At 37.2% G+C, this 576,716-nt stretch overlaps 2 protein-coding genes and 1 long non-coding RNA gene across 5 annotated transcripts; 1 reads left to right on the plus strand and 2 right to left on the minus strand.

Moving 5' to 3' along the window:
• Positions 1–15,895: 15,895 nt before the first annotated feature.
• On the minus strand, positions 15,896–283,999 carry TBC1D32 (TBC1 domain family member 32). 3 transcript variants are annotated; one of them, XM_049900007.1, is made up of 35 exons: positions 283,898–283,999; positions 280,174–280,478; positions 279,842–279,999; positions 268,724–268,885; positions 257,913–258,090; positions 246,783–246,851; positions 244,390–244,515; positions 242,203–242,281; positions 241,956–242,059; positions 241,799–241,860; positions 241,068–241,212; positions 238,635–238,694; positions 234,124–234,214; positions 230,641–230,781; positions 229,915–230,007; positions 227,456–227,598; positions 223,624–223,751; positions 220,055–220,256; positions 219,394–219,476; positions 213,921–214,059; positions 211,004–211,091; positions 207,660–207,778; positions 197,661–197,777; positions 175,696–175,784; positions 139,847–139,969; positions 137,914–138,022; positions 136,999–137,092; positions 112,577–112,702; positions 102,796–102,879; positions 80,398–80,467; positions 78,501–78,616; positions 76,883–77,037; positions 65,705–65,845; positions 32,150–32,338; positions 15,897–17,786 (listed from the first exon to the last, which is right to left on the minus strand). In XM_049900007.1, exons 3-35 carry the CDS (start codon positions 279,994–279,996, stop codon positions 17,667–17,669), a joined length of 3,900 nt encoding a protein of 1,299 aa, XP_049755964.1. In that variant the 5' UTR covers positions 279,997–279,999; positions 280,174–280,478; positions 283,898–283,999; the 3' UTR covers positions 15,897–17,666. The 3 variants fall into 3 exon arrangements, with proteins under 3 accessions (XP_049755972.1, XP_049755964.1, XP_049755957.1); XM_049900015.1 differs by lacking the exon at positions 279,842–279,999 and having other exon boundaries at positions 15,896–17,786; positions 283,898–283,988; XM_049900000.1 differs by lacking the exons at positions 280,174–280,478; positions 283,898–283,999 and having other exon boundaries at positions 279,842–280,132.
• Positions 284,000–322,054: 38,055 nt separating this feature from the next.
• LOC126085084 (uncharacterized) lies at positions 322,055–347,049 on the minus strand. Its single transcript, XR_007519169.1, has 3 exons — positions 346,808–347,049; positions 346,026–346,104; positions 322,055–322,184 (listed from the first exon to the last, which is right to left on the minus strand). It is a non-coding gene; the product is annotated as an uncharacterized LOC126085084 (long non-coding RNA).
• Positions 345,023–359,302, plus strand: GJA1 (gap junction protein alpha 1). Its single transcript, XM_049900027.1, has 2 exons — positions 345,023–345,230; positions 356,418–359,302. Exon 2 carries the CDS (start codon positions 356,434–356,436, stop codon positions 357,580–357,582), a length of 1,149 nt encoding a protein of 382 aa, XP_049755984.1. The 5' UTR covers positions 345,023–345,230; positions 356,418–356,433; the 3' UTR covers positions 357,583–359,302.
• Positions 359,303–576,716: the final 217,414 nt, after the last annotated feature.

Raw genomic sequence — 576,716 nt, forward strand, 5'->3', positions numbered from 1 at the left:
CCAGCTTTCTGCTATTGTAAACAGAGCTGCAACAAACATGGGTGTGCATATATCTGTTTGTGTGAAGGCTCTTATTTCTCTAGGGTATATTCCGAGGAGTGGGATTTCTGGGTTGTATGGTAGTTCTATTTCTAACTTTTTAAAAAAAAGCCAGATAGATTTCCAAAGTGGTTGTACCATTTTACATTCCCACCAGCAGTGTATAAGAGTTCCAATCTCTGCGCAGCCTCTCCAACATTTATTATTTTGTGTTTTTTGGATTAATGCCAGCCTTGTTGGAGTCTCATCGTACTTTTAATTTGCATTTCTCTAATGGCTAACAATCGAGAGCATTTTCTCATGTATCTGTTAGCTGCGTGAATATCTTCTTTAGTGAAGTGCATGTTCATATCCTTTGCCCACTTCTTGATTGGGTTGTTTGTCTTTTTGTGGTTGAGTTTTAACAGAATCATATAGATTTTAGAGATCAGGCGCTGGTCAGAGTTGTCATAGCTGAAAATTCTTTCCCAGTCTGTAGGTGGTCTTTTTACTCTTTTGGTGAAGATGAGCATAGGTGTTTGATTTTTAGGAGCTCCCAGTTATCTGGTCTCTTCGTCATTTTTGGTAATGTTTTGTATTCTGTTTATGCCTTGTATTAGGGCTCCTAGGGTTGTCCCTATTTTTTCTTCCATGATCTTTATCGTTTTAGTCTTTATGTTTAGGTCTTTGGTCCACTTGGAGTTAGTTTTTGTGCATGGTGTGAGGTATGGGTCCTGTTTCATTTTTTTGCAAATGGATATCCAGTTATGCCAGCACCATTTGTTAAAAAGACTATCTTTTCCCCAATTAACTGACACTGGGCCTTTGTCAAATATCAGCTGCTCATATATGGATGGATTTATATCTGGGTTCTCAATTCTGTTCCATTGGTCTATATGCCTGTTGTTGCACCGGTACCAGGCTGTTTTGACTATGTGGCTGTATAATGGTTCTAAGATCAGGTAGAGTGAGGCCTCCCACTTTCTTCTTCTTTTTCAGTAATGCTTTGCTTATCTGAGGCTTCTTTCCCTTCCATATCAAGTTGGTGATTTGTTTCTCCATCACATTAAAAAATGTCACTGGAAATTGAATCGGAAGTGCATTGTATGTATAGATGGTTTTTGGTAGAATAGACATTTTTACCACGTTACGTCTTCCTATCCATGAGCAAGGTATGTTTTTCCACTTAAGTGGGTCCTTTTTAGTTTCTTGCAGTAGTACTTTGTAGTTTTCTTTATACAGGTCTTTTACATCTTTGGTAAGAATTATTCCTAAGTATTTTATCTTCTTGGGGGCTACTGTGAATGGTATTGATTTGGTTATTTCCTCTTCGGTGTTTTTTTTTTTGTTGTTGATGTAGAGGAATCCAAGTGATTTTTGTATGTTTATCTTATAACCTGAGACTCTGCCGAACTCTTCTATTAGTTTCAGTAGTTTTCTGGAGGATTCCTTAGGGTTTTCTGTGTATAAGATCATGTCATCTGCAAATAGAGATAATTTGACTTCCTCCTTGCCAGTCCGGATGCCCTTTATTTCTTTGTCTAGCCTAACTGCTCTGGCTAGGACCTCTAGCACAATGTTGAATAAGAGCGGTGATAAAGGGCATCCTTGTCTGGTTCCCGTTCTCAAGGGAAATGCTTTTAGGCTCTCTCCATTTAGAGTGATGTTGGCTGTTGGCTTTGTATAGATGCCCTTTATTATGTTGAGGGATTTTCCTTCAATTTCTATTTTACTGAGAGTTTTTATCATAAATGGGTGTTGGACTTTGTCAAATGCCTTTTCTGCATCAGTTGATAAGATCATGTGGTTTTTGTCTTTTGTTTTATTTATATGGTGGATTACATTAATGGTTTTTCTAATGTATAAATCCCACTTGGTCATGGTGGATTATTTTTTTGATACGTTGTTGAATTCTATTGGCTAGAATTTTGTTGAGGATTTTTGCATCTATGTTCATGAAGGATATAGGTCTGTAATTTTCTTTTTTTGTGATGTCTTTACCTGGTTTTGGTATTAGGGAGATGGTGGCTTCATAGAATGAGTTAGGTAGTATTCCGTCATTTTCTATGCTTTGAAATACCTTTAGTAGTAGTGGTGTTAACTCTTCTCTGAAAGTTTGGTAGAACTCTGCAGTGAAGCCATCCGGGCCAGGGCTTTTTTTTGTTGGGAGTTTTTTGATTACCGTTTCAATCTCTTTTTTTGTTATGGGTCTATTTAGTTGTTCTACTTCTGAATGTGTTAGTTTAGGTAGGTAGTGTTTTTCCAGGAATTCATCCATTTCTTCTAGGCTTGCAAACTTGTTAGAGTACACTTTTTCATAATAATCTGATATGATTCTTTTAATTTCAGTTGGGTCTGTTGTGATGTGGCCCATCTCGTTTCTTATTCGGGTTATTTGTTTCCTTTCCTGTATTTCTTTAGTCAGTCTGGCCAATGGTTTATCAATTTTGTTAATTTTTTCAAAGAACCAGCTTTTGGCTTTGTTAATTCTTTCAATTGTTCTTCTGTTCTCTAATTCATTTAGTTCAGCTCTAATTTTTATTATTTGTTTTCTTCTGGTGCCTGATGAATTCTTTTGTTGCTCACTTTCTATTTGTTCAAGTTGTAGGGACAGGTCTCTGATTTTGGCTCTTTCTTCTTTTTGTATGTGTGCATTTATTGATATAAATTGGCCTCTGAGCACTGCTTTTGCTGTGTCCCAGAGGTTTTGATAGGAAGTATTTTCATTCTCGTTGCAATCTATGAATTTCTTTATTCCCTCCTTAATGTCTTCTATAACCCAGTCTTTTTTCAGCAGGGTATTGTTCAGTTTCCAAGTGTTTGATTTCTTTTCCCTAATTTTTCTGTTGTTGATTTCCACTTTTATGGCCTTGTGGTCTGAGAAGATGCTTTGTAATATTTCGATGTTTTGAATTCTGCAAAGGTTTGTTTTATGACCTAATATGTGGTCTATTCTAGAGAATGTTCCATGTGTGCTAGAAAAAAAAGTATACTTTGCAGCAGTTGGGTGGAGAGTTCTGTATAAGTCAATGAGGTCAAGTTGGTTGATTGTAGTAATTAGGTCTTCTGTGTCTCTTTTGAGCTTTTTACTGGATGTCCTGTCCTTCTCCAAAAGTGGTGTGTTGAAGTCTCCTACTATAATTGTGGAGGAGTCTATCTCATTTTTCAGTTCTGTTAAACTATTTTATGTATCGTGCAGCCCTGTCATTGGGTGCATAAATATTTAATATGGTTATATCTTCCTGGTCAATTGTCCCTTTTATCATTATGTAGTGTCCTTCTTTATCCTTTGTGATGGATTTAACTTTAAAGTCTATTTTGTCAGAAATTAATGTTGCTACTCCTCTTCTTTTTTGCTTATTGTTTGCTTGATATATTTTTTTCCATCCTTTGAGTTTTTGTTTGTTTGTGTCTCTAAGTCTAAGGTGTGTCTCTTATAGGCAGCATATAGACGGGTCGTGTTTCTTTATCCAGTCTGAGACTCTCTGTCTCTTTATTGGTGTGTTTAGTCCATTTACATTCAGCGTAATTATAGATAAGTATGTGTTTTTTATGTGTTTAGTGCTGTCATTTTGATGCCTTTTTATGTGTGTTGTTGACAATTTCCTTTTTCCACTTACTTTTTTGTGCTGAGATGTTTTTCTTTGTAACTTGTGTGTTCCTCATTTTTATAGTATTTGACTTTATGTTTGCTGAGTCGTTATGTTTTTCTTGGTTTTTATTTTAAGTTATGGAGTTGTTATACCTCTTTGTGGTTACCTTAATATTTACTCCTATTTTTCTAAGTAAAAACCTAACTTGTATTGTCCTATATCGCCTTGTATCCCTCTCCATATGGCAGTTCTATGCCACCTGTATTTAGTCCCTCTTTTTGATTATTGTGATCTTTTACATATTGACTTCAATGATTCCCTGTTTTGAGCTTTTTTTTTTTAAATTAATCTTAATTTGTTTTTGTGATTTCCCTGTTTGAGTTGATATCAGGGTGCTCTGTTCTGTGAGCTTGTGTTGTGCTGGTATCTGATATTATTGGTTTTCTGACCAAACAATTTCCTTTAGTATTTCTTGCAGCTTTGGTTTGGTTTTTGCAAATTCTCTAAGCTTGTGTTTTTTCTGTAAATGTCTTAATTTTGCCTTCATATTTCACACAGAGTTTTGCTGGATATATGATCCTTGGCTGGCAGTTTTTCTCCTTCAGTGCTCTATATATGTCATCCCATTGCCTTCTTGACTGCATGTTTTCTGCCGAGTAGTCTGAACTTATTCTTATTGATTCTCCTTTGTAGGAGACCTTTCTTTTATCCCTGGCTGCTTTTAAAATTTTCTCTTTATCTTTGGTTTTGGCAAGTTTGATGATAATATGTCTTGGTGATTTTCTTTTTGGATCAATCTTAAATGGGGTTCGATGAACATCTTGGATAGATATCCTTTCGTCTTTCATGATGTCAGGGAAGTTTTCTGCCAACAGATCTTCAACTATTCTTTCTGTGTTTTCTGTTATCCCTCCCTGTTCTGGGAGTCCAATCACATGCAAGTTATTCTTCTTGATAGAGTCCCACATAATTCTTAGGGTTTCTTCATTTTTTTTAAATTCTTTTATCTGATTTTTTTTCAGCTATATTGGTGTTAATTCCCTGGTCCTCCAGATTTCCCAGTCTGCATTCTAATTGCTCGAGTCTGCTTCTCTGACTTCCTATTGAGTTGTCTAATTCTGTAATTTTATTGTTAATCTTTTGGATTTCTGAATGCTGTCTCTCTATGGATTCTTGCAACTTATTAATTTTTCCACTATGTTCTTGAATAATCTTTTTGAGTTATTCACCTGCTTTATCAGTGTGTTCCTTGGCTTTTTCTGTAGATTGCCTTATTTCATTTCTGAGGTCATCCCTGATGTCTTGAAGCATTCTGTAAATTAGTTTTTTATATTCTGTATCTGGCAATTCCAGGATTGTATCTTCATTTGGGAAAGATTTTGATTCTTTAGTTTGGGGAGTTGTAGAAGCAGTCATGGTCTGCTTCTTTATGTGGTTTGATATCGACTGCTGTCTCGGAGCCATCACTAAGATATTGTAGTGATTTATTCTATATTTGTTCACTGAGTCTTATCTTGTTTTGTTTTCTTTCAATATATAGAGATGGGCTACTAGATTGTACTGTCTTGAGTGTTGTAGCCCTTGACTCACTTATGTCCTATTACCAGCTGGTTTGGGCTGTTACCAGATATATAAGCCTGAGTCCTTTCACTCTTCTTGAGTAGAATCTGATTTTGGGTCATCAAGTGTGTGATGCAGACTGTCACCTATCCACCTTGAGAAGTAGTGGTGGTAGTTGTGTGCACCAGATTCTAGTAGCAGCAGGGGTTCACACTCTGGGTGGGGGGTAGGATGCTGGCAGGCTTCCCCCAAATGTCAGTAAGGTAGGTGTGTCTCTATTCCTAAAGCACCTTGGTGGGTGGGCTCTGCAGCTGTACCTTAGGCCCTCAATGCAAGTACCTCTACAGATTGGCAGGTGTCACCCTCCTTAGACCCCTAAGGCAGGAGGCTAGGTGGTCTGGGGAGAGCTTCAGCCCTCAGTTCCCTGTTGTGGGTCAGTGAGGGCTCTGTTGAATAGGCAGAGATATCAGACCTGGGAAACTTGTCTTTGCAGTAAACCCGCTAAAACAATTGCAGTCAGATCCCTATCAGAAATGCCTTTGCATTATAATAGCTGTCTTGTTCCCTGTAGGGATAAAAGCCCGAGACAGTGGATCACATATGCTTGGCTGGAGCTGGTTCTGTGTTTTTTGTCCAATTAGGGAAGGATTTTTGGTCCCTGGGTTTTTTTGTAGTTGCTTCTCTCAGGCCAGGAGAATGGGTTAGGAAAAGACAAAAACAAAAGAAAGAAAAACCGCAGAGCAGTTTACTTTCTGGCTCAGGAAATTCCAATGTTAATGAAGCCACCTGGGAAGGGGAGGGTAGGGTTCAGATAAACAGGAGAGAGTAGCATCCCAGAATATAGACAGAGTTACTTATCTTGCTTGGGATGACTGTTTTATCTGAGATTCCCGAGGGGCACGTCGACTGTGTGTGCTGGCTGGGTAGAGATTGTCCCCGATGGTCAGGCCCGTGTCCTGTGCTTGCGCTGTCTCAGAACCGTGGTCAGTTCCTCCACTCCCAGACCAAAGCCCAGCGCCAAGGTTCTTCAGCTGGAACGCCACACTCCCGGCTCCAAAACCAGTCACTGCCTCCCAGTGACTTCTCCTCCTGTCAGCCACGTTGCTGCGCTGCCTGTGTGCACTGTCTGGGCTTCCCCTGAGTTCAGTTCAGGGGGTTAGGGCTGCGCCCCGTGATTGTGCCATCTCAGGATGCTGTGCTCAGCTCCCCTGGGCCCAATCCAAAGCCCGACGCCAAGGTTTCCTGACTGGGACCCTGGTTCCAGGCTCTGAAAACAGTCGCTGCTTCCCTGTGGTTGTTCGTTGTCAGTCTCTGTCACTCAGGTCAACTCTTTAAATCTGTGTTTCTTGGTCAGGGTTCGTAGATTGTCATGTATGTGATCGATTCACTTGTTTTTCCGAGTCTTTGTTGCAGGAGGGATCCGAGGTAGCGTCTACCTAGTCAGGCATCTTGGCCCCGCCTGCCCTTGACTTTTGACGTTAGCGAAGAATATTGAATATACTATGATTGCCCGAAGAACAAACACATCTGTCTTGGAAGAAGTACAGCCAGAATGCTCTTTAGAATGGAGGATGGAAAGACCTCATCTCGCATACATGGGACATGTTATCAGGAGGTACCAGTCCTTGGAGAAGGACATTTGGTGTCTTAGTCATCTAGTGTTGCTGTAACAGAAATACCAAAAGTGGATGGCTTTAACAAAGAGAAGTTTATCTTCTTACAGTAGAGTGGGCTAAAAGTCCAAATTCAGGGCGTCAACTCCAGGGGAAGGCTTTCTCTGTCAGCCTTCTCATCAATCTTCCCCTGGACTAGGAGCTTCTCCACACAGGGACCCCAGGTCCAAAGTACATGCTCTGTTACCCGCAATGCTTTCTTGGTGGTATGAGTTCCCCAACTCTCTGCTTGCTTCCCTTTCATCTCTTGAGAGATAAAAGGTGGTGCAGGCCACACCTCAGGGAAACTCCCTTTACACTGGATCAGGAATGTGACCTGGTAAGGGTGTTGCAATCCCACCCTAATTCTCTTTAACATAAAATTCCAATCACAGAAAGGAGGACAACCACACAACACTGGGAATCATGGCCCAGCCAAACTGATACACACATTTTGGGGGGAACATAACTCAGTCCATGACAGACATTATGTTTGGTAAAGTACACGGTCATTGAAAAAAGAGGAAGATCCTCAATGAGATGGATTGACACAGTGGCTGTAACAATGGGCTCAAACATAGCAACAAATGGCGCAGAACAAGGCAGTGTTTCATTATGTTGTACATAGGGTCGCTATGAGTCAGAACTAGCTTGACAGCACCTAACAAAAACACAGCCAGGAGATAACACTCTCTGGTTTACTTCTTTCCTTATTCTTATACTGTTTCTCAGTCTTTTTTGCTGTTCCTCCTCTGCTCCCTGATCTCTTAAATTTGGACTGTCTCAAAGCTTGGCACTTGCTCTTATTCTCTTCTGCAATCCACATGCCCTCCCTCTGTGATCTCATTCAGTCTCACGACTGAGCTCATTTTTCCAGGTGCCTATTCAAAATTTTCACTTGTACGCCTAAGAGAAAACTAAAAGTCAACACGGCTGCAACTGAACTCCTGATCTTTCTTCTTCATCCATTGTGTTTCCCACCTCAGTTCATGGCAATACCACCCTTTAAGTATATAGGTGCAAACCTTGGAGTCATTTCATTAGTGACTCTATTTTCTTATGTACCACATCCAATCTGTTAGAAAATCTTGTTGGCTGTACCTTAAAGAGACATTCAAAATCTTAATCCTTTTTATCAGGAGTTTGAATTGTTCATTATGATTCAAACCCTTGCTGAGAGTCTGCATTTCCACCCCAGATATATGGAATCAGGATCTACATTTTAACAAGTTCCCAGGTATTCTTATGTATAATAAATTTCGAGAACCGCAGCTCTACTAGTGGTTCTCACAATTGGTCCCTAATCAGCAGCATTATCATCATCTAGGAACTTGTTAGAAATGTTAATTCTCAGCAGGGAACAAACCAGTTTGAATCCCTGCTTTTTATCACATCTACTGCGTCCACCCTGGTCCAGGTGACAATCGTCTTTCATCTGGGTTGCTTTGGTAGTTTTCTAATGGGTATCTTTGCTTTGATACTTTCCCTACAGTTCTCCGGCTAGCAGCCAGACTAATCCTTTGGGAGTGCAAATCAGATTATTTGACTCCTCTGCTCAAAATCCCCTGTTACTCAAAGTTAAAGACAACACCCTACCACAGCCATTCTCCAATGACCTTTACCATCTACTGCACCTCTATTCTCCTCTTCACTCACTCCACTCCAGCCACACTGACCTCCTTGCTCTTCCTCAAACCTGTCAGGCATATCCCACCTGAGAGGATTTGCAAAAGCCATTCCCTTTGTCCAATACACTTCTTTTTCCTTTGGCCTTCTTCCAAAGGTCATATTCTCGGTGGTACCTAACCTCACGACATAGCTTTTATGATTGTCTTTAGTCTGCTGTACATTTTATTCTACTACTATACTATACCACCACTCGTATGTCAGTTTGCCCTGCTGTGGTGCCTTGCATGTTGCTGTGATGTTGGAAGCTATGCCACCAGTATTTCAAATACCAGCAGGGCCACACAAGGTGGACAGGTTGCAGCAGAGCTTCCAGACTAAGACTAGGAAGAAGGACCTGGCAATCTGCTTCTAAAAATACTGGCTAGTGAAAACCTTATTAATAGCAGTGGAACATTGTCTAACATAGTGCTCAAAGATGAGCCCCTCAGTCAGAAGGCACTCAAAATAGGACTGGGGAAGAGCTGCCTCCTCAAAGTAGAGTCAACCTTTAAGATGTAAATGGAATAAAGCTTTCATGACCTTCATCTGTTGATGTGGCATGACTCAAAATGAGAAGAAACAGCTGCAAACATCCATTAATAATTGGAACATGGAATATACGAAGTAAGAATCTAGTAAAACTGGAAGATATCAAAAATGAAATGGAACGCTTGAAGATAGATAACTTAGGCATGAGTAAACTGAAATGGACTGGTATTGGCCATTTTGAATCAGAAAATCATATGGTCTGCTAGGCTGGGAATGACAAGTTGAAGAGGAACGATGTCATTCATAATCAAAAACATTTCAAGACCTATCCTGAAGTACAGTGCTATTAGTGGTAGGATAATATCTATATGTCTACAAGCTAGACCAGTTAATATGACTATTATTCAAATTTACCCACCAATAAATCTATCTTGGAAGAAGTACAGCCAGAATGCTCCTTAGAAGTGAGGATGGTGAGACTTCTCGCGTAATTTGGGCATGTTATCAGTCCTTGGAGAAGGTGCCTAACAACAATAGATATGTAGTGATATCTCATTGCAATTCCATGACACGTTATTTTTTTTATATACTTATTTGCCGTCTGTATATCTTCTTTGGTGAGGTTTCTGTTCAGGTCTTTTGCCTATTTTGTAATTGAGATGTTATTTTCTAACTGTTGAGTTTTAAGTGTTCTTTGCATGTTCTGGATACCAGTTCTTTAGCAGATACATGTTTTTCAAATATTTTCTCCCAGTCTGTGGCTTATGTGTCCATTCTCTTTATTTTTCTGGTTGTAAAAATATATATAACACAACATTTGCCAATTTAACATTCTTCAGGTGTACAATTTAGTGATATAAATCACATTAATCATGTTGTGCAACCATCACTCATAATCAATGTCAAATTTTCCATTACTATAAACAAAAACCTAATAAGGATTGGTTTTTGCCTCCTTTATTCACTTACAATCCAAGTGACTAAGACAGTACCTAGAACGTAGTATAGACTCAATAAATATCTACGGGATGAACAATAAACATTTAAGTTATTAAAGGGTTCTGTGCTTAAAGGATAATGGGGCACTGTTTTTGATTTTGCTGACTAGCTCTGTGATCTTTAATCTATTGAATATCTTTGGAATACCTACTATGTGTCAGGCATTGTGTTAGGAATGTAGGATAATTAATCACATATAAATTTTAAAGTTAACTATGAAGGCAGGGGAGGGGAAGTAGGGGTAAATGTAAAAAGAAGCTCATTAAGGCTCCATGTTGCAGTTTGGTGGGAGAAGGGGAGGAACTGTGATAACCAAAGAAAAGCTAGGGCCATATTACAAAGGTTATATTTTCCAGGATACATGACCTGGGTTTTATACTGAAGGAAATGAAAATATATTGAAGGCTTTGAATAGTGGCTATGGTGATTCCAAAATTCCTATTTGGAGGTGTACAGGGATACCAGTGTGATTGGAATGAAGGGTAGGAGGACTTGTCTTGAAACTGCATTTACATTACAAGCACATGTTATTTATTAGGTTGAAAGGATTTTTAGTATGGTTTGTAGGGGTGATGAAGATTATGGAATTATGGACTATCACTTGATGTGATGGTTAAGGTTGTGTGTGAATTTGGCTGGGCCATGTTTCTCAGGGGTTTGGTAGTTATGTAATGATGTAGTCATCTTCAATGCTGTGATCAGCCAATCATTGTAAGGGGAGTTTCTTCAGAGGTGTGGCCTGCATCCAATATATATACAGACTTTCTGGCAAAGCTTGCTTGCTTGCTCTGGATTCTACATCCAGCTCGTCCTCATCTGAACCCTGTTTCTTCAGATTTGAGCCAGCTGCCTGCCATATTGGCTGCCGGTCTTGGGATCTGTCAGCCTCCACAGCCTGTGAGCCAGCAACTTGCTGTCTTACCTGGCGATCTTGGGTTTACTAGCCCCCGCAGCTATGTGAGTCCGGAGAAGCCTCCAGTCTGACCCTTGACCCACAGACTTTGGACTGGCTAGCCTCTATACCCATGTGAGCCATTTACTTGAGATAAATCTCTCTCTGTGTATATATGTACATGTATATGTGTGTGTGTGTGAGTACACACACACACATCTCACAGGTTTTGCTTCTTTAGAGGACCCAGCCTAAGACATTTGGTACAAAGAGTGGCTCTAGGAAAAAAAAAAAAAAAAAAAAAAAGCACTAAGGGCGATTTTTCTAAATTAGTTCCCAAATCAGACTAGTCTTAAAGGTGCAGATGACTACCTTCAGTAGTAAAGATGGTGCTGCTAATCCACGGTGTGAGGTGGCAATATTAATATGCAAAGTATCACCACCAATAGATCAAGTATTGGTAAGATGCAAGTTGCTGGGTGACCACACATTTGATACTTTTCTGCAATTTTGTCAGAATGAGAAGTTTAGGGAAGCTGGTTGGTTTGTCCTACTTTCACTAGATGAAGTGGTGAAACAAAAAGATGGTTCAGGACTTCAGAGTCACAGTTCAAGCATCGCAGAAAAGACCTCAAAATTGCCACTTCTGCCCTGAAATAAAGACTTATTTATAGCAATAATAGAGTTGATATCGCCAAAAACCAAACCCAGAATGACTGAATTACGTTAATTGAATTTCCAACTAGTAATGGTGTCTGATATTAACATGAGGGCACTGATAGGGAAAACATAGGATCCTGGGATGGGGACATATGGGCAGATAATCAGGAAGCTGGAGACACTGCAGCCCTAAATTCCATTGAATCATTCTTGCCAACAACCAGCGCTCTTAATGCTATTTGAAGACATCGCTTCCTCGTTGTCTGCTAAGCCATCATTTCCCAGTGAAACCATTGTCTCATCCACCCCCATCTGATGAGATTAACTCAGCTGTGCTTAAAAAGTCTTTGTTTGAGATATTACCTGGAGTGATGCCTGGAGTGTTGCCTGGGACATAGCCTGAGGTAGATGCCTCACAAGACATTGTTGAATATTCCTAGGACCCACCCCAAAACACATTTTTGTTTCCGGACCTCTAACTACACTTAAGTCCCAGCAAGCTCTAAAATGTTAAGTACAAAGTGTGACCCAGGAGAAGGTATGCTACACTCCAAAGGAACGGCATGACTTTTCTAATCTATACAAATGGAAACCTGAGGGATATGTGTGGGAATGGTTATTAAGGATGTAGGATAATAGTGCAAGGAATATAAAGATGGATCAGTTTGAGTTTATTGATATGGGCCCACTAAGCACAGATTCCTCACTCAGTGTTTCAGCTGGAAGGGTTAGGAAAAGATCTAATAGTTTATTTGGTTGGCTCGCTGAAGCATGGATTATGAAGTGGTCTACACTAAATCAAGTTGAAGTACCAGACCAGCCTAGATATGCTGTAGAAGAAGGAATCCAAAGGCTTAGGGAAACTGGCACGTTAGAGTGGATTTATCAGGTTAGACCCAGAGACCCACCCATGTAATGCCCAGAGGATGTACCTCACACCACAACAGTGAGGAACAAATTTGCGAAAGGAGCCCTGTCATCCTTGAAGACTGCTGTGATTACTATTTTATGTAAGTCAAATTTGACAATGGAAACTGCCCTAGGTGAATTAAGACACTGAACTACAATGGGGCTGATTTTACCCTCAGGTAGTAGGGGCCAAGTGGTGGCACTTAATCAACAAAAACAAGGTAGGCATGGTTACTGTAATGGACAATGGAGTTAAAGCAGTAATCAGAATAGTTTGACTCACATGGGCTTATAACACTGGCTACTTAGTTATGGAGGCCCTAGGAGTGAAATACTTGAGAAATCTACTAAATATTTACTTGATCTGTATAAACAATGAATTCTAGGTCAAGTCTATCTTGAATCACCAGAATAGAGAATCATAGCCCCTCAATCAATTCTCAGGCCTGAGCCAGTTTACAGACCCACAAACCCTTGAATGAGGGGGAGGCTGGGTTCCCTTAAGGAAGGACCCTACCACACTGACAAAAATTTATACCATTAATCTTTCTCATAGCCTTCCCCAAAGCAATCTACAGTCTTTATGAGTGACTGTTCATTGGAGAAAAGGAAATAATCAGAATTTTAGGCAATTACTGGATACTGGTTCTGAACTGACACACTAATTCCAGGAAACCCAAAATGTCACTATGGACCACCAGTCAGAGTTTTAGCTCTGGTTTGTCTTAAATGGGTCCCCAAACCCATTCTGTAGTGATTTCCCCAGTTCCAGAATGCATAATTGAATAGATATAAAAAAAAAAAAATTTGTAAGAAGCAACTGGAAGAACCCCCACATTGGATCCCTGACAAGTGAAGTAAGGCCTATTATAGTAGGAAAAACCAAAAGGAAGCCTTAGAACTGCCTCTACCTAGGAAAACAGTTAAGCCAAAAGCAACACCACATCCCTGGGTGGATTGCACAGATTACTGTCACCATGAAGGTCTTGAAGGATGCGGGGTGGTGTTTCCTACCACATCCCCATTCAACTCACCCATTTGGCCTGTGCAAAAAAAAAGATGGATTTGAGAGAATGACAGTGGATTATCATAAACTTAACCAGGTGGTGACTCCACATAGTTTCATTGCTTGAACAAATTAACACATCTCCTAGTACCTGGTATATACCTATTGATTTGGCCAATGCCTTTTTCTTCATTCCAGTTTCAAAGGACCATCAGAAGTAGTTTGCCTTAAGCTGACAAAGCGAGCAATACACGTTCACTGTCCAACCTCATAGTTATACCAAGTCTCCAGCCCTATGCCATAATTTAGCCTGCAAGGACCTTGATCACCTTTCCCTTCCATAAGACATCACACTGGTCCATTACTTTGATGATATTGTTTATTGGACCTAGTAAGGAGGAAGTGTCAATGACTCTGGACTTATTGGTAAAGAATTTGCATGCTAAACAAACAAAAAAGAACCAAACCCATTCGTGAGTTGATTCCAACACATAGCGACCATATAGGAAAGAGTAGTATTGCCCCATAGAGTTTCCAAGGAGAGGATGGTGGGTTTGAACTGCCGACCTTTTGGTTAGCAGCCAAGCGCCTAATCACAGCTCCACCAGGGTTCCATATATATAAAGCATATATATACATATACTCTTCACTGGTTTTGCTTCTCTAGAAAATTCAGCCTAAGACACTTGGTAATGCTGGCAATAATAGGGGAGGAATGCTGCCAGATTTTTGCTTTAAAATCTTCTCAGTGACTGTGTTGAAGAAAATAAAGCAAAGCAATGAATTACTGGCAGTAATCCATGTAAGACACAATTGTAGCCTAAACTGCAACAGTTGCAGTGTAGAGACTGGATATAAAGGGTCACATAGGAAAGACTACAAAGTTAGAATCAACGAAACTTTGCTAATTGTTTAGAGTGGCAGAATCATCCCCAGATATAGCAGAATTTCTTGTCTCCCCGTTCCTTGCCCCTTTCACGTAGGATTTCTGCCTCAAATCTTTCCTACTGAATTCTCCAGGGGAAAGATGGAGGACAAGATATGCCCACTTACTTTTTATTCCCTATTTTTCTAACTTCTCCCTTCTTATTTTCCTCCTAGTCATGTTGTGTTGGGTGCTTTTGAGCCAATTATGACTCACAGTTATCCTATAGGACAAAGTACAACTGGCCCACAGGTTTTCTAATGCTGTTATCTTTAAGGAAGTAGATTGCGGCATCTTTCTCCCATGGAGCAGCTGGTGGGTTCAAATTGCAGGTTAGTATCTGAGTGCCACCAGAGCTCCTTTCCTTCCTTCTAGTCATATGTATATCTTATCCTCTAGCAAGAAAAGAGAGGAAGTTGTTCCTGTTTCACCCATTTTTTGGAGAAATTAGTATAGGAATCTTAATTGAAACTTGGAAATGAATCATCCAAGAAAAGAGGCTGAAGAAGGGAAAGAAGGTGGCCTAGAATAGAACTCCAGGGAAAAAACCAACAAGTAAAGAATAGAAGCAAAAGAATACAGAAAGATGAGAGAAGTTCTAGGAGGAAAAAAAAAATGAGAATTTTATGTTACAGATATTTTGTGTGTGTGTATATATATGTGTTTGTGTGTGTGTATCCAAAAACCCCGTTGCCATCGAGTCTATTCTGACTCATAAGTCACCTTATAGGACAAAGTAGAACTGCCTCATAGGGTTTCAAGAAGCATCTGGTGGATTCGAACTGCCAACCTTTTGGTTAACAGCTGTAACTCTTAACCACTACACCACCAGGGTTTCCATATATATATATATGTATATGTATATGTGTATATATATATTTTTTTTAGTGTAAATATACACAATAAAACATACACCTGGTCCACAGTTTTTACATGTGTAGTTCAATGACAAAGATTACATACTCCACATTGTATCACCATTCTCACTATCTCTACCCATATTATTAACAACCATTACCTTAGGCTTTCTGCCTCTTAAAGTGCTCATCTGTGATTTAGGGTTACTGCTGCAAATTTGATCCCATATATATAATTCTTTAACCCACACTCAGCAAAATGCTCAAACATTTTTTATTATTTGAGCTAAACTGTTATTTAACTTAAAAATGATTTCAAGGGATAGTTTCGGTTGAAGGTTTAAAAATTGATTCCAGGCAAAAAATATATTTGTTAAGTGAATGATCATAGAAATTTCTTTAATATCTGGGAATTGGAAAACCAAAATAGAGCAGACCATAATTTAATAATCATAAATTTAGGTAGACTCTTGTTAGGAAGTCTTAATAAATTTTTGAGACTTATTCTACCTTCACAGATACTTTAGATACCTTCTACCATGAAGAAGCTCAACTATAAAAATGAAATTTTGAAAGCAGATATTCAAATTTTTATACAAGTACTTAAAATTTTCACAAGTTTGTTCACATTGTATCATGAAAAATTTGTTATAATTTAAATTTTGTAAAACATATGAGATACCCCTTCACAAATAAAGTACGTCGTGAAAAAAAAAAACTAAGGGCAAAGACAGGATTGTACTTATTTCTGTTCTAAAGTGTATTTTTGAAATAAAAAGACATACACAGACTACCATGTTTTACATTTTCTTTCACCAAACAAATTGCTAAGTCATTGTTCATAAGACATCTCTTATCTCTCAAAGGAAAGAGAGCCTCTGGCTCTGGCTGAAGTCACTTTTCCACAATGGAATCATTATAATCTGTATCTACCTCTGTTTCTAATCAAAATCAGCAATGACTATCTAAAATTAATTTACAGTTCCTTCTCCACTTTTTTATTTCCAATTTTGTGTAAGAGCTTTTAAAAATGAATAAAGTGCTGCAAGTTTCTTAGGACTATTCACAATAACTCAGGTATGGAATGGGAAGACACACAACCATAAATATATATTACAAGTTCTGTGGAACATCTTTTCAAAATTAAGTTTGAGGGTAGACAAAACTGGGTGTTTTGAGTCATCTAGGACTCTCTTAACTCACATTATCTGGAGCTAATATGCACAATACGCCAAAATAACTTGCTCAATTTTCTTTTCTCATTTTTGTCTATGCCCTTTAGGAACACCACTACTGAGAAGCTATCGTTGGCATTTAAAGTACAAAATCTCATTTTGGAAGGTTGGCATTACAATACCCTAAACATCACAAAATTCAAAACTGTACAGTTGTTTCATCATGCTAAAAGGAAAATGAGTTTGTGGACCAGCCACTGTTGGTCGCAAATGAAAAAAAGTGGGGTTACCTTCAGAATGGTTTTAATGGCTGATTTATATTGGATATAAGCAATGAATATAAAACAAATTCTATCTATAATTTAAAAAATTGGTGAAATGAATGCTGACTAAAAATTAACAATTTAATATATTTGCGCATTATTTTTCATATATTAAAGGTGACAGCTATAAGAAAAAAAAACCTTCACACAATGTATTAGTCTTATTACAGTGGACTCTATTCAAATAAAATAAAACAGTGTAAGCGATTTAAAATAATTTAGAAATCTTTTGTCCTTAATGTCTTCAAGTTGAGTACGAATCAAACCTATAACTAAGGAAAGTTAAGAAATGACAGTAGAATGCTTCTTGGTATGGAACAACCAACCTATCTCTTAAATGAATCATTCAGAAACTACATTTCAAATGAAAAAACGTAAATTGATATAGGTATCAGAAACAAGCTCCTCGAAAATAATTATGTCTGAGGACAATGGTATTTCCACCACTTGCCATGATAAATACCATTTGGTCCTCAACACATAAGATAAGCAGTTGTGGTTTTGTCTATTTTCTTTTATATGCAGACATAAAGAATGGAGAAAACAAGTATGTCGTTTCCTTGTCTCTATTGACGCTCCCTGGCTAACCAAAGAATCATTTAGAATATTGCTTCTTCTCTCCAGATTCACTGGAAAATATATTTTAATCATCTGGTGAAAAAGGAGACATAGGCTGGAAATAGCTCTTAACCATATATAAGAACTATACGTAAGCAAGGTTCCATTCTAAAACCAGCTTACAACACACTTATAAAAACTGAAATCACTTTATGTTAGAAATCCAGCTAAGGCCTACTTGAAAATATTAAAAACTCTCAGGAATGATTTTATAATATGTGCATTCACAAAACATAGTTGTTATGGATGCAGAAAACAATCAAATTCCCTTGTTTCCTTAAAAAAATATAAAAAAAACAAAATTAAACTGTGTCCCCATGACCTATGTGCTCTGCACTCTTATGTTCTGCATATCTCTCAGTAGCGCTGGTCTGTAGTTTTGCTCCAAAATTTCCATGTATTCAAAGTAATCACTCACTCGAAACCCATGCAGTGCTTCTTCCTGTCAAAAAATAGAAAGGAAAGATCATTTGCTTTAATTCCAAGTTAATGAATTTGAAAGAGTTGAAGTACTTTTTTTTTTTTTCAGTTATAGATGTGGGTTTTATGTTGCTAATAAATGTGTTCACTATTATTTATTTAGTAGGCTTTGTATGTGTATAGTGGGAAGAAACCATATTCCCATTAAACAAGGCTATCTAATCATTTTCAAAAGCAAAATACAGATACCAAAAAGCAAAATTCTTAGAAAATGAAATCTTCCTAATTTATTAGATATAATAAACTTTCAATTATAGAATGACTGTTCACATTTGTAATTAGTAAAGATCCTAAGGCTTATCCATCAAAATATACTGTAATGTTGCAAGAAATATTTATCTTTAGCTATTGTTCATAAAACCTCCAACCGTCTGCAATTCATAATGTTGGTACTATGAATGTCTGTGCTAAATTGTAATTTAATGGTAAGTGTCCTAAATGAGACACTGGAGCATAAAAACAGTAGGAACATTCATTTGGAATTTTAGAGACTTTTAGAGAATTTTATGACTATTCCTTTCACATCTTCAATACTGCCTATCCAGTACCCAGATTCAAGGTTTTTTTTTTAAAAAAACAAAAACCTCTGCAGAAGAAAAATCATCCTTGGTTCAATGCAATAAGTATTTATTATGTTAGGAGTTTGGAGGTTATTAAAAAAAAAGGACATTTCATGCCTTTCAGGGTTTTATAGTTTAAAGGCAAAAATTACTAACATAAAAAACAAAAGCAACCCAAAAGAATAAAAAACAATGCATATCAGGTACCAGATAATTGTGTTAGAGACAATCCATTTATAGATAAGAGACAACAACGTAGGGAGCTAGGAAAAATATCACATAATTCTCCATAAGAACAGATGTTTTTAAAACACCTCAGACGATACCAGTCACTTACGGGTTAGTAACTGTTCACAGCTCCAAGTAACATGTGAGTGCTTTATACTTAGTTTGTGATTCATTATCTACAATCTGGGTAATTGGAGTGAAAGCTTAGTTGGTACATGTCTTGTTTTTTTCCAGTTGCCACTGAGTCAACTCCAACTCGTGGTAACCCCAAGTGTGTCAGAACAGAACTATGCTTCACAGGGTTTTCAATGGCTGATTTTCCAGAAGCGGATTGGGGGATCTTTCTTCCGAAGTGCCCCTGGGTGAACTTGAACCTCCAACCTTTCAGTTAGAAGTTGAGTGCGTTAACCATCTGCACTACTCAGGGACTCCCTTGGTTTCCTAGTGCTGCTATAACAAAAATGCCACAAGCGGGTGGCTTTAAAAAACAGGTATTTATTGTTGCACAGTTCTGGAGGCTAGAAGTCCAAATCAGGGTATCAGATCTAGGAGAGGGTCCTTCCTTGTTAGTAGTTATGGGCATTCCTTGGCTTGTATACAGATCTTCACATGGTTGCCTCCCCATGTGTGTCCTTGTGTCTCTTTTGCTCACATCGTAAGATAACACTCAGGAAGGATTTGGTTTAGGACTCATACTCTAGGATGACCTCATTAACACAGCAAAAGAAAAATCTTATTTCCAAAAAGGTCAAATTCACAGGTACCATGCGTTAGGACTTCACCATATCTTTACGGGGGGACACAATTCAATCCATAACATTTAAAAAATTGGTAATATTGATATTATAGCTGAAGAAAGAATATTAAATTATATGCAAAAAATTACACCATTAAGACTAGAGTGCATATATTCCAACATAAAATTTGAGTTCTACTCTTAACTTCAAAATAACTGTGACATTATTTCATTAGTACTTTCAATTGTTCATTCACTTATTCATTCTCTTATTACATGTAAGGCTCCTGGTTATGCACTGAAGATACACAGATGAAGAAAGAACAATCTTCCTGTTCAAGAATTCACTTTCAACAGTTATTACTGGAATTATAGAACTATTATGAATTTATCCATTCTCTTCATTTAAATTACGTGTGATTTGGCTTTGATCACCTCTTCACTGAAACCATAACTAAGTTGAGGAGGAATTATAGCAATGTATTATTCTAACCAGAGAATAAAGACCCAATGCTAGAAAAATTGTTTCAGTACATATTCATAATTTTTAAAGGGATGCTTATTATTTATTAAATGTGAATTACAATAGAAGATGACAGCATTTGAACAATAGTTTTAATAATTCTTTTCTGGGAAGAAACAAGCAAAATCTATTTTAAGATCTTTTAATTATTGTTCCACTTTAATATAAAAATAAACACTACCTAGGGACAGCCATAGCTTTTACTCGGTTTAAATATATTTTTTCCTTAGAATATACTTTTTGAATTTATGGCTTCCATTTTGGACATTAATTTTAAAAGAAAGGGAAAATAGCCTGATAAATATATTGAAGAGTACCTATCAAGTAGGTAATAAAACTATTAAAGCCTCATTTCATAACAGAAAAAAAATATACATTTTTAAATGTATGTTTTTAAACGATGTTCTTCATTATTTAAAATTCACAGGCAATTTTAGCTCTGAATAAAATTTCAAAATCTCTGAATTTCACTTTCTGGCTTCAAGGGGGAATTTTTAAAAAATCTTATCCTAAATGTTCTCTAATGGTCTTTTTAGTGGATAACTTTTACTTGCTATTATGACCATTTAGACTGCCAGCTTATCAAGTTGTAACAGACCATTTCCTCAGAATACTGCTTCAGTATAAGTTCATTTATAGATCTAAGTATACTGCACTCTATAGAAAAACTTATACTAAGCAAAAACACCATTCCATTTTATATCAACAGTGTAGTGTACTATTTCTTCAAGAAAATACATTTTTTAATAGATTACTAACGGAGTGAGTAGTTTAAGCCTTGGTTCAGAAGTTCATTTTGAGCATAATGTATTTTCTTTTTTGTACCTAATGCCTTTCAACCAGTGTGTCTTCAATGATTTTTTCTCTTCATTAATTCTGGCTTTCAAATGTGAATCACAAAACAGCATTAAGTGCTACCATTGTAATTCATAATGTTGTGTTTGTTCAATATTCTATGATACGGTACATACTCAGCTTCCCTCTCTCTTCTGTTCGGTTTCAAATATGTATCACTGGTTCTCTCACTCTTTTTTTTGTCTTTTTCATTCAACAAGTTTTACTGAACTTCCATTATGTGTATCATATTATGACACAGAAGTCTGTGGGGATATAAAGCTATGAGATCATAATCCTCAGCTTTCAAGATCTTACATTAGAGGACACAGGAACAGTGAAAAAGCAATCAGGAAAGTACTGATAAATGTTTGTGAAAAACAAAGAGATTAATTACTTTGTCTGTGAAATCAATCTCTCTCTCTATCTGTCCATCCATCATCTACCAATACAGATATAGATAAAAATATTAAATATACAATAAAATTGCCTCAGCTTGTATGCTGGCATAGTATTTTACTGCTTCTAAATGTTTTCAATATATTATCACATATAAGAAACATAATCTTGCTTGTGTGGTTGCTATCTCCAGTTTGTTTCTCTTTTACAGACAAAGAAAATGAAGGTCACTGAAGACATTCTTTCGATAAACTAAGGAAAAACATGTCTTCTCGTGACACATCCCATAACTATTTTCAACTGTAAATTATATATTTTGATAAGCATTTATTATTACATGAGGAGTAATATTTGAGATTATTGTTAGGTATTATGGATAACATTGCAAAGAGTGGAAATTCCAGAACATGTAACTGTGCTCATGTGGAACCTGTAGACAGACCAAGATGTGACTTGAACAGAATAAGGGGATATTGCATAGTTTAAAGTCAGGAAAGGTGTGCATCAGGGTTGTATCCTTTCACTATACTTATTCAATCTATATGCTGTGCAAATAATCCGAGAAGCTGGACTGTATAAAGAAGAATGCGACATCAGGATTAGAGGAAGGCTCATTAACAACCTGCAATATGCAGATGACACAACCTTGTTTGCTGAAAGTGAAGAAGACTTGAAGCACTTACTGATGAAGATCAAAGACCATGGCCTTCAGTATGGGCTGCACCTCAACATAAAGAAAACAAAAATTCTCACAACTGGACCAATAAGCAACATAATGGTAAATGCAGAAAAGATTGAAAGTTGTCAAGGATTTCATTTTACTTGAATCCACAATCAACGTCCATGGAAAATGCAGTCAAGAAATCAAAAGACATATTGCATTTGGCAAATGTGCTGCAAAAGACCTCTTTAAAGTGTTAAAAAGCAAAGATTTTACTTCTAAGGTGTGCCTGACCCAAGCCATGGTGTTTACAATTGCCTCATATGCACGTGAAATCTGGACAATGAGTCAGAAAGACCGAAGAGGAATCGATGTCTTTAAATTATGGTGTTGGTGAAGAATATTGAATATACTATGGACTGCCAGAAGAATGAACAAATCTGTCTTGGAGGAAGTACAGTCAGAATGCCAGTTAGAGGTGAGGATGGCGAGACTGTCTCACATACCTTGAACATGTTATCGCATCAGTCCCTGGAGAAGGACATCATAATTGGTAGAGTAGAGGGTCAGTGAAAAAGAGGAAGACACTCAATGAGATAGACTGACACAGTGGCTGCAACAATGGGTTCAAGCATAACAAGGATTGTTAGGATGGCGCAGGACCAGGCAGTGTTTCATTCTGTTACACATAGGGTTGCTATGAGTGGGAGCCATCTCGATGGCACCTAACAACAACAATAACAAAGAAGAATTGATGCCTCTGAATTTTGGTGTTGGGGAAGAATACTGAATAGTCCATTGACTGCCAGAAGAACAAACAAATCTATCTTGGAAGAAGTATAGCTAGAATGCTATACAAGGATAGCAAGCCTTCGTCTCATGTACTTCAGACACGTTATTAAGAGCGACCAGTCTCTGGAGAAGGACATCATGCTTGGCAAAGCAGAGGGTGAGCAAAAGAGAGGAAGGTCTTCATCGATGGACTGACACAGTGGTTCCAGTGATGGGCTCGAGCGTAACAACTATTGTGAGAATGGTGCAGAACCAGGTGGTGCTTCATTTTGTTGTACATAGTAGGGTTGCTATGAGTCAGAATCAACTCAATGGCACCAAACAACAACTAAGAAGTATTTTAGATGTAGTATCACATTGTAAAAAAAGTTGTTAAAAGCATAGCTGCTAACTAAAAGATCTGCAGTTTGAATCCACCAGCCGATCCTTGGAAACCATATGGGACAGTTCTACTCTGTCTTAATGGGTTGCTGAGTCAGAGTCAACTCAACCACAAAGAGTACTGGTTTATCACATTGTAGCTAACGGCTTGGGTACTAGATTCAGATACAGCTCATAAATAGTTTGACACTTATCCGCTATGTGACCTTCAGCAAACTGCCAATTCCCTTGATTATGAAATTTTCTAATCTGGATAATGTGAATAAATAACAGTAATTGCCTCACAAGGCAGTATATCAGTTAAGATACTTTCAACTACAAACACCAAAATGGTAGCTTAAATAATATAAAAATTGGTTACTTTTCACTCAGGCAGTCTGAAGGTAGGTGGTGCCAAGTTTGCCTCTGCAGTTCAGAGTTGTCTTCAAGGCCTGGAATTGTTCCATCTATTCACTGTGCCATTATCAGGATCTTTGCAAAAGCTTTCCTTTCCGTCTGGCACAGCTGCAAAGCATTGTGCTCATATGCAGTCATGTAGAAAGGGGCTGTCCTGCATATTTTCTACTTGCTCTCCCCCCGCCCCACCTTTAAAAAAAAAAAAATTATCAAAAGCATTTCATTAGGCAACCCACTGGATTTCGGGTTATATAAAAAAAAGGGCAACCAGACTAGTCAATGAAAGACAATTTGATACAATAAAAGGAGACAGGATATAGCCCCATTTAAAAACAACAACAGCAACAAAAAACTGTTGCCCTCGAGGGGATTCCAACTCATAGCAACCCAATAGCACAGGGTAGATCTGCCCCATAAGGTTTCCAAGGAGTGTCTGGTGGATTCCAACTGCCAACCTTTTACTTAGCAGCCACGCTCTTAATCACGGCACCACCAGGGCTCCAATAGCCCCACTGAGTTGCTGTATATATTAAACATTCTAAACTCTGAACTCCTTAGCATGGACCACAAAGTTCTCACATTATCTGCTCCCTATCTCATCTCTTATCACTCTGACTCCCTCACCTTGCTCTGATCATACTGGGCATCTTGAAGCTCTCTAAGCAGGCCAGGCATCTTCTTATTTCTGAGCTTTTGCACTTGTTTTTCTTCCAGTTTAGAAGGTTTTGTCCAGAATTCTTAGCATGGCTTTTGTGCAGACATGTAATGTTAAAGCCTGGAAGGGTCCATCAGGGATTTTTAACTCCAGCCTGCTCTTCCACCCCTTACCAAGAATACGAACAGAACCACTCACATAAAATTGTAAGATTTATTGTCTTCTCTTGCACCTTCTCAGGGATGTGCTTATTACAGAAAGCAAGCTATACCTACATTTTCAAAAGTTCTATGTATCAGTTGAAATTTCCAAAAATATATAGACATTAATTTCCAGCATATGCTTTTAGAGCTGCTGCTGCAAGCCCTGTGGGCTTATAATTTCAATTCGAGATAACGTCATTTAGGTGGGTAAATATATACAAGGCAAAAAAAGACAGTGTGCTAACATCTCATGCATCTCGTGCCTAACCACTAGCATCAGATTTATGCATATCTGATGCACTCTGTCCCACATATTTGATTATTAATGAATTTTCAAGGCAATGATTTTTTAAATGCACCATGTTTTTAAAAAATAAATTATGGAGGAAAAAAGTAAGATACGTTACTTTGAGTGGATTATATTGGAACAAGAGTCAATTTTTACTAATGACCATAAAAGGAAACAACAGCAACAACAACAAAAAAAAACAACAACCCAAAACCCACTGCCATCAAGCTGATTCTGACTCATAGTGACCCTATACGACAGAGTAGAACTGTCCCATAGGGTTTCCAACGAGTGGCTGCAAACCTTGTGGTTAGCATCCTGAGCTCTTAACCACTGTGCCACCAGGGCTCCAACCACCAGGAGGAATAACATTTTAAAAAATATTATAAGATGTAGAACTTGCCATACATTGAGGTCTATCAACAAAGGATTTTCATTTGTCAAATCTCATATGCGAGCCATAAAATTAATATATAAAACTCACTTGAGAAAAGGGGATCTTATGAATATTGCTCTTTTCTTTAGTCATGTTATAGATGACCTTTTTTTGTGTTGTGCCTGACCCATCACATGAAAAAGGACATTCTCCCTGATCAAAGCGGTAGAAACACAAACAAACTGAAAGCAAAGTTTCTTCCAGTATTCCCTCCTGTGGTGCTTGGTTAAATTACAAATAACTGGACCCAATATTCCTCAAACTTTTTTGAGTCCCTGGTATTGGCAACCTGGATTCTGTTTTATTAACAAGATTCAAAGGTGATACTTTTGTGCATTTTAATGATTTCAAACTACTTTGTACAAATTTATACTAAATGTTACACTAAACTTTGACAACTCAGACCCCTCCAATGGAAATTCTGATTTAGTAGGTCTGGGAAGGAATCTAAATTATCAGTTTTAGTAAGGACCATGGTGATCTTCAGGATCATGGAAATTTAGATAGAGTATGTGCTTTTGGATAGAATATGAGGTTCTTAAAGATTCTGAGTAGAATATATGGTTCTTAAAGGTTTTAATTCAGGAAAAGGGTGCCTGGCATATACGATGACTAGACAAATGATTGAGTCTCAGCTAGGTTAATGAGTAAATTGGCCTTGATCAGACAGAGTACAAGAGAATGTTTCCAGCTAAGGTCTGAAGGTTATGTCAGTATCAGCTATTACTATGATATGAGAAGCTAAAATGTCTCAGGGGCAGAGGAAAATGGAAGAAAAAGTATATAGTCTAGCTATGGACTCAGGACAGAACACTACTTCTTTTGATGTAATTTCTAATACATCTTTTTCTTAACAAAGAAACAAGAACAAGAGAGGGATAGGAGAGGGATACAGAAACTCAAATAACTCCTAAATGTTTCTGAAGTACTTGCTATATGCCAGATAATGTTCTAGAAGTGTTTTATAGAGATCATCACCTTGTTTAATTCCTTAATAACCCTATGAGATAAGTATTATCTCACTGTCAATGGTACAGATGAGGACACCGAGGCAGGGAGAGGTTAAGCAACATGCCCGGTCTTACACACTCAGTGACAGAGGCATAATCTGAATCCAGGCAGACTCAAGTGCTCTACGAACGACACAAAAAATGTATCTGCACACCTCAGTTTACACTGCATTGAAAATGTCCTCAGGTGAAGAATTATTTTTAATACTATGTATACTTTTGTGTTTTAAAAGCTTAGTATTCAATTTTTTTTTCCTGGTCTGATCGCCATTTCTTTCCCCTGTCAACATCTTCTGGTAACAGCAGTTACCACAGCAGCAACAAAAATCTCCATTGACAATTTACTGATTGGTTTGAAATTAATCTGTTTTTTTTTTTCCCATAATTATAAGTTGATTTTGTCATAATAATACAGGATTTAGTTGAAGCATTTTCATTAAGTATTTTGAGCCTTCTCAGCCTGATGTTCACTGAAAGGCAATCTTTTCCTTGCCTGGCATTTCAGTGAAGTTTGTCCCAGGTTGAATTTATAAACTAAAATCAAGATCACTGCCAAGTCTTTAGCATGGTAGAGAATTGTAACACAGTCTTCTTCACATAAACTACTATTAAACTAGCTCTCATTAAATTCACTTATGTGTGTGTGTTATAGGTTAGTCGACTAAAGAAAAAAAGGAGAGATGAAAAGCTTTAGATTTTCTAGCTCACTGAAATCTTTGAGAATTTTCATTTTTTTGGATGATATTTTCCCCCTGAAATTTTGATGCCTAGAGCTTTTCTAAACCGTCATTTGTCAAAGATAAAAATGTACGAGACCCTACTATATCCAAAGACTGAAACCTTCAGCATGCTTTCGGAAGTTGCCTTCTAGCTCAGTACTAACCTATTAAACACCAAAGTGTAGAAATAATGCACTTAACTGCTCTTTTATCTAGCTCATACTTTTGTTGTGTCTACAAAGACATTATGACAAAACTCAGACAACACCTTGCTGGTATCAACTTATACCTATGGTATTTATCCAACCTAATATTTCAGTATTTCGTCAAAAGAAGAAAAATAAACTTAATTTTTTTCCAGGAAATGTGGGCTGCATATTAGTGTTCATCACCTTCTAAGAGATTCCAAGTCATCTTTTTAATATATTGATTTAGAATCATGAAGAACTCTTTAGTGGACTATTAGAAATGGCAGCAACAAGTCTAGACTCCCAATTACTTGATTTAAAGTCTTGAGTATAAACCAAAACGAATACAAATGGGTTGATATTTTCTCTATACCACATGCTTCAGACAGACTTTTATTCCTAAAGCAATGCTTTTATTAGGTCATTTTCCGTCAATCATAAAATTTAAGTCTGAAAAAGAATTGCCTGTTTCCAGTATTCTAGAGGCTATCTCATTCTCTAAATTAGTTTCTCAAGGACAACTGACAATAGCTGAAAACATAACTGTGGTTTTTCAAGATTTTGGAACCTAATTCAATGTGCCTGATAATTTTAACTCATTTACAACAGGTAGATGCTTATTCTATCTATTTTTATATGATTCACTATCCTCTTTTTAAAAAGTAGTTTTGTTATGAAAAAAGTATGGCCTCATTACTCCAAAATCTAACCTCCCCACAAAAAACAAAAAAGGAAACCAAACTCATGAATATATACAATACAAAGTAAGCCTCCTGTTCTACTTCTCCATCTTCTTCCTTCCCCAGAAGCAATCATTAAATTCACACACATGCAGTATATTATATATATACACATTATGTGAAAATACAAATTCTATACATAGTCACACATGTACACATATATGCACTATAACATGCATATACACATTATGTAAAAAAAAAAGTTCTTCAACTTGTTTTTTCAGACATTATAACCTATTGAGTATTCACCCCACATCTCTACATATTTATTTATCTTGGTCTTTAAAGTAGCTACATGGTATTATTCTAATACATGACTCTATCATGAGTTAGTTAACCAGTTAATTGTTAATGGATATTTAGACTTTTTTTCTTTTACAAACATGCTACAATGCATATTTTTATATGTGTCTTTCTATACATCATTTATGTAGCCTAGAAGAGAAGCTGCTTGATAAAAGTATGCATAATAATGAATATTTCCAATTTTCTTCCAAAAAGACTAGGTCAATTTACATTCTCACCAATATGTTTGAGTTCTGATAACCTACACCCTTGGTAACCTCGAGTATTATCATCTGTGCCAAGCTGATGAGACAGACATAGCATTTCACTGTAGTTTTGATTTTCATTTTATTCATTCAGGGTTTAATTGAGAATATTTTCATATTTATTGGTCACTCATGTTTTGTTGTTTGTGGACCAACTGATACATTTTCTGTAGTTCATGTGCTTTTCTTATTGATTTGAAATAAACTCTTAATATATGAAGGAACTTAGCCCTTTATATGTTATATGTATAGGGAAAATCATTCTCTCTCCACATATGTCACTGCCTCTGCCCCTCAGAAAGGTGTCTTTTCAAGAATACTAGACACAAAACATTTGCTCTCTCTCAATCTTTCATTAATTCCTCTCTACAGGGGGATTAGTTTCTAATCTCTTTTTGTAAGATAAGGTAAAGGGTAAGTATATATGTCAAGTCTACCCTCCTTGGTCTTCTCATTCTTAGGAGTTGTCCATCTCCAAGTTTACAGGTGTTCTTTGCTTTCTGCAGCTATGTGGTAAGCTATCTATAACAAGGATTTCCTGCCTTAGCTACTCTGCCACAGTTCTGTTGGAGAATTAGTCTAATTCAAAAAGGAAATCCACAGGCTTTAGGCCCAAGTCAGGTTCTGTCATTCAGCTTTACCAGTATTTAGCTATACATTAATCTCTAAGTGATCCTAGTACCTATTTTCAAATGGGAGCAGTGGGCTTAGGTTCTACCGAAACCCCAATGGTATGCTACAGAAGTCCTCTCTCACCCTAGGGGTATTTTTTACTTACTTTTGTGGTAATTTTTAAGCTTTTATGTTAATTGTACTGATCATCTTTTTTATGGCATTGTGAATTAATGTTAGATTAGAGAGGCTTTCCCTATTCCAGGGCTATAAAATATTCTCCCAATTTTCTTCTTGTATCATTTTATGAGGTAACCTTAAACTTTAAATATTTTGATTCACATACTTTTCTTGACTATCTTTGTTTCCTCCCTCCTGTTTGAAGCTCACTTTCTTTGTCAGATAAAATGTAATCATGTTGGCTTGTACAGAGCACGCCTTTTGGGAGATTAGATAATGTTAGAAAGGTTGGTTAGGGCTGGAAAATGGAGATGACTGGGTGATGGCAGATTGGCTTTTATCTTTTAGGCAATGGACAGAGAAGGCTCTAGAGTCAGGCAATAACATGATGGAATACTGGTAATCTATGTAAGAATGTTTTTATAGCTGTGGTATCCATTAAATATCTCTTGGAAGAAATACAGCCAGAATGCTCCTTAGGAGACAGAATGGTGAGACTTCATCTCACATACTTCGGACATGTTATCAGGGGGGACCAGTCCCTGGAGAAGGACATCATGCTTGGCAAAGTAGAGGGCCAGTGAAAAAAGAGGAAAGACCCTCAGTGAGATGGATTGACACAGTGGCTGCAACAATGGGCTCAAGCATTACAATGATTGTGAGGATGTCACGGACTAGGCAGCGCTTTGTTCTGTTGTATATAGGGTCACTATGAGTCAACACTGCCTCGATGGCACCTAACAACAACAACATGTAGTTAAATGGAGAATTACTGATTTTTTCCTTCTCTCTCTTTGTGAAAGCCTGAGATTTTGGATCAGAAAGTGAAAAACAATTTCCAAGGTTTAATAGGGATAACTGTAGTCAAATGCAGATTTTTAAAATCCTGTATCTATTCCTGATTTGGAAGATCTTCCTAGAAAAGGAAGAATAAAAATATTTTATTAGTCAATATTTCATTATGGATTTATATGTGACTAGGTGAAGAATAGTGTGCATATATTTATGTATTTTCCAAATAAGAAATTATTACAGAATTTAATTGTATAGTTAAAAGGGTATTTGAATGTATATTTAAACAAACCACGCCAGAATTAATCTCACCACAAAAGTCATAAGACAAGAGTGGACCTGCTGAAAATAAAATGAAGTCATGGTACCAGCCAGTAAAGCTCTTTTCCTAGTCCCTCAGATGAATGCAAACAGTAGAAATAAAAAGTAAGGTTAGTACCAGGACAAGTGCTAAAATTACTTACTTCCTAACATGTTCTTAATTTGAATATAAACCAACTCAATTCAAAGTTAGTAATTTACATTGGGCTTAGGTAGTAGAGGTCATCTTTTTTTCTCATCTAAAAATCTGTTAGTTTTAAATGGACAGCATTATGACCAGGGTGCAGTAGAGCTGGAGACACATTTAAAGACGTCCCCATTTGCAAACCCTATTACAACTTTTCCTTGCAGGAAAGGGATGAAAGTACAATAATCACCAACATTAATTAAATTTAAGCATGATGAAACATAAAGACACTCTCCTAATGGAAAGGAAGATAAATAAGGATTAGAAGAACTTAGTAATGTTGGCTATCCAATGTGAATAAAATTAAGCCCATTCACTTTTCCTATATATTTATTTATTCCACATGCAAATATTTATTGAGCACCTACAATAAGCTAGGTACTATACAAGGTACTAAAAATGTATCAATAAATGAGACAGACAATCATAGTCCTTAAGGAGCTTACACATTCTACTGAGGAGGATGGACAAAAACATCTATAAAATAATTTCAGATAGTGATAAACACTAAAAAGAAAGTAAAGTGGGATAAGAGGATAGAGAATAATGGGTTATGGCTAGGGGGATATCAGATACAAGACTGGGAAAGTTTCAGACTTTGAAATTCCTTTACCTGACCACTAGAGCTGATGAAAATACTCCTTACTGACAATGAACCCACATTTTGTCCTCAACCTGATTCCCACTTGCTTAACCCTTCTCATTCTTCTAACCACTTCTTGTAGATCATTCTTTTCTTTTTCTACCTTAGTTTGTCTTCCACATGTGCAACCATTGTCTTGGTATCCTTTTTCAGCAAGAACATTCCTAAGATTATAATTCTAGTGGTGTATGTAGAAAGTTTCTTAAATGATGAAGGGCATTTATTTAAAGAAAAACACCATTAAATAGAAAATAACTCTGACAAGTACATCATGATAAAGAATAAAGAAAAAATTAATTTACATAGAAATTATTTGTGGACTTAGAGAAAGCCTAGAAAATAATAAATGCTGGTTTTGGTGTATGTGTGTATATGTGTGCTTGTGGAATGATGGGTACAAGGAGTAGGGGGACAATTTACATTCAAGAAAACAGCTTAAAACAATGTGTTGCAGCAGTACATTTCCACTGGGAATTGCACGCAGGGATGTGTTTATACATCATGTATTTCCTAAGATCCAGAGCTTCAAAAGTCACATTATTGTGAGTGAGAAACTAGGCAACTATATCTTGTTTTTAAAATATTAACTTATGTATAGTAGTGATTTTTTAAAAAGTGTATTATGATAGAATACTTTTTCATGAAAACATTGCAAGTTTAGAAAAATATTACATAGAATATGATGGTATAGAAAATTATATTAAAAGTTTTTTAAAGTATCAAAAATCAGTGCTAACAAAATAACTTGAAATTTTATTGCCCAAATAGCACATAGGAATATTAAATATATATGTTGGGCTGGGTATGTATATACATATACACATATACATATATATACACACACACACAAATAGATATGTCTTTTGGTATAGTACAATGGTTAAAAGCAAAGTTTTGGATCCAGACAACTTTATGTCCTGGCTATACCACTCACTGGCTATATAACCTTGGGCAACTTTGTGCCTCAGTTTGTTCATCTCTAAAATGGGGATAATACTACTACCTACCTCTCAGGATTGTTTTTAGAACTGAATGAGCATTTAGAAAATATCTGACACTAACCACCCAATCAAAGTTAGCTATTAATTCTTTTTATTTATTTATTTTTAGATTATACATGTATAGGGTCACTATGAGTCAGAATTGACTCCACAGCAATGGAATAATATAGCGATATTATCTAGAGTTTGGAAAACACAAGAAAAGAAAAAGAATAACCCTTACTCTGCTATATTACTACATCTATTAATTCTTAACCAACATTTTTCCCTAGAGACAAGAATACTTACTTTTAGGAAAACCTGCAGATCTTGAGTCTGAGTGTGCTGTAGAATGTCTTGTTGCAGATGTTTGAATATAGCTATACAGATATAGACTTGATAATCAGGACCAAGGAAAACACAAGTAGCAATATAATGGCAGATTTCTATCCAATCTAAATAATTCCAAAAACACTGAGTTACCCATTGCAGGCAAATCTAAGGGGGAAATAAAAGTGAGTTCATTAGAAAGCATACAAAACCATATTTAACTTTTAAAAAGCAGTAACCAATAACTCACACAAAACCACTGAAAAACTCAGCATTTAATCAAAATAAAAAGACATTCTGAATAGAACCCTAAAAAGATGCTTCATCTATTTGCTCAATGTATGAGAAAACTTTCATGGCCTTGGGACTCTGAACTTAGGGGTAACTGAAGGTGTTCACATTGCTCTTGTATCTATTACCAAACTCATTCTTCATTCACATTGTCTGCCTCTTATTCATAACACCAGTATGCTCTCTACAGATAACAAATGCTAAGAGACTGTTTTAATTCAGAGATGGGAGTTTTTCTATCCTACCTATAATCACAGATGTATAATTATGCAGATGACAGACTGCTAAATGCTACATTAATGCAAATAGGCTCCTGCTAAATCAGAAAAAAATATAAACCAAACATAATTATATAACAAAAAACTGGGAGATAATGTAGAGAATAATTCAAAAATGATACTTTTATAAAAAGAGGTTTCTTTCTGGCTTTTCAATTATCTTTTTTTTAATAATATTTGTTCAGACAATAAAAGCAATACATGCCAATTATGAAAAATGCAGAGAAGTTTAAGAAAAAAAATAGCAATAACACAGAGATTGACAATGTTAACATTTTTGGTACATTACTTTCCAATATTTTAATTTTCATTTAAGTTTACAAATTATCATTGAGGAAAGACTGCCTTTCTGAGAAGAAACAGCTGCAAACATCCATTAACAATAGGAATATGGAATGTATGAAGTATGAATTGAGGAAAATTGGAAGTCATCAAAAATGAAATGGAATGCATAAACATCGATATCCTAGTCATTTGTGAGATGAAATGGACTGGTATTGGCCATTTTGAATCAGATAATCATATGGTATACCACACTGGGAATGACAAATTTTAGAAGAATGGAGTTGCATTCCTCATAAAAAGAAAATTTCAACATCTATTCTGAAGTATAACCTTTTCAGCAACAGGAAAATATCCACACGCCTACAAGGAAGGCAAGTTAATACGACTATTTATTCAGATTTATGCATCAACCACTAATGCTAAAAATGAGGAAACTGAAGATTTTCACCAACTTCCACAGTCTGTAATTGAACAAACATGCAATCAAAATGCACTGATAATTACTGGTGATAGAATGGAAAAGTGGGAAACAAAGAAAAAGGAACAGTATTTGGAAAACATGGCCTTGGCGACAGAAATGACACTGGAGATCACATGACAGAATTTTGCAAGACTTCATCATGGCAATACCTTTTTTCACCAACATAAATATTGACTATATACATAGACCTCAACAGATGGAATATGCGGGAATCAAACTGACTACATCTGTGGAAAGAGACGATGGAAAAGCTCAATATCATCAGTGAGAAGAAGGCTAGGTGCCAACTGTAGAACAGACTATTGTTGCTCATATACAAGTTCAAATTGAAATTGAAGAAAATTAGAACAAGTCCATGAGAGCCTAAGTACATCATTGAGTATATTCCACTTGAATTTGAGACCATTTCAAGAATAGATTTGATGCACTGAACACTGATGACCGAAGACCAGATGAGTTATGGAATGACATCAAGGACATCATACATGAAGAAAGCAAGAGGTTATTAATGAGACAGGAAAGAAAAGACCAAAATGAACGTCAGAAGACATTCTGAAAGTTGCTCTTGAATGTAGAGTAGCTAAAGGGAAAGGAAGAAATGATGAAGTAAATGAGCTAAACAGAAGATTTCTAAGTGTGGCTTGAGAAGACAAAGTAAAGTATTACAATGAAATGTGCAAAGACATAGAATCAGAAAGCTAAAAGGGAAGAACATGCTTGGTATTTCTCAATCTGAAAGAACTAAAGAGAATAGTCAAGCCTCAAGTTGCAATACAAGAGGATTCTATGGGGAAAAATTAAATGACACAGGAAGCACCAAAACAAGATGGAAAGAATACAAGAGCTACTGTATCAAAAAGAATTGGTCAACATTCAGCCGTCTGAGGAGGTAGCATATGATCAAGAAGTGGGGTGCTTAAGGAAGAACTCAAAGCTGCACTGAAGGGAATGGAGAAAAACAAGGCTCTAGGAAGTGACGGAATATTGATAGAGATGTTTCAACAAACGCATGCAGCAACTGAAGCACTTACTCATCTATTCTAAAAAATTTAGAAGACAGGTATCTGGCCAATCAACTGGAAGAGATCCATATCTGAGCCCATTTCAGAGAAAGGCGATCCATCAGAATGTGGAATTTATTGAAGTATATCACTGATATCACACAGAAAAAAAATTTTGTTGAAGATCACTCAAAAGTGGTCACAGAAGTACATTGACAGGGAATTGCCAGAAATTCAAGCCAGGTTCAGAAGGGGACATGGAATGAGGGATATCATTCCTAATATCAGATGGATCTTGGCTGAAATCAGAGAAGACCAGAAAGATGTTTACCTGTGTTTTATTGACTATGCAAAGGCATTTGACTGTATTGATCATAACTAAAGATAACATTATAAAAAATAGGAATTCTAGAACACTTAACTGTGCTCATGAAGAACCTGTACATAGATCAAGAGGCTGTTGTTTCAACAGAATAAGGGGATACTGCGTGGTTTAAAATCAGGAAAGGTGTGTGTCAGGGTTGTATCCTTTCACCATATTTATTCAAACTGTATGCTGAGCAAATAATCAGAGAAGCTGGACTATATGAAAAAGAACTCGGCATCAGGACTGGAGGACGACTCATTAAGAACCTGCGATATGCAGATGACACAAACTTGCTTTCTGAAAGCAAAGAGGACTTGAAGCACTTAATGATGAAGATCAAAGACCACAGCTTTCACTATGGATTACACCTCAACATAAAGAAAACAAAAAATCCTTACAACTGGACCAATGAGCAACATCACGATAAACAGAGAAAAGACTGAAGTTGTCCAGGATTTCCTTTTACTTGGATATACAATCAGCGCCCATGGAAGTAGCAGTCAAGAAACGAAACGCTGCATTGACTTGAGCAAATCTGCTGCAAAAGACCTCTTTCGAGTGTTAAAAAACAAACATGTCACTTTAAGGACTAAGGTGCACCTGACTCAAGCCATGGTGTTTTCGACCACCTCATATATATGTGAAACATGGACAATGAATAAAGAAGAAGAATTGATGGCTTTGAATTGTGGTGCTGGGGAAGAATACTGAATATACCATGGACTGCCAGAAAAACAAACAAATCTGTCTTGGAAGAAGTACGGCCAGAATGCTCCTTAGAAGCAAGGATGGCAAGACTCTGTCACACATACTTTGGACACATTAGCTGGGGGGACTAGACCCTGGAGAATGATATCATGCTTGGTAGAGCGTGAGGAAAAAGCGGAAGACCCTTTATAAGGTGGACTGACACAGTGGCTGCAAAAATGGTCACAAGAGTAATAATTGTGAGGATGGTGCAGGACACGGCAGTGATTCTTTTTGTTGTACAGTTGCTATCTGTTGGAACCAACTCAAAGGCACATAACAACAACAAGAGGGGAGAGTGTAGTGGTGGTGACTGATAATGTAAAAGTGCTGAACAGAAGATTTCAAAGGGGGGCTCAAGAAGACAAAGTATTATAACGACATGTGCAAAGACCTGGAGTTGGAAAGAACATGCACAATATTTCTCAAGCTGAAAGAACTGAAGAAAAAATCCAAACCTTGAGTGGCAATACTGAAGGATCCTAAGGGGAAAATAATGAATGATGCAGGAAGCATCAATAGAAGATGGAAAGAATACAGAGTCACTGTACCAAAAATAATTGGTCAACATTCAAACATTTCAGGAGTTGGCAAATGATCAAGAACCAATGGCATTGAAGGAACAAGTCCAAGCTGCACTGAAGGCACAGCAAAAAACAAGCCTTCAGGATTTGAAAGAATATCAATTGAGATGTCTCAACAAACTCATGCAACAGTGGAGGCGCTCACTCGTCTGTGCCAAGAAGTTTGAAAGACAGCTACCTGGCCATCAGGCTGGAAGATATCCACAGTTGTGCCCATTCCAAATAAAAGGAACCCACCAAGATGTAGAAATTATTTAACAATACCATTAATATCACACACAAGTAAAATTTTGCTGAAGGTCATTCAAAAGTGGTTGCAACGGTATATTGTCAGGGCACTGCCAGAAATTCAAGCAGTATTCAGAAGAGGGTGTGAAACAAGGGATATCATTGCTAATGTCAGATGGATCTTGGCTGAAAGCAGAGAATTCTAGAAAGATGTTCACCTGTTTTATTGACCATGCAAAGGCATTTGGCTGTATGGATCATAAGAAACTATGGATAACATTGCAAAGAATCGAAATTCCAGAACAATTAATTGCACTCATCCTCATGTACTTGTCTATGGAACCTGTACACAGACCAAGAGGCAGTCGTTCAGACAGAACAAGGAGATACTGCGTGGTTTAAAGGCAAGAAAGTTGTGCATGAGGGTTGTATCCTTTCACCATACTTATTCAATCTGTATGCTGAGCAGATATTCCAAGAAGCTGGACTATATGAAGAGGAATGTGGGATTTGCATTGGAGAAAGACTCACTAACAACCTTTGATATGCAGATGACACAACCTTAATTGCTGAAGGTGAAGAGGACTTGACAAACTTAGTGATGAAGAGCAAACACTACGCCTTCATTATGGATTACACCTCAACATAAGGAAAAGACAATTCCTGGAGGTGGAGCCAAAATGGTGCTACAGACAGAAGCCCCATGCTGTCCCTCCACAGCAAAAACCTGAAAAACTAAGTGAAACAGAGAAAAATGTCAATCCTGGAGCCCTAAGCACCAAATAAAGAAATAAAGAACTCAACCAAGCACCAAATGGAATAAGAAAGTGACAGAGAACAGAGAGCAAGCAGAGATACAGAGCAGAGGTCCCCTACCAACTAACACAGCATGGATTTGCCATCTTGGACTCCAGTCGGAGATCAGCGGACAGGGAGTATGGGAAAGCGGATTCACAGAGCTCTCAGCAGGAGACAGAGCACCCGGTAACCAGTGATACATGCTTTCCCACTCCCTACCCTTCTTCCCTCTGCTTGGCCTCTGCTGCTTCCCAGTAGGCTGCTGCTGCTCAGCTAGGGAGGCGTTGGCTCCATGCTGCTGGGATTCATCCCGCCCACACCAATCAGCTCCTTCAGTGCCATTTCTTTGTTGATGTTGCTTTTTTCAACTTCTTTTGATTTCTTCCCTCTCTCTCACCTCCTCCCCTTCCTTTCTCTCGAACACCTGGCTCCATGTGCCATCTACACTTCTTGACAGGCTATGAAGCATTGCTGGGCTGAGAAACTGCTTTAGTGCTCTATGCTGCTACACTGGTGGGATCCCTGAGGACATTTTTTTTTCTTTTCTGTTTCTTTTTTCCTTTTTTTTTCATTTCTCGGTTTCTTGTCTCTCTCTACTTACCTTTTTTTTCCTGTCTCCTGAATACCTGATGCTGTGTGCCATCTCTGCCCCTTCTAGGTAGGCTGTGCCCCCAGGCATGAGAATCATTTCCCTGGCCAATGGCAGGATCCCTGGGGGCATTTTTTTTTCTTTTCCTTTTTAGTATTTATTTATATTTTTCTCTTTTCCTTTTAATTTTTCTTCATTTCTCAGTTTCTTGTCTCTCCATTCCAATGGCAAGGCTCCCTTAGCACTTTTTTTTTGGCTCCTGTTCCTCTCTCCTCTTTCTCTTCCGTCCCATACCCACTTAGCTCCACACATCACAACCTCCTTCCTCCCTCCTGGATATCTGAGCTGTACATTGAAAATGGCACCCTAAGCAGCACAGGCACAGCCTACTAGAGCCTACCCTGCACTGACACCCAGCCATGCCTTATTGGCTACAGTATGTGCCATAAACAACCCATTCTAGCCCTTCCCCTTCAGCTGAACCTACCCTGCTGCACCACAGCTGAGCGACTGGCCCTGCCCATTGGATAAGGTGGTGAGAAGTATCATGCCCACAGACAAGCAAACAACAAAGAATGCACAGCTTGTCTGCTAAGACATAACCAAATAAACCAAAAAAGCAGGAGACAACAAATGAATCTACAATCAATAAACAAAGAAAACAACTACTCAATGTCCCAAAGACAGCAGACAATATCAAAACATAATAAAAAAGGACAGGATGGTTTCAGAAGGCATCCAAAATAAAATACTAGATGCCTTTCCAGTAGAAAAAATGGCACTGAAACTACCTGATAGGGAATTCAAATCTCTAATATGCAGAGCCATTAAAGAGTTGAAGCAATAAGCTGACAAAAATGAGGAAAAAAATAGACAAAATCATGGAAAATACAGACAAAACATTGGAAGAATTTAGGAAAGTCATATGGAACAAAATGTCAAAGTAAATTCACTACTAGAAATCATACAAAAACAGCAATAAGAAATCCAAAAGGTAAACAACAAAATTTCAGAAAACGGACAATGTCATAGAATGTCTGAGGAACAGCTGCAAAACAATGGAAGACAAAATCAGCAAAATTGAAGACAAATACTTGGATACCACTTTGAGGAAAAATCAGAAAAAAAAAGAAGAAAAATGAAGAAACACTGAGAATGATGTGCAATACATTCAAAAGAAAAATTTGAGCTATAAGAGTTTTAGGACAGGGGAAGAAAATGGAAAACACAGAGAGGATCGTTGAAAAACTGCTGACTGAAAACTTCCCTAATATCACAAAAGATGAAAAGCTGACTGTCCAAGAAGCTCTACAAACCCCATATAGGATATACAACAAAAGAAAATCACCAAGACATCATAATCACACTCACTAAAACTGAAGACAAGAAAGAATCCTCAGCACAGCTTGAGAAAAATGAAGAGTCACATACAGAGGGAAAGCAATAAGACTAAGCTCTGATTATTCAGCAGAAATACTGCAGGCAAGAAGATAATGGGAAAACATATATAAAATCTTAAAAGAAAAAAATTGCCAACCAAGAATAATTATATCCTGCAAAACTCTTGTTGAAATCTGATGGTGAAATTGGGACATTTCCAGATAAACAGAAATTAAGAGAATATGTAAAAACAAAACCAAACTTACAAGAATTATTAAAGGGAGTCCTTTGGTCTGAGAACAAACAACATCAGACAATAGCCTGAATCTAGGAGGCAAGACTGTACCAGCCAGATACCAACCTAGGAAATGAACTCTCAAGGATATCCAAAACCAAAAGCATTGCAACAGGGAACCAGAGAGGTTAATCTATAAATGACAACAATGTCAGAACAATAAAAGAGGGAATAAACAGTATAGATATAGAACTTTATAATGGAGAGGAAGGCAAGGTGATACCAAGTAATAACAGACTGGTTCAAACCTAGGAAGATAAGGGTAAATTTCAAGGTAACCAAAAAGAAAGTTAACAAACCTACTCATCAAAATAAAGAAGAAAAAAATAAAATCTCAATAAAAACAAAATCTACAAAAAAGAAATGAAAAAGAAATCCACAAACAAAAGGAACTCAGCACAGGAGAGTAAGAGGAACAAAGAAAATTTTAGCACCACAAAATGACAGCAATAAACTCGTACCTATCAACAACTACACTGAACGTAAAAGGCCTAAATGCACCCATAAAGAGACACAGAGTAACAGAATGGATTAAAAAAACAGAATCCATCAATATGCTGCCTACAGACACATCTTAGAAACAAAAACGTAAATCTATTAAAAATCAAAGGATGGAAAAATAGATCAAGCAAACAGCTACCAAAAAAGAGCAGAAGTGGCAATACCAATCTCAGATAAAACAAACTTTAAAACAAAATCCACCATAAAAGACAAAGAATGGTACTATATAATGATTAAAGGCACAATATATCATGAAGACTTAACCATAATGAACATCTACGCACCCAATGACAGGACTCCAAAACACATAAAGGAAACTCTAACAGGACAGAGAAGAGAAATTGACAGTTCCACAATAATAGTACAAGACTTCAACACACCACTCTCATTAAAGCACAGGATATCTAGAAAGAAACTCAACAAAGACACAGAAAGCTAAAGGGCACAACCAGCCGACTTGACCTCTTAGGCATATATAGAACACTACACTCAACAGCTGCAAAGTACACATTCTTTTCCAATGCACATGGAACATTCTCCAGAATAGACATCTTAGGTCACAGAGTAACCCTCAACAAAATCCAAAACACTGACATAATACAAAGTATGTTCTCTGACCACAACGCCATTAAAGTAGAAATTAACAGGAAGAGCAAGGAAAAAAAATCAATTACATGGAAACTGAGTAACACCCCGCTTAAAAACCACTGGCTAATAGAAGAAATCAGAGATGGAATCAAAATATTTCTAGAATAAAAAAAGAATAAAAGCACATCATACCAAAACCTTTGGGACACAGCAAAGGCAGTCCTCAGAGGTCAATTTATAGCAACAGATGCATACATCAAAAAAGAAGAAAGGGACAATATCAAAACATTAGCCACAGAACTTGAACAAACAGAGAACAGCAAAAGAAGCCCACGGCCACTAGAAGAAAGGAAATAATAAAGATCAGAGCAGAAATAAATGAAATAGAGAATAGAAAAACAATAGAATCAACAAACCCAAAAGTTGGTTCTTAGAAAGGATCAACAAAATTGACAAACCACTGGCCAAACTGACAAAAGAAAAACACGAGAGGACATAAATAACCCAAATAAGAAATGAAATGGCGGACATTATGACAGACCCAACTGAAATAAAAAGGATCATAACAGAATATTATGAAAAACTATACTCCAACAAATTTGAAACCCTAGAGGAAATGGACAAATTTCTAGAAACACAGTATGTACCGAAAGTAAGACAAAATGATGCCAAAAATCTGAACAGACTCATAACAAGAGACAAGATTGAAAAGATAAGGGGGAAAAAAAAAAGCTCCCAACAAAAAAAAATCCCTGGCCCAGACGGCTTCATTGGAGAATTCTACCAAACATTCAGAGAAGAGTTTACACCAATACTACGCAAACTATTTCAAAACATAGAAAACAAAGTCATACTTCCAAATTCATTCTATGAAGCCAGCATAACCCTGATACCAAAACCAGGCAAAGCCGCCACAAAAAAAAAAAAAAAAAATTATAGAGCAATATCTCATGAATATAGATGCAAAAATTCTCAACAAAATTCCAGCCAATAGAATTCCACATCATATTAAAAAAATAATACACCGTGGCCACGTAGGATTCATAAGAGGTATGCAAGGATGGTTCAACATTAAAAAATCAATCAGCGTATTCCACCACATAAATAAAAGAATCACATGATCATCTCAATTGATGCAGAAAAGGCATTTGACAAAGTCCAACACCCATCCCTGATAAAAACTCTCAAAATAGGTATAGAAGGGAAATTCCTCGACATAATAAAGAGCATTTATGTAAAACCAATGCCCAACATCATTCTTAACAGAGAGAGGCTGAAAATATTCCTCTTGAGAACAGGAAAAAGACAATCATGGCCTTTATCACCATTCCTATTTAACGTTGTGCTGGAAGCCCTAGCTAGAGTAAGGCAAGACAAAGAAATAAAGGGCATTCAAATTGTAATGAAGAAGTAAAACTGTCCCTATTAGCAGACAATATGATAGTAGACATTGAAAACCCAAAAGACATCATGAGAAAACTACTGGAACTAATAGAAACATTCAGCAGAGTACCAGGATACAAGATATACATACAAAAATCAGATTCCTATACACCAATAAAGAGAATGATGAAAAGGGAATCATGAAAAAAATACCATTTATAACAGCCCTTCAAACAATAAAATATTTAGGAATAAATCTAACTAGGAATGTAAAGGACCTATGCAAAGAAAACTACAAAACGCTACTGCAAGAAACCAGAAGAGATCTATATAAATGGAAAAACATACCATGCTCATGGATAGGTAGACTCAACATTGTAAAAATGATAATTCTACCCAAAGCAATTTACAAATACAATGCAATCCCGGCCCAAACACCAATGACATTCTTTAAAGAGATGGAAAAAACTAATCATTAACTTTATATGGAAAGGGAAGGGGTCCCAGATAAGGAAAGCACCACTGAAGAATAAAGTAGGAGGACTCGCACTACCTGACCTCAGAACGTACTATACAGCTACAGTACTCAAAACAGGCTGATACTGGTACCATGGAAGGTACATTGACCAATGGAACAGAACTGAGAACCCAGATGTAAATCCATCCACATACGGTCACTTGATCTCTGACAAGAGCCCAAGTCCATCAAATGGGAAAAAGAAAGTCTTTTTAACAAATGGTGGTGGTAAAACTGGATATCCATCTGCAAAAAAATAAAACACAGCCCATACCTCACACCAAATACAAAAACTAATTCAAAATAGATCAAGACCTAAATTAAAACCAAAAACTATAAAGTTCATAGAAGAAAAAATAGGATCAACACTAGAGGTCCTAATACACGGTATAAACAGGATACAAACCATAACCAACAACACACAAACTACAAAAGATAAGCTAGGTAACTGGAATCTTCTAAAAATTAAACACTTATGCTCATCAAAAGACTTCACTAAAAGAGTAAAAGATAACTTACAGACTGGGAAAAAAATTTTGGCTATTACAAATCAGACAAATTTCTGATCTAAAATATACAAGAAAATCCAACACCTCTACAATAAAAAGACAAGCCATTTAAAAAATGGACAAAGGAAATAACAGACATTTCACCAAAGAAGACACTCAAGCAGCCAACAGACACATGAGGAAATGCTCATGATCACTAGCCATTAGAGAAACGCAAATTAAAACCATAGTGAGATATCATGTTACCCTAGCATTACTGGATAGGCTGTGGGGAGACTGGAACTCTTACACACTGCTGGTGGGGATGCAAAATGATACAACCATTTAGGAAAATGATATGGCGCTTCTTTAGAAAGCCAGAAATAGAAATACCATATGATCCAGAAATCCTACTCCTAGGAATATATCCTAGAGGATAAGCGTCATCACATGAATAGATATATGCATACCCATGTTCACTGCAGCACTGTTCACAATAGCAGAAAGACGGAAACAACCTAGATGTCCATTGACAGATGAATGGATAAACAAACTATGGCACACACACACACAATGGAGTACTACACAACGGTAAAGAACAACGATCAATCTTTGAAACATCTCATAACATGGATGAATCTGGAGGCATTATGTTGAGTGAAATAAGTCAACCACAGAAGGACAAATATTTTATGAGACCACGACTGTAAAAACTCATGAAAAGATTTACACACAAAAAGAAACACTCTTTGATAGTTACAAGGGAGGAGAGGGGTAGGGATGGAAAAACACTAAATAGACAATAGCTAAGTGGTAACTTTGGCGAAGGGTAAGACAGTACACGATACTGGGGAAGCCGGCATAACTTGTCCGAGGCAAGGTCATGAAAGCTCCATAGACACATCCAAACTCCCTGACGGACGGAATTGCTAGGCTGAGGGTTGTGGGGACCATGGTCTCCAGGAACATCTAGCTCAATTGGGATAACATAGCTCATAAAGAAAAGGTTCTACATTCTACTTTGGTGAGTAGCATCTTGGGTCTTAAAATTCTGTGATTGGCCATCTAAGTTAAGATACTCCACTGCTCTCACCCCGTCAGGACCAAGGGAGGATACAGAAAATGTAAGATACAAGAGGAAGATGAGTCCAAAGGACTAATGGACTACAACTACCCCAGCCTGCACCAGACTGAGTCCAGCACATCTAGATGGTCCCCAGCTACCACCACCTACTGTTCTGACAGGGATCACAACAGAGAGTACGAGACACATTTTGAGAAAAATGGAGAAAAAAATTCTAACTCATTAAAAAAAAAAAAAAAAATCAGACTTAATGGCCTGATAGAGACTGGAGAAATCCCAAGTTTATCGCCCCCGGACATTCCTTTAGCTCAGTAATGAAGTCACTCCTGAGGTTCATCCTTCAGCCAAAGATTAGACAAACCCATGAAACAAAATGAGACTGAAGGGGCATACCAGCCCAGGAACAAGGACTAGAAGGCAGGAGGGGACAGGAAAGCTGGTAACATGGAACCCAAGGCTGAGATGGGGGAGTGTTGACATGTTGTGGGGTTGTAGCCAATGTTATAAAACAATATGTGTACTAACTGTTTAATGAGGAGCTAGTTTGTCCTGTACACCTTCATGTAAAGCACAATAATAAAAAAAAAAGAGGAAAGAAAACAAAAATTCTCACACCTGGACCAGTAACCAACATCATGATAAACGGAGAAAAGATTGAAGTTGTAAAGGATTTCATTTTAAGTGGATCCACAATCAACACCCATGGAAGCAGCAGTCAAGAAATCAAAAAATGGAGAGGTGGAGCCAAGATGGCAGAATAGACAGACGCTTCCGGCGAGCCCTCTTTACAACAAAGACCCGAAAAAACAAGTCAAACGAGTGTATTTGTGACAAGCTTGGAGCCTGAAGCTTCAAAGGCAAGCTTAGAAAATGAACTAAGGGCAGGGGGAGGAAGAGACTGTTCAAAAGCGGAGAGGAGTTACCAGACCTGAATCCCGGGGAGCCCTCAGGCACCACTCCCAGAGGCACAGCGATGGCGGGCTGGTACTAGCATTCGGCCGCAGTTTCCTCAGGGAGAAGCAGCCAGCCACACAGCCTACTCACACCTCCGGAATCTGAGGAGAATGGCGCTCACGGCAAAACCTAAGTACTTGTGTATATTTTAACGCACCCCCCCCCACCCACAAACTGGCTTCAGTGGTTGAATTCCCTGGGCCTGAGATAGGCACTGTTGAGCACCTAGAAGCAACCTCCTGGCCTTGGGGAAGGAAAAAATTTGCATTTGGGGGAAAAGATAATTTGCTAGCTCCACTAACCGGGGGAGCTCAGGACAGAAGCAGCTCCTGTCCAGGCATAAACGTCCGTGGACTTTGAGTACCTTTCCCATTTCCAACCATTTCCAACCATTTCAGCTCTGTGGTGGAGAGGTGGGTGTTTGATGTTTGACATTGCTTTGCCTATTAAACAAAGTCCTCACCTACCACATGAGGGACCTAAGGACTGGTAGCTCCACTCAGGTCACCCAGCCACCTGTGACATGGGTCCAAATATAACGGGTACCTCCCAGTCCTTACAACCAAAAACTTTGGGTGCCCATGGTCTGTCTGTACAACCCACCCACCTGCAGGGTCTAGGGACGTGCTTTCCTCAGAGCCACTAGGGGGTCAGTTCTCAGCCCCCTGCAGTGTTCAGAGTGTGACCCCATGCTGCAATCAGATACAGTATATACGCCCATCACCCCTGCACCTTTAAGACTGTAGGACACAGCCTGTAACACACACTTGATGATCAGCTACCTGGAAACCTGAGCTGAATTCATACAAGAAAGCTGAATGGACCCCTAGACTGGTATACCTGATAACAGCTCTAGCCATCTGGTGACAGGACGTCAGAGCTTCAAAGGCGAAAATAATCAAGCTAGCTCACTCAAGCAACCCATAGGGGTATACTAAAGCAAAACAAAGCAAGAAGCTACGACATAGTAAACAAGCATAAACTAATACAGTAACTTATTGATGGCTCAGACACAACAGTCAATATCAAGTCACATAAAGAGACAAACCATGATCACCTAAACAGGGTCTCAAACAAAGAATCCACAGATCCTCTAGATGAATATGCATTCTTGGAATTACCAGATGCAGCATACAAAAGTTTAAAATACAGAACCCTTCAAGACATCAGGAAGGAAAGGAGACAATACGCAGAACAAGCCAAGGAACACACAGATAAAGCAATTGAAGAAATTAGAAAGATTATTCAGGAACATAACGAAAAGTTTAATAAGCTAGAAAAAATCCACAGACAGCAATCAGAAATTCAGAAGATTAACAATAAAATTACAGAAGTAGACAACTCGATAGAAAGTCAGAGGAGCAGAACTGAGCAAAAGAAGCCAGAATTTCTGAACTCGAAGATAAATCACTTGGCACTAATATATTTGAAGAAAAATCAGATAAAAAAATTTTAAAAAATGAAGAAAGCTTAAGAATCATCTGGAATTCTATCAAGAGAAATAACCTACGAGTGATTGGAGTATCAGAACAGGGAGGGATAACAGAAAATACAGAAAGAATTGTTGAAGATTTGTTGGCAGAAAGCTTCCCTGATATCGTGAAAGATGAGAAGGTATCTACCCAAGATGTTCATCGAACTCCACATAAGGTAGATCTTAAAGTCACCAAGACATATTATAATCAAACTGGCCAAAACCAAAGATAAAGAGAGAATTATAAGAGCAGCAAGGGATAAATGAAAAGTCACCTACAGAGAAGAAACAATAAGAATAAGCTCGGACTACTCGGCAGAAACCATGCAGGCAAGAAGGCAATGGGATGACATATTTTAAAAATTGAAGGGAAAAAATTGCCTGCCAAGAATCATATATCTAGCAAAACTGTCTCTTAAATAGGAAAGTGAAATTAAGATATTTCCATATAAACATAACTTTAAGGAATTCGTAAAAACCAAACCAAAACTAAAAGAAATACTAAAGGGAGTTCTTTAGTTAGGAAATCAATAATATCAGGTATCAACCCAAGACTAGAACACTAGACAGAGCCACCAGAAGTCAACCCAGACAGGGAAATCCAAAAAAACAAAGCAAGATTATAAAAAAAAAAAAAGCTCAAAACAGCGTAACAGCGATGTTATTATATAAAAGAAAACAACATTAAAATAATAAAGAGGGACGAAGATATGTAATCATAAACCTTCCATATGGAGAGGAAGATACGGTGATACAAAGAAAAAAAAATTCAGAAAAATAGGGGTAAATAATAAGGTAACCACAAAGGAGACAAACTATCCTACTCATCAAAATAAAATACAAGAAAAAATACTCAGCAGAAACAAAATCAACAACAACAAATATGAGGAAAGGGCAATATATAATCTACTCAGCACATAAAATTAAGTGGGGAAAGAAACTGCCAACAACACACAAAAAAAGACATCAAAATGATAGCACTAAATTCATACCTATCCATAAATACCCTGAATGTAAATGGACTAAATGTACCAATACAGAGACAGAGAGTGGCAGAATGGATTAAAAAAAAGATCCATCTATATGTTGCCTACAAGAGACACACCTTAGACTTAGAGACACAAAAAAACTAAAACTCAAAGGATGGAAAAAAATACATCAAACAAACAACAATCAAAAAAAGAGCAGGAGTGGCAATACTAATTTCTGACAAAATAGACTTTAAAGTTAAATCCATCAGAAAGGATAAGGAACGACACCATATAATGATTAAAGGGACAATACGCCAAGAAGATATAACCATATTAAATATTTATTCACCCAATATCAGGGCTGCAAGATACATAAAACAAACTCTATCAGCATTGAAAAGTGAGATAGCTCCACAATAAGAGTAGAAGACTTCAACACACCACTTTCGGTGAAGGACAGGACATCCAGAAAGAAGCTCAATAAAGACACGGAAGGTCTAAATGCCACAATCAACCAACTTGACCTCGTAGTTCTCCCATATACAGAACACTCCACCCAACAGCAACCAACTATACTTTCTTTTCTAGTGCACATGGAACATTCTCTAGAAGAGACCACATATTAGGTCATAAAGCAAGCCTTAGCAGAATCCAAAACATTGAAATATTACAAAGCATCTTTTCTGATCATAAGGCCATAAAAGTGGAAATCAATAACAGTAAAAGCAGGGAGAAGAAATCAAACACTTGGAAACTGAACAATACCCTGCTCAAAAAAGACTGGATTACAGAAGACATTAAGGATGGAACAAAGAAATTCATAGAATCCAATGAGAATGAAAACACTTCCTATCAGAACCTTTGGGACACAGCAAAAGCAGTGCTCAGAGCCAATATTTATATCAATAAATGCACACATCCAAAAAGAAGAAAGGGCCAAAATCAAAGAATTATCCCTGTAACCTGAAGAAATAGAAAGAGAGCAAAAAAACAAAAACAACAACAACAAAAAAAACCTCACAGGCACCAGAAGACAACAAATAATAAAAGTTAGAGCTGAACTAAAGAAATAGAAAACAGAAAAACAATTGAAAGAATTAACAAGACCAAAAGCTGTTTTTTTGAAAAAACCAACAAAATTGATAAACCACTGGACAAGCTGACAAAAGAAAAACAGGAGAGGAAGCAAATAACCCAAATAAGAAATGAGATGGGCGATATTACAACATACCCAACTGAAATTAAAAGAATCATATCACATCACTATGAAAAACTATACTCAAAGAAATTTGAAAACCTAGAAGAAATGGATGAATTCCTAGAAACACACTACCTACCTAAACTAACACAAACAGAGGTAGAACAACTAAATAGACCCATAACAAAAGAAGAGATTGAAAAGGTAATCAAAAAACTCCCAACAAAAAAAAAAAGCCCTGGTCCAGATGGCTTCACTGCAGAGTTCTACCAAACTTTTGGAGAAGAGTTAACACCAGTACTACTAAAGGTATTTCAGAGCATAGAAAAGGATGGACTACTAACCAACTCATTCTATGAAACCACCATATTCCTGATACCAAAAGCAGATAAAGATACCACAAGAAAAGAAAATTATAGACCTATATCCCTCACGAACGTAGACGCAAAAATCCTCAACAAAATTCTAGCCAATAGAATTCAACAACATATCAAAAAAATAATTCACCATGACCAAGTGGGAAAAATACCAGGTATGCAGGGATGGTTCAAAATTAGAAAAAACAATTAATATAATCCACCACATAAATAAAACAAAAGACAAGAATTCACACGATTTTATTGATTGAGGCAGAAAAGGCATTTGACAAAATTCAACACCCATTCATGATAAAAACTCTTAGCAAAATAGGAATGGAAGGAAAATTCCTCAGCATAATAAAGGGCATTTATACAAAACCAACAGCCAACATCACCCTAAATGGAGAGAGCCTGAAAGCATTCCCACTGAGATGGGGAACCAGACAAGAATGACCTTTATCACCGCTCTTATTCAACATTGTGTTGGAGGTCCTAGCCAGAGCAATTAGGCTGGTACAACAACAGACACATAGACCAATGGAACAGAATTGAGAATCCAGACATAAATCCATCCACATATGAGCAGTTGATATTTGACAAAGGCCCCCAAAAAGTTAAATGGGGGAAAAGACAGCCTTTTTAACAAATGGTGCTGGCATAACTGGATATCCATCTGCAAAAAAATGAAACAAGACCCATACCTCACTCCATGCACAAGAACAAGCTCAAAATGGATCAAAGACCTAAATATAAAATCTGAAAAGATAAAGATCATGGGAGAAAAAATAGGGACAACATCAGGAGCCCTAACACATGGCATAAACAGTATACAAAACATTATTAAGAATGCAGAAGAAAAACCAGATAATTGGAGTTCCTAAAAATCAAACACCTATGGTCATCCAAAGGCTTCACCAAAAGAGTAAAAAGACTACCTACAGACTGGGAAAAAGTTTTTAGCTATGACATTTCTGATCAGTGCCTGATCTCTAAATTCCATATGATTCTGCAAAAACTCAACTACAAAAAGACAAATAACCCTATTAAAAAATGGGCAAAAGATATGAATAGACACTTCACTAAAGAAGACATTCAGGTAGCTAACAGATACATGAGGAAATGTTCATGATCATTAGGCATTAGAGAAATGCAGATCAAAACTACAATGAGATTTCATCTCACTCCAACAAGGCTGGCATTCATCCAAAAAACACAAAATAATAAACAGTGGAGAGACTGGAACATTTATACACTGGTGGTGGGAATGTCAAATGGTACAACCACTTTGGAAATCGATTTGGCACTTCCTTAGAAAGCTAGAAATAGAACTACCATATGATCCAGCAATCCCACTCCTCAGAATATATCCTAGAGAAATAAAAGCCTTCACACAAACTGATATATGCAAACCCATGTTTATTGCAGCACTGTTTACAATAGCAAAAACATGAAAGCAACCAAGGTGCCCATCAACGGATGAATGGATAAATAAATTATGGTATATTCACACAATGGAATACTACACATCGATAAAGAACAGTGAGGAATCTGTGAAACATTTCATAACATGGAGGAACCTGGAAGGCATTATGCTGAGTGAAATTAGTTGCAAAAGGACAAATATTGTATAAGACCACTATTAGAAGAACTTGAGATATAGTTTAAACTGAGAAGAAAACATTCTTTTGCGGTTAAGAGAGGAGGGAGGGAGGGAGGGTGGGAGATGGGTATTCACTAATTAGATGGTAGAAGAACTACTTTAGGTGAAGGGAAAGACAGCACACAATATAGGGGAGGTCAGCACAACTGGACTAAACCAAAAGCAAAGAAGTTTCCTGAATAAACTGAATGCTTCGAAGGCCAGTGTAGCAGGGGCAGGGGTTTGGGGACCATCATTTCAGGGGACATCTAAGTCAATTGTCATAATAAAATCTATTAAGAAAACATTCTGCATCCCACTTTGAAGAGTGGCTTCTGGGGTCTTAAATGCTAGCAAGCAGCCAAATAAGATGCATCAATTGGTCTCAATCCACCTGGATCAATGGAGAATGAAGAAAACCAAGGACACAAGGTAATTACGAGCCCAAGAGACAGAAAGGGCTGCATGAACCAGAGACTACATCATCCTGAGACCAGAAGAAACAGATGGTGCCCGGCTACAACCGATGACTGCTCTCACAGGGAACACAACAGAGAACCCTTGAGGGAGCACGAGAGCAGTGGGATGCAGAACCCAAATTCTCATAAAAGGACCAGACTTAATGGTCTGAGACTGGAAGGACTCCAGTGGTCATGGCCCCTAGACCTTCTGTTGGCCCAGGACAGGAACCATTCCCAAAGCCAACTCTTCAGACATGGTTTGGACTAGACCATGGGTTGGAGATGTATGCTGGTGAGAAGTGAGCTTCTTGGATCAGGTGGACACTTGAGACTATGTTGGCATCTCCTGCCTGGAGGATAGATGAGAGGGTAGAGGGGGTGAGAAGCTTGCGAAATGGACACAAAAAGAGAGTGGAGGGAGAGGGCGGGCTGTCTCATTAGGGGGAGAGTAATTGGGGGTATGTAGCAAGGTGTATGTAAGTTTTTATGTGAGAGACTGACTTGGTTTGTAAACTTTCACTTAAAGCACAATTAAAAAAAAAGAAATCAAAGAACGTAAGGCATTGAGCAAATTGTTTGCAGAAGACCTCTTTCAAGTGTTAAAGATCAAAAATGTTAGCTTGAGGGCTAAGGTGCATCTGACTCAAGCCATGGTACTTTCAATTGTGTCATATGCATGCAAAAGGTGGACAATGAATAAGGAAGACTGGAGAAGAATTGATGCCTTTGAATTATGGTGTTGGTGAGGAATACTGAGTATATCATGAACTGCCAGAAGAATGAACAAGTCAGTCTTAGAAGAAATACAGCCAGAATGCTCCTTAGAAGGGAGGATGCTAAGAGTTCATCTCAGGTACTTTAACATGTAATCAGGAGGGACCAGTTCTGGAGATGGACCTCATACTTGGTAAAGAAGAGGGTCAGTGAAAAAGAGGAAGTCCTTTAACGAGATGAACTGGCACAGTGGCTATATAATAAGAGTCTCAAACATACCAACAATTGTGAAGATGGCATAGGACTGGGGAGTGTTTCTTTCTTTCTTTGGTACACAGGGTCACTATGAGTCAGAATCTTCTAGATGGCACCTAACAACAACAATGATGGTAGTGGTAGGGACAGATATTGTGGCTCATTTCAATTTGTCATAGGTACAGATACATAAATACCTTTTTTTTTGTTCCTTTAATATTCTTGAATACATAAAAAAAAATTTTATACTCAAGTTTTTGGTATGCTGATTCTGTTCTTAACTGCTTTCAACATATTATTGATTTTTTTTTTCTTTTGTATACCTCGTTTCTCACATTAAGCATTGTCCTTTAATTTCTGCAATTATGGGCATAATTTTTCATCTCATTTTCTGGTCATGCTTTCTCTTTGACTATCAATAATGTCAACTACATATGGTCAAATGTTTTCTTCTGTTTTTTATTCTAATTCTGTTCTCAGGATAAGATTTTTCTTTTTATCTATAATGCTCCTCTTCTATTATGCTCTAAAGTGTTTTCATAGTGTCTATGAGTTTAACTCATCCATCATTCAATTAGGATACATTTATGAACGTCCAGTATTTATCAATCAGTAGAATATTAAATTCCTCTTGGACTCAGCTTTACTTGACACTAACCGGGTTCCTTTTGCAAATCTCAACCTGCGCAGGGGTAGGTTGGCATGCAGAGGTCATTGCCAAATTTGCTTTGTCCATGAAGTATCCACGTGGTGGGGCTCTGCTATACTAAGGAAGAAATATCTCCAGCTCCTAGTTGGCTAAACGTATTGAGGCAGTCAGTGGTTCTTTTACCAGAAGCACTACTTCTAAGACATCAATGTGTTGCTGTCAGAGTTCTGTCTCTGTTCCTTGCTACAGCTACTAATGCCAATCAACCAATGGCCATATTGCATTAATGAAAATTAAGAGTCTCTGGGTGAATGAACAAAGGGAAACAGGTGGGATGAGCGAAAGAGTGAACTGAATACAAATGATCCCCAACAGCCCATTCAGTTGTCAGTTTTTAAGGATGACTGGCAAGCACACAAACATGAGGGCAGGGTCACAACTTGTGTCCATCTTCTTTCTAGTTGACCTTACTGCTCTGTATGGGGAACTGTGTGAAATTATGATAGTCAACTTTTTCTGACCTTTAAAACTGCCAATGTTGTATGATTCAAACTAGTATTTCTGAAGTCAAAACATATGTAGGGAGAGACTTAGTTGTCAACCCAGCCTTACTGATTTCCAGTTAAAAGAAAGTCACCCCAGAAATAATTCATTATTATACATAGTTTCTAATGCAGTTGAAATTTTTTAGCATTTATTTATATTCAAGCATTATTTTCTGTGCACTATTTTTCTTCCATTAATGAAGATGACATTTGTCTCATGAAAGTGAGGACAGGAAAAATCAAAGACTGCAAGTGAAAGCACTTTGAAAATGTAAAAAGTGCTATATAAGTGTTATTATATAACAAAGTACAGAAGTTCCTACTTATTTAACAAATATTCATCAAGCACCTAATATATACCAGGCACTAGTATAATTTCTAAGTGAAAAAAAGACACTAAGTACTTGTTCTCATAGATCTTACATTCTAAAGCAGAGACATGTACTTTTGAAATGTGTGTGTGTGTGTGTGTGTGTGTGTGTGTGTCCTCTACACTTGGCAGAAATGATACACATGATTATTATATGTACAAGATATTTCAAGAATTATTAAATCGTAATGACAAAAGTCTAGAGGACTATTCCCCTGGAAGAGTGCTGAATTATAAGTCACATTTTTTTTATCATTTAGCAAATAATTTCTCTATCTATAAAATTAATGATCTGCAAATCAGCTGACAGGGAGTTTAACAGAACAAAGGACAGAGTATGTGTCCAAACAGACATAATTTTTTCCTTAACATTTTTTGCTATGGAATTTTTCAAACATATATAAAAGAAGAGGGAATAATACAATGAACCAGACTCATCACCCAGCTTCAAAGTATGGCTGGCTGATATGTCTCTGAAGTCCAGTTTACTCTGTAGGTTCTCTCTCTCTAACTCTTCCTCTGTCTTGTAGAGTTTTCCACAGTATGGGTTTCTCGGATTGCAACCTTGTGCTATTATTTAACATGCACTTCTGTCACTTGTATTTCCTGAATATTGACAGTTAAACCTACAGGCTTGCTCAGATTCAGGATTGATTGTTGTTGTTGTTGTTGTTTTTTTGGTAAGCCTATTTCATAGGTGGTGGTAGTTATAAAATAAATTATATTCCCTGCCCCTCCAATTCTTTCTTTCTCTAATCCTATAAGCAATCACTTGAAAAAACAGGTACAGTGAAACCTGTGAGAGCCGGAACTCGACAGGACTGCCTTGTTTTTCTGGGTTGCCCATATTTTCTGCCTTTGACAGAGTGCAGTCTTATCACTTCTCTGTCCCTAGTTTTAGTGGAAAATATTTGAGTTTTCCTTCTCTGACAAGTTTCTGCCTTATATAGGTTGTGGCTTTTGTAGGGTTTACTTGTTTATTCTTCTATGTTTTTAATATAAGCCCAAACAAACCAACAAAAAAAACCTGTTGTCATCGAGTCAATTCCAACTCATAGCAGCTCTCTAAGCACAGTGTGTACATATTTGTATCCCCACCCTTTCTTTGATAAATGGTCATATACAAAACACTCCATTCTTCACATTTTCAAAAAGAAAGGAGTGTTCAGTATGAGACCAAAATATGAAATGAAAATAGTTTTCCTTTAATCCTGCTTTTGTAATTGGGGCCGGGGGAGGGGAGGGAGGTGGTGGGCAGCAAATAAGAAAAACCAAGCATGCTTTATCTGGAATATTTCTAGAAGATTATCCATGTTAGCCCACTTGCTGAGACAGTACAGTACAATAATCAATGATGTTGAGATGATGACTCGAAGGAATTACAAGAGCTGAGTTGTCAAAGATAAGTGGTACTTCTTAAGCCAGTACAGTGGTCAAATACATTATTTTAAGTTTTTTAGCAAAGAATAAAACTATTTAAAAAGATAGGATATGTGATCATTGTTGCTAATAAAAATTTAAAAAAAGAATCTACATTAAAATTTCTATGTCCTTTCTAGTTTCAGTTACTCTTAAAAGAACCTCTCATCAACAAACATGCACTTCTAACTACAACTCATTTTTTATACTCTAGTTGGGACCATTATTTTTACTCTAAAGATCAGTGTATCTCATTTGGCAACATGACCAGAAATCCTTCATTAATCAGCCAATCCCTTAGTGACCAAAATGCACAACTTCAAAAAGTAAAGCTTCTAATTAGAGCAAAGTGAATAAGCTTAGGAACACGAAATTGTTATTCAATTAACTAATTAATCATATATACTATTTAGTTACCTAAAAGCTGTTTTCATATTTTATAATTAGCAATAAAATGGCAAATAATATCAACAAAACAATGATATACACCTCTGAAGGCACAAAATGGTTTAGCTTATATACAGAACCATTAAAAAAAAAAAAAGGTATTTTTCACATTGGACAATTTAAGAAAATAATCTTACTACCCAGAAATAATACATGTAACTTTTATATACTAAATTTGCTACTTATACACAGTTTCAAATTGGTAAATATATATTTGATAAATATATTTTTCCTTTAAATCACTAAATAGAGTGGGGCCTAAGGTACTGCATATTTCTCTCATAGTCTTCTGTAGTTCATGTTTAAAGGATATAGGCTAGGAATTCATACATGATTGGCGGTATTAGTGAATACACATCATATTAATCAAGATTAGAATGGCCAAAAAGGAAATCTTAGGCTACCTGGCTTGGGTTCTTAGAACAATACATAGAATCAATTACTGAGCTTATACTAAATATTTAAGCAACTGCTTCCAAACATAGTTAAAAGTTTTGTGGCTCAAAGTTCCCAAAAGTATTTTAGACAAATAAAGTAAGACCTGGGATCGGCTAAGGAAGAATTTTCCTTTCTACTGCATACAATTCATTGCTATATTTGGATTTCTTATTACCTTCAGGAAATCTAATAGTTGTTGTCGTTGTTAGGTGTCGTCGAGTCGGTTTCAACTCATATTGACCTTATATATGACAGAATGAAACACTGTCCAGTCCTGTGCCATGCCCACAATTGTTATGTTTGAGCCCATTGTTACAGCCACTGTGTCAATCCATCTCGTCAAGGGTCTTCCTCTTTTTTGCTGACCCTCTACTTTACCACGCATGATGTCCTTGTCCAGGGACCGATCCCTCCTGATAACATGTCCAAAGTATGTGAGACACAGTCTCGCCATCCTTGCTTCTAAGGACATTTCTGGTTGTACTTCTTCCAAGATAGATTTGTTCCTTCTTTTGGCAGTCCATGGTATGTTCAATATTCTTCACCAACACCACAATTCAAAGGCATCAATTCTTCTTTGGTTTTCCTTATTCATTGTCTAGCTTTTGCATGCATAGGAGGCAACTGAAAACACCATGGCTTGGGTCAGGCGCACCTTAGTCTTCAAGGTGACATCTTTGCTTTTGACCACTTTAAAGAGATCTTTTGCAGCATATTTGTCCAATGCAATGAATCTTTTGATTTCTTGACTGCTGCTTCCATGGGAGTTGATTGTGGATCCAAGTAAAACGAAATTCTGGACAACTTCCATCTTTTCTCCAGTTATCATGATGTTGCTTATTGGTCCACTTATGAGGATTTTTGTTTTATGTTGAGGTGTAATCCATAATGAAGACCATAGCCTTTGATCTTCATCAGTAAGTGCTTCAAGTCCTCTTCACTTTCAGGAAGCAGGGTTGTGTCATCTGCATAATGCAGGCTGTTAATGTATCTTCCTCTAATCTTGATGGCCCGTTCCTCTTCAGAACCCAGCTTCTGGGATTATTTGCTCAGCATACAGATTGAGTAGGTGTGGTTAAAGGATACAACCCTGACCCACACCTTTCCTGACTTTAAACCACGCAGTATCCCCTCATTCTGTTGGAACAACTGCCTCTTGTTCTGTGTACAGATTCCTCATCAGCACCAGTAAGTGTTCTGGAAATCCCATTCTTCGAAATGTTATTCATAATCTGTTATGATCCACAGTTGAATGCCTTTGCATAGTCAATAAAACACAGTAAGTGTCTTTCTGGTATTCTCAGCTTTCAGCCAGAATCCATCCGACATCAGCAATAATATCCCTGATTCCACGTCCTCTTCTGAATCCAGTTCAACTTTCTAGCAGTTCCTTGTTTATATACTGTTGCAGCCGCTTTTGAATGATCTTGATCAAAATTTTACTTGCCTGTCATATTAACGATACTGGATGATAATTTCCTCGTTCAGTTGGATCACCTTTCTTTGGAATAGGCATAAATATGGATTCCTTCCTGTTGGTTAACCAGGTAGCTGCCTCCCATATTTCTTGGCATAGATGAGTGAGCACTTCCAGGATTGCATCTGTTTCTAGAAACATCTCCATTGATATTCTATCAATTCCTACAGCCTTGTTTTTCATCTATGCCTTTAGTGTAGCTTGGACTTCGTCCTTCAGTATCATCGGTTCCTGATCATATGCTGCCTCCTGAAATGACTGAACATCGATCAATTCTTTTTGGTATAATGACTCTGTGTATTCCTTTCTTCTTCTTTTGATGCTTCCTGTGTTGTTTAATGTTTTGCCTGTAGAATCCTTCACTATTGCCACTCGAGGATTTAAAATTGCAATAGTTCTTTCAGCTTGAGACATGCCAAGCATGTTCTTCCCTCTTGGTTTTCCATCTCCAGTTCTTTGCACTTGTCATTATAATACTTTACTTTGTCTTCTTGAGCTGCCCTTTGAAATCTTCTGTTCATTTCTTTTACTTCATCATTTCTTTCTTTTTGCTTGAGCTACTCAATGTTCAAGAGCAAGTTGCAGAGTCTCTTCTGATATCCCCTTTGGGCATTTCTTTCTTTCCTGTCTTTTTAATGACCTCTTGCTTTTTTAATGTATGACGTCCTTGATGACATTCCACAATTCGTCTGGTCTTGGTCATTAGTGTACAACACATCAAATCTATTCTTGAGTCTCTAAATCCAGGTGGAATATACTAAAGGTCATACTTTGGCTCTCGTAGACTTTTTCTAATTTTCTTCAGTTTCAACTTGAACTTGCATATGAGGAACTGATAGTCTGTTTCACAGTTGGCCCCTGGCCTTTTCTGACTGATGATATTGAGCTTTTCCATCGTCTCTTTTCACAGGTGTAGTCTATTCAATTCCTGTGTATTCAATCTGGCAAAGTCCACGTGTATGGTCGCCATTTATGTTGGTTCATATTTGCAATGAAGAAGTTGTTGGTCTTGCAAAATTCCACCATGTGGTCTGTGGCATCATTTTTATCACCAAGGCCATATTTTCTAAGTACCAATTCTTCTTTGTTTCCAACTTTCACATTCAATCACCTGTAATTATCAATGCATCCTGGTTGCATGTTTGAGCAATTTCAGACTGCAGAAGTTGGTAAAAATCAATTTCTTCATCTTTGGCCTCAGTGGTTGATGTGTAAATTTGAATAACAGTCTCATAAACTGGTCTTCCTTGCAGGCTTATTGATATTATCCTATCACTGACAGCGTTGTACTTCAGGATAGATCTTGAAATGTTCTTTTTGATGATGAATACAACATCATTCCTCTTCAAGGTGTCATTCCCGGCATAGGAGACCATATGATTGCCCTGTTCAAAATGGCCAAAACCAATCCATTTCAGCTCACTAATGCCTACGATATCAATGTATATGTGTTCTATTTCATTTTTGATGATTTCCAATTTTCCTAGATTCATACTTTGTACATTCCATGTTCTTATTATTAATGGATGTTTGCAGCTGTTTTTTCTCATTTTGAGTTTTGCCACATTAGCAAATGAAGGTCATGAAAGCTTGACTCCATCCCTGTCATTAAGGTTGACTCTACTTTGAGGAGTCAGCTCTTCCCCAGTTGTCTTTTGAGTGCCTTCCAACCTGGGTAGCTCATCATCCGGCACTATATCACAAAATGTTATGCTGCTATTCATAAGGTTTTCACTGGCTAATTCTTTTCAGAAGTAGACCAACAGGTCCTTCTTCCCAGTCTGTCTTAGTTTGGAAACTCAGCTGAAACCTGTTTGCCATGGGTGACCTTGTTGGCATTTGAAAACTGCTGGCACAGCTTCCAGCACTGCAGCAACAATCAAGTCCTCATAGTGTTACACACTGAGAGACACCTGGAGGTTATTTATGGTTACTTATGCCTATTTATGGTAGAAGCATAAAATCAAAACAACTTGATAATATGTGCCAAGAGCCTTAAAAATGTTCATATCTTTTGATTAAGTATTTCTACCTTTTGGGACTCTGGTCTAAAGATTTAATTCTAAAACAGAGAAAAATTTAAGCTCCATTAATACTAATTTTTGTCTAATTATAACATAGTGAAAAAACAATCTATACCTCCACCAATGAAAGATGGACTACATACTTGAGGGAGATATGTGTGGCTGTTGATATGGTCATACTGGTTGTGGACTGAATCACTCAAGGCCCTGGACAAATTGCTATATCATCCCAGGTCCTCAAATACATCCCATAAAAATGTCTTTGTGTAATGGTTTTCCTCTGAATAAATCATCATGAAGAATCCAATGCATCCAGTAGTTAAATCACAAATAAATTGTCCTTTGAACTTTCATAGAAATTGATGAACATTTATAATCACTGAAATAGAGACTCTGTTTGTTTTTTTTTTAACCTAGTCACTGAGTAGAACTCAACAAAACCCCGGAGATGAGCACACATATGGCTGGGACTACTCAGTTAAATCATCATTTTACCTCAGCAAAACTAGATATTATTACATGCTACTGGAAATCTTGGTGGCATAATGGTTAAGTGCTACGGCTGCTAGCCAAAAGGTCAGAAGTTCAAATCCACCAGGCACTCCTTGGAAATCCTATAGGGCAGTTCTACTCTGCTCTATAGGGTCGCTATGAGTAGGAATCAACTTGACGGCACTGGGGATGGGATGGAGCCCTTTGAGTTTTTTTAATTGTCTCTTTCCACAGATGTAGTCAGTTTGGTTCCTGTGTATTCCATCCAACGAGGTCCACATGTTGTTGAAAAAAAGTATTTGCAATGAACAAGTCATTGGTCTTGCAAAATTCTATGATGTGATCTCCGACATCATTTCTGTCATTAAGCCCATGTATTTTTTTTTTATTATTCTAACTACTGATCCTTCTTCTTTGTTTCCAACTTTTGCATCCCAATCACCAGTAATTATCAATGCATCCTGACTGCACGCTTGATGAATTTCAAACTGCAGGAGTTGTTAAAAGTCTTTAATTTCTTCTACTTTGGCCTTAGTGGTTGATGTGTGAATCTGAATAACAGTTGTATTAACTGGTCTTCTTTGTAAGCATACGGCTATTATCCTATCACTGACAGCACTGTACTTCCAGATAGATTCTTGAAATGTTCTTTTTGATGATAAATGCAAAGGATACCTCTTCAACTTGTCATTGCCAGCATAGTAGACCATATGTCTGATTCAAAATGGCCAATACCAGTCCATTTCAGATCACTAATGCCTAGGATATTGATATTTATGCCTTCCACATTTCATTTTTGACTATTTCCAATTTTCTTAGATTTATACTTTGTACATTCTACGTTCCAATTATTAATGGATGTTTTCAGCTGTTTCTTCTCATACTGAGGTATGCCACATCAGCAAAAGAAGGTCTCAAAAGCTTGAGTGCATTCACATCATTAAAGTTGACTCTACTTTGAGGAGGCAGCTATTCCCTAGTCATCATTTTAGTGACTTTCAACCTAAGAGGCTCATCTTCTGGTGCTATATCAGACAATGTTTCACTACTATTCATAAGATATCCACTGACTAATTTTTTTCAGAAGTAGACTGCCAGGTCCTTCTTCCTAGTCTGTCTCAGTCTGAAAGCTCAGGTGAAACCTGACCACCACGGGTGACCCTGCTGGTATCTGAATATCTGTGGCATACCTATCAGCATCACAGCACACACAAGCCTCCACAGTAGGACAAACTGACAGGTGGAAAAAGCTCAATATCATCAGTCAAAACAAGGCCAATGGCTAACTGAGGAAAAGATCATCAACTGCTCATATGCAAGTTTAACCTGAAGATGAAGAAAATTAGAACAAGCTCATAAGAGCCAAAGTATGGCCTTAAGTATATCCCACCTGAATTTAGAGACCATCTCAAGAAAAGATTTGACACGTTGAAAACTAATGACCGAAGACCAGAGGAGTTGTAGAATGACATCAAGGACATCATACGTGAACAAAGTAAGAGGTCATTAAAAAGACAGGAAAGAAAGAAAAGACCAAAATGGATGTCAGAAGAGACTCTGAAACTTGCTCTTGAACTTCGAGCAGCTAAAGCAAAAGGAAGATGTGATGAAGTAAAGGAACTGAACAGAAGATTTCAAAGGGTGGCTCAAGAAGACAAAGTAAAGTATTATAATGGCATGTGCAAAGAGCTGGAGATAGAAAACCAAAAGGGAAGAACACGCTTGGCATTTCTCAAGCTGAAAAAACTGAAGAAACAATTCAAGCCTCGAGTTGCAAAAGTGAAGGATTCTATGGTGAAAATATTAAATGACAGAGAAAGCATCAAAAGAAGGAAGGATAGAATACAGAGAGTAATTATACCAAAAAGAATTTGATGACGTTTCAAGAGGTAGCATATGTTCAGGAACCAATGGCACTGAAGGAAGAATTCCAAGCTGCACTGAAGGCACTGGCAAAAAATAAGGCTCCAAGAATTGACAGAATATCAATTCAGATGTTTCAACAAATGGATGCAGGGTTGGAAGAGCTTGTTCGTGTATGCTAAGAAACTTGGAAGACAGCTACCTGGCCAACTGACTTGAAGAGATCCATATTTATGCCTATTCCCAAGAAAGGTGTTTCAATCGAATGCAGAAATTATCGAACAGTACCATTAATATCACATGCAAGCAAAATTTTGCTGAAGATCATTCAATAGTGGCTGCAGAAGGATATCCACAGGGATCTGCCAGAAATTCAAGCCTGATTCAGAAGAAGATGTGGAACCAGGGATATCACTGCTGATGTCAGAAGGATCCTGGCTAAAAGCAGAGAATACCAGAAAAAGGTTTACCTGTATTTTATTGACTATGCAAAGGCATTTGACTGTGTGGATCAGAACAAATTATGGATAACATTGTGAAGAATAGGAATTCCAGAACACTGAACTGTGCTCATGAGGAGCCTGTACACAGATCAAGAGGCAGTTGTTCAGAAAGAACAAGAGGATACTGCATGATTTAAAGTCAGGAAAGGAGTGCATCAGGGTTGTATCCTTTCACCATACCTACTCAATCTGTATGCTGAGCAAATAATCCCAGAAGCTGGACTACATGAAGAACAGGGCATCAGGATTGGAGGAAGACTCATTAACAACCTGCATTAAAGCAGATGACAGAACCTTGCTTGTTGACATGGAAGAGGACTTGAAGCATTTACTAATGAAGATCAAAGACCATAGCCTTCAGTATGGATTACACCTCAACATAAAGAAAACAAAAATCCTCACAAGTGGACCAATAAGCAACATTATGATAAGTGGAGAAAAGACTGACGTTGTCAAGGATACCCTTTTACTTGGATCCATAATCAACAGCCATGGAAGCAGCAGTCAAGAAATCAAAAGATGCCCTGCATTGGGCAAATCTGCTGCAAAGGACCTCTTTAAAGTGTTGAAAAGCAAAGACGCTATCTTGAAGACTAAGCCGCGCCTGACCCAAGCCATGGCATTTTCAGTTGTATCACATGCATGTGAAAGCTGAACAATGAATGAGGACGATCGAAGAAAAATTAATGCCTTTGAATTGTGGTGTTGGCGAAGAATATTGAATACATCACGGACTGTTAAAATAATGAACAACTCTGTCTTTGAAGAAGCACAACCAGAAAGCTCCTTAGAAGCTAGGATGGCAAGACTGAGTTTTAGATACTTTGGACATGTTGTCAGGAGGGATCAGTACCCGGAGAACATCATGCTTGGTAGGTACAGGGTCAGTGAAAAAGAAGAAGATCCTCAATGAGATGGACTGACAAAGTGGCTGCAACAATGGGCTTAAGCATAACAATGATAGAGAGCATGACGCAGGACAGGGCAGCGTTTTGTTCTGTGGTACACGGGGTCACTATGAGTCAGAATCAACTAAATGGAACCTAACAACAACAACAGGAATAGATGGAATACCATTTGAGATGTTTCAACAAAAGGACGCGCACTGCGAGTACTCACTTGTCTATAACAAGAAATATTGAAGAGCTACCTGGCAAACAACTGGAAGAGTTTCATATTTATGCCTATTCCAAAGAAAGGTGATCGAACCAAATGTGGAGATTATCAAACAATATCATTACTATCACATGCAAGTAAAATTTTGATGAAGGTAATTCAAAAATGGTTGCAGCAGTACTTCAACAGGGAACTGTTAGAAATTCAAGCTGGTTTTAGATGAGGACATGGAACTAAGGATATCATTGCTGATTTCAGATGGATCCTGGCTGAAAGCAGAGAATACCAGAAAGATGTTTACCTGTGTTTCACTGACTATGCAAACACATTCAACTGTGTGGATCATGACAAATTATGGGTAACATTCAGAAGAATGGAATTTCCAGAACACTTAATTGTTCTCATGAGGAACCTGTACATAGTTCAAGAGGTAGTCACTTGAACAGAACAAGTGGATACTTCATGGTTTAAAGTCAGGACAGGTGTGAGTCAAGGTTGTATCTTTTCACCATATTCTATCTGTAAGCGAAGCAAATAATCTGAGAAGCAGGACTGTATAAAGAGGAATGGGGCATCAGGACTGGAGGAAGAGTCATTAACAACCTGGGATATGCAGATGACACAACCTTGCTTGCTGAAAGTGAAGAGGACCTGAAGTACTTCAAAGACCTCTCAGCCTCCAGTATGGATTACACCTCAGTATAAAGAATACAAAAATCCTCACAGCTGGACCAATAAGCAACATCATGATAAATGCAGAAAAGATTGAAGTTGTCAAGGATTTCATTTTAGTTGGATGCACAATCAACACCCATGGAAGCAGCAGTCAAGAAATCAAAGGATACATTGCATTGGGCAAATCTGCTGCAAAATATTTCTTTAAAGTTTTGGAAAGCAAAGATGTCACCTTGAAGACTACGCTGAGCCTGACCCAAGCCATGGTGTTTTCAATTGCCTCATATGCATGGGAAAGCTGGGCAATGAATAAGGAAGACCGAAGAAAAATTAACTCATTTCAATTATGGTGTTGGCTTAGAATCTTGAATATACCACAGACTGCCAAAAGAAGAAACAAATTTGTCTTGGTAGAAGTACAGCTTCTTAGAATCAAGAATGACGAGCCTTCATCTCACATACCTTGGACATGTTATCAGGGGGACTAGTCCCTGGAGAAGGATATTATGCTTGGTAAAATAGAGGGTCAGTGAAAAAGAGGAAGACCTTCAATGGGATGGACTGACACAGTGGTTGCAACAATGGACTTAAGCAGAACAATGATCATGAGAATGGCACAGGACCAGGCTGTGTTTTGTTCTGTTGTACATGCAGTCACTATTAGTAGGAAGCGACTTGACAGCACCTAACAACAACATGGAGCCCTGGTGGTGCAGTGGTTAGAATCCATCATCTGCTCCTTGGAAACCCAATGGGGCAGTTCTACTCTGTCCTATAGAGTCACTATGAGTCACAATTGACTCGATGGCAACAGGTATGGATCCTACAAGTTGCTCAAGAATGTACAAATATTAATACTTTCAATGCCTAGGACTTTTATGAGACTTTTATTTAAATTATTGGTTACAAAGACTTTCTTATGGCATACAAAGGCTTATGTCCAAATACTAAGTAAATAAAAAGATAAATTTATTTGACATCATCATCTATCATATTTATAAATTTAAAATAAACTTTGAAAATACAGTGCAAAGAAAAAAGTACAGAAGTATATGTGCTTAGCAATGCTGATCTTTTGGCAGTTGATAACAGATAATTGCTTTTTCTTTCTTTTGTCTAGTTTTTGGTATTATCTCATTTTCCAACAGGGATTATCAAATTCTAAAACAGAACAACGTTAAGTCTAAGGCGCAGGTTAATCAGCTGGCTTTCTTGTTAGATAAGACAGTATCACACATACCAGGCATTCAGGGTGTTGATGAGAATTCTTGCCCTATGTTACCTTACTTGAGCGCTACATTAGCCTTATGAGGCAGGTATTATCGTCTCTATTAAAATGCATAGACACCATAGACTTTGAGAAAGTCTATGCCCTTGAAGAGTTGAAATTAAACTTGAAATCTGTGAATGTCAAGGATTTATTATAAAGGAAACCTACATAACAGACTTGGGGGAAAAAACACTCTGGAGATTTAAATACACACGAAGTTATGGATACGTACTGAAATTATTGTATATTCCTTATATTTGATGAGAATGTAATTTTCTTTAAGGACACCTGAGATGTTGGAGTTGAAGAAAAACTACTATGCCTATTATGGATTACCTGTGATGGGGCAAAACCAGACATGTGGAAAGCTGAAAACACAAGTGGCACCTCAGCTTTCAGGAGCATTTCAATATAGTGAGTGCTGCAAAAATATACTGGATGGATGCCAGATTCTACAATGTCGACGGGTAGGTATCTCTGCACAAAAAAGAAAAATTGAGAGTTAAGTAACGAATACACAACTAATTTAAAATAATCAGACACATACTTATCTCAATCTTTTTCCTTCACTTTGAATTGCTGCTTCAAAATTAATGTGGTGGCATAACAAGTTACTGCAAATATTATAATTATGTAAATTTAAAAGTCAGAATGTTAAACACTGTAGAAAGAATAAATACTGGTAACAGCCATGTTATACACCATCTAACACAGGATTTAACACTTCGTAGTTGTGGCATCTTATACCCTTTGTGGAATCATGGGGAAGGGTGTTACATGAAAGAATTAATAAATGTATGAGTAAATGAGTGATGTTTTAATACTAAGCGTATTTCAATATACTTAACGTTGTTGGTTTTGTCCAAAAATTCTATAATGTTGAAAGGTTTTATCTTTTCCAGCTCTTGGGGATATTTACCTAGTCCTCTTCTCTAAGATGATGTTTAATTAGAATCTGAACTTTAGTTAACAATAGCCCAAATCTGGAACACTATAAGACGCTCACCTCAAAGGCCAGTAAAAAGTGCATAATGCATTCTCATCAAAGTTCTTAGGCCAACTATTTTATATATATATACACATATATTCTGCATCAGTTGCCTCATATTTACAAACTTGCATTTCTCAGCAAGTTCTTCATAAAGCTGGTTATTTTTTCAACTTAGCCCTTGTTGTTAGGTGCCCTCAAGTCAGTTCCAACTCATAGTGACCCTATGTACAACAGAATGAAAAACTGCCGAGTCCTGGGCTATCCTCTCAATCATTGTCATGCTTGAGCCCACTGTTGCAGCCACTGTGTCAATCCACCTCGTTGAGGGTCTTTCTCTTTTACGCCGACTCTGTACTTTACCAAGTGTGATGTCCTTCTCCAGGGACTGATCCCTCCTGACAACATGCTCGAAATATGTAAGATGCAGTCTTGCCATCCCTGCTTCTAAGGAACATTCTGGTTGTACTTCTTCCAAGACAGATTTGTTCATTCTTTTGGCAGTCCATGGTATATTCAATATTCTTCGTCAACACCACAATTCAAAGGCGTCAACTCTTCTTCGGTCTTCCTTATTCATTGTCCAGCTTTCACATGCCCTTAGGTACAGCTTATGATCATGAATGCTCAATATTGTTTTAATGAGTATCGCTTTAAATCTAGCATGTACTCACAACAAATATTTTTTTAAAAAACAAAGAATAAACACTAAGGTATAATTTTCTGTAAAGAAAAACAGACTGGCAATTACATTTACAAACTTATAAAAATTGATAATCAAATTAGATCTGAAAACTTTATTTAATAAAGCAACTTCCAAAATCACGCTTTATTTTCTTGCCTTTATGAGGCATCTTCTATTTTTAAATTTTCTAATAAGAGAAAGTTAACACTTTTAAATTAAAACAAATCAAATTCAAATATAATTATTTTATAACAATTAAAATATTAAGAATTTCTTTCACACTTTATTGCTAAGCTGCTTTTAAAGATTCAAGTTAAAGTTGTACATTACAATTTCTGAGGTAAGTGGCTAGATTTGTCAGTAGTTTTCTTGTCATTTTATCATTGCACTTTATAGAAATATGTATTTTTATGATAGGGTCTCTGGAAGATACCTCATAGTACAAGAAAAAACACTGATTCCATGCACTGATGGCTGAAGACACAGACAGAAGATTAAACAGACAACATTTTACAGTAAACTTTAGATAGATGTCTAGGACAAAAAAAAGAAAAACAACTTCTTTAGAAAGATGTCTAGAACAACAACAAAGCTACTTATTTGAGTAGCTAAAAATAATAATATGGACTGAATGAGAATAAACATCCTTTAATTCATCTTCTTTAGTGAAATACACAATGTGATTCACTAATGCTATTTATAGAATTGACCAATCTAATAAGCATATGAAAGGAGCCCTGGTAGAGCAATGGTTAAGGTCTCAGCTGCTAACCAAAAGATCTGAGGTTTGAACCCACCAGCCTTTCCTCAGGAGAAAAGAGCTGGTTATCTGCTTCCATTAAAATTACAGCCTAGGAAAACCTGTGGGGAAGTTCTACTCTGTCCTATATTGTCACTATAAGTATGAATTGACTCATAACACACAACACAATAATAAGCATATATAAAAGCAAAAAATCAACTTATATAAGATTTTGATTTTCAACACAGTAAAACTGAAGTAATAATTGTCTGAATACATGTATAACAGTAGCATAAGATTTCCATGTGTATGTAGTGATTATTACAGAGTATTGTTTCATTGAAAACAACATCTTTGGAGTAGGTCTATTAAGGCTTATTAATTATATTCTGAATCCATTATTATGTAATGGATTGTCAAGATAAGTCAAGAGTTCTTCTACTGTTATGGATTATACTCTTTGAGAGAAATTATGCCATATTTTTCATTAACCAACACAGATCCTAGCACCAAGACTTGCATAGAGTATCTGCTCAGCGTATTACTGACTGAATTACAACAAGAAAAGATACTTGCACATTGTAATCATGGTAAACTTGTTCATAACAAAAGTTTTATTAATCAGTCTACTAACAGTCATTTCACAGCTTTAATTTATAGCAAATGGTGTCCATAAAACTGGATCAATAATGGTAACTCTGAGTCATATGAATATAATAAACAATCTTCTGAGCCACCAACTAATAAATTATACTTGCTATACTTTTAGTGTTTTGATGTATTTTGCTTAGTCACAACTCTCTGAAAAGATGGTAGCTCTTTATTATCTAGAATATAGGCTTGAGGAGAACTCACGCAGGATAATAGCATTTAATATACCCTCTAAGTAACATATAAGTTAATATACAAACTATTTAAAGATATAGTTGTAAAAAAAATCAGTAAAAACTTTTGAATAGGGAGATATATCAGAAAGTGACATAATAACATAAAGCAAGAACTTTATAAAATAACTCTTCAGAGTATTTTACTTTAGTGATTAAAAATGAAAAACGTGTTTTAATGTGAAGTCTGGTAATTAGCTTTATAGTTTTTATTCTTCTATTACAGGTAGTTCTGTCGAGTCATTTTATTTCTGACACTAAGAAAAATCTACTTCTATGTAAAAAAAAAAATTCTATGTAGCTATGAAAATTAGGTAGAAAGATCATGTAAGAAAGGTTTGAAGCTCGCCAATTCTGTCCAAACAGATCCAAACCGATCCAATGCAGTCCAACCTGCGAGCAGAGGATGGGTTATGCTTTGTTGGCAATGCTGTAATTAATTTGTGCACTGTGAGCATCATGTAGAGATGTGAATAGAAAACTCTGAAGATCTTTTTCAAAACTGTTGCTGTCGTTAGGTGCTGTTGTGTAGATTTCAGCTCACAGCAACCCTCTGTGACAGAACAGAACTGCCTCAAAGGCTTTCCTAGGCTGTAATCTTTATGGCAGCAGATCGCTAGGTCTTTCTTCCGTGGAGCCACCGGCTGTGTTCCAACCACCAACCTTTCTGTTAGCAGCGGAGTGCTTAACCGTTGCGCCACCAGTGCTCCTATAATTCCAGAAAACATACAACTTTTTCCTCTTAGAAAAACAAAAGGCTGGGAAAATGAAATCTTCAAATATGACTAAGATTTAAAGTCATACATAAGAAAAAGAAGCAGTTTTGATGCTAGTCCTTTTCCAACAAGTGATTGCTCACATGCCTTTTTGTTTTTATTTTATTTTTGCTGATGTCCTGAAAATGGGTTGCAAATGTACCACAAAATGGTAAGGTAATAAAATTTTAAATTCTATGTGAATTCTACTAAAATTATTAACTGTAAATTTTCTAAACAAAGTAATTTTTATTTTAGGAGGCATAGAGAGGGCTACCCTACATAGTAACTATCACATGGTCTTGCTGTTGAACTATATTTATCACCATTGTAATTTTGTTTGTATACAAATGAACAATATTTTAGTTTACATTTCAATTTAATTTGTTCTCTTTCATATGTATGATTGTTACTTTATCATTATTATTTGACATAGGCATTCCTACATGGAAATAATTGGTTTCTTGATCTTCCTTAATCTATGATTTTATCAACAGTCTACATATAAACAACGAGCTAAAGCTGACTCTTGATGAAATCCCATAAAGAATGATTGTTCCACCATTTAGAAAGCTTTCTTTTCCTTAAAAATAAATAACAACAAAATAAAAGCAAACCCATTGCCTTTGAGTCAAATTCTAACTCATAGCGACCCTACAGGACAGAGTAGAACTGCCCCATAGGGTTTCCAAGGCTGTAAATCTTTATGGAAGCAGACTATCTCTTTCCTTCGAAATAGGATCGTGGGTTTGAACCTCCAACCTTTTAGTTAGCAGCTAAATGCTTTACTGTGCCACCAGAGCTCCTCAAAAGCAATTAATAGTTGAAGATTAAGTCAATACATTAAAGGGTACTTCTGATGTAAATGACTTCAAATTTTTAATTTTTCGAATTATTTTTATCTCACATGAGTAGGGCAGTCATAGTTTAGAACATTTTAAGAACTTTAAAATCAATGTTTCACTACTTCCTGATTTGCTTATCCTAGGCCTACTTTTTTTTTTTAACTTTTTGATATAATCTAAAACATTCTTAAGAATTAAGAGGACCTGTATCTTTTAAATACATTTTCTGAAGAAATAAAACCTACCATCCCTTACATGTTTCTATTTAAATGTTAATTCATATATTCCATATACACTCATTGAGTGGTTGCTATAAGCCATAGTTTGGGACACATCAGTGAACAAAAGAAAAAGCCCTCATAAAGCTTACATTTAAGTGTTTTGATAATAAACAAATAAATGCATAAACTAAATAGCATTCCAGGGATTTATACAGGCCACGGGGAAAAAAGGACAAAACAGCATTTTAAGGAGGTTGGAGAATGTGGGAAAGGGGTACAGGTTGAACTTTCTTGAAGTTGGTTTTCCTGAGGCTGATTTTTTTGGGATTGATTATAACAGTGTTAGATTAAGCCCTGGTGGTGCAGAAGGTTAAGCGCCACACTGCTAACCTAAAAGCTGGAGATTTGAACCCACTCAGTGACTCCACAGGAGAAAGACACAGCCATCTGCTTCCATAAAGATTACAGCCAAAAAAACCCTACGGGGCACTTTTGTTTACTCTTTCACATGGAGTCCTTATGAGTCAAAAACGACTTGATAGCACTTAAGAACAACAAAAATTGAGCTAAAGAAGGTAGACATGTTTGTGCTATTAATAACAAAAGCCGAAGTGCCTCACCTTTTTGCTCCTTTTACCAACCTACATAGAAACTGCCAGCACACAGTTTGAGATCAATGGAACACATAAAATAGAAAAGGTGCCACTTTTTATGGAATGCACTGACAAGTGACATAATAATAATCTAAAAGGTTATTAAATCAAAAACATACTGTGAATGATAACTATATAGACATTAGCAACTATGCCTAGTTAACAGCTCTAGATAGAATGCCTGAAGAGGAAGGTTTGCAGAACGCTATTTGTTTTACAAAGAAGCAGTAAAAGAAAATACTGGTAACGAAATATTTAACTTGGTTATTTGTATTTGGAAAAGGAAAAAGGATGTTATCAAAGGCATTGTGGAAGTCTTTATTGATGGTACAGCTGCAACAACAGAAAGGAACCAAGATTTACATCAAGGGTTCATTCTGAAAACCCTGAGGTTCCAGTAATGCGTCATCCCATTCAATTCAGAGATCTATACTCCATATTAAATGATGCCATCAAAACGGCAAATTTAATAAAGATTTTTAAGCTGCTAAAGTCCTGCCTTTCAGTTTTATGAGAAAATGGGATTGAACACAATACTACTGCTGTTATGTAGGATTTCCAAAGGCAGAATTTCATCAAAAGTTTATGAGCTAAAAGAAGTGTTGGAGAAATTAAAATAAGTACCACCTTGTATATCTGATGAAAGATACTTCATTGGCTAAATTTTTAAAGCAACTAGTTGAATGTACCCAAAAACTATAAAAAAAAATAAGGCTTACGTAAATATTTAAAAAAAAAATTATTGTGAAAAATATTACAGATTCAAAGGAGAAATGCAATTCTCTAAGTTTAGTTTAAAACAACTCACTGGTAACATTTAGGCAATACTATAATCTGAAAATGAAAGCAGAATTGTTAAAACTGAAAATGAAAGCAGAATTGTTAAAACTAGTGGTATAGAGGTATCACAATTTTAAAACACTTGCCATTAAAATGTATGCGTGGACTCCAATCATACATTTTATGAAAACAATTTTCAATATTACACTTGTAAATAGAAGAAAGGAAGAGCTACCTACAAGAGTTAAAAAATGAACACCTACTTAAAGTTCATTCAAATTCTGGTTAACAGCAGAAAAAATAGTTCCATTGATTAGAGAAAAACCAGTAATATTCTTTTGTCACTTGCTTTCTTCTGTTAATGGGGACACAATTTCTCATGATGGTGAAGAGCTGGAAAGTATTATTCTGGAACTATCTAGTTATTTGAAGCATAAATTATGAAATTTCAATATTTAATGTATTCCTTGATGCTTTGTTTTTATTTATTTTTTAATAGGCTTTCCAAGGAGCAGCTGGTGGATTCGAACTGCCAACCTTTTGGTTAGCAGCTGAGCTCTCAACCACTGTGCCACCAGGGCTCCAATTTTTATTGTGCTTGTATCACAATTATACAATATGAAGAACACGTAACAAATATTTTCAGCCATCTCCACACAGATACCCTTGAGTCCCTTTTGATTATCCTTCTATGCCATGTGATTTCAACGTTCATATGTAACATGTCATAGAAAAGTTTAGCATAGTTCATGTGGTAGGCAGTTTCCCTAAGTTTAAAAGGGGTGGATGCATTGAACTCTAACCTCTGAGATATCATGGAACTAGTAAAAACTTTTAAAATACATTATAGTACCTGTCATGGATTCAATTGTGTCCCCCCAAAATATGTATCAATTTGGTTAGGCCATGATTCCCAGTATTGTGTGCTTGTCCTCTATTCTGTGACTGTAATTTTATGTTGAAGAGGATTAGGGTGGGATTGTAACACCCTTACTAAGGTCACATCCCTGACCCAATGTAAACGGAGTTTCCCTGGAGTGTGACCTGCACCACTTTTTATCTTAGAAGAGGTGAAACGGAAGGGAAGCAAGCAGTGAGTAGGGATCTCATACCACCAAGAAAGCAGCAGAGCAGAGTGCATCCTTTGGACCTGGGATTCTTGCATGGAGAAGCTCCTATTCCAGAAGATGGATGACAAGGCCCTTTCTCCAGATCTGACAGAGTGGAAAAGCCTTCTCCTGGACCTGTCGCCCTGAATTTGGACTTCTAGCCTACTAGACTGTGAGAGAATAAATTTCTCTTTGTTGAAGCTATCCACTTGTTGTATTTCTGTTACAGTGGCACTAGAGACTAAGATAGTACTTAATCAAACTCAGCAGATTGTTAAATGCCATCAAGTCAGTTCCAACTCATAGAGACCCTGTGTACAGCAGAATGAAACACTGCTCAGTCCTGTGCCATCCTCACAATCATTGCTATACTTGAGCCCATAGTTGCAGCCACTGTGTCAACCCATCTCGTTGAGGATTTTCCTCTATTCACTGACCATCTACTTCACAAAGCATGATGATATCCTTCTCCAGGGTTTGGTCTCTCCTGATAACATGTTCAAAGTACATGAGACGAAGTCTCGCCATGCTCCCTTCTGAGAAGCATTCTGGGTGTACTTCTTCCAGGACGGATTTGCTCATTCTTCTGGCAGTAGATGGTATATTGAATATTCATCAACATTAAAATTCAAGGGTGTCAATTCTTCTTCTGTCTTCCTTATTCATTGTCCAGCTTTTGCATGCATATAAGACGACTGAAAACACCATGGCTTGGGTCAGGTGCATCTTAGTCCTTAAAGTGACATCTCTGCTTTTAAACACTTTAAAGAGGTCTTTTGCAGCAGATTTACCCAATGCAATGCATTGTTTGATTTCTTAACTACTGATTCCACAGGCATTGATTGTGGTTCCAAGTAAAATGTAATCCTTGGCAATTTCAATATTTTCTTCATTTATCATGATGTTGCTTATTGGTCCAGTTTGAGGATCTTTGTCTCCTTTATGTTGAAGTGTAATCCGTAGTGAAGGCCGTACTCTTTGATCTTCATCAGTAAGTGCTTCAAGTCCTCTTCATTTTCAGCAAGGAAGGTTGTGTCATCTGCATATCGAAGGCTGTTAATGACTCTTCCACCAATCCTAATGCCATGCTCTTCTTCATACAGACCAGTTATCTCAGTTATTTGCTCAGCATACAGATTAAGTATGGTGAAAAGATACAACCCTGACACCTTTACTGATCTTAAACCACGCAGTATCCCATTGTTGTGTTTGAATGACTGCCTCTTGGTCTATGTATAGGCTCCTCCTCATGATTACAGTTAAGTGTTCTAAAGAATTCCCATTCTTCATAATGTTATCCAGAATTTATGATCCACACAGTTGAATGCCTTGGCATAGTCAATAAAACACAGGTAAACACATTCTGGTACTCTCTGGTTTCAGCCAAGATCCATCTGATATCAGCAATATCCCTCGTTCCACTTCCTCTTCTGAATCCAGCTTGAATTGCTGTCAATGCCCTGTCAATGTACTGCTACAACTGCTTTTGAATGATCTTCAGTAAAATTTTATCTGCATGTGATATTAATGATATCGTTTGATAATTTCTGCATTCTGTTGGATCAGCTTTCTTTGGAATGGGCATAAATATGGGTCTCTTCCAGTCAATCGGCCAGGTAGCTTTCTTACAAATTTCTTGGCATAGACAAATGAGTACTTCCAGTGCTGCATCTGTTTGTTGAAACATCTCAGTTGGTATTCCATCAGTTCCTGCAGCCTTGTTTTTCAACAATGCCTTCAGTGCAGCTTAGAGTTCTTCCTTTGAGACAATCGGTTCTTTATCATATGCTACCTCCTGAAATGAGTGAACATCGACCAATTCTTTTCGGTACAGTTACTCTGTGTATTACTCCCATCTTCTTTTGATACTTGCATCATTTAATATTTTCCCCCATAGAATCCTTCACTATTGCAAAGCGAGGCTTTAATTTTTTCTTCAGTTCTTTCAGCTTGAGAAATGCTGAGCATGTTCTTCCCTTAGGTTTTCTAACTCCAGGTCTTTTGTATATTTCATCATAATACTTTGTCTTCACGAGCCACCCTTTGAAATCTTCTGCTCAGCTCTTTTATTTCATAATTTCTTCCTTTCACTTTAGCTACTCCACATTCATGAGCAAATTTCAGAGTTTCTTCTGACATCCATTTTGATGTTTTCTTTCTTGTCTTTTTAATGACCTCCTGCTTTCTTCATGCATGATGTCCTTGAAAACCTTATTTGGTCTTCGGTCATTAGTGTTCGATGCATCAAATCTATTCTTGAGATGGTCTTCAACTTGTACTTGCAGAGGAGCAACTGATGGTCTGATCCGCAGTCAGCCCCTGGCCTTGCTCTGACTGAAGAATTTGAGATTTTCCATTGTCTCTTTCCACAGATGTAGTTAATTTGATTCCTGTGTACTCCATCTGGTGAGGTTCACGTGCATAGCTGCCATTTATGCTGTTGAAAAAACATATGCAATGAAGAAGTCGTTGGTCTTGCAAAATTCTATCATAAGATATCTGGTGTTGTTTCTATCACCATGGTTATATTTTCCAACCACTGATCTTCTTTGTTTTTAACTTTCACATTCCAATCACCAGTAATTATCAATGCATCTTGATTGAATGTTTGATCAATTTCAGACTCCAGAAGTTGGTAAAAATCTTCAATTTCTTCACCTTTGGTCTTAGTGGTTGGTGCGTAAATTTGAATAGTCATATTAACTGGTCTTCTTTGTAGCTGTATGAATATTATTCTATCAATGACAGTGTTGTACTTCAGGATAGATACTGAAATTTTTTTTTGACAATGAATGTAAAGTCATTCCCCTTCAAGTTGTTATTCCTGGTATAGTAGACCATAAGACTGTCTGACTCAAAACAGCCAATACCAGTCTGTTTCAGCTCACTAATCCTAGAATATCGGTCTTTTGTGCATTCCACTTCATTTTTGATGGATTTCCAATTTTCCTAGATTCATACTTTATACATTCCACATTCTGATTATTAATGGATGTTTGCAGCTATTTGTTCTCATTTTGAGTCATGCCACATTAGCAAATGAAGGTCCTGAATGCTTGACTCCATCTACATCATTAAGGTTGACTCTACTTTGAAGAGGCAGCTCTTTTCCAGTCATAGTTTTAGTGCCTTACAAACTGAGGGCTCATCTTCAGGCAGTATTTCAGACAAGGTTCTGCTGCTTTTCATAAGGTTCTCACTGGCCAGTTTTTTCAGAAGTGGGCCACCAGGTCCTTCTTCCTAGTCTGTCTTGGTCTGCAAGCTCAGCTAAAACCTGTACACCATGTGTGACCCTGCTGGTATTTGAAATACCAGTGGCTTAGCTTTCAATATCACAGCAACATGCAAGCCACCACAGTATGACAAACTGAGAGAAGAGTGGCAGAAACTCAGCACAGATCTCCAAAATATATATAAAAAGAGTGTCTTTTTTTTTTTTCTGCCGTGAGTCAGAATCAACTCAATGGCAACTAACAACAGAATTTAGCTACAATTTCTACTTAGTAAATGATTTTCTCTTACTGTGATTTTAACCATCAAAAGATTCCAACAAAGCAGCAGTAAAAAAATATTCATTCAACTGTTCTCTTTTCCATTACAGTTTAACTGAAGGTTACTCAACGATCCATTTAAAATTTTTCTATCATTAATCTTACATCTAGTTACCATTAGCTAAAACACAAAATGTCTGAGATGATGTCAAATCTGTATTTCCAAAGAGAATCAGTCAAAAGCATCAGTTATAAAATGAATATAAAATATCATTGTGCCCTCTATAAATATCCTAATAAATTTAATATGATTTTCCTTAAAATTTCAAACTCTTCTTTAAAACAGACAAAAAAGTCTTACAGAAATATGCAGTCTTGGCAACCAAAGGAAAGCAGAGGTCAGAAGCCGGGAGAACTGCTGAAGAAATTTGAATGTTTTCTCTTTGTCCCCCAACATTATCATGAACAGAGAAGATACAAACCAGTCATGGCCAGCATAACTCTCTTGCAGGCAGACTGAAAAACACAGTTAAGGAACTTTTACAATATTCTGTCTTTCAAAATATAAGAACACCGTAAATAAGGGGCCACATAAACCAGAGACTCCATTAGTCTGAGACCAGAAGAACTAGATGGTGCCTGGCTACTACCAATTACTGCCCTGACAGGGAACACGACAGAGAGTCCTTGACAGAGCAGGAGAAAAGGAGGAGGCAGAATTCAAATTCTGGTAAAAATACCAGACTTAATAGTCTGACTAAGACTGGAGGAGCCCTGGAAGACATGGCCCCCGAACTCTATGTTAGCCCAAAACTAAAACCATTCCTGATGCCAACTCTTTAGACAAAGACTAAACTGGACTATAAGACATAAAATGATACAGAGTGTGCTTCTTAGTTTTAGTTGATACACAAGACTAAATGGGCAGCTCCTGTCTGGAGGTGAGATAGAAGGCAGAAAGGAACAGGAGCTAGTTGAATGGACATGGGCAATCTTGGGTGGGAAGGAAGAACGAGCAGTCACATCACAGGGATAGGAATGAGGGTCACATAACAGTGTGTGTATAAATTTTGTATGAGAAACTAACTTGAGCTGTAAACTTCCAAATAAAGCACAATTAAAAAAAAAAAAAAAAAAACGCCATAAGTAATCATTCCCAGAATTTCTATCAGGAAGAACAGACAAATAGTACTTAGTCCTCATTTTATTTTCAGTAAATTTATAAGCTACTGAAGCAAAATTAAGCTGTTAGTAATGAAAAACTAATCACTTATCTAATAACTATTTTAATGAACTGTGTGCTTAGTGGAGCAGTGGTTAAGAGAATAGCTGCTAGACAAAAGGTCAGCAGTTTGAATCTACCGGAAACCCTATGGGGCAGTTCAGAATCGACTCAGTTGGCAATGGGTTTGGTTTTTGGTTATGTGCTCACATGCCCGTTGGAGGCTAATGGTATTAGCAACTAGAGAAAAAGTACCCACTTTGTGAAAAACGATTTGTTCAGCTCATTAACACATCAGTACCATCCTTTCTCTAGTTCAAGTTATCTCCTAAATGACGAGATTATCAAGCATAATAAAATGTAAGTATTTTCAGAATTTAATAATGCAAATAGTTTGTGTACATTTTCTTCAAGTCAAACTCCATTTCTGAAAGTTAACCATTTAAAATAGGATGATAAATGGATGTGATAAAGAAGAAGCCTTTTAAAAACTTTCTTAGTTAAGTCTGAAATACATTCTGACTTTCATTATTCAGTTTAAGAGTCATTGAATAAGACTGAATCTAATAATTATGATTCCATGTAACATGATGCATACTTTAAATACAGCATAAAAATACTATAATATCATAACAAATAAATCACTAATATAGGTTACAGTATAATTGTAATGAAAATGTGTTAAGGTATCCCATCAAAGAATTAGGAAAAACATGTGAAGAAAATTCAACTAATATGAGTCCACTCAAAAGGATATGAAGAGAAGATTTTATGGGAGCTTGCTGCTGTTTCAGGAATCTCTCACAGTGCTTTAAGACCCAGGAAAGATGATTTTCTGCATCATCTTTTAACAGGTTGAGGAACGTGCCATACCTAAATTAAAAGTCCACAGAACATATGAAAGGAAAAATATCAGAACCTGCATTGCAAACTCAATTATTTCAATCCATTGCAGTGTATTCCTCTTGAAATTTCAAGGTTTTAAGTTTTTAAATTTCCACTTTTAGCTAATATAAAAAACATGAAAAATTAACTTTCAATATATGTTTCTGATAATTATTATATGTTTGGATTAGCAATAATGATATGGTAAATAATGATAACTTTAAGGAGAGATGAAATAGTGATGACAGAAAAAAACTTAGATACCCTGTAGATGAGTATGAATATAAGTATTTCTTTCTTGAACTTAATCTAAAACATGAAATGCTGATGAGTGAGATTTACAGAATGTTATGTCTAGAAGCCAGTTTAGAATTCACCCAGTCCAGTGGTTTTTATGGGGGTAGTACTTCCCCTCAGAGCCACTATGGAAGTTCACGGGGGCATTTTGACTATCAGAGTGACACTGCACTGGGGAGTGACTACTGGTACTTCGAAGATGACGGCCAAGAGATTTGACATGGGACATGCCCTGTATAACAACCTGCAGTATTATTTGTGTGAATAAAAATCCCATTTATAATTATCTGATCCTATTTTTTTTTAATTCTGTTTTACATAAAATCATAAAATGTTTTTTCTATATTTTAATATACTTGGAACACAACTATGTCTAGATCAAAGGAAAGATAGTACTTTGTTTTGTTTGAAACTTTACTAAGATTTGTTCATCATCTTGGAAAGTCACATTAGAAAAGATAACACCGATTCTGTTATCTGAGGAACCAAATCAAAAACCCTATCAGTTTGCATTTGTAGCTGCCTTAGTCATAATGATTCTACATACAGGTGCCAGCAATTTCTTATACTGCAGTTATATCTAAGCATTTCATTATAAACCACCTTCCATATAATTCTTATAAATAAGATACTATAAGAATTAAAAAAAAAAAATATGTGACTTGCCTGCTTGTATTACCCACAGACTTCATTTCAAAATAGTTGCGGGGTCATTACAAAATATTTGTATAAATAGGGAGTATAGGGTCACAAAATATTACCAGAATAGTTACATGCCCTATGTTATACAAGGGGGAAAGCCAGAATTAATATCTCCATTTTTGTCATAATGCTATGAATTTATAAAAACACTCAGTCTTTTGAATAGCTTTCACATGCATTTTTTTTATATTTGATTCTGAAGATGACCTTGTAAACAGGATAGGACTGTAAAGATGCCTATTTAATAAGCAAGAGAGGCAAGTTTTAAGAACTCAGTCCTTAACTCCCATTCTACTGCTTTTAAGCTTGCCCATTCCTTTTCAAAATTACAATTTGAATACAAAAAAATTCAAACTACAATAATTCTGGGTCATTCAATTTTACTTCTGCATCTGTCCTTAAGGTACTTCTGTGCTCATCCCCATAGCTTGAAAATTAGAACTAATCATATTTTAGAAAATGGTATGGCTCTGCTACAAATATGCTGATTTTTACAATGTTATTTTTAGAAAAAACCTGATAATTATAGAGGCTTACATACGCCGCACTTAGCCTCTGGAATAATAATGAGCTGTAACTGATTCACCTGCAGAGGCAATTTACCCATGTGCTAATATCTTTGAAAACCAAGTTATTATTTTCTGAAAGATAAACTCTGTGCTTAAAGTATACAAAATAGTTGAGTGTTAAATTAAATACCATTAAGAACATACCAGGCAGATAAAACAAATTCTAGGAATATACCAGAGAGATATTTCCCTAAAACACACCTGACCGCCATTTTAATGCCAAGCTGCTGCACAGATGAAAGACTTTCGCTCTTCACATTTGCATCAGTAGCTAAAAACAATAGAAAACTGGGTTATAAAAATGGGTAAAATCTGCATAATAATCACATTTTAATTGAAAATTGATGAAAGAAATATTTTTGCATATTTTAACGTGAATTTTGGAAACACTGATGAATTTGTTCCTTTAAGAGCTGTCAGTTATATTTTCAAAGAAATTAACAGGAAACTTTTTACAAATAACTTTTATAAAAAGCATTTAAAGGCATATCAAATACAAAACAGTTAGCATTTTTTTTTAACCTATTTTACTCGGCTCTCAGAATACAAGGGCTGTTAATCTAAATGCAGTCATGTTGCTAGGTGCAATCAAGTTAATTCCGATTCATAGAGACCCCAAGTAACACTGCCCCATCAATTGTTCTAGGCTGTAACCATTACAGAAGAAGATCAGCAGGTCTTTCTCCCTTGGAGCCGCCAGGTGAGTTCCAACCGCCAAGCTTTTGGTTAGCAGCTAAGCACTTAACCGTTGTACCACCAGGGCCTTGTTAATCCAAATACAGGTCCAGAACTGCTGTATTTTCATCAAGCTATAAGATTTTAAATTACAAATACGTACAAGCATAGTTGTTTATTCCTTCCTGACATGCATGTCTAAATCTTTAAGAAGGAATAAGCATTCTACTTATGATACATAACAATATATGAGGGTGCAGTGAAGGAGTTTCTACCTGCAAGCCAGATTTTCTTTGTGAAGTAGGAGCTGTGATTGTCTAATAAAAGTGAAAAAGCAGTTGTACAGTAGAGAGAGCTGAAGGAGAAGTTGAGTTTGAATTAGTTCTTGAGAAAACTGGATGACCAAGCTAATAGTGAATAGTAAGGGTTTAGTTTCAGCTCAATTTCTGGCTAGAGAAACTATAGTGCACGTGCACGCACACACACACACACATAAACGTACATACATAAAATTAAGAAATTGTCTAAAATCACATAGTTATTTAGTGATAGAGAGGACAAAAGCTAGGTTTTCTGAAATCCGTATCAGCATTTCCCCATCCCTCTATTACACCACGGTGCCATTTCATAATATCAATATAATCTATTCACTTGTGGACTCATTTATTCCATTTAATCAATCCTTTCTGATACAGTAAGTATGGAGTGCTGTGCTAGAAGCCATGGAGGGTAAAAGATAAAACATACACCACACCCTAAGGAACTTATCATGTAGTGTCAGAGATAAAATGTATTTACAGGTAACTCTGATAAAGGTGTTTTAAAGTCCTAAGTGGAACAAGAGTGGAACAGTGAAAATGAGATGTGAATTCAGAAGAGGCAGAGTTTTTCCAGCTGGTTAGGAAGATGTGGCACTTATACTCAATAGACTTTGGATTTGCAGAGATAAGGGAGAACAGATTAAACATCACTGTTATCAAATATCTAATCCTCTGACCAGCAATAATTAATATTTTAGCAGTCTTAGAGCTAAGGTAACCAGTTTGTCCTGGTTTGCCTGGGAATTTACTAGTTAGTGTTAGCACTGAAAGTCCCATGTTCCAGGAACCTCCCATAGTCCCAGGCAAAATGTGACGGTTGGTCACCCTACTTAAAGTGGTAACTTTCCTAAAAAATAAAATATGTGCTCTGTTAATTTCTTGGTAAACTACATCTTTTGATTTACACAGACTTGCTATGTTTTGGCTATAGTTATAGCAGATAAGCTACAGCTTATATAGCTTAGAATTCCTTGCTATTTAGAACTCTTACTGTACTAAGGAGAAATGGACACCAGTTCTGAACTTCAAGTCAGAAACCCTCATCACCTAGGAACATGTTAAGCAAGGGACAATTCAATGTCTTCTCCAAATTTTTCAACGTGGAGTGAGGATGAAATTTTTTCCTTCTACTAATCACAGGCCTGTGAGGTACTAGTATAATGAATTCAATATACAGAGAGGCAGAAAAAGGGGACAGATTGCTAAGGATGGCTTTACTCATGTGAGGCAATGATTCTGCCTCTTTTTCTGCTCAGGCAAAAAGAAAGTTTGATTTCTGTCACTTGGTACCAAAAACATATATTATAAACTATTCTCACAAAGAATTATGGCCACTTTTTAAAACTACCATCACCAGTTATATATTAATTAAAATATCATTTTTTAGTTTTATCGACAGCATTTTTTTGATAATGCCATAAGTTAAACACAGCTTTCTCAATGTCCAGTACAACATGTTGTTGATAGGTGCCATCAAGCCAATTCTGACTCACAGTGACCCTATATACAACAAAATGAAATACTGCCTAGTTCTACGCCATCCTCACAATTGTTGCTATGCTTGAGCCAATTGTTGCAGTCACTGTGTCAATCCATCTTGTTGAGGGTCTTCCTCTTTTTTGCTGACCCTCTACTTTACCAAGCATGATGTCATTCTCCAGGGACTGGTCCCTCCTGATAACATGTCCAAAGTGCCTAAAATAAAGCTTCACCATCTTTCCTTCTAAGGAGCATTCTGATTGCACTTCTGCCGAGACAGATTTGTTCATTCTTCTGGTTGCTGTTGTTGTTGTTAGGTGCCATCAAGTTGGTTCTGATTCATAGCGACCCTATGCACAACAGAATGAAACACTGCCCAGTCCTGCACCATCTTCATAATTGTTGCTATGCTTGAGCCCATTGTTGCAGGCACTGTGTCAATGCACCTCAATGAGGGTCTTCCTCTTTGCCGCTGACCCTGTACTTTGCCAAGCATGATGTCCTTCTCCAGGAACTGATCCCTCCTGACAACATGTCCAAAGTATGTAAGACACAGTCTGGCCATCCTTGCTTCTAAGGAGCACTCTGGTTGCACCTCTTCCAAAACAGACTTGTTCGTTCTCCTGGCAGTCAACTGTATATTCAATATTCTTTGTCAAGCCACAATTCAAAGATGTCAATACTTTCTCAGTCTTCCTTATTCACTGTCAGCCTTCACATCCATATGATTGAAAATACGATGGCTTGGGTCAGGCCCATCTCAGTCTTCAACGTGACATCTTTGTTTTTCAACACTTTAAAGAGATTCTTTGCAGCAGATTTACCCAATGCAATGCGTCTTTTGATTTCTTTTTTGTGTGTGTCTTTTTTTTTTTAATATTTTTTATTGTGCTTTAAGTGAAAGTTTACAAATCAAGTCAGTCTCTCACACAAAACCCATATACACCTTGCTACACACTCCCAATTACTCTCCCTCTAATGAGACAGCCTGCTCTCTCCCTCAGCTCTCTCTTTTTGTGTCCTTTTCTCTAGCTTCTAACCACCCCCACCCTCTCATCTCCCCTCCAGGCAGGAGATGCCAACATAGTCTCAAGTGTCCACCTGATCCAAGAAGCTCACTCCTCACCAGCATCCCTCTCCAACCCATTGTCCAGTACAATCCATGTCTGAAGAGTTGGCTTTGGGAATGGTTCCTGTCCTGGGGCAACAGAAGGTCTAGGGGCCATGACCACTGGGGTCCTTCCAGTCTCAGTCAGACCATTAAGTCTGGTCTTATGAGAATTTGGGGTCTGCATCCCACTGCTCTCCTGCTCCCTCAGGGGTTCTCCGTTGTGTTCCCTGTCAGGGCAGTCATTGGTTGTAGCCGGGCACCATCTAGTTCTTCTGGTTTCAGAATGATGTAGTCACTGGTTCCTGTGGCCCTTTCTGTCTCTTGGGCTCCTGATCACCTTGCATCCTTGGTGTTCTTCATTCTCCTTTGACCCAGGTGGGTTGAGACCAATTGATCCATCTTATTTGGCTGCTTGCTAGCATTTAAGACCCCAGACGCCACTCTTCAAAGTGGGCCTGCAGAATGTTTTGTTAATAGATTTTATTATGCCAATTGACTTAGATATCCCCTGAAACCATGGTCACCAGACCCCTGCCCCTGCTACACTGGCCTTCGAAGCATTCAGTTTATTCAGGAAACATCTTTGCTTTTGGTTTAGTCCAATTGTGCTGACCTCCCCTGTACTGTGTGCTGTCTTCCCTTTCACCTAAAGTAGTTCTTACCTACTATCTAATGAGCGAATACCCATCTCCCACCCTCCCTCACTCCCCCCTCTCGTAACCACAAAAGAATGCTTTCTTCTCAGTTTAAACTATTTCTCAAGTTCTTATAATAGTGGTCTTATTTTATATTTGTCCTTTTGCAATTGACTAATTTCACTCAGCATAATGCCTTTCAGGCTCCTCCATGTTATGAAATGTTTCACAGATTCCTCACTGTTCTTTATCGATGTGTAGTATTCCATTGTGTGAATACACCATAATTTATTTATCCATTCATCTGTTGATGGGCACCTTGGTTGCTTCCATGTTTTTGCTTTTGTAAACAGTTCTGCAGTAAACATGGGTGTGCATATATCTGTTCATGTAAAGGCTCTTATTTCTCTAGGATATATTCCAAGGAGTGGGATTGCTGGATTTACGGCACTGGTTCTGGTACTGGGATGGTAGTTCTATTTCTAGCTTTTAAAGGAAGCACTAAATCGATTTCCAAAGTGGTTGTACCATTTGACATTCCCACCAGCAGTGCAGAAGTGTTCCAATCTCTCCACAGTGTCTCCAACATTTATTCTTTTGTGCTTTTTGGGTTAATGCCAGCCTTGTTGGAGTGAGATGAAATCTCATTGTGGTTTTGCTCTGCATTTCTCTAATGGCTAATGATCGTGAACATTTCCTCATGTATCTGTTAGCTACCTGAATGTCTTCTTTAGTGAAGTGTCTATTCGTATCTTTTGCCCATTTTTTAATTGAGGTATTTGTCTTTTTGCAGTTGAGTTTTTGCAGTATGATGTAGATTTTAGAGATCAGGCACTGATCATAAATGTTATAGCTAAAAACTTTTTCCCAGTCTGTAGGTAGTCTTTTTACTCTTTTGGTGAAGTCTTTGGATGAGGAATAGGTGTTTGATTTTTAGGAGCTCCAGTTATCTAGTTTTTCTTCTGCATTCTTAATAATGTTTTGTATACTGTTTATGCCATGTATTAGGGCTCCTAACGTTGTCCCTATTTTTTCTTCCATGATTTTTATCCTTTTAGATTTTATATTTAGGTCTTTGATCCATTTTGAGCTCGTTTTTGTGCATGGAGTGAGGTATGGGTCTTGTGTCATTTTTTTTGCAGATGGATATCTGTTATGCCAGCACCATTTGTTAAAAAGACTGTCTTTTCCCCATTTAACTGTTTTGGGGCCTTTGTCAAATATCAGCTGCTCTTATGCGGATGGATTTATGTCTGGATTCTCAATTCTGTTCCATTGGTCCACGTATCTGTTGTTGTACCAGTACCAGGCTGTTTTGATTACTGTGGCAGTAAAATAGGTTCTAAAAGCAGGTAAAGTAAGGCCTCCTACTTTGTTCTTCTTTTTCAGTAATGCCTTATTTATCTGGGCCCTCTTTCCTTTCCATATGAAATTGGTGATTTGTTTCTCCATCTCATTAAAGAATGTCGTTGCGCTTTGGATCGGAATTGCATTAAATGTATAGATCGCTTTTGGTAGAATAGACATTTTTATAATATTAAGTCTTCCTACCCACAAGCAAGGTACGTTCCACCACTTAATGTAAGTGTCTTTTGGTTTCTTGCAGAAGTGTACTGTAGTTTTCTTTGTATAAGTCTTTTACCTCTCTGGTAAGATTTATTCCGAAGTATTTTATCTTCTTGGGGGTTACTGTAAATGGTATTAATTTGGTGATTTCCTCTTCGATGTTCTTTTTGTTGGTGTAGAGGAATCCAACTGATTTTTGTATGTTTATCTTGTATCCCAATACTCTGCTGAACTCTTCTATTAGTTTCAGTAGTTTTCTGGAGGATTCCTTAGGGTTTTCTGTGTAGAAGATCATGTCATCTGCAAATAGAGATACTTTGACTTCTTTCTTGCCAATCTGGATGCCCTTTATTTCTTTATCTAGCCTAATTGCTCTGGCTAGGATTTACAGCACAATGTTGAATAAGAGCGGTGATAAAGGGCATCCTTGTCTGGTTCCCGATCTCAATAGGAATGTTTTCAGGCTCTCTCCATTTAGGGTGATGTTGGCTGTTGGCTTTGTATAAATGCCCTTTATTATGTTGAGGAATTTTCCTTCTATTCCTATTTTGCTGAGGGTTTTCATCATGAATGAGTGTTAAAATTTGTCAAATGCCTTTTCTGCACCAATTGATAGAATCATGTGATTCTTGTCTTTTGTTTTATTTATGTGGTACCCACTGCAGTCGAGTCGATTCCGACTCATACCGACACCCTATCCTATAACTTATGTGGTGGATTATATTAATTTTTTTTCTAATGTTGAACCATCCCTGCATACCTGGTATGAATCCCACTTGGTCATGGTGAATTATTTTTTTGATATGTTGTTGAACTCTATTGGCTAGAATTTTCTTGAGGATTATTGCATCTACATTCATGAGGGATATAGGTCTATAATTTTCTTCTCTGGTGGTGTCTTTACCTGGTTTTGGTATCAGGGATATGGTGGCTTCATAGAATGAATTTGGTAGTATTCCATCCTTTTCTATGCTCTGAAATACCTTTAGTAGTACTCGTGTTAACTCTTCTCTGAAAGTTTGGTAGAACTCTGCAGTGAAGCTGTCCAGACCAGGGCTTTTTTTTTTATTTTGTGGGGAGTTTTTTGATTACCTTTTCAATCTCTTCTTTTGTTATGGGTCTATTTAGTTGTTCTACCTCTGTTTGTGTTAGTTTAGGTAGGTAGTGTCTTTCCAGGAATTCATTCATTTCTTCTAGGTTTTCAAATTTGTTTGAGTATAGTTTTTCATAGTAATCTGATATGATTCTTTTAATTTCAGTAGGGTCTGTTGTAATATCACCCATCTCATTTCTTATTTGGGTTATTTGCTTCCTCTCCTGTTTTTCTTTTGTCGGTTTGGCCAATGGTTTATCAATTTCGTTGAGATTTCCAAAAAACCAGCTTTTGGTCTTGTTAATTCTTTCAATTGTTTTTCTGTTTTCTATTTCATTTAGTTCTGCTCTAATTTTTATTATTTGTTTTCTTCTGGTGCCTGTGGGTTTCTTTTGTTGCTTTCTTTCTATTTCGTCAAGTTACAGGGATAGTTTTTGATTTGGCCCTTTCTTCTTTTTGGATGTGTGCATTTATTGATATAAACTGGCCTCTGAGCACCACTTTTGCTGTGTCCCAAAGGTTCTGATAGGAAGTGTTTTCATTCTCATTGGATTGTATGAATTTCTTTATTCCATCCTTAATGTCTTCTATAATCCAGTCTTTTTTTGAGCAGAGTATTGTTCAGTTTCCAAGTGTTTGATTTCTTTTCCCTGCTTTTTCTGTTATTGATTTCCACTTTTATGGCCTTATGATCAGAGAAGATGCTTTGTAATATTTCAATGTTTTGGATTCTGCTAAGGCTTGATTTATGACCTAATATATGGTCTATTCCAGAGAATGTTCCATGTGCACTAGAAAAGAAAGTATAGTTGGTTGCTGTTGGGTGGAGCGTTCTGTACATGTCTATGAGGTCAAGTTGGTTGATTGTGGCATGTAGATCTTCCGTGTCTTTATTGAGCTTCTTTCTGGATGTCCTGTCCTTCACCGAAAGTGGTGTGTTGAAGTCTCCTACTATTATTGTGGAGCTGTCTATCTCACTTTTCAATGCTGATAGAGTCTGTTTTATGGATCTTGCAGCCCTGTCACTGGGTGTGTAAATATTTAGTATGGTTATATCTTCTTGGTGTATTGTCCTTTTAATCATTATATGGTGTCCTTCCTTATCCTTTCTGATGGATTTAACTTTAAAGTCAATTTTGTCAGAAATTAGTATTGCCACTCCTGCTATTTTTGATTGTTGTTTGCTTGATATATATTTTTTCCATCCTTTGAGTTTTAGTTTGTTTGTGTCTCTAAGTCTAAGGTGTGTCTCTTGTAGGCAGCATATAGACGGATCTTGTTTTTTAATCCATTCTGCCACTCTCTGTCTCTTTTTTGATGCATTTAGTCCATTTACATTCAGGGTAATTATGGATAGGTATGAATTTAGTGCTATCATTTTGATCTTTTTTTGTGTGTTGACAGTTTCTTTTTCCCACTTGATTTTATGTGCTGAGTAGATTTTCTTTATCTATTGTTCTTTTCTCACATTTTTTTGTTGTTGATTTTGTTTCTGCTGAGTCTGTATTTTTCCCTTGTATTTTATTTGATGAGTAGGATAGTTTGTTTCCTTTGTGGATACCTTATTATTTACCCTTATTTTTCTAAATTTATAACTAACTTTTATTTCTTTGTATCACCGTATCTTCCTCTGCATATGGAAGGTGTATTGTATGATTACATTTCTTAGTCCCTCTTTATTATTTTAATGTTGTCTTCTTTTACATAGTAACATCACCCTTACCTTGTGTTGTGCTTTTTTTTTTGTTTGTTTGTTTAATCTTGCTCTTTTTTTTTGGATTTCCCTGTCTGGGTTGACTTCTGGTTGCTCTGCCCAGTGTTCTAGTCTTGGGTCAATACCTGATAGTATTGATTTTCTAACCAAAGAACTCTCTTTAGTATTTCTTGTAGTTTTGGTTTGGTATTTATGAATTCCCTCAACTTGTGTTCATCTGGAAATGTCTTAATTTCACCTTCATATTTAAGAGACAGTTCTGATGGATAAATGATTCTTGGCAGGCAACTTTTTTCCTTCAATTTTTAAAATATGTCATCCCATTGCCTTCTTGCCTGCATGGTTTCTGCCGAGTAGTCCGAGCTTATTCTTATTGGCTCTCCCTTGTAGGTGACTTTTCTTTTATCCCTCGCTGCTCTTATAATTGTCTCCTTATCTTTGGTTTTGGCAAGCTTGATTATAATATGTCTTGGTCACTTTCTTTCAAGATTCACCTTATGTGGAGTTCGATGAGCATCTTGGATAGATATCTTCTCATCTTTCACAGTATCAGGGAAGTTTTCTGCCAACAAATCCTCAACAATTTTCTCTGTATTTTCTGTTATCCCTCCCTGTTCTGGTACTCCAATCACTTGTAGGTTATTTCTCTTGATAGAGTCCCACATGATTCTTAAGGTTTCTTCATTTTTTTTTTAATTCTTTTATCTGATTTTTCTTCAAATATATTAGTGCCAAGTGATTTATCTTTGAGTTCAGAAATTTTAGCTACTACTTGCTCAGTTCTAATCCTCTGGCTGTCTGTCGAGTTGTCTACTTCTGTAATTTTATTGTTAATCTTCTGAATTTCTGATTGCTGTTTGTCTATGGATTTTTCCAGCTTATTAAACTTTTCATTATGTTCCTGAATAATGTTTCTGAGTTCTTCAGTTGCTTTATCTGTGTGTTCCTTGGCTTGTTCTGCGTACTGCCTCATTTCCTTCCTGATATCTTGAAGGGTTCTGTATATTAAGCTTTTATATTCTGCATCTGGTAATTCTAGGAATGCACTTTCATCTAAAAGATCCCTGGATTCTTTGTTTTGAGAGCCTGTTGAAGTGATCATGGCCTGTTTTTTTATGTGACTTGATATTGACTGTTGTCTCCGAGCCATCTATAAGTTTATGCTTGCTTCCTGTGTTGTAGCTGTTTGCTTTGTTTTGTTTTGGTATACCCCTATGGGTTGTTTGAATGAGCTAGCTTGATTATTTTCACCTTTGAAGCTCTGGTGTCCTGTCCCCAGCCGGCTAGAGCTGTTAACAGGTATATCAGTTTAGGAGTCCATTAAGTTTTCTTGTATGAATTCAGCTCAGGTTTCCAGGTAGGTGATATCAAGTGTGTGGTACAGGCTCTGTCCTACAGTCTCAGAGGGGCAGCGGTGATTGGCGTATATATCCATATCTGATTACAGCAGGGGGTCATGCTCTGAACAAGGCAGGGGGCTGAGAACTGACCCCCAAGTGTCTCTGAGGAAAATGCGTCTCTGTTCCCTAGAGTGTGCTGGTGGGTGTGCTCTGCAGAATGACCATGGGCACCCAAAGATTTTGTTGTAAGGACTGGGAGGTACCAGTTATCCCCGAGCCCCTGTCGCGGGTGGCTGGGTGACCCAAGTGGAGCCACCAGTCCTTAGGTCCTTGTTGTGGGTAGGTGAGGACCTTGTTTAATAAGCAAAGCAATGTCAAACATCAAATACCCACCTCTCCACCGCACCACTGAAATGGTTGGAGTTTGCCAACAAGGGCCTATTCTCCTGAAAATATACGCAAGTACTTAGCTTTTGCCAAGAGCGCCCTTCTGCTGAGGTTCTGGAGGTGTGAGTGGGCTGTGTGGCTGGCTACTTCTCGCTGAGGAAACTGCAGCCCAATGCTAGTACCAGCCCACCGCCGCTGCCGTGCCACTCCAGGAACGGTGCCTGAGGGCTCCCTCCAATTCAGGTCCTGTAACTCCTCTCTGCTTCTAAATGGTCTCTTCCTTCCCCTGCCCCTCAGTTCATTGTCTAAGCTTGCCTTTGATGCTCAGGGCTTCCAGCTTGTCACAAATATACTCGTTTCACTTGTTTTATCGGGTCTTTGTTGTAAAGAGGGCTCGACGGAAGCGTCTGTCTATTCTGCCATCTTGGCTTCACCTCTGTCTTTTGATTTCTTGACTGCTACTTTCGTGGGTGTTGATTGTGGATCCAAGTAAAATGAAATCCTTGACAACTTCAATCTTTTCTCCATTTATTATGATGTTGCTTATTGGTCTAGTTGTGAGGATTTTTGTTTTCTTTTATGTTGAGGTGCAACCTATACTAAAGGCTGTGGTCTTTGATCTTCATTAGTAAGTGCTTCAAGTCCTCTTTACTTTCAGCAAGGAAGATTGTGTCATCTGCGTAAAGCAGGTTGCTAATGAGTCTTCCTCCAATCCTGATGCCCTGTTCTTTTGCCTATAGTCCAGCATCTCAGATTATTTGCTCGGCATACAGATTGAAGAGGTATGGTGAAAGGATACAACCCTAACACACACCTCTGCTGACTCTAAACCACTCAGTTCCCCTTGTTTCTTTCTGAACAACTGCCTCTTGATCTATGTAAAGGTTCCTCATGAGCACAGTTAAGTGTTCTGGAATTCCCATTCTTCGCAATGCTACCCATAATTTGTTATGATGCACACGTCGAATGCCTTTGCATAGTCAGTAAAACACAGGTAAACATCCTTCTGGTATTCTCTGCTTTCAGACAGGGTCCATCTGACATCAGCAATGATATCCCTGATTCCACATCTTCTTCTGAATCCAGTCTGAATCTGGCAGTTCCCTGTTGATATACTGCTCCAGCTGCTTTTGAATGATCTTCAGCAAAATTTTGCTTGTGCGTGGTATTAATGATATTGTTCGATAATTTCTTCATTCAGTTGGGTCATCTTCCTCGGGAATAGGCAGAAATATGGATCTCTTCCAGTCAGTTGTCCAAGGTGTCTTCTATATTTCGTGGCATAGACAAGTGAACACTCTAGTGCTGCATCCATTTGTTGAAACATCTCAATTGATATCCTGTCAATTCTGGAGCTTTGTTTTTTTGCCAATGCCTTCAGCGCAGCTTGGACTTCTTCCTTCAGTACCATTGGTTCCTGATCATATGCTACCTCTTGAAATGGTTGAACATTGACTAATTCTTTTTGAACTCCGTGTATTCCTTCCATCTTCTTTTGCCACTTCCTATGTCGTTTAATATTTTCCCTATAGAATCCTTCACTATGGCAACTCGAGGATTGAATTTTTTCTTCGGTTCTTCTGGTAGTCGATGGTATATTCAATAATCTTAGCCAATACCGTAATTCAAAGGCATCAGTTCTTCTTCAGTCTTCCTTATTCATTGTCCAGTTTTCCCACGCATGTGAGATGAATGAAAATACGATGACTTGAGCCAGGTGCACCTTAGACATCAAGGTGAGATCTTTGCTTTTTAACACTTTCAATAGATTTTTGACAGCAGATTTGCCCAATGCAATACGTCGTTTGATTTCTTGACTGCTGTTTCCATGGGCATTGATTGTGGATCCAAGTAGAATGAAATCCTTGACAACTGTAATATCATAATCAGGTTAAATTCATGTGAGAGTGACCTGGAAGTTCTTTTTATTTCAGTAACTGAATCTGCTCCAGGGTGATCATATATTTTATGTTTGATAATATATTAGATTTTCAAGTTCAAATAATGTTAATACTTTAGTGCTGTGGTGCTTAGGATGTTGGCAATTTTGCAAATTTTAAGTAGCTTAAAAATTCTGTCTATATATTCCTATAGCCGTGAAATAGACTGTCTCCTATTGACTATTATGGCAGCTGGAATCAACTCATTGGCAATGGGTTACCGACTATCGTATATATAATGACAAGAATGTGATTTTTTTTTAACTATTGCAGAATAATTTTAAGTAAGACTAGATCATACTTAGAATTCTAATACGTATAAAATTGAATTGTTAAGCATGAAAAATAAAATATTTATCTTCATTAATACCAGTGTGTTTGCAGTAATATTAAGGTTTCTCTTTTGGAAAGCATACAACGGACAGGTATCTTAACAGAAGAGAGTGTAGTGAGTGGAAAAGGGTGCTAAGAATGGGATTCCCAATGCCATGTATTCCATAGGATAGGGTGGCTGCCAGAAAGGGACACAGATGTCCCCATCAGTGAAGACTTGAATAAAGTTAGAGAGCAAGGTGAGAGGAGTTGCCCAAGGGGACTGGGCCACAGAATGTTTTAGTTCTCTTCCAGAAAGGAGTCCTTCCAGATGGTTTAGCTCTGTAGCTTGAGATGAGTCCTTAACTTTTCTGGGGTTCTATGGAGAATTTCTAATGTACTAATTAAAAGTACAGAGTTGTAATGAGTCAGAATCGACTCTACAGCAATGGGTTTTGTTTTTTTTTAATTAAAAGTTTACGAATCAGTTTCTTCATAGTAAAAACATAACTCTGCACATTATCAAGAGATGACAAGAGATGATGGTTCCTAATTTTTTTTTTAACTATGGCTATGCAGCTAAGTCCTCTGAGAAGTCTCTTAAAAGTAAAGATAAACAGGCCCTACTCTAGATTACTGAGTCAGATTGCTGGGGGGTACGCATCCAGTCATTTGTGTTTTAAAGACCTCTATAGCTTATTTATTGCAAACTAAATTTGAGACTCACACTTAAAAGAATAAAAAGTCCTGATACATGGCACAGCATGGACGAACCTTGAAAACATTATGCTTAGTGAAATCAGTTAATCACAAAAGCACAAATATTGTATTATTTCACTAATATGAAATACCTATAACAGGCAAATGTATAGAGACTATATTTTAATAGTGGTGATCAGGGGTGGGAGGGATGGGGAAAGGGTGGACTCATTGTTTAGGCAGCACTGGGTTTTTGTTTATGGGAATGGCAGTGGATATTGGTGCTGGTTATACAACATGATTTATGTAACTGGTTTTACTGAATTGTACACATGAAAAATGTCAAATTGGCAAATGTGTTCTCTATATTTTTATAACAATTAAAACAAAGAAAGAAAAATGGAATTTAGATATAATTACTTTTGAATATTGATCTCCCACTACACAAATTTCACTTTAATGAAGTCACCAGTTAAACGGTCAAAAGGGCTTTTAAAGGATGATATATGAAGGCATTGAACATACCAAAACAAACTTCAAACACTAGCTTAAAAAAAATCATTGATGTGAAATAAATGTGAATGTGAATAGCTTTAGTATAAGTAAGATCTTCCAGAAAAAAAAAAAAAATGGATTATAAGAAATGAAAAATTTCTTGAAGCAGGAATGAAGAAGTCAGAAAATAGCCTAGGGGTATATACTGAAGGAGATACCCCTTCAATTTTTAAACTGTATTTATATGCAGTAGACACTTTGGTGGGGAGAATGATTTTGAACCAGTGGTGGGGCAAAAGGAATAAACTAAAATTCAACGATAAAAACGAGATGTCTTCAGATGATTCTTACATGTATCTATGGCTGGTAACCAGTGATTTATTGAAATACGCATAAGAATGAGTGAGATTCATGGTAGGTAATTAATAAACACTGAGTGAATGAATAGATGAATGACTGAATGAACAGAAATTCAATGAATAGCAACAAAGAAACTAAAAGGTGGAGACTGAAATAGATATGGATTTAAAAATATTTTCTTTACACTGAAATCAAATAACAAATGGAATTCCCCTTCCCTGCAGTCACTATAAAAAGCATAATAAAATAAGTTGTTGAAAAAGGGTCAACCAATGACACCTGTATCATCCTACTTGCCCCACTTATTTAAACAATGCTTAATTCAATCTAAGAGAGAGTTAATATTAAATCATTAGAAGTAACTAATCATTTCAATTATAAATATAATAGTCTCAAAACAAAATGAGTTGAAAAATGTACTCAGTATGGACAGCATGCCTTGGTACTGCATTCTGTTCTATTTTTGGTTTGCAAAGCTAGCACATACAGCAGCAGTAGAAGAAAGGAAATCTCATTTGCCCAGCACTTGGCTAAGGGTGTGGAAAAAAATAAATTTTCAGAAGTCTTTAAAAAAAAAAAAAAATTTTTTTTTTTTTAAAGAATTTCTCCACTGGAGGACAAATCTACGGTTGGGGAAGCAGTTACTGCTTGGCTGTTTACTGATTCTCCTGAAGCTCTGGTGTATCTGTGGTAAAGTCAGAGAACTCTTAAGACCCAAAGAAATCAATTAGTCAGTACTTCTTTCTTCTCCCTCCTTCCCTCCCCAAAGTCAGTCTGCAAGTTCTGTTACTTCTTTTTAAAATATGTGGCCATAGTTATCCAATTTTTACTGCTAAGAAATTCGATACCTTGTAAATTACTGCAAGAGTCTCAATCTCCTTATTGGTATAATCAGAAAAAAAAAAAAAAGAAATTACTCTTTCCGTGTCTTTGATAATGCAATTACTCTTGCCTGGAAGGCTGTCCCCTATCCCCTCTCCTCCTGTTTCTTTCAGCTCTTATTATCCTAGCATACGGCACACGTCTCACTCCATCTGTTCTGCTTTTACTTCCCGGTCTTCCTTGATGGCACCGGTCCACACCAATCATGCTTTCCACTGGACACCTGTGGCACTTATAACAAAGCCCCTCATGTGTCTGAGGTCTTAAACACTAGCAAGCAACCATCTAAGATGCATCAACTGGTCTCAACCCACCTGGAGCAAGGGAGAATGAAAAATACCAAAGACACAAGGTAAATATGAGCCCAAGAGACAGAAAGGGCCACATAAACCAGTCTACACCAGCCTGAGTCCAGAGGAACTAAATGGTGCCTGGCCACAACCAAGGACTTCCCTGACAGGGAACACAACAGAGAATCCCTGATGGAGCAGGTGAACAGTAGGATGCAGACCTCAAATTCCCACAAAAAGACTAGGCTTAACGGTCTGACCGAGACTAGAGGGACCCCGGAAATCATGGTCCTTGGATCTTCTATTAGCCCAAAACTGGAACCATTCCTGAAGCCAACTCTTCAGACAGGGATTGGACTGGACTATAAGACAGAAAATGATACTGGTGGGGAGTGAGCTTCTTGGTTCAAGTAGACATGTGAGACTATGTGGGCAGCTCCTGTCTGGAGGCAAGATGAGAAGACAGAGGGGGACATGAGGTGGCTGAATGGACACAAGGAACAAGGGTAGAGGAGGAGGTGCTGCTGTCTCATTAGGAGGAGAGCAGCTTAGGAGTATATAGCAAGGTGTATGTAAGTTTTTGTACGAGAGACTGACTCGTAAACTTTCACTTAAAGCACAATAAATTAAAAAAAAAAATTAAAAAGTACATGACATGGGGGATTAAAAAAAAGGCCCTCATTTGGCCCAAGACAAGTAGCATACTAAAAGGCCTACAGAGTAGTCATATGAAAAATATCACTTTCTTTTCATTGCTACATTTTCTACCTTACTACATACACTATGATGTACTTAATTCACCACTTCAGGTATATGCCCTGTTTCCCTCCTTGAGGACAGGTTCACGTTATCTGTTGTTGTCACTGTTGGTTGCCATTGGTTAGCTCCAACTCATGCTAACTCCACATAAACCAAAAACCAAACATGGTGCCATCAAGTCAATTCCAACTCATAGCAACCCTAAGGACAGAGTAGAACTGTCCCCTAGAGTTTCTAAGGAGCGCCTGGTGGATTCGAATAGCTAACTTTTTGGTTAGCAGCCGCAGTACTTAACCACAACGCCACTGGGGTTTGGCTCCACATACAACCAAAGAAATCATTGCCTGGTCCTGTGCCTCCTTCACTATCATTGCTTTGCTCGAGTCCATTTTTGCAGCCACTGTGTATGTTGAATGCCTCTCTAGGGGCATTCATCTTTTAGGGGACTCATCTTCCAGCATTATATTGGACAGTATTTTGTTGTGATCCATAGAGTTTTCATTGGCTAATTTTTGGAAGTAGATCACCAGGCCTTTCTTTCTACTCTATCTTAATCTGGAAGCTCCACTGAAACCAGTCCACCCTGGGTGACCCTACTGGTATTTGAAATATCAACGCCAAGCTTCCAGCATCATAGAAACACACAAGCCACCACAGTATGTCAAACTGATAGATGGGTGGTGGTCATATTATATATGTCCCTGCGATTATTGAGCACTGTGCTTTACTCACCATCCTACTCTATAAAATTTAAGGTAGATAAGAGAAGAGCATATTTTCTGAATATTCAAAGATGTATAAAAAGTATTTAAGTATATATATAAGAACAAAATTCTATTTTAATAATCAAATATAACACTATGTAAAATTTTCTGATATTTTTTCCAACCTTTTGATTAACTAGCATTGTGAAGACAAAAGAGATAAAATTAACATATCTACTACCCTGAAGGAAACTCTGGTGGTGTAGTGGTTAAGTGCTGCTATAGCTGCTAACCAAAGGGCTAGCAGATTGAATCCGCCAGGCACTCCTTGGAAACTTTATGGGGCAGTTCTACTCTGCCCTGTATTAGGAATCGACTCTACAGCACTGGGTTTGGTTTTTTTTTTTTTTTTTTTGGACTACCCTGAAAACCAAAACCCACTGCTATTGAGTCTGACTCATAGCAACCCTATCAGACAGAGCAGAACTGCCTGACAGAGTTTCGAAGCAGTGCCTAGTGGATGTGAACTGCTGACCTTTTGGTTAGCAGCTACAGCACTTAACCACCATGCCACCATGGTTTCCACTACCCTAAAAGGGCTACTTAGTTTATAATTTCAAAGAAGCAACTACAGTGTAGGAAAAAAAAAAAAATTCCTAACTCGTTCCAGGGAACCGAGCTGACAAAAGTTAGTGTCTTTTAAGATTTGGAATGATACCTGTATGGATTTACAAATCACAAATGTGCAGAACTTAACATGTTTGTTCTTCCCTTCTTTCTTTAAGGGGATAAACAGCCGATCTAATTTGATTTTTCCAGATTTGTAAATTTTACAATGGACTGAAATCCTGAGGGAGCTAACAACAGATGGATGATTGTGTTATTCTAATTTCAGCTACCTTAGGGTTTAGAAAGCTGTCATTTTTAAAGACAATCAATTTCTCATTTCAAGAAACATGAAAAACCATTGACTATATCCATCCAGCATTTGCTTTGATACATCTTTTATACCAAAACGTGGCTTTTGTTTAGTTAAAGTAAATAGAGAAATTTTATAATAGCAAAACATTGTTCTACCAGCCAAAAGATAAATGATAAAGGATGAGGATACCTAAAGCCTTGGGAGGAAAACAATATTAGCAACAAGCTCAACATATCACAATAATAAATATTAAACAATCAATCAATAGGAAGCTGCTTTATTTTCTTCTGTATTCCAACACTCCAGTGAATAGCTGTTTAGCTGGAGCCTTTACGGAATTTAAATTCACAGTTAGGGTTTATCTGCCCAGGTAGTATGTTCAACAAAGTCAGCATCTGAGATCTCGCTTGGCCTAATTTAGAAATACAACAGAGGGCAGTAAATGCATGCAAACTGAGCAATCAGTCTTGTTGAGGGTTTAAAAAAATATATATGACATAATTTTAATTTTGAAATCAAAGGATCCATTGCATTGGGCAAATCTGCTGCAAAAGACCTCTTTAAAGTGTTAAAAAGCAAAGATGTCACTTTAAGGACTAAGGTGCACCTGATCCAAGCCACGGTGTTTTCAATTTCCTTATGTGCATGCAAAAGCTGGACAATGAATCAGGAAGATGGAAGGAGAATTGATGTCTCTGAATTACCAGGTTGGTGAAGAATATTGAGTATACAATGGACTGCCAGAAGAACAAACAAATCTATTTTGGAAGAAGTATAGCCAGAATGCTCCTTAGAAGCAAAGATGGCAAGACTTCATCTCATATACTTTGGACATGTTATCAGGAGGGATCAGTCCCTGGAGAAGGATATCATATTTGGTAAAGTAGAGGGTCAGCGAAAAAGAAGAAAACCCTCAAAGAGATGGACCGACACAGTGGCTGTAACGATGGGCTAGAGCATAACAATGATTATGAGGACGGGGCAGTGTTTTCTGTTGTACACAGGGTCGATATGAGTCGGAGCTGGCTCAATGGCACCTAACAACAACATAACACAGAAAGTATGACCCAGTAGAAAAATGTGCCAAAGATAGTTACAGAACTTGGAGATGATTATACTTAAGACTAAAGAGACACCTACTGTGGCCATACAAATCTCTGTTGATTATCACTTCTCACTCATTCACACTCTTTTACTCACATACTTGATCAACAATCCCTGTATGTTTTTCATATGCATTGTCAGTTTCATTCAGTTATTTTCTTCACAAATGTTTTCCTTCAAAGTTTTCTTCACAATTTTCTGCTTTCTTCCTTCTGTGCCTCAGTTTCCTCATTTCAAAGGCAATGATTATGACTACTTCAGAGAGTGATCAGAATTGAATGATACAAGGTTTATCAAGTGCCTTAGCACTCTACCTGATTCATATGTTTAATGCTACCTTATATTTTTTCCTCATGGCTTTGTTTTCATTTCCTTATGTTCTTATTCCTTACCCATATTTGCATTAGAAGTCACTGTTCATAAATAATTAGGTATATGTTCATATGTGTACTTATAAATATCAAAATATTTAGAATTGTTATAGAAATATATTTGTAAGGATATAGAGAGGCCTATGTAACAGCATGCATATCTAATTCAATAAACATACATCAACTGTTAAATTAAAGATACAAAAGATTTTGAGACTTAGTGGAACATAATATATAATATGATAAATGCCAAAATGATATTTTAAAGCAAATGGAATAGATGCACAGAGGGGAAGTTCTGCTTAAAAGAAGGAAGATGTCATTCTAGCTGAAAATGTACGGTTGAGTTGGATATTATCATGTGGTGTCATGGGGAGGAAAAACTCCATCCAGAAGAAACAGTAGGAGCAAAGGTTCAGTGAGCTGAATATTCAGGATTTGTTTGGGCAGTGATAGGGAATAAGGCTAGAAAGATCAGCTAAGCCAGACTGGAAGCATATATAATATTCTTTCTATTTCTTTGTACAGAAATACGACTTACATAGTATCTAGCCTGAATAAACAGCACATCTTTGTATGACTGTTTCTTCAGTAAACAGCAAAATCACGTCACCATTACAGGGAAGATGGGAAGTTACTCTTCATCATCTATTACCACAACTCAAGGCGACCTCTCTGCTTTCTTCACTTTTTGTTCATTGCCCCCTAAGTATTGGGTACTTATCTTTGGCAAATTTCAGTTCTGCACTCTAATTCACCCTTTACCACTGTTACCAAAAGAATCTTCCTAAGGTAAGGTGAATCAAATAAAATTTCTGCTCAGAACTCTAAAATGGTTTATTCTATTGCCTATTAAATGAAGAATAAACTCTTTAGCTAAGTATATAAAGCCCTCCTCCTTTATTCTTTTATTCATTCTTTCTCTCTTTTATTTGGCAAACATTAATTGACATCGTTATTCTAGGCACAGGGGATACAATAATGGGTAAGGAGTTTAGTCACATGAATAACTGGTCATTAAGTCAGAATATGACAATCAGTAATATGACAGAATATGAGAAAGAAATGACAATGAAATGTGTTGTTGGCTTTATGTACCAATTTAATGATTTAGTAATTTATATTTCCAGCCCACACCTTTCCCCTAAATGCCAGATTCATGTATCTAGCATCTATAAAGCATGTCTACTTAAATGTCTAACAAGTATCCAAAAGATATATGAAAGCAAGCTCCTAATCTACCGCCTCAAACCTATTCTTTCCCCATTCTTCTCCATTTCATTATATGGCAATTATATCCTTCCAGTGGCTCACGCCAAAGGCTTAGAGTCTTCCTCGATTCTTCTCTTTTTCTCATACCTCATTTTCAATCTATTACCCAATTCTGTTGTCCCTATCTTCAAAATACACCTAGAATCTAAGCACTTCTCACCACCTTCACTGCTGACATTCCCATTCAAGCCATCACATCTTTCATCTGATCATTGCAATAGTCCAACTCAACTCCCTGCTTCAGCATTTTGACCTCCTTCAGTCTTTGTTTAACATGACAGTCCTAGTGATCTTGTAAAAATGTAAACTAGAGCATGCCACCCTTATGTTCCAAACCCTGAAATGGCTTTTTAGACCCTACCTTACCATCTCCTCTCTGACTTCAACACTAACAGTTATTCCTTCTCGCTACTCTCCAGCAATACCAATCTCCTTTCTGGCCACTTGCTGGAATTCTCTTCCCTTGCAAATAACCATATATCATACTTCTTCTTCACTTACTGGTCTTTGTTCAAAAATCACCTTATTGGCAAAACTTTATGTGTACATTATTTAATACCACAACCCTCATTCCCAACTAGCATCCTCCCCAGCCACTTTCCCTGATGTACATTTCTACTCATTTATCGCCATACCAAGAAGCGCTGGTGGTACAGTGGTTCAGCTACTAACTGAAAGGTCAGTGGTTAGAATCCACCAGCCACTCTGTGGGAGAAAGATGTGGTAGTCTGCTTTCACAAAGATTTACAGCCTTGGAAACTCTATAGAGCAGTTGTACTCTGTCCTATAGGGTCACTATGAGTAGGAATCAACTCGAAGGCAGTGAGTTATCATATTATTTGAGATACTGAATCTTTATTTATTTGTTTACTATTTATGTTCTCACCAGAAGATAAGCTTGACTAAGGCAAGATTTTTTTTTCTTCTTTTGCTCACTGCTATGTCCCAGTGCTTAGAAAAGTACTGATACATTGTAGGTAATAATGTGTATTTGCTGAATAAATGAATAAGTGTGGGAGGAGGCAGTGTTGCAAATACTTTAGTGTTCCTAAAAAATACATTTGAGGCAGGGAGAAGAAAGGGATGACACCAGAGCGGAAGAAAGAGGCAAGATAATATAAGTCCTTGGGTACCATGGTAAGAAGCTTAGACTTTATGTAATGGTCAATGCTGAGCTTCTAAGGAGTAGGGGGGTGAGTGGGTCAGATCTGTACTTCAAAGGTCACTCTGAGAGCAAGCTAAAGAATACTTTTGAAAAGGAACTAAGAAGTTATTGTAATACTTTAAGCAAAAGGAGATGGTGGCCTGAGCTAACACAATGGAGAGTAGAGATGAATATATAGGATTTGGTGACTGAGAGGGAAATGTCGACTTAAAAAATGGATCACAGATGATTCCTAGGTTTCTAACTTGTAATAGGCAGTGGATGATTGTGCCACCTACCAAGATAGACAATGCTAGAGGAAAAGTATATATCAATAAGATATGATGCACTGAGGTCCCATTTGGACATTTTGAGTTTGAGGGGTTCTGTGGCACACCCAGGTAATGTTTACCTACTGTTGCTGCTGTTGTTAGATGTCATCAAGTCAGTCCACAACTCATAGCAACCCCATGTACGACAGAATGAAATATTGCCTGGTACTGCACCATTCCCATGGTTGGTTGTGGATCAGATCCTTCTGATTCATAGGGTTTTCACTGGCTGATTTTTGGAAGCAGATCTCCAAGCCTTTCTTCCTAGTTCACCTTAGTCTGAAAGCTCCACTGAAACCTGTTCAGCATCATACCAATATGCAAGCCTCCACTGACAGACAGGCAGTGGCTGTGCATGAGGGACACTGGCCAGGAATTGAACCTGGGTCTCCTGCATGGAAGGTGACAATTCTTCCAATAGGGATTACTGGATAAAATCAGAATAGTGGAGGACGTTAATAGACAGGGGAAAAAAAAAAAAAAAAACAACTCAAGAAGGAGTCAGAGAGTTATGAGGAAATGCAGGCATTTGCAGAGAGAAGAGACTGAATATCTGAAACACATACAGCACCAAGTGAGAGGTTTTTAGGATAGGATAAACTTGTGCATATTTGTAACATAATTACACACTCTATGAAAATTATCTATTTACGCATTGAGTATTCTGAAAATTCAAAATTGCTTAAGATGTACCTGTATATTCCACTGAGGGAAAGTAGCATTCAGATGAGGCTTCAGAAAGGTGAAACACAAATTTTTCAAGTAATTCAACCAAAGCTGTAATAAACAGAATAATTAGGATACTCAAAGTTAAGAATAATATGTGATATTACATTTCTACTTCACAGACCAGAAGATAAAATTTATCTGTACTTTTTCACAGTTACACTCTATGGAGGTCCAATTCAAAACACACAGCATTTTGGTATTCATTATATCTCAAATTTAAATTAAATTTTAATAGCTTCACTGAGAACCTTTTCAATGTAAAACTGGAAGAGAATCATCTTTTATCTTTAGATTCTCTAAGGATTACTTCAGAATTTGCTAAATGATTTAATTCAAAAAGAAAATTACCACTAATTAGCCTATCATATCTTATTATCATTATTAACAAATACAGAGAAAAAAAATTATGTGAACTCAAAGACCAAGATAAATGCATAGTTCATGTCCTTTTCAAAACCAGCACATATTATGTGTTTTATATACTTTCAACTGATGTCACCTGTTCAAGGAAACCAGATCAAAAGTAGACTTGCCTTATCTGGCTTAGAAGTAACAAAATGATTCTTTTCTAGGTTGGATTGATAATACCATATAGATAATACCACTGCCTTTGCATACATTACCCCCAGAATGGACATAACCAGGTGGATTATAATAAGCAAAAAAGTTTTTTTTTCATTTTTTTAACTGAAAATGAATATATCTGTGTAGTAACTGATATGTTTATACATATAAAAAAAAAATAGTGAGTAAGCTTTAGCCAACTTGTAAAATTGTACACAAGTGATATTTAGGGTATCAACTATGATCTATATTAACTGAATCATTTCAGAGATTAGCTATCTTCATGGAACAATGCTAAAATGAATCCACATTTGGTAGTTGAACTTGTGACTCTGATCTCATTAATAATCTCGCCAACTTGCCAACTACAAGAGTAGCTGAACTGCATATTACTAGAGTAGCTGTTTATCTCAGTATGACCAACAGCTCACTCATTGTCATTTGACTGAATATGCCATCATCTATAATTCAAGGAAATTAATTCATGTGATGAAATAATCCTCAACTTTAAAAATAAATTAAACCTAGGGTAGTACTACCCAGAAACTAAAGTACAGAAGATTGTTTTGTCTAAAGAGGGAATTTTATTTTAAATGACAAGCCTGGAGTTTCTATAAAGGATTTTAAATTATAGACCTTTTCCCTTCTTTAATCATACATTCCCTGGGATGTAAATACAACATTAATATACTAGAAAGCCAAAATTTATATCACTTGTGTACTAATTTGGGGCCATGGATTTTCTGCTACAAGGAAAAGCTGAAGGCAGACTGTTCAGGAACACCTGGGCACTGACTGTGCTTACTTCTTTAGACTTGCCATCTTAACAATAGCTGGTTCAAAAATTAGGAAGCTCAACGTTTATAAGCATTCAAAATTTCTCCTGTACTTACTTTAATTCATTTTTTAAAATCTTTTATTACTGCTAGCACATCATCCGGTAACATGAAAATTACAGCAACAGAGTTCAATTTTCTGCAGTCAAACATCCTGCGTGCTCTTCCTTGAACATTTGCTTCTTCAAGAACTTATCATGGTATTTAACTCCCTACCCCATGAAGTTAGAACTCCTCTAATGAATTTCAAGCTCTTTACAATCTTACTCCTTCAACTTCAGCCACTCTTCAAATAAATTATTATAAGAATAATCAGTGTGATCATTCTTCTCAATGTTCTCAAGTAGTTTATATTAATTATTTTCTCTGTTCTTGTAATTATAGATTCAGGGGAAGTTGCAAGGATAGCAGAGAGGTAGAGACCTTCCTTTAGCCATTCTTGTAGGATAGGTCTGGCTCACTGGTAGAATTTTGCCTTCCCTGAGGGAGACCAGGATTTGACTTCTGGACGATGCACTCCTGCACTGTGCAGCCACCACCTGTCTGTCAGTAGGGGCTTAAGTGTTGCTGTGATGCTGAACAGGTGTCAGCAGAGCTTCCAGACTAAAACAGGCTGGGATGAACAGTCTGGTGATCTGCTTCCAAAAATCAGCCAATAAAAACCCTATGGTTCACAAAGGTTGAATCCCCAATTTGATCATGGGGAAGGCACAAGACTGAGGAGCATTTTGTACTCTTGCGCTTAGGGTCACCATAAGTCTGGGGCCTACTCGACAGCAGCTAACAACAAGAATTGCTGGCAACAAATTCTGTTCAATTTTTTCTTCATCTGATAACACTTTTATTTCTCCTCCATTCCTAAAAAGTACTGTTGTTGGATACAGATTTCATGGTTGAAAGTTCTTTTCTCTCAGGACTTGAAAAATGTTTAGTCACTTCCTTCTGTCCTCCATCTTTTCTGATGAGAAGTCTACCATCATTCACATTGTTTTTGCCCTATACATAAGGCACAGTTTCTTTCTTGCTGCTTTCAAGATTTACTGTTGTTGTCTTTAGTTTTTCAGAAGTTTGAGTATATTGTATCTTGGTTTGGAATTTTTTAGGTTTATCTTGTTTGGGGTTTGTTCACTTTCTTGAATCCATGAGTCTGTCTTTCTGCTAAATTTGGGAAGTTTTCAGGCATCATTTCTTCAAATACTTTTTCTGTCCCACTCTCTTCTCTCTCTTTCATGGACTCCAACGACACAAATGTTAGATCTTCTGTCATACTCCCATAGGCCCCTGAAGCTCTGTTCATTTTTTAAAATCTATTTCCTTTTTGATATTCACACTGGGTAATTTTTATCATGCTATTTTAATTCTTCTGTTCCTTCTGTTCTCTTCATTCTGCTGATAAGCCCATCCATTGAGCTTTTTATTTTGGTTATTGCCTTTTTTAGTTTCCTCTTTGGTCTTCTTTATACCTTCTATTTCTTTGCCAACTCTTTCTATATTTAAATTTGTTTAAATGTGTTCATAGTTGTTTGTAAAACATTTTTATGATACCTACTTTAAAACTCTTGTCAGATAATTGTAGTATCTTTGTCATCTCAGTGTTGGCATCTCTTGATTTTCTTTTCTCATTGAAGTTATCATGTTCCTGGTTCTAGTTATAAATGATTTTCAATGGAATCATGGATATTAAAGTTTTATGTAATGAGAGTCTAGATCTTACTTAAATTTCTGCTTTAGCTAATGTCGCTCTGACATTACTTCTGCACAGAAGGAAAGCAATGCCTCATTATTGTCAGGTGGGTTGGAAGTCTAGGTTTCACACTTGACCTCTGTGGACAGTTGGGGAGGTGGGCTTCCTTGTTACTGCTGGGTGAGTATGTGAGTTCTGGCTCTCCACTAGGATTCTGCTGATAGTATCTTGCCTGGGAGGGACAGAGGTACCTCTTTATTGCTCCTCACATGCCCTCCACTGAGACTGGAGGGTTGTTGTTGTTGTTAGGTGCCATGAGTTGGTTCCAACTCACAGCAGCCGTATGTAACACAGAACGAAACACCGCCAAGTCCTGCGCCATGCTTACAATCATTGTTATGCTTGAGCCCATTGTTGCACCCATTGTACCAATCCATCTCTTTGAGGGTCTTCCTCTTTTCCGCTCTCTAAAAAAAAAAAAAAACTGGGTTATTTTTTTTTACTTTTACCAAGCATGATGTCCTTCTCCAGGGACTGATCCCTCCTGACAACATGTCCAAAGTATGTAAGACACAGTCTCGCCATCCTTGCTTCCAAGGAGCACTCTGTTTATACTTCTTCCAAGACAGATTTGTTTGTTCTTTTGGCAGTCCACGGTATATTCAATATTCTTCACCAACACCACAATTCAAAGGCGCCAATTCTTCTTTGGTCCTCCTTATTCATTGTCTAGCTTGTGCGTGCATATGCTGCAAGTGAAAATACCAGGGCTTGGGTCAGGTGCACCTTACTCTTCAAATGATATCTTTGTTTTTCAACACTATAAAGAGGTCCTTTGCAGCAGATTTGCCCAATGCAGTGCATCTTTTGATTTCTTGACTGCTGCTTCAACGGGTGCTGATTGTGGATCCAAGTAAAATGAAATCCTTGACAATTTCGATCTTTTCTCCATTTATCATGATGTTGCTTATTGGTCCAGTTGTGAGGATTTTTGTTTTCTTTATGTTGAGATGTAATCAATCCATACTGAAGGCTGTGGTCTTTGATCTTCATCAGTAAGTGCTTCAAGTCCTCTTCACTTTCAGGAAGCAAGGTTGTGTCATCTGCATAATCCAGTCTGTTAATGAGTCTTCCTCCAATCCCGATGCCCCATTGTTTTTCACATAGTCCAGCTTCTTGGATTATTTGCTCCGCATACAGATTGAATAGGTATGGTAGAAGGATACAACCCTAACGCACACCTTTCCTGACTTTAATCCATGCAGTATCCCCTTGTTCTGTCTGAACAACTGGCTCTTGAGCTATGTAAAGGTTCCTCGTGAGCACGGTTAAGTGTTCTGGAATTCCCAATCTTCGCAATGTTATCCATAATTTGTTATGATCCACACAGTCGAATGCCTTTGCATAGTCAATAAAACACAGATAAACATCCTTCTGGTATTCTCTGGTTTCAGCCAGGATCCATGTGACATCAGCAATGATATCCCTGGTTCCATGTTCTCTTCTGAATCTGGCTTGAATTTCTGGCAGTTTCCTGTTGATACAATGCTGCAGCAGCTTTTGGATGCTCTTCAGCAAAATTTTGCTTACGTGTGATATTAATGATATTGTTTGATAATTCCACATTCAGTTGGATCACCTTTCTTGGGAGTAGGCATAAACATGGATCTCTTCCAGTCAGTTGGCCCGGTAGCTGTCTTCCAAATTTCTTAGCACAGACAAGTGAGCACTTCCAGCACTGCATCCATTTGTTGAAACACCTCAATTGATATTCTGTCAATTCCTGGAGACTTGCTTTTCACCAATGCCTTCAGTGCAGCTTGGACTTCTTCCTTCAGTACCATCGGTTCCTGATCATAAGCTACCTCTCGAAATGGTTGAACATCAACAAATTCTTTTTGGTATAATGACTCTGTGTATTCCTTCCGTCTTCTTTTGATACTTCCTGCATCATTTAATATTTTCCCCATAGAATCCTTCACTATTGCATTCAAGGTTTGAATTTTTTCTTCAGTTCTTTCAGCTCAAGGAATGCCGACCCTGTTCTTCCCTTTTGATTTTCTATCTACAGTTCTTTGCACATGCTATTATAATACTTTGTCTTCTTGAGCCACCCTTTGAAATCTTCTTTTGGGTTCTTTTACTTCATCATTTCTTCCTTTGGCTTTAGCTGCTAAACATTCAAGAACAAGTTTCAAAGTCTCTTCTGACATCCCTTTTGGTCTTTTGTTTCTCTCCTGTCTTTTTAATGACCTCTTGCTTTCTTCATGTATGATGTCCTTGATGTCATTCCACAACTCATCTGGTCTTCAGTCTTTAGTGTTCAACATGTGAAATCTATTCTTGAGGTGGTCTCTAAATTCAGGTGGGATATACTCAAGGTCGTACTTTGGCTCTCATGGGCTTGTTCTAATTTTCTTCAGTTTCAACTTGAACGGGCATATGAGCAATTGATGGTCTGTTCCACAGTTGGCCCCTGGCCTTACTCTGACTGATGATACTGAGCTTTTGCGTGGTCTCTTTGCACAAACAGTCAATTCAATTCTTGTGTATTCTGTCTGGAGAGGTCCAAGTGTATAGCTGCCATTTATGTTGATGAAAAAAGGTATTTGCAATGAAGAAGTTGTTGGTCTTGCAAAATTCTACCATGCAATCTCCAGCATTGTTTCTATCACCAAGGCCATATTTTCCAACTACCAATCTGTCTTCTTTGTTTCCAACTTTCACGTTCCAATCATCAGTATTTTTCAATGCATCCTGATTGCATGTTTGATCAATTTCAGACTGCTGAAGCTGGTAAAATCCTCCAATTTCTTCATCTTTGGCCTTAGTGGTTGGTGTGCAGATTTGAATAATAGTCGTATTAACTGGTCTTCCTCGTGGGTGTGTGGCTATCATCCTATAACTGACAGTGTTGTACTTCAGATCTTGAAACGTTCTTTTTGGCAATGAATGCAATACCATTACTTTTCAAGCTGTCACTTCTGGCATAGTAGACCATATGATTATCCAATTCAAAATGGTCAATACCAGTCCGTTTCAGCTCACTAATGCCCAGGATATCGATGTTTATGCATTCCATTTCATTTTCGATGATTTCTAATTTTCCTAGATTCATCCTTCATATTCCATGTTGTGATCATTAATGGATGTTTGCAGCTGTTTCTTCTTATTTTGAGTTGTGCCACATCAGCAAACGAAGGTCCCGAAAGCTTGACTCCATCCACATCATTAAGGTCGACTCCACTTTGAAGAGGCAGCTCCTTCCCAGTTGTCTTTTGAGTGCCTTCCAACCTGAGGGGCTCATCTTCCAGCACTATAGCAGACAGTGTTCTGCTGCTATTCATAAGGTTTTCACTGGCTAATTCTTTTCAGAAGTAGACTGCTGTTTCTTTCTTCCTAGTCTGTCTTAGTCTGGAAGCTCAGCTGAAACTTTTTTGCCATGGGTGACCCTGCTGGTATCTGAATACCGGCAGCATAGCTTCCAGGATCACAGAAACACAAAAGCCCCCACAATATGATAAACTGACAGACACATGGGGAAACCGGAGGGTATGGCCTCACTATTGCTGGGTGGTGGGGAAAGTCTTAACTCTCCACTATGCCTCCTCTGATATCACTCTAGCAGAGATTTTAAAGGTGATAAGATCAAGGAATCAGGTTTTATCATTAGACGGATACTGTTATTTATTTTTCTTAAGTCTAGTAGGTGTTATCAGATTATAAAATTCAATATTAAAAAAAATATTTATGGTGAAGATCTAGGAACCTAAGTCCTAATGGCACGGCGACACTTTTTATAATTACTACTATTATTATTGTTATTCCTTACATTATATTTTTCAAATCACTTCCATATATTTCCAATATACTGTGATACAAATTGAATATTATCTATTAGCAATAATCAACAGGATGACAATAATAGAAGCACAATATTCTGTTTAGAATAATTTATTAGTCAATTATACCTTGAACCTGTCCAAAGGTGTTTACTTAATAAATACGTAATGTACTTCAATATGAAGCAGTCATCAATAACACAAAACTTCTTAACTTTTGTCTGGGTATCATGAATACTACCCCTCTCTTCTCCCCTCTCCAAAACACACACACATGCACATTCATACCAAATACTGTATATAATTTCAAAGTGTGCACATATCCCTTGAAGTCATCCACAGACCCCAGGTTAAATAATTCTTACAATTGTAAAGGGTTAAGTATATTCATACCTTCACATATATTACATTTTTTTTTCTTTTTAATTGAGGGCTATGTTTTTGGTATAAATTTAAGACTTTATTTTTTAAATACTTGTATTTTGCTCTATTTTATTTTATTAGTCATGTTAACTTCTTTTGTTATCATATTAAATTACATTGTTAAACTATATTGTGTTAAAGTCTATTGTTTTATAAGTAGTATGTTATTATGATATTTGTTAATTTGAAAGAGTGTGTCCAAAAAAGCAGACCAATGAATTGTCAAATTTTAGCATGAGCAACCAAATATATTTTAACATGAAGCATTATTATAGAGAATCCTTTCTCCAACATTTTAATCTTGGTTCAGTGTATTCATTTCCTAGGGTTTCCACAACAAGGTACCATAAACTAGGTGGCTTATAAGAAGAAATTTATTGTCTTTTAAAGGTTAGCAGTGGAAATTCAGGGTGTCAACAGTGCCATGTTCCCTCCCAAAAGTCCAGGGGAAGATCCTTTCTTTTCTTGCTCAGCTTCTAGTAGCCCACTATTTGCCTTGCAGCTGCAGGATGGTTCACTCATCACACGGCCATCCTTTGTCTTATCACTCAGAAAGGATTATGACTTACCCTACTCCAGTATGACCTCACATTAACTTAACTGATAACATCTTCAAAGGTTCTATTTTCAAGCAAGGTCATGTTCACAGGTCTAGGGATCAAAACTTCAACACAAATTTGGGGGAACAAAATTCAATCCAGGACAACCAGAGAGAAAGGAACTTCTTTCTCTTTTGCTACTCTGGAGCCTTGCTTTCTACCATTTGCTCCTCCCTGAGGGAGTAAAAATGGTGCTCTAACTGGACACAGTTCAGCGCTCTTGTTCATAATTTATTGTTGCTGTTGTGTGCCGTAGATTCGCTTCTGACTCACAGTAACCTTATAGGACAGAGCAGAACTGTCCCACAGGGTTTCCAAGGCTGTAATCTTTTAATCTTTACAGAAGCAGATTGCCATATCTTTCTCCTGCGGAGTGGCTGGTGGGTTTGAACTGCCGACCTTTGGATTAACAGATGAGCACTTAATCACCGTACCGCCAGGGCTCCTTATAATTTACTAGAACCCAAGATTTCTGTGTTTTAAAACCCACGTGGGCAATTCCTGCTTCCTTTGGCTCTTCCAGTTTACAAGTAGTAAGCAAAGTAGGCAGGGCTTCCTTAGGCTATCTCAGCCATCCTAGTTCTGCTTCTAACCATAACTAGGTAGTTAAACCTTATTTTCCTTATCCATGCAGCTTGGTCAAGAAGTCTCACAGCCTGCTCTATAAATCTGCATTTGTTTCTTCCTTCACTGTGGCATGTTGAGATTTTAATAGCAAGAACTGGCATGTCAAGCAAAGGCCTACACTGGGGATTGAGGGGGACAGCTTGAGCATTAGGCAAGCTTCTAAACAGATATTTCTCAAAAACAACTAGAAGTCACGAGGACTGGTTAAAAAAAGCTGAGGAAAGATGTTTTAGTAAGCAATACACAGTAGGATGGTTACCAAGTCTTTGAAAACAAAGGTTTGGGAAGCGTCAAAATAAGTAAAGTACTAAGGAAAGCTATAAACTGGACACAGAGCCAGAGGCCTATCCCATTCACTTCATGAAAGTAGTTTTTTAAATCATGATATAAAGGCATGTGTTTGCTCATTTATAAAATTCTTTATATAAAAGGAAGCACCAGACCAGAAGTACCAGATGATTGTCTGACTGCCCTTTGAAGTATCTTTCTAATATTCTCAGCACAAGACTGATCACGCACAGTAGGTATTGCGGAAAAACTTATCAATTCAGGATACTAAGGTTTGGAGTACTGAATAGATGTAAAATGACTGAAGAACGTCCCTGGATTTTATTAAATGTAAGAAAAGATAAAACCAGAGCCATTCCTATGGTTCAATTTCAATTCAGACTAAATCCTGACAGGAAATTCATATTTCTATGATATTCTAAACCTACTACATACTGCGACAAAGTAAAGAAAGCTTTACTTACTGCAGTGAATTATATTTAGTACTACCTCTAAATGTCTAAAAGTGGCATAAGACAGAGAACATGAAATGAGCATATAGGATTTGGAGTATTAGAATATGATCTTGATAATCTACAGTATATTCAGGTGAAAGTGAGCAAACTGCTGCCTAGGCAAAGGTAGGTAAGTGTTCCAGTTTTGATCACCAGACCTTGTCAATATTATATAGAGCTTTGTAGATAGTTTTGCAAATTTGACATTTTATTCTCTCAGGTTCATAAGTACCTTAGAAGTCAACGGACTTACTGAAATTATTCTTATGTATTCTACACATGCCGGTACTAATCTTCAGGATCCTCAGCTTGTATTAATACAATTTTCATACCCCCTTCAACAACAACAACAACAACAAAAAATCAACAACTAAATCAACGCACTCACCAGCTCCACTGATTACGTCAGGTTTGGTCTTCATCATTTTGCAAAACTGTCTTCGGAAGTTTTCCATCCACTCAGTTTGTTTATCAGTAATTTTGAGGCATAATAAAAGCTTGCTAAGATCATTATCTAATGAAGAAATATAGTACATTATATTATTATAAAAGGACTTGCTAAGTACACTGAAAAATGTCTTAATATTAAGTACATTAACAGTTACAAATTCCAGAAAAAGTATAGTATACTTCTTTCAAAGGAAAACATATTTTTCTGTAATTACATTTTGTAGCTTCAATTGCTATTTGCCAAATTTATTAAAGGCTCATAAAATGGATTATTGATTTATTAAAATGTATTATTAATTTTTAACCATAATTCTTGAACATTGTTTTTCTTGTATGAACATAACTCATTACTGAGAATCTGGTTTAATAAACAGTATGGACCTTAAGATTTTTTTTTAATATTGTATTGTGTTTTAGGTGAAAATTTAGGCTGCCATTTAACAATTTTTATACAAATTGTTCTGTGACATCGGTTACAATTTTCACAATGTGTTAGATTCTCAATTTCCATTTTATTTGTTCTGTTTTCATTGATCCAGTTTCCCTTTTCCTCCTTCCCTTCTCATCTTTGCTTTTGGGTAAATGTTGACCGTTTGGTCTCATATAGTTGATTGTTTGAGGTACACATTACTCATGGGTGATACTCGCTGTTTTATAAACCAATCTATTACTTGGCTGAAAGGTGACCTCCAGGAGTAGCTTCAGTGCCAAGTTCAAAGGGTATCTTAGGGCAATAGTCTTGGGGGTTCCTTTAGTCTCTTTTAGTCCAGTAGGTCTGGCCTTTTTTTAAGAATTTGAATTTTATTGTACATTTTTCCACCATTGGTCAGAATGGTCGGTGGTGGTAGCCAGGCACCATCTAGCTCTTCTGGTCTCAGGGTGGAAGAGGCCATGGTTTGTGTGGGCTATTAGTCCTGTGGCCTAGTTTCTTCTTTGAGTCTTTGGTTTCTTTCATTTTCTTTTGTCCCAGATGAGTAGAGACCAATAGTTGCATCTTAGATGGCTGCTCACAAGCTTTTAAGATCCCAGATGCTGCTCACCAAACTAGGATGTAGGGCATTATCTTTATGAACTATATTATGCCAACTGACTAAAATGTCCATCGAGACTATGGTCCTAAGCCTTTCAGCCCAGCAAAACAATTCCACGAGTTGTTTGGGTATGTCTAGGAAGTCTCTGTAACTGTGCTCCCTATGTGCTTTATTATATTTATGAATATATATGTAGCACACACAAATATGTATATACATATGCCTACAGATACACCTATACATACATGTGCATGTACTCATATATGCTTTTCTCTCAGATATATGCATACATATCTAACTACGAAACCACACACATATTTTTGGTTATCACTGTTGTTGCAAATTTAAATATGTTATAGTGTTGAACAAAAATGTCCCTTTGCCTTCTGCACTTCTTAGTGTCTTCATTTACTTTGGTCAAGTTTGCAGACTTCACCCATATTTGGTGTTGCCTTTCCCATCACCAAAAATAATAAGGGTCTATTGTCTAGAAAGTGCTTCCCCCTTCCATCCCTGGTAACCATCAAAGAATGCTGCTTTCTGTGTCTATATCTATTCTTGACTTTTTATAATAGTAGGACCATAGAGTATTTGTCCTTTTGTGATTGACTTATTTCACTCGGCATAATGTCCTCCACATTCCTCCATGTTATGTTTCGGACTCCTCATTGTTCTTTATAGTTGCATAGTATTCCATGTACATATGTACTACAATTTGTTTATCCATTCATTATCAGTTGATAGGCACTTAGGTTGTTTCCATCTTTTTGCTACCATGAATAGTGCTGCAGTGAACATAGGTGTGCATATATCTAGTCACATTACTGCTCTTACATCTCCTGGATATATACCTAGGAGTAGGATTGCTGGATCATAAGGTATTTCTATTTCTAGCTTTTTGAGGAAGCACCATACCATTTTCGATAGTGGTTGTACTATTTTACAATCCCACCAGCAGTGTATAAGAGTTCCAATCTCCCCACAGCCTCACCAGAATTAGTTGTTTTCTGGTTTTTTGATCACTGTTATTTTTGCAGGGGTAAGATGGCATCTCATTGCAGTTTTGATTTGCACCTCTGGACCTTAAAAGATTTCATTACGTAGACTAACATGAACATTTGACTCATTCTTTTTGTACATTTAGGTGTAATTTTATTTATTTAAATCTCTAGACATTTATTTTCCCTTCTTAAAAAAAAAATCATACTAAAATTACTACTGATGATAAGAGTATTTATGCTAAAAGATGACTTTTCTTTTTTCTAAGTAATTTCATGAATACAAAATAAAGCTTCAGTTAAATTATGTAGCTTTAAAGCTACTTATTCCCATGAGATTGCTTATAAAAAGAAAATCAATGGGTAATACGTTAAATGAGTGTTAAATGTCATTAAAAAAAAAGGTTATAAGTCAAGAAAACGAATACAGAGAAGTCACGAAACTCATCTTTGGTTGCCCGGAACGGCAGTGGTAGTTTCCCATTAACCCACTAAACTCAGAGGGCTGTCTTTGGCAAAGAGAGCCAGGGAGGGAGGTGGGTAGACTGGATCTTACAGCCAGTGAGGTTGAAGGTAGACTTATAGCTAATTGGTAGACTCCAAAGGCCAAGTGGGCTTTAATTCTCTTGTTGCCAAGAACTTCCAGTACTTCTCAGGTGTGCCAAGAGATGCCCAGGCTCAGCCTCAGCATTGGCACATGTGGGATGGGCTGAGGGAAAGGCACAATGATGAAGAGCTAAAGACGCAAGGTGCTGCGCAGGGCTGGCTTCATGAATGTGTGGCCTGTGCGTTTGAACAGGGCCCCATGCTTGGTTTAATGCCCTGCTGTTGCTCTCTGAGAATTCTTAATAATTTTGAACAAGGGGTCCTGCATTTTCATTTTGCACTGGACCCCACAAATCATGTAGCTGATCCAGGTACTGCGCTCTGGGGTAGAAGGCAGCAGCCCCTGCCCTGCAGTGGTCCTGGGACTTGTCAAGGGGTTTGTATCCTATAAGCCAATGGCTGAGGCACCACGAGAGAGGAAGGAAGCCAGGCCAAGTTCCATCAGACAGTTCTGGCCTATGACTGCAAATCTTTAAGGGATTGTAACCGGAAAGGAAGAAGACAGGTTCTAAGGAGATTCTGGGGGTACACCTGAGGAGGATTTTAGCTTGGTGTCAGAAATACTTTTCTAACAGTAAAAATGTAATTATAATATATAAAATACACCACAATAAAGATATTAAAAAGTGTAATCATAATATTCACAGCTAACATCTACAGAGTACTTACTATGTGTTATGGATTGAATCCTGCCCCACTAAAATGTGCGTCAACTTGGCTAGGCTATGATTTCCAGTATTGTGTGGCTGTCCTTCATTTATGATCTGATATAATTATCCTATGTGTTCTAAATCCTAACCTCTAAGATTTTAATGAGGCAAGATTAGAGGCAGTTATGTTAATGAAGCAGGACACAATGTACAGGATTAGGCTGTATTTTGAGTCAATCCCTTTCAAGATATGAGAGAGAGAAGCAAGCAGAGAGAGGGACCTCAGTACCACCAAGAAAGAAGAGCCGGGAGCAGAACATGTTCTTTGGACCTGGGGTCACTGCACTGAGAAAATCCTTAACCCAGTGGAAGACTAATCACAAGGACCTTCCCCCGGAGCCGACAGAGAGAGAAGGTCCTTCCCTGGAGCTGGCACCCTGAATTGGGACTTCTAACCTCCTCAACTGTGAGAGAATAAACTTCTGATAAAGCCAAAAAAAAAAAAAAGGTCATAAGTGCATGTATACATAGAGACATAAAATATTATTACACATGTGGTAAAAATTCAAGGAGAAAAAAAGAAAGCAAAGGCATTCTCTTATTTTCTAGAAGAGTATATGATGAGATCAGTAGTCACATAAGCCTGCATCCTTTTCCTTGCTACTTTTCTTGAAGGGGATTTTGAGGATCAAAGGGAACAAGTACCTTTTGATATTACATGGTCAAAGGCCTGATTTGTTCCCTCAAGATGTAGCTTGGGAATGCTATTACTACAAAATGCATTTATCTAAGTTCTACTTAGGCTTGGTGAAGGGTTGTAAGACATCCTCACATCTAAGGGCTCAATTTTGGTTCAGATTCTACCTGAATCCTACCAGGAAAATACCAGCAGTCAATTTGCTACTAAAGAGGGTGTCAATCAAATCTTTCTTACTTTTTCTTAAAACAAATAAAATTCTAATAAAAAAACAAGCTCTTATTCTTACAGATTTTATAAATTAAATAATCTTTCTACCATAACACAGCTTTGTTATTTCGTTTTTGTTTCCAATCTTTGTAAAAATTCATTCAATAAATATGTATAGGTCACTGCCCTAGTAAAACATGTCATAAAAAGTATATATACACACAGATTATAGTAGTGTAGGCAATATTTATAATAATCTCATGATTTAAATTTCCATTTTCTTAGCCTTAAAAACACAGATATGTATGCTTACACACTTATAATGACTATTATATAGAAAACTATATTATATTACATTATACACACACACACATATATATATAAAATCATAATTTGTATAAATATTTCCCTATTTGATATTTAGGACACAAAAAAGCTTTCTTACATCAAAGCTAACGCATTTACTCTCAAACATATGAATATACATATACTAAACATATGCACTAATACACAAATATACACATAAACCCAAAAGAATTGTATTGTCGAAGGAATGCATAATTCTGATATTTAGTACTAAGCTAATATATTCCATTTCAATATCAAGAATGATACAGAAACATTTCACAAATAGCCCCAATGAGAAATAATAACTAGAAAAAAATTAAGCTGATTAAATAAAAGGAGAAAATAATTTTAATAGTAAAATCCCTCAAAACCTTTAAAGTCAAGAAATATCAAAAAAGCTGAAAATTTTGTTGAAAATTTTAAATTATTTTTAAAAGTTTTAACACATATGTATCTTGATATCAACTGACTAAAAGATTTAATTCAACAGCTCTGAAGTTGAATTTTTATTGTTTCCTTTTAGAGTATCTTCCCAAGAATAAACTACCTGGAGCCTAATAAGAGTCATTAGTGGCATATGATTTGAAATGCAAATACAGTTGTGCTTTTTTTTTTTTTTAATCTTTGTTCCTCCTCTATTTCTTCCCTTCTACTTGTCTTTTAAAACCACTACTTTTGCCTTCAGAGGATGTCTATCCACATAACTCTTTCATAAGTTACATGCTATTAATAAATCCTACGTTATCTTTTCCCTCTTCTCTCCTGCTCTATGTCCTCCTCTCACTTTCCTGTTTCTTGCCTTTTAGATGTGTTATTCTGTTTCACTTATCATCTCATTCTAAGGAAAACAACACCAGGTACTAAAATTAGAATTGAAGCAGCAGATTTGGTATGCACTTGAATCTACCAGTAGGTGGCGGGGATGAAGGGCCCAGAATAGCAGAATAGGTACCTGGAGACGATTTGGGCCAATAGAGAAATGCTCATCTGGAAATAGGTCATCACGAGTCACAGTCAATTCAAAGGCAACTGGGAGTTAAAAGATTCTTAGAGAGACAGCTATATACCCTTTGATAATTCCGATTACTGTTTCCCCAAGCCATCAATTAGGGTGTATGTTGTTTCAATTTGTATTCTTCTACTTCAAAAATATTTAGGAATTTGACATAATATTAAGTGAAAAACATGTATATTTGTTAATATTGTTGGGTTTGAGGGGACCAATGCATAATTCCTTTATTTTTTACTCTAAATTTGGGACCACTGAGAAGTAGACAGGAATAGATAGATGGAGTTCAAAATATCAATGTTAGCACTGAACCAGCTAAATCAAACACCACGGTTTGGATCCATTGCCGCATAGACTTCCAAATATCTCCCCTGAACTGTATATACCTATTCAGTCACAGACAATGATAGACAACCAAGGCCTCTCCTAACTGTTCTTTTTAGAAGAGGAGAAAACATAACCTGGAGATAGGGTAATTTCAAAACACAGAATAGAAGAAGGGCAAACCAAGGATTTTCCATTCCTTCGCTCAAATTCATCTATCAGTCATTATCCTTTCTTTGAGCAGAATGAGTGGGGAGCTCCAAGAGAAGCTAATGGTGGTATTCCAGCAGAGGTCCCTTGATATAGAGAAATGAGGCAAGGGAAGTGGAAATATACAACTCTAAACTAGTAATCATATGAGTGTAATAAGTATTCCCACTCCTCACCAACATGGCTAGGTTCCAAAGACCAGGTCATTATGCAAAAATCGGTATTATGCGAAAATGGAAGATGACCATATCAGATCACAAAACGGAGGATGACTACATCATTACATAACTGCCAAGTCTCTTAGAATCATGGCCCAGCCAAGTGGACACATAACATTAACCATCACAGCCAGCATTACTATCACCTTGCACCTTGGCATTCATTACTGCCAGATGTACAATGTTAATGCGCAAAATAGTTGGATAGTTATGCAATGATGTAATTTGGCAATTATGTAATGATGTATTTGGCATAACAACCTGGCCTCTGGAACCTAATCATGTCCATAAGTGAAGACAGGGATTATTTTTTACTATTGTTGTAAATGTGAAATGTCAGATAACGAGATAGTCAATAAGTGAGGAATAGGTGTATTCGTGATTTTCTCTCTTTAGTTACAACATCCTATGTTTCCTAAAATTTCTATATGGAGCACTTTTATGATCAGAAAAACAAGAATAAAAAAATAGAGATTTGCTTCTTGTCATGATGAAGGAACTGGGAGTAGACTTTTCTTCCTGTTGTAAACAACTAGAAAACTGAAAGGAAAAAAAAAAATATATATATATATATACATATATATCAAGTGTTTCAAACATTGGCAAATAGGCAATGCAGGACTGTGAGGCCTGAAAAAAGGGAAGCCAGTGAGGTGAGCTTTATAATTGTTCTTCTTTTCTTCTTGGAAGTGCTTTCAAGATTACTGTGCATGATGCCAAGGACAGCATGGAGGTCTTGCCAAGTTGCGTGGACAAAAATCAAAATGCAGAGAGATTTAGGAGGTTAAAATACGTGCAGTTGAGTACTGGAGAGGAGGAACAGGAAAAGAGGTCCAGAAATCTGCATACGGATTTGTGGAGTCCATTGCTGAATAGTCAGCTGTTCGGATGAAGAGAGAAAATCCACAACGCTGGGCACAGAACAGCTGGAAGCTGTGAATTAAATAATTCTCATAGCTCACATAAGGCTAAGTGTCAGAGTTCCAAAGACAGTGGAGAGTCCCAGTTAAGTACCAGGGTATTGATTTAGTTGTTGTTGTTGTTAGGTGCCGTCGAGTCAGTTCCGACTCATAGCAGCCCTATGCACAACGGAACGAAACACTGCCTGGTCCTGAGCCATCCTTACAATCGTTGTTATGCTTGAGCTCATTGTTGCAGCCACTGTGTCAATCCACCTTGTTGAGGGTCTTCCTCTTTTCTGTTGACCCTATACTCTGCCAAGCATGATGTCCTTTTCCAGGGATTCATCCCTCCTGACAACATGTCCAAAGTAAGTAAGACGCAGTTTCACCATACTTGCCTCTAAGCAGCATTCTGGACACACTTCTTCCAAGACAGGTTTATTCGTTCTTTTGGCAGTCCACGATATATTCAATATTCTTCGCCAACACCACAATTCAAAAGTGTCAACTCTTCTTCAGTCTTCCTTATTCATTGTCCAGCTTTCACATGCATATGATGTGATTGAAAACACCATGGCTTGGGTCAGGCACACCTTAGTCTTCAGGGTGACATCTTTGCTCTTCAACACTTTGAAGAGGTCCTTTGCAGCAGACTTGACCAATGCAATGCGTCTTTTGATTTCTTAACTGCTGCTTCCATGGCTGTTGATTGCGGATCCAAGTAAAATGAAATCCTTGGCAACTTCAATCTTTTCTCTGTTTATCATGATGTTGCTCATTGGTCCACTGGTGAGGATATTTGTTTTCTTTATATTGAGGTGTAATCCATACTGAAGGCTGTGGTCTTTGATCTTCATTAGTAAGTGCTTCAGGTCCTCTTCACTTTCAACAAGCAAGGTTGTGTCATCTGCGTAACGCAGGTTGTTAATGAGTCTTCCTCCAATCCTGATGCCCCGTTCTTCTTCATATAGTCCAGCTTCTTGGATTATTTGCTCAGCATACAGATTAAATAGGTATGGTGAGATGATACAACCCTTATGCACACCTTTTCTGACTTTAAACCAATCAGTATCCCCTCCTTTGTCCAAACAACTGCCTCTTGATCTATGTAAAGGTGCCTCATGAGCACAATTAAGTGTTCTGGAATTCCCATTCTTCCCAGTGTTATCCATAGTTTGTTATGATCCACATAGTCGAATGCCTTTGCATAGTCAATAAAACACAGGTAAACGTCCCTCTGGTATTCTCTGCTTTCAGCCAGGATGCATCTGACAACAGCAATGATATCCCTGGTTCCATGTCCTCTTCTGAAACCAGCCTGAACTTCTGGCAGTTCCCTGTCGAAATACTGCTGCAGCCGTTTTTGAATGATCTTCAGCAAAATTTTGTTTGCGTGTGATATTAATGATATTGTTCTATAATTTCCACATTTGGTTGGATCACCTTTCTTGGGAATAGGCATAAATATGGATCTCTTCCAGTCAGTTGGCCAGGAAGCTGTTTTCCATATTTCTTGGCATAGACCAGTGAGCACCTCCAGCGCTGCATCTGTTTGTTGAAACATCTCAATTGATATTCCATCCATCCCTGGAGCCCTTTCTTTTGCCAATGTCTTCAGAGCAGCTTGGACTTCTTCCTTCAGTACCATCAGGTCCTCATCATATGCCACCTCTTGAAATGGTTGAATATCAACTAATTCTTTTTGGTACAATGACTCTGTGTATTCCTTCCATCTTCTTTTGATGCTTGCTGCATCATTTAATATTTTCCCCATGGAATCCCTCACTATTGCAACTTGAGGCTTGAATTTTTCTTCAGTTCTTTCAGCTTGAGAAACACCGAGCGTGTTCTTCCCTTTTGGTTTTCCATCTCCAGCTCTTTGCACATGTCATTATAATACTTTACTTTGTCTTCTTGAGAGGCCCTTGAAATCTTCTGTTCAGTTCTTTACTTCATCAATTCTTCCCTTTGCCTTAGCTGCTCGACGCTCAAGAGCAAGTTTCAGAGTCTCCTCTGACATCCATCTTGGTCTTTTCTTTCTTTCCTGTCTTTTCAGTGACCTCTTGCTTTCTTCATGGATGATGTCCTTGATGTCATTCCACAACTCGTCTGGTCTTCGGTCTCTAGTCTTCAATGCATCAAATCTGTTCTTCAGATGGTCTCTAAATTCAGGTGGTGTATACTCAAGGTCATATTTTGGCTCTCGTGGACTTGCCCTGATTTTCTTCAGTTTCAGCTTGAACTTGCATAGGAGCAATTGATGGTCTGTTCCACAGTCAGCCCCTGGCCTTGTTCTGACTGATGATATTGAGCTTTTCCAACATCTCTTTCCACAGATGTAGTCAATTTAATTTCTGTGCGTTCCATCTGGCAAGGTCCATGTGTATAGTCACCATTTATGTTGGTGAAAGAAGGTATTTGCAATGAAGAAGTCGTTGGTCTTGCAAAATTCTATCATTCAATCTCCGGCATTGTTTCTATCACCAAGGCCATATTTTCCAACTACTGATCCTTCTTGTTTCCAACTTTTGCATTCCAATTGCCAGTAATTATCAATGCATCTTGATTGCATGTTCGATCAATTTCAGACTGCAGCAGCTGATAAAAATCTTCTATTTTTTCATCTTTGGCCCTAGTGGTTGGTGCATAAATTTGAATAATAGTCGTATTAATGGGTCTTCCTTGTAGGAGTATGGATATTATCCTATCACTGACAACGTTGTACTTCAGGATAGATCTTGAAACATTCTTTTTGACGATGAATGCAACACCACTCCTCTTCAAGTTGTCATTCCCAGCATAGTAGACCATATGATTGTCTGATTCGAAATGGGCAATATCAGTCCATTTCAGCTCACCAATGCCTAGGATATTGATGTGTATGCGTTCCATTTCATTTTTGACGATTTCCAATTTTCCTAGATTCATACTTCGTACATTCTAGGTTCTAATTATTAATGGACGTTTGCAGCTGTTTCTTCTCATTTTGAATTGTGCCACATCAGCAAATGAAAGCCCCGAAAGCTTTACTCCATCGACATCATTAAGGTCGACTCTACTTTGAGGAGGCAGCTCTTCCCCAGTCATCTTTTGAGCGCCTTCCAACCTGCGGGGTTCATCTTCCGGCACTATATCAGACAATGTTCCGCTGCTATTCATAAGGTTTTCACTGGCTAATGCTTTTCAGAAGTAGACTGCCGGGTCCTTCTTCCTAGTCTGTCTCAGTCTGGAAGCTCAGCTGAAACCTGTCCTGCATGGGTGACCCTGCTGGTATCTAAATACCGGTGGCATAGCTTCCAGCATCACAGCAACACACAAGCCCCCACAGTATGACAAACTGACAGACACGTGGGGGACTGATTTAGTGGACGTGCTAAAAAGGTCACGTCTTAGGAATAGCATTATACTAGCCCTAGAGTAAAGGCAACTCTACACTCACCCTATCAAAAAAAATCAAAGCCTTGAAAGATAATGCTGGTCCACAAGTAACTTAACTACCTGTCAAAAGGAGTCTAATACTCTTTCAGTAAGATAACAAAACCAGCATTGAACAATGTAAAATTAATAACAGCCAATATCTGATGAAAAATCACTAAAACCCACTGCCTTCCAGTCAATTCCGACTCAGAGCAACTCAACAGCACAAAGTAGAACTGCTCCATAGGGTTTCCAACACTATAAATCTTTACAGAAGGAGACTGCCACATCTTTCTCCAGAGGAGCAGCTGGTGTGTTCGAACTGCTGATCTTTCGGTTGGCAGCTGAGTGCTTTAACCACTGCACCAAATGACTCAGAAATAACTGAGATGATAAAATTAGCAAAGATTTTTAAGCAGCTATTCTTAAGAAGAATTTAACGAAAACAGGAACAAAAATTAGATGTTTAAACAAACTGTAGTTTATCAATACTGCAATCTCATTCAGTAAAAACAAACAAGCTATTGATACATGTAACAACCTGGACAATACTCAAGTTATCCTGCTGAGTGAAAGAAGCCGGACACAAAGAATACATCCTATATGATTCCATTTATGTGAAATTCTAGAAGATGAAAATCTAATCGATGGCAATGGTTCTCAACTGGACGTCCTTCTGGGGACATTTGGCAATGTCTACAGGCATTTTTGGATGTCACAACTGGAGGAGGGGGGTGTTGCTACTGGCATTTAATTGGTAGAGGCCAGGACTGCTGCTAAACATCTTACAATGCACAGGATAACCCCCGCCCCCAACAAGGGAACTTTTTTGGGTCATGGAAATTGTCTATATTTTGTTGTGGTAATGGTTACACGGGCATGAATGTTTGTCAAAACTCACCAAACAATACAATTAAAATGGATGTATTCCATTGTATATAAAAATTGATGTGTGTGTGTGTAACTGGAAGTTATTTCAGTGACTAAAAGCTTTCAAGCATATTAGTATGTCACTATAACATAAATAGTTACAGTTCAGAATTTTGTTTAAAGTCTATACTGGACCTCACTAAACTTTAACTAAAAGTAAGTGTGTGTACAAAATGATTCACTTACAAGAACCATAATGACTATATTACAATAAAGCGCTCTAAAGTGTAAATTTTTAAATCTTCATTAAAGTGTCTTCATATGAGGTTCCAAGCATTCTTCTGGGTAAACCAGCCTCCTGTTATGAAAAGAATATTGACTTCTTAGGGCTTAAAGAGAAAATAATTCATAGTCTAGGTGACTGAATATAGTAATTCATTTCTTAACTTACACTTTATTTTTATAGCAACCATTTTTGAATACTTCTAATCATGCAGTATTCTAGATACAGAGTATGTCTTACTATATCAATTATATTTCTGATTAAGATGAAGTCATCATAAAAAACTTCCATTTTGTTTTCCCAAGAAAGGTTTGCTGATTCTAGTAAGACAAACCAGGGCACACTCTCGATGTCCCATCAGACCACTATGACATAGGCAACTATGGAAAATTGGAGAGTGTTAAGGCTGAAGTTTACTGGTGGAGTGGGGTGCTGCCAGGCACTATTCAGCAGAGCTAACGAGCTTTGGAACACTTGCCCCAGCAGAGCAGACACAGATGGTGAGGCCCAAGGGACCAAGGAACCAAGAAGCAGACGCTGAAGAGAAAAGGAACACAGGAATCAGAGCTGCCTCAGTCTCAACGGGTAAGGCCATGACCTCTGGGATCTCAAAGGGTGGAGTCACCACTCAGATAGATTAGAAGAATGGGGTCACCCAAATTCAAGGGAATCGAGCTGCCATTCCAGTGGGCCTCGAAGGTGGAGCTGAAGCCAGGGCCGAGGGGCTTCCACTCAGAATCTGGAAAGTGTGGCTTATACCTAGAGTCTGGAGGGCAGGACCATTGTCTAAATAGTCTCAGAAAACAGGGGATTATTTTCAAGCTTTGACGGCTAATGTAATATTTTGTGCTGACTTGCCTGGTGCCTGGTATCCCTTCTTTCCCTCCAACTTCACCCATTTTTAATGGAATTATCTAGCTTGGGTCTGTTCCACCATTATATTTTTGAAGCAGATAACTTGTATTCTAGATTTCGCAGATGAAAAAGACTTTTTGGATACTGGACTTGGAATTGATTTAAGACTTTTGCTATGATATGATGTGGTGAATGTGTTTTACATGTGGCAAGGACACAAATTTTTGGGGGGCCAAATGGTAGAATGTTACGGATTGAATTATATCCCCCAAAAACGTATCAACTTGGCTAGGCCATGATTCCCAGTATTGTGATTGTCCACCATTTTGTCATCTGATTTGATTTTCCCATATGTTGTAAATCCTACCTCCATGACGTTAATGAGGCAGGATTAGAGACAGTTATCCTAATGAGGTAGGACTAAATCTACAAGATTAGGTTGCACCTTCAGTGAATATCTTTTGAGATATAAAAGAGAAAAGCAAACAGAGAGACGGGGACCTCATTACCACCAAGCAAGAAGAGCCAGAAGTGCACATCCTTTCGACCCAGGGGCCCTGCACTGAGAAGCTCTGAGACCAGGGCAAGATTGATGACAAGGATCTTCTTCCAGAACCAACAGAGAGAAAGCCTTTCTCTAGAGCTGGCACTCTGAATTTGGACTTCTAGCCTCTTAAGCTGTGAGACAATAAATTTCTGTTTGTTAAAGCCATCCATTTGCAGTGTTTCTGTTATAGCAGCACTAGATAACTAAGATAAAGAACAAAAATCTATTTTAAACTAGTGCCTTACTATAACTAAGGAAATAACAAAACAGAAAATATCAAGTTTCATGTTTAAAATTTTACAATCATAGCTGAAAACATTCATATCTAAACTATGAAATTCTTTGTTATGGTGAGCAGTATAATCTTTTTGTATTTGGTGATACCGTATAATTTATTTCTCAAAATATTATTATATAAAAAGAAAGATTATATAGATTACATAGAAAGATTTATAAAAAAAAGAACTTCAAGTTTGGGAGAGGAAAAAAGTTAACATAAATACAAAAGAAAATCTATTTATACAGAAAACTTTTAATGTCAATCAGTAATGTCAAGTGCCTTCCCTACACAGAATATCATAAGATACTACAAATGAAATAAAATAAACAGAAGACTTCATAAACTAATGACAGATTCCCAGTCTTAATTTAGACAGTCAACTTTCCTTTATCCGGAGGCTTATTTGTGGAATATTTGCATTCCGTTTGTGTTTCTGCTTACCTTCTGCTCTTCTTCCACGTTGGTAATAGTAATCATTTCAGTTTACCGTTATAATAAACAATGGAAGACTTTAGAGTGGTGTCCAAGACACAAATGTGCAGAGAATATAGAGAAACTAGGCATCTTTCCATCTCTGTATTTCAGCATTCTTATGGGTCTTTCGGAGCCCTGGTGGCACAATGGTTAAGAGCTCAGCTGTTAACCAAAAAGGTCAGCAGTTTGAATCCACCAGCTGCTTTTTGGAAACCCTATGGGGCAGTTCTCCTCTGTCCTATGGGTCGCTATGAGTTGGAATGGACACGACGGCAATGGGTTTTTGGTGTATGAGTCTATTTTGTTGGAACAACTGTGGATTCTTAAGACATGACATCTACATTTTATATACACTATTCCTCATTTTGTATTTACCATACTATTTTTCCATTTGATAACCAGGCAATTACTATGGGAGGAATCAGTGAATAGTTAAAAGTCAGTTTTCCCTTATCATTCTACTGCATCTGAACTAGCAGATGAGCTATTTCCCCTGGTTGTTATAGGTATCTTTGTTTCAATCTTTAGTACATGAAAGTAAAAAGTTTTACTATTCAAAAGAAATACTTATTCTGATTTTTAAACCAAGTATTTCAAAAGCCGCAGCTCAAGATTTACTACATAGGAAAGAAACCATAATCTCAGTCACACTACCAGTCTTCTCTGTTAACAGAATGATGTCAAATAAAAGTCAATTACCTTTATCTGCAGAAAATAAATCTTAATTCCAAGGTTAGAAATGATAAGGAAAGGAAAAAATGTCTGACTTGATATAAAGGCCTAGATAAGTATTTTATAAAAGAGCAAATTCATCTTTAAAAATATTTATAGACTGACTATATGTGCAAGACACAATATAAAAGACTTCTGAAATCAGAGCAAACAACAACATCCATCATCATGATGCATTACATTTTATACAGGACCATACTATTTTTCAAAGCACTTTCATACTCACGCCTATGTGATTCTATTTTTGGTTGATTGGAGGAGGGGTGGTAACCCTAAATTTTACATAATTTTTCATACTGCTAATGAAGGCAATCCAGTCTAGCCATTTGTTGATTGGGCAATTTTCATTCTTTTGTTAGAATACAGTTACCATTATAGCTCATCTCCTTTTCCCCTTTCCTCTCTTAAAAAGTTCATTTCTACATACCATTTAGGTAATATTCTAATTTTTAATTTATACTATTAAGTGTGTACAATGGATTGTCATCCATTTGCAAATTAAAAAGAAATGAAATGAAGATAATTCATCAAGGACATGGACGTGGACTTCTGGAAAAACAGAAAGCATTAATCGTCAAAGTGTTAGCAAGAACCAGTATCAGTGAATAACAAGTTACACTCAGGGAGAGTAAGAAAATTTATTAAACAAAATCAGCACAGATTAATGAAAGCTGTCTTGTTAAAATTAAGACTATTATTCCAGTAACATAATAACAGGCATTTGTACTTGAAAAGGGTAAATTTCAGTATATTTCAATGCAAATAGTTTAAAATAATATCGGCATGCCTTGATAATTGGAACAGAGGAGAGGCCATGCACTAGGATAAAAGCTGTTGATGTCCTAGACATATAAATGTAAAGTAAATGAACTTTATTACTCATGCACTAAACATTGCATAACTTCAGAGACAGAGAACATGGTCCTCTTGTTCTTCGGCTCCATTTCTAACTTAGAAACTTTATCCCATATTAGTTCTTTCCTCATTGACTAAAAATACATTGTAATAAGCATCTAATGGGTTCTGTAAACCATGGTGGTGTAGTAGTTAAGAGCTATGGCTGCTAACCAAAAGGTCAGCAGTTCGAATCCACCAGGCGCTCCTTGGAAACCCTATGGGGCAGTTCTATTCTGTCCTCTAGGGTTGCTATGAGTCAGAATAAACTCAATGGCAACGGGTTTGGTTTTTTTTTTTTTTTTTTTTTTGGTTTGGGTTGGGTTCTGTAAATAGTACTCTGTAACTACAAAATGTCCAAAATCAACTTTATATAAAATAATGTCTTCCAAAAAGACTTTCTCATACCCCAACATATTAATATATTAATATTGCCAATGGCTTCATCTTCACTTGTGCTGTTTTTATAAAGTATCATATCTCTGGAAATAATACAGAGTTAATATGGTGACTTAGATTCATGGTCCTTGCCTTAAGAACATAGTATGATCCTCACAGACATTTGATTAACACAGAGAACATGAAGATTCAAGACATATTTTCCAATGAATTCACTGAGAGCTGAAAGTTTATTAACCATTAAAAGTAAATTCTAACTAGAATTTGTTTCAATTTTGTATGACATCCTCCTTCCTTATAGCATTTAATTTATAGTAAGAAAAACTGTTTTGTGTTGAAGCAAATAAAAAGATTCTACAGAGGGTTATGTTTATATCTTACATATTATGAACTTTAAAATGCTCTGTTTTCTCAGATAAGATTAATGTCACCTAAAATATTGGCTGAGAATATCTGAACAGCCTGACTATAAAAATGTTAATATTACGTGGTGCATTCTAAGGCAGGGAATGATTACCAGCATGGAGTTTACTACTTTACAGGGCATTTGAAAGAGAACATTTTGCCAGGCAGAAAATCAATTTCCTATAAGTAGAAATGCAGTAGAGGAAGCAGTAAAGTAAGATATTGAAGCTATGAGAGACTAAATTTGAAGTAATCACAGAATAAAAGGCTACACATTTTTTGGTTATTTTTTTCAATTCTGGAAAAATGGGGTGTAATGTTAACAGCGCACATCTTTTATGTACTATAAAAAATGTAAAGTATCACTTTGTAAATGACAAAATAACTATAATAAAGGTATCTACTTCATGAATGATATATATAGAAGTCTATCTAGCTCAAGGAACTTTACAAGTTCAAAGCTATTCATGCTACAGAAAATGAGTCAGATCAGAGGTTATTCCAGGGAACAAGTAAAATTTTCTAAATAAACATCTGATTAGTGTAGAAGGAATACTCAATGCCTACTTAGAAAGCCTTGGAGGAGAGTATGATGATGGGGAGAACAAAGGCAAAAGAAATAGCATATTAAGTCATCAATAAAGTTCACTCAATAAATATTTATGTACTGCCTACTACCAAAGACAGACAGCATCTTTGCCTCATGGATGTTAAATTTTACATTCTAACTTAGCAGACAGTGAACAAATAAATGTATAATCTCATTGTACAGATGCTCAAGATATAATAAGTGCTGTTAAAGAAATAAACAATGGACCTGAGAAAGATTAGCAGAGGAGGAAGTATATTTTAGATAAGGTTGAATAGCTTCTCTGAAGAAATGACATCTAAAAGATTAATAAGAAGGCACCCAAGGGAAGAGTAGGAATTAGTACTATGAGGAAACGGAATGAATATTAAGAGCAAAGGCCCAGAGGCAGAAATTTAACAGAGTTTAAGAAGTGAAAGAAATTTGCAAATCATGTATTTGAGAAGAGACTTGATTCTAGAACACATAAAAAACTTTTATAACTCAACAATAAAAAGACACACAACTTAATTAAAACATGGGCAAAAGATCTGAATAGTCATTTTGACAAGAACGATATACAGATGGCCAGTAAGCACATGAAAAGATGTTCAACCTCATTAATCATGAGGGAAACGCAAATCAAAATCGCAGTGAGATACTACTGTGCACCCACTAGGATGGCTAGAATGAAAAGGTCGGAAAACAGGGATGTAGAGAAATCGGAACCCTCATACACGACTGTTGAGAAGGTAAAATGGTGAAGCTGCTCTGGAAAATAGTCTAGCAGTCCCTTAAATAATTAAACATAGAGTTATCATATGACCCAACAATTCCACTCCTAGGTATATACCCAAGATAAATAAAAACATATATTCATACAGAAATTGTACATTAATATTTATAGCTTTATTTATGTGTAAACACCCTAAATGCCCATCAATGGATAAATGGATAAACAGATTGTGGTCTATTTATACAATGGAATATCATTCTGCCGTAAAAAGGAATGAAGTGCTAATATATGCCACAACATGGACAAACCTTGAAAACCTTAAGTTAAGTGTAAAATGCCTGTCCCGAAATACTACATACTATGTGATTCCATTTATATGAAAGGTTAGAATAGGGAAATCTAGAAATACAGAAAGTAGATTAGTAATTGCTTAGGGCTAGGGGAAGTGGGAGGAATGGGGGGACGGGTAAAAATTTAAGGGTACAGGTTTTCTTTATGAGGTGATGAAAATGTTCTAAAGTCGATTGTGGTGATGGTTACCATACCTGTGAATATACTAAAAACCACAGAACTGTACACTTCAAAGGGGCAAACTGGCATGGGAGATGTATCTCAGGAAAGCTGTTTAAAAAAAAAGAATACCTGTATGTTTGATGCAGAATATTTATGATAATTACTACAGAAAGACAAAGGACACAGAGAAAGTGAAGGGCAAGGGAGATGAGGAGAATGGTAAAGTCACAGATCCATTATACAGGTGGCTCACATTAGATATCACTCTCACCTACTTCCAAAAAAGATCCAAGGTTTCAGGAAGGGCCTCTGGAGGAATATATATATAAAAACTGACTACTAAAGCGTTAGTAGGATATGCTCAAATTTATTTCTATTGGGAGTTACTAATACACTTGAGGATTCCAGTCTGTAGCCCATTTGAATTTCTAAGATCAGAGTGGAGTGGCCTGTCAGTGACCCTGTGACTCAGCGCCGTGCTTCTCCAACTCTGTACACAGCACCAGAAAGATACGAGCACTGACAAAAACAAACAAAAAAACATACTCTCCTCTTTGAAGGTACCAAGCCCAAACTGAGTGAATACAAATTCAGTTTTTTAATAAAGATACAAATTCCACAGCCCTGGCAGTGCACTGGTTAAGAGCTTGCAGCTAACCAAAAGACTGGCAGTTCGAATTCACCAGCAGCTCCTTGGAAAATATTCTACTCTGTCCCACATGGTCACTATGAATCAGAATCCCCTTGACAGCAATGGGTTTTAAGTATATAAGGATACAGTTTTTTCTAAATCAGCCTGAATAAACATTATAAAAGCAATAAATGAATATGAGATGCTAGAAAGGGAAAAAGAGCATATTTCTTACCTCATTGAGATATGTCTTTCTAATGCTTCCCATAACCAGAAGAAAATGATCTAATTGTGGTATGAAGTCACTATTAGCGTGGCCTGCAGCACACTTTTAAGACTTGAACTGGTTGCCTTGTAACCCTTTTTTATTTGATTGGGCCCCAAAGCTCTCCGTATCAACTTCTTTATAGTACCACTACCTGTTACATCTTACCGATACATTTTTTGCACAACTGAAGAGGAGGAATCCAGTCTCATAACTCTCCTCTCTAAATATCTGTTCCCAATATTTTTGAAAAATTTTTAAGTATTTTTACTACTAATAAACATAAACTGATAGGAAGTAGGCATAACACATGGGGGTAAAAGTACAAGGTCGCATTAAGTTTCACAACTTATAAAATAAAACTAGGCCTGAACTTTTAATTTTTTCCTTTATTCTCCTAACCCCTCGTTTTTCTTCTTTTATAAGGAAAGTATCCTATTCCAATCGTTCAAGTCATCTTTAACACCAAGTATTGAAGTGCTGGATTTCCCTTCCTCCTTTGAAAAGAAGTCCCCATCCTAAACATCCCAAAATTAAACACCGAATGGACTGGCTTTACTTTTAACTCAGAAAAGCAAAAACAAACAGACTGCTATCTTATTATCTTCCTGTTCCATAAAGAAAAGGCATTATGAGTCAACCTCCAGTAGTTCATTTTAACAGCCCTTGACATGCTAATTGTTATTTGCCTTTGGTCAATGTACTCCTCTTTTTTCCCCATCTCTTTGCCTCTTTCTTATCTTCTGCACAGGTAACAATATAAGTTACTAAGCTAGTACACTTCTTCCTGAGTAGCTAAACTATTGGGTAAAATGAAAATGATATTTTGAATGGCGATTATTTCTACCACATAGAAAGAGAATTTTTTCATGTATATATGTGAGATGATACATATCTACACATACAGTAGATAATTTGATCAATAGCTTTTAAAGGGTTGCTTACATTTTAATATGGTGACCCTAAAATATACACAAAGAAAAATAACTGAACAAGATGCTGTCTCAGATTCTTATTTACAGATGAAGATGAAACACCTAATAGCTAAAACTGATGCCAACGAACTAACACAAGGCAATTTAACAGATGAAGAGATGCTAACTGTAGCAAGGAGTGTAAATGTAGAAGTTAAGAGACAAATGAGGAGGCATGTCACCATGTGCACACAACTAAAGTGATTTCTTTCCACAACAATGAAATGATACCTCAAAATTTTGCAGTGTAAATGATGACTAAAATAACACCTATCAGAATCACTGAGTCATTATTTCTGAATTACAAAAACAGAAGTGAAAAGTGTATGAATTCTTGCTGTTAAAATAACTATTTCTTAAAGTATTACCAGCTTAAGCATAGCATTTTTAACAGTGCAAAATTAATGTGTATTTTTTTTAACTAACCAGACGCATTACTTTTGATTTAGCTGTATATCTGTTAGAAACACATTTGGCTATAGTTTTCTATTTGAGTTCACAAAGATACCATCACTGTTTCTCGCAGGTACAAAGAGAAGTTAAACATCGTCCTGGTTTCTCTCCCACTTCCGTCATCCTACTAAAAGTACAAACATAAGTAACAGAATAATGACATATCAGAATTCTGAATTGAATATATCTTTGTAAATCCCTTCCTGAAGCACCTCTTGGGCTATCCACTGCTGCCTACATCATTCTCTCCTCCTTAATGGGAATCATGTTAAAGTCAAGACCACTCTTACTAAAAGAAAGTATCAGATACTGTTGTTAAATTGGAAATAATGTCTTAATCAAATGCTTGTGTTTTAGGGACAAGCAAAAGTTAATAGAAGTCCACGTCTAACGTGGCAGGAGAAAATGGAATTAAATAAAGGAGCTTGAAATTGTACTAAACTCTCTATAAAAAAAATTTTTTTTTCTCTATAACAGAGCATGTGTCACAATTGTGTGGGGCCATAGAAGAGTTTTAATCAGAGCAGTTATATGATTCAACCAATGTTTTAACAGCATCATTCTGGCTTCTGTGTTGAAAACAGACTGAACACAGGTTACTGCAATATATAAATGTATCAAAAAAAAGATAAGAGTGGCAATACACAAAGTGAAAGTGGCTTTATTTTGGATATGTTTAGTCAAGAGGATTTGCTTGCTGATTAGATGTAGAGTAAGAAAGAAAGAGGAGTCAAAGGATGCCTCTAGGTTTATGACCTAAAGAACTAGAAGTACAAAGTCTCCATTTCTAAAGTCATTAAGAACACAGGAGGAGCAGATATTGAGGGTGTATCAGAAGTTCATCTCAGACTTGTTAAGTTTGATATGCTTATTAACCTTCCTAAAAAAGATGTCAAGTAGCCAGTTGGATATATGAGCTCAGGATTCAGGGCAGAGATAAAGGCTAGAGATATAAATCTGAGAGCCATCAGTATATTGGATAGTATTTCAATCATAAGACTATAGGAAAAAAAAAAAAGAAAAGCTGATAACTGGGGCACGCGAAAGTTTAAAGGTTGGAGAGATGTAAAAAATCCAGCAAAGGTGACAAAGAATACTTGGCCAGAAACACAGGAAGAAACTCAGATAAGTATATTTTCTAGAAGCCAAGTAAAAAATATGTTTCAAAAAAGAGAGGGATCAATAGTGTCAAGTGATACTGATAGGTCTAGAAGGATGAGGACTGAGATGTGCCCAGTGGATGCAATGCTAGGGAATTCATTTAGTAGTATAGGGATGAAAGCTTGATTAGAGTGGGTTCAAGAATAAAGTTAGACCTATACCTCACACCATACACAAAAACTAACACAAAATGAATCAAAGATCTAAATGTATGACCTAAAATCATAAAACCCTTAGAAGAAAACACAGAGGTAATGCTTTGTGCCTTAGTCTTTAACAACAGATTCTTAGATATAATACTGAAAGCACAAGCAACAAAAGACAAAATAGATTAATGGTATCTCATCAAAGTTAAAAAAAAAAAAAAAAAAAAACTTCTATACACCAAAGAACTTTATCAACAAAATGAAAAGACAACCCTCAGTCTGGGAGTATATTCTGGGGAACCGTATATCCTATAAGAGTTTAATATTCAGAATATATAAAGAATACATACAAATAACATGAAAAAGACAACCCAATTAAAAAATGGGGAAACAATCCGAATAGACATTTCACCAAGGAGGATATACAAATGGCCAACAACATATGAAAAGATGATCAACATCATTAGCCATAAGGGAGATGCAAATCAAAACCACAATGAGATGCCACTTCACTTCCATTAGGATGGCTACGATTTAAAAAATAAAAAAATAACAATTGTTGGTGAGGATATGGAGAAAATGAAACTGTCACCCATTGCTGGTGATAGTGCAAAATGGCATTGCTATTGTACAAAAGAGTTTGGTGATTCCTCAAAAAGTTTAACATAAAACTACCACATGACCCAGAAATTCCCCTCTTAGGTATACACCCAAGAGGCTTGAAAGGAGCGACACATGTATACCAATGCTCATTGCAGCATTATTTACAATAGCCAAAAGGTGGAAAGAACCAAAATACCCATCAAGAGATGAATGGATAAACAAAATGCGGTATATACATATAATGGGATATTACTCTGCCATAAAGAGAAATGAAGTCCTGATGCATGCCACAACATGGATGAACCTTGAAAATATTATGCTGAGTGAAATAAGTCAATCACCAAAGGACAAATATTACATGATCTCACTAATATGAAGTACCTAGAAAAGGCAAATATAAAGAGATCAGAATTTAATAATTGCTACCTGGGAAAAGAGGAAGGGAAATGAGGGGAATTACTGTTTAGGAAGCATTGGGTTTTTATTTATGGGGATGGAAAACATGGCAAAGGATATTGGTGATGGTTACACAACATGATGTATATAACTGGTGCCACTGAATGAGAAATGGCACCATGTTGAACTGGAGAACACATTCTCTATATTTATACAATTAAAAACAAGATTTTAGAAAAAAAGAGAGAGAAAGGGAGGAAAGAAACTAGAATACTAAGTATAGACAACTCCTTCAAGGAATTATGTAGTAAACAGAATGAGAGAAATGGAATTATAGGGTGTACATGGCTTACGTGTTCAGTCTTATCTCCTATCACTCTTGCCCTCATACTCAAAATCCCAGTCATCTTTGAACTGCTCTCAGTTCCCTGAATATCACTTGCTCCTTCCAGTCCCTCTGCTATTTCCCTTTACCAAAAATGCCCTTCTCTTGGCCAGAAGATAGACATTCATACCTCATGCCTTACTTCAGACATAATTTAATTTATAAGGGTGCTCTGCTTACATGCTATCATAGCAGACTACATATTAGTCCATTAAATCATACTAGTACACAAGTATCTAATTCTTTAAAAGTCTGTGACCTCTACAAAGTTGGGCACCATAGTTTTCATTATATTTGACCCAATGGTAGTGATATTCTGCATATTTCTATTGCCACCTCACACCATGGATTAGCAGTGCCCTCTTTACTACTGGAGGCAGAGTCATCAGTGCCTTTAAGACCAGTTAGACTTAAGAAACAATTCAGAAAACTCATTCTTATGATTTTGTTCCTCTAGAGCCACTCTCAGTTCCAAATGTCTTAGGCTGGGTTCTCTAGAGGAGCTAAACCAGTGAAGTGTATACACCCACACTCACACACACGCACACACATATACATATACATATACATACAGAGAAAGAAAGAGACATTTATTTCAATGGAGAGTATGATGGTTAATGTACATACAGTGTGCATGTACACACACACACGCTTGTGTGTGTGTATATATATAGAGAGAGAGAGAGACAAAGAGACATTTATTTCAAGGAAAATGGCTGACACAGTTGTGGAGGCTAGCAAGTCCCAAATCCATGTGTCAGGCATCAGGGTGGAGGCTTTTCCAGACTCATGTGGTTGCAGAGGCTAACAAACCCAAAATCTGCAGGTCTGGGGGTAGTCTGCTTGCTCACATCCCAAGAACTGAAAGTCAGAGGTTGACAAGTCAGATGCAAGATTGAGAGAGAGCGAGCTTTGTCAAAACACCCAAATATACATACATATTGGATGCAGGCCACACCACCAAGGAAACTCCCATTTCATTTGATTGGCTGCTCACATCAGCCTGCAAAATGATGATTACATAATATCTGCCAAACCACTGGAAATAATGGCCTAGTCAAGTTGACACATAACATTAACCATCATGCTCTTCCTTCAAAATATTTTACCTTTTTATAAATTATGACAAAGATATTAAAAAGAATATGATATATAACAGTAAATTTTTACCATGCTTTGTATCAACATTTCTTGTAACTTCTGAAAGATAGCAGTTTGGCAAAGGATATGATGAAAACATTGGCCAAGGATATGGATCATCACCCTGAACACAAAGTGAAACAGGTGTCTTTAGGATGTTGTTTAAAATATTATTGAGTTTTAAAAGTTTCTGAAATATTATGAATGTAAAGTACCTTTTTCTCTGATAACTTTTAGAGTAGCTTCCCACCTAACCAAAAGCTATTTGATATTGCAATTCATTATTTTAGTGGCAAATAATTAAAATGAAGCATAACAGAAACAACACTGAAGCTAGACATCTGGTAACTTGTCCTAGCAACTAGGACTGACGATGATAGTTTTACATATTTTTTTATTTAAGGAAAATTATAGCCTTCAAAACAAACCCTGCAATTGTGATTTTGTTCGCCAAACTGTGTCTCTTGTGCTGTCAATCATTTCTATCTCATCCTTCCCAGAGTGACAGGCAAAGCAAGAATGTACTCAACAACAACAAATCTTGAAAAAACCAAACTCTGTGAATATTGATGGAAATAGAGGTACTACATACTGTCAAAGAAATACAAAAAGAATATAGTCACCTAATAAAAGTTACAAATCATAAAAGAGAAAGACATTGAAAGCAAAAAAAAAAAAAAAAATCAAAGACACGTAGGAAAAATGACAACTTTTTAAACAAAATACCATACTCTACTACAGAAGCAGCACTTATGATACCTGGACATCAAGAATACTGTTTTAGTTTTAAGATATTCACATGCATCCTAAAGTTTTCAAGTAGCAGAAGTTCAACTCTTTGATGTAGATATTTCAAAGTCAATGCTGTTAAGTGTCACTAGAGTTGACTACCTTGCTTCAAAATATGTCAGGAAAACATTCCCCCCTCGTCTCCATCCCACTCACCTTCTCCAGTATCCTTGGAGGCAAAATCCGCTCTAATGGCCCACCAATAAGATTTATCCTAACAAGAACATGATTTCTCTCCACTGATAAACCATCAATTATGAAGTCTCTGAAATACAAACGTAACAGTTTTATTATCACCTATTTTTATAATCAAGTAACTGGACTGTAAATAAAAATAAGGCAGAAATATACCCACAGAAGTATGAAAAACAGATTATCATCAAAAACAAAGTAACACTTAAAAAACACAAAGCCTTGAATTCACTTTTTATCTTATCATTTTCTTTGCCAGAAAGTAAACAATTGATGGGGATAAAATCTATATAATTTAATTAATAAAAGACTATTGACAAATGTTACTGCATTTAAAGAAGAAATAAGACATGCATTACAGTTTTTCTACAGTGACTTTAACAATCAAGTTTCAGTCAAGGGTCTCAAATGCTAGACTCAGTACCTTAAGGTCAAAATCAAAATGTTTTTTGAACAATCTCCACACTTCTTACAGTGATTAAAACTTTCCTTCTACATCAAACCTAGAATATCCAGCAAGTGTTATGTCTGGTCTTCTAAGTTTTCAAGGTTTGGCTAGGATGGAGGCACACATTTTTTTTTTTTCTTTAATTACAGACACTAAATCACTGCCAGCTTATAATAACTACTCAATAAATGTCAGCCAAATTGAGGTAATGGTAGGTGTGATTTATTAATACGAAAAATTATCAAGATAATACCGTAACATCATTTGGCCAATAAACGGAATTTATGACTACGAACTAACATAATTAAGAGAATGAAGTAAAGAGTGTCTTTACAATGGACACAAAATCAAACATTTTGTTCAATGATCTGAACTCGACAGCACTGGGTTTTGGGTAACCTGAATTTAAACATCATACAATTTCATGGAACTGTAAGTAAAGTTAGGGCTTAACTTAAAAGAAAAAAAAAAATCCAAATAAAACAAAATCAACAATGTGGCAACCCTTCTTTGAACTCTATAAGCCCTCTTCAAAATCATTTAACTTTCTGCGGTGTTTATTCTTTAACTGCTTTTTACTCTTTCTATTTAAATCTACTGAATTTAGATACTGGAAAAGCATTTTAAAAACTATACCAAAAATCACTTCCTTAAAAAAGCACGTGTAACAGATTACTTTTGTATGGCCTTTCTCAACGTGGTCTTGTAACTTCCACCCAGGTGATTGGGCAAGACTGTGCAGATAGGGTAACTGTAGTCCACCAAAGGGACAGGTGGGTTTTGACCCACTGGGCTTGAAATGCACCACCCGAGGCAGGAGAAAGAAATGTTCACCACTACCAAGGAAGAACATGCAGGAGCCAGCAAGTACTTTGGATCTGTGATGCCTGTGCTGAGAAACTCCTGGAAGCAGGAGACTGAGAGAGAGCAAGCTGTAATTCTGAAGACAGTGAGAAGCAGTGGCAAGCAGCAGAAGACTGCAGTGGGCTTCTCCACCCAGGGAGCGAGAAAGCTGGCTGCCTTTAGGCAGAGGCGTAGGGCCAAGAAGAGGCATGCCTGTGAGCACAGCTGGGAGGAGGTTGTTCCAATATAAGAACTGTATCCTTGAGTGTTCATGAGCCTGAATTGTAATTGTTATTTCCCTAATAAACCCTATAATTGTGAGTATGGTCTGTGAGCTCTGTATGGCCACTGCAGTGAATTACCGAATACACCAGAGAAGTAGAGAGTGCTACGGGAGGGACGGTTGGTGTTAGAGTTGGTAAAGATGGTGAAGAAAGGACACCTATCTGACCTCCACCTCATAGGAATCAGCCTTGGGCTAATCTTCATTCTTCTTCTCCCTTGTGAAGTTAGAGGTCAGACTGCACCCCTAAGATGTTTTTTACAGTATGTGTAAAAAAAACTATTGTTTTTATTATTGTGTCTTAATGGCTCATTTTTTTTTACCTGCAGTTCTCAGAGGTCTCTAAGGTATTTTCTTCTTGAGCATTTAGTAACATTTCAGATACTTGATATTGAGCCTCTAGTAGGAGAAGAGTGTCCAGGTTACAACATATCACACTTAATAACCTACATAAGGAGGAAAAATAAAAGGTTTTATAAAATATGTTCTAAAAATTTAGAAACTTTCTTGATGTTTCAAAGTAATGCCTATACATTGAAACACAAATTTGATAAGAAAGAACACTCAGCTTTTTGCATATACACACATACACATATATATAGTTGCAAAAACCTAAATAACACATTTGCCAATTCAACATTTTTCAAGTGTATGATTTAGTGATATCAATTACGTTAATGTGCGACTATCACCAATAATCGTTGCCAAATGTTCTACCACCATAAACAGAAACTCACTGCTTCCTAAACAATGACTCCTCTTTTCCCCCTCAGATATATTTTTAATCATTTTAAATAGTAATTTATTATTCAAAAATTGTTCTTATTGAAGTATTATTTAAAAGACGATGGGTAATTCCTAACCTAGTTTTTAAAAATTTATCAAAATCTAAAGTAGAAATGAATAGTAAATTTTCTTCCCAACTTCTACTTAATTAATTTAAATATTCATCAGGGATATTAACAAACCCAAAAAAGCTGCAAATTGATATAACTTTTGATTCAGTAATTATCATTTCCTACCAATCTAGGAAATGATCACTCAGTGAATCTATAGCAAACTTTTTAATTGCCTGATCAAGCTGAAAACACCTAAACACACTGATATATCTTAAAATCACTAAAAAAAGACAAGGAGAAATCTTTACATCATCTATTCTTCATGTATTCTTTCCAAGAAAATTAAACCTGAACTAATCAAACCTAGATATCTCGCTATCAACTTACAGGAAATACTGAGATCAGAGAAACATGTTAAAAGATACCATGAGGTGAAGAGTGAGCTTCTTCGCTGAAGTAGACACATGAGACTATGTGGGCAGCACTTGTCCGGAGGCGAGATTAGAAGGCAGAGAGGGACAGGAGCTGGTTGAATGGACACGGGGAATACAGGGTAGAGAGGAGGAGTGTGCCGTCTCATTAAGGGGAGAGCAGCTAGGAGTACATAGCAAGGTGTGTATACGTTTTTGTATGAGAGACTGACTTGGTTTGTAAACTTTCACTTAAAGGACAATAAAAAAAAAAAATTCCTCCCCCCCTCAAAAAACACACCATAAGGAGGAAACAGTCAAGCAAATCCAGAATGTGGAGAATCCTACATATTACCTATGTCATAGTTTACATTATTTCTTTAGCAAAAACCAAAACAAAACAGTATATATATATATATATATATACACACACATACACACACCCACACACATATAATATATATATACATACAGCAATAAACAAGAGGGGGAGTGGACATGTATAAATTGAAAGAACTATCAAGCAAATGTAATATGAAGACTTTTACTTCAATCTTAATTCTAACACACAAGCTGTAAAAGGGCACACTGAATCACTCAAGAAAATACGAGACAGGTATTAGATGAGATCAAGGAAATATTTCTAAATTTGTTAAAGGTAATAATGGCACTGTGGTAATTTTTTTAAGTCCTTATCTGTTAGAAATACATACTGAATTGTTAATAGGTAAAATGGCATTATATCAGAAATTTTTTTTAAAGTACTTTAGGAAAAAGTGTGAGTGGGGGAGATGAAACAAAATTGGCAAAATATTAATAACCGACAAGTGATGAGTACATGGAGGTTCATTATACTATTCTCTCTACTTCTTAAAATATGTTTCAAAATTCTGTGATAAAAAAGTTTTTAAAAAAGATAACGTGATGATGATACTAGGTGGCTATAGCAGACTGAGTGGTCAGGGAAGTCACTCTGAGAGGTGGCACTTGAGGAAACAGGAGATCCAGGAAGGAATCAGCTCTGCAATCACGCATCTACTGACTTATCTTACAGATAAACTCAAACATGAGCACCGTGGCTTACAAACAAGGATATTTATCTCAGATGTGTCTATAATAGGAAAATATGGGAAATAAATGGCCACCCAGAGCAAAATTTGTAAAAGTTTGGGCTACATTTTTACAGTTATATACAATGTAGATATTGCAAAGAACACAGAAGATGTATATGCTCTGATAAAGAACTATTTCCAAGAGACATTATTTAAAAACAGAGATGTACAAAGACACTGTATATCATATTCACATTTTCATAAAAGTGGAAAAATATTTAAATGTACATACACACACACAAACACATTACATGTCCGTCTCTCAAAAGACCAAAAGAGGTCAGAATGTTTATCTTTGCAGGGGATATTTAACAGATCAGAAGGAAACTTACTTTTCACTATAGAATGTTTTTATAATTTTTGACTTGTGGTGCAATTTTATGTATGACTTATTTAGAAATACACAAATAGAGAAAAAAATGTTTGGTGGAGGCCCTTAAAAGTTCAAATAGCAATTAAATGTCACTTCTCCACGATCTGATGAAAATAACTAAATATATATAAGAGAAAATCAATTTAAAATAATGTTCCAAACACAGTTTACGAATGTAAACTTTTTTTTTTTTTTTGGATAGATAAAATGAACATGAGATGAAAATAAAAGACTACTTAGACTTCTAGTTTGAAGATACATAAGTTGGCATTTTTCCTTCCTCATTCTAGAAATAATCCAAAAGTACTGAGTAGGCAGGAAAATAGCACTCCATAGAAAATTTAAAACACAAAATGAGTTGAATGGCAGTCAAAGACAGTAAAAATAGAGGAGATACTACTAAGAGGAGGAAAAGATATTGAGAAATAATGTCATGACTTCATGATAAGGAAAAAAAAAGGCAATATAAATTTCTGAAAAACAAGTAGCACAACCTGAGATTCGAAATCCAATCCTCTGTTTGCAACAGTAGATTAGTACACAGGACAGTATCAGGAAGTTCCCTGGCCCCAGTATGGTTCCAAGAAGTAGAAAAAAATTAGGTACAATAAGAAATCACAGATAACTTTTTTTTTTTTTAGTTTCTCATACAAAAATTTATACACGCATTGTTATGTGACCCTAGTTGCTCTCTCTATAATGTGACAGCACACTCCTCCTTTCCACCGTGGATTTCCTGTGTCCATTCAACCAGCTCCTGTCCTTTTCTGCCTTCTCATCTCACCTCCTGACAGGGGCTGCCCATTTAGTCTCATGTATTTACTTGATTTAAGAAGCACATTCTTCATGAGTATCATTTTATGTCTTAGTCCAGTCTAATCTTTGTCTGAAGAGTTGCCTTTGGGAATGGTTTTAGTTCTGAGTTAACAGAGAGTCCAGGGGCCATGTCTTCCAGGGTTCCCCCAGTCTCATTCAGACCGTTAAGTCTGGTCTTTTTATTAGAATTTGAGTTCTGCACCCGCATTTCTCCTGCTCCATCACGGACTCTCTGTTGTATGCCCTGTCAGGGCAGTCGCTGGTGGTGGCCAGGCAGCACCTAGTTCTTCTGGTCTCAGTATTCTGCCCTTTTCTATGCTCTGAAATAGCTTTAGTAGTAGTGGTGTTAACTCTTCTCTGAAAGTTTGGTGGAACTCTGCAGTGAAGCCCTCCGGACCAGGGCTTTTTTGTTGTTGGGAGTTTTTTGATTACTTTTTCAATCTCTTCTTTTGTTATGGGTCTACTTAGTTGTTCTACCCCTATTTCTGTTAGTTTAGGCAGGTAGTATGTTTCTAGAAATTCATCTATTTCTTCTAGGTTTTCAAATTTGTTAGAGTATAATTTTTCATAGTAATCTTATATGATTCTTTTAACTTCAGTAGGGTCTGTTGTAATATTGCCCATCTCATCACTTATTCAGGTCATTTGCTTCCTCTTCTGTTTTTCTTTTGTCAGTTTGGCCAATGGTTTATCAATTTTGTTGATTTTTACAAAGAACCAGCTTTTTGTCTTCTTAATTCTTTCAACTGTTTTTCTGTTTTCTATTTCATTTAATTCTGCTCTAGTTTTTACTATTTGCTTTCTTCTGGTGCCTGAAGGTCTCTTTTGTTGCCCTCTTTCTATCTGTTCAAGTTGTAGGGAGAATTCTTTGATTTTGGCCCTTCTTTTTGTATGTGTGCATTTATTGATATAAACTGACCTCTGAGCACTGCTTTCACTCAATCCCAAAATGGTTCTGATAGGAAGTGTTTTCATTCTCATTGGATTCTACAAATTTCTTTATTCCATCCTTAATGTCTTCTACAATCCAGTCTTTTTTGAGCAGAGTATTGTTCAGTTTCCAAGTGTCTGATGTCTTTTCCCTGCTTTTTCTGTTTTTGATGTCTACTTTTATGGCTTTATGGTCAGAGAAGATGCTTTGTAATATTTCAATGTTTTGGATTCTGCTAAGGCTTGATTTATGACCTAATACATGGTCTATTCCAGAGAATGTTCCATGTGCACTAGAAAAGAAAGTATACTTGGCTGCTATCGGGTAGAGTGTTCTGTATATGTCTATGAGGTCAAGCTGGTTGATTGTGGCATTTAGATCTTCCGTGTCTTTATTGAGCTTCTTTCTGGATGTCCTGTCCTTCACCGAAAGTAGTGTGCTGAAATCTCCTACTATTATTGTGGAGCTGTCTATCTCACTTCTCAATGCTGATAGAATTTATTTTATGTATCTTGCAGCCCTGTCATTGGGTGCATAAATATTTCATGTGGTTATATCCTCTTGGTATACTGCCCCTTTAATCAATATATAGTGTCCTCCCTTATCCTTTATGATAGATTTAACTGTAAAGTCTATTTTGTCAGAAATTAATATTGCCACTCCTGCTTTTTTGATTGTTGTTTGCTTCACATATTTTTTTCCATTCTTTGAGTCTTTGTTTGTGTCTCTAAACCTAAGGTGTGTCTCTTGTAGGCAGCATAGACCGATCATGTTTTTTAATCCATTCTGCCACTCTCTGTCTCTTTATTGGTGCATTTAGTCCATTCACATTCAGGGTATTTATGGATAGGTATGAATTTAGTGCTATCATTTTGATGTCTCTTTTTGTGTGTTGTTGACAGTTTCTTTTTCCCACTTAATTTTTTGTGCTGAGTAGTTTATCTTTATATATTGTCTTTCCTCATATTTGTTGTTGATTTTGCTTCTGCTGAGTATTTTTTTCTTGTATTTTATTTTGATGAGTAGGATAGTTTGTCTTCTTTATGGTTTCCTTAATATTTACCCCTATTTTTCTATGTTTAAACCTAACTTTTATTTCTTTGTATCACCTTCTCTTCCTCTCCATAGAAAGGGGGACTACATTTCTTGGTTTCCTTTTATTGTTTTAATGTTGTTTTCTTTTACATAATAACATAATAAATACATAATTGATTTATTTTTGTGATTTCCCTGTCTGGGTTGACATCTGATTGCTCTGTTCAGTGTTCTGGTTTTGGGTTGATACCTGATATTCTTGATTTTCTAACCAAAGAACTCCCTTTAGTATTTCTTGTAGTTTTGGTTTGGTTTTTACAAATCCCTAAACTTCTGTTTATCTGGAAATATCCTAATTTCATCTTCATATTTGAGAGACAATTTTGCTGGATATATGATTCTTGGCTGATAATTTTTTTTTTCCATGCATGCTTTATATAAGCCATCCCACTGCCTTCTTGCCTGCATGGTTTCTGCCAAGTACTCCTAGCTTATTCTTATCGACTCTCCTTTGTAGGTGACTTTTCGTTTATCCCTCACTGCTCTTAGAATTCTCTCTTTATCTTTGGTTTTGGCAAGTTCGATTACAATATGTCTTGGTGACTTTCTTTTAAAAAACTACCTTATGTGGAGTTTGATGAGCATCATGGATAGATATCTTCACATCTTTCACCACATCAGAGAAGTTTTCTGCCAACAAATCTTCAACAAATCTCTCTGTATTTTCTGTTATACCTCCCTGTTATGCTACTCCAGTCACTCATAGGTTATTTCTCTTCATAGAGTCCCACATGGTTCCTAAGGTTTTTTTCATTTTTTTTTTAATTCTTTTATCTGATTTTTCTTCAAATACATTGGTGCCAAGTGCTTTATCTTCAGGTTCACAAATTCTGCCTTCCATTTGCTCAATTCTGCTCCTCTTTCTATTGAGTTGTCTAATTCTGTAATTTTATCGTTAATCTTCTGAATTTCTGATTGTGGTCTCTCTATGGATTCTTGCAACTTATTAAATTTTTCATTATGTTCTTAAATAATCTTTTTAATTTCTTCAACTGCTTTATCTGTTTGTTCCTTGGCTTGTTCTGCGTATTGCCCAATCTCCTTTCTGATCTCCTTCCTGATGTCTTTGAGAGTTCTGTATATTAATCTTTTGTATTCTGCATCTGGAAATCCTGGTGGCGTAGTGGTTAAGTGCTATGGCTGCAAACCAAAGGGTCGGCAGTTCAAATCCACCAGGCGCTCCTTGGAAACTCTAGGGGGCAGGTCTATTCTGTCCTATAGGGTCACTATGAGTCGGAATTGACTCGATGGCACTGGGTGTGGTTTTTTTGGTTTGATTCTGCATCCGGTAATTCCAGGAAGCCACTTTCATCTAGAAGATCCCTTGATTCTTTGTTTTGAGAGCTTGTTGAGGCAATCACGGTCTGTTTCTTTATGTGACTTGATGTTAACTGTTGTCTCTGAGCCATCTATAAGTTATTATATTAGTTTTTTTAATGTTTGCTTACTGTACCGTAGCTTCTTGCTTTGTTTCATTTTGATATGCCCAAATGGGTTGCTTGAGTGAGCTAGCTTGATTTTTTTCACCTTTGGAGCTCTGACGTCCTGTCCCCAGATGGCTAGAGCTGTTATCAGGTATATCAGTCTAGGAGTCCATTCAATTTTCTTGTATGAATTCAGCTCAGGTGTCCAGGTAGACGATCATCAAGTATGTGGTACAGGCTCTGTGCTATAGTCTTAGAGGGGCAAGTGTGATTGGTGTAGGCACCGGTATCTGGCTGCAGAAGGGGGTCATGCTCTGAACAAGGCAGGAGGCTGAGAATCGTCCCCCAAGTGTCTCTGAGGAAAGCGTGTACCTCTTCCCTAGAACGTACAGGTAGGTGGGTTCTGCAGACTGACCATAGGCACCCAGTGTTTTCAGTTGTAAGGACTGGCAGGTACCAGTTATCCTTGTACTCCTGTCATGGGTGGCTGGGTGACCTGAATGGAGCCACCAGTCCTTAGGCCCCTGATGTGGGTAGGTGAGGAACCTGTTTAATAGGCAAAGCAGTGTCAAACATCGAACACCCACCTCTCCACCACACAGCTGAAACAGCTGGAGTCTGCCAACAAGGGCCTATTCTCCTGAAATAGGCCCACACAGGTCCATGCAGGGGGGAGGTACTCAAAGTCCACAGACCATTTATGTCTGGACAGGAGCTGCTTCTGTCCTGAGCTCCCCCGGTTAGTGGAGCTGGCAAATTATCTTTTCCCCCCGTTGCAAATTTACTCCTTCTCCAAGGCCAGGAGGATGGCTCTAGGTGCTCAACAGGGCCTATCGCAGGCCCAGGGAAATCAACAGCTGCTGAAGTGGCTTGGGGGCAGGGGGCATGGTAAAATACATGCAAGAACTTCGCTTTTGCCGAGAGCACCGTTCTCCTCTGGTTCCGGGGGTGTGAGTAGGCTGTGTGGCTGGCTGCATCTCCCTGAGGAAACTGTGGCCAAATGCTAGTACCAGCCCACCGCAGCTGCTCCTGGGAATGGTGCCTGAGGGCTCCCAACAATTCAGGTCTGGCAACTCCTTTCCGCTTCTGAACCGTCTCTTCTGCCCCCTGCCGCTCAGTTCATTTTCTAACTTTGCCTTTGTTGTTCAGGGCTCCTAGCTTGTCATAAATATACTGGTTTCACCTCTTTTTTGGGGTCTTTGTTGCATGAGGTCTCGCCAGAAGCATCTGTCTATTCCACCATCTTGGCCCCACCTCTCTGATTTCTTGAAAAGAAAACTAAAATAATCTAACAGGATACACATTTAAAGATTTCATTCAAGAAATTCTTCCTAAGAGAAAAGAAGTCATAAATCTGAATATATAAAGTATATAACATGTCCCAGGATAAAGTGACCCAAAATCCATGACAAAGTTAAACCCATTGCCACTGAGTCGATTCCAACTCATAGTAATGAAACAGGACAAAGCAGAACTGCCCCATAGGGTTTCCAAGGAACAGCTACTGGATTCAAACTGCCGACTTTCTGGTTAGCAGCCGAGCTTTTAACCACTGTGCCCACAGGGCTCCAAACCCAGAACAGAGCCTCCTAAAGTTACTGGAGTTAAAGAGAAAGGAAGAAACATTGGGGTATCCAGGCAAAAAGACTGGATCATTGAAAAAGTGAAAAAAAAAAAAAAATCAAGCTCTTCTCAGACTTCACCAGAGCAACAGTCAATGCCAGCAGAACAGTAGAACAATACTGGGAGGAAGTCTAAGATTATCAAATATTAAAACAGATTACAAAGCTATAATAATTTAAACAGTGTAATAATGACACATGAATAAACCAAATAAAGTCCAGACATAGACTCACAAACGTACAGGAATTTTAAATTATGTTAAGAGTAGAATGTATGTCTTGGTGTGTTGAATATGTTGTGTAAAAGAAAGAAGTCAAGGATGACTCCAGACATTTAGTTACAACAATTTTTATTATCCAGTTGTCATCAACCAACATATATAAGACTGCAACTTATGAAGCTTTTTTCCCCCAGTTGCCATCTAGTTGACTTCAACTTATGACAACCCCACGTGTGTCATTATAGAACTGTGTTCCACAATATTTTCAATGGCTCATGTTTCAGTAGACTGCCAGGCCTTTCTTTCAAAGTGCCTCTTGTGGACTTGAACCACCAACCATTCAGTTAGCAGCCAAGCGTGTTTACCATTTGCAACATTAATGGCCTTTCTACCAACTTTGTTGTTGTCAGGTGCTATTGGGTTGATTCCCCGATGTACAACAGAACGAAACATTGCCTGGTCCTGTGCCATCCTAACAATCATTGTTATGCTTGAGCCCATTGTTGCAGCCACCTATGTCAATCCATCTCGTTGGAATGATGTCCTTCTCCAGGGACGGATCCCTCCTGACAACATGTCCAAAGTATATGAAACATAGCTTGCCATTCTTGCTTCTGAGGAGAATTTTGGCTGTACTTTTTCCAAGACAGATTTGTTCCTTCTTTTGACAGTCCATGGTATATTCAATACTTTTTTGCCAACACCACAATTCAAAGGTGTCAATTCTTCTTCAGTCTTCCTTATTCATTGTCCAGCTTTCACATGCATATGAGGTGGCTGAAAACACCATGGCTTGGGTCAGGCGCACCTTAGTCTTCAAGGTTACATCTTTGCTTTTCCACACTTTAAAGAGGTCTTTTGCAGCAGATTTGTCCAGTGCGATGTGTCTTGATTTCTTGACTGCTGCTTCCATGGCTGTTGGTTGTGGACTGAAGTAAAATGAAATCCTTGACAACTTCAATCTTTTCTCCATTTATCATGATGTTGATTACCGATCCAGTTGTGAGGATTTTGTTTTATGTTGAGGTGTAATCCATACTAAAGGCTGTGGTCTTTGATCTTCATCAGTATGTGCTTTAAGTCCTCTTCATTTTCAGCAAGCAAGGTACTACCATCTTTAGGTCACTGAATCACTGTATAAGTTATAAAAAATGACCCTCAATTAAAAGGTAGATGGACAATGAGGTGATCAATGGTTAACTGAAGCAACTCTGGGCAAACACCGGCCTGGACCAAATTTTCTTCATTAGAGAATATGGGAATAGAAACTTTACTAAATGAAGTAAGGCTTTTAAGATTTTATAAGTACTAGAAATAATGTAAAGGCTAGCAGATCTGATCCAGCAATAAATTAAAAGAATGGCGTACTTTGAGCAAGCACAGTTTATTCCAGGAAAAAAAGTTTAGTTTAATTTTAAAATATCTCCTGATTTAATCCATGAAATCAATATGTAACAAAAGAATCATGTAATTATCTGACCAGCTACTTAAAAGCTATTTGATAAGATTCAATGTCCACTCTTTATTCCTTGGCCTCCAAAAATTTTGAGTAAATTAAGGAAAGATTATTTCTTTAATTTGATTTTATTTTTCAAATGCAAGAGCTAAAATGGTAAACAGGAAAAACATTCTCACAAAGGTCGTGAGGAGGGTAAAAGTATCCATTACCATTTAACATTGTTCTAGAAATCTGGGCCAATGCAAAAAGATGAGAAGAGAGACATACTCCATACTCCATAGAAAAGGAGATACAACATTCACTATTAGAAGATGGTAAAGCTGTTTATTGGGAGTCCCCCCTCCCAAACTGAAGTAAAATACAGTTCATCTAATTTTAAGAAATACTGATTGAATATCTCCTAAATATCTATCACCATTTTAGATGCTGGGATACACTACTGAACAACCATGGGAAAAAATCCCAGTTCTCACGGAACTCAAAATATTAGTGGAAGCAAACAATGAACAAAACAAAAAATAATTTAAAAAAATTGTATGGATAAGATTAAAGCAGGGAAATATGAGTTTCATGGAAGGAATGGTGATGATGGACTGCTGTATGCAATTTTGATTAAAGTAGTCAAGAAAGACCTCACTAAGAAGTTGATACCTTAATAACGATCTAAAAGAAATAAGGGAACAAGGCATGGCACTATTTGGGAAAAAAGTGTTCCAGGTATAGGAAAGATCTAGTGCAAAGGGCCTAAGGTGAGAACATGCCTGGAATGTTTGAAGAACAACCAGGAGGCCAATGTAGCTGAAGTGGAATAAGCAGGGGGGAAAGTGTTAGGAAATGAGCTTTGAGCGAAAAGTAGAGGTCCAGATCACACAGCTCCTTGTAGCTCACTATGATGACTCTGGCTTTTTCTCTAATATGAGAAACTACTGCAGTATGGTTTCATTCTGATGTGAATATAGGATTGAGATTTTCTGATTTGTGTTTCAACAGGATCACTCTTGCTGCTGTATACAGAATAGGGTGAAATTGTTAGAAGAGTTAGAAAGCTATCAATGTGGTTTAGATGAGATAGTAGCTTAAGTCAGTAGAGGATGTGTTGACTGGGAAAATGACTCTGTGGTAGACAACTTGTAGGATGATCCCCACCTCCAGGTGTTCATGGCCTTCTGTGATCTCTTCCCCTCGAGACTGGGCAAGGTCTATGACTTTCCCGTTACCAATAAAGTATGGCAAACGGATGAATGTGATTATGTGTACATGATTATATTATACAAGACTAGTGCCCGTCTTGCTGGAATCTCTCTCCACCATTCTGGCTTTGAAGAAACAAGTGACCATGCTGGGGAACCTCACATGGCAAGGAACTGCAGGTGGCTTCTAGGAGCTGGGGCAGTCTCCAACTGACTGCCCACAGGCCTCCAGCTTCTAGCCATCAAGAAAATGAGGCACTTAGTCCTAAAACCTCAAATAACTAAATTCTGTGAACAATCTGAATGAGTTTAGAAGCACATCCTTCCCTAGTGAGCTTCAAATGAGGCCACAGCCCCAGCTGATATTTTGATTGCAGCCTTGTGAGTCTGTGAGCAGAGGACCCAGTTAAGCTGTGCCTGGACAGAAACTGTGAGATAACAAGTGTGTATTGTTTTAAGCCCCAACATGTATGACATTTGTTACAAAGCAACAGAAAATGAATAAAGATGTCAAGATTTACACCTAGGCAACTAAAAGTATAAAGGTGCCATTTGGTTGATATGGACAAAACAATTAAAAATTAAGAAGGAAAAAAATGTATATATATATAAATGTAGGGTGGCCAGTAACAAAATAAATTAAAAAATAAATAAATTTACTTACACCCATAAAAGCCAATTAAAACATTACCGTAGAAAAAGAGATCCCACTAACAACAGCAAAAGGTATAATATACAAGATAATAAATTTAATAAGAAATGCACACAACTTAAATGAAGAAAGCTACAACATATCAGTGAGGAATATAAAAAAAATTTCAGTAGGGAGATACACCACCTACTTGGATGAGAATATTGAACACTGCAAAGATGTGAATTCTCCCCTAACGCATTTATGAATTTAATTTAAATGTACATAATGTAATTATTTAATTTAATCAAAGTTGTAAGATTTTTATAGAACTCAACATAGTGCCTCCACGAATAATATAAAGTATTTTTAAAACAGAGTAATAAAATGAAGAATGAATACATATATCTTTATTATTATAATAGACATTTATCTCCATTTATTGGTACAAAATTTGGGACAGAGAGTAACATGTTTGTTCTCACAATAACTCGGTGCAGTTACTGTCTCTGTTCACATATGAGGAAATGAATGCAGAGATGTTAAGGGTCTTGCCTAAGATAACACAGCTAGAACGTGGCTGTGTCAGAATCTCAACCCTTGCAGTGTAGCTCCAGAATCCATGCTCTTACCATTGGGTGATACTTCTACATCACACTGTAATACACAGGAATATAAGGCTACAAAAATTAAATCCACAAAGGCCTAATGGAGAAAGCTATAAAATGGTAATGAGAGTAATTAAAGTACATCTAATTAAACGTAAATATATACCATGTTTAGAGACCAGAAAACTGTATTATAAAGACGTCAATTCATCCAAAATTCATCTACAGGTTTAACATATTGATAATTGAAATCCAAATGGGTTGGTCTGTGTGATAAGCTGACTCTAAAACTCATATGGAAAGACAAAGGACTAAAAGTAGCCAAGGTATTTTTGAAAATAAAGAACAAAGTGAAGGGAGTTGCTCTATCAGATATTATTATAAAGTTGTAGTAACTAAAACAATGTGATACTGGTACAAGGATAAACAAAAATTCAACTGGGCAAAAATAGGAAGTTCATGAACAGAACTTTTTAAAGAGACTTTTTATAAAACACTAAAAAAGTGCATATATGTATACAAGGAGATATGCAGCCTAATGATCTATGTATGATACAGTTGTTTATAAAAGCCCAAAACTGAAAACAACCAAAATTTCTAGTAGCAATATAATATTTATATAAACAAACCATGGTATATTCATACAATGGAATATTATACAGCAATGAATATAAATGAACTGCAGATACATGCAACAATATTAGTCTTAAAAATGTAATGCTACATGGAAATGGTCAGGCATGACAGAGTGCACAGTCTATCATCCCATTTACATAAATTTCAAAAAGCAAGAAAATTAAAATATACTGTTCAGTAGTAAAAATATAAAGAAAAACAGAGAAGCAACCCATAAAAATAAGAATAATGATTACCTTTAGGGGAACGGGAGGGTGTCATGATCAAACAGATGTACATAGCACTAGCAAGTTTTATTTCTTTTCTTGGTTCAGATTACATGGAAGTTTATGTGACAATAATTTATTAAGCTATATGTTTATATTCTGTACAACATTTATATTTTTACTATTTCACAAAAGAACTTTAAAAAATTTTTAAATTCTGTTTGGGAGGGTAGTGTAAACATGTATGCAACAAATGTACAAATTCAGAATAAAAGAATGCATATTTTAATGATTATGCATAAAAGATTCTTGCAAGACTCAGTAACAACTAATGCCATTTACTACTCAATTATGTAATCACCTAATAAGGTGATTTTAATGGCTCATTAATTATACCAGCACATTTGTATAAGCTAGCAGCTAGGCTAAACGTGGAAAGAATAAATATTTTTTTTTTATTTTTAGCCTAACTGTAATGTTATGGCTAGGTTTATGAAATGAACAGAAGTATACAGATTCATATTCACTAATGTAGAAAAATTACCAAAAAACATAAGTCTGAAAACTTATGTATTACCAGGCTTATCAGCAACAAACTGTCGGTTTAATTTTTGTTGGCCCCAATCCAAATTTCCCAGGGTTATATAAATACAAATATTATATCAGCTCTTAAATATTTATATGCTTGTGAAGTAGTTAATGTTTAAGAAATACTAAAGAAGTTTATAAATGAATGAATTATCCTACGTGCAATACAATGGAAAGCATGAGTCTTAGAATTCATAAGAACAGAATCTGGCTTTTATCTGTCTCTTAGCTTCTCTGAGTCTTCTTCTTTATAACTTGAATATAATAGCACATGTCCTATATCTAAGGTATTTAATACTTGTAAGGCTCAAACATGATTTGTTATTATAAACCACTACACATTACCCCAAAAATTCTTGCTGACATACTAATAGTGGCCATAAAACTTTTAGGTCACAAAACTGCATTTCTATATAATGTAAAACTTAAGACGAAATTGAATCATAAGTGAATCTGAATTCTCTATATGCTGACTTTTAGTTATTTCTTTTTACTTCTCAGAATGTTCACACAAACAGGAATAAAGGAACCAAGTCTAGGTCAACATATCACCTGTACTTTTGCATAATGGCAATAAAATACCATTTGGCATAGATAAATGTTGCTCAGTTAATGAGAGCTACGCAACTGAAATCCCGACACAGTAATATCTTATTCAATGAACTAATGTTTTATAGTACCATTTCTACAATATAAAAAATATATATGGTGTTTATTTCACATATAAGGCAAGTTAGTTACACCAAGAAGTATTCCAAAGAAAATCAACAATTGTCCAAGAAGAATCCAAATTCATAGGTAAACTGGATAAAAGTTATAATGATAAAGTTTCATATTTTTTATAGAAAAATATAAAGTAAAAAACATTTCAAATAAGTTTATGTAAAGATATCAATGGCAAGTTAAACAGGCAAATTTCAGAAGAGTGTGTAGATGAGTGCATCTCTGTGTGTACAGCTCTCTTAGGATACTGTTAGAAACAGCTTGACTCTACCTAACTTTCTTAGGGTAGGCCTTATTAGGTTACTTTCATCAAAATGAGAAAAGTTTCAGTATACCAAAAGACAGACAGCAGCCAAAGACCTTGGCTGTTCTTTTATTTCTATTTCATATTTCTATTTAACACAATGCAATTACTCACACTATTCTCATCTTATAGCTCCCAAGAGCCCAGCATAGCACCTCAGGAGATATGGTGTTGTTTATTTGATGGTGGTGAAGACATAAAGGAGTCTGTTTGCCCAGAAAAAGCTTTTGGAGGCATGTTAGATGACTAAAGGTGGGAAGGATTTGGGCAATTTTCAGTAACTCTAGAAAAGCACTTGTACACCTGTGGTGATATTCTGTCATAAATCTCTTGCATCATTTGAGTCGGGTTCATTGATGATATACAACAACAGCTTTTTTGCCTCATGCCAGGCACTGAAGGCCAAGGCCCTATCTCTATTAGATATCTTATGCTACCCATAAGCACAATCTCTAGACAATTCTCACAGAAATCTCACCATTATTATATGTTCTCTTCCCTTGTTGCAGTAAGTGAATTTTATCTTCTATGAAGGAACACAGAAATGCCTAAAATTCATTACCTAAATAAGATTGTGACAATTTATAAACTGCATTTGTACACTTTGGAAAGGAGAAAAAAAAAGTCTCAGAATTCTTCCAGCAGTCTTCTCATAATACTACAAAGCCACCCATGCAAAATGTGACATATCTGACTTATGCCTTCTACTCTGTATGCTTTTAAGTAATTGTTTACAAAGTATTTTACAGAAAATAAATTTCTGATTTCTTTTCAATCAGAAATTCTTCCACTAGTAATAAGTTTCCTCCACTAATCTTAATAGACCAGTCTTACAATCTTTTTTAATGAGTCCCTGATCAACAGTCTCACCATTAGCCATGGTCCATAAATATATACAAATCAATACCTAAAGTCATATCTTCTTCCAGGAAAAGTGAATGAGTAAATATGATACTTCGAGATCTTCCCTTTTTGAAAGACTATAAAGCTAGAATGTTAGCAGTTACTAGCAGGGCTTTTTTTTTTTTTTTTCCTTTCACTAGTGTTATGAATTGAATCAGTCTTCCAAAAACATGTGCTGGAATCCTAACCCTTATATCTGCAGATGCAATCTGTAAAAATGGCTTGGGGGCAATGTCTGAGGTACTCCAACCCCACTAGGGGAAGGAGAACCAAGATCAACAGCCCAAGGCTGATTCCTATTGGGTGGAGGTCAGACATGCCTCCTTTCTCTGCCTTCTCTACCAATTCTGACACTAACTATCCCTCCCACAGTATTCTACTGGGTTTGGTAATTCACTGCAAGGGCCACAGGGAACTCACAGACCATACTCACAATTATGGGGTTTATTAGGGAAGTACCAGTTACAATTCAGGCTCAAGAACACTCGATACAGTTCTTCCACCAGGACAGCCTCTCCCCAGCTGTGCTCTCAGGCATATCTCTCCCTGGCCCTCAGGCTCTGCCCAAAGGCACTCAGCTTTCTCTTTCTGGGGTCAGGAAGCCCATCACGCTGTCTCCTGCTGCCAGGTCTCCCCTTCTTTGGTGATGGTAAGCTCTCCCTCTCTGCCCTGGAATTTGCTCTCTTTTAAGGCAAAGCTCACCAATCCCCTTGGGTTACTCTATCACATGGTCCTGCCCAATCACCTAGGTGGGAGTTACAAGACAATGGCTAGTAAGGCCACACAAAAATAATAAATCAGTAATCAATCTCACCACAGAATCCTGCTTGGAAATAGGGTTTCTTTGGTATGTTAACGAGGCCATATCAGTGTAGGGTGTGTCCTAAATCTAATCATTTCTGAGTTATAAGGAAAGCATAGACACTGAGACAAGGAAGCACAAATGGAGGGAAGACAGATGTTACACGAAGATCACCAAAGAAATGAGGAATGCTGGGGCTACAGGAACTGAAAGAGACAAGGATCTTCCCCCAGAGGTGACAGAGAGAAACTTCTCCTAGAGTAAGTGCCCTGAATTCAGGCTTTCAGCCTTCTGAACTGTGAGAAAATAAATTTCTGTTCTTTAAAGTCACCCACATATGGTACTTCTGTTACAGCAGCACTAGGTAACAATGACACCTAGTCTTCGGTTTGAGAAAACTTCCAATGAGCCACAGGTGTGCATTCTGACTATAAGCCACATATTCATACAATTTACTTGTGTTCTTAGGGCCACCTTAAGCTTATCTTACAAATGATACTTTCACTTGATGGATACATATGACTTTATGTTTTAGAGAATCATATGATATACAATACCATACTGGCTGATAAATTTGATAAGGATTATCCAGATTCACCAACAGGGATCCCTCATTAAGAATGATCTGACTGTGCATTTGTTATTATAAAGCATGAAGGACATAAAAACTAGAATTACCAACCAAAAAGACCTTTGCTAAGGGCAATTAAAAAATTGGAAATGAATAATGATAACTGCAAAACATGAATATAATTAATGTCACTGAACTGTACACTTTAAAATGATAGAAATGTTTTGTCACTTAGCCACATGCTTCTATAAGAAACACTCAAAAAGAATGACCAGACTTGCTGGCCTGACAGAGACTAGACAACCCTTGAGAGTATGGCCCCTGGACACCCCTTCTGCTCAGTAATGAGGTCACCCTTTACTTTATGAGGTCCTGAGGTTCACCCTTCAGCCAAAGATTGAATAGGCCCATGGAACAAAACAAGACCAAAGGGGCACACCAGCCCTGGGACAGGGACTGGAAGGCAGAAGGGAACAGGAAAGCTAGTAACAGGGAACCTAGGGTTGAGAAGCGAGAGTGTTAACATGTTGTGGGATTGTTATCATACAACAATGTGTGCACTAACTGTTTGATAAGAAACTAGTTTGTTCTGCAAACCTTCATCTAAAGTTTAATTAAAAAAAAAAAAAAAAAGGCAGCTCTTCCCCAGTTGTACTTTGAGTGCCTTCCAATCTGAGGGGCTCATCTTCCAGCACTATATCAGAGAATGTTCCCCTTCTAGTCAAAAGGTTTTCACCGGCTAATTTTTTTCAGAAGTAGACTGCCAGCTCCTTCTTCCTAGTTTGTCTTAGTCTGGAAGCTCAGCTGAAACCTGTCGACCATGAGTAACCCTGCTGGCATTTGAATACCAGTGGCATAGCTTCCAGCATCACACGAGCTCTACAGTATGACAAACTTACAGATGTGACTATGGACTTACTGATGCCTTACCGAGTCATGGTATTCACACAACACTGCTTCTAACCAAGAAACTAATTTAACAACAGAAGAAGCAAAGCATTGAGCTAACATCCACAGTATCCCCTGGTCTTGTGATGTACCCATCTCCTGGAGCAGCTAATCTTAACTACCGGTGGAATGGTATGTTGAAAACTCACTATGGTTCCATGTAGGACACAATATCTTGCAAAACTGAGGTGATGTCTTGCACAATCTTTGAACTAGCAACCAATAGATGGTGCTAATTTTCTTGTAACTGTAATATATGAGTCCAGGTGCTGAGGGGTGGAAATGGAAATGATGCTTTTCTTTTGGTTTTCTGACCCCTCAACTTTGAGCTCTGATGGTTTTGAAATCTTATTCCAAAAGAGAATACTTCTACCAGAATTGTAAATAGAAACATTCTCCTACCCTTTTAAGGCTTCTCATACCCCTGAACCAATAAACAGAGTAAGGTAACTATGTTGGCTAAAGGGATTGATCATGATAATCAAGGAAAAGAAGGCTGCTGCTATGCAGTGGAGGTAGAGGAAAGTAAAGACTGGTATCTAGGGGATCCTCTATAGCACCTCCTAGTACTGCATGTCTAGTGGTAAAAGTTAATGGATCACTAATGCAACCCAATACAAGCAACAGCAACAAGGGCTCAGAAACCATAAGAATAAAGCTTTGGGTTGCCCCAATAGATAACCAGCTGAAGTTTCTTGAGTATCAAGGGAAAATAGAATGGTAGTAAAGAGGAACCCTAGTGGTACAGTGGTTAAAGAGCTAGGCTGCTAACTGAAAGATCAGCGGTTCAAACCCACTAACCACTCCATAGGAGAGAGATGCGGCAGTCTACTTCCATAATGATTTATAGCCTTGGAAAGCCTATGGGCGAGTTCTATTCCACCCTACAGGGTTGCTATGAGTCAGAATCTACTCAACGGCAATAGGTTTGGTTAGCAGAGGAAAGAACTTAGAAATACTAGCCAAAAATCTCACGTCTACTTGGAGAAACAAGGACTGTAATAGCTAACTATATTTTCAACCTGGCTCTGTTAAGTATACATTTACATATTAACTAATTTCCTTTTTCTTCCATCTCTTCTTTTTTCCTGCTATTTGATATAGGGTGTAAATTTTATAATTTAGTCTACAGGTTAAAGGGTATGAAGATATGGTTGTAGATGAACTCAGAAAGAATGAAAATCACCCAGAGATAAATGCTAATTCTGATTGGACATGAAGTATCCCCGTTAGGCAACAGGTTGAGGGCATTTTTATTTGTGGGTGGGAAATTATACTGTGATAGGTGAGAGAATGCTATTGCTAATGCTGGTGTTTGAGACTTTAATGCTCTGAGATTTAAATAGCTCAAATATTTGAAATGCTTAGAACAGTACCTGCCACACAACAGGCATTGTTGTATTAGACATTATTATTAGTATATTTCTAGGGGACTATCTTACAGGGCTAGATACATAGAAAAACTAAGCAAATGAAAAAGTGATACCATGTGAAAAATTTTTTAAAAAAAGGAAAAATAAAGATTTTGGGGCAAAGAAAATACAATCATAATAAATCTTCTGACCTGGGAGTTAATAATACATAATTTTTTTTCAGCACAGTACTTCTTACCTCAGTTGCACTTGGTATCTCTATGATTCATCATTTCCAGAAGGTAAACCTCCATATTCTGGTGAAGTAGGGAGGAAACAATCACCCAGCTGAGTGGGGAGTGGAGGGAGTCTGAGAGTATACCTAAGCCTTATACTCTGAACTAATTCTCCTACTATTGAAAGTCTTAAAGAGTTTTACCTAATTGTCTACTTTTATCTCCATTCTCAGTAGTACCTCTGATTCTTAGTACCTCTACAATGTTATGAACCACAACAAAGTTGCTCTGGGTCTTCTCCGCTGCCAATTTGAGTTTTAGCTTTCCTGGTCTAATAAATAGATTACAACTCATCCATTTGTTTTGTAGCTTAAAATTATATAGCAGAAGACTCCTCCTATACAACCTTTCTTACAGAGAAGTTGGTTCCACCAGAACAAGAGAGTAAACCAAGAAAGAAAAAAAACATGGGATCCAGGAATAAGGAAGACACTCACAAAAGAGAAAAAAGCAACACAGGACGAAGTGAGGGGAAATGCCAGGGTGGCTAATACACAGGGCCAAAGACAAAATGGAACAGAAAGAAGTGATACAAGAAAAAGAACAGATTTCCTGATGTCTTTTATCTTATTAAGAGTTTATGTTTGTACAAATGTGAATAGGATATTATTCCTGCCCTCGGCAACCTGAAAACTTTGTGGCTATAAACATATTTGCAAAGAATGACAGTTCTCTGTTTTAAGGTAGCACAATGAGCAAACAGGTATCACAGTCTCTGGAGTGTGATGGTTACGATTCTGTGTCAACTGGGCTGGGCCATGATTCTCAGTGGTTTGGCAGTCGTACAATGTTATGATCACCCCCATGAAGGAATCTGCTGTGAGCAGCCAACCAGTTGAAAGGGAGTTTCCTTGGGCGTGTGGCTTGCATCAAATGTAAGTGGACATTCTGGCAAGGCTCGCGGCTTTTGCTCGCTCTGAATCCTGCAGCTGGCTCCTGTTTGTCTGATCTCCAGCCCTTGAACTTGAGCTAACAGCTTACCTGCGGTCTTGCCTGCTGATCTTGGGATTCATCTATCTTCACAGCCCTGCTCTCTGACCTGCCGATCTTGGGTTTCCCAGCCCCTGAGGCTATGTGAATCAAGACAGGCCTTCAGCCTGACCCACAGGCTTGGGATATTCCAATCTCTACAACCGTGTGAGCCATTTCCTTGATACTAATCTCTCTCCGCATATATTTATACACTTTACTGGTTTTGCTTCTCTAGAGAACCCAGCCTAAGACACTACAGCCAGGGTTCAAATACCAGTTTCAGCAATTACTAGCTGTGCCACCTTGAGCAAATGGCTTAACTTCCCTGTGTCTCAGTTTAGTCATTTATAAAAATGGTGATAATAAGAGTACCTACTTCATAGGGCTGTTCTGAAATTAAGTGACTTAAATGTAAAAACCAGTACCTGGGACACAGTGAGCACTATATAAGTATTATGCACTAGTAGAGGTAGTAGTACAGGTTTTAGGATCATCTAAAAAAACAAACCGTGGCCATTAAGTTCATTCCAACTCCTAGCGACCCTGTGAGAGAGAACAGAACTGCCCCATAGGGTTTCCAAGGCTGAAGCAGACTGCCACATCTTCCTCTCCTGGAGCAGCTGGTAGGTTTGAACCACAGACTTCTCAGTTAGCAGCCAAGTGCTTAACCACTGCACCACCAGGGCTAGTATAGGATAGTCTGGGGATATATTATTAGTTGATACATTAAAAAAAAAAAAAATGATACATTTATTAACTCCAGGAAAAATAAAATTTTGAGAAAAAGAAAATACAGTCATAGTATATAATTTGGACCATCAATGAACAATATATAGACATTAAACATAAGCTTTCAATAGTGATTTAAACAAGAATTGTGATAAAATATGTGGCAGTGGCAGGGGAGGAGAGATCTAAATCCTAAGGTTTCTAAATCCCTAATGACAACATGTAAAGTCCAAAGTTAAAAACTCAAGACATAATATAAGCATGTTGTTTAAAAATATGAAGGTGAATACGAAAAGAAACAGTCACGGAGTGGAAGTGATAACCTCTAAGAAATAAGACTTGGGGAACGATTGGTAGAGGATTACTCTTAATCCTAAAAGCTTTCCCATACTATGTGGCTTTTTAACTATGTGCATTTATTACTGTAATAAAAAATAAATTAAATAAAAATAGTGTTTGGTAGATGTCATATAGATCATGAACTAATATTCCCTCTAGCTGCTCTTCCAAAAAGATAAATACAGCCTCTGTGCTGAGAGTGGAAAGTAAATTTAAGCCACAACAGAATCTTGACCTTTACTTAGTCCTTTGCTTTTGTTCAAACAGACAAAACAGATATATTTTGTTTTCTAAGTTTGATTATCTTTTTTAAAAAGTTATTTACACCTTATTAATTTTATCTCTAATGCAATAAAACTGTTTAGGAAAATATTTTACATAAATAATGACAAAATGCCAATTTTACATCTCAAATGAGTTTATCTTACTTATGTTAAAACCTGAAATAAAATTCCTCTCCTCTGCTTATGCCTTAGTAAAGGGCTTAGATTAAACCACACGAAATTGGCATTTTTAAACTAAAAAACGGAAGTGTTCTGAGGAACAAATAAGAGCATACTTCATCAGAATGTCCAGGGAAAGAATTGTTACCAATCAGTCCAGACTCCTAAGGCTTCCAGGATTTTCATGCAAAACATTAGATTTATAGGCTAACTCTAATCAGGTAATGCTCATAACAGTTATCAATATATTATTACATATACATTAAAAACACTGCCTTGACATTCATTTTCTATTGGCCTATGAATTTTATGATATGTTTATTTTATATATTAGCTATTATAAATATACTAATTGAGCGTTTCTTATGCACTGCAAAAAACGCTATTAACATATTTCATTCTATAACTCCAAGTACTTTACAGAGATTCAATTTATCATTATAACACTAGACACAGCTGCATAATCTGTTGATGCTCCCCAGGAGACATCACCATACCTTTGCATATGCACCAAAAAACATAACTAGCATAACCTAATTACAATCAAAAGTACAGTTCACGGACAGACTGTTTATGTTATCACGGTGGTCAGAGTATGAGGCATACCAGCTCACAATTAACCGTGTTGTGAACCCCTCCTCTGTGAGGTGCCCCAACAGTGTTGACTCCAGGAAAGTCCCCTGTGCCCTAAGTGAGCAAGGATGCTAGGAATTCCCCACCTGATCCTTCTGCTCAATTATGACCAGAAGATAAATTGTTTTGTACCAGAGTAAAGGGAGCCTCCTAATCCAAAGTGGAAATGGTCATTTTACATGGCTGCAAAGAGCTGGATTTTAAAATATCACATACTATATAATTTCTTTCTTTCTCTTTGTTCAATACACACACACACACACATTTCTTGTTCCTAAGAGATTTAATTTTTTTTTTAAATCATGATAATAAAGGTCTATAAGTCCTTTTATGAAAATTTTAGGACCATAAATTTGTAATTTTTCTGTATTTAGCAACGAAATACAGTACATACAGAGTCTGGAACAGAACCCCACAATCAGATATGTTAATATTTCTCAGCAAAATGTACTGATATTCAAATTAAAAAAAAACAATTAGGTGGGCTAAATAGAGATTATAAACAGCCTCATTTTATTTCAGTCAGATTAGTTGCAAATACCAAATAATTTAAAAAATATATATTTTCCAAAACTTTTTTCTGGATTTTATAATTTTACATCAGAAATTGAGGCACTTGAGACAGAGTGATGCTAAGATAATATTAATTACAATATTCATAATTTTAATAGAATTCATGTCTTTAGTTAATGGAGTGTCAAATTTTATTTTAAAACTCCAACCAAATATCTCTGAATTTCAATTCATTCCTGGAAATGAAAATCACCGTATCTCCATAATGTGAAAATGTATATTTGAACTATATTAAAGAATAAAATAATCTGTGCAATTAGGGGGCTAAAATTTTTACTAGTTTTGGAATATATATTGAATATTGTGGATCCCCTAGGAGTTTCTTAATAATCCAAATCAAATCTCACCACCAGAAGAATGATAATACACTGTCTTTAATTACTCTACACTTTGTATGTTACTTTTTAAATATTATCATACCATTAACGCAAAATAGGTGCACTTATGTGGGGTAACTGGAGTGGTTCTGTGAAGTTTAGTCTTGGCTGCCCATTGTTTCCACTTAAAAGAATTCCAAACATATTCTTGGTTCACCTCATGTCTGCAGTCACAAGCCCCGTTTTTCCAAGTATTTCTTCCCTGACTACACTAAATCAACACATTTCATTTCTACTAATATTCTAAATACTTCCATGCATACATCACCGTAAATTACACATCTAAAAACCCTCTAATCAAATGCATTTTTATTTTATATATTTCTTAAGCAGCTTTCCTTCCTCCAGTACAAGAACTTTCCTTTTGATCAGCACAAACAAGCTAGCTAGCAGAAAGACAATGTCCAATTCCCTGCCTGCCTGCTTTTTAAAACCAAGAATGGGACATAAACTACACATATACTTGAAAACCACACCCCTAAATCTGGAGCATCAAAGTTCTTGATGCACACTTAGCCATACCTGGTGAAGACAAAAGTAGAGCAGTCATAGTTTGCCAATAAAATTCTGTGTGAGCAGCACAGAGAGGATGGGTGGATGGGGAGTCTACGCAGGTGCTCTAAGTACAAATTCAGATCTCAGTTTCAGTAAGTGTTCTGGGGTCAACCGAAGCAGGAGGTTAGTTTGGACTTCTTTAAGCACAAAGAATATGGCTTTTGGACATATTGAATTTGCTGAACTTGCACAGTATACAGATTCAAATATCCAAGAAAATTTGTAAATATGTATAAGGGGAGACTTGGTGATGGTTATATATAGTGTTCATCAGTAAAGAAGTGACAATTGAAGCCACTGTAGAACAAATGGCAAGTGGACTGAAGATTTAATATCAGAAGAAAATCCTAATTGAAAAGGTAGAGGAGGAGAAAGAAAAGTCAACAAAAACAACTGGCAACAAGGAATCAGAAAAGAAAAAGAAAACAAAGTCACAGAAACCCCAAAGAAGACTGCAACTAGGAAAGTATAACACTTAATAGGAATTTGATAAATATTTTCTGAATGAACAAATGAATGAAAGGAAAACATTTCAATAGTGGGCAAATATAAAATGCTACAGACAGATCAAGTATAATGAATTACAAAGAAAGAGCATGTGGAAATACAGAAAATTGAAACACTGCATACCCTTTGGCTTAGCAATCCACTTCTAGGGGTTTGTTCTGGAAAAATAATTACGGGTATGCAAAGATTTATCTACAGGTAGTCCCCAACTTATGACAGGGTTCCACTCCAATGACTCTGTCATAAGTCGGTTCTGACTTAAAACGAATACCTTTTCATTTTTTTTTAGTTTTCATTATTATTGCCTTTTATCAACAACATCTTTATCCATCCGATCTTTTGTCTTTGGGGTTTGGAAACATTACATATAGTCTTACAGATATACTTTAATACATACATGTTGTTGTTGTTAGGTGCTGTAAAGTTAGTTCTGACTCATAGTGATCCTGTATACAACAGAATGAAACATTCTCCAGTCCGTTGCCATCTACACATTCGCTGCTATGTTTAATCCTATTGCTGCAGCCACTTTGTCAATCCATCTCATTAAGGGTCTTCCTCTTTTTCAATGATGCTCTAAATTACCAAGTATGGTGTCCTTCTCCAGGGACTGGTCCTTCCTGATAACATGTCCAAAGTATGTGAGACAAAGTTTCACCATCCTCGCTTCTAAGGAATACTCTGGCTGTGCTACTTCCAAAACAGGTTTGTTCCTTCTTCTGGCAGTGTTTCATTCTGTTGTACGCAGGGTTGTTGTGCAAAATGTATGTATTAAAATGTATCTGTAAGTTTACATGTAATAGTTCCAACCCCTAAAGACAAATAAAAGATCAGATTGATAAAGATACTGATAATAAAAGGCAATAATACATATACTTTGCCGACTTTCCTTCCATTATTACAGGCCTTAGTGATCTTCATCTTTCTATCCATGACTAGAGCCTTCCTCATCTTCTTTTTCGGATTAGAATTTATAGTGGCATAATTTCTTTGCTAGACATATTTTTGGGGTTATAAGCTGTGCAGGCATGACAGTATAAGAAACCTGAACAACTCAGTTTCAAATTAACTGATGCTTCTGATGGTACAAAACACTAAATTAAATAAGATCACTCTATAGGCCTGTTTAACTATGAAGTCAACATCAGTGTTTTAACAACAAAATCAGTGTTGCAATGGCTGTGGGGAACATATGCAGTTCAATTGTACGTCCTTAAGAGTTCAACGCTGCCCAATTTCTGTTCATCACAACTCCCAACACCAACACCGACTTCACTGTAGAACACGTGATGGCCTGCTATATGGCAGTGTTTGAACAGTAAATCATAACACTGAACATTTGCACAAGAACATCTCAGAATGATAACATCAGGAAATTGTGTATTACAACACTGTCTGTAGTGTATATTACCAACAAAAAGATATACAAAAAAAAAAGGTTGTAAATGTGGTTCGTCGTAACTCATCTATGTTGTAAGTTTGGGACTACCTGTATTAAGACGCATTACAAAAATAAAAATAATCTACATCTCCAAAAACATAAGCTTGGAATTCATCCATGTACAACAATATTATTCAGTCTTTTAAAATTATCATGGAGATGAATACTTAGAGGCATAAAAAAGATAATTTAAGATAAGTTTTAAAAAAGCATTTTCAAAATGATGTAAGTCCTCTTTTTCAAAAAACATATATTTGTAGATAAAGGTTGAAAAGAAAAGCACGAAGGAGTTAATGGTGGTTATCTTTGACAGACAGGATAATAAGTTTTGTTTTCTTTTTGTTTTCTCAGAATTATCTAATTATTCTAAATAAACAGAAATTCTTTGATTAAATAAGAATTCTGAATTAGTTATGAATGTCTTTAATTAGCAATAAGTCATTTAATCATTTTTGAAATTAATTTAATAGAATAAAAATATGTGGTATACATAAAGTCCAAAATGTGGATGGTTTTCTAGTTATATTCTAATTTCTGATATTAAAAAGAATGTAAGCAGTATTTTTAATTTATTTATTATTATTAATGCTAACCAAAAGGTCAGCGGGGGGAATCCACCAGCTGCTCCGTGGGAGAAGGATGCGGCAGTCTGCTTCCATAAAGATTACAGCCTTGGAAACTATGGGGCAGTTCTCCTTTATCCTACAGTGTCACCACGAGTTGAAATCAACTCATTGGCAAAGGGGTAGGATGGGTAATTTTACTAATGTGTAAATCTAGTTACTATGTGGGAATAAATAATTTGTTGAACTGCTGTAATGGAATATTAACATTTATATATGCTTGTTACTTGTTAAAATAACCAGGCTGTTTCTAATTGGATCTTTTTTCTTAAATAAATATGTATTTTTTTTTAACTTTTTTCTTACAGGTCAGACTTTTACGATGAAGATAACTATGTATAAAATTGTTCATTATATTGTATATAAAATTTACTGTTGGTGGGTAAATGTAAAATAATAACTGAAACAGCAAGTTATTAATTTTGAAGGCTGTTCTGTAACTATGGACTTCTGAGTTTTGTTTTGAAGAAAATTAACAATAAATAGGCTACATTAGAGTTTTAAATGAAGCAATGAAGAAATCTGTTTTAATATAACTATATTAACATTTACTTAACAATATTAAATTTTGATATGTATATTTAATTAAGAATTACATACAATTTAACTAAATTCATAGTTTGATATAAAGAAAACTGTTAATATTGAATGATGATATAATTCTTTTCCCAAGAGATATGTGTTTTTCATATCAAAGTACAATGTCCTAGGGAAGAACCTAACATTCTTCTATAACATAAAGATAACTGAGAAAATCTTAAACTGCTAAGCCTTGGGCAGGATCAGAAGCTCCCAGATGGCAGTTTTAATCAACAGGGCACAGCTTATCATAAGTGCTCAATAAATACTGGCTGAATATATAAAATTGAGGAGTAAATAGAAAAATTATAAATCTTTTTATACAGTCTTATATAAAAAGTATTAAATATCTTACTCGAGTACACTGAGAAACCCAGATTTGCTTAATCTCTTTGCTGTGTAGACAGGAAAACATTGTCTCTGACTCAGGAAGGAAAGTTAGGAAAGAGGCAGGGAGAGGGGGCCATCCTTTTATCACAGGTGAGGAGAGGGAAGTGGGAGGTCAGTGAGAGCATTAACGCCCTCATCTTTCATAGTAAAAAGTCAATCAATACTGTTAAAAATGAAATATAATCTTCCAACCTCTTGAACTGTATTTTATAATCCTTTTTCTTAACCTTGTAAGAATCCCTGAATAAATTATAACCCCTGAAGTGAAGAAACAGTTATTTGAAATTCAGCTATTCCTTCAGTCTTACTAGGACTTCTTTTTCTTTTCTATAAACCAGTGACTGTATTATGATTCCATTTTTAAAAGAATTAGTTTCTATATATCTATCCTCCTATTAGTATACATGGAAAAATAAAGATGTCTAGAATAATGTCTTCCAACACTAATAATGGCATTTTTGGAATCAGGAGGAATTTCAATTAATTTATTATACTTAATTTTCTGTACCGGTTAATGTCTTCATAATAAAGATAATTTTTTTTTAAACTAACAAAAAAAAATTAAAATGACTCTCAGGATTGAGCAATTAGATAATTGGGCTAGTTAACAAGACTGAAACAGGGCTTCGAATGGACTCTGCCTGGCTCAGTCATGGCCAACAAAGCAAAATCCAAAAGGACCTGAATTTTTAAAATGTGGGTGAACCAGAATTAAACTCAGAACAGGAAAAATTATGGGTCTAAACCCTGCTAAAAACATAAGGCTCCCTCCAGGGCAGCATGCATGTTGCATAGCAACCAAATCTCTTGACCAGCAGAGTCTAAACAACAGTGCCGCACTTAAAGAATGTACCCACTGTGCCACTTTGAATGTGTATCCCTCTGCAAAGTCATGGCAATAATCCAATCTCGCTCATCAGGCTCCTGAAACGGCTCACTATGCCTCTTCCAATTCTCCCATTCTAGGACTTCACCTGTAATTTTTCCTGTTCTAGTTACTGCTGTTTGATTCATCCAAATTTTAAAAATTCAGGTTTCTTCTGATTTGGTTTTGTTGGCCAGGACTGAACTCATTCAAACTGGTTAGAACCCCTGGACTGAATATATTTTAGTTGTTTTTATGGAAGGAGGTGTGGAGATGCAAAAGCTCAGTTTTACACATGGTAAGTTTGTGATGCCTGAGAAATACATGAATCAAAACATCAGGCAGTTGGATATATGAATCTAGTAGCTCAGAAAAGAGGTCTAGGCTACAGATATAAATGTGAGCATCGACAGACATATAGTATTATTGTTGTTGTTAGGTGCTTTCGAGTCGGTTCCAACTCATAGCGACCCTATGGACAACAGAACAAAACACTAACCAGTCCTGTACCATTCTCATAATTTGTTATGCTGAGCCCACTGTTGCAGCCACTGTGTCAATTAACCTCCTTGAGGTCTTCCTCTTTTTTGCCAAACCTCTACTTTACCAAGCTTGGTGTCCTTCTCCAGGAACTGGTCCTTCCAGATTAACATGTCCCAAGTATGCGAGATGAAGTCTTGCCATCCTTGCTTCTAAGAAGAATGCTGGCTATATTTCACCCAAGACAGATTTGTTCGTTCTTCTGAAGTCCACAGTATATTCAACATTTGTCACCAATACCATAATTCAAAGGCATCAATTATTATTCAGTCTTTCTTATTCATTGTTGAACTTTCACATCTGTACAGGCAACTGAAAGCAACATGGCTTGGGTAGGTGCACCTTAGTCCTCAAAATGACATCTTTGCTTTTTAATGCTTTAAAGAGGTCTTTTGTAGCAGAATTGCCCAATGCACTGTATCTTTTAATGTCCTGACTGCTACTTCCCTAGGCGCTGATTTAGGTCCAAGTAAAATGAAACCCTGGACAACTTCACTCTTTTGTCTGCTTGTATGATGTTTCTTATTGGTCCAGTTGTGATGATTTTTGTTTTATGTTGAGGTGTAATCCATCCTAAAGTCTGTAGTCTTTGATCTTCATCAGTAAGCGTTTCAAGTCCTCTTCACTTACAGCAAGCCAGGTTGTGTCATCTGTGCATCACAAGTTGTTAGCGAGTCTTCCTCCAATCTTGGTGCCCTGTTCTTCATATACTCCAGCTTCTTGGATTATCTGATCAGCATACAGATTGCATAAGTATGGTGAAAGGATACAACCCTGAGGCTTGCCATTCCTGACTTTCAACCACATAGTATCCCCTGGTTCTGTTCGAACAACTACCTCTTGGTCTATGTACATGTTTCGAAGGAGCACAATTAAGTGTTCTCAAATTCATGTTCTTCCCAATGTTATCCATGATTTGTTATGATCCACACAGTCAAATGCCTTTACATAGTCAATAAAACACAGGTAAACATCTTTCTGGCATTCTCTGCTTTCAGCCAGGATCCACCTGACATCAGCAATGACGTCCCTTGTACCATGGCCTCTTCGGAATTCAGCTTGAATTTCTGGCAGTTCCCTGTCGATGTACTGCTGCAACCGCTTTTTAATGATCTTCACCAAAATTGTGCTTGTGTGTGATATTAACGATATCATTTGGTAATTTCCATATTTTGTTGGATCACCTCTCTTGGAATAGGCACCAATATGGATCTCTTCTAGTCGGTTGGCCAGGAAGCTGTCATCTAAATTTCTTGGCACAGACAAGTGAGCACTTCCAACACTGCATCCGTTTGTGGAAACATCTCAATTGGTATTCCATCAATTCCTGGAGCCTTATTTTACTCCAGTTTCGTCAGTGCAGCTTGAAAGTCTTCTTTCAGCACCATAGGTTCTTGATCACATGCTACCTCCTGAAATGGGTGAACATCAAACAGTTCTTTGTGGTACAGTGACTCCGTGTATTCTTTCCATCTTCTTTTGATGCTTCTTGCATTGTTCAATGTTTTGCACATAGAATCCTTTAATACTGGAACTTGAGGCTTGAATTTTTTCTTCAGTTATATCAGCATGAGAAATGCCAAAGTAATGCTTCCCTTTTGGTTTTCTAACTCCATGTCTTTGCACATGTCATTATAATGCTTTACTTTGTCTTCTCGAGCCTCCCTTTAAAATTTTCTGCTCAGGTCTTTTACTTCATCATTTCTTCCATTCACTTTAGCTACTCTATTTTCAAGAACAAGTTTCAGAGTCTCTTCTGACATCCATTTTGGTCTCTTCTTTCTTTCCTGTATTTCAAAGACCTCTTGCTTTCTTCATGCATGATTTCCTTGATGCCATTCCACAACTTGTCCTGGGTCATTAGTGTTCAATGTGTCAAATTCATTCTTGTAGATGGTCTCTACACTCAGGTGGAACCTACTCAAGCTTGTACTTTGGCCCTCGTGTACGTATTCTAATTTTCTTCACCTTCAACGTGAACTCACATATGAGCAATTGATGGTCTGTTCTGCAGTCAGCCCCTGGTCTTGTTCTGACTGATGATATTGAGCTTTTCCACCATCTCTTTCCACAGGTGTAGTCAATTTGATTCCTGTGTATTCCACCAGCAAGCTCCATATTGTTTAAAAAAAAAAAAATAGTATTTGCAATGAGGAAATTGTTGGTCTTGCAAAATTCTATCATATGATCTCCAGCATCATTTCTACCACCAAGGCCATATTTTTCAACTACTGATCCTTCTTCTTTGTTTACAACTTTCCCATTCCAATCACCAGTAATTATCAATTCATCTTGATTGCATGTTTGATCAATTTCAGACTGCAGAAGTTGGTTAAGGTCTTCAATTTCTTCATCTTTGGCTTTAGTGGCTGCTGTGTAAATTTAAGTAATAGTCGTATTAACTGGTCTCCTTGTAGGCATTATGTGTATTATCCTACCACTGACAGTGTCATACTTCAGGGTACATTTTGATTTTTTTTTTTTTTTTTGATGATGAATGCAACACCATTCCTCTTCAAGTCATCCTTCCCGGCACTGTAGACAACATGATCATCAGATTCAGAATGGCCAATACCAGTCCATTTCAGTTCACTAATGCCTAGGAAATTGAGGTTTATGTGTTCCACTTCATTTTTGATGATTTCCAGTTTTCCTAGACTCATACTTTGTACCTTTCATGTTCCTATTATTTATTAATGGATGTTTGCAGCTGTATCTTCTCATTTTGAGTCACGCCACATCAGCAAATGAAGGTCCCGAAAGCTTGACTCTATCCATGTCATTAAGGTCAACTGTACTAAGAGGGGGCTGCTCTTCCCCAGTCATATTTTAAGTGCCTTCCAACTTGAGGGGCACATCTTCCGGCACTATATCAGGCAATGTTCTACTGCTATTCATAAGGTCTTTCTGGCTAATTTTTGTCAGAAGTAGACTATATGGTTCTTCTTCTTAGTCCTATTGTTGTTAGTTGCTGTCTGGTTGGCTCCAACTCATGAAAATCTTATATAAAAGAGAATAAAACATTGCCTCATCTTGTGCCATCTTCATGATCATTGGTATGTTTGAATACATTGTGGTAGATATTGTGTCAACCTAGCTCTTTAAGGGTTGCCCTTGTATTCACCAACCCTCTGCTTACTTTTCCAAACATGATGTCCTTTTTTAGCAACTAATGTTGTTTCTTGATGTCGTGTTCAAATTAAGTGAGCCAAAGTCTTGTCATCCTTACTCCTATGGAGCATTCTGGTTATATTTCTATTAAGACTGATTTTTTATTCTTTTGGCAGTCCACAGTATATCCAATATTCTTCACCAACATCACAGTTCAAATACATCAGTGCTTCTTCTGTTTTTCTTTTTCATTGCCTAGCTTTCTCATGCATATGAGGTGACTAAAAAGACCATGGCTTGGGTCAGGCATGCCTTAGCAATAAAAACAGCATCTTTGTTTTTTAAAAAATTTTGAGTTCTTTTGCTGCCGATTTGTCCAATGCAGTACATCATTTAATGTTTTGACTGCTGCTTCCATGGACATTGATTTTTGATCCAACTAGAATGAAATCATTGACTTCAATTTTTTCTTCATTTTTCATGTTTTTAATCTATCCACTTGTGAGGATTTTTGTGTTTTCTTCATGTTCAGGTGTAATCCACACTGAAGGCTGGAGTGTTTTACCTTCATCAGTAAGTGCTTCAAGTTGTCTTCATTTTTTGGCAAGCAAGCCTGTATCATCTCCGTATTGCAGGTTGCTAACAAGTCCTCCTCCAATCCTAATGCTGTGCTCTTCATACAGAACACATGTTATTTGCTCAGCATACAAACTGAACAAGGTGAAAGAATATAACCCTACTACACACCGTTTGCAATTTAGAACTATACAACAGTATCCCCTTGTTCTGTCCAAATAACTGCCTATTGGTCCATGTACAGGATCTGTATGAGCACGATTAAGTGTTCTGGAATTCCCATTATTCACAATGTTATCCATAATTTGTTATGATTCACTAGAATACAGATGGTATTTAAATGCAAGGTGTGAGTGGTATCAATTAGGGCAAAATTGTACAGAAAAAGTGGGCTAAGGGTCAAGTCCTGAGTATGTCAACATTTAGAAATTGCTTCCAAAAAACACCCAAACCCATTGCCATCAAGTCAATTCCAACTCATGAGAGATTGCTTAGAGGAAGCAAAGCAGGAGAAACTGCAGCCACAGGATGTGTGGTCTCACAGAAGCAAAGGGAATATTTTACACAGAAAGAAATTATCTATGTCAAATGATACTGACAGTTTTAAGTAAGAGAAGGACTAAAAAGAGAAGTGTTTACTAGATTTATCAGTGTGGATAGTATCAATGACTTTGGGAGGAGTAGATGAGCAATGATGAGCATTTTTAACAGAGTAGTAGAATTAAAGTCAAATCCAAGTGGGCTGAAGAGTAAATGGAGTGAGCAACTGGAGACAGCTTGTATTAAGTAAGTTTTGCTATGGTGAGAGGCAGGGAAATAGGACAATGGCTGGAAGGAGATGTGAGATCAAGAACAATTCTTTTTGTATGTTTTGTTTTGTTTCATTGAAAGATGGGGTATTTAAAGGCATGTCTGATAGGAATGACAAAGTACAAAAGGAGAAAAAAGCGGGGGGGAGGGCTAATCAAATAGCAACTTTCTTAGTCATTTATAATGTAAGATTTTTATGAAGATTTTGGCAAATAAAAATTCAGAAATTCAAATATAAAGTGATACCATTGAAAAGTGAAAATACACATTTAATAAAGCCTCATACTAGCCTCATCTAAGTGTGCCTAACCTAAAGAAGTTATATTAAACTTTTCTGATACTATTTATAGATTTTTGAGGTAGAGGAAAAATTAAAATAAACAGAAAAAAGATAAAGTGAGAAATGAGACACATAAAGAAAATGAATGACTGAAGAGAATGGTACAATGAAGGTATAAGTAGAAATGAACAAAGAAACTGTGCAAGTAGAAGAGAAAGATACAGGTAAAAATCACAGAGCAACACAATATTTATCTAATACAAAGCTCTTATCTAAATTATCATCATTGGACCCCAATGACCAATGACAGACTGAAATTAGTAGAAAACTAAATTATCTAACCTCTTTTTTTTTTTTTTTTACATATGTACAGCTTAAAAATTTAACTGAATTAAAAAAGTATTATGAAAATGAACTTTAAAACACAACGGAACAACTAAAACGCAATTAATAAGAATGTTGACACATTGTGAAAAATGTAACTAATGTCACTGAATAACCTGTGTAGACATTGTCAAATGGGAATCTAATTTGCTGAGTAAAATCTTACCAAAAACACGGTATTACTAAACACACATTCATGCACACACAATGAAATAGTACTTTGTCAAAGAAAAAATACAAGCTTTTCCTCAGAAAGCACTTTTGTTGCCTTCTTTGAACACTGAAAATGTAAACCTAACAAAGCATTATGATGCATGTGGCAGACTACTGAGATAGTGAGAAAATGAAGCCCAAAATATTTTATAGTAAAACACAAAAACAATGTACGGCAAGTAGATAAAGAAGCACTTGAGCAGCTACTACTATTACTACTACTACTATTAGCAACTAACATTTTTTATAGTGCTTGCTATGTGTCATGCGGTTTTAAGCCCATTTAATATTTACTATGCAATCCTCACAACAACTCTGTGAGGGAAATACCATGATTCTTTCCCATTTACAAATAACTAACTCAGGTAACAACTCATACAACTAGTAAACAACAGTAGTCTAACCGAGTCCATGTTGTTAGCCACCATACTTCACTGCCTCTGTTATATCAACAAACTTTTTGGTTAGCAGCCAAGTGCTTAACCATTGTACCACCAGGGCACCTTATTTGCTAGCAGATAGGAAAAAAAAATCATGAACCAATAAAATCTGAAAATTTCTTTAAATCAGCTGCTTTTAATGGGAATAATTTATAAGTGAAGAAGCAACTTACACGTCTACAAAATAATCAAAAGATTAAGAATTTTACGAGTGTCTGTAGCCCAAACGTCTCTATTTTTTTTTCCCCCACTTGAACATGCTAAATAAAATGTCAAAGAATATAAACTTAACCACAAAGATATAAATCTGAGAAAAACTAAAGCTGAAAAGAAATGGTCTATATCAAAGAGCAAAATTTGGGCCAAGAGGTGAATCACCCATCTCCGGGTCTCTTTGAAGGTTATATTATGGCAGGAGTCTAATCAAATACCAACCCAGGAAAGCCCCATTTCAGAGGGAGCTAAATAAAACAGTTCCCAAGATGCTTCTATCATACTGAGCAAAAGTGGAGGACACTATAACAATACATCACGTAAATGAAGACAAAGATCATGGTACAAAAACCTAATGGTTTTAATTTTCTTTGTCTATAATTTTAGAAAATGACAAATCTCCTTTAAATTTTTTAAAAAATTAGCTTATTTTAAATAATTTTAAAGGATATAAAACTATTTACAAAGTCATTTGCAACACAGAAAACATAATATCTAAAGTAAAATTTAGCACCTTACCTTAGTCCAAAGATATGTGATTGTTCATAGTTAAATAAAGAACGAATCTTAGCTTCAGAATTCAAAATTATAAGTCTATCAATAATATCCTAAAAAAAAAAAAATACCCACAGTGAGTCTGCGCTTTACTAAACAACTTTAAAAAAATAAAATTAACAAATATTTACTTAGATTAGTGATTCTAAAACTTGGCTTGACATTGAAATCACCTAGGGAGCTGTAAAAAATACTGATGCCTGAGTTTCACCCACAAAAAAAAGTCTGAATTAATTGGTCTGGAGTGTGGCCTGGGCTTAGGATTTGTAAAAGTTCTCAAATGAATCTAACGTTCAGGCCAAGTGGTGGTGGTGGTGGTTGTGTGTCGTCAAGTCAATTCCAACTCACAGCAACCCTACACAGGATTTGCTAGGCTGTAGGAGAAAGATGTGGTAGTCTGCTTCCATGAAGATTTACAGCCTTGGAAACCCTATGAGGCAGTTCTACTCTGTCCTACAGGGTTGCTGTGAGTCATAATTGACTCGCCAACAATAGGTTTGGTGTATTTGTTTTTTACTCTTTACAGAGGAGATCACCACTTATTTTCTCCTATAGGGCAACTTGTAGGTTTGAACTGTCGACCCTTCTGTTAGCAGCTGAACGCTTAACAATTGTGCCACCAGGGATGCTTAGCCAAAGTGGAGAATCACTAATTTACACCTCACTCAGGATCTGTGTGAGCCACTTGTACAGTCAGTGAATACTGATAAAATTTCCAAAAATGCAAACTACCTTGAGAAACAAAAATGGAATTCATAAATGTGAACCATTTACAGAGGATCTGAAAATGTTTGATATAGTAACTATTTGAGATTTGGAGCCCTGGTGGCACATTGGTTAAGAGCTAAGCCTACTAACCAAAAAGGCAGCAGTTCAAATCCACCAGCCACTCCTTGGAAACCCAATGGAGCAGTTGTACTCTGTCCTATAAAATTACTCTGGGTCAGAATCGATTCAATGGCAACGGGAGTATTTGAGATTTTGTTAATAGATATTCTCTATTAATATAAATCAGTGGTTTTCAACCACAGTTGAACAATGGAATCACCTAGGGTACTTAAAAAAATATATAGGTACCCAGGCTCTACCCCAGACCAATTAAATCATTATTCCTGGAGGTAGGATCTGACATCAATATACTCGAACAGCTACTCAATATGTTCCATGTGAAACCTGGGTTAAAAACCACTGATGCAAGTACAGAGAGAAGCTGATGACATAACGTAGGTGCCACTGGTAATTCCAAGCACTGACAATTTAAGCCTACCAAACAATTTTAAGCACTCTAAAATCCTTTCTACAATAGCCGGCTTTTATGCTTATCATTGAGTTCAGGCCTAAGAATCTTATTTGTACACAAATACTTGTCTCTCTCATAGTTCAATATGCTGAAGAAACTTGCTACCACTCCAATGAGTTTAAATCCAAGATATTTCTGTGACCAATAGGGCAAAAGGAGGAAGGATTTGCTAGGGAGTAAAGTCAGATAAAATATTTTCTGTGGTGGCTTGAGTGTTGCTATGATGCTGGACACTATTCTACCACAATCTCAAATACCAGTAGGGTTACCCATGGTAGATAGGTTTCAGTGGAGCCTCCACACTAAGACAGACTGGAAAAAGGTCTGGCAATGTGCTTCTAAAAATTAGACAATAAATATGTTATTGATAACAACAGAACACTATATGATATAGTGCTGGAAGATGAGCCCTCAGGTTGAAAGGTATTCAAAATATGACTGGGGAATAGCTGTCTGCTCAGAGTACAGTTGACCTTAATGATGCGGATGGAGTAAATTCTTTGGGACCTTCATTTGCTGATGTGACATGACTCAAAATGAAAAGTAACAGCTGTAAACATTCATTAATAATCAGAACATGAAATTACGAAGTACAAACCAAGGAAAATCAGAAGTTGTCAAAAATGAAACGGAATGCCTGACAATCGATATCCTAGGCATTAGCGAGCTATAATAGACTGGTATTGGCCATTAGGAATCTGACAATCATATGGTCTACTACACTAGAAACAACAAATTGAAGAGAAATGGCATTGCATTCATTGCCAAAAAGAACATTTCAAAATCTAGCTTGAAGTACAATGCTGTCAGTGATAGGATAATACCCACACCTCTACAAGTAAGACCAATTAATAGGACAATTACTCAAGTGTATACAACAACCATGAATACCAAAAGATGAGTAAATTGAAGATTTTTATGAACTTTTTTTTTTTTTTTTAGTGCAGTCTGAAATGGATCAAACATTCGGTCAAGATGCAGAGATAATTACTGGTGATCAGAATGTTAAAGTTTGAAACAAAAAACAAGGATGAGTAGTTGGAAAATACAGCATTGGTGACAGGAATAATGCCGGAGATCACATCACAGAATTCTGCAAGACCAATAACATAGTCATCGGAAATACGTTTTTCAGCAACACATGGGCATCACAAAATGGTTTATGCAGGAATAAAATAGACTATCACTATGGAAAGAGGCAATGGAGAAGCTCAGTATTATCAGTCAAGACAAAGCCAGGGGCCAACTGCAGCACAGACCATCAATTGCTCATATGCAGATTCAAGTTGGAGCTAAAGAAAATCGAAGCAAGTCACGAGAGCCAAAGTACCACCTTGAATACATCTGACCTGAATTTAAAGAACATCTCAAGGACAGGTTTGAGCCACTTTGTGTTCATCCCAAAGAAAGGTAATCCAATAGAATGTGGAAATTATCAAACAATATCATTAATATCACACAAAAGTAAACTTTTGCTGACGATAATTCAAAAACAGTTGCAGCAGTACATCGACAGAGAGCTGCCAGATATTCAAGTAGGATTCAGAAGATGACACAACCTTGCTTGCTGAAAGCCAAAAGGACTTGAAGCACTTACTGATGAAGATCAAAGACTACAGCCTTCAGTATGGATTACACCTCAATATAAAGATAACAAAAATCCTTGCAACTGAAGCAATAAGCAACATCACGATAAACAGAGAAAAGCTTGAAGTTGTCAAGGATTTCATTTTAATTGGGTCCACAATCAACGTCCATTGAAGCAGCAGTCAAGAAATCAAATGACGTATTGCATTGGGCAAATGTGCTACAAAGGACCTTTTTATAAAGTGTTGAAAAGCAAAGCTGTCACTTTGAAGACTAAGGTGTGTGTGACCCAAGCCATGATACTTTCAATCGCTTCATATAAATGCTAAAGGTAGACAATGAAAAAGGAAGCCTGAAGGAGAACTGATGCATTTGAATTATGGTGTTGGTGAAGAATACCAAACATACCATGGACTTCCAGAAGAACGAACAAGTCTTTCTTGGAAGAAGTACAGCCAGAGTGCTCCTTGGAAGCGAGAATGGTAAAACTTTGTCTCACATACTTTGTACATCTTATCAGGCAGTACAAGTCCCTGGGGAAGGGCATCATGCTTGGTAAAGTGGAGGGTCAGGCAAAAAGAGGAAGACACTCAGCAAGATGGATTTGCACAGTGGCTGCATCAATGGGCTCAAACATAGCAACAATTATGAGGATGGTGCAGGACCAGGCAGTTGTTTTCTTCTGTTGTACATTGGGTTGCTATGAGTTTGAACTGACCTGACAACACCTAACGACAACAAAAGTGTTAAAAAAGAAAGATGTCACTTTGATAACTAAGTGTAACTGTTCCAAGCTGTGGTACTTTCCCAATTATTTTAGATGTATACAAAAGCTGGACAATAAAATTTAAGACCAAAAAATAATTGGCACATTTGAATTATGGTGCTGGCAAAGAATACTGAATATACCATGGACTGCCAGAAGAACAAATAAATGTCACAGAGGAAGTACAGCCTTAATGCTTCTTCAAAGCAAAGATGAAGAGACTCTGTCTCACTTACTTAGGACATGTCATCAGGAGGGACCAACAGCTGGAAAAGGACATCATGCTTGGTAAAGTAGAAGGTAAGCAGAAAAAAGGGAGATCCTCAATGAGATGGATTGACACAGTGGCTGCAAAAATGTGCTCAAACACAGCAATGATTGTGAGGAAGACACAGGACTGGGCAACGTTTTGTTCCCTCACACAAAGGTCATTATGAGTGGAAGCCAACTCGAGGACATCTTACAACAACATGGGAATGATAAAGGAGTACCTGGGTGGTGCAACAGATTAAGAGCTTGACTACTAGCTGAGAAGCTGGCAGTTCAAACCCACCCACAGATGCCCTAAAAGACAAGACTGGAGATCTGCTTCCAAAAAGTCACAGCCTTGAAAACTTTATGGTGCAGCTCTACTCTGTGACATGGGTTAGATACAACTCTACAGCTACTAACAACAGCAACAACATATGGATGATGGTACAAATACCATATGAACAAATTAATGTAAAGAAGGGAAAATAATGGATAATTCAAAGTCACAGTTGAAAAACAGTAATCAATATAAGTTTACACAAAATCCAGTTTTTAATTAATCAAGATACATTAAAAACTGGATTTCACGTAGAATTATTTAGTAAAAAATCATACCTTACACTTAGAAATGCATTTACCATTGTACAGATATCTTGCAAACATGTAACAAGAATAACAGCACTGATTACCAAAACCAAACCCATTGCTGTTGAGTCAATTTCAACTCATAGCAACCAGGGTTGATGAACAATCAAATATTAAATAAACTGCCCATCAATGAAGGATAAAAAAGATTGTTGTTGTTGTTGCTGTTAGGTACCGTCAAGTCAGTTCCAACTCATAACAACCCTATGCACAACAGAAAGAAACGCTGCCTGGCCCTGCGCCATCCTTACAATCATTATACTTGAGCAGTTGCAGCCACTGTGCCAATCGACCTCTTTGAGTGTCTTCCTCTTTTCCAGTAACCCTATACTCTGCCAAGCATGATGTCCTCCTCCAGGGACTGATGCCTCCTGACAACATGTCCAAAGTATATAAGACGCAGTCTCGCCATCCTTGCCTTTAAGGAGCATTCTGGCCGCACTTCCTCCAAGACAGGTTTGTTCGTTCTTTTGGCAGTCCATGGTATGTTCAATATTCAATATTCTTCGCCAACAGATAAAAAAGATTACTATCTGATAAAATGATGTGTCATTGCTGTCTGCTTCTTAGACAGACATTCTTTGTTCCTAAATTATAACAGAACCTGAGTTAAGCAGCTCATGTTAAAAGCTTGCCAGAGGGCATCTAAGATGCATCAATTGGTCCCATCCTCACTGGAGCAAAGGAGAACGAAGAAAACCAAAGACACAAGGAAAATATTAGCTCAAGAGACTAAAGGACCACATGAATCAGATTCCACCAGCCTGAGACCAGAAGAACTAGTTGGTGCCTGGCTACCACCAATGATAGGAAACACAACAGAGATTCCTGAAAAGAGCGGGACAAAAGTGCGGAGCAGAACACAAATTCACATAAAAAGACCAGACTTAATGCTCTGACAGAGACTGGAGGAACCCCCAAAACTATGGCCCCCAACACATTACTAACCCAGAAGTGAAACCATTCCCAAAGCCCACTCTTCAGACAAAAATTAGACAGGACAATAAAACAAAAAATAATACATAGGAGGAATCACTTCTTAGTTGAATCAGATACACAAGACCAAATGGGCAGCTCCTGTCCAGAGACAGGATGAGCAAACAGAAACGGACAGGAGCGGGTTGAACAGACACAGAACTCAGAGTAGGAAGGAGAAGTGTGTTGTCACATTGTGGGGACTGCAACAAATGTCACAAAACAATATGTGTATAAATTTTTGTATAAGAAATTGGCTGTATACTTTCACCTAAAGCACAATAAAAAACTGATCAAAAATATATATATATGTATATGTATATATATATATTTTTTCTTTTATATATATTCCCAGCTACATATTCAGATTCTCATTAACTGCCTTGCTCTTCTCTCCTCTCTTTTCCCCTAACCTTACCATTCTAACATTCTTGATTTAGCTACAGTGGTTCAGTCACAGCTCACAGAGCTCTCCTTGAATTACTCATGCACTTGGACACTATTAAGTAAGTACTCTTTGCAGGACAGTTCTTCAAATAGATGTAGCAGTCACAGTAGTTCTTCCAATAAGTAGATATTAATTATCTACTGTAATTATTGTAACTTTTGAAAGATGAATTTCATTATTTTAACATAGTTAATCTTCACAGAATAATCTAAAATATATTACATGTCACTAACCTTCATTACCCTGAGAAGAGAGGCTGCTGATAGGTTCCATGCATAGTAGTTTCTGAAAGGATCACTACAGAATTTTCTTCATTAACAGGGTAAAATACATGTGACTGTGAAATTGGCAGTTATTGAGATATAATACTAAGCTCAGAGTATCAATAGCCAGTGATGTCTTGTGACTATAAAGCTGAAGTTCTCAATCTAAGTACTATATACTGTAAGAAAAAAAATGATAGAGAATGCATTACCAACAAACTAATAGAAGAGTAGACTGCAGCGATCTATCAATGATAATCCATTTTCAGAGAACAAATGTTACGGTAAATAATTTCTTCTTCAAAGAGGATTACATTGATGAATCACCACTTAGGAAAGAAAATGAAACTCTGGAAAGCCTGCCTTATGGAATACTTCAGTTTCTAAGCACCGCAACGCATGTCAATAAAGCAATCAGCTTCCTAAATCAAGAAGCAACTTCCTAGTAACATGCTAATGCAAGTAATGCCTGGGACTTGCAAAAAATGGTCTGAAATTCTGTCTTTTTGAGGGACACTGTCCATCTTGAAAATATGTTCTACAATTTAATAGGCCAGACTGAGATCAAGACTAGAAAACAAACAAGAACACCCATTCTGTACGAATAGATACACATTTGAGTGCGTACTCTGTTTAAAATTCTCTCAGTGGCCATGTTTTTGCTATATGACCCCCTTTTCTTAAAAAACAGCATAATGCCCCAATATTCCTGCATGTATATTTCTAACAGTGGCTTGTGAATGGTTAGCCCGTGAACAAAACTGGCCCAGTCAAACTCTTTCCTTGAGCTTTTTAAACCAGAGAGGTAAAGACCACTCCCCTGATGGGTGGAAAGAGTGACTATGTTAGCATAGAGTAGCGGGAAGTCTCATGTTCTCTCCTATGGAGAATGCCATCTGAAGAAGAAAATACCACTACTAATAACAGTAGATAATTACATCATTGTTGTTGTTGTTAGGTGCCATCAAGTCGGTTCCGACTCACAGCAACCCTATGTACAACAAAATGAAACACTGTCCAGTCCTGTACCAACCTCACAATCGTTATGCTTGAGCCCATATGTTGCAGCAACTGTGTTAATCCATCTCGTTGAGTGTCTTCCCCTTCTTCACTGACACTTTACTTTCCCAAGCATGATGCCCTCTTCCAGAGACTAGTCCCTTCTGATGACATGTCCAAAGTATGTGAAACAATGGAGCATTCTGGTTATACTTCTTACAAGACAAATTTGTTCATTCTTCTGGCAGTCCACTGTATATTCCATATTCTTCACCAACACCACAATTTGAAGGCATCAATTCTTTTCCGGTCTTCCTTTTCATTGTCCAGCTTTTGCATGCATATAAGGCAAATGAAAACATCATGGCTTGGGTCAGATGCACTTTAGTCCTTAAAGTGACATCTTTGCTTTTTAACACTTTAAAGAGGCCTTTTATAAAATATTGTTGGTTTTCTTGACTGCTGCTTCCATGGGTGTTGATTGTGGATCCAATTAAAATGAAATCCTTGACAACTTAACAAGCTTTTCTCTGTTTATCGTGATGTTCCTTATTGGTCCAGTTGTGAGGATTTTTGTTTTCTTTATTTTGAGGTGTATTCCATACTCAAGGCTCTGGTCTTTGATCTTCATTAGTACATGCTTCAAGTCCTTTTGGCTTTCAGCAAGCAAGGTTGTGTCATCTACATAACACAGGTTGTTAATGAGTCTTCCTTCAATCCTGTTGTCCTATTCATTTTCATATAATCTAGATTCTCAGATTATTTGCTCAACATACAGACTGAATAAACATGGTGAAAGGATACAACCCTGATGCATGCCTTTCTTGACTTTAAACCATGCTATATCCCCTTGTTCTGTTCCAACGACTACCTAATGCTCTATGTACAGGTTCCTCATGATCACAATTAAGTGTTCTGGACTTCCCATTCTTCACAATATTATCCATAATTTGTTATGATCCACACAATTAAATGCCTTTACAGAGTCAATTAAACATAGATAAATATTTTTCTGGCATCCTCTGCTTTCAGGCATGATTCATCAAACATCACCAATGATATCCCTTATTCCAAGTCTTCTTCTGAATCTGGCTTGAATATCTGGCAGTTCCCTGTCCATGTACTGCTGCAATCACTTTTGAATGATGTTCAGCAAAATATAACTAGTGTGTGATATTAATGATATTGTTTAATAATTACATAGCACTTATTATCTGCCAGGCAGTGATCTAAGCATTTTAATTCTTCCTTTAATCCAATTAATTTAATCCTTACAACAACACAAAGACAGGGATGTTATTATTCTCTTTTTTTTTTTTAATAACTTTTATTAAGCTTCAAGTGAACGTTTACAAATCCAATCAGTCTGTCACATATAAGTTTACATACATCTCACTCCCTACTCCCACTTGCTCTCCCCCTCTTGAGTCAGCCCTTTCAGTCTCTCCTTTCTTGACAATTTTGCCGGCTTCCCTCTCTCTCTATCCTCCCATCCCCCCTCCAGACAAGAGTTGCCAACACAATCTCAAGTGTCCACCTGATATAATTAGCTCACTCTTCATCAGCGTCTCTCTCCCACCCGCTGACCAGTCCCTTTCATTTCTGATGAGTTGTCTTCGGGGATGGTTCCTGTCCTGTGTCAACTGAAGGTCTGGGGAGCATGGCCGCCGGGATTCCTCCAGTCTCAGTCAGACCATTAAGTTTGGTCTTTTTATGAGAATTTGGGGTCTGCATCCCACTGATCTCCTGTTCCCTCAGGGGTCCTCTGCTGTGCTCCCTGTCAGGGCAGTCATCGATTGTGGCCGGGCACCAGCTAGTTCTTCTGGTCTCAGGATGATGTAGGTCTCTGGTTCATGTGGCCCTTTCTGTCTCTTGGGCTCTTAGTTGTCGTGTGGCCTTGGTGTTCTTCATTTTCCTTTGCTCCAGGTGGGTTGAGACCAATTGATGCATCTTAGATGGCCGCTTGTTAGCATTTAAGACCCCAGACACCACATTTCAAAGTGGGATGCAGAATGATATCATAATAGAATTATTTTGCCAATTGACTTAGAAGTCCCCGCAAACCATGTTCCCCAGACCCCCGCACTTGCTCCACTGACCTTTGAAGCATTCATTTTATCCCGGAAACTTCTTTGCTTTTGGTCGAGTCCAATTGAGCTGACCTTCCATGTATTGAGTGTTGTCTTTCCCTTCACCTAAAGCAGTTCTTATCTACTGATTAATCAATAAAAAACCCTCTCCCACCCTCCCTCCCTCCCCCCCTCGTAACCACAAAAGTATGTGTTCTTCTCAGGTTTACTATTTCTCAAGATCTTATAATAGTGGTCTTATACAATATTTGTCCTTTTGCCTCTGACTCATTTCGCTCAGCATAATGCCTTCCAGGTTCCTCCATGTTATGAAATGTTTCACAGATTCGTCACTGTTCTTTATCGATGCGTAGTATTCCATTGTGTGAATATACCACAATTTATTTACCCATTCATCCGTTGATGGACACCTTGGTTGCTTCCAACTTTTTGCTATTGTAAACAGAGTTGCAATAAACATGGGTGTGCATGTATCTGTTTGTATGAAGGCTCTTGTATCTCCAGGGTATATTCCTAGGAGTGGGATTTCTGGGTTGTATGGTAGTTCTATTTCTAACTGTTTAAGATAACGCCAGATAGATTTCCAAAGTGGTTGTACCATTTGACATTCCCACCAGCAGTGTATGAGAGTTCCAATCTCTCCGCAGCCTCTCCAACATTTATTATTTTGTGTTTTTTGGATTAATGCCAGCCTTGCTGGTGTGAGATGGAATCTCATCGTAGTTTTAATTTGCATTTCTCTAATGGCTAATGATCGAGAGCATTTTCTCATGTATCTGTTGGCTGCCTGAATATCTTCTTTAGTGAAATGTGTGTTCATATCCTTTGCCCACTTCTTGATTGGGTTGTTTGTCTTTTTGTGGTTGAGTTTTGACAGAATCATGTAGATTTTAGAGATCAGGCGCTGGTCGGAGATGTCATAGCTGAAAATTCTTTCCCAGTCTGTAGGTGGTCTTTTTACTCTTTTGGAGAAGTCTTTAGATGAGCATAGGTGTTTGATTTTTAGGAGCTCCCAGTTATCGGGTTTCTCTTCATCATTTTTGGTAATGTTTTGTATTCTGTTTATATCTTGCATTAGGGCTCCTAGGGTTGTCCCAATTTTTTCTTCCATGATCTTTATCATTTTCGTCTTTATGTTTAGGTCTTTGATCCACTTGGAGTTAGTTTTTGTGCATGGTGTGAGGTATGGGTCCTGTTTCATTTTTTTGCAAATGGATATCCAGTTCTGCCAGCACCATTTGTTAAAAAGGCTATCTTTTCCCCAGTTAATTGACACTGGTCCTTTGTCAAATATCAGCTGCTCATACGTGGATGGATCTATGTCTGGGTTCTCAATTCTGTTCCATTGGTCTATGTGTCTGTTGTTGTACCAATACCAGGCTGTTTTGACTACTGTGGCTGTATAACAGGTTCTGAAGTCAGGTAAGGTGAGGCCTCCCACTTTCTTCTTCTTTTTCAGTAGTGCTTTGCTTATCCGGGGCTTCTTTCCCTTCCATATGAAATTGGTGATTTGTTTCTCTATCCCCTTAAAATATGACATTGGAATTTGGATCGGAAGTGCGTTAAATGTATAGATGGCTTTTGGTAGAATAGACATTTTTACTATGTTAAGTCTTCCTATCCATGAGCAGGGTATGTTTTTCCACTTAAGTATGTCCTTTTGAATTTCTTGTAGTAGAGCTTTGTAGTTTTCTTTGTGTAGATCTTTTACATCCTTGGTAAGATTTATTCCTAAGTATCTTATCTTCTTGGGGGCTACCGTGAATGGTATTGATTTGGTTATTTCCTTTTCGGTGTTCTTTTTGTTGATGTAGAGGAATCCAAGTGATTTTTGTATGTTTATTTTATAACCTGAGACTCTGCCAAACTCTTCTATTAGTTTCAGTAGTTTTCTGGAGGATTCCTTAGGGTTTTCTGTGTATATAATCATGTCATCTGCAAATAGTGATAACTTTACTTCTTCCTTGCCAATCCGGATACCTTTTATTTCTTTGTCTAGCCTAATTGCCCTGGCTAAGACTTCCAACACGATGTTGAATAAGAGCGGTGATAAAGGGCATCCTTGTCTGGTTCCCGTTCTCAAGGGAAATGCTTTCAGGTTCTCTCCATTTAGAGTGATATTGGCTGTTGGCTTTGCATAGATGCCCTTTATTATGTTGAGGAATTTTCCTTCAATTCCTATTTTGGTAAGAGTTTTTATCATGAATGGGTGTTGGACTTTGTCAAATGCCTTTTCTGCATCAATTGATAAGATCATGTGGTTTTTGTCTTTTGTTTTATTTATGTGATGGATTACATTAATGGTTTTTCTGATATTAAACCAGCCTTGCATACCTGGTATAAATCCCACTTGATCAGGGTGAATTATTTTTTTGATGTGTTGTTGGATTCTATTGGCTAGAATTTTGTTGAGGATTTTTGCATCTATGTTCATGAGGGATATAGGTCTATAATTTTCTTTTTTTGTAATGTCTTTACCTGGTTTTGGTATCAGGGAGATGGTGGCTTCATAGAATGAGTTGGGTAGTATTCCGTCATTTTCTATGCTTTGGAATACCTTTAGTAGTAGTGGTGTTAACTCTTCTCTGAAAGTTTCGTAGAACTCTGGAGTGAAGCTGTCCAGACCAGGGCTTTTTTTTGTTGGGAGTTTTTTGATTACCGTTTCAATCTCTTTTTTTGTTATGGGTCTATTTAGTTGTTCTAATTCTGAATGTGTTAGTTTAGGTAGGTAGTGTTTTTCCAGGAATTCATCCATTTCTTCTAGGTTTTCAAATTTGTTAGAGTACAATTTTTCATAATAATCTGAAATGATTCTTTTAATTTCATTTGGTTCTGTTGTGATGTGGTCCTTCTCATTTCTTATTCGGGTTATTTGTTTCCTTTCCTGTATTTCTTTAGTCAGTCTAGCCAATGGTTTATCGATTTTGTTAATTTTTTCAAAGAACCAGCTTTTGGCTTTGTTAATTCTTTCAATTGTTTTTCTGTTCTCTAATTCATTTAGTTCAGCTCTAATTTTTATTATTTGTTTTCTTCTGGTGCCTGATGGATTCTTTTGTTGCTCACTTTCTATTTGTTCAAGTTGTAGGGACAGTTCTCTGCTTTTGGCTCTTTCTTCTTTTTGTATGTGTGCATTTATTGATATAAATTGGCCTCTGAGCACTGCTTTTGCTGTGTCCCAGAGGTTTTGATAGGAAGTATTTTCATTCTCGTTGCTTTCTATGAATTTCCTTATTCCCTCCTTGATGTCTTCTCTAACCCAGTCTTTTTTCAGGAGGGTGTTGTTCATTTTCCAAGTATTTGATTTCTTTTCCCTAGTTTTTCTGTTATTGATCTCTAGTTTTATTGCCTTGTGGTCTGAGAAGATGCTTTGTAATATTTCGATGTTTTGGACTCTGCAAAGGTTTGTTTTATGACCTAATATGTGGTCTATTCTAGAGAATGTTCCATGTGCGCTAGAAAAAAAAGTATACTTTGCAGCAGTTGGGTGGAGAGTTCTGTATAAGTCAATGAGGTCAAGTTGGTTGATTGTTGTAATTAGATCTTCCGTGTCTCTGTTGAGCTTCTTACTGGATGTCCTGTCCTTCTCCGAAAGTGGTGTGTTGAAGTCTCCTACTATAATTGTGGAGGTATCTATCTCGCTTTTCAATTCTGTTAAAATTTGATTTATGTATCTTGCAGCCCTGTCATTGGGTGCATAAATATTTAATATGGTTATGTCTTCCTGATCAATTGTCCCTTTTATCATTATATAGTGTCCTTCTTTATCCTTTGTGGTGGATTTAAGTCTAAAGTCTATTTTGTCAGAAATTAATATTGCTACTCCTCTTCTTTTTTGCTTATTGTTTGCTTGATATACTTTTTTCCATCCTTTGAGTTTTAGTTTGTTTGTGTCTCTAAGTCTAAGGTGTGTCTCTTGTAGGCAGCATATAGACGGATCGTGTTTCTTTATCCAGTCCGTGACTCTCTGTCTCTTTATTGGTGCATTTAGTCTATTTACATTCAGGGTAATTATAGATAAATAAGTTTTTAGTACTGTCATTTTGATGCCTTTTTATGTGTGTTGTTGACAATTTCATTTTTCCACATACTTTTTTGTGCTGAGGCGTTTTTCTTAGTAAATTGTGAGATCCTCATTTTCATAGTGCTTGACTTTATATTAGTTGAGTCGTTACGTTTTTCTTGGTTTTTATCTTGAGTTATAGAGTTGTTATACCTTTTTGTGGTTACCTTATTATTTACCCCTATTTTTCTAAGTAAAAACCTAACTTGTATTGTTCTATATTGCCTTGTATCACTCTCCATATGGCAGTTCAATGCCTCCTGTATTTAGTCCCTCTTTTTGATTATTGTGATCTTTTACCTATTGACTTCCATGATTCCCTGTTATGTGTGTTTTTTTTTTTTTAATTAATCTTAATTTGTTTGTTTTTTGTGATTTCCCTATTTGAGTTGATATCAGGACGTTCTGTTTTGTGACCTTGTGTTGTGCTGATATCTGATATTATTGGTTCTCTGACCAAACAATATCCTTTAGTATTTCTTGTAGCTTTAGTTTGGTTTTTGCAAATTCTCTAAACTTGTGTTTGTCTGTAAATATCTTAATTTCGCCTTCATATTTCAGAGAGAGTTTTGCTGGATATATGATCCTTGGCTGGCAGTTTTTCTCCTTCAGTGTTCTGTATATATCGTCCCATTCCCTTCTTGCCTGCATGGTTTCTGCTGAGTAGTCAGAACATATTCTTATTGATTCTCCCTTGAAGGAAACCTTTCTTTTCTCCCTGGCTGCTTTTAAAATTTTCTGTTTATCTTTGGTTTTGGTGAGTTTGATGATAATATGTCTTGGTGTTTTTCTTTTTGGATCAATCTTAAATGGGGTTCGATGAGCATCTTGGATAGATATCCTTTTGTCTTTCATGATGTCAGGGAAGTTTTCTGTCAGGAGTTCTTCAACTATTTTCTCTGTGTTTTCTGTCCCCCCTCCCTGTTCTGGGACTCCAATCACCCACAGGTTATCCTTCTTGATAGAGTCCCACATAATTCTTAGGGTTTCTTCATTTTTTTTAATTCTTTTATCTGATTTTTTTTCAGCTATGTTGGTGTCGATTCCCTGGTCCTCCAGATGTCCCAGTCTGCATTCTAATTGCTCGAGTCTGCTCCTCTGACTTCCTAGTGCGTTGTCTAATTCTGTTATTTTATTGTTAATCTTTTGGATTTCTACATGTTGTCTCTCTATGGATTCTTGCAACTTATTAATTTTTCCACTATGTTCTTGAATAATCTTTTTGAGTTCTTCAACTGTTTTATCAGTGTGTTCCTTGGCTTTTTCTGCAGTTATCCTAATTTCATTTGTGATATCATTAAGCATTCTGTAAATTAGTTTTTTATATTCTGTATTTGATAATTCCAAGATTGTATCTTCATTTGGGAAAGATTTTGATTCTTTTGTTTGGGGGGTTGGAGAAGCTGTCATGGTCTACTTCTTTAAGTGGTTTGATATGGATTGTTGTCTCCGAGCCATCACTGGGCAACTAGTTTTTCCAGAAAATCCGCTTAAAAAAAAATGCAGTCAGATCCCTATCAGAGTTCTCTCTCTGGCTCAGGCTATTCAGATGTTAATGAAGCCGCCTGGGGAGGGTGGGGGAGGGAACAGAGAGATAGGAGAGTAGCACCTCAGAATATAGCCAGAGTTGCTTGTCTTGCTTGGAATGACTATTATATCTGCGATTCCCGCAGGGCGCGTCGCCTATGTGTGCTGGCTATGTGGAGATTGCCCCCGGGGGGTCTGGCCCGCTGGAGTCACGGTCAGATCCTCCGCTTCCAGCCCCACGCCCAGCGTCAAGGCTCCCCTCCTGGGACGGTGCACTCTCGACTCCAAAATCAGTCACTGCCTCCCGGGGACTTCTCGTCCCTCCAGCCGCGTGGCCGTGCCGCCCTCGAGAACCAGCTGGGCCTCCTCCCGAAGTTAGTTCAGATGGGTGGAGCAGGTCCCCGTGCTTGTGCCGTGACCGAGTGTCCCGGCTGGGACGCTGTTCTCCCCGCTCCAATACCAGTCGCTGCCTCCCAGGGACTTCTCCTACCGGCTGCGTCCCACGCCGCCTGCGCGACCCAGCTGGTCCCCTTCCCGGGGTTAGTTCAGGGGGGTGGAGCAACTCTCCGTGTTTATGCCGTACCTGCGTCCAGTCCAAATCCCGGCGGGACGGTTCTCTGGCTGGGACGCTGCTCTTCCTGCTCCAAGACCAGTCACTGCCTCCCGGGGACTTCTCCTACCGGCTGCGTCCCACGCCGCCCGCGGAACCGGCTGGTCCCCCTCCCGGGGTTAGTTCAGGGGGGTGGGGCAGCTCTCTGTGCTTGTGCCGTACCTGACTGGTACGCTGGCTCCAGGCTGTGGAAACAATCGCTGCTTCCCCGTATTAGTTTGTTCTCCGTCTCTAAATCTGTGCTTGTTGTTCAGGGTTCGTAGATTGTTATGTATGTGATCGATTCACTTGTTTTTCCGTGTCTTTGTCGTAAGAGGGATCCGAGGTAGCGTCTGCCTAGTCCGCCATCTTGGCTCCGCCCCTATTATTCTCTTTTAACGGAAGAGAAAACTGATATCTAACTTGCCCAAGGTCACACAGCTAATAAGAGGCAAAACAAGAAATCTAATCTAGGCGTCTACGTTCAGAATATAAACTCTTAACCACTACATGATGTTTGCTTCTCAATGAAGCCAAGATGGGAAGCAAAAATAGGAAAAGAGAGAAAGAAAGACAGAGACAGAGACAGAGAGACAGATTTGGGAACTCCTGTTTCACAGTCCTGTTTCCGGTTGTCCTTGCTAATCCTACAAGTTGGTTACACAGGTCAATACATTTTCTTTGTGGCCTAAACCAATTCAAACTGAGTTTTTCAAATAACACAAAAGGATCTTCCTTAGTTTCCTAGAGCTTCCATAACAAAATACCACAAAGTGGGTGGCTTTAAAGAAGAGAAATTTATTTAAATTATGGAAATCCATAATTCTGGAGCATTTAGCTGCTAACCAAAAGGTGTGCAGTTCAAATCTACCAGTTACTCCTTGGAAACCCTATGGGGCAGTTCTACCCTGTCCTATAGGGTCATTATAAGTTGGAATTGACTTGACAGCAAAGGGTTTGATTTGGTCTAGGAGTCTGAATTCAGAGTGGTGACACGGTCAACTTTTTGTCCTCTAGGGGAATATCTTTCCTTGTTTCTTCAAGCTTTTGGTAGACCCAAGTGTCTCTTAGCTTTCCTTGGCTTGCAGATATATCTTCATGTGGCATCTTGCCCGTGTGTATGTCTCTGTGTCTGTTCTCTGCTTTTATAAGATACCATTCAGAAGGGATTAAGACCCACTCTACTCCAGTATGACCTCATGTAAATCTAACTGATAACACTGTCAAAGAAAGACCCTATTGTCATGGTCTCGTGGGACAATCCAGTCAATTGGCATAATATAGGTCTTAAAGTTTATGTCGACAGCAGTGGGTCTTTTTTTAAAGTTTATGTTCTACCTTCTAGTATGATGACTGGTGGCTGGGGTCTTAAAAGCTTATGAGCAGCCATCAGAGATACAACTATTGGTCTCTATTTGTCTAGAACAAAATACAAAGAAGGAAACCCAAGAATCAGAGAAGGAACTAGACTACAGGGCTACATTTTATATGAGAAAGTAAGAAAACAAGGTATTGCTAATGTTTACATGTCAAAAAGACTCAGTAGCCAAGAAGGAATTTTGATCATAAAAAACAATAATGACTGTATTGGATTGAAAGACATACATGTAAAAACCCAAAGTTCATAATGATAATAATTAAAAAAATTTCCCTACTGAATATTATTAACACATCAATTCATTATTTTGAAATTTATAAATAAATGAAAAGAGTCAAGCATATATTTTGCCTTTTCTATGTGAACTGTTATTTCAGAGATACCCAAGGCTAAAAACTATTAAACCAACTAATCAATATTAACATCACTAGAAGAGGAAAAAACAGGTATTACATGCTTCCTGACGTGACTGATGTAACAGGAAATACACAACTCTTGCAAAAATAATTAAACCTTAACCTAATCAAGCTTCAAGATCTAACTACTAGTTCACATGTATCACAGAGAATAGAACAGTTTAAAAATTCCACAAGGAAGTTATCAAATCCAGAATGTGGAACACTACACAGGACAAATTACACAGTTTGTTCAATAAATCAATGGCATGGAAACAGAAAAGGAAGGAGAACAGATTTAGAATAAAAGAGTTAAAAGACATAATTACCAAATGCAACGTATGGACCTTGTTTCCATTCTGATTTGACCAAATATATGTGTATGAAAGTGTGTGTGTGTGTGTGTGTGTGTGTGTGTATGTATTTGAGACAATGTATTAGATAATACTAGATAATATTAAAGGATCATAGCTAATATTTCGGGTGTGATAGAACCACCATGGTTTACATGGTGGTAATGCAAATGAAACCAAAATTTAAAAAAAAGTCCTTATCAATTAGAGATGCATACCAAGTTATTTACAGACAAACTGACATAATGTCTGATACATGCTTTATAATTCTCCAGGGGGGAAAGGGTGGAGATAACAGAAAGGAAACTGAAAATAGTGAGAGAAAAGATGGAAGAAGACAATTGAAATGTTGTTTAAAGGTAAAGCTTGGTTATGGGTACATGGGAATTCATTTTATTTTTTATTGCAATTTTGAAAATATCCATAACATAAAGCAAAGCAAGCCCACACACATGCCTGTGCACGCACACAGGCACAAACATACACATACACACATACAAACGGTGGTTCTTCAATATAACTTCCTACGGTTCATGTCATGGGACTACCACTAAGTAAAAAAGAAATTTAGGTTACTGAATTAAATCTACTTGGATAAAGCCTAAAAAAGACCCAACTCATTAAGATTAAACTCATTAAAAATCCACCCTATAAGAAATAATAAAACAGTGACTTGATTTCAACAACAGTTGAACATTTACCTAGAACTTACCATGCGTATAGTAGCAAAAAAAGAAAAAAAAAAGACCTGATAAATTTTAAGAACAAAAGACAAATAAGATACCGTTCCTCTCCTCACAGAGTTATAAAACAATGTGACAACAGATGTTTTACGCATGCAGAAGGTGCTGTGAGAATACATTCAAAGAAACACCTGAACTAGAAAGGTAGCTGAAGAGAAAGGGCAGAGAAGACTTTACAGAAAAAATAAAACCCAGTTTAAGTCCTGAAGCATGAAGAGGAGCTATCCAACTAAAAAGCAAGATTATGTACCTTTCAGACTCCAGAGAAAGAAGGCAGCTTGTCCAAAGGCTTTTAAGGTTAGAGAATGGATGATAAGATGAGAAAAAAGACAGAGTTTTAAAAAGTAATGAGAAACTGTATGCCATGCAAAAAGGACTATGAACTAAGCCTAAAAAAAAAAAAAAGGCAAAGGGAAATTAGCAAAGATTTTAACACCAAAATGACTGCATCTGGTTTTCATTTTTAAAGGGCCACTCTCACTTAGTATGAGGAATAAATTATAGGCTGAGACTGGAAGAAAAAGAACTGTTAGGATCTCACTTGAGTAATACAGATAAGAAATAAGAGTCTAAGTTAGGGTGGTCCTAAAAGGAATGGAAAAAGTGAGTAAGATCAAGGTATTACAGTGGTAAAATCTGTAAGATGGTAATTTGTCACATATATAGGATAAAGTAGTGAGAGCAGTCAACAATGACTTCTAAGTTTGTGGTTCATTCAACTGCACTGATGATGATGTCATATAATGAGATAGGAAAATAGGAACTGGAATTGATTAAGGAAAGAGAAAACATCATGTTCAGTTGCAGATATGGTAAGACTAAGATGCCTAGGAATTTTCTAGATGCACAATACCTGGCAGGTATCTGGGTATAGCTCTGGCAGTCAAGTCAGTGATACGGGGTAGAGAATGGTCAACATACAGCTGAAGCCACAGAATTGGAAGAGATCAGTCTGAAGGACATAGGACAGAGGAAGAGAAGTCCAAAAAAGAGGCTAAGTAGGACAGACCAGACAACTGGAAGAGAACCGGAAGTAAATAGTGCATGGTCACAGAAGAAAAAAGTTACAATAAGGAGGAATAGATCAACCATGTCAATTATAAGGTAGAAAATTAACTTAAAGAAGGGAGTTTCCATTGGATTACGGAATTACATATTCACTGATGACTTTTGGCAGAAAATTTTCAATGACGTAGTTGGGCAAGAAGCCACATTACAGTGACTCTCAGAGTTGGTAGAAGAAAAAGAATCAGAGCCTTGAAGTATATTCTTTCAGGAAGAGTTGCTATAAAAAGCAAGCAAGCTATACTATGGTAGCTAAAAGAAGACATACGTCAGGGAAATTTTTTTTGTTTTTGTTTTTAAATAGGAGAGTTTACGTTTAAATGATAAGAAGCAGTGATTCTTCTATATGGTTAAAAGACACTGAGGTGGGGCAACAAAGCTTATTACAGTTTAGTGTCTTAAGACTAAACAAAAGACAAATCCTTCCTTATATGGAAAGATATGTTTGAATATGCACTGCAGATATCCACGAAAATACAAGGAATACCCAAGATATTGTTCTAGATTAAATAATATTACTTATTTGTACCTGTTTCGTATAATTCACTTCAATAAAGGCAATATTAGGAATAATTATTTTCAATGACCACTTGCTGGGCACCTACTATGTGCTAGGTGCTAAGGATAAATAAGATATACTTGCATTCAGATACTCACAGTCCAGTTGAGATAGATACATAAATGGCTAATCATAAAACCACTTAAGAAGTGCCAAAATACAAGTAAGCATAAGGTGTAATTGGAACACTTCAAGGAAAAAAAGATAAGAGAATTTAAGTCAAAAATTTCACTTCATATAAATTAAGAAAAATTTCTCAAAGTAGAGAAAGTTAAAAAAAATAGAATGTTTACCACTATGCCACCAGGGTTTCCTGTTTAGCATTACAAAAAAAAAAAAAAAATAGCCTGTTGCCATTGAGTTAATTCCAACTCACAGACCCCACAGGACAGAGTAGAACTGCCCCACAGGGTTTCCAAGGAGTGCCTGGTGGATTCAAACTGCGAATCTTTTGATTAGCAGCCGCAGCTCTTAACCACTACGCCACCAGGCTTTCCTGTTTAGGGTTGGCCAGGGTTAAAAGAAAATATCCAAAGTCACAGAAGATTCACAGACACATCCAAACTCTCTGAGGGTCCAAATTACTGGGCCTGAGGGCTGGGAACCATGGTCTCAGGGGACATCTAGCTCAATTGGCATAACATAGTTTATAATGAAAATGTTCTACATCCTACTTTGGTGAGTAGCCCCTAGGGTCTTAAAAGCTTGTGAGTGGCCATCTAAGATACTCCACTGGTCCCACCCCATCTGGAGGAAGGGCGAATGAAGAAAACCAAAGACACAAGGGAAAGATTAGTACAAAGGACTAATGGACCACAACTACCACAACACCTAGCAGGCCGAGTCCGGCACAACTAGATGGTACCCGGCTACCACCACCAATTGCTCTGACAGGGACCACAATAGAGGGTCCCACCTAGAGAAAAATGTAGAATAAAATTCTAACTCACAAAAAAAGACCAGACTTACTGGTCTGACAGAGACTGGAGAAATCCCGAGAGTACGGCCCCCAGACATCCTTTTAACTCAGTACTGAAGTGACTCCTGAGATTCACCCTTCAACCAAAAATTAGACAGGCCCATAAAATAAACAATAACACAAATAGCTCAACTATGTATATGAGACTAAATGAGCACACCACCCCAGGGGCAAGGACAAAAAGGCAGGAGGGGACAGGAAAGCTGGACAAGTGGAAATAGAGAACCCAAAATTAAGAAGGGAGAGTGCTGATATCCAAAGGGTAAACCTGTATTTAAAATATATATGTAAAATAAATAACACACAGGACAAAGTGATCAGAAAATAAAAAGTAATGATCAATAACAGAATTTCAGTACTAAAACAAGTAATTCTTTACTAATCCTTATATGCATATACCAGTATGCACAAGTTTATGTGTGTTTAATTCATACTCACGTAAAGATGAAAAATTAAATATCCCTGAATGATTAAAACAGGTTACCTATCTGGAAGTATTAGTATGAAATGAGCCTCAAATTAAATAAATATGTACATACTGCCCTCATGGGCAATAACATGTAGTTCATTAAAATGAATGCAGGAAGCGTAATGGACTCCTTGAATACAATTTATTCCTAATTATCCTAGTCTATGAAGAAGCAGCATTGGTGTGTCTAATAACATAATGAGTCACCCAAAAATCACTCATACACGTACTTCTACTTATGCCAAGCCTCCTTCCTGGCAAAGGAGAGTTATCTTTATATTCAGATAGGTATAGGGACTGTTAGGTGTCCCTGGATCAAAGATTCCATTCACAGATAATTTACAAAGTTGATAATCCATAAGTGAACAATCAAATCAACCTTTAAATGCCATTAAATAGTCTTTTTTTCTTTGTCAAATTACTTTTTTACAACAATCTCAGATAGTAGTATTTATAAAAGAAAGATTAAAAGAAAATGACGACTTACAGTAAGACATGTCGGGACTTCACGAAGAGAATATTCTGCTTTATTAGGAAGTTCTTGATTGCCTACCAGCTCATAAACAGCAGGATAGGATAACAAGTTCACCAGTACTAGAAAAGACTAGGGGAAAAGAAAGAAAACATTTAAGTGGTTCATTTTTTCAACAACACCCACAGAAGAGGAATGAAGTTTTATAGCTATATGATACAAAGATTATTTTTAAATAAACCTAATTAATCCACATAAATGAAATACATACACATATGACAAGCACAAAATACTTAACATGCACAATAATCTATTTGTCAATAATATGTTATGTAACAACTCTTACAGAACATACATGAGTTAGAAAATGCTTTAAAATGCACCACAAGGTTGGTTCTGAGAAAAAAAATGAACTGATCCATCTTCCTCATTCTTTGCACTGTACTATGTGATGTACAAGAAAACAATACTTAGGGGCTCTGAGAAAAGATGATGAATCCTCTATCTTCTTGCTCTTAGGCCACAAAGCTATCTTTTAACTGCATTCACTGGAAATCCGACTAACCTAGATTTTAAAAAGCCATGGGCTTTTCTAATCAAAACGAGATCATTTTCTGGTGCAATCTTACCAAGTTAATCTTTCTATGGAATTGTTAAGCTCCCTACTCTCATTTCACCTTATTAAAAGCAACTAGTATATTTTTATATATTTTTAGTATATTTCATCTTATTAAAAGCAACTAGTATATTTTTAGCATATTTTTCTGAAGCACATTGCATTCTTTCGCTGCCCTGCTCAAAAGCAGTGGTTGCCCATCACTAAGCATCGTATCTAAACTCCTTAGGATGACTTTCAAGGCACTTTGCTAATTGAAACCTTTCTTCGCTTCACAGTCTCAAAAGCCTCATTTTCCCATTATGTCCCAGCATGAAGTCGCCACTTCAGTCAATCAAATCTGCCTGTGGTCTCCTTCAACTGACTGCCACATGTACAGAATTTTCTTATCCTACTAACATGCACTTCCTGTCCTTCCATTTTTTTCATTATTCCACTTTCTCAGCTTTCAAAAAGTATGCCAAAACATCTTTTCTGAAGGATTTCCAGTTAACTTCATCCTCCTCTGGAAATCCAATATTCTCTCAATACTTGCAAGTTTAGTTTATATCATATTAAATTGTACTTATTTGTAACTATTAAGTTTTCTGTTTGTTTTTTTTGTCCCCTAAATTTCCACTAGAATCAGAAAATTTGAGAATCAGAAAAACTGAGAATTTCCACTAGAACCATGATATTGAGTATATTAAAAAGATCATCTTATTCAATCTCTCTCAATGGAAGAGAAAATCTGAGGTCCAGAGGGGTGAAATGACTTGTCCAAAGAAACATATTCAGAAAGTTGGTAGAAGAATTAAGACCAACATCTAAATTTTCTTATTTCCAGGCTATGGGTGCTCATTCTGATCATGATATAATCTTCACACACTATTTAACAGTGTCAGCCTTGCTCCACAGTTTATGCAGAGCTAAACAATTAAATTCGAGGACATGGAAGAGTCCATTTTAAACCCACCCATTTGTTATGCCAAATGCAACATTCTTCAACAAATAAGAGTGGTTGTACAGTGAATTAGTAAAGCCAAAATAGTCACAATGTTCATGAAGACGGCATAGGGCTAGGCAACAGGAGTCAGAGCTGACTTGATGGCAGTTAACAAGAATAGATAGTATTTTTTTTTTTTTTTTTATGTTTAACACACAGTAGTTATTTAACAAATGCTGTTGCAGGGTAAAAAATGAACTCATGCTATTTTTTTTTTAAGCTTCTATTTTTTTCCATAATAAAATACTTTATAAAATGAGGAGGGAATTTCTAATTCTAATAAGAAAATGATCCATATATTCACTATTTAAAGCTGTGTCGATCTGAATAGTAATAAAAACATGATAAAATAGAATAAATAAATGTAATAATCTAGTTACCTCTTACTTGGTGCCTACTTATAGACAGCACTATGCTAGGAGTATGCACTACAGGCAAGAAAGCAAAAAAAATTGAATCAGGAGCCAAGATGGCAAAATAGACGTTTCTGACGACCCCTCTTTGCAACAAAGTCCCAAAAAAACAAGTGAAACAACTATATTTGTGACAAGCAGGGAGCCCTGAGCTTCAAAGGCAAGCTTAGAAAATGAACTGAGGGGCAAGGGGAGGAAGAGACCATTCAGTAGCGGAGAGGAGTTACCAGACCTGAATCAAGGGGAGCCCTCAGGCACCATTCCCGGAGCAGGGGAGGTGGTGGGCTGGTACTAGCATTCAGCCGCAGTTTCCTCAGGGAGAAACAGCCAGCCACACAGCCTACTCACACCTCCGGAACTTGAGGAGAACGGCGCTTTCGGCAAAAGCTAAGTACTTGTGTATATTTTATTGCACCCCCACACCCTCAAGCCGGCTTCAGCGGCTAATTCCATTGGCCTGAGAAAGGCACTGTTGAGCACCTACAGCCATCCACCCAGCCTTGGGGAAGGAAAAACTTTGCAATTGTGGGAAAAGATAATTTGCTAGCTCCACTAACCAGGTGAGCTCAGGACAGAAGTGGCTCCTGTCCATGCATGAACCGTCCGTAGACTTTCAGCACCTTTTCCTTCTGCATGGACCTGTCTGGGCCTATTTCGGGAGAATAGGCCCTTGTTGGCAGACTCCAACCATTTCAGCTCTGTGGTGGAGAGGCGGGTGTTTGATCTTTGACATTGCGTATTAAACAAGGTCCTCACCTACCCACATCAGGGACCTAGGGACTGGTAAAACCACTCGGGTCACCCAGCCACTCACAACACGGGTCTAAAGATAACAGCTACCTCCCAGTCCTTACAACCAAAAACTTTGGGTGCCCATGGTCTGTCTGCAGAACCCACCCACCTGCAGGGTCTAGGGAACAGGGACACGCTTTCCTCAGAGACACTCGGGTTGGTTCTCAGCATCCTGCCTTGTTCAGAGCTTGACCCCCCCCTCCCCGCTGCAATCAGATACCAGTATATACACCAATCACCCCTGCCCCTCTAAGACTGTAGGACAGAGCCTGTACCACACACTTGATGATCACCTACCTGGAAATTTGAGCTGAATTCATACAAGAAAACCGAATGGACTCCTAGACTGATATATCTGATAACAGCTCTAGCCAGCTGGTGACAGGACGTGAGAGCTCCAGAGGCAAAAATAATCAGCCTAGCTCACTCAAGCAACCCATAGGGATATACCAAAGCAAGAAGCTATGGCCCAGTAAGCAAGCATAAACTAATACAATAACTTATAGATGGCTCAGAGACAACAGTCAATATCAAGTCACATAAAGAAACAGACCATGAACACCTCAACAGGCTCTCAAAACAAAGAATCCAGGGATCTTCTAGATGAAAGTGCATTCCTGGAATTACCAGATGCAGAATACAAAAGTTTAATATACAGAACCATTCAAGACATCAGGAAGGAAATAAGGCAATACACAGAACAAGCCAAGGAACACATAGATAGAACAATTTGAGAAATTAGAAAGATTATACAGGAACATAATGAAAAGTTTAATAAGCTGGAAAAACCCATAGACAGACAGGAATCAGATATTCGGAAGATTAACAATAAAATTACAGAATTAGGCAACTTGATAGAAAGTCAGAGGATCAGAATTGAGCAAGTAGAAGCTAGAATTTCAGAACTCGAAGATAAATCACTTGGCACTAACATATTTGAAGAAATATCAGATAAAATAATTTTAAAAAATGAAGAAACCTTAAGAATCATGTGGGACTCTATCAAGAGAAATAGCCTATGAGTGATTGGAGTACCAGAACAGGGAGGGATAACATAAAATACAGAGAGAATTGTTGAAGATTTGTTGCAGAAAACTTTCCTGATATCATGAAAGATGAGAAGATATTTATCCGAGATGCTCATCGAACTCCATATAACGTAGATTTAAAAAAAAGTCACCAAGACATATTATAATCAAACTCACCAAAACCAAAGATAAAGAGAGAATTATAAGAGCAGCGAGGGATAAATGAAAAGTCACCTACAAAGGAGAGCCAGTAAGAATAAACTCAGACTACTCAGCAGAAACCATGCAGGAAAGAAGGCAATGGGATGACATATTTAATAAATTTTAGGAAAAAAATTGCCTGTCAAGAATCATATATTCAGCAAAAGTGTCTCTTAAATATGAAGGTGAAATTAAGACATTTCCAGATAAACACAAGTTGAGGGAATTTGCAAAAACCAAACCAAAACTACAAGAAATATTAAAGGGAGTTCTTTGGTTAGAAAATCAACAATACCAGGTATCAACCCAAGACTAGAACACTGGGCATAGCAACCAGAAGTCAACCCAGACAGGGAAAGCCAAAAAAACAAAGTAAGAGTATAAAAAAAGAAAAAAAGCCCAAAACAGGGTAACAGCGATGTTATTATATAAAAGAAGACAGCATTAAAACAATAGAGAGGTACTAAGAAATGTAATCATACCCCTTCCATATGGAGAGGAAGATACAGCGATACAAAGAAAAAAAGTTAGGTTTAAATTTAGAAAAATAAGGGTAAATAATAAGGTAACCACAAAGGAGACAGACTATCCTACTCATCAAAATAAAATACAAGACAAAATACTCAGCAGAAACAAAATCAACAACAAATATGAGGAAAGGGCAATATATAATCTACTCAACACATAAAATTAAGTGGGAAAAGAAACTGTCAACAACACACAAAAAAAGACATCAAAATAATAGCACTAAATTCATACCTATCCATAAATACCCTGAATGTAAATGGACTAAATGCACCAATAAAGACACAGAGAATGCAAAATGGATTAAAAAACAAGATCCGTCTATATGGTGCCTACAAGAGACACACCTTAGATTTAGAGGATGGAAAAAAATTTATCAAGCAAACAACAATCAAAAAGGAGCAAGAGTGGCAATATTAATTTCTGACAAAATAGACTTTAAAGTTAAATCCATCAGAAAGGATAAGGAAGGACACTAAATAATGATTAAAGGGACAATACACCAAGAAGATTTAACCATATTAAATATTTATGCACCCAATGACAGGGCTGCAAGATACATAAAACAAACTCTATCAGCATTGAAAAGTGAGATACACAGCTCCACAATAACAGTAGGAGACTTCAACACACCACTTTCGGTGAAGGACAGGACATCCAGAAAGAAGCTCAATGAAGACATGGAAGATCTAAATGCCACAATCAACCAACTTGACCTTGTAGACATATACAGAACACTCCACCCAACAGCAACCAACTATACTTTCTTTCCTAGTGCACATGGAACATTCTCTAGAATAGACCACATATTAGGTCATAAACCAAGCCTCAGCAGAATCCAAAACACTGAAAAATTATAAATTCTCTGACCATAAGGCCATAAAACTGGAAATCAATAACAGAAAAAGCAGGGAAAAGAAATCAAACACTTGGAAACTGAAAAATACCCTGTTCAAAAAAAGACTGGATTATAAAAGACATTAAGGATGGAATAAAGAAATTCATAAAATCCAATGAGATTGAAAACACTTCCTATCAGAACCTTTGGGACACAGCAAAAGCGGTGCTCAGAGGCCAATTTATATCAATAAATGCACACATCCAAAAAGAAGAATGGGCCAAAATCAAAGAATTATCCCTACAACTTGAACAAATAGAAAGAGAGCAACAAAAGGAACCCACAGGCACCAGAAGAAAACAAATAATAAAAATTAGAGCTGAACTAAATGAAATAGAAAATGAAAAACAATTGAAAGAATTAACAAGACCAAAGGCTGGTTTTCTGAAAAAAATCAACTAAATTGATAAAACCACTGGCCAAACTGACAAAAGAAAAACAGGAGAGGAAGCAGATAATCTGAATAAGAAATGAAATGGGTGATATTACAACAGACCCAACTGAAATTAAAAGAATCATATCAGATTACTATGAAAAATTGTACTCAAACAAATTTAAAAACCTAGAAGAAATGGATGAATTCCTAGAAACACACTACCTACCTAAACTAACACAAACAGAGGTAGAACTAAATAGACCCATAACAAAAGAAGAGATTGAAAAGGTAATCAAAAAACTCCAAACAAAAGAAAGCCCTGGTCCTGACGGAGCCACTGCAGAGGTCTACCAAACTTTCAGATAAGAGTCAACACCACTACTACTGAAGATATTTCACAGCATAGAAAAGGAAGGAATACTACCAAACTCATTCTATGTAGCCAACATATCCCTGATACCAAAAGCAGGTAAAGACACTACAAGAAAAGAAAATTATACGCCAATATCCCTCATGGGTATCCCTCATGAATGTAGATGCAAAAATCCTCAACAAAATCCTAGCCCATAGAATTCAATAACTTATCAAAAAAATAATTCACCATGACCAAGTGGGATTCATACCAGGTATGCAGGGATGATTCAACATTAGAAAAACAATTAATGTAATCCACCGCATAAATAAAAGGCAAGGATCACATGATTTTATCAATTGATGCAGAAAACGCATTTGACAAATTTTAACACCCATTCATGATAAAAACTCTCGGAAAAATAGGAATGGAAGGAAAATTCCTCGACATAATAAAAGGCATTTATACAAAGCCAACAGCCAACATCACCCTAAAATAGAGAGAGCCTGAAAGCTTTCCCATTGAGATCAGGAACCAGACACGGATGCCCTTTATCACCGCTCATTGTCAACATTGTGCTCAGAGTCCTAGCCAGAGCAATTAGGCTAGATAAAGAAATAAAGGGCATCCAGACTGGCAAGGAAGAAGTAAATGTATCTCTATTTGCAGATGACATGATCTTCTACACAGAAAACCCTAAGGAATCCTCCAGAAAAATACTGAAACTAATAGAAGGGTTCAGCAGTGTATCGGGATACAAGATAAACATACAAAAATCAGTTGGATTCCTCTACACAAACAAAAAGAACATCAAAGAGGAAATCACCAAATCAATACCATTTACAATAGCCCCCAAGAAGATAAAATACTTAGGAATATATCTTACCGGAGATGTAAAAGACTTATACAAAGAAAAGTACAGTACACTTCTGCAAGAAACCAAGAGGCTTACATAAGTGGAAAAACATACCTTGCTCGTGGATAGGAAGACTTAACATTATAAAAATGTCTATTCTACCAAACGTGATCTATACATTTAATGCAATTCTGATCCAAATCCCAACGACATTCTTTAATGAGATGGAGAAACAAATCACCAACTTCATATGGAAGGGAAAAAGGCCCCGGATACATAAGGCATTACTGAAAAAGAAGAACAAAGTGGGAGGCCTTACTTTACCTGATTTTAGAACCTATTATACTGCCACAGCAGTAAAAACAGCCTGGTACTGGTACAACAACAGATACACAGACCAATGGAACAGAATTGAGAATCCAGACATAAATCCATCCACATATGAGCAGTTGATATTTGACAAAGGCCCCAAAATAGTTAACAAATGGTGCTGGCATAACTGGATATCCATCTGCAAAAAAATGACACAAGACCTATACCTCACTCCATGCATAAAAACAAGCTCAAAATGGATCAAAGAACTAAATATAAAATCTAAAACAATAAAGATCATGGAAGAAAGAAGAGGGACAACGTTAGGAGCCCTAATACATGGCATAAACAGTATACAAAACACTATTAAGAATGCAGAAGAAAAACTAGATAACTGGAGCTCCTAAAAATCAAACACCTATTCCTCATCCAAAGACTTCACCAAAAGAGTACAAAGACTACCTACAGACTGGGAAAAGTTTTTAGCTATGACATTTCTGATCAGTGCCTGACCTCTAAAATCTACATGATACTGCAAAAACTCAACTGCAAAAACACAAATAACCCAATTAAAAAATGGGCAAAAGATATGAACAGACACTTCACTAAAGAAGACATTCAGGTAGCTAACAGATACATGAGGAAATGTTCACGATCATTAGGCATTAGAGAACTGCAGATCAAAACTACAGTGAGATTTCATCTTGCTCCAACAAGGCTGGCATTAATCCAAAAAACACAAAATAATACATGTTGCAGAGGCTGTGAAGAGATTGGTACACTTCTACACTGCTGGTGGGAATGTCAAATGGTACAACCACTTTCGAAATCAATTTGGCGCTTCCTTAAAAAGCTAGAAATAGAACTACCATACGATCCAGCAATCCGACTCCTCGGAATATATCCTAGAGAAATAAGAGCCTTTACACGAACAGATATATGCACACCCATGTTCACTGCAGCACTGTTTACAGTAGCAAAAAGATGGAAACAACCAAGGTGGCCATCGATGGATGAATGGATAAATAAATTATGGTATATTCACACAATGGAATACTACGCATTGATAAAGAACAGTGACGAATCTGTGAAACATTTCATAACATGGAGGAACCTGGAAGGCATTATGCTAAGTGAAATTAGTTAGTTGCAAAAGGACAAATATTGTATAAGACCACTATTATAAGAACTTGAGAAATAGTTTAAACTGAGAAGAAAACATTCTTTTGTGGTTATGAGAGGGGGGAGGGAGGGAGGGTGGGAGAGGAGTATTCACTAACTGGATAGTAGATAAGAACTACCTTAGGTGAAGGGAAAGACAACACACAACACAGGAGAGGTCAGCACAACTGGACTAAACCAAAAGCAAAGAAGTTTCCTGAATAAACTGAATGCTTCGAAGGCCAGTGTAGCAGGGGCAGGGGTCTGGGGACCATGGTTTCGGGGGACACCTAACTCAACTGGCATAATAAAATCTATTAAGAAAACATTCTGCATCCCACTTTGGAGAGTGGCATCTGGGGTCTTAAATGCTAGCAAGCGGCCATCTAAGATGGATCAGTTGGTCTCAACCCACCTGGATCAAAGGAGAATGAAGAACACCAAGGACACAAGGTAATTGCGAGCCCGAAAGACAGAAAGGGCCACATGAACTAGAGACTACATCATCCTGAGACCAGAAGAACTAGATGGTGCCCAGCTACAACCAATGACTGCCCTGACAGAGAACACAACAGAGAACCCCTGAGGGAGCAGGAGAGCAGTGGGATGCAGACTCTAAATTCTCATCAAAAGACCAGACTTAATGGTCTGACTGAGACTAGAAGGACCCCGGTGGTCATGGCCCCCAGACCTTCTGTTGGCTCAGGACAGGAACCACTCCCAAAGCCAACTCTTCAGACATGGATTGGACTGGACAGTGAGTTGGAGAGGGATGCTGGTGAGGAGTGAGCTTCTTGGATCAGGTGGACACTTGAGACTATGTTGGCATCTCCTGCCTGGAGGGTAGATGAGAGGGTAGAGGGAGTTAGAAGCTGGCAAAATGGACACAAAAAGGGAGAGTGGAGGGAGACAGCGTGCTGTCTCATTAGGGGGGAGAGTAGAGACTGACTTGATTTGTAAACTTTCACTTAAAGCTCAATAAAAAGTATAAAAAAAAAAAGTCATTGAATTATAAAAGAATATTATATGAGTGCTTCAGAACTTTTTTTACCATGTTACTCTAAATGACAGTATCTTTCCTCTGCTTACTCCTGTCAAATAATCCTGACAATATTCTATTACATTCAATCCTTTGGGCAAAAAGCTACTTTCTTTGTTTGCATGATTTTTTTTTTTTTTTTTTTGATTGGTTGGTTTTGGTTTTGGGTTGTTTTGTAATATGCCTGGTAGGTTATTACTTTTTATTAAGGGTGAAAAAATATAATTAAAATAACATGAAAGAAAAACACCCTTGTAAAACATCATTCCCAGAGAACACTAGTATTCCTATTATTCACTAAATTTATTTGGCAAAGGAAAAAAATAATTTGTAAATGCAAAGAAAGAGGGGAAAATGGAAAGCCTACTATTTGTAACTGAACATAAAATGTGGATGAAATCATTTCTGAGATACATACTTAAATTCTACATATTATTGGACAAATCAAATCACTTCTTACCTTTTGACAGCTTCGGTCAATAGGATCCACTGGAGTAGATCTAGGATGGGTTACCCTGACATCATCTCTTCCACATTCCAGATTGGCCCATAATTCAGTTATAAGTGCACTAATAAACCCTAAAAAAAAATTATTTTATTATTTTATGTCATATTTATAGTATTAATATTTCCTTGGATTATGGACTAAAGATACGAATATCCCTCTGGCAAGACTGGTCCATACTGATATGAGACATATCCTTGTTTCTTATATAAAAAATAACCTTCTACTCTTGATAGAAATTATATGTGCCATTATTAATATACCTTATGATATCTCACTACTATAAAACTGTGCAATGACTAAATTCTGAAAGACAATTTCCCTGGAGAATTGTTGAATTATGAGTGTCAGCTTTTATTCAGCAAAAAACTCTGAACATGTTTTTTCTGAAAATTGATAAGGTTACATTTTGCTCTGCAAAGGAGCCAACAGTGAAAGGCAGCCTAAAAAGGTATACATTTGTATGTGTGTGGCAGTGGTGAGGGGAAAAGGGATCAGAAGGCAGGATAGGTATCTTTTTGTACCCTTACTCCAATATAATTTTTATTTTTTCATAATTCCATATACTTTCAACAATTCTCAGTTCACCCATTTGTGCCTCAATACAGTCTAAATACTCATAAGTCAGATACTACATATCTAAATGCAAATTAAATTAAATTTGATTATTATTAAATTCCTCTAAGAATCAAATCATAAGGATAAGCAAAAAAAGTAACATCTGTAAAAGAAAACTGTAAAATCATAATAAGTTCAGAATAACAATATTAGAGCAGAAAAGTGCTTACAGCATAATAAAAAAAAATATGGGCTCTGGGCTCAAGAATTTCAAATTTCTAATCCACTAAATTATGAATTGTATGTCCTTATGCAAGTCCTTTGACTTCTTTTAGACTCAGTTTTCCTATTTGAAAATGAAAACAATAATGTTAAAATCCAGGACTGCTATGAAGTAAAAATGGGATGATAAATGTAAAATTCCTAATATAGCACCTAGATACTGGAAGAACTCAAGCAGTATCGTGAAGAACAGGAATTCCAGAAAACTTAATTGTGATCATGAGGAACCTGTATACAGACCAAGTCATTCAAACAGAACAAGGGGATACTTCATGGTTAAAAGTCAAGGAAGGTGTGGGTCAGGGTTGTAATCTTTCACCATATTTATTCAATCTGTATGCTGAGCAAATAATCTGAGAAGATGGACTATATGAAGAAGAACAAGGCACCAGGATTAGAGGAAGACTCATTAACAACCTGCATGTGCAGATGACACAACTTTGCTTGCTGAAAGTGAAGAGGACTTGAAGCACTTACAGATGAAGATCAAAGACCACGGCCCTCAGTATGAGTTACATTCAACATAAAGAAAACAAAATCCTCACAACTGGACCAATAACCAGCATCATGATAAATGGAGAAAAGGCTGAAGTTGTCGAGGATTCCCTTTTACTTGAATCCACAACGAACACTCATGGAAACAGCAGTCAAGAAATCAAATGACACATTGCATTGGACAAATTTTCTGCAAAACACCTTTTTAAAGTGTTAAAAAGCAAAAATGTCACCTTGAAGACTAAGGTGCATCTGACCTAAGCCATGGTGTTTACAATCGCTTCATATGCATGCGAAAGCAGGATAAGGAAGACCAAAGAAGAATTGACACCTTTGAATTATGGTGTTGGCAGAGAATATTAAATCTACCATGGACTTCCAAAAGAATGAACAAATCTGTTTCAGAAGAGGTACATCCAGAACACTCCTTAGAAGCAAGGATGGTGAGACTTTGTCTCACGTATTTGGGCATGTTATCAGGATGGATCAGTCTTTGGAGAAGAACATCGTGCTTGGTAAAGTAGAGGGTCAGAGAAAAAGAGGAAGACTCCAATAAGATGGACTGACATAGTGCCTGCAACAATGGGCTCAAGCATAACAACAATTGTGAAGATGGCGCTGGACAGGGCAATGTTTTGTTCTGTTGTACACAGGGTCGTTATGAACTGGCTCAACAGCGCCCAACAAAAACATGTCGTTGTCATTGGGTCCTATCGAGTCAGTTCTGACTCGTAGCAACCCTATAGGACAGAGCAGAGTTCCCCATATTGTTTCCTAGGCTGTAATCTTTGCAGGAGCAGATTGCCAGGTCTTTATCCTGCAGAGCTACTGGTGTGTTCAAACTGTCAACCTTTCAGTTACCAGCTGAGCACTTAACCACTGTACCGTCAGAGCTCCTCCTTTGTCCTATAAAAAACTGCATTGACGCCTCTCATGAAAAGTTTGATACTATGAGGTTCAAAGACTTAATGATTTGACCAAGGGTATGAGCTGAGATTAACTCTAGACTCCAAACAACTCCATTAATGTACTCCTGAATGTTACACTAGATTGGATTTTAAGTAGAAAAGAAAAAAGACACAGTTCATCTGCCAAGAAATATGTTTCATAATTCAAGTAGCCCAAATTAGTTCAGTCAAAAAATAAATTTAAAAAACACTATAGGAAAATATTTTCATTTAAGGTGAGAATGAACAGTGATCACTGATGTTATAATTCATCAACTCTAAGCCTTGAAAAATATAGCTATAACATCTCTTTTAGAGATTACATCTTGTCTGTGGTTAAGGATTTATGTAATCTTCAAATACGAACTATTAAATTCCTAATGTTTTAAAGTTCTTGAAAATCTAGGTGATAGTGGATAATGCATACCAACTGCAAACTGCAAAGATAAGTGGTAAAGGTTAGTTGTGAATAAGATGCTTTCAAGAAGGAAGGAGAACAAGGAAAAAGGAAATGGTACGCATCAGTGATAACAATTATGAATGCAAATTTTGCACATATGTTACTGATAAGCTGAACATTAGGCAATACTATAAAATGTACCAAGAGAGACGAGGATATATTTTTTATTTGCAAGATAAGCCCTAAAAGCATCAAGTATCTCTCATTGGTGCATTATGTGTCACTGTTTTAAGGAGGAAAGAGAACAAGGTTGGGTGTGTGTGTGTGTGTGTGTGTGTGTGTGTGTGTACATGTCATGGGGTGGCGGGGAGTCTGAGAGGGATTTCATGGAATAAAAAAGATAAAAAATAAACCCCTAACTGTCTTCTACCTAAGGCCTAACTTGAAAAGAACTTTAGAGTATACATCCTGACACTTGAACATGCCTGTTAAATTTTCAGTTGGCTTCCTCAATTTATTTAATTACGATTCTGATAGATAAGTGGTAACTTTGATAGAGGGTTTAAAAAATTTTTTAAATGAAGCAATTATAGTTCTAATAAAAAGGAAAGTCTTACCTGAATTTTGTAACGCTATTGCACCTGCTGCTGTTGATGCCACTTGAGCAACCACAACTCCATAGCCAAACTTTTTATGCCTGCTGATCTGAAAACACAAATAAGGAACTCCAATGAGATGCAAGAAAACACAGCATGCTCATATAGGGTTATTGGTTTTTTTACAATGAGAATACTAAACATTCCATCAAGTAAAGATAATACTAGCAAGAACAAACAAAAAAATTACAATTAAAGAGTTTGTACTAATGCAATATTTTTGACAATCTTATTTCAGATCTTGGTTCTGGTCCCACCTCTAAAACTCAGTAGCTTTTTGACCTTGAACCTTTTTATAAGTTAAGTCTCTTCATACATAAAATAAGGGACTTAGGCTAGATGAAGATTAAGATTTATTACAACTCTAAATTGTATTATTCTATTGTTTACTTTTTTAGGTTGGTGCCATAGATTTCCTAATTAATATACATTTGTATTGAATGTGAGTTTGTTAACTAGGCTCTCAGATAATCAAACAATCAAAAAAAAATAGTATCTTTAACGTGACAATTATTTTTAAATACAATTTTTGTTCCTAAGAGAATTTTATATTATACAAAGAACTAATCTTTAACATTAATTCACAGATTTCTAAATAGCTCTGTACGTAACCATAATTTATTATTTTACAAAGGGAGCATTAGGTATGCATTCATAATAGAAATCAAAGAGAAAATAGCTCTTTATATAAATCAGAATAAGGAAATAATAAAGAGATATTATAAAATGTTCTTCCTGAGGCTCTGGCCAAGATCACATTAGTTAATAAAATGTTTCACTTGTACACAGAGTGAAGCAATTGCAATTTAGACTTTTTAAAAAATATTTCATAAAAAGGATGCATTTTTAATTTCAACTTTTTTAAAATATAAACTGCACACTTGCTGTTTTAATGCCTCCCCCCAAAAAAAGTAGTTAAAGAGAAACTAAAAGACCATGAGAAAGAATTAAGTATATTCCTCCTGTTTTCTGTTACTTAACATTTACAAATTTGCCTTCCTTTTCTATTTTTATTACTCATATTACCCATTTTCCTTAATTTACAATCCATCAGTTCTTTAGTCGGACGACAAAGAATTACAGCCAGATCTATGTCTATCTTTTCCCACTCACCTTCCTCCACAAGAACTAAAAAACACATTACTCATCAATATCCCCACTGATTCTGCTGATTCAGATGTTTGTAGCCATAGGGGCTTCCCAAATTCACGCTAAGTACTGAAGAGGCAGAGAAAATCTTAGAGAAGCTAGAGATGCTTTACTAAACAAGACTTTCACTACGTTAACATTGTCAAAGATAAGAAAAAAGAAACCTGGGCTCTAGTCTTCCTAGACTAGATTATTATTTTTTAATATGTAGAAACAAAAAGGGAAATGTAAACTGTTAAATAGTATATAAGAAGAGGCTCAGCCTCACCAACAGAGAAATGGAAGTTAAAACACTACAGTTTCATTTCTGTAAACTTAAAAAGTCTGAAAAACTTCTACACATTCTACAAGAAGTAATATACATATTCAAAGACATTGGAGGTGCCTGGGGCAAGGGAATGTATGCAGAGTGAAACAGAATGCTACATCAGAAATGACAGGGGAATAAAAATAATAAAACAAGAGAGGAACTTTTCATGGATAGGTGAGGACAGTATGCCATGAACTGAGGCAAGTAAGTAACTGAATTCTTTCTACCCCAAGTCCATTTAAATAACAAAATAAAAAATATGTTTTTATAAGCAAGAATGGCGAGACTACATCTTACATACTTTGGACATGTTATCAGGAGGGATCAGTCCCTGGAGAAGGACATCATGCTTGGTAAAGTAGAGGGTCAGCAAAAAAGAGGAAGACCCTCAACTAGATGGATTGACACAATGCCTGCAACAATGGGCTTAAGCATAACAATTGTGAGGATGGCGCAGGGCCGGGCAGTGTTTCATTCTGTTGTACATGGCGGTCGCTACGAGCCACAACAGACTGCACGGCATCTAACAACAGCGCGTTTATATATATAACAAAGCTAATATCATAAGCTCATGAACTAATGTTCACACGTTTTATTTATGAAGGAATGAGCATGGCCTGCACTCAGGGACTCTTTATTCTTCTTAAGCAAAGAAAACTCGAAAGAGTAAACTATTTTATTTATTATAAACAAAAGCAAAAAATTGCAATTGAAAAAAGTACGAGAAAGAGGAGAAGATAGTTTTGCAAGCAGGTAACCTAGTGACAACAAGAAACAACTGAGACAAGAGAGAAAAGAAAACAAAGAAGAAGGAAGAGAGGTAAGAAGGGGAGGGGAGAGAAGGCAAGAAAAAAAAAACTTTTAAAAGCACACCTGAGATTCCAAAAAACTCAAAAAGTCTGGGAGTATTTACTATGACGGCAAAAAGCTAAATACACCTGAGTGACCTCTGAGAGTATCACCGTATTATGAAACAGAAAAATACTTGGCTTTCTGAGAAAAGGCTAAATTATATTTTATTTAACAGTAGGAATAAGAGAATTCCTGTAAAAAAAATTTTTTATTAATAAAATAGGAGGTCCAAACCTTCACTGACATACACATTTAGGTACCCAATAGGCTTTTTTCTCCAGAAGTTCCACCCAGTTTCAGTATATCTAAAAAAAAAATTTATAAAACATCTGGATGCTTAACTAAAATTTTCAACTCCATTTGGTTGCTTTTCATCTTGTATAAGCATAGTCACAGATACCAACATTAATTCTCTAATTTTTCCTGAAAAAATATCAGGTTAAATATTATAATGCTATATGGTTTTTCAATTGAGGTTGAATAGCCTCTTCACACAGAGAAAGCAGAATAATATTCTTATGGCCTTTACAACAACAAAAATTTCTTGTGGCAGATGGTAATTCTTACCTGTAATTTTTTTGCATATCGGTTGAACATTAGGGTCACACATTCATTGATAGCACCTGTTTTTTGAAGAAGTAGTAGTCCTTTGGGGGTGGCAGCAAAATTCAGTAAATCATCTAATAAATTCTCTTCCCAAGCCATACTGAAACAATAGGTAAAAAAAAAAAAAAGACAGAATTTTTTAAAGTATACTCAAAACTGAAAAGAAAGAAAATACTTCAGCTTAATAAAATAAAACAAAACAAACCTATTGCCATTGAATTGATTCTGACTCATAGAGACCCTATAGGACCGAGTAGAACTGCCCCATAGGGTTTCCAAGGCTGTAATCTTTATGGAAGTAGACTGCCACAACTTAATACTAATAGTAACTGAACTTACAGAATACATGTTGGTTGCAAATTACTCAATAAATGCTTAATAAAACATAAAAGGCATAGTTTCTATGATAGTGAATTATTTTATTCTTACATATTCTATAAAAATAATTTTCCTTCACTGAATGAATCATTAACTGTGTATGTCAGAATTTTAATTACACCTAGGTTCTCATCCATGCCTTAATTTCATTCTATTTTCATATTATAACTCCGCTGTGCCTGGATTTCTCAAGCCCAACTCTCTATTATTTCTGTACTTTCTTTTGTTTATAATCTGTCTGTCTTCTGACTTTCTAAAACATAGCATGCATATTGTCTTTTATTTCTTCCATAAGTTTTTTATTTATTTTACTTTTGGGAATCATTTTTTTTTTATTTTTTCTCAAAACACATCTTTAAGAAAAGTCAACAACTTTCTCCAGAGAAAAAACTTGAAACACTGAGAAGACACACGAAGATAATAAAATTAAGGAGGGAAAAAAGTCCCAAATACATCAGTATTCCTAAATTGTAAAAAACGTATACTCATACTTAAAAAAATAAGAGAAAGCGTGGCAGATTGGATAAAAACACAAAATCTACTACTTAGAAGGGTAGAAATTGAAGGATAGAAAAAAAAATATATACTCTGTAAAACAGCTATTGATATACGATCCACCTCCCATCTGTAACTTCTTTTTCTCCACTGCCCAACCAGCCAAATTGGCTGTATGTCAAATCCAGTAATATCTTCACAAAAAATCTAATAAGAAGAGATTCCTTCCTTAAATAAAAACACAAACCATGACAAAAAGAAAGCATTTGGCTCTTAGAAAACAGTTGTGAAGTCTAGAGATTCACAATCCACTAGGCAACCTTGAGGCAAAAATGCACATATTGATTATGATCGAGAAGAAAAAAATCGCAAACAGCATTGATAAGCCAATATATCATTCCTGGACATTGGCCTACAAGTGGAATTCTTGTTATAGGAGGAAAAATAAAACAGATCACCAGGACTACCTTCTGAAGCACCTCTCTGTGAGTTCCAACTGCCAACCTTTCAGCCAGTAGTCAAGCTCTTAACAGAATGGTAGATTTAAATGTGTAACAATTATACTAGAAAAAAAAAAATTACAGTAAACTTTTAGAGAATTAACTATTTGCTGAGCCATTATACAGGTAAAGAACTGTGCAAAGGTTTTTTGGCTTGTTGGATTTTTTGTTTGTTTGTCTACCTAAAGCAAAAATTCATCTTTAACATTTATAGACTATTCTGTAAAATTCTAATTTTCACTTTTTAACCTATGTCAATACTCAATTATAAAATAAGAGAACCCTAGGAAAAAAAAAAAGAACATGTAGAGACCCTTAATTTAAAAAAAAAAAAAAAAATTTTCCCATTAATCTAACTCCATATCCAATTGATATTTGAAAAACAACATGAAAACACCTAAACTAAATTTTGATATATATATATATATATATATGTATATATACACACACACTTATTTAAATAATTTTCTGGTTCCAAAATATAATTAAACTAACTTTCATACATTTTAAAAATCCACAATTTAAATATAAATAAATTTCACTGACATTTAAAAACATTTTACTTCCAGTGAACTCTCCAGTTCGATTTCCAGTTTTGTTGTTGTTGTCATTAGGTGCCATCCAGTCGGTTCCAACTCATAGCGACCCTATGCACAACAGAATGAAACACTGCCCGGTCCTGCGCCATCCACCTTGTTGAGGGTCTTCTTCTTTTCTGCTGACCCTGTACTCTGCCAAGCATGATGTCCTTCTCCAGGGACTGATCCCTCCTGACTACATGTCCAAAGTATGTAAGACGCAGTCTCGCCATCCTTGCCTCTAAGGAGCATTTTAGCCGCACTTCTTCCAAAACAGATTTGTTCGTTCTTTTGGCAGTCCATGGTATATTCAACATTCATCGCCAACACCACAATTCAAAGGCGTCAACTCTTTTTCAGTCTTCCTTATTCATTGTCCAGCTTTCACATGCATATGATGCAACTGAAAATACCACAGCTTGGGTCAGGCGCACCTTAGTCTTCAGAGTGACATCTTTGCTCTTCAACACTTTGAAGAGGTCCTTTGCAGCAGATTTGCCCAGTGCAATGCGTCTTTTGATTTCTTGACTTCTGCTTCCGTGGCTGTTGATTGTGGATCCAAGTAAAATGAAATCCTTGACAACTTCAATCTTTTCTCCGTTTATCATGATGTTGCTCATTGGTCCAGTTGTGAGGATTTTTGTTTTCTTTATGTTGAGGTGCAATCCATACTGAAGGCTGTGGTCTTTGATCTTCATTAGTAAGTGCTTCAGGTTCTCTTCCCTTTTAGCAAGCAAGGTTGTGTCATCTGCATAACACAGGTTGTGAATGATTCTTCCTCCAATCTTGATGCCCCGTTCTTCTTCATATAGTCCAGCTTCTCATATTATTTGTTCAACATACAAGATAAAATTGGTATGGTGAAAGAATACAACCCTGAGGCACGCCTTTCCTGACTTTAAACCAATCAGTATCCCCTTGTTCTGTCCAAACAACTGCCTCTTGATCTATGTAAAGGTTCCTCAAGAGCACAATTAAGTGTTCGGGAATTCCCATTCTTCCCAGTGTTATCCCTAGTTTGTTATGATCCACACAGTCAAATGCCTTTGCATAGTCAATAAAACACAGATAAACATCCTTCTGGTATTCTCTGCTTTCAGCCAGGATCCATCTGGCATCAGCAATGATATCCCTGGTTCCATGTCCTCTTCTGAAACCAGCCTGAATTTCTGGCAGTTCCCTGTCAATATACTGCTGCAGCCATTTTTGAACGATCTTCAGCAAAATTTTGCTTGCGTGTGATATTAATGATATTGTTCTATAATTTCCACATTCGGTTGGATCACCTTTCTTGGAATAGGCATAAATGTGGATCTCTTCCAGTCAGTTGGCCAGGTAGCTGTCTTTCATATTTCTTGGCATAGAGGAGTGAGCACCTCCAGTGTTGCATCTGTTTCTTGAAACATCTCAATTGATATTCCATCAATTTCTGGAGCCTTGTTTTTCGCCAATGCCTTGAGAGCAGCTTGGACTTCTTCCTTCAGTACCGTTGGTTCCTGATCATATGCCACCTCTTGAAATGGTTGAATATCGGCTAATTCTTTTTGGTATAATGACTCTGTGTATTCCTTCCATTTTCTTTTGATGCTTCCTGTGTTGTTTAATATTTTCCCCATGGAATCCTTCACTATTGCAACTCGAGGCTTGAATTTTTTCTTCAGTTCTTTCAGCTTGAGACACACTGAGCGTGTTCTTCCCTTTTGGTTTTCCATCTCCAGCTCTTTGCACGTGCCATTATAATACTTTACTTTGTCTTCTCGAGAGGCCCTTTGAAATATTGTGTTCAGTTCTTTTACTTCATGAATTCTTCCTTTTGCTTTAGCTGCTTGACGCTCAAGATCAAGTTTCAGAGTCTCCTCTGACATCCATCTTGGTCTTTTCTTTCTTTCCTGTCTTTTCAGTGACCTCTTGCTTTCTTCAAGGATGATGTCCTTGATGTCATTCCACAACTCGTCTGGTCTGCAGTCACTAGTGTTCAATGCATCAAATCTATTCTTCAGATGGTCTCTAAATTCACATGGGATATACTCAAGGTCATATTTTGGCTCTCGAGGACTTGCTCTGATTTTCTTCAGTTTCAGCTTGAACTTGCATATGAGCAATTGATGGTCTGTTCCACAGTCGGCCCCTGGCCTTGCTCTGATTCATGATATTGAGATTTCCATCATCTCTTTCCAGAGATGCAATCAATTTGATCTCTGCGTATTCCATCTGGCGAGGTCCATGTGTATAACAGTCGCCGTTTATGTTGGTGAAAGAAGGTATTTGCAATGAAGAAGTCGTTGGTCTTGCAAAATTCTATCGTTCTATCTCCGACATTGTTTCTATCATCAAGGCCATCTTTTCCAACTACTGATTCTTCTTCTTTGTTTCCAACTTTTGCGTTCCAATCGCCAGTAATTATCAACGCATCTTGATTGCATGTTCGATCAATTTCAGACTGCAGCAGCTGATAAAAATCTTCTGTTTCTTCATCTTTGGCCCTAGTGGTTGGTGCATAAATTTGAATAACAGTCGTATTAACTGGTCTTCCTTGTAGGCGTATGGATATAATACTATCACTGACAGTGTTGTACTTCAGGATAGATGTTGAAACGTTCTTTTTGACAATGAATGCAACACCATTCTTCTTCGAGTTGTCATTACCAGCATAGTAGACTATATGATTGTCCAATTCAAAATGACCAAAACCAGTCCATTTCAGCTCACTAATGCCTAGGATATCGATGTTTATGCGTTCCATTTCATTTTTGACGATTTCCAATTTTCCTAGATTCATACTTTGCACATTCCACGTTCCAATTATCAATGGATGTTTGCAGCTGTTGCTTCTCATTTTGAGTCGTGCCACATCAGCAAATGAAAGCCCCGAAAGCTTTACTCCATCCACGTCATTAAGGTCGACTCTACTTTGAGGAGGTAGCTCTTCCCCAGTCATCTTTTGAGAGCCTTCCAACCTGGGGGGCTCATCTTCCAGCACTTTATCAGACAATGTTCCGCTGTTATTCATAAGGTTTTCATTGGCTAATCCTTTTCAGAAGTAGACTGCCGGGTCCTTCTTCCTAGTCTGTCTTAGTCTGAAACCTGTCCTGCATGGGTGACCCTGCTGGTATCTGAATACCGGAGGCATAGCTTCCAGCATCACAGCAACACACAAGCCCCCACAGTACAACAAACTGACAGACAACATTAAGATATGGTAATCCTCTAAATTTTCTGGCAACATTACAATATGTTGGATTTCCTAATCCAATATGTAAATAAGGAATGAAGCTAACATAATAAAAGTTGCTAGATTTTTAAAGGTTACAAATAAAGTATCACATGCTTGCTAAAGTTTCTCCTAGATGTACCTGTATGCATTTGATCCTGGATGTACACATTTACCTTCCTGTAAAATATTCTTGCTATAGTAATTACATTATGATTGTAAACTTATTTCAATAACTGTAAAAACAGATGAGTTTAATTAATTGTACTTACATGTTTTGGGATTCCTGGCTTACTGAAGAAACAGAATCAGAACCCTCTACTGGGGTAGGAATTCTTTCTGATAGCAAACATGTCTACGAAAAATAGCAGATTGATTTACATTACTCTTGTTCTTACTGACAGTATTACTCATAAGATCTGTTAAACTACAATTTTATTTTTTTGATGTTTAATATAACTTAAATTTTCTTCAAGATTTAAATTATTAATTACATATCATGAAAAGTACTTAATAAATGAAGCATGTAATATTAAAAAAAAGAGTATTAGTATTCTACTCTACTGGACTATTGCTACACTATGATCATAAGTATCTACAACAAAAAGAAAGTCCAGCTGTCTCTAAAAATTGCTTAGAAATAACTTTCAAAGAGGAATGTTAGTCTATAAAAGGAAAATTTACTTAAAGCCTCTCCTACCAGAAGAAAGAATTTTCCAGTGCCCCGTTGGATCTTACTGTCCCACTAGGAGGGGAGGTACTGAAGTATCTCTGTGCCAAATTAAAAAGTATCATGTCCCTTTGGGTCTTGTGATGCTAAAGAAGTAATATTTCTCCAGCAAAATATTTTCTCTAAGGTATAATACTACAATAGTGACTACATCTGAAATAAAGATTTGCAAAGAGGAAAAAAAGAAGCTTGAAAATACTTACCTTCTTCCATGCTTTTGCTACAGATTCATGCAAACTATAAGGAATTAACACCTGCAGACCTTCACAAGTACCATATATTTGTCGGCACACAGAAATAAAAGCTCCTTTAACCACAGGCAACATCTCTGATCCAGAAAAAATGGGACTATCTTCATCAAGAAGTTTTTTTGAAAATTGGGCAATTACGTGAGCACCTGTAGGACTAAAAGATGATACCTAAAGGTGGTTCCAAATTCAGATAGTCTTAACTTCATAAAGTACTTAACTTCATAAAGTACTACCAAAAAGACTAGCCTTGTCATCAAACATCCTCACTCAGTGGACTCTCCTTTGGTCCTCCTCTATCCTTTCTCACCCGTCAATATTCCTGTTCCCACCAATATACAGATGTCTAAAAATGAGCACAGTTTTAGCAGACTGGAGGAAAGAATAAACATAGAGAAAAAAAGCAATAAAATTATACACTTATAAGGTTCTAGACTCCATAGGACCAGGGCCATATCTAAGTGCTCTTGATTCTACAATAAAAACATAATCCTGTTCTCCATCCCTAGCACTTGTTAGCATCTTCCCCATCCCTTTAACAGGACTTAGTCCTCCCATCTCAAATACTGAAATGATTTTAATAATTAAAATTGATAATAATAGTAATAGATAAGTAATCATTTAGTAAATGCTCATAATGTCAGATACTATTCTAAGTATTTTAAATGCATTAACTCATTTAATCCTTACAACAAACCTATGAGGTAGGTATGCTATTAATCAATTTTTACACATTTAAGGAGTGCATTCAGTTGGTGCAGCTCTTTAAACTCCCCCTTTTTCTTTTCCCCATGCCACTGACATTATCCTTCATTCTCCATTTGGATAATTGCTTCACCATAATGCTATTTAACTTGTTCCTTTAGTTCCCTACATTTTCTATACATTCATAATTAAATCTTAAGACCTGGTTAGATTTAGGTTAAGTTTTTTTTGGGGGGGGGCACAAAATAACTTCATAGGAAGTTGCTGCTGTGTACTTTCTGTTGCATGGCATCATGAGGACCACAGTATCATTGCTCCAATTTAAAAAATAATTAGAAGGACAGATGTCATCAGCTGGACCCTTCTGGTAAAAAGTCTTCTCATCAACATTTCACACAGTGGTTTTAGCATATACTAATAAAGCTTCCTAGATCTACTATTTCATTAGAGACTACCAAAAGGGGATTTTCAAATTATATCATTATGTTTGCATCTATTAGCTAGAATTCTTTTAGTTACACTAAAATACAGTTTGTCCAGGAAAGGTCAGAAAAATGTTTGAATCTTTTTTTTTGTTTTGTTTTTTAATCAATTTGCAAAGTAATGAGTTGGTGAGTTGGTACTCTAACAACCTCAACATGTACACCAATAAGGCCTATTTTTTAATTTTTTTTTAATCTTTTTAAAGCCATACTTTTTATGTACTTTATGTATTTTAATCCATTTTAGTTATTTTTTGATCCTCAAATTGCCCATCTTCAAAGAGTGGGAGGCCCCTTCTGGTTAGTGCCGATGTACTTTTGACACTATCCCTTTAGTCTTAGATAGCTTACTTGCTTCCACAAATGATAAGATATCCCAGGATCACCTTGTACATTTCCTGACCCAAACCCAGAATCAACCATTTCTTTTAAGATCCCTGCCTCATCTTAGTGGGAAAAAAATTTAAAGACCATAATCTGGGTGCCAGCTCATTGCTATGGAGTTGTCATTATTTCCAGGCCTTTTTGGTGGTAGTGCTAGGAAAAAAAATGTAATTTTTAAGAGAAAAAAAATGGTAAGTTTATACTTATATTTCCATTTTAAATTTAAGATTACAGAGGTTTATTTAACTCCTCTAATTTTTCACTTTTCTTTTTTCTCTTATACTAAAAATCTTAGTTCCTTATGATATTAACATAATTACTTATTCGCTTTACCTTAGAAAATACAAGCAATAGTTTCAAAATAACACCACCAATACTACTTCTAAAAACATATTGAATGCAATTTTAATATTACTTTAGGGCTTTTCTTTTTTTTTAACCTTAGAATATATCCCACTAGAAACGTTCCATCAAAATAATGTCACTTGAAGTAATTCTTTTCTCTGCGTGGACATATCACTAACTTGATGATTTAATACTTAAATTCACCTATTTCCATTTGTGTACAGTTTTAAGAACCGTGACTCTTTTTGCTATTTTTAATTTTGTTTCAAATATGTAAAACAGTTACATGATTTCAAAATCAAATCTAAGTACACACAAAATATAACCCCAGGTGTCTAACTTCCATACCTGCCTCTCCATGTATTTCTCTCCCTTCCCTGAAAAGTAACCATTATTATTACTTTTCAGTTTACCCTTCCATTATTTATTTTTGAAAAATATAATCAAGCATGGCTTTATTTATCCCTATCCCCCCTTCCTTAGATAAAAGGTAGCATTCTATAAGCATCTTTGGCTTTTTTTTTTTTTAATTTAACAATATTATATCCTGAAGATAACTCCACAGCAGTACAGGGAAATAGTCCTCATTCCTTTTTACATTTACTTAGTGCTCCATTGTATAAACATAATTTAATCAACGAGCCTCTTGTTACTGGACATTTGAGATGATTCCAGTGCTTTGCTTATGCAAATAATCAGAATGTATACTCTTAACCACTGCACAATGAAGACTCAGAAGAAATCTTGGAAAATAAACTGGAAATATTTCAAAATTAAAATGTGCATGCTCTCTGTCCTAGAAATACCACCTACTGAAATTTTTTTAAAAAGGCTAATATATAAGAGATTTGAAGAACATTTATAATAGAGCTATCAAAGAAGGTAAAACCTAGAAACAACCTAATGCCCATTAATTGGGGAAATGTTTGAATAAATTATAATAAATCCATACTAAAAAGTATTACAAAGCTATTAATTTTTTTTTTTTTTTTTTACTCTGTACTCTCCTGGAAAGTTGCCAGGGTTGTACATAAAAAAAAGCAAAATGCAGGGTAATGTATAAATGATCCTATTTCAGCAAAGGATAAATGAAAATTCTATAAATGTGTATATATGTTTGGTGCATCACTATAAGCTCAGAGTAAATCAGAAACATTTTAGTTACATTAAAATATTACCATAGTTAAGCCAGGTAATGGAACTAGGTGATGGAAGAGAAGAAAGGGAAATAGTTAACCTCTCTTTTGTACACCTTTGTGTGGTTTGACTGAATCAATCATGTGTGGCTTCGAAAGTTTAAAAGGGAAAGAACAAGGAAGCAGGTAATGAGGGGGAACAAAGGTCCCAGTTAGTGTGGAACTTCCTATTCTTATTTTGAAATTATGGACGTCTGGTTCTACTCTGCCAGCGCAATCCATAATCCTTCCTGGCTACTCCTTCAATCTTTTAAAGGTCATCTAATATTTTATCGGTGGCTTAGTCAGGAAACCTAACTGGAACAGTGATCCAGGTATTCATTATTAGTATATATAACATGACATTTTGGAAACTTTTAGTCAAATACAGAAAATATACTTAAAAAAAAAGCTATTTAATGTAGATACATACTTTTCTTCTTCAGAAGAGTTCACATTCTCTCCATAAAGAAGTAAAATAAGACCTTCTTCTACAGATGCAATTCTTGCCAAAATATCAGCTATGTGAATTAAAGCTGTTTCAGAGCAATGTGAAGCAGCCTGTACATTAAAAAGATAACAAGACAAATCATATAATTTTATGACATGCTACATAATACAGATGAAAATTCAATGGTGGTAGTGTCATTTAATAAAGTTATATTACCATAGCAGAAAAATTTAATGATTTGTTTGCTTGTGAAATGATACATATGAACTAAATGTGTCATTACACTACATGCTCATACCAGCAGAGTTGATGAGGCAAATAAACACAGATTTTTCACTCAAACCAGTTACTGTTTACCAAGATGGGTTTAGAGAACTGCAGCTCATGTTACAGTTTTATACAAAATTCTGCTGACAAATGCAGTTGCTCTTTTATTTCTACTTTATCCTTTGTTTCCCACCCATTGGGCTCCTGTATAGCTAATCAAATTACACGTAATGTATAACATACTACTGTCCTTTATAAGGAAAACCATCCCCTCCCACAGCTGACTGGGTCATGAGTAAGCCAATTCATGGACTGGCCCATGGCCAATGATGTCACCTTGTAAGAAAACATAAGCTGAATCAATCATATTTTCTGGCTTTTCGTTTTTAGATGGAAATACTAAAAAACTTCCGCCAATGTATATCAAAACAGTACAATGCAAATACTGAAAACTGGGGAGTCATGTTTATACTAGGGCTCATAAAGAACTCTAAGTCTGCCATACTTCCTGTTCTTTCTGGGACCTGCTTATTTACCTGTACCTGGTTGGATGCCAATATATATATACTCTATAATAAATCTCAATGTGTATCTATATCTTGCAAGCAATACATTCTAATAAATTCAGCTGGTTAGCTTTATAAATCAGGTATATTCACCTGGAGAAGGAACCTTAATATATTAGCCAGTTTTTACTTTTACTTTTCACACTAATTATCTTTAAACACACACACACACTTCTCTACCTAGGATACTTCTCTTTAAAAACAAAAATAAAACCTACTCCCCTATTAGAGCAGGTTCATTAAAGGCAATTCTTTCTCAGTTCTATATTCCCAAAATCCAGTGTAGTGCTAGTGTTATGACTTTGGCTCAACGTACAATGCTGAATGTCTTCAATTAGATACTGGATGTCTACTATGTGTCAGAGCTCCAGTCCCTAATCTCAAGAATAAATAATTCTAGCATAATATAAGTATAATTAAAAAGTATATAATACAGGAATATAGAGAAACAAATATCTAACTTTTGGAGAGAGAATCGGGAGGAAATTCGATGAAATATTCATGAAATAATCTATAGTCTGAAGAGAGGAATTTTCCATGTAGGCCAAGTTTAGGACTCCCCAAGGTGAGGAAAAAGTATGCAAACACATGGAGATATAAAAAACTTATTTATAGAATACAAGTGGTCTATTATAACTGGAGTACATGGTCATGAAAATAGGTAGGGAACAAGAAAATAGAAAACTTGGCAAATGCCAGCTTAAAAAGTTGGAAATTTATCCAGCAAGCAACAAGCAGGAAAGTACAAGGCAGCCTTGGTGGTAATATGGAGTACAGGCTGGAAAGCTGAAAAACAGGAAGTAGAAAAGCAGATAAAGAAATTATTATATATTCCAGGTAAGAAATTACTGGGGCTTAAACTAAAGCAGACGCAGTTGGGATTAAGAGGAATAAATGGATTGCAGAGATATGTAGGAAAACCAATCTACAGGTCTTAATTACTAATTGAATGAAAAGAATGAAGAAGGAGTTTAAGTTGCCAAGAGCCCCATCACCACAGAGGGAAACAGAAGGAAGCCTGGAGAAATGGACCAGGAGCAGAAAAATACTACTGCTTTGAAAATGTCGTGTTGGATTTGCTCATGGAATAACTGAAAAAGATCTTCATCAGGTAGCTACACACAAAGCTGCAGTAAAAAAAAAAATCTAAATTTAGGGGTTCACTGCACATCTAATTCATTGAATGGAGAAAATGAACCAGTAAATGAGTACAGAAAGAAAAGAAAATGAACCAAGTCCTCAACTCCCCCAGAGGCCTGAAAGTGGCACCCTAAGAGGTGACTGAGAAAAAATGGACAGAAAGGGAAAGAAAAGAAAGTCAGAAAGAATAATTTTATGGTAGTCAAGTAAAGAGAATTTCAAAAGTTGTCAACTGTGTTCAGGGTCAGGTAAATACTGGCCTAAAAAGCAGTCACTAAGTAGCTATTTAGGAAGGTATGGGCAAGAGCAATCAGAGCAGCACTACAATGTGATAATTTGAAAAATTATTGGGAGGCAACGGAATCAAGGCAATAATGACAATAAATAAGCTTAATAAAAGGCTTGATCATTAAAGGGATCAGATATTAGGTGGTAGCTAAAGATGCACATAGGGTAACCAAGAGCTTCCCCATCCCAATTATGAGCAAACTTGAGCATATTTACTGGTAAAGGGAAGATGCGAAAAGAAAATAAAAAGTTAAAGATATATGAAAGTAAAGACACAAGCAGTAACTATGATGCAAGACATTTCTCAGCTCCAATACGACTTATATTCCACAATACCATTGATATTACAACATTCTATTATATTATATTGTGTATTATGAATTCTACTTGTTTCTTCTCTGCTTAGCTTATTCTCCCAAGGTTGCCTGTAAGATCATCAAACTAATTTATCGCTATATGCACTTATAAATTTCCTAGAATTCCACACTTTATACTACAGTCACATAAATGTTTAAAACATGTTTCCTGAATGAGTGATGCCTAATGAATGGACGAATGGATGGGCAGTTGTCCAGCCCATGAAGAGACAGGGATATGAGGGAAATAAAACTAGAAAAACACTACATTGAAAGTCAACAACCTTTAGCCCATTGATGAGCTTTTGAAGTTATTTCCCAGAAGTCAGAGAAACAGAGGGATATATCAGCCAGAGACCAGGGCTTACAGTCACAGTACTAAATCTGTCACTTGTTTAAATGTGTGATCTTGAGCAAGTCACTTCTTTCAGCCACAGTTGTGAGGATTAAACTATATCATATAAAGGAATATACTGTGCAAATGTAAAAAGAGACACATATTTCAAAACTGGGATTGTAAATAAGCTTTCTTTGCAAAGTAATACTGTTGTTATGTGCCGTCAGTCAATTCCAACTCACAGCAACCCTACAGGACAGAGTAGAACTACCCCACTGGGTTTCCTAGACTGTAATTTTTACAGGAGCAGATCACCAGGTCTTTTCTCCTGTGGAGTGTTGGACGGTTCAAACCTCAAACCTTTCAGTTAGCAGCAGGGCGTTTAACCATTGTGCCACCAGGGCTTCTTAAATTAATACAAGTTCTTCTTAATCTGAAACAGAGTTGGCTTGTCAGGAAAATAATCATATTTCCAAAGGCTATAAAATTACCATTACAGCAAATAACAAAACATTCACAAGATTTATTAGACTTGCAAGACAAATAGCTTCTTAACAGAGTGGAATAGAATTTTTCTAAGTTCTTCACATCAGCAAATCTAAGCCTGATTGGAAAAAAATTTTAAGATGTTATATGTACTTTTCCCCCACAATGTCATAACTAATAAATCAACTGACTGCATAGACTATGACTTAACTATAAATAAAAGTCTATATCAGCACAAAATATATTCACATATGGAAATAAGTTGTAACGAAATAATATTTCAAATACATCAAGTTTAGAAATAAAGTCGCATTGAATATTCACTAACACCCAGTTAAGAGAGACTCTTTCACTCTTTAGGAAATAATACCAACCTCAGTTCCTTTCATTAAATTATGAATAGGCTGAAGAAGTGCCTCTATCACAGTGTTGTTATATAAGCATTCAATTGCACATTCTTTTTGATCACAGAGTATCCGTAGAACTTCAGTGACCATACTTGCAGGAGAGTAATTCTCTGACAAACAAAAAGCATTTTTAAATATGAAAACTTAAAACATTAAATAAAAACCAAAAACCAAACCCACTGCCGTCAATTCTGACTCATAGAGACCCTATAGGACAGAGCTGAACTGCCCATAGAGTTTCCAAGGAGCGCCTGGTGGATTTGAACTGCTGCTCTCTTGGTTAGCAGCCGTAGCACTTAACCACTACAGCACCAGGGTTTCCATACTCAGTACTTTTTACTTATGCTTTAGATATTGCTCTTACAAAAAATTCAACATCAAGATCAATTAAATAGTTCAAAAATCACAACTCAACTTCCAAAGGATGATGTATTACCAAAATCATAACCTGAACCTTAAGGGGCTATCAATTATCTTAATATATCCTCAAGTTAATAAAAAGCAAGTAAATGACAACAAATATGAATGCCAAAAGACAAGAACATAAGATCATTTTCTCTTTAATGTTGAATTACTGCTTGACATTGAGGATGTGGTTTCAAGCAAACTCAACTCCCTTCTCTTCCTAGCAAACACTTTTATTTGCTTTTACTTTCTTTCTTTTCTCAAATAATGTATTCAAGTGTTGAGTCTAGTAGAAAATTAAACCATAGTCATTAAAACTAGATGATCACTGACCAAAATGAAGACAGAGAGGAGGAAACTTCTATGCAATCTAGTATACATCCCTTGTTACTACAGAACCAATGAAAAGAATGAGTGTTTTAAAGATTTTCTTTTAAAATATATACCGGAAAACATATATGCACATATAAATGTAACACTGGGAATAGTCACTGAAAGATGTATATAATATTTTTAGTTTTATAATTAATGTATTTTCAGATATTTGACCTCACAATATTGGTTGTCCCAGTAAGATACAATACTAAGACTAGCACCAAAGCTCTTAATTTACATTATAATATTCTGTACTCCATGAACACAATAAGACTTCAAGCCAGTACTTGATAAAAAGGAAATGAAAAAGGAAGTTCAGTGATTTTCAACCAGTTCCAAATGAGAAACATTGTCTGCAATGAGAGATATTATTGATCAGCATATGGTCTTTCTTTCGTCTAATCACCTATTATTTAATGTGTGCCTACTATATGCCAGATATTGTACTAGGCATTGTAAACAGAGAAGTAAATAAGATTAAAATGTCCAACAGATGCCATTAAAAAAAAAAAAATTAAACTAAGAAAGACAATTTTTATGATAAAGAAAGCATGGAATATTGCAGATATACACGGCAAGGGAATCTAACCTAGTACTTCATACATGCAAATGATATAAAGGCAGAAAAAAACCTTAGAACCACTGTTAGAATTAATAGCCTATTATAACTGCATAGTTAAAACCTACTAGTTGATAAATAAGGGGTCTTTGTAGGGCTACAATTAAGCACTCACAGGCTTGGCAGTTCTAACTCACCCAGTGGCTCCATGGGAAAAAGACCTCGCGATACGCTCCTATAAAGATTACAGCCTAGGCTAGGAAACCCAATGGGGTAGTTCTGCTCTGTTATATAGGGTTGCAGTGAGTTGGAATCAAGTCAATGGTACACAGAAACAACAGTTGATAAATGTATTACATAGCACTAAAGTATGGCTTAAATTATTTTTTAATTTGATCCACTTGAGATCTTCTAAGATTTTGTGCCAGCATTTTTAAGGGAGCATCCAGTTTCAGAACACTATGATTCTATAGGTTATGGAAGTGTTCTGTTATTAATTCTTTAGTTTGAAAATGATTAGTTATTTAAGGAAAATTGTGTAAAAGTTATCTTTTATATGTTAGCATTTTAAAACATTTTTATAAGTCAGTCAATAGCCATAAGACTAAAACAGGAAATTTTCTCTTTTATTCTTCAGCTAAAAAAGAAAAACAAACCCAAAAAAATCCTGATAAAGATTGAAGTTTTGGATGTCAACCAAAACAAGCAAGCTTATCAAAACGTTCAGGAAGGTATACAGATAGTATAACAAGTAGCAAAAAAAAACACATCGGTAGCTGTCAATCAAGCTTCTCTTAATATCGTTCCATGAGAACACATTGATATTTAAAAATAACAACATTAAACTTCTCGGTGAAATTGATTATAAATAAAAAGGTAGTAAATTAGGAGTATCTTAAAATACCAATGAGCAAAATTAAATTTCATGGCTTACTTTCAGGACCAATGTAATTTTTTTGAGTAATACTGTATCTTCATGAAACTTATTTACTAAACTGAGTCAGTCACTCCAAACATCTAGACACTAGAATATTTCAGTATTTTCAGATGTTTTCAATTGCTTTATTTAAACAAAGAGCAGAATTACCTGAGTGTGCAGCTGACGTCGTCTTTGGACAACTTGGTGAATAATAGATAAGCTGGGTAAACAGAACCAGCAGATCTGTAAGAGATACTGAATCTTTAAAAAGGAAAAAGAAAAAGAAAAATTAGTCTCTAACATACACTTACAAGTTAGAAAAATTTAACTGAGCTGCCATTCACCTACATGATTGAATTTTTTATAATGACTGTCCTGCAATCAGGACTAAAAGGGATGTAGCTACATACCCTAGAAGAAAAAAAAAAAAAAAAACATTGCTGTGAGTCAACTCCAACTCATAGCAACCCAATAGGACAGAGTAGAACTGCCCCATAGAGTTTCCAAGGAGAGCCTGGTAGATTCGAACTGCCAATATTTTGGTTAGCAACCACAGCACTTAACCATTACACCACCAGGGTTTCCTATCCTAGAAGAGACCATACAAATTTCTAATTTTTAATACTCCATAGAAATGGGATGACTGAGCTCGATTAGCATTTACATAATTTATATACACACTCTATTAAAAATGCCCTATGTCACAGTATCTTTCTAGAAGAATTTTTTGAAAGTATATATCATGTTAATTTTATGTGGTTAGCTCTCATAAAAAAAGTCTACATTGCATGTCTATACAACTTGTACACAATAATAACCTTATTGTGGAACCAGAGCTTAGAAATTCTATGAACATATTATATGAATATACTCATTTCTCCTAAATGCACTTACCTTTTTTATTCTTCAACTTTATGGGAAAGAGCTTTCTGCCTTGTGTGTAGAACAATAACCTTCCTAAAAGGCACAGTGAGTGAATGAAATAAATATATTGTAAATCTTGTCCTGAGTAGTAGAAATTTTTCTGCTTGTTCCCTTAAAACAGAAGTAGACAAGAACATTTACTTTAATGTGGTTATATTTTTACAATACCTGTCTTCATCCCCTTCTGAACATTAAACAAGGTTAACAATTTATAATGGAGACAATGTTGATGGAAATAAAAAGATATATTTATTTATTTTCCTTACAATTACCTATAATCTTTTACACCTAAATCTCTGAAGGGAAAAAAGCCATCACAAAATTTGGCAAGCCTCAGAAAAGTGTAATATGCATGACTGTTCATTCTAAAATAAATACCGTAAGATTGTCAGAGTTACATCATCATCATCAAAAGGGACTTCAAGAGTAAGTTAAGGTGGAGAGAAAATCAACGGAAAATGTTAGTTATTCAGTTCTAATTCAATTTTAATGTAATTTAATTCTACCAATTAAATGCTAATACTTCAAAAGATCATATTTGCAACCATATTTGGAAATGAAATTAGGATATCTAAAATATAAAAAAAATATATAGACACCTTAAAATACATATTCTTCATGAATACATTCATCCACACACTCAAGATTTATTGAGTACCTATTTTCCATTGTTGTTATGCACCGTCGAGTCGATTCTGGCTCATAGCAACCCTACAGGACAGAGCAGAACTGCCCCATAGGGTTTCCATGGAGTGGCTGGTGGATCTGAACTGCCGACCTTTTGGTTAGCAGCCTGAGCTCTTAACCACTTTGTCACCAGGGTTCCACCTATTTTATACAAGACACTAAGCTACTTGCTGGTATGAAGAATCAGTAAGTTTAAGCAGTACAGAGTTTTGCTGAGAGTGATAAAAAATTTGGAAATGGATATAATGTAATTAATGTCACTGAACTGTACATGTAAAATGGTTGAAATATTTTCTTATACATATTTCACCACAATAAAAATTTTAAAAGTTAAAAAAAAAATCATTAAGAAGCACATGAAACTGGGCTTTCAATTCAGAGTACAGCGAATATGGTATGACTAGAACATGGGGAGGGGAAATAGCAGAGATGTGAGCCTAGAGGGTAGAAGGGGGCTGATCATAGAATACTTAACCATAGAAGGAATAGGAATATGGACTTCATTATAGACACAACTGGATAGGTATTAAAGGGTTTTAAGTGGAGAGTAACATAATCAAATATGCACTGTAGAAAATAAACTCTACTGGCAGTGTAAAAGATGGATTGAAGATAGGCATGGTTAGAAACAATGAGACTTGCTTAAAGAAATTGTGAACAAAAGCACCGGTAAAAAGAATGGACAAAGGAGAAGGGTTTTTTAAAAAGGTTAAGGAAATGGAATTGATGCGCCCTATCCAGGGATTACATGTAGGTAGTGAAAGAATGACAGAAGATGAAAATGTTGTCAAAATTCTAACTCAAATATCTGTGTATATGTTGAATTTTTCTTCTGTTTAAATAATCATACAAAAAAAAAAAGGAAGCATAGAAGGAGGAAAAAAATAGTATCACGAAGAAGAAAGAAAGGGTCAATAGAGTCAAATGCTATAAAAAAGTAGAAGTTGATAATGGGAATGTCATAAAGTAAAAGAAAGAGAAGCCACACTTGTGTGTTGAAAAGTGAATAGAAGGTAAAGAAACAGGGTCAGAGAGTATACAGGATACTTAGAAACAGGGTCAGAGAGTAGACAGGATACTTGGAAAGGTAAATAAGGAGCACAGAATCTGCACTTTTTAATATGAAGGACACATGAACGGGTTTAGAGGATTCAGGGGAAGGTACCAATAAAAAGGGAAATGTAATAACTGGCTCTGGAAAAAACAGACGTGAATAGAATCATGAGAATAGATAGACAAATATGAAACAGATAAGATACCTCTTCACTTTAGCATAGAGAAAGAGGGCACTGAAACATGCATATAAAGATACATGTATGCACATGGGAGCAGAAAGTTTGGGGAGTTCATATCTGACAACTTCCGTTTTTCTCAGTGAAGTAGAGAGAATTGGGCAGGAGCAAGGCAGAGGACTTGATGAGACTGGTGAAGGCTTGCCACAGCTGTTATGAAATATCTGAAAGAACTAAGAATATTCGAAAGCAACACAAGGGGAGCAGCTGGGGTTAGAAAATACATATTTGCACTGTCAATCTACATCATAAATTATCTCTGGTGAATTATCTGAGTACCAGAAAAGACAGATGATTGAACTGATCTAAAGTTAGAGAACTTCAGGCAAGAAAATCAGAAAAAGGAAAGAGCAAGAATTTTGAAAGAAATGACAGAAGAATCTGCCATCTTCATTAAATAAGGAAGAAAGTAAAGCCATGAATGGCTAATAGACTAGGAGAGGGGGAAAATACAGATCTAGATATAACCTTTTAATATCAACAAATTAGGAAAAACTATAAATTTGTAATTGAGATAACTTATGTAAATTTATGTATCCTTTTCCTGTCCCTTCTCTTGAAGAATAAATACTGGCTTCTATGACTTCCTCCTCCTACACTAGCTTTTGAAACCTGTTAATTATTGGTCTTTGTCTGTTTTCCTTGCTTTAACTTAGATAAAGAATTCATCCAAGGACAAAGAAAATTATAAGATGTCTTCATACTCTCAAAGAACTTACTATTTGCTTAAAGAAGCAAATATAATAAAGTAAAAGAGAATGATAAAAGAATCAAATCCACATGGCAAGTCATGTGACATAAGCACAAGAGCAATAAAAATTCAGAATAGGTAGAAAAGTCTTGAAAGGTTTAAAATGAAGTCTATTCTTTCACGATAAATAAGATACATATCAGTGTAAAAGATTATGAGTATGGGCAATAGGAGCAGAACTGACAAAGGTGTACAGGCATTGGTATGTAGGAGATTTTGACAGTAAGAAGACTGACTTAATCCATAACTAGAGATGACAATAAATAGAGAGATTAGGGACAGATTATGAAACATTTAGGACATTTTAGCTCAGACTGATGACAAGCAGAGACGAATCCCAGGGTGGGGAGGGGGTGTCCAATAACAAAAATATTTTATGGGATTTTCCTGCCACAGAAATGGAAAGTGGATTAAGGGAATGATATATTAGAGGAGGAAAGAATGGGCAGTATATGATTACAGTATACCAGACTAGAACATACACCCTAGCATGAACTGAAGAACTAAATATAGACAAGAATCAGTACGATTACACATTAAATTCAAAAGTAGGTCTATTATATATAATTACCACTATGGTGTGTCTTTGAAATTTGTGAAAAATACCTTGTATCATTAACAAAGGTGATCTAATTTACCATGCTAACTACTATTAAAAATAAGCTATTTTAATAACAAAATTTATCATTTTTAAAAGTATATAATAAAGAAAATAACATTTACCATAATGCTTTGACTGTCTCAAAATTTCATCAGCTTTCACGGTCTCACACAATTCAAAGTACTGAACACACTGCTGAACTGCTGTAGTTATCTGATAAAATAATAATACCTTATTAATTCCAGAAATTTGTAGCCTACAAATCCAAGTATTAAAAGAAATTATCCAAGGCCATAAAAATGCTTTGCAAAAATATTTAAGAAAAATATTTAATATACTTAAAATAGTACCTTTCCAAGCCACTAAAGCTCAGTCTCCCCAATTACATTTTAACTATGACAACATTCTAGAGAACACTGTGAAAATATTTGTGGGCTAAAAAATATAATCTTACTATAATGTTATTGTGAAATAGAAAGAGGCATATTACTTTAGAGTGAAAGATGCAAAAACTCTCCCAGCTGCATTGTTTTGGCGTCTTTGTTCCCACTCAGCCAGCAAAATTTCAACTATATATGGTCATGTCTAAATGTTACTGAGGGAGGCAGTGCCCAAGAGGCAGGAGCAGCTAGGGCCCAAGTAGAGAGAAGGATCAAGCTTTACATGGGAGAAAGTGAAGACTGTGTGGAGAGAAACCAGTTCATAATTGTGGTGTCAAGGAACTGATGAATTTCCCAATCTCATTTATTTTTATGACCTCAGTTATATGCACAAAAGAGTTAACATACAGACCTGAAGACTGCTATCCTTAGAAAGCCCTGCTTGCTAGGTTGGCCCTTGGCTGGTATTTGAGAACTTAGATTTCAGGAGTTCCACCATTCCCAGAAGAGGTAAGAAAGGGTCACTAATGCTAAAAGTGTTTGTTTAAACAATGTGGTTTATTCTGAATACCTGTTTTTCTTCCGGGAGTCTATAATTTTGCTGTGTGCTAGGCAGAGGGTGTCCACATGAGCAGCCCCCAATAAAAATTTTGGGCACTGAGTCCCTAATGATCTTTCCTGGTCGACAGTATCTCACAGGTGTTGTCACAACTCATTGCTGGAAGAACTAAGCATATCCTGTGTAACTCCTCTAGGAGAGGGTTTCTGGAAGCTTGAACCTGGTTTCCTCCAGACTTCACCCCCATAAACCTTGGTCCTTTGCTGATTTTGCTTTGTATACTTTTATGTAATAAGCCATAGCACAAATGTATGCTATGTCCTGTCAGTCCTCCCAAGAAAATCATCAAATCTGGGGGTGGACTAAGGGACCCCCTCCTGTATTCAAATGTCTTGTTTAAATCAAACTTTAGAGATCCAGACCATAATAGGAACCTGCCTCCTGGAGATCTGCACCTCAAACTCGGTATGACCAAACTTAAAGTCATTATCTTTTCCAGTCGATGTATCCCTCCTCATACGTTACTCATCTCAGTAAAAGACATTAATTACTCAACTACCTGAGCCCTCACCCACCCCTCCATTCAAAAGTCAAGTTCTCTAAACGTGACATTCTAAATACAGTACTCCTGGATCCAGCCATTTATTTCCATTCCCACTGTCACAGACTTAATTCATGCATCCATCAAATTTTACTTGGTGTACTGCACAGCTTCTCAATCATCATTTTGCTTCAACAATTCTCCCCTATCTTCACATAGCACTTTCAAACCATTCTCTAAACTTTCTAAAGCCTTAAATAATTGTGGTACTTCAGTACTTAGAAGCTCATCAATGGCTCACCATAGCCTTCAAATAAAGTCCAACTCTTAAATAGGACATATTACATACGAAATATCTTTATAATCTGACATCAGTCTGTATTATTCCTCTTATCCTCCAGATGTATATATTCACAAACACATACACATATAGTAAATATAGATCCCACTATATTTACTGTTAATGCCACTACCACAGTATGTCATATCCCTCAGAGTAAACTTTTACAATTATCTAAAAAATAAGAGGGATGACAAATTGGTAATAACTCAGAAAAAAAATAGAATAGTTTTGTCTTAATGTAAAATTATCCCATTGTAAGAGATTATGAATAAAAATGGTAAAAAATAAACTTGAGGGTATGCAGTTAATTAGAGAAAGCTTAAGGAGAAGTGAAATCTGTCTTGGTTTAAGAAGACCACTCAACTAGTGCAGATTTTTAAAAACTTTAAATCCTTTCTATGTCCAAAAAAAAACCTCCACACTTAAAAGACAGGGATTCACTTTGCAAATGAAACTGCCAGGTAGGATACATTGCTAAAAGGTATGCTTCCCCCGACAAAAAAACTGGAAATTCCTAAAAATTATCCTTTACATGTGCAAATTATAGCCAATCTAGACATTAGAATACCTACTTAATGTATGATTCAAGAAAAAAAAAAACTTAGCTACAGTCTCAGAATCCCTATGGCAAAAGACTCCATGGTTAACGCAAATGTAAATTGGCTGTTCTAGAATCTGGTCCTTTACCAAAAACCAACCCGGCTCAAGTGGCTAAACTTGTGGCTGTTTCTAGGGCATGTCAATTTATTAAAAAATAAAATGTTAAATATAGACAGTAATAGCCAAATTGCTTAGAACTGGTTTATGCCTTTGCAATACTACAAAGAGGTCCCTTGATTTGCTCAGGTATCTCTATAAAAGTTGACAGCACATACGTGAATTATTTGATATCTTCATGCTACCCACAGAAAATGTCATAAAGAGAAAAAACAGAACTGCATTACTGAATACAACTGCCACTAACCACAATTAATTAAAATTGAATAAAGTTAAAAATTTAGTTCCTCAGTCACACAAGTCACATTTCAAGTACTTTGTAGTTACATGAGTCTATGGGCTCCATCGTCACAGAAATTTCTACTGGACAGCACTGCTGAGAAGCTAGAGGAAATGCTTTAGCAAGTAATCTAACACAGCAATTTTTAACAGGCTGCCATGACTAAAGTCCTAACACAAGGACCTCTCATAGAACAGAAAGACAAATCAATGGAGTGGTCCAAGGTTTTCACCACAGTTGCACAAAATTGACCCTCAATTCAGAAAAGTAACAACAGAAATGAAGAGACCTTGCACCCGTTTTCCCAATGTTTCTTTTCAAAAGTGAGGCCAAGTTTATTTTTAAAATAAATATATGATAAATCACCTTTCAATATTCTGTAAATTCAGACTGACATTGAGGATCATGGAAAGTTGAAGTTGGAATCTCTAGCAAGTTTGACCTACTATGTACATAAGATAAAATATATGACCAAACATAATATTTTGAAGAGGCTTATAATAAAGTAACTCCATTTCCATTGCTGAAACATTGATTATAGTGTAAGTTAACTTTTCAAAAAAAGAAACAGATTTTAAGATTTAACCTAAAAGAAGCATATTTGAAATAGTTCCACTGGCGCTTCTGTGATAGCAACAGTTACTTATCATATGTTAAGTCAAGCCATGGGAAAAACTCATCCTGTTCTTTTTCCCAGTCACTTTCTTAACTCTAGCAAGATCAGTCTATGTTCATACTGCAGCAAAGGAAAAAAAAAAAAAAAACCTTTAAAATAGGAATGGGAAAGAAATGAGATGTGGAAATACTTTATTTCAATTCAATTTCTCTAAACAGTTTTAAACACCTACTACCTCCACAAATAAATCCTCATGCTATTATTCAATGTTTTTCTCTTTTTCTACTCAATTCTTTCAATTCTCAAACACAAAGCTATTACTGTTCTCCTTTCATTTTCTGTACTGCGGCACTCATCCAAAAATTCACAATTCCAAGAATCTTTCCCCACACCTGACTTCTAAAGTTAAGATTCTATCTAACTACATAAATATATTTGTTGTCTCAAAGTTATATTACTGTAGCTTCTTAAAAGTTTTAATAAATTTCATGCTTTTTCATGTTTATCAAGTATTATTTCTTAGATTTGCTAATATCTTTTCAATTTCTTTCAGAGCCTTACACATTGTTCCCTTAGTAGTAAGTAATAAACGTGATTTTGCTAGTAAGCTTTACAGTATTAGGCTATACTTGTAACTCCAGACAATTTTCACAAATGTAAAAGAATTTATAATTCAGAGTTTTTTCATGCAACTTTCATTCAAAAACATGGGCATATTTCACGGAACTAACTCCTCTATTAGCATCTGATCTGGATCAGATTACTTAAAAAATATGGCTCCTCTCAAATTAGCCCATTATTTATAACATTCCCATTTACCATGTGCTTATATTTTTCCTGGTGGCACAGTGGTTAAAAGCTTGGCTGCTAACTAAAAGGTCAGAAGTTCGAATCCACCAGCCGCTCCTTGGAAACCATATAGGGGCAGTTCTACTCTGTCCTACAGGGTAGCTGTGAGTCAGAATCTACTGGACAGCAATGGGTTTTATGTAGTTTCTAACTATGAATCTGACTGCATTTTAAGTCTCTACTTTTATCCTTTTATGTTTCACACGATGATAGTTTAAAGATCACATAAAAGGGGGATTACTTCGTTATACAATACTCATTATCACTCAGCTTTACATATTCACCTTATTATATCGCAAATCTTTTGTGATATAATTTCTTAACACAGGACCAGAAGTACAGACTTACCAGAGATTTGTATTTCTTTTCAAGAAGTCTTAGTAGTGTAGTTCTACTGTAATATGCATGCTAAAATTAGGGAGAAAATGGCATTTGGTTTAATATTCAAGCTATACCATTCAAAATCTATTTTTCCTAATCATTTCCAATAACTACATCATTAATTACACAATAACAGAGTTTTAAATTATTATACTCAGTGTCAAACAGGTTTTTCTATGTGCACTGGATTAGAACCATAGCAATCACAAGAATGCAAATCATATCAAGAAACTTGTGGGTCATTTAGCGATGGCCCTGTAGAAAAACATTCTATCCTTCAACTGTGTCCAATTTCCATGCTAAACTATTTTAAAACAAGCACTAAAAAAGCTTACCTGACTACCAGTGTATGACAGTGTATGCCCAAAGGAAAATGCGGAAATGGAAAAAATAACACAACCCTTATGCTGAAGAGAAAAGACTGTGTTACGTGTACAGAAATTTGTCAAGGTTTAAAATGCTCCAAAAGGACAATATTCTAGTATTTTTCTGCCAATCATATTTGAAATTTGTTTCAAAATGCCAAAAAAAAGATTTTCTAATTCTTTCCTTGGAACTGCATATAAATGCGATTAAAACATGTCTTTTATGCATGATACCAAGCCGGGGGGAAATATATATAAATACTGTTCACCTGAATTATGTCAGATATCATAGTGTTCAATGTAGTGCTTTCATTTTACTCATGAAAAAAACTATTAAATAGGATGACACACAGAAAATTTCTATTAGAATTCCGAAGAATGGTCTTTAAATTCATTAAGTAGTATTTTGGTTAACTGAGGATTAAGCAAAAACCTATGTGTTTTAACCCTTGCAGCTTAAAACATTTCCAAAATCCATTACTCCCTTCTTCAGTTTAACAAGAGGAATATGTCAGTTTACATTTAAACTAGTTTTAATATTGACAATATCTGAAAAGGAATCCTGAGAGCACCTCCTGCCTTATACCAGAGTCAGCAAAGTGGCCCTCAGGCTGATTTTGCCAAATATAGTTTCACTGGAATACAGTCATGCCCAGTCATTTACATAGTATTTATTAGCACTTTTAAGCTACAAACGAAGGTTAAATAGTTGTAACAGAGATGTATGGCCCACAGAGACAGAACTATTTACCATCCGGCCCTTTACATGACAGTGTGTCGACCCCGCCTCAGCCTCAGAGAGTGCAGCAGGATGTGATGGATTGGCAGCAGTACTAGAACACATTCGAGGAGCTGACTGTTTTCAGAATTTTGTATTGAGTTTTCTTGTGATCTGTCTCATTCTCTTAAAAGTCAAGTACCATCAATAAAAATGTTTAGTGAAAAAAGTTATTTACAATTAGTAAAGTATGATTTCACCAGACCTGAACAGATAAATTTTAAAATACATAAAGTAACTATAAATACATAAAACAAAATCTTAAGAGTCACTGTCCCTATTTTGTAGAATTAGATTTAATTTTATTTGTGCTTCTATATCTTGCATATTTTCCATAATAATGATACTTTTTTTTAATGGCACAAATTGGTAATCAAGAAAAAATGAATAAGAAAAAGTCAAGTGACAGATATGTGGGAAAAAAGGGTTCAGGTTAAATTAATTCAAGTAAATTCAGCACACATTTACCAAACACATACTATAAAGCCAAGTAACGGCTAAACCATGAACAGAATTGTGTTCCAGTTAACTGGCATTCATTACACAGTTAACAAAGGGGACAAATACCAGCTAGACAACGATCAAATTGTGCTGAACAGTAAATGAGCATGCAGCTGATTTTCACATCAAGTAATAGCTCCAACCTCTCCATTCTCCACTGCATCGAATACCTAATGCCCAGTAGACAGGTAGAAAGAGATGGACATGTGAGAACACAAGCCACTGCCGTTACCACTGCCGGACTCAGACGTCTCTTACTCAACAGTGGATGAAGGAGGTGACAGTATAAGAATCTGTCTATAATAATATGAGTTTTAGTTCCAGGACAAAGGTAAGCTCTGTAGGAAACTGCCACCAATCACGGATTGAACACATCCCCCAGACTGTAGGTTCAGGAGGAGGCATTTTCAAACACATTTCCTAAGCCAGAGACAAACAAGCATTGAATCCATATGTTCTAATACATCTACCTATTAGATTTTAAGCTTATAAACTAAAGAAAATTGGGTTTTGGATAGGTCATTCAGCAAATTGCCATCTAAAATTCTATTCTGACTCTGTCATTTACTATGTAAATAGTATATAGTAAATTGGGCAACCTAAGGGCAACCTTAGCCTCTCTGTGCTTCAGTTGGTGCATTGTAAAATGAGGAGTAAATAATGCCACTTAATGCTTTTTTTTTTTTTTTTTGCTATGTACTGAAAGGTATAAAACATATTCTATTTAAAAAAAAAAAAAAATTTATTTTTCCTTACCATCCACTTTTTGAACCACACAGCCTTGGCATCGACTAATGCAAGAAAGTAAATTGGATCCAAAATCTTTCGCGAGACAAGGTGGCTTTGATCATGTTTAACTGATAGCAACGACAGAGTACTTTCCACAATTTCCTCCATATACCTTAAAGTTTGGAAAAGAAATGATTTTAAAAACAACCCAACATATTACATATAGTACAAGCGATGTATTGATGTATTTTATATTTGTATAATGATCAAGTTATACATAATCTTTGAAAACAATTTTTTTTTTTCAGTAAATGGCAAAGGCAGAAATCATGCTCAATGTTTTTCTACTTTAAAAACATACGTTCTTTCTATTATATCACTGGCTCTTCAAATTAAACTTTCCTTTTTAGACTCACAGATGCTCTTACAACCTCATTAAAATTTTTAGAGTAGAAAGGAGAAAGTTTAAAGAACATTTAAGAAACTCGTCTAAAGGAGTAAAGACCAGTGAAAGAACCTGAGGCTGCAACACCTGTTTCTTACCTTGCAGTGATAAATAAATGCTATAAAACAATACTTGTATAGAGCCATTCACATAACTATGTACAAAACAAGAAAGCTAAAGAAAATAAACTTTACTAATCCCTTCCTAATCATGTCAATCAAATAAGATCCTCTCTACTCAGTCTTTCTCTCTGAAATGTATGTGGGCAGAGACACACCTATGTTTCATGCTGTCATAAATTAAAAGGACTTACTTCTCTGGATGACGAATCCAGAAAGATGGAACCTCTTTCTGATACTCATTTAGAAGACGAACCTACAGTAAGGCCGTGAGCAACAGGTTTTAAGAAATTAGAATTCTTAAATATAGAACTATTCACATAAAAATAAAAGCATTAGAACAAATGGTACCTTTTTAAGTAAACGGATCACATGAGGGTTAGTTACATCTACACCAGCCGAAAGAGTAGGAACATGATTTTCTCTAGAAAGAAAGTATAATTCCAAATGTTTAGCTGAAAAAAAAAAGTAAAATATAATATAAAACTATCGTTCTATTCAAAGTGCTTTCTAAAAAAAAGTTGTATTCCCTATTCACTTTTTCTTAAATACATATAAAAGAGAAAAAACGCTGTAATAAATGATTTAATAAACATACCTAAGCTTGCGTAAATTTCTTTAGTCATGTGTAACGGTGAAAGCGTAAATGTCTGTGCATAGAATTTTAAAATCCGGTCCTATGAAAGTGAAACAAAAGATTTGCATCTAAGATTTTTATAAGAATAGAAAAGAGATCAAAAAAACATCTTTTACACAGTAAAATACTTAGAAAAGAAGTCATTCAGAAACCTGAGTAGGAATATACCTATAAAAAAGGGCACATTCTTGAGTCAGACTGCAAAAAATAAAACTGACCAAAACTAATAGTAAATCTGTTAACAGCAATACATTATTGTAATATTTGCTATTAGTAAGTACTGACATTGAAAGAGAAGAAGGTAAGGTTTAGATAAAGAAAGTTACAATGTAAAGGGGTCAATAAACAAAGGAATAAAGAAGACAGTACTGAATTAAAAAAAAAACATTCCAAATCCAAGGTTGGTTTATGTTTTAATTGCTTACATGGGTAGTTTCGGTAATCAGATATTTAGGACTCTCTAATATTGCCAATTCCCAAGAAAATATTATAAAATTGAGTATTTTGAAAATTTTATATTATTAAAACCTAAAGTATAAATTATCACAAAGTAAATGAATTAAATAACATATAAAGTGGAACAGTGCCTGGTAATAGATGGTTTTGAAAAATGGTAGCTAATATTATTTCGTTTTCATTATGCTAACTTTAACAGTGCAGTGAAATTAATCCTAATAGTGAGCTCCTACTTAGAGCTTTCGTTAGAGAGTCTTGAAAATGTTAAAATTGATCCTGCAATACCTTTTTCTCCCTTGAAGTGGCTGGATCACTGAGTTTTTACAGAGGTCTGCAGCACCCTCTGGTGTTTGTAAAGTTGAACTGCATCTAAGTGTTAGGTAATTAAATACCTATTTGCCCTGGGGCGCAGTGGTCAAGTGGTGGGCTACTAACTGAAAGATAGGCAGTTCGAACCTATCAGCCGCTCTGTGGGAGCAGTTCTACTGGGGCAGTTCTACCCTGTCACTACGAATCGGAATCAACTCGACTCCAATGCGCTTGATTTTTGTTTTTTTAACCCTCATAAAAATAATGAATAGTGGTTCCCAAATTACCAGTATAATTATAACTTCATTGATGGCAGAGTGTAATTTTAAACAGACACATGTATTAAAGTACTTTATATTTCTCTATATTTGTTTACTGTCTGTGGAGTCTACTAGGATATAGGTTCCACGAGGGCATCATGACGTATCAGTTATGAAAAAAAGACAAAAAAAAAAAAAAAAAAAACCCATTGCCCTCAAGTCGATTCCGACTCACAGTGACCCTAAAGGACAGAGTAGAACTGCCCCACAGAGTTTCCAAGGAGCACCTGGTGGATACGAACTGCTGACCTTTTGGTTAGCAGCTGTAGCACTTAACCACTACACCACCAGGGTTTCCTGAAAAAAAGACAGAACCTCTAAAAAACATTAAATTTGTATTTAAAATGTGATGCTCAGATGTAGTTTTCATTTTTTTACTCACATTATAGGCACTATCTTTAGAATTACAGAAATTCCAATATATGCTTACCTCTCATCAAACAGTAACTATTCCTGAGGTCACATGCAAATCAGTTTTTACATAAATCAATCATATATTTGACAGCAACAGGCTTTTCTTCCCCACAATTTTATAATTTTAGGGATTTTCTATATTTCCCTTATGATTCACCTCAAATTATCTTCTAAACTCTTAGCTTTATAGTTTTCCAGCTTCTCTTTTTAAGCATCTAAGCAATCTTTAAATAATGTACTAGGAAAATGTTTTCAAACTCGTTAGAATGAATACTAATTTATTATTTTTAAGTTCAAGTTTTCATATATCATAAATCCTTTTTTAACTTTTTAAAAATTCTTTTACAATGTTTTTTCTTAATTTAAAAACAATGATGCAACTACTTGGCTATTCCTTAACTTGATAAAATGTACAAGGTAACAGATAGTCTACTATTATTTGGCAATAAAATACGATATTGACCATACTTTGAACCTAATCATGAAATAATAAATTAATTCATTTAAGGAAAATTCTGACAATTCAAGAGCTGAAACCAAAATTGCACAAATATTTGAGCTACTATTAAGAGAAAACTATCAAATTTCATTTACTTCTAGAATGGTAGGACATAAATTATTTTAATATTTCTACAACCACTGTTCTTACACTAAACACAGGATCAGGATCTGCAAGAGATACTGTCAGTTTTTCACAGAGAGTGGTCCAATTTTCACAGTTCAGAACATCAGATGGAGGGGCTGAACATAATGTTTGCAAAGCTTCATATCGCACCTAAAATGTTTTAAAAGACTTTTATTAATACTCAGCCAGTAGAATAATACCAATCCTACAATATTTAATAAACTATTTAAAGGCAGAGTCTGGATACTTGTTTTAAAGGGTCTCATTTCTCTTTCGAATGAGTCTCTTTTAAGAGTCTCAAAAAGTTTTACAAGAAATCAGATGCCTTTTATAAAACAACTCTTGAGAACTCATTTTTTAAACCAAGTGCTAGGCACAGAAAAAAAGGAAGGAAAAAACCAGGTTGCTATATGTGTAAAATAAAAATTAAAACACTAAATGTATTAGGAGATTCTAGGATGGATATCTAAATAGAAAAGAAGGCTGGTGGTTTAATCTGAATCATCAGGGCAACACTTCCCAATAGCCTTGCTCCACACAAAGAGATGCCCACTCTAGTAGGCGCCCAAAGGAGTTCCCACACATTGAAGGGCTTAATTTTAAAAAGCTATCCAGATGCCACTACTGAAGCATTCCTATTCCAGTATATACGAACAATTTTCGAAAAACAATTAATTTGAACTTGTTTTTGCATCTATACCATATTTTCTGACCTTCTAACCGCTAATGTAGAATAAAAAATCATTCAGCAATGGGATGCTAAATTGAATTTCTGTGTTTTTCTGTTTTCACAGAAAGCATACCACTTAATCATTCTCAGAACCCAATCAAAATTCATTCAAAACAATGTGACCCAGGGGACAGGAGTAGAGAATATTTCCACTCCGATTATGAACAGAGCAAAGCTTCTCCCCTACTCACTTACAACTAGTGAGTAATAACACACTGATTCCAACCTATCCTTCAAAAGCTGGTTATTTCTCAGCTGAAACAACTGAAGCCTAGTGATGAAGCCAGTGAAGAGTCAGAGACAAGGGGTAAGACCTCAGGAAAATGAACACTGAAATATGGTATCAACTTTCAGGTGAAAAAGACAGAAAATACACATTTAGCTGAAAATGTCTATACATTCTGACAGGAAAACTCCTGAATACAACTTTATTTGTGGTGGGGGTCGGGGGAATACAGAGAGAGTTTTAAAAATTAGGAAATCATTGACAATGTTAAATAATTTCTCTTTATCAGATGGTTTTAGGACAAGATTCTATTAAGAACTTACTAATTTCAGAAGCAGAATAAAAGTATTCTGAACAAGTATAGACTCCTAAGCATTCTACTTAATCTGAAGACAATAAAATTGTTATCACAGAAGTCCCATTTCCAGTATTCTTTGAAAGATTATCAATTATTTACCGAAAACCCACAAAATAAATCAGAATGGAGAATGCTGAGAGGAAAAAAAAAATTCTTCACTATGACTTTTCTTAGAAAATTTCAAGAAGAGTAAATCATAGCTTCATTTAGTTGAGTCTCTGGGTGGAGCAAACAGTTAAGTTCTCAGCTACTAACTAAAGGGCTGGATGTTCAAATCCACCCAGAATGCCTCCGAAGAAAGGAGAAAGGCCTGGTGATATACTTTCAAAAATCACAGCCATTGAAAACTCTATGGAGCACAGTTCTACCCTAAAATAAAAGGGGTCACCATGAGTCAGAATCAACTCAGTGGGTTTTTCATTTAATCATTTAGTTTAAAACGAAAAGTTCAGTGAAAACAATAATTTATTTCAAAAATTGAGGGCAAATAGCAAGATATAAACAAAAGGTCTTAGGTACTTCAAAAATCCTATCATAGATTCCTTTTCAGATTGGCTTTCAAATACAATAAGACTTCATAAACGGTAATTTGTATAATTTTTAAAAATATAAACACAATTCAATAAAATTGCTTTATTAAGATTTTTTATAATAAATGAAAATATATATCAAAATTACTTATATTTTCTAGAAGAAAAAAACCCTATACATGAAGGTCTTGGTTTTTTTGTTTTTTGTTATTTTTCCCCCCCCAAAGAAATCAATAAACTAAAATATCACATTAAAAGCATCAATTACAGAGTAGTTTTGGGGACAGTTGCCCATAACTTCATCCCTTCAAAATTAAAAGTAGAAATAAAAATTTCATCTTACAAACTATAACAAAGCATGATAATTCTCTAAGGGAAGCCTTCCTCTCTCTGTGACCTTTAATATGAAGACTAGAAAGTCTACCAGGAATATCATTCTAGGATTGTCCATAATAATAATAATAATAAAAAGCCTATTCTCTGGAGAAACAGTCCAGCTGCTTCTGATTGTAATCTAGTATATTATAAATATATATTATCTGACTGAACTTGACAGCTATACTTTAAACTTACCTCTTTAGGTTGCCCAGGATCCAACTGATCTAAAATCAATTGTATTTTTCCTTGACAAAATTTGTAACTCTGTAACACAATTGGCAGAACATTCATTAATTTGGTAGATTTTAGAAGTATTGCTATACATGATTTTTTAATATAATTCCAAGCACAAAATGCATTCTGAAGAGGAGAAAGGGGGCGATCTATCTTGATTTGGCAGCGAACTTACAATGTTTGTTTCCCAAGGTATTTAAATTGGAACTGAATGTCCCAGTAGAACAGTGTACCTTCAAACTATTATTATTTGCTAAGCAACTGCAATATGCAGACTATTACAAGACTCAAAAGATACAAAGCCAAAATATTCTGAACCCAGAAAATGTGAGATGAATGGAACAGAAAGATAAAACAAACAACATAAACAAGTGGAAGGGCACTGATAGTACCCTAGGCATAGTTACAGTGCCGTTTGAATTTCTTTGTTCCTTTTCATTCCTGTATTTTTCCTTAGCCTTTCTCTATGCCTATTCTTTGGTAAAAAATTCCTTGAGTGAAAAAGTGTAAGTAGATCATAAGCTATTTTGGAGAAGAACAGAGTCTTTTTCTCCCAAAAGCAATTTAAATATACAAAATACCTTTAAAATCATATAAATATAAAAAAGTAGCAATAACATTAGCTGTCATTTATTTAAGTATCTATTATATAACAAGACCTATACGTTTTCAACAAGCCTTGGTGGTGCAGTGGGTAAGCACTTGTTTGCTAACTGAAAGGTTGGCAGTTCGAACCTACCAGCTGCTCATCGGGAGAAAGATGTGGCAATATGCTTCCGTAAAGATTACAGCCTTGGAAACCCTATATGGAAGTTCTACCCTGTCCTATAGGGTTGCTATGAGTCGTAATCGACTCAACAGCAATGGGTTTGGTTTGCATATTCTATACTCTTAATTCACAATGACTGAAATATGAACACCAAAGAGGTTAAATAACTCCTCCAAGCCACACAGCTACGAGAACTCAGATTCTCATCCATGTAAAAGACCCTCTTCTCCTCACTATCTTTACTCTTTCCTGAGGTGTTCTCATCTAGTTTTTTGACTTCAAATATATCATGATGCCTCATAAATTTATATCAGCATTAGATCTCCAGAGTTACATATCTAATTATCCTCTTAACAGTGTCACTTGCATGTTTAATAGGCATCTCAAACTTAACATGTCCAAAACAGAATTCTTGACTTTTATTCCAAACACATTCCTCCCTCAGACTTTCTCATCTGGTAAATGGCACTACTATCCATCCCGATTTTGACTTACGTCAAAAATAGAAGTCAATCTTGACTTCTCTCATTTCCTACATCTAATCCATCATTAAGTCTTGCAAAACAACTTCCAAGGTTCACATATCTTAAACTCAGTTACTCATCACCACTTCCCTGCTAAAACCCTAGCCAGAGGCACTGTCACTTCTAATCTAGACTAATAAAATTCATCCTAACTGGTCTCCTGATTCTACTCTTATCCCATCCTATCCCAGTCAACCATCCATTCTATAGCAACAATGAGACTGAGTTTCTTAAAATTATAACTCAAATCCTTTCACTTCCTTACTTAAACCCCACAAAAGATATCCTACTTTATTCAGAATAAAATATAAACTCCTTACTTACACGATCCAGCCTCTGCTTCTCTCACTAACTCTCTCTCTTGCCACTCTTCCCTCTGCCCTCCAGGCTCCAGTCACGCTGGCCTTCTTTCCATCCATCAAAGATGACATGCTCACTGCAGGCCAAGAGCCTTTGGCCCTGCCTTTGTTCCTTCCTGGCAGTGCTCCTCCTCTAGAATTTTGTATGGCTTCCCTCTTGTCACTCAGGACTCACCTCAAAAACCCCCTCAAAAAACATTCCCTAACCCATGGGGTCACCTTAAAGGCTGCCTATGTTATAGTAAGGTCTCTTTTTATGTTGTTACTATGTTTCAGTGGATGAACATAAATTGCCATAGCAACTAACTACAATAACTTACTTAATTAGAGCATGCAGCTAATATGTGTACAATTTAATATATATTTAATAGATTTTCAGTTGCTGTATTTCTTAGATTGAAAAGCCCTGAAGATGGGAGCAGTGTCCCATCGATATGTGTTGCTAACTTGATTTGTAAAGGAACACATATATGTTCTGTTGGTGATAATAAAAGTGTTTATATCAACAGAGCCAGATACTTACTTCCAAAAGGAAACTTTTATAAAAAACATATTTACATGGGTGAAAATGAAAACAAAGCAAATAATTTCTAAGCAAACTAGAAGAGGAAAAGAGAAGGAAATAGAACAGGTTGATAGGCTAAGATGTATTTGATCCTCTTATATAATCATATGGATCCTAACTGAAGGGTCTTTTCACGCTAAAATAGGATTTAGATACACTTCTGTCAGGCGAATTTTTACCTAAAGACTACAGACATGAGATACATTCTGTAAGGTTTTACAAAGGTAACAAACTCAATTACTTTATTACAACATACGCTGAAGAACTTGTCACGTTATTACCACATTTTAAAAGCAAAAACAAATCACCCTCAACATTAATTTACCCTTGAAAGCTCTTCTAAATATTTTAAATGTTTGGTTTGTAAATTGCATAAACCATCGAACATATGACCAGTTAAAGAACGATAGTTATTGTTGATGCTGAAACAATACTGCTATAGGAAATAAAAAGGAAAAATAAACAAATATTGAACCTAATAAGACTTTAGGCTTTAACATGCCTAACCACACAATGATTTCTATTCTAGTCTTAAAAAAAAAAAAAATTCACCCAACAGTGATGACAACAATGACAGCAAACACTTATGTAAGTGCTTATCATGTACCAACTACTGTTCAAAATGCTTTACATACATTAAATCCACGAAGCAGCCCTATAAGGTAGGGTTTATTATTATCTCCACTTTTGTTGTTGTCAGGTACCATCGAGTCAATTTCAACTCATGGTGACCCCATGTGACATAATTCCATAGGGTTTTCCAGGCTGTACTCTTTATGGGAGCAGATTGCCAGGTCTTTCTCCCCAAAATTGAGGCATAGCGTAGTTAAGAAACCAAAATCCACAGCTCATCGACGGCAAAGCCAAAAAGCCAGAGATTACTTCAGACTAGTTTGTTTTGAGATACAGAATGAATTAGCCTCATTTAGAATGTCCTTTTCAAATCATAGTGCATCTAAAAGTTTTTATATTATGCACCCACCCTTCATTAAGCCTTAAGTATGGAACAAAGTCACTATTTCAAAACAAAAACATGAGGTTTAAAGACATTTCCAAATGCTAAGCTAATTTTTTTCTTAATTTCCTAGATGTTTCAATTATGTTGTAACAAAAGAGAACTTTTGTACTTTTCATAAAAAAAAAAATGCTACTTTGAGAAGTAATAAAAATCTATTAACATTCTGAAGTTAAAAAAAAAACTTTAGGTATTCATCAAAAAAATATAGCACTGTTAATGAAGAAATTGATTTTCTGATGTCAAATTATCTACTCAAGGATTATTAAAAGAAAGAAGCAGGCAAGCAAAAATAAGCTCAAACCTGCCCCTCCTCCATTCTAACTCTAGGCAGCTGCACTATCAATATTACTGCATTCTTTTTTTTTTTTAATATCAGCTACCTTTCCCCCCACTTCTGCATTTTTAAGATTTTAGGCTCCAATCTTTCTCTTCTTATGAAACAAATATTAAGAATGATCAAACCTTATCAGTTGGAGGTAGCTAGAGATAGATGAACTTCAGAAATACAGGTAGGCCTGTGACTATTCATTGTTCTCACTGAAAAAAAAAAAAAAACAAACCTATTGCCATTGAGTCAACTCTGACTCAAACCGAGCCTACAGGACAGAGTAGAACTGCCCCATAGAGTTTCCAAGGAGTGCCTGGCGGATTCGAACTCCTGACCTTTTGGATAGCAGCGGTAGCATTGATACTACTGAAAAAGAGGTGAGGATCTGGAAAGGTTCATCCCTAAGCAATGTGTGAAATATTCAAAAGCAGAATTCCTCACCAGAAAGAGCTCTGAAGATTTTAGGATAGGCTAGAAATTGAATGCAGCATTAGGATTGGTAGAAGAATCATTAATGAACTGCAATATGCAGATGATACTACCTTGCTTGCTGAAAGCAAAGAGGACTTGAAGCACTTACTGATGAAGATCAAGACTATAGCCCTCAGTATGGATTACACGTCGACGAAGAAAACAATAATCCTCATAACACGGCCAATAAGCAACACCATGATAAATGGAGTAAAGATTGACATTGTCAAGGATTTCATTTTACTTGGATCCACAATCAACGCCCATGGAAGCAGCAGGCAGGAAATCAAACAACAAATTGCACTGGGCAAATATGCTGCAAAAGACCTTTTTAAAGTGTTACGGAAAAAAAAACAAAGATATCACTTTGAGGACTAAGGTGTGTCTGACCCAAGCCACAGTATTTTCAATTACCTCAGGCAGGCGAAAATTGGACAATGAATAAGGAAGATGGAAGAAAAATTGATGCCTTTGAATTATGGTGTTGGCAAAGAATATTGAATATACCATGGACTGCCAGAAGAATGAACAAATCTGTCTTGGAAGAAACACAGCCAGAGTGCTGTGTGAAGCGAGGATAGCGAGACTTCATCTCACATACTTTGGACATGTTATCAGGAGGGACCAGTCCTGGAGAAGGACATTATGCTTGGTAAAGTAGAGGGTCAGCAAAAAAGAGGAAGACCCTCAACAAAATGGGTTGACATAGTGGCTGCAACAATGGGCTCAAGCATAACAACAATTATGAGGATGACACAGGATTGGGCAGTATCTTGTTCTGTTGTACTTGTTGTTGTTGTTACCTGCTGTTGAGTTGGTTCCAACTCATAGCGACCCTATGCACAACAGAACGAAACACCGCCCAGTCCTGAGCCATCTTTACAATCATTGTTATACTTGAGCTCACTCTTGCACCCACTGTGTCAATCCCCCTCGTTGATGGTCTTCCTCTTTTCTGCTGACCCCGTAATCTGCCAAGCATGATCTCCTTCTCCAGGGACTGATATTTCTCTGACAACATGTCCAAAGTATGTAAGACACAGTCTCACCACCCTTGCTTCTAAGGAGCATTCTGGTTGTACTCCTTCTAAGACAGATTTGTTTGTTCTTTTGGCAGCCCATGGTATGTTCAATATTCTTCACCAACACCACAATTCACCATCAATTCTTCTTCGGTCTTCCTTATTCATTGTCCAGCTTTCACATGCATATGATGCAACTGAAAATACCATGACTTGGGTCAGGCACACCCTAGTCTTCAAGGTGACATCTTCGGCTCGGACACTTTGAAGAGGTCCTTTGAAGCAGATTTACCCAATGCAATGTGTCTTTTGATTTCTTGACTGCTGCTTCCACGGCTGTTGATTGTGGATCCAAGTAAAATGAAATCCTTGACAACTTCAATCTTTTCTCCATTTATCATGATGTTGCTCACTGGTCCAGTTGTGAGGATTTTTGTTTTCTTTATGTTGAGGTGCAATCCATACTGAAGGCTGTGGTCTTTGATCTTCATTAGTAAGTGCTTCAAGTCCTCTTCACTCTCAGCAAGCAGGGTTGTGTCATCTGCATAACGTAGGTTGTTAATGAGTCTTCCTCCAATCCTGATGCCCCGTTCTTCATATAGTCCGGCTTCTCGTATTATTTGCTCAGCATATAGATTGAATAGGTATGGTGAAAGCATACAACCCTGACACACACCTTTCCTGACCTTAAACCAATCAGTATCCCCTTATTCTGTTCGACCAACTGCCTCTTGATCTATATAAAGGTTCCTCATAAGCACAATTAAGTGTTCTGGAATTCCCATTCTTCTTAATGTTATCCGTAATTTGTTACGATCCACACAGTCGAATGCCTTTGCATAGTCAATAAAACACAGGTAAACATTCTTCTGGTATGCTCTGCTTTCAGCCAGGATCCATCTGACATCAGCAATGATACCCCAGTTCCACATCCTCTTCTGAAACCGGCCTCAATTTCTGGCAGTTCCCTGTCAATATACTGCTGCAGCCATTTTTGAATGATCTTCAGCAAAATTGTGCATGTGTGTGATATTAACGATTAAAAAAAAAAAAAATTTTTTTTTTTTTTTATTGTTCTATAATTTCCACAATCTGTTGGATCACCTTTCTTGGGAATAGGCATAAATATGGATCTCTTGCAGTCAGTTGGCCAGGAAGCTGTCTTCCATATTTCTTGGCATAAACAAGTGAGCACCTCCAGCACTGCATCTGTTTGTTAAAACATCTCAATTGATATTCCATCAATTCCTGGAGCCTTGTTTTTCACCAATGCCTTCAGAGTCCATATGCAAGTTCAAGCTGAAACTGAAGAAAATCAGAGCAAGTCCACGAGAGCCAAAATTTGACCTTGAGTATATCCCACCTGAATTTAGAGACTATTTGAAGAATAGATTTGATGCATCGAACACTAGTGACTGAAGACCAGACGAGTTGTGAAATGAAGTCAAGGACATCATACATGAAGCAAGCAAGAGGTCATTGAGAAGACAGGAAAGAAAGAGAAGACCAAGATGGATGTCAGAGGAGACGCTGAAACTTGCTCTTGAGCGTCAAGCAGCTAAAGCAAAAGGAAGAATTGATGAAGAACTGAACAGAAGATTTCAAAGGGCCTCTGGAGAAGACAAAGTAAAGTATTATAAGGACATGTGCAAAGAGCTGGAGATGGAAAACCAAAAGGGAAGAACATGCTCGGCGTTTCTCAAAACTGAAAGAACTGAAGAAAAAATTCAAGCCTCGAGTTGCAATACTGAAGGATTCTATGGGGAAAATACTAAATGACGCAGGAAGCATCAAAAGAAGATGGAAGGAATACACAGAGTCATTATACCAAAAAGAATTAGTCGATGTTCAACCATTTCAAGAGGTGGCATATGATCAGGAACCGACAGTACTGAAGGAAGAAGTCCAAGCTGCTCTGAAGGAATTGGCAAAAAACAAGGCTCCAGGAATTAATGGAATATCAACTGAGATGTTTCAACAAACAGATGCTGTTGTACCTAGGGCCACTATAAATCGGAACTGACTCCACAGCACCTAACAACAAGAAATTGAGTGGAATTCAAGATATTCTGATTAAGATATGAGAAGTGAGGGCAAAAATCAATGAGGTTAGTTGAAACACACACTCTGAAAGGCAGGGGAAAGGCCATGCATCCAACCAAGGAAAGAAACTACTCAAGATAATTCCCAATGAAAGAGTTAAAAGTCTAGCAACAAGATGGAGTTTAGGTTGCTCCCAGGAGGCAGTTCAAATGTAGAGTCAAAGGAACAGTATCTTCTTTACCAGAAGAAACTTAACAGGAAAGACAAGCCCTGGACTTGTCTGAAGGTTGGAGAAGACAGGTGAACTATTCAGCACAGCGGTACTATATTAGTCTTCTATTACTGCTGTAACAAAGTACCACAAATTTACTGGCTTAAAACAACACAAATTTCTTATCTTAGTCTAAAATAAGTCAGCCAGGCTGTATTCCTTCTAGAGGCTCTATAGAAGGAACCACATCCTTGCTTTTTCAGCTTCTAGAGGTCACCTGCATTCCTTGATCATGGCTCTCCTCCATCTTCAAAGCCAGCAGTCACATCACTCTACTTCCATGATCATATCTCCTCTGACTCTGACCTTCCTGTTGCTCTTTTATAAAGATCCTTGTGATTACATTAGGCTCACCCGCATAACCCAGGATAATATCCCATTTAAAAATCCTTAATTTAATCACATCAGCAATGTTCCTTTAGCCATGTAAAATAACATATGTACAGGTACTGGGGGTTAGGATGTGGACATCTTTAGAAGTGGGAGACTTTTTTTTTCTGCCTACTGTAGACACCAAAGCATGGGTTTCAAGGAGAAGCTTCCTTGAAAGCAAAAAAAAAACAGTAAATGCCTTAAAGGTTCACACCATGCAAGTGTAATAGGTGACAATTATCACAAACTCACTTTCTCCATATAAAGTGCACACCTGGGGTTCCCTTAAAAAAAAAAAAAAAAAAACTGCCATCAAGTGGATTCCAACTCATAGCGACCCTATAGGACAGAGTAGAACGGCCCAAAGAGTTTCCAAGGAGCACCTGGTGGATTCGAACTGCCAATCTTTTGGTAAGCAGCTGTAGCTCTTAACCTCTACACCACCAGGTTTTCCAGGGTTCCCTTAGAACATTACAAAATAGCTTTTACACTACAAAACAACATAATGTCTGTGTTGTACTACACTGAATACTGTGGGGGAAGAGGAAGATAAAAATTGCAAGAGGAAGAATACGAATTTTTAAATCTTAATTATACTAGAAGTAATCCTCTAACTTCCCAGCAGTAGAAAATGACCCAGAGAAGCTCCAGTTAGAAATCATACAGAACCACAAGTAAGATATTTTCTATTTGAGTGCATCTCTGGATGGCATCCATTTCAGAATATCTTTTAAGAGATAGCAATAACAATAAAAACTAACATTTATAAAAGAGCAACTGTGTGCCAGGCACTGTTCGAAGCACTTGAGACATATTAATTCAGTTAATATTCTCAAAGACCCTATGAGGTAAGAGGAATTATCATGCCCATTTTAATAACCAGAAACACTAAGGCACAGTGAAGTTAAGATATTCATTTGTCCAAAGTCACACAGTAAGTGGTGAAACTGGGATTTGAACCTAAGCAGTCTTTGGGTAGTATGGCACAGAATAAAGACAATAGGCTTTGGAGGAAAAGAGGTCAGGGCTTAAATTCAGGCTCCAACCTATCAATGTAAGTTTGCAAACTACTCACCTATTATTATAACCCTCACTTTTTCATTTGTAAAATGGGTTAATAATACCTACAGTGAACATAAAACCAAGGACAACTACCAATATATGGTACCATTGTAAGTTGCCATCAAGTCAGCTGAGACTCATGGCAACTTCAGTTAAAACAGAAAAAAAAAATGTTGTCCAGTACTGTGCCATTTCCATGATCTTTGCCATTGTTGAGGCCTTTATGTTAATCCATCTCATTGAGAGTTTTCTTCATTTTTGCTGACCCTCCAAACTACCAAACATGGTGTCCTTCTCTAGCGATTCTTTTTTCCTGATGACATGTCCAAAGTAAGCAAGATGAAGGAATCAAAGTAACAGGTTGCTACTATTTCTATCTTTCCAGCACTATTTTGCAACTAATAAGCAAGATAGCAATGCTAAAATTATTTATTCAATGTTATTCATAGAAAAATTAAGACAATTTTTTTAAGCCCAGCACGTCACATCAATTTTGAAGACATTAATCAATAAGAACAGCAGTATTTAACATAATGAATGACTGATATATTTTCAGAGACTCTTTTAATTCTTAACATATTAATCCAGTCTCTTTTTGGTCAGTCACATGAAAGAGAGTCTTCTTTTACTAGGTAAAGATATACCCAAATATCTCCCAGAGGTTGGCCACACTGAAAAAGATTTCGTAATAGTTCTAGCAATCATATGCTTCATTCCAGAAGTCCAGGGATCCCATGCCTTCTTGATCAGCATAGTTCACTTTCAGTTCAGTTAGTTTCTTCTGAAACAAAGTCATCTTCATATGGTAGACATTTGAAAATTCAGAAATTCCCTGTGGACATCCCAAAGGAAGCCATAGAAACTTAAAGCACAATTTCTTTTCAAGAATCAAAACAAAATAAAAAACATCTTTTGGAATTATTACTCCATTTCCATAAAAGCTTTGCAATTCTTCAAAAATCTAAGGTTATGAACTAGAAATAATTTAATATTTGGGAATTAGCAACCTCTCAACTGCCAGCTACTCTCAACCCCATTTAAATCTGATTGCTTGTACTTCTTAGAACAAATTAACAATGCTTCTTTCTTTTCTCTTGAGTTTCAATTTCAGTGTATTTAGACAGTTCATCAAATAAGTAGAAAAGTATAATCTGTGAGCCCCAAAGCCCTAAAGTCGGGTTTTCTGTGCCTTTTAACCCCAGAAAGTCCTCAATCTGAAGAAGCAGTTCAGTTGATCTACTGAACAAGTCATCTGGTTGCATCAAATTAAACTAAAATCTCTATATCCCAGCTTCTTCCAAACAGTCCATCAATAAAGAATGATTAAGGGATACAACACAAAGAAAATTCACAATCTTTTTCACTTCCTCCATCACATCAGGTAACCAACCTGACTTGCAAAATTCATAACTCATCACAATCCAGCTAAACAGTGCAATAGAGCTAAACATTTAAGCTCTGTTTTGAATACTTCCAAAACTATTTCTCCTTCAATCATGCAGTCCCAACTGTGACCAATACACGTACATTTTTCACATTTCACCCAGATTTCTCAAATCCCTTTCAGTGTATGGTTAGGATCTACCTGTCCTTCTATGATTGTTAATTAAATGACAATGTTTTGCAACAAGTATCAGGTAGGGTTCACACTGACACCAGAACAGATTTCATTTGGCCTGAACATGGAAGTTCATAGCACATGCATGGGCTCTAACCTAGCTGGTTTCTACTGTTTTCTATGAGGGCTAATCTAGTAAGTGGCCTTTCTCTCAGCTCTGCTGTTGCCAAATGACAAGTATTCCAATCATCTAGTTTTATAAAGTGGAAGGCCTCAAATCTTTTGACATCTAGAAAAGTTTAATGTTTTAAAACTAACACAATTCACAGTAACCTTCATCTCCAGGGATTACATAAAGGACATGCCTTATCTCCATATCTGACTTATAATATAATTAAACTTTAATTAGTAATGATTAACTCAGAATAAAACATTTTGTTTAAGTAAAGCTTAAGTATATTTGTTTCAATCCTAATTATTTTTCAAAAATTCCAAAACCCATTAGTTTATTCCCTTATCTTAAAAAAAATTGTCTCAAATATAATTAACACTGAATATACAATTCAGTTATTTCATGAACTAAACCTTTAATATTTGGTTATTTTATTGTTTTTCTTCTGAATCTTAAAACTAAAAAACAGAAAAAAAATCTAATTAAAAAAGAATTTATTGAAGCTAGTGATTATTAAACACCATTTCAAGACATAAATGCCAAATGAAGCAACACACCTGGTTGAATGATGAGTCACTATCAGAGCAATTGTCTGTGCAGTAACTATTGCTTTTCTCCTTTTGGAGTTTCTTCTGCCTCTCTTGAATTCGTAACTCATCTTCTTCAAACTTGTTAATCATAGATTCCACCACCACTATCATGATGTTCTTCAAGGAATGCATCATTTCTTTGTACCTTTAAATTCAAAAGTAGTCTTAATAAAAGAAAGTCTACCAGCACAAATATAAACAGTCAACTAAGTGAAACTACTTAATTTTTTTTCTATAAAAAAGAGCTGTCCCTTTAAGAATGCAATTCTAAAGAGAAAAACTAAGTCATTTTTCCTTAAAGAACAAATGCTATAACAGAATTCACTGGACAGGTATAAAAATTAATAGGTAACCCAAAGAGTGTATTATTCCTTTTTTTTTCAGCTGGTCACATGGACCAGTAAAATTAACAGAATCTGAGATAACAAGTTCCAAGGTATAGGTTCCAGTAGCTAGCAACAAAGGCAACAGTTAATATCATATCCTCCCAAAGCTCAGCCTACTTGATACTTCACTCTTATTCCTTGTTTTATTTCTATCTCTTTCTCTATCTTCCTCTCCTTTATTTTGTTCCTTCCCTTATCCCCTGCCAGTACTTTGTCTATAGGTACCCCTAGCCATAACTGAGACCTGCTATATACACTCAGGACCTGAAAAAGAGGTAAGCTACCAGTGGGTCCTTTCAAACAGAGAGCTAGAGAACTCACTGTCAGGTATGTTAGAAAAGGGATTCCTAAAATTGGTAACAGTGTGAACTGGAAAACTTCTAAGATCCCTTTAGCTCCACAGGTCTAAAAATCTCAAGAAGAAATTGTAACAAATCTTTCCACTTATTAAGTGCAAATTCCTAAGCCTCCATAAGAACATTAGACTGTGATGATATCCCCAAAAACCACAGGAATAGAATTTTAGAACCAGAACGAACCACAAAAACAATCTAGCCCTTTACTGTATAAATAAGGAAAATGTGAACAGGACAACTGAAATCTCTATATTTAAAACAAAAAGAGATGAAGACGTAAATAAACATAGTGAATAAAGTACTAAATTTAGTATCAGAAAAACTGGATTGCACTACTGACTACTGTACTTACCAGCTCTGTCATAAGTCTCAATTTCCTCAACTATATAACAAGATAAAAAGTATATAACCTAGCTGACCTATTTCACATGGCTGTAGCAAGAAAAAAATGGGAATACATATCTGAAAGTGTTTTGTAAAATATAAAACACTGCACATATATTTATTATTTATCATTATAATAATGGAAATGCACTAGTAAAATAAGCACAAAAACTTTCCTATCTGTATTTCCAGTTAATATGTCATTGTAACTGCATAAATCAAAAGAAGGCTAGGTACTATCTATCATAAGAGCAATGAAAACATACTGAAAGATTTGGAGGAAAAAATTAGCTGAGATTTTAATGGTTAAAGGAATTTTAAAACATATTTATATTTTACGTATATAAATTATACATAATTCTTAATACATAATTTATAACAATAAAATGGAAACCCTGGTGGTGTAGTTGTTAAATGCTATGGCTGCTAACCAAAAGATCAGCAGTTTGAATCCACCAGGCGCTCCTCAGAAACTCTATGGTGCAGTTCTACTCCGTCCTATAGGGTTGCTATGAGTCAGAATCAACTAGATGGCAATAGGCTTTTTTTTTAACTGTAGAATGTATGTAACATATATAGTTACTTTTTTTTTAAGCCCCAGATATTAGAAGAAAAACTAAAATACCAAGAGTAGATGGGAACAGATTAGGAACACAGGGGAAAAAACACCGAAAAGAACTGCTATAGAGGTGAGAACCCGCGGAAGATCCAAATTTAAAGTACAGTGATATAAAGAGCAGGAAAGAGACCTGGAACACTCCTTAGACTAATTAGGTAAGTACATATAGAATAATATAGAATAACTGAGCCAGGAGGAACCAGCTTTCTCCTCTATAAATTCTAAACTGCAAGAAACAAGGAAGCAAGACAATGCCCTAGTTGCAATCGATAGATTACCAAAGTCTGCTCTCTCCTTTCACAAGACTAAGCTACACTTCCCAGCCTCCTTTGCAGCTAAGTACAAACGTGTAAACAACATAAAGTCTCTCTCCTCTTAAGTTTCAATTTGTTGATTTAATGAAGAAGTATAAAATTAAATCCCAATGATAGACAGTCTAAAAGCACAGCATAATTGAAATCCATTGAAAATTTGTAAGTTTCATTAGAGAACGTTTCCTCCAAGGCTTTTAGAAAACTCCAACATGAATTCATGCAAGAAATACCAATGAAATGGCCACAAGGAAAGATAAGAATAATAATTTTTAAAATTAAATTAAAAAAAAAAAAAAGCTAGAGAGCCAGACCCTCAATATCAAGTTATATGAACTAGAACTGAATAGCAGTCACTGCAGTTTTGGAAAAGCTAAAGAAAAACAGATCTAGAATAGAACATGGTCACCAGTAAATAGATTCCTTTATACTCCAAGAAGTTCAAAAATAAAGATTATTAAAAAAAAAAAAGAAGCTCTAGGAGTTAGTAAATAAATTCCACACTAATTAACACCGAAAATTTACATAGTAAGAACTTACACTCATTGAAAGATAAATATAGGAGAGATCCACCACTCATCTGTCAGTTTGTTGTACTATGGTGGCTTGCATGTTGCTGTGAGGCTGGAAGTTAGGCTACCAGTATTTCAAAAACCAGCAGGGTCACCCATGGTGGACGGATTTCAGCAAAGCTTCCAGATTAAGACAGACTAGGAAGAAGGAACCGGCAACCTACTTCTAAAAAAATTGGCCAGTGAAAACCTTATGAATGGCAGCAAAACACTGATATATTGTCAGAAGATGAGCCCCACAGGTTGGAAGGTGCTCAAAATACGACTGGTGAAGAGATGCTTACTCAGAGTAGAGTTAACCTTCATGATGTAGATAGAGTAAAGCTTTTCGGACCTTCATCTACTGATGTGGCATGACTCAAATGAGAAGAAACAGCTGCAAACATCCATTAATAATCAGAACGTGGAACGTATGAAGTGTGAATCTAGGAAAATTGGAAGTCATCAAAAAAGAAACGGAACACATCAAGACTGATATCCTAGGCATTAATGAGCTGAAATGGACTAGTAATGGCAATTTTGAATTGGACAATCATATGGTCTACTATGCTGGGAATGACAAATTGAAGAGGAATGGCATCCCATTCATCATCAAAAAGAACACTTCAAGATCTACCCTAAATTATAATACTGTCAATGATAGGATTATATCCATACGCCTACAAGGAAGAACAGTAAATATGACTATTATTCAAATTTACGTGCCAACCACTAATGCAAAAGATGAAGAAACTGAATATTTTCACCAACTTCCACAGTCTGAAATTAATCAAACACACAATCAAGGTGAATTGATAATGACTGGTGATTGGAATGCAAAAGTTGAAAACAAAGAAAAAGAACTGGTAGCTGGAAAATACAGTCTTGGTGATAGAAATGATGCTGGAGATAGCATGGTAGAATTTTGCAAGACCAACAAATTATTCACAGCAAATATCTTTTTTCAACAACATAAACAGAGACTATACACATGGACCTCACCAGATCAAATACACAGGAATCAAATCAATTATATCTGTGGAAAGTGACAAAGGAGAAGCTCAATATCGTCAGTCAGAATAAGGACATGGGTCGACTGTGGAACAGACCATCAATTGCTCCCACCCAAGGTCAAGGTGAAGCTGAAGAAAATTAAAATAAATCACAGGAGCCAAAGTACAACCTTGAGTATATCCCACCTGAATTTAGAGACTGTCTCAAGAATAGATTTGACACACTAAATACTAATGACCAAAGACCAGATGAGTTATGGGAAGATATCAAGGACATCATACATGAAGAAAGCAAAAGGTCATTAAAAAAGAAAGAAAAGACCAAAAGAGATGTCAAGAGAGACTGTGAAGCTCGCTCTTGAATGTAGAGTAGCTAAAAAGAATGGAAGAAACGATGAAGTAAAAGAGCTGAATGGAAGATTTCAAAGGGTGGCTCAAGAGGACAGAGTAAAGTATTATAATGAAATGTACAAAGACTTGTAGTTAGAAAACCGAAAGGGAAGAACATGCTCAGCATTTCTCAAGCTGAAAGAACTCAAGAAAACAAGCCTTGAGTTGCCCAATTTTGACGGATTCTATATGGGCAAAGTATTGAACAATGCAGAAAGCATCAAAAGAAGAGGGAAGGAATGCACAGAGTCACTGTACCAAAAAGATATGGTCAATGTTCAAACATTTCAGGAGGTAGCATATGATCAAAAACTGATGGTACTGAAGGAAGAAGACCAAGTGCACTGAAGGCACTGGCAAAAACAAGGCTCTGGGGACTGACAGAATATCAAGAGAAATGTTTCAACAAACAGATGCAGCGCTGAGGTGTTCACTCATCTATGCCAAGAAATTTGGAAGGCAGCTACCTGGTCAACCGACTGGAAGAGATCCATTATTTGTGCCCATTCCAAAGAAAGGTGATCCAACAGACTGAGGAAATTATCAAACAATATCATCAGTATCACAAAAAAAAAAAAAAAACAAGAAAAATTTTGCTGAAGAAAATTCAAAAACAGTTGCAGCAGTACACCAACAGGGAACTGTCAGAAATTCAGGCCGGATTCAAAAGAGGACATGGAATGAGGGATATCATTGCTGATGTCAGATGCATCTTGGCTGAAAGCAGAAAATACCAGAAAGATGTTTTCCTGTGTTTTATTGACTATGCAAAGGCATTTGACTGTGTGGATCATAACAAATTACGGATAAAACTGTGAAGAATGGGAATCCCAGAACACTTAATTGTGCTCATGAGGAACCTGTACATTGAATAAGATGCAACCAATCAAATAGAATGAGGGAATACTGCACAGCTTAAAATCAGAAAAAGTGTGTGTCACAGCTGGGTCCTTTCACCATATTTATTAAATCTGTATGCTGAGCAAATAATCCGAGAAACCGGACTAAATGAAGAAGAATGTGGTATTAGGATTGGGGGAAGACTCGTTAACAATCTGCGATATGCAGATGACACAACCTTGCTTGTTGAAAGTGAAGAGGACTTGAATCACTTATTGATGAAGATCAAAGACTACACCCTTCAGTGTGGATTACATCTCAACATAAAGAAAACAAAAATCCTCACAACTGGACTAATAAGCAACATCGTGATAAATTGGAGAATATACTGAAGTCAAGGATTTTGTTTTACTTGGATCCACAATCAACACCCATGGAAGCAACAATCAAGAAATCAAACGATATATTGCACTGGGCAAATCTCCTCGAAAAGACCTCTTTAAAGTGTTAACAAGCAAAGATGTTACCTTAAGGAGTAATGTGCACTCGACCCAAGCTATGGTATTTTTCAATGGCCTCCTATGCATGCAAAAGTTGGACAATGAATAAAGAAGACTGCAGGAGAATTGATGCCTTTGAATTACAGTGTTGGTGAAGAATACTGAATATACCATGGACTGGCAGTAGAGCAAATGAATCTGTCTTGGAAAAACTACAGCCACAATGCTCCTCAGAAAGGAGAATGGCAAGACTTTGTCTCACATACTTTGGACATATAATCAGGAGGGACCAATGCCTGGAGAAAGACATCATGCTTGGTAAAGTACAGGGTCAGCAAAAAAGAGGAAGACCCTCAACAAGATGGACTGACACAGTAGCTGCAACATTGGCTCAAACATAGCGAAGATTGTGAGGATGGCTCAGGACCAGGCAGCATTTTGTTCTGTTGTACATAGAGTCCAGAACCAACTTGACAGCACCTAACAACAACCACAACACAGGACAGAGCCTACAAATGAATATTTTTCCATGTGCAAACATTTAAAAAATAAATATCAAAATGTTTAACTAGGAAAGTGATTTGTAATTTTTACAGTAAAAATATTAATGGATGTGTTGTGCTTATATTTGCCGTAAATAATTTCTGAAGATAAACCAAAAAAATAACAATTTGAAAGAAAACATACATGCTCTGTAGAACTTAAAATCTTTCATCTATGGTTCACATAGCAGAAGACAAACATTCATTAAATCACTTAAGAGCCTTGCAAGGTAAGTATTATTGTATTAATTTTTACACATGGATGAACTAAAACACATGAAAACTAAATGGCTTATCCAGAGATAAAAAGTCATTTCCTAACAGTCCCATATAAAACTCTGCTGTTAGCATTAAAATATCTTCATTATCTGCCCAATAAAATATTTTAGTACTCCTCTTAGAATATGCTAATACTGCTAGAAATAGACTAGTAGGAATTTATAATATTATCTAAACATGGCGATGAAGTCATTTTTTTTGTTTTTCTCCAAATCAAGAAATAAGAAAGGTTCATCTCTATGCCTTTTACTTTATATTAGTTGTATTTTTTATGTGCTTGCTGAATTTACCTGTAGCTGTACACTGTCACTTTGTTCACATAATATTTATTTAAATAATAAAATCATTTGTCACAAAGGGGAAGAGCTCTTGCCCAAAGTAATAAATACAAGTTCTACTGCTTAAAAATTAATTAGATTTAATGCCTTAAAATACAATAAGCTCAGGTACATATTTAATTTTTCTGATACTGGCAAGATGAGCTACATATACTAAGCTCCAACACCTGCTTTTGAGCTGCAATAGAAAGCAAACATGGCCCAACCTGTACAGAAAATCAATGGCAAAATTACCTAGAGAGATCCCATACATCCAAGTTCAGAGATTAAAATTAGAAAAGCAAATGCATCCGTCCAAATCATTATCAAAACTAAACTTGGGGGATCCAAATTAAGAAGGTTTTACTGCCAATCAAATTTGTGTGAAGCTTTTATGAGAATCAAAAAACTTTGCCATCTACCTTCAGAAAGCAATTTTTAAATTTAGATAATATTAAAATGCTTGCTACTCTAAGATTAGAAACACCTAAACTTAAGAATAAACAGAAAAAAAAAAGTTGATTTTGACTCATAGCAACCAAAGGGTTGGCACTTCAAATCCGCCAGGCACTCCTTGGAAACTCTATGGGGCAGTTCTACTCTGTCCTAGAGGGTTGCTATGAGTCAGAAACAACTCGATGGTGCTGGGTTTGGTTTTTGGGTTTTATGGAGAACATTGTTAAAGGACTGAAGGTCATATATGAATATACCAGAGTTGGACCCTTAGGAATTTACACACTGGATTAGCAAGGAGTCAATAACGCAAATAGCTGAAAAAAGAACATGAATTCCTACAGGGCAGCATACAGTGGAGAGTGTCCCAGAAAGACAAGCCCCACATTGGGCTCCAATACCAAACAACTTTACCACCTTTACAATCACTTAATTTGCCTCTCTGAACCTATAAAATGTGGGCTTAGAATACCTGATATCTAAGGTATTTTCCAGCATGAATATCCTGAAGTTCTGTAGAATTAAAACTAATATAATAAAAACCAAGCTCATTAGTGACTTACTTTTTTAGTCTTCTGTGACTCCCATCAGGTTGAGTGTCCCCTCTAAGAATCTTTGTTAGTTCTCCCTAGTATCCATCCTCCCTCTCTTCCCATGAAGTATTAGAACTCCTCCCTTAAGTTTTCACTGTGGGCCCATGGTCAACAGGTAGATATTAAACTTCCCAGTATCCATTGCAGATATAGGTGTGGACATGTGACCAAGTTTTAGTCAATGAAAAGTGAATTTAAAAAAAAGAAAAGGAAGTTACTTGCCCTCCACTCTCTCTTTCCTTGGCCAGGCTGAAGAACAGTGTGAAGTACTAACTTCCACCATGCAGATGAAGGTAACACCTCAGGACAGGGATTGGCAAACTATGGCCTATGGGCCAAATCTGACCTACCACCAGCAGTTTGTAAAAAAAGAAAAAGTTTCATTGGAAAACACACGGGCTCTTTCATTCACATATTGTCTACGCCTACTTTAGTACTTCAACAGCTCGCAAAGCCTAAAATATTTATAATGCTGCCCTTTACAAGGAAAAGTTTATCATTCCCTGCCCTAAGACATGATGGAACAACAAAATAAAACAAACCAGCCTCCCTGGATGGACCCAATGGCAGATCTGCCTACGCACACTACACTAATGAACTTCTGAACTATCACGTAAGAGAAAAAAAATGGTCTTGTTTGTCGTTGTTGTTGTTGTTGTTGTTAGGTGCCATTGAGTTGGCTCTGACTCATAGCAACCCTATATATGACAGAATGAAACATTGCCTGGTCCTGTGTCATCCTCACAATCACTGTTATGTTTCAGCCCATTGTTGCAGCCGCTATGTCTATCCATCTTGTAGAGGGTCTTGCTTGATTCACTGTATTTTGGTTTCTCTTTGTCACAGCTGCTTAATGTGTATTTCAACTAATACACCTTTCCTCTATATGTCCAAGTGACCTTTTGCATGTATCATGCCATTTACTATACCAAAAGGAAAATATCTATTTAGGTTTCTATTTCAGTGTAATGTCAAACACCTCATTACATCCAATAATCATATGGATTACTGGAGGGTAGGAGGTACCCTATTCATCTATACTGCCCCAGAAACTAACGTATATTAGCCACTCTTTAAATGTGTGATAGGTATATGATTGATGAGGAAGAAAAAAAGAGAAAATTACATATTGCTAAAGCCAGAATTACTTCAAATATCAATGAAATAAAGCTGATTATACTGGCGAGAGAAACTTTAATTTATTCAACAAATACCTATTTATTAAGCACTTAAGATATGACAGGCATTTTTTTACACACTAAGAACACAGAAATAGACAAAAATTGTGAAATTTTATGTCTATATAGAGCTTATGATCTATATAATTAAGAATATATAATTACAGAAAAATATCTTTATAAATATATAATTATAGAACAATATCACACACAAGCAAAATTTTGCTGAAGATCATTCAAACACGGCTGAATTCAGCCCGGTTTCAGAAGAGGATGTGGAACCAGGGATATCATTGCTGATATCAGATGGATCCTGGCTAAAAGCAGAGAATACCAGAAGGATGTTTACCTGTGCTTTATTGACTATGCAAAGGCATTCAACTGTGTGGATCATAACAAATTATGGATAACATTGAGAAGAATGGGAATTCCAGAACACTTAATTGTGCTCATGAGGGACCTTTACATAGATCAAGAGGCAGTTATTTGGACAGAACAAGGGGATACTGATTGGTTTAAAGTCAGGAAAGGTGTGCGTCAGGGTTGTATTCTTTTACCATACCTATTCAATCTGTATGTTGAGCAAATAATACGAGAAGCCAGACTATATGAAGAAGAACAGGGCATCAGGATTGGTGGAAGGCTCATTAACAACCTGTGTTACGCAGATGACACAACCCTGCTTGCTGAAAGTGAAGAGGACTTGAAACACTTACTAATGAAGATCAAAGACCACAGCCTTCAGTATGGATTGCACCTCAACACAAAAAAAACAAAAATCCTCACAACTGGACTAATGAGCAACATCATGATAAACAGAAAAGATTGAAGTTGTCAAGGATTTCATTTTACTTGGATCCACAATCAACAGCCATGGAAGCAGCAGTCAAGAAATCAAAAGACACATCGCATTGGGTAAATCTGCTGCAGAGGACCTCTTTAAAGTGTTGAAGAGCAAAGACGTCACCTTGAAGACAAGGGTGCGCCTGACTCAAGCCTTGGTATTTTCAATCTCATCATATGCATGTGAAAGCTGGACAATGAATAAGGAAGACCAAAGAAGAACTGATACCTTTGAATTGTGGTGTTGGCAAAGAATACTGAATATACCATGGACTACCAAAAGGACGAACAAATCTGTCTTAGAAGAAATGCAACCAGAATGCTCCTTAGAAGCAAGGATGGCGAGACTGCACCTTACATATTTTGGACATGTTGTTAGGAGGGATCAGTCCCTGGAGAAGGACATCATGCTTGGCAGAGTACAGAGTCAGCGGAAAAGAGGAAGACCCTCAACGAGGTGGATTGACACAGTGGCTGCAAGAATGAGCTCAAGCATATCAACGATTGTAAGGATGGTTCAGGACCAGGCAGTGTTTCGTTCTGTTGTGCGTAGGGTTGCCATGAGTCGGAACCGACTTGACGGCACCTAACAACAACAAATAGAGCTTATATTCTAGTGGGAAGACATTGGAAATAAACAGAAAAAAAGCAAACACAAATATTCCCCTTTATTAATCAGTGGCAATAAGTACAAAGGAGAAAAATAAAACAAAGTAAGAGAGTGAGAAGGTAACAGGGAAAGGCTACTCTTTTACACAGGAAGTTAGGAAAGTTCTTTCTGATAAAGTAGCATTTGAACAAAAACCTAAAAAAAAGGGAAGGTGCAAACCACAAAAACATTAGGGAAAAAAACATTCTAGGGAGTGAAAGCAACAGGAGTGCAAAGGCCCTGAGGGATGGACTTGCTTCGCTTTTTGTGAAAGAGCAAAGAGACCAGTGTGCTGCAGCAGGGTTAAGAGGGAATGTGCCAAGAAATGAAGTAGGCAAGGAAGCAGAAGGCTCGTGCTGAGCCTTGCGGGCCACAGGAAGAGCTCTGGATTTTACTCTGAGTGAGATGTGAAGACTGGAAAGTGAGCAGAAGAGTGACATGATGTGATGCATTGTGTTTTAGAGAATCATTCCAGCTGTTATGAGGGAAACACTGTAGGCATAAGGTAGAGGTGTTTTTAAGGAAACTTGTTGAGACAAAAATTACTTTAAAATATTATTGTGAGCATACTCACTCTTTAGATTCCTGAGTTTTCTTAGTAACATGCTGTACAACTGTGTCATAGCCAGATTCTTCACCCTGATTCTGATCAGATGTGCATTTTTCCATTTCTTCTTCAATCATAGACCCCAAAGTGTTGCATATGTATTGTCTAAGGTATTTCACAAATTCATAGCTGAAACAAATATTGAAAAATAAATCCAGTCAATATGATAAGCTCACTTATTAACCATATCGACAAAAACATGTTAGCGCAGAAAAGTTTGTGACATAATGAGATTTCTTATTTATAACTAGGATTAAATTGATCATTCATCACAAATCATCAAGCTAATCTGGGTTTTTGTTTTGCTTTCATCTGGAATATTTGGAAAAAAAAAAGAAGATGACCGCACCGAGGAAGAGGTGAAAGTTCAGGACCAACAACTTTCCGTGGGTTAGAAGTCTTTTCACATTCTTTTTAAATATATGCCCCTATCTTTAATGTACGATACTTGAGAATAGGCAAAGCAGCTGTTAAAGATTTTCATAATTATTCAGCTGATAAGGAAACCCAGACTAGAATAACAGTAATTATGAAAGAATAAATAGGAAAAGGTTAAACTCCAATCATCAGAACAGAAATGTTTTAGTACACAAAAGCGGTAATTCAGACCTAATTTCCACTAATCAGCTTTTGCCTGACTACATTTAAAAAGAGAAGTGTCTCAGACAATTAAATACATTGGACATTCTTCTTCTTACTGTTGGTTTGATGGTCATACCAAAAATAATTTGCCAACCAAGATATTATAGCAAACCTGAGAAGGTGAAAACTCTGCAAAGTAGATAATTCATAGAAACACTTACTGAAAATAAAGGGCTATAATTTATCATGACTTTATAAAGGTAAAACTTTTTGTGGTCTCTCTAATGACAAAGATAAATTAGGATGGATACTTTTATAACTATCACTATATTCAAGAATTACAGTCAAATATATCACTGTATAAGAGCCTCATATATATATAGCACAGGAGATAAGGGGACCCTGAATCATTTGCTTGCTACTATTATCAGAATTGACTGGACGGCAGTGGGCAGTGGGTATTACGCTACTTGGTACTACTACTTCCTACTCAATGGCAACGGGTGTTCTGTGTGGTATGTTATGGGTCCATCATGGTCCCCAGCATATAGTCTTCAGTCTAATACTCACTGAATGTTCCCCAAGTAAGAGCTATCTCAGGCAGATGTTGTTGTTGTTAGGTGCCATTGATTCGGTTCTGACTCACAGCAGACCTATGTACAATGAAACACTGCCTGGTCCTGCACCATCCTCACAATTATTGTTATGCTTGAGCCCACTGTTGCAGCCACTGTGTCAACCCAACTCTTTGAGGGTCTTCCTCTTTTTCACTGACCCTGTACTTTACCAAGTATGTCCTTCTCCAGGGACTGATCCCTCCTGATAACATGTCCAAAGTATGTGAGACATAGTCTCACCATCCCTGCTCTGAAGGAGCATTCTGGTTGTACTTCTTCCAAGACAGATTTTTTCGTTCTTTTGGCATTCCATGGTATATTCAATATTCTTTGCCAACACCACAATACAAAGATGCCAATTCTTCTTTGGTCTTCCTTATTCACTGTCTAGCTTTCACAAGCACATCAAACGATTAAAAACACCGCAGCTTAGGTCAGGCGCACCTTAGTCTTCAAGGTGACATCTTTGCTTTTCAAGACTTTAAAGAGGTCTTTTGCAGCATATTTGCACAATGCAACGCGTCTTTTGATTTCCTGACTGCTGTTTCCATGAGAGTTGATGGTGGATCCAACTCAAATGAAATCCTTGACAACTTCAATCTTGTCTCCATTTATCATGATGTTGCTCACTAGTCCAGTTGTGAAGATTTTTATTTTCTTTATGTTGAAGTGTAATCCATACTGAAGGCTGTAGTCTTTGATCTTCACCAGTAAGTGCTTCAAGTCCTCTTCACTTTCAACAAGCAAGGTAGTGTCATCTGCACAACACAGATTGTTGATGCATCTTCCTCTAATCTTGATGCCCTGTTCTTCATAGAGTCCAGCTTCTCAGATTATTTGCTCAGCATACAGATTAAATAGGTATGGTGAAAGGATACAACCCTGAAGCACACCTTTCCTGACTTTAAACCACACAGTATCTCCTTGTTCTGTTCAAATGACTGCCTCTTCATCTGTGCACGTGTGTCTCAGTTTGTCATACTGTAGGGACTTGTGTGTTGCTGTGATGCTAGAAGCTATGCCGCCGGTATTCAATACCAGCAGGTTTATCCATGGTGGACAGGTATCAGCTGAGCTTCTGGACTAACACAGACTAGGAAGAAGAACCAGGCAGTCTACTTCTGCATTCCAATCACCAGTAATTATCAATGCATCCAGATTGCATGCTTGATCAGTTTCTCCAGGTCATACTTTGGCTCTCATGGACTTGTTCTAATTTTCTTGAGTTTCAACTTGAACTTGCATATAAGTGGTTGATGGTCTGTTCTGCAGTTGGCCCCTGGCCTTATTCTGACTGATGATATTGGGCTTTTCCATTGTCTCTTTCCACATATGTAGTCAATTTGACTCTTGTGTATTCCATCTGGCAAGGTCCACGTGTATAGTCACCGTTTATGTTGGTGACAAAAGGTATTTGCAATGAAGAAGTCGTTCATCTTGCAGTGTTCTGTCATGTAATCTCTGTCATCATTTCTATCACTAAGACTACATTTTCCAGCTACCAGTCCTTCTTTTTTGTTTCCAACTTTCACAGTCCAATCACCAGTAATTATCAATGCATCCTGATTGCATGTTTAATCAATTTCAGACTGCAGAAGCTGGTAAAAATCTTCAATTTCTTCATCTTTGGCCTTTGTGGTTGGTGCATAAATTTGAATAATAGTCGTATTAATTGGTCCTCCTTGTACTCATATAGATATTATCGTATCACTGACAGTGTGTTGTACTTCAGGATATATCTTGAAATGTTCTTTTTGATGACGAATGCAATGCCATTCCTTTTCAAGTTGTCATTCCCAGCATAGTAGACCATATGATCGTCTGATTCAGCATGGCCAATACCAGTCCATTTCAGCTCACTAATGCCTAGGATATCCATGTTTGTGCGTTCCATTTCATTTTTGATGATTTCCAATTTTCCTAGATTCGTACTTTGACCATTCCATTTTCCAATTATTAATGGATGCTTGCAGCTGCTTCTTTTCATTCTGAGTCATGCCATGTCAGCAAATGAAGGTCCTGAAAGCTTGACTTCATCCATATCATTAAGGTCAACTCTAGTTTGAGATGGCAGCTCTTCCTCAGCTGTTCTTTGAATGCCTTCCAACCTGGGGTGCACTTCTTCCTGCACTATATCTGACAGTGTTTCCCGGCTGTTCATAAGGTTTTCATTGACTAATTCTTTAATGCAAAAGTTGGAAACAAAGAAGAAGGATGGGTAGTTGGAAAATACGGCCTTGGTGACAGAAAAGAATCTGGAGATCACATGATAGAATTTTGCAAGACCAATGACTTTCTCATTCCAAATACATTTTTTCAACAACATAGATGGCGACTATGCATGTGGACCTAGCCAGATGGAATACACAGGAATCAAATTGACTATATCTGTGGAAAGAAGACAATGGAAAAGTTCAACATCATCAGTCAGAAAAAGGCCAGGGGCCGACTCGGAACAGACCATCAATTGCTCATATACAAGTTTGAGTTGAAGCTGAAGAAAATTAGATGACCTTGAGTATATCCCCCCTGAACTTAGAGACCATCTCAAGAATAGACTGATACATTGAACACTAATGACTGACTACCAGACGAGTTGTGGAATGATATCAAGGACATCATACCTGAAGAAAGCAAGAGATTATTAAAAAGACAGAAAAGAAAGAAAAGACCAAAAATGGATGTCAAAAGAGACTCTGAAACTTGCTCTGGAACATAGAGTAGCTAAAGTAAAAGGAAGAAATGATGAAGTAAAAGAGCTAACCAGAAGACTTTAAACAGAGGCTCGAGAAGACAAAGTAAAGTATTATAATGATATGTGCAAAAACCTGGAATTAGAAAACCAAAAGGGGAGAACACATTCAGCATTTCTCAAGCTGAAAGAAAAGAAAAAATTAAAAAAAAAAAAAATTAAATTGTAGACTCCGCAGATTCTTGGGAACTCATGGACTTGCAATGAGATAACATATAAAATGCTAGCACATGGCCCTGAATTTGGAAAAAAATCCCTCATAACTGTTAGATATTATTATCATCATTGCCCATTTTCTAAAATTTTGATTTGCTAATTATCACAGAACTTGGCCAGGTCCAACTTTTATAATCTATACAGAGAGCAAACCATTACAGATTTTCAGTATTGAAACTGTCACCCCACTTCGGCAATAAATCAAGCTAACTTAAGGTATAATGCTCCAACATTCTTAAAGTTTTTTTTTTTTTTTTGTATTTGAGTACCTCCCACCTGAATCTAGAGATGATCTCAAGAATAGGTTTGATGCACTGAACACTAATGCCCAAAGACCAGACAAGTTGTGCAATGACATCAAGAACATCATACATGAAGAAAGCAAGAGATCATTAAAATGACAGGAAAGAAAGAAAAGACCAAAAAGGATGTCAGGAGAGACTATGGGGTAGTTCTATTCTGTGCTACAGGGTTGCTATGAGTCAGAATCAACTCTACAACATATAACAACAGCTATTGTTTTATTATTACTATCATTATTAATAAATTTAAGACACCCTGTGTCATTGGCATTTAGCTCTCGTAGGCTCCAACTTGCCCTACGAGACTTATGTCCCATTACTACCCCAACATACCCAATACTTCCAATGTTTTATTTTCCTAAAGCCTTTGATGACGCTATTTCATCTACTTAGAACGCTTTTCACCTCCCTTCCTTCAGTAGGCTCATCTTTACAATCTAAAATGCTACCTCTTTGATAAAGCTTCTCCCAGTTTCCTTAAATCTGATATTCTCTTTCTCCCCCCAAACTCTAATAGTACGTTGTCCCCTAAAATTATGTTGTGAGAAGTCATATATATGACCTCCTGTAAACCCAGATTTTTATAGCCTTGAGAGCAAGATAGACTTGCTTGTCTGTGTATCATCGACAATACCTCACATATCCCACAGTGCCGTCAAGTCGATTCCAAAGTACAGGGACCCTAAAGCATAGAGTAGAACTGCCGCATGGGGCTTTCAAGGCTGCAAATCTTTACAGAAGCAGCCTGCTACATCCTTCTCCCACGGAGCCACTGTGTAGGTTCGAACTGCCAACCTTTCAGTTAACAGCTGAATGCTAAACCACTGCGCCGCCAGGGCTCCTTCCTTATACACAGTAGACATTTTATAAATACTTGGACTGAAATACAGCTTTGGGAAAAGGTTTCTCTCTTCACTTCTCACGTGAGTGTCAGTTTCAATTTTATTTGTCTTAGTAATTAGTTCCTTGTTCACTTTAACGTCTAATAAATTTTCAGGTAGTATTATACAATTGCTGCCCCCCTTCATTTCCCTACCCACAATACATGGTCTCTTCTTCCTATATACCCTCTCTAAGGAAAAAACAACAACAAAGAGGAAAGGAAAATAAAAAGGGTAAAGCAAAAGGAAACCTGCTCTTCCCAACTATCCATCACACATCTGGCACTAACAGCATTATCTTTCAGGACTCCCAGACTTGACACCATGGAGTGCTCTTTAACCTCTCCATCTCATGCATTCCACACTTATCCACTCCCTTATCCTTCCAGTCACCAACACTTGTTAATGTTTCCTGTACGTTTTACATTTCTATCATTCAGTGCAAAAGTCCATCAACTCAAACAGGGATTACTGCCGCAGATATCTTGCTTGTCTTCTCACTTTCATTCTCTTTCCCCTCATATTTATCTTGAACACTGTAGACACACTGATCTTTAAAAAATCACTGATTTCATTATTCACTGAGTTAAAGCCATTTTAATCATACAAGTACCTCTACTATGTCATGCTCATAATGACTCAATATTTATAAAAACTTATAAAATCTATAAAAACTTATGCCATGTTTAATAACTACATTTTAGAATATCCTTACCAGGTTTTACTTAAATCAGTTCTGCTACAATTTATGTCCTTTCAAGTCTGTTTTTAGCAGACTGTTCTGTGTTAACATTTTCAGACTCAATACATTCTAATTGTGCTGGAAAGGCCAAGAATATATTATACGAATAATACAGCCATGACTATGATGGACAATAAATATAACTTCCATTGATTTCTATTTCAATTGAGTTTATTAATATTCACTGTTTTAAGAACTGAGTCATTGGATTTTAAAATTTTCTAATAATAATGATTGGTATAGCTTTTTAAAATATATGATCTGTTCATCGACCTGACTGCAGCTAACAGCAGCAACGTAACTGTCGTATTACACTTTTAGAAACCTATGAATCAAATTTGGCTTCAGGTTTAAGTAGTAAATCTTACACTGATCAGCCTTGCAACCTTAGGCAAAACACCTAACCTTGCTAAATTTTGGTTTCTTCTTACATAACAGTAATGATAATCAGAATGTGAAAACTGTTACTTAGTATATACAATATTTTATTATACTCTGATACTTTTTTTTGCCAAATATATTACTACCTATATTTTACTAACTTTATTACTCTAAAAGTAATTTAATGAAGGAAAAAAAAATTTTAGTTTCAATGACACTATTACCAAATGAATACCAAATACAATTTTTCAAAATATCCCTCAAAAAGAGACATTAAAATCTAGGAGGATGGTTGTTGCTACTAAGAAAAGGCATGCTCACCTTACCACATTTCAGAAGCAGCTCAGTGAAAACACATAAGTGTTCCTAGTCATTTTGCTTTACTACTGATGAATATGAAATATTTCACATTTTACCAAGTTGAGAAAAAGCACATTGCCTTTTCCATTCTTTTCTTCTCCAACTGTACTGCCTAAACTTTTCAGAAAATCTAATGAGTTTTTCTACAGTAAACTCCTGACATGTTCAAAATGTTTATATCAAAATGTATACAGATACAAAGATTACTATCACAATGTAAGAATATAAAAAATCTGATTAGTAGATGTTTGTTTCAGGAAATTCAGCTATTTACACAATCAAGAAATATTTCAATCATATATAGAAAAAATTAACGGTAATATGTTTTGAAAAGATATTTTATTAGTGGTTTTAAAGTTATAAATTATAATGCTGACACTGGGAATTCCTAAAACATTATATTTCAGAATCAGGATTATTTTTTATAACAAAGTCATGTTTATGTATCATTTTTGTGCCCCAAACTCTATATAACAGAAACAACAAATATTTTACATTACCCACAACATTTTAAGCCAAAGAATATGCTTCTGACTCATGACAAACACAGTTGCTATAAATATATTCATTAATTATGAAAGCTCATATATAATCCTTGGAAACGTGTATCACTTTACAGAACTGATGTTTTCTTGACGTTATCACTTAAACACTCTGAAGGTCATTTATTAAAAAATTCACTGGGAAATTCTTTTACAAAATAAAGGATAAATTCAATTCAAGAAATATTATTGTATGCCTTCTCTATCAAACAAAAAATATAACCAATGAGAGGATCGCAAAGGTGAGTCTCTATATTAAAGACTACTACAATCATGTGGGGTGGTAAGTATTAAAAAAAAAAAAATACGATTCTAATTGAAATGCAAATAAATATAAGTTCTCAACCCTGGCTGCGCATTAGAATCCTCCAAAGAGCTTTTTAAAAAAACACCAAGGTCCAACCTCTACCAGTCTCCCTATAACACACCCCCCACCCCCAAGAAATTTTGATTCATTTGTTGTGAGGACCAGCATCAATATTTTTTTAACCGCCCCCAGCTGATTCTAGTATAGCTGAGGGTGAAAACCAGTGTTGGGTTAGTTTTATGGAGTCCCAGGTGGCCAATCTGAGTGTAAAAATTTATACAACACATACACAGATTAATGAAAGCAATGTTCTCTTCCCTGCCTCAATCCCCTTTCTTAGGCTTCAAATCATGCTACCACTTTTAGAAAAATGGTAAGTGACTGGCTCTTTTAAAGAATGTGTACAGGTAGAAGCAGAAAAATAGAAGGTTAGGGCAGATGCCAGATGGGGCAAATCCCCAATGGGGCTGTTTTGCCTATGCTATATTTTTCCTCCAAATGACTGGATTTTCCCCCATTTTATTTTCTTATTCTACCTGAAATTCCATCATTCATGGATTCAATTGTCTTAACCATTATCCTCATACAAAATGTTAATATTCCAGAGATACCAGTTTCCTCTACAAGTCTGTTTAACAAGATTATTTGTCTTCCTAATGCTAGGACATCAGGTGGATTTACAGAATCCACATTCTAAAAATGAAGATGGGGAAGCAGATAATTCTGAAGTATGAAAGACTTTGGGAAGTAAGATACTTAAGAGACTTAAGAACATTAAGTACTCAAGGAGAGTTAGGACAGAAAAGAAAGTGAAATGGAAGTATGAGAAACTGGACTAAATGACCTTTAAGATTCCATCCAATTCTAAGATTGTAAAATTCTAAGAAGATGCCAAAGATGCCAAAGACATTGCTCTCTCTTTTCCTCTCCTACATTAAAAGATTCTCTCCTCCTAAGACAAAGCTCTCAGGCTAGTGCAGCCAACACTCGAAGAGCTTACTATCGTTTATGAGTACAAACTGTTTATAACTTCAGCCTGGTTGCATTTTTGGCAAGCCTCAAGTAAATCTCGTTGTTGTGTGCTTTGGAGTCAATTGTGACTCACAGCAACCCCATGCAACAGAGCAGAATTGCCCCATAGGGTTTCCTAGATTGTAATCTTTTACGGGAACAGATTGCCAGGTCTTTTTGCCCACAGAGCCACTGGAGGGTTTGAACTGCCAGCCCTTTGGTTAGCAGTCAAGTGCTTAACGTTTGTGCAACCAGGGTTCCTTAAATCTCTTTAGTAAACAGTAAATATCAACTATGCATGTTAATCAGCAAGCATTAATCTGCCTAATGAGCTGTTGAAGAAGAGTAATGTTATTACGAGAATATTAGACTACTGAGAGTAACTACTCGACTCGATGGCAGTAGGTAGGTTTAGGTAGAGAGTAACTACAATGAAGTTTAACTTGAAAAGTATTTTAAAATTGACACAGCTAAATTCTTAAAAAGAAATGTGAAGTCCTAAATGTTTATGTTAAAAAGAAATACTGAAAATTAATGAGCTATGCATTCATCACAAAGCTAAAAAAATTTCAAGAAGAAAAAAATTATGAGCAGAAATTAATAAAATAAAAAATAAACACATACTACCAAAAAAAAAAAATTCATTGCTTTCGAGTCAATTCCAACTCATAGCGACCCTACAGGACAGAGGAGAACTGCCCCATAGAGTTTTGAAGAAGTACGTGGAAGATTTGAGCTGCCAAACTTTCGTTTAGCAGCCATAGCACTTACCCACTATGCCACCAGGCTTTCCAAACACATACTAGAAAGGAAAAATGAAGCCAAAAGCTGTTCTTTGAAAAGACTAATAAAAGTACACACCTCCGGCATGATGATAGATCATGAACAAAAGAGAAAAGGCTCCCTCCGAAAAAAAAAAAGGGACATAACTACAGGTACTGGAAATATTAAAAAGATAATGGGATATTTGGTGGAATAGGATATTAACGAGAAACTTTAAACAAATCAATCTGAAAATTTAGATGAAATGAAAAAATTCTTAGAATATGATCCTACCAAAAACTGACTCAGTAATTTAAAAATTATTTAAGCAACTAATTGCATGTGAAATAAATACCCACACTGAAATTCCAAACTTAACATTTGATGGACTTGTGTGAGGTCAACTAGCATTGCATAAGTTTATGCAATATTAATAACCAAACATGTATGTGAGAAAGTTCTAATTTTTCTATATTCTACTATTTAAATAATAATAGCTAACCAAAAAAAGCTGGTCTCTAGTATCTCCAAAATGAAGATTACCATCATTCAATAACAACTATTAGTAGTGTATTTATTGAGAAGATAAATAAGAAAATCATGGAGATAGAAACTATATAATCAGAAACATTAGAGAAATAAGGAACTCTATATTAAGAATTCCTAAAATATTTTTTTCCAAAGTTTTTAAAATGTCTTGAAAATCTGATGAAAACTATAAATGCTCCTCCCATAAAACTACAAGTAAGCACAAACTTCTGAATTTCCAGGGCTCAAGGACTCCCCTGATACTCATATATGACATTGGTAGGAATTCCAGATAAGTAGAACTTCAGAGCACTTAAGAGTCAGTAAAAGTAACATAACAAACGAAAATGTAATGTTATCTCTATGAGATCAAAATGAAATGCAAATACCGAATTAAAATTACTAACAATCATGGTGAGGTACCTAGAGATAACTTTTAAATTGAGAGACTTAATTTAAATTATATGAGCCCAATTAAAAGAAAAACACAAGTCTCTAAAGAAACATACCCTTTAAGATCCACCTCAAATGGCACCTCCCTGATTAAACTTCCATTCTCAACTGCTCCCAGAGGCAGAACAGTCTCTACCTCTTCTACGGAATTATATTCCTGACGTATGTTACAGACATTGGGGTATGTGCCTTACCCCTTTACAGGAACGTAAGCTACTTCTGAGAAAGTTAATACCCTTTTCACTTTACTATTCCCTGCTGTACTGAGTGGATGATTGATGCAGCTCAAGTAATGGGATAGGCAAAGGAATAGGGATCTTGGGAACTCATTGTTTGTAGGTATAGTGACTGGAATTCCTAGAAGTAATAGAATCATTCTTAAAAGAACATGAATAATTTACAGTTAAAGTTACTATGCTGCTGAAGGAAAACGTGGACAATCGGTATGCTGTGACAGTAAAAACAGAGGCAGAAACGCTTGGAAACGAGTACTACAGAAAAATGATATATTCGCCATTTGGGTAATAAAAAGAAAAAAATGAATCTCTAACTTCAGCACTAATTTAACAAAAACAAACGTTCTTTATCTAACTACATTTGATCTTTTCTGGATCAGTTTGTTTGCTTAAGACATCAAAAGTAATTTTACTTGTGAAAATTTTCATCAGTTTCCTCCAGATGTAAGAGGATCTCCTCCGCGCACTCCAGGGAGGGAGCGCCCGTGATTTTCTCCTTCACGCTCTGGAACAGCTGCCTCAGCATCGCCTGCAGCATCGCCTCGTCGTCGCGGGAGAAATTGGCCATGGTCTGTCAGAATCAAACGCCCACCACCATTACCCCCGGTCCGAGCAAACGCCGCGCACCGCGCACGCGCGCTCCCACCCAGCACCCGGCCCGCTCGCGCCGTTCCCAGGGAAACCAGGGCGAGCGCTTGGGGGCGTGCCCTTGGCTGCCCGCGCGTCGTTCTCGGAAAAAAATCACCTTGGTTTGAGAAAACAAGGTTCTGCGAGGCCTCGCCTTTGGCACTCGTCGTTGTCAGCCTCCAGAACCAACAGAACTCAGGCTGCCCCGACTAATGCCAAAAAAAAAAAAAAAACACCAGCCAGGAAGGAACTGACAGGAGGGCCCGACGGAGAAACGTAAGCGCTACGCGTGACGTCAGCCTGCGGACGTGGCTTCCGCGGTGGGGGGGAGTACCACCCGATGGCCTTCTGGGACTCCTGGAGGGAAGTTCAGGCTGGCTGTCTCTGTGGTCTCAGAGTTGTATGTAGGTGGGTCGGGAAAGACTACGAAGAGACAAGAGACGATAAACGAAAGATAATAGGAGTGAAACTGAAAATAGCCTGAAATGTTTCAATTGAAGAGTGATTAGTAATGAACTGTTGCAATGCTGTTTTCCTCTTTGGATCAAAGAGCCTAATATCTACTGAGTACCCGCCCCTTACCAGCACCGTGCCAGGAGTATGAAAAAAGCAGCACTCTAACAGACAAAAAATAGACCACTACATGTCATTGAGAAATGTGGCAGGTAAGCGCTGTGTAAATCCAGAATCACCTTTCAATCCAGCAGAGGTAGAGAGTAAAGAAAAAGAAGGAACACAACTGGACAAAAAAGGATAGGGGTCTGAGAGAGTTCAGAATGTTCAGGGACTTAGACTAGTAGGATGAGAAACAGAGGTGAAGAGACTAGAAAGTAAATTGATCACATCCTGAGGGGTCATGTGTGTCACTTTAAGGGCTCAGAGATTTATCCTGCAAGTAGTAGGACACAACTGCATTCCAGAGAGACACCATAAGATACAGTATATAAAGATTTCTGCAGGAAGCTACAATGGATAATCATAGTCCTTCATCCAATTTGTAGATCTAGATCAATTCCCAGACCTAAGGCCCATTGATTGAAGGGTAGGCTGGATCCCACTGAGGACCTTTAAACACCACACTTGTATATATAATAAATAGTCCTCAGGTCTCCCCCACTGTGACCAGTAGGATTGCATTATGGCTTTCATGGACCTTCAACATTTTTGCCTTCATAGGTACACCTCTCTTTCTCTCCCTCCCCCTACATACACACATATATAAGGAGCCCTGGTGGAGCAGTGAGCCAGAATTGACTCAGTGGGAGTGGGTACAGGTGGCAGAAACTTAAGCACTCAGCTGCTCACCCAAAAGTTAGCAGTTTGAACCCACTCAGACACTCTGTGGGAGACCTTGTGATCTCTTTCCGTAAAGATTACAGCCAAGAAAGCCTGTGGGGTAGTTCTACTCTGTTAGATGGGGTTGTTATAAGTCAAAAATGATTCAACAGCACCTAACAATAACAAATTTATATGTGTATATAAATAGAGGAAACCCTGGTGGCCTAGTGGTTAAGTGCTATGGCTGCTAACCTAAGGGTCGGCGCTTCTTAGAAACTTTATGGGGCAGTTCTACTCTGTCCCATAGGGTCACTATGAGTCAGAATCAACTCAACGGCACTGGGTTTGGTTTTTTTGGTTTTATATAAATAGATATATGATTTTATTTTATGACTGCATTGGTATAAAGACTAATATGGTGCATGCTGGATTCATTATTATGTATTATACTGACTTTTGATTTAAAAAATTAAAATTAAAACATATTTGTGCATTCCTAAAAGTATGATGGGCCATAGGCATGATGCTTAATAAATCAGTCAGCCCAGGAGACTGTTGGCCATTCACTAGGATAACTAGCAAGAACATGCCAAACCATTTGGGAACCACGTTTAAGTGTTCTTCTCTTCTTCAGTTAGTTATTGAGAACCCTTTATGAGATCATCAGTGTTGTTCATAAGTTGAGAAACACCCTACCCTGCTTTTCACCTATATTGCTCCTAGGAACATCATGATCTATTAGCCATTACCACAGATCCCTGTGGGTCAAGAATGCTAAATGCTACTCTGGTTCTGTTGCTCATTTTAGTAATTATGTCTAGATTACCTCTGACTGTTGATACGGCTATCTGGGCTCTGCCAATCAGGAATCCTTTAATTCTCATTGATAACTAATGGAGCCCAGTTTCCATGACAGGGTTGAATAGTGTCCCCCTAAAATTCATATTCACCACATTTATAACCTTCAAATGTGACCTTATTTGGAAATTGCATCTTTGCAGGTGTCATTACTTAAGGATCTCAAGGTGAAATCATCCTGAATTTAGGGTGGGCCCTAGATGCAATGATGGGTATACTTATAAGAAGAGGAGAGGACACAGAGACAAGAGAGAGAAGAGGGCCATATGAAGACAGGTAGGGATTAGAATGATGCAGCTACAAGCTAAGGAATGGCAACAATTCCCAGGAGCCATCAGAAGTTAGAAGAGGCAAGGAAGGATTCTTCCCTACTGCCTTCAGAGAGAGTGTGGCCCTACTGATAGCTTAATTTTGGACTTCTAGCCTCCAAAACTGTGAGAGAATTAATTTTTTATTGTTTTAAACCACCCAGTTTATGATAATTTCATATGGCAGACCTAGGAAACTAATACACAAGGTCAACCCTGCATGTAGAGGACAGCCACAACCAAGCTTCACCAAGATCCCATTGGCCCCTTCACTACTGAATTCCTTATTGTCTGACACACTCTAAAGTGACCTCCGCAATGAGTCATGCCCTTGTATAATCATCTCACCAAAATTCAGTTCCTGAGATTGTGTTTTTTACATTTTCTTTTTTTCAGTTTGCAAGAACCTGTGACTAGCTTCTAACTAATGAGAATGTCAAAGTCAAAAAAGAAAAAAAGGACCATTAAAAAGTAGGAAAAATAAAAATGCACAAATAAACACAATAGAAAAAGTCCAAAACACTGATAAATTTAAATAAACTAAACCCACTGAAAAGACAGGGATTTTAAAATAGCCAACTAATTGCAGCATTGTTCACAATAGCAAAAAGATGGAAACAACCTAGGCGCCCATCAACAGATGAATGGATAAACAAACAATGGAATACTGTGCAACAAAGAACAAGAAATGAATCTGTGAAACATCTCACAACATGGATGAATTTGGAGAGCATTAGGCTAAGTGAAATAAATCAATCACAAAAGGACAAATACTCTATGAGAACACAACTGTAAAAACTCATGAAAAGGTTCACACACATTTTGTTATAAGGGAGGGGAATGATGGGAAGGACGGGAGGGAAAAACAATATCTATTTAGACAATAGATAAATGGTAAATTTGGTGAAGGGTAAAACAGCACACAGTACTGGGGAAGCCAGCACAACTTGTCCAAATCAAAGTCATGGAAGCTCCATAGACACATCCAAACTCCCTGAGGGAACCAAATTACTGGGCTGAGAGGACCATGGTCCTTGGGGGGCATCCAGCTCAACTGGTACAACATAGTTGATAAAATGTTCTACATTCTACTTTGGTGAGTAGCATCTGGGTCTTAAAAGCTTGTGAATGGCTGTCTAAGATTCTCCACTGGTCTCATCCCATCTGGAGCAAGGAAGAATGAAGAAAACCAAAGACATAAGGGAAAGATTACTCCAAAGGACTAACTACAACTACTACAGCCTGCACCAGACTGAGTCCAGCACAACCAGATGGTACCCACCTATCACCACCAACTGCTCTGACAGGGATCACAATAGAGGGTCCGGGACAGAACTGGAGAAAAATATAGAACAAAATTTTAACTCACACACACAAAAAAAAAAAACCCAGACTTACTGGTCTGACAGAGATTGGAGAAACCCCGAGAGTATGGCCCCCGGACACCCTTATAGCTCAGTACTGAAGTCACTCCTGAGGTTCACCCTTCAGCCAAAGATTTGACAGACCTATAAAAAAAAAATGAGATTAAATGGACACCAGTCCAGGGGCAAGGACGAGAAGGGCAGAGGGACAGGAAAGCTGGTAATGGGGAACTCAAGATCGAGAAGGGGAGTGTGGACATGTTGTGAGGTTGTCAACCAATATCACAAAATCATATGTGTATTGTTGAATGAGAAACTACCTTTCTCTGTAAACCTACATCTAAAGTATAATTAAAAAATTAAAATAGCTAGCTATATGCTATTTACCAAAAGCCTAAAAACATATTATTATGGTGTCCTCCAAAAATATGTGTTGTGAATACTAATCTCTATGCCTGTGGTTATAATCCCATCTGGGAATGGTTTGTCTTTGTTATACCAATGAAGCAGGATTAATGTAGCATGTGTTTCGAGTGAATCTCTTTTGAGGTATAAGAGATTAAACAAGCAAGAGAGCAAGCAGAGAGGGGAAGACAGATGCCAAGCCACATGAACATCTCCCAGGAGCAGAAGCTCAGAAGAGACAAAGATCTTCCTCCACAGCCAACAGAGAAAAAGCCTTTCCCCAAATCTGGCACCCTGAATTCAGACTTCTAGACTCCTAAACTGTGGGTGAATAAATTTCTGCTTGTTTAAGCTACCCACTTGTGGTATTTCTGTTACAGCAGCACTAGATAACAAAGACACATAGGAAAAATTACAGCTAAAAAGGTGAAAAAAAATAAACTAGGTGAATATTAACCAAAAGAAAACTGGAAGCTATAGTCATACCAGTTAAACTAAAGTTTAAGAAAAAGAAAAAAGATTAAGTATATCAAGGGTCACTTCATAATTTAAAAAAAAAAAAGTTTAATTCAATGGGAAAATATAACAATTTTCAACTTAAGTAAGCAAGTTCATAATCTCCACAAATTTTTAACATTTTCCATGTTCTTCTGGAAATGATCTGCACATGTTGTTACATATCCTTGAATAAGGTACACTTCAAAGTTGAGCTACTGAGATATCCATGTTTTTTAGGTTTGCTTTATTAAGAAACAGGAAGGGAAAACAGAGGAAATTCACTCACAATCACGTAGCATTTATGGAGAGCTGAACTTTCATTGATCGTTGTTATGGATACAACTTGGCCTCTCAAGAGATCGAAAAATTTTTGTTGAGACCTAATTATCTTTTTGCTCATACTATAATAACCCAACCATTTTCATGGCTCAGTCTCTGTCCACCGCTCTGTGATCTATACTTCTGCTTCTTACCATCTTAGTGCATCCTGCATTCAAAACTCTGTAAAACTGTAGTGGATGCCATGGTACACAGCCCAGAAACCCTTTGAAGACCAAGCAGTTACTCCCCCAGCTCCTGGGAATATTGGCTGCTGATGGATCACAGCTGAGTCCCTCTTCAGTAATTGCCCTGGAAAAAAGAAGCTGTCACACGCAAGGTTATGTTCCCTACTTGAGGGAGGCCTGTGTCTGATGACTGGTCAATATGGGGACACAAAAGCTGGCCCTCTTGCCTCAGTTGGGACAATTCTTAAGTGCCAGCCCAGCTCCAGAACTCTTCATAGAATTGGATGAAATCTCTGTTGCAAGGGCATTACTGTTGAAACTCTCCTTGTGCCTAGTTCTGCCTTCTACACTCCTCCCAGGTATTGTTCCCAAGAGCACATCCTAATAAACCTACTACATACAAATCTTAAATTCTGAGTTTGTTTCCAAGTGAATGCTACCTGTTATGTAGTGTTGCTAATGGGATGAGTTTCTGCTCATCTCATAGCCTGCTGGTTGACTTTTGCCAAGGCACTGATTCTTGTTTCAAACAGATATGGCCACACTAGCAGAATCAGTGATCCAAAATGTGATTTCTGTGTGTTTGATTTAATTTAAAAAAAATTAAGTTGTGGACATGGCAGATTCTTGAGAACTCATGGACTTGCAATGAGATAACATGTAAAATACTAGCACCCAGCACTGAATTTGGAAAAAAGTGCTTCATAACTGTTAGATATTATCATCATTGCCAATTTTCTGAAACTTTGGTAATTTTCATAGAACTTAGCCAGGTCCAACTTCTATAATCTATTTAGAAAGCAAACCATTACAGATTCTCTATTGAAATTGCCACCCCCACTTAAGCAATAAATCAAGCTAAATTAGGGTATAATGCTCCAAAATTCTTAATTAAGGTCTTTTTTGCATTTGGAATCTGCCATTTTAGAATATACTCTGGTTTTTAATAGAGGGACATTTTGATTTGATCTAAGAACCAAGGGCTTTCTGATGAAAAATTCCTCAAATTCTGACATTCCAAGTATCTTCCTCTAAATATGCTCAGAATTTGCCAAAATGTATAAATTCCATTACCAATTGGTATATATTTTGAAAGGTAAAATAAATATGTGGCCATGCAGCTAGTTTTTATTTCACTGAATTTTTAACAAGATCTATAATCTTGAAAATTGTTTTCCTTTGGGGCTTGTCTTAGGCTAGGTTGTCTAGAGACGCAAAACCAGTAAAGCATATAAATATATGTAAAGAGCGATTTATATTAATGAAATGGCTCATGCAGCTTTAGAGGCTGGAATGTCCTCAGTCTATGAATCAGTTGGAGGCTTCTCCTGATTCATGTAGCTTCTGGGGCTGGCCAACCCAAGATTGGCAAGTCAGACAGCAGGGCTCTGGCTCACAGGCTGTGAAGACGGATGAATCCCAAGATCAGCAGACAAGACAGCAGGTAAGCTACTAGCTCAAGTCCCAAAAACCAGAGGTCAGACAAACAGGAGCCAGCTGCAGGATCCAGAGCTAACAAAAACCCACGAGCCTTGCCCGAACATCCACCTATATTGGATGAAGACCACACCCACAAAGAAACTACCTATCAACTGATGGTTACTCAGAAATCTCATCAGGGAAGTGATCACATCATCATATGACTGCCAAACTACAGCACAACTGCCGAACCACTGAGAATCATGGCCCAGCCAAGTTGACAAACAACCTTAATGATCACAGGGCTTTTTAAATGAGAAGGATAGCAAATAATGATAATACTTCTCTGAAGTATAAAAAATTCAAATTAGTGATATCAAACCAACCAGCCACTGCTGTCAAGTCTAATTCCGACTCATAGCGACCCTATAGGACAGAGTAGAACTGCCCCGTAGAGTTTCCAAGGAGCACCTGGCAGATTCGAACTGCCAACCTCTTGGTTAGCAGCCATAGCACTTAACCACTACGCCACCAGGGTTTCCAATTAGTGATATAGCCATATATTAAACTGAAAAAAAAAAAACTGAAGAGATGAAAATGTTATATAATAATGAATATATGAAAACTCTTCAGCCATATTGATTTAAAAAAAAAAAAAAAGATAACCGTTTTAGATCTACCAAATTAGCAAAGTTTTAGGGAATATGGATGCTTGTTGTTGTTCTTAGGTGCCCTCGAGTCGGTTCCAACTCATAGCGCCCTATGCACAACAGAATGAAACACTGCCCAGTCCTGAGCCATCTTTACAATCATTGTTATACTTGAACTCATTCTTGCAGCCACTGTGTCAATCCACCTCGTTGATGGTCCTCCTCTTTTCCACTGACCCTGTACTCTGCCAAGCATGATGTCCTTCTCCAGGGACTGATCCCTCCTGGCAACATGTCCAAAGTATGTAAGATGCAGTCTTGCCATCCTTGCTTCTAAGGAACATTCTGGTTGTACTTTTTCCAAGACAGATATGTTCATTCTTTTGGCAGTCCGTGGTATATTCAATATTCTTCTCCAACACCACAATTCAAAGGCGTCAATTCTTTGGCCTTCCTTATTCACTGTCCAGCTTTCACATGCATATGATGCAATTGAAAATACCATGGCTTGGGTCAGGCACACCCTACTCTTCAAGGTGACATCTTTGCTCTTCAACATTTTAAAGAGGTCCTTTGCAGTAGATTTACCCAATGCAACCCATCTTTTGTTTCTTGACTGCTGCTGCCATGGGTGTTGATTATGGATCCAAGTAAAATGAAATACTTGACAAATCTTTTCTCTGTTTATCATGTTGCTTATTGGTTCAGTTGTGAGGATTTTTGTTTTCTTTAAGTTGAAGTGCAATCCATACTGAAGGCTGTGGTCTTTGATCTTCATTAATAAGTGCTTCAAGTCCTCTTCACTTTCAGCAAGCAAGATTGTGTCATCTGCATAACGCAGGTTGTTAATGAGTCTTCCTCCAATCCTGATGCCCCATTCTTCTTCATACAGTCTAGCTTCTTGGATTATTTGCTCAGCATACAGGCTAAATAGGTATGGTGAAAGAATATAACCCTGATGCACACCTTTCCTGACTTTAAACCATGCAGTATCCCCGTGTTCTGTCCAAACAACTGCCTCTTGATCTATGTAAAGGTTCTTCATGAGCACAATTAAGTGTTCTGGAATTCCCATTCTTTGCAACGTTATCCATAATTTGATATGATCCACACAGTCGAATGCCTTTGCATAGTCAATGAAACACAGGTAAACATCCTTCTGGTATTCTCTGCTTTCAGCCAGGATCCATCTGACATCAGCAATGATAACCCTGGTTCCACATCCTCTTCTGAAATTAGCCTGAATTTCTGGCAGTTCCCTGTCGATACACTGCTGCAGCCGTTTTTGAATGATCTTCAGCAGAATTTTGCTTGCGTGTGATATTAATGATATTTAGTTCTGAATAAAATGCAATGCAATGATTACTCCTTTATACTACTGTTAAGAGTGCAAATCAACAAAATTTTCCTGGAAAGTAAATTATCAATATGTCTCAAGAACTTTGACTCAGTACCAGAGATGCAACTAATGATTTATCATAAGGATGTTTACAGACATGTTATTTGGAACATCAAAAAATTAGATGGAAAGCCTTCTATATATTTCATAAGTTGAAGATTATATAATTTATGGTGCAGTTATATGCTGTTAATGTCAGCCATTTAAAAAATAATATTTTTTATGAATGTTATTAACATGTTCACAATATTTTAAGTGGAAAATACTATATTCAGTATAGATTTAGTGAATGTGTTCAATGTGCTATGCTTGACTGTGTACTAGGTATTATATATACTAACATCGAAATTGTGGGTGAAAATTTTATAAACAATACAAACAAAAAAAGATCTCAAGAAAATACAGCAAAATTGATGATATTTTAGATATCTTTGAGCAGTGGGATTATATGCAATTTTTTTCCTTTATATTTGTTTTTACTATCAAAATTTCTTCACTAATTAATAAAAGTAATAATTATTTTGACTTTATTCCCAGGAAACTCAATAACTTTTTAAAGAATTATTTAAACAATTTTCCCATCAACCATCAATTCCATTAAATAATATGCCATACCTATTTTAAGAGTTATAGTACTATTCCACCAAGCATCTGTCACTTTGTTGTACTGTGGTGTCTTGAGTGTTGCTGTGATGCTGGAGTTATGTCACCAGTATTTCAAATACCAGCAGGGTCACCCATGGTAGACAGATTTCAGCTGAGCTCCCAGACTAAGACAGACCAGGAAGAAAGACCTGGCAGTTTACATCTGAAAAAAATTAGCCAGTGAAAACCTTAAGAATAGTAGTGGAACATTATCTGATATAGCGTCAGAAGACGAGCTCCTCAGAATGGAAAGCACTCAAAATGCAACTGGGGAAGAGCTGCTTCCTCAAAGTAGAGCTGACCTTAATGACATGGATGGAGTCAAGCTTTCAGGACCTTCTTTTTCTAATATGGCACAACTCAAAATGAGAAGAAACAGCTGCAAACATACATTAATAGGAAAATTCAAAATCATCATAAATTAAATGGAAAGCATCAACATTGATATCCTAGGCATTAGTGAGCTGAAATAAACTGGTTTTGGCCATTTGGAATAGGACAATCATATGGTCCACTATGCTGAGAATGACAAATTGAAGAAGAACAGCATTGCATTCATCATCGAAAAAAAAATTCAAGATATATCCTGAAGGACAACGCTGTCAGTGATAGGATAAAATTCATACACCCACAAGGAAGACCAGTTAATATGACTGTTATTCAAATTTACGCATGAGCCATTAAGGGCGAAGATGATGAAATTGAAGTTTTTACCAACTTCTGCAGTCTGAAATTGATCGAGCATGCAGTCAGGATGCATTGATAATTACTGGTGATTGGAATGTGAAAGTTGGAGACAAAGACAAAGGATGGGTAGTTGGAAAATATGGCCTTAGTGACAGAAAAGAATCTGGAGATCACATGATAGAATTTTGCAAGACCAATTACTTCTTCACTGCAAATATATTTTTTCAACAACATAGATGGCAACTATGCATGTGGACCTTGCCAGGTGGAAAACACAGGAATCAAATCAACTATATATGTGGAAAGAGACAATGGAAAAACTCAATATGATCAGTAAGAGCAAGGCCGGGGTCAACTGCAGAACAGACCATCAATTGCTCACATGGAAGTTCAAGTTGAAGCTGAAGAAAATTAGATGACCTTGAATATATCCCACCTGAACTTAGAGACCATCTCAAGAATAGATTGACACATTGAACACTAATGACTGACTACCAGACGAGTTGTGGAATGACATCCGGGACATCATACATGAAGAAAGCAAGAGGTTATTAAAAAGAAAGAAAAGGCCACAAGGGATGACAAAAGAGACTCTGAAACTTGCTCTGGAACATAAAGTAGCTAAAGTGAAAGGAAGAAATGATGAAGTAAAAGAGCTAAACAGAAAATTTTAAAGGGCAGCTTGAGAAGACAAAGTAAAGTATTATAATGAAATGTGCAAAGACTTAGAGTTAGAAAACCAAAAGGGAAGAAAACGTTCAGCATTTCTCAAGCTGAAAGACCTGAAGAAAAAATTCAAGACTTGAGTTGCAATATTGAAGGATTTTATGAGGAAAATATTAAATGATGCAGGAAGCATCAAAAGAAGATGGAAGGAATATACAGAGTCACTATACTAAAAAGAATTGGCTGACATTCAACCATCTCAGGAGGTGGCATATGATCAAGAACTGACGGTACTGAAGTAAGAAGGATAAGCTACACTGAAGGCATTGGCGAAAACAAGCCTCCAAGAATTTATGGAATACCTATTGAGATGTTTCAACAAACAGATGCAATGCTGGAAGTGTTCACTTGTCTATGTCAAGAAATGTGGAAGACAGCTACCTGGCCAATCGACTGGAAGAGGTCCATAGTTATGCCATTCCAAAGAAAGGCGATACAACATAATGTGGAAATTATTGAACAGTATTACTAATATCACACAAAAGTAAAATTCTGCTGAAGATCATTCAAAAGCAGGTGCAGCAAGCAGTACATTGAAAGGGAACTACTAGAAATTCAAGCTGGATTCAGAAGAGGAGGTGGAACAAGGGATATCATTGCTGATGTCAGATCGATCTTGGCTTAAATCAGAAAGATGTTTACCTGTGTTTTGACTACGCAAAGGCATCCAACTGTGTGGACCATAACAAATTATGGATAACACTGCAAAGAATGGGAATTTCCGAACATTTAATTGTACTCATGAGGAACCTGTAAATAGACCAAGCGGCAGTCATTCAAACAGGATAAGGGGATAGTGAGTGGATTAAAGTCAAGAAAAGTGTAAATCAGGGTTGTATGCTTTCACCATACTTATTCAATCTGTATGCTGAGCAAATAATTCAAGCAGCTGGACTGTTTGAAGAAGAATGGAACATCAGGATTGGAGGAAAAACCATTAAAAACCTTCAATATACAGATGACACAACCTTGCTTGCTCAAAGTGAAGAGGATTTGAAGCACTTACTGATGAAGATCAAAGACACAGCCTTCAATATGGATTACACCTCAACGTAAAGAAAACAAAAATCCTCACAACTGGACCAATAAGCAACATCATGATATATGGAGAAAAGACTGAAGTTATCAAGTATTTCATTTTACTTGGATCCACAATCAACACCAATGGAAGCAGCAGTCAAGAAATTAAAAGATGCACTGCATTGCGCAAATCTGCTACAAAGACCTCTTCAAAGTGTTAAAAAGCAACGATGTTACTTTAAGGACTAAGGTGTGCCTGACCCAAGCCATGGTATTTTCAATTGCCTCACCTGAAAGCTGGACAATGAATAAGTAAGCCCAAAGAAGAATTGATGGCTTTGAATTACGGTGTTGGCAAAGAATATTGAATATACCATGGACTGCCAAAAGAACGAACAAATCTGTCTTGGAAGAAGTTCATCCAGAATGCTCCTAGAAGCAAAGATGGCAAGACTTTGCCTCACATACTTTGGACACATTATCAAGAGGGACCAATCCCTGGAGAAGGACATTGTCATGGATTGAATTATGTCCCCCCCCCCCCCAAAATATGTGTATTAACTTGGTTAGGCCATGATTCCCAGTATTCTGTAGTTGCCCTCCAATTTGTGATTGTAATTTTATATTAAAGAGGATTAGAGTAAGATTATAATGCCCTTACCAGGTCACATCCCTGATCCAATGTAAAGAGAGTTTCCCTGGGGTGTGGCCTGTACCACCTTTTTTCTCTCAAGAGATAAAAGGAAACGGAAGCTAGTAGAGAGTTGGGGACCTCATACCACCAAGAAAGCAGCACTAGGAACAGAGCACATCCTTTGGACCCAGGGTTCCTGCGCCTCAGAAGCTCCTCAACCAGGGGAAGATTGAGGACAAGGACCTTTCTCCAGAGCCAACAGAGAGAGAAAGCCTTCCCCTGCAGCTGATGCCCTGAATTTGGACTTTTAGCCTACTTTACTGTGAGAAAATAAAATTCTCTTTATTAAAGCCATCAACTTGTGGTATTTCTGTTATAGCAACACTAGATGACTAAGACAGACATAATGCTTGGTAAAGTAGATGGTCAGCAAAAAAGAGAAGGACCCTCAATGAGATGGATTGACACAGTGGCTGGAACAATGGGCTCAAGCATAACAACAATTGTGAGGACTGTGCAGGACCAGGCAGTGTTTTGTTCTGTTGTACATAACGTCACTTGAGTTGGAACCAACTCAAGGGCACCTAACAACAACATAACAGCAACATAGCAATATTCAAGCAAAGACTGAATCTCCCAAAATCTTAGCACAGGAATGATATAAATGTGCTAAAATCTCATGCACTCTAGAAGGAAGCCAGTGCATAATGTCTAAAACTAATCATTTTTACATCATTTTGTATGTAAAATAGGAACCTCCCTATCCCTCTGTCCTCTTAACTGGCTTTCTTTTCTTTTTAACGATCACCATATTTTTTCTTATTTTCTGTTTCTATCACTAAATATAAACTTCATAAGAGAAGGGGATTTTTCTGTTTGCTATTGTTGTGTCCCCATCAGTTAGAACAGTGTCTGAAAAGTTATAATTGCTCAAAATATACTTGTTGAATGATAGAATAAATGGGATTCTGGTACAAAGTGTGGCCTTTGATGCATCTTCACAATTTGGCCAGTTTGCAGAGCCTGACTTTTACTACTCCATGGGCCATGTGAATTTTTTTACAATATCTTTTACTTCCAAAGGCATGAAATAATTTTGTGTGAACTCACAGCCAAAGATGACATACTGAACATATGCATCTATTTTTGTTCCCTGTTTAAACCATACTAAAATGACGAGAAAGGGCATAAACTCACAAAAGGAAGAATAGATACAGAGATAATACCAATAAAAATTTACAAGTTAGAAAACAAATAGATAAGTAGGAAATAACTCAACATACCTGAGAAAAATTTATCTTAAATCAGCAAAAGGGGAAGCCAAGACCTAACCTGGATTAAGTTACAAAATTAAGTCAGGAACTGGTGATCTCAGATACCTCTAGAAATGAGTATGACCGCAGCCCCAACCTGGTAAAAGACTGGGGAAGAAATAAACAGAGGGCTAAAAAAAAAAAAAAAAAATTATAGATTAGGGAGCATCAAGCAGTGTTGAGGGTGGGAAAAACATACTTAAAACAAAGTTGTTACATGAACATTTACATACTCAAGACTATGACTACCCTTCTAACTTCCTCCTCCTTTAGAGAGATCTTCATCCTCTGTGCAAGAAAGTGGTAAGAGTCTTCTCTGGGAACTTTATAGCCCAATATGAAAGACCCAACATCCTAGACAGATCACCCTACAGAGGAGCTCACAGTCAATATGCTGTACTGGTCTATTGCCCAGTTGGCTAAGTTGGAAGCTACATTTCCCCTTCCCTGTATTGTTCTCAGTTAGAACTCGCCAAGAGAAATTTGAGTAAGATTTGGAGATGGAAGGTAAGCAGTGATCATTACTTTCTAAAGAGTTCCACAGTTAAATATGATGCCAGAAAATGTATAAGGTGCCAAGTAGGTTCTAGGTTGGAACCTACCTCAACTCCCTGTTTAGCTCTTGTTCCCAACTGTAGGTCCTGCTGACTAACAACATCCTCAGACCCACCTCCAGACACTTGGTGGCAAATCTACAGAGATAGTACAGTGATCAGTTTTCCCCTAGCCTCTCCTTGCACTCCCCTTTGCAGTCCCACTCTGGTGGCTAGACATGCTTGACTTTTTAGATTCCTCTAGAAACTCTGATTTATCCACCCACATCCACGTCATTGCCTGAGGAGAACTGGCTGGTGATTTTTCCTCTGTTCTACCTATACCTCCTTCTAGTCCTTTTCTGGCTCCTCTCACAATTATTTGAGATGTAATTCCTACAATAAAAACCTTAACCCATAACATTTACAGAGACTTTGCTTCCCTGCTTGAACACTGGCTAGCAGAGTTCACAAGTCCTATTCACATATTCAGCTATCCCAATCAGCTTTTCAATCCCTCTCTTTTTAATTCTGCTAACCATGCATCTGAGAAAAGACTCTAATATGACAGGTTTCAAAACAAACAGAAAGAACACAGTTTAAAGCAAACAGAGAAAAAATACTTCCTCCTCCAAATACTATTATCTATTTCCTTTAGGACAAAAACAAAATATTGCAACCACCCAGAAAACAAGGCAGGAATCTATGAAAAAGAAATATTCAGATAACACAAAGAGCTCTTGAGAATTAAAAATATGATAGCAGAAATTGAAAACTTATCAGAAGACCTGGAAAATAAAGCTGATGCCATCTTCATAAAATAGGAAAAAAGAGAGAGAGAGAGGGATAGAAGAAAAAAGATTAAACAAGCCATCAAAAAAACAAAAGTCGATTCCGGGGGATCCAATACTGGAAAACACAGGAATTCCACAGAGAGAGGAAAGCATAAAGGTGGAAATCACCAGTGAAATAATCGAGAAAGGTCTCAGGAAATGAAGAGTTTCTAGATTAAAGGGCTCACCCACTGTCAACAAAATGGAGGAAAATAGATGCACACCAAGGTAGATCACTTGAGATTTCACAACACTTATTAAAGAAAAAAGATCCTCAAAGATTCCAAAGAATAAAAACTGGTCATATACAAAAGAACAAGCTCACCTTCTCCCAAAAATTGCCCTCTTGGGAGGAATCCAGAAGGGAAGCAGAATACTGAAAGAATTTAAGTCATAGGTTTGTGCCTGGTGGATTTGAACTGTCGACCTTTGGGTTAGCAGCCATAGCTCTTAACATTATGCCACCACAGTTTCTATAAAGAGGAAAAAATAGCTTATTGGCTCCTACTGCTTCAAACAGTCATTTGAAAAAAACAAATGGGATACTATGTGGTTTAAAATCGGGAAAGCTGTGCATCAGGGTTGTATCCTTTCACCATACTTATCCAATCTGTACGCTGAGCAGATAATCCAAGAAACTGGACTATATGAAGAAGAATGGGCATCAAAATTGGAGGAAGACTCATTAACAACCTTTGTAATGCAGATGACACAGCCTTGCGTGCTGAAAGTGAAGAGGACTTGAAGCACTTACTGATGAAGATCAAAGACTACAGCCTTCAGGATGGATTGCACCTCAACATAAAGAACACAATAATCCTCACAACTGGACCAGTAAGCAACATCATAATAGGTGGAGAAAATTGTGAAGTTTTCAAGGATTTAATTTTACTTCTATCCACAATAAACACCCATGGAAGCAGCAGTCAAGAAATCAATATATTGCATTGTGCAAATCTGCTGCCAGAAACCTCTTTAAAGTGTTTAAAAGCAAAGATGTCACTTTGAAGACCAAGGTGCACCTGACCCAATCCAGGGTATTTTCAATTGCCCCATATGCATGTGAATGCCAGACAATGAATATGGAAGACCAAAGAAGAAGATGCCTTTGAATTATGGTACTGATGAAGAATACTAAATATACCATGGACGGCCAGAAGAACGAACAAATCTGTCTTGGAAGAAGTACAGCCAGAATTCTCCTTAGAAGCAAGGATGGCAAGATTTCGTCTTACGTACTTTGGACATGTTCCCTGGAGAAGGGCATCATGCTTAGTAAAACAGAGGGTCATCAGAAGAGAGAAAGACCCTCAATGAGATGGATTGACACAGTGGCTACAACAATGGTCTCAAGCATAACAACAATCATGAGTATGGCACAGGACCAAGCAATGTTTTTGTTCTGTTGTACACAGGGTTACTATGCGTTAGAATCAATTCAACAGCACTTAACAACAACACTGCTTCAAATTGAATTGGACTAAAAAAAAAAAAAATTCTCACTGTATAAAGAAGGAGAAGTAAAGAAACTACTTTTTCTATGCTCATTTAATTTGTAATAGAGTCAATTTATAACCTCAAAATACAGAAGTTTAGCCAAAGGAGGGAAGATTTTGTCCATGAGAAAACTGAAGCACAGAGAGCTTAAATGTCTTTGCCAAAGTTAAAGCTGAAAATGGAATGGTAATTTCAGCTACACTTGACCTTAGTAGAAAGCTGGCCCTCTTAACCAAATACAGGTATCTTGATTCCTCAGCAAGGGCTCTTTCCTCAAAATTTTGGCTCTCCAGTAATTCCTTTTCTCACCCCAGCTTCTAGGCAATGATGCAGCTCTTTATTCTTTTCATGACCATGTATCTGATGTTTATAGGTGGAGATAACTTTAAAAAAAAGTTATTTTACACCAAGTTACCTATGAAAACACATCAAGGAGGAATCCAAAGTCACTGGGAGGTCTTAGCAGATGTCTTTGGCAGTAGTGAAATGTAGGAAGGAGAAAATTTCAAACTCCAGTTTCGTTTGAAGAGTTCTAATAATATTGATACAGACAACTTCCCCAGTTTAAGGCTTATAAAGACAGTAAACCAAAAAAAATAAACCCACTGCCGTCGAGTCGATTCCAACTCATAGTGGCCCTATAGGACAGAGTAGAACTGCCCCCATAGAGTTTCCAAGGAATGCCTGGCGGATTTGAACTGCCGACCTCTTGGTTAGCAGCCATAGCACTTAACCACTACGCCACCAGGGTTTCCTATAAAGACGGTAAGACTGGTAGAAATACAAATAGGGAATATATTCAGCTGACAAGATAATATTTTCAACAAGTATGATCACGAAAGTTTTTAACAATTTCTTGACTGTATGGATGGTCAAAATAGAAAGGTAGCTATCTCAGGGTTCTCTAGAGAAACAGAACTAGTGATACACAGACATACATATATAGGTGGTACATATGATTTCTTTTTTTTTTATGATTAATGCCCTAGGCTGCTAACGAAGTCTGGAGGTTCAAAGTCCTAGTGATCTACTTCTGAAAAATCAGCCATTGAAAACCCTATGAAGCATGTTCAACTAACACAGATGGGGTCTCCATAATTTGGAATCAACTCAATGGCAACTGGTAGAGACGGAGATTGATTTATTTTAAGAAACTGGCTCATACGACTCTGGGAGACTGGCAAGTCCAAACTGCATAGATCAAGTGACAGGCTGGAGACTCCCGCAGGCTTGCACTCCAAAATCTGTTGTTCAGGAAAAGGAAAGAGTGAAGAGCAAGAGAGTTCTTGGAAAATGTCTTTTTATAGTCTGTAGGCAGAATAAACCCTAGGGAAACTCCCTTTTTGCTTTTAAGGCCTTCAACTTATTTAGTTGAGGCCCACCCACATTACAAAAGGTAATCTGCTTTATTTAAGGCCAACAGATTTAACCACATATAACTACTTCATAACAGCAACTAGACTAGTGTTTTACTAAACAACTGGGCACCGTAGCCTAGACAAGTTGACATATAAAATTAGCCATCACAGTAGCCGTTAGACATGTGAGGATGCTGGATGCCTAGCATTCTACCCCACCCATCACTTGACTTCCCTTCACAGTCTGAGGTGCTTCTAAGCAACGAAGACCTAATTATTTCAGTGATTACTCTTTCTGTGTGTTTTAAAATAATTTGATTCCTGTTCAGTGCAGACCCTCAAAAAACTGTAGGGTCTTATTACAATACTTTGTAAATTATGACTTTCCTATAGATATAGTCTTTCCTGTCATCCCCACAATTTCCTGTATAATAGATAATACAGATGAGAAACTGTGGTTCAGAAAATTGAAGTGATTTCTCCAAGGTCACGTAACTGGAACAGGAGGAGCTGGAATTCAAAACAAAATCTCCCAACTGTAAATCCCTTTCCACTCCGATTCCTTCCTGAATTTATCTGATTTTCAACAGGGCAATGACTCTCAATCTTAACTCTGCCCCAGCAAATTACTCATAGCTTTTCTTTATCATCAAAAAGTAGTTTGTCAAGAATCACTGTCAAAAATTCTTAATCTGGTGAACTGTATTGCCCTTCTAAATTTAACTCTATACCAAATTATGGACAGACAGAGATTCCTTGGCCTGCAGGTCTGCTGGTCTGAAATTTTCTGTAGCGCCTGACAGATCTTTTTGATCCATCACAGTTAGTCACATCAGTCATATCACCTCAAAGAACACATTGTGAAGAAAATAATGTGACTTGATTGATGTAAACAGATGTGACAGGGGACAATTAAGTTTCAGACTAAGAATCCAAAGAGAAAAAACACCTGATGCTCTATCAGGTTCACTAAACAAAGACTCCATTGCTACCAACATAAATACGATTTACATGCTTTGTTTCCTCAAGTGAGAAGAGAGGAAATATAAGTAAATAGTATGGTGTGTATTTATCTGCCATGAGTGGGCAGAAAATTTCCTCTGAGAGTCTGAAATCTAGTATTTCCCATTGCATTCCAGAGTGAAGTCTAACCTAAGCATTGCTAATTCACAGCGGAAAAAAAAATAATGTGTCTTAGGAAGCAAATTATCATTATTATACATATAGATGACACCATTTCAAAATAATTCAATACATTACTTTAAGAAAAACAAAGGATTTTAATAGATTTACAATTTAAATGGTACTTTATTGAGACTATTTCTAAAGCACTTACATTTCAAATTTTAAAAGGTATTTACTTTGTTACCAAAGGTTGTACCCATTCTTTTTTTTTTTTTGCTGTGGAGTCGATTCTGACTTATAGCAACCCCATGTATGTCAGAGTAGAACTGTGCACCATATGGTTTTCTTTCTTAAATTATACTTTAGATGAACAAATTACAGAACAAATTACTTTCCTCATTAAACAATTAATACACATATTGTTTTGCAACATTGGTTGCCAACCCCACGACATGTCAACACTCTCCCCTTCTCGACCTTGGGTTCCCCATTGCCAGCTTTCCTGTCCCCTTTTGCCTTCTTGACCATTCCCCTAGGCTGGTGTGTCCATTTAGTCTCACTTTGTTTTATGGGCCTGTCTAATCTTTGGCTGAAGGGTGAACCACAGGAGTGACTTCAGTACTGAGTTAAAACGGTGTCCAGGGCCATACTCTCGGGGTTTCTCCAATCTCTGTCAGACCAGTAAGTCTGGTCTTTTTCTGTGAGTTAGAATTTTATTCTATATTTTTCTGTAGCCCTGTCTGGGATCCTCTATTGCGATCCCTGTCAGAGCAGTCGGTGGTGGTAGGTGGGCATCATCTAGTGCTGGACTCAGTCTGATAGAAACTATGGTCCTTGTGGTCCATTAATCTTTTGGACTAATCTTTCCCTACGTCTTTGAGTAACCATTCTTTTCAAGGCCTTCTTTCAGTTGGGTTTTACCTTAAAATTGAAGCCTATGTAAAACAAAGAAAAAAATAACATATATGTATATAAGATGGCACATATGGTTAAGGACTTGACTACTAGCTGAAAGACTGGTGGTTCGAACCCACCCGCAGGCACCTTGGAAGACAAGAGTAGTGATCCGCTTCCAAAATGTCACAGCCTTAAAAACTCTGTGGAGTAGTTCTACTCTGCACACGTGGGGTTGCCATGAGTGGAAATCTAGTCTAAGGTACCTAACAACAACCATATGAGCCACCAAAGGTAGACAGACAGATAGAAAAAACAAACACTCACACACACACATATATATAGCTTGTTGTTGTTAGGTGCTGTCACATCGGTTCCTACTCACGGTGATCCTATGTACAACAGAAGGAAACACTGGTTCTGTGCCATCCTCACAATTATTGCTATGTTTAAGCACACTGTTGCAGGTACTGTATCAATCCATCTCATTGAGGGTCTTCCTTTTTTATGCAGATCCACTGCTTTACCAAGAATGATGTCCTTCTCCAGGGACTGGTCCCTCCTGATAACATGTAAAAAGTATGTAAGATGAAGTATCGCCATCTTCCCTTCCAAGATGCATTCTGGCTATACTTCTTCCAAGACAGATTTGCTTAAAAAAAAACTTTGGGTTGGTTACAGATTATTATTCTCTCCACCAAGATACTTAAATATGCAAATGTTACATCTCAATATATAATGAAAAAACAGGATTACATATATATAAAGTACATGTATAAATATGTGTACATATTTATATGTTTCTTTTTTCATTATATATGCAAATGTTACATCTTAATATATAATGAAAAATATGTATATAAATATATACACATTTATGTATATACTTTATATATATGTAATTCTGTTTTTTTCATTATATATTGAGATGTAACATTTGCATATTTAAGAATCTTGGTGGAGACAATAATCTGTAACAAATCCAAAGTTTTTTAAGCATATCTTTATTTTTTCCTTTTTATACTTTTTTCTATTAGTCTTTCTATCTTGTATTCTTCTCTTCCTCTTTTTTTAAAAAACATTATTTGTTTCATGAAGGTAACCCACAGGATACCAATGCCTAAAAAACCAAGAACCCACAGCCATGGAGCCGATTGCAACTCATAGCAATCCTATAGAACACAGTAGAACTGCCCCCATGAGTTTATAAAGCTGTAAATCTTTATGGAAGCAGACTGCCACATCTTTCTCTCACAGAGTGGCTGGTGAGTTTGAAACACCACCAGTCTTTCGGTTAGCAGCTGAGCACTTTCACCACTGGGACACCAGGGCTCCTTCCCAATGCCTAGCTCTGAGATATTGTACTTACCCTTGTGTGCAGTTAGTGCTTACTGGGAGGCATGTTGTCCACAGTTGGGGCTCTGTAGACGAATTGCTCCATGTCACAGTAGCTGTGTGACCATGGCCAAATGCCTGAGTTCTTCTGTGTTTTGAGTGTCTTATACTAGGAATAATTATAGCTATATATCTCATGGAGTAATTTGAGAAAATTAAATAATTTTAAAGTGCTTAACGTATTTATTAGTAGTACAAAAAAATTAGTAGTAGGTGCTCAATAACCCATAACTCATTGCAGTTGAGTGGATTCCAACTCACAGCAACCCTATAGGACAGAGTAGAATTGCCTCATAGGGTTTCCAAGAGGTAGCTGGTAGATTCGAACTGCCAACCTTTTGGTTAGCAGCCAAATGTTTAACCACTGCACCACCAGAGCCCCACTCAATATGTTAGTTTTTTTTTCCTCATTAGTGAAAAGAAAGACAGTTTAATCTTTTTAGTGAAGCTACAGTTCTCTGTCTCAATTTTTTTGGTTTCTTCTCTAATTTAAGATTATTTTGCTAAGCACTCAGTATGCTTCTATGCACCAAGAAGACTAGTGAGTAAAACAATTTATAAACCAAAAAAAAAAAAAAAAAAACCCAAACCCATTGCCATCAAGTCTATTCCAACTCATAGCGACCCTATAGGAGAGAGTAGAACTGCTCCACAGAGTTTCCAAGGAGTGCCTGGTGGATTCGAACTGCTGACCTTTTGGTTAGCAGCTATAGCACTTAACCACTATGCCACCAGGGTTTCCAAACAATTTATAGGGAGATGAAAACTGGAGAGGAAGGTATTATCTTTAGAAGACAAAATGGCACCCTGGACTCTTTACAGTAACCCCATCCAAATGTTCAAGCTCCTGTTCTCCACTTCTAAGAAGCACCTACTTCAGCCACATGGGAAGGCTTTCCATAACCCCAAACTTCCCTTTCCCTGTGTGCATTCTATTGTCTTTAACTATAATTTCCTTCCCCCTTCCTCACCTATTCAGATTCTACTTACCTTCTAAGAGCTATCTCAGATGTCATCTCCTCTGGGAAGCCTTCCTCAGTTCTTCCAGGTAATATTAATTACTTCCTCTCCCTGTGCCACAGCTTGCTTAAAGCATTAGGTATACCCAGTGTTCACTTGACAGTCTCTGCTATGAAATCCTGGAGGATGATATCTTGTCTTACTAATGTAAAGAACAAGAAAACCTAGTAAATTTTTATAGATGATTAAAAATAGGATCTAAGCAGCAATCATCCTTAATAGTCACTTTGTTCTTAAAATTTATGTAAAATAGGGCAGCATGCTTGTCCATTTTCTACTTTTGCTTCTTTGAACATATGCAGAGCAAAACCTTTCTTTTAGCTTTACTATAACTTAGTGGTAATCTTACCCTAGGACAGTTAATGATGTAGTCGTTGCAGGGATTTCTGAAGCTATGAATCCAGTCAAACTCGAGAAAACCTGGACTGCGGAGCAGAAGCCAGCAAAGAGAGGTCCTATCTTCTAGACTCAAGAGTTCGTACTCTCTGTTCCTTCTGGTGCTCTCAGAAAACAAGCCTTTGCTTACTCTTTTTTGTTTTCTTTTTCGTGTTTTATTTGTCATATTTATTTGAAAACAGGTTGTTTGATTAAGCAGAATCTTAGATTTTTCACTTGATCATTTGGTTTAGAGTGACATTTAGTAACTTTTGGTGAACAGTCTATTGTGGGGATTCAGGCATTTCAAACATTAAAGAGGTAATTCTACTTTCAGAGAGCTCTGGGTCACTATAAATTGTAAAATTTGGCATGGGTCAACCACTAAAACCATTAGGGCAGTCACCAGTACTCACCACAAGCATTAAAGATTCCCGTGACAGGATAAGATGGTCGTGAGACAGGCTAGAGCACTAGGCTGCCTACCTCCTCACAAGCAAACTCTCAAGCAAGGAAGGTACACATTGGCCTAAGCAAAACTGTCCAAACCCTGTTGCATTCCTTGTGACGGTTCTTTTTGTGACTTGAAGAAAATCTGGAAAATAATGCTCTTTTTTGCCAAATTAGCAGGGGGAGGAGGCAGCTCCTGACCTCTGTTTTATGAAATCTGCAGGGGGAGGTGGTAGCTTCAGACCTGTTTTATGATAGAGTTTCTCAATAAAGAATCACAAAGTTAAAATTAAAATCATCTGTAGCTACTTTAAAGTACTTCCCAAATTGAAGGAACTAGTATATTTAAAGTCTAAAATGAGAGACTAGGTCTCTAGCCAGGAGAATGAATTAAGTTCAAAAAGAAGGAACCCAAAAGCTTGAAATTTAGAGCTTAACATTTTTGATAAATGAGCCTGGATTTTTTCTGCTGCTACTGAGACACTGGTTGGGGGTTTGAAGTTAAAAACACTATAAACTGAATATAGTAGAAGTAATTTGGAATTTCAGTGACTACTCTGAGAAAATTAGCTTTCATTTGTGCCATCTTTTCCTTTTTGAGGAATTTTGCTTGACGCTCAGGTTTTGTCAAAAGGTCTAATATTCCTCCATCTGAGGCTCTGGCAAGTTAATAACTTTTATCTATAACTTGTTTTTTCTGTTGAATTGAGTCTACCTTACCAAAAAATTACTATAAACAGTTTAAGAAACTAGGATCCTTATATCCTTGCTTTATTTGGTATTGTCTGGTAAGTTTATGTGATCTTTCTGTGTTCTTTTGTCCTGAGAGTTTGCTTCTGGTCTAGAGCTTGTGTCTGAATTGTATCAGGTTGGAGGCTATGGCTGAGAGTTGCTGTTTTTGTAAGGCTGTCTTAGAACCTCAGTTCTTTCCTCATCCAAGAAAAACTGTCTTGTGCCCATCTTATAATTTAGAAAGCATACAAGAGATAGGGACTATGTCAATCTTAAAAGCAAAACCTTTCTAAGTAGCTTAAGCTAGACATTATGAAATGTGTTTTATTTAGGAAAATTTAAGGATAATTTTATCTTAGAGTAAAGCCAGAAGTTCCAGAGTAGGAAAAGGGATGCATTGGACAAGCCTAGCGGGGGGGTTGGGGAGTGTGGAGGCTAGCCAAGAACTGATGGATTCATTTACAAAATTGCTAAAGAGCTTTGGTATTTACTGGGTAGATAAAAGGAGATAAGGAGAAAGCATGGAACGAACACATTGTCAAAATCAAGAGAGAAGCACCTGATTCTCTTTGGGTTAAAATTTATATGTTAGTATTTCCTCTTATGTTTTTGCCTTATATTAGACAACAAAGACATAATATTATGTCGTAATTTTATTAATGTTTCTTAATTGTTAACTTAGTCACAACTTTTTTTTTTTAATCTAGCATCATCAAAGCTGGTGCTTTGACTGGGTAATTCACAACATTTACCTATGCAGTTCTTTTTTATTATTATTCAGTTATTTAGAGACTTGATAACCTCAATATATTCTTGGTATACCCTGACTACATGGCATTATGCCTCAGATTATTACGTATTAGAAACTCTTTGAAAATGAGGTTAGTCATTATTTATCTAAAGTTTTTTTTTTTTTTAAACTGACTTTATTTGGCTTTACATTATGCTTATAATTTTCTATCAGGTATTTCACTATTAAAAGAGTATTATTTTTATAAATTAATCATGGCCATATTAAATTTTGTCATCTGCAGATAAGTTTTTACTTTGCTCTTTTGCTGAAAACATTTGAACAAAATATCTCAACAAAAAGATAGACTATATTGGATTTGTGAAAAGAACTGTGACTAGGCTGAATCAAGATTTCCAGAACTCTTACGTAGAGGCTGATGGGTTCACAGACTGTGGCAGATCCAGAATCACATGGAATAAAAATTAACTACATAAGACTGAGCAAACAAAAGTATTATTATGGGTTTTATGTGGGAATATTGATGATATTTTAAGAAACCATTTTCCTCCATTCTCTGAAATTATCTAGCTAATGGATTTAGATATTGTAACTATTGAATTAGAAGTTCCTGTTGGCAAACTTAGCAAAGTTGTAAATATCATAACCAGAAAAGTGTCTGAAGGTCAAGCTATGATTTTACAAAATAGAATAGCATTAGATTTCCTATTAGTCTCTCAAGGAATAGTTTGGGCCTTAATAGATAAATGTTACTGTGTTTATATCAATATGCAATCTGAGGCTTTTCAGAATGTAGTTGCTGCTGATGCACATGAAAAGTAATTACTGATGATGCTTATGTATAAAAAAGCACCTCACAAGATTTGTTTCCTTGGTTCAAAGACCTTAGGGTTATGGTTTCATTGGTTATTTCAGACACTTGGCCTAATATTATTGTTAGTGTTTCTATTTTACCTTTTAGTTTACTGTATGGTGTCTGAGATCTTAAAAAAAAAACTCAGATTGTGCCCAACTACCATTATGGAACATTTCTGATCAAATGTTCTATAAAAAAAAAAAAATTTTTTTTTTTTTTTGGGGGGGGGGATCATAATCCAAAAGAGGGAACTGTGAAAGAGTTGTAATTCTCCTGGAATCCACATTTCTGGCTTTCATGGAGGTTGGTGTAACCCATATAGCCCGCTGCCTTTGGTTGCCTTTTTGAACCTCAGGCTTTAAGAAAAAAAAAAAAAAAAAAACTGCTTCCTGAAGTCACTTTTGAGTCAAACAATAGTCTAGATAAACTAGTAAGACTATATTGCTCTGGGTGTTGTGCTTTTCTTGAAGAATTCAGTCTGTTTTGGGAAACTAACTCCAAAGATCATACTGGAAGCTATGTTTAGGTTATCAGTAATTAGTTCAGTAATTAAATCAGTAAATTAGTTCAAACTGAAGACCTCCAACAGGAAAGGTCCATCCTGTATTATATTGCTAATCATGTATTCTCTAATTGAAACTTGGTTATCATATGTAAATTTTTCTATACCTTTTATTTCCTCTAGACAAACTTTGTGCACTCCTTATAGACAGGTTTTTGTGTGGTGGATCCAACACTACTAGTTTAAATGATCTCTTTCCAACTGACAGTGAATTTACATGGGCAATCTCTTGTTTAGATTCCTGGTGAATACACAGGCAATGCACTTTGGGAATTTTAGGATTACCTTTAGATATTCCTAGTACTGATGCTAATAAATATTGGAAAGGTAATGTTAAATTGCTACACATTGTTAAATGAATCAGAAGAAACCCCACTGGTCCAAAACTTAGTTATCTCTAAGAGCTCTAATTCCTACTTATGGTATAGTTGAATTGAAGAAATCTTTAAGAAATTTGTTAATCGCTATGGGACAAATAGCAAACGAAGTTGTTAATAGGATGGAAGCACAACAGCGAACTGACTTCATTAAGCCAACGTGGCATTAGATAATAGAATAGCTTTAGATTTTTTTATTAGCCTAAGAAAGTGTAGTCTGTGCTGTAGCAAATACCTCTTGTCACATTTGGATAAATAACACAGGAGAAGTAAAACAGGATATACATAGAATTGGACAGCAAGCTACTTTGTTATACTTTTACAAACACCAGATTTATATGGTTTATTACCATCAGGAATAGGTACATGGGTTAGATCACTATTGCAAGGAATGGTAATATTCTTAGTCTACATCCTGAAAGTATTGCTGTTGGTGGTATTGTTGTTGTTATTAGGTGCTGTTGAGTCAATAGGACAGAGTAGAATTGCCCCATAAGGTTTCCAAAGAGTGGCTGGTGAATTCAAACTGTCGACCAACCTTTTCGTTAGCAGCTGAGCTCTTAACCACTCCACCACCAGGGCTCCCTAATAGTATAAGGCATAATAAAAACTTATCATTTATTGTCTTACACACTTAAAAGGCAAAAGAAGGCCTTGGGCTAAAATGTTGATATACATTAAGTCTGCTAATTTTGGCAGTGCAATTCATAAGAATGTCATTTTTACTTAAAATTTTGTTGAAGAACCAGATGGTATCCAGTGGAAAACCACCATTGTGAGTTTAAAAAGCCTGTCACAGTCACCATCTATGAGCTCAACTAAGTCCAGGTGTTGATCATCGACATGTTATCTCCAATCAAAAGGAGGGAACAATTTAGGAGATAATATTGGAGCCATTATTCCCTGTCCTTCAGCATAAAGAATGTGACCCAGCTGGAGCTGGACTCACAGGGACACATCAACTGGGCCCTGGAGTTTAAAGATAATAGCTAGGACAATTTTGGAAAACATTTTTTAGGGACCCTTTCTCATATATAAATCATAAACAGCACAAAAGACCCACATACTTTCCACTCTTTTTTTATTAGCATTTAGTTTATAGATTTGTTGGATCAATGAAGACCCTCCTGTCGTTACTGAAACCTGTACCAATGATTATTAAGAAAGACAATTCAAAAAGTAGAATCACAGTGACATAACAGTTTTTAACCAACCTGTGAAAAGGTGAAGCTTTCAATGATTTTACCCATTTTTAATGTTAATATATACTAATGATTCTGTAATATTCTTTGGACTAGGGCAGACATGGCTCTGGCAGCATACTTGTCCATTTCCTACTTTTTCCTCTTTGAACACATGCCAAATAAAACCTTTCTTTTTGCTTTAAATTTTTTTTTTAATATTTCATGTATGTTAAGAGCCTGAGGCATTTCTTTCAACTTGCCTACATAGCACCCAACTTATAAGAGTTCCTCACGTAAATGTACATGCAGTTAGTAACAAGAAATAGGTTTGAGAAAGCACGTAAATGGGAGATTGGAAATCTGATTCTATTCCAGCTCTGCCACTCATTAGCTATTATCACCTTGAGAGAATCATGTCTTTGGGCTGCAATCAACTCATCTGTAAAATAAGATGTTAAGCTACATGATTTCTAAGGTTTTTTCCACTGTAATAATCTACCATTCTACAAATACCAATCCTGAGGTCTTACCCTCACATTGCTTTACACAGACTTACACTCATAACACTGAGCTTAAAAGAAAGTTTAAAATAAGATGATAGTGGTGACTCCAAGTCAACTGGTAAAAGTTGTTGCAATTGAGATCTTTTGCCATCTCCTTCATCTGAGGAGTTTGGGAAAGACACCAATGTGGACATGTGGCCTTGGTTGCTCTAAGTATGGAATCAGTGTTATCTTAGGCATGGTTCCCTACAGGCAGAGCCATAGATAGAGATTCTCCTTCAAGTGATTATTAGGGAAGTGTTCTCAGGAGAAGAGTGAAAGAAGACAAATAAGGCAGGGGAAAATAAAGATCAGCAAGGATGTGTTCTTAGCTTAACACTAGCTTTAGGCTGATCCCATGGAAAAGCTCTGGAATATAAATGACACCACAGGCTTAATTTTGTTGTAAGGCAAATGAGTAGGTAGCCTTCTGAGTAGATGAGGTGGTTCCTGGCTGCCATTTGGCATACAGCAATTCCCTGTAAAAGGAAAGTGGCAGCTTTGAGTTCTTAGTATATAACACTCAGACCCCCTGAAGGAAGGGTGCTCCAGCTGGCAAAGGGAATCTGGGCAGAAGCAAATGCTTTAAAAAAAATGGAAGTGTTTCCGGTGGTTTGAGGATAAACATTTTTAGTAGCGTACTCTAAGCTCTGAGTGTGGCTATGCATTTACTTACTCAGCCAAATAGTCAATTAATAAACATGTATTGAGTCTTCTTACTCTGTTCCACTGTGTTAAACAATGCCTCTGTGTACTCAAATGAGATACCCTTGAAAGTGACAATCTACTGGTTTCCAATACTAGATTAGTATTAGAAGCTATACTTTAATAGTTAATCACTGAATGGGATGGATCCATACACTACCCTCTCTGCAATGGTGCATGGAGAGGTGGATGGCTAGCTTAGACTGAGCTCCAGCTATACAAGATAGTGGAGCTAAGCCTACCAGGAACACCAACCAGTGACTTGTTGGTGTCAGGACCCAGGACCCATGGATATGACCTTTGCCAAAATAGAGCTCTTGGTAATATAAGACCCTGTAAGTGGCATTACAGAATATATAAAGCTTTGGATTAATGCTCTCTGTGGATTGTATAAATTAGTTTGGCTCTTTCCTTTTGATTAAACTTCTTTTGAGTTGGTGTGGCCAGCATGCATGCAAATAAGGAATTTGGTGCCAACTTGTTGGAAATGTGCAAATGAAAGTATTCACTACAACTCTCAAAGTAACTTATGTCCTATGGACCATAGATATCTCTAATAGGAAAATTAATATTTAAATCACTCCCTTCCTTAAAAGAATCACTACAAAGAATGACTCTGAGGTTTCTCGCATGATTGATTAAGGGGTAAAGGTAGTAACAAATGAGACAGAAAATTCTGGAGGAGGTGGATTGGGAGAGGAGAGTCTGAATTAGTTCAAAGAATTTAACAGCTCCCTCCTATTCTTGCAGATGTCTGATAAGACGTCTCCCCTCGTGGGATGCCTTGCTTCTTGAGCCTAATAGTTTCATTTTGCCTGAAAGCATCTCCAATTAGTCTTCCTGGATCCAGTTCTTACTTTTTTCTCCCTTTACTATAAAGTTTCAAGCTGTTACTTGCTTCCTTTTGTCCACCTTGCCTGGTGTTATTGTCCACAGCTTTATTTATGGACTGGGACCAATTCCATCCCTTTAGACCTAGCCTTGAATTGTGGAGCCCCAGACCAAGAAGAGTCCCAGATTTCCCAGTCATTAGGAAAAGAAGAACTTTCATTTATCCCCTGAGGCCTCAGGTCCTCAGGTCTTCAGGTCCTCATGCCCCCAGCAGACCTCAGATAGACCTCTAGGACAGTGACTCTCAATCAGCATTACTTTTGCCCTCCAGGGAACATTTGGCAATGTCTGGAGATCTTTTTCTTCACCAAGACCAGGGGGAGGATGCTACTGGTATCTAATGAGTAGAGGCCAGGAATGCTGCTATATATTCTACAATGCACAGGCTAGCACCCAACCATAAAGAGTTATCTGACCTAAAACATCAACAGTGCTGAGATTATTAGCTTTTCTCACTTCAAAGCCTCACCATCTGGCTCTTTCCTTCACTGTGACAAATTCTTCTCTGACAGAGAATAAGAAGACATGTTTGTTTGTTTAAAAGGGGCTTCTCAATTTCATGCTCAGTCTACTTCCAGATGCCTATATAGTTGTGTGCTGTTAAGTCAATTCTGACTCAAAGCAACCCTATAGGACAGAATAGAAAGTGCCCCATAGGGTTTCCTAGGTTGTAAATCTTTATGGCAGCAGATCGCCAGATCTTTTCTCCCATGGAGCCTCTGGGTGGATTCGAATGGCTGACCTTTGGTTAGCAGCAGAGCTCTTAACCATTGCACCATCAGGGCTCTTTCCAGGTGCCTGTGAAGATCATAAAATGGCCATGATGTTCCTTAGCCATTATCTTGCTGCTATTTTCTATGGTCTGATCCCTCCCTCGGAAACCCTGGTGACATAGTGGTTAAGTGCTACAGGCTGCTAACCAGAAGCTTGGCAGTTCAAATCCACCAGGCGCTCCTTGGAAACTCTATGGGGCAGTTCTACCCTGTCCTATAGGGTCGCTATGAGTCAGAATCCACTTGAAGGCACTGGGTTTGGTTTTTTGCTTTGGATCCCTCCCTTTAGTGGTAAGCTTTGCCACTGCATCTGAAAAGACAGAATGCATTCCCTGGGTAAGGGGAGGGAGGGGTATTGGGAATTAGAGTACTGTCTTCAACATGCTATCCTCCTTCATCCGAATGTCCAAGAACAAAAATCTTTTGAAAACATAATTAAAAAAAAAATCAAACCCGTTGCTGTCAAGTCGATTCTGACTCTTAGTGACCCTACAGGACAGAGTAGAACTGCCCCATAGGGTTTCCAGAGACCACCTGGTAGATTCAAACTGCTGACCTTTTGCTGAGCAGCTGTGGCTCTTAACCACTACACCACCAGGGTTTCCGGAAACAACAGCATTTTAAAAACACAAGAGATAAGCCTGAAAGAAATTTTATTTATTCAGTTACAGTGTAAAAGCCATGATTTTTTCATGAAATGAAGACCTACCCATTCGAAGTATAACTCGGAGCCCTGATTGAGTAGTGGTTCAGAGCATGGCTGCTAATGAAAAGGTCTGCAGTTGGAATCCACCACCTGCTCCTTGTAAACCCTATGGGGCGGATCTGCTCTGTCCTATATGGTTGCTATAAAGCAGCATAGACTGGATGGCAATGGGTTTATTCCCTCAAACATTTTTGGAACCATCCCTTGGTTGGAGCATGAATTCAAGCTCAGTCATCTACTAGCTGTGTAATCTTGAGCAAGTAACTTCTCAAAGTCTCAATTCCTCCATCTGCTTAAAAAAAAAAAAAAGTTCCTTCATGCTCTTGGTGAAGCAAATCGTGGTTAAGCATATGGCTGCTAACCAAAAGGTTGGTGGTTGGAAGCCATCAGACACTCAGCAAGGCAAAGACCTAGCAATCCGCTCCCATAAAAACGACAGCCTAGGAAACACTATGGGACAGTTCTACTCTGTCCTAGATGGTGACTATAATTTGGAATTGACTTGACAGCACACAACGGCAATACTATACAATTTAGTGGCAAGGAAGTGAACTATTTTTTGTGAATCACTAAGAATACTGCTTAGCATTCAATACATGAAAGATATAATTATTCAATTATCTAGACACACTAAGCTCTGGGCCTATAGACAGGCAACATCTGCCATTTTTAGGTAGGGAAAGTAAGAAGTCAGCAGTGCCTCTCCTCTGGCCTGCTCAAAAATACCCTAGGCTGTTGCAGCACAAAGCTGCCTGCTTTGTGACACTCCACAGAAATGGCCTTTAATGATTACTATTGGCAACCCCATCAGAGGTAAGATTAGTCACCTACTCTACTATGTAGTCCTGGTTCCCAACCAGAGAAGTGGATGGAATGATTAGCTCTTGGTCTCAAGTCTGGGAAGCCTACCTGTTACAACCCCTGCTCTTGCTTTATCATGAAGGAGATGGGGCTTAGGTAATTGTAGCCAAATTCAGAGCCCATTGTGAAAGAGAGAGAGCAAGAGAAAGCTTTGGGTTTATAGATTGAAACATACTTGATAGAACCATAAAGAAAAGTAGAAAAGCAAGAAACTGATTGTCATGAAAACATATTGTAGTTACTATAAGATGTAAGACCCCCATGCATCTATCAGTTTGTCCTACTGTGGAGGCTTGCATGTTACTGTGATGCTGGAAACTAGGCCACCAGTATTCAAATACCAGCAGGGTCATCCATGGCAGACAGGTTTCAGCTGAGCTTCCAGACTAAGACAGACTATGAAGAAGGACCTGGCAGTCTACTTCTGAAAAGAACTAGCCAGTGAAAACATTGTGAATAGTAGGAAAACATTGCATGATATAGTGCCAGAAGATGAACCCTTCAGGTTGAAAGGCACTCAAAAGATGACTGGGGAAGATTTGCCACCTCAAAGTATAGTTGATCGTAATGACCTGGATGAAGTCAAGCTTTCAGGACCTTTATTTGCTGATGTGGCATGACTTAAAATGAGAAGAAACAGCTGCAAACATCCATTAATAATTGGGACATGGAGTGTATGAAGTATGAATCTAGGAAAATTAGAAATAGTCAGAAATGAAATAGGACACATAAACATTGATATCCTAGGCATTAGTGAGCTGAAATGGACTGGTATTGACCATTTTGAATCAGACAATCATATGGTCTACTATACCAGGAATGACAACTTAAAGAGGTACTATACCAGGAATGACAACTTAAAGAGGAATGGCATTGCATTTGTTATCAAAAGAACATTTCAAGACCTATCCTGAAGCACAACTCTGTCAGTGATAGGATAATATCCATACGCCTACAAGAAAGACCAGTTAATACACTATTATTCAAATTTACGCACCAACCACTAAGGCCAAAGATGAAGTGATTGAAGATTTTTTCCAACTTCTGCAGTCTGAAATTGATCGAATATGCAATCAGGATGCATTGATAAAAAAAATTACTGGTAATTGGAATGGGAAAGTTGGAAACAAAGAAGAAGGGTCAGTAGTCAGAAAATATGGCCTTGGTGAGAGAAACAACGCCAGATTGCATGATAGAATTTTGCAAGACCAACAACTTCTTCATTGCAAATACCATTTTCAACAACATAAACAGCAGCTATACACGTGGACCTCGCCAAATGGAATATACAGGAATCAAATTGACTATATCTGTGGAAAGAGACAATAGAGAAAGAAGCTCAATATCATCAGTCAGAACAAGGCCAAGTGCCAACTGTGGAACAAACCATCAATTGCATCTATGCAAGCTCAAGTTGAAACTGAAGAAAATTGGAACAAATCCACAAGTGCCCAAGTATGACCTTGAGTATATCCCACCCGAACTGAGAGACCATCTCAAGATTAAATTTGACACATTGAACGCTAATGACTAAAGACCAGACGAATCGTGGAATGACATCAAGGACATCATACACGAAGAAAGCAAGAGGTCATTAAAGGACAGGAAACAAAGACCAAAATGTATGTCCAAAGAAACTCTGAAACTTGCTCTTGAACGCTGAGTAGCTAAAGCAAACATATGAAATGATGAAGTAAAAGAGCTGAACAGAAGATTTCAAAGGGCAGCTCAAGAAGACAAAGTAAAGTATTATAATGACAGTTGCAAAGGTCTGGAGATGGAAAACCAAAAGGGAAGAACACACTTTGCATTTCTTAAGCTGAAAGAACTGAAGAAAAATTCAAGACTCAAGTTGCAATATTGAAGGATTCTATGGGAAAAATATTAAATGACGCAGGAAGCATCAAAAGAAGATAGAATACACAGAGTCACTACACCAAAAAGAACTGGTGGATATTCAACCATTTCAGGAGGTAGCATATGATTAGGAACTGATGGTACTGAAGGATGAGGTCCAAGCTTCAATGAAGGCATTGGTGAAAAGGATCCAGGAATTGACGGAATACCAATTAAGATGTTTCAACAAATGGACGCAGTGCTGAAAGTGCTCACTCATGTATGCAAAGAAATGTGGAAAACAGCTACCTGGCCAACTGACTGGAAGACAGCCATATTCATACCTATTCTAAAGAAAGGTGATCCAACCAAATGCAGAAATTATAGAATAATATCATTAATATTACACGCAAGTAAAATTTTCTAAAGATCATTCAAAAGTGGTTGCAGTAGTACACTGACGGGCAACTGCCAGAAATTCAAGCCAGATTCAGAAGAGGACGTGGAATGAGAGATATCATTGCTGATGTAAGATGGATCCTGGCTGAAAGTAGAGAATACCAGAAAGTTGTTCACCTGCATTTTATTGACTATGCAAAGACATTTGACTGTGTGGATCATAACTAATTATGCATAACATTGAGAAAGAATGGGATTTCCAGAACACTTAATTGTGCTCATGAGGAACCTGTATATAGGTCAAGAGACAGCCATTCAAACAGAAAAAGGGGATACTGCACGGTTTAAAGTCAGGAAAGGTGTGTGTCGGGGTTGCATCCTTTAACCATACTTATTCAATCTGTATGCTGAACAAATAATCCAAGAAACTGGACTACATGAAGAAGAACGAGGCATCAGGATTAGAGAAAGCTCATTAACAACCTACATTAGGCAGATGACACAACCTTGCTTGCCAAAAGTGAAGAGGACTTAAAGCCCTTACTGATGAAAATCAAAGGCTTCGGTATGGATTACACGTCAAAATAAATAAAACATCAATTCTCTCAACTGGACCAATAATCAACATCATGATAAATGGAGAAAATATTGAAGTTGTCAAGGATTTCATTTTACTAGGATCTACAATCAACACCCATGGAAACGGCTGTCAAGAATTCAAACAACGCATTTAGCATTAGGCAAATCTGCTGCAAAAAGCCTCTTTAAAGCGCTAAAACGTAAAGATGTCACCTTGAAGACTAAGGTGCACCTAATCAAAGCCATGGTGATTTCAATTGCTGAACAATGAATAAGAAAGACCTAAGAAGAACAGACACCTTTGAATTACGGTGTTGGTGAAGAATATTGAATATAACATGGACTGCCAGACAATGAACAGATCTGTCTTGGAAGAAGTTCAACCAGAATGCTCCGTAGAAGCAAGATGACAAGACTTGGTCTTACATACTTTGGATGTGTTATCAGGAGGGACCAGTCCCTGGAGAAGGACATCATGTTTGGTAAAGTAGAGGTCAGTGAAAAAGAGGAAGACTCTCAATGAGATGGACTGACACAATGGCTACAACAATGGGCCCAAGCGCAGCAATTATTGTGAGGATGACGCAGGACTGGGCAGTGTTTCGTTCTGTTTTACACAGGGTTGCTGAGTCAGAACTGACTCGAAGGCACCTAACAACAACATAAGCGGTAAGGAGACAGTACAAGAAGGGCACCTGAGGGTGCTTGTAATAATCTATTTCTTGACATAGGGGTTCACTTTCTAATTATTTTTTATGTTATACTTCTATACTCCATGTTATTTTCTGCATGTTTATTTCACAATTACAAAGTTAAAAAAACATGTATCATTAATACTATTGATGGCACAAAGGATGATATTTTAAGGAAAAACTAAGGTATCAATGACTCTGTGTCAGTCTCTCAAAACGGTTGGGATCTGAATGTGAGGAAGTTTTATGTAATACTTTAAGCAATGTATTTTGCTATTTTTCTTTTAATGTATATCCAGAAATGGCATATTATAAAACTTTGTGCATAAAATACTAAAGAATTATTTCAATAAATATAAAATAAAAGTTCTAATAATAAAAAGGGTAAAGGGAATTTCTCAGGTATTTGTTGGCACTCTTTGCCATCACCCCAGTACCGGTGTATCCTTACCTAGCCAGCCTCATATCGTCAAGATCACTGTCTCCAGCTGACACTGAAGGTCATTCTGCATTCTTGCTAAAAGAATCTTGACCTGGAAACCTCTGCCTATACGTTTTTCTTGTAGGAGTTGGCCAAAGTAGTCTCCTCTGAGGCTTGGAGGTACTACACAAAAAGATAACATCCTGTCTTGGAGCTATAGTTTCAGGGGGTGGCAGCCACAAAGTCTTGCCAGAAGGTCCTTTGCCCAGAAAACTTTGTAACCTTCTATTCCATCTGAGGTAGTAGGTGCCGTGAAAAGTATCCATAAATGAATATATAGAAAATGAAATAACTGAATATATTTAATATTATATTTTAACATTAATAATATATTTAAGCATTAATAATTAAAAAAATAGGATACAGTAATTCCCAAATATTTGGTAAGACAATTTATGTAAATTATTTTTATGATTGTAGTTGAATGCTACTATACATGTGTATAACCTCTTCATGCACAATGACTTTAACAAAATTGCTGACATTTAGCTCTTCATTTACTAAAATGAACAAAGAATAATTAACATATTCCAATTACTGCAAAAATCTGTTCACTGACCCATAATGATTTACAATTAGGGAATTCCTTTAGGGTTTATTTTTTAATCCCTCCAACAATTCATAGGTGGTTGGATGAATGAACAAATGAATCACTCTGTCAATCAACAGATTTTATTTATGGCTCCTATAGAAGAACAATACCCTCATGTAGCAAACAGAACTGAAAACTGATTTCATAAGAGACACGCTGAACGAGACAGTGTACCTGAAAGCATCTTAAAATGATGTTTAGAACACCACAAAGATTTAAGTAGAGTTAATTTCAATCTAAATCCTGTGTACCTCTCAGTTGTACATTATAAATACATAAAAATATTGAAATTGTAAAGCAAATAATACTAAAAATAAAAATCCCTGCCACAAAATAAGCACTCCAGAAATAATTGTTTTATAAATAAATGAATTCCAACAGTTTTTAGAGCAATTATTGTCATCACAGGTTTTTAATTTTTTTCTGTGCATATTTTACATAGGTGAGATCATACTGTGTATATTATATTCTGCTGTTACGGCTTTAAATTATGAACTCTCCTTTCCTCATAAGTAAAATTATTTGAAAACATAATTTTAGTAGCTGCCTAAAGCATTTTTTATTCCTTAATTCACAATTCTCCTATTGCTGGACGGTAGGCTGTTCAACGTTTGTTTTTGTTGTTATTGTTGCTGTTTAGCATTATAACTAAAGCTGTAGTAAACATTGTTATGCAAATCTCTGCATTTATTTTTCTTAACTGATTTACAGGAGTGTTAAGGGGTGAAATTCTTAGCATAGGGATTATCTGATGATTTTTCTTACCAGCCTTCATTTCCCCTTCTTTTGGTGACAACATCACATTTTGGAAAATCACTCCTGTACCCCATATTAGTCTAAGTGATTTGAATAAGGCATACTCCATCCCTGGCACAAAGGTAGCTCAAGACCCAGATGGGCAATCAGAGCATTCTACCCCTCCAGCCTTCAGTCACTGGTTCAGGGCTGAATGTGAGACCCAACTCAGGCACCAGGCTCAGCCCTGCGCTTTTCCAGAAACTACTAAACTGGTATAATATAAACTCAATCTCTCATGACTTCTGGAGAGAGCTTGCTCTGGCATGAAGCTAACACAGAGGAAAGACAAAAGCTAGCAATGAAAAGACGAGATTCCTGATAAAATAATTTCGGTAGTAGAATCCATCCCAAAGCTAGGATACAATAATTCCCTTTTGGGTCTAAGCAGATATAAGGTGAGGTTTCTATAATTTACAACCTTCAGAGAATAGATTAATAAAATGAGTATGAACATATTTAGTACTGATGCTTTATTGCTAAATTATACTCTCTAAAATTCATAATTTATACACCCAGTAGCATTATAAAAGGGTCTTTCCACACCCTTATCAGTGTTGCATATTATTATTTTAAAATCTTTACTAATTTTATAGGAAAAAAAGTGTTATTCCATTTTAATCTGTGTTTCGTAACTAGTGGTGGCCTTTTTTTTTATGTTAGCTGTTTTGATTTGTTTGTTAATATATAATGCCCATTTATCTATTATTGTTATTGATGTTGTTTTATGCCATCTGTATTATTTTATAGGGTTTTTTTTTTTAACTTTTACTTTCCATATTTGTTATAAACAGCTTTAAATCTATTGCTTGATTTTTAGGTATGTAAGGAAACTTTTTTTTTTTTAAGGAAACCCTGGTGGCATAGTGGTTAAGTGCTACGGCTGCTAACCAAGAGGTCCGCAGTTCAAGTCCACCAGGCACTCCTTGGAAACCCTATGGGGCAGTTCTACTCTGTCCTGTAGGGTTGCTATGAGTCAGAATCGACTTGACAGCAGTGGGTTTGTAAGATCTATTTGTTTTCTAGGGAAAATTCTCCACTTTGAATTTAAGGAAGAGAGATCTGGTAAGAAAAGCAGTATGTTCAATCTATACTTTTGTTTAATTTTGCAGAAAATACATGGTTCAGTTCATAGAAACATAAGTATGGCATCTCTTTACTGGCTCTTTTTAAAGTATCCTTGGTGCTATTTCTAGTAAAATACACATTGATACTGTGTATGTTCATAATAATCTAAATATTTTCCATCTCCTTCCCCTTCCCCATTCTCTTTCTAGAATGAACGTATCAAAAGCAATAATGGAATGCTCAAGGGGAGACAGTTTAAATGATGAAAAAGCTATTAATACCATTTTTATTAAATCTTTAAAATTGTAGCAAGGAATATAAAATCTCTTTTAAAAGTCAAAGACAATGAGTACCATCAGACTGAGGGGAGCTTAATTGAACCCTCTTAGTTCATATTATCTAAACTGCTCTCACAGCAACAAGTTCTTCAAAAAAGCAATCTTGTCCAATATGCACATGCCACACTACTCAAGAGGAGAGAGAAACTATCTAATGGAAGTTATTATTATCTTGGTGGAAGTGGGTAAAATGGTTTTTTGGCGAATGTTTGTGGCCTTCTTTATAAAAGAAACAGTTTTGATTCTAGGCTATTATGTCTTTGACAAGGTGAATATAAATTCTATGACGAGACCAATATGATACTGAAAATTGTTGAAAAGAGCCATTATTTATCTCCCTTACTGAATATTGGAGTGTGAGCAATACGCTGAGTGATTTATCAGGGAAGAACAAGATCCCAGAGGTACCCCATAGCATTGTCAGTTTCTTTTCTCAGTAGAAAGATGATTGTACTTCAAAGTGGAAAATTATAGGAACAATGAGTTGGTTTATTGGTCTTCATTTTCCCTTAAAATATAAGTCTCTTGAGGTCAGAGATCACATACTATTCAACATTGTGTTCTCAGTGCAGGGCAGTGACAGGATGCTGGAAAGCAGCAATTATTACTTATTTTAATAAATGGATGACTGAAGGAGTGAATGAATGAGAGAAGCTCTTTCTTATTTTGGTTTTGCAGAGGAAAAATATTCTATTATACTGAATTGGAGCCGTGGTGGCACAGTGGTTAAGAGCTCAGCTGCTAACCAAAAGGTTGGCAGTTTGAATCCACCAGCCGCTCCTTAGAAACCCTGTGGGGCAGTTCTACTGTGTCCTACAAGGTTGCTATGAGTCAGAATCAACTCCATGCCAATGGGCAAATGGGGTTATTATAATGAATTATAGTTTTAAGTCATTTTGGCATCAATAATAACAATGATTATAGAGTGATAAAATCTAATAAGTTAACTTCTGTTGAATGCTTTATGTGGCAGACGTTATACTAAACACCTATCTCCATTATCTTAATCCTTACAATAATCCTGAGGTGAATACTATCATCATCCTTATTTTACAGATGAGAAAACTGAAGAATCCTTCCCCTCCCTCTCAATAGCCTCGTTCTTGTTTTTACTACTGCATTTCTCAATAGAGAAAGAGAACCTGTTTGTGTGTGTTGTATGTGTGTGTGTATTTGTGTGTGTGAGTGTGCAGGAGAGAACAACTATAAAAGGAGGCAGGGATTTTCAATAGGAGCCCTCCCCAACTTTTTTTCATACTTAAGTAACTAGTCCAAGGCCACCTTTAGCAATTTAGTAAAACAGCCAGAGTTAAAACCTAGTTTTCTAGTTTGTCAGGGAAAAAGAGTCTCCTCCATACCAGAGGAATTTTGATGTGCTTCAGAATCACCTGCATACCTTATTAATAATACAGATCCCTAACGACTCCCATCCCAACATTCAAACTTGTGGATGCCAGGCATCTGCATTTAATGTTAAGTTCACTAATTAAATACCATATTCTGCAAATGTGGCACCACTATTTCAGAGCAAGTCGCCTTCTAGAAAGTTGGAAGGATTCCACTGGCACAAATTAAAGCTTTGTAAATAATGTTTAGGCCTATACTTTAATCATAACAATATTTTTTTTCTCATGCAGCAAGGTCTACTTTCCCATAATCATGGTCTGTGCCTATCAATGGAAGGTTTAACTTATATATACAAATAAAACTGTAGGTTTGAAGTCTTTGATCCTTATCCTGATTTGGTTTTTAGAGGGAATCAGTGTCAAGAATAAGACTGCACAGTTTGAAAATATAAAGGGCAAATTCATGCACACACTGTATGAACAATAGCTACTGTGGAAGTATTTTCTCTCTTAAATATATGACTATGAACTTTCAGAAATATTATACTATCAATCATAAAACTATGGAAAATAGCATGATAACCAGCAACCAGCTTTAACAGGTCAACTACACTTTCAAAAATTTCAGGAAATATGAAGGTTAGGGAACTTAAGAAAAGCAGATGTGGAGTGAACAAACTGTTTCTATCCACTAACAACCGGTTTTCTAAATGACAGCCTGCCAAATCATGTGTTATTTGGGTAAAATTGTAGCCTTTGAAAGCAGGTTGCTCTGTGATTTGGTTTTGTGTTTGTGAACTTACAGGAACTATTTTCCTAGCTTATGAACCTAATTCACCACATGGGAAATGATTTAGAGACTGGAACAAAATCCACTCAAAGTCCCTTGTCTGTCTACAAACATGTGCCTTAAAAAAAAAAAAAAAAAGCTTAATTTAAAGTGCTAAATTGAGAGATAAGAGACCTGGTTTCTAGTCCTGGATATGCAATTAATTTCTGTAATTCACTAAGCATAGCTCGATCTCAAGTACATTATCAATAAAATGGGAAAGTGGACGGTGGGAGAGAAAAGAAAATTAGATAATCTCAAAGATCCTGTCAGGGTAGAAATTGGCAAACTTTTTCTGTCAAGGATCAGAAGTTGAACTTCTTTTGCTTCGGGCCCATACTGTCTAGGTTGCAATTATTCAGCTCTGCTGTTGTAGTGGAAAAGTAGCCATAAACAATATATACACACAAATAATCATAACTATGTACCAATAAAATTAAAACTAAAGAAAAAAATTAAATAAATTAAGATTTTATTTACAAAGATAGATTACAGGACAGATTTGGCCTGTGGGTCAAAATTTGCCAGCTTCTGCTTTACAGCCTAAAACTCTACTATACCATAAGATATACTATCCAGGTTTAGGACAAAGTTATTTTCAATATACTAAGGAAGTTAATAATAATGGTTTAAAATCAACTTCTTTATACCCCTCATACAAAACATATTAATTTCTTGATATATTTAATCCTAGTATATACAAGAAACTTTTACAGAGCTAACACTTACCAGAATATTTTTCTTTAATAATGCTTTTTTTCCCTCTGTCAGGAATACCACATACTAAAAATTAAAATGTACTAAACACATACTTAAACATACACACATCCTTATAAATATCAACTAACTCTCAGTAGTTAATCATGTAGTATATATAATTAAGATCCCTGGCTTAGAAATCAAATAGACCAGTCTACATCCAAAGTACTGTGACTTTGGGCAAGTGACTTAACTTACCAGGACATCTGTTGCATGGGTATATAATACTTACCTCGCTGGGTTGTTAGGAGGATTCTGAAGATTAAATGAGATAGCATATTAACCCTGGTGAAAAGAAAAAAGGGGATTAAATGTTCATGTACTATACACAGCAATCTTTCTTTGTAGTTGTCTTTGGCATAAATTTGATTCCCCATAATACAAGGACTTTAATGAGAGAGTCAAATACATCATTAGACCATCTAGCTTCACTTAGCAGGTAACTGACCCCATTTTTTTGGTAATTATTCTGACTAATCCTTACCTTGTAATCTCTTCTTGAAAAGAAAAACAGATTTTCTGATTATTCTTAGAAAAAGACAGCTTTTCCTTTAATGCTATGGTTCTGAGACATTCCATTAGCCATGGTTGGCAATAGATTTTGTGTGCCAAGGAGAAATATAGTATTTTTATTTTTTAACAACTTTTATGAAAACAGGTAATATTTTAAAAATCTCATGAGAGAAGTTCTACTTTCAGTAATGATGGAGTAAGATCAAACCAGACTGAATCTCCACAGAAAACAACCATAAAATCTGGACTTGATACAAACGCCAAATATCTGAAGGCACTGGAAAGTAAACAGAAAAGATAGACACTGGTGGAGTGTACTTGCTTGGAAGAGTGGAATTTTATAAAGTGGGTCCTTATATTTTGCAACTTTCAGTCAGGGGCCAAGTGTACTTGGTGCTGGAGGTGGGAGGTGGGGGGTTAAGTGGAAAATGGCCTGGGGAACCAGAAATCTGAAGCTCAGGAAACTGGCCATGGAAGAGAGTCGGTAAATTCTGAAACAAAAAAAGCCAGAAAGGCAACCCCCAAATTCCATCTTCCCACATCTCTGACTGACTCCTTAGTCATACATGAGTGAAACAGACATAAAATGTATTAGCCAGTGGTAATAGATCTTAACAGAGATTAAGGTGTCACCCAAGAACCAGATTTTCAGTTCAATTCTGTAAGGGTTATAACAGGTTAGATAATTGAAAGGACTTGTAAGACTTCACAGAGCATGCTCATGTAAGACTTTTATTAAAGGTAAAGGATACAGTACAGCTGGAAAAAGAACATACAGGCAAGCACTGAGGGTCTGTGAGACTTTCAGGCACACCTCCCCAGGGTCTGTTATATTCATGCAAAGATGTGCTTCATCTAGGGATTGAATCACCAAGATTTTCGTGATAAATCTTGGTTTCAGGAGAGTTACTCTTAAATTTCCAGCAGCTTCTTTTATACCCTTCTGGATATAAAAACTATACCAGGCAGTTTAACTGATCATGCCAAGATAATTCATCAAGAAGCAAACCAGCCTTGGGTGCCTCCAGGGGAGTTTTGTACTTAAAACAGCACGTTACAAATGACTAGTTAGTCCACCATCCTCATCTTGGCCAACGTAAGGATCTGGATTCCAAATATCTAAAAAGATAAGCATAGAGCTATCCCACCCCAGCTGTAAAATAATTTTACCTCACACAAAATTCAGCACGACAATGGGCTGTTTAAACAAAAGAAACAATATGCATCAGAGAAAAATAACAGAACTGGATAAATTGACATTTATAATTTCTAGAATACAATTTTAAAAGTGTCCAACATGTGAAAAAAAAAGGAACACATTGCCAATAGAAAAGAAAATAAACTAAGAGCAACCCTGAGATGGCCCATATGTTGGAACTAAAAATCTAGGGTTTTAAAGTGTTGAATAAAAAGATATGAAACATCAGCACAGAAATTAAAATGTTAAAAAAAGATCCAAAGATAGAAATTATGAACTAAAAAATACAATGTTGAAAAAATTTTTTAAAAAATGGACTTAACGGCAGAGTGGAAATGAGGAAAAAAAAAAGCAAAAGAAGATAGATCAAACAAAAATACCAACTACGAAAAATAGAAAAAGATGAACAAAGCATCAAGAACCTGTTAGATAATAGCAAATGGTTCTGCATACATAAGGGCACAGATGAAGATAAAAGAGAGAATGTAACAGGAAAAAAAATTATTAAAGATATATTGGCCAAGGGGATTCTGGGGAGATGAGAGCGTAAACAGACCATCGTTCTGACCCTCCCCCACAGATACAAGGAAACAGCACTCAGCTTTGAGGCACTCTGAATTGGAAGCAGAGGAAAGCAGTGGAGAATTGCAGGCAGGTAAGAATCAACAAATCAACAATGAGTTGCATATGGTAGGAAAACCACTTCTCCCATGGTCCCTACCCCTCCCAACAGCCATGCAGGCCACTGGCTACTGAGAAGCGGGGAAGTGGCCCCAGAAAAAGAACCTGTTTCCCTAACCGCCACACCCCCTGCCTTTACAAAGAGACAAGACCCCAAGCTTCTGATATAAAATCAATAAGGTAGACTTTCTCCGCAGCCCCTTTGGAGTGTACCAGCACTTCCCCCACGTGGACACTTTGGCTGCAAGCCTAATATGAATTGCTACAGAAGGCCCCTGGATTGGAGTCTGCTCTCATAGTCAACTCTCTACCTGCCTCCCTGCATACTCCATAGCTCAGGTCTTTGAAACCAACAGGACTAATCTCCCAGAAAGTCAGTTTAGGTCTGTCTGCTCCCCATTCTGGTCAGTGTTGAGGGCTGCTGACTGAGGCTGCTGTGTACTGAGAATCAGGCCTCTTGAGTGAAGATTACACTCACACCCAACATAATACATGGAAGACTCTGATAGCAAGTAGAGAGACCTCCCTGGGGGTCCATTTGGAGCATGACACCCCCTCCTCCACCTGGACACTGTCACCTGCAAGCCTACAGTGAAGTGCTACAGAAGGCCCCTGGAGTGGAATCTGCTCCCATAGTCAGCACTCTGCCTTCCTCTCTGGGAACCCCATAGCTCAGGCCTCTGAAACCCAGAGGACAAAACTCCCTGGGGGTCATTTTGCGTTAGTCTCTCACCACTTCCAGTTGGCACTGAGGACTATTGTCTGAAGCTGCTGTGTGCTAGGAAGCAGGCATCTTGAGTGGAGGCTGCATTCACAGCCTACAATCTACCAGGGGTTGGGGTGGTACTGGTAGCAGCAAGGCAGACCTCTGACCAGAACATGACATCCCCTCCTTCAGTTGGTAACTGCTGGTTGCCAGGGTGTTACAAACTGCCACAAAAGGTCCTTGGAGTGGTGTCTACTCCCATAGTCAGAGCATCCTTCCTGTCTTCCTGTGCACCCGATAGCTCAGTCCTCTGAAACCAACAGGACCGACTTTCCTGGAGATCAACTTGGGTCTGTCTCCTTCTCCTTCCAATCAGTGCTAAGGGCTGCTGACTAAGGCTGCTGTGTGCTAGGAAGCAGGCACCTTGAGTGGAGACCACACCCACAGCCAACATGCTATGGGGCAGGCTGTGATAGCAACAAGGCAGACCACCCTGGGAGTCCATTAAGAGCATGACAATTCCTCCCCTACCCAGTGACTGTCAGCTGCTAGACTGATTCAAACTCCTACAGAAGGTTCCCTACAGTGGAGCCAGAAGGAGGGTCACCCAAGAGGAGACTGCCCCCCACAACCACCACAGGGCCACTGGGGCTCTGAAACCAACACAACAACAAGGTTCTTCTGAGGAGTGCCAGCCCTTCCTCCTCTTGAAACAGAGGAAAGTCTGCTCATACTTCCCCTGAAAGGCAGCTCAGATAAAAGCAGCCCTACAGAGCAGGGAAGGAAGCTTCAGGCAAAACTGAGGGCAACACCCAGCCCCAAAGGGGGTTCACTGGGTGTAGCTTCTCTGACTGAAAAGGTGGTCGCAGAAACAGAGAAAGAAAAGGAGTAATACCTGAGAGAGAGGACTGTACCCCCTAATGAACAGATTGATTAGTACACAATATCTTGCCTGAGGGGTAGTGGTCGCTGGTGAATGGATTGATCACAACATGTTTTCTGGTGTGTTTGGGAGAGATTGAAAGTTGAGGACGGAGATCTGGAACTTTCAAATCCTAATTAAACCAGAGAAGGAAAAGGAGTTATCACAGAGAAGGAGAGGAAACAGTAAGCAAAGGCTGTAGGCTCTGCTCACCTAAGTGTTTTTTGAATAAAGCAGTGTGGGCAAAACCACCAACTACTGGGGAGGACTGAGGAAGTTAACACCCTCCAAAAATCCAATGCCCCAACAAAAAATCATAAGACACACAAAGAAAAGAGACACAATGACCCATCCAAGGAACATGACAAACGGAATGAAAGTGCATCTAGAGATGACTGAATAATGAAAAAAAAACGGAAGAATATAATACAACAATATTAAACATAGTTAAAGACCTAAGGGAAAACATAGACAAAGAGCTAAAAGATACAAGAACAAAACAAAAACCACAAACCCACTGCCATCGAGTCAATTCCGACTCATAGGTGGTTAAGTGCTATGGCTGCTAACCAAAAGGTCGGCAGTTTGAATCCACCAGGCGCTCCTTGAAAATTCTATGGGGCAGTTCTACTCTGTCCTATAGGGTCGATATGAGTTGGAATCAACTCGACAGCAGTGGGTTTGGGTGGGTTTTTTTTTGTTCTCTTTATGAGAACAAAACAAGGATCTAAAAAACAGAAATGTTGTAACTGAAAGGGACAATAACACAACAGAAGGACTCACCAAAAGATTTAATCAGGCAGAAGAATCAGTGAATTGGAGGATAAGATAGCTAAAATTACAGAGACTGAAGGGCAACAAGAACAGAGGCTAAAGAAGGCTGAGCACGGTTTAATGGAATTATGTGACAACAACAAGAGACCTAATATGCACAACATGGAAATTCTAGAAGGAGATGAGAGAGAGAAAAGAACAGAATATTTGAAGAACTAATGACAGAATATCTCCCCAATCTAATGAAGGACATGAGTCTACAAATCCAAGAAGCTCAAAGAACCCCAAGCACGATAAACCCAAAGAGATCTACGCCAAGATACGTCATAGTCAGGCTCTCAAAAAGTACAGATAAAGAAAGAATCCTGAAAGCAGTGGGAGAGAAGCAAAGAGTCACGTATACAAAGGATCCCCAATAACACTAAGTGTCAATTTCTCCTCAGAAACACTGGAGGCCAGAAGACAATGGAATAATATATTCAAAGTGCTCAAAAGGAGAGGGGGGGACTGTCAACCAAGAATACTATACTCGGCAAAACTATCCTTCAAGAATGTGGGTGAAATTAAAACATTCCCAGCTAAACAGAAGCTGAAAGAGTTCATATCCAACAGACTGGCCCAACAAAAAATACTAATGGGAGCTCTGTAAGAAGGGAAAAGATACTAGAAAGTAATTCAAAGCTATATATAAAAAAGAAAGATCCCTAATAAAGGGAAATTCATGGACAAGTATAAGGGCTAGTAATAAGATATTCATGCTTGATAATTCTAATTGTATTGCCCTTCCTGTTTCTTAATAACAAATATATAAAAAGCAAGGATAAAATTATGTTACAGGGCACAAGAAATATAAAGATATAATCAGTGATAACAACAAAAGGAGGGTAGAGGAATAGGACAGATACAGAACTTCTTGTATGTTACTGAAGTTAAGCTGGTACCAACATATCCTAGAATGTTATAAGTACAAGCTCTTACATGAAATATTTATGGTAACCACTAAGAAAATATCTAAAAAACATTCACAAAAAGAATGGAGAAGGGAGCCAAAATGGCTTACTACAATAAACCGACAAAACACAAAAGCAAGCAGTAATAAAGGAAAAGATGAATAAAGCTTAAGACACACACACAAAAAAACAAATAACAAAATGGCAGAAGTCAGTCACTTCTTATCAGTAATTACACTGAAAGAAATGGACTAAATGCTCCAATCAAAAAGCAGAGAGTGGCAGAATAGATTAAAAAAAAAAAAAAAAAAGGCATGATCCAACTATACCCTGTTTATAAGAGACACATCTTAGACCCAATGTCACAAATAGGTTGAGAGTGGAAGGATAGAAAAAAATATTCCATGCAAATAATAATCAAAAGAGAGCTGGGTGGTGTCTTAGTTATCTAGTGCTGTCATAACAGAAATACCACACGTGGATGGCTTTAACAAACAGAAGTCTATTCTCTCACAGTTTAGGAGGCTAGAAGTCTGAATTCAGGGTTCCAGCTCTAGAGGAAGGCTTTCTCTCTCTGTCACTTCTTGGGGAAGGCCACTGTCATCAATATTCCCCTGGTCTAGGAGCTTCTCAGTGCACAGACCCCGGGTCCGAAGGACACACACACTCCTGGCTCTCCTTCTTTGGTGATAATAAGGTCCCCTTCCTCTCTGCTCAATTCTCTGTTTTATATCTCAAAAGATATTGACTCAAGATACTACTTAATCCCGTGGATTGAGTCCTGCCTCATTAACATAACTGCATCTAATCCTGCTTCATTAACATCATAGAGGTTAAGATTTATAACGCACAGGGTAATCACATCACAAAACAGTGGACAACCACACAATACTTGGGAATCATGGCCTAACCAAGTTGATACACATTTTGGGGGGACACAATTCAATCTATAACAGGTGGCAATCTTAATATCAGATAAATTAGACTTTAAGATGAAATCTGTTAAAAGAGATAAAGATGGACATTATAATAGTGATAAAAGGGTCAATTAGTCAAGAAGATTTAAAAATCATAAATATATATGTGCCAAACATCAGAGCACCTAAATATATAAAGCAGATACTGAAAGAATTGAAGGGGGAGGTAGAGAGCACTACAACAATAGTTGGAAACTTAAACACACCATTTTCAACATAGGACAGAACATCTAGAAAGAAGATCAACAAGGAAACAGAGGACCTGAATGACACTATAAACCAACTAGACTTAACAGGCGTATATAGAACATTCCACATAACAACAGGACAATATATGTTCTACTCCAGTGCACATGAATCATTCTCCAGGACAGACCACATGTTAAGTCACAAAGCAAGTCTTGATAAATTTTATAAGACTGAAACTATACAAAGTATTTTTTCTGACCACAACAGAGTGAAGTTAGAAATCAATAACAGGAAAAAAAAAAAAAAGCTGGAAAATACACAAACATATGGAAATTAAACCACACACTATTAAACTACCAATGGATTGAGGAAGAAATCACAAGAAAATCACAAATTTCTTAGAGTCAAATGAAAATGAATGTACAACATACCAAAACATATGGGATGTAGGAAAGGCAGTACTCACAGGAAAACTTATAGAATAAATACCTACAAGAAAAAAGAAGAAAGATCTCAAATCAACAGCCTAACTTGACAACTTCAGGAACTAGGAAGAGAAGAGCTAACTGTGCCTAAATCTACCAGAAGAAAGGAAATAACAAAGATCAGAGCAGAAATAAACACAATCAAATAAATAAAATCAAAAGCAAAAAAATAGAATCAATAAAACTAGATGATTCTTCAAAAAGATCAATGAAATTGATAAACCTGTAGCTAGACTGATAAAGAAAAGATGCAAATAATCAAAATAAGAAATGAAAGAGGGGACATTACAACTGACCTGATAGAAGTAAAGAGAATTATGACAGAATATTATGAACAATTGTATGGCAACAAACTGGATAACCTAGATGAAATGGACAAATTCTTAGAAGCACACAACCTACCCAAACTGACCCAAGAGGAAACAGAAAGTCTCAACAGACCCATAACAAGTGAAGAGATTGAATCAGTGATCACAAACCTCCCAACAACAACAAAGAGTCCTAGATCAGGTGGCTTCACTGGGGAATTTTACGAAACATTTAGAGAAGAACTGACACCCATCCAATTTAAACTACTCCCTAATTCACTCTATAAAGCAAACATAACCCTGATACCAAAACCACACAAAGACACCACAAGAAAAGAAAACTACAGGTCAGTATCTCTTACAAATATAGATGGAAAAATCCTCAACGAAGTACTATCAAACAAAACTCAACAGTATATTAAAAGAGTCATACACCATGACAAAGTGGGCTTTATTTCAGGAATGCAGAGATGGTTCAACATTAGAAAATCAATAAACATAATACAGTACATCAATAGAACAAAGGAAAAGAACAACATGATCATCTCTATGGATGCAGAAAAAGCATTTGATAAAATCTAACACTCTTTCTTGATGAAAATTCCAAAAAAGCTTGGAATAGAAAGAAAATTCCTCAGAATGATTAAGGGCATATGTGAAAAGCCAACAGCCAACATTATACTTAATGGAGAAAGGCTGAGCGCTTTCCCCTTGAAATCGAGAACAAGACAAGGGTGTCCGCTCTCACCACTTCTATTCAATGTTGTATTATAAGTCCTAGCCAGAGCAACTAAGACAAGAAAACACTAAATAAATAAAAGGTATACTTTTTTTTTTTATACAGATTAGAAAAAAGAAGTAAAATTATCTCTACTCATGGATGATATGATCCTGTATACAGAAAACCCCAAAGAGTCCACAAGAAAACTTCTAGAGCTAATAGGAGAATTTAGCAAAGTTGCACAATACAAGGTCAACAAATAAAAATCAGTTGGGTTTCTATACACCAGCAATGAGAAATCTAAAAGGGAAATTAGGGAAACAATTTCATTTACAATAGCATCTAAGAGAATAAAATACCTAGGAATAAATATAACCAGGGACATGAAGAACTTATACTATAAAACACTGCTGAAACAGATTAAAGAAGACTTAAATGGAAAGATGCTCCACATTCAAGGATTGGAAGATCTAATATTGTTAAGATGTCAATACTACCCAAAATGATCTACAGATTCAACACAATCCCAATCAAAATTCCAACAGCCTTCTTTACAGAACAGGAAAAAAAAATCTCAACTTTATATGGAATGGCAAGAGGCCCTGAATAGCTAAAACAACATTGGAAGAGAAGAACAAAGTAGGAGGACTAATACTTCCTGATTTTAAAACATACAGCTACAAGTCAGAATCGACTTGTTGGCAATGGGTTTTGTTTTTTGGTTTTTTTAGTACAGCTACAGTAATCAAAACAGCCTAGTACTTGTATAGCAACTGATACATAGACCAATGGAACAGAATTGGGAGTACAAAAATAAACCCATACATCTATGGTCAACCAATTTCAGAGAAGGGTGCTAAGTTCATTTGATGGGGAAAGAAGATTCTCTTCAATAAACGGTGTTAGGAAAATTGGATTTTCACATGAAGAAAGATGAAACAGGACCCATACCTCATACAATACACAAAAACAATGTCCAAATGGATTAAGGACCTAAGTGCCAAATAAAACCATAAAAATCTTTGAAGAAAATGAAGGGGCAATGCTATCAGGCCTAGCTTTTAAAAATGGATTATCTAATATAGTAACAAAAGCACAAACAGCAAAAGACACAATAAATTGGGTCCTCGAAAAAATTAAAACCTTTTTTCATCAAAAGACTTTACCAAAAAAGTGAAAAGACAAGCTAATGACTGGGAGAATATCTTCAGAAACCATATATCCAACAAGAATCTAGTAACCAAAATATATATAAAACTTCAACAACTTAACAACAAAAAGACAAATAACCCAATAGGCAGAGGACTTGAATAGACATTTCACAAAAGAGAATATTCAAACGACCACCCAACACATGAAAACATGCTCTTCATCATTAGCCATCAGAGAGATGCAAATCAAAACCACAATGAGATATCATTTCACTCCCACTAGGATGGTATCTTAGGCCGGATTCTCTAGAGAAACAAAACCAATAAACCATATAAATATATATAGAGAGAGAGATTTTTATCTAGGAAATGGCCCACGTGGTTGTAGAGGCTGGTACGTCCCATGTCTGTGGGTCAGGATAGAGTCTTCTCCCGACTCTCGTAGCCACAGGGGCTGGCAAACCCAAGATCAGCAGGTCAGAGAGCAGGGTTGTTGCTCACAGGCTGCAAAGATCAATGAATCCCAAGATCGGCAAGTAAGACTGCAGGTAAACTGCTAACTCAAGTCCCAAGAACCAGAGGTCAGACAAACAGGAGCAGCTGCAGGTTCCAGCACAAGCAAAAAGCCCCTGAGCCTTGCCAGAAAGTCCACTTATATTCAGTGCAGGCACACTCCCAAGGAAACTCCCTTTCAACTGATTGGCTACTCCCAGCAGATCCCGTCATTGGGGTAATCACATTTCCAATCTCAACAGGGAAGTGATTACTACACTATATGACTGCCAAAACACTGAGGATCGTGGCCCAGCCAAGTCGACACACAATCTTAACCATCACAGGTGGCTAAGATTTAAATAAATAAAATAACGAACGTTGGTGAGAATGTGAGGAAATTGGAATCCTTACTCATTGCTGGTGGGGAAACAGAATGGTACAGCAATTGTAGAAAACAGTGTGGTGGTTCCTCAAAAAACTAAAAATAGAACTACCATATCACCCAGCAATTTCACTCCAAGGTATATACCCAAAGGACTTGAAAGCACAGATGCAAAAAGAGGCTTGTACACCACTATTCATTGCAGCACTATTCGTAATAGCCAAAAGGTGGAAACAACCTAAATGCCCATCAACAGGTGAATAGATAAAATGTGGTATATACATACAATGGAATACTACTCAGTCTTGCTAAATGCTACAGTATGGGTAGCTCTGTGACTCTAGCCTGATAAATCCACTCTAATATGTCAATTTCCCTAAGCCTTTGGATACCTTCTTCTACAGTATACCAAGGCAGTTCTGGTACTTCAACTTGGTCTAGTTTGTTGCTGTTGTTGTTAGGTGCTGTTGAGCCACTTCCAACTCACAGTGACCCTACATACCACAGAACAAAACACTGCCTGGTCCTGCACTATCCACAGGATCATTGTTGTGCTTGAGCCCATTGTTGCAGCCACTGTGTCAATCCATCTCATTGGGGGTCTTCCTCTTTTCCACTGACCCTGCACTTTACCAAGCATGATGTCCTCCTCCCAGAACTGATCCCACCTGACAACATGTCCAAAGTATGAAAGATGCAGTCTCGCCATCCTTGCTTCTAAGGAGCATTCTGGCTGTACTTCTTCCAAGACAGATTTATTCGTTCTTTTGGCAGTCCATGGTATATTCACTATTCTTCACCAACACCACAATTCAAAGGTGTCAATCCTTCTTCGTCTTCCTTATTCACTGTCCAGCTTTCACATATATATGATGGGACTGAAAATACTATGGCTTGGGTCAGGCACACCTTGGTCTTCAAGGTGACATCTTTGCTTTTTAACACTTTAAAGAAGTCCTTTGCAGCAGATCTGCCTAATGCAATGCATCTTTTGATTTTTTGACCACTGCTTCCGTGGGTGTTGATTGTGGATCCAGGCAAAATGAAATCCTTGACAACTTCAATCTTTTCTCTGTTTATAATGATGTTGCTTACTGGTCCAGGTGTGAGGATTTTTGTTTTCTTTATGTTGAGGTGTAATTCATACTGAAGGCTGTGGTCTTTGATATTCAAGTGCTTCAAGTCCTCTTCACTTTCAGCAAGCAGGGTTGTGTCACCTGCACAACGCAGGTTGTAAATGAGTCTTCCTCCAATGCTGATGCCCCATTCTTCCTCATATAGTCCAGCTTCTCAGATTATTTGCTCAGCATACAGATTGAATAGGTATGGTGAAAGGATACAACCTTGACACACACCTTTCCTGACTTTAAACCATGCAGTATCCCCTTGTTCTGTCGGAACAACTGCCTATTGATCTACGTACAGGTTCCTCATGAGCATAATTAAGTGTTCTGGAATTCCCATTCTTTGCAATGTTATTCATAATTTGTTATGATCCATACAGTTGAATGCCTTTGCATAGTCAATAAAACACAGGTAAACATCCTTCTGGTAGTCTCTGCTTTCAGCTAGTATCCATCTGATATCAGCAATGATATCCCTGGTTCCATGTCCTCTTCTGAATCCGGCCTGAATTTCTGGCAGTTCCCTGTTGATGTACTGTTGTAGCCGCTTTTGAATGATCTTCAGTAGCATTTTGCTTGCGTGTAATATTAATGATATTGTTCCACAGTTGGTTGGATAGCTTTTCTTGGGAATAGGCATAAATTCGGATCTCTTCCAGTCTGTTGGCCAGGTAGCTGTCTTCCAAATTTCTTGGCATAGATGAGTGAGTATTTACAGTGCTGCATCCATTTGTTGAAACATCTCAATTGGTATTCTATCAATTCCTGAAGTGCTGTTTTTCACCAATGCCTTCAGTGCAGCTTGGTCTTCTTCCTTCAGTACTATCGGCTCCAGACCATATGCTACCTCCTGAAATGGCTGAACATCAACTAATTCTTTTTGGTATAGTGACTTTGTATATTCCTTCCATCTTCCTTTGATGCTTCCTGCATTGTTTAATATTTTCCCAGTAGAATATATTAATATTGCAACTTGAGGCTTGAATATTCTTCAGTTCCTTCAGGTTGAGAAATGCCAAGCCTGTTCTTCCCCTTTGGTTTCCTATCTCCAGGTCTTTGCCCATGTTATTACAATACCTACTTTGTCTTCTTGAGCCACCCTTTGAAATCTGTTCAGCTCTTTTACTTCATCATTTCTTCCTTTCACTTTAGCTACTCTCATTCAATCTGTATGCCAAGCAAATAATCTGAGAAAGTGGAGTATATGAAGAAGAACGGGCATCAGGATTGGAGGAAGACTCATTAATAACCTGCATTGTGCAGATGACACATCCCTGCTTGCTGAAAGTGAACAGGACTTGAAGCACTTACTGATGAAGATCAAAGACCACAGCCTTCAGTATGGATTACACCTCAACATAAAGAAAACAAATATCCTCACAACTAGATCAATAAGCAACATTATGATAAATGCAGAAAAGATTGAAGTTGTCAAGGATTTCATTTTACTTGGATCCACAGTCAACACCCACAGAAGCAGCAGTCAAGAAATCAAAAGATGCCCAGTAATTCAGTCCCTCAGGGAGTTTAGATGTGTTTATGAAGCTTCCATGACCTTGCCTTGGTCAAGTTGTGCTGGATTGCCCAGTATTGTGTACTGTCTTACCCTTCACCAAAGTTATCACTTATCTATCATCTGGTTAGTGTCTTTCCCTCCCCACCGCTCCTCTACCTAATAACCATGAAAGAATGTTTCTTTCTGTGTATAAATCTTTCCATGAGTTTTTATAATAGTGGTCTCATACAAAAGGCAAAGATTTCTTAAACAGGTTATAAAAAGTACGAACTCTAAAGAGATAAATGTGATCATTTAGATTATCTTAAATGTACAAACTTCTTTATCAAAAGAAACCATTACAAAAGTAAAAATGCAATCCAGAGGAAGATACTCACAATACACATATCTGAGAAAGGATTTGTAGCCAGAATATATTAAGAATTCCTACAAATCAATATAAAATGACAAACAACTCAAAAGACCTACACTTGAATATTCACAGGATTATTATTTATAAAATGCCCAAACTGAAGCTACCCAAAAATCCTATCAACAGTAGAAAAGATGAGCAAATTGTGACATATTCGCACAAGTGTATATCACACAACAATAATGATCTACAACTGCCTAAAACAATATGGATGAAAATAAAAGAAGTTGAAACACACCAAAAAAGTACATTCTTTAAGGTTCAATTTACTTAAAGGGGAAAAAATAACCCAGGAAAAACCACTCTATGCTGTTATAATCAGGGTAGTGGCTAACTTTATGGAGAAAATAATAAAGAAGGCTCAAGGTAGGCTACTGGGATGCCAATAATGTTCTGTTCCTTGATGTAGGTACTGGCTGAACAGGTATATCTGAGTTACAAAAAATCCTTCAAACCACACTTAGGATATGTTCCCTTTTCTGTAGGTATGTTACACTTCAAAAAATTGGTGTAAAAAGAGAGAGAAAGATGGAATTATCTAAAGCCAAAGTGAGTAACAAGTCAGATGCAAAGGAGGAATTTCAACTTCTAGCCTAGAATCCAGATCCTTTTGCTCCCAGAGCCCAGAGGACAAGAGAAGCCATTATGAGGACAGCCATTTGGCCTTGTTCTCCTGTTCAAGAAGGGCCTCAAATGTGGCATTTTGACATCATTTTCAAATAAGATTATATATATGTTGTTGTATCCCATTGACTTGATTACAACTCATAGCAACTCTACAGGATAGAGCAGAACTGCCCCATAGGGTTTCTTACGCTAAAAAAAAGAATGGGCTTTTCATAACTGTTTCTTGTATATGAATCCAAAATCGCAGCTTTCATTGCCTAATTAGAGTCTGAAATGAAGACTGATTTTATGTTCTACCTGGTTTTAGTGGTCAATTCATTAAAATGTCTATTAAGACTGGCTACGTTTTAGAATTTAGTCTAAGCATCACAATATACTATCCTTTCATAGATGGATATAATCCAAAGGCCTGATTCACAACCTGACAGCCTTTTCCCCACTGGGAAAACTGTTTCATAGAAGGCCACATTACTGAAACCCTTTACACTGAAATCCATGAAACAAGAACCATATCGCTGAGCTATATTCGTGTTCTCTATTCGTGCTTTGAGTCGGAATCGACTTGATGGCACTGTGTTTGGTTTTGGCTTATTTTTGCTTTGGAAATCCTGGTAGTGTACTAGTTAAGTGCTACAGCTGCTAACCAAGAGGTCGGCAGTTCAAATCTATCGGGCTTTCCTTGGAAACTCTATGGGGCAGTTCTACTCTGTCCTATAGAGTCACTATGAGTCGGAATCGACTCGATGGCAGTGGGTTTGGTTTTTGGTTTTTGGATTCAAGCTTTGGAAATCCTGGTGGTGTAGTGGTTAAGTGCTATGGCTGCTAACCAAAAGGCTGGCAGTTCAAATCCACCAGGCTCTCCTTGGAAACTCCATAGGGCAGTTCTACTCTGTCCTACAGGGTCACTATGAGTTGGGATCAACTCAATGGCAATGGGTTTGGTTTTGGTTGGATTCAGGCTTCAGAACTTAAAAAGAAAAAAAAAATTGTAATCTATGGTATTTACTACTTGATTTCTTTCACTTTCCACATTTTCATAGTTAAAATCTGTTAATATTTTCTATAGGAATGAAAATAAAAGAGCTTCTGAAAGTATTGACTAGAAATCAGTATTGACTGGAATGAATTCCACCCAATACCACATGAATCTTCTGGAGATTAAAAAGTCACCTGAACTTTCCAGCATAACAACTCTGCTTATCTAGACTGGGAATTTTATAAAACAGGATTGTCAGGAGAATGCTGAATACTAACAGGGGCCCTGGGGGTGTGGGGAGTCAACTGTGAGACATAAAGAAAAGCACCTTGGATTTGAATAAATCTGACTTTTGCATGATGTAGGATTCAAGTAATTTATGAAGTATTAAGACGGAACAAAGGTCGCTGGGTGACCCAAACGGCCCAACTAGTAGCCAAAACGTTGGCAGTTTGAACCCACCCAGAAGCACCTCGGAAGACAACCTTGGCAATCTGCTTCTAAAAGGTCACAGCCTTGAAAACCCTATGGAGCAGTTCTACTCCACATGTGGGGTTGTTATGAGTTGGACTAGACTTGATGGGAACTAATAACGACAACATTGAACATAAATTAACTTTAAACTAAAAGCATTTAAAATACCTGAACCTCCCAAACATACCAAGTCTGCTATAACAGTATTAGATTTCGCTTATATCAGTAATAAGCTGACACTATAGTACTATTCATTTCCAGTAAGTGATAACAAATTAATAAGCAAACTTGAAGCTCTTTTAAAGGGCTAATGGTTTTGTTTTGTTTCTAATTTTATCATTCTTAGAGCAATGGGGGATGCAATATTTTTAATACACATACAACTTACGGTTACTATGATGCATGATTTCTTGCAGCTAATTGTGCTGTTTCAAGCTATCCTAAATAAAAACTATATTACGTTTAGTGGTGTCCATAAAGGTCATGTACTATATATAAAGCTGTCCATAGGCACCGCCTGTCTGAGCACCAACACAGACTGAGACATATAACAGAAAGGCATTTTAACAGCTTTGGTAAGTGGTGCTATAACGAAGCATGTAAATATTTCATTCCGGAATTTTTATCTCAGCTGACTTTTGAAGCAATGCTAAGTCTTTTCTTTCTCTTTGGTATCAATTCAACAAGTATGTAAATAATTTTGCTCATGCATTAGTTATTTTAACTATGTGCTTGTTCACATTCTTGGTTAAGGTTATAAAAGTTTTGCACGTAAGGAATCACCTCCATTTATAAAATGTCCTCTACGTTCTCCACGTTCCCACTGTATCTAGTACAATGCCACACACAAAATGACGGGAAGTAATCATGCTGGAGAGATAACTACTTTGCTGACTGATTGTTACTTAAATAATGTTCAGTTTAGCTGCCTGAAAATAAAAATGTTAAAGTGTTTTCTCATTTGTTAGCTGATTCTCAGCCAACTTAAATTCTTAGCACAGTCAAAATTTATCTAGACTGTCAGTCTGTACAAATGCCTTATTATCCTAGTTACAGTTTTTTTTTTTTATGTAACCAAAACTGACATATATACAAAATCAAGGGTTTCAGATCCAAAACCTTCAGCTTTGAAGCTTTGCTTCTGGAAACTTTTTAACATGGGTTTGTAATGATGTTGCTGTTCTAAACTGCCATGCAGTGGGCCCCTGACTCATGGCAACCCCACGTGAAGAGAAAAAAGGCTGTGCAGTCCTGTGTCATCCCCATGATCTACTGCAGATTGAACCACTGTGATCCATAGGGTTTTCACTGGCTGATTTTCATAAGTAGATTGCCAGGCCTTTCCTCCTAGTCTCACTTAGTCTGGAAGCTCCACTGAAACCTGTTCAGCATCACAGCAACATGCAAGCCTCCACTGAGAGACATACACTGGCCAGGAATTAATCTAGCTCTCTCATATGGAAGGTAAGAATTCTACCATTTGATTTAGGAAATAATATTGGAGTCATTAATCCTTGTCCTTGAGCATAGAGAATGTGACGCAGCTGGAGCTGGGCTCACAAGGGCTCACAAGGACTCACAAGGACACATCAACCAGGCCCTGAGGTATAAAGACAATAGATAGAATAATCTTGGAAAATATCTTTTAGGGAAACTTTCACATAAGCCAAAATACAAAAGACTTTCCACTCTTATCTTTTTCTATTAACATTTAGTGAATAGAAATCTATTGGACCAGTGAAGACACTCCGGACTGTTGTGACTGAAACCTGTACCAATGATTGTTCAGAGGGACAATTCAAAATGTAAGATCACAGTTTCTAGCCAATCTGTGAAAAGGTGAAGCTTTCAATGGTTTTGCCCATTTTGTAGTGTTAATATATACTGATGATTCTATAATATTCTTTGGACTTGGATAGACATGGCTGTGGTAGCATGCTTGTTCCTTTTCCCACCTTTGTCTGTTCTGTACCATTTCCTTGGATTGGGGCAGACATTAGCTCGGGCAGCATACTTCTCTGCTTCTCAACTTTTGTCTTTTTTGAATATATGCTGAATAAAACTTTCTTTTTGCTTTACTAAACTTTGTGATGTTTTTTCCCCTACGACACATTGAACCATCACTGAAAACCAAAAACCAAACATGTTGCTGTCAAGTCCATTCCAACTCATAGCAGCTCTATAGGACAGAGCAGAGCTGCCCCATAGGGTTTCTAAGGACTGGCTGGTGGATTCGAACTGCCGGCCTTTTGGTTAGCAGCCGTGCTCTTAACCACTGCATCATCAGGGCTCCAAACCATTACTTGCCCCTACAATGATAATTATTATAGAAGTGAGGATGGCAAGACTTCATCTCAAGTACTTTGGACATGTTATCAGCAGGGACAGAGGGCAGTGAAAAAGAGGAAGATCCTCAACAAGAAGGACTGACACAGTGCTGCAAAAATGGGCTCAAACACAGCAAGGATTGTGAGGGTGGCATGGGACTGGGCAGTGTTTCATTCTGCTGTACATGGGGTCTCTATGAGTTGGAGCCGACTCAACAACAATAATAATAAACAATTTCCAAGTAGATTCAACCCCCTGTGCAATCCTAGAGAACAGGGGTTGTTCCTTTAAATATATATATATATATATATATATATTCTCTTTTTTCTATTTTTATATGCTTGCTTTTTCAAAACTCAGTTCGATAAACCCTAAAGCTGAATGAAGTTCAACCTTGATACTGTGTTTTTCTTCACTACATCATTTATATGTCCTCACTCGTGTCTAACACAGTTCCAGAGACATAATAAATATTTGCTGAGTGAATGAATGTAAGCATTCACAAATGATCATAAAAATTAACCACGCTTCATAAAAAAAGGTGAAATTAAACAAACATGAAAGTCAGTATTAAATGATTTACCAGTTACTTTTCGCGATGTTCATTTTCACTCTGTACAGAAGGTGGAGCCAAAGACAAATTTATCCACTGCCTGGTATTCTTTCCCATTAAACAAAAGAAAGGGGAAAAAAAAAATTCTTCCCTCCCTTGACAAATCCTTTTTGGTGTAGCTGCAGAGTAAGATTCACTTAGAGATAAATGTGGGCTACAGAAAGGCATTTAACTTTTACCAAGGTAAAGTCAAGCTTTGACCCTGAAATCTCTCTCCAGGATGATAGAATACACTTTGGAAGCAAATTGTCAGACCTCAGAAATAAACCTGTTGAAAAAAGGATACTAGCACAAGTTGGTGATATAATGTGAAATCTTCACTACTGTGTATCGAAATTTGGTTGACAAATGGTCAATTTAAGAATACATTTTCTGGCTGACTACCAATCTGAGTAGAGTGTTTCTAGACTTGCATACTATTGAGCTCCAAATTAGCCTTCACTCCTTTCTTTCTGTTCAATCAATATTAGATAAAATGGAAATTTGGTGCATAGATAGGAAATTCATTTACTCTGATGTTAACAAAAAGAAATCCATAAGAATGCTAACTTATTCCATTACAGAATCATTCTAGACCCTCCCTGTCTTAGATAATCCTTTTATTCTTCTAGGGTTGCCTTTGAATTCTCCTAGAGATACAGCTGACTTTGTCAAATCTGTTCACCTGACCCTTACCTCAGAGTCAGCTGATACCATCACCAAATGCGTTTTTTAATGTCCATCCTTTCCACCTCAAAACATCTCTTTCTTTATGGTCTGCATTCACTCTTGTTTTAAAGGAATATTGTCCTTTTTTCAGAGTTAATGACTCACCAAGTTCCCAAGTGATATTTTTCTTACTAACAATCCCACATGTGGCCATTTCAAATACCCCTTCTTTTCCCTTACACCACCTGTCCTCCTTTTTTTTTTTTAAGACTGCTTTAAATGTGGAAATCCTTAGGAGCCTGGTGGTGCAGTGGTTAAGTGTTCGGCTGCCGTTGGAATCCACCAGCCACTTCTTGGAAACCATATGGGGCAGTTCTACTCTGTCCTGTAGGGTCACTATGAGTTGGAACTGAATCGACAGCAATGAGTTTGAGTGGGTTTACCACTACAATACTATCCTAACTAGTTAATTACTACCCTAACTATTCTCTGGTTGCTGTGGAGTCAGTTCCGACTCATGATGGCCACATGTGTATCAGAGCAGACTTGTGCTCCATAGGATTTTCAATGGCTGATTTTTCAGAAGTGGATCCCAGGCCTTTCTTCTGAGGCAACTTTTCATTAGCAGCCGAAAGCACTATTTGCACCACCTATGAACTCCCTCTATAGGGTTTCCATGAGTTGGCATCAACACCATGGCAACAGGTTCAACAGGATGGACTCCCTCTAATCTACAGCTACCAGCTATTCTTGAATGTTTATGTGCACCTCACTGATGTGACAGTAATCCACCAGAGCTTTTATGAGATAAACATTGAAAGTCCTTAAAAATTAATCTATTCATCTCTTAAAATTCCAGAAATCATTATTTCCAAACAAAGGTAAAAACTGAAAAGTGCATTTGGTCCTCATATTAAGAAGTGCTTCTTAAAATTCTGAAAAATAGTCAACTCTCCACTGTGTCAGTAATTTACATTTCTCAATGCATAGAACAACATGCGTAAGACAGACTCTAAAGCCTGGCCCATGATGGTGCCTGAAGACATCCTGGAGATGACAGGAATTTTAAATGTTCAGTGTTGCCTGGCTGTAACTATTTCCCCGGGGAAAGATAACATGCTTGGTAAAGTAAAGGGTCAGCAAAAAAGAGGAAGACCCTAGATGAGCTGGATTGACACAGTGGCTGCAACAATGGGCTCAAACATAGCAATGACTGTTAGGATGGCACAGGACCAGGCATTTCATTCTGTTGTGCATGGGATGGCAATGTGTCAGAACCAACTCCATGGCATCTAACAACTAACGTTTTTTCTGCACATAGACAAGGTCTGGCAATCTGGAAGTCAGTGTTTGTATTAATGAAACGGCATTGGCATTTCTGAGAATATGAGAGAAAAAAAATCACTTTTTAAAATCTCTGCCACAATTTTTACAAATCTTTCTAATGGAAACAAGCTTTTAATGTCAGGTAAATGGGATACTTTTTAAAAACTACATTCTTGGTTAAACTATAAGTCACCAGCACTGCTGGAGTATGAGGTGTAACAGGAGTTGCTATTAGCCCTTTGGAGACGCTGCTAGGTGTCTGTGAGAGAAAGCTGTGTCTTCACCATTCCAACAGGGAAGCCATTCACAGTAACCCAGCTCCCCGTGAGCATTATGACTCATGGGATCACAGTTTGGTGCCATTATTTTACAAGGAAAGAAGATCATAAAGAAAGTCTTCGTCTTCTATGAATAATCACGGGAAAATCATTTTGGAAATAGAAGACACAGTACATTCTAAATGTTAAGAGAATAAATTAGTTAGTGGCTCATGCCATATTACTTCAGAAACTGTTTCACGTGATATCCATGAACAATGTCGTTTGGTATAAAGAATTTCTTTAGTTCTATTTCCAATTGGTCATACAGGTTACAGGTTTAAAAAGAAATAGCAGAAAACTTAAGATATCCATACTCTTTTAGAGACCTAATAAAATAGAATTCAAAATAAACACAATCTTTTGCTTTAAAAATCCTGTCATAGAAAGCCAATTTTAACTTTTCTTCATATAATTAACTCTGAATCAGAACCTTGAGAATTCTTTTAATAAAATGGATAATATCAGTAATAATTGTACTTTGCAAAAGTAAGCCAAATAATTACGTAAATTAACTTCAAGCATAACCTTTTTTTAAAAAGGGGAAAAGATTTTCTTATAATGAAAAGAGTGAATCATATATTCATGAATGTGTTCTGAACGCAAGGAAATAATTTTTAGTTAATGCAAAAGAAATATGCTTTTTTGAAGGAAAGGGCAATATGAATACAAAACCAACAACAATATGTACACGTTGTTGATCTTGAAGACTTGAAAGTCTGATTACCATTTCTATTTCCATAACATCTTTTTTTTTTCTCCTTCCTTAAAGAAAAATATACCTTTGGAAACTATACAGCTAGAAAATGAGAGAGTGCAAAATCATGTCTTAAAACTATAACATTTCAGAAAATGTTTTATTAGTCACTTCAATGAAAGTATATTTAGTGAAAGGTATCTTCCAGGAAATACTTGCCATTCTTCTTTTCTCTGGTATTGGTATAGTGTGAAAAGTTAAGAAAATGAAACCTGGTGAGTTTGCTTTGTTTGCGAGAATAAATACTGATAGACTTTCCTGTCCACTCTCAGGAGTATCACTGAAGCCTGTTTATGGGGATTTGTCCCACCACAGCCCTCTGCTCTGGCATCTGGGGAGCCCTTAAAGGAGCTGCCCTGTCTCAGAATGAAGTGGCATGACTCAGGCCATTATACAGACTATGCAGAGACCTGAAGAGGTAGAGCCATGGAAGCGGTGGATAAGCACATAAAGATTATATGCACAACTTTACTGTCGATGGGCAGAAAACTCTCTAGTGGGTTTTAGAGAGAGAGCTGGTCTTAAGGAGAGTCAAATAGTTTTTGGACTCACTCAATGCCTACTTAACCTATCAGGCAACTTTAGCCTGTGTTTGATAGAAATAGCCTCGTATTTTCACTACAAAATATTTAGTTTTTAGTGTTGTTGCCATGTAGGGGCTGAGAGCATACTATGCACTTTCAATTCCCCGGAGATCTGGTAGAGATTAGAAATCAGTATTTCACAGTTTAACAAAACTGATTTTTTTATATATATATATGCTAAACTGCTCAACTGCAGGAAAAAGTAAAAATTCTAAAGTGCCAAAGGATTTAGAAGGTGGATTAAGGATGGATAGAAACCAAAAAAACCAAACCCACTGCCATCGAGTCGATTCTGACTCATAGCGATCCTATAGGGCAGAGCAGAACTGCCCCATAGAGTTTCGAAGGAGCGCCTGGCAGATTTGAACTGCCGACCTCTTTGTTAGCAGCTGTAGCACTTAACCACTACGCCACCAGGGTTTCCAAAATTCAACCATATATGTCCCTTTTTTAAATGTTCCTGCCCCATCCCCACCATCTCCTTTGTTGTCTCTACCTAAATGAAGAGGAAAAGAATTAGATCATCCAATAGGTCATTCACACCCACCTCTAACTTCACACACACCTTGGCCGATATGAAACAAGTTTACACTGGTTAAATTCTTTGCCAACATTTTTTTTTTTTTTTACTCTAAAACATTTTTCTCTTATTTTCAAAAAGGTGATAACATCACAAAATATACAATTTTTCATTTTCGCTGGAATTTTGGTGAAAAAAGGACTAAAATCCATCGTTGTTATCTGTAAGGAGTAACTCTCAGGAGCGGCACGTCTCTGTTTAATGAGATTTTGTTTTTTTCTCATCAGCAAATTTAAACCACAACTTTATCTCAACCTAGATACTCTTCTCCCCCACCCTTCCAAGTTCACCAGCGTCCTCTGGGCTCTCCTCCCCGCCTTTCCTTTTTCCCTCCCCTTTCTTCTAGCCCCTCCTCCTAGTTGAGTCAGTGGCTTGAAACTTTTAAAAGCTCTCTGCTCCAAGTTAGAAAAAAGCTTTTGGGAGGTATCAGCACTTTTCTTTCATTAGAGGGAAGACGTGAGGAAAGTACCAGCAGCAGCAGACATTTAAACTTTAAATAGACAGGTCTGAGTGCCTGAGCTTACTTTTTTCATTTTACTTCATCTTCCAAGGAGGTCAATCACTTGGCGTGCCTACTTCACTTCTTTTAAGCGAAGAGTAAGTGAAACAACATTTTACCTATTAGTTTCTTTTTCTACAAGTAAGACTTTTCTAAAGTTTTTAAATGTGTTAAAAAGTAGCTTTGACTTATTTAAACTGTAATGGAAGAGTGAACTTTAAAGTGTTTCTGTAGTTTTAAAGTTAAATTGTACTGAATTTATATTTGACTCTTAAAAAGAGTTTCTACTAATGATGCAACAGGCAAAATGAGGTTCAGATCTTTCCTATTAGAAGAAAGAACTAGTTTACTGAGTATCTGGTACTTCATTTTGGAGTATAATTGTCTTAGAGTAAAATTTTGCTTTTTGGTAATCAGCGATAGTCTAGGGGCTCTGTAATTTGTTGGGGGGGGGCCGAGGAGCCTTGGTTGGGGAGGTGACTGACAACAGCCCTAAAATCAAAGTGTAAATTTGCTTAGCGAGCTTCCTATAGCATTCTACACTGGGTGCTTTTTCATATGGAAATCTTGATTGATGTTCAATAGCCTTGCAAAGCAGATTTCTTAACAAAGTGCTTTGTTAAAACCTTGCGGTTACTTGACTTCCACGTGGTCTCTTCCTAGGATTTTTTCTCCCAGTAAGCAAAAAAAAAAAAAAGTATAAAAATCAGACTTGTAATATGGGGCAGAGTTGTAATAGTAAGGTTTGTAAAGCAACAGTGTATAGTTACTGTGTTAGCCACTACTATGGAATTACTATGGAAAGATTTGAGACCCTCAGGAAATGAGGTTTATCCCGACCACGTTGGCAATTCAGGAGATGAATTCCCTCGAGTAAGGTAGCGGTTACTTACAGAACGTTAGAAGACAACAGACGTCAGAAAAATATATACCACGGTGCATTTCCAAAACCATGTCCAAAGACGGGAGCTCCTAGAAAGTATAGGGAAAAGGGAATTTCTTAAACAGCGCCTCAGAGGGAGCTGACCGCTCCGGCCCTCCCCACCCCCCACCCCCCCCGCCCGCCGCCCGAACCTTTAACAGAATTGAGAGCTCTGGGCGACTTTTTAGAAGTTCGAGCTGCCAGGGTGCTTGCCAGTAAGCCAAGATTTATTTATTTTTAAAATAGTTCAATTTTTGAGTGTTCTTATTGGTAATACACATTCGGTTTACCAGATATGCAACCATGGATTTTTGCGCCCGGAAAGGATTTTCTCTGTTCTGATCCACAGACTAAAGTAATTAAATTCTTGGTGTGACCCAGAAGTTTGAAGTATTTGCACCAGAAAATGCTGAAAAGCAATAAAAATGAAACCTTTGCAGTGGTCGGGGGCCGGGGCGGGCGCCGGGCGCCTCCTGCCATTTTAGCACCCGCCGGGCTCACCCTGGATTCCCGCGCAGCCCAAACCTCTGGGGGGGTTTTGAGATGTTTCGTTCAAATCCCTACAAATCAATTCTGAGTTCCGCCACTGAAAAGGAAGCGGTGGTAGGGAGAGGAGGGAGCTGAGAAGGAGATGGGCTGCATGCCAAATGGTAAAAGAGGAGCAAGTGATTGACTTAATTAAGCTTGTCAATCCAATTTCCCATTCCTCCCACCCCAACCACAGTTTCCTTTTTTTAAAAAAAAAAAACTTACCGAATCCTATGATATTTGCATTGGTAAGGAAAACCTGAATACCTGGGGAATTATCGTGCTTAAATTGCACTTGTAGCTCTCCTGAAAATTCTCGAAACTCCCCAGGAACCAGTGGAGGAGAAAAAGCCCCATAATGAAATGAGGCAAGAGATAGTGACTTGTCGTCCAAAGGTAAATTAGTATTTGATTCAGTGGATCGGCCACACATAACCTCTTAGTTACACATAAAATGTTTGCTGAGCATCTCTGATTAAGTTCCTTGAGAAGATGTCCTTGACCAACGTCACATTCAGCCTGGTCCTTACGGACTGGGTGGTGGGAGCACGTGAGCCACAGAACGTGGTGAAAAGAGTCCAGACACTGTTTGGAGGTGAATTTAGTTTCTCTTGCTTCCTGAAATAAGTCAGTAAGGAGAAGAAAGGTGTTCAATATTACCTTAGGAAAATTGGGCACACAAACCCAGTTGTAAATGTCTCGTAGCAATTTAAAGAATAGATTATGCAAATTTTAAGGAAGCCTATTTTAATCTTTAAAGGATTACTGAGGATATAAACCTGTGACAAACCAAACCCTTTGTGGTCTATTCCAACTGAGCAACCCTACAGGACAGAGTAGAACTGCCCCATAGGTTTTCCAAGGAGTGGCTGGTGGATTCGAACTACCAATCTTTTGCTTAGCAGCGGAGCTCTTAACCACTGCACCCCCAGGGCTCCAAAAACCTGTGATAGTGCAGTGAAAATCTCATTAAACTAACCCATCCCCAAGAATGTACCCTTGGGAGAAAAGTGATTCATTCTTCTGGGTAGGCCGAGTGGATCAAAAATCATACCAAAGGCAGAAAGTAGATTCTGTTTCCTGGCATTGTTTGTTGTTCCTCTAAGTGTGGCTGTGTTGTACGTCCCAAAGGCAGGATATAGTTATTATCACCTGTACTTTTCCTGGAAAAGGCAGTGGTAGTGTCTTGCTCCTACTTTCTTCACCCGTGTAAACATGCTCTGCATTTTTTTGTTTGTTTGTTTGAATAGCCTTTTGAAGTTTATCACCAGAGCTGTCCTATGCACTCAGTTCCTCACCCTTTATGGCTGGGATTCCTACAGTGTTGACCGTGCATGGGAAGCATGATTCTAAAGATACACCTCAGCAATCATCTAAAAGGGTGTGACCTCTGATATTGAGGGTGTTTTGTTATTTAGATATTTCCAATTCTTGCATAGGGGAGGGAAAACTCATTTCTTTTAAAACATCCAGAGGTGTAGCTTGGCATGACCCTTTTAGCTTTTATATATGATACCCTGGTGGAAGGAATGATAAGAAAGTCAGCCATGATTAAGACATTCTACTCCACCTTTCCTGTGTGACTTCCCTTCAAGATTCTCTCTTGTTTGAATAGATGTGTTAGAGCTTAGCCACACACACCAGCTCAGTTCTGGAGAGAAAAGTAAAGATGATCTGATGTTAAGAGGATCTTCAAACTGCTGGGTCACACCAAGAATTTGAACTAGTTACAACAATATTCAAGTTGAGGAAAAAAAAAAATCCCCAGAGCTCCTCCACTATTGGAAGTTTATTTTATTTTAGTCTGAACCTGGGAAAACTATAAATATTCCACATTGCTGAACTGTCTACATTCACTACTTTGGCTATGTATGTATGAATGTCTTTTCCAAAAATTCAGCCACAAACCATAGTGAGGTTATTTTTTCCCCCCATATGTCAATTCCATAATTTTCACATCCAGTTTCTCCAACTTCGTGGATAATTTCTAGAAAATGTATGTTTTATGGAGGGCTGAAACGTCACAATAATATAGAAAATGATTTTTTTTTTTAAAGTAATTTCTGTGGGCCAGATACATTTTACAGGATATGGTTTCTACCTAAAATTCATGATTTGGGAAGGTACCTGCAAATAGTAACACAAACACAGGCAACCCCTCTTCATGGGCTTTTCTCCGTATCAATAAAGGATATAAAGCCTCCCTTCCCATAAATCTGTTCTGGGATTGCTAAAATAGCAATATCATACTTGTGCAGAGAATATTTTGAAAACTAATTTTGATCACCATTAGGAAAATGCTAATCATTTCTATTTTGGTAAGGAAAAGATGCCAAAATTAGAAAATAAGCTATATCTAACAATCTTTTCAAAAGTAATAGCTAAACTTCATTGAGCTCTTACTAAGAGTTTCACATGCATGAGCAATGTCTTTCAATGTTCCTGAAAAAAATAGAATGTTTTTAATCAATACACTTGTGAGGGCTCTAAGAGTGTGTTTATATGATGACAAAATAACCAGTCTGTTCAATAAAAGTGGTCAATCTGAAGATGGGGGTGGAGTCGAAAACACCAAGAACTAATGGAAAGTAACTATGTTAAGTTCATCAGTTTGCAATTTAAGCACATAGCTTTTAACCTGAAGCTTCTGACTTTGGGTTTTCCTCCAGCATCCCTAAAGTGACCTTGAGGAACTTCACTTACTTAGCCCTTGAGAAACTTCATTTAGTGGGGCAGTTGAGTGATAGCTTCTTAACTAGCGTGGGCATTGTCTCTTCTTTGTAGCATCATCATTTCTTTGGATGGAATTGTCTACCCACCCTTCACCCCCCATCTTGTCTCCTTATTCAGTGGAGTCTGGTGTAGGCTGACTGTGAGATGAGGAGGGCTGACAGCCAGGGAAAGAAAGTCTTGTTAGTGTTTTGTGTGTGTGTGTGTTTTTTTTCCCAAAAAAACTTTAGACAGTTAAGTGCCAAGCATCAGATATCTGCGGAAAGGTCATTTCTTTACAAAGGAATCTGAGGATTATCAGAGAACTATGAGGCAGAGTTTAAATAGAATAGATGTTTACACGGAATGGGTTTGATATACCACAAAGTTAGGCTAACCATCGGCATAAGGACATACAGGTTGGGTATTATCTGATGAGCTGGGTTAATCAGGGAATATTTTCTGTGGTATCTGATTCAAATCACTTAAGTGCCTGCATAGACTCAGACCATATAGAGATGCTGTATTAACTGGAATTAATATCAGCTGCCATTCCCCTGCAGAGCCCCAGCCTTCCTCCAAGATTTGTCATTCTTGAAATAAACTCAAATTTAAATAGTTTATTTCTTCTTCCAGTAGTGTCCTCAACTGTTCAACTGTAATGAAATCATGTGTACAATCGAACTTAGAATACCACAGAATTGGGGAACAACAGCGTACTTTTTGGGGGGGGTCTGGTCTGGCTTTGTTTTGTTTTAAAATCTTAATCTGTAACAAAATAACAGTGAAACTGAGTAAACATCCATGATACCTAAAGCAGTTCTGAAAGAATCCCAAATCATTATGACCTTGGCTAAGAAATTCAAGAAGCTCTTTGTTAAAGAACCTTTTTTCTTAATTCAGCCCTATTGCCTGCTCAAGAGTCATCTGAAGCATGATGCTTCAACAAATAGTTCTGTTTCAGCAACTCTCATTTGAAAATTTAATGTTCAGTATAATGTGAAATGCTGACATTACTACTCTTTATGTTTTTACTGTGAAACCCCCTTTTCAATTAATTAGAGACTTTAGAAGTTTGGGATATATACTCACTACAATTAAGAAATTCCCAGGAATAGCAAAAGGAAAATTGGTTAAATGTGGTGCCTTTTTTTTTTTTTTGTACAGAATCTATTTTTCATACCAGCCCCATTTCACTCATCCAACTGGTACTCACTAGGTGTCTCTTAGTCTTTTAAACACTTAAGATACAGTAGCGGACAAAAAAAAAACTCCCTCATGGAGCTTACATTCTAGTCAAGAAGGCAAATAGTAAGGAATCCTCATGGAGGGAAAACAATAATCAAGTAAATATGTCATATGCCAAGTAGAGCTCAGGGCCATGAAGAAACATAAAGCAGGGTAAGGGGCATAGGAAGTGGTAGGACTTTACTATTTCATATGAGGTGGTCAGGAAAGTTCGCTGATAAGGAGACATCTGAGAAGAAACCTGAAAGAAGGGAGAGAGCAAGCCACGTGAAAGGAGCAGAACTGATCAAAGCAGTGGGCTTTTTTGTTAGTTTAAAATTGATTCTTTGCTTGACAATAGCTAGTAGGTTGGTAAGAAGGCTTAGAGAACGTGAAATCTGAAGAGAGATGAGGAAGGGATGGTGCTGGGAATCAGTGATGGTCTGGTGAAATTTTGAAGATAGAACGTATAGTATTTGCTGGTGGATTCAATGTGGCTTCTACTAAATATGACTATAAATATTACCAAGAAGGATACCTCAAATTTATAAGTGTTGGAGCCCTGATGGCACAGTGGTTAAGAGCTCAGTTCCTAGCCAAAAGGTCAGCAGTTTGAATCCACCAGCCGCTCCTTGGAAACCCAGTGGACCAGTTCTACTGTGTCCTGTAGGGTCTCTATGAGTGGAAATCAACTCGATGGCAATGGGTTTTTTGGGGGTTTTTTGGTATAAGTGTAGCAGAATGGTTACAAGTGAGACCACTTAAAGACATTTACTGCAAGGGAAAGGGGTTCTTATGGGAGTTAAAGGAAAAAATTAGGAGGATTTGCATTTTAGTTTTGGGGCTTTAAAATTTTTTGATTTAGCATATTAAAAACAAACACATAGCATTCCCCTTTCCCCTCAAAAAAAATCTGTTACTGAATTTAATCAGGAACTTCCTTAGACATTTCCTTATTCATTTTTAGACTTCGTGCTTTTTTTCCTTTCAAATGTTGATGACCTTCATCTTCCTGAAGTGTTTAGTGCATCCAGTCATAAAACGGTGATCTAAGTGTTGAACTCAGTTTAGTTTTCAATCTTTTTATTTACCTTTAGCTCTTTAGGTCCCCACTAAAAACTATCAATTCTTAATAGTAGTCTCTTCTTGGGAGAATCCTTAGAATTGAAACTAAAATATTTTCTAATTTTCCCAATAACTATTAGCACATTAATGACATGGAGAGACTTGACTACAGCTTTGGCATGGTGACTTATTTTTAAGGCTCTGGTACGAGGGACAGTCAAAAGTAATTTTAAATGGAAGCTTTATTTTCAAGAGGTTTCATTTGGTTGAAAGAGTTTGAGTCCTTGTGCTCTCAAGAAGCAGCAGAAGTGGAGGTGGTGGAAGTGACAAGGGGCAATGGGGCCAAGGGTGATCTCATCTCCCAGGTTCCCAGAGAGCTGCTGCTTCTCAGGCTGGGCTCACTGGCCTTTCTGGGCACACTCTAACCCTTTCTACTCTACTGGCATTCCCCCACTCCTAAATATTTTCAACAAGAAAGCACTAAAAATGCCAAGAAGCCATTGTCGCTGACCTGAAACCATACTTCAGAATTATGTTGGGGATTTTTAAGTGCTAAACTGCTAACCAAAAGGTCACAGTTTGACCCACCAGCAACTCCTCAGGAGAAAATACTTGGCAATCTGCTCCTGCTGTAAAAGATTACAGCCTAGGAAACCCTGTGGGGCAGTTCTACTCTGTCTTATAGGGTAAGTTTGCAGCCTAGGAAACCCTGTGGGGCAGTTCTATTCTGTTAGTCACTGTAAGTAGAAATCAACTCAGCGGCACACAACAACATTTTTTATATCTATGTGGTGCAGTGGTTCAGAGCTCAGTCGCTAATGAAAAGGTTGGCAGTTCAAATCCATCATCCACTCCTTAGAAACTCTATGGGGCAGTTCTGCTGTGTCCTGTAGGGTTGCTGTGAGTTGGAATCAACTCAACAGCAATGGGTCTTTTTTTGTTTTTTTTTTTTTGCAATATATATATGGAAACCCTGGTAGCATAGTGGTTAAGAGCTATGCATACATATATATATATGTATGTATGTATATGTGTGTATATGTGCACACACATATACAGTGAAACCTGTCAGAGCTAGAACTTGACAGGCCTGCCTTGTTTTTCCAGGTCTCAAAGATTTCTGCCTTTGACAGGGTATAGTCACCACTTTTCTATCACTATTTAGTGGAAAATAAATATTTGAGTTTTCCTTCTCTGACAGATTTCCGCCTTACACAGATTCTGGCTTTCGCAGGTTTCACTCTCTCTCTCTCTCTCTGTGTATATATACTTCCCAGGCCCTACCCTCAGAAATTCAGATTCATCCAGACTGGTGAGAACCAGGAATGTATGCTTTTAACATTTTAACAAATGTTTCCAAGTGATTGTGATGCTGCTCAGGAACCACTGTGAAGGGACCCGACGGTCCTCAGGCAGATAGATCACACTTGGGTGCCTATGGCTTTTGGTGTCCCCCCTTGGGAGCCTTGAACAGCGATGGAAAATGGTACACAGAGGGCACTTGAAGGGTGCACCTGCTGCTGTCAGGCATCTGCCCCAACAGAGAACTTTATATATCCCGTTTACCTAGACTTTAGTATACGTATAGAACTCAAACTTGAGAAGCTAGAAGCAAAGACACAGACTTTCAGCTGCCTTGAGGTCTTCTCAAGCATCAAATAAGGAATATTCTTGTCTCCTACTAGCAAATACTAATGTAGTCTGTAAATCCATGCCAGGTGTTCTGTAAACATGGAATCATCTCCTTTCCTTATAAAAGAACATTAGTTTTTCAACTAAGACTTGGAAAAATGGAAATATCAACAGAGGGAAAGGCAACTAGTTGGTAGAACTTTGTATTTGTGGAAAAGTGAACTAACTTCCCGAAAAAGGTAACTTTTTTTGTAATCACAAGCATTATGAGCCATCATAATAAACACTATCTAATGATGATTATTTGTGATGGTGATAATGACAGGTGTCAGCATGTTACAGGCTACTAGGTGTCTAATTGGACAATTCTTATTCTGATGAAAGGGTATAACTCATTAATGCAAATGACAACTGTGTGGTTGTTTAAAGAAAAGACAACTTTGCAATTAAATTTCTGGTATATTAATAAATCAAGAACTACTACCTAGAGACTGCCCAGTGACCCAGTTCACATACTGTGGAGCATTTTTGTAGAATCTCAGAATTATATGAAAGTCAAGTTTTATTTTCCATAGGCTGTTAAACTTATTAATTAGTTGTCATAAGCATCTATGCAATCATATCAAGTTGCTTTGAGTTAAGAAGAAACACTGACTAAAATGACAACTTCTGTGTCCAGTCACATTTCTAAACACATTAGGATTGTCTCAAGCTCTATCATTGCGTGAATGTGATGAAATGTATGCAAACAGTTTATCATTTGATACTTGATTGTTATTGTTGGTTGCCCCCCCCTCCCGCCCCCGACCAGCACAACTGAAGTATCTCTGAGCAAAAACAGATGACACTGGCAAAATATTGTAATTCTCCATAAACAGGATTAGGGTCAATTTACACATCATCACATAGAAACTATCTAATGATATAGCTCCAAAAATTCTGTTAGTTTTGCTAGACCCTCATGGGTTGTACTTTGCTCTCGGTCTTGTCTTTTCTGCTAAATTGTAGTTTGTTTGTTTGTTTTTTCTTTTACTTTCTATCACCATCAAACTGCCTATCAAGGCTAAATTACTCCCTCTCTCTTCTAGCCTTCCCTTAGCTATTTAACTCTTTTTGTCTACCCGGCAAGCCCTTGTTCTTGTTTGACTGCCCTTTCCATCCTTTCCATACATTGATTTCCCTGTCTAACCTTGTCAATTCAGAATCTAAAAAGGTCCTTCTTAAAAGTAGAAGGGAAGCTCCCTTTTTTATGACCACTGGGACAGCATTATTTTTATAGCCTGCCTACACCATCCACTCCCCCCACTCTTATCCCAGAATTCTTTTACACCAGTCTGTGGGCTCTCATCAAAGATATCCAACAAATGCTGGTTTTTTTTTTTTTTTAATCTAGGTGGGGGTGTGTAATTTAGTTTTATGGATTAGCCCATCTCTTCTTTGTTCCTTCCAGGAAATCCCAGGCCAGGTTTCCATTTCATGTGTTCATGGCCTCTATAGCCAGGAGTTGCAGTCATTAAACAGAAATGTAATGTTGCATGGTGGGGGAAGAAGACTCTCCTGGACTTCATTTACTTCCTACAGTGAGAATATTGCACATAGTTCAACACCAGATGAGAAACTATTTTTTTATTCGGATAGCGAGCATATTTCTAAGAAGCCTACATAACCCTGTTTTTAGTTACACTATTTAAAATTGATGACAGGCTCCTGGAATGCCTTTAGTTTGTTTGTTTTTAATTATTAAATAATCTTTGACTACTTCGTCCTTTCCTAAACTCTCCAATTGCTACTCTGAGCCTATATTGTCTATTCCTGCCACATGTCATGTTGTCCATTTCTTCCCAGCTTCCAGCCCATGCTAAGATTTTAGATACCAAAGCATGGAAACATTTGTAGCCTTAACCCAGTTTTACTATAATTTTAAAACCGGCGTGATGCATGGGAAAGCCTTGGCTTGGGGATCGTGAAATCTTGAGTCTTCTTCTAGCTCAGTTGATAGCAGAATATTTCCTACTGCTTTTGGAACTCAGTACTTTATTAGTTAAATGGATTATTGACAGAATTATATATCGGACTAAATAAATAACTTTCAGGATCCCTGTCAGCCCAGCGTCGTTATCTCATCCCCAATAATGTAAATGAGACTTAGGGCTTTTTCTCATCCTCAATAATGTGGATATCCTAGGCTAAGACATCTATTAACAGGAAGGAAAGAGATGTTGCAGTGTACTTCCATAAAGATTTACAGCCTTGGAAATCCATGGGGGTAGTTCCACTCTGTCTTATACGGTTGCTATCAGTCGACTCGATGACAATGGGTTTTGGAAATTGAATGTACAGGTTAAAGACCCACAGCGTAGAAAGGGAACTTTAAAATGTACAACAATCAAGAAATGAAAACCATTTTTGCTGGAGAGAACACTAAATATTGAGAGAAATTGTATTTCTACTTGTAATGTGCTGTGCATATAATCTTTGCTTTTGAAAGTAGGTATATAGTAATAACACATTGTATCAAAATGGTGAATTTCAGTACAATAAATTTTTCTCTGGGGAGAGGACAGACTTCTGAACCATATAAGACACTGTACTTAAGAAGAAATGGAAAAGTATGAATGAATGTAATACAGAGTATATACAAATTGTATAAATACATCAAAGGGAGACATTTCAGAGTAAAATTAGGAATAAAGTGACATATAATGGGAACGAGTTTTGGGAATGGAGATGTGTATGTGTGTATATGTTCATGTATGTGGGTCTTACCTCAATCTTAGACATCTGTGCTTTGAATAACACGCATCAGCATTTTGTTCTGGCATGCATCCAGACAGAGGCCTACCAAGTAAGAACTGTCCTCATTTATCAGACGGATAAAATAAGCATAGCCACTTAGCACAGACAGCTTCTCAAGTCACATGGCAAGGCAGTGGTTGAGCAAGAAATACATCTTCACAGGTTAAAATTGCAATTTACTCTTGGCCACATAAGATCCGTTGCTTCTAAGATTTATCTCAAAAAAAATTGTGAGACCTCTTTGTGGGGGAAAATGGAACTGGAAGAATTTGCCCTTGGTGTTTTTGGAAAAGTTCTAAAAAGATGTGAGACCTTTTACAATATTTTGACTGTTGACTGAAAGACTAATATTAAACAAATAATTTGAAATCTGTGATCATTTAGTTGTCTCTTTGTTTCTTTTCAGACAGCACCCAGGCAACATGGGTGACTGGAGTGCCTTAGGCAAACTCCTTGACAAGGTTCAAGCCTATTCCACAGCCGGAGGGAAGGTGTGGCTCTCGGTCCTTTTCATTTTCCGAATCCTGCTACTGGGGACAGCGGTTGAGTCAGCCTGGGGTGATGAGCAGTCTGCCTTTCGCTGTAACACTCAACAACCTGGTTGTGAAAACGTCTGCTATGACAAGTCTTTCCCAATCTCTCACGTGCGCTTCTGGGTCCTGCAGATCATATTTGTGTCTGTACCCACACTCTTGTACCTGGCTCATGTGTTCTATGTGATGAGAAAAGAAGAGAAGCTGAACAAGAAAGAGGAGGAACTTAAAGTTGCCCAAACTGATGGTGCCAATGTGGACATGCACTTGAAGCAAATTGAAATAAAGAAGTTTAAGTATGGTATTGAGGAACACGGCAAAGTGAAAATGCGAGGGGGCTTGTTGCGAACCTACATCATCAGTATCCTCTTCAAGTCTATATTTGAGGTAGCCTTCTTGCTGATCCAGTGGTACATCTATGGATTCAGCCTGAGCGCAGTGTACACTTGCAAAAGAGATCCCTGCCCACATCAAGTGGATTGCTTCCTCTCCCGCCCCACAGAGAAAACCATCTTCATCATTTTCATGCTCGTGGTGTCCTTGGTGTCTCTTGCCTTGAACATAATTGAACTCTTCTATGTGTTCTTCAAGGGCGTTAAGGATCGTGTGAAGGGAAAGAGTGATCCTTACCATGCTACTACCGGTCCACTGAGCCCCTCCAAAGAGTGTGGATCTCCAAAATATGCTTATTTCAATGGCTGCTCCTCACCAACTGCTCCACTTTCACCCATGTCTCCTCCTGGGTACAAGCTCGTTACCGGAGACAGAAACAATTCTTCCTGCCGCAATTACAATAAACAAGCAAGTGAGCAAAACTGGGCTAATTACAGTGCAGAACAAAATCGAATGGGACAAGCGGGAAGCACCATCTCTAACTCCCATGCACAGCCTTTTGATTTCCCTGATGATAATGAGAATTCCAAAAAATTAGCTACCGGGCATGAACTTCAACCACTAGCCATTGTGGACCAGCGGCCTTCCAGCAGAGCTAGCAGTCGCGCCAGCAGCCGACCTCGGCCTGACGACTTGGAGATCTAGGTACAGGCTTGAGAGCATCAAGATTCCACTTACCTGTGGAGAAGAGAAAAGGTGCTGCAGAAAGTGCACCTGAGGTGTTAATTTTGTTCCAGTAGAAGTGGTACTCAACAGCCTCAGTCACGAGGCTTAGAAAACACAAAGACATTAGAATACCTGGGTTCTTTGAGGGTGTCTGGGATAGGTGGGTGGAGAGGGAGGGGAAAAGGGAGGTACCTGTTGGAATTTAAAGTAGTCGATTTAAAGAACTTAAATGCTAAATAAAAATTGCATTAGGTGATATATAGACATGGGCTTTTTCTCCCTCATATCTCCCTAGGTTCTGTATATGTAAAAGAGTGGGTGATATCTGTGGCTTAAATAATTTTTTTGTTTTACCGAGAAACTAAAATAATTTTGGCCAGGAAAAAATGCTTCCTGAACACCTTATTTCTTTTCGACAAGATTGTCCTAAAACATCCCTGTTAAAACATTCCACTGTTAAAATTTGCACTTTGAAGGTAAGCTTTCTAGGCCTGACCCTCCAGGTGTCCATGGACTTGTGCTACTATGTTTTCTATTTTTTGGTGTCAGAAGTTCAGACAAGGCCCACAGAAAAAGACTTGCCGTGCATTTGTGAATCTCAGCCAGTTATGTGTACATTCTGTTTTGCATCCACTTGCATCATATCAGTACCATCACTCTTTTGTCATTCCTCAGCTACTATTCACCTTCGTTTAATGGTTTCCATAAGCATTTTTAAAATAGTGTGGATGTCACTTAACATTTTGAGTTAGAGTCAGGGAAGCAAGCCATACTCAATATTTAACAGTCACTTGTATATGTACGTGTGTGGAAGAGTGTGTTTTATTTGTCCTGTATTGGTACAAGCAGATGCAATATAAACTCACGAACACAGATATGAAAATAATACACCCACAGTGTTCAAATTTGAACCTTTCTCATGGATTTTGTGGTGTGGGCCAATATAGTGTTTACATTATATAATTCCTGCTGTGCAAGTAAAGCACACACTTTTTTCCCCCAAAAAATGGCTTTTCCCCATGTGTCCCATTATGGACACTGGTTTTGTTAATGGCAATTTTTTTTTTCTTCTTTCTTTTTAGAATGTAGCAGTAATGCTATTGCTGAAATGAATGATTTCCTTTTTCTGAGTTATAATCATGGATGCTTGAATGATAGAATTTTAGTACTGTAAACAGGCTTTAGTCATTAATGTGAGAGACTTAGAAGAAAACGTAGAGTGAACTATTAAATGTGCCTAAATGAATTTTGCTGTAACTGGTATTCTTAGTTTTGTCCTACTTAATACACATTAATTCAGAAATTCTATGCTATTATGAGATTGACAGTCAGTCTTTTGGAGTGACCAGCAACTTTGATGTTTGCACTAAGATTTTATTTGGAATGCAAGAGAGGTTGAAAGAAGTTTCAGTAGTACACATGTAACTAATTTATTTGAAATATATGCTAAAGAAATCTACCAGTTTCTTCAAGTGCCTTTTTTAAACTCATCACAGATGATCGGCGAAAATGCTGAGTAGTGTACTTTTTTTTTCTTGCACGTCAGCTACATAAAACAGTTTTGTATATTGAGATACTAATTGTTCGACATTCCATATTCAACTACTGTCATGTTCAACTTCATTGCATGTAACGTAGAACTAGTCCATCATATCATGTGTTGTGTTCTGGAGAGTGTTCTTTATTCAATAAAGTTTTAATTTAGTATAAAGATAACTTTTGTTATTCTGTGTGGTTTTTTTTTTAATCTCTCATTTTCAACTCAATTATTAAAGGCATTTTCATTAGTTATGAGTACTTGCACGAGTAAGATGGACATTTTCAGGAATCTTAAAAGGGCATTATTTATCATTAGCTAGATTCTATGCAACATTTTTTTAATACTTTGACTAAGAAAGATACATACAAGTGTAGAATTTGGAATATAACTTTAATGTGATGTTTGATAGGGTTTCAAATAAATTAATATTAAGTAATTTAGTAGACCTATAAAGGAGCCCCGGTGGCATAGTGGTTAAGAGCTTGGCTGCAGTTTGAATCCACCAGCCCGTCCTTGGAAACTCTGAGGCAGTTCTTTGTCCTAGAGGGTTGCTATGAGTTGGAATCACTTGACAGCAACAAGTTTGGTTTTTGCTTTTTATACGTGAGAGAAGGAGCCCTGATGATGCAGTGATTAAACCATCAACTGCTAACTGAAGGTTTGGTGGTTCAAACCCACCAGCTGCTCTGGAAGAAATATGCGGCAGTCTGCTTCTGTAAAAATTAGTCTTGGAAACCCTATGGAGGCAGTTCCACTCTGTCCTATAGGGTTGTTATGAGTTGGAATAGACTCACAGTGACAGATTTTTGGTGTACATGACAGAACTAAGTATAGGAAGATAAGGCTGTTGAAATTGTAAAGTTGTAGAGCCACCTGGAGATAAAAGAATAAATAAGAAAAGACTTGGTTTGAGTACACACCCACTCCTTACCAACATGGTTAAGTTCCAAAGATCAGGCCATTATGTGAAAATCAGCATTATCTGCAAGTTGAGGAAGACCACGTCAGATCACAAAATGGAGGATGACTACATCATTACATAACTGCCAAACCATTGAGAATCATGGCCCAGCCAAGTTGACACATAACCATCACAGGTAGCATTACTCTCACCTCACACCTTGGTATGTATTACTGCCAGAAGTGAGTCGTACATGTGCAAAATAGATTTTTTACATTTTTGTAAATGTGAAGAGTTGGATAATGAGATAGGTGATAAGTGAAGAGTAGGTGTGGTTACAGCAGCAAAAGAATGGAACACACCTATGATTTTTGTGATTCCAAGACATGAAAATGTGGAAAATTTTGACACCCCTGGAAAAAACAAGCATTCAAAGGGAGTAAAATAATTCTGGGTAATTGATAAATCTGTAGTTTTAAATATAAAATGCGTTATCAGCACTTTTAAGTTATACCTCAAAATTTCTCCATTCATTAAAATTGTTCACATAGACATTTATTACCTACCACAAAGCAAACAATTAAATTGTTGTCAGGTGCCATCAAGTCCATTCCAACTCATAGTAGTAACCCTGTGTACAACAGAACAAAACACTGCCCAGTCCTGTGCCATTCTCATAATTGTTTTGCCTAAGTCCATTGTCGCAGCCACTGTGTCAGTGCATCTCATTGGGGGTCTTTCTCTCTTTTGCTGACCCTCTACCAAGCATGATGTCCTTCACCAATGACAGGTCCCTCCTGATAACATCCAAAGCATGTAAGTACAAGTCTTACCATCCTTACCTATAAGCATTCTGGCTGTACTACTTCCAAGACAGATTTGTTCATTCTTTTGGCAGTCCATGGTGTATTCAATATTCTCCAACACCACCATTCAAAGGTGTCAATTCTTCTTCCATCTTCCTTATTCATTGCCCAGCTTTCACATGCATATGAAGTGATTGAAAACACCATGGCTTGGGTCAGGCACACCTCAGTCCTTAAAGTGACATCTTTGCTTTTCTTTAAAGAGGTCTTTTGCAGCAGATTTTCCCAATGTGATACGTCATTTGATTTCTCAACTGCTGCTTCCATGGCTGCTGATTGTGGATCCAAGTAAAATGAAATCCTTGACAACTTCAATCTTTTCTCCATTTATCATGATGTCACTTATTGGTCCAGTTGTGAGGATTTTTGTTTTCTTTATGTTGAGGTGAAGGCTGTGGTCTTTGATCTTCATCAGTAAATGCGTCAAGTCCTCTTCACTTTCAGCAAGCAAGGTTACGTCATCTGTATAACGTAGGTTGTTAATGAGTCTTCCTCCAATCCTGATGCTCCGTTTTTCTTCATATGATTCAGTTTCTTGGATTAATTGCTCAGCATACAGATTGAATAAGTATGGTGAAAGGATACAACCCTGATGCACACCTTTCCTGACTTTAATCCACGCAGTGTCCCCTTGGTCTAGGTACAGGTTCCTCATGAGCACAATTAAGTGTTCTGGAATTCCCATTCTTCACAATGTTATCCATAATTTGTTATGATGCACACAGTTGAATGCCTTTGCATAGCCAGTGAAACACAGGTAAAATAAATTATTAGAGCATAAAAATATTAGTAATTTAGAAATTATCTAGTCTAGTTCAGTTACTGCTTTTTTGGGGGGGAAGAGGGGAGTGAACACAGTTTATGTAATTTACCTAAAATCAAGGGATTAACTGACTGTTTCCCAGTTGATGGATGTAATTGGTAGTGTCAATATTTCAAATATTATTTGATTAGTTGAGAATCTGATGGGAGAAACAAGTTTTCTTTCTATGTTTACACATGTCTGTATATATTTATTTACCATGGAAAATAGAGAAACTGATAATTTATTTGCATGTATGTCATTGTGTATCTTGTACAAGCAGGATGCATAGGTTGGGATGAAGAAATGATTAAATTACTAAATAAATTCCTGGTGTATGTGTTTGGGGGTGGGAGGGCAAGTTCATCTTTCAGAAACAGCCACATGGTTCATCCCCAAAATTTCCCAATTTAAGAGCTTTTCACTATTTAAATAATGTCTAAGCATATTATGCACGTGTACAGTTTTAAAAAAAGGTAGCAAGGTTTATAAAAGGAAAGTCAAACCTGTCACCTCTCTCCCCATTCCCCAATATACACATCAAAACCTGTTGCCATGGAGTCAATTGTGACTCATAAAGACCCAATAAGACAGGCTGTAATCTTTATGGAAGCAGACTGCTATGTTTTTCTCCTGCAGAGCAGCTGGTGGGTTCAAATCATCGACCTTTCAGTTAGCAGCCAAGCACTTAAACTCCAACATGCACACCAGAGAAGTCCTAATTCCCAGAAGAAAGCACTGTTAAAAACTAACGTTGTATCAAGCACTGTTTTCAGTAGTGGGGATCCAAAGACTTGCTACCCGTTTCCTGCCCTATGAAACCTACAGTATGAAACCTTCCAAAATTAAAAAAAAAAAAAATCTATTCTTCATTTTGCTTATCTTAATTGGCTCCCTGCTCTCACCATCTAAAAATTTAAATTGAATTGTGTTTTAAAACTAATGAGAAAATGATGCAGTTTTATTCCACAAATATTTGTTACATTCCTCATATGTATTTTACACAGATTTTCTTGTTTCAAAAAACTGGAAAATTTTGTATCTTCTAGAAGCAGTTCTGCCCAATAGAAGTTTCAGTGATGCTAGAAGTGTTTTATCGTGTTCAACATGTACTGGCTACAGAGCGCTTGAAATATCGCTAATGTGGCTGAAGAAATGAACTATCTTTTAATTTGGATTTAAATAGTCACATGTGCCTCGTGGCTACAGTATTAGACAGCACAGTCCTAGAGACCACTGGGGGCAAAAGTATTTTTTTTTATTTCGTAAACAATACAGAATGTTTGGTGGTTCAGTCCACCCAGAAGACCTGGCAATCTACTTCCAAATATCATCCCCTGAAAACCCTATGGAGCAATTCTACTCCAACACATGGGGTAGCCGTGCGTTGGCATCCACTCCATGGCAACTTGTTTGGCTTTGGGTTTAGGAAACTAATTTTAAGTAACACCTCTGCTTTTATGTGAAATTCCCTGCCTTTTGTTAGACAATCATATATTTTATTATTACCATTGTATTTCTCCAGAATTTTATACAAAGAGTTTGCTGCCTATTTTTTTTAAATGGCAGAATTATCTAATGTCACTAGACATTAGGATGAAGTCCAGTGCCCTTATTTGGTACAGTGTGTTCTTACCCCAGCCCTTGTAGCTCATTATTAATCCTCCAGGACAAAGGCCTTTCTCTTACACTATTTTGTTACATTACTGAACCTCTCAACCTGTTCGGAGTGCTAGTTCCTTGCCCACACACTGCCTCTCCTAAAAATTCCAAACTTGAAATTCCAACTCGCCAAAACATCTGTGCTTTGTACTTGGAGGGAGAGAAAATAATGAAGTTTAGGGGCTTATTTGTGTCTTAAAGTGAGCTCTCTTTATAAACAGTACACCAACAGTGTAGAAACATGTTTATAATCCTTACTGGCTCCAAGATTCTGTTTTTACCTTGTCTTGATTGGGCAAAATATAGCTGAGCCCTTGGCATGTCAGAATTTGCAGCTGGCAATTTTCAGAAACCAAGAGCAGACAGGGAACAAATACAGTGGAACAGACATAGAGAAACTGCTTTAAGATGAGAAAGAAAAGAATATCTTATAAGGAAGAAAGCTAATTTGGAGGAAAAAATCTTACATTTGTTTCTTGGTCTTCCAATTGTTTAAATTTCTAGTCAGACTATTTCTTCTGGTCTCCGGGTGTTTCTCTCTCAAATGGCCATAGCTTATTTGGGCTATGACGTGTGGAGTAATTTCAATGCCCACGCATTTTCCTGTTGAATGTAAAAACAGTCTCAAGAGGAACCCACTTTAGAAGACAAACCTCGAGAAGGCAAACCGTAGGTCCAAATCTTATTTAATGCAATGAGACATCTGCCTCTATGAAATATGAAAGGAAATGGACCCTAATCTGGCTTTTGTGCTGGAGTCCCCTGTCAGTCAGTAACTCTTTGCAAAACTGTCCATCAGAATGAGCATAGACAGTACGAGTTTTTAGTTGGTAAGGCAGCAGAAGCCATGAGAGTTATTTTATTTAAAGTAAATGAATAGAATAATAAAACTGCTTTCTGTTTTAGAAAACTAGAGTCAGATTTACACATTTTAGATATCCAAGTATATTTATTAATTCTAATTAAACACAGTTAATGAATTTAGAAACCCTGTTCTACAGAAAATTTAAATTAACGTTAATCCCAAGATTGAGAAAATGACTGCAATTGAGGTTAACTTAAAGAAGGCTAGAGGATAAAGGGCAAAATGTGAAGATTTGCTAAAACAGGATTTGAAGCCTCACCTCCAGTCAAAGTCCCAGAGTCTGAGTCAGCCATTGCCTTTGAAGACTGATGCAATTGTGGCTCAAGTCCAAGTTTTTCTCAAGTCAGAGCAACTGGAATTAAATCTACCTTAATAATTTCTAGTATATTAATTTCTAATCATCTACATTATTCACTATATAAAGACCTATTTAAAGATAAATAGACACAATCAGAGAACTAGTTAAAGACAGAGTTTGTTCCGAGACAATTTTCCATAATTTGGCTGCCTACTGGGCGGAGGGGGGGTTCAGGTTATTTAAACATATTTTAGAGGAACAACTTACATTCATGAGATTCAAATTTCAGTGAGACTGAAGTAATTTGAAAGTTAACTACATCCAGCATTCTGTCATCTATAATTCAGTGTAAGTTAAAACTGTAACAGAAGTTTGTTATAGTATTTTCATATTTGAAATATTTTATAATTTAAAAAATAAAAAAACTTGATCAATACAATAAATTGTAGTGTGATTGATGTTATTCCTTTCAGTTTAGAGCTAGCAGTCATGTATTTCTCCATTTCACATTCTTAGTTTGTTCAGTCTAACCTCTGACCAGAAATTACTGATTCACAGCAGCTTAAAAATATACTTCTCTCTCACATTTTTTTTGTACCTGAAATTTCAATTCTATAATTTGTTTCCCACCCTGAATCTATAGACGTTAAAATGGATTAAATGATATAAACCTATCAAATTTCTTACCTTCTTTTTCTTATACATGTTCAGAAATGGTTTGTTGTTGGATTTTGTTTACTAATCTGTGGTATCAAACACTTCCCGTTTTTATATATAACTTGACACTTTATACCTTGCTCCTCTAAATATTTACCTTTTAACAAATACCAAGTTAAACATTTCAGTAGTAGCTCAAAAATAATCTAGCAGATGCTTAGCTTTTGTAATTAAAGAGTGTCTTTGGAAACCATTAAAAAATGCATATAATTTTCATCTTTAGCCCTACTTGTCAGGAGGACTTGTAGCATTTATAATTAGAGAGTGTAAGAACTGTAGGTGATGGTTATCTGAAACTCCAAACGTGGCAAGCATGGGAACAAGAGTACCATTTGGCATTGGACTAGTCAGTTTTAGTCAGCATCATAGCCAAACTCTACCTCTAAACTGATGACTGTACGTGATAATTAGCTATTATATGCAAGAGAAAGAGAGCTATGTATGGAAGCTGTAAGGTATTACAAATAACACTAAATTGGCGAAAACTTTAGAGGTGAGAATCTGTTTGTATAAAAGTACTCTAACATCGTAAGAAAAAAGAATTCCAACAGAAAAAAGTATACTTAGCTATTTAGTTGACAAATCAGAGGAATTTCAGCTTTTTATTTATTTGTTTTATTTTATTTTTTACTTTGGAAATAAATTATCATGAAAAGAAAACAGGTCATTCTTTCAATGTGTCTTGAATCAGTCTAACTCAGTGCCAGGCACATGGTTGTGGTAACAAAGATAAACCGAGAGTTAGCTCAGGTATTTAGTCAGGATTTTGTTTTGTACTTAAAAATATTTTTAACAACTCTTTCAATTTGTGGCTAAAAGCAAGCTGACCTTTAAAAAGCAGGCACTGTTTTTAAAAGCCACATTACGTGAAGGCTGCAACTGTTTTTAAGAATTAGAAATATGAATGTCTTCAGATTCTCCAAAACTCCCAGGACTTCTGGGGAATTTCCAACATTTGTAAGACATAAACTTTGTTGCCTCTTGAAGTGTTCACAAAACTTGTATAATCAATAAAAATGTGTTCTGTGGTGAAATCATACCTCAAGCACAAATGATGTAAGTGGAATTAGATGAGAAACTTGGACAAAAGAGTGTCCGAAAAAATTTCTGCCACATTAAATAAGGTTTGGTCTTGTGTACATCCTTATACACTACACATTTTAAGAGACGGTGATTTAAATAAGACTCACGTTCTTTCTTGTTATTTTTAGTATCTCCCCAAACAATAAATATAACCATATGTAAGTACAAAACTGTATTGATGGTTTGGACATGATATTTGCACTTTTATTTTTAGTACTCATTTCCATTTATAGCAAGTAACATGTATGTTTCATCAATGATCAGATTTTGTATATTTTTAGTTGTTGGTGGGTTAGAGGTTTGAGGAATAGAATGCTTTTTCTCTCATGCCTTTCAATGCCCGTAATGTCAAACACGAATTTGATGAGTCTGTCTAAGAATACATTTTTTTTTTCCAATTCATGGTTCTAGAAATTTTTGAAGGTGGCAGCAGCACCCATTAAAAAAACCAAACCCATCGCTGTAGAGTCGATTCTTACCCACAGCAACCCTATCTGCTGAAATGGAAAAATTGGGGGGAAAGTTTGTCATTTTTTCACTGTGTGATCTTGAGTAAACTATGTAAACTCTGAGCCTCAATCCCCCAGCTATAAATAAAAATAGTAATACATCCCTGCAAGGTTGTTGTGATGATTAAATGGGATATGAGTAAAGTGTAAAACGACATGGAGTAAGTCCTTCAGGAGCTCTGCCGGAGCAGTGGTTAAAGGGCTCGGAAGCCAACTGAAAGGCTGGCAGTTGAAACCCACCAGTTATTCTGTGGGAGAAAGATGTGGCAGTCTGCTTCTGTAAAGATTTGCAATCTTGCAAACTCTATGGGACAATTCTACTCTGTGCTATAGTGTTGCTATGAGTCAGAATTGACTTCACAGCAAGCTGCTGCAGCAGTACCTCGACAGGTAACTGCCAGAAATTCAACCCTGATTAAGAGGACGTGGAACAAGGGATATTATTGCTGATGTCAGATGGATCCTGGCTGAAAGCAAAGAATACCAGAAGGATGTTTACCTGTGTTTATTGACTATGCAAAGGCATTCAACTGTGTGGATCATTACAAATTATGGATAACGTTGTGAAGGATGGAAATTCCAGAACACTTAATTGTGCTCCTGAGGAAACTGTGCTTAGACTAAGAAGCAGTCATTTGAATAGAACAAGGGGATACTGTGGGGTTTATAGTTAGGAAAGGTGTGTGTCAAGGTTGTATCCTTTCACTACACTTATTCAGTCTGTTTGCTGAGCAAATAATCTAAGAAGCTAGACTATATGAAGAAGAATGCAGCATCAGGATTGGAAGGAGATTCATTAACAACCTGCGATATGCAGATGACACAACCTTGCTTGCTGAAAGCAAAGAGGACTTGAAGTACTTACTGATGAAGATCAAAGATCACAGCCTCCAGTATGGATTGCATCTCAACATAAAGAAGACAAAAATCCTCACAACTGGACCAATAATCAATGTCATGATAAACGGAGAAAGAAAATGAAGTTGTCAAGGATTTCATTTTACTTGAATCCACAATCAACACAAATGGAAGCAGCAGTCAAAAAGCAAAAGAAGAATTGCATTGGGCAAGTCTACCACAAAAGGCCTCTTTAAAGTGTTAAAAAGCCAAGATGTCACTTGAACGACTAAGGTGCACCTGACCCAAGCCATGGTGTTTTCAATTGCCTCATATGCACACAGAAGCTGGGCAATGAATAAGGAAGACTGAAGAAATGACATTTCAGAATTATGGTGTTGCTGAAAGATATTGAATATGGTATGGACTGCCAAAAGAATGAACAAATCTGTCTTGGAAGTAGTACAGTCAGAATGTTTCTCAGAAGCAAGGATGGTGAGACTACATCTCACATACTTTGGACATGTTAACAAGATTGACCAGTCCATGGAGAAGGACATTATGCTTGGTAGAGTAGAGGGTCAGTGAAAAAGAGGAAGACCCTCAATGAGATGGATTGACACAGTGACTGCTACAATGGCTCCATATAACAATGATTATGAGGATGGTGCAGGACCGGGCAGTGTTTCATCCGGTTGTACATGACTCGACAGCACCTAACTTCGACGACACTTGTTGTTAGGTGCCGTCGAGTAGGTCCCGACTCATAGTGACCCTGTAGGACAGATTAGAACTGCCCCATAGGGTTTCCAAGGAGCAGCTGGTAGAATTGAGCTGCCAACATTTTGGTTAGCAGCCAAGCTCTTAACTACTACACCACCAGGACTCCAGAAAAAAATTCAGTATACAGTCAAATTCTGAGTGCCAAAACATTACCTCTGTGTTTTCTACCTTCTGCAAAAACTTTAACAAGTAAAATAATGATATATCAATTTATGTAACCACAAGGCCATTAAAAATGCAAACCTTAGTATCTTCTATTGCATTTAATGTTGTACATGAGGTCTAGAAAATGAGAACAGTGTAAATATAAAAAGAAAACAAGGTGAGAACACTTTAAAATAAATTCAGTTCCTACAGTAGGCAGGCACCTATAGTAAGTTACCTTGAGAATTCTCAGAATTTGATAAATTCAGCCTAGAAGAAATAAGAGTCAGAATGTGTCTCCACTATAAAGGAACTAGAAGGAGAATTATTAGCATATCAAGGAAAAGAAGGTATGTAGAGAAAGGAGGCTGAACGAGTTTCTAGTTTAGAAATCTTTAATGACTCCCTTTGTCTTTATTGAAATAATAATGATATACCAAATGAAATCATTCAGTCACCCTCTAAGATGTTACCTTAGGTGGATCTGGGCTCTTTTAGAGTCCTATCAGACCTCATAGCTTTCTGAGCGGTAGCTGTTTTAGGACTTTTTTCAGTACCTCCAAATCCTATGCTTCTTGCACAGAACAATTCCCTCTGCCTGAGTCATACCCAGCCTACTCTTTCACCTAGGGAACTCCTACGTATCCTTCAAATCTTGGCTGAATCCTTCAATTCTCGGCTGAATCCTTGCTTCCTCCTGAAAGCTTTCTCGGATCCCTGGCCGCCCATTTTATCCTCCATGGCACCACTTCTCTTTTTATCATTGTATGGATTGGAAACTGTTCTTAGTGTTTCGTTCTCTACTATACTGTACTCTCTAGGAAAGCAGGAGCCCTTTCTGTCTTTTTCTTTTCTATATCCTCAGTGCCCAGTATTTTGCCTGGCATAGTAATAATAGCAATACCTAAACGATTTTTTACTGTGAATTAATAAATGTGATTGTAACAGACATAACTCTCTGGTTTCTTGTTGGATATATCCCTCTGAGGGAAACATTACATAAATTGAAACTAGCTATTTGTGCTGTCAAGCTTCTTCCCCCTTTCCCTTTCTGTTCTTACCAAACAGCCTCACAATATCCTGAGAGATCATTATTAGTATCTTCACTTTACAAAGGAAACCCTGGTGGCGTAGTAGTTAAGTGCTACGGCTGCTAACTCAAGGATCGGCAGTTCGAATCCGCCAGGCGCTCCTCGAAAACTCTATGGGGCAGTTCTACTTTGTCCTATAGGATTGCTGTGAGTTGGAATCCACTCGACCGCATTGGGTTTGTTTTTTTTTTTTTGGTTCACTTTACAAATAAGTACACTGAGGTTAAGTAACTTGCCCAAAGTCCATAATAAGTGGCCCACGCAATATTAGAGACCAGATCTGCATACTCTTAACTACCCTCGTCCCCCAAATGCTCTTGTTGTGGAAAGGACAGGGCTAATCAGAGAATGTGAGACTCTGGTCCAATTTTTAGATCTCTTTCTAATTATAAATATATGAAGTGGTTATATCTGCCACTTGGAGACATTTCACCAGCCTTCCAGAAATAGATCATCTCTTGTTAAACTGACTTTTGACCCACAAAAATTTAGAACCGTGCCCTGGCATGCAGTGATTTCACTAAGACAACACTGCCATGTGGCATCCTCTCTGGATAGTCAAAGCCAACAGTAAATCAAAACCAAAACCAAACCCATTACCATCAAGTTGATTCTGACTCATGGCGATCCCATGTGTTACAGACTGGAACTGCTCCATAGAGTTTTAATAGCTGTAATCTTTACAGAAGCAGATTGTCAAGCCTTTCTTCTGCTGTCAGGTGAGTTCCAATCACATACCTTTATATTGAACTGAACACTGAACACATTAACCATTTGCCCCAACACTAGGGACACCTTTATATCCATACGGTGGTGGTAGTGGTGGTGGTGTTGTGTTCCGTCAAGTAGATTCCGAGTCATAGCCACCCTGTAGGTCAGAGTACAACTGCCCCATAGGGTTTCGAAGGCTGTAACACTCATGGAAACAGGCTGCCACAACTTTCTCCTGAGGAGATGCTGGTGGCTCAAACCGCTGACCTTTCAGTTAGCAGCAGAGTGCTTAACCACTGTGCCACCAGGGCTCCTTTCATGTGGTGGTAGCGACTAAGAATTCTCACTCCACCTTCCTTCCTCCCTTCTTTCCTTCCTTCCTTTCTTGCACCACTGCTCCCACTTCTTATTTTCCTCTTCCTCCTCTCCTCTTCCTCCTTATTCTCCTCCTTGTTCTCTTTCCCTTTCTCTTCCTCCTCCCCCTTCTCCTTTAGTTGTAAAAGGAACACCTGCTCATCACAAAAATGCAAACAAAAGCAGGAGTATGTAACAAGTGAAAGAACTCTCCATTCTACTCCCCAAAGGTAGTCAAATTCTACACGGATCCACATACTGCTTGTGAATTATTTCATTTACTCTTTAAAATATACTTCCATGTCAGAAGGTATAGACCTACCTTATTTTTATTGGCTGCATAATATTCCACAGGATGACTATTCTGTGCTACATTTACTTATTCCTCTGTTGTTGGACATTTCATTTTTTTTTTCCACATTATGTCAAAACTACAAATAATACTGAGGTACTTGTACACTTATCTTAGCTGTGTATTTAAAGAAGAACTTTTTGCTAACAGAATGACCTTTTTCCCTATATAACATACCGAACATTTTGCTAGGCTCAGTCAGCACGTAGTTATGATTGATAGTATGTTCAGCTCATGTTAGAAAAATTTTGATCATGATGACTTTTTTTTGTTCAGAATAATGTGAAGTTATATCTTTCATCAACTCCAAGAGTTTTACTGAGTGAAAAGCAAGACCAAACCAGAAACCTCGAATGCATCTGTACTCAACAATTTTCACTTTCTGCATAGCTAGCTGTTTGATACAAAAACCTGTAATTAAAGGACAAGATAAATTTCAATACAAGAAACTGGATAACTGTGAAGATCAAGGAATTGCTCAGATTGCCTAACTTCTATGTCATTCTTTCCTAATAAACACTCATAGTCCACATTGTAAGTAGAGCATATAATTTTTCAAAGAATATTTAACAAATTTATAAAAGTAATAAATATTTACTAGAGAAAATTTAACAAAAAATAACTCCTTTAATCTCAATATCCAAAGGAAAGAATTATTAAATATAGAGTTTCTTATTTAAATAATATCTATGAACAGATTTGCCTTTAATTTAAAAAGTGACAGTTTTTTTAGACTTAGCCTCCATTTTTTTAGACTTAGCCTTAAAACATAAGCATTTTCATATTTGCAGTCTCTAGATACAATTGAGCATTTGAATAATTATTTATCCAGCCATTCTGGTGTTGAATATTTGGTTTGTTTTTAATTTTTTGCTAGTATAAGTGACAATTAATGAGCAACTTTGTTCATTTTTAAAAAAAATTTTTTAAGCTTTGTTTCTTTAGTTTAAATCCCCAAAATTAGAGTCAAAGATTTGAACATTTTAAACACTCTGTTGAATCAAGTCAGAATTGTTTTTAGTACCTTTTTTAAATTGCTGTTTTAATTTTTATTTTAATCTACATTTCTTTAGTTAACACACACACACGTGCCAACTGTACTTTTCTCCTATGCAATGACTTCATATGACCTTTGTCTTCTGTGGTATTAGTGTGTCTAAGAGCTCTTTTTCAAGTGGTTAATTAAAATGTTAACCACTTGTCTTTTTTTTGCTATGATCTTTTTCTAGCTTATGTAATTAGAATTTTTTTTAATCATATATTTTAATATGGAATTTCTCAGATTTTATATAGTCAAAAATTTTGACGTTTACTTTCGAGATTAGTAGGCCCTATCTTTCATCCAGAGGGTCGATATTCAACCACAATTTTATTTTAGTTGTTTATTTACAGTTGACTTTTGATTACCCTTGGAATTTATTTTTGGAGTACAATGTATGTTAAGGCATATATTGAGTTTTTTCTAAGTAGTTGACCAATTACTGCAATACTTATTCTCAACAATAGTCCTATTAAGAGGAAAACTACTCTGGTTAGCCATAGGGTGAAATATTCTGCATACAAGGACAGCAAATCACAAGAGGTATGACATACTGACCAAGTTTTCAGGCTTCGAGATCAAGCAAGGGACGAGAAGTCATTATGTATACAAGAGAGATTCCTACCTGGGGATATGTGGAAAGGTTTGTGCGGGGGTAAGTACAGTGTGTACTCCCATAAATAGGTCAGTTGTGGGATGGGGCAGTCAAATCTGAAACTGTGGCATTTGGAGAGCACCTCACCTGTCAGATGACGGAGATGAACCAGATGTAGAAGTTTTCAAACCTCGTTCCATGGAGGATTTTCAGGGACTCTCCAGGGAAAGAGTGAAGAATAGGGAGGAATTTATAGCCCTCTCCTCTTTCTTCTGCCAGAAAAATCTCTTTTTTCTTTGTTTCATTTGTGATATTTAATTTGAAGAAATGATTCAGGCTTCTTTTTTTTTTTGGTAACTTTTTATTATAGAAATTTTCAAATATATATGAAAATAGCAAGAATAGTATGATAAATTCTCAGACTTCAACAACGATCATTTGTGTTTCTTCTTTCATCTCTCTTCTCTATTCTTTTTTTGTTTTTTAATTGGAGTATTTTGAAACAAATCTCAGACATCCAGTCATTTAACCTATAAATAATCCAGTATGTTTCTCTGTGGGAGAAAGATTTGACAACCTGCTTCTGTAAAGATTATAGCCTTGGAAACCCTATGAGACAGTTCTACTGTGTCCTATAGGGTCGCTATGAGTCAGAATCTACTCGACGGCACCTGGACAGTATTCAGTCCATATTCAGAGTTCCCTAATAGCCCGAAAGTCTCTTTTTTACAGTTGACTTTTTTTTTGTTTGAATCTGAGACCAAACAATGTCCATATGTGCATTTTTTTTGTGTCTCTTACGTCTCTTTTACAATCTCTTCTTATCCTTTCCATAACATAGATTTTTTTTTACTAATACAGTTTTTTGAATTGTCTCTCATTGATTTGTGGTGCTTCCTATATTATATATGTTCTACATATAATAGAGTCAGTTCTGGTCTGTCAAATCTGTTTTATTGAACTGTGTCTAGTTTCATGTTATAATGGCCTCCTAAAAAGTTATTTTAATTTCAGAATAGGTTTTCTTATCTAGAAGGATATTTTAGAGCTCAGCAATTTTTATTAGGTGGTCTTACCTATATATTCTCTCAGATGCTACCTTACATCATTTTAACTTCCTAGAAAGAAAAATAGGTGTTTTTAGATTCAAAGTTTTGGGGCATGGGGTCTCGACAGACTTAAAAAAAAAACTTACATAAACCAATAATTTCCAGAATAATATATTATTTTCAATCTTTTTCACATCAAAAGTTTCTGAAAAAAATTCTGGAAACCTTGTCTACTAATTTATTTTATTTTTTTTGGATGGCAAGCATTTTTTTTTTTTTAATTTTTATTGTGCTTAAGTGAAAGTTTACAAATCCAGTCAGTCTCTCACACAAAATTTTATATACACCTTGCTACATACTCCCAATTGCTCTCCCCTAATGAGACATGACAGCCCGCTCCCTCCCTCCACTCTCTCTTTTCGTGTCCATTCCGCCAGCTTTAACCCCTTCTACCCTCTTTTCTCCCCTCCAGACAGGAGATGCCAACATAGTCTCGCTAATTTATTTTTTAAATGAAAAAAGAAACAAAATTATTTGGTAGTAAACTACCTGGGCGTAATGCAAAAGAGAAGAAATTTCACAAAGAAAAATGAAGATTACTGTGATTTGAGCAACAGACAAGGATACTTTTCTCTGTGGGCTCCTGTATTGAATCCAGGGGAAAAGTGAGAAGATGGAAAGCTAGAGATAATATTTATGAAATCAAGGTAAGAGTTCAAAAAAATTTATTGATTTAGTAGCCTTGATCAAGAAGGGGCAAAGTAGGGAAGAAAGGTGAGTTCATTTACATGTTTTTCCTTCACATGCTTAAAAAATTCTTTCTTTTGAGACCCAGCCCCATTGAAGAAAGGATGTTAGATAACCACTAATTTTAGCTTTATGCTCTATCTTGTCAGGCTGAGTTCAAGATTTACTAGTATCTGTACATACAGTAAAGATGGGATTTCAAGGTTTTGCAACCTGCTTGTTTGTTAAATGAAGTATGATAGATTCTGACATAGATTTTGCTTGGGGAAAACTGGCTGATTTCTCAACTGAGGGCAGGACACTGTGTATCAAGGTGAGGGGAAATTACAGACATAGTAGCCAGATTTTTAGAGGATACCAAAATATGGGACCACAGAATATGAACCTCAAAAGCACAACTGGCCCTCTTCCTGCTGGCAAGTATCTTGCATGTTAGGTCAACTAAGCGACCAAGACTAACACAAGACATCAGATCGTTAGATGGTTTCTGGAGCTGTTTTTGCAGCAAAGGATGAAAACTCGCTGATAGGATCATATGAAAAAAGCTAGCACCTGTTATTTTAGTCTGTTGCTGAGAAAGACTTGTGTTTTCTTGTACTGTAATTTACCAGATATTGGCACCTCTCAGGTCACAAGCATGCTAATACAAAAATCTTACGCATTGCATGACTTGATTGTACGCCATCTCCTCAGGCCACCTGTTGGCCCAGGAACAAACACCTGGAGCATAGTACCTCTTGATATCTTGGCGTGAAGGTGGGGCATTCTGTCTCTTTTCTACCAACCCTTTTCTTTCTCACATTTTACCATTTTCATACTCTTTCTAATAATGGCATCAATTTTTACCTCAGGCGTGATTCCACTTTGCAATTTAACTATTAACCTTTGGTTTAAGGAATGCACCTACAAGTCTGGTGGGTAGAAGTACAGGCCCAGACAGTGATCACATTGTAAAAGGAAACAAGGAGCCTTCTGAAAAACAAATTATCCTACGGGGTAAGGGCTAGTACAGCTCTGAAATTGTCAGGCTTTCTCCTAGCTCCATGATTCTACATAAACCAAACAAACAAACAAAAAATGAAAAGCCAAACCCATTGCTGTTGAGTTGATTCCAACTCATAGCGACCCTATAGGCCAGAGCAGAACTGCCCAATAGGGTTTTCAAGGAGCGCCTGGTAGATTCAAACTGCCGGCCTTTTGGTTAGCAGCAGTAGCTTCTAACCACTGTGCCACCAGGGATCCGTGTTTTTGCATATGTTGTTTATATTATCTACAGCTCATTTCTTCACCAGGTAACCCTTTCTCATTTTTCAAGACTTATCTCGGTCATCATATCTCCTCCAGGTAGCTTCCTTTGCCCCCGGGTCTAGGTTAAGTGCTCCTAGTCTATGCGTCTATAGTCAGTCATCTATACTTCTCTCCGTCAGAGCCATTTATCAAACTATATTGTAATTGTCTATTTTTATCCTCTACCTTCAAATTATGGGTACTATTGTGAAGAACGGGAATTCCAGAACACTTAATTGTACTCATGGGGAACCTGTACATAGATCAAGAGGCAGTCATTCAAATAGAACAAAGGTATACTACATGGTTTAAAGTCGGGAAAAGTGTACCTCAGGGTTGTATCCTTTCACCATACTTATTCAATCTGTATGCTGAGCAAATAATCCGAGAAGCTAGACTATACGAAGAAGAACTGGGCATCAGGGGAGCCTAGGTTAAGAGCACCGTGGTTAAGAGCTTGGCTGCTAACCAAAAGGTCAGCAGTTTGAATTCAACAGCTGCTCCTTAGAAACCCTACAGAGCGATTCTACTCTTACAGGGTCATATGAATCAGAATTGACTCTACGGCAATGGGTTTTGGCTTTTTGGGGGGCATCAGGATTGGAGGAAGACTCATTAACAACTTGTGTTATGCAGATAACACAACCTTCATTGCTGAACGCAAAGAGGAGTTGAAGCACTTACAGATGAGGATCAAAAACTACAGCCTTCAGTACGGATTACGCCTCAACAAAAAGAAAACAAACATCCTCACAACTGGAGCAATAAACAACATCATGATAAATGGAGAAAAAATTGAAGTTGTCAAGGATTTTATTTTACTTGGATCTACAATCAACACCCACGGAAGCAGCAGTAAAGAAAGTAAACGACGCATTGCATTGTGCAAATCTGCTGCAAAAGACCTCTTTAAAGTGTTAAAAAACAAAGATATCACTTTAATGACTAAGGTGCACCTGACCCAAGCCATGATGTTTTCGATCGCCTCAAACATGTGAATGCTGGGCAATAAATAAAGAAAACGGAAGAAGAATTGATGTCTTTGAGTTATGGTGTTAGTGAAGAATATTGAATATACCATGGACTGTCAAGAGAACGAACAAATCTGTCTTGGAAAAAATACGGTCTGAATGCTCCTAAAGGTGAGGATGGCTAGACTTCGTCTCACATTCTCACATACTTTGGACATGTTATCAGGAAGGACCGGTCCCTGGAGAAGGACATCATGCTTGGTAGAGGTCAGCAAAAAAGAGGAAGACTCCCAAAAAGATGGAATGACACAGTGGCTGCAGCAATGGGCTCAAGCATAACAAAGATCATGAGGATGGTACAGGACCGGGCAGTGTTTCATTCTGTCGTACATAGGGTATCTATGAGTCAGAACCTACTGGATAGCATCTAACAACAACAACCTTCACTAGTAAGGTCTCTGGGTGGCACGAACAATTTGCACTTGATTACAAACCTAAAGGTTGGCAGTTCAAACCCCCCCTTTTGTGCCATGGAAGAAAGGCCCGATGTCCTGCCTCCATAAAGATTACTGCCAAGAAAACCCCGTGGAGTTGTTCTACTCTGTAACATATGGGGTCACCATGCTTTGCAATCAACTTGAGGGCAGTGCTGGTTTCTTTCTTTCTTTGTTTTTTAACCTTTACTAGTAGAATGTGAGCTTCTTGAGGGTAGGAACTGGGTTATAATCACCTTTGGTCACCAGTGCCTCTCCCATGTTTGGCAATATATTATAATTTCTTAGAGTCAATGAATAGAGTTTAATTTAAGAGCATTACCTCAGTAAGAGAAGGAATGAACAGTGATTCTGGGTACAGCAATGTGTATGCCATCCAGATAGTCCTTTGGCCCAGTTCCCATGGATTCTTACCTTTGTCTTAGAGAGAGGGGTTTGGGTATAAAAACTGAACAGGATGTTTTACTAAAACTTTTGTAAGACGTTAAGAGCTCAAGACGGTACCCCTTTATGATATACATAACCAAAAAAAAAAAATAATAATACATTCTTTCCACCCTTCTGATTACCAACAGCAGCAGGGACAGCTTCTAAGTATCAGAATTCTTGGCAGCTGGTGACCAAAGTGATCCAAACAGAAGAGATGGAAATTATTGCCACCACCACAGAAGCAGATAGTTCTGTTTCTGAGCACATAGGAGACATTCTGTGGAGCTCCAAGAATTAAATGAGGGAGAAGAGCTCTTGACACAGTGCCTGGAAATCCTGAGATAATAATTGGGATCAAAGTGAGAGAAATATCTCTGAGGTTATTTTTTGTGCCTCTAATTTTGTACTCTGTCTGGTATGAATTCGAATGCTAAAGTTGAAAAATGTATGCATGCCCTGTAATTAACAATTGCCCATTTCTCTCTTCCCCTTTTCACCTTGTTTCTCAGACAAATGAATTGATTTTCCTTTTTATTCAGTTTATGAATCAAAGGGAAATAAATACACATCCCAAACAAAACAAAACATTCCACCTGAAAAAGTATAAGAACAGTGCTGCTGATGGAAGGCCCTACCTGATTCCTAGTGTGGAGCCTTTCTCTCAGCACAGCTGAAGTCATCTGTGTCTAACCTAGGCCCAATTTTACGTTAAAATCCAGAGCAAATCCTGTTAGTGGGCAAGGAGGTATTTAAGGAGCTTTCGTCCTATGTTGTAGGGTTTAGCCTTAAGCCATGATTTCGAATTTATAAGATGTTCTCACGTCCCATTTCTGAACATTTTGGCTCTTGTATGTTTATGCTGTTCTAGTTTTGCATGCTATATAACGAATCATTCTAAATTACATAATTCCTTGGAATTCAGGCAGGGTTTGACCAGGAGAGTCTTCTGTTCCATGTCGTATTGACAGAGGTCACTGGGCGGTACACAACTGGTAGGTGGGCTGATCTGGAAGTTCAAAGACAGTTTCACTCTTGTGTCTGTGTCTTGACAGAGATGGCTAGAAAACTGGGCTCAGCTGAGACTGTTAACAGTAGTGCCTACAAATGTTCTCTTGAGCATAGCAGCCTCAGGGTTGCACTTATTTTGAGATAGCTCAGGGTTCCAAGAGTGTCAAAGCCAGTAAGGAAAAAGATGCCTGGCCTTTCATGACCTAACGTTGGAGGTCACATAGCTTCAATTCCACTAGTGGTTAAGCATTCAGATGCTAATCAAAGTGTCAGCAGTTTGAATCCATCAGCCACTCATTAGAAACCCTATGGGGCAGTTCTACTCTCTCTTATAGAGTCGCTATGAGTCAGAATCAACTTGACAACAACAGGTTTGGTTTTTTGGTTTGGTTCATTGGCTGACATAGTCACAGTCCCCTCTGTATTCAAAGGGAAGAGAACACAGACTTTACTTCTCTGTGGGAGGAAGGGTGATCAACTTTCCTTGCTTGCCTGGAACTTGTCCAGTTTTAGAACAGAAAGTTCTGAACCCCAGGAAAACCCCCAGTCTGGGCAAGGAAGATGGTTGGTCACCCTAGTGAAAGAGTGTTGAAGAATTTGCAGCCATGTTTTAAAACCACCATATCCACAGACTGAGTCACCGCCTTGTTCTAGTAAATCATTCCTCTGCTGGGCTTTTGTCTTGTTGATCAGTATGTTCCCTTCAGGGGAAGATTACTGCCTTCCTTTTATCAGTCTCCTCAAGCACTAGAGTCCTTCCCCTTAAGTCCTGTTCAGGCCCTGCTAGATGCTGACTCTTTTTTTTTTTTGAAAATATATACAGCAAAACATATACCAATTGAACCATTTCTACATGTAAAATTCAGTGACATTGATTACATTTTTCTGATTATGCAACCATTCTCATCCTCCTTTCCTGAGTTGTTCCTCCCTCATTAACCTAAGGTCCCTGTCTCATCTTTTGAGCTGCTATTGTCACTTTGATCCCATATAGTTTTTAAAAGAGCGTAAAGATCAAGATAGACCTTTTTCCTAGTTGAGTTAAACTATTGTTTGGTTTTAAGAAAACTTCAGGGGATTTTTTTTTTTTTATTAACTTTTATTGAGCTTCAAGTGAACGTTTACAAATCAAGTCAAACTGTCACATATAAGTTTATATACACCTTACTCCGTACTCCCACTTGCTCTCCCCCTAATGAGTCAGCCCTTCCAGTCTCTCCTTTCGTGACAATTTTGCCAGCTTCCAACTCTCTCTATCCTCCCATCCCCCCTCCAGACAGGAGATGCCAACACAGTCTCAAGTGTCCACCTGATACAAATAGCTCACTCTTCATCAGCATCTCTCTCCTACCCACTGTCCAGGCCCTTTCATGTCTGATGAGTTGTCTTCCGGAATGGTTCCTGTCCTGTGCCAACAGAAGGTTTGGGGACCATGACCACCGGGATTCCTCTAGTCTCAGTCAGACCATTAAGTATGGTCTTTTTGTGAGAATTTGGGGTCTGCATCCCACTGATCCCCTGCTCCCTCAGGGGTTCTCTGTTGTGCTCCCTGTCAGGGCAGTCATCAGTTGTGGCCGGGCACCAACTAGTTCTTCTGGTGTCAGGATGATGTAGGTCTCTGGTTCATGTGGCCCTTTCTGTCTCTTGGGCTCTTAGTTATCCTGTGACCTTGGTGTTCATTTTCCTTTGATCCAGGTGGGTTGAGACCAATTGATGCATCTTAGATGGCCGCTTGTTAGCATTTAAGACCCCAGACGCCACATTTCAAAGTGGGATGCAGAATGTTTTCATAATAGAATTATTTTGCCAATTGACTTAGAAGTCCCCTTAAACCATGGTCCCCAAACCCCCACCCTTGCTCTGCTGACCTTTGAAGCATTCAGTTTATCCCAGAAACTTCTTTGCTTTTGGTACAGTCCAGTTGAGCTGACCTTCCATGTATTGAGTATTGTCCTTCCCTTCACCTAAAGTAGTTCTTATCTACTAACTAATCAGTAAAAAACCCTCTCCCACCTCCCTCCCTCCCCCTCTCGTAACCGCAAAAGTATGTGTTCTTCTCAGTTTATACTATTTCTCAAGATCTTATAATAGTGGTCTTATACAATATTTGTCCTTTTGCTTCTGACTAATTTTGCTCAGCATAATGCCTTCCAGGTTCCTCCATGTTATGAAATGTTTCACAGATTCGTCACTGTTCTTTATCGATGCGTAGTATTCCATTGTGTGAATATACCACAATTTATTTAACCATTCATCTGTTGATGGACACCTTGGTTGCTTCCAGCTTTTTGCTATTGTAAGCAGAGCTGCAATAAACATGGGTGTGCATATATCTGTTTGTGTGAAGGCTCTTATTTCTCTAGGGTATATTCCGAGGAGTGGGATTTCTGGGTTGTATGGTAGTTCTATTTCTAACTGTTTAAGATAACACCAGATAGATTTCCAAAGTGGTTGTACCCTTTTACATTCCCACCAGCAGTGTCTAAGAGTTCCAATCTCTCCGCAGCCTCTCCAACATTTATTATTTTGTGTTTTTTGGATTAATGCCAGCCTTGTTGGAGTGAGATGGAATCTCATCGTAGTTTTAATTTGCATTTCTCTGATGGCTAATGATCAAGAGCATTTTCTCATGTATCTGTTAGCTGCCTGAATATCTTCTTTAGTGAAGTGCGTGTTCATATCCTTTGCCCACTTCTTGATTGGGTTGTTTGTCTTTTTGTGGTTGAGTTTTGGGAGAACCATATAGATTTTAGAGATCAGGTGCTGGTCGGAGATGTCATAGCTGAAAATTCTTTCCCAGTCTGTAGGTGGTCTTTTTACTCTTTTGGTGAAGTCTTTAGATGAGCATAGGTGTTTGATTTTTAGGAGCTCCCAGTTATCTGGTTTCTCTTCATCATTTTTGGTAATGTTTTGTATTCTGTTTATGCCTCGTATTAGGGCTCCTAAGGTTGTCCCTATTTTTTCTTCCATGACCTTTATCGTTTTAGTCTTTATGTTTAGGTCTTTGATCCACTTGGAGTTAGTTTGGTGTGAGGTGTGGGTCCTGTTTCATTTTTTTTGCAAATGGATATCCAGTTATGCCAGCACCATTTGTTAAAAAGACTATCTTTTCCCCAATTAACTGACACTGGGCCTTTGTCAAATATCAGCTGCTCATATGTGGATGGATTTATATCTGGGTTCTCAATTCTGTTCCATTGGTCTATGTGTCTGTTGTTGTACCAGTACCAGGCTGTTTTGACTACTGTGGCTGTATAATAGGTTCTGAAATCAGGCAGAGTGAGGCCTCCCACTTTCTTCTCCTTTTTCAGTAATGATTTGCTTATCCGAGGCTTCTTTCCCTTCCATATGAAGTTGGTGATTTGTTTCTCCATCACATTAAAAAATGACATTGGAATTTGGATCGGAAGTGCATTGTATGTATAGATGGCTTTTGGTAGAATAGACATTTTTACTATGTGAAGTCTTCCTACCCATGAGCAAGGTATGTTTTTCCACTTAAGTAGGTCCTTTTTAGTTTCTTGTAGTAGCACTTTGTAGTTTTCTTTGTATAGGTCTTTTACATCTCTGGTAAGATTTATTCCTAAGTATCTTATCTTCTTGGGGGCTACTGTGAATGGTATTATTTGGTTATTTCCTCTTCGCTGTTTTTTTTTTTTGTTGTTGATGTAGAGGAATCCAAGTGATTTTTGTATGTTTATCTTATAACCTGAGACTCTGCCTAACTCTTCTATTAGTTTCAATAGTTTTCTGGAGGATTCCTTAGGGTTTTCTGTGTATAAGATCATGTCATCTGCAAATAGAGATAATTTGACTTCCTCCTTGCCAATCCGGATGCCCTTTATTTCTTTGTCTAGCCTAATTGCTCTGGCTAGGACCTCTAGCACAATGTTGAATAAGAGCGGTGATAAAGGGCATCCTTGTCTGGTTCCCGTTCTCAAGGGAAATGCTTTCAGGCTCTCTCCATTTAGAGTGATGTTGGCTGTTGGCTTTGTATAGATGCCCTTTATTATGTTGAGGGATTTTCCTTCAATTTCTATTTTACTGAGAGTTTTTATCATAAATGGGTGTTGGACTTTGTCAAATGCCTTTTCTGCATCAATTGATAAGATCATGTGGTTTTTATCTTTTGTTTTATTTATATGATGGATTACATTAATGGTTTTTCTAATATTAAAGCAGCCTTGCATATCTGGTTTAAATCCCACTTGGTCATGATGGATTAATTTTTTGATATGTTGTTGAATTCTATTGGCTAGAATTTTGTTGAGGATTTTTGCATCTATGTTCATGAGGGATATAGGTCTGTGATTTTCTTTTTTTGTGATGTCTTTACCTGGTTTTGGTATCAGGGAAATGGTGGCTTCATAGAATGAGTTAGGTAGTATTCCGTCATTTTCTATGCTTTGAAATACCTTTAGTAGTAGTGGTGTTAACTCTTCTCTGAAAGTTTGGTAGAATTCTGCAGTAAAGCCATCCGGGCCAGGGCTTTTTTTTGTTGGGAGTTTTTTGATTACCATTCCAGTCTCTTTTTTTGTTATGGGTCTATTTAGTTGTTCTACTTCTGATTGTGTTAGTTTAGGTAGGTAGTGTGTTTCTAGGAATTCATCCATTTCTTCTAGGTTTGCAAATTTGTTAGAGTACAATTTTTCATAATAATCTGATATGATTCTTTTAATTTCAGTTGGTTCTGTTGTGATGTGGCCCATCTCGTTTCCTATTCGGGTTATTTGTTTCCTTTCCTGTATTTCTTTAGTCAGCCTGGCCAATGGTTTATCAATTTTGTTAATTTTTTCAAAGAACCAGCTTTTGGCTTTGTTAATTCTTTCAATTGTTTTTCTGCTCTTTAATTCATTTAGTTCAGCTCTAATTTTTTTATTTGCTTTCTTCCGGTGCCTGATGGATTCTTTTGTTGCTCACTTTCTGTTTGTTCAAGTTGTAGGGACAATTCTCTGATTTTGGCTCTTTCTTCTTTTTGTATGTGTGCATTTATCAATATAAATTGGTCTCTGAGCACTGCTTTTGCTGTGTCCCAGAGGTTTTGATAGGAAGTATTTTCATTCTCGTTGCATTCTTTGAATTTCCTTATTCCCTCCTTAATGTCTTCTATAACCCAGTCTTTTTTCAGGAGGGTATTGTTCAGTTTCCAAGTATTTGATTTCTTTTCCCTAATTTTTCTGTCATTGATTTCCACTTTTATGGCCTTGTGGTCTGAGAAGATGCTTTGTAATATTTTGGTGTTTTGGATTCTACCAAGGTTTGTTTTATGACCTAATATGTGGTCTATTCTAGAGAATGTTCCATGTGCTCTAGAAAAAAAGCTGTACTTTGCAGCAGTTGGGTGGAGAGTTCTGTATAAGTTAATGAGGTCAAGTTGGTTGATTGCTGTAACTAGATCTTCCGTGTCTCTATTGAGCTTCTTACTGGATGTCCTGTCCTTCTCCGAAAGGGGTGTGTTGAAGTCTCCTACTATAATTGTGGAGGTGTCTCTCTCACTTTTCAGTTCTGTTAAAATTTGATTTCTGTATCTTGCAGGCCTGTCATTGGGTGCATAAATATTTAATATGGTTACATCTTCCTGGTCAATTGTCCCTTTTATCATTATGTAGTGTCCTTCTTTATCCTTTGTGGTGGATTTAAGTTTAAAGTCTATTTTGTCAGAAATTAATATTGCTACTCCTCTTCTTTTTTGCTTATTGTTTGCTTGATATATTTTTTCCATCCTTTGAGTTTTAGTTTGTGTCTCTAAGTCTAAGATGTGTCTCTTGTAGGCAGCATATAGACGGATCGTGTTTCTTTATCCAGTCTGAGACTCTCTGTCTCTTTATTGGTGTGTTTAGTCCATTTACATTCAGCGTAATTATAGATAAGTATGTTTTTAGCGTTGTCATTTTGATGCCTTTTTATGTGTGTTGTTGACAATTTCAATTTTCCACTTACTTTTTTGTGCTGAGATGTTTTTCTTTGTAAATTGCGTGTTCCTCATTTTCATAGTATTTGACTTTATGTTTGCTGAGTCGTTACTTTTTTCTTGGTTTTTATTTTGAGTTATGGAGTTGTTATACCTCTTTGTGGTTACCTTAATATTTACCCCTATTTTTCTAAGTAAAAACCTAACTTGTATTGTCGTATATCGCCTTGTATCCCTCTCCATATGGCAGTTCTATGCCACCTGTATTTAGTCCCTCTTTTTGATTATTGTCATCTTTTACATATTGACTTCAATGATTCCCTGTTTTGAGCATTTTTTTTTTTTAATTAATCTTAATTTGTTTTTGTGATTTCCCTATTTGAGTTGATATCAGGATGTTCTGTTCTGTGACCTTGTGTTGTGCTGGTATCTGATATTATTGGTTTTCTGACCAACAATTTCCTTTAGTATTTCTTGTAGCTTTGGTTTGGTTTTTGCAAATTTTCTAAGCTTGTGTTTATCTGTAATTATCTTAATTTCGTCTTCTTATTTCAGAGAGAGTTTTGCTGGATATATGATCCTTGGCTGGCAGTTTTTCTTCTTCAGTGCTCTGTATATGTCATCCCATTGCCTTCTTGACTGCATGGTTTCTGCTGAGTAGTCTGAACTTATTCTTATTGATTCTCCCTTGTAGGAGATCTTTCTTTTATCCCTGGCTACTTTTAAAATTTTGTCTTTATTTTGGCAAGTTTGATGATAATATGTCTTGGTGTTTTTCTTTTTGGATCAATCTTAAATGGGGTTCGATGAGCATCTTGGATAGATAGCCTTTCGTCTTACATCATGTCAGGGAAGTTTTCTGTCAGCAGATCTTCAACTATTCTCTCTGTGTTTTGTGTCTCTTCAGGGGATATTTTTGATTTATGGTTTAAGGATTATCTCAGGGCAATAGTTTCAGGGGTTCATCCAGCTTCAATGGCTTCAGAAAGTCTGGAGCCCACGAGAGTTTGAAATTCTGTTCTGAATTTTTCTTCTTTTGATCAGGATTCTTCTACAGAATCTTTGATCAAACTGTTAGTAATGGTATCCAGGCATCATCCATTTCTTCTGGTCTCATGGCAAAAGAGGCAGTTGTTCATGGAAGCAACTTGTCACACATTACATATCTTCCTCCTATTCCTTACTCTCTTTTGTTTGTTGCTCCAGGGTTATAGAGACCAATTTTCATGCCTTGATGGCCAAATGCTGATACTTTCTTGGTGCTAATGTTTGTCTACCTATATTTCTTTTTTCTTTTTTGAGAAACAGATATAGTATTTCCTTTTTTTTGTTTTTAATTGTACTTTAGATGAAAGTTACAGAACACACTAGCTTCTCATTAAACAATTAGCATACATATTGTTTTGCGACATTGGCTACCAACCCCACAACATGTCAATGCTCTCCCCTTCTTGACCTTGGGTTCCCCACTACCAGCTTTCCTGTCCCCTCCTGCCTTCTAGTCCTTGCTCATGGGCTGGTGTGCCCATTTAGTCTAGTTTTGTTTTATGGGCCTGTCTAATAATTGGCTGAAGGGTGAACCTCAGGAGTGACTTCATTATTGAGCTACATCGTCTAGGGCCCATACTTTCAAGGTTTCTCCAGTCTCTGTCAGGCTAGTAAGTCTGGTCTTTTTTTGTGAGTGAGAATTTTGTTCTACATTTTTCTGCAGCTCTGTTTGGGACCCTCTATTTTGATCCCTGTCAGAGCAGTGAGTAGTGGTAGCTGGACACCATCTAGTTGTGCTGGACTCAGTCTGGTGAAAGCTGTGGTAGCTGTGGTCCATTAGTCCTTGGGAATAATCTCTCCCTTGTATCTTTGGTTTTCTTCATTCTCCCTTGCTCCAGACTGGGTGAGACCAGTTGCCCACCTGTATTTCTGAATGTTTCTTACACCTGTATTTATCCATCTTTTTGCTGCATTTTGGGACACTATTAAAATGAAGTAGAAGGAAATCTGGCTTGGATTCCTGTGGCCAGATTTGAAAGCCAATTCTTCCATTTGCTGGCTGAACAATGTTGAATTTGAACCGGCATTTAAATTTATTCAACCCAAAGTCTGCAAAATGAGAATAAAAATATCCACTTCATATTTTTAATAGATTTTTAAATTAATTGTTTTAGTTAATAGATTTTATTTAGAACAATTTTAGATTTACCAAAAAATTGAGCAAGTAGAACAGAGTTCCTATATACCAATCCCCCTGCCCCACCCCTTGCCACACACACACACAGTTTTCTCTTTTATTAACTTTTTACATTAGTTAATGTGGTACATTTGTTAAGATTAATAAACCAATATTGAGACATTGTTACTAACTAAAGTCCACAGTTTATATTAAGTTTCACTCTTATTTTGTACAATTCTATGGATTTTGACAAATGCATACTGTTATGTATCCACAATTACAGCCTCATACAGAATAATTTCACAACGCTAAAAATTTCCCTTTTTTTACCTATTCATCTTTCCCCTACCCACTCCAAACTCCTGGCAACCACTAATCTATTTTTTTTGTCTCCATAGTTTTGCCTCTTCCAGAAAGTCATACAGTTAGAATCACACATTATATAGTCTCTTTTGACTACCTTCTTTCATTTAACAGTATACATTTAAAGTTCCTCCATGTCTTTGGAGGACTTCATAGGCCATTTCTTTTTATTGCTCAATAGTATTCTATTTTGTGGATGTACCACAGTTTCCTTTCATCTTATGAAATGGAACACATAAAGATTAATATCCTAGGCATTAGCGAGCTGAAATCGACTGGTATTGGCCATTTCGAATTGAACAATCATATGGTCCACTATGCAGGGAATGGCAAATTGAAGAGGAATGGTGTTACATTCATTGTCAGAAAGAACATTTCAAGATCTATCCTGAAATACAGTGCTGTCAGCAATAGAATAATATCCATATTCTTACAAGGAAGACCATTCACTATGACTATTATTCAAATTTACACATCAACCACTAAAGCCAAAGATGAAGAAATTGAAGATTTTCACCAACTTCTGCAGTCTGAAATTGATCAAACATGCAATCAAGATGCATTGATAATTACTGGTGATTGGAAAGTGAAAGCTGGAAACAAAGAAGAAGAATAGGTAATTGGAAAATATGGCCTCAGTGATAGAAAAGAATCTGGCAATGGCATGATAGAATTTTGCAAGACCAATGACTTCTTAATTGCAAATACTTTTTTTCAACAACATAAACAGCAACTAAACACGTGGAACAGATGGAAAACATAAGAATCAAATTGACTACATCTGTGGAAACAGACGATGGAGACACTCAATATCATTAGTCGGAGTAAGGCCATCGATTGCTCATATGCAAGTTCAAGCTGAAACTGAAGAAAATTAAAACAAGTCCACGAGAGCCAAAGTAGACATTGAGTTTATCCCATCTGAATTTGGAGACCATCTCAAGAATAGATTTCACGCATTGAACACTAATGACAGAAGACCAGATGAGCTGTGGGAAGACATCAGGGACATCATAAGTGGAGAAAGCAAAAGGTCATATAAAAGTCAGGAAACAGAGAACAGACCAAAATGGATGTCAGAAGAGACTCTGAAATGTGCTATTTATTGATTATGCAAAGACATTCTACTGTGTGAATGATAACAAATTATAGATAACATTTCAAAGAATGGGAATTCTAGAGTATTAATTGTGCACATGAGGAACCTGTACTTACACCAAGAGGGAGTCGTTCAAACAGAACAAGGGATACTGAGTAGTTTGAAGTCAGGAAAGTTTTGTGTCAAGGTTGCATCTTTTTACCATACTTTTTCAATCTGTATGCAAGCAAATAATCTGAGGAGCAGGACTACATGAAAAAGAACATGTCATCAGGATTGGAGGAAGACTCATTAACAACCTGCATTATGCAGATGACCCAACCTGCTTGCTGAAAGTGAGGAGAACTTGAAGAACTTACTGATGAAAATCAAAGACTACAGCTTTCAGTGCAGGTTGCATTTCAACATAAAGAAAACAAAAATTCTCACAACTTGACCAATAAGCAACATTATGATAAATGGAGAAAAGACTGACTTTTTCAACAATTTTGTTTTACTTGGATCCACAATCAACGCCTATGGAAGCAGCAGTCAGGAAATTAAATGATGTACTGCGTCGGAAAAATCCACTGCAAAAGACATCTTCAAAGCGTTCAAAAGCAAAGATGTTACTTTGAGGACTAAGGTGTGACTGACCCGAGCCATGATGTTTTCAATCACCTCATATCATGCAAAAGCTGGGCAATGAATAAGGAAGACCCAGGAAGAATTGATGCCTTTTGAATATATCATGGATTTCCAGAAGAATGAACAAGTCTGTCTTAGAAGAAATACACCCAGGTGCTCCTTGGAAGCAAGGATGGTGAGACTTTGTCTCACTTAGTCTGGACATGTTATCAGGAGGTACCAGTCCCTGGAGAAGAATATCATGCTTAGTGAAGTAGAGGGTCATTGAAAAAGAGGAAGACCCTTGATGAGATGGCTTGACACAGCGGCTGCAACAATGGGCTCAAATGTATCTTAAAACAATGGGCTCAAACATAACGTATCTCAACAGTGCCTTTCACAGAACAGTTTTTTTTTTTTTTTATCTTATAATATTTTATTATGTTTTTGGTGAAAGTTTACACAGCAAGTTAGGTTCCCATTTGATAATTTCCACACAAATTGTTCAGTGACATTAGATATATTTTTTACAATGTGTCAACTTTCTCTTTAATTATCTTCTGGCTATTCCCACAGAACTTTTTTTATTTTAATAAAGTTCAATTTCTTAATTTTTTCTTTCATGGATTGTGTTGTATCTAAAAATTTTTGGCATTGTATCTAAAAGTTCATAGTCAAACCCAAGGTCGCTTAGATATTTTTCTATACTGTCTTCAAAAATATATATTTTTTAAATCTGCTAGACCTTCTGCATTTTACATTTCAAGTTAATTTTTGAGAAAGCTTTAAAGTCAGTGTCTAGATTCACTTTTTTGCATGTGGCTGTTCAGTTGTTCCAGCACTATTTACTGAAAAGCTTATCCTTTCTTCATTGAACTTTTGCTCCTTTCTTAAGGATGGTTTGATTGTATTTGTATGTGTGGAGGTCTATTTCTGGAGCCCTGGTGGTGCTAACTGAACGGTCAGTGATTTGAACCCACCAGCCACTCCGTGGAAGAAAGATGTGCAGTCTGCTTCCTTGAGGATTACAGCCTTTGAAACCCTATGAAGAAGTTCTTTTCTGTCCTATAAGGCTGTTATGAGTCAGAATAGACTTGATGGCAATGAGTTTAGTTTCACTTGGGAGGTCTATTTCTGGGCTCTCTATTCTGTTAATTCACAATTAAAGTAATTATTGATATAATTGGATTAATATCTACCATGTTTGTAACTGTTTTCCATTTATCATACTTGTTTTTTTTTTTTTTCTTTTTAATCTCTTTTTGTAACTTCTCTGGTTTCAGTTGAACATTATATATAACTCCATTTTTGTTCCTGTCTTAGCATATTATTATTCCTTAAAAAAAAGCTTTAGTGGTTGCCCTAGAGTTTGCACTATACGTTTACAACTAATCTAAGCCCACTTTCAAATAACACTATAATGCTTCACAGCTAGTGTAAAAAAATTTTTTTAATTAATTAATTAATTTATTTTTATTGTAGCTACCGTAAAACAGAGTATTCCCAATTCTTCTCGCCCATTTCTTACCATATTGCTGTAATTCATTTAACTTATCAATAAGTTATAATTACCCAATACATATTACTTTGTACAGTTATCTACCAGATCAATTAAGATTAGGAAAAATATTTTATTTTAGCTTCATTTGTTTCTTCCCTGACCCTCTTTCTTTTTTTTAATGTAGTACTTGGCATATGGTACATGCTGTATGAAAATGAACTCAAGACTTTAATACGATTTTGCAGGTAGAGGGGGGAAGGAAGGTGTGTGGTAGTTTAAGTGTACAAATTTCATCTTTCATAGCTAGGAGTCAGTAGATAAAGAAACAAGGGTCTATGATTTAAAGTTATAACGGAGCTATCAGAAAAACTAAAAACAGAATGTGCTTACGGTCATGGTCTCTATGGAATGGAGCTAGGGTGTTGGAGTTTGCAGATTCTTATATTTTGTTGGAATAAATTCCTATGGACATGCATGACCAATAATAATAACAGTAATAATTTAACAAAACTTGATTGCTCCTAGAAATTTATACTCAGAAAATATTTATGCATGAGGGCAAAGATTTAGCTACAAATATGCTTAATGTTAGTGTTGGTTATTATACTGAAATATCAATAACCTGAAATAGCAGATATTTGGACTCTAATAGATAACTATACAAAGCTAAATCACCCAATACATATTATTACTTTGCACAGTTGGTATTTGAGGTACAAGGGTGTGTTGTGGAGTAGAATGCAATAAAGCTTGTTATTGTTATTAGTTGCCATCGGCTGGCTCCAACTCACTGCTGCCAGTCTTGAGAAGTCTTTCAGGATCTTTGACATGTTTGAGCCCATTGTTAGAGCTATTGTTGTCAATTCATCTCATGGAGAGTTTTCCTCTTTTCATTGACTGTCTACCAAACATGATGTCTTGTTCTAGGGATTCAGGAAAGATGTAAATGATAGTATACTTTTATTAATTAATACAGAAAAAATGTATACTTTTTTTTTCGCTCTTTATTCGGCGACCTACTTTCAACTCTGGCCCAGGCTCCCGGAAGTGCCAGTTCATTTTTCTGTGCAGTTAAGAGTTCTAGTGGGAAGTCTGAGATACATTGTATTACAGAGTACTTCCAGTTCAGTTTAAACAAACACAAACACATGAACATTAAAACAAAAACAAAAAACCCAAATCTGACTTCCATTACATAATTTCGTTTTACCTGTAACTACTGAGTAATTTTACTAAAATTAATTGATTTTCAGATAAGCGTGTGTGTGTGTGTGTGTGTGTGTGTGTTTCATTTTGACTTGATATTGACTACTGGAGTTACTTAGAAATACACATAAAAAATAGCTATGCTAAATTTGGCAAAGCCACTGGATATTTAAAACTCACAGTAGTTAGAGGAAACGGGGAAGTTTTACTGTGCTTTCCAGTATGCGTTTTAAACATAGGTTTAACAATGTCAGTTGAAATTTTTTTTCCTTTTTGACATCGTACTTGGTAGAGGGTCAGAGAAAAAGAGGAACAACAACTAAGAAAAGTAATTCTAAATATAATAAAACATTACAGTTATTAAATAGAACTAATATGTTGCATTAGAACCCTGATACTACTTTTGAGCAGAAAAAGATGAATGTTTATATAGAAATAAGGTTGTTGTTTTTGTTATGTGCTGTTTAATTGGTTCTGACTCATAGCAACCCTATGTACAACAGAAGGAAACACTGCCTGGTACTACACCATCCTCACAAATATTGCTGTTTGAGGCCATTGTTGCAGCCACTGTGTCAATCCGCCTAGTTGAAGGTGTTCCTCTTTTTCGCTGACCCTCTACTGTACCACGCATGATGTCCTTCTCCAGGGACTAGTCCTTCTTGATAACATGTCCAAAGTACTTGAGACAAAGTCTTGCTTCTATGGAGCATTCTTTTTTTTTTTCTTCTGACAGTTCACGGTATATTCAATACTCTTTGCCAACACCATAATTTAAAGGCATCGATTCTTCTTCTGTCTTCTTTATTCATTTTCCAGCTTTCACGTGCATATGAGGTGATTGAAAACACCATGGATTGGGTCAGGCACACCTTAGTCCTTCCTCCAATCCTAACTTTTCTTTATAGCTGTGAATTTTGGAACTGCCACATTTTCTCAAAATTTCTGCTTTATTACTCACTATGTAATGTGATGCATGTTCAATTACCTTTTTGAGCCATGAGTCTTCCTTCTGACAAATAAGAAAACTAATTTTTATGACATAAGTTTGTTTTTGGAAACCCTGGTGGCATAGTAGTTAAGTGCTATGGCTGCTAACCAAAGTGTTGGCAGTTCGAATCCACCAGGTGCTCCTCGGAAACTCTATGGGGCAATTCTACTCTGTCCTGTAGGGTCGCTATGAGTCGGAATCGACTCGATGGCACTGGGTTTGGTTTTTTTTTTTTTTTGGTTAAGTTTGTTTAGAGAATGAAATAAAATGACAGCATATATATTTTTATTTTGTTTGACTAGCTCTATTAGGAGGAGAAATTTTTGTTTGCCTTTTTCACTGCTATCTTCCTAATACCTAGAAGAGTACCTGATCATAAGTCAGGGTCCAGTAAATATTTATGAAATGAAAGAATGACATAAGTTAGGTGCCTAGCAAGGTATCTAGTCAACATTCAATAAATGGCATTTATTCAATAAATGGCATTCATTAAAGTGTTAGCTCTTATTATTGTTATGTAATCATAGACAATAAGATATTTATTGCATGGAAGAGGAGCCCTGGTGGCACAGTGGTGAAGCACTTGACTGCTAACCAAAAGGTTGGTGGTTCGAATCCACCAGCTGCTCTGTGGGAGAAAGATGTGGCAGTCAGTTTCTGTAAAGATTACAGCCTTGGCAACCTCATGTTGCAGTTCTACTCTGTCCTTTAGGGTCCCTATGAGTCACAACTGACTCCAGAGCAATGGGCTTATTGTACAGAAAATTCCTGCTAATTGCTGCTAAATTCTTTTTAATTTGTTGTAGGAATTTAAAAGACCTTGAAATAAATTAAGATCAGCAGACTCCAAGGTTGGAAATTTATGTTTTATACATAGAATGTTGTTGTTAGTTGCAGTTGTATCAGTTTCGACTCATAGTTACCCTATATACAACAGAATGAAACACTGCCAGGTCATCCCCATGCTCACAATTGTTGTTATGCTTGAGCCCATTGTTGCTGCCATTGTGTCAACCCATCTCATCGAGGGACTTCCTCTTTTTTGTTGACCCTTTGCTTTGCCAAGCATGATGTCCTTCTCTAGGGACTGGCCACTTCTGATAACATGTCCAAAGTACTTGAAACAAAGTGTCACCATCCTCGCTTCTAATGAGCATTCTGTCTGTACTTCTTCCAAGACAGATTTGTTCGTTCTTCTGGCAGTATACGGTATATTGAATATTCTTTGCCAACACCATAATTCAAAGGCATCAATTCTTCTTCTCTCTTCTTTATTCATTGCCCAGCTTCCACATGAATATGAAGTGGTTGAAAACATAGTGGCTTGGGGCAGGCGTACTTTAGCTCTTAAAGTGACATCTTTGCTTTTTAAGACTTTAAAGAGGTCTTTTGCAGCAGATTTGCTCAATGCAATGCATCTTTTGATTTCTTGACTGCTGCTTCCATGGCCATTGATTGTGGATCCAAGTAAAATAAAATCCTTGACAATTTCTTCAATCTTTTCTCCATTTATCATGATGTGGCTTATTGATCCAGTTGTGAGAATTTTTGTCTACTTTATGTTGAGGTGTAATCCATACTGAAGGCTGTGGTCTTTGATCTTCACTGGTAAGTGCTTCAAGTCCTCTTCACTTTCAGCAAGCAAGATTGTGTCATCTGCATATCAGAGGTTGTTAATGAGTCTTCCTTTAGTCCTGTTGCTGTGTTCTTCTTCATATAGTCCAGTTTCTCATATAATTTGCTCAGCATACAGATTGCATAAGTATGGTGAAAGCATACAACCCTTACACACATCTTTCTTGGCTTTAAACCATGCAGTAGCCTCTTGTTCTTTTCGAACAACTGCCTCTTGGTCTAAGTACAAGTTCCTCGTGAGCGCAATCAGGTGTTCTGGAACTCTCATTCTTCGCAATGTTATCCATAATTTGCTATGATCCACACACTTGAATGCCTTTGCATAGTCAATAAAACACAGGTAAACATCCTTACGGTATTGTCTGCTTTCAGCCGAGATCCATCTGACATCAGCAATGATATCCCTTGTTCCACATCCTTTCCTAAATCCAACTTGAATTTCTGGTAGTTCCCTGTCAATGTACCGCTGCAACTGCTTTTGAATGATCTTCAGCAAAATTTTACTTGTGTGTGATATTAATGATATCCGGAATAGACTCCAAGGCAACAAGTATAAAAAAAAAAAAAAAAGTATATATAGGATAAAAAACCAAAAACCAAACCCAGTGTCGTTGAGTCAATTCCAACTCATAGTGACCGTATAGGACAGAGTAGAACTGCCCCATTGAGCTTCCAAGGAGTGCATGGTGGATTCGACCTGCCAACCCTTTAGCAGCTGTAGCACTTAACCACTACACTGCCAGGGTTTCCATATATAGGATAGGTGTGGTTTATGATAATAATTGTTTTATTCCTCTCTCCTTGGTATTATTTTCTAATATGAAATTCTTAAAAGTAAAATTCACTTAAGAGATTGCTATATGATCCCCAAAAATGTTTGTAAGTGGTACCTGGGAAGAATATATGCTCCCCAAGCACATGGAAATTAGGAAAATAAGATGATCACTGAGAGTTAAACAAGATTAGTTACCTGTGGGAGTAACCAAAAAACGGCATAAATTTTTTAATTGAAGAATTTGGGAACACCCAAAACTCTAATCAAAGCACTCTGAGTATAATCTGACTGCAATATTTGGTAAACTCAAACCTAGTTAATTCTAAGATCTATATAGAAAGAGCCAAACTGGTGAGAGATATTTATTTAGAAAACATAATTGCACACAGTCAGAAACTGGCCTGTATAACTAACTGCATGAGTCTTGAGGCAGGTATCTTATCCCTTGGGTGCAGGTGAAGGCCTCAGGCTCTTTCTTAGACGCTATTGTCATTAAATATTTAAATCACATAACTGATTCCTCTTTCATGTTCAACTGTGTAATCATAAATTGACTTCCCATGGAGAACAGCCTACATGGAAAAGACTTAGCTATGCCACATGAACTTAATGGTCCAAAATATAAATAAACCAACCCCAAACCAAACTCACTCCCATCGAGTCAATCCTGACTCATAGTGACTCTATAGGGCAAAGCAGAACTGCCCCATAGGGTTTCTAAGGCTGTATTCTTAAAGGAAGCAGGCTGTTGCATCTTTCTCTGCAAAGCTGCTGGTCGTTTTAAACCACCGACCTTTAGGTAGCAGTCGAATGCTTTAACCGGTGTGCCTCCAAAGCTCCACAAAATATAAAGATACAAATAAATGGGCACTGCAGTTATAGTTCAGTCTTTTCTGAGTTACCTAATCCCAAATTTAGGAGCCCTGTTGGTGCAACAATTAAGCACTGTACTGCTAACTAAAAGGTTAGTGGTTCGAATTCACCAGCCGCTCCTTGGGAGAAAGATGTGAGAATGTGCTTCATTAAAGACATTAACTTAATGGTCCAAAATATAAATAAAGACATAAATAAGTAGGCACTGCAGTTTTACTTGAGTCTCTTCTGAGTTAGCTAATCCCAAACTAAGGAGCCCTGACGGCACAATGATTAAAAGCTTCTCTGCTAACAGAAAGGTTGGTGTTGGACCCCAGCAGCCACTCCACAGGAGAAAACTGTGGCAGTCTGCTTTTGTAAAGATTGCAGCCTTGGAAACCCTATAGGCAGCTGTACTCTGTCCTATAGGGTTGCTGTGTGTTGGAGTCAACTGGACAGCAAAAGATTAAGCCCAACTAATCATCTACGACTTCTGGATTTCAAATCCATGTGACTTCTAGTTCTAAAATAGGAAGATCTTATTAAAGTAACCCTATATTCCTTAGTGGCTTAGTGGTTAAAACCTATGGCTGTTAACCAAAAGGCTGGTGGTTAGAATCCACCAAGTGCTCCTTGGAAACCCCGTGGTATAGCTCTACTCTGTCCTATAGGGTCCATTGAGTCAGAATCGACTCAACAGCAACAGATTTTTATATTCCTAGAAGCTAGTATATTGAGACTTGTCCTGCTTACTTTGGACAAGTCATCAGGAAAGATCAGTTACTAGAGATGGGCATCATATTTGGTAAAGTAGAGGGTAAGTGAAAATGAGAAAAACCCTCAATGAGATGGATTGACACAATAACCTCAACAATGGACTCAAACATATCAAAGATCATGAAGATGCTGCAGGACCAGGCAACATTTTGTTGTTATACTTAATGTCACCATGAGTCAGAGCTGACTTGACAACAGCTAACAAAAATAACCCCTTGAAAAATGATGGTAGTCAGAGAGGAAGCTATTAGTTGAGAAATCCTTACATGTTGGTGAAATCTATCAGTTTTCAACCAGTGTTTTGGTGCTATAAATAAATATATGCAATTAAATGTTACTTGAATTTTCTTTTCACTTCCTATAAAAACAGCATCTTTATGTGTAACTTCTATTTTAAACCTTAAAAGTTTGTTACTATATCACAAACTGGTAACTATGTTCACACATTCTGCATCTGTTACTTAGATGGGAATTATGCCAGTTCTTCTCACTTCACCATTGTGAATTACCAGGATGATCTCATTTCATTCCACAAGTTCAACATAAATTACAGGGTGAAAATGAAGCCTAAGCATGCCATTTATGAACACATCCTTCGGTCTGATTCTAATCTCTTGTCTCTCCTCAACATTTCATTTTGTATTTCTCATCATTTATTTTCCAAACCTATTAACCTTTAATAAGTATCATTATCAAAACCATGATTATTCTTTCTTTTTATATTCCCAACTCTTTAGATACCCATCGACTTGGATTCCTTTTTTTCCCCTTTACTGTTTTTCCTCTACTAGCAGGATGCACAGTTTTAATATATCTTTTTCTAAATATTTTTTTCCTTTTGTCTTCTCTTCCAAGTCACTCCAATATTGAACATAACAAATATTATCCTTGTTGCTGAAGATGTAATTTCTGTACTGCTCTTTGACACATAAAGACTGTTAAGTGATATAAAAACGGAATCATGTGGTCGAAAAAAATTTGTAGCAGTAAAGTGTACAAGCCCCTAAGACTTGTCTTTACAGAAACTTAAGCCTAGCTTTCCTGTAAATCAGGCCAATTTCATTGACCAGTGAGGTTCTGACAGCATTTCAATAGTAAATTGCATAAGCCAACCAGAAACAAGCTTATTTGCTTCCTAGCTTTATCATTTGAGCCAATCACTGCTGATACTAGGTGGAGTACCTTTCCACATGTGGTTCGATGCTACCTGAATCTCAAATCTTCTGCCTGAGTAAACTTCATCTAATAGACTCAAGTAGACTCAGGTTTTTTTGGCATGACAATTTTGCCCTCTATAGATTAAGGAATTAAATTGAAGACAGGCAATCTGTTTTGTATCCGTGAATTTTCAGCCAAAAGGTTTGTGATTTGAACCCATCCTGTGAGGATGGCTCAGGACTGGGCAGTGTTTCTTTCTGTTGTACGTAGGGTCACTATGAGTTGGAACTGACTTGACAGCACTAATAAGAACAACAGAAGTGCAGTGGAAGACAGGCCTGGAAATCTGCTTCTGAAAGATCACAGCCTTGAAAATTCTATGAAGCAGCTCTACTCAGCACACATGGGGTTGTCATGAGTCTGAATCAACTTGATAGCAACTAATAACTAACAACATCACACTATCTAAAGCCAAGTGGGACCTGTTGGTAAATATTTTCAAACTCATGAATGAAACACTTTATTGCCTCATATGAATGTAATAAAGAAAGATTGACAAAGCTATACCTTTTATTTTCAAGACGTATTTGAAATTTGTAATTATGCAACTCGAAAAGGTATTAAAAAATAGATAAGCATTCATATAAGAATGAGCCCCACAACTATATATATGTTTTATTTTTGTACCCATAGCTTTAACAATTAAAATATAGTATGGGGTGTATGTGGCACAGTCCAATAAAGAAAAGCTCTATAAAACCTTTCATAAGCTAAAATTTTCAGCATACTTATATTTCTCGTTGTGTTTATATCCCCTCTCCTATTCTCTCCATCATGCTTAAAAAAGGCCAGAATTCTGAGAGCTGTTTATATAGTACAAAAGACAACCTTATGCACATGTAATGTAGAAATTTTTTGGTGCTTTGGTGAGAGAGATACTTGGAAAAAGAATTGCCTCATCTGCCTTTTTCTTCCTGCCACGTCCTCCCACAAACCAAAATTATGCACCTTATAATAGTTACTGGTAATATTTTTTTGAATTTTTGCCCTGTGCCAACCACTGTTCTAAAAGTTTTATATAAAACTGTATATATTTATTTAATCTCAAAACAACCACAATTCTTATTCTAATTTTTTTTTTTTTTCAGAAGAAAGAAGGGTTCAGAAAATTCTTTGTTGAGCATCATACAAATACTATCATACAGAGGTGGGGCCAAGAAGGCAGAGTAATCAGGCCCTTCCAGTGGTAAAGACCCCCCCAAAAGCGAATTGATTATATATGACAATCTAGGAGCCCTGAACATCAAAGACAAAGTTGAGGAATCAGACTGAGTGGCAGGGGAGGAAGAGAAGGTTCAGAAGCAGCGAGGAGATGCCAGACCTGACATGGCCAGAACCAGCACTGTACAGGCTGGATCGGCTAGTGCTTGAGGGGTGAGGAAAGCAGTGGCCCTTGGGATGCATTTTCCACATCAGGAGAGACAGAGCAGTGAAGAGTCTGCTCAAGCCTCCAGAACCAGCAAGAGATGGTGCTCAATCAGTGAAAGATAAGTACAAACGTCTAACCTACTGCATGGATCCAAAAAAGAAAAAAATTGGGGGAAGTATTTGTTTCCCATTTACCTGCCCCCTTCCCACTCTGCTCTGGGTCCCAGTCCACCTTCAGCAATTGCTGAGCCCCCTGGGCTGGAAGTAAGCCCTGAGCCCTTCTCCTGGCTTTGGAGAGGGAACAAATTAACAAACAGGAAAAAATAATTTGCCAGCTCCCCTAAGCCGGGAACTCAGGGCAGGCACAGCCCCTTTGCCTAGGCACAGGCATAAAGGGTCCATGACCTTTGAATGCCTTTCACCCCTGAATAAACCTGTGTGGGCCCATTTCAACAACAAAGCCCCTCATTAGCACAGTACAACAGGGTATATACCTAAAGCCCATTTTCATCTGTATCGGCTATAAGGACGAGTGGCAGGTTAGCGACACTGGACACCGACCTGCCCATTAAGCAGGGTTTTCACCTACCCACATCCGGAGCCTGAGGACTGTAGCTCTACCCATGACACCAAGCCATCTGCCACAGGGATTCAAGAATAAGTGGTGACTCCCAGTCCATACAGCCAACAGCATTGAATGCCCCTAGTCCCACTGTATAACACACTTACCTATGTGCCCTAGGGAACAGGGACATGCCTTCCACCCAGACACTCAGGGGCAGCAGTCAGGTCCCTGTCTTGATCAGTGCATGACCACTGCAGCCAGATACATGTGCCTACTCCAATCACCCCTGTCTGTCTAGGACTGTAGGTGACAGCCTATACCACACCTGAGCCAAATCCACACAAGAAAAGTAAATGAACTCCTGGGTTCACATAGCTAGTAACAGCTCTAGCCATTTGGAGACAGGATATGAGAGCTTCAAAGATGCCAATAATCAAACTCAGCTCACACGACGAGCCTATTTGGGCGTATCAAAACAAAACAAAAAAAGAAGCTAGGATACAGAAAGCAAACATAAAAAAGTAAACATAATAACTTATTGATGGCTCAGAGACATGTCAATATCAAATCACAAAAAGAGGCAGACCGCAATGGCTTCTGCAAGTCACCAAAACAAAGAATCAAGAAACCGTCAGAAGGAAGAAAATGTCTTGGAATTACGGAGGTAGAAGTCGAAAGATTAATATACAGAACTCTTTAAGAGATCGGGCAAAATGCAGAACAAGCCAAGGAGCACAAAAACAAAGCAACAGAAGAACTTAAGAAAGTTAAACAAGAGCATAATGACAATTTTAACAGGATGCAAGAATCCATAGACAACAAAGAGAAATCCAAAAGATTAACAATAAAATTTCAGAATCAGACAACTCAATAGAAAGTTATAGGAGCAGAATTGAGGCAATAGAAGACAGAATTAGTGAGACTGAAAATACAGCACTTGACACCAACTTATTTGAGCAAAAATCAGATAAAAGAACTTAAAAAAATGAAGAAACTGTAAGAATTATGTGGGACCCTATCAAGAAAAACAACCTATGAGTGATTGGAGTACCAGAACAAGGTGTGGAGGGGGGGATATCAGAAAATACAGAAAGAATTGTTGAAGATTTGTGGCAGAAAATTTCCCTGATATCACGAAAGAAAAGTGAGATGATATCAATCCAAGAAGCTCATTGAACCCCAAACAAAGTAGTTATGGTGGATCCCAAAAGAAAGTCACCAATACATGTTATAATCAAACTTGCAAAAACCAAAGATAAAAATAGAATTTTAACAGCATCTAGGGATAAACAAAAAGTCACCTACAAAGGAGAGTGAATAAGAGTAAACTCGGGCTACTCAGCAGAAACCATGCAGGCAAGAAGGCAATGGGATGACATATATAAAGCCTTGAAGGAAAAAAATTGCCAGCCAAGAATTATATATCCAGGAAAACTCTCTTTCAAATATGATGGTGAAATTAGGGCATTTCCAGATAAACGGAAGGTTAGGGAATTTGCAAAAACCAAACCAAAATTACAAAAAGTACTAAAGGGACTCCTCTGGTTAGAAAATCAATAACATCAGATAACAACCCAAGACTAGAACACAGGACACAACATCCAGATATCAACCCAGATAGGGAAGTCACAAAAATAAATCGAAGCTAAAACACTGGAAATATGGAAATAGAGACATCAATATGTAAAAGATGCCAACATTAAAACAAAAAAAGAAGGACTAAATAATGTAGGCATAGATCTTTCATATGGTGAGGAAGTCAAGACAATATAAAGAAATAAAAGACTGGTTTAAACTTAAAAATATAGGGGTAAATATTAAAGTAACCACAAAGGAAACTAACAATCATGCACATCAAAATAAAAAACAAGAAAAACAAAAAGACTTAGCAAATACAAAATTAACAACAATGAAAAGATGAAAAGAAAATACATAAAGAAAAATGACTCAGCATAGAAAATTAAGTGCAACAAAGAAACTGTCAACAACACACATGAAAATACACCAAAATGACAGCAGTAAACTCATACCTATCAATAATTATGCTGAATGTAAATGGACTAAATGCACCATTAAAAAGAGAGAGTGTGGCAGAATGCATTAAAAAAACAAGATTTGTCTATATGCTGCCTACAAGAGAGACACCTTAGACTTAAAGATGCAAACAGGCTAAAACTTAAATGATGGAAAAAATATATCAAGCAAAAAACAATAAAAAAAGAGCAGGAATGGCAATATTAATCTCTGACAAAATAAACTTTAAAGTAAAATATACCACAAAGGATAAGTAAGGGCACTATATAATGATGAAAGGGTCAATACACCAGGAGGACATAACCATAATAAATATTTATGCACCCAATGACAGGGCTCCAAAATATACCAAACAAACTCCAATAGCATTGAAAAGAGAAATAACTCCACAATAATAATAGGAGACTTCAATACACCATTTTTTGTGAAGGACAGAATATCCAGAAAGAAGCTCAATAAAGACACAGAAGATTTAAATGCCACAATCAACCAACTTGATCTCATAGACATATATAGAACACTCCACCCAGCATCAGCCAAGTATACTTTCTTTTCCAATGCACTTGGAACATTCTCCAGAATAGATCACGTATTAGGCCACAAAGCAAGCCTTAACAGAATCCAAAACATCGAACTATTACAAAGTGTCTTTTCTGACCATAAAAGTAAAATCAATAACAGAAAAAGCAAGGAAAAAAAAAAAAATCAAATACATGGAAACTGAACAACTTCTTGCTCAAAAACTACTGGGATATAGAAGAAACTCAGGATGGAATAAAGAAATTCACAGAATGAAATGTGAATGAAAACACATCCTACCAGAACATTTGATACACAGCAAAAGCAGTTCTCAGAGGTCAATTTGTAGCAATAAATGCACACATCTAAAAAAGAAGAAAAGGCCAAAATCAAAACATTAACCCTACAACTCAAACAAGTAGAAAGAGAGCAGCCAAAGAAGTAGCTGGAAACAAGAAGAAAGGAAATAATAAAAATTAAAGCAGTAGTAAATGAAATAGAGAATAGAAAAACAACTGAAAGAGTTAACAAAACCAAAAGCTGGTTCTTTGAAAAGATCAACAAAATTGATAAACCATTGGCCAAAATGATAAAACACAGACATGAGAGGAAGAAAATAACCCAAAAAAGAAATGAAATGGCCAATATCACAACAGACCCAACTGAAATTAAAAGAATCATAATGATGAATTTGAAAACCTAGAGGGAATGAACAAATTTCTAGAAACACACTAACTACCTAAACTAACACAAACAGAGAAAGAACTACTGAAAAACCTATAACGAGAGAAGAGATTGAAAAGGTAATTAAAAAACTCCCAACAAAAAAAAAGCCCAGGCCCTGACATTTTCACTGGAGAATTCTATCAAATTTTCCGAGAAGAAGCCACTACTCCTAAAGGTATTTCAGAGCATGGAAAAGGATGCAATGCTACCAAACTCATTCTATGAAGCCAACATAACCCTGATACAAAAACCAGGTAAAGATCACAACAAAAGAAAATTACAGACCAATATTCCTCATGAACATAGATGCAAAAATCCTCAACAAAATTCTAGTCAATGGAATTCAACAACATATTAAAAAAATAACTGACTATGACCAAGTGAAATTCATAGCAGGTATGCAGGAATGGTTCAACATTAGAAAAACAATCAATGTAATCTGTCACATAAATAAAACAAAATACAAGAAACACATGATCTTATCAATTGATGCAGAAAAGGTATTTGACAAAGTCCAACACCCATTCATGATAAAAACTCCTAGCAAAATAGGAATAGAAGGGAAAGTCCTCAACATAATAAAGGGCATTTATACAAAGGCAACAGCCAACATCATCTTAAATGGAGAGTCTGAAAGCATTCCCCTTGAGAAAGGGAACCAGACAAGGATGCCCTCTATGACTTTTATTCAACATTGTGCTGGAGGTCCTAGCTAGAGCATTTAGGCTAGAAAAAGAAATAAAGGGCATCCAAATTGATAAGGAAGAAGGAAGAGTATCCCTTTTTGCAGATGATATGATCTTATACACAGAAAGCCCCAGAGAATCCACAAAAAAACTACTAGAGCTAATAGAAGATTTCAGAAAAGTATCAGGATACAAGATAAGCATACAAAAGTCAGTTGGATTCCTCTACACCAACAAAGAGAACTTTGAATAAGAAATCACCAAATCAATGCCATTTACAGCAGCCTCCAAGAAGATAAAATACTTCAGAATAAACCTAACCAAAAGAGACCTACATTAAGTGGAAAAACATACGTTGCTCAAGGGTGGGAAGACTCAACATTGTGAAAATGTCAATTCTACCCAAAGCGATCTACAGATACAATGCAATCCCGATCCAAATTCCAATGGTATTTTTCAATGAGATGGAGAAATAAATCACCAACTTCATATGGAAATGGAAGAGGCCCCGGATAAGTAAAGCATTACTGAAAAAGAAGAACAAAGTGGAAGGCCTCACACTGCCTGATTTTAGAACATATTATACCACCACAGTAGTCAAAACAGCCTGGTACTGGTACAACAACAAATACATAGACCAGTGGAACAGAATTGAGAATCCAGTTGTAAATTCATCCACCTATGAGCAGCTGATGTTTGACAAAGTCTGTTAAATGGGGAAAAGACAGTCTTTTTAACAAATGGTGCTGGAATAACTGGATATCCATCTGCAAAAAAAAATGAAACAAGACCTATATCTCACACCATGCACAGAAACTAAAAATGGATCAAAGACCTAAATATAGAATCTAAAATGATAAAGATCATGGAAGAAAAAAATAGGGACACTGCTAGGAGCCCAAATACATGGTATAAACCCAATACAAAACATTTCTAACAATGCACAAATACCAGAAAAGAAACTAAATAACTGGGAGCTACTAAAAATCAAACACTTATGCTCATCCAAAGACTTCACCAAAAGAATAAAAGACAGCCTATAGACTGGAAAAAAAATTTTGGCTACAACATATCTGATCAGGGTCTAATCTCTAAAAATCTGCAAGATACTGTAAAACTTCAGCCACAAAAAGACAACCCAATTGAAAAATGGGCAAAGGATATGAAAAGGCACTTTACCAAAGAAGATATTCAGGTGGTTAACAGATACATGTGGAAATGCTCATTGTCATTAGTCATTAGAGAAACGTAAACCAAAACTACCATGAGATACTATCTCAACCCACAAGGCTAGCATTAATCCAAAAAATAATAAATGTTGGAGAGGTTGTCAGGAGACTGGAACACCTATACACTGCTGGTGGGAATGTAAAATAGTAAAACTACTTTAGAAATTGACTTGGCACTTCCTTAAAAAAAGCTAGAAATAGAAGTACCATATAATACAGCAATCATACTCCTTGGGATATATCTAGAGAAATAAGAGCCGTCACATGAAGATATATGCACACCCATGTTCATTGCAGCACTGTTCACAATAGTAAAAAGATGGAAACAACCTGAGTGCCCATCAAGGGAAAAATGGATAAACAAATTATGGTATGTTCATACCATAATGCAATGATAAAGAACAACAATGAATTGGAGAAACATCTCATAACATGGATGAATCTGGAGGGCATTATGCTGAGTGAAATTAGCCACAAAAGAACAAATATTGTATGAGGCCAGTATTACAAAAATTCAAGAAAAGTTTTAAATACAGAAGAAAACATTCTTTGATAGTTAAGAGGGTGGGGAGACAGGGAGAGGGGAATTCACTAACTAGAATATAGACAAGAATTATCTTAAGTGAAGGGAAGGACAACACACGATATAGGGGAAGTCAGCACCACTGGAGTAAACCAAAGCTAAAAAGTTTCCTGAGTATAACCAAACACTTCAAGGGACAGAGTAGCAGGGGTAGGGGTCTGGGGACCATGGTTTCAGGGGACCTCTAGGTCAATGGACATAACAAAGTTTTTTAAGAAAATGTTCTGTGTCCCACTTTGATGAGTGGCATCTGGGGTCTTAAACACCAGCAAGTGGCCATCTAAGATGCATCAGTTAGTCCCAACCCACCTGGAGCAAAGAATGAACAGCACCAAACACACAAGGAAAATATTAGCCCAAGAGACAAAAGGGGCCACATAAACCACTCTATCAGCCCGAGACCAGAAGAACTAGATGGTGCCTGGCTACTACCAAGGACTACCCTGACGGGGGATACAACAGAGAGTCTGTGATGGGGCAGGAGAAAAGTGGGGTGCAGAACTCAAATTCTAGTAAAAAGACCAGAGTTAGCAGGCTGAAAGAGACTGGAGAAACCCCAAAAGACATGGCCCCTGGACTCTCAGTTAATCCAGAATTAAAACTCTTCCCATAGCCAACTCTTCAGACAAAGAATACACTGGACTATGGGACATAAAAGGATGCTTGTGAAGAGTGTGCTTCTTAGTCCAAATAGATACAGGAGACTAAATGGGCAGCTCCTGTTCGGAGGCAAGACGAGAAGGCAAAAAGGGATAGGAGCTGATTGAATGGACATAGTATATCCAGGGTGGATAGGAGGAATGCGTGGTCACATTACAGGGATAGCAGCTAGGGTCACATAACAACGTGTATATAAATTTTTGTATGAGAAACTAACTTGAGCTGTAAACTTTCACCTAAAACACACACACACACACACACACACAAAAGAAAAAGTACCGCCTCTCAATGGACATTAGGTCACTGATCTGGCATGAATTATTCATCTAGTATCTCCAAAGTCCCTGCTATCCTGGGGTTGCCGGACTTCATAGTGAACAGGAAATGAAATAAGGTTTATGTCTGAATTCTTCCTTTAATGCCCTATAGAGCTTTTCCTGGGCAAGTTTAAGCAATATTGTCTGGGAGCCGTAGGAAAAAACAAAAACAGAAACTCCTGCTGCCCATACAGTTGTTTTCTCTGTGAATAAAAAGAGTATTTCTTTTCAAATAAAAAAGAACTGTCATACAAAAACTATGGTCTTAAGTACTGCTTTTGCACATAGCATATACGACATACAGAACCTTCAGCATCCTTGCTGGGATGGAGCCCTGGTAGCAGAATGGTTAAGCACTTGTCTGGTAACTGAAAGGTGGGTGGTTCAAACCCACGAGCTGCTGTGTGGAAGAAAGATGTGGCAGTCTACTTCCTTCAAGATTACAGCCTAGGACACCCTCCAGGGCACTTCTCCTCTGTCCTGTACGGCCGCCATGAATCAGCATCCACTTAATGGCAACAGTTTTGGTTTAACATCCTTGTTAAATTCTCTTCTTAATTGGGATGCTGTAAGCTGATCTAGCATTTCTTTTCTAACCTTTGCTAATTAGTGTTTTTTGCTACCTTTGTAAGGCATTTCTGGGCCTACTACCAGATATATAAATACAATATAAAGTAGTCAACATTTATTGACTTGTTTATACAGTACAAATGAAACGGCAGTGCGTTGATATTACATCTTTATTCTAATGAGATGATAGATTTTTTATTTGCTTACTATATTTTTTGGTTGAGTGGTCAAGTGCTCGTTAAATAGAGGTGAGGTAAATGGAGGTTCAGACTGCTTATTTGTTTTTGAATAACGCTTCTGTTTGCAGCAGCATACATTTATTAATGCCTTTCTCTTGTTAGTTTCAAAGTGGTTTAAGAGCTAACTTTTACTTAGCTATATAACTTTCTAAAGCTATGAATAATATGGTACATATATTATCTATTTTAAGATTCTAATAATTGGGTTGTTTTGCTTTCTGCTACTTTTTTAAATTAAATGATAGGCAGAATGAGTAGAGTCATTACAAAATCTTGACTTTTTTGTGAAATTTTATCATATCTTCTGTTCTCCCATTTCATTTTTATTTTCTTGGTTCATTTTAATCGTACATGATTCTGAAGCATAAAAACCAAACCTGTTGCCATTGAGTCGATTCCGACTCACAGTGACCCTATAGGACAAAGTAGAACTGTCCCATAGAGTTTCCAAGGAGCGGCTGGTGGATTGGAGCTGCTGACCTTTTGGTTAGTAGCTGAACGCTTAGCCACTGCACTACCAGGGCTCTACTAAGTATAAGAATGTATTATTAATTTTTTTTTAAGATAGCAATTTCATAAACTTTAGAAGAATACTGCTGGTCCCATGGGTAAAAAAAATTCTCTCTCCAGAATACAATTTTGTCTGGCTCATTCCTTAGTTTTTACAACTGAATAATTTAATTTGGGGAGTTAATTGTGGGAATCAGGGTTGATGTTGGCCTTACTGAGAAGCAACTACCTATGATTACAGGAACCTAGAAAAAAGCGGTGGGGGAAGATAAGCACCTCTATTGAGAAAGCGTTAATTATGTTAACTAACTATGAGGCAATCTGTGTAGTTTGCATAAAGGAAGGTTTTTATGTGAGACAGATGTTTAATCCTTTCAGAGAGTGGGCGTATTCAGGTGTGGTCTTGTCTCCACAATCTGGAAGACAGTTTCACCTACCTGCCTTTTAAATTAAGTGTACTGTGTTCCCCCGATCTAAATCAACCAAAGCACTATTTGCAATAGCGCTTCAAGGACATTATTTTATTTTGAGATTTGTCTATGCAACCTCTTTCCTGACTTTCATTGGGCTGCTGAGGGGATTAGATGATAATAAACAACTTTTTCTTTTTCTCCAATTCAGATCTTTAAAAAGTATATTCATTGCTCTGAGTCAATAAAAGGGGTATGTTTTAGACCAGGAGCTGCGCAAACTTTTTTTTTGCAATAGATAGCAGTAGGAAAAAGTGAAGGCTTTTTGCTTGTAAAAACATTTACTGTCTCCTAGCAATCTGCACTGATGCTATGCAAGTCTGGCAGTAGATAAATGTTTTCCAATGTCATAAAACTTTACAGTAATTCAGAAAGGTTACTCAACTGTTTGCCTCAGGAGTTGATGTCCTGATGCTAGAGTGTCAGAAAACCCTGACTTTGGTTTCTTTAGTAAGCTAACTTCATAAAATCATGAGTTATTAACAGCAACATAAACTTATACCCATAGTCGTCTTGTCCAACCTCTATATTTTTCAGAAGGGGAAAATTGAGATGTTGAGTGATTGAACAAGCTTCCAATGTCATACAGTTATATTTAGCTATAGAGCAGGGCCTAAAGTACAATCCATTCTCATTTAGAATCCACTACTTTTCCCACTCTGGCATGGTGTCTCACCTGCAATGCTTAGGGCTATGGCTGAGCTGAATGGTGGGCTGGAGAAGAAATCGACAACTATAAAGGATCTGAGAAATAACTTGTATTTTTACGACATGAATGATAGGATCCAACCATGTCAGTATGAATATGCCATTCGAATAAAATTGTCTGCTACCAGTTGTAATTTAGGGATAGTTTTTTTTTCAAGGTACGGATGCCACAACTATATAGTAAACATGAAGAGTGAATAAGACCAGGGTAGAAAACTCATGCCTACAAGAGCCAGATAATCAACATAAAATCAGAAAGGGTCATGTGGTGACTGCAATGAGTTGAAGAACAAATGATCATCTATAAAACTGACAGGGCATACTCAGCTCCAGCTGATGCAATGCAAGAAGGTAAGCCTAATGTTGCCAGATCTTTCTATTTTTCAAAAGAGTATTGATAACTGGATTTTATTTAACAGTATATGTACTAAATAAAACCAGCCTACAAGTCCAAAAAATCCATTGCTGTCGAGCCGATTCCAATTCATAGTGACCCTACAGGACAGAGTAGAACTGCCCAATAGAGTTTACAAGGAGTGCCTGGTGGATTGGAACTGCTGACCTTTTGGTTACAGGCATAGCCCTTAACCACTAGGGCACTAGGATTTCCAGCCTACAAGTAGGATTTAGCAAATAAAAATACAGAATTGCCAGTTAAATTTTTTTCTCTCTTTATATTTTATCTGGCAACCCTAACAAGTCACTCAGCACTTTGCAAACTCAGGTTTAAGGAAACAATGGATAGGTTGACTCTTTTGTGGCATGTTTGCATGTCTGAGGCTTGTCAATGACCTTCACTTAGGGCTTCACGTATTATTCTGAAGACTTTGATTCAGAGATGGTTACCCTCCTTTGATATAATATTAAATCATTTGAATATCATATTTTTGAAATGGCAAGTTTCACATTAAATAATTGAGAATAAAATGCCTCAGTTTCTTTTAACTATCTACAGAAAATAGCAAAAGTAAATGAAGAGACGATTTTTTTCGTTAGCTCCTAGTGAAAATCAGAGTTTTCAATAAAAGAAATAGTTACATGTAGGTTTTCTGAGAAGAAAAAACTTTTGTAAGCATTATTACAGGCAAAGCACCATAATAACAGAGGCAGAATTCTCAGTCTCCTTGAAGCTTTTCCCATCTGTTCATAAAATTAGATAGGCTGAGAACAAGCTGCAACGCATCCACCAAAGTTATAATTAACATTATTTTTTGAGAAAGAGTCGTGGCTCCGCTTAATGTTAAATACCGTTTGATCTTAATTGAAAGGAGGCACAGAGTTACAGGAAACAGACCCTTGCATTGAAAAGGTCATGATAATATGTTTAGAATTTCCCAAAAAACAGAAGGAGATCTTGAGAGCACAGACACTCGGAAGCAGAGAAGTTAAGCCTTTAACACCTCACAGCAGCAAAACTCTCCTGTCATGCTTTGAAGGCGTTGGCTCTGGAGTTTATTTTCTGCTCACCTAAGGTGGATCCAGAAACATAATTTTGTTTTAGAACCAAGTAATTCTTCACACCAGACTAGTTGCCAACAAGTTGATTCCCATTCTTGGCGACCCCATGTGTTTCAGAGTAGAACTGTGCTCCATAGAGTTTTCAAGGCTGTGTGACCTGTCAGAGGCAGATCGCCAGGCTTTTCTTGTCAGGCACCTCTGGGTGGGTTCAAACTGCCAACCTTTCAGTTAGCAGCCCAGCGCTTAACTGTTTATATCACCCAGTGACTCACTTTGTCAATTTATTTTTGATTACATTCTTTCTAATGTCATAGTTACTTCCTACATGGTACTCATCGTTGTGACCTTTTCTGAGTGCGTAAGCTTTTTCAGAGAAAGTACTGAAATAGGTAACAATAATAATAATATAAAAAAAAAAATCACCTCATCAAACGTTTACTTAAGTTTCCCAAGCAGTAGGCAACATACTGGTTGTTGGCGCCTGCTCTCAATCAGTAGCCAGTTGCCTGAGTCTATTCCCACTCATGGTGACTCCATGTGTGTCAGAGTAGAACTGTGCTCCATAGGGTTTTCAGCGGCTGATTTTTCAGAAGTAGATCACCAGACCTTTCTTCCCAGGTCCCTCTGGGTGGATTGGAATCTTCAAACTTTCAGTTAGCTGTTGAAAGTGTTAACTCTTTACACCACCCAGGGACTCCAGGAAGATACAATTTGAAGGGCGAGTCAGAGACAAAATAGGGACCATAATACAATAGACACATGGATGGGAGCATAGAGCAAAAACCTCCTCTTTCTTTTGGAGAAGACTAACAATAATGAAAGTTGATTTTGTGAGTGGAGTTTTGAATGCTGAATAGGCATTTACTAGACTAACAAAGGAAAGAAAATCATTCTAAACAAAAGGAACAACTTGAGAATGGGAATAAAAGTATATGTTATGCTTGAGGGCTAGCAATCGGTTTTGCGTCACCTATCAGGAAAAGCGGAGCCCTGGCAGAGCAGTGGGTAAAGAGCTTGGCTGCTAACCAAAAGGTCGGCAGTTCAAACCCACCAGCAGCTTCGTGGGAGAAAGGCATGGCAGTCTGTTTTCATAAAGATTACAGCCTTGGAAACGCTTATGGGACAGTTTTATTCTGACCTGTAGTGTTTTTTTTTTTATAGTGTTGCTATGAGTCGGAATCCACTGACAGCAGTGGATGGGTATTGGGAAAAACAGGAGAGGAGGCATGTAGCCTGAAGACAGGTATGAAGGTCATTTTATTTGTATGCTAATAAATTTAGACTTTATTCTGAGCACTGGAGAGCAAGAGATTAATAAATAGATTGTATTTTAGAAAAAGACCTGGGCACAGAGCATAGACTGTCAGAAAGAGAGACAGGAGGAAGAGAGTCAATGTTTATAGAGCTTTGTTGCGTTGTTAGGTGCCGCTGAGTGGGTTCCAACTCATAGTGACCCTGTGTACCACAGAACAAAACATTGCCGAGTCGTGCACCATTCCCGTAGTGTTTATAGAGCAAGAAATGATAAACATGTGCACTAGGGCTGGAAAGTGGGCATTAGAAGGTTAGAAACAGGGAGCAAATGAGAGAGAAGGTTCAGCATGAGGGATATGGAAGACAGAAGAAGGAGCTTGGTTTTAGATGTTTCATAAGGGTTGGCAATTCTTGCCAGAAAGTCAGAACGGAGATCTGAACTGGAGGTAAGATTTGGAATTCTATGATGCTTGTTGAAGATAAAGGAGCCCTGGTGGCACAATGATTAAGAGTTCCACCGCTAACTGAAAGGCAACTCTGTGGGATAAGGATCTGGTGATCTGCTCCTGCAAAGATTACAGCCTAGAAAACCCTATGGGGAAGTTCTACTTTGTCACAGGAAGTCACTAAGTTGAAATTAACTCAACGGCACTCAAGAACAACAGTCCAAGATGTGGGAGTGGGTACTATTCTTTCTTCAATTCTTTGCCAGGAAAACACTTGTTTTCTTTACAAAAGTTCTGCTTGGATTTTACTTTCTATGGAAATCCCTCTCCAACTGCCATGGACCAATTTACTCACTCTGTATTCAGGGCATATTTTGTACATTATTGGATGATGATGATTATAATAATATCATATTATATTATCATGTCACATATCATAATATTAGCATAATATATTAGCTCTTATAATGATATGATCTTGCTTACAGTCTGTCTCCCCTACTAGTCTGTAATTCATCTTTTACCCCCTGCATCTAGCACTATTTAAAATTTTAGTGAATGGATAAATCAGAGAATGGTTTATGTGAATGAAGGCACTCATTTGACAAGAAGCATTTGAGGAGGAAAATACCCATGAGCCAAGTAACATGAGCCTCAAAAGATAGAGAAGTTAGAGGAAGGCTGACATGGTCTCCATAAAAGGTATAATGTGGCAGAGTGAGAGACCTCTCCTCTGCGTAGTCTGTGGTAGAAGGAAGGTCATCAGGGAGAAACATTTCAATGAAGGCAGGGAGGTTGCCAGAGAGATTTGCAATGAGAAACGGTGGAATGGGCATTAGCAATGAAGTTAGTGGGCAAGAAATGGTGTCATGATGTTAGCTACTCAAAGAAACAGGGAAAAGAAGAATGGTGGGGTCCAGCAACTTCAGTTTGGAGCTATTACAGGCTGAGAATCTAGGTGATGTTAGAAGCCTGATAAGATAGAAATTGGTAGGATTTGTTTAAGAGTCCAGAAACAGTGTTAGAGTAACCTCAAATCATAGACATGAGATAGTTGGCTAGTCCAAAATGACCAAGTCACTCCCTAGTTGAACATCATATGCTTTATAAAATGTCATCACTTTTGCAGAATATACAGATTGACTTGCTCTATGGATTCCAACATTTCAATAATAACAACATCAGCCTGCAGTAATTTGAAAGACTACCCTTAGTTGTAATTCGAGACTACATTTATTGGTTGTTAAAGCTGAGGACAGTCTGCAGCAGCCTGAAGAGTGCAGAGCTCCGAGAATATAGGGACCTGTTGTAGGAAGGGATTTTATCAGGTTAGACTACAGTGGTTCTCAAATTTTTGCATCACGATCTAAAGGAAAGATTCATTTCAAGGTATGGTGTGTGTGTGTACCCGTGTATGTCTGTGTTCCCTGATTTAGCTTAGACTTTAGTTTTATTTTTCAGTAAAATTAGATTGTGCACATCTGGTGCACAGATACTAAGCTGTATTTATTTTGTATTACCTGTACTGCACAGTGTTCTGCACTTTTATTAGGTAATTATTGCTTACTGAATAGAGTTTTTTGATGCAAAATAAACAAATGATGGAAATGAATGAACCATTCTTCACTTGTCTTTTTCTCATTCTTTTGCTGTTCTTGAACAGCTAATCATTTTGCTTAATTTTTGCAACTATAATGTGGAAAGGAGCCCTGGTGGTGCAGTGGTTAAGCTCTCAGCTGCTAACCAAAAGGTTGGTGTTTGAACCCAGCGGGCACTGCAAGGGAGAAAGATGTCACAGTCGGCTTTCATAAAGATTCATAGCCTTGGAAACTCTATGGGGGCAGTTCTACTCTGTCCTATAGGGTATCTATGAGTCAGAATCAACTTGGTAGCAATGGTGCTTATTATGTGGAAGCTATAGAAAATTATTTAGCAAAACACTACTTGGGCCCACTTCTGGATTTAATAAACTCTTTTAGAGCCTCAGATCGATAGATTTCTTTCAGTTCATTTTAGCATTCTCTGAGTAGCTTCTTGTAAGGGACAAGCCTGTGTGTTGGACTGGGGTTACAGACATAAATTAGATGTACAACCTGCCTACAGGAAACTCCAAATCTAGAGGAGGAGATTGAGAAGTAAACAATGATGAACAACGCAATACCAAAATGTGCAATAAGAAAAGTGTGCACAAGACATACAGGTAGCCCGGTAATTAACTGCATGTAATACCAGGAAGGGGAAAGCCATAGAGAGGATAAGAGTATGTGCTCCAGGGTAAGACAACAGAAGGCTCACGTCTTCAATGCCACTTCTTACTGCCTGTGTGATTGACCTCTTTAAGTTTTAGTTTTTTCATCTATAAAGTAGGAATGATCTTTATACAGCCATAGTAATATTTAAATGAAATATGTATAACACTCAGTATGTTGGTGTCTGGCATTCAATTAGGGCATAATACACTTACCAGAGAAGTCCTCCTGGCCCCTTTTAGAGCCAAGTTACCAGGGGCAGGGTGCATTATGGCTTTATAATTGTATGATCTTCTTTTACTTTTGGATCATTATCTAACTCATGCTGTCTTATCATAAAGAAATAATTTCTTTTTTTTCTTTTAAATTTCCATTTGTTGTTGTTAATTCAACTATTTTAATGAGAGAATTTATAATTAATCCAAGAGAGTTTACCTTTTTGGATAGAAAAAACATTTTCTGCCTATCAGAAATAGTGTCCGTTGAGGCTTTGCTTGTTCTGGTATAGGGACTTTAATCAGCAGTGTTTATTTAAAATACCTGGGAAATTTCCCGAACTTCTTATTTTGAATAGACAACAGGAGACATAACATAAATGGTTTGTTTTGACACTGGCTGTTGCCATTTTAAAAATGGAGATTCTAAATAGAAGAAGTCCATAGTTCCTTTTTACAACAGCCACACGAGCGCTCGGTTTTGGAACAATTCCTGTCTATAATGTTCCTTAAATATCATTATCATTTTCTCAAGTTTTTGTCTCAAGACTGGTCTGTGTATCTCAAGGTCACTTGGATTTCTGTGTAGTGCCATTATAAATACACTATCTGTTTGTAAGTTGCTGAACATAACAGAGGCCAGAAAGAATTGTAAGGTTGACAATGGGAGATTCATGAAAGCTCCTTGAAGTTAAGGTTGCCTTTTGCAAACAATGTAACCTCAGATTGAAGATATGAGATAGTTGGCTAGCCCAAAATGGCCAAGTCACTCCCTAGTTGAACATCCTGTGCTTTATAAAATGTCATCACTCTTGCAGAACTTCAGAAATAATGCCACATTTTCAAAGATGAATACACCTCTTGCCACATCCGACATTTCGCCAGGATTAAGCAACGGGCAGGATAGAAAGAATCCCATAAAAAATTGGTGATGATTGAGGGGTGACAGAATGTATGTGAAAGAATTTCCAAAGTATAAAGCTGATGTAAGCACTATACAAGAAAATCTAAACCCTGAGAGTTGTTTTTGTTATTTTCTATATGTCTCATTTATTAGGTATCAAATTGTTCTGAATAAACAATCTTTTCTCATCGAAGTACAGAGGATATTCTACGTGCCTAGCAATAGGTTAGGTAACCTAAGAACGTAATGACTATAATAAGAATAAACATGTTAGTAGATCAATAAATCTGTCTTAAATCCTTTTAAAACATAAGGGGACAAAAACTAAAACCAACATTCCTGCCCGTTTCTTCAAAATGGATCTTAAGTCCATTATCAAAATATAAAGAAAGTAATTATTTTCTTTTGATAATGTTTCTTTCTCAAGTACAGGCCAAACAAGGGAAAATGATTATAAGCTGTAGCAGAGAGAGGATGTTAAGTTAGCGTTGAAGTGTATTATTTAAATGATATTTCATTTTTGCATTTGTTCATTGAGTAACTATTAAATAATATCCACTGTATGCTTGGCTCTCTGAAAGGTACTGGGAGATAAGATGTCAAGTAAGACAAAGACACTGCTCTCATGGAGCTTTATATTCTAGCAGGAGAGGAAAATAATATATAAGCAAACATATTGGTGAGAAAGAATATTTCAGACACTTAACACAGGATGGCATCTGAGGTCATATTGTGACTCCCCTTCCTTGGTTTCTTGCTCCTTTTCCCTGGGCTGCTTCCAATTTTAATTTATTGGTTAGATAAACCTCCCCCTAAATTTGTAGGTTGGAGAAAAGAGAGATAATGTGAAAATTAAAATGTCGTTAATCTGCCGTTAAGAGCAAAAGGAAATGGATACTTGGCTGAAGATTAAGTAAGAAAACAGTGAAAAAATCTTCAACAGTCACAGATTTAGCCAGCAGTTATGCCTGAACTAGGACTGTAAACAATGTGTACTTTTAAGTTCTCCAAATTGTGTCATATTCATTAATCACATTTTACAATTAAAGCTTTGCCAAATTCTACCCTTGAAAGTTTCTCTAAGCCCTTTCTCCCGCACTTCTCCCCCACCACAATTATTTAAATTTTATTTTTGTACTTTCTGAAGTTTCTGTCTTATATTTGGAGCCCTGGTAGTACGGTGGTTAAGAGCTCAGCTGCTAACCAAAAGGTTGGCAGTTCTAATCCACCAGCCCCTCCTTGGAAACACTGTGGGGCAGTTCCACTCTGTCCTATAGGGTTGCTATGAGTTGGAATCGACTGGATTACAACTGGTTTTTAAAACTTTTTTTCTCTTATATTTATTTTCCCCCCATGAGTCCTACTTGGCCCACTGTTCAAGATAGTAAAATATATTTCAAAGGACTATTTAACCTGTTTCTTGACCAAAGGATTCTTATCAAATATTTCGAGCACATTTTCTATTACATTATTACAGGTGTATGTTAAAATAGAATTTTAACGTATAGGTAATATTCCATAAAGGACCAGAAATTTAACAGATTGCAGGCTGTTTCCTATCGAATGATTTATTTTGCTAACATCATGACTAATAGACTCACATGAGACACATGTTGTTTTGAAGGTAAGTTCAGTAACCTTAAGAACAAAAGAATAAACAGAATAGACAGAATGCATTATTTTATCAGTTATTAATTATAAGACCCATCTTTTTATTTCTATTTTTTTAATATCCTTCTTCCTTCCTTTTCTCCCTCCCTCCCTTCTTTCTTTCTTTCTTTTTTGTTTTTATGCTTATTATCTGGTACCACTAGAATGTAAGCTTCTTGAGGGCAGGAAATATCTTTTTCTTATTCACTGCTCTCTCTCCAGAGCCTAAGAAATTGAATAAACACTCAAAGAATATTTGTTTATAATTTGACTAACTTTACCACTCAGTTTACTAATAAGGCACACTGGTGATTTCCTTTGTAACTAAAGTGACAGTAAGAATGGCAAAGCTAAACCCATTCAATGACTTTCGACATTAAGTTTCAATTGATAGGAGTGTTGATTCTATCACAGAAATTAACTTGATGAACATGCCCTGGATTTGTGAAGAAAACCACCCCAATCCTCTTTCCTCCTCTTGGGACCATGGTCTTCCAGCCGCCTTTTGCCTACACTCCCCAGCCTCACACCTTCCTATACTTTTTTCTCCGTACTGGCTCTGTCAGAAAAGTTGAAAGTGCCCTTAGGTGCATGCCAGTGGTAGAACAATTCCCTTACCAAAAAAACCAAACCTGTTGCCACCGAGTCGATTCCGACTCATAGCAACCCCATAGGACAGAGTAGAACAGCCCCATAGAGTTTCCAAGGAGCGCCTGGTGGGTTCAAACTGCCAACCTTTTGGTTAACAGCCATAGCACTTAACCACTACACTACCAGGGTTTCCACAATTCCCTTAGGACCTTGCAAATTCCATTTTTTCATCTACCTCGTTGAATAATGACCAGTTCATGGGCATCCCCTAACCACACACACACACACAAAAAAAAAACACCAGTCAATTCCAACTCATAGCTACACTATAGGACAGAGTAGAACTGCCCCATAGGGTTTCCAAGGAGTGGATGGTGGATTTGAACTGCTGAACTTTTGGTTAGAGCTCTTAACCACTGTGCCACAAGGACTCCCGGGCATCCACTAGACTGACTATAATTTTAGGCTAAATGGTACTCAGAAAAAAAAGGACAAATTGCAATTTCTAATAGTTTTAAGAGAAATGGGACTATTAAGGCAATATTTCTAGCAAATAAAGAAAAAATACCTTGACAGTGGAAATTTGGCGTTATTATTTAGTAGAAGTGATACATTATCAACATAAGATTAGAGAAATTAACCATGTAGGCTTCTGTGAATTTATTATTGACTGAATTGTTTTATAATGTATGATATAGATCATAAAAACACCAGATATGACAGAGGAGATGGCCATTTCTTGAGACTTTCTTCAACAGCTTAAAGGGAAAACTTAATGTCAAGTTTTCTTGAGTTTGTTGGCTACATAATTGAATTAAACATTGTATGAGTTAATGAAGCCTTTAGTAAGAAATCTCATTTGTTTAGAGAAGGCAAAACTATTCTAAAACATAGATACTCTGAAAACAATCATACTATGTGCAGACAAGGAATAAAAATGCCTCATGTGTAAGAAGTTCAAATTCACTCACAAGATAAATGCAGGTGAAATTATAACGAGATACAATTTTTCACCAATTATGTTTACGAAGATTGAAAAAAAAATTGAGGCTTATCTGTTAGCCAGGATGGAAGATGTATAAATTGCCCAAATCTATCAAAATTACAAGAACACTTATTCCTTGCCTTAACAATTTAACTTGTAGAGTTTATCCTACAGATTTACTTGCACACCTATATATAAGGTTATCTGCTGCAGCTATTTGAAGGTTCCGCATAGTAGCAAAAGATTGGAAATAGCCTAAATGTGTATAACAGACAATTCATTAAATATGATATGGTTATGTCCCTGCAATGAAATGCTATGCAGCCATCAAAAAAAAAAAAAAAACTCTATAAACTGATATAAAAAGATCTTTCAGCTGTATTAGGGGGAAAAAGCAAGGGACAGAATAGTTTATGTAAGGTGCTACCATATTTTCAAAGAGAAGGAAGAAATAATATCTGAGTAGATTTGCATGAAAGATCTAGGAAAGGATAGGCAAGAATGTGACAATACTGATCGTTGGCGGGGGTGGGAGGGCTAGGGAACTGGATGGGTAGACTATAAGCTTGGGGGAGAGACCACATTTTTATCTTTTTTGCCTTTTGAATTTTCAATCATAAGGATATATTCACTTTTCAAAAAAATTAAACATATAGATCATCAGAAATAAAGTTAATGTCGCTAGTCATAAAGAAAATTGTTGGCATGCACTTATAGTTTAACACACAAAATGTAATTTAAAATATTGACCTTAAAACTTAATTTTACAATAAGTGACAGAGACACTATTAATCTCGACTTTGACATTTCTCACACTCAAGAGAAGTACCTCTCTTCCTGTGTGCTTGACTTGAGAGCTATTCACCTGCTTCTCCTTTATGATTTGATAATACAAATCAAGGAAATTTGTGAACTTCACGGTAAATGCAGAAAACTCTCCTTCATATTTCAAATCAGTTCTAGAATTTGGCTCTTGCCAAGATTATACTCAGGTTAAGTGGAAAATTTCTAATTCACAATCAGCAGCCTGTATTGCCATGAGCTAACAATGGCTGCTAAACGTATTCACTGCCACCCAGGAAACTGTCAACTAAGGACAGTTGTATCTCGGTGTGTGTAGCAGAAGTCAGGCATTTTGTCTGCTCCTAATCATGACCAAAAAAAAATATATATATATATATATTTTTTTTCTTAATCATGACCCTGGAAACCCTGGTGGTATAGTGGTTAAATGCTATGACTGCTAAGCAAAAGGTCAGAAAGGTTAGCTGTCGGAATTCACTAAGCGATACTTGGAAACCCTATGGGGCAGTTCTACCTTGTCCTTTGGGGTCGCTATGAGTCAGAATTCACTCTACGGCAACGGATTTTTTCTTTTTTTAATCATGGCCCTACACTCATGAGACCAGGGCTCTATGCCTACACGATGCTATACCTACACACTAGGTTTGCAAGCATGCTCTGGAGAGAAGCAGAGGAGTCAATATCATGGGAGTGAATCTGATAGCTGTGGACTGAGTAGACAGAGAAAACAGGTGGGTTGTACATGGTTTTCTCTAAAGGCTAGAGGATCAGACTCATTGAAAAATATGTTCTTCTACTTATGCTACATTTCTCCTGCATCAACTGTCTATTTAAATCTGCTGTCCCATGAACAAGCTGAAGAGTCATAGTTTATCCAACAGAAACAAAGTCTAATGACAGGATATTGCTCTAACTCGACGTTGGATTTGTTGACACTTGAGGCAAAACTTTGGAACTTTTATTTAAGTAGAATTGTCACCATAATTTAACTGATAAAGTTATGGCTTGGGTGAAAATGTTCCCTGAGTGGCTAAAATTTCAGGCCATTCTCCAGGAAGTTTGTCTTTTAAACTTTGAAGATGATCTTGTTTGGAAGAAATAAGTCAGACTCTAAGAGAAACTGCAAGTGAGGTTTACAAATACCAAGTGAGGTGGGGAGAAAACTAAAGACCAAGATGACTCAAAAACAGCAAAAATCTACTTTTTAAAAAGAGTGTACTTTGAGGAAAAAAATGATACTTGATAACCTGAATGATTCAGATGTTGCCTTAGCTTTCAACCTTATTATACATGGATTCACTTACTCAATTCACCCTTAGATTTTACTTAGAGGTATGTATGTGCTATCTCATTTGAATTCCACTGAATTAAAAATGTACTGTCTATATTTACATATTGTCTTAGTCATCTAGTGCTGCTATAACAGAAATACCACGAGTGGATAGCTTTGACAAAGGGAACTTTATTCTCTCACAGTCTAGTAGGTTCCAGTCCAAACTCAGGGCATCACCTCCAGAGGAAGGCTTTCTCTCTCTGTCAGCTCTGGAGGAAGGTCCTTGTCATACATCTTTCCTTGTTCTGGGAGCATCTCCGCATAGGAACCTCAGGTCCACAGGATGTGCTCTGCTCCCAGCACTGCTTTCTTGGTGGTATGAGGTCCTCAATTCTCAGCTTGCTTCCTTTTATCTCTTGAGAGATAAAGGGTGGTACAGGCCACACCCCAGTGAAAATTCATTTACATTGGATCAGGGATGTGGCCTGAGCACGGGTGTTACATTCCACCCTAATTCTCTTTAACCACAGACAGAGATTATGATTTATAACACATAGGAAAATCACAAAATGGAGGGCAACCACACATGGCCTAAACAAGTTGACACATATTTTGGGGGGATTTAATTCAATCTGTTACACATACCTCATACTTTATGAAGGCTGTTGGGACAAACCACTTCATCCTTCTGTGTCTTTTCTCTGGTGAAATTTCTACTTCTAGAAACTGAGTATTTGCTTGCCAAATGCAGAGCTGGCCTATTTCTCTTAGAAGTGGTTCAATGCAATGATGCAGGAGGAGGAAGTGGTGTCAGACATGCAAATAAGAAGTTGAACTCGTGTCTTAGCAGATAGCCTTGTGTAATTCAGGTGTTTAGTTTCCAGTGGTTTTTTTTTTTTTTTTTTTTTTTCTTACCCTCCCTAGTATTACTAAGGAATATGAGGCCCTTACTGATTCTGTTTTTGGGAATGAAAGTGGAGTTCCCAAGCAGAAACTACAAGCATTCACAAAGATGATTAGGGAACTGTTGATAACTCCTAGAAACTTGATCAATGAATCCCATTTGGAAGTAAATCCCATACTAGATTTAAGATAATTCCTATGTTTTTTACATAGTAACATAATAGTTTATATAAGGTTTTGTATATAGAGAGATGTAGAATCATTGAACTATGAAATCTAGAAATCATTTTATAGTAGAAGAAAATAAAGCTCAGAGAGGCCAATAATTTTGTTATCTTAGAAATTCAAAGTTTTAGCTTAAATCCCATGTTCCGTACTTACATACTATGAGTCGGAATCAACTCGAGAGCAGTGGGTTTTTGCTTTTTGTACTCTATGACTTGGGATTTTATGTTGGTGGATGGTGTGGATTTAGATCTGTCTTTCAAGACAACAAATTTCTGATAATCCCCACATGTGAGCTCTAAGTACTCTGTCATTTTTATAGGACCTCTGATTTTTATAATACCTCCGTTTCTCAGTGAATTTATTGTTTCCAATAAATCACAGATTCAGAAACCTCCCTTTACTTTACGGATTCTCGGGTCTCCAAAATCAAGAGCCCTCTTCCTCAGCATCCTGCTATCCTATCCTGTTCACTAAGCTGACTTGCAGATGCACCTGGACTGCGGATACCGTTCTGTTGAGTCATGCTGCAAAAGCTAGTCTGGAAAGAAGGCCAAATGAGTCGCTATGTCAGACAGACATTCACACCATCTACCTTTATCAAGTTACGTCTTGCATCTGTTCATGGGAAAGGATGAAAGCTAAGTGTCTAAGGCAGAATTAGTTCAATGGAGAAAAATGAATATTGAAAAGTTGCTGGATGTGTGGTGCACACAGAGGTCAGAGGCTGGAGGATATCCATGAAGGAGTTAAATATCTCATACCTGACTTCTTTTGACCTCAAGAATCTCCAGCTGACTGAAGATTCCAATATACTTCCTGTCTTCAAAGCTTCAATGATGAGAAACACTTAGAAAATGTTTATTTTTTTAATAAGTCTTTATCTAGTACGTATAACAGTATCTTAGTCTAGCCATAACATTCTTTCAGGTGACCTGAAACCCTGCTCCTCACAATTGCACCAGCTCATCATTGATCATCAGAATTTGTCCATCTAATCTGCCCTCTGTCACTGATCTTTTCTTATTTCAGACATGGAAATACATGTAATAATGTAAATAACTTGATATTCAAGTTAACAGATAAGAAAATTTAAATACATATAGGAAAAGTGCTATGGTAGTTTGGAGACAATGTTTTGATTTCCCTTCCCGTATCATTAATGTCTTCTAGCTCCCTCCTCCCAACTCTCCCCTACCCCACCCACACACCCACATATTTGCACATATACCCACATAGTGAGTGGTACTCAGAGACGAGCTTTTTTCTCTACAAAGGAACTTTAAAAACATAAATTGTTTTTGCTCTCCACAAACTTCATATAAGATAATCAAGCTAATCCAATTATTATTATTATTTTTTTTTTCTGAGGAGCCAATGATATTCTGAACATTGTCAAACCCAAGCTCCCTCTGAGCAAAGTGTAAAGGTTGTCATATTTTGGTCAAGTGACCCTGAAACACTAGCTAGAACCAGAGATTGGAATTTGAGCCAAGAGCAGCCATCTGTGTGCTGGCCTGTGGGGTTTCCTGGCATGACATTTTTTCTTGAAACTGTACTCACACCAGATAATAATGAAATGATGGAAGGAGACTCACTCTTCTTTTGGTGATTCTTTTCTAATCAGATTTGTTCTCTAAATGTGAATATAAAATACACAAAATTCCTCCCAGAGATCAGTGTGGCTCTGAAACACAAAAAATGTTGTCTGTAGCTAGCAGTGTCAAACGATGTAATACAGTTAGATAGCTCTAGAAGGAGACACAGAGAGATTTAAGCCATGAAACTACCATTCTCTAGAGAGGGTATTGTACCTCAGTGGCATTCCAGGACTCCAAGAGGCCAAAGGGATTTGAGATTTCCTGTGCTCCCTTTCCTGTGTATTTCTACAGAAAGCACACATGGCCTATGCCAAGTCAAGAGTATCTCTTTTCCCTTAATAATGTGAAAAAACTCAGCACCCTGTTAAAAATCTAATACTGAATTCAGTAAAATGCTGAATGTGGGTATGTTCAGACTTTCCCATGAGCTATGGCAGGACAAGGTATTTTTTTAACTTCACATGACAAGGACTAATGATAGTGCTCTTTCTTGACTCATCTTTTGAGCACTGCCAAAGCTGTAACCACAGATTACAACCTTATTTTACCACAAGTTCAAGCACTATGAATAAGAATTGCAGAGGCAAGGGCAGAAAAAGCCACAGAATTCATTCTTACTTGTAATGTCCTAGATTTCCCTTAAGTCTATTAACTCTTTCAAGTCAAAGGTCAGCAGAGTTGAAAAGAGACAAACCACAAAATTACTGGATTTCAACTTTCATCATGGCCAGATTGAAACAACGGGAAAAAATAGAGCCATACGCCACTATCATTTTGATAATAAATTTTATGTTTCACTTTTTTCTAAAACAGCATAGTATATCTTCTGAAAGCTATCAATCCTCATGATAGTCACTCTGCATTTTTCTTAAACCAAAAACCAAACCTGCTACTGTTGAGTCGGTTTCAACTCATAGTGACTGATAACATTTTATTAATTGTAAAATGCTTTTATTTTCTAGTGGACTATAAATGATGTGAGAAAGGGAACTATGTCTTTATTGTTCCCTGCTGCATCCACAGTGCTGAGCACATAGAACCAGCTACGTCATTGGCAGGTCTCAGTCCACATGAAAATGCAGGGCCCTTCATTCAAAATTATTAACAATTTCAAGATGGAGACTACGAAGCATTAACCAAATGTGGAGCCCTTCTGAATACAACTGTCTAGGTCAGCTCTGTATTCATAGTCAACATGACCATGAATCCAGCCCTGGTAGCATGTAATAGGCCTTCAATAAGTATGTGTTGACTGAATGACTTAATAAATATTCTGAATTCAAAACTAATATTTTATTCTGAATACCAGAAATGAAATACCTACCAGGGAGATTAGGTTTATAATACCAGTTGCTTTTCCAATGATCAATATTTTTTTCCCCAATAATACAAAATACAAAGAGGTTGACATTAATTTTACTACTACTTTTAATTTTATTCTTGTTCGTATACAAGTTCAGTAATTTTGGTAGCTTTCTCTTTTCTAATAACTATCTTAAAATTGCTTTGAATATATCAATTTTAAACCTTGAAAGACCCAATTTAATATTTTTGTTGTTGTTAGATGCCATTGAGTCAGTTCAGACTTATAATGACCATATATACAACCCTATGTAAAAGGAGTGAAACACTACCTGGTCCTACACCGTCTTCACAATCATTGCTGTGTTTGACCCCATTGTTGCAAACACTGGGTAAATGCATTTCATTGAGGGTTTTCCTCTTTTTCACTTACCCTCTACACCCTCTCCTCAGTTATCAACATGGTTAGGTTCCAAAGACCAGGTCATTATGTGAAACTGGTGTTGTGCAAAAATAGAGGATCACCACATCAGACCACAAAATGGAGGATGACTACATCATTACATAACTACCAAATTACATCATTGCATAACAGCCAAACCACTGAGAATCATGATCCAGTCAAGTTGACACATAACCTTAATCATCAAAGCCAGCATTACTCTCACCTTGCACCTCGGTGTTCATTACTATCTTAGTTATCTAGTGCTACTATAACAGAAATACCATGAGCGGATAGCTTTAACAAACCGAAATTTATTCTCTCACAGTTTAGGAGGCTAGAAGTCTGAATTCAGGCTACCAGCTCCAGGGGAAGGCTTTCTGTCTTTGTCATCTCTGGGGGAAGGTCCTTGTCATCAATCTTTCCCTGGTCTAGGAGATTCTCAGTGCAGGGAACCTGGGGCCAAAGGATACACTCTGCTCCACTTCACTCCTGGCTCTTCTTGCTTGATGATAATGAGGTCCTCTCCTCCCTGCTCTCTTCTCTCTTTTATATCTTTAAAAAGATTGACTCAAGATTCAACCCAATCCTGTAGATTGTGTCCTGCCTCATTAACATAACTGTCTGTAATCCTGCCTCATTAACATCATAAAGGTTAGATTTTACAATACATAAGATACTGACATCAGATCACAGCCACAAAATACTAGGAGTCACGGTCTAGCCAAGTTGATACACATTTTGTGGGGATATAATTCAATCCATAACAGTTGCTGCTTGTTACTGCCAGATGTACATCATTAATGAGCAAAATAGATAGTAAATTTTTTACTATTGTTATAAATGTGAAATGTTGGCTAACAAGAGAGTCAATAAGTGGGGAGAAGGCATACATTACCAAGCAAGATGTCCTTCTCTAGGGACTGGCCCCTCCTGATAATGTGTCCAAAATACGTGAGATGAAGTATGTCCATCCTTGTTTCTAAAGAGCATTCTGGCTGTACTTCTTCCAAGACAGCTTTGTTTGTTCTTCTGGCAGTCCGTAGTATACTGAATATTATTTGTCAACACCATAATTCAAAGGCATCAATTCTTTGGTTTTCCTTATTCACTGTCCAGCTTTTGCATACATATGAGGTGATGGAAAACACCATGTGTTGGATCAGGCACACCTTAGTCCTCAAAGTGACATCTTTGCTGTTGAACACTTTAAAAAGGTCTTTTGCAGCAGATTTGCCCAATACAATGTATTATTTGATTTCTGGACTGCTGCTTTCATGGACATTGATTGTGGAGCCAAGAAAATGAAATCCTTGACAACTCCATTCTTTTTCTCCATTTATCATGATGTTGCTTATTGGTCCAGTTGTGAGAATTTTTGTTTTCTTCATGTTGAGATGTAATCCATACTGAAGGCTGTAGTCTTTGATCTTCATCAGTAAGTGCTTCAAGTCCACTTCACTTTCAGCAAGCAAGGTTATCTTCATATTACAGATTTTTAATTAATTAATAACAAAGTTAATATACAAAGCAATATAAGTTGATATCTTTTAAAGATTATTATTCTGGATTAGTAATGCTACAATAACGGGGTAGACGAAAGTGAAGTTACTTGCAAAACTAGCATATTTTATAGCTGGGAAGTCTCAAATAGCTGATAAAGACCAGACTTCTTTAGAAAGGATAATAACTTGAAGCTGAAATTGATTCAGTACATTACAAATAAGTCTGCACTCTGTCTCTTACAAAGTATTTTCCCTCAAATGAAAGAATTAACTTGAGTTTTTCCAGAAAGGTCCTGATTCTGAGGCTGCAAAGGGAATTTCTTTTGAAATCATTACATCTATCTATAGTAATATACTAAATCAGTTCATGCAGAATGGTGAGTTTTTAAAGATAAGATTCGTTTTTATTCCTCTACAATTAAAAAATAGGAAGTAATCTAACAGTAAATCATGTTCATTTGCCTAAGGTAAATTGTATAGGACAATTTGTCATAGTCAAGTTTCTTATCCCGTGTTGGTCCCATGAGACATTGGATCCATTCCAAACAGTGAATCTATGCTAGTCCCTTTCTTTCTAAGACTAACCTTTTCCTAGTTTTCTTCCTCTGTAATTCTTTAAAATGTATCTTGGTGGTAGAAATTACATGGTTTATTCTAAATCTCTTCTTGCCATCAATACCATAACGGAAAGACCACAGTCTTTGAGGAAGTAGAAATGTAGGTTTGAATCTTAGTTTTAACAGTTTTCCTCCTGTGTTGCAGTGGAAAAGTTATTTATTCTCTCTGAATTTCATCTTTGGAAAATGGAGATGATGCTTCCATAGTAATATCTGTTATAAATATTTGCAATAACAGAGGTAAATTGAATAGCACACAGTAAATATTTAATACATAATAGATATGATGACAATGACTACTATTAATTCTCATTGTTTAAAATTAATTTTCCTTTTAACAAAGTTTTCCCCCCTCATTATCAGAAGAATACATACTCGTTATGAAGGCAGGTAATATACAGAGAAGTCTGAAGAAGCAGAAAAACAATTTTCCACCACAATAAGGTGATAACAATTTGAGAGCTTCATATCCTGTAATTTTCTTTTATGAATCTTTCTCTGTACTCAGTTAAGATCATACTTAACATTTATTTTATGTTTTGCTTAATATTATTGTCTTAGTCATCTAGTGTTGCTATAACAGAAATACCACAAGTGGATGGCTTTAACAAAGAAAAGTTTATTTTCTCACAGTAAAGTAGGCTGAAAGTCCAAATTCAGGGTGTCAGATCCAGGGGAAGGCTTTCTCTCTCTGTCAGCCTTCGCATCAATCTTCCCCCAGACTAGGAGCATCTCTGCACAGGGACCCCAGGTCCAAAGGATGGCTCTGCTCCTGGCACTACTTTCTTGGTGGTTTTAGGTCCCGCTGTCTCTCTGCTTGCTTCTTTTATATCTCAAGAGATTGCCTCAAGACACAATCCAGTATTGTAGATTGAGTCCTGCCTCACTAACACAACTGCTGCCCATCCTCCTTCATTAACATCATAGAGGCAGGATTTACAACATATAGGAAAATCACACAATACCAGGAATCATAGCCCAACCAAATTGATAGACACATTTTTGGGGGTACATAATTAAATTCATGACAATTATATCATAAATATATTCCCATATTATTAAAAACTCTTAATCTATGTCATTACTGCTGAGTAACACATCCCATTTTTTAAAATTGCATTATCATCCTACCTTCAGGTCAATGACAAAAGCACTGGAAACGTCTGAATAATTATCTTTTAAATGTTTTGGTTGTTTGCAAGAATGAGTGGCTTTTGACTTCAGACTCTCAGGCACAGCCTCCCACATTTCAGGGCAGCTGTTATTCAGTGACTTGATCTGGAAGCAGCCACTTGGAAACTGTAAACAATAAAGCTGATCCTGCCCACTATGCATACTTCCACACTAGGAGAAAAACAACCATTTAAGAAGCAAATGACTATTTCTAAAATGGCACGCAGTGATTAACATGTTGACAGAAATTAAAAAGGTGAGGCACACTTATAGAGATCCTCTCAAGCATTCAACCTTTTGACTTTTCAAGGCAAGAGACTTTCAGAATTTGGTTGCAAGAAGAACGAATAATAGAGAGAGAGAGAGAGAGAGAAATGTGGCTGGAATAACTTTGTGGCCCAGCTCTAGGATGATAGGTGGAGAAAACCTTCTGATTTGTTCAAGTCTAGACAGGAGGTTCTGGGTCCCAGAAACCTATATAAGCCTTTAGATTGGACCAGTCTAAAATGAGTGGTCCTTTATTAGTGTGGAAAATCGAGTGCATTGAAAATTAACAACTCATATATGTTATTTGATACAATGCGTTAACTTCTCATAGTAATCTTTTTCAGTTAGTACTGCAATGATGAGAAAATGATTTGCTAAGTATATCTGATATTTTTGTATTGATGGTAAAACAATAGAAGTCATACTAAGTAAGAGAAAGTAATTATTAGATGCATAATAGTTGACGCGGATTGAATTATGTCCCCCCAAAAATGTGTGTATCAACCTAGTTAGGTCATGTGTGGTTGTACTCCATTTTGTGATTGTAATTTTATGTTGAGAGGATTAGGGTGGGATTGTAACACCACCCTTACTCAGGCCACCTCGCTGATTCAAGGTAAAGGGAGTTTCTCTGGGGTGCGGCCTGTATCACCTTTTCTCTTTCAAGAGATTAAAAAAAAAAAAAAAAAGGAAAGGAAAAAAGCAGAGAGTTGGGGACCTCATACCACCAAGAAAGCAGCACTAGGAGCAGAGCGCTTGGGACACAGGTCCTCGCGCCTGAGAAACTCCTCCGCCTGGGAAAGACTGAGGACAAGGGCCTTTGTCCCGAGCCGACAGAGAGAGAAAGCCTTCCCCTGGAGTCGACACCCTGAATTTGGACTTGTAACCTTCTAGACTGTGCGAAAATACATTTCTCTTTGTTAAAGCCGTCTGCTTGTGGTATTCCTGTTATCGCAGCACTAGATGACGAAGACAACACCATTATTATATTAATCATGAAAATTAAGACCAAATGATTTATAAACAATATTCAATATTGTCTTCTCCTTTGTAATGTAGAATTTTTGTACAGGTAGGCAACAAAATCAGGGAAGAATTGAAGCATCAACTGCTTAAAGAGAAAACTAACCTTGATAAAAAAATTCTGAAAGGCCAAACAATAACAGTTGACTTGATATAAAAGTGATTCCATTTGAAAATATCTCAGTATTGAATTCTAATTTAATTGCCTTAATCTTGAAGCTGCTTGCCTTCCAGGAAAGGTAACGTATCTCAGCAGCTAACTCTAAAAAACCAAACCAAACTCATGGCTGCGGATTCTATTTCGACTCATAGGCACCCTAGAGCGAGAGAGCGCTCAATTACTTTCCTGAACAGATCTGGAATGCTCTCAGTCACATCAATTAATCACATCCTGTGTTGACATAAGCAGTGGCTGGTGACCTGTTCTGCAGATCTTCATGGAGACTGGCTTTCTGAATTGCTGCTGTTTCCGGAAACCCTGGTGGTGTAGTGGTTAACAGCTAGGGCTGCTAACCAAAAGGTTGCCAGTTCAGACCCGCCAGTCACTCTTTGGAAACCTTATGGGGCAGTTCTGCTCTCTCTGGCAATGGTGTAATTAATGGCAACGCGGTAACAGGACTTTGTGCCCTGCCAATTGTCTCTTTCCGTGGCCTTCCTCTTCCAGGCCAGGGACTTCTGGGCCTCAGAGTTGAAGACGCTCTGTCCCTACCTTCTTCTTCCTGTAACTCTGGTAGCTGAAGCACCTGAGATTCCTCTTCCTTGTTTACGTTTTATTCCTTCTTCCTCTTAGTTTCACTTGTCTCAAAAACAACCAAATATATGGCAATAAAGTGACTTGAAAGAGAATAAAAACTGTAAACATTAATTCCTCTAAAAATAATGACGAATACTTTTCATTAAAATTTGGAAAGATTAATTGCATATACCACATTTTTACACAAATAATGTGCACCTTCTACGTTTGTTTGCCAACAGCTTCCTCCCCTCACGAGTTATTTTCGTAAGTGCCGCTATAGTAATTTTTTTTTTTTAATGTTTCTGTAATGAAAAAAAATCTGTATGAAAGCGGGTAGCTCAAAGCCCAGGACCAGTTGGTGGATATATGTTGTTACTTACTCTAGAATTAAAATTAACTATGTAGGAATAAACAAAATTTATTTATTATTTTTTTATTTTATTTATTTATTTTTATGTAGGAATGAACAAAATGGCAGACAAGGCTAGGATGATCATTATTTTTTACCTTATCTCATTTGACCTTGTATTTAAATTGGCTGGGTCCTAACGGTGACCACTGATTTTTAAAAAATGAATCCAACACAAAACAATTTTGTTGAAGCATATTTGACCTGGCTAAACTTTAGGTTTGCTTTTTTTGTGATGAGTAGTAGTGACATTAATTTTATTTTGATTATCATTGTCCAAATGATGTTGTATTGATAATGACATCAATGAAACAACAGTTCTCAAGGGTCTCTTTGTAACCTTAATCTGAAGAGGATTTAAAATGTGAAAACAAAGCCTGGATGGAAAGACGTTAACAGACAAATTTAAAGACAAAACTGGTGGCAAAGTTCCACCCTAGAGACTGACTACATGATCTACATGATCAAAGGAGAATAATGCATTCAATAAACCCATTGCCAGTAAAGTCAATTCCGAATCATAGCTACCGTACAGCATAGAGAAGAACTGCCCCCGCAGGGTTTCTCAGGAGCAGCTGGTGGATTACAACTGCTGAACTTTTGGTTAATAGCTGAGCTCTTAACCACTGTGCCACCCAATTTGGATAACTCAAGTTACTGATTACCTTTTTTTTTTTTTCAAAAACAAAAGTTGGGCTCAAAATATTATAATTGCCTGACCATGGTATTTGAATGGAAATGGAATCTAACCCAGTAAAGCAGCAGTATTATTATTATTTTTGTTATTAACACCCAGCCTTAAACCAAAAAATTGAATCAAGTCACCATTAAGTCAACAAATTATAGCACAACAAATAATATAGAACATTATTGATTATCTTTTCCAGTCTTCTATTTTTAGAGTTGACAAAATTGAGAACTAGTTTATTCCTTGAAAATGACTTTTAAATCTATTGTGTAAACTATTATTTACTTCAACTTTTAAAGGTTCCATTACACAGTTTGCATTGCCACATACCCTACTACACTTTTCTACACTATCCTTAGCATTCCCTTTTATTATATGCTAGAAGACTTTGAAACTTGATAAAGAAGATGGGTAAACAGTATAATTAAATGACCACTGTGGGAAACCTATGGGAACTAAGGCATAGAAAGGAACTGCAGTTATTTATTGCTCCATATAGTTTGTTCTCAGAGCTTTACTGCATATCTTACCATGTAGTGGCCAAAAATCACTACCAGCAAAAGTCAGGATATAATCTGTGGTTGACCTTTTATGAAGATAATGATAGATAAAGAAATGCGGTCTTGAAATTTTTCTAGTTAAACTACTCATAATTTGTAAACATATACCAACTAAACTTAACTTTATTGTTTTAGGCAAAGGGTTTCATATTTTATTTTGGAGTGCTCCTTGTATCTTTTCCCTATTCGTGTTCATGAGTGAACCTGTTAGCTCAGTGAGAGTCAGGTTTGAGGGGGAAGCTGGAGATCTTTTTAAATGGATGAAAAGAGAATTCATTTCTTTGCATGCAAGGTATGTTTGTTGTCTGTTGAGTAACCAGTTCCCATCGAGTCTACTACGACTTATGGTGACCTCATGCCTTTCAGAGTAGAACTGTGTGTAGGGTTTTCAATGGCTGTGACCTTCTGGAAGTAGACAGCCATACCTTTCTTTCTTTCTTTTTTTTTTTACTTCCGGGTGAATTTGAAATGCAACGTTTTAGTTAGTAGCTGAGTGCTTAACTGCACCACTGAGGAATAGCAGTGAATTTAGTTTCTACAACTGACCCAATTTTGTCCTTTAGGAATAGTTCCATATGCAGAGTAGATTGTGGGGTGATAGAAAGTGCTTTTTTTTTTTTTTTCCTTTGGTAACTCAGTCTTTAAAACAAACAAAAAATATGGAGTAAACTCATGTCAAAGGCCTGATTGCTTAAGCAGGGATGGAATGGTATGACCAGAGATGTGACAGTGTCCTGAGTTTGCATTCTGACTTGTCCCATTGTTAGTTCTTTAACCATCCTGAGCTTTGGTTTCCTTACCTGGGAAAGGGTTATTGTGATAGTTAAATGGGATCAAGCGTATAAAGTACTTTGCCTGCTACCTGGACTGTTGTTGTTGTTATTGTTAGTTGCCATCCGGTCAGCCCCACCGTACTTATGGAGACCCCATGTACAATTGAACTAAACATGCCCTACACACCCCATGCTTAGTTACAGATCAGACTATTGTGATCATGGGGTTTTCACTGGCTGGTTTTCAGAATGAAATCACTAGGTCTTTTTTTCCTGGTTTGTCTTAGTTTGGAAGCTCCACTGAAACCTGCTCAGTGTCATAGCAACATGCAGGCTTCCACTGACGGTAGGAAGTACAATTCGCCAGGAATCAAACCTGGGCCTCCCATGTAAAAAAAAGTAGAAGGCAAGAATTCTACCACTGAACCACTAATATATCATGCTACGTAGAGTAGGCACTCAGGAAAGGGTGCCTATATTATTAAGTTTCTAAATGCTAAATTTTTATTTATATTGAACATCCTTATCTTTCATAGTTTGCTGAGATTAAAATTGATCTCTGATATTTAGCTTTATCCTGCCTAAATCTTTATTTATGATATTTAGAAACATGCCACAGAATTAAATATAAGTTACTAACATAGAGGCTGGATTTTTAATCCATTTGCATCCATTTTCACAGGATTTCGCCATCTAAAAATAATATTTCTTTTTCTGTATATCAGAAAGGCTTTGTTTAGGTACGAAACCAAAAACAAAAAGAAGTCACAGATTGATGCAACTTCCTGTATAAGTTTATGTAGATGTGCCAGAGTGGTTGTCTGGGCTCTGTCTCCTCCTTTGTTCTGACGCAAACCTTGACTCTTTTTTGTTAAATGAGAAGAATTTAGTTAGGATTTAGCTTTCACGCTATTAACAAGCCTCAAACACAATGTCGAGTCTTTCAAAATGTTTGGCAGAGCTTGGTTTTGAGAAAATAGAAGAGCAAGCTCTAGTATATGGGAAATGATAACCCACAAGGAAAAAAAAAATGGTGCAATAATACCACAGACAGTTTAGGGTGTGTATTTCCCAGAGAAAATAAGGAATAATTTTATATTTACATTGAATGGCCTTTGGAAAAACTTACTAGGCTTTTTGTAGAAAAAGGTAGAGACAGGGAATTGGTTTATTCTTGTGACATCCTGAGTAGCTAAAAGCACTTGATATGTGTCTTCTCATTTTCTCCATGTTTGGGTGGGAAAAAACAGGTGAGTATAATTTCTTCTATGTTTACAAATACGAGTGGAGAAATTGATTTTGATTCTTAAGATAAAAACTTGGCTGTGAGTTCGAGATAAGAATTCAGGCCTCTCTCAATCCTTGTGAGGTCTGGATTGAGCTCCACAGCTTCTTTTCCTACTTTTCTAATTACAGCAGCCAGGACCGATCACCAAAATTAGGAAAAGAATCAACACTATTATTAGGTAGTGACCAATTAATTACTCTGATTCTGGGGGATGAAAAGGAGAACACCTTTGAAATATTAACTTTGGTTCTTTTCCTTTCGTTTCCCTTCCAAAAATTATAAACTTCCCTGCTTGCGGGTAACAGCTATGAGCATAGCTCCTAATTGGGTCAAGGCCATTGCACTTCTCTTTAAGAGCATAACAGTGGCACCGGTGGAACTTTGAGCTTAATATGTAGACTCTATCAATCCCTATAAAATTCTCTGTAAATTTGAAAAGTCAAAATAATCTACTACATTATAAACACACAACAAGTCACTGTAAAAGACACCACTGAGCTTAGAGTCAAGGACTGGTTTACCTTGGACCCACTACTCAACTTCTCTAAGTTTCCTCATTTATGGAAATGGTGTAACAATAATTCTTGCACTTTGTAGCTCATGGAACATTGTTATGGGGTATCTTAGTTATCTAGTGCTTTTATAACAGAAATACTACAAGTGGATGGCTTTAACAAACAGAAATTTATTCTTTTACAGTTTAGAAGGCTAGAAGTCCAAATCAGGGCACCAGCTCCAGGGGAAGGCTCTTTCCCTCTGTCAGCTCCTGGAGAAGTTCATTGTCATGAATCTTCCCCTGGTCTAGGAGCTTCTCAGTGCAGGGACCCTGAGTCCAAAGGACACACTCCACTCCTGGCTCATAAATGTCAAGCTCATTTCAGCTTTATTCACAGCGTGCAAGAATATATTCTATTTTTTTGGAAGAAAAATAATCAAGTGAAGTCAGCATGTTTTGCCTTTCACAAGCTATAATGTGATATGTAAATAACCACGTTTATCAATAAGTCCAAAATGCAAAAAAAAAAAAAATCTTCTTTTTCTTTTCAGATTTACGAAAAAGAACAGTATCTTGATTCTGTCAACTTGCATAGTGTGTGGGGTAGGCAATTTACTAAAACTCTATGGGCTTCAAATTAAAAAAAAAAAACAAAAACCCATTTCCATTGAGTCGATTTGGATTTATGGCGACCCTATAGGATAGAGTAGAAGTGCCTCATAGGGTTTCCAAGGCTGTAAATATTTATAGAAGCAGACTGCCACATCTTTCTCATGCAGAGTGGCTGGTTGGTTCCAACCGCCGACCTTTTGGTTAGCAGCCAAGAGCTTAAGCACTGCACTCCTGGGGCTCCTTAGGCTTCAAATCTGTTGTTGTTGTTAGGTGCCGTCGAGTCCATTCCGACTCATAGCGACCCTATGCACAACAGAATGAAACACTGCCCAGTCCTGAGCCATCCTTACAATCGTTGTTATGCTTGAGCTCATTGTTGCAGCCACTGTGTCAATCCACCTTGTTGAGGATCTTCCTCTTTTCCACTGACCCTGTACCCTGCCAAGCATGATGTCCTTCTCCAGGGACTGATCTCTCCTGATAACATGTCCAAAGTATGTAAGATGCAGTTTTGCCATCCTTGCCTCTAAGGAGCATTCTGGCCGCACTTCTTCCAAGACAGATTTGTTCGTTCTTTTGGCAGTCCATGGTATATTCAATATTCTTTGCCAACAGCACCATTCAAAGGCGTCAACTCTTCTTCGGTCTTCCTTATTCATTGTCCAGCTTTCTCATGCATATGATGAGATTGAAAAAACTATGGCTTGGATCAGGCGCACCTTAGTCTTCAAGGTGACATCTTTGCTCTTCAACACTTTGAAGAGATTCTTTGCAGCAGATTTACCCAATGCAATGCATCTTTTGATTTCTTGACTGCTGATTCCATGGCTGTTGATTGTGGATCCAAGTAAAATGAAATCCTTGACAACTTCAATGTTTTCTCCATTTATCATGATGTTGCTCATTGGTCCAGTTGTGAGGATTTTTGTTTTCTTTACGTTGAGGTACAATCCATAGTGAAGGCTGTAGTCTTTGATCTTCATTAGTAAGTGCTTCAAGTCCTCTTCACTTTCAGCAAGCAAAGTTGTGTCATCTGCGTAACGTAGGTTGTTAATGAATCTTCCTCCAATCCTGATGCCTCGTTCGTCTTCATATAGTCCAGCTTCTCATATAATACGAAAAGGCTTCAAATTAGTCACCCATAAAATGCAAATAACACCAGTTCAACAAAAAGTTGTGAGAATTAAAGAGAAAATATAAGAGTGCCTGGTATCCATATATATGAAAACACTAGTTCCTTTCTTTTCCTTTCTTCTTAGAATAATACAGTACATATTCTCTTTTTGTTTTAGATTCTCCAAAGTGCCAAGTCTTTCATTTGACATTTCTGGAGACTCATATACGGCCAACTATGAATGAGAATTTGGTAGTATGAACTAAACCCTCCTTTCTATGTATTCAAAAATATATTTTCATAATGAACATTGAGGATAGTTGGAAGCACTATCATCGACCCTTTCTCTAGCACCCCACTTTAATAAACAGCCCACTTCAAACCTAGGATAAATATCAGACTCCTCTTATACTAAGGAGCAGAGTTGGGTTTATTATTAAATGTTATGCAAATACGTGCACGGATGTAAAGATGTTTGCTTAGTCAAACTTTGCTACTCAGTTTGGATGGCATTGGCTGACCCTTATTTGACCAACTGTGTGAGGTTCAAATCAACTTGGTAATGTAGGGGATTTTTGCAATGTCAAAACACAATGCTCATTCAGTATTCTCTAGGCTACTCTGGGGATTGTAAGAGTAATAAATTTTAGATCTTTGCTTTCCAGCCTCCAGTTCATCCCTAGTCTTGTGTGACTTTCTGTAAAATTAAGTCTCTCAGCTTGGCTGCCCAAAGTAACCACAAAAGGGTGTTAATGTAGTAGGAACAGTTTCCCTGGGTAGTTTTCTACCGAGGTCAACAGTGAGCCTCTGGCCTCCTGATACTTATGAGTTCCTTAGTGTGACACTTTTCTTATCAGTTAGCCAGAGAAAAGCATTGTTAGTATAACAGGAATTGGCCTATACCAAGCAGGCAAGCTACAGTGCCAGCTAAGAGAGGCTGCTGATATATAAGCCTTCTTAAAGGAGGCCCAATGTTCATTTGGCGTTGACTAATCAGGAAATAAATGTTTGTAATCAAGGATCACATTGTAATTTTAATAAAATCTACGACTAACAAAATAAAAAAAAAAAAAACATGATTTCATGAGCATCAGTGGTTTCTTCTTAACACTCAACTTTGTTCTTAATTACACAGACCTCACCGCCTGGGTATGTAGAATTCACTTTTTCCTTTCCTTTTTGGATGACAATGCACGGAATGCCCTGTGTAAACACAGCCAGGGCATGAATACAGTTCTACTTCATTTCCTCAACTCTTTGTTTTGCTATTCCCTCATTCTCCTGTGTCTGGATTTCTTGACTACTGAAGGATTCAGCCAGTGTCACCCTGGAAGGTGTGTAGAGGATTCATGAAGCAAGGTCCAAGGAAAACTCTCAAGCTGAAAAAAAAAACAAATTAAAAATAGGATATTCGCTTGCAATAATTAAAAGAACATCTAGCTTCTAAAATTAAATAAGACATGAAGAAAACATAGTTGGGAGTATTTTTGAATCAGTTAAAATGAATTTGATATCATCCAATGTTCTGAAAAAATTGCAGGACTCAGACCATAAAAAAATAACATAAATCCAACCCCCCCCCGCCCTTTTTATTTTTGGGTAATCTCTTATTGTTATGTTTGAGGTCACTTACGATAAATTTTCTCATATTTTCTTCTAGTGCGTTTTGTGGCTAAAATTCTTAGTTCTGATAGCCTGGATGAAAATATGTCAAGATAAAAGCATATAATTTTTCATTTAATATGTTCATCACATTCAAAATAAACATTTAACTAAAATATATCACTAGTTTCTATCAAGTTAATCCTGACTCATGGCAAACATATGTGCTTCATAGGTTTTCAATGCCTGATTTTTGGAAGTAGATCATCAGGCCTTTTTCCTGAGATACCTCTGGGTTGATAGACTTGAAACACCAACTTTTGGTGAGCGGTCAAGTGTGTTAACTCCAACTATAGGTAACCTCTGACTTACAATGTATTCAAGTTATGACGAACAGCACTTATGACCATCCTTTTTTTTTAATGATTTGTGTATTTTTTTAATGTATGTATATATTAAAATATATCTGTAAGTTTATATGTAATGTTTCCAACGCACAACAACAAATAAAAGGTCAGATTTATAAAGATACTGATAAAATGTAATAATAACAAAAACTAAAATAAAAAGACGTATTCAACTTGTGTCAGAGTTGACTTAACAATGGAGTTGTCGGAATAGAACCGTGTCTAAGTCAGGGGCTACCTGTATATGTACTTTTTTTTTTTTTTTTTAAATAATTTTTATTGTGCTTTAAGTGAAAGTTTAAAAATCAACTCAGTCTCTCACACAAAAACCCATATACACCTTGCTACACACTCCCAATTACTCTCCCCCTAATGAGGCAGCCCGCTCTCTCCCTCTACTCTCTCTTTTCATGTCCTTTTCACCAGCTTCTAACCCCCTCCACCCTCTCATCTCCCCTCTAGGCAGGAAATGCCAACATAGTCTCAAGTGTCCACCTGATCCAAGAAGCTCACTCTTCACCAGCATCCCTCTCCAACCCATTGTCCAGTCCAATCCATGTCTGAAGAGTTGGCTTCGGGAATGGTTCCTGTCCTGGGGCAACAGAAGGTCTAGGGGCCATGACCACTGGGGTCCTTCTGGTCTCAGTCAGACCATTAAGTCTGGTCTTATGAGAATTTGGGGTCTGCATCCCACTGCTCTCCTGCTCCCTCAGGGGTTCTCTGTTGTGTTCCCTGTCAGGGCAATCATTGGTTGTAGCTGGGCACCATCTAGTTCTTCTGGTCTCAGGATGATGTAGTCGCTGGTTCATGTGGCCCTTTCTGTCTCTTGGGCTTGTAATCGCCTTGTATCCTTGGTGTTCTTCATTCTCTCTATTTAGTGTGATGTTGGCTGTTGGCTTTGTATAAATGCCCTTTATTATGTTGAGAAAATTTCCTTCTATTCCTATTTTGCTGAGAGTTTTTATCATTAATGAGTGTTGAACTTTGTCAAATGCCTTTTCTGCATCAACTGATAAAATCATGTGATTCTTGTCTTTTGTTTTATTTATGTGGTGTATTACATTAATTGTTTTTCTAATGTTGAACCATCCCTGCATACCTGGTATGAATCCCACTTGGTTATGGTGAATTATTTTTTTAATATGGTGTTGAATTCTATTGGCTAGAATTTTGTTGAGGATTTTTGCATCTACATTCATGAGGGATATAGGTCTATAATTTTCTTTTCTTGTGGTATCTTTATCTGGTTTTGGTATCAGGGGTATGGTGGCTTCATAGAATGAATTTGGTAGTATTCCATCCTTTTCTATGCTCTGAAATACCTTTAGTAGTAGTGGTGTTAACTCTTCTCTGAAAGTTTAGTAGAACTCTGAGTGAAGCCCTCCGGACCAGGGCTTTTTTTTTTTGTTGGGAGTTTTTTGATTACCTTTTCAATCTCTTCTTTTGTTATGGGTCTATTTAGTTGTTCTACCTCTGTTTGTATTAGTTTAGGTAGGTAGTGTGTTTCTAGGAATTCATCCATTTCTTCGAGGTTTTCAAATTTGAGTATAGTTTTTCATAGTAATCTGATATGATTGTTTTAATTTCAGTTGGGTCTGTTGTAATATCGCCCATCTCATTTCTTATTTATGTTATTTGCTTCCTCTCCTGTTTTTCTTTTGTCAGTTTGGCCAAAGGTTTATCAATTTTGCTGAGTTTTTCAAAAAACCAGCTTTTGGTCTTGTTAATTCTTTCAATTGTTTTTCTGTTTTCTATTTCATTTATTTCAGCTCTAATTTTTATTATTGTTTTCTTCTGGTGCCTATGAGTTTCTTTTGTTGCTCTCTTTCTATTTGTTCAACTTGTAAAGATAGTTCTTTGATTTTGGCCCTTTCTTCTTTTTGGATGTGTGCATTTATTGATATAAACTGGCCTCGGAGCACCGCTTTTGTTGTGTCCCAAAGGTTCTGATAGGAAGTGTTTTCATTCTCACTGGATTCTCTGAATTTCTTCATTCCATCCTTAATGTCTTCTATAATCCAGTCTTTTTTGAGCAGGGTATTGTTCAGTTTCCAAGTGTTTGATTTCTTTTCCCGTTATTGATTTCCACTTTTATGGCCTTATGGTCAGAGAAGATGCTTTGTAATATTTCAATGTTTTGGATTCTGCTAAGGCTTGCTTTATGGCCTAATATGTGGTCTATTCTAGAGGATGTTCCATGTGCACTAGAAAAGAAAGTATACTTGGTTGCTGTTGGGTGGAGTGTTCTGTATATGTCTACGAGGTCAAGTTGGTTGATTATGGCATTTAGATCTTCCGTGTCTTTATTGAGTTTCTTTCTGGATGTCCTGTCCTTTACCTAAAGTGTTGTGTTGAAGTCTCCTACTACTATTGTGGAATTGTCTATCTCACTTTTCAATGCTGATAGAGTTTGTTTTATGTATCTTGCAGCCCTGTCATTGGGTGCATAAATATTTAATATGGTTATATCTTCTTGGTATATTGTCCCTTTAATCATTATATACTGCCCTTCCTTATCCTTTCTGATGGATTTAACTTTAAAGTCTATTTTGTCAGCAATTAATATTGTCACTCCTGCTCATTTTTTTGTTGTTTGCTTGATATATATTTTTTCCATCCTTTGAGTTTTAGTTTGTGTCCCTAGTCTAAGGTGTGTCTCTTATAGTCAGCATACATATGGATTGTGTTTTTTAATTCATTCTGCCACTCTGTCTCTTTATTGGTGCATTTAATCCATTTACATTCAGGGTAATTATGGATAGGTAAGAATTTAGTGCTATCATTTTGATGTCTTTTTTTGTGTGTTGACAGCTTGTTTTTCCCACTTGATTTTATGTGCTGAGTAGATTTTCTTTATATATTGTCCTTTCCTCATATTTGTTGTTGTCGATTTTGTTTCTGCTGAGTCTGTATTTTTCTCTTGTGTTTTATTTTGATGAGTAGGATAGTTTTTCTCCTTTGTGGTTACCTTATTATTTACCCTTATTTTTCTAAATTTATAACTAACTTTTATTTCTTTTTATTGCCGTATCTTCCTCTCCATATGGAAGGTGTATGATTACATTTCTTAGTCCCTCTTTATTATTTTAACGTTGTCTTCTTTTATATAATAACATCGCTGTTACCCTGTGTTGGGTTTTTTTTTTTTTTAATCTTGCTTTTTTTTTCCTTTTTCCTTTTTTTTGGATTTCCCTGTCTGGGTTGACTTCTGGTTGCTCTGCCCAGTGTTCTAGTCTTGGGTCGATACCTGATATTATTGATTTTCTAACCAAAGAAATCCCTTTAGTATTTCTTGTACTTTTGGTTTGGTTTTTACGAATTCCCTCAATTTGTGTTTATCTGGAAATGTCTTAATTTCACCTTCATATTTAAGAGACAGTTTTGACGGATATATGATTCTTGGCAGGCAATTTTTTTCCTTCAATTTTTTAAATATGTCATCCAATTACCTTCTTGCCTGCGTGATTTCTGCCGAGTAGTCCGAGCTTATTCTTATTGGCTCTCCCTTGTAGGTGACTTTTCTTTTATCCCTCACTGCTCTTATAATTGTCTCCTTATTTTTGGTTTTGGTAAGCTTGATTATAATATGTCTTGGTGACTTTCTTTTAAGATTTACCTTATGTGGAGTTCGATGAGCATCTTAGGTAGATATCGTCTCATCTTTCACAATAACAGGGAAGTTTTCTGCCAACAAATCCTCAACAATTTTCTCTGCATTTTCTGTTATGCCTCCCTGTTCTGGTACTCCAGTCACTCATAGGTTATTTCTCTTGATAGATTCCCACATGATTCTTAAGGTTTCTTCATTTTTTTTTTTAATTCTTTTATCTGATTTTTCTTTAAATATATTAGTGCCAAGTGATTTATTTTCAAGTTCAGAAATTCTAGCTTCTACTTGCTCAGTTCTGCTCCTCTGACTTTCTATTGAGTTATCTAATTCTGTAATTTTATTGTTAATCTTCTGAATTTCTGATTGCTGTCTGTCTATGGATTTTTCCAGCTTATTAAACTTTTCTTTATGTTCCTGAATAATCTTTCTGAGTTCTTCAGTTGCTTTATCTGTGTGTTCCTTGGCTCGTTCTGTGTATTGCCTCATTTCCTTCCTGATGTCTTGAAGGGGTCTGTATATTAAACTTTTGTATTCTGCATCTGGTAATTCTAGGAATGCGCTTTCATCTAAAAGATCCCTGGCTTCTTTGTTTTGAGAGCCTGTTGAGGTGATCATGGCCTGTTTCTTTATGTGACTTGATATTGACTGTTGTCTCTGAGCCATGTATAAGTTATTGTATTAGTTTATGCTTGCTTACTGTGTAGTAGCTGCTTGCTTTGTTTTGTTTTGATATACCCCTATGGGTTGCTTGAGTGAGCTAGCTTGATTATTTCCACCTTTGGAGCTCTGATGTCCTGTCCCCAGCTGGCTACAGCTGTTATCAGGTTTATCAGTCTAGGAGTCTTTTCAGTTGTCTTGTATGAATTCAGCTCAGGTTTCCAGGTAGCTGATATCAAGTGTGTGGTACAGGCTCTGTCCTACAGTCTTAGAGGGGCAGGAGTGATTGGCGTATATACCCATATCTGATTGTAGCAGGGGGTCATGCTCTGAACAAGGCAGGGGGTTGAGAACTAACCCCCAAGTGACTCTGAGGAAAATGCATCTCTGTTCCCTAGAGCGTGCTGGTGGGTGTGCTCAGCAGAGGGACCATGGGCACCCAAAGATTATGTTGTAAGGACTGGGAGTTACCTGTTATCCCTGGGCCCCTGTCGCGGGTGGCTGGGCGACCCAAGTAGAGCCACCAGTCCTTAGGTCCCTGTTGTGGGTAGGTGAGGACCTTGTTTAATAGGCAAAGCAATGTCAAACATCAAACACCCACCTATCTACTGCACTGGGGAAATGGTTGGAGTTTGCCAACAAGAGCCTATTCTCCTGAAATAGGCCCACACAGGTCCATGCAGAAGGAACAGGTGCTCAATGTCCAAGGATGGTTTATGCCTGGACAGGAGCTGCTTCTGTCCCCCAGTTAATGGAGCTAGAAAATTATCTTTTCCCGCCAGTTGGAAATTTTTTCCTTCCCCAAGGCCAGGAGGACGGCTCCAGGTGCTCACCAGGGTCTATTTCAGGCCTAGGGATTCAGCTGCTGACGCTGGCTTGTGGGTGGGGAGGGCGCGGTAAAATATATGCAAGTACTTAGCTTTTGCTGAGAGCGCCCTTCTGCTCAGGTCCCGGAGGTGTGAGTGGGCTGTGTGGGTGCCTGCTTCTCCCTGAGGAAACTGCGGCTGAACGCTAGGACCAGCCCGCCGCCTCTGCCGTCGCTGTAGCCACTCCAGGAATGGTGCCTGAGGGCTCCCTGTGATTCAGGTCCGGCAACTCCTCTCTGCTTCGAAACCGTCTCTTCCTTCCCCTGCCCCTCAATTCATTGTCTAAGCTTGCATTTGATGTTCAGGGCTCCCAGCTTGTCACGAATATACTCGTTTCACTTGTTTTTCGGGTCTTTGTTGTAAAGAGGGCTCCACGGAAGCGTCTCTCTATTCCGCCATCTTGGCTCCTCCTCTGTACTTTTTAATATATGTGATATATAATTGTGTCTAATACAGAACCCAAGTAACTGTTGAGAATAAGAGTAAGCTCTTTTATGCATTACTTCATAGGTATATTAATATTTTATTTATTTTCTTTTTTTATTTTACTTTAGATGAATGTTTACAGGACAAACTAGTTTCTCATCAAACAGTTAGTACACACATTGTTCTATGGCATTGCTTAACAAGCCAATGACATGTCAACACTCTCCCTTCTCAACCCTGGATTCCCTCTTACCAGCTTTCCTGTTCTCTCAGTATATTAATATTTTAATTATTGAGAAAAGATATTTTAGGAGTTAGCCAAATTCTAATGACTTTTCTAAATAATGCCTAACATGCTTTCTTTGCTTTTTTGATTCTCTGACTTTCAAATGTGCTTATTTCTTAAGCTTTCTTGATTGAATTCTAACAATTGGATGGAATTATGAGGCTTGCAACCAGTTCCTGAATGATTGAAATAACAATCTGTCTAGTGGCAGATGACCAAAACAAAGTTCTTAAAGTCTATCCCGTTTTTCAGTAATAAAAATTTTGAGTTAAGATACTAAAAGTAATGTCGGTTGGAGATAGTCATCAAGGAGAGGGTGGGATACATTTGAATGTGTAAACAATGGAATAGGTGGAGCAAGACAATCAAGGAAGTGCCACCAAACAAGACGTGTCATATTTCTGTCCCCATTAATTCAAACTACTAAGCAAAATAAATGCAACTCTTCTCATCTTCAAAGCCCTTCGTAAAAGAAAACAAAATTAAGTGCCATAATAATGCTAAGATGATTTCCATTTTGCTGATGAAGAAACTGATGAGGAGTCTAAATGCCTTTCTAAGGCTGCAGTTGAACTTTGACAACGTTGGGATTAAAGAAAATGCTCCCTGCCCTGTCTTTACCAAAGCACTTCTCCCCCTGGATCTTTCAAACCGGTACAAATGAATCATCAAGAGAGCTGGCAATTTGGCTGCCACATGGAAGCAAGTGAACCTGGGATTCTCTTGGAGTCTGGGATTGTTAGTTTAGTTTGGGTAATGCACAGGACAGTCCAAATTCAGCAGCACAGCCTCAGGATAACAGAGACGAAAGTGAACAAAACCCTGATTGGAACAAAGAGAGGCTTTAAAGCATTTGCAGTGCCATCCCAGAAAAATCCAAAACCAAGTAATAAAAGGCAAGTTGATTTAATTGGAGCACTGCTCAGGAATTACAGGCTTTTGGTGCTGAAATCTGCCTCCCTGATGAAAGCCGTCAATTCTGAAACATACACCAGTTTTGGGAAGACTACTTTCTGAGGTAACTTTTCTGACTTGATCTATTGGAGTGGTTAGTTTTTCCTTTTGCTGCTAATTTGCAACATGGAAATAAAATGGCCTTGGGTATTCTACACGCATTTTAAGTTTAAGAAAATCTTTCTCTTACAAAGTCCTAGGTTTTTTTTTTTTTTTTTTTGTACAGACTGGACAGTTTGTAGCTGCTTAGCTACAGAGATATTTTTGTGGCTGTGAAAATTTTTCCACCATAGATACATAAAGGGCATGCGGCCAAGTGGTTTAAGCCAAATGCCACCTCTTGGGCTCGCCCTTCTGTGGCCCCCTAATCCATACATAAGTATGAAATTAATTACATTTCAGTCAGAGAAAGAGTGAAGATTTCCCCTGGAGTCTGAAAAAGTTGAGCATTTTGCTTGGCTTCCTTTGGAATAAGGTATTTTCAAAGCAACATAGACCAGATCCCACATAAATGTCATTTACTCTCACTGCAGAGAGTAAAATTATCCATTAAGTAAATCACAGACGCTGTTAACATTTCCCTTGTTATAATACCTAACAATGATTTTTTTTTTTTAAATTGCTGGTCTCTGGAAGAAAGATGGCTGAGGTTACTGTGAAAGACAAGAAGAACGTCCCCTTGCAATCTGTAATATTTTCCTAAAGTAACAACCAGAAGAATGTCAGAAGCAAGCAGGTCCAAGCCCATATGGTGTTGCTACAGGGTTATGAAATACAGGGAATTGACTTGTCATATCATGATTCACACACCCAGTGTCTGAGTGCCTTCTTCTTCCAAGAGGTTTCTTAAACTTTCCTTTTATTTATCATGTAGAGACGCTGATAAAAGAAAGTGGGAAAATAATTATGAAACAAATGAGAACTATTCCTGGTTATGAGTTGTTTCTCACTATTTTTGTTGTTGCTGTAGTTGTTAGACAACATTTTGCTTTGATGCTTGTGTTCCTGGTCTGCCATTGAGAGATGATGATCAGAGTCAGAGCAGGATCTCTCCTAGAGGAAGCCTTCTTTGCACTGAGCAGCAGTTCCCACAGTAGAGAGTTACAGTATCACAGCTGTGAATATACCGGTAGACTCGCCAGCACAAGCTACCATTGCCTCTGCCTCAGGCCTTACCCCTCTGTGGGGTGCAAAGCACACAGCATATATATCCTATGTGTTGGCAAGATAAGTGAATTGAAGTTGGAAGAAAGAAACGCTCAAAGTAACCCTATAGGACACAGTAGAACTGCCCCATAGAGATTCCAAGGAGCGCCTGATGGATTCAAACTGCTGACTTTTTGGTTAGCAGACATAGCTCTTAACCACTACACCACCAGGGTTTCCGGGAGAAAGGCAGGAAAACAGAAATTCACAGGAATGGGAACAAGTGCTTCCTTTGATATCAGGTCTCATGAGATGTCAGCACGTGTAAATTGAAGGATGCAGAATGCACTTGCTGACCGATATTTCGCATACTAACACTAAATCAGAGATTTATTTCATTAGTGGTTTTTGAAACTGTAATAGCTTAGTGTGCTGGTCTGTAGTAGTGCCAAGCTAAGGAGCCCTGGTGGTGCAATGGCTAAGTGCTCCACTGCTAACTGAAAAGTCGGAGGTTTGAACTTACCAGCTACTCTATGGGAGAAAAGACATGGCAGTCTGCTCCCATAAAAGATTTCAGTCCAGGAAACCCTATGGGGCAGCTCTACTCTGTTCTATAGGGTTGCTATGAGTTTTATCAAATGATGGCAAACAACAACTGTCCCAAACTAAAATGTAAATACCTAAGGGGAGCCAAGCCAGGGTGGTGGACACCTCTTAGGAGAAATTTGTGTGACAATGGAAAATAAGACCTTGCAAAAATAAAACAAAAATGATACTCCCAGAAATACAGACGGGGGATGGGGGGTGGAGAAAGAGGTGATGAAAGAACACCAAAGACGTACCATTTCCCTATTTTGTTCAGGATTAGTTACGTCCAGGTTTAGCAGATTATAAGGGACTGAGCTATCAATTTTTTTGAGATCAAGTTCTCCCTCACTTGAATGAAAGCCTAAACAACAGATTGCATTGGAAGAGGGTATAATTTTTCATGTTTGTATTAATTTGGAAAGAAGGAGGCTAATATGCTAAGCCATATTTATAGTCTAGAGAGAGATGAGTTCAGAAAAACATTTCATCTGGACAGTTCTGCCAAAATTATCAATATGATTGTTATATACCTTCAGTATGGATTACACCTCAACATAAAGAAAACAAAAAATCTATACAAATGGACCAATAAACAATATCAGGATAAACAGAGAAAAGATTGAAGTCTTCAAGGATCCACAAGCAACACCCACGGAAGCAGCAGTCAAGAAATCAAACAATGCATTTCATTGGGCAAATCTGCTGCAAAAGACCTGTTTAAAGTGTTAAAAAGCAAAAATGTCACTTTAAGGACTAAGGTGCACCTGACCCAAGTCATGGTGTTTTCAATCCCCTCATATGCATGCAAAAGCTGGACAATGAATAAGGAAGACTGAGGAACTCCCGATACCTTTGAATTATGGTACTGGCGAAGAATATAGAATATATCATGGAATGTCAGAAGAAGAAACAAATCTGTCTTGGAAGAAGTCCAGTCAGAATGCTCCTTAGAAGCTAGGATGGTGAGGCTTTGTTTCAGATACCCTGGACATATTATCAGGAGGGACCCGTCCCTAGAAAAAAAACATCATGCTTGGTAATGTAGACTGTCAGCAGATAAAAGAGGAAGATCTTCAAGGAGATAGACTGACACAGTGGCTGCAACAATGCGCTCAAGCATAACAATGATTGTGAGGATGGCACAGGACTGGGCACTGTTCCGTTCTGTTGTACATAGGCTCGTTATGAGTTCAACCAACTTGACGGCACCTAACAACAGCAAGATACCAACCATGAGAGAACTGATAAATTCAGATTTCTCTTAACAGCACTTGCTGGTAGAAGAAATACGCTGATCTGCTCTAAAAACATGTGGATATTTAATTCTAGAGTAGGCACTTGACGCTTTTCCATTGTTACGTGAATTACGATACAAATATGAATTTTTATCTATATTTTAGGGCAAGATCCAATGATACCTTTTCATAAATTCTTTTCCTTATCTTCTCACCTTGATATAGTCACTGCCTTCTCTGTGCTCCCTGGCACTCTACTGTACCTCCATTATAGCACTTGCTCAATTTGTTCTATAGTCAGATATTTGTGTGTTGCCCTCCTCCATTAGACTATAAAATTATTGAGGATGGAGGCTTTGCCTTACTCCTGTCTATCTTCTCATTGTTATTTTAAAATATTGTAGATGCGATCTTAAATTCAATATCTGAATTCAATTTGACAACCATTTGTTGAGTACCTACTGAGCATGAAGCATGATATTGAGGACAATCACTTGGATTTATAGAGTATATTTTCTATAATACCTAATTTAGGAGCCCTAGTGGCGCAATGGTTAAGAGCTCAGCTGTTAACCAAAAGGTCGGGGGTTCAAATCCACCAGCAGCTCCATGGGAGAAGGATGTGGCAATTTGCTTCCATAAAGATTACACCCTTATAGTTTTATTATGTCTCGTAGGATTGCTATGAGTCAGGACTGACTGGACAACAATGGGTTTGGTTTGGTTATTGGAATACCATGTCTGGATTATCTCATTTGATTTCATCACATCTCTATAATAAATTCTTTTTTCCTCTCATACTTAGTTGCAGAAAAAAATAACTGAAATGGGGGGGAACAAATGTTTTATAAGGAAGGTTAGCAATAGAAGTGTCAAATGCATATCAAAAACAGGATCCTTCTTAAAGAAGTATACAAAAGCCCAAGAGTTGGCATTCATCTAGATGCCTTTAAATGTTTTGAGTCTCACATTAAATAAACTGTCAAGTAATAACTATACTACCTGAGTAATATCATTGATAATTGATGTTCAACTCATGTAACAATAAAATAAGAAGGTACATAGTGCCAATTGCCTTTGATTTTTCAGAGAAGCTATAGGCTATACCAGATCTACTGGCTAAGGCTCAAAGAGTTTGGACTAAATTAAACAGGAGAAAAGATGGCCAAAAGGAACAAAATTAATGGACAACTTTCCTTTCCCTCTTTTATTGTCTTCTAAATTCATTTTCTGAAATATTTTTATTGGCTTCCTTAATAATTCTTACTCTTAAAAAGCAGATGGAAAAGGATGATATAGAATGCAACACACTAAATGTGACTATTAAAATATTAGTTGAATATTGTTAACACCAATGCAAAGGAACATAAGTTTTTAAGAATGAAAAAATAACTTTTTGAGTGTTGTAGTTGGGTGGATCCATCTCCATTCCCCATCTTTTCCTGATGTCATTTACATTATATCTACTGCTGGGGGAACACTTATTTATTTTATTTAGTTCTTTTACAAACACTTATATAGCGCTTCTTATGAATGCTATGCATTTTTCTAAACACTTTACAAAATTAACTTGTTTGATGTCTATAGAAACCCTATGAAATAGGTAGTAGTGTTATCTCAACTTTAGAAGAAATTGAGGCAGAGGGAGGTTACTTAACTTACCCAAGGTTATACATCTAGTCAGTGGTGGATCTGGAATACGATCAACACTAGCTGTGAGAGTAACCGTGTTTTGTCCTGAGACAACATGCCAAAACTGTGAGGTATTCACAGGTTGTCCCCAATTTCTTAATAGTCAAGAGGCCATTAGAAAAAGGGGACAAATCACTAAATATGATTGTTCCATGAACGTTACATCCTTCGGATCAGAGCCTGAACACACTAGATGCTCCCAGAGCATTAGTACATCAAAAGTAGCTTTTATTACTTACAACAAAAAGGAGACATCACAGCAGAACAAATGTGGATCCATTTTTGAGCATCCCCGCAACTTGAGAAGGCTGTCTGAGAAGAGATGATGATTTTTGCATGTGTTCCCCACTTTGTGCTCTGGGTGAGGGACTTTTAAAAATGTGGGCCTACCTTCTGCTAGTTCTCTCTGCCCAGGTAGGACTAGTTAGGTGGGCTGAACATTTACACTATCCTCGTACTTCCATCTAGTACTATAGCTAAGGGACCGTGAGGTCCCTTGGTCAGCTATTTTTATACACCAAAGCCGACGTGGCACACTACATGGACAAACAACAGGCCACAGAGGGTGGGGGCAGGTGGGGGCCTCATCATGCTCCCTCCTTTTCTGAAGCTTGTTGTCAAGGTGATGAGTTGAGCACTTCCAGCTCATCGGCATGTGTTTAAGTGTCACTTGCTGTTTGATAAAACAAAGAGCACCTTAATTACTTGGGCAATTTTTAGAAACAAGAGACAAAAGACCTAAATTAGTTGTTTGTCCCACATGTCCTATGAAGCCTCAACTCCTTCAAGAAGTGTGCTAACAGAAGCTGATGGCTTGGCTTCCCTGACTCACTGTGTTCTGGTCAGTGTGGTTTTCTCCACTTATACACATATCCCCTTTTTTCTAGAGTACAAAAATCCATTTATTGTTAGTACTTTTAATTTTCGATCCCACTGCTTTGTCCTTTCTTCATATCGACTCTGTCAGACTGACAATTCCTGGGAGAAAGTACTGTTTCTGTGAAACTTCCACTATGCGGTGTTGACCCTCTTCATGAAATAAATAGCTTCTTAATAAATTCATCTAAAGAGTAAAAAGTAATAAAATTCAAAAAACTTTTATTGAGCACCTCTTAGATATGATGTACTGTGCTAGGCATGGTAATGGTAACAGAATGTTTACCTATGCAGCTAGCACATGTTAATAGATGATACTAGTATGAGAAACCTAGACAGAGCATTTGAGGCCCTTTGCTGTAAAGGGCTCTGCAGGTTTCTCCCCTTTGGTAGCCCATCATGAACCTTAGGCTTCTACCAGGAGCCAGGCCACTCCATGAATGACTGTGTTTGAGGCTTGCAAGGTCTGGAACATGTTGCTTAGTGGGAGGCAGGCTTCCTGTCTTCTTTTACTCCCATTTCGCAAGGATGCCTCATTATATAAGACTATCACTGTTTATCTGCACCATATTTGTGGTTTTTACGAGGGTTATTCCAAGGTTTGGCAGATATGAAGGAATATTTTACAAAGCAAGGCTTATAGTGGGCATGACATCAAATGAAATTTCTAGGGTATATCTAAAGTACCTTTAAATTAGTGTTCATTCTAAGATGATTTTCCTTTCTTTCTTCTTCTTCTTTTTCTTTTCTTGATTGGCCATATTCACCAGATGTGGATGAAAAGTAAACTCTTTAATCAGATTTAGATGAAAAGTACACTCTTTAGGCCAGGGTAGTATTACTATATTGTACTTCCTAAATTAAAAATAATAATAACAATCAAAGCACATGTAGTTGCCACTTGAAACCTAACCAGCCTAAAGAATATTTAAGTGTATCTCATCATTGTCAAATATGTCTAAAATTTTGGAGTCTGAGCAGCAACTGACCTTTGGTAAGTTCTCACTTCACTGGCCAACCTGAATGCCATAATATCATTTTTAATGGCTTGCAGTTAACACCCTGATGCTCATGAATGGAAGATTTCATAAAGGTATATTTAGGGAGACACAGAGAAGAGCCAAGAGTCTACCAAGAATTAGTTCTTTATTTAAACACTATTATTTTATTGTTAGCTTCATTGGACATTTATATGTAACAGTCATGACATGAATCTGGAAATTAATAAAACAGAACTTCAACACAAAAGAGCAATCACTTTACATGTCTTTGTTGTAAAACTGATTTAATGTCCATAGGTATATAAGAACCAACTTATGAGCAAACAACTTCTTGTATGGTCTATTCCCAAAGTCAGTGTATTGTGTACTTTAACTTATATCTGATTTAAGTAGCCTCCTGACTAAATATCTTAAAAATATTAGTAGTTTAGGATTACTTCTGAGTCCTAGTCCAGAAAAGTAAATATTTCCATTAAAGGAATTGTAGCATTTAAAATAAGTACAAAGAAGTCCAATCAATTTTATAGTGTTCTCTGCAAGCTTGACATCAAATAAAAGTCAGTCTTTCTTTCAGAATTTATTAGAAAGCACAATGCCCTTTCATCTAGGGTAAAATAAAGAGATAAAATACTAACCTTCTCACCCATTAACGTGTTCCTAAAAAGCTGAGCAATAAATCTTTCCTTTAAAAATTGAATCACAATTTAAATATTGCCGAAGAGCTCCCTATTTGGAGGAATAACGTGGTCATTCCTCTTGTAAATAATCACTTTTAGAGAGATCCGTTTTGTAAGATTAAATTTTAATAAATCAAGATAAACTTGTAGTACAAAGTTTTATTAATTTGCAATCACTTAAAAAAACATTAAGAAATAAATGCTATGAGTTAGCATCGACACATCTTAGAGTTCTCTAAAGAAACAGAACCAGTGATATATTTAGCTATAAACCTGTTGAAAACCAAATCAGTTGATATATATAGGTACATGTTTAGCTATATGTACCTATATATATCAGATTTAGATGAAAAGTAAACTCTCTAGATATATACATCTATATATATATATGACTAAAGAGTTTTATTATCTATATCTATGTATATCTAAAGAGTTTACTTTTCATCTAAATCTGATAGGTAGATAGATATTATCACTGTTTCTATAGAGAACCCTGACTAAATATATACATATATAAAACCCATTGCTGTTGAGTCGTTTCTGACTCAACAGCAATGGGTTTTATATGTGTATATATTTAGTAGAACTGCCCCATAGGGTTTCCAAGGCTGTAATCTTTATGGAAGCAGATTACCACACCTTTCTCCCTCAGAGTGGCTGGTGGGTTCGAACCACAGACCCTTCAGTTAACAGCCAAGTGCTTTAACCACTGTACCACCAGGGCTCCTTATATATATATATGGTTAGGTGTTATCAAGTCAGCTCTGACTCACAGTGACCCTATGTACAACAGAACGAAACACTGCCTAGTCCTGCACCATCATCACAATTATTGCTATGTTTGAGCCGGCTGCTGCTGCCACCACTGAAACTTGTCCACCATGGGTGCCCCTGTTGATATTTGGAATACTGGTGGCATAGCAACACGCAAGCCACCACAGTACAACAAACTGATAGAATAGTGGCAGCTGATATGTGTATATATATATATATATATATATATATATATATATACACACACATACATAAACTAGCCAATTTCATCATGCTAATATCAGCTATTATCATGTGCTAGTAGTATGAGTAAAGATTATATCTTATAGAGAGAGAGAGATTTACTTCTAGGGATTGGATCACCCATTTGTGAGGGCTAGAAAGTTCAAAATTTATGTCAGACAACAAGCTGGAGACACCTGTTGGCTCACAGGATTGTGGGGGCTTGCATCACAAGATCTGTAGGTCAGGTGACAGGAAGAGTACAGAGTCGAGGAAGAGTGAGTACTGCCAAAATATCTATTCATAGTCTGAGTGCAGACCATACCCTAAAGAAGTCTCGTTTCAACTGATTCATTGATCATATTACATTAAACTACATTATGAAAGGTGATAATATTACATAGTATTAGACTACATTAGGGAACAGCAACTAGTTTAGTGTTTGGCAAAACCACTGGGAGCCATAGTCTAGCCAAGTTGACACATAATATTAACCATCTCAACAACTTATTGAGACAAATTAATTGTTTGCCTTGATAGCCCAACAATAATCTTTCTTGGGTCATGAAACAGGGGAAAAAAAAAGACCTCGGTGAATATTTGTCATTGACTCTTCAAGACACTGTTATCAACAAACTGGGCAGGCTACAGCAATATTTTAAGTGTTGTTGTTGTTGTTAGGTGCTGTCGAGTCCATTCCGATTCATAGCCACCCTAAGTACCACAGAACAAAACACTGCCCGGTCTGTCACCATGCTCACAATCGTTGTTGTGCTTGAGCCCATCATTGCAGCCACTGTGTCAATCCATCTCGTTGAGGGTCTTCCTCTTTTCTGCTGACCCTGTACTTTACCAAGCTTGATGTCCTTCTCCAGGGATTGATCCCTCCTGACAATGTGTCCAAAGTATGTAAGACACAGTCCCACCATCCTTGCTTCTAAGGAGCAATCTGGTGTATTTCTTCCAAGACAGATATGTTCACTCTTTTGGCAGTCCATGGTGCATTCAATATTCTTCACCACCACCACAATTCAAAGGCATCAATTCTTCTGTTTTCCCTATTCATTGCTGAGCTTTTGCATGCATATGAGGCAACTGAAAACACCACAGCTTGGGTCAGGCGCACCTTAGTCTTCAAGGTGACATCTTTGCTTTTCTACACTTTGAAGAGGTCTTTTGCAGCAGATTTGCCCAATGCAATGCACCTTTTGATTTCTTGACTGCTGTGCATTGTGGATCCAAGTAAAATAAAGTCCTTGACAACTTCAATCTTTTCTCTGTTTATCATGATGTTGCTTATTGATCCAGTTGTGAGGATTTTTGTTTTCTTTATGTTGAGGTGTAATCCATACTGAACGCTGTGTTCTTTGATCTTCATCAGTAAGTGCTTCAAGTCCTCCTCACTTTTAGCAATCAAGGTTGTGTCATCTGCATAATGCAGGTTGTTAGTGAGTCTTCCTCCAATCCTGATACCTTGTTCTTCTTCACAGAATCCAGCTTCTTGAATTATTTGCTCTGCATACAGATTGAATAGGTATGGTGAAAGGATGCAACCCTGACACACACCTTTCTTGCCTCTTGATCTATGTATAGGTTTCTCATAAGCACAATTAAGTGTTCTGGAATTCTCATTCTTCGCAATGTTATTCGTAATTTATTATGATCCACACAGTCGAATGCCTTTGCATAGTCGATAAAACATGGGTAAACATCCTTCTGGTATTCTCTGCTTTCAGCCAGGATCCATCTGACATCAGCAATGATATCCCTGGCTCCACGTCCTCTCCTGAATCCGACCTGAATTTCTGGCAGTTGCTGTCAATATACTGCTTCAGCCGCTTTTTGAATGATCTTCAGCAAAATTTTGCTTGCGTGTGATATTAATGGTATCATTTGATACTTTCCATGTTTGGTTGGACTAGGCATAAATATGGATCTCTTCCAGTAGGTTGGCCAGGTAGCTGTCTTCCAGATTTCTTGGAGATGATGAGTGAGCATTTCCAACACTGCATCCATTTGTTGAAACACCTCAGTTGATATTATGTCAATTCCTGAAGCCTTGTTTTTCTCCAATGCCTTCAGCGCAGCTGGAGCTTCTTCCTTCAGTTGCATCAATTCCTGATCATATGCTACCTCTTGAAATGGTTGAACATCTACCAGTTCTTTTTGGTATAGTGACTGCATATTATTTCCATCTTCTTTTGATGCTTTCTGAGTCCTTTAATATTTTCCCCGTTGAATCCTTCACTATTGCAGCTTGAGGCTTGAAGAAATGATGAAGTAAAAGAACTGAAGAATTCAAAGGGCAACTAGAGAAGACAAAGTACAGTATTATAACGACACGTGCAAAGAGCTGGAGATAGAAAACCAAAAGGAAAGAACATGCTCAGCATTTCTCAAGCTGAAAGAACTGAAGGAAAAAGTCAAGCCTTAAGTTGCAATAGTGAAGTGGTATAAACAAAATCTTTGTTCAACAGATTGCTATATAATCTAGTGATAGTTTTTGATAATGTAGGTTTCTCCCCATATAAAATTGTAAATTCATGTCTCTTTTCTAGTATCCCTTGAAACACTTTCCACCTTGGTGAAATTGTAAACCTCACAATGATTTCCTTCTTTTCCGATTACCTCTCTTTACTCTCAGTTTCTCTCTTAATACATTTGTGTTTTCTTTCCTGTAAGTAAACATAAGACATAGGTAGTATTTCAGGATAAAACAATACTTAAAAACTAATAGACTAGATTAACTTAATGGTAGATTGAATAAAATCCAGGTGTTTGTTTATTTTGTGTGTTTGTAAAATTTACACTATTTATACCATGATTTTATGTGTGTGTTTATTATTTTAAAACAATTTTTATAAGTAGATTTTTTTTTTAGCACAATCTTAAGTCATCCAATTTCTGTCAAATTCTAAGGTCTTAGTCCAAGGACATGAAGTTCGTTTGTCATTTACTCAATTGGCAGGCATCGGTCATTGCATTTTCTCTTGCTAACCATTGTACTTGTCATTGGAGATACAAAAATTAATATGACATAAATTTTACACTTGCAGAGCTCAGTCTAATGGGAGTTGGAAGTAGTGGTGAGGAGAAGAAACGTAAATAAACAACTAGACTAACATAGAAGTTATATACACATACACACTGATCCAAAGAGGATCAGCCAGATAAACTGTGGTATATCCGTACAATGGAGCATTATTCAGTTACAAAAAGAAGTGAGCTATCAAACTACAATGAGACAAAAAGACACGGAGGAAACTTAAATAAATATTGCTAAGTGAAAGAAGCCAGTCTGAAAAAAACTACATACTGTACAATTCTAACTATATGGCCGTTGTGGAAAAGGCAAAATTATAGAAGTATATAAACCCAAAACCCACTGCTGTTGAGTTGATTCCAACTCATAGCAACCCTGTAGGACAGAGTAGAGCTGCCCTATAGGGTTTCCAAAGGGAGACTGGTGGATTTGAACTACAGAGCTTTTCATTAGCAGCTGAACTCTTAACCGCTGTGCCACCAGGGCTCCAATAAAAGTGTTTTGTTGTTATTGTTGTTAGGTGCCCTCCAATTGGTTCTGACTCATAATGACCCTATGTACAGCAGGATGAAATATAACCTGGTCCTGTGTAGAGACCAGTAAAAAGTTCAGTGGTTGCCCGGGATTCACTGGGAGGAGGGGAAGAGGGAGGGATGAATAGGTGAAGCGCAGGAAATTTTAAGGGCAATGAAACTGTTCTGCATGATACTGTAATGGTGCATACATGACAGCAAGCACTTGTGAAACCCATAGACCTGTACAACTCAAGCCCTAATGTAAACTATGGACTTTAGTGAATAATAATGTATCAGAATTGGTTCCTCAACTGTAACAAATGTACAACACTAATGTAAGATGTTAATAATAGGAGAAACTGTGCACCGGGGGCAGATGGGGGTCTATGGGAATGTGGGAACTCTCTGTACTTTCTGTACAATTTTTTGTATATACATAAAACTTGTCTAAAATGAAAACGTATTTTTTAATTTTTTTAATTTTTATTGTGCTTTAAGTGAAAGTTTACAAATCAAGTCAGTCTCACACAAAAATTTATATGTACCTTGTTATATACTCCTAGTTGCTCTCCGCCTAATGAGACAGCATACTCCTTCTCTCCACTCCCTATTTTCATGTCCATTTAGCCAGCTTCTGACCCCCTCTGCCCTCCCATCTCCCCTCCAGACAGGACCTGCCCACACAGTCTCATGTGTCTACTTGATCCAAGAAGCTCACTCCTCACCAGTATCATTTTCTATCCCCTAGTCCAGTCCAATCCCTGTCTGAAGAGTTGGCTTTGGGAATGGCTCCTGTCCTGGGCTAACATAAAGTCTGGGGACCATGGCCTCCGGGGTCCCTCTAGTCTCAGACAGACCATTAAGTCTGGTCTTATTACGAGAATTTGAGGTCTGCATCCCACTTCTCTCCTGCTCCCTCAGGGGTTCTCTGTTGTGTTCCCTGTCAGGGAAGTCATCGGTTATAGCCAGGCACCATCTAGTACTTCTGGTCTCAGGCTGATGTAGTCTCTGGTTTATGTGGTCCTTTCTGTCTCCTGGGCTTATAATTACCTTGTGTCTTTGGTGTTCTTCATTCTCCTTTGCTCCAGGTGGGTTGAGACCAATTGATGCATCTTAGATGGCTGCTTGCTAGTGTTTAAGTCCCCAGACACTATTCTCTAAAGTGGGAAGCAGAATGTTTTCTTAATAGATTTTATTATGCCAATTGATCTAGATGTCCCCTGAAACCATGGTCCCCAAACCCCCGCCCCTTCTAAGCTAGCCTTTGAAGCATTCAGTTTATTCAGGAAACTTCTTTGCTTTTGGTTTAGTCCAGTTGTACTGACCTCTCCTGTATTGTGTGTTGTCTTTCCCTTCACCTAAAATAGTTCTTGTCTATTACCTAGTTAGTGAATACCTGTCTCCGTTCTTCTCTCCCCACTTTTGTAACCATCAATGAATATTGAAAATGTATTTTTTAAGAAAGTTCAAATAGACCTGTTGGAGACATAAGGCAAACTGACAACTTATAGATGCACAACTAGTTGAGACATGATTATAAATATTACATTATGAAGACCGGAGAAGAGGAATTGTATGTTATGAAAATCCAGAAGCTATAGTGTGTCACAAACTGAACATGAGACAGCAATACAATATGATGATTAAAAAAAAGTATGTTCAAATATAAATGGAAATAGAAAAATCAGAGATCATGAAGCAACACTTTCATGAGATAAACCTTTCATCGTATTTGAACTGTTGACCTTTTGGCTAGCAGCCTGAACTCTTAACCACTGTGCCACCAGGGCTTCTGTATTCAGTGTAGTATACATTTATTACAGTATGTTGCCTAATTTTGGGTATCACAATGAAAGTAATATTTAAAGAATCCAAAGAGAAGACAAATATAGATACATTCAGATATGGGAAAAGTCTATTTGGCCAGGAATACTTATATGAATAGCAATTAATTATGTTGGGCAAGGGACTACTGGGATGAACACCTGCAATTTAAAAATATATGCAAATATATATTGTAGGAAATAACCATTAGTTTTCCTTAAATATAATCAGAACAGAGAAAAGGAGAAACCTAGAAAGCATAGGTAGGTGCAGGCACAGTTCATGCTAGGCATTTGGAAAAGTGTTCTGAGAGTAAGAGTTGGGAGTAACTGCAGAAGCACAATGAGAATAATTAAAGTTGAGAAATAGTCCTGGGAGAAAAGACTAAAATAACAACGCTGTTTCAACTGGAAAAGAGAAAGCTTCACTCTGGTTGACATGATTAAAGAGACCAGACAACAGTTCATCTGTTGCTCTGTCTTCTCCTATTGATTGCAACATTACAATGACATAAACAATAATGAAACAATTGTATATTAGGGTCATATGCATTCCATTTAGACAGAATGTTTGAAGGATTCTAAGTTCCATATTGTCTCCAATGGCAGAAATGTGAGGGTTGTGGGTGAGGTGGACAATTTCATTTGAGCTTCAGTGAGAGATTAAAGGTGTTTCAGCAATGGGAAAATTATAGTTTTGTCCATGTGGCTCCTCTGTTTATATTAGACTTAGGAGAGATGAGACAGGGCCAGGAAGGGCAGGACATAGTTGATCAGAAGAGTGGGGTGGTCTTAATTGTACCAAGTGCTTTCTATTTCTTTTGGCCTTATTCCCAATAGCAAGGGATTAGGTTGGCCTATGGCTGGAAAATGGGAGGTCTTGAAAAAGGAAGTGTGCTTACTTAACATTAACTCAACAAAAGTTTTCAGGACTAACAAATTGTGAAGTATTTTGATAATGGGAGTCATTTTGTACATCTGTCTCATGAAGAGACAGAACATAGCAAACCTGTAGAAGAAAGTTATGTTGGCCTCAAGTGAAAACTTTGTATGTCAAAGCCTGTGAGAAAATAGGACTGAATTTACAAGAGATATTGTAAAAATCTAAGTTTAAGAAACATAATGATTAAAATAAAAGAAAAATCTATTTGATATGGTAAAAACTAGTCCTCATAAATTCAAACCATCACAAACTACTGGAGCTGGCCAAGTACTGCCAATGCTTTAAGTAAAACTTAGTCTAAGATGGTGGCTAACTGGAAAGCTCCTGTCGCATCTCACAGGATGGATGGACACCCCTCAGCATCTGTGTTTGCAGCCATGAATGAATGTTGGCTAAGAGTTATCTGATCTTCTGATTTTTCAAGACAACCTGAAAATCTGAATTTTTATTAGAAATCTGATTTAAAAGATTCAAATTAAGATAAAAGCACAATGTGAATTACACTAAAGATGTCTGCTGGAACGGAGTCTGGTTCTTGAGGATATCCAAGATATATGGTTTAGACTCATTTTTAAGAGGAGGGGGATTAAATGCATGAACTCTCACAGGACCTTGCTGCAGGATACAGCTCTACAATCAATGACTCTTCTAAAGTTTTCCATATCTTTACAAGTCATTAGCACAAGGTTGTTTACCTCTCATATCCTGGACTATGCTGGGGAAGAAAGGGAAGTGAAGTTTGGTATCAGGTTTCCTGGAGCTGAGCTTTCCTTCACACATGCACGAAGAGAAGATCTTGTTTGAGAGCAGAAACCCTGTGGAGGGTAAAGTTGGTTCAACCTTAGGAAAATGCTGGGATAAAGCTCTGACTAGAGCTTTTTCAGGAGGTCAGATTAAATGGCTCTTAGAGTCTCTTCCAGACTATGATTGCATGGTCTCAGCCATGTCTGATCATGTGTTTTGTTGTCTCTCATTAGAAATATTCTTTCCTCCCTTTACAAAAGTTTCTCTTCTTAAGCAGCTTCTTTAAAAAAGAATTACTTTTTTCTCTCCAAAGCCTTGAAAAATGAAAACAAAGAAATTTTGCAACTCCTTCTAAAGGAACAATGAACTCTGATGTTTTGTCTATGGATTTTTTTAATCACTGGATTGGCTAACATTCCCAAATGATGCAAGTCTCCACCACCAAAGGTTTAATTCATACCTAAAATGTTGCCATTATTTTGGGTAATGATATATAATTAAGTTGCCCAACTGTGTTCTCATGCTTTTCTATCAGTGATTCATGGCTGTTGTCGAAAAGCAGTAGCATATCAGAGCTCTTTTTTCTTAAGTCCTTTTTTGAAATACCCAACAAACAGGGTTTTCTTGATTCATGGGATCATCAAAGTAATTCATGCGCTTTTGTAAAACCCTGAGTCTATGCCAGGTTCCACTTAAATCCACTGCAAATTTTTTTCTAACAGTGTTTATGATGTTACCATAAAATGTAATGAAAATAAGATGAGGCTGGTTTATCCTAAATGCATTCACTACTGTATATTCCACAGAGCAATATTTAAGAAGAAAACAGGTCATGCATCTAAGATGTTATCTCCCCCAAAGATATTTATAATAGTATCTCTCAGTTTTCAGAAAAGGATTGCTGTTGTTAAGTGCTGTTGAGTCGGTTCCGACTCATAGCCACCCCATGTACAACAGAACGAAACGCTGCCCAGTCCTGTGCCATCCTCACAATTGTTATGTTTGAGTCCATTGTTGCAGCCACTGTGTCAATCCATCTTATTGAGGGTCTTCCGCTTTTTCGCTGACCCTCTACTTTACCAGGCATGATATCCTTCTCCAGAGATGGTCCCTCCTAATAATATGTCCAAAGAACACAAGATGAAGTCTCTCCATCCTTCCTTCTAAGGAACATGCGGGTTGTACTTCTTCCAAGGCAGATTTGTTCATTCTTCTAGCAGTCCATGTATTCCTCATCAACACCGTAATTCAAAGGCATCAATTCTTCTTCACTCTTCCTTATTCATTGTACAGATTTCCCATGCATATGAGGTGGTTGAAAATACCATGGCTTCAGTCAGGCACACCTTAACCCTCAAAAACACGTCTTTGCTTTGTAACACTTTAAAGAGGTCTTTTGCAGCGGATTTGCCCAGTGCAATACATTGTTTGATTTCCTGGCTCCTGCTTCTATGGGCATTGATTGTGGATTCAAGTAAAATGAAATCCTTGACATTTTCAATATTTTCTCCATTCATCATTGTCATGGATTGAATTATGTCCCCCCTAAAAAATGTGTGTATCAACTTGGTTAGGTCATGATTCCCAGTGTTATATGGTTGTCCTCCATTTTGTGATTATAATTTTATGTTGAAAGGATTAGGGTGGGATTGTAACACCACCTTCACTCAGGTCAACTCCCTGATTCAAGGTAAGGGGAGTTTCCCTGGGGTGTGGGGTGCACCACCTTTTATCTCTCAAGAGATAAAGGGAAAGTGAAGCAAGCAGAGAGTTGGGGACTTCATACCACCACGAAAGATGAACCAAGAGAAAAGTGCATCCTTTAGACCCAGGGTCCCTGCATGAAGAAGCTCCTCATCCAGGTGGAGCATTGATGAGAAGGCTGACAGAGAGAGAAAGCCTTCCTCTGGAGCTAAAACCCTGAATTTGGGCTTGTAATCTACCAGGCTGTGAGAAAATAATTTTCTCTTTCTTAACGCCATCCACTCGTGGAATTTCTGTTATGGCAGCACTAGATCACTAAGACAATCATGATGTTGCTTAATGGTCTAGTTGTGAGGACTTTTGTTTTCTTTATACGGAAGGCTGTGATCTTTGAACTTTATCAGTAAACGCCTCAAGCCCTCTTCACCTTCAGCAAGCCAGGTTGTGTCGTCTGCGTATTGCAGGTTGCCTCCAACCTTGATGCCTCATTTTTCTTCATATAATCCAGCTTCTCAGTTTATTTGCTCAGCAAACAGATTGAATAAATATGGTGAAAGGATAGAACTCTGACACACACCTTTCCTGACTTTAAACCATGCAGTGTCTCCTTGTTCTGTAAGATCTTGGTCTATGTACAGGTTCCTCATTAGCACGAATAAATGTTCTGGAATTCCTATTCTTCAAAATGTTATCCATGATTTGTTATGATCCACACAGTTGAATGCCTTTGCATAATCAATAAAACTCAGGAAATCATCTTCCTGGTATTCTCCGCTTTCAGCCAAGATTCATCTGTCATCAGCAATTATATCCCTCTTTCCACGTCCTCTTCTGAATGTGGCTTGAATTTCTGGCAGTTCCCCGTCTATGTATTGCTACAACCACTATTGAATGTTCTTCAGAAAATTTTACATGCACCTGATATTAATGATATTGTGCTGCATCCGTTTGTGAAACATCTCAATTGATATTCTGTCAATTCCTGGAGCCTTGTTTTTTGCCAATGCCTGCAGTGCAGCTTGGACTTCTTCCTTCAGTACCATCAGTTCTTGATCATATGCCACCTCCTGAAATGGTTGAACATCAACCAGTTCTTTTTGGTACAATGACTGTGTTTATTGTTCCATCTTCTTTTTATGCTTCTGTCATTGTTCAATATTTTGCCCATAGAATCCTTCAATGTTGCAATTCAAGGCTTGAATTTTTTCTTTGGTTCTTTCAGCTTGAGAAATGTGGAGCATGTTCTTCCGTTCTGGTTTTCTAATTCCAGGTCTTTGAAAATTTCATTGTAACATTTTACTTTGTCTTCTGGAGCTGCTCTTTGAAATCGTCTGTTCAGGTCTTTCACTTCATCATTTTTCTTCTGTTCATGTAAAAACGGTGTGGGGTGGTATCTCACCTCTTAATTCATAAGGGGGAAGGAGAATCAAGATGAACAGCCCAAGCCTGATTCCTATAAGGTAAAGGTCAGATATGCCTCCTTTCTCCCCCATCCTTATTAATTTTCACACCAACCTTCCCTCCCACAACACTCTGTACTTCTTTTCTGGGTTCGATAATTCATAGCAATGGCCACACAGAACTCATAGTCAATACTCAGGTTTATGGGATTTATTAGGGAAGTAACAGTTACAATTCAGGTTCAGGAATACTCAGGATACAGTTGTTTCATTAAGACAGCCTCCTCACAGAGGTGCTCAGAGGTACACCTCTCTGGCCCTCAGCCTCTGCTCAAAGGGACTCGGCTTCCTCTCTCCATGGTCCAGGAAGCCCATCATGCTATCTCCTGCTACCCAGTCTCTACTAATGCTTCTTGCCGTCTTCAGGGTTACAGCTCACTCTCTGTGTCCTGGGCCCAGGAGCCTCCTAGCCCAGGCAGCCCGGGTCCAAAGTATATGCTAGATCCCAGCTGTTCTTCCTTGGTGGTGGTGGTATCTTCTCTTTCACATCTCTTGGGTGGCCCATTCTCTGGGATGGCAAAACTTTGGTGGGCCACAATTACCCTATCACACAGTCCGCCCAATCACTTTACGGTGGGAATTACAAGACCATGGTTAGAAAGGCCACACAAAAGTGATCCATCACACCGCAGTTTGTTTTAGCTACTCTAGGTTAAAGACCAAGTTTCAAAGTCTCTTCTGAAATCCATTTTGATCTTTTCTTTCTTTCCTGTCTTTTTAATGACCTTTTGCTTTTTTCATGTACGATGCCCTTGATGTCATTCCACAACTTGTCTGGTCATTAGTGTTTGATGCATCAAATCTATTCTTGAGATGATCTCTAAATTCAGGTGGGATATACTTAAAGGGCTTATTTGGTTCTCGTGGACTTGTTCTAATTTTCTTCAGCTTCCACTTCAGCTTGCGTAGGAGCAATTGGTGGTCTGTTCCACAGTCAGCTCCTGGCCTTGTTCTAACTGGGCTTCTCCATCATCTCTTTCCATAGATGTAGTCAATTTGATTTCTGTGTATTCCATCTGGTGAAGTCCACGTGTATAGTCACCATTTATATTGTTAAAAAAGATATTTGCAATGAAAAAGTTGTTGGTCTTGCAAAATTCTGCCATGCTATGTCCAGTGTTGTTTCTATCACCAAGGCCATATTTTCCAACTTCCTATCCTTCTTTTTTCTTTCCAACATTTGCATTTCAATCACCGGTAATTATCATTGCATCTTGATTGCATGTCTGATCAATTTCAGACTGAAGAAGTTGGTAAAAATCTTCAATTTCTTCATCTTTGGCCTTAGTGGTTGGTGTATAAATTTGAATAATAGTGATATTAACTTGTCTTCCTTGTGGGTATGTGGATATTATCCTACTACTGACAGCATTGTATTTCAGGATAGATTTTGAAATGTTCTTTTTGACAATGTTGCTCCATTCCTCTTCAATTTGTCATTCCTGGCAAATTGAAATAACCAATTTGAAATAACCAATACCAGTTCATTTCAGCTCACTAATGCCTAAGGTATCAATCTTTATGCATTCCTCTTCATTTTGACAACTTTCAATTTTCCTAGACTAGTACTTTGTATGTTCTGTGTTCTGATTATTAATGGATGTTTGCAGCTGTTTCTTCTCACTGTAGCAGTGCCACATCAGCAAATGAAGGTCCTGAATGCTTTACTCCATCCACCAACATTAAGGTCAACTCTACTTTGAGGAGGCAGCTGTTCCCCATTTATATTTTGAGTGCCTTCCAACCTGAGTGACTCATCTTCCGGCACTATATCAGACAATATTACGCTGCTATTCATAAGGCTTTTTTTTTCCAGAAGACTGCCAGGTCCTTCTACCTAGTCTGTCTTAGTCTGGAAGCTGTGCTGAAACCTGTCCACCATGGGTGACCCTGCTGGTATTTGAGATACCTGTGGCATACCTTTCAACATCACAGGAACATGCAAGCCACCATAGTACGACAAACTGACAGACGAGTGGTGGCAGAAGAGGATAGATATGTGGAATGACTTGTTCCCAAGGAATTGCTCTTCCCAGCACTTTTGTAACTGAAAATTCAAATAGCATGTGCCAATTTCTCCTTGCATAAACTGCTAGAATAATAGACACCTATTCCTTGAGTAGTAAACCAAGTCATCAGATTAGTAGAAGCCAAAAACAAAAGCAAAATTCCAGTGTGATCTTCTTTCCTTGGCATTAGCTGAATTTCTGGAGATGACTGAAAACCAGGGGCCTTATTCTGTAGAGAATAGATTTAGTACCTTAGATCCTTCATGTTGGTTAAAAAGAAGCCTAAATATTGTTCAGATAAAATAAACACCTCAAAAGGGTAATTTTTCTCCTCACAAATTAATGTAATGACATCATTCCACTCCCACTGCCGTCGAGTTGATTCCGACTCATAGCGACCCTATAGGACAGAGTAAAACTACCCCATAGAGTTTCCAAGGAGTGCCTGGCAGATTCGAACTGCCGACCCTTTGCTTACCAGCCGTAGCACTTAACCACTATGCAATGTAATGGCATACAGGGAAAAAAAAAGAAAGAAGGAAGGAAAAGAAAAAATAACTCTTTTTTTAACAAGAAACTTTTTAACTTCGAAAAGTTCTTTCTGGCCGTTCAGTATGTCTCTCATAAAACACAGCTGCTTTTCAAAATTGCTCTGTCAAGGGCAAGACAGAGGTGTTTGTTTTCATAGATCCTGAAGGAGAAAGTAAAAAGGGAAAGAACAGGGACTTGGGTGATTTTTCACTTGAGAAGAAAAGAAAGAGTTTGATCATGAAAGAGGGCTTGTATTCCCTTGGCCCTGGAGAATTTCTCTCAGCTTTGGCTTGATTTTTATAATGAATAGTTTAAACCCAAATTATAAGTTTAAATTAAGAGCTCTTAATGTAAAACCATTTTAGTCCCAGTAAGAAATAATTTCAGGGATTCATGTGCTGTTGAAATTACTAGTCACATATTTTATTATGGTTAATCCCAGCCAGTATTAAAAGAGAGGTAATAATATATGTTTTCCCCTGCTAAGATCAGCTGATGAAACTAGTTCTCACACAGAGAACTTGCTAATTATCTAATCATCGGGACAAAGACAGAATCGGGCAGGTCAAGGCAGCTCCAGTTGTGGGGTTCCCAGTCAAATGAAGAGTTTTACAGACAGTGTGACCTATTTATAATGAAATATGCTGAGTTATTCTAACTGCTGCCAGTTTTGAGAGTCAGTACTATTCTTTCTCTGTTCGAATAAATGTGGTTAATTGACATACAGGTACCAACATTCCCAGGGTTGGGAAATTATATTCATAAGATTTTTCCTATAATGTTCTCTTTTATTACCTTCTAGTAGTTGAACATGTCAACACATTTATGATTGTCACTGTATTAACTCTCTTATTTCAAGAATACTTAAGTATTAATTGCGTTTTATAGACAAGTAAAACAAGATACAACTAAACCAAATGTTCTCATGTGATCATAACTAATTCAGTGGTATAATCTAATTAATTTGTTTCCAGTTGACTTCATTTTGGGTGTATACATTTGCATTATATCCTAATATTTTATGTATTTTTGTGATTCCAAAAAGATCTGTGATTCTCTCATATTCATGATATCTCTCTAAACCCATTGCTGTCAAGTTGATTCTGACTCATAGTGACCCTATAGGACAGAGTAGAACTGCCCCATAGAGTTTCCAAAAAGCACCTGGTGGATTTAAACTGCTGACCTTTTGGTCAGCAGCCGTAGCTCTTAAACACTACTCCACCAGGGCTTCCTCCTGGGCATTAGTGAGCTGAAATATTCTGGTATTGGCCATTTTAAATTGGACAATCACATAGACTACTAAACCAGGAATGACAGATTAAAGGGAATGACATTGCGTTCATCATCAAAAAGGACATTTTAAGATCTCTCCTGAAGTATAACGCTGTCCATGATAGGATAATACCCGTATGCCTACAAGGAAGATCAGTTAATACAACTATTATCCAAATTTACCCACCAGCCACTAATGCCAAAGATGAAAAAAATTGAAGATTTCTTACCAACTACTGCAGTTTGAAATTAATAGACCATGCAGTTAAGATGCATGGATAATTACTGGTGACTGAAATACAAAAGTTGGAAACAAAGAAGAATCCATACTTGGAAAAAGGCCTTGGTGATAGAAACAATGCTGAAGATTGCATGAGAGAATTTTTCAAGACCAATGACTTCTTCATTGCAAATACCATTTTTCGGCAACATAAACAGTGATCTTGCACATGGAACTCCCAGATGGAAAACGCAGGCATCAAATTGAATACATCTGTATAAAGAGAAGCTCAATATCACCTGTCAGAACAAGGCCAGGGGCTGACTACAGAACAGACCATCAATTGTTCATAGGCAAGTTCAAGCTGAAGCTGAAGAAAATTTGAACAAGTCCACAAGAGCCAAAGTATGACCTTGAGTATATTCTACCTGATTTTAGAGACCACTTCAAGGGTAGATTTGACACATTTAACATTAATGACTGAAGACCAGATGAATTGTGGGATGACATCAAGGACGTCTTTTGTGAAGAAACCAAAAGGTCACTAAAAAGACAGGAAACAAAGAAAAGACCAAAATGGATGACAGAAGAGAGTCTGAAAAATTCCTTTGATAATAGAGCACCTAAAGTGAAAGGAAGAGATGGTGAAGTAAAAGAGCTGAACAGAAGATTTCAAAGGGTGACTTGAGAAGACAAAGTAAAGTATTATAATGACATATGCAAAGACCTAGAGTTAGAAAATCAGAAGGAAAGAGCATCCTCAGCATTTCTCAAGGTGAAAGAACTGAATTAAAAATTCAAGCTTTGAGTTGCAATACTGAAGGATTCTACAGGGAAAATATTGAACAACGCAGGAAGAAACAAAAGAAGATGGAAGGAATATACAATTACTGTACCAAAAACAATTGGTTGATGTTCAAACATTTCAGGAGGTAACATATGATCAAGAGCCAATGGTATTGAAGGAAGAAGTCCAAGGTGCACTGAAGGCATCGGCAAAAAACAAGGCTTCAGGAATTTACGGAATACCAATTGAGATGTTTCAACAAACAGAGGCAATGCTGGAGGTGCTCACTTGTCTATGCCAAGAAGTTTGGAAGACAACTACCTGGCCAACCAACTGGAAGAGATCCATATTCGTGCCCATTTCCAAAGAAAAGATATCCAACAGAATGCAGAAATTATTGAACAATATCATTAAGTATCACACACAAGTAAAATTTTGCTGAAGATCATTCAAAAGAGTTTGCAGTAGTACATCGACAGGGAACTGCCAGAAATTCAAGCCGGATTCAGAAGAGAATGTGGAACAAGGGCTATCATTGCTTATGTCAGATGGATCATGGCTGAAAGCAAGGAATACCAGATAGATATTTACCTGTGATTTATTGACTATGCAAATGCATTTGACCGTGTGGATCATAACAAATTATGGATAACATTGTGGAGAACGGGAATTCCAGAACACTTAATTATGCTTAAAAGGAACCCATACATAGATTATTTTTTTAGTTCAAACAGAAGAAGGGGATACTGCATGGTTTAAAGTCAGGAAAGGTGTGCATCCTTTCACCATACTTATTCAGTCTGTATGCTGGATGAATATTCCGAGAAGCTGGAGAATATGAAGAATGGGGCATAAGGATTGGAGGAAGACTCATTAACAACCTGCAATATGCATATGACACAATCTTGCTTGAGGAAAATGAAAAGGACTTGAAATACTTACTGATGAAGATCAAGGACTAAAGCCTTCAGTATGGATTACACTTTAACACAAAGAAAACAAAAATCCTCACAACTGAACAATTAGGAACATCATGATAAACAGAGAAAGCATTGAAATTGTCAAGGATTTCATTTTATTTGGATCCACAATGCCCATGGAAGCACCAGTCAAATGAAATGACGTATTGCATTGGGCAAATTTGCTGCAAAAGACCTCTTTAAAGTGCTGAGAAACAAAGATATCACTTTGAGAAGTAAGGTGTGTCTGACCCAAGCCATGGTATTTTCAGTTGCCTCAGAAGTATGCCAAAGCTTCTGAGGAAGACCAGAGAAGAATAGATGTCTTTGAATGATGGTGTTGGTGAGGAATATTGAATATACCATGGACTGCCAGAAGAATGAACAAATCTGTCTTGGAAGATGTACAGTCATAGTGCTCCTTAGAAGTGAGGATGGCAAAACTTGTCTCACATATTTTGGACATGTTATCAGGAGGGACTAGTACCTGGAGAAGGACACAATGCTTAGTAACACAAAAGGTCAGGGAAGGAGAGGAAGGCCCTCAAGAAGATGAATTGAAACAGTGTGTCCAATGATGGGCTCAAGTATAGCAATGATTGTGATGATGGCACAGGTCTGGGTAGTGTTTCATTCTGTTGTACTTAGAGTTGCTGCGAGTTGTAACCGACTCAAGGGTACCTAACAATGCTAACAATACCTATAGGAAGGTTCCCTGGTCCTGCAGTGGTTAAATGCTCAGCTGCTAATCAAATTTCATCAATTAGAACCCACCAGCTGCTTTGTGGGAGAAAGATGTGGCAATCTGCTTTCGAAAAGATTACAGCCTTGGAAAACCTATCTGGCAGTTCTACTCTGTCCTGTAGGGTCACTATGAGTCAGAATCAACTCCATGTTATATGCACAGGGACTTTCAAAGGCTCCATACAGCATCCCTAGCCACCGCTGACACTTTAAGCTCCTTCAGATCTGTAGGGTCATACAACCCAAGTGGCATCGCAGCTTGCATAGCCACCTAGGCCTGTTGCAGAGCCTTCTTCTCTTCTGAGCCCCACTAAAAATTGGCAGCCTTTCTGATTGCTCTGCCAATGGGCTGGAGTGACACCTCCAAATGAGGCGCTTCCCAAAACCAAAGAGGTCCAATGACATTGTGTCTCTTTTTTAATGGTAGGAAGGAACAGAGTCAGCACCTCACAATTTATTTTGGAAAGGATATGCCTCAGATCGCTGAACCCTGAAATTTCACTGAGACAGAAGATGCCTGGATTTTGTAGGATTTATTTCTCACTCTTGCACAAGATTATCTTACCTACGTGTCTGGGAGTAGTTGCTATTCCCTGCTCGCTATATCCTGTCAGAGTGATATCATCAATGTACTAAATGTGCCAGTGTGGAATGGGAGGTGATTAAGATTCCTGACTCAGTGCTAAGAAATTGATAGAGCCTGAATTAGGAGAGCCGAAGTGTATGGTTGATCCTCTTACTACCTCTGAGTTTCTAGCTTCCATTAATGGTGCATTCTGCTGGAGACGCTGACACCCTTTTACATGTATGTACCTGGCCCAGGATTCAGGGAAGGAGAAGCAGGAGGTTTAGCAGGAGCTGGAGGAGCCTGGGGGCGTAGTGGTTATGAGCTACAACAAATTACGACTGCTAACTAAAAGGTCGGCAGTTCAAATTCACCAGCTGCTCCTTGGAAACCCTATGGGGCAGTTCTACTCTGTCCTATTGGGTCGCTTTGAGTTGGAATGGACTCCAGGGCAAGGCAAAGGGTTTGGTTTTTTTTTTTTGGAGGAGCTGTAGGCCCTGCTACTTCCTTTCCCTCCAGACCCCTCAAACTTGGTGAGCCAGCAGACAGGCCTGAAAGTGCATAAGACACAGTAATGAATGCCTCAGGGCCTATCCTGAACTCCCGAGTGTAAAGGTCTCCACTTGATAGCAACTAACAACAATAATTCCCTTTGGGCTTCTTGTGCTAAACAGTTTTCTGTGGACCACACTAACTAAGAGTACGCAAGAAAGGAAATTCTGAGAATGTAGTTCCAGCTTAGCTAAGTAGATAAAATACAAATTTATCACATCAAGATAGCTTTGATTCCAGAGGAAGACACAACAAAAACCTTTGAGAACAAGAAACATTCCTTCAATTCCTAAGACAATGAAAATATTTGCAAAAAGTAGAAAACGCAAACAAGGATTTCTGCTTCATCAGTAAAAAAGAAAGAATTACTCTGGCTGCCTGGTGAAGTTCACAAAATATTACATTTGTAGGATGAAAGCCAAAAGAACAGGAGAAACAATTGAAGACAGAAAAGAGCAAAGGAAAAAGAAAAGCAGAGAAAGTAAGAAATGGAGATTAGAAGCTGGGGGAGTGCTGGGCAGAAGCAGGCAATGGTAGGGATGATAAGTAACAGGCAACCTTGTCAACAGAGAAGAGAGGCAGTTACCAAAACCTGAACGAAAGAGTAGCTTTTTTTTTTTTTTTTTTTATGGTGGGAAAATGTCTATTTGAGGCTCGCTTGATTGCTCATAAATGAATAGGCATATGGAAGCTCCACTCGTATGTATAACAGACAGAAGTCAGGTGGGAAATGGCTAAGTCAGTAGCTCGCAAGGAACAGTGGTCAGGTTCTTTTTCAAACAAACATATTAATTAAAATAGCTAACCTAAGCTCTTTATAAGAGCTGCTTATATAAAACAGTTCCTTCCTCAATAATTCTAGTTGAAATGTTTTTATTAAATTTTGTCTAAATTCAACCTATTTTTTAAATTTGTTATTTATAATAATATCTTTAATTTAACCTATTAAGTCAAAAATTGGGATACAGTTTTACACACAACACTGTAACTAAAAGATATTTAATAATGTAGATAGAGTGGCTTTTACTCAATCTTGTGGTTCCATTTAAGCCAAACTTGCAGACACTTAAGTGAGTTTGCACATCGTGCAAGGAACAGTGTATATCCTTCAAAGACTTATGAGAACTCATAATATTTTTATACAATTATATGATTTATAGGTAATAATCCTTACTATCTTTACTTCTTTAAATACTGGATACTTTAAAGATGATTGTAAAGGCCTAGTCCTGTCATTCAAAATAAATCCTGCAGAAACCATCCACAACATTATAAATCCCTTTACAGAAAATTACCACTGTGTTTTCCTTTGATCTTGCAGTTGGTTAAGATTCAGAGAGGGAACTAATTCTTAATTGAAGTAGCACGGGTCAGCTAGACCAGAGTTTCCGATTCCAGCCACCCACGACTTGTTCAACTTTAGGCAAGATTCTTATTTTCCTTAACCCTATTCTTTTTTTTTTTTTATTCTTTAAGCTAAGGATCTTAATACATGCCTTGTAGGGTTGTATGAAGATTAAATAAGTATGTCTGGCCTATAGGTATGCAATAAATGTTAGCTGTTACAGCAGCAGGTTTTTTTGAGAAAGCCCATAAAATCACAGTAAAATAATGTTGATAAGAAGAACTTTTATTCAAGTGTATGATTCTCTTTTTTGTGTGCTTTGGGTTAAAGAAAGTTTATACTGCAAATTAGTTTCCCATTCAATAGTTTGTACATAAGTGTTTCATGACCTTGGTTTCACTCTCCACAGTGTGTCAGAGCTCTCCCTGTTTCTGCCCTGGTTTCCCCATTTTCTTCTGATTTTCTACCGCGTCCTGCCTTCTCATCTTTGCTTTGGGTAGATAATAACCCCTTTGGTCTCGTATAATTGATTGTTCTAAGGGGTATGTTCCTCTCAGATGTCATTGTTTATCTTATATGCTTGTCTATTGTTTGGCTGGGAAGTGGTCTCTGGGAGTGGCTTCCTTTCTAGGTCAGAAGGGTGTCTTAGGGCCATAGTCTTCGGGGTTCCTCTAGTCTCTGTCAGACCAGCAAGACTGGTCTTTTTTGTGAGGCAAGGCAGGTGGGTGGTGGAATGGGAGGGGAGAGAGAGAGAGAAAGAACAAGGGTAGGGGGCTCATATCTTTCCTGGTGAACTGGGCTGCAGGGATGGCGGGGCGGGGCGGGGTGGGGGGGTAGTTGTGCCGCTTATTCATCTTCGCTTCAATTCAGTGTGTCTTCTCAGTTTCTCTGTGTCTGGGTGGGAATTCCCGGAAGTTGCCTCCTGTGATCCTCACCCAGGATCACAGCTATCTTTGTCTCAAGATGGCCCTGTTGTGCCGGCCAGTTGGCGAGGCGCCTCCCGTCAGCCTTTTCTTGTTCACTGTTTTCGGTCAGTTATTTCTTCCATTCGTATTTCATCTAGTTCTTTATCCCTTCATTTGATACTCAGGGTTCCAGGATTGACATCTGTACTTGTTTTATTTGGTTTTTCGAATCTTTGCTGAAGAGGGATGGTGTGTTGTGTTTGACTAGTCCACCTTCTTGGCCTCCCAAAATCCTCTTGGCCCAGCCTCATATAATTTTCATATTAAAGGAAATAATTGGAGAGTCATTTTTTTTTCTCCTTATGATGCCTGGTGATTTAAAAAATGTTTCATTTTTATTTGAGCTCTGTTTTACTTTTATTCAAATGTATTCTGTTAAAAATAGCTTAGATTATTAGAAATTTAATTGTAAAGTCCTTATTCCTGCTTTATTCACAAACAAAATATGACTGGCCATTACTCTAAGGCAGAGGAAAATATAAACATAATTAAAAGAATTAAAAAAAAAATTAAAGTGACTTTTCATCCTAAACTTGTGAGGACATTCAAACTGTAGTCTTTGGAACTGGAGGAAGATTTAAAGGAGAGTAAAAAAAAAGGAAGGGGTGGTGAGGAGCCTAGGTATATATTTATTTTTCATAAGCCATTAATATCTAATTTTCTTACTAGTGATATCATCATTAATCCTTATAATAGGGCCCAGTGCTCATATAAATTATTCTGAAAAATTTTAATATCAGAGAGACTAATTTTGTAGATTCTATTGAAAATTCATACCATTTTCAAAAGGCAATGATTACTCAGTATTTTCAAATATTTTGTTTAAAATCCAACCTCTACCATATTCCATTAAAACAGATTTCCTTCTAGTTTGTAAGTAGGTACATATCCAGACGTGTTCAAGGGTTTATTTGTGTAACAATTTGACAAAAAAATGAGAGCTCGTGCTCTGCAGAAGCCTTACTCTTCCTGACCCTGAACCAGATCTGCTTGTTTAATGCTGATTAAGCACAGTTTATCACGACCTTGTTTATAACACCATGAATTGTTCCATAAAGATGATAACTTTCTTTGCCCTTGTTTCTGTATTAATATTGCCACTGCCGCTGATCTGTGGAATTTATGAAAAATAGTTTTGTAACTGATGTGTTCACAGGGCCCCTGCCAGAATCACTCACATTTCTTCTTATTTCAAGGGTATCTGGGAGAGTTTGTGCAGCTTAGTCCAAGGCCTGGGCTTGTCACTGGTCCCTCCCTGCATTCTTTCTGGCGGTACATGTGAGGGAGAGAAGAAAACATTTGGAAACTTCTTCTTACTTATGACCTTGTAGGTTTTTCTGTATCTATTCAATATTTTGTTCATTTTATTTGATTTAATAACCTTATTTTGAGAAAATTAAACATCCATTAACCATTCATGAAAAGCCAGTACCAAGGGAATGATGCAATACATTTCAATGAGGTAAGATTATTGAGTAGATTATAGATGAGGGTGTGGCTCTTGTACAAGCAAGAGTACCTCTGGGCCAAAAAACTAACTCCAGGATAACTTAACTACACACGTTCACAAGCAGCCCACTTTTCCAGTTGGACTTCCGTACAGGTACAATAAACCTGCAGTCATCTGGTAAAGTGGGGTATTCTTTTATTCTGGATAATGGACTTTTCTGTATATCACCAAGTGAGCCATTAGAAAGTTTTTGCTTCAAAAGATCAGAGTTCTAAAATATATTTCGTTTGCCTTTGCTTTGGTGTTTTTTTTTTTTTTTTTTTGCTTTGGTAAACAGGGTATATTGAAAGCAATTCAGTTTTTTGGAAGATATAGATTATTTTTCTATTCATAGGAGAAACCTTATCTTAATAATTTCCTTGTATAGGAAAATCCTACCCTATTGCTCTAAGCAGGGTTAAAAAAAAAAAAAATCAGTGAAAGAAGGCTCAGGTTATTGCAAGCCCAATAAAATGACAGCAGTGGGCCTGTGCAGCTGGCTGACCGGGAGTTCCGGGAGTCTGAGAGGTGATTCCCAAACGCAGTGAATTTTATAGTGAATTTTACATTACAGTGGGGAGCGTCATCATGAGTTTCACTATTATCTACTTGATTATTGTTGTTGTGTTGTTCAATTTTCTTTTTTTTAAAAGATCTGTGGAAGATGTTTAAGTCTATGACCTCCAAAACAGAATTCTGTATACAAAATTTCATACAAAACTATCTCAATGGATCCCTAGGACTTCATTAGTTGGTGCAACTTATTCCAATTTTGAAGATGAAACTGGGCTCAGAGAACCAAATATTTTGTCCAAGACCACATGCCAATAAGGGCAAACACAGGATTTAAATACAGATCTGTCTCATAAATGAGGCCAACATTATTTCCACTACACCACATTGTAAAGGCAAAACCATATTCTCCCAAGCCTTTTCCACTGCTTGTATAATATCACCTCTACAGTCTTTATCTTATTACTTTGTATTATGACAGTATCATTAGTTACTGAGTTTTCATATCACCTTTCACCTGCTTCTTCATTCACATGCATGTAGATCTGTGTATTTGTTGTTTTTGTTGTTGTAGCAAGCAAGCAGAATGTTGCATTTGCACTACTACACTCTTCTGTTGTTGTGTTATTGCTGGATGCCATTGAGCAGGTCCTGACTCATAGTGACACTATGTAAAACAGAACAAAACACTGTCCTGTCCTGTGCCATCCTCACAATCATTGTTATGCTTTAGCCCACCACTGCAGCCACTGTGTCAATTCATTGTGTCAAGGGTCTTCTTTTTTGCTGAACCTCTACTTTACCAGGCATGATACCCTTCTCCAGGGACTGGTGCCTGCTGATAACATGTCCAAAGTATGTGAGACAAAGTCTCACCATCCTTGCCATCCAAGAAGCACTCTGGCTGTACTTCTTCCAAGATAGATTTGTTCATTCTTCTGGCAGTGTATTCAATATTCTTCATGAACACCATAATTCAAAAGCATTCATCTTTGGTCTTCCTTATTCATTGTCCAGCTTTTGTGTGCATATGAGGCAATGAAAAATATCATGGCTTGGATCAGGGGCACTTTAGTCCGCAAAACGACATCTCTGCTTTGTGACAGATTTGCCTAATGCGATACATTGTTTGATTTCCTGACTCCTGCTCCCAGGGACATTGATTGTGAATCCAAGTAAAAGAATTCTTTGACATGATGTTGCTTATTGGTGTAGTTGTGAGGATTTTTGTTTTGTCTATGTTGAAGTGTAATCCATACAGAAGGCTGTAGTCTTTGATCTTCTTCAAGAAGTGCTTCAAGTCCTCTTTGCTTTCAGCAAGAAAGGTTGTGTCATCTGCATATCGCAGGTTGTTAATGAATGTTCCTCCAATTCTGATACCCCTTTCTCCTTCATATAGTTCAGCTTTTCGGATTATTTGCTCAGCATATAGATTAAGTGTGCTGAAAGGATACAACTCTGACACACATCTTTCCTGATTTTAAACCATGCAATATTCCCTTGTTATGCTCAAATGACTGCCTCTTGGTCTGTGTGGATTCCTTATGAGCACAATTCAGTGTTCTGGAATTCCCATTCTTTGTATTGTTATCCATAATTTGTTATGATCCGCAGAGTCAAATGCCTTGGCATGGTCAATAAAACATAGGTAAACATCTTTCTGGTATTCTATGATTTCAGCTAAGATCCATCAGATATCCTTTATTTTACGTCCTCTTCTGAATCCGGCTTGAATTTCTGGCAGTTCCCTATCAATGTACTGTGATATTATTGATATTGTTTGATAAGTTCCACATTCTGTTGGATCTCCTTATTTTGGAATGGGCACAAATATGGATCTGTTCTAGTTGGTTGGCCAGGTTGCTGTCTTCCAAATTTCTTGGCATAGACAAGTGAGCACCAGTGCTGCATCCATTTGTTGAAACCTCACAATTGGTATTTTGTCAGTTCCTGGAGCCATGTTTTTGCCAATGTCTTCAGTGTAGCTCGGACTTCTTCCTTCAATACCATCAGTTCTTGATAATGTGATACCTCCTGAAATGGTTGAACATCAACCAGTTCTTTTTGGTACAGTAACTGTACATTCCTTCTATCTTCTTTTGAGGTTTCCTGCATCATTCAGTATTTTGCCCATAGAATCTTTCAATATTGCAACTCTATGCTTGAAATTTTTCTTCAGTTCTTTCAACTTGAGAACAGAGCGTGTTCTTCCCTTTTGATTTTCCAGCTCCAGGTCTTTGAAAATTTTACTTTGTCTTCTTGAGCTGCTCTTTGAAATCGTCTGTTCAGTTCTTTTACGTCATCATTTCTTCCATTCTTCAATGTTGAAGAGCAAGTTTCAGAATCTCTTCTGCCATCCCTTTTAGCCTTTTCTTTCTTTCCTGTCTTTTTAGTAACATTTTGCTTTCTTCATATACGATGTCCTGATGTCATCTCACAACTTATCTTGTCTTATATCATTAGAGTTCAATGTATCAAATCTATTCTTGAGATAGTCTCTAATTTTAGGAGGGATATACTCAAGGTTGTATTTTGGCTGTTGTGGACTTGTTTTAATTTTCTTCAGTGAATTGTATATGAACAATGGATCTACAGTCAGTCCCTGGCCTTGTTCTCGTTCATGATATTGAGCTTCTTCCTCATCTCTTTCCACAGATGTAGTTGATTTGATTCCTATGTATTCCATCTGGTGAGGTTCAAGTGTATAGTCACAGTTTATGTTGTTGAAAAAGGTATTTTTAATGAATAAGTTGCTGATCTTGTAAAATTCCATCATGTTATCTCTGGTGTCACTTCCATCACTAAGGCCATATTTTCCAGCTAATGATCCTTTTTTCCAACTTTCGCACTGCATTAACTACAGTAGGACATACAGTAGCCACCACAGTAGGACAAACTGACAGACTAGTGGTGGCTACCCTCTCTACGTTTCTACTATATATCGCCATAGTATTTGTGTGTGATTTCTTGCTTGTAAATACATATTATTATCTTTGGAATAATCCACATACACAAAAACTGGTAAAAGTGATTGTATTTTGAGAATGGAGCTGAGTGGTAGGTGAGAAAGAGACCTACTCTTCTTCGTATAACTTTGAATATTATACTTTGTATATATTTTACCAATCGAAAACAACAACAGCTATTTTGTTTTGCAATATACCCTTTCACAATATACCCTGAAGATCACATATCTGCTTTAGGTAAGGTATTTAAATGAAAGAGGATTTGTAGCAAGAATATACTTCCCTTTATTTTTTGAAGGTTCTGACTCTGGAAATGTTTTATATAGCTGTTATGACATTTTGGGAGAGTACATTATATAGTAACATCAGATTTTTTTTTGTGATGATTATATATTGTTCTTGTTAGTTACCATCTAGTTCATTCCAACTCATGGCAATTCCATGTGTGCAGAGTAGAACTGCTCCATAGGATTTTTGAAGGCTGTGGTTATTATTACTGGCTAGTTATGTGTGTGTGGGTGTGTATGGGTCTGTGTATTTTAAATATTTATCATCTGATGTACATTGTTAACCACAATCGCTACCATAGTAAGTAATGTTATCATAATAAATTGAAAATAGACAGTGATGTTCATGATAGCTGAAGGTATAATCCAGAAATGTCAGTTGAATATTAATTATTTTTTAAAACATGTTTACAGTCAAAGAATCAGAAACAAAAATAATGCCTTCAGATAATAATCCAATACCTTTATTTTATCTGGTTTAGTTATTTTCTGGTCATCTAAAAAAGCATCCCCAAAGTAAATTTGTTTTACTTGGCATAAAATTTAAAGGCATCAAATATATGGAATAAAATGTATGCAACCTTGTGTTAGGATACTGGCGGTATTTCACTTTCTGTTAGGTTCTCTGGCCATCTTCTCCTGTGATCTGGCCATCTTTAATGAATGAATCATACCCACTGTAGTAGAAATAATATCCACAAATAAGAAAATCATTTATAAATTCTGTGCAATAGGCTGATTCATCAACATGGAGAAGAAAATGAACTTGTGCTATGTCTATCATATTTATAGACTCACTCTAAAGTATTAGGCAGCTTTTCCCCAAATATTTCCCTACTCTTAAAATCATATATCTGTTTTCTATGTTGCGGTCCGTGGGTGGTGCAGATGGTTAAGTGCTCAGCTGTTAACCAAAAGTTTGGAAGTTTAAGTCTACCCAGAGGCACCTTGGAAGAAAGACCTGGAGATCTACTTCTGAAAAATCAGCCATTGAAGACGCTATGGAGCACAGTTCTAGTTTGACATAAGGGATTACCATGAATCAGAATTGACTTGATGGCAGCTATTTTTTAATTTTTTAAAAATTTTTCTGTACTGAAAAAAATGAGACTTTGCCCATTGCCTTTAACTACCATGTTATGTTACATTGTGACTTTACTTACACTTTGGTTTCTTTCTTTTTCAAGCCGTTTTTTTTTTTCTTCTTTCCCTTTCTCACTAGTGTATATACTCTGACAGTTTTGACAAGAATATCGTTAAAACAATTCTCATTTTTTCTAAAATCATTTTCTGTGCAACTCATGTTAATTGACTTTAGAAATGTAGAAAAAAATAGAGATTTTAGGAGACATGAACAGTTGTGTATTTTGGCCAGCATTTCTAAAAAGTAGATTTTGAGTCAGTTCAGCTCTCAACTGATTCTTTCACTTTATCTCTTAGATCAGTTCAGTATTTATCATATTTAGTAAAGATGGTTATGGGTCTTTTATCTACTAACATGCATAGCCTTGTGAAAATTCCCTTCATAAGAACAAGATCAGAAGGCCCTAAATCAAGTTCTATGCAGATTTAGACACAGAAAATTAAATCATTTTACCACGCAAAGTTTACTTTTAACATATTGGCACTTTATACTAACTGCCAGCTCTAAAAACAAAGTCAGTTTAGAGAAAATAACTATTTGACACATCTGCGGTCAATTAAAAAACAGTAAATTAATGTCCAAAAGAAAAACACAAACAGAATTTGTAGTTGTATCATGACAGCATTAGTTATTTTTATCAGCTTTATTTTTGTACTTGTGACTGTCTTCATTAGTAGACTATTCTCATTAGCCTGGTATGCTATTACGCTATCCTCCGAGGTACCGTGGGGTGGGCGTCCAGGAGACGATGTAACTTTTCAGTCACAGAAGTACAGTGCTCCTGCGGTACGTTGCAACTTCATTTTAGAAAGTTTTCTTTTTCTGAAGAGTTTTTGAAAAGGACGAATCTGAGACTTCTTTACCTACGATCTTATAGCATGCCATTTTATCCTCTTAAACCCTAAATTTGTCTGACTGATTAACTAAGCCATACATCTTTTGTATTATGGATTAAAGCTTTATTGGAAACATATTCTTCTGTAATTTAAAGTTGTTTTGGATGGTTCTTATGATAATTTTAGCATTTAAAGAACTTTAATTGGTGTTTGGGCAGGAATTTTTGAACTCATTAAAAATCAGTGATGGCCTAGTAGTACTATCCGTTTCAGACGGAATTTATACTATCAAATCTGAATTACGCAATTAGTATTTAAACTTTAATTACCCAGAAAATTGGCTTAATTCTCCTCTTTATTTTTACAGGGTGAAAGGAGTACTAGTGTTTTCATTAAAAAAAAAAAAAAAGAAAAAAAAGTCTATACATGTTCGTTTCCAAGGAGCACCTGGCGGATTTGAACCGCTAGGGTCGCTATGAGTCGGAATCGATTCGACAGCACTGGGTTTATACATGTTCGTAGCCATGATTTAATAAGTGTATCAGACACTGTTTTTGGTGTTAGTAGTACAAATATGTGGGGCCCTAGTGGTGCAGTGGTTAAGCATTTGGCTGCTAACCAAAAGGTCAGCAGTTCAAATCCACCAGCCACTCCTTGGAAGCCCTATGGGGCAGTTCTACTCTGTCCTATAGGGTTGCTATGATTTGGAATCAACTCGACAGCCACGGTTTTTTTTTTTTTTTTTTTAGTACAAATACAAATAAGAGGAAAAGACAAAATTATAGAAAAAAAGTAGTGTTTTCCAGGAGTTCAGGGGGAGGAGCGCGATGAATAGGTGAAGCACAGAGCACTTTCTAAGGGCAGCGAAACTGCGCTGCAATGTACTGCAATGGTGAATACATGATATCATGCATTTGGGAAAACCCGTAGAACTGCACAACGCAAGAGTGAACCCAACGTGAACTATTAACTTTAGTTAAATAATAATGTATCAATGTTGATTCATCAATTTTAACAAAGGGACCACAGTAATGTAAGGTATTAATAGTAGGAGAAACTGTGTGGAGGGGCCAAACCAAAAAACAAAACCCACTGCCATGGTCGATTTTGACTCATAGCAACCCTATAGGGCAGAGTAGAACTGCCATGTTGGGTTTCCAAGGCTGTAAGGAAGCAGACGCATGTCTTTCTCCCTCTAAATGGCTCATGGATTTGAACCGAAGACCTTTCAGTTAGCAGCCCAGCACTTAACCACTGCGTCACCAGGGCTCCTTTAAGCAGGGGCAGAGGGAGAGGGAGGATATAAGAACTCTGTACTTTCAGTGAATTTTTTTAAACCTAAAACTGCCCTAAAAAAGGGAAAGTATGATCAACTGGAAATATATGTATATATGTGCTAAGTCTGCCCTTAGGGAATCCTCACAATCTAGTGCTGGGGGAAAGACAAAGTTACAGCTCCATGGTAACAGCCTTTGTTAAATTCTGTAGGAGAGTGACAACAAGGTGCTATAGGAGCATAGATGCTTGAAGGGGGGGGGGGGGGGTAGGGCAACAAGGATTTAAAAAGGGAGTCAGTCATGCTGGGGTGGGAATTCAAAGCCTGCACAAAATATCACTAGGTAAAAAGGGGGCGGGGGTGGTATTTCAGGCTGGAAAGGACCCCATGAGGGAGGGCAGAGAGATGTGAATCTATAAGAAATTTCAAGTAGGGAAAGTGGGACAAAGTAGCCAAAGGCACTCGAAAGATTGATTGGGGCTCATAAAAAATACAAAGTGCCATGGTAAGGAGTATGGTTATTTAGTAGGAAACGGGACCCTAAACATCTTTGAGAATGTTTGTGTCTTTATTTTGGGATAACAATTACAAATTGCTTCTAGTTTTAGAGGAATACTAAACCTACAAGGCGGGATTTGTGATTAAATAAATGTGGGGAATGCAACAATCCCCATTTCCTTCAGATTCACTGTGTACATTAAAAGATTAAAGTCTCAAAAAAAAAAAAAAAAAACCTGTTAATGTTATATAACCTACTGTTTCCTAATGTTCATGGACATGGAGCCCTCTTTTTCTGTTACCACTTCTCTTTTGCAACATCCTTTAGGAAATTCCATTTTATAAAGAAAACTCTTTTATTTATGTGGAGTATAGATAAGGTGGGGAGAGATTTCAGGCTGGGGCCAGTATGGAGAGATATAGGTGAGATATGATTCCACTAATCCCACTGATTTCACAGGTAACGCCTATTTTGAAATTAATATTTAGAAATTATGAGATCTTCAATGACCTTGTTTCAAAGTTTTATGCAGACAAATTTTCATTTCTTCTTTTTTTTTCCATTTAAAATGGACCAGCAAATTCAACTTTTGTCAAACTTTTTCTTAGACTATCTATAGTAGGACCGTCATGAGAGCATTCTTTAAATGGTACATACTGATTTTGTTCACTAATGTGCAGTTTGAAAGAACTACGCAATTTCTTTTTTTTTTTAAATTCTAGCAAAATACAGCCATGTTAGTTATATTTACTGCTGTCAGTTTTTTACACAGTCATAGCTGTGAATAACATCAGTGAACAAAATCCATTTGCTGTCTGTGGCTGGAAATTCTACAGTTTTTGAAAGCTGGAATTAACTAGGGAGTGGCCATTCAAATGTGTCACGAAGGAGGTAATAACTTCACTGTTTCCTCTTAAAATCTGGCCCACGCAAAATGCCAAAAACGCTTACAGTACGTTCATGTGAAGTCTGATTTTGAAAGAGTTTCCAAAATTAGGAAAGGAATGGCATGTTGCAGAATTTACCGAAACTGTTTCTCAGTGAGATGAAACATTCGTAGTAAATACTAAAATTCCATCCCTCTCGTGCATTCTTTTACAAGAAGTTACCTCAAGTTCTGGAGTAACACTTTGGAGGAACTCAAAGAGATCTCTTTACTTTTCATTTAGAGAAATACCATTTTTCCTTGATTCTCAAAACCCTGAATTCGCAGGTGGCTGCAGTAAGAGGTCCAAATTCCTTTCCAAAACACAGAAAATATTTTTAAGTTGAACTCTAAAACAAAAACAGGAACGCTCATGCCTACTGAAAATCATTGCATTTAAAGAGAGAAGCAGTGAGTTAAATTGCTATGTTAGCTAAAATCTTACCTTGCCTCTGCATATCTGTTATATTTAACCTGTGAGGACCTGTTTTTACAGTTCTTTAAATGACTTTAAAAGGGAAGTGCTGTATTTTTCCAACCATTTGTATTATTTGGCATTAAATATTTCTTTTTTACATTATTCGAGAAAAATATTTCTTACAACTTAGTTAAATGCATTATCTGTTTCAGTCAGTTTGGTCAAGAGGGAGTTTCTTTATTATTCATGTGTCCTTGAATTTTTGATGTAGAGCTCACATCTTACCATGATTTCTTTTTATATAATTTCTGATTTCTTTTATTTGATCATGCAAGACTGTGATGAAAAACTTGCCTACCATAGATCTGGGGCTTATCCATCTCCCGTCTTCATTTCCTAACCAACTAGGATGGGTTCTTCTTTCTCTTTAGAATAATTATTTCCAAATTGTCAACACAGATTTCTCACAGACTTAGGAATATTGCACACTCGTAAGTCTTGTCTTTAATGGACATCATTGCTCACACTCAACACCATAAGAATCCTTAGGAGGTGTTACGGATTGAATTGTGTTCCCCCAAAATATGTGTCAACTTGGCTAGGCCATGCTTTCCAGTATTGTGTGATTGTCCACCATTTTGTCATCTGATATGATTTTCCTATGTGTTGTAAATCCTACCTCTATGATGTTATGATGTTATGATGTTAATGAGGCAGGATTACAGGCAGTTATGTTAATGAGATGAGACTCAATCTACAAGATTAGGTTGTATATTGAGTCAATCTCTTTTGAGATATAAAAGAGAGAAGCTAGCAGAAAGGCATGGGGACATTGTACTAAAAAGAAAGTGATGCCAGGAGCAGAACGCTTCCTTTGGACCCGGGATCCCTGCGCTGAGAAGCTCCTAGACCATGGGAATATTGATGACAAGGACCTTGCTCCAGAGCTGACAGAGAAAGAAAGCCTTCCGCTGAAGCTGGCATCCTGCATTCGGACTCCTAGCCCACTAGACTGTGAGAGAATAAACGTATGTTTGTTGATGCCATTCACTGGTGGTATTTCTGTTATAGCGGCACTAGATAACTAAGACAGGAAGTAATCTTCATATTGGGAACCAGACATCCTTACATATAATATAGTTTTTCAATCCCTTAGCACAAGAATCAGTCTGATGGAGAACAGGTCCCTTATAGGCGGCCTCACCCATATGCAGGGGACAAAGATGTTCTAAAATGGATCAGTATTAGAGAAATGTATATTTGTCCCTTGGAGATACTTAAAAGTAGCTGTAGATGAATGTCAAATTGGGATGTGTGTAAAGAAGTTGGCTAAAACAGTTGATGTTAGAAGTTAGAACAACACATATATTTGGCTCAGAATTTCAATCAAATACTAGACTGGGCAAAAGACCTACATCCTACCTTTTTAATGTCTGTGTGAGAGGGACAATTTGGACTCAACAAAAAACAAGCTCAACAAGATTTAAAGAGCCTAAGATTGAAATATTGTGTGACTCATTTTCTCTTAGCAACTCCAACTAGGCTGTGAACGTGCCTTGGTGCACACATCAATAAGGTCCTAGTGGGTCAGCTTGTCTCAGGCAAAAGTGACTCAGAGAAGCATATGGAACAGTCTTGGGATTGATTCTAACTCATTTGTTTTTACATACTCTAGGGACTATTATAATTTATTAGCAGGGAAATTAATAGTCATAATAAAACAAAGAAATAAGTGGCCAATGTACCAACAGTTTAAGCAGCTCCTCATCTGCAGATATTGCAAACAGAACCAAAGTGCTACTTTATGAACGTGATCTGCAGGAATTTTATTAGATTCTGTTTTGATATAAAACAACCTTTGATGCTTATTAAAACTTAATTTAAGTCATTTTAGAGGTTTGCATTTTAATGAAAAACATTCTTTTCAATAATTTCATGAGAAAGCAAGGATTCCATGATTTTTAATGCAGACCTATTTTTATATTAAATTGCTTGGGAACCAGCTCTGACATGTTTTGGAAAACTTCACATATAGAAGAATAGCTCTAGTTGTCCCATGTCTGATAAGCTCTAGTTGGGTTTATTTTCATGAAGATTTAAAAGTATTCCGTATTTTTGGTTTCTTAAACAAATAGCAATCAGGGAAAATCAAATTAAAGGTTTTTTAAGGTTACTGTCACCCCCAATTATTATTGAAACAGTTAATTCTTTTTCTTTATGCATTTTCTTTTCCCATTCTTCTTCCTGCACAGTATTTTAAAATATATATGTGGTATATCTACATTATCAGAGCCTACAAGCCATTACTAACTGTATTCTTTTCATTGTATCCCTTAGTCTTAGGGTGTTAATTGTCTCTAGTCATTTGATTTCCAGAAACTCATTCACTAACAGATGCCTTGGGAGAAGCTCAAGGGAATACTGTTCTCTGAGTTCTCTTACACTGATAACAGTTTGTGGGTCCTTTCTAATTGAAAGTCAGTTTTGCAGGATATAAAATCTTTGACTCACATTTGCTTCCAATGAATATCTTAAATATTTGTTCTATTTTCTTCTAGTAAAAAAGTCTGCTGAAAAATCTAATTTTCTTTTGGAGTCTAATTTTCTTTGTCTTATAAGCCGCTTGCTACTTTTTCTAGATGCCCAAAGGATTTTTAAGTCCAGTAACTTTATCAGAATACATGTTTGTGTTGGTTATTCTACATAGATATTCTTAGGTGTAAAATAATGCTCTTTCAATACAATGTTTAATTTTTTTCCTCAGGAAAATTTTCTTATATTATAGCTTTGTATGCTTTCTCTTCCCTTGCTTTGGTTTTCTTACCTATAGGTTCCTATTATCCATATATCAGATCTTCTTTACATATCTCACATATTTGTCAATTTCTCTTGAACCCTTTTTCTTTATGTTTGATTTTTAAGGTTTGCCTCTTTTTTTTTTTTTGCCTTCTGTTTATTTTAAAGCACTACCTGTTGTAGTCACTTACTTTTGGGTAGTTTAAGCTTAATTCCTGAAATTATGTTTTTCTTTTCTTTTTAATTAAAAAATGTTTTAATATTTGAAAAAAGGGTCTTTGTAGACCTATTTAGCTAAAGTTCTTCAAGTGAAATCATTCTGGATTTAGGGTGGACTTTAAATTTAATGAGTGATGTCTTTATAAGACTAAGGAGGAGATTTGAACAGAAAGAGGCAGAAGGAAGAAGCCCACGTGAAGAGGTAGGCAGAAATCGAAACTACGCTGCCACAAACTTAGTACCAAAAGGTTGGTGGTTTGAATTCACCACAGGCTCCTCAGAAGAAAGACCTGGTGATTTGCTTCTGAAAGGCCGCCAAACCTAAACCAAACTTGTTGCTGTCAAGTTGATTCTGACTCACAGCGACCCTATAACATAGAAGAGAACTGCCCCATAGGGTTTCCAAGGAGCAGCTGGTGGATTTCAACTGCTGACCTTTTGGTTAGCAGCCAAACTCTTAATCGCTGCGCTGAAAGGTCACGGTCTTGAAAATTCTATGGAGTGCAGTTCTACTCTGCAACACATGGGGTTCCCCTGAGTCAGAATTGACTTGACAGCAATTGGTTTGGTTTGATTTTTGATCCTAGAATGGAACCCTTGCTGCTCAATTTTGCGAGTTCACAAGGCTAACTTGCTTCAGCCTCTTTAGGTCTCACTGTGCACCTGTTGCATTCACCTGGTATTCGATTGGACGAAACTGCCTGTCACTGTTCTCAAATGGGCCCAACACATTTTCAAATGTTATCTATTGGGTATTTTTGTTAGTTTCTTTCTCCCTCACAGATGCCAATAGTATGCAGGTCTTGTGGCTGTTGGTAATTTGTCCCCACCCTCTTCTGGAGTTTCTGAGAATACTTTGTCACATAGCTTTATTTCACATGTTTTCTGTGGGATTTTTATTTTGCTATATAGTTTCTTTGTCTGTTTTTGTAAAGGGGGATCCAGGAACATTCAAAAATTATATTACCAACCATCATAATTACCTTCCAAGGATCTTTCATATCTAAATTTAACTGTAATCAGCTTTAGTTTGCGCAATGATGTTTTCCATATAGCTAACATATATCTCCATGTATCATTTAATTGCTAAATAATAATGCTACTTTGAATATGTCATCAGGAAAGACCAATCACTAGAAAAAGGCTTCATGGTTGGTAGAGGATCAGTGAAAACAAGAGAAACCCTGGGTGAAATGGATTGACACAATAGCCATAACAATAGAATTAAACATACCAACAAACATAATGAGGGCACAGGAACTAGCAACATTTTGTTCTATTATACATTAGGCCACCATGAGTCAAAGCCAACTCAATGAAAACCAACAACAATAACGACAATCCTGACTACTTTTCTGAATTAAAGTCAATGTGTTTTAATTTTTTTCTGAAAAAGTCATTGAGTTAAGGATAGTTGATAATTTAAATAGTAAAACCAAAATATTCTTAAAAGTTAGGTTTGTGTTTTTAAATGGCTCATATAATCCCTGCCTAATGTATATTAAAAAAAAAAATTTTTTTTAATGTATATACTGGAGCCCTGGTGATGCAGTGGTTAAGAGCTCAGCTGCTAGCCAAAAGGTCAGTGGTTCAAATCCACCAGCTGCTCCTTGGAAATCCTGCAAGGCACTTCTGCTCTTCCTATAGGGTTGTTATGAGTCAGAATTGACTAGATGGCAAGGAGATTTTTTTTTTTTAATGTTGTGTTTAATAGTAACCTCCCTCCCTCCCTTTCTCTTTTCTTTCTTCTTTCTCTTCATTTATACACATTTTTTACTTTTTTGCATTTTTACAAGCAAATAATTTGGAAAGTCAAATTGTTATATAAAGCTTTTTATTTAAGCATCAGTCTCTACTTCCCCCTCCTCCTTCCCATTTTCCTCACTCCAAAGAAAATAATTTTTAGTTCCTTTAGCTGATTTTTTTCTACTCACTTCCATGTCTCTAAATTCAATTCTTACATTGTTCCTTTTTGATTTTTTTTTTTTTTCAGTTTTATGCATTATCTTCTGACTTTCTACCATACAGGACAAGGATTTAGCTATCTTTTATCACCTACAGCCTTTCTCATCCCAACTCTTATACTTCTGCCTTCCTGTTCCCTCATTCTCCCTATTTAATTATATGATGCTTTTGCTTCAATGAAAATATATTTTGTTAAATCTGTGTTGTCTAGGCTGGATTCTTTACAGTAGAAAAATCAGTGAAACTTATATATATGTGTGTGTGTAGAGAGAGAGAGAGAAAGAGAATTTATTTCCAGGAGATTGTTCATGCAGTTGTGGAGGCTGGCAAGTCCGAAATCCATGGGTCAGGCATCAGGCTGGAGGCTCCTCCTGACTCACATAGTTGCAGGTGCCAACGAAACCAAACTCAGCAAGTCAGATGGCAGGCTGTTGGCTCATGCTCCAAGAACAAAGGTCAGATGATGATGAACTGGATGCGGAATCCAGAGCGAGTAAGAGAACGTTTTCAGAGAAACTCCCCTAACTAGAGCAAGGTGGCACAAGAGTGTGACTTCAGTAAGGCAGTGACTTGAATCAAAGGGCCATTGTACGCAAACAGATATATAGTATATCTGTGGTATTAAATTTTCATGGCAGGGACAATTAGGAGAAAAAAAATGACTAAAACCATTTCTTAGAGGGGAAATACATTTAAAAAAAAAGTTAAAAAACACTGCTGTAAACTGAATCCAATTTGCTCTGTGGTACAGACTCAGGAGGAAGGGGAAAGTGTAAAAGAACAATATATTGAAGATTCTGAATAAGTAGAAAATTTTTCCATATAATTTGTTGAAAAGAGAGAACTGAAGGAATTGCAGGGGAGTGACGAGAAAAGAGGTAACAAGAAGTGTAATTTATGAAATTAAAACAAATACTTTGAATTATTTTATAAACATTTTCGAATGCTGCTTTATGCTTTGGTTTTGTTTTGTTTTGACAACTACATGGTTCTACAGAACTCCATGAGTTATGAAATCAATAGTGTTAAATAATAACAACTACTGTTCATAGTGTTTATGAAGTTAAAACAAACACTTTGATTATTTTGTAACTATTTTTGGATGCCAATCTGGTTTTTTTTTTTTGACAACTAGATGGTTCTATAGAACTCTATGAGTCAAGTAATCAGTACTGTTAAATAATAATATTGTTTCTTGAGGGTAATTTTTAAAACAGTTTTGAGAAATAGGAAGTATGCCCTCTAGTCTTTCGATAGAAATTATGTTTGCCCAAGTGATAGAACTTCCACAGGTCCTATCTTAGTCTGCTTCTGAAAGGGGCAGGGCCAGGTGAACTTGTAGTGAATCTGGCTCTACCAGTTACTAGCTCTGTGGCCTTGGAGAGGTTTCTGGATATCGCTGAGCTTAAATGTATTCGTTTGAAAAAAAAAAGGGGAGGGGGTAAGAATCGTATCTTCCAGGTTGTTAACAGCATTAGTGATATGTACAAAAAGCATTATCCAAAAAAAGAGAGCTATAAAAATGCTATTTTGAAAACTATTTCTCACAGAAGCACAAAAAGGTGACAACTGAAATATTCTTTGTGTAAATTATTCCTTTATTACATTTCTTAAAATATCTTTTCAGTTGAACAATGCAACCTCTTTCTGACTTAATATTGGGAAACCTAATTATACTACAATAGTGAAAGTCAAAATTAAATAAACAATCTCATTACTTTCTTTGAAAATTTACAGTTAGTGGTAATCCAACCAATGATTTACTTTCATCTAATCAAGCATATTTGCCTCCAAATTTTTGAGGAAATCTTCAACAGCATTACAAATAACAGAAATATCATTACAGAAAACCTCCAATAAGTCCCTACCCTATGAAATATAGCTCCCCCCCCCATTTTTTTCTTTAACTCTACGTGTACTGTTTAATTATTTACGTAAACCACATCTTTGTCATCTAGTCTCAAAACTCAACTGTAGCAATTTTCTGTTTAGGACAGAGTCTGTATCTTTTATTTCTTTGTATGCTTTCTTTATAGTACCCAAGAGAGTTTCAGGGCCGTGGTAAATATGTAGGTGTTTCTACAATTGACACGTTGTTGTTGTTGTTAGTTGCCTGCCAGTAGATTCTGATTCATGGCCACCCCATGTGTGCCAAAGTACAAACACTCCATAGGTTTTCAAGGCTGTGACCCTTTGGAAGCACATTGCCAGTCCTGTTTTCCAAGGCACCCCTGGGTGGATTAAGGCCACCAACCTTCGGCCTAGTAGTCCAGTGCTTAACATTCTGAGCCACATTAGTTTTAGTTAGTATAAGACTCTCAATGTGGGGATGTCATATCTCCCATGGAGGGTATAAAATCCTTTTACAGGGAGTATGTGAAATTCTTGGAAACTCTATGTGGCAGTTCTACTCTGCCTTATAGGGTCGCTATGAGTCGGAATCGACTCGACGGCACTGGGTTACTGGGTTGTGTGAAATCAAGATTTGTTTAGAAGGCAAAACTTTGAAAACACAAATCGTGACAGTACGACTTAATACAACATAATAATCTCACCTGGGCCCAACTCACCAGTGCACTCTGGTCATCCTTGGTCAATTCACATTGAACAATAAGCTGGTATTAGTTATTTTAGAATCCAATATGATCAGTGGGAAAATGGGAAAGTTATGTACTTTGTTGGGTTGTGTGCACATGAAAACTTGTGCATGGCAGCAAGGTGAGCAATGGGAAGCTGTCTACCTCAAACTTTGGCTGCGGCAGGGGGGTGGGTACATTTGTTGGTGCATGTGATACATATGCAAATGATAACATGGCAGTTTCTCGGCTCTTTCTGAATTTGAGCTGTCTCCAACTGTTAGTGTATTGATTCCAGTACAGTTCTGCAACAGAATTTGCATTTTGAGGGGGGCTTTGTGGTGCAGTGGCTAAGAGCTCAGCTGCTAACCGAAGGGTTGGTAGTTTGAAACCACCAGCTCCTTGGAAACCCTAAGGACCCATTCTCCTCCGTCCTATAGGATCGCTATGAGTCGGAATCGACTCGACGGCAAAGTTTTTTTTTTTTTTTTTTTAATTTGAAACTCAGAGAGTTTTAGTAAATTGCCTACTCCACACAATAGGCAAATTGACAGAGTAAAGATGCTGTTCTTTTTTATAAATCTGAGAAGAAGAAGAGGATGAAATTTTTTTTATATGGAGTCGGAATCGACTCCATGGCAACAGGTTTGGTTTTGGTTGCTGATAAAACTCAAGTTGAAGGGCAACTGTGTTAGTTACAGTTTCACTAGGAAGACAGAGACACCTGAAATCCAACAATCACAACCTATACCGTGCAACTATCTCCCAATGCTAATCTTAGACCCTTGAAACCATGGTGCAGGTGGACATGACCTTGATAACTTGAGGCACAATTTAATCACAGCAAAACCCAAGGATATTTGGGTTTGTGTCTGTCTTCTTTATTACAAAACATTCTATAACATTCTGTATTTCTGGGGTAAGGGACAAACAGCCTAACATATTTGCTGCGTGATTAGAGAAACCTTATGCACTAAAATAGCAAAAATCATGCATAATAGAAGCTTTATCAGGTTCTTTGTTAAATGATTTGGTCTGATCTAGAGGTCATGAGGTAAGTCAGGATATCTTATACAAAATTAGGGAAGAGAGCAATAGTATCATTTTTTAAAATAGAATTTACTTTTTAGAGCAGTTTCAGTTTTACAGGGAAATTGAGCAGCGTACAGAGTTCCCATGTACCCCATCCCCCTCTGCACACAGTTTCTTCTATTATTAATATCTTGCATTTGTGTGGCATACTTTTTAAAGTTGGTGAACTGATATTGATACATTATTATTAGCTAAAGTCCATAGTTTAGCGTACACTGTTTGTGTCGTTAACTTCTATGGGTTTAGAGAAATGCATGATGTCATGTATCAGCCACTACAGTATTATACAGAATAGTTTCACTGTCCTACAAATGTCCCGTCCTCCACTTATTTATTCCTCCCATGCTCACTCTGCAAACCCTTATCCCTGGCAACCACTGGTCTTTTTATAGTCTCTAGCTGTTGTTATCAGCCCCCGACTCATGGCAACCCCATGTGTTACAGAGTAGAATTGCTCTGCAGGGTTTTCTTGGCTGTAATCTTTATGGAAGCAGACTGTCAGGCCTTATCTTTTGTGGAGCCGCTGAGTAGGTTCGAACCACCGACTTTTCTGTTAGCAGCCAATCGTAAACCTCTTGTACCACCCATGCTCTTACTGTTTCTATAGCTTTGCCTTTTCTAGAATACTATGTAGTGGGAATCATACAATGTGTAGAGTTTTCACACAGGCTCCTTTCACTTAGCAATAAGCTTTTATTATCACTCCATGTCTTTTTGTGGGTTGATAGCTAATTTCTTATTCCTGAGTAATATGCCATTGTATAATGTACTACAGTTTATCTTTTCACCTATTCAAGGATATCTTGATTGCTTCCAAGCTCGGGTAATTATGAATAAAGCTACGGTAAACATTTATGTGAAGATTTTGTGTGGATATAAGTTTTCAACTCATTTGGGTTGATTCCAAGGAGCATCAATGATGAATTTATGTAAGATTGTATTTAGCTTTGTAAGAAACCACCAAACTGTCTTACAGAGTTACCACCTCATTGTAAATTTTCAGGGACTGAATGACAGTCCTGTTGCTCCGAATCCTCACCAGCATTTGGTATTGTAAGTGTTTGGGGTTTTAACTTTTCTAACAGGTGTGTAGTGGAATCTCACTATTGTTTTAACTTTAATTCCCTAATGACCTATGATGCTAAGCATTTTTGATATCCTTATTCGCCATGTGTGTATCTTCTTTGGTGAAGTATGTGTTTAGATCTTTTACCCATTTTGTAATTGAGTTGTTTATTTTCTTATTGTTGAGTTTTAAGAGTTCTTTGTATATTTTGGATATAAGTCCTTTCTCAGATGTGTGTTTTGCAAATATTTGCTCCCAGTCTGGAGCTTACATTTTCATTCTTAACTTTTAATCTTTTAAAGTGGTATTATACTCAACATGTCAATAGACACTGATGGCTGTAGTCACATTTCAGTGTTTGCACAGCAGGTAAAAGAGAAAGCACTTATAGAATTCTTGTTCAGTGTATCATTCATCTTACTATGCATTCAATCCTGTCATTTTCATTTTGAGATGAAGGTAATACCTGTCATGTATGATCTGGACTAATTTGTTCTGATGATGCCCCTATTGTGCTAGGGGAAAAAAAAAATCAGAATTTGTGTTTATATAACAAAGAAATACCTCCTATTTTCATGACCTCTCTTGCTGCAACATCAAGTACTTGCTATGATGAAATAGTAAATGAAATAGAAAGGTGCTTAATCTAGTGCAGTGATTGCATTAAACTTCATTAGAGACATTTTAAACAATTGCCTCTTCCTTGCTTTTACTGGATAAAAAATACTGAGCACATTGTCTGTCTTTTCCTCTAAGATAAATAAAATACTTGTTAATTTATTCATTCATCCAATAAATACCTATCAAGTGGCTACAAAGTAACATGTCAGACATTGTTCTAGGCACTGCAGATGCCATAGTGGGACAGACAAAACCCGGCCTTAATGGAAGTTACTGTCTGGCAGAGTAGGCAATATAAATAAATAATACAAAGACTATGTTAGCTAGTGATATGTACCATGGAGAAAAAATGGAGGAAGAAAGATATGTAATGTTGGAAGGGTGTGTTTATAATTCTTGATAAAGTGGCATGAGGTGTTGTCGCTGAGAAAATGACTTTTAAGTAACAATGTGAAGGAGTGAAAGAGCTAGGATATATCTGTAGGGAAGGAATCCCGAGCAGAGGTCACAGCAAGTGCAAAAGCCCTGAGATGGGCATGTGCTTGGCAATACTGACAAAAAGGAAGGAGGGCAGTGTGCTCTAGGGTAATGAGCAGGAGGGAAGAGTAATAGGTGAAGAAGTCAGAGAGATGAAGGGGAAAAAAAAAAAAACAGACAACAGAAGGCCCTGCAGGGCATAGAAAGGACTTTGGCTTTTATTATGAAAATGAAATATTAAAATTTTCCTTTTCTTTTTGACATTTTCTCTGATAGGCAGAATCAGCCATGTAGCCTCATAAAGAATTAGAATTTTTACAGTAGGAATGTAAGGAAAAGGAAACAGTTTTTGAGGGAAGAGTAAGGGGTGGGGAGAGAGAGTTTTCTAAACTAGCAATAAAACTGGAATGAAAAGAGAAAGCTAATATTCAGCTTTTTTTTCACTTTCAAACAAGCTCTTGTGTGTGAAAAGGAAAGCCCCTGAGGGGAGTAAAACACTGCTTATGCTATTAACTGGATTAGAAAGAGAATAGAAGAAGCCACTGAAAACCGCTGCCCCTGCCCCACTTCAGAGGGGCAGGATGACTTAGAAAGGAGGAGAGGGTTGTTGAGTGTGACTTTGAAAGCTATGTGTGTGTGTGTTGTGTGTGTATGTATGTGTGTGCATGAGAGAGAGAAAGAGATTGAGAGAGCGGTGAGGGGACGATGGCATGTGCTTGTGGAAAAACGGGAGTTTGCAGCAGAGGCAGCAAAGCTGAGTACCCCTGGTGGCCATTGCCAGGAATATGTATAAGTCAGTGTTTGCAGAAGTGTTGGGCAACAGATCTTACATCCAAGCTGCCTATTCTCTAGGAAATTACTTATCCAGTAGTATAAAGAGTTGGCTCGACGGCACTGGGTTATAAAGAGTTGGCAGTTCGAATCCACCAGGCGCTACTTGGAAACTCTATGGGGCAGCTCTACTGTGTCCTATAGGGTCGCTATGAGTCGGAATCGACTCGACGGCACTGGGTCTGGGGATACCCATGTGTGCCTTAAGACTTTGCTGAGCACCTCCCTCTCCTCCCCTTGCAACTACCTCCCACCCCCCCTCCAACCCGCACACAACCCCACTATGAGTAGATCTCTGCCGGGACCTATACAACAGCTCCTGTTCATAGCCTGGACTCTTTCATGCTCCTACAAAGAGACGGGGGTCAAAGTGGGGCATTAGATGCCTGGAGAGGAAATATCCAACCCAGTGCTGGAAAGAGAATGGACAATGAGGTAAATTTAGCCTAGTTAACCTTGATCAGGTAGAGTGGTCGGCATTCTGGCGACCAGATGTTTACTCTATTTTTGAAGTGCTTGATGAAATGTTGCTTTTGTTGGAAAACAAAATTAGTAATTTAATTTGTGACTTAACATGTAGATAACTTATCCTTTGCCTTGTATACATAGCAGATATATTTGGACAGGGCATATTAACTTAAATATGTAGGTAGAACAAATTAAATATGTAGGTAATGTCTAGAAAACGTATTAGGAAACTTTCATTTCAGATATAGACTCTTTTGGAAGTTCATTAACTTTCCTTTTGTGAAAGAAACAGCTGATTTATGAAATAAATTCACTTATTTACTAAATATGTATGAATAGTACCTATTATTATGTGGAGCCCTGGTGACACAGTGGTTAAGTGCTTGGCTGCTAACAGAAGGTCAGCAGTTTGAACTCACCAGCTGCTCTGCAGAAGAAGCCTTGTAAGCCCTATGGGGCAATTCTACCCTGTCCTATTGGGTCTCTATGAGTAGGGATCAACTTGACAGCAATGGGTTTTACTTATTATGTGCCAGGGACTTTATAGGTGCTAGAAGTACAACAATGAACAAGGCAAAGTCTCTGCCCTCATAAAGCTTGCATTAAGATAAATTTAATAGATTTTTTTAGTAGATAAATTGGTTTAATTGATAAATTTGTTTAGTAGATAAATACTTAAAATTATTACAACTTGAGCCATGTTCTGTAAGTTTTTAGTTAATTAGTAAACCTAAACTATATAAACTCTGGTATCTAGATCAAAGATGGTCTAATTAATTTACAAATTAATAGACTAATCCAGCAGTCTGCAAATGTACAGTCTGCTTATGGTACAGCCCATGGCCAAATTCCGTTTTTGTAAATAAAGTTTTATTGGAACACAACCACGTCTATTTGCGTACATACTGTCTACTGTTGTTTTTGAGCTACAATCTGGAGTTGAGTAGTTGCAACTGACACCCTCTGACCACAAAGACTAAAATATTTACTGAGTCTTTACAGAAAATATTTTCCAGCCCATGGGTTAATCCAAATATAATTTGAGGCGAAGAAGTTTGAAAATTTCTGGTTTACAGAACGAGCACCCTTTTCAAAGCTGTATAAGGAAGTATAGGAGATTAAATCATATTTTTGCATAAGTGTTTTATCACTGTTATAACAACAAAAATTCATATAAATGCTTGTGACGTGTCATTAAAAGTTTTGAGTTTCTCAAACATTACTAAGTAAAAATACAACAGATAGTTATTGTACCAGTAACTTATTAGAAAGTACATAATTTTTCTTATTCGTATACTATGCATGGTACTTTCTCTTTCATTGAATAGTTATGATAAATCTTAGTTTGAGCAATTTTTGATAAGGGGTTAAAAAAACATATTTCGAGAGCAAGAGCAGAGCACGTTGTATTTAAGAACCAATGTTACAGACTTCAATCTGTTATTGCTCACCTTCATTTCTAGTAGACTCCTACTGGTTTACCAGATGCTAATGTTGCCCCACGTTAGTGTATCCTCCCTGGGTTCTGTGGCATCTTTCTGCTGAATATTTTGCTTGACTTCCATTGTTTATGCTCATTTTCTTTTCATCATCTCTCCTGGGTTTTGATTCATTTTTTCCACATTTCTACATTATACTGTATACACTTTTATGGTGTTATTTGTCTAATAGCATTTCAACATCCTTCTACCTTTTCATCGTTTTTATTCACATCTGAGTTTTTCCTTTGAAAATTTCTTGAACTTCTGACCTCTTACTTTGGTTCTATTGTCATCCTTCTGTATTCCTCTTTCTTCATCTCATCATATTTTACCCAGGATCATAGCATTTCCTTTTAATTCCCACATAGTAGTTACAACACCCATCATTTTGGTGATACCACACAAATGCTCCAAGTGTATCATTAGGGAATAGAGGGTGGGAGGGAGCTCTCCTAAGATTACAAAGCCTTATTTTGTAATCTGCTTGAACTCTGCAGCCCTTCAATCCATACAATTGAGGGCATTTAACTTCTCTCTGTAAGTTCAACTCAACCTCAGGCTCTCAAACCAATCTTCCTTAATTAGTAGGAATTCATAAAAACTTGGTGAATAATATCAAATTAGCCCAGCTATTTGTTCTCTGACTTTTCACAGCAGGTTAAATAGATAATTTTTTTATTGCCAAATTATCACGTTATTCACTAGTTCTAAGAATTGGTTCAACCTTATTCTCTGTAACTGGTGTTGAACTCTATGTACTGTATTATATCTCAGTTCCCCTAAAATGGAGTGGGGGAGAGTCTAAGTTGCTCAACAAGGTCTTGTCCTTTTACTGAATTTGGTAGCAAAATCATACTTCTTGGGGCAAGACCTCCATGACCTGACCCTGGCTTCAGTGAGAAGCAACTTGGTTAAATTGAGAGAAGCCTTTAAAAGCAACAAAAATGTATTTACCTTGTTGGAGTAAATCAGTTATTCCTGAAGATGGCTTTAGAACTGATCTTGTTGAAATAAGCCAGGCATCACCTCTTCACATCTAGGTCTTAGGCTGGAGAAAGTCATGAACTGACATTTTTCACATTTCTTTCCGAGCTTCTGAGCACCATTACAGAAAAATGAAAATAAAACAACACCAAAAAAACCCAGGATGACTAATACTTGTTAAATTCATAGTCAACAATTTCAACTTGGCCCTGAACACTGATGAGCAATTTTCTCTATTTCCTAAATGAATTTCTCCCTCATTCTTCATTATGGTGATTTCAAATCTAATTCATTCCCCTCCAACATCTGACTTTAGCCATTTTCCCTCCACCTCTCATTTTCTGTGGCAGATCTTGATAGAGAAAATAGAAGTCATCAGATAGAAAAGGCCCTCAATATTTCAGCCCCAGTCTGCACACCTATGCGACTCGTCCTTCCTTTCCTCCTTTCCTCTGATTTTGATGGAAAAGGTCTGCTTTCTCTCTGAGGCTTTATCTGAGAATTATCCTACCTTCTTTTCAGTCTCCAACCTCTCCAGTTTTACTTGTTTTTTCCCACCCACTGGATTCAAATGCATACTATTTAAAACAAACAAATGAACAAGAAGGCAATCACACCAAACAAACAGCCATCCCCAGACCTCACATCTCTTTCTAGCTACTGACCTCTCTCTTGCTTGTCACAGTCCAAATGCTTGAACAAGTTGCCCATAATTGTTGCCTCTGCTTTCTTATCTCCTGCTGGTTTCCAAACCATGACCATCAGCTGCATCTCACACCACCATTCTGGAACAGCTTTCACTGAAGTTACAAATGGCATTTGTTGTTGATGTTATCTACTGTCCGGTTGGACTCCAACTCACAGTGACACTGTTAACAACAGAACAAAATGCTGCCCCACGGGTTGCAGATCCGACCCTTGTGATTTTCAGAACTAGAGCACAAAGCCTTTCTTCCTAGCGTTCTTAGTCTGTAAGTTTCACTGAACTGTTTATCATTAAAACAACATGCAAACCTCACTGACAGATGAGTGCTGACTGCACTTCCAGTACATTGGCTGACAATTGAACCTGGGTCTCCTGTGTGGAAGGGGAGAATTCTACCAAGGAACCACCAATGCCCTACAAATGGCATACATGCCATTACATCAGCTTTTCACTTGCTTGATCTTTCAAAAGAATTTGGCACCTTTGAGCACACTCTGTTATTAAAAACCACTCTCTCTTCTCGGTTTTTAAGAAAATACACTCTTGGGATCTTTCTCTTTATTCACTGGCCAGTGTTCTTCAGTCTTCTTTGTTGGCTTCTCTGCCTCTACCCATCCGCCAAAAGGCCAATTTCTGTCAGGGCTGTGTATTTCCTCCCCTTCACACCATATTCTATACATTATCTCAAAGTAATCTTTATGCCTTATTACAGCTTCTATCACTATTTACATTATGAAAAGTCCGAAATAAAAAATCTCTAGTGCAAATCTCTAGTTCTCTCTCTGACCTCCAGACCTATAAACTTAATTGAATACTTTCCACATCCATTTTGCTGGTTTACAAGGCACCTCAAATCCAACTTGTCTAGAAAACAAGTTCTGAAAATTCCTAAGCTTATATTTATATTCTGAAAACTGCTAAGTAAAATTTCTAGTTCAAATCTATCCCCTGAGCTTTAGATTTATAAACCTAATTGAATGCTTTACACATTCATTTTGCAAATCCAACTTGCCTAGACCAGAACTTATCAAATTTTCTTCTTTAGCTCCACAAAAAATTCCGCTCTTCTCCCTATGTTCCTGTCTATTACACACTGACTTGCTCAAGTCAGGGACAGGGGTGTCTTTCTTGCCTACTGATACTTAGTTATTCCCAATCTCCATCCTGTTAATCTCGAAGAGATTTAAAAATAATGGAAAAGACAGAATTGATGGCGTTTTCTTTCTATTTCATTGCCACTGCCTTAGTTCCTGTCACTTCCTCAATTCTAGAGCCCTTAGTATGTCTCTTTGTCTTTTCACTTTGATTTATTATTTACAGCTTAGATGTCTCTCTTCTTTCACTAAATTGTGAGCTTCTTTAGTCAGCACCCATAATTTATCTGTCTTTGTGTTTCTAGCTAGTTACCTAGCTCAGTGTCTGGAGCTCAGAAGGGAATCCATAAGTGAATGACCTCCCCAACATTTAGCTAACTACCTGTCCTGAAACTACTGTCTACCATTTGCTAGTTCTAGGATTTCCTGCCCACCTCATCCCTGGGCCCCAAAGGTACTTGGCCGTGTTTATTGGGATGCCTGATAAAACTGGGGTTGATAATTTTGTAGATTATACCAAATCTCAGCTCAATTTTTCTAAAATGTACATTTCGTACTTCCAGACTCTCAAATTGGATGCTCATGACTAGCATCAGCAGGTATGTGAAGCCCCAGAACATGTATCCTCTCAGAATATCAGTTCTGGTAACTTCTCAGTTCCTCGAGACATACTATTTATATTCAAACAGGGTTATGTTATGGAGTCCAATGCAAAATTTGCAGTAATCAGAAAAATAAAACGTAGGATTTCAAAACATGGAACTTCAAACAAATTCCATGAGTGGGTGGACCAATCTATACTAAATCCTCATCTCTCTGGGCACATGCCTTTTCACTCTTCTGTTTAGGGATATTGAACTTCAGATGTGGAGTCTGAGGAATTGCTGGAATGTTTTGTGTGTGTGTGTGCACGCTGAAGGGAGGTTTCTCCATGAAGATTCTACAGAATGGATTTTTGAGTTTTAATGCTAAAAGAAAAATCACAATAAGAAAAGAAAAGAAAAACAAACATAAAATTGCTTCAGAGTTTAGTTTACCAGGGTTAGCACTAAACAGTCCAACTTTCTTCTGAATTCCAGGCTTTCCAATATCAGCACATAACAGTTTTAATAAAGGAAGTTGAACTTTCTTCAAATGCCCTTCCTTGCAGCCAAGATGGAGCTAAATGTCTCACTGCTTTGAATTGAATTGCCTGTAATGGGAATATGGGAATAATCACTTGCACGTGGATCTAGAAATTTTTCATGGCAGACCTACATTTAAGACAATAGGATTTGAATTTTATTGTAGTATTGTATTAGCCAACAAGCAAAATCAATAGAGCATCACAAAATTAGTTTAATAATTCAGTTTAAGGAATTTCCATGAGGATTTAAAAATCCCTTAGAGGAATTATAAGGCATGCTTCTGTGTTGTCTGTCATGGCTAATTACAACAGAGGTTGCATATGTTCCATAATTTTTACCAAAAGGAAGAGATGGTAAAATCTGAATTTTGAGGGCTTTGGGTTTTAAGGAGTCTCTACTAGCCAAATGACTTAGATACACACATATTAAAAATAATCATTATTCTTTTATATAAAACTACCCTACCACGAGTTTGAAGGAGCCCAGGTGGTACAATGGTTAAGTGTTTGGCTGCTAACCTAAAAGCTGGAAGTTGGAACCCATCAGCTGTTTTGGGGGATGGAGGAGGGGAGGGAGAAGACCTGGTGATCTGCTCCAATAAAGGTTACAGCCTGTGAAACCCTATGGAGCCGTTCTACTCTGTTATATAGAGTCACTGTGAGTTGGAAACAACTTGACGGCATACAACAACAACGTCATGAGTTTAACTGACCTTTCAGTACCTGTACAGACGTCTTTTAACTCCATTCAGTTTCTTAAGGAAGAGATATGTGTAATTGAGTCCAGAGAGCACTGACTAGCTGAGTGACACTGGACATGCTTCTCCTTTGGATCTAGTGCTTGGTTTCTGTATCCATAAAATAAGGAGGCCAAGTACCATCTCCAATGTCTTTTACCTTAAAAAGACTGTGCTACTAACATAATGGAGAGGCTAGACCCAGGCTTTCCAAATGCAGGTCAGGGAAGCAGGTAGCAGCTCTTGCTTCTAGACTTGTTCAGCAGAGTTTACTTTGTATATTGTATATAAAGTTATTCAATGCGAAGACATCATTCTGAAAAAATTTATACCAAGCTCTGCATTTTTTGGTGGTTTCCCTTTTTAAAAACATTATTCATAGAAAGGAAAAGATAAGAGAGAAAATGTGAAACAAATATGGACCTTCAGTTTTAGATTCCTTCAATGAAATAGAGCTAAAATGTCAGGACAGTCTTTCTGCTCACTGTTGGCTAACACAAGTTAGTGATTTACTTGAAGCAAGCATTGTGTCCTTATTTTGTTGTGTCTAGACAGCCAAATTCTTTACTGCAATTCAAAGAATGTGCAGCCAATGTTGATGACGTAGTAAAGGAAAACAAATGTAATAAATTTCCAAATTATGCTTTTTAAAGTCTTTGAAAAAATGAGGCTTTTTTTTTTCTTTTAATTTCATAAAAGGTACATTTATTTCTTCAGCAATCTGTCTGGAATTTTTTCAAGTACAAAAAGTTATTGTGGGCTGCAATCTGGAAGTCTTGAAGAATTTGACTTATGTATAATTTTTAAATTAACGTATGCCCAGAAAATATTTCTAAGATTAAATAATGACATTAAAACAGTAATAGTTCGCATTGGCAATGGGCTCAGATGGCCAATTTGAGTTTTGCAGATTAGATCAAAGATTCTTAGTAAAAAACATCAGTGCATTATAAATACCAAGATGAAAATAGAAAACCGTTAGCTCAGCAGGAGCTGTGTATATGAGAGAGAAGAGAGAAGATTGGAAGTTGCATAAATACAATGGATGACATTAACAATCTAGTTTACTTTTGATGAAAACTGTTACTGAAAAAATATTATTTTCAAACTTTTAATGATATAGATGTGAATTCTTCTGCAGTGATCTACTAGGTTTTATCTGTCACATTTAATTGAACAAGACAATATGAATGACCTGCAGTATTAAGACCTGAGTTCACACTCTAAGGAAATCAGCCAGTTAAATTCATTCTTATGTTGGAAAGTCTCTTTCTGATGAATCAGGTTTTTCACATGCTAGTCAACACAAGGGGGTGCGTGGCTTTTTCCCCCAAGGTCGTTTTCCATATAGGGAGTCTTTAAAAAAGGATATTCAGGGGCAGTGGTTGTTCAGTGGTAGAATTCTTGCTTTCCGTGAGGGAGATCTAGGTTTGATTCCCGGCCAATGCACTTTATGCACAGCCACCGCCCGTCTGTCAATGGAGGCTTGCCTGTTGCTACTATGCTGAACAGGTTTCAGCAGAGCTTCCTAGATGGACTAGGAAGAAAAGCCTGGCAATCTATTTCTAAAAATTAGTCAATGAAAAAAAACCCTGTGGACCACAATGGTCTGATACAAAATCAACCGTGGGAATGACACAGGACCAGGTAGCGTTTCTAAGCAGGATTTTATTTCATTGTGCATGGCATCACCATGAGTGGGGGACCAACTCCACAGCAGCTAACAACTACAAAGGATGTTCACCTTTCCTTAATCTTATTGGTTTAAAAATGGACAGTAAGGATATGAAACTTTTTTTTTTCTACTGTATGTTTTGTAAAGTTTTCTGAGGCCATGTGGAAAATTGGGTTGAAATAATAATGAGGAAGATGGAGACAACTTTTAAAACAATGGAAATTGTATTAAACAGAAATCCTTCCCAAACCCCCCAGAGTATCTCTCAATAAATTATTGCATTTCCTTAATCCTTATAATGAATTGTTGAGAAGTGTTGAAACTTAATTATATGGGATGGTTCATTATGTTTTTCCATTCAGTTATTTATTTGTTGAGTCCCAAAGAGAGCAATTTAGGATTAATAGAGGCAGGCACAGGTATAGGGACAAATTCAAGATTAATGGCTATACTCACAGAGCTCTTGAAACATAAAATGAAATACATTGACTGTAGTTTTAAGAAACAGGTAGCCAGCAAAACACATTTGCCGGTTTTACTTTTTTAATACCAGTTAAATATCAGTATGCTATATGGAAATATTTTATAACTTTATATTATAAATTTTCAAACCCATACAAAAGTAGAATTAATATCAGGAATCCACATGTACTTATCACCCAGCTTCAACTATTATCCTAGACATTTTATAATTTTCTCAGTAAATGTTACATATGTATTTCCAAAATACAGACTCTTAAAATGCACACACAGAATACCATTATTGCACCTAAAAATTAAAAAACAAATAAATAAAACAAATCAAATGGAAATTTTTGAAGTGTCTTAACTTGGCATGAAGAAATTCTACCTATAACTTAGAGAAAAACATGAATCTGAAATAACCCAGTCCTCTCAGTTCTTTCCAGAGTTGCAGTCCAATTGCAAAGAGAAACAAACCAGGTCACACTATTAAAACAGTTGTTTCCTTTTCTGTCTATTATAAGGTTCCAGGTGTATATATGAAGATGTCAAAGAGTCAAAATATTAGAGTTTAGAAATGATTTGGCCTCTCTAAGATCAGTAAGGAGCCCTGTTGGCGCAGTGGATAAGGGCTTGGATGCTTAACCTAAAGGTCGGCAGTTCAAATCCACTAGTTGCTCCTTGGAAACCCTGTGGGGCAATTCTACTCTGTCCTGTAGGGTTGTTGTGAGTCAGAATGCACTTGATGACAACCATTTTTTGTTTTTGTTTTTTAAGACCAGTAAATTGATCTTTCACACTTTTTTGGAGGGGCACATGGTGTCACATAGTGCTGGGAAGTGAAACTAAGGGGATTGTGGTGAATGGTAAAAGGAAGTCACCTTTGCCAGAAAACTCTAACAAAGCCTCAGCAATGATAAATTATCCTACAAATTCAAAATTATCACCTGAGGAAAACAGAAGGCAGCATGGAATACATTGATATAGCCAGAGACCTTTTACATTTATTTGATGGAATATCTAGAAAGGAAATTGTTGAAGCTGCAGAGTGCAGGCAGGGATGCTATTTAATATCCATGGGAAGATACCATCATCTTATACTAGTGTTACTCATCTTGCGTTACAATGGGAATAAAATATCTCCTCTGCGATGTAGAAAAACAATTGCATTTAAACAATGTTACATATTTTGACTGGGATCTCAGCAAATATGGAATCATAGGATCTTAGAATTGGAGAAGAATTAAGTTAAAATTTCCACCTATACACTGTTAAAAATTATGATAAGGGACAAATGATTCATATGTATTATTTATAATCTTTACAACAATGCAAGATAATATTATTCAATTTTTTAATGAGTAGACTGAGGCTTCAAGAGATAAATAACTTTCTAAAGATGCCCTCAGTGATCATCACTGAGCCAATATTTGAACTTAGGACTCTTAGAACTTGAAGTTCATTGATTTTATTTTAAGTGAAATGACTTCTCTTTAGGGCAGCTCCCAAATACTTGGACATTTTTAGTGATGCAGGGGCCATTGTATATTTTTAACATCTTTGCTAGAAAGATCTTCCATATTTTGAGTCAAAACCTACCATATGTTCTTTGCCCTTGTAGCTACATTCTCATATGTCAGCTCTTCAAACAGTTGATGCTATCTATATGAGCCAAAGTCATTCCTTTTAAAAAATGTTTTGTCAGAGTAAAAAGATTACCTACAGACTGGGAAAAGTTTTTAGCTATGACATTTCCGATCAGTGTCCGATCTCGAAAATCTACATGGATACTGCAAAAATTCAACTACAAAAAGACAAATAACCCCAATGAAAAAAAGGCAAAGGATATGAACAGGCACTTTACTAAAGAAGACATTCAGGTAGCTAACAGATACATGAGGAAATGCTCATGATCATTAGTCATCAGAGAAATGCAAATCAAAACTACAATGAGATTCCATCTCACTCCAACAAGGCTGGCATTAATCCAAAAAACACAAAATAATAAATGTTGGAGAGTTTGTGGGGAGACTGGAACACTTATACACTGCTGGTGGGAATGTAAAATGGTACAACCACTTTGGAAATCGATTTGGCGCTTCCTTAAAAAGCTAGAAATAGAAGTACCATATGATCGATCCAGCAATCCCACTCCTTGCAATATATCCTAGAGAAATAAGAGCATTTACTCAAACAGTTATATGCACACGCATGTTCATTGCAGCATTGTTTACAATAGCAAAAGGACGGAAGCAACCAAGGTGCCCATCAGCAGATGAACGGATAAATTATGGTATATTCACACAATGAAATACTACATGTCAATAAAGAACAATGATGGATCCTTGAAACATTTCATAACACGGAGGAATCTGGAAGGTGTTACGCTGAGTGAAATTAGTCAGTTGCAAAGAGACAAACATTATATGAGACCACTATTGTAAGAACTCAAAAAATAGTTTAAATAGAGAAGAAAATATTCTTTGATGGTTATAAGAGTGGGGAGGGAAGAAGGGAAAGGGGTTTCCCTAATTAGATTGTAGATAAGAACTACTTCAGGTGAAGGGAAAGACAACACACAATACAAGAGAGGTCGGCACAACTGGACTAAACCAAAAGCAAAGAAATTTCCTGAATAAACTGAACGCTTTAAAGGCCAGCGTAGTAGGGGCAGGGTTTGGGGATCATGGTTTCAGGGGACATCTAAGTCAATTGGCATAATAAAATCTATTAAGAAAACATTGCACATCCCACTTTGGAGAGTGGCATTTGGGGTCTTAAACGCTCAATTGGTCTCAACCAACCTGAAGCAAAGAAGAATGAAGAACACCAAAGACACAGGGTAATTATGAGCCCCAGAGACAGAAAGGGCCACATAAACCAAAGACTACATCAGCCTGAGACCAGAAGAACTAGATGGTGCCTGGCTATAACCGGTGACTGCCCTGACATGGAACACAACAGAGAACCCCTGAGGGAGCAGGAGAGCAGTGGGATGCAGACCGCAAATTCCTGTAAAAAGATCAGAGACTTAGTGGTCTGACTAAGACTAGAAGTGTAAGGGGGAGAGCTTGCACTTGGGAAAGAAAGAGAAGAAATGGATGATATAAGGGGGAGGGAGAGGGCTTGCACTCAAGAAAGAGAAAGAGGAAATGGTTCCTGCAGGGGTCCCTGACTTGACAGTTAAACGTTAACAGGGGGAATTAGGAGAAAAGGGTATAAAGCCCTAAGAAAATGACTGTATCAGGGCACTCAGACTCATTCTCTCTCTCTCTCTCTCTCTCTCTCTGAGTAGCCTGCTTGACACTCCCTGGTCAAGCGTACTTTCACTACTAACCCTCTGCTAGCTAATAAACCTCTGCTGGCTTGGCACTACTTGTCTCAGTGTTCGAATTCTTTCCTACCCTGAAGACAAGAACCGAGGGCATTTTCTCAGGTAACTTAAGGACCCCAGAGGTCATGGTCCCCAGACCTTCTGTTAGTCCAAGACAGGAACCATTCCCAAAGCCGACTCTTCAGATAGATTGGACTGGACTATGGGACAGAAAATGATACTGGTGAAGAGTGAGCTTCTGGGATCAAGTAGACGCATGAGACTATGTGGGCAGCTCCTGTCTGGAAAGGAGAGGAGAGGGCAGAGGGGGTCAGACGCTGGCCAAATGGACAAGAAAATAGAGAATGGAGGGAAGGAAGGAGTGTGCTGTCTTATTAGAGGGAGAGCAACTAGGAGTATATAGCAAGGTGTATATAAGTTTTTATATGAGAGACTGACTTGGTTTGTAAACTTTCACTTAAAGCACAATAACAATTAAAATGTTTTGTCATAATGTTGGAGAGGCTGCAGGGTGATTGGAACTCTTATAAACTGCTGGTAGGAATGCAAAATGGTACAACCATTGTGGAAAATGATATGGCGCTTCCCTAGAAAGCTAGAAATAAAAATCCCATATGATCCAGCAATCCCACTCCTAGGAATATATCCTAGAGAAATAAGAGCCGTCATACCAATACACATATGCACACCCATGTTCATTGCAGTATTGTTCACAATAGCAAAAAGACGGAAACAACCCAGGTGCCCATCACCAGATGAATGAATAAACAATCTATGGTACATACACACAATGGAATGCTTCACAATGATGAATCTGCAAAACATCTCAAAACATGGATGAACCTGAGGGGCATTATGCTGAGTGAAATACATCAATCACGAAAGGGCAAATATTGAATGAGACCACTACTATAAAAACCCATGAAAAAGTTTACACACAAAAAGAAGAAATCTTTGATGGTTACAAGGGATGGGAGAGGTCAGGATGGAAAAACTCTAAGTAGACAATAGATAAGTGGTAACTTTTGTGAAGGGTAAGACAGTACACAATATGGGGGAAGCCAGCACAGCTTGTCCAAGGCAAGGTCATAGAAGCTCCATAGACATATCCAAATTCCCTGAGGGACAGAATTACTGGGCTGAGGGCTGTGGGGACATCTAGCTCAACTGGCATAACACAGTTTATAAAGAAAATGTGCTACATTCTACTTTGGTGAGTAGCGTCTGAGGGCTTAAAAGCTTGTGAGCGACCATCTGTCTTAGTCATCTAGTGGTGTTATAACTGAAATAGTACCAGTGGATGGCTTTAACAAAGAAATTTATTTCCTCATAGTAAAGTAGGCTAAAAGTCCAAATTCAAGGAGTCAGCACCAGGGGAAGACTTTCTCTCTCTGTTGGCTCCGGAGGAAGGTCCTTGTCCTCAATCTTCCCCTGGTCAAGGAGCTTGTCAGGCACAGGGGCACTGGGTCCAAAGGACATGCTCTGCTCCTGGTGCTGTTTGCTCGGTGGTATGGGGTCCCCATTCTCTGTTTGCTTCCCTTTCTTCCCTTTCCTTTTAGATCTTGAGAGATAAAAGGTAGTGCAGGCCACACCCCAGGGACACTCCCTTTACTTTGGAGAGGGGATGTGACCTGGGTAATGGTGGTGTTACAATCCCATTCTCATCTTCTTTAACATAAAATTACAGTCACAAAATGGAGAACAACCACAGAATACTGGGAATCAGGGCCTAACCAAGTTGACACATATTTTTGGGGGGACATAATTCAATCCATGACACCATCTAAGATAATTTGCTGGTTTCACACTGCCTGGAGCAAGGGAGAATAAAGAATACCAAAGATACAAGGGAAAGATTAGTCCAAAGGACTAATGGACCACAACTACGCAGTCTCCATCAGACTGAATCCAGCACAACTAGAGGGTGCTTGGCTAGCACCACTGGCTGCTCTGACAGGGAGCACAATAGAGGGTCCTGGACAGAACTGGAGAAAAATGTAGAACAAAATTCTAACTCACAAAACAAAACAAAAATGACCAGACTTAGTGGTCTGAGAGAGACTGGAGAAACCCCAAGAACATGGCCCCTGGACACACTTATAGCTCAGTAATGAAGTCACTCCTGAGGTTCACCCTTCAGCCAAAGATTAGACAGGCCCATAATACAAAACAAGACTAAATGGACACACCAGCCCAGGGGCAAAGATGAGAGGACAGGAGAGGAAAGCTGGTAATGGGAAACCCAAGGTCAAGAAAGAGAGAGTGGTGTTGACATGCATGGGTTTGGCCATCAATATCACAAAACAATAAGTATATTAATTGTTTAATGAGAAGCTAGTTTGCTCTGTAAACCTTCATCTCAAGTATGATAAAAAAGAAATAAAAATAAAATGTTTTGTCATAAGAAACTATTTCTAGATCCCTTCCCTCCTAATTGTTTTTTTACTGATGTTCTCTGGCTGGTTGTTGCTTGGTCAGATCCTATAACAATTTCAGAAGCCTGGCTGTAGTATCATCTGCCCAGGTTACAATGGAGTGCTTTTCCCTCTTGTTCTAGATACTATGTTATCTTAATGGAGTTTAAGATTTATCAGTATTTCAATTAGTTTCATACCTGTTTTCACAGATTCTTTGGCAAGAACTCATCTCTCGTGTTCATATTTGTACAGTTGATTTTTTTGTAGGACTTTGCTTTTATCCACATTAAAATTCATATTTTTTTGTTTTAAAGTAATGATCAATTTCACCAAGGTATTTAATATTGTGCATTCTGTATTTTTCAGTGCATAATTTTGGGAAGCATGCTCTGTTAACTTGTGGAAAGATTTGAGGTTAGTTTTAACATATTGACAATAAAATATTAGAAGGGTATGCTGGTAGAAAGGTTTAGTGGAACGAATGGAAGAGAAATAAAGACCAGAATAAAGTTTTGGGTATTATTTGAATTGAGCTACTATTTGAAATCATTAGTAGTGAATATACTGATACGAGAAAGACCATAAAAAACAAAAAGAATATCAAGGATTGATTTTTAGAAAACAGTTGCATTGAAACATTGGAAAGTCTATTTTAGGTAGGGGAGAAAAAGAGCAAAGCCTTTAAGGGTAGAAATCAGTCTTTTTCTAAAACAAAATTGGGGCTCCATGAATACTTTTAGAAGTGGAATTAGTGCAAGAGACAAAGAAGGAGGGTAAGAAAGGCAGGGGAAAAGTTGGTATAGGATTGAGAAAGATTACAGTCTGTACTGTCAAAAGCTTAAGAGAGATCAAAGAGAATGAGAAATGAGAAAAGACTGTGGGATTTGGCAGTCATAAAAAAGGTCATCATGACTTCAGAGGCAGCAGTTTTAGCCAAATGTTTGGGACAGATGTCAGATTGGGAGGTGCTAAGGAGTGAATTGGTGATGAGGACGCATAGGTGGAATGCAGATTACTTTTTCCAGAAGTTTAGTGCTTTTAAAGAATGATAGGTTGGTAGCTCTAAAGAGCAGCGAGATGACTGGATAGGTAGAACCAAGTATTTTCGTAGTTAGAGAAGAAAGATTAATTGATGGAAAGATTGGTGATGCGACAAAGAGAGGGAATAATAAAGTTTTGATTATGATCTTGGGGAAAACAGGAGAGATTAGATGAAGATCTGAGTTGAGTTTGTCAGTTTTGGTAAAAATAATGAGCATATTTTCCACAAACTAAGTTGCCAGGGAAGCCAAGCAGGCTGGGTTACGATTCTGTATAACATTGAGGTGGAGATTAGGTTATTATCAGGTGGAGAGGGCTGAAAGTGATTAAACTTGTGCCAGGAGATCTCCAGCGGCTATATAATGAAGTGGTAGAGATGAGAATGTAGTTATGGTTACCTTAAGATATACTGAAATTAGCACTGGGGAGAATGCAGTCGATAGACAAAAGAGTTATACTTCTTTATTTTCTTAAATAGATGAATATGTTGTGGGTATAGAGCTTCTCCAATGTTAGTGTGTGTGGTAAGCACAAGACTGCACATAGGGTTTTCAATGGCTATGACCTTTTGGAGGTGGATCACCAGGCTTTCCCTCCAAGGCACCTCTGGGTATATTTGAACTGCCAACTTTTCTGTTAGTAGCCAAGCACCTAACCGTTTGCACCATCCAGGGACTCCAAACACAATGAAGCCCCCTACCCCAAAGATATCCATGTCCTAACCCCTGGAACCTGTGAATATGCTACTTCGCATGGTAAAAAGGGCTTTCAGAAGTAATCAAAGATTTTGAGATGAAGAGATTAACCTGGATTAATGGCCCCAATCTAATCAACATTGGTCTAGTGGGCCCAATCTAACCAACATTGTTCCCTAGAAGTGGAGAGCCATTCCCCCATTGAGCTCAAGGCAGGGCTTCGAACCAGTTTGTTCCAGTTCGAACCTCTGTTGAGAATGTGCATTTCCACCCCAGATATTCTGGATCACAATTACATTTTAACAAGATCTCCAGGTGATTCTTGCCCATTTAAAAAAAAAGAAAAAAGCCCATTCTTAGGTATAATAAATTCTGAGAAACACTACTAGTGATTTTCAGAACTGGTCCCTAACCAGCAGCAGCAGTATTACCATCTCCCGGGAACTTGTTGGAGCCCTGTCGGCATAGTGGTTAAGAGCTCCGCTGCTAACCAAAAGGTCGGTAGTTCAAATCCACCAGCAGCTCCTTGGAAACCCTGTGGGGCAGTTCTACTCTGTCCTATAGGGTTGCTAAGAGTTGGAACTGACTTGATGCTTGATGGCACCTAACAATGATGACAACAACAACAACAGGAACTCTTTAGAAATGCAAATTACCAGCAGGGGTTTGAGCCAGAACAAACAGGTTTGAAGGTTCTAGGTGAGAGAGAGATGTGACTGAAGAATGATCAGAGAGATAGAAGCTTGTTGGCTTTGAAGATGGAGGAAAGAGCTATAAATCAAGGAATGTGGACAGCCTCAAGACACTGGAAAAGGCAGGGAAATATTTTCCCCTGGGGCCTCCAGAAAGGAGCATAGCCCTGCCTACACCTTGATTTTAGCCCAGTTAAAACCATGTCAGACTTCTGACCTGCATAACTGTAACATCCTAACTTTGGGTTGTTTTAAGTCACTAAGTGTGTGGCAATTTTTACAGCAGCAATAGAAAATTAATACAGTGTCATAGGAATTACCTAAGGGTCTATTTACAAAATGCTGAATCTGATTCAGTAGGTCCAGGATGGGGCCCGAGATACTGCATTCCTAGCAAGCTCCCAGATAATGACAGTACTGCTGGGCTGTGGACCACATTTTGGGTAGCAAGGCTTGAGAGGGCACATAATCATACCTCCTGATATATAGTAAGGAAACTGAGGTTTGAACAGAATTTATCAAACATTGCTCAGATGGGTATTGTTAGAGCCGATATAGAGCTGGATGCATGTGTTCAACTCCCAGTCCACTGTTCTTCTCCCTGAATATTACTTAAAAAAAAAAAAAAGAGAGAGAGAAAGAGGGAAAAGAAGGATGGAAGAAAGAAAGAAAACAGAGAGAGGGAGGGAGGGAGGAAAGAAGGAAGGAAGAAAGGAAAGAATAAAAAACAGAAGAAAGAAAGAAAAATACCCCATCAGGCACCAGGCCAGGAGAGGTGACAGTGTTTGAAATATTTGGCTCCAGAGCCTCTGCGTGTTTATGGTGTCTGCTGAGGCTGCCTGGCTGACACATAGCTGATACAGATTGTTTGGCTGACACATAGCTGATACAGATTGTTGTTAATTACCAACACCTCAATTTTTTTTTTTTAGCCAACTAACAGTTGTTTGTTATGAGCCACAGGGCAATATCCCTCTTGGTTCCTAGGAGTTTCTAACTTCCTAGGTGTAAGCTAGTTCAAGCGAGAGAAAAAAAAAAAAAGGACAAATGGGCATTTTGTTGTGACAATTTAGAGAGGTAATTTCCAGGAGACATAAAAGCTGTAGCTTTTCTGCATACTCAGAACTGCAGACACAGAGGGAGTGTTTCCAGTGACCTGATGGGTATGTTCTATGTTTATCTTGTTGCCTGAGGCACTCTATAATTATGTGAGTGCAGAATGTCAGCTGATCTCCCAGAAGGCCCAGGCAAAAGGATTGAGGAAAACTAACAGGCTTATTAAAGGGGATAAAGAACTCACACAGAAGACACAACACAAATACAAGGTGGAAATCAGAAAGGAAAGAATTCTAAGGTTGTGGCAGGGGCTGGTGATGAGAGGTTGGTGAATAGAAGATTATATGGAGGAAGGAGAAGAAACTGCACAACCAATGCCAGGCTGAAAGCTCACATTCTATAGAATAATGAGGAAGATTCATGGTTACTGGAGTGATGATTCTCAGACAAAAGTATAATCAACTTCTATATACCTATACTAACAGGCTTGTCAGATGGGAGTCAGGGAGACCATGAAAAATAACTAGGTCTATTACATTTGCAGGTCCAGAGACAAGGAGGCACCATACATCATGACACAGGGCCAGACGGGGTTCCATCCGGGAACAAGGTAACAACAAGCTGGAACTGTAGGAGAGGGCTTATGTATGGCAAGCAGGATGGGGTTAGCAAGGTTGCACTGGCTACCTGGGTATTGGGCATTTTAAATAATTTTGCAGGGTATGGAGGCATAGGGGCTGTCCCTAGTTATTGGCGCCTGGCCCCAGGTGACTGGGATAGGTACATAGTGGCCCAGGAGTGTGAGAACCTAATAAGAAGAGTGGTTGAAGAGTGAACATACTTAAAAGGGAAATTGATGGGTCCCCATATAAAAAAAAAAAAAAACCCAAAATTGTATCAAGACAACATTTAAAGAAAATTGTATTCCACTACCCAAGTCCAGATGCAATAATTGCCACCTCGTCTTTTCCATCTGCTTAATGCTACTTCATGTATTCCTCCCTGCTTAATGCCTTTCAACTCATCTTCCCTCTTCCACTGGACTATTTTGGTGCAAATCCCAGTCATCATATCATTTCACTTATAAATATTTCAGAATAAATCCTGAAATGAAAACAGCTCCTTAAAAATACAATCAGAATACCACTATAGCATCAAACTAGTTAATAGTAATTCCTTAATATTGTAGGTATCTGGTTGGTGTTCAAGTTTCCTCAGATGTCTCCTAAATGTTTTTTAACAGAGATTTGTTCAAATCAGGATTCAAACATGATCCATGCTTGCATTTGATTGATACATTTCTTAAGTCTCCTTTAATTTAGACATCCCGCCTCCTTTTTCTTTTCCTTACAATTTATTATTTGAAGAAATGAGGTTGTTTGTCTTATAGAGTTTCTCACACTTTGGATTTTACTGACTGGATTACCAAAAAAAAAAAAAAAAAGATTACCATGGGGTCTTTTAACATGTATCACTGTCCCCTGTACTTCTTATACCTTGGTTGGTAATTAGATCTAGAGCAGAGGTCAGCAAACCTGTAATGGGCCAAATATTTTAGGCTTTGTGGGCCATATGGTCTCCATCACATATCATCTTTCCACCTTCTCCTCTATCTGTATTCCTCCTCTTTTTTTTCTTCCTTGTAAAAATAAATAAATATAAATTAAAAACCTTTTAAAATGTAAATAACCTCCTTAGCTTGCTGGTTGTACAGAAACCAAAAATATCCCATGGACAGTAGTATTCTGACTTCCGATCTAGGGATTTGATCAAAATCGGGTGTTTTTTTTTTTTTTTTTGGCAAGAATACTTAAAGGTTGGTCATGTGTTTTCAATGCAGCCTGTTGTCTCTCCTTTAGCGATGTTAGAGGCCATTGATGAAAATTACCAAGACTCATTATTTCATTAGGTGTCTGTGATCCCCAGATATTCTGATGTAACACCTCTGGGAGAAATGTGCATTTTTTTTTTTTTTTTTTACCGATTTCCATATTTTCAAATGCAGAGGATACTAGAATCCAGCTTTTGACGAACTCTGCTAATGGGTTCAAGGAATTCCATTACTTCAGGGAAAAACGTAATTTAAAAAAAAAGCTTTTAAAGCTTCAGGAAAAAGATAAATATGCAATTGGTGACTTTCTACTAAAGGTTACAGTACTCCTAGGTTTGTCCCGACAGTTGAAAAATGTGATGTGCCCCTGGAATGTGCGTCCAAGATGAACTACAAACCAGATGCATTTTAGCAAACCTTCCAGTCACTGGAAATTGCTATTTATTTAATCACTGAACAAATGTTTATAAGATGCTCAAGATGTGCTGAGTACCTCTGTAAGTGCCCAGGATGTAACAGTAAACAAATCAGACCCAAATCCCTTCCCTCATGGAGCTTACATTTCAATAGAGACAATAAACAGACAAAAATACCTAAAATTTGTATATGTTAGAAGATTTAAAGAAAGACCAGTGGAGGAAAAAAAGAAAAGAAAGCAGGAAAGGAGATTGAGAGTGTTGGTAGGTATGTGTGTGTGTGTAGGTGGTTGTGGCTTTAGGTGGGGTATTTAGGGAAGACCTCACTGAGAATGTAATTTTGGGAGTAAGCAATACATCTGTGGAAGGGAAAGCATTTCAGGCAGATGGAAGAGAACATACAAACATTGTGAGGACAGGGCACCTGGTGTGTTTGAGGAATGCTAACAAAGTCTTTGTAGGTGAAATGGAGTGAATGAAGGGGAGGTCAGAGACATCACAGTACAAATAGACATAACAGACACATAATGGTGTTAAGTCCTTGCAGCTTATTTTAACAGTTTTTTCTTTTACTTTGAGTGGACTTTAGAGCACAGGAAGGGATGAGCAAGAAACTAGTCTGGGAAGATAGACCTGAACGGCAAGGGGAGGAAATGGTACTACTGGAGTCCCACAGAAGACAAGCTATCTGGCAGGAACTATCGTCGGGAAGGGTTAGGAATGCAGCTATGGCCAAGAACTCTGCTCCAAAGTAAGAATGGAGTAGAGGAATTATCACTCGGTTGCCCTTGGTAATCAGAATCAATCTCCCTGGCCACCAGAGCAACCTCCTTGTCAGCCTTTGGTTCAGTGGCAGAAGTCTGAACTAGCCAGAGGGCAGGCTTAGCTTCCAGTTAAATAGAATGTGCCTACATTCCACTTGGAAGCATTTCTCCCTTGGTAACTGGGACCTTCAAGTCCCCAAATCCAAGGCCATGGGGACAAAAACCTAAAATTCCATAAGTGGATTATGAGGCAGGATAGTGAAGGGGTCCCTCCCACCCCTACTCTGTAGTTTCTGGATCTGTGTAATTTGGCTGTGGAGGAAATGGCACTACTTAGGCTCCATTTCATCCATGGGATAAATCACTCATTTTCTCTTGAGTCCTATTTTATAGGCCTGGGCAAAAATGTGAGTGAGAGAGAAAATAGTTCTTTATTTGTTTCTATAACTTCCTAGGTTTAACGCTCACCCTGTGGTTATGGCAGCTTCTCCTGGGAGAGGAGACCAGGACTTTTTAAGGGCAAACCTTCATTAAGACTCCTCCCTGTAAAGTACTCCTTTTCCTGTACATATTGGTGAGCAGTTTAGCTTTTGCCCATAAAAGGCTTTGGTTTGAAGTAAGGCAGGACCTAACTTGTTGTAGTCCAGTTGATTCAGACTCATAAATTCAGACTCATAGTAACCCTATAAGACAAAGTAGAACCGCTCAATAGGGTTTCCAAGGCTGTAATATTCAGGGAAGCAGCCTGCCACCCCCACTCCCCTCCCACCCCGCCTTACGAGACTGGCTGATGGGTTTGAATCACAGACTTTCCATTAGCAGTGGAGCTCTGAACCACTGTGCCAACCTACATTAATTAAATAAACTTAAAGGCCTAAACCAGTCGTTCTCTATTGGGGCGGGGCGGGGGCGGGGAGGGATTTTGTCTCCTAGGGGATATTAGGCAATGTTTGGAGAGATTTTGGGTTGTAACAACTGGGAAGAAGAGATGCTACTGGTATTTTGTGGGTAGAATTCAAGGATGCTTCAATACATCTTACAATACATAGGACAACCCCCCCAAAGAATTATCCACCCAAAATATCAATATTGTTGAAGTTGAGAAATCCTATCCTATGCTGAAGAATTCACCACTTATTTGATTTTCTTTAGAAATTTTGCCAAGCCATGCAATTCATCTGAGACTAAGCAATAAGCCTAAGTGATAGAATGAAATTAATGTAAATAAGACAATGCCAGCCATGTAAATCTATTTCAGATGTGGACAATATAACTCCTCTTCCTATTATTTTACTTTCAGGGAAAATAACCACTACACCACCAGGGTTCTGCTCTGCCTCAGCCAGAGAGGTCTCAGTCAGATGCATGGGTATATTTGTGGTCCCTTCTGCAACTGAAGCCTCAATCATCCTTCACTAGGAATGTAGCTCTTTCAGTATACTAGTGAAAAGTCATTGCATTAACCCGACCTCACACTTCCCATGTGTCTTTCTTATAAAGAGTCCAGAGAGTTAGTAGGGCCCATAAGGCTGTCACAGCCCCAGCCCCACACCCATAAACGTAAGCAAATCTCTAATACCCATTAATAGTAAGATTAAGACTCATGTTATTATTGTCACCCAAGGACCACAATGGACACTTACTAGTTTCTAAATGGAAGCAGGTCTGTCAAAAATTAAAAATCTTCTTGGTTTTATTTTCAACAGCATACTGATTGGCCTACCCCAATTGTGTGAAATCCTCAACCTGTGACTTGAAATTTATTGGAGAGAAATCTTCCAATATGACATCAATTATGGCATTAGACTTATTATATCTAGGTAAAACAATTCCTTATTTTTTCAAAGTGGCATGTGAGAAAATGGAGACATGCATAGAAGTCTGGGTAACACCCCGATCCTCCAGGTTCTTATGTGAGGTCTCTTCTTCCCCATCTTATATATGTAATGATCTTCATTTCCGTTTTTCATTTTCAACCCGGTTTCCCTGGGATTCCTGAATTAAAGATTAAAGTGTTCAATAGTACAACTTCCAAATTCTCTATTGAGCAGGTTGCTTCCCTACATTTGTAGCACATTTCATAGTGAGACATTCTCCATGTCACATCCCTTTGTTCCAATTCTGTATTTCTCTATGCTATCCCTTGAGAAATCCTCAGGCCCATGCCTTCTGGGAACAACTTCCTTTGCAGCCCTTGTCAACACACAATGTATTGGTGTCTCTAAATTTTTTCCAAGTTTCTTTTAAATGTAAATATTTTTCATCTTTGTAGATATTCCACCTTATATTTATTCTTTGTACTATGAATATCATTGTATTATTGGTTTGGGGGAGTGTTTCTGTTATATATATAAAAAAAAAAAAACTTTGTAAACCTTTGCTTATGATTTTTCTAATGCATTTTTTTCTTTAGAGTAGATGGTACATTTTGACAAGACCCTGATATTTAAGTCTTATTTTGCTAGCTTAGAAAAGCCATGAAAGCTTGCAACATGTCAAGACTCGATTTTCTCTGTTACTGTGTTTTCTCTCTGTTACTGTATTCTCTCATCTCTGCACTCCAGAGATACTGCATATATACAACCTAAAGACTGCAAGTTAGAAACAAAAACCCGATGTTGGTTGAAGAGGGGGAGCTCAGAATGTCAGATTAAATTCATAGTGAGAATTTATTGGAATTAACCCTTAGCACAGATGCATTTGTAGGAGAGGTACGAATAAGGAAGGATCAGAAAGGACATTTATTATAATTGATATTTTACAGAAAGAGAGTTGTCTTGCCGTTTTGGCCTATTTGTATGCATACGGAGGGCATAGCAGTTAAAATGATAAAATAGAGACTCATATAGTGATTTTAATACCATTCAATTCATTTTAGTGTCCCACTGGATAGTACTAATAAGAATCCCTTATGCTTCTGTTAATTCAAACAACTTCTTGGCTCATCTAGATATTTGTTTTCTTGATTTGGGGAAAATGTTCACTGCTAACGGGTAATCAACTGAAAATTAAGTATTTCGTATGGATTCTTTAAGGAGTGCCTTGATCATTCTTATTTACTCCTTCCTTTCTAATGGACTATATATTATTATTTGCTTGAAATTCTCATTCAAGCAAATACAGTCCTCCCTTGGTGTCCTCAGGGGATTGATTCCAGGACCACCCCTCGGATACCAAAATCCAAGGGTACTTAAGTCCCTTATATAAAATGGTGTATCATTTGCATATAAGCTACGCGTATCCTCCCATATACGTTAAATCATCTCTAGATTACTTATAGTACCTAATACAGTGTAAATGCTATGTAAATAGTTATTATATAGTACTGCATTATTTAGGGAATAATGACAAGATGGGAGGCAAACAATGCTCAGACAAGGAGTGCTGGAGAGAGACTGAGGATCTGTGAAATGGCAGGAGGCTACAGCCGGGTATGCCTACACTTCACTTCATTCTCGTGGATTCAGCATAGTGCTCAGCATGCAGTGAATCAAGCTTTGGTTTTTAGAACTCACTTGCTTTTTTTTTCCTCAAATATTTTCTATCCATGGTTGGTTGAATCCATGGATGTGGAACCCATGGATACGGAGGGCCAACTGACTGTAATATATAAAAGCTGCTCCTATGCCTTGTAATAAGGTATGCTGACATGTATTCTAATATAATAATAATATTATATATTTAATACAAAATAAAAATATAACATTTTTCATTGTGGAACTTGAGAGGTAGATATTTGCTTGTGGCCCTTAGAGAACCAACACTAGGCTTGTGGATTTGTTTCTTGGTGTGGTACGGGGAAGACAAAACTATTGCTTGATCAGCTAGGTTGCTTTTGGTCAGAAGGCTGGCTGAAACAACAGGAATTTTACTCACATAATTGTAAGTCGAGAGGTATGACTTCAGTCAGGGTCCTAGCAATATTTCTCTGCTTTTCTCTCAGTTCTGTACCTTCACTTAGTCATATTTGCCCTCAGGCTGGCTTGTCTCATGATATCAAGATGGCCGCCAAGAACAACTGGGACACCATACTTCAAGTTCACGTCCTGTGAGGCACTGGATAGTTTCTTATTACTCTCTCTGAAGAGCAAAAAGCAATCTTTTCCAGAAGCATTCAGCAGCATTCTCCTCACATCTGAATGGCCAGAATTAGACCATTATGAACTAGTCACTGGCAAAGGAAATGGGATTATCCTTAGATAGATCAGGTCCATCCATTGAGTGAAGAATAATTTCCCAAAGAGCATTGCAGCTACTCAGTGGGGGCAGGTTGAAATGGGTGTTGGGGGGCAATCAGAATATTCACTACAAATGTCTTCTTTGATCACAGAAATCAAAAGGGATTTTTTAACCCTAAAAGAATTTTCATTGAGAAAACATCTTCTTCCCTACAACTTTACATAAGAGAGATATCCACTCAGGGTTAATATATTCCTATTTGATAATTCAGTTCTTAGCCTACAGGGACAATGGTGTTCAAATTCTGAGCTCTGAACAAAACCTTCAGTCTATCCAAAAGATTGGAAGTCAGATCTGACATGGTAGTCAGTTAGCCTTTAGGACTCTGGTTTCATGACCCCAAGGAATGGAGAGGTCCGATGTTGTAAGACAGTGCATGCAGGCTTGGCAGTCAGGGATCTGTTGTGGTCATCATGTAATTGTTCTCACTTCTTCATTAAACTCCATGTAAGAGATCATAACCTCTACCCCACTGAGTCAGGTTTTACAACGTGAGTTGCTTTGGACAACAGAATGTGAGTAGAAGTGACTGACATATGCCATGTCTGAGCAGAAGCTTTAAGAAGAATTGTACAGTTCTATAAAACCTCTCTTTTCTCTCTGCCATGGAAATGGCTTGGCCCAAGAATGGGCTTCTTCAGTCTAGGTCTTACAATGAGCAGGCACATGGAACAAAACCAGCCAATGCACAGTTGGCAACATGTAAAATTGGTTGCCATCTAGTTGATTCCAACTAAGGGTAATCTCACAGGTCAGAGTAGAACTGTGCTCTACAAGGTTTTCAATGGCTGATTTTCCAGAAGTAGATTGCCAGGCCTTTCTTCTGAGTCATCTCTGGGTGGACTTGAACCTCCAGCCTTTCAGTTGGCAGCCTAGTGCTTGTGCACTGCACAGAGACTCCGGCTAACAGGTGCAGTGGGTGAGAAATTAGTCTTTGTTGTTGTAATCCATAAAGATTTAGGGGTTGTTTGTTAGTATAGCACAACTTTGAAAATTTGAATTTAGTATTAGTTTGACAATAAGGAGGACAAAAACCACTGTATGATATTGGACAAATCACTCAGCCTCTTAGGCATATAGTTCTCATCTAGAAAAAGAGAAAAACAAAAAAGTATGAGACTATTGGTCTATGATGCTTAACATTTTGACTACTAAACCCAAAGTATCTAAGAGTTTTATAAACTGATCAAATTGTATATTGTAGGTAATAGTGACTTATCTTCTGTTTTTTAAATAACTAAAGGCATTTGTAACTAACAATCAGCTTCTAGTAATCATGAAATAAATTGATACTTTCATAATAAATTATATAATTCTTGCCAAAAGCATCCTTTTAATTAGCCCAAACTACTTCATTGTGAATAAATATATATTTCTCTGAATCTTTTTGATATATGGAAAATAACTCAATTGATCCTTATCTTTTTGTACCCCCTGTCAGAACCTAAAATGCTTCCTCTTCAACACTAACTTTCTGTCTTATATTATAGTATTTTTCCTTTGCCTGATTTTCAGTACACAATCCAATAAGTGGTTTAATTTAAATGTGAGGAGAGTTAAACTATTACTAAAAAAAAAAAAAGGAAAGAAAGAAGAGAAAGCCAAACTTGTTGTAGTCAAGTTAGCACCCGAGCTCTTCTTAGCTACTGTGCCACTAGGGCTCCTAAACTGCTATAGTTCTAGGGATTTTATTAAGTAGAGGCTTTTCATTTTCTAGCTTTATCTAACAAAGCAAGAAGAAATTTAATTATTTAAAATAAAAAACAAACTATACAATATATGAATTGTACTAACACACATACACACACACACCCCTCCACCACAAATCCAAAATTATCTTTTCTTAATGGGTCTTCTATTGATATTGCCTTACAGTTGTGTTTTGAGAATCCCTTTTACACAAGAATGTCTGATTTTTTTGCAGTTAAAAATATATATTTAATGGAGAAAAAAGTATTATATGAAAACCAATTCTAAATAAGTCTGTGTCTTAATTATTTAGTGCTGCTAGATAACAGAAATACCACAAGTGGATGGCTTTAACAAAGAGAAATTTATTCTCTTACAATCTAGTAGGCTAGAAGTCCAAATTCAGGGCATCAGCTCCAGGGGAAGGCTTTCTCTCTCTATTGGCTCTGGAGGAAGATCTTGTCATCAATCTTTCCCTGGACTAGGAGCTTCTCCGCATAGGAACCCTGGGTCCCAAGGACACGCTATGCTCCTCACATTGCTTTCTTGGTGGCATGAGGTCCCCTTGTCTCTCTGCTCTCTTTTATCTCTCAAAAGAGATTGGCTTAATGAGTCCTGACTCATTAACATCACAGAGGTAGGATTTACACACATAGAAAATTACATCAGATAACAAAATGGTGGACAATCACACAATACTGGGAATCATGGCCTAGGCAAATTGATACACATATTTTTGGGGGACACAATTCAATCCATGACAGACTGAATTAAACTTTTTTCTTATTGAGGATGTACTGGAAGCTGTCCTATCTGCTCCAACATCAGGTAACGTGAAAACACCAAGGCCTCATAGCTGGGTTTAGGGGATTAGAGGGATGACCATCAGAATGAGTTAGAAGAGGGAAGCTACTTATGCAGACATCTATGGAAGATGGTGGGAAAGGCAAACTAAGGGTGAGTAAATGATTTATAACTTGTACAAAAGTTCACTGTTTTCTTTTGACTTTAATTATTATTCAGGCACTAATAAATACTGGTAACTTAAATATGCTTTTATAATAAATGGAGAATATTTTCTATACAAGGTTCCAGCTCATTTCATTCTTATAAACTTAGATAGTAAAACGTTTACAATACTAGAGATGTTGATTAAATGCATTATCCCGCTTTTGCCCCAACTACTCCAATACATTAAAGTTTGTGTTTAGTCTGCACATGGCAAAGTAAGGGATGGGGACTGGTGGAGAAACAGCTGTAGGGAGGTAATTCTATTGCATTTTGCATGAACAAACCAGGCTCTATTTCAGAAATTTCTATTAGTAAATATCTCTACCACCATAAATTTATGTTTCTACTTTTTTAGTGACATTTTAAGTGTCTAACATCTGTACACTGTGATTTATTACAAAGAGCAACGTTTATACAAATTAAACCTAACTAATATCAACATTTACTAGTATGACTATGTCCAGTCTCAAGAACAGCAAACAAGTTGGAAGTACTAATGAGATATGTGAGAGCTTATTACATCACTACACATGTATGTGGGTGCAGAGGAAATGACCGAGTCGGTTTGACGGTCAGACATTAGATGTGTTTATATTCAGCCAGATAGTGATGTTCGGAATGGATACAGGCTCTAAATAAACAGAATGCAACTCCCTAAAGGGGTTTAGTATTTAGTGAAGGCCAGGAGGAAGCTAGCTTTGAATGAAAATGAGGGAGATACATGTGTTTTGTATCTAGTAAAGTCACGCTAATTAATATTTAGGATGTCTACAAATCAATTTCTTACCAGTCTCCTAGAAAAGCAGGGTGCTTGCAGTACTGGACAGGCATAGGGATTTTTATGCTTGAAAGTAGGGCTGGACTGGGTTCTCAGCCTTGGAAGATCTAACTAACCAGTATTCAGAAACAAATCTGGAGTTGAGAGTCAAGCTGTCATTCTGGCCAAAGCATCAGTCTAGAAAGACTAGGCAGAGGAAAATAAATGAGGCATGAGGCAACACAGGAAATTAAGGCACACAAACCAAACAAGGGGATTCAAGACTCTGATTAGGACATGGTCCTTGGCAACACTCCATGAGACCTGAGTGGTGCTGGTGTCCCATCCAGTTGATTCTAACACATAGCGATCCTATAGGACAACATAGAACTTCCCCATAGGGTTTCCAAGGAGTGGCTGGTGGATTCAAACTGCAGACCTTTTGGTTAGCAGCTGAGTTCTTAACCATTGAGCCCCCATTGCTCCACTACAGTCCCCAGCAGTCTGCACTGTCCCCAACCTAATGGATGAGAGTCATTGGGCTTTTGCCATGATAGTCATTTTGTTTTGCTTACAGTAGAATTAAGAGGGAAGTGGGGTATTTCTTAAATCCATTCTGTAATTTTTTATTATTCAGACTTTTTTTTAATTAAAAAAATTTTTTTATTATAAAGCATTTGAAACATATAGGAAAGTAGATAGAATAATTAAATGAGCCCCCATGTCTTTATTTCACAGTTTTAACTATCATCACCTCGATTCCAACCTTGTTTCATCTATGCCCCCACTTCCTTCCTACCACAGCAGTATTTTAAAGCAAATCCCTGACATCCTATCATTTTATCTATAAATATTTTAGTATGTAACAATAAAAGATAGGAACTCTTTTATGAAATATAACCACAATATAATTATCACATCTAAGCATTAGCAAAAATTATTTAATATCATTAAATTCCCAGTGTGTTCAAATTTCTAATTATGTTGTTGAAATCAGGGTCAAATTAAGGCCTATACAAGGTGAATGGTAGATATGTCTTATAAACCTCTTCTCATGGCCTCTGTCTGTCTCTCCCCCCTCCTTCTACTTGCTATTTATCTGCTGAAGAAACCAGGCTGTTTGTTTTGTAGAACTGTTCACAGTCCAGATTTTGCTGAACGCTTCCCAGTGGTAACATTTAGCTCCTTTATTGTCTGTGGGCACAGTGGTGAAGAGCTGCCGCTGCTAACCAAAAGGTTAAAACCACGAGCCGCTCTTTGGAAACCCTATGGGACAGTTCCTGCCCTGCAAGGTCCCTATGAGATGGAATCAACTCGATGGCAATGTTTTTTTTTTTTTTGCTATTGCCTATATTTCCTGAAAATTGATTTGAATTTTTTATAAATAATATTTCAGAGTTGATGGTATGTTATTCTGTTAGGAGATATCTAATGGTTGGTGCTCACCCTCCTTTTCTCTTTCTTTCATTTTCAGCATTAGTACTCAATGCGCGGATCCATTAATACTTTAAAGGTTGCCTTATGGTAAAAGTCTAATTATATTATTCCATCTTCATTGACCACCTGGGATACCTCTATTAAGAAAGATGCCCCCTTGCTTATTATTTGTTTACCTAATAATACACATCTTACAGGAAAACCAGATACATTCTTCATACTTTTCCTCTATTTACCAGTTCTCCAAAAATAATTAGCATTCCTCCAGCTGGGACTGATGTGTGCTTTCAGTGTCATTAATTCAGGTATTTAAAGTTATTTATTATGCTTCAATACATTGCAGTTATTATCCTTATTGATGCTGACATTTTTTCAATGAGGGCCTCTTCAGTTTGGCTCCTGAGTATTTCTCACATGACCCTTGTACACTTTGATAGCTTCTTTGCTATCTGTTGGGCAAAATGTACCAAGCTCATCTTGTACATTTCCAGCCCAGACATGGAATCAGAATTTCAGGAATCCTAGCTCCTTTTAGTGGGAATTGTTATTATAAAAGCATAATCTGTGTGCTAGGGAGTCATTCTCTACCAAAGTGAGAAAATAAAAGACAGCTCAAGAGATACATGAATTAAATTTATTTTTTCTTAAAACTGGTCCGCTTATTTATATTGCCTGCCTGATTCTTAACCTTTCAGTTTGCAACCCCTGGTCTAAACCAATTTAAAATCAGCAATATATTATTCTAAATGCAAAAGCATTCTACAGCAGGGTAAAAGGTAAAGGACCTGGGTTACTTTACAATAAGGGAAAGAAAACAAAGACAGAATAATGGAAAGTTACAAATAAATTTATTTACAAATCTCAGTCTGAACTCCTACTTATAAATACCAGAACATGCTAGACACTGTTGATTCATTTGTGAAATAAATCATACTTTTGATGCCCCGGACTACTGCTTTATTTATTTTGAATTTAAAAAGATTCCTCTCTTGGGATTATCCATGTGGAAACACCTTTCACGCTCGTTAAAATAAAGTGATATTGTATTTACTTGAACTTTTTTTTTTTAATTTCAGGATAGGAAGATGGAAGGAAACATTTATTGTCTACTGTAACAGGGGTTTTAAGATACTATATCTGATTTCATTCCCACAATGAATTTCTAAGGTCATATTACTTTTATTTTTTACTGAAGAATATAATCCTCCTTGGTAAAGTTACAGAAAAAACAAAAAACCAAACTCCATCATTTTTCTATTATAACATTCTGAAAACCCAGAAGTAAGGTAAAAAATATGTGGCAAAAAAAAAAAAAAAAGTTTTAAAAGTAATCGAAGTGGATGCCACAGAATTTCTGGGTTCATTTTGTGTGGAGAAAACTAACCTAGAAAACTGATTGATTTTCACTACAATGACCATAGATTCTTAAGAAAATGTATTATGAAAAGAGAATGGAATACCTGTGGACACTGTGTTAACCAGGAAAGGCTAGGCTTTGCTGCAGTAGCAATTAATCCTCTAATCAGTGGCTTAACATAAAGACTTGTTTGTCTCTCACCACTGCGTGTCAAATACAGATCAATAGGAGGCTCTGCTCCATACAGTCATTCAGGGATCTCAGCTGACAAGACCTCACCACTTGTAGCTACATCATCAGGAACAGGTGACATCTGAGGTCTCTGCAGAAGGGGAAGAGAGACTGTGAAGAATTCACACACACAATTAGATGTCTAGGATTGGAAATGGCACATAGTACTTATGTTCACAGCCTACTGGACTCATCTAACTACAAGGGAGCTGGGAAATACAATTCTGCCATGTCCCCAGGGGAATAAGGAAAATTGGATATGGTTTTCTTGGATTAGGTTTCCTGGAAACAAATTCTGAGATGGGTATTTGTGTGCAGGAAAGAGGAAGAGAGCAGGTTTGGACAGAAGGAGACGATGAACTATACTGCAGTTGAAACAGAGGCCAGAGGTAAAATTTTGGGGAGTTCTGGGGCTGGGATAGCTCTTCAGAATTGTCCTGAATTCAGACAAAGTAGCCAGGCCTTGAATACAGCTGCCTGCAACTTTAAGTTTAATGAACCTCTTTAATGAGTCTCCTGACACAGTAAGGGGTTCAGTGGTATTAATATATAAAATGAATCTATCCTACTTCATGGTTAACTTTTGTTTTCTCATTTGGTGAGAAATCTGGGAACTATAATCATATTTAGGAGCCCTGATAGCGTGGTAGTTAAGGACTTGACTGCTAACTGAAAGGTTGGCGGTTTGAACCCACCAGTGGCTCCCCGGAAGAAAGACATGGCAGTCTGCTTTTGGAAACCCTATGGGGTGGTTTTCCTCTGTCCTTTAGGGCTGCTAGGAGTTGAAACTGACGTGAGACAATGAATATAATCACATTTGCTTCAAGTCACTAAGAAATTGTAGGGCACTTTTTTTTTTCATTAAATTTTCAGATTACATATGTTACAGAAGAGACTTTTTTTTTTTTCTTATGATCATTAAGCTTTTAGATAATAGTCTTATCCTCTAGGGAAAGACTGATAATTCAATTATTTCCAGTCCTAGAAATTCCAACTTCGCCAGAAGATCACTAATTTAAAAACCATAATAGAGAAATCATGTCTTCTACATGTAATGTCTGTATTACTAGGACGTGCTGTGATACTAGTGAAAATATACATAACATTTTTAAAAGAGCAAGACAACGAAAATATTGGAAAAATGTCACAAAACTAATAAAATATTTCTTAAAGGTTTAAATTTTTTTTTCTTATTGTATGCACTATTTTGTTTAAAATTTGACAATGCAAGACTTATATTCTTCAGTAAAAAATAAAGATAATTCAACCATGCAGAGTTATTGCAAGAGTGAAGTGAGATATTGTATTTGAAAATCCCTAGCACTATTGTATGTACTGTTTTGTATAAAATTGTGGGAAAAGTAAGGAAGAGTAAGGGGAGTGCCATGGATTGAATTATGTCTGCCAAAAATATCTGTCAACTTAGCTAGGTCATGATTTCTGGTTTTGTATGATTGTCTACCATTTTGTCATCTGGTGTGATTTTCCTATGTGTTGTAAATCCTATCACTGTGATGCTAATGAGATGGATTACTGACAGTTATATTGATGATATCTGCAAGATTAGATAGTGTCTGAAGCCAATCTCTTTTGAGATATAAAAAAGAAACGAGCAGAGAGACAGGAGGACATCATACCACCAAGAAAGCAGTGCCAGGAGCAAAGTGTGTCCTTTGGACTGGAGTTTCTTGCTCAGAGAAGCTCCTAGGCCAAGCAAAGACTGATGACACAGACCTTCCTCCAGAGCCGACAGAGAGAGAAAGCCTTCCCCTGGAGCTGATGCCCTGATTTTGGACTTGTAGGCTACTAGACTGTGAGAGAATAAATTTCTCTTTGTTAAAGCCATCCACTGATGGTATTTCTGTTATAGCAGCAATAGATAACTAAGTCAAGGAGGCAGAGGTCCTTAATCCATATTGGCCTGTCAAATAGATTATTTTCTAATCCTGAGTCCAAGTAAGAGAAGAAACTTATTAGAATACGCATTTTAAATGTATACAATTTATAGATAAATAATTTTTTTGGTTGAGAAGTGCTGTAAAAATGGTTATAATTTATTATAACTCTCCCACGAACTACTTTTTCTCTCTTTTGACATATTTGCTTTATGTGGCTGCTTAAAGTGAGTTTATGAACATGATAGCAAGTGTATTTATATCTAGATCTGTACTGTCAATACAGTAGCCGTTCACCATATATAGCTATTTAGCACATATTAGTGATTCGTCTGAATTGAGATATGCTGTAAGTATAAAATAGAGTCCCTGGGGGTTCCAAATGATTAATATGTTTGGCTGCTAACCTAAAGGTTGAAGGTTCAAATACACCCAGAGGTGCCTTGGAAGAAAGGCCTGGCAATCTCCTTCTGAAAAATCAGCCATTGAAAACACTATAGAGGACAGTTCTACTCTGACACATGTGTGGCTGCTGCAAGTTGGAATTGACTCAACAACAGCTGGTTTTACTGGTTTGGGTAAGTGTAAAATAAATTCTGGATTTTGAAAATTCTTTATGAGAAAAGAATATAAAATATCTCGATTTTTATTGATTACATGTTTAAAATAATACTTTTTAATGTGGCTACCAGAAATTTAAAGCTATATATTGGCTTGTGTTTGTGGTTTTCATTATGTTCCTATAGACAGTGCAGTCTAGATGCTTTAGTTTTTTTCCCCCAATATTGTGAAAGTTTTCAAATATATAGAAAAGTTGAAACAATTTCACTGTGAACATCCAGAAACCCACTACCTTGATTCTATAATACCATTTCACTACACTTGATTTTATCACATATCTAGCCATCTATCCATTCTTTTATTCTCCCACCAATCGATGTTATATTTTAGATTTCAGAGTAAGTTGCAGATCCCACTATACTTTCCTCCAGATAATTCATTACTTAAAAGTTTTAGCTTTGGGCTCTATTAAAAAACTGAAAATCTCTTTAGCCGTGTTCCTGCTTCTTTGGATTTGATTTTGTTGTTGTACAGAGGCATAAATGGACTAAACACATCAAATTGGATTTAACAAATATTCTGAGTAAAAGGAACAGTAATCTTTGTTGACATTAAAGATCCATATTACTTGACAAATATCTGAAAACTTTAGGGCATTAAATGTCAATTAGAAAATGAAAATCTATTTTCTTCCAAGAAAGTGGCAGAAGGTCCAGCCCAAGTTCCATGCCAACTGTGTGAACATGGACGGTTAGATAACCTTTTGGGGCCCCTGCTTTCAAAATAATGCTTACAAGATTATAGAGGTTAAGGGAAATAATATGTGTAAATTACTAGGGCTTCTGGCACACTGTAACTTTTAAGAGTGATATTAACTGGAAATTAATGCAAAGCAGGTAAAATGGGGGCTTTCTTGAGGATGTAGAAATATCTCTAAAAACAAATATGAACTTTCCTATAAATGACAGTCCATTTACAAATATAATTAGAAAGATACCTGCTATGTAATACCTTCAAAAGAAACATATATCTCTTTCTTCCTTGTTTTACTTAGAGATCTCTCACTGAAATAGCTACGACTTCTGTCAACATTTACCAGATTGAAATTCCTCAACAATTTGGACTTGTGCCTGTGCAGAGATTGGAGGCTTAAAAAGAAAATGTGTTTACACTATTGCCAGTGATTCACTAACAGACGATGTGCTGGTTTAAAGACCAGCACACCCAAGGAACTGATGGATAAAAGAAGTTTTAGCTATGTTGTTTTCCGCTCTCTGTAAATATATGGTCAAATGATATTAAATATCTTTTTAAAAATATTATATTTAATACACTTTTTACTTTTATGAAAGTAACACATGTACATAGTTTTAAAAAGGCTTAACAATCAAACAAATGAACCAGCAGCCTCCTTGTTTTGTAGTTTCTTGCTCTTATTCCTGCTCCTGTTGTTGTTAGATGCCATCAAGTTGGTTCCGACTCAGCGAACCTATGTGAACAGAAGGAAACACTGCCAGGTTCTGCATCCACCTCATGATCATTGTTATGCTTGAGCCCATTGTGGCAGCCACTGTGTCAATCCATCTCATTGAGGGTCTTCCTCTTTTTCGCTGACCCTCTACTTTACCAAGCATGATGTCCTTCTCCAGGGACTGATCCCTCCTAACAGCATGTCCAAAGTATGTAAGACACAGTCTTGCCATCCTTGCTTCTAAGGAGCATTCTGGCTGTACTTCTTCCAAGACAGGTTTGTTTGTTCTTTTGGCAGTCCATGGATATTCAATATTCTTTGCCAGTGTCACAACTCAAAGGTGTCAATTTTTCTTCAGTCTTCATTGTCCAGTTTTCACATACATATAGAGTGACTGAAAACACCATTACTTCAGCCAGGTGAGTCTTAGTCATGTAGTGCTGCTATAACAGAAATACCACAAGTGAATGGCTTTAACAAAGAGAAATTTATTTTCTCACAGTCTACTAGGCTAGAAGTCCAAAATCAGGGTGTCAGCTCCAGGGGTAGGCTTTCTCTCTCTGTCGGCTCTGGAGGAAGGTCCTTCTCATTAATCTTCCCCTTGAGTAGGAGCTTCTCCTCACAGGAACCCTGGGTCCAAAGGACGCACTCTGCTCTCAACACAATCCAATCTTGTAGATTGAGTCGTGTCTCGTTAACATAGCTGCCGCCAATCCCAACTCATTAACTTCATTGAGGTAGGATTTATAACACACAGGAAAATTACATCAGATGACAAAATGGTGGTAAATCACACAATACAGGGAATCATGGCCCAGCCAAATTGATACACATATTTTTGGGGGACACGATTTAATCCATGACATTCTTCAAGATGATATCTTTGCTTTTTAACAATTTAAACAGCACTTTTGCAGCAGGTTTGCCCTATGGAATGTGTCCTTTGATTTCTTGACTGCTGCTTCCAAGGGTGTTGATTGTGGATCAAAGTGTCATGGACTGAACTGTGCCCTGCAAAAATATCTGTCAACTTGCCTAGGTAATGTTTCCCAGTATTGTATAATTGTCTATCATTTTGTCATCTGATGTGATTTCCCTATGTGTTGTAAATCCTATCACTGTGATGCAATGAGATGGATTAGTGGCAGTTATATTGATGAGATCTACAAATTAGGCAGTGTCTTAAGCCAATTTCTTTTGAGATATAAAAGAGAGAAGCGAGCAGAGAGACAAGGGGACCTCATGCCACCAAGAAAGCAGTGCCGGGAGCACAGCGTGTCCTTTGGACCTGAGGTTCCTGCACTGAGATGCTCCTAGACCAAGGGAGGGCTGATGACAAGGACCTTCCTCCAGAGCCAACAGAGACAGAAAGCCTTTCCCTGGAGCCAGTGCCCTGAATTCAGACTTCTAGGCTACTGGACTGTGAGAGAATCAACTTCTGTTAAAGCCATTCATTTGTGGTATTTCTGTTATAGCAGCACTAGATGACTAAGACATCAAGTAAAATGAAATCTTTGACAACTTCAATATTTTCTCCATATCGTGATGTTGCTTATTGGTCCAGTTGTGAGGATTTTTGTTTTCTTTATATTGATGTGTAATCCATACTTTGATCTTCATCAGTAAGTGCTTCAAGTTCTCTTCACTTTCAGCAAGCAAGTTTGCATCATTTGTATAACACAGCTTGTTAATGAGTATTTCTCCAATCCTGATGCCCCATTCTTCTTCATATAGTCCAGTTTCTGGAATTATGTGCTCAGGATACAGCCTGAATAAGTATGGTCAAATGACACAACTCTGATGCACACCTTTCCTGAGTGCAAACTACACAATATCCATTTGTTCTGTTTGAACAACTTTCTCTTGGTCTATGTACAGGTTCCTCATGAGCACAGTTAAATGTTCTAGAATTCCCATTCTTCACAATATTTTGTTATCCACAATTTATTATGATCCACACAGTCGAATGTGGATCGTAATAAATTATGGATAACACGGTAGTCAATAACACACAGGTAAACATCTTTCTGGTATTCCCTGCTTTCAGCCAGGATCCATCGACATCAGCAATGATATCCCTTGTTCTACTTCCTCTTTTGAATCTGGCTTGAATATATGGCAGTTCCTTGTCGATATACTGCTTTAGCTGCTTTTGAATGATCTTCAGCCAAATTTTACTTGAGTGTGATACTAATGATATTGTTTGATAATTTCTGCATTTGGAAACCCTGGTGGCATAGTGATTGAGTGCTACGGCTGCTAACCAAAGGGTCAGCAGTTTGAATCCACCAGGCACTCCTTGGAAACTCTATGGGGCAGTTCTACTCTGTCCTATAGGGTCGCTATGAGTCGGAATCGACTCAACGGCGCTGGGTTTGGTTGCATTTGGTTGGATCACTTTTCTTCAGAATAGGTATAAATATGGATTTCTTCTAGTCAGCTGGCCAGACTGGAAGAGATCCATAGATGTCTTCCAAATTTCTTGGCATAGGCAAGTGAGCACTTCTAGCGCTGCATCCATTTGTTGAAACATCTCAACTGGCATTCCGTCAATTCCTGGAGCCTTGCTTTTCATGAGTGCTTTCAGTGCAGTTTGGACCTCTTCCTTCAGTATCATTAGTTCCTGATCATATGCTACCTCCTGAAATGGTTGAATGTCAACCAATTCTTTTTTTTTTTTTTTAGTTTTTATTGTGCTGTAAGTGAAAGTTTACAAACCAAGTCAGTCTCTCATACAAAAATTTATATACACCTTGCTATTATATACTCCTAGTTGCTCTCCCTTTAATGAGACAGCACACTCCTTCTCTCCACTCTCTATTTTTGTGTCTGTTCAGCCAGCTTCTGACCCCCTCTGCCTTCTCATTCCCCTCCAGACAGGAGCTGCCCACGTAGTCTCATGTGTCTACTTGATCCAAGAAGCTCACTCCTCACCAGTATCATTTTCTATCCTATAGTCCAGTCCAATCCCTGTCTGAAGCATTGGCTTTGGGAATGGTTCCTGTCTTGGCTAACAGAAGGTCTGAGGACCATGACCTCTGGGGTCCTTCTAGTCTCAGTCAATCAACCAATTCTTTCTGGTATAATGACTGTGTGTATTCCTTCCATCTTCTTTTGATATTTCCTGTGTTATTCAATATTTTCCCCACAGAATCCTTCAGCATTGCAACTCTAGTTTTGAATTTTTTCTTCAGTTCTTTCAACCTGAGAAATGCTGAGTATGTTCTTCATTCTTGGTTTTCTAACTCCAGGTCTTTGCACATGTCATTATGATACTTTGCTTTGTTTTCTTGAGCTGCCCTTTGAAATCTTCTGTTTAGCTCTTTTCCTTCATTTTCTTCCATTTGGTATAGCTTCTCGATGTTCAAGAGCAAGTTTCAGAGTCTCTTCCGACATCCATTTTGGTTTTTCCTTTATTTTCTGTCTGTTAATGATTTCTTGCTTTCTTTATGTATGATGTCCTTGATGTCTTCCCAAAACTTGCCTGGTATTTGGCCATTAGTGTTTAATGGGTTAAATCTATTCTTGAGAAGTTCTCCAAACTCAGGTGGGGATATACTCCAGGTCGTGCTTTGACTCTTGAGGACTTGTTCTAATTTTTTTCACCTTCAACTTGAACTTGCATATGAGAAATTGATGGTCTGCCCTCAATTGACCCCTGGCCTTTTTCTGACTGATGATATTGAGGTTTTCCATCATCTCTTTCCAAAGATGAAATCGATTTGATTCCTGTGTATTCCATCTGATAAGGTCTGCCTGTATAGTCATCATTTATGTTGTTGAAAAATGGTATTTGCATTGAAGAAGTCATTGGTCTTGCAAAATTCTGTTATGCAATCTCCAGCATCATTTCAATCACCAAGGCCATATTTTTCAACTACCAATCCTTTTTTTTGTTTCCAACTTTCATATTCCAGTCACTAGTAATTAGCAATGCATCCTGATTGCATGTTCCATCAATTTCAGACTGCAGAAATTGGTAAAAATCTTCAATTCCTTCATCTTTGGCCTTAGTGGTTGGTGCATAAATTTAAATAATAGTCGTATTAACTGGTTTTCCTTGCAGGTGTATGGATATTATGCTATCACTGACAGCTCTTGTCCTTCAGCATACATCTTGAAATGTTCTTTTTGTTAATGAATGCAAGCTATTTCTCTTCAAGTTTTTATTCCCAGCATAGTAGGCCATATGATTGTCATATTCAAAATGGCCAATACCAGTCCATTTCAACTCACTAATGCCTAGAAAAAAGAATTAGTCGATATTCAACCATTTCAAGAGGTGACATATGATCAGGAACCGATGGTACTGAAGGAAGAAGTCCAAGCTGCTCTGAAGGCATTGGTGAAAAACAAGCCTCCAGGAATTGATGGAATATCGATTGAGATGTTTCAACAAACAGATGCAGCACTGGAGGTGCTCACTCGTCTATGCCAAGAAATATGGAAGACAGCTTCCTGGCCAACTGACTGGAAGAGATCCATATTTATGCCTATTCCCAAGAAAGGTGATCCAACGGATTGTGGAAATTATAGAACAATATCATTAATATCACACACAAGCAAAATTTTGCTGAAGATCATTCAAAAACTGCTGCAGCAGTATATCGACAGGGAACTGCCAGAAATTGAGACTGGTTTCAGAAGAGCGTGTGGAACCAGGGATATCATTGCTGTTGTCAGATGGATCCTGGCTGAAAGCAGAGAATACCAGCAGGATGTTTACCTGTGTTTTATTGACTATGCAAAGACATTCGTCTGTGTGGATCATAACAAACTATGGATAACACTGCAAAGAGTGGCAATTCCAGAACACTTAATTGTGCTCATGAGGAACCTTTACATAGATCAAGAGGCAGTTGTTCGGATAAAACAAGGGGATACTGCATGGTTTAAAGTCAGGAAAGGTGTGCATCAGGGTTGTATTCTTTCACCACACCTATTTAATCTGTATGCTGAACAAATAATCCAAGAAGCTGGACTATATGAAGAAGACCAGGGCATCAGGATTGGAGGAAGACTCATTAACAACCTGCGTTATGCAGATGACACAACCTTGCTTGCTGAAAGTGAAGAGGACTTGAAGCACTTACTAATGAAGATCAAAGACCACAGCCTTCAGTATGGATTACACCTCAACATAAAGAAAACAAAAATCCTCACAACTGGACCAATAAACAACATTATGTTAAGTGGAGAAAAGATTGAGTTGTGAAGGATCTCATTCTACTTGGATCCACAATCAACACCCATGGAAGGAGCAGTCATGAAATCAAAAGACGCATTGCATTGGGCAAATCTGCTGCAAATGACCTCTTTAAAGCATTGAAAACCAAAGACGTCACCTGGAAGACTAAGGTGCGCCTCACCTGACCTATAGTGTTTCCACTTGCCTCATATGCACACTAAAGGTGGACCGTGAATAAAGAAGCCTGAAGAAGAATCGATGCCTTTGAACTGTGGTGTTGGTGAAGAATATTGAATCTACCACATACTGCCCAATGAACGGACAAATCTGTCTTGAAAGAGGTACAACCAGAAAGCTTTTTAGAAGAAAGGGTGGTGAGACTATGTTTCAAATACTTTGGGCATGTTATCAGGAGGGATCAGTCCCTAGAGAAGGACATCATGCTTGGTAAAGTAGAGGGTCAGCAAAAAAGAGGAAGGCCCTCAATGAGATGGATTGACACAGTGTTTGCAACAATGGACATATGTATAACAACTATTGTGAGAATGTGATAGGACCGGGCAGTGTTTCATTCTGTTGCACATAGGTTGCTATGAGCCGGAACCTGACTCCATGGCACCTAACAATAACAGCAGCAATACCTAGGAATCAATGTGTATGCCTTCCATTTCACTCTTGACAATTTCTAATTTTCCTAGATTCATACTTCGTACATTCCAGTTTCCTATCATGAATGGATATTTGCAGCTGTTTCTTCTCATTTTGAGTTGTGCCACATCAGCAAAGGAAGGTCCTGAAAGCTTGACTCCATCCGCATCATTGAGGTTGACTCTACTTTGAGGAAGCAGCTCTTCCCCAGTCATCTTTTGAGTGCCTTCCAACTTGAGCAGCTCATCTTCCGGCACTATATCAGACAGTGTTCTCCTACTATTCATAGGATTTTCACTGGCTAATTCTTTTCAGAAGTAGACTGCTGGGTCCTTCTTCCTAGCCTGTCTTAGTCTGGAAGCTCAGCTGAAACCTGTCTGCCAGGGGTGACTCTGCTGGTATTTAAATAACAGCGGCATAGCTTTCAGCATCACAGCAACATGCAAGTCCCCACAATATAAACTAACAGACACGTGGAATTCCTGCTCCTGTGGGCAACCATTTTCAACTTTTTAAATTGCTTTGTGGTGTTTACATGCATATTTCCAAATACTGTGTAAGTATTGATAGTTCTTCGTTCATTCAGTACAGGTATTTTATATTTACTTAGGTAGACATTTGAGTTCTTTACATTACCCTTATCTGTCTTATATCTGCCTAATAAAGTTTTAACACAATTTTTTAAATCCATAGAGTTCTTATTATGACTATATAAGTTTTTTTTTTCACTGCTAAACTAAACAGTATGGTATGAGTTCTTTCCTTACACTTTTACATTTTTTAGAGTTAATCATTGCTTCCTTTTTTTTTTTTTTTTAATTTACTTGGTTTATTTGAACCAGGAGCTGTTATTCTACACCTCAAAATAATTCTGCAAAATGCTTCTCAATAGATTTTCTACAAGGTAACCATGTCAAATAATCTTTCATTTCTTTTTTTTTAATGGAAGTTTTTTTTTCTCTTAAAACCATCCATTTTTCTACTCCATTCTGAATCAACGGCTCTCTAAGCCTTACTCTCAATTTTGGGATTTCCTTCATCTGTCTCTCATGTTTGACCTCAATTTCCTGGGACTCATGTTTTCTTCCTTCTTAGTTTAACATGACATTTTAGTGGGAAATTTTTTTCAGTTGCTTCTGGATGCAATGGAATTAATTTATTTTTGAGCCTTTCGGTATGTGAAAAAGTCTTTACCTTTACCTTACATTTGATTAATATTTTGGTAAATTATAGAATTCAGGATTAAAAATCATTCTGACGAAGAATTTTGAAGATATGTTGTCTTCTAGCATTAATGTTTTAGTTGAGAAGCTCACTCCTAGCGCTTTTATATAATTTTTTAAAAAATCTCTGGAAGCTGTTAGAATTTCTTTTCAACCTTCCCCACCCCACCCCATCACAATAAAATGAACTGTTTTGACTCCTCTTGTTCCCCATTCATTTTACTGGGCTTTCAATTGGCTCTTTCAGTGTAGTTTTTTTTTTTTTCCTGAAAGATATTTCTCTGGTTCTTCTTTTTTTTGATAATTTTATCTCCACTTTCTTATTTATTAATTTTTATTGGGATAGGTATTTGTTGATCATGGAATCTTTTGGGTCAATTCTCCAATTTTCTTCTTTTGTTTTTCCAGATACCATTTCTGATTTTTTTTTTTTTTTGCTCTTGCCTTAGTTATCTATTACTGCTATAACAGAAATACCACAAGTGGATGGCTTTAATAGAGAGAAGTTGATTCTTTCACAGTACAGTAAGCTAGAAGTCCAAATTTAGGGGGCTCCAGGAGAGGGCTTTCTTTCTCTGTCGGCTCTGGAAGGAGGTCCTTGTCATCAGTCTTCCCTTCTGGGAGCATCTCAGCACAGGAACCTCAGGTCCAAAGGACACACTCTGCTCCCAACACTGCTTTCTTGGCAGTATGAGATCTCCCTGTCTCTCTGCTCACTTCTCTCTTTTATATCTCAGAAGAGATTGGCTTAAGACACTATCTAATCTTGTAGATCTCATCGATATAACTACCACCAATCCATCTCAGTACATCATAGTGATAGGATTTACCCCACACAGGAAAATCACATCAGATGATAAAATGGTAGACAATCGTACAATACTGGGAATCATGACCTAGTCAAGTTGACATATATTCTTGGGGGCACAATTCAATTCATGACATTTGTTTTAATTCTATTTTGTAGGAGATTTCCTTGACTTTATATTCTAACCTGTTTGTTGAATATTTTATTTGGGGTATCATTTTTAATTGCCAAGACCACTTTTTGTTTTCTGATAATTCCTGTTTTTATAGAATTTTAATCTTGTTTCACAAAAGTAAAAATCATCTCATCTTTTGAGGATATTAATCATAGTTCCTTTGACATTTTCTTTTTTCCCTTGAATCATTTTTTGTTTTCTCTGATGTACTTTTTACAATTTGTTTTAGACATTGCCTTTCACATTCCAGACTTTCTCTAAACATTCTCTGATGATCGATTCATATTCAAGAGTGAAGTACCAAAAAACTGGCTTGGAAGCTCTTTGTGTAGGGGCAGGGTTTTTTCACTGGACTGATGGGCATATTTGATTTTTTAGGGTAGTTTTTAGGAGTCCCTGGGTGGTGCAAATGGTTAAATGCTCACCTACTTACTGAAAGGTTGGTGGTTCAAACCCACCCAGAGGCACCTCAGAAGAAAGACCTGGTAATCCACTTCAGAAAAATCAACCATTGAAAACTCTAAGGAGCTCACCTCTATTCTGTAACACATGGAATTGCCATGAGTCAAACCAATAGTGATCGGCTTGGTTTTGGTGTTTTGGGTGGTACAAATGGTTAACATGCTCAGCTGCTAATCGAAAGATTGGAAGTTGAGTCGAACCAGAAAATCAAAACCAAACCCATTGCCGTCGAGTCGATTCCAACTCATAGTGACCATATAGGACAGAGTAGAGCTGCCCCATAGGATTTCAAAGGCACACCCAGTGGATTCGAACTGCTGACTTTTTGGTTAGTAGCAGAACACTTAACCACTGCAATACTAGGGCTCCAGAGTCACATTGCGAGAAAGGTCTGGAGATCTACTTCAGAAAAATCAGTCATTGAAAACCCTGTAGAGCACAATTCTATTCTGACACACATGGGGTCACCATGAGTTGGGGTTGCCATGACTCAGAGTTGGCTTGACAGTAAGTAGTATATTTGGTATATTTAACCTTCCCAGGGAATGAACCTCCAAATTTTTACTTTAAAGTTATAAGACTGATAACTAGCATTTTGGGGCTGAGTAGGTCCAGGAGCTGGTTAGTTCACATTTAGATATAGATTTTTTCTAAATGCAGGGATAATAATCAGCATAAATCCAAATCCTCACTGGGACATTTTTCCCAAATCCTTAAAATTGGGATAAGGTCCGTTCCCATACGTAGACTTAGTACCAAGGTAGCATTTACCATATTATATTGAAATGACCAGTTGCTTTCCTGAAATTTCATTAAGAGTAGCGACTGCATCTTTTTCATTACTGTATCCCTAATACTTAACTCAAAATCTTCAATTATCATAAGCACTTGGGAAATATTGGCTAAATTAATGAATGTTAATATGCATAGGTAATTTTCAGTAGTATAAAATAGTGAAATATTTTCATTTATTAGACTATTATTATTTAAACCATTATAGAAAATTATGAAACTAAAAATTTTAAATTTCACATCCTATAACTAATGATCCTTTTATTCTTTTACTGTAATTAGTGAAAATGAGACTTTTCAAATGTTTCAAAGAACTGTGCTAAATTATTCCATGAATACAGTTCTATAGTTTTCATTGCAGTGTTTTTAGCTCATGTTGTTTTAACCTTCTATAATTTTGTTTTCTAGATCTTAACTCCAGTGCATTTTTAGAATTTTTATATATTATATGCTTTTATCCTTATCTCATTTCATGAGAGAAAGGATACAGGGATTATAACATACTTCTTCAGACCGTATGAGTGAGTGGCAAGATTTATATACATGAAATAATTATGCTAGAATGAAGAATCCTTCACACTATCTCAGAAAATTTTAATTATCTCTCCCAGATTAGTTTGTGGTTCACACACACACACACAAAAATGCTTTCCCAGGCTAAACTTCAAAGTAGATAGTGGCTTCAAAGAGATAGAAACTTAGCAAAGGCAAAAAACGAAAACACCCCAAAAACAAACAAAAAACTCAACAACAACAAAAAGACAGCAAATGGTTCAGAGGTAAGACACATGATGAAAATTGTGCAATTAACCTTTAAAAGGTTTATTAAGAAAACTCCAAAAGTCAGTTAAATAATACAACTTAATAATCCATACAAAAGGAAGAAATGATGAAGTAAAAGAGTTAAACAGAAGATTTTAAAGGGTGGCTGGAGAAGACAAAGTAAAGCATTATTATGACATGTGCGAAGACCTGGAGATAGAAAACCAAAAGTGAAGAACATGCTTGGCATTTCTCGAGCTGAAAGAACTAAAGAAAAAATTCAAGGATTGAGTTGCAATACTGAGAGATTCTATGGGAAAAATATTAAAGGATGCAGAAAGCATCAAAAGAAGATGGAAGGAATACACAGAGTCATTATACCAAAAAAACTGGCTGACATTCAACTATTTCAGGAGATAGCATATGATTAGGAACCAATGATACTGAATGAAGAAGTCCAAGCTGCACTGAACACACTGGCAAAAAACAAGGCTCCAGGAATTTACGGAATGCCAATTGAGATGTTTCAACAAACTGATGCAGTGCTGGAAGTGTTCTTTCATCTATGCCAAGAAATTTGGAAGAAAGTACCTGGCCAATCAACTGGAAGAAATCCATATTTATGCCTATTCCCAAGAAAGGTAAACCAATTGAAGGCAGGAACTATCCACCAATATCATTAATATCACACTCAAGTAAAATATGGCTGAAGATCATTCAAAAGTGGCCATAGCAGTACCTCAACAGGGAACTGCCAGAAATTCAAGCAGAATTCAGAGGAGTGCGTGGAACCAGGGATATCATTGCTGATATCAGATGGATCCTGGGTGAAAGCAGAGAATACCAGAAAGATGTTTACCTGATTTATTGACTATGAAAAAGCGTTTGACTGTGTGGATCATAACATATTATGGATAACATGCCAAAGAATGGGAATTCCAGAACACTTGTGTTCATGAGGAAACCTGTACATATGTCAAGAGGTACTCGTTCGAAAAGAACAAGGGGATATTGCATGGTTTAAAGTCAGGAAAGGTGTGTATCAGGGTTATATCTTTTCACTATACCTATTCAGTCTGTATGCTGAGCAAATAATCGGAGAACCTGGACTATATAAAGAACAGGGCATCAGGATTGGAGGAAGACTCGTTAACAACCTGCCTTACTCAAACAACACAACCTTACTTGCTGAAAGTAAAGAGAACTTGAAGCACTTACTGATGAAAATCAAAGACCACAGCTTTCAGTATGGATTACACCTCAACATAAAGAAAATAAAAATCCTCACAACTGGACCAATAAGCGCATCACGATAAACAGAGAAAAGATTGAAGTTGTCGAGGATTTCATTTTACTTGGATCCACAATCAACACTCACGAAAGCAGCAGTCGAGAAATCAAAAGATGCATTGCATTGGGCAAATATGCTACAAAAGACCTCTTCAAAGTGTTAAAAAGCAAAGATGTCATCTTGAAGACTAAGGTGCGCCTCACACAAGCCGTGGTGTTTTCGATCACCTCATATGCACGCAAAAGCTGGACAAAAAATAAGGAAGACTGAAGAAGAGTTGATGACTTTGAATTATGGTGTTGGTGAAGAATATTGAATCTACCATGGCCTGAAAAAAGAACAAACAAATCTGTCTTGGAAGAAGTGCAACAAGTATGCTCCTTTAGAAGCAAAGACAGTGAGACAACGTCTCACATACTTTGGACATGTTATCAGGTGGGATCTGTCCCTGGAGAAGGACATCATGCTTAGTAGAATAGAAGATCAGTGAAAAAGAGGAAGACCCTCAATGAGATGGATTTGCACCATGGCTGTAACAATGGGCTCAAGTGTAGCAAATATTGTGAGGATGGTGCAGGACCGGGCAGTATTTTGTTTTTACGTAGTGTCTCTGTGAGTCGGAAACGACTCAACAGCACCTAAGGACAGCAACAATAATACATTGAAAGCAGCAGAAAGTAATCAATCACTCATGTTAATGCTTCATGATTTTCTCAAGAAACACAGCTTTCAGTTTTTTCTTTTTAATCTAGCAAAATTCAGAATTTAGTACTTACTTGAATTTTTAAATTGCAATGAAGACACAATACAATGCACCGTAGTCAAAATAAACAACTATGAACATGGTCCAGATAAAAAAGTTTTGTATTTTGACTGATTGAATACAAATGCCTTTAGAGATGTCCAAAGGGATTTTAAAATGCATTCGGGTAAGCAACTAATATATTTATTTTTTATTTAATCAGCACTTTTTATGGCCAGGTCAGAAATCCTGATGGCATAGTGGTTAAAAGCTACAACTGCTAACCAAAAGGTAGGCAGTTCAAATCCACCAGGCATTCCTTGGAATCCCTATGTGGCAGTTCTACTCTGTCATATAGGGTTGCTATAAGTCAGAATCGACTCAACGGCAATTTTTTTTTTTTTTTTTTTATGGGCAGGTTATCCCTTGAATATGTTTGATTAAATAATGGTTTGGCTTAGCTCACTGTTTTGTTCATCAAAGGAATAAAGCATTCTGCACATTTTTATGAACAGTATTTTAAACACCATGAATACAGTTAACTATATACCTAAGAGAGTCCCTGGGTGGTGAAAATAGTTAACATGCTTGAGTGCTAACCAAAGGGTTGGCAGTGTAAACCCACCCAGAGGTGCCTCGAAAGAAAGGATTGGTAATCTACTTCTGAAAAATCAGCCACTGAAAACCCCGTGGAGCACAGTTCTACTCAGACACACATGGTATCACCATGAGTTGTGAATGACTTGATGGTAACATTTTGTTGTTGTTGTTGAGACTATACATAGCAAAGCATATACCAGTTCAACCATTTCTACATGTACAATTCAATGACATCGATTACATTCTTTGAGTTGTGCGACCATTTTTATCTTACTTTCCCTGAGTTTTTCCTTCCCCATTAACATAAACCAACTGTGCCCTAAGGTTCCTGTCTAATCTTTTGAGTTGCTGTTGTCAATTTGATCCCACATGGGTAGTTCTTAAAAGAGCATAATGTAGACAATATTTACTAGTTAAGCTAAACTATGGTTTTAGGAAGACTTCAGGGGATATTTTTGGTTTAAGGTTTAAAGATTATCTCAGGGCAATGGTTTGAGGGGTTCATTCAGTTTCCATGGCCCTAAAAAGTTCATACGAATTTGAAATTTTGTTCTACATTTTCCCCCTTTTGATCAAAAGTCTTCTATAGAATCCTTGATCAAGATGTACAGTAACGGTAGCCAGGCAGCCATCCAGTTCTTCTGGTCTCATAGTAAAGGAGGCAGTTGTTCATGGGGCAATTAACCACACATCACATTTCATCCTCCTATTATGAGTCCCCTTCTTCTGTTCTTCTAGGTGAATAGAAACCAGTTGTGCCTTGGATGGCTGCTTGCAAGCTTTTAAGGCCCCAAGAACTATGAAACAAGCTAGGAGGTAGAACAGAAACGCTAAACATGTTATTCGGCTAATTAACTGGATGTCCTGTGAAACCATGACCTTAAACCTTCAAACCAAGGAACCAAATCCCGTGAGGTGTTTGATTGTACTTAAGCAGCCTCAACACTACCGTTTTTTTTTTTTTGTCATTGTTGTAAATACATCTATCACACAACTTTTGACAGTAACTGTTTTTATTTTACATGTCTAAAATAATGATTCCCCTAAGTTCTTTTTGACCTACTTCTCTCTTCTCTTCTCTCTATGTGTGTATACAATAACAGCAAAATAAAAAGAAGACTGGGGTATATTTAGATTTAGAGTCCAATGAAAGGGAAGGAGATAGTATACATTTTACAAACTTAAACCTTAAAGATTATTTTTATTATACATGCTCATTAATGAACATTTATCAAAAACAAACAAAAAGAAAGGACAAAACTCTCACAGTTCCATTTACACCCATACAACTACGGTTAACATGTTACCATATTTTCTTCAAAACATTCTTTACTATATGTTTACTCTTAATATTTATTTTAAACTTTTATTGTTGTTGATAAAGAACAATCTTTTAACTATGAGAAAGAATAACAAAAAAGAAAAATAGAGGAAGAGATCATGATTAAACAGGTCAGGCAAGGGAAGAAAAAAAATTCTTTTCAGGTATTTTCCAAATACTGAACATTTCCAAATACTGAATAGTCTCAAAAATATACGATGAAAACAGAGACCTAGAAGCTATGAAGCACTAGACAATTAAACTTGCAGAATTTAAGTGTAGCACAGTGTACTTCGGCTTTGGTGCTCTTCCACAGAGTAGAAGAAAGCAAAATAAAATAAAATGTGCTTTTTACAAGATAAAATGCACATTTTTGAAACATTATTGACTGATTTCACCTTAGTGTACAATGTCATATAGCTTACATTATTTCAAAATTCATAAATATTTATTAATCTTTACTTAGTGCCTGGCCCAAAGCAGCCTCTGAAAAAATATTTTCTTAAAGAAATTAATAGTGTTTTTAACTGCAATAGACTGTGAAAATAATATATCAACTCAACCACTTACTAGCTGTTGTTTCTGACTCATTTTGGGTAGAGTTGGAGGTATGTGGAAGGAAGATAGGGAAGAGGAGCAGAAAAGTTCTTACTTGACCAGGTCTATCCTACACCGACTTCTTGGTTTTGGGGCCTGGCCCATAAAAAGCTATCTTTTGATGGTGTATTTATCAATTCTTTGAAAACCTATCTGATTACTAGGACTTGTCATCTGCAGTTCCTTTAAATAAGGTAATATATTCTCTTCCTGCTGGTTGCACACTCCTTGCTCATGCCCTAAGAATATGGGGGTACATTTAGCTTTTCTTTACTGAGGACTCCTTCTCCTCCAGGTGCCTCATTAGACAGAATGTAAGTCAACCCCCACATCTGCTTTCTCTTGTGAGTGGCCCGCATCTGGGCTTATTCATGCTGGTAGTGAAGAATGATTCCAAAGTAGCCCTCTCTACTTCTGTTTATCTTCCAACATTTAGACCATTTCTCATTCTTTTTGCATTTTCAGGGCAGCATGTCAGACTCTAGCCCCCTATGTCTCCCTAACTGTAGATGTCAGACAACAAACCCTTTAAAATACCTCCTTGAAACCCCTTTCGCCAGGTTTGAGGTATGGATGAAATGACCTTCCACATCAGGGGGTGTTGGTTTTACAACACAGCTATCTCCCAAGAAATCTCCTTCAAAAATTATATCTCTTTAATCACAAACAATTCAATATAAATGAGAGATTTAAGAATCATGAAGCTGGTTTTTGTATTATTTCCACCTGAAAGTTTCCATCTTGGTTTGGCACCTCACTTTGGTATCATTTTAAGGATTCGGGTAAAGTTGCATTCAGTTTACAGAAACATATAACTGGAGACTTAGCGTATGTTGTCTGTGAAATCAGGAAGTGTTCTTCTGAGGAAATGAAAAAGGAAATTCTATGGAAGCCAAGAAAAGAGCATTTCAAGAATGGACTAACAATATTCTAAGAAGTCAAGTAAGAGAAGGAACTAGGAAGTATCCATTTTTTGTTTGGTAGCAACAAGGTTGTTGGTGACCTTGACAAGAACAGTTCCATTGGAAAGATGGAGTTAGAATTTATATTTTATAAGATTGAGGAAAAGGAAGGAAGTAAGGATACGGAGACCACAGTGCAAACATTCCTTCAGAAAGTTGGAAATGAAAAAGAGGAGAGAGATGAGAAATCTTTAAATGGAAGAGGGTGAAGACACCTAGGTGCTGTGGGAAGGAGTTGGGTAATTAAAAAGTGGTTCAAGATACCAGAAAGGAAGAGATAATGGAAAAGATAGATGAGTGGGCTCATGAAGATTAGATGGGCTGAAATCCAGAGTTGTGGTAATGATTAGCCTTGGATAGGAGAAATGACTCCTGTTCTTGTAGTAGGAGAAAAGAATTAAGGCAAATGTAGGGAAACTGAAGATTTGAAGTTTGGAAGCAGAAGGATTTTATGGCCTGATGGTTTCTAGTTTCTCTGCTTAGTAGCAAGTAAAGTCCTACATTAGTAGACCCTTTTGGGGGAATTGAGAAATAAAATGGACCTGAATAACAGGCTTTAAATACCTTTTAATTTCTGTATTTGACACTGTAGGGGAGACATAATTCAGAGGAAAATAATAAAACGTATAGATTTGAGGTTATTTTGATTAATCATTTTAACTAGTGCTACTCTGCACAAGGACCTGTGCTAAAAAAAAAAAAAAGCATACCTCAATTCAAGCTCCCACCTCTACTCACCTGGATGACAGTTGACTTCTAATCCACTCTTAACCCCATAAGTCATCTCCCATACAGGAGCCAAAATGGGTCTCTCAAAAAGTATATTTCATCTTTTCTTTTGTTGTGTGTAACATTGTTTTGGAGCTATTGTAAATAGATCTGTTTTTTATTCAATTTATGTTTTCTAACAGGTTTTTATAGGAGTATAAAAAAGATGTGGATTTTTATTTCATATATTTTACAACCAGGTAAATATTGTTTTTGCACTAAAAAATTTCAGAACATTGTTTAGGTTAAATATTTTTGCAATACATATATAGAATGAATGCTCTAAAACAAGCCATCTACCCTCAAAACCCTGAATTCTTCTGTTATAGCTTGAATACTTATTTTAGTTTCAGTAAGAAACATAAAGCACTGTAAAGTTTTATATTCTCAGTGTCTACATAGGGATAGAAAAAAAAATGCACGGCAATAACAATTATGGGAAAATGCCAACACTTAGTTTTCCCCTCCCCTGTTTATTCAAAAGGACACCATGTTTGGTAAAGTAGTATGTCAGAGAAAATGAGGAAAACCCTCCATGAGATGTTTATACCATAATAATGGACTCAAACATACCAACAATCATGAAGATGGTATAGAACTGGGCAATGTTTTGTTCTGTTATATATAAGGTCACCATGAAACAGATCCAACTCGAGGACAACTAACAACAGCAACAACAACATTTATTCAAGACACGCTCTCTGGCTCCATTTTGTTTTTACATCACTCTCAACTTGGGTAAGTCTGTATTGGGCATATTATCAAGAACAAATTTTCAGTTGTCATAGTGGTGCTTTTTGTACCACCACACTTAGTTCTGTTCCCAATTTAAATGCACCCCTAAATTTAGGGTAGTTTTACTAAGCCATTAACATTTTTTGTGGGGATAAAACATGGTCCATGAGGTTTTAGCTCGAAATTTTTTTTTTTAATTTTGTTACCAAGTTAAAAATAATTTGTCTGAACATCCTTAAGTCTTAACAAATAAACTAAGAAGATGATAAAAGATAATTGGTTTGGTTTCAGTGGTTCTTTTTATTCTAGTAATTTCAAAATGAAATTACTGAAAGTAATACTTACCTAAATATTTTGGGAGAAAATCTCTGGATGTTGTTTATTAATTCAGTGTGATCTGTACAAACTGACAATTTGGGCTATTTAAAAATTTTGCTTGAGTCAGTAGATTTTCAATTTATATTATCTTGAAGAATGTTAGAAAACATGAAACATCTCACTGATATAAGTCCCATGCATGCTAGCTTTGACAAAGCATTTATTGTATCATATTACCAAACCATAAGAAGGACATAGTTGCATGAGTACCTCAGAGACAATTGCCACCAAAAAAAAAAAAATTGTTGCCACAATTCCACATCTCCTTTCCACTTGAATTTTTCCTCAAGGCTACCAGCTTCGACACTAAACAATTTCATTCTCTGCTTTTGGATTCAAAAATCCTAGGGAAAAGTCTAATTATCCAAGCTTGGGGAATGTGTCCAGTCCAGAACGACTCAGCCGTCCTACTGTAGATGCCATTGGACACCGAATAAACAGGTATTATCAGCTTTCTCCTTTCAAGTCAAACTTTGATTTTGTTTAGGTATTTACTTTTCTCTGTACAACCATATCCTTGAGGCGTATTAGTGCCAAGCTCCAGCCCCAGGTGGTGAATCATAATTGATAGAAGCTAATCACTTTTTTTTTTTTTTAAATCACTTGCCAGATATTTTTTTAGGTATGGATGTATGATCCAATTCCGGCCAAAAAGATGTAAGGGAAATCTGCCGAGAGGTTTCTGGTATTAATTTTTCTCACTGATAAAAAGAAATATATGAATCCTGAAGGTTACGGCAAGTTTTGACAGACAGAATTGTGATTGAGCATAATAGGACATGGAAGGAAGTGATGTGTTCAGAGAATCAAACCTGTTGCCATCAAGTTGGTTCCAACTCATAGCTACCCTATAGGACAGAGTAGAGCTGCCCCATAGAGTTTCCAAGGAGCGCCTGGTGGATTTGAACTGCCGACCTTTCGGTTAGCAGACATAGCTCTTAACCACTACCCTCTTAACCACCAGGGTTCTGTGCTCAGGGAATAAAAAAAATAAATAATTGCCTGGTGCATAATGCAACCTAAGAAGTCAATGTTCTAAAGACCCATTTGAATACTTGATTCTTGTAAGTGAAAAAAACATACTATTGAAAATGTCTTTAAACATTTCAACTTTGCATAGCAAACCATTTATTTAAAGAATTACAGTTATTATCTTTGTTCTAGTGTAAGGCCACAGTGAATTACAGTTGTTATTTTTGTTCTTGTGTAAGGCCACAGTATTCCAAAATTGATGACACCAATATTAGAGAACTTACTTAAATTTAACTGCTGATATTTTAAGGGGACACTTGGACATTTACCAGAACCCACTGACAATGTACATAAATCAACTCTCCATAGATGTTTTAACTTATGCACTATAACAGAATGATTTAAAATTAAATTTAAGAACTCTAAAATTTTGTACATACAAGGCACTTACTTTAACGCTCTATCCCTGGCTTCAGAAAGAAAGTAGTGACTTCTTCCGGAATCAAATGTTTTATCATAGAATCCTGTTACAAGGAGGGACTTATTAATACATTCACTAACTCCAGGTTATAGCTTTATCAGCATCAAGTACTATTTTCTTTCATCATAAAAAATTTTGTTAATGGACAGGGATCACAATAGAGGGACACAGACAGAGCTGGAGAAAAATAGAGAACAAAATTGTAACTCATATAAAAAGACCCGTCTTACTGGCTTGATAGAGACTGGAGAAACCCTGAAAGTATAGCCCCCGGACACACTTTTAGCTCAGTAAAGAACTCTCTCCCGAGGTTCAACCTTCAGTCAAAGGTTAGATAGGCCCATAAAACAAAATGACGCTAAAGGGGCACACAATCCCAGGTGCAAGGACTAGAAGGCAAGAGGGGACAGGATAGCTGGTAATAGGGAACCCAAGATCGAGAAGGGAGAGTGTTGACATGTCTTGGGGTTGGTAACCAATGTCATAAAACAATATGTGCACTAGTTGTTTAATGAGAAGCTAGTTTGCCCTGTAAAACTTCATCTGAAGTACAATAAATTTTTTTTTTTATGATAGATGACTATTGCTAAATAGGGCCTCCAAACATCAAATCATTTTCTACATAACATCAGATATGTTAAATAATAACTAAAAATAAGCAGTTAGAGAAGGAATAGCAACAAAGAACAGAAAATTGTTAATAACTTTTCTTTCCCAGTCCAGGCAATTCCAAGTATCCTGCTCTGATTTAGTATTGACAAGTTCTGTCTTAGGCTGGGTTCTCTAGAGAAGCAAAACCAGTGAAACGTATAAATATATATACAGAGAAAGATCCATATAAAGGAAATGGCTCACATGGTTGTAGAGGCTGGTATGTCCGAAATCCAGGCTGGAGGCTTCTCCCGATTCGTGTGGCGAACCCAAGGTTCGCAGGTCAGACAGCAGGGCCTTTGATCACAGCCTGTGAATACCTATGAATCTCAAGATTGGCAGGCAAGACTGCAGGTAAGCTGCTAGCTCAAATTTCTATAACCAGAGGTGAGATGAACAGGTGCCAGCTGCAGGATCCAGAGCAAGCAAAAAGCCCCCAAACCTTGCCAGAATGTCCATTGATATTTGATGCAGGCCACATGCCCAAGGAAACTCCCTTTCAACTGAATGACTACTCACAGTAGATTCCACCATGGAGGTGATCACATTATATCAACTGTCATCATGGAAGTGATCATGTCATCATACTACTGCCAAACTACATCATAACTGCAAAACCACTGAGAATCATGACCCAGCCAAGTTGACACACAGCCTCAGTGATCACAACTTCAGTACTCTTTACCTGGTATCTCTTGATTTACAGAGGTCAAATGTGATTCCATCTTTTTTCACTTTTCTGTCAACATGGGAACTTTATATTCCATCTCATTTATTAGTTGCCTCTCTTCCCTCTGATCCTTTACATCAGCTCTTGAAATATACTTCCAGTTAACTAAACCTTAGTGCTCTTCTGACTTTACTGGTCTAACCTTTTTTTTTTCAAGCTTTACTAGTTAATTAAAACATGGAATCTTCCTACCTTTAGGGGAAATGGAAATTTGACACTAGTTATTAGAAGTTTTTTTTTTTTTTTCCCTATATGTTTCTGAAGCATTCTAAAATCAAGGAATAGAGCTTGGAAAATTGCTAAGAAAAAAATCTCTAGATAATGTGTTTAAAGACAATAGCTTAAAACTGTTAAAGATGCTTCAAGTGGCCTTGTTCTCACCAGGGTTGGACTTCCCTCTTTGATTCAATGATTACTTAAAGAATTGTTGTCTGCATTGCAGAAATGGGCAATTATTTCTTAGTTTTTGTCTCTAAATGTCCATGCATCATGTTTTATTTTAAACTTGCAGAGAAGAAATGATTGCTCACGTGTAGTTGGCATTATTTGTCTCCTGTTAGTAGTCTGGTATTATTTATGCTTCTTCCCATAGGCAGTGACAGGCTATATGGCTTCCTTTTTTGTTTTTACAGAATTCTGTGACCTGTGAGTCATTGCTGTCCAAGAATTAACAACTGGACACACTGATTCAAGTGATCATTATGTGCCTCTACAACATTTTCGTGTATAATAGCTCTCTGTGTTTCTTTCTTTGTGATCAACTCAAATGAGCTGAGTAAGAAGAGCATTGTGATATCAAAGAATACTTATCAAAAAAGTTAAAAAACGTGAACGTCATGCCAATAAAGATTAAATATATCTCAAATATTTATTTAAGTCATTAATTAGGGAATCAGCAGGATGGTAAAACTGGTTCAAAAAAGCATTTGAAGAACTGAGTGTTTATATACACTGAACAAAGAATGCTGGAAAAAGATTTCCAGATTAGATACAAACTTTGTGAACATCTTAAAGGGCAATAAAACCATATCATGTGGGTATATGAATTCTTCTAGACATAAACATTTGCATCTCTATCACACAAAATCTACAAAGGAACATATAAATTCATAGAGTTTGGGCCCTAATAAGTAATAAAACCCAAAAAACCAAAGCCGTTGTTGTCAAGCCAAAAAGAGTATGTCAAAAAAGTACATTTCACTAGAGATTTCAATAATCCTTTGGTAAGTCCTTTACACAATGCTCTAGTAGGATTCTGAAAGAACATACAATCATTCTTCTACCTGATTTCTAAGTTCTTCATACTTTTCTTTAATAGCAATGATGCTACCAACCAACTATGCTTAGGAACCTAGTCACTGGGTATGGCAGGGCTTGAAGGTGGTCCTGATAAAAGGTATACTGAAGCACATTAGCAAAATGCAATTATGTTGAATTTGAATTTATACAATTCACGTTTCTGTAATAGTAGGAAGGCATTTTAGCATAATAGTTAATAGCAATTCATCGTTGTTGTTAGGTGCCATGGAGTCAGGTCCAACCCATAGCAAACCTATGTACAACAGAATGAAACAGTGGCCTGGTCCTGTGCCATTCTCATGATCATTGCTATGCTTGAGCCCATTGTTGTAGCCACTACGTCAATCTATCCCATCAAGGGTCTTCCTTTTTTTTAATGACCCTACCCTTTTTTTTACTTTACCAAACATGATGTCCTTCTCCAGGGACTCATCCCGCCTGATAACGTGTCCAAAGCATGTGAGACAAAGTCTCACTATCCTCGCTTCTAAGGAGCATTCTGGCTATACTTCCTCCAAGACACATTTGTATAATCTTTTGGAAGCTCATGGTGTATTCTGTATTCTTTGCCAACACCATATTTCAAAGGCATCAATTCTTCTTCAGTCTTCCTCATTCATTACCCTGCTTCTGCATATATATGAGGTGACTGAAGACACCATGGCTTGGGTCAGGTGCACCTTAGTCCTTAAAGTGTTATCTTTGCTTTTTAACACTTTAGAGAGGTCTTTTGCAGCACTTTTGCCCAATGTAACACACTGTTTGATTTCTTAACTGCTGCTTCTATGAGTGTTGATTGTGGATAAAATGAAAATCCTTGACAACTTCAATCTTTTCTCTGTTTGTTATGTTGAGGTGTAATCCATACTGGACACTGAGGTCTTTGATATTCAACAGTAAGTGCTTCAAGTCTTCTTCACTTTCAGCAAGCAAGGTTGTGTCATCCGCATATCGAAGGTTGTAAATAAGTCTCCCTCCAATCCTGATGCCCCGTTCTTCATATAGTCCAGCTTCTCAGATTATGTGTTCAGCATATAGATTAAAAAAGTATGGTGAAAGGATACAACCTGATGCACACCTTTTTTGACTTTAAACCCCACAGTATCCCTTTGTTCTGTTCAAATGACTGCCTCTTGATTTATATACAGGTTCCTCATGAGAGCAATTAGGTGTTCTGAATTAATTGAGTGTTGATGAACTCCCATTCATTGCAATGTTATTCATAATTTGTTTGCATAGTCAATAAAGCACAGGTAAACGTTTTTCTGATATTCTCTGCTTTCAGCCAGGGTCACTCCGACATTAGCAATGATATCCTTTTTTCCTCGTCCTCTTCTTAATCTAGTTTGAATTTCTGGCAGTTCCCTGTCTACTTACTGCTGCAACTGCTTTTGGATGCTCTTCAGAAAAATTTTACTTTTGCGTGATATTAACGATATTGTTTGATAATTTCTGCATTTGGTTGGATCATTTTTCTTAGGAACAGGCATAAATATGGATCTCTTCCAGTTGGTTGGCTATGTAGCTGTCTTACAAATTTCTTGCATCTGTTTGTTGAAACATCTCAGTTGGAATTCTGTCACTTCCTGGAGCCTTTCTTTTTGTCCGTGTCTTCAGTGCAGCTTGGGCTTCTTGCTGCAGTACTGTCTTAGGCTGGGTTCTCTAGAGAAGCCAAACCAGTAAAATGTATAATTATATATAGAGACAGATTTATATCAAGGAAACAGCTCACAGAATTGTAGAGGTTGGAACATCCCAAGTCCATGGACCAGGATAGAGGCTTTTCCCAATTCATGGAGCTGCAAAAGCTGGTGAACCCGATTGTCAGGTTGGACAGCAGGGCTCCCACTCACAGGCTATGAAGGCCGAGAAACCTCAAGATAGGCAGGCAAGACCACAAGGTTTCTCTTGATTCATGTAGCTGCAGGAGCTGGCCAACCCAAGATAGGCAGGTCGAGGAGCAGAACTCTTGCTAGCAGGCTGTGAAGATCCACAAATCCCAAGATAGGTAAACTGGTACACTGTCACTCAAAGTGTTTGGTTGTGTTCAGGAAACTTCTTAGCTTTTGGTTTAGTCCAGTTGTGCTGACTACCTCTGTATTGTGTGCTGTCCTTCCCTTCACCTAAGATAATTCTTATCTATTATCTAGTCAGTGAATTCCCCTCTCTCTCCCTCCCCACCCTCATAAATATCAAAGAATGCTTTCTTCTTTGTTTAAACCTTTTCTTGAGTTCTTATAATAGTGGTCTCATACAATATTTGTCCGTTTGCTACTGACTAAATTTCACTCACATAATGCTTTCTAGATTCATTCATGTCATGAGATGTTTCATGGATTAATTGTTGTTCTTTATTATTGCATAGTATTCCATTGTGTGAATATACCATAATTTATTTATCCATTCATCCGTTGATGGGCACCTAGGTTGTTTCCAGCTTTTTAAAACTGTGAACAGTGCTGTAATGAACGTGGGTGTGCATATATCTCTTCATGTGACATCTCTTATTTATCTAGGATATATTCCAAGGAGTGGGATTGCTGGATCATATGGTACTTCTATTTCTAGCTTTTTAAAAAAAAAAAAAAAAAAAACTTTTTTTTTTTTTTATCCATTTGCAAAGTGGTTATACCGTTTTATATTCCCACCAGCAGTGTGTAAGTGTTCCAGTCTCTCAACTACCTCTCCAACATTTATTATTTTGTGTTTTTTGGATTAATGCTAGCCTTATTGGATGAGATGGTATCTCATCATAGTTTTGATGTGCATTTCTCTAATGGCTAATGATCTTGAGCATTTCCTCATGTATCTGTAAACTGCCTGAATGTCTTCTTTGGTGAAGTGCCTGTTCATACCCTTTGCCCATATTTTAATTGGGTTATTTGTCTTTTTGTGGTTGAAGTTTTGCAGTATTTTGCAGATTTTAGAGATTAGACCCTGGTCAGATATGTCATAGCCAAAAATTTTTTCCTAGTCTGTAGGTTGTCTTTTTATTCTTTTGATGAAGTATTTTGATGAGCATAAGTGTTTGATTTTTAGGAGTTCCCAGTTATCTAGTTTCTCCTCTGGCTTTTGTGCATTGTTAGTTATGTTTTATACTCTGTTTATGCCATGTATTAGGGCTCCTAGTGTTGTCCCTATTTTTTCTTCCATGGCCTTTATCATTATAGATTTTATGCTTAGGTCTTTGATCCACTTTGAGTTAATTTTTATGCATGGTGTGAAGTATGGGTCTTGTTTCATTTTTTTGCAGGTGGAGATCCAGTTATGCCAGCACCATTTGTTAAAGAGACTGTCTTTTCTCCAACTAACAGACTTCAGGTCTTTGTCAAATATCAGCTGCTTATAGATGGATAAATTTACGTCTGGATTCTCAATTCTGTTCTACTGGTCTACGTATCTGTTGTTGTACCAGTACCAGGCTGTTTGGACTGCTGTGGCAGTATAATAGGTTTTGGATTCTGTTAAAGCTTGCTTTGTGGCCTAATATGTGGTCCATTCCAGAGAATGATCAGTGTGCATTGGAAAAGAAGGTATACTTGACTTCTGTATATGTTCTATGAGGTCAAGTTGGTTGATTGTGACATTTAGATCTGTCAATCTCCCTTATAGCAGATACAGACGAAGATAGGCTTCAGATATATACCCTGTTACACTGTGCTAATGATGGCCTACACTGTTGAAATGGGCCCACACAGGTCTATGCAGGGGTGAAAGGCATACAAAGCCTGTGGCACCTTTATGCCTGTGCCTAGGCAAAGGGGCTGTGCTTGCCGTGAGTTTCCAGCTTAGGGGAGCTGGCAGATTATTTTTTCCTATCTGTTAATTTGTTCCCTTTCCAAACATGGGAGAATGGCTAAGAATGTGAGACGGGTCCTACTTCTGGCCCAGACGGTGCAGCAATCACTGAAGCTGGACCAGGACTGGACCAGAGCAAAGCAGGAAAGGGGCAGGTAAATGGAAGAGTGGTGCTTCCCAAAAGGGAGAGTGTTTTTTTGATCCGAGTGGTAGCTTAGATGATTGTACTTATCTTTCGTCAACTCAGCACCAATTTTTGCTGGTTCTGAAGGCTTGAGTAGACTCTCTGCTGCTTGGCCTTTCCTGTTGTGGAAAACACTTCCTGAATGCCACTGTTTGCCTCATGGCATGTGCCAGCTGATCCAGCCTGCAGGGTGCCGGTGTCAACCAGGTCAGGCCTTGCTATTCCTAGCTGCTTCTGAACTCTTTCCCTCCTCCGCCACTCAGTCCGATTTCTCTACTTTATCTTTGATGTTCAGTGCTCTTATATATAATCAATTCACTTGTTTTCTTGGGTCTTTGTTGTAAGAGGGACCACAGGAAGCATCTGATTACTCTGCTGTCTTGGCTTCACCTCTCCATCTGCTTTTGATGCTTCCTGCATTGTTCAGTATTTTGCCCACAGAATCCTTCATTATTGCAGCTCTAGGCTTGAATGTTTTCTCCAGTTCTTTCAGCTTGAGAAATGCTGAGCCTGTTCTTCCCTTTTGGTTTTCTAACTCCAGGTTTTTGTACAAGTCATTATAATACTTTGTCTTCTCAAGCCACCCTTTGAAATCTGTTCAGCTCTTTTATAATTTCTTCCTTTCGCTTTAGCTACTTTGGGTTCAAGTTTCAGAGTCTTTTCAGACATCCATTTTGGTCTTTTCCTTCTTTCCTGTCTTCTTAATGACTTCTTGCTTTCTTCTTGTATGATGTCCTTGATATCATTTTACAACTCATAGGAGCCCAATTATCAAAGGTTGAATACTGGCTCTGTCAAGAAACAGTGAGAATTTGGACAAATTACTCAATTTTTCTAGTGTCTCAGTGTCCTCACCTGTAAAATAAGACTAATAGCAGTGCCTAATTTATCAGGTTTTGGTGAAAGTGAAATGAGTTAATTTGTTAAACTACTTAAAATAGTGCTCAGTATACCACAGGCACTATATTTGTGTCTGCTGCTGTGTTAACATGGATTGCTTATATTGCTTGCAGGTACTTCATTTGATTAATTAAAAAATTAATCTTTCTAGTATATGCATAAAGTTTATATATACATAAAGTTGAGAAGAGTTAGAGGAAGGAAGGTACAAGACTAAGTAAAAATCTATAGCAAACTGGCTCCAGATTAGTTGTCTAAGGTACAGGGGAATGATAAGTGGACTATGAGTCAGAACACTTGTGTTTTGGGGCCCAGGCTTTGTTGTGTAAAGTCTATCTGGGAGAATTTAAGCAAATCATTTGCCTGATCTAGACCATTTAACTTTACGTCTAAAGGCACTATTTCTTTACATAGCACAAGGTGAAATTGTAAATCTATTTTGTAAGAACATTCATGAGAAAAAAACCAAGTGAAATGTGGGGGGATAATAGTACCTGCCTTATCTATCTATACTGCAGGGTTGTTATGAAGATAAAGCAAAATAATGTACGTGAAAGTGCTTTATAAAGCCTCATAAAAATGTGACATAATGTTCTGTAAGTTACAATAATTGCATTAGTACAAAGATGAGTTTGACATAAGGGAGTCAGATTAGAGTTAAACTGTCAATGTTTTTTTCTTAAGATCTTAAAACTGAGACCTTGGTGCCCTTAATGGTAGGATGGGAATGAATATTTGTCAACCAGAATACTACATGCAAAAAAAAGATTAGAAGGAATCACAAATCCTCTTAATAAACCAGGGAGAAATGTTGCAGAGTAAAATTGTACTCATTTTCTACCCCAGCTTGAAGATTATGCTCAGGAGAAACTGATTTTCCTGCATGATTAATTCAACAAATAATGTGTTGAGCACTTACAAGGTGCACTGTGTGTCCTGGTGTAGGACACAAAGGAGATAAGGTATTCACTCTCTTCATAAGAATTCAAATTTATCATCAAAGATAAACACAAAAATAACCATAATATAAAATGCAATTGTGGCTAAGAGTGAGAAACAATTATTTTATTTTGAATAAAGACAACATGAAACTTTAATAAATTTAACTGTTGTTTTTTAATCATGTATATGTTGGTAGCAGTATTTCCTATCTTTTACTGACTACTCTTCATACTGAATGGCATGTGAAATTTCCTATTACTTTGATTTTATTTTTTTATATATTTCTTCTTTTTTTCCCTTTGTTCTCATATCTTCATATATGTAGTAATTAAAAAATTAGTTATTTAAAAACTTCTCTGTAAAATTTTTGATTTTTTGGAATAAGATGAGTTTTAATAAATTAAACAAATAATGCTAACTTCTTTAATACCCAGTATTAAAGAATAAAGACCTACGTTTGAAGAATTAAAGTGAAATAAATCTACATATCCAGATATTTCCAGAGGTTATATAAACCTTCATGAGTATAATAGTGAAAACTCTGTAAAAATAGTGTTTTCTTTTACTACAAACCATCAGGTTATTATTAATATAGTTAAACTAAAACAGAGACTTACCCACAAAAGAAAAGCCAGGCTATTTTAATGAAAACAATGGGAAGAAAGGAGATTATGTCTGAATTGCTGTGATTGTTAAAATTAAATAGTTACCATAACTATGTGTCTCCTTTGTGTTTGTGAAAACCCTCTGAATATGTGCTTTAATTTTTTGTGCAAAATTATTTAGACTAATAATTACATGATATTTCAGCATAATGCATTCTAGCTTTTAAACTGTAATAGTTGGAAAGGCCAAAGTTGCCTGGATGATGGAAAGCATCTGAAATATTAATAAACTCCAATGAAAAGAAAACTTTATATAGCTTGCTACTGTTTTTTCCAGACAGACATTTGTATATTAACACTGTTTATTCAGAAAAAAAATTTATAGAAAACATGTGGTTTTCATCTTTAGAATAAGGTTCATACTAATAGACTTCCAAATAGTTTTGGTAAAAGACCTAGATGATATCTAAGCTGGAATGGTAAAACTGAGAATTCTCATTCAATACCATAAGTTAGTTCCACATGCTGACATGAGATGATTGCCAAGAAATATTATTTAGTGAGAAAATAAACTCTGAGACCATATACATATAGCTTGCTTCAATTTATATTCAAACTACAACACAAGAGTTTGAATTTATATACCAGTGTGAAATGGAAACCAGTGTATTTCTCTCTTATTATCCATCTCTAGTGGAGGCCTCATTTCTATCTTCCCAGGCCCTGTGTATGTGTGTGTATACACACACACACACACACACACACACCAGAATGAATATATATATGTATATATCCATTCTGGTAGGTGTATTAAATAGATAAAAGGATAGATGGAGGAAAGGGGATTTTTGACTTCATTTTATATACATTTTTGTGTTGTTTGATTTTTTTATAATGAGCATATAGTCATGTATACTCTTTATATTATAAAATGGAAAGACATAAGAAAAAAAACTCTCTAAAATGGGCTATACGCTTAAAAAAATCCACCTATATTTTCCACCTCTCAGGTTTTTTGGGAAGTTGCCTTCCCCCTTCCGGTGTATGCTACCACCAGGACTTGTTTGAATAAAACGATATGAGCTTTGTGTATTAACATTGAAAATATTCAAGATATATATTGTATGTGAAAAAAGCAAGTTATTGGATAACATGGTGTTATCCTATAAAGAAAAAGAAAGCAAACTGTGTTGAGAGTGGTGTGGAAGAGAGGCTTCCACTATTTTCTTTACGTACTTCTGCATTGAAGTTTATATGCAAGTATATATTTATGTACTATTCATGTTATTTTAAAAAACACGATTTATTTGCAGAGAATTATGTGGTTGTTTCTTTCTGCTAAAAGATGAGTCATACCGAAAAGTTTGAAGAATTGTTTAAGACATATAAAGACATGCAATGATTCAACAGGAAAAATCTTCTTTCACTTTGCATTAAAAAAAAAAAGTTAGTGTCAAGTCTATTCCGACTCATGGCGACCTCATGTGTATCAGAGTAGAACGGTACTCCATAGGGTTTTCAGTGGCTGATTTTTTGAAAGTAGATCAGGCCTTTCTTTGGACGGGCCTCTGGGTGGACTCAAACCTTTAAACTTGCAGTTAGCAGTCAAGCATGTTAACCATTTGTACCACCCAAGGACTCCTAATGTTGCATAGGAATCTTTTTTTTTTTTAAATAATATTTTATTGTGTTTTTGGTGAAAATTTACACAGTAAATTAGGTTCCCATTCACAAGAATCTTAATATGAACTTTTTTGAAATCATTTTTGATACTTTTCTCAATTTTCCATTAAGTGATTTATTTCAATACTGTATTTTTTATACTCAATGTCTCTGAGTAGATTTTCCTAGCTTCTTGATGTTTATAATATTCTCCCTATCTTTGCTAGGGATATTATGCATATTTAAAATTCTTATTCAATCTAGTCCATTAATTTTGCTTTCTCATGGGAAGGTTGTTTGGGTTGTTGTCTTTCTTTCATAGAGTTTGCACTTGTACTTCTCAGATGTTTATTTTTTTTTTTTCCTTTTACTAATATATGTCTTCTTACACTTTTCTAGTATGACACTGGAAAATGGGGTTATATTACGATTTCTTCAGTAGTTGGCTCTCTCTCTAAATGTTAAGGTCCGTGAAAGCAAGGGATTTGTTTGTCTTTTTGGTTTACAGCTTGACCTATAACATGTAGTACAGTATTTAGACAATAGTTGAGACTTCACAAGTATTTTCAAAGGAAAAACTAAAAGGAACAAGGAAAGAGCAACATATCTATTTTTGTTAAACCAAAACCCACTGCTATTGAGTTGATTCTGACTTATTCCAACCTCATAGGGTTTCCAAGGCTGTAAATCTTTACAAGCAGACTGCCACATCTTTCTCCCACAGAGCAGCTGGTGAGTTTGAATTACTGACTTTTCGGTTAGCAGCAGAGCACTTTAGCCACGGTGCCACCAGGGCTCCTTATTTTTGTTAAAGTAGAATATGATATATATCAATCTATTCAAAAGCAATCTACTTTTGAATTATAGCCACATCTGTAATATATACACAAACGGTGGATCCACAGGCTGGCTTTACCTTGGATGGTAAATAACATTTGGCCTCCTCATTTGATTAATAGCTTAAGACAGGCAACAGAGAGATTAATTTTTCTGGGGAAAAAACATGTTACAGCATCAAATTAAGATTAATTCTGGATTGTCCACTAGAAATTATTAATAAAGCACTAGCTGTGTATAAAAATTATTACTAATGAATATGAGACTTTATAGAAAATTCAGGGTATACTGGATTTCTTAAAAGTCTGTGATTCTATGTGAGACATTTAGCTGGTGGCAGAGTGGTTAAGCATTCAGCTGCTAACCAAAGTGTCACTGGTTCAAATCCACCAGCGTCTCCTTGGGAACCCTATGGGGCAGTTCTACTCTGTCCCATAGGGTTGCTATGAGTCAGGATCAAGGCAATGCTTTTTTTTTTTCTTCTGAAAAAATGACCAAGAAGTCAGTAAAGGTTAAATAGAAGTAAATCAGTAAAGAAAATAGGAAATGATAGGCACGCTTCAAGAGTCTACTTCTAAACATTTTAATAGTTAAATAAGTTGTTCTTATCTGTTGTTAACGTATAAGCAAATTATGTGGAACATTATCTGCAAGTTCCCTAAATCAGGTAGATTCTAGGCATATTTTTCAGGTTCTCACATGCTAGTAGTTCATAAAACCTTTTAAATAGCATACTATGTTAGGATATAAAATGATGTTACAGCCTCAGATTATATTTTCCCCTGAGGCATCAGGATATGGTGTAAGTACTTGGTAGTTATCTTGTATGTTATCTTCTATTTAACCCAATTCTCCCTTTCTCGTAAAATAATTTAGTCTAGGAAACCGTGGTGGCTTAGTGGTGAAGAGCTGTGGCTGCTAACGCAAAGATCAGCAGTTTGAATCCACCAGACGCTCCTTGGAAACTCTATGGGACAGTTCTACTCTGTCCTATGGGGTCGCTATGAGTCAGAATTGGCTTGACCGTGATGAGTTTGGTTTTTTCTGTTTTTAGGAGACACGTGTAGCTATGAATGAACAAAACTTCTCCTGTCACTTTGAGAGAAGAGAACAAGTTCTTCTATTTTCCCTTCCTTGTTTGTTGTAGAGGGTTGAATAGTGCCCCTGCCCACCAAATCAAATCTACCTAGAACCTTAGAATGTGACTTTATTTGCAGTAGGATCTTTGTAGATGTAATTAGTTGAGATTGTGCTGGATAAGGGTGAGTCCTAAATCCAATAACAAAGTCCTATAAGAAGAGGAGAGATACAGGTATCCAGGCAGAGACAGACACAGGAAAGAAGGGCCTTTGAAGATGATGGCAGAAACTGGAGCAATGCAGCTACAAGTCAAGGAATGCCAAGGATGGCCGGGATTCCTGATAAACTAGGAAGAGGCAAAGAAGCATTCTTCCCTAGAGGCTTCAGAAGGAGCATGGCCTTGATGACATCTAGATTTCAAACTGTTAGCTTCTAGAACTCTGAGAGAATACACTTCTGTTGTATTAAGCCACCAAATTTGTGGTATTTTGTTATGGCAGCCCTTGGAAACTAATATATTTGTCCATCAACACACTTTCTTCTGCTGGGTTGTCATCTTCAGTTGTGATCTACAATTACAGGGTCAAGTTAGTTGCTTTAAAATGAATCAAACAAGAAACTTTTTATCTACAAAACCTTTGTTTTCTCTGTATTAATGTCTTTTACAATACAGTTTCTACTCAATTAGTTTTGTTCTTTTTGCTTGCTATTGGGCCATCTTTCTCTCCCTGATGTACAATGCTCCACAGTGGAAGTTATCAACTACCAATTAAGGGACTTCCAAGTTTTAGGAAGGAAAACAAAACAAAGCTTTCAGCAGGCAGGACTTATACTGATAACTGGAAAGCACTAAATTAAGACTAATACACATAACTTTGGAGTGTGACTCGGAGCCACAAACCATGAGTCATGGACTTTCATTGAGATAGGATCAACAATACACATGCAGGAACTCGGTGTATGCAAAAACAAGCTAAAAATGCATAAACAAGCCATGCACAGATTAGCAAGTTGCAAAGATGCATATCATGACTGGAACTATCATGTCAATAAAAGATAATATCACCTGTGAAGAAATCAATGTTTCAAGTGATCCAGAACAGTGTGCGCTGTAAAACAAAAGCTCAGTTTATTTTGACTTTGTCACTACGACGATGAATTTCCAGTTTGAGGAGGAATTTTTAGGCATTACTTTGTGGAACAAATAAGCCATAGACACTTGAAGATAAGTCATAAGGAGAAATGTAAAAGCGGGACACTCATGCCAAGTCATCTGTGCTCATGGGCTCATTCTCACTACCTTTCTTGTGGTTTAATTGGCCCAAGTTTATGATTATCAGACTCCAACCCTGTCCCTACTATTCTGTGTGTCCTGCCAGCCTTTTGAGATGAAACACTATTTTTCAGTTCCTCTGTTTGTCATGCTTTGGACTATATTGCTGGTTTCCACCCTTGGATCCATTTCCTGCCAAACCTGCTAAGCATGCTACTAGAAACTTAACTTACTCTAGAGTTTTTATTTTTATCTTGGTTTGCTGCTTGCCTGCCACCCCCTCTAACCTCCATCCCCTATCCATATGTATGCACACAAAAATTCTCCCATCCATTTTCCACCTATTTGAGGTGTTTTACCTCTTAACCAGGATCAGTGGTGGCTTTATTACAGGTCTTATCACACAGTCTGCTGGGTAGAAGCAATGACTGAAGGACATTAATTCTTAAGTAAGTGGGAAATAAATATGTGTTCAGTGAACTGGAAATGGTGAATATGGCAATTGGACATAGAGGTAAGCAAGATAATATTTTTTAAAGAGGAGAAAACCAGATAAATATTTGTCATTTGCTAATAAAGACAAATGTTTACATAAGGGAGATAATAAAACCACAGAAAAGATGGAACTAGAAAGTGAGAGAAGAACTTATGTTGTAGGAACACTGTTCTGAATTCTTGGTGGGAAAACACAGACTACAAGAAATATGTGGCCACTTTGAGCCCTGGTTTCTTCCTTCAGTGTATTATTATATTTATAAGCAGAGTTGACCCTAGGCAGTATAGGACAGTCTTGAAAAGAGCAGATTCTGAATTTAGACAAACCTGATTTCATATCCCAGATCTACGGGTTACTATTATGTGACTTTGGGCAAGTATAAGGCCTCTTTGGGCCTCTATAAGAGAGGCATAATGATTGTATCTACTATGAAAAAATTGTCTATCCTCACTCTCTCCCTCTCCCTCTATAACCCCCTCAAAAAAAAAATTTTTTTTTCAAGATTTTGGCCCCATCACACATTCTCAGGACGCTTCTTACTTGATATGTCAGCTGCATTTGGCACAGTCAATGCCTCCCTTATTCCAGTTATACTTTTTTTCTCTTGGCTTTGAGGATACCACACTCCCCTAATTTAACTCTCATGCCGTTGGTTGTTCCTTCTTTATTTCCCTTAGTGGTTTCTCCTTTCCTCCCAAAACTGTCAATGTTGAAGAGCCTCACATTTTAATTTTTTTCCTTCTTCTCCATCTACATCCCCTTGGAGATCTTAACCAGTCTCTTGGATTTAAATACCAACTATATGCTATTGACTCTCAAATTTATATCTTTAACCCAGACCTTTCTCCTGAAACTCAGACTTATATATACCAAATTGCCTACAGCAATCCTCCAGCTTAATGGTTAACGGACATCCAAAATAAAACTTACAGTCTTGTTCCTTCAAACTTCTTCACTTGCAGTCTTTCCTTACCGTTTGATAACAATGACTGGTCAAAAATTTTGGAGTCAAACTGTCTGCTTTTCCTGCCATATCCCACATGTAATCCATCAGCCAATACTGTTGGTTTTCCCTTCAAAACATAGCTGACTATTTCTTATCATTTTTTTGTGTGGTCCCATCCCAGTCCAAAACCCATCATCTTCACGTAGGTATTTCAATATTTTCCTAACTGGTTTGCCTTCTGAAATGTAAGTTAGATCATGCTGTCCTCTGCTTAAAGCCTTCTAATGGCTTCACATCTCACTCATAGTAAAAGTCAATTCTGACAAGGCCACTCTCCACCCCTCGTCCCTAGTACATCTCTGACCTCATCTTCTTACTTTATTTCCCATCTTGCTCACTCAGTTCCAACAACAATGAGCTCCCTGTGTTTCTTGAACATAACAAACCTGTTCCCATCTAGTGCCTTTTAACTGGCTGTTCATTCCACTAGGAATATTTTTTTCCTTTAGATATTCACATGGCTAACTTCCTTAACAGTTAAGACTTTGTTCAAGTGTACCTACTCAATGAGGCTTACTCCAACAATCTGATTTAAAATTGAAACCTGCCCTACCTCTGGTACCCTTGATCCTCCCCTTAAACAACTCTATTTTTCCATAGAACTCATCAACCACTAAAGAATCTACACAACTTGTTTTTCAGTATGATTACTGTTTATTATCTGACTTTGCTCACTAGAATGTAAGTTCCAATAGGAAAGAAATTTTTGTCTGTTCAGTTCTCTGTTGTATCCAAAGCACCTAGAACAGTGCCTGGCAAACAAATGACAGTCAATAATACCTGTTAATTTGAATAAATGAATACTATATCCATTTTTGAGGATTTAACAATCTGATCTGGACTTTACATTGTTATAGCTCTTGGCCCACATGGCTAAAAAAAATGATAGTAATAAGCAAATATGTAGGGTAAGAAAACTTTCACTCTCTCAGCCTTCCCATTCCCATTCCCTTTCACTCTAGATGTTGCTTAATTTTTCATTCTTAATCCCCAGATAACCAGACTCTATGGAAAGAATCCAGTAAAAACAATCTTTAAAACATGTGTATAAAATATACATTTTAAATACTTTGTGATTATTTGATAATGTATGTTATTTCCAAAAAACTTTCTCAGAGATGAAAGTAATCTTTAGATACAGGAATGTATCTTGAACTTGATTTTCATGCTTCAAAGAGCTGAGTAAAAAAAGTATACTGGGTACAGAGACACTTTTATGATACATCTGAAATCATATTATGTTGTTGTGGTTTCAAAACGATGACCTTTCAGTTAGCAACTGAGCGTTTAACCACTGTGCCGTCAGAGGTCTTTTGGAGAAATAGCCTGATGAAATTCAGTCCACTTTCATTAAGCAAGTCCATGGTTTGACATATTTCCTATGAAATAGAATAAATTTAGTTCTTTTTTCTTTTTTTCAAAATTCAGAAGAAATATTGGGAAGCAACTGATCCATAACATAAGGAACTCCTCTGTGAACAATTATCTTCACTATTTCGGCTATCCATTTCACTGAAAACTTAGCTATACAGATAGATTTTAGATGTAGCTTAAAATGATGGGTAAGAGAGGTTAACATTGTATAAGCCTATGGAGATCACTATATTAATAATTGTTCATTATTGAACAATTCTTGAGTTCTATTATATTACAAGACGTGTGTTAGGGAAGTTAAGATACAGTCCCTGGACTCAAGTAGCTACACAGAAAACTAAGATAAAATATAAAAGATGTCACAAATTAAATGTGCACTGGTGCTATATAAGCAAAGATGAAGTTTGCCACCTTCTGCTGGAGGGGCCAAAGAAGGTATTTTATATTTATATACAGTGAAAGCCGTGAGAGCTGGAACTCAACAAGGCTGCCTTGTTTTTCCCGATCTCTCAAGTTTTCCACATTTAACAGAGTACAGTCTTACCACTTTTCCGTCTTTCCTTTTAGTGGAAAATATTCGAGTTTCCCTTTTCTGACATGTTTCCACCTTACGCATGTTCCAGCTTTCTCAGGTTTTACAGTGTATATCTCTATTCCTATCTATATATATCTCACGTACAGAATATAGTGTGTGTGTAAAAGTGGCATTTTGTATCAGTGGGAGACATTGAATATTTTCCTAGGTATAAATGATATTGGGAATATTTGATATCTGTGATAAAAAAAAATTTTTTTATCTGAAAAAGGTCAAATCATACAGAATCCATACTTTACATCAAAACGAATACCTGATGTTTCAAAGTCTGAAATCTTAAATAAAAAAAAAAAAGCCATAACATAACCACAGCAAAACACCATAAAATACTGAATTTCAATTATTTAAAATGTAAGATTGCATTGCGTGTGAGGTTAATGAAATGACCAAAATAGCAAAAAGCCTTCATACCTACTAAGCCAAAAGTTCTGCAGATCTTACTGGGCTACCTACATCTCATCATTGTTCAGATTTGTCACCTCCTCGTGGCAAGCGTTCCTATCCACTTAAATATTGATGAATGTGATCGTTAAGGTTGACTGTCAACTTAGCTGGGCCATGATTCTCAGTGGTTTGGTGGTTTTGGCAGTCATATGATGCTGGGATTGCTTCCATGATGAGATTTGACATAATGTGATCACCTCCACGATGGGATCTCCTGTGAGAAGCCAGTCAGTTGAAAAGGCATTTCCTTGGGGGATGTGGCCTACATCTAATATAAATGGGCCCTCTGGCAAGACTTGTGGGCTTTTTCTCACTCTTGATCCTACAGCTGGCTCCTCTTGGTCTGGCCTCCAGTTCTTGTGACTTGAGCTAGCAGCTTACCTGTGGTCTTGCCTGCCAATCTTGGGATTCATCAGTCTTCACAACCTGTGAACAAGAACCCTGCTGTCTGACCTACTGATCTTGTGTTTGCCAGCCCCTGTGGCTATGTGAATCAGGAGATTCTTTTGGATCTCACGAACTTACCCCCTGTGAAGTAGTTACTAGGAGACCCATGGTCCTTCCTTATGTTGCCTATATCAACCCTAATATTGTTCAAACTGAATTACTGAAGTACTATCAATCTTTAATCCAGTATTCTAAAGAATATCTTTTATAAGTGAGAGAAGCTTTTGCTGAATAGGAACTAGACTCCTGGAGTCTGCCTAACGCTGTCCCAGGAGAATACGTATACTGAAAGAGACACCAGATAAAGCTCATTAGAACCTCATTGGAAAGGACCATACTTAGTCCACCTTACGAATCTATATGCAGCCAAATTAGAGGAAATAAAACCTTGGATTTATTTGTCACAATCAAAAAAGACTAAGACTCCTCTTTGGACCAGCCAACCCAGTGGAAAATTAAGTGACATTTAAACACTTTTTTGTGGCCATAAGCAAATGACATTTGAAGAAGACAGCTGACCCAAGACCCTGGCCTGAAAATGAGCTTCTTCATTTTGTTTCCTTTTTTTTTTTTTTTTTTTATCGTCATGCTTCCACTAATATGTTCCTATTCTGCGCTGTTGTTTATCCTCACCATTTTGACGGGTTTGATTGTTAGATATGTGGTGCATCCTAACCTCAAGCCAGGCTGGCCTTTCCTCTTAGGTCTCTCCACTACAGAAATCTGATTGGGTTGCTATGGATCTTTGAATGCAAGAAGAATGGAGAAATAATTCATTACTACAGGAAATCACTATACTAGATTTTCCATTGATAAATGGCCTCTTTACAGATCTGAACAAAAGCCAGGCCATAACTTTTAGTATTAGCACAACCGGTACTTTACTAAGTAAGGTTGCCCAAGAAAGGCTAGCTAAAAAATCTTCTAAACCCACAAACAGTACTTTTTGTATTAAAGGCCCTTATCAACAGCTGTGGGGCAGATTCATCTGGTCAACTCCCCAAATGGGGAAGCTAAATCAGGTTGCTTCCCTTTTGCTGGGAACAATCTAACTACCTATATGAATAACCCTGCCATCACTAGACCTATGGGATGGCTTCCAGTGTCTGAATGTGCGTCAATTATGACCTTTCGAGTTACTGACTGCTTCACCACAGACTGGCTAAGATGCTCAGGTGTCTGCTAACCCAAAAACCCAGTGCCGTCGAGTCGATTCGTATCTGCTGGATAGGTCCTAATGGCACATTTTTGTTATGTGGATCCAACTTTTGGCCCTGGCTTTCACCAGGTTAATTTGGAAGACACACTCTGGGCCTGAGCTGGACTTAAGGAAGTATTTTAACTAAACTTTACTTTACCAGCCAATGCACCCACATTTTGAGCTCGGTAGTCTCAATCAGTGTTTCACTGGCTCGATCATTTAACAGCAGTACTTGCACTTCAGTCCAGAATTGGGGATATTATGGCACATATAGAAATATTAACCAGATATATATGAACTGCCCTAAATGACAGTGCCCACGTACTTCATGAAATCAATACCAAAAAAGCAATAATGAGAAAAATAGTACACCAAAACAGAATGGCCCTTGACATTCTCACTGCAGCCCAAGGACGTACCGGTGCCATAATAAAATCTGATTGCTGTGTCTATATTCCTGACAATTTTGCTAAAATATTGCACTCTATGTTAATCATATGCAACTTGTGGTACCTCACCTTAATGATCCTGTTCCTTTCCTAACTGATTTATAAGTTATTGGCTTTCCTCTTGGGGTGGATGGTGGAAAAAATTGCTACTTTATTTTAGAATCTTTGTATTCCTCATTGTTTCTACTATTGCGGTTAGAAAATGCTATTTTGCTTTAGTTCAACACATTTTGCTCACGAGATGCTGTACTTCAAAGTCATTTGACCCTTCATGTAAAACCATGCTGACTTCACAGGCTTTCACCAAATATCATGCTGTTTAATCACCTCTCTTTTGTCTCCTAAGTATGTTTCGTCTTGACTTCTATCATTCTGTCCTGACTGAGAAATGCTCCTTGAACGTGGCCTTATATGTTTAGATGTTCCCCATAAAACCTGTTCACCCTGAAGATGAGGCCTATAGTTTGTCAAGGTAAAGAAAACCCCTATGTATAAAGACCCCTCCCTCCACTTGAATGAGAGTGCTTTGTATTTTACTTAGTGCTGCCGAGCTTGAGCTGTATTATTTCTCAATAAAACTCATTTCCTTTCACTCCTAACAGAATGTGGGATTTTATTCATTAACAGGGGGTTAGCATGAGAATGATAACACCAGAAAATTACACAATGTAACATTCTATGTAGTATATATTACTAATGATAAGATGTAAAAAAAAAGGACAGTTGTAAGCGTAGTTTGTCATAATTTGAATATGTCATAAATTGGAAACTACCTGTAGTTCAAAATGAAAGTTGATGGAATATACACTAGGTCCCTACAACTTGCAGTAGAGAGAGATTTGGATGGAGACTGGACAGATCTTAGTGACGTGACTGAGAAGGAGGATTCCAAATTCCCTGATTTTTTGATCTGCTAACTGACACGGGGAAAGAGGAAGAAAAAGATTGGAGGGAGTAGAGAAAATGCAACAACTTAGAATTTTTGAAGAGCTTGTCAGACATTATATGGATCTATCCAGAAGACAAAGGAAGCACAAGCTTGCAGCTTGAGCAAAGGTTTGGGACAGAAAACAGAGATTTTAGACATGTCAAGCTTATGTGTGGTAGTTGAAGCCCTGGGTCCTAGACTTGTTGGGGGTTGAACATAGATGCCCATGGAGGATGCTGAGAAAAAGAAGAAAATGTGAGCAGCATTTAAGAGCTGGTTAGAGAAGGAAGTGCCAGTTAAAGCCACTCATTCTTTTATGCCAACCAGCTTAGAAATTCCTCAAAGACAGAACTATATCTTTTACTTCCTTCGTACCCACTTTCTAAGACATTAGTGCAGTGCACATGAGTGTTTAATAATTTCTTGGTGAGTTAATGACCTAGTGGCATGCATAAGAATCAGCCTTTTGCCTATTAGTGAGATCTTTGAAGTCTAGATGAAAGGCTTAGAGCCTAGTACCAAACACTAATACTATTATTAATGAATCAAAGGAAAAAAAGGAATATTAGAAACTGATCTTTTTGAGTTTTTTTCCCCCACTGTTAGAACTCAACCTAAAATAATCTAGTTAAAAAAAAAAAAAAAAAAGCTATCCAGACATCAATTTCTTTTTAAGTTCACAGGCATTTTCTAAGTGGTCTAAAGATTACGTTTCTATAGATATTTTATTCTTTTTTGCCTGGCTTTTTGGGAAACCCTGGTGACATAGTGGTTAAGTGCTACGGCTGCTAACCAAAGCGATGGCAGTTTGAATCCGCCAGGTGCTCCTTGGAAACTCTATGGGGCAGTTCTATTCTGTCCTATAGGGTCCCTGTGAGTCGGAATCAACTCAACGGCACTGGGTCTTTTTGTTTGGTCTCACACTAGAACATTAGTCCTAATCAATTGTAAGACACTTAGAAAACATTTGACTTTCTTATATAGTACTATTCATGTGGCTCTTGCTTACTATTAATGATACTTCAAAAGTCATACTATAATCTATTAGTCACTTTTCTCAGAAAAAGACAGTCTTCTGACTCAACGACTCTCTAACCTACATGTAGCTTATTCTAGGAGCCAGACCTGCTTTCATTCAGTTGTAATAGTTGAATGGAAGGCAACACTCTTTGAAATTCTAAGTTGTAGCTATGTGACCACCACTTCATAAGATCATACAGTAAGCTAGAGTGAACAACAGACTGAAATTCTTCATATGCTGTTAAGTGAAAAGAAGAAAAACTAAAATCAATCACAGGAAACATTAGAAGCGGTTACTCATAGGGCAGCTGGATGACCTTCAAACCAAGAAGACTATGCAGATGTGTTGAAAGAGATGGGAGAAGCAAAGCATAATATTTATTGGATTCAGTGGCATCTTACAGGATTCAGGCTCATAGTTTCCTAAGTGACCCAGCTGCCATTGCACAATCAATGCTTTGAAGAACCTAGTTCCTTAAGACAAGTCCAAAGTACTAATGATGCTTTGCTGATCTAGGATATTAAAATACTTCTCAACTTACCAAAATACTCTCTAGACTGGTGTGTTTACCTGCTGGATTGATATTTCTATTTCATTAAAAATATCTGCAGAGCTCTGAGCCCTGAGAGACACATTGATTCTTTTAATTTTCTTCTGCAACTCTAAATAACTGTAAGAGCCTGGGCCATTAGCCCTTCAGTATTTCTGGTGTTATATTGAGCTTCTTCAAAAGATTTTCTCTTCATGTGCTGAAAATAAATTTCAGCCAAATAATTCATCCTCATTCAGGAAGAGGCTGAAAATATGAGGAAATTAAAAATAAGGGGAAAAAATTAGAGCAAAGCTATTGTAATCCCCAAAGGCAAAACTTCAATCCAGAAAAGTGGATTCTTTTTTAATTTACAGCATAAAAACAACCTTGAGGAAATAAACATCGTGGCTTAGACAAGTTTCCATCACTAAAAGCTGTTCTTCACTAAGACCACAAGTATGTGGAAGAAGTGATAGGGGAAAGAGTTCTGAAAGAATGAGCGAACCAATCTGGAAATTCATTTGTTTGATTGAGTTTTTTGGTTTTTATTCACTGACACATACATAATCTTATCAGGAAGTAGGAAATAAGGCAATTAATGATTTTATGTGTCCAGTAAAAAATTAGTGTTTCTCTCTGCAAGAATTTTGAACTAGGAAAACCTTTTCTGTCGGTGATAATTAATAATTTACAGTAAAAAGCATAAGTCATATTCTGTCATGAATTTACCTGAGATTTTTATACACATACTGACAAACACCGTGTCTATTTATTTGTTAATCTTTGCTATGTTCAAAAAATTTAGGATGTTGTCACTAGAAGCAAGTGTTTGGTTTCCTAACAATCCTTTAGGAAATATGCTATGTTTAGACAGAGGTTTAAACAATCAGCATCCGGCCAAACATCCGATAAGCTATAAAGCAGGAACAGGTACTTTAATTTTGGAATAACAATGACTTATTTCCTCTCACTGCAGGTCTGTGGATTCTTGTTTCCAGAATCAGTGTTGAGAGGGAAGGCATTGCAACTGGTCTTTATACAGATTGGGGGGAAATGCTTAGGTGAAGGAGAATTTATTATCAAGAGGCACAATCTTAGTACCTTGGTTTATGGAGCCCAAACTCTTTTCTAAATAGGTTGTGACCTAGTGAAGGAGTTATTTGTTGATTGTTGTCGTTGTATTTTGTATGCCAAAACTATGCCTTAAGAGTAACTTATCTTTGCATTGGAGCCAGTGTAGAGAATCTGAGAAAGCCTGTGTATATATTAGTTTGGGGAGTTATTTCTGAAATTTGTATTAGAAAAATATTTTCAAGAACATTCAGACTCGTCTTTGTTTATCTTGCTCTCCCTCTAATGAACATAGAGGTTCCTTCCACTTGGCCTGAAGAAAATGCAAAACAATAAAATTAGAAGATAGTCCCTCTAATTTTTTTTATTATTTTTTCATTCTCTTCAAATCTCCAGCAAAGACTTTTAAATGGCAAACATACTGATTTATGACAAAAGAGCTATTGTTTTTGTCCACATCTAACACTGGTTCACTCAAATGATTGTGTGAAAATTCTAGCCTTCATTGTTCTTTTTTTGGAAAAGCCTTTGAAAACCAAAAAGATTTTTCTGAACTTCAGAAAGGTGTGATGGCCAATTGTTGGAACTCCTGTGAGAAAATCTCCCATGTATTCACAGAACACGCTGTTGTGATGTTAGAAACTCAAACACTTTTCCACACAGGATGTTAGTACATGCGCACGTGTCTGCTGTGATGTGGGAAGTACAATACCTCTAGTCTAGGCTTATAAGGATGTCAGCTGTAAACAGGATGCTTACCAACAGCCAAAGACACAGTGTCTCTCTCCTTGGAGAGAGAAAGATTTGGACTGTAGTGATGGCAACACAGCAAAGGAGTAAATAAAAGATTAAAAAAAAAAACCTCAAATACTTTTTCAAGTATCTTTTATATATTCTACATGTCTCCCAAACATAAAATTCTATTTTAGGCAATAGACATCAATAAAATTCTACAATATCCTTCAGATATTTTAAGCACAGCACAAATACCAGGTTTTTTTTTTTCTTTTTCAAGAAAAGCTTTACTTTTATGATGATTAAAAAAAAAAAGGATTTGATCTGCTTATTTATAAGTTCTTTTCAGATCAAAACAATGAGTTAATAATTCTATGCCTTATTATAGCAATAACTTTTTAATTGACTTCAATGCTAAGTTTTCTGTACATTAATTTTGTAAAGATTAAGCTAGATCGCTATGGCAAGGCAAAAATATTTACTACTTACTAGAGTTTGTATTGCTGTAACAATTGAGCTTATAAAGGTTGACCTTTCTACCATTTTTGGAAAGACACAAACCAAGCAATGCATTAATAATTACCTTCTGTTGAGGTTTGGCTTCCTGGGAAATCCAAAGGAGTAAACATATTCTCTATGAGTTGTCTCAACTGAAATCCTTATTGGTGTTGTTGCTGTTATTCCCACAAGTCAATTCCAATTCGTGGTGACCCCATGTGCTCAGAGTAGAACTGCTCCATAGTGTTTTCAAGGCTGTGACCTTTTGGAAGCAGATCACCAGGCTTTACTTCTGAGGCATCTTTGGTTGGGTTTGAATTGGCAACCCTTCCATTTGTAGTTCAGCATTCAACCATTTGGACCAACCAGAGACTCCTGAAATCCTTATTAACAATCAATAATAAATTGCACTCACTGCATTCTTTTAAAAAGCAGGATCAAGGTGATAAATCAAAGAAAGGCAGTAAGGAATCAGTTTCCAAAGAAATGCTTTTTCACTTCTAATCTCCCAGATTATTATTACTATTCTCAGGCTTTCACTTCCTCTTGCCCAAATTTTACCACAGCAAAATTTCCTTAGTCCTGCCACCCTACCCATATCTCTCCTTGCCTCCAATTTTTCAGTGAAAATGGAAGCTATTATGATAAACTCACAACCTCACTCCAGCCCAACCTTATCACCATTTCCATTTATATTATCAAATGATTTTCCTATCTGACCTTTTGATCCAGCCATCCTCTTTCTGCTCTCAGTTTTTGCTCCATGAATTAGCTTCTCTTTCAACAGCATCTTCACCTGATAATCAAGATTCTCCCATATTAAAAGAAAAATACAAATAACAATCACTTCTACTTTGTGCACTCCAGTTACCTCCTCTTCTTTTAACAGCAAACTTCTCAGGTTGCCCTCAATGTTTTTACTTCTTTATGGCCCATTCACTAACCAATGCACCCAAATCTGCTTTAATACTTGCATTTGCAACTTTGGTTCAGCTCCCACTGAGATCATCAGTCAAGTGCTAATAGTTAAAATCAGCAGCTTTTCAGTTTGTGTATTACTAGAACTTTCTAAAACGTTTGAGATGGCTGATAATCCTTTCCTTGAAATTTTAAGTCCCTTGGTTTCTGTGACAACTTATTTTTGGCTCTCCTCCTTTGATTATTTTTCAATTTCTTTTGGTTTATAGCCAAGCACTTAACCATTTGTGCCACCCAGTAACTCCCAGCAAACATCATAGCAGCACCAACCCCAGATTATTATCTTCATTTCAGAATTTCCTCCCCAATTCCAAGCTCACATGCAAATATTTCTATCTAAATTCAACCTGCCAAAACTGAATTCATATTTTCTCCTTCTCCAATCCCAAAGTGATTCTCCTTCATGTTTCTCATCCCTTTATCTTAGTGTATGATCAGTAACCTCCCTTTCCCAGACTCTTACACACATGTAACAACTCAACGAATCCCATCAGTGTTGGGGCCAAAATGCTTCAAATCCCAATTCTATCACTTATTAGCTATGTGACCTTGTGCAAGTTTTTTAACCTCTCTGAACCTCAATTTCCTCATCTTTAAAACCAGAGAATAACATGTTTCACAGGCTTAGAGTGAGGGTCAAATAGTTAAAGTGTATACAGTGTCC

This window comes from Elephas maximus, chromosome 1 (assembly GCF_024166365.1).
Source record: "Elephas maximus indicus isolate mEleMax1 chromosome 1, mEleMax1 primary haplotype, whole genome shotgun sequence".
In the NCBI taxonomy this organism is placed as follows: domain Eukaryota; kingdom Metazoa; phylum Chordata; class Mammalia; order Proboscidea; family Elephantidae; genus Elephas; species Elephas maximus.

Bases quoted from the DNA above. Each gene is read 5' to 3' on its own strand.
- TBC1D32 (XM_049900007.1), bottom strand. From the start codon at position 279,996: ATGGCCAATTTCTCCCGCGACGACGAGGCGATGCTGCAGGCGATGCTG. The intron at 137,093-137,913 runs GTGAGTGGGATG...CTTTGTGTTCAG, and splicing joins CTCCAAGGATACTGGAGAAG to GGTGATGATCCATATCCTTG. The intron at 65,846-76,882 runs GTAAGACTTTTT...TTTTTTGTGCAG, and splicing joins TGCCAAGACTGCATATTTCT to AGATACCTACCCGTCGACAT.
- GJA1 (XM_049900027.1), top strand. From the start codon at position 356,434: ATGGGTGACTGGAGTGCCTTAGGCAAACTCCTTGACAAGGTTCAAGCC.